The sequence below is a fragment of the Staurois parvus genome, unplaced genomic scaffold (genome assembly GCF_062004578.1).
Source record: "Staurois parvus isolate SC_StPar_1 unplaced genomic scaffold, SC_StPar_1.0 ptg001087l, whole genome shotgun sequence".
In the NCBI taxonomy this organism is placed as follows: Eukaryota; Metazoa; Chordata; class Amphibia; order Anura; family Ranidae; genus Staurois; species Staurois parvus.
This window is the reverse complement of record NW_028318883.1, coordinates 1,197,370-1,635,000: the sequence shown is the minus strand read 5'-3', so window position 1 is coordinate 1,635,000 and position 437,631 is coordinate 1,197,370. Positions and strand designations below refer to the sequence as shown.

Genomic DNA, 437,631 nt, shown 5'->3' with positions numbered 1-437,631 from the left:
AAGCAGGCCATAGGTGGATCAAAATTCACAGCTCAGCAAGGACCAGCCAAGTTTCAATCTATCTATAACTATTCCTGTTTGAGAGGAGTTAAGCCAACCTAATGAACTACTCCTGCATCGGACTGTTGGAAAATTTGTTTTCAATCAGCACATGCAGCAAATTGCCTGCAGCGCTGATCAGTTTCCAATTTTTTTTTTCTTTTTTTTCGGCTGGCAGGCAATAAAAATGTAACGGGTTTTAACCCTCTCCTACTCTAAAATTAAAAAATGTACATACTTTAATAATACACTTGTAGGTTTATCTAACCATTTTTTTGTGCTTTCATTCTTTATACCTTGCGGGACATGGCAGCAAGGTCATTGTCTTTTTTTTTCTACATGCTATGTATTAGCAGGTGTCCCTCATTCTAATACCATAAATTGTTGAGGTACAGTATGTCTAAAGATTGCCCATAAATTGTATACAAGTCGGTGGGTAGATCAATGCTGCCTTTTAGGTCCCTTTCACATGGGTGGACTACTCAGGTCGGCTTGTCCATTTTTCAGGTGGACCCAATGAGACCATTCTTTGCCCTCTATGGTGCAGCGGATGTCAATAGACGTGTCCGTTTACATCTGCCTGCATCTGATCTGCTAAAATCAGAAGGAAGGGGATCTGTTCCCCATTCGTCCAGTGGATCGGATTGGATAGTCAGATGTAAATAGACAGGTGGTCCATTTACATCTGACCACCCATAGAGAGCAGAATGGACACAGACCTGTCATTCGTCTGCTCAGCGGGGATCACCGGACAGGTCCCCTGCTGAGTCGGAAGATATGCTAGCTGAGTCTGCACGTGTGAAAGGGACCTAAGTTACACAAGACCACAGGTTTTTTTGTTGTGTATCATTACAGCCTTCTAGCTGCCAGCATCCTAACATACATTGACATCATCAGTTGATAAGGAGGATATCGGGCGCCTGCACAGCATCCTTGTTTGACCGTCTCCGTCAGCACTGGGGTCACACTAGCTGAGTGAGGGAGAGAAACTGAGGAAGAAGAAAAACATTGGAATACTAGTCAGTACCAAATTGCACAGGTTTGTTTTGCTTTGGAAGCATAAATCACCCCTGATGCTGGGTGTCCTACGTGTGCGTTACGTAAAACTATTTCTTAAAATGGAACTTTGGTCAGGAAATTAAGTCCTGCTAGATCACTTCAGGCTGACCCCTTTGCAGGTATAGCTATGTATAACATTGAAAATAAGTGCCTATACTGTTTAAAATCCAGTAATACACGGTCTCACGCTGCTCTGCACATGCTCAGTTGTGCTCTATTTTTAGGCACTGTGCAGAATTTGTAGAGGCAGATCTGCTGACAGCCTTAAGACTTACTGCTGCTCAGGGGCTCTGGGCTTCAGCAAAATGGCATCCTCCTTTTAACAAGAAACAGGAACAATGCTGGAGGCAATTTACAGCGCGCACTAATTTTGATTTAAATTGGCATGATTATTAGTTTGGAATGTATGTTTATTGCTAAAGAGCATTATTTTTTTATCAAGTTGTTATGGGTAAAGTTCCACTTTGTTATAATATTATAATAATATAATAATAATAATAAAAAAACTTTATTTTAAATGTTTACTTTAAAAGTAGCTTCTCAAAGCGCTTTACAAAGAAAAAAGAAGAAATGTACAAGATAAAATAAAGAAAAAAAGGCACAATTACATGAAAGCTCTTCTAAAGAAAAAAATGTTTTAGATTTTGATTTGAATGAGTTCAGAGAAAATGATTCTCTGATGTTCTTTGGAAGTGAATTCCGGAGTTTTGGGACATAGCAGGAGAAGCCTCTGTCTCCCATTGAGTGTAGGTGGGACACACAGAAGAGCCGAATTTTAGGAGCAGAGGTTAATGGGAGAGGAGTAAGTTGATAAAGGTTCAGAGAGATAATGGGGTTCTAAGACATGGGGAGCCTTATAGGTGAGTAAAAGGATCTTAAAGTCTAACTGAAACCTGACAGGTAGTCAGTGCATGGACTCCAGGACAGGGGTGGGTAATATGGTCATTTGTACCAGACCTAGTCAGGATTCTGGCTGCAGAATTTTGTACATATTGAAGTCGATTAATTATGGATTTAGGTACACCTGCAAGTAGAGAATTGCAGTAGTCAAGACAGGAGAACACAAATGTATGGATCAGCTTTTCAGCTACAGTGAATGATTGCACAGGATGCAGCCGAGCAATGTTGCTCAATTAGAAAAAATTTTAGAATGGGGAGCAGAATTTTAAAAGGTGCCTTGAATGAAAAAGGGTTGAGAAACAATTTCCGAATGTGGGGGCTTCCTACTAATTAATGTTTTTCTAGTGGTTGAAATAAATGGATTTATGTATTTTTTTTTCTTCTTAATTATGTACAGTAAATGCATACATGCAAAAAGTCATAAGAAGAAATGTATGCGTCTAACGCGAGTACTTTAGGCTCGTATTTTTCATGCGATCTTCCTTGCCAAGCAAGAACCTGCATTCCATGCAGGAAATCCATACATTCCCGTGTAAATTACGCCTTAATCTTACGCCCTTCTCACTTGCTGCCGCTAAATCCTGCTATTCCACTCCTTTCGAACGCGATTAAATCCTATTATTTTACAGTGATCCTCCTCATCAGATTATACAGCGGTTGACACATGTTCTAATCTGTGGATAATCACAGGGTGGGGGAGGACGGGTGATGATCTCTAATGTTCTAATCTCCCAGGAATTGGCAGATCTGGGTTATTATTAAATACGATTTCCTTGGTGTAATCTGGGCATTAGTGAGCCTGCATGTAGGTAACAGTTTTGGCCGCTAGGTGTCAGAAGACCTGGGAACTCGCTCGCGGTGTAATCTGAACATTAGCCGCCTGCTGGTAGTGAGCGATTGTGACCAGCGGGTGGCAGTAGAGTACTACTCAGAAGACTCGGGAACGCGCTCAATTTTTCCCACTGTGGTCTGGACATTAGCCGCCTGGTTTGTAGTGAGCGATTGTGACCAGCGGGTGGCAGTAGAGTACTACTCAGGAGAAGATCCGGGAACGCGCTCGCGGAGAAGCCCGCTATATTTTGAGGAGACCCGGGAACTCTCTCGATTTTTCCCACTGTAGTCTGGACATTAGCCGCTTGGTTTGTAGTGAGCGCTTGTGACCAGCGGGTGGCAGTAGAATACTACTCGGGAGAAGACCCGGGAACGCGCTAGATTTTTCCCACTGTAGTCTGGACATTAGCCGCCTGGTTTGTAGTGAGCGATTGTGACCAGCGGGTGACAGTAGAGACATGGGAACGCGCTCGATTTTTCACACTGTAGATTGGACATTAGCCACCTGGTTTGTAGTGAGTGATTGTGACCAGTGGGTGGCAGTAGAGTACTCAGGAGAAGATCCGGGAACGCGGTCGCGGAGAAGCCCGCCATATTTTGAGGAGACCCGGGAACGCGCTCGATTTTTCCCACTGTAGTCTGGACATTAGCCACCTGGTTTGTAGTGAGCGATTGTGACCAGCGGGTGGCAGTAGAGTAATACTCGGGAGAAGACCCGGGAACGCGCTCGCGGAGGAGCCCGCCATGTTTGGTCCTCGCTGGGACCCGTAGAGGCGGTTGACTTAAACCTGAGGAGGGAGCCTGGTGAGTGTCAGTGAGGGCTGAGGTAACGCCCAGGGGGTCTCTGAGTCTTGCTGGGAACACGGGTATGCTGAGACTTGTAGTTCTACAGGAGCTGCAGGGACTCGCATTGTCTCAGCTTTGCTGACTGAAGTTCTAGAACCTTCCACAGAGCAACAGGGCAGCTGCTGACTGACTGGGGGAGGGGAGAGTGACAACTACTGAGGTGATGCACAGGCCGCCTCTGTGGAAAGCTCCTCTGGCAATGCCAGTTTCCTGGCTGTCCTGTCTATGGGAAGGCTCCATTCTCTTCGCAGTTTCTAAGCGGAAACCCCTTTTAAGGACGCGGTCACATTTGAGTGACGCAGCAGCGTCGTGTTTTCCCGCTTTTCTTGCGTGATTACAGAGCATCCCATTGGTGGAATCTGCCTTATGCGCTGACAGCACACCAGACTAGCTCCTGGCTTGTTTTTTTTTGGTGCCGTTTTCTAATAGCGCGATGTCGCGCAACAACCCCATTTCTTTAGCGCCTTTCGGGTGTCAGTAACAAAGAATGGCGCTCCAAGCGGATTTTTAATTTGATCTGGAAATGCAGGCAGAATATGCAGCATCCTGGCTGCGTTCCCGAGTCGCTCAGGTCCCGGTCATGTTTCGGCGATAAGGAATCGCGTGCAGAACCAGCCTGCGACTCCAAATTGTTGCAAAATGTGCATTTGGGTGGCATTCTTCCTGACTGGCGTCCGGACGCGGTGTGACTTCCATGCAGTTGTTTTACGTGTAAAAAACCACGCCTGGTTCAGGGTTATGATTTGGTCCCACAGCTTCTTTGGCAAAACAAACGCGTATAGGGCAGCCCATTCAAGTGAATGCACGACGCATGAAAACGTGTGAATCACGCTTTTAAAATCTCCCGGGAACCTGCTTTTCCACTAAGCAATTTGTGAATAGGGAGGATTATAACCCCCTTCAGGTTTTTTTTTTGCCAGGGAGGGTTATAACCCCCTTCAGGTTTTTTTTTGCCAGGGAGGGTCATAACCCCCTTCAGGTTTTTTTTTGCCAGGGAGGGTTATAACCCCAGTCAGGTTTTTTTTTTGCCAGGGAGGGTTATAACCCCAGTCAGGTTTTTTTTTTTTGCCAGGGAGCGTTATAACCCCAGTCAGGTTTTTTTTTTTTTGTGCCAGGGAGCGTTATAACCCCAGTCAGGTTTTTTTTTTTGCCAGGGAGGGTTATAAACCCATCAGGTTTTTTTTCTTTGCCAGGGAGGGTTATAAACCCATCAGTTTTTTTTTCTTTGCCAGGGAGGGTTATAAACCCAGTCAGGTTTTTTATGCCAGGGAGGGTTATAACCTCAGGTTTTTTTTCTGCCAGGGAGGGTTATAAACCCCGTCAGGTTTTTTTTTCTTTTCCAGGGAGGGTTATAAACCCAGTCAGGTTTTTTATGCCAGGGAGAGTTATAACCTCAGGTTTTTTTTTTTCTGCCAGGGAGGGTTATAAACCCCGTCAGGTTTTTTTCTGCCAGGGAGGGTTATAACCTCAGGTTTTTTTTTTTTTGCCAGGGAGGGTTATAACCCTAGTCAGGTTTTTTTTTCAGGGAGGGTTATAATCTCAGTCAGGTTTTTTTTTTTTTTTTGCCACAATGGTTTTGTATGTGAACTGCATTTGTCCCCTGTGGGAATTGGGAAATAGCCGGTCATTTCATTGCAAATGGGCCCTTTTGTTTGTCTCCTTGAATAGTTCACAGTTAGGAGAACTGAATAAATACTCAGGAAAATACAAGGTATTCAGGGCCAATTCAGAGTGGCCTGTACTGATCCCCTGCACTTTGGCCACAGTGCAGTGTACCTGCAGGTTTTTGTGCAGGTGAGCTGCGGTTTCCCATATACTTCTTTTATTTATTTATTACAAGTACTTGTATAGCACCTTCAATTTACGCAGCACTTTACATATATATTGTACATTCACATCAGTCCCTAACCCTCAAGGAGCGTACAATCTAAGGTCCCTAACTCACATTCATACATACACATACTAGGGTCAATTTAGACAGGAGCCAATTCACCTACCAGCATGTCTTTGGAGTGTGGGAGGAAACCGGAGTACCCGGAGGAAACCCACGCAGGCACAGGAAGAACATGCAAACTCCAGGCAGGTGGTGCCGTGGTGGGATTTGAACCAACAACCCTAGTACTGCCAGGCGGAAGTGCTAACCACTTAGCCTTTGTGATGTTTTGATGTGCTTTGCACCAAATCTGCAGGATGTAACAGAAGTCTATGGGAAAGCGCAACCAACATGCACAAAAACCACAGGCACACTGCCCTGAACTCGTTCCAGTGTGAACCAGGAACCCCTTCCCCCAACTGTCCCCACCAGGGTTTTAACAATACAGCCTGACAGGGCTGTACACATGGCAATGCTTTGCTTCACAGCTGAAATATTTGTAACTCAGGCTGCAGGGGTTGCTAGGCTGGATGAAGGAGCACAGGGGTACCTTTGGAGAGCAGCATTGTCAGTCTGCCTGGGGCGCGGGGAGTGTTTAGATGTAGATAATCAAACTTTATAAATTGCAGGCCTTCTGCTCCCACAGGAACCCGCAGCAAAAACACATTGCTCTTTAGGTGTCATGAGGGGGTGCCATTAATTCTTGATCGCACAACAGAAAATGTGGCGCATTTTCAGGTGTAATGTAACAAATATAAGAAGCGCCACAGAAAATAACAAGATAAATAAAATAATAAGCAGCACCTCTTTAAGCATTTTCAGGTGTGTGAAACCTCATGGTGCCAAAGCACCATGAGGTTCCATGCGACCACATTTTAAAATAAAGGGTCAGAGACATTTTCCCTGCATTTCCCTCTGGTAAAGCAGCTCATTCAAATCAATGGGATGCTGTGCCTGTTCAAACGTGAGCCGCCCCACACATAACAGTGTGAACCCAGCCTTAAGGAGGATGATTCATAATGAATGGCTGTCCGTGCAACGCAATGAGCAACAAAATTCACATGACTCATTTCTTGGGATTGTAGAACACCACAACAAAGTGATATGCTGCCATGTATTTGCCAGTATGTTATAGTACTTTAAATTGCTATTCACAAGGAAATACAATACAGTGCACTGTGCTACTAGTAATACACTGATATATCAGCCACCAAAATTTTAGTCCAAAAATATGGTTATCAGCGTTTTGCCTATTTAAAAAATTAAAAGGTGCCGATAACAATAATTGACTTTTGTGCAAAATTGCCTCCCACTGACTTCAATGAAAAATTGCCTCCCACCGACTTCAATGAAAAATTGTGTCCCACCGACTTCAATGCAAAATTGCCTCCCACTGACTTCAATGCAAAATTGCATCCCATTGACTTCAATGCAAAATTGCATCCCATTGACTTCAATGCAAAAACACCTTTATATAAGTTTTTAATTTTATTTATGTGTGTGTATGTATGTATATATAATTTTTTTTTCTATCCAATTTTTGTGTTACTTTCAATAAGTTATTTTACGTTACTGGACTGTATTTTTAAAATTCATATTCATTTAAAAGTCAAATATAGTACATTTAATAATATTCATTCTCTCTCTCTCTCTCTCCCCCCTCCCCCCTCTCCCCTCTCCCCCCCCTCTCTCTCTCTCTCTCTCTCTCTCCCCCCTCCCCCCTCTCCCCCCCCCCTCTCTCTCTCTCTCTCTCTCTCTGAGAGAAATACCCACTTGTACTTTCATTTAGAAGTACATTGATCCAGTACACTGCAACTGTGGGGGGTGGCCAACACACTGTGAAAGAGTCTTCCTTTAAAAAAAAAAACGTGTGTGTGCGTATTCTCCCCCCTCTCTCTCTCCTCCCCCCTCTCTCTCTCCTCCCCCTCTCTCTCTCTCTCTCCTCCCCCCTCTCTCTCTCCTCCCCCCTCTCTCTCTCTCTCCCCCCCCCCTCTCTCTCTCCTCCCCCCTCTCTCTCTCTCTCTCCTCCCCCCTCTCTCTCTCTCCTCCCCCCTCTCTCTCTCTCCCCCCTCTCTCTCCCCCCCTCTCTCTCTTCCTTTTTTTCATGTCTCTCTGTCTTGGTCATAAACTCATTGCAGTGCCATTAACACCTGATCCTTATAAAACTGTATCCACATTTCTCTCTGACAGCTATTTCCTATGCCTTTATTTATGATCTTGACAGAAACTTTCACTCATTAGTGTACAGCCTCATGCACTCCGTCTTTCAGTTCACCAACCTTTACTCCTGTTGCTATGTTACCAGCCCAGCAGCCGTTACCGTCTAGCGTCTTTTAAGGCTGCCTGGTGCAAACTTCATTTAAAGTAAAACAGTCACCGGACTGAGCATAAATGATTGTTGCCAACATTCTTGGACATTTGGGAGTACAATTTCATGTAACAGAAAAAAAAAATATTAATGTACTTTGCGTAGTGCCTGTGGCAACGTGCTTCAGCGGTATTAGCAGCCCTGGCAGTGTTCTAGTTTGTCCCAGCTACTGCCAATGTTGTTGGATGGATTGGTCTTAAAAAGTGAACCTTTTGATTTATATTAAACATTATTTAAAATAAAAATTCTGCTTAGGTCTCATGTGCCCAGTGTGTTTTTGTGCAAGCCCTGCTGCCAGTAGTCTGTAAAACTCTTGACAGACTGAAAGACTGCTGGGGCTGGGTGGTGCACCAAGTGGTACTAATATTTTTGCCGTGTTCTGGTGCGTTTTTTTTTATGTGTACCAGTTCATTTTTCCCTCTCTTTTTCTTCAATTTTAAATAGGGACATGTGCATTCCAGTGCGTTTTTGGTGCATTCCGGTGTGGTTTTGAGGCTTTTTATTACATTCCAGTACAGTTCTGTGCAGGAAAAATGCAGCCTGTTCTACTTTTTTTTTTTTTTTTCTGCATCTGGAATGCACTAAAATTGCAAGCATGGATGTGAACTATGACATTGACCACCATGTAACCTAAGCACACTGAAATAGATGCAGTGTGAACTGGCCCTTAGGAATGAATGCCCGTACTGCAGACTTGTTGCGTTCTGGGCATTCATCCCTACGTGCATACTGCCCTAAATGTTAGTACAACCTTGTGCACCATCAAGCTGCAGCAGTGTTCATCCTCCTCAGAAAGTGTTACAGGCTGCCAGCAGTGGAACTGGACAGTCACATGAAAATACCGAAATTTCATGCACAGAGGCTAAACTCCCAGGGGCGTGTATAGGTACCCCAGGACACATGCTCACACCTTTTGGAAAACCCTCTTCTTATTTATTGAAATTAGTTTTACTACTTGCTACTGGGGCATGGCTTTGGGACTAACCCCATGCAGCTGTGACTCCTTTTCCAATGTAAGTGCCCTTATTAACCACTAAAGAGCTATCACTGGACAGGAAAATGACATTTATTGGGGCTCAATAACAAAGTGAAACTGATCTAGGAGGTGCACAAAGGAAGCCATTTACACTAAGGCTACTTTCACGCTGATCCGCTTAAAAAATGCATAGGCGTTTTCAACGCGCTTTTGCCACGCTTTTTGAGCGGTTTTAGAGGACACATGACTTAAAAACTGCACCAAAAACACTTCCCAGAGGCGCTTTTCAGGCATTTTCCATTGATTTCAATGGGAAGAGGCATTTTTTTTAATGCCCCAAAGATGCTGCAAGCAGAAGTTTTTACACTGCAGCGCAAGCGCAACACCTCAGTGTGAAAACATACATAGGTTTACATTCACATACATAGGGAAGCATTTTTCTTGAGCTTTTCAGGCGTTTTTGTATTTATGCAAAAACACTTCAAAAACTCCTCAGTGTGCAAGTAGCCTAACAAAGGTAATAGGTGACCCTTTGTTGTGTCCGCTCTCAGGGCTTTTACTTTTCTAAATTTAACGTTTATGGCAGTTAACAGGCTCCCAAAACCGCCAGTAAATTTCGATTATGACTGCTTATATAAGTGAGGTTATAGATTAATATATTATTATTGTACATTTGACATTTTCAGGAATTTGGAGCTGAAGAGATTGGGGGGAAAAAGTGCAACTCTTAAAGAGACACATTTAATTTCTCGGCCACCATCCCTTCTATTACTCTCGCTGTCCGGTGTTGCAGGCAGCATCTGGTAAGCCTTTTTTTTTCCACAGTCATGGGAACAGTAATACATGTCTAAAGTATAATAGGTAATCACTACTGCTATTTACAATGAACTACTGAAGGTAAAATAAAAAATCATGACTAAAAGGCTTGCTGCTAAGCACTGTTATGTGTTCTCACACCAAAAAAGACAAATGTGCAGCACTACCTTACTAATAAAGTTAACAATCATGGTGGAACCCTCTAATGTATGGTATTTTTGATAAACTTCAATATTGGCACAATGCCAGTTTCTATAATACACATAAAATTGAAACTGCAAGCTATTCCAGGGCTGTATGTAGGCCACGAGGGTCTTAGGGGTGGGGGGTTTGGAGAGGGTGAGAGGTGGGGGGGAGAGAAGGTCCAGTTCTTAAGTTCTCTATATCTGTGTCCCTGGTGTGGGAAAATTGATGAGATAAAAATATTACAAATGAGTTCGATCAAGTTTATGACTTAGAATGTGAAAGGATTAAACTCCCTGACAAAAAGACATGTTCCTTAGGGAAATATACCAACACCCCATAGATGTAGTGTTTCTACAAAAGACACATAATGTATGATACAACTGTTAAGTTATACTCTAAGTACTCTCCAAAATGGTATTCATTATGCTGATTCCTCAATTAAAAGGGCTAAAGGAGTAGTAATCGGGTTTTCAAAAAATATTAGCTTCGCCCTGGAGGAGAGAGTGGAGGACCCAGAGGGACGATTTCTCTTGATGAAGGGAAGATTACAAGGAATGGAGTATACTCTAGTTAATGTTTACTGCCCAAATAAAAACCCAGTAACATTCCTGGAGGGTATGTTAAGTAAAATTTCTGAATATAAAGGGGTAATCTGGTTGTGGCAGGAGATCTTAATTTGTGCATGGATCCGTATTTGGATGCGTCATCCGCTATGATGAGAGGCTGTGATAGGAATTTAAAATGACTGAAGAGGTTATTACACCAAGGCCAATTGACCGATACTTGGAGAGTAAAACATTCAAGAGAAAGATTACACCTTCTTCTCTGCAGTACAATGTTTTGAGTTTAATGAGACCAAGGAAGTGTCAGTAACCACAGTGTGGGAGGCTCATAAGGCATATATCAAGGGAATATTGATAGCGATAGGGGTAAAAAAATAAATAGGGTGATAGAGGAGTTATATAGGTTGGAACAGCTATATAAAAATAATGCAGGCATGGATATAGACCAGAAGATAATCCTTAAAAGAGAAGAATTAAAAAATTGTACGGAACAGGAAGTGAGGAGGATATTTAATAGGGTATCACAAGAAAGATATATCAGTGGGGGAATAGACCTGGAAAATATTTAATGAGGTTAAAGGAAAAGAAATCCTAAGAGTTTTATAGACAAAATCCAAATGGATGAAGGAGACTGTGTATATTCCACCACTGACATCACTAATAGGTTCCAAGAATACTACAGTAGGCTTTATAATGTGAGTCCTAGAACTCAAATAGAAATGGAAGAAGATAGGAAGAGAAAAAGGCAGAAATACTTAAAGGAGGTGGAGATGCCTAGAATAGCAGAAGATAAATTAGTGGCCCTTGAGAGAACTATAACCCCGGAGGAAGTTAGTTTGGCCCTGAAGAACACAGCCTCAGCAAACAGTCTGGGTCCGGACAGATTCACTGTAGGTTATTGTTAAAAATGTAGAGATCTTTTGGTCCCCAAATGTGAGAGGGTCTGCAAATGAGGGAAGAATCATTGCAATCACATATAACTATTATACTCAAGGAAAGGATAATTCACAGTGTGCTAGCTATAGACCCATATCTTTTTTAAACGCTTACACAAATTATATGCTAAGGTCTTCGCAACTAGAATGAAGGAGCTGATGCCGGAGTGGACACACCTGGATCATGCAGGATTTATTCCTGGAAGAGAGGGATGGGATAATGGCCCAAGTAAGTAAAGCGAGAAAAGCAACCGACAATATTCCTGTCGATAGACACCGAGAAGGCCTTTGACATGTTTGATTGGGAATTTATGTTTGATACGTTAGAAGCTTAGGGCTCAAAATGCTGAATTGGATAAAATAGCTGTATAATGGACCTGCGATTAAGGTTAACGGATCCCTTTCCCAGTTGTTTAAAATGTACAATGGTACGAGACAGGAACGCCCACTATCTCCACTGTTGTTTGTGTTATCACTAGAACCTATCTTAGCATGGGTTAGACCAACAATGGGCAAACTGCGGGCCGTATACGGCCAGGCGGACCTTTTAATCCGGCCCGCGGAGCGTGATACTGTCAGGATGGCTGTCAGGATGTGTGTAGGCGGGGCAGCGTGACGAACGTGAGGGGAGCTAGGCTCCTCTCACAGTCCGCCCTGAAGACCGGAACGGCGCGGGAACACGGCGAGAGGAACGCGCGGAGCAAAGGTAAGTAAATTGACACAGGGGGGACTTGGGGACTTAATATGGGGGATGAATTACTATAGGGGGGATGAATTACTATAGGGGGGATGAATTACTAAATGGGGGATGAATTACTATATGGGGGATGAATTACTATAGGGGGGATGAATTACTATATGGGGGATTAATTACTATGCTTACTATGGGGGAATATTACTATACTTACTATGGATGACACATACACATCATTCATCTACTCTTGGTCCGGCCCCCGGGTCCAATATATGAACCCATTGCGGCCCTCAAGTCAAAAAGTTTGCCCACCCCTGGGTTAGACGGAGTGTAGATGTAGTAGGAATAAAGATAGGGGATGTGGAGCACAAGGTAGCAGCATACGCGGATATGTTATTTTATATAACAAATCCTAGAATAACATTACCTATTCTAATGAGACTATTAAGGCTATTACAACTATATGGTGAGCTGTCAAATTTTGAAAATAAACCCCTAAAAAGTCAGAGATTTTAAATATCAACATCCCAAAGCAAGACAAGCTGAGTCTTCAAAAAGAGTTCCCTTTCACTTGGAAAGAAAAGCAAATAGGCTATTTGGGAATAAAATTAACTCCCTCAATAAAAAGGTTATAGCAGGCAAATTACATCCCTCTAATAAATGAAATAAAGGATGAGTTGGGGAGACTTTCAAAGGGAAGAGCCTCTTGGTTAGGTTGCATAAATTTGGTAAAGGTGGTGATAGTCCCAAAAATTCTTTATAAGTTTCACAAGCTCCCAATAGGCCTTCCAAGGTCATTTTTCGGGGTAATAAGGAAATTGATACTTAGGTTTATATGGGCTAATAAGAAACCGAGAATTGGATATGATGTATTGTGTAGGGTAAAAAGGAATGGGGGATTGGGGTTGCCTAACTTTAGGAAATATTACTTAGCAGTATTATTAACACGAATAGTAGATTGGACATTTAATTCACTAGAGAAAGGATGGGTAAATATGTAAGGAACACTAAGTAAAGCACAGTTAGGGAAGATTGTATGGATGCCACATAAATTTCGTACACTCGATAAGAATATAAATCCTTTAACAAAAAAAGTGTTAAACCTTTTTGGATAGAATTCATAAGCAGAAAAAAAACCTCTGAAACTGCAATCATTTAATTGATACGTATTGTATGTGTATTTTCATTTTGATAAGTCTTATTTTTTATGTCTTCTTTTCATTTTGTTGTGTATTACGTGTGAAGTCACATATCATCTGAAGATCTTTTAGTTGTTTTAGAGAGCTGTATGACTGACTCAATGCCCATCTGAAACCTGTGTTTTTTGTCTGGCAATAAGTGTCTGTATAAAACCAAAGGTGAACGGGGTAAACTGGAGCCTTAGCGAATGTAAATATTCATATTACTGTTTTTTGTTTTTTTTTTGCACAAATGCTCTGAAAGACAAACTCAGAATGAACAGGTTACATATACTGTGTTAATAGAGTACTGAACTGCTGCCCGCTGTGTGACTTGCTTTTCTTCTACAAATGTATCTTCCTTTAGCCCACATGATTACATTACCTTACGTCACTGTCTAAGGCAAGACTAACAGAATTTCGCTGGTTGAAACAGGAAATCCTTTTTTTTTTATTTTTGCACATTATTTTGCAAGTGTGCTTAAAAATGCAAATACAGAACAAGGTTACATGCAATCCAATTGTACAGCCTCTCAAGGCTTGTACCTTGCAGTGTGTCTATCCATTTTTCCCCTCATGATTATTTTAAATTGCATCATTGACAGCTGCAAGGCGACTAGGATGTGATCCCAGTGATTAACACCTGTGGAGGGATGTGCAGAAATGGGCCCTAAGTACAGTGCACATCTCTAGTAACCTCAGCTTTTGCAAAAGATTGTTTTTTGTCTACTGAACCTCTCATGTGAGGTCTAAAAAACAAAACAAAAAAAAAAACCCCAAATACATTTACACGTTTTTATGCCCTTAACGCACCATAAACCCAAAAATAAAATAGTGCTGGATTTAAAAAAAAAAAATGATACTCGGGTGGATGCATCTGTCCCTCGCCGACTTTACACCAGGAACTGAGCACAGAGCAGCGACTGTCTTGGTCTGAGTACGTTGCAGTGACTGTCGGTGGAGCGCCAGAGTGTGGAGGGGGCAGGAGTGGCTGGCTCAGTCTCCCAGCAGTGAGCTGCGGGTCAGACATCTGGGTGGATACCAACATTATTGTTGGGATCCCTGCAGAGCCTGGACTGACTGATATCAGCCTACAGCTGACTTTAGCCTCCTGTTCGCTGAGTCTGGGTCACAGGAGTGCAGAACTATGTGCACTCCTGTGACCTACAGGAGAAGTATGACCTAAAGAGCTTTGGCCATACTTGTTCTTTAGAGTAGAGTTAATGTCTGCAAATAACTCCACTCTTCACTGTCAAGCTGTTTGCTATGGGGGCACTTGTGTGGGATCCCTCCCAAGCCCTGCTCTGTGTATCCATAAGACACACAGACACGTCTGCCACTGTGAGTCAGTGAGGAGGGAGAGATCCTCTGCTCTTGTGCACATTGCTGCATCAAGATCGGGCTCCGGTAAGTATGAGGGGTGGCTGCGTGGGAACTGCATACTGAAGTTTTCTCACCTTACTGCAGCAAATGCATTAAGTTAAAAACCTGCCTTTAGAACCACTTTCATCATTCGGGTTTACATTCACTTTAACAGCAAGGAGTTTATAAAAGCCTGGATTGTTGTTGTTGTACCACATGTAGCCATATCTATATCAATTTTGCATAGCAGAGCCATACAAAGCAGTGTGCTTACAGTGAAACACACACACAGCCTCATAGTAAAACAGCACACAGTTAACCTTTTGATTGCCCCAAATGTTAACCCCTTCCTGCCCAGTGCCATTAGTACAGTGTCAGTGCTTTTTATTAGCACTGATCACTGTATTGGTGTCTCTGAGGATGTCAGTGACACCAAGTCGGTTCTCCCCAGTGTCAGAATGCCGCTGCAGTCCTGCTATAATTCGCTGATCGCCGCCATTACTAGTTAAAAAAAAAATTCCTGTGTAAATGTACTGCCATTTGTAAAAATTGTTGGTCATTTTTTGTTTATAGTGCAAAGAATAAAAAACACACACAGGCGACCAAATACCACATATAAAAGAAAGCTCTATTTGTGGGGAACAAAGGACATACATTTCATTTGGGTGCAGCATTGCACGACCGTGCAATTGTCAGTTAAAGTAACGTAGCACCGTATCGCAAAAAATAGCCTGGTCAGGAAGGGGGGTAAATCCTCTGGAGGGAAAGTGGTTAAGGTGATTATTATAGGCTCGGGTTTAAAAAAAACCCAAGCATGTCATACTTACCATCAACTGTCGGAACTTCATTCTCCGTACAGTTTCTGATTTTCAATTCTGTGCACGCGTTTTGTGTTTGAAGTGTGTTACCGGTTATCACCACTAGAGGGAGACGGGGCACTGTGAAAGAAAGGGTAGCGGTACAAGTTTAGGCAAAGTCTTGAGAACCATCAGAAACTAATCCACATGTACTGCCAGAATTAATCACCTCCACAGGTATTTTGCCTTAGTTCTCATGTCCTCAGAATTTTTTTTTTGTGTGCTTTGCAATAAAATAACACCTACTGTTTATCCCCCTGGAGGGATTTTCTTTTCATTGTGCTTAAGTAGTTATATTATCAAAACGGCTTTATTGTGCTCATGTGTAAATGGAGTGTGCTTCCTTGTCTCCTTTTCAATTAAAACTCTGTTTTGACAGACCCTTGGCAGAGGACAGGTAGCACATCTTCCCTGTGGTGTTTGAGGCAGAGTTTACATTTACTAAGCAGAAGGAAACTGAAGCAGGCTTACAACCTATGGGAAATATTAGGATGTAGACTGGCTCCTCCCCCGTATGGAGCTGCAGATAAAAGATCATTTTGTACTTTTTCTAATACAGCCTAGAATCCTATTGATCATTGTGAGGAGAGCCATGCAGATTAAAAAAAACAAAACTGCCATAGTTTTAGAGTGGTTGTAAACCCTCACATATACCCTCAGGTGATACACAAAGATGAAACAAATCCTCCTACATAAGTTGTACCTGTTTATCTGCTGTCAAAGTGCTGAATTTATAAAGCTGGTCTGAGAGTTCAGAAAAAGGGGTGGGAGCTGTAATTACACACTGCAAAGCTCAGTGAGGAGAGCTTTGTGAGTTAATAGAAGGGAAGAGACGCACCCCTTGCCACACAGCTCACAGGAACAGTGCTGAGGTTGTCAATCTGCTGAAGGTCCCTCCCTTGTCACCTCTTTTCTCTTGGTGTCACGAAAACTTGTTAGATGTGATTCATGCTGACGGCAGAGGAATGAATCTGCAGACAGAAATGACATTTAGGGGTTGAGTCACTAAAACTGGAGAGTGCAAAATCTGGTGCAGCTGTGCATGGTAGCAAATCAGCATTTAACTGCAGCCTGTTCAATTAAGCTTTGACCAAAAAAAAAAACCTGGAAGCTGATTGGTTTCTATGCAGAGCTGCACCGGATTTTGCACTTTCCAGTTTTAGTAAATAAACCCCCTTATAGCTCCTAACTGAGACAAGTACACACTATAGAGGGATATGCTTTGTACATTAAAAGTGGTTGTAAACTTCAGACATTAAATGTCAACAAACACCTGTAGGCATAATGGCCTACCTCTTCCCAAATTCAAATTGACAAATGATGACACTCATCAGAGTGATGGGCCAAAAGTAATGTGTTTGGGCGGGCTTATCAGAGAGTTGCAACAGTACCTAAAAGTGTTGAGCTTTGCCTGTCAAAACGACCCTAGATTTGACCACGACAGGGAGGCAAGTATGTGCATGTATCTCTAACTGCTTGAACTTCTTAGCTGCAGCATTCCCTTCTTACCACTCGACAGATTCTTTTTAACCCCATCACGTGGCCTGCCAGGGAACGCTAAGTGGGCATGGCTTATGTGTCATGTGACCGCTGTGCTTGCTCTCACAGCTGTAACATGATCAGAGCTCATCCTACTGGCTCCCAGGCCTGAAGCTGTGACCAAGAGCTGCTGGTAGCACAGTTCGGTCAGTGTTCTGGGAGCGCACATAATGTCCGAGTTCTTGGATACACATGTGTGGTAGATGGGCATTAAAGTCACCTTTTATGTAAGCTGACCATACACTTGTAATTTCTTTTTGTTCGGCTTGCTAACAGCGGAGATGGGTGAATCTCCCCTGCAGGTTGTTGTACTTTGACAGCCAGCACCCACAGCTGTCAGAATACCTAAACAATATCTGCCATTTAATTGGCTACAGTCACTGTTCAGCTAACAATTTTCCACCCAGCTCCCCGGATGTTACTACAGCTTCTATGAATGAAACATGATTGTTCCCCTCTATTCATAGATCCTGTATCATTCACAGAAGCTATAGTACTGCTTCTATGCATTGAGGAGCTGGGCAAAAAGGGCAGACATTGTTGGGCTCTTCTGATGAGAGCCCGTGTCAGCCTGTTAGTTGTATTAACCACCGCACCGGAAGATTACAGGGGTGTGGGCTGAGGCAGAGCAGAACAGAGAAAGAGATTTCTTTTTGTTTATACGAACAGAAGGAAAATCGGCACAAGGGACACATTCTACTGATTGACTGTAAGTTATGTCCCTTGTGCTGATATTTGTTTGTGATTTTGGCTGCACTTAGACTTTAATCACCAGTGTCACCAGGAATGAAAGTGAGGGTAAATCCAAAACAGGAATAAGGAAAATCTCCTAGTGAGGAGAATTGTTCATGTTGACAGCTGTCTATATGGAGTTCCCCTAACATTGTACATTTCCTCTTGCTTCCTATTGAATCTACAGGACAGCAAAGGAAAATATCTTCGTTAGGCTACGTTCACACTAGCCTTGTGTGCAGGCGGCAGAGAGGCATTTGGGAAGCGTTTTTACCGCTTCCCAAACGCCTCTGCCAATTCTGCACATTACAGCACATGGTGCTGGTCTAACGGGAGCGTTTGCGTCGCGGCAAAACGGACGCCTCTGGACGAGTCAGGAGGCTTTGAAGCCTCCTATTCTCGTCTATGGTGCCGCTCCGCAAACGCCCGGCCGGCGTTTGCGGTGCGGTTGCGACGCGGTTGCGGGGCGTTTGCGGAGCGGTAACACCACTCAAACTGCATTATAGGCGTTTGTGGGGCGTTATTAACGCTCGGCAAACGCCTAGCAACCGCCGCTAAACCGCGCATGCGGCGTTTGCCGAGCGTTAATAACGCTCTGCAAGCGCCGGACCAACGCTTGCCAAACGCTATAGGGGCGTTTGGCAAGCGTTGGCAAAACAGCCTAGTGTGAACGAGCCCTTAGACACGTGTTGCAAAAGCTACAGGCCATTCAGAGCCCAGTGCACATGCGTCAGTGATGTCACTAGCTGCTACGAAGTAAATATCTCCTGAACTGTGCATGTTTAGGAGATATTTAATGTATCTATACGTAAGCCTTATTATAATCTTCCCTGTAGGCGTAAACCAAACACGTTACTTTACTATCAATTTAATGACATTGGCTATATGTGGGTGGTCGTTCTCCTGCTGCAGAATAAATTTGGGGCCAAACACACTCCTTGATGTATGGCATGATGGATAAGATATTCCTGTATTTCTCGGTATTGAGGACACAATTCATTCTGTTCAAATATCCAACTCCATTTGCAGAAATGCAGCCCCAAACCTGTAAGGAACCTCCACCATGCCTCACTGTTGCCTGCAGATACTCATTATTGTACGGCTCTCCAGCCCTTCGGGGAAAAGACTGCCTCTTGCTACAGCCAAATATTTAAAATTAGGACTCATCAGTACAGAGCTCCTGCTTCTATTTTTCTGTACCCCAGTTCCTATGTTTTTGTGCATAGTTGAGTTGCATATCCTTGTTTCCATATACTCTGCATGTCTATGAGGCACACAGACAACTCAGCCCTGCCCCCCCCTGCTACCTCCTTACTGATTGATATTGGCTCCCACTGCTGTGTCTAAGCCAATGAGAAGAGAGAGGCCCAGGAGAGCTTTCGCACATCGCTGGATTAGGTTCAGTTGAGTATAAGAGGGGAGCTGAGAGGAGAGCTGCATACTGAAGGTTTTTTTACCTTCATAAAAAGAATGCATGATGGTAAAAAAACCTTTAGATTAACTTTTATCTGTTATGGGAGATATATGGGGCTTTCATTGCTGACAGCTCCTATAAAAAGTTAGTTGCTTGATGGTAATATCGACTCTCTCTCTGTAGTCCTTTGACGCACCTGGAACCAGTGTACAGAACAGGAAACTTTGAAGCCCTTATCTGCATGCTTGTTGCAGGTCAGTGCCTCAAAAGATGAAGCCAAGGGGTTTGAATGGCAGCCAATCAACTATATTTTTAAAAAATACATGATTCAGTCGATCAATATTCTTCTTTTTTTTTTGGTCATGCCTAGAAAATACATTGCGGAATTTAGGAGAGCACAATGGAAGAATTTGGTGCCGGGTGTGCCTGCATCTTGGGAATTAAAATGATTCCCTAAAGACAGCAAAACAGCACTACTTACAATGACAAACAGTTAAAATAGGTTTATATATATATATATATATATATATATATATATATATATATATATATATATAGATATATATATATATATATATATCTATCGAGAGAGAGAGAGAGAGAGAGAGAGAGAGAGAGAGAATATTATGGGAGGAAAGTGCTCATATTTACGTCTAGGCCTAAGATACGTGGATAGTATGTGTTAAACATTCAGGGTTCATGATTATTTTTAATCTATAATGTGCCAGGATATTCCACATTGCTGAAGAAGTATGTCACAGGACAAGCTGGTTGATATGTTTGATTAAAAGAAATTAAATGAGCTACTTGCAAGCCATTGCAAGAATCTGGCACGTTTATGACGGAAGGCCGAGGGCACAAAAATACTCATAATATGACTTCACCCTCTGGTGGATCCTTTACTGGAATGTATGGAGAATACAAAGGCTGGTGTTGGTTTTGATTTCATTAAAAGTTATTGTAAAAGTGACAGTATATTGCTTGCATTTCTGTTTATTATTGCAGACAGCTGTAAAGCACTTTTATAAAGGACCCTGGCTCATTATATTTTTGCTTGTGTTGAAATTATTGTGGTTGTTATAGGTGCAAGAGTCCGAAGAAATAATATTGCTGTAGAAAAATCTGTTCCAGAGTGTATGCATCCATTTACAGATATATTGTTTAATGTATAGCAAAAGTGGACCCCTGATTCTGTGCCCGGTGTGATAGTTGGTCTAAATCAGTTCTGCAATCAGCAGAGAGCATACCATTTTCTGATTGTGAGCTCTAGCTCTGACTGAGCAGGGGGCTTATTGGACCTCTTCAGAGCGACATTTGCTTCCACACAGAGTGCAAGACTCCTACTCTTTAGTATGCTGGCAGGGGACAGGCATTTCAAGCTATGGCTGCTTTCTAAAGAAAACATACTGTAATACTTTTCACATTGTGCTTTGATACACCTGGAATATATTTAGATGATTTAAAGGAGAAGTAGGACTAAAGCTTTTTGGCCCTATTTCTCCTGGGGTTCACAGGAGTGCACTTCGTTTTACATTCCTGTGACCCGTATTCAGCTGACAACGGACTAAAGTTGGCTGAAGTCACAAAGCCGGTCAAGGCTCTGGAGAGATCTCGTCTTTAATGTTGGGATCCACCCAGATGCCTGGACCAGCAGCTGGCTCTGTCTTTCAGGGGGCCTGAGCCAGCTGCTCCTGCCCCCTCCACAGCCTGGTGCTCCAGTGAGCGCTGGAGGGGCAGAGCGGAGAGCCGGTGACTGACAGACTGAGAATCCCTTTTTTTTTTTTTTTTAATCTGTGTTGATGACATGCAGTTTTGCTCATGGATGTAAGTTTGCCTTGTTTCCTGTAATTAATTAGCAAGGCCTTTTATTCGTTACATCTCTATCCGTGTTTAGCCACACATGTCTGGGGAATGTCAAAGCGGGGATGCCTTAAGCAACTAGCTTTATGCTGTTTGAATGAGTATGCTGCTTCAAGAGTAGGTTTAGAGCATCAGAACGGTTTGTCCTTTAGTTCTGATATGCCTCAGGCTTGCTCAAAGTGTGTTATATTATGGTGTCCTTTTATGTAAACATTAACATTTTTTAAAATGGGAGTGAGCTGCTGAAAGTTGGAAATCAGAGTGTTTTTCCCATTATTGGGACACTAACCCTGTATGATGACACATGTTCCCCGGTTCCACATTCTTTTTATTGCAACTGAAAAGTCTCTTTATTTTTACAAATTTTTTTAATTATTATTTACAGTAATGGCTAAAAATATTGGTACCCCTTCATTTCTGTCAGATAATGCACCGTTTCGCCCAGAAAATTGTTGCAGTTACAAATGTTTAGGCAGTCTCATGTTTATTTCTTTTGTTTTGTATCGGTATGACACAAAAAAGTGGAGAAACAAAAAGCCAAATCTGACACATTCCACCTAAAACTCCAAAAATGGACTGGACAAAGTTATTGGCACCTTCTCAATATTTTAATTTTAAATAATTGCATTCCAGGTTTGTGATGCTCCTGTCATTTGTAATTAAACTCACCTGACTCAATTAACAGGTGCTGACAATATAGAAATTACACAACCAGTTAAAATGGTGAAGAAAATTACTCAACCTTTCTGTTGTGTGTCTCTGTGTGCCAGATGGAGCATGGAGAAGTGAAAGAGCAGCAAAGAAGTGTCTAAGGATTTGAGAACAAATATTGTATAAAAGCATGGAAAATCTCATCTCCAGAAATCTTAATGTTCTTGTGTCCACTGTACGCAACATAGTCAAGAAGTGTTACAGCCCATTGCTCTGTAGCTAATCTCCCTGGACGTGGACAAAAGAGAAAAAAATATTCAAAGATTGCAACAAAGGATTGTTCGAATAGTGGCTAAAGAACCTTGATCAACTTCCAGGTAAATTCAAGCTGACTTTCAGGCTCAGGGTACAACTGTGTCAGCTTTCACTATATGTCGCAATCTGAATGAAAAGGGAACGCTATGGTAGGAGACCCAGGAGGACACCATTGCTGATATGGAAACATAAAAAAGCCAGATTGGAGTTTGTCAAAACTTACCTGAGGAAGTCAAAATCCTTTTGGGGAGAATGTGCTGAGGATAGACTAAACAAAATTACAGCTTTTTGGTGAAGGCCATCATTCTACTGTTCTCAAAAAAAGCAATGAGGCCTTTAAAGAAAAGAATCCAGTCCCTACAGTCAAACAGGGTGGAGGTTCACTGATGTTTTGGGGTTGCTGTGCTGCTTCAGCCACTGGATGTCTTGACCGTGTGCATGGCATTATGAAATCTGAAGACTACCAAAAAATCCTGGGGTGCAATGTAGGTTCCAGGTTAGAATGTTGGGTCTCCGTCAGAGGTCATGGGTCTTACAGCAGGACAATGACCTGAAGCACATGTCAAAAAGCACCCTGAAATTATTTCAGACAAAGTGCTGAAAAGGACCGAACTGGCCAGCAATGAGTCCAGATCTCAATCCCATTGAGCACCTGTGGCGAGATCTCAAAACAGCAGTTTGGAAAAGGAACCTTTCCAATCTGAGAGACCAAGAGCAGTTGGCGAAAACAGTGGTCCAAAATACCAGAAACCCAGTGATGGTTACAGGAATCGATTTGATTTCAGTTATTTTTTCCAAGGGGTGTGCTACCAAATATTAAATTGAGAGTGCCAATAACTATGTCCAGTGCTTTTCTGGAGTTTTGGGTGGAATGTGTCAGATTTGGTATTTTGTTTCTCTGCTTTTTTGTGTCATTCCAATACAAACAAAAGAAATAAACATGAGAATGCCTAAACATTTGTAATTGCAACAATTTTTTGTGTGAAAAGGTGGATTATCTGTATTTATTACAGGTACTTCTAGTGCCATCAATTTACGCAGTAATACACACACACACACACACACACGACATAAAAAGTTTATACACCTCTTAAAATATCAGGTTTCTGTGATGTAAAAAAAAGAGACAAAGATAAATCATTTCACAACTTTTTCCACCTTTTTAATGTGACCTATAAACTGTACAACGCAATTGAAAAACAAACTGAAATCTTTTATTTAAATCTGATTTTAGTAGCCATGGTGACCTGGCGCCTTGGATTTTATGAGCCCTATTTTTACATTCACATCAGTCCCTTACCATCAAGGAGCTTACAATCTAAGGTTCCTAACTCGCATTCATACATATTGTGGCCAATTTAGAAAGGAGTCAAGTAACCTACCAGCATGCCTTTTTGGAGTGTAGTAGGAAACCAGAGTACCTGGAGGAAACACACAGGCACAGGAAGAACATGCAAACTCCAGGCAGGTAGTGTCATGGTTGAGATTCGAACCTATGACCCTAGTGCTACTAAGCTTAGGTAATAACCACTTAGCCACTGTGCTGTTTTTTCCTTTTTTTATTTCTTCCTTACTTTCTTTACTCTACCCTTCTCTTTGTCTAGTTTGCCCATCATTATTTCACACTGTACTCCACCCATTCTGCTCTGTTTGGATCTGTACCATGTTCCTCTGTGTTTGACTCTTTACCCGTCTCCTCTCTGCTTGTCTCTCTCCCTACCCTGCCCCTTTCTGCTTGTCTCTCTTGCCCTCTACCTTGCTTGACTCTGTCTCTATTTACTCTTAGTACCAACTTCCAGCCTTGCTATATCCCTGGTGTCCTTGGATAAAGTGGAACTGCGCTGCATCTGAACTCCACAAACCACAAATGCTGTTTTAATACATTTTTAATATTCAAAGCAAACTCGCCCATACATCCATGTCTCCACGCTTTATTTTGCATGAGAAAGCATTTTGAAAAGCACCCCCTGGCATTTCTGGCAGTGGCCATTGAGTAAGGACAGTTGATTCATGTATCATTTACTTCCTGGAATCCTCCTGCCCTTAGCTCAGGAATAGGCTGAGCTTAGTACCCTCCCTCCCCTTCTGTAGAGTGCTGGAATGTATGACATAATTTTCCAAGGCATGGAAACCAGGAAGTAACTGAAAAAAAAGTTTAAACAAGTAAATATGATATACTTTCCTATCTATTTACTAATGCTATCAGCATAAGGATTAAAAATGGTCCATGTTGATTGAGAGAGTTCCACTTTAAGAACCTCTCTGTATGCAGTTGTAAAGTGGTATGTTTTTTCGACTATAGGTGTTTAATAAAAGCGTGTTTCGTAATGCACTAGACGTTTTCACCCTCCTGTGTGTTTTTACAGTTTTTCACTGAACAAAGATGGTGCTAGAGAAAAGCAGACGAAGGTGCTGTCAATGGGTGTGCTGCGATCTCTGTGGGTGGTAATAGCTGAGAGTTTTAACCATACCTTTTATTTAGCCTGTGTGTGTTGAATATGAAAACATAAAACTGATGCTACGTCTGTATTTTTGAGAGCACACCAAAGCTATGTTGCTCCTCCTGCCAATATTATTATATATCCAATAAACTGGTAATTAAAACTAATTTGAGAAGTGTGGTTTGTATACAAGCTTGTTGTCCCCAGCAACAAATAACATTCCAGCTATTATACTATTTTACAACATTGGTTATATTAGGGAAAATTGTATTCCATACTTAGTGTATTTTTCCTTTCCTGGATCCTCCCCATGTCTTCCTACCACGGGTCAGCTCCCCCCTCTGACCCCTCCAGGACAATCTCTTTCCTAGCCTATAAGAGCGGCTGTCTCCCCTCACTCAGCGTTCAACATATCGCTCCTCACGACGGAGACTGGATGGGAATCCCCGGCTGACATGGGGAGGATCCAGGAAAGGAAAGTCACGATAAGTATGGAATACAATTTTCCCTATTCCTGGACCTCCCCATGTCTGTCTACCATGGGATGTACCAAGCAATGCTAAAATGAACAAAGGGAGTGGAAAAAACAAGACACAAACAAACTGAATGCTGCATATAAACCCCTATTACTGACAGCCAGTGCAATGACTGTAGATCTAAAAAGATAGAAAAACCCACACCGATGGAAAAACCCACACTCATTCTGTGGTGGCAAATAAATGCATTTGCCATGCTCCAGCTTTCTGCCCTGCAAACCGCCTTTGCTAGCTCTTTAGCTTATGCTGCCCATGAAATTGAAATGCTTCTTGTTGAATTAGCTCCCACTTCTAAAGGTGGCGGCAAGCCTAGGACTTTGTAGACAATCTGAATTTTCTTGACAATCCACGAAGACATGACCTTGGGTAGTACCGTGAAGCCCTTCCCTGGACCTTGATGGAAGGTATAAAGACTCATTCACAGGTGCCCTCCGTGCATTTCAGATATACTGAGAATGAATGAACCAGATCTAACTTCTTTCACTCATCCTTTGACCCATCTTCCAGAAAAGGTGAAAGTACGGACTCCCAACTTATGGGATGAAGTTTAAACATTTTGGAAGACATTTGGGACCTGTCTCAGAATGACCCTGTCTTGGAGGATCCAGCAGTATGGCTCTCTAGCTAAAAAGGCATACATGTCAGATACTCTCCTTGTGGTAGCAATTGCCATCAAGAAATATGTCCTCAGCCACATGGAATAAGGAACACGAAGTTATTAGGTAAAATGGTGGTTCCAGCAAGGCATTGAAACCAAATGACAAATTCCCACTAGTGATCTAATCTTCACTGCTGCCTTCAGAAAATGAATGACCAAAGGGTGAAAGGCCCATCTTTTAGTTGCCATGGCCAAGAGGACTTAAACTTGAATTTACAACTAATTCTAATCCAGGCTGCTTTTTAAACTGTTTTGCAGGAATTTAAGAACATTCGATACCAAGGGAGCTGAAGCATTCCAATTTTTGTCTTTTGGCTTTCCATACCCAATGGAAGGTCAAAATAGTTGACTTTTTCCTAGCTTGCAACAAGGTGTCAACTACGCCCTTTGACAGCTCCAGATGTCTTCGAGACCACCTCTCAACTTCCAAGCCATTCATTTCTGATGCATGGGGTTCAGATGGAACATCCCATTCTGAACCAGGAGATCCAAACACACTGGGAGTGGAATTGGTTGTTCTAGCCTTATCCTCTATACAAATTTGTATAGGAGAAAACAACTCCCCTGAATAGGACTTTATAGGCATCACCAGAGTATATAAAAGTTACATCAATCTTTATTAGACATAGATGAGTGATAGCCATAAAACATAGAGAAGGCGGTATTACATTCAAAGATTACAATGATACCATACACAGTTATGTTGACATAAGAGTTCCTAGGTGACATCCAATGTGTTTCAGAGTAAGTTTACCCCTTCTTCAGGGTCAAAGAAATTCTGTACATAAGACATATGGCCTCTACGGAAGCATGCTGTGATAGATACCGAGTGAAAAGTATCAATGATTGAATTTCCGCAATATTAAAAACATTGGGTGTGTGACCAAGTCCATGACTCCTCCCCAAACCGCATCCAGACAAGCACCAACCGGGCCAGGTCCCCCCAGGAGAGCACTGAGGCCGCACCGATAGCCACAGAGGCAGACGCTGTTAAGGCAGATGTAGATTATATTAAAGCCGCTATCATCAAACAATTGGTGAGATAAAATTCCATGGACCATACGATCCTTCAGTGTTGTGAGTCACAGCTCATCCAAAGAATCCAGCAGGACCACAGGAGGTCAGGTCAAACTTCACCTACAAAGTTCAAAGTTCTTTTCTTGAACTTTCGATGTGAAGTTTGACCTGACCTCCTGCAGTCCTCCTGGATTCTTTGGATGAGCTGTGACTCAAAACACTGGAGGATCGCATGGTCCATGGAATTTTATCTCCCGTCAGTGCTGCCTATCAGTGCCGCCTATCAATGCCATATGAGTACTGCCTTTCAGTGCCCATCAGTGATGTCTGTCAATGCCCACCAGTGATGCCTGTCAATGCCCATCAGTGCCACCTACCAGTGCCCATCACTGCAGCCTCATTAGCGCACATCAGTGAAGGAGAAAAATTACTCATTTACAAAACTATAACAAAAAATTTATTTATTTATTTATTTTAAGTTTTTGGTTTATCAATAAATTAAAAACCCAGTGGTTATTAAACACCACCAAAAGAAAGCTCAATCTGTCTCAAAAAAATTATACAAATGTAATATGGGTACAGTGTTGCATGACCGCGCAATTGTCATTCAAAGTGCAACAGCGCTGAAAATTGGCTTGGGCAGGAAAGGGGTAAAAGTGGTTAAAGTGGAAGTGTTATGTGGCTAGCCAATCTCTGTAAAGAGGTGGCTACTTTGGGAACTATATTCCATAATATGCTCCGTTTCATAACTTCATCACCAACCACAGGTTAGGGCTTTGTGGTACGTGCGTTGAAAGTAAATTTTTTCTTTCTTGATCATTTCCATATTACTACGCAATATTCAGTGAGTGCCACTTTATAGGCAAGGGTGGTCAAATAAAGGTAAAGTTCAGCAGTCAGTCAATACAATATGGGCTTCATGAGCAATTTTAAAGGAACCTGTCCTAAAAGATATGTAGGTCACCATTCCTTAATTCCCCTTCTAACAAATATTGTTTCCTTGCTGTCGTGGTATCTAATATTTTTAAAGCACTTCTCCAGGTTAAAAAAAACAAAAACAAGGACCTGCTTTTTAGAGTCCTCAGAGTTCTCCCTTACATCATAGTCTGCAGAGTCGCCTCTTACAATGTAAGGGAACTCTGCAGTTTCAGATGTAAAGGGGAAACTGCGGATTCAGATGTGAAGGGGAACTCTGCAGATCCAGATAAGGGGGAACTCTTATGATTAAATCCATATGATTAGAAATGTTATTTATTCACAAAATATATGTATACAGTATGTATATACCGTGCTCCACTAAAGTGTTTTGCGTTTGGCTTGAAGAAGAGGTGGCAACTCTACCCAAGCGCCAAGAAGGGAGCCCGCTGCAGAACATATGAAATGGTTCTGCTGAGGGACGGTAATAAAGGGACTGCGATGTGATTAAAGGGCCCTGGGCTTAGAGGGAAAGGGGGGGGGGGTTAGGGGGGCCCTTCATGGTTTCTTGCATCAGGGCCCTGAAGGTTCTAGTTGCATCTCTTTCTCCAGCACTTTTATAGCCCCATCAAAATTCCCAACTTCTACCGACCCAAGTCCCATTTCCTGCCTTGCTGCTTTTGTTGTATTATTCCTGACTCCATAACCTCAGAGATTGGGAATAGTCAGTAGTTAGTCCAATATATGCTGGTCTTAAATTTAATCCCGTAGAAGCTCTTGAATTGGAACTATTGTCTACAGCACTTACCTCTCCACCTTTGATGCAATGACCACACTCAACCTCTTCACCACTGACAGCTTCTCTTGGTCTTCTGGGTTCAGCATCTTTGGCTATTGAGCTTGTGATGGTGTGACTACTCTGCATAATTCTTCCTGCCACCAAGCCATGCAAAGAATGTATACTGTGCTGCGCATACACAGCTAAGTAATTATTCTGTTAAGACCTGCTTGCAGGAAAGTATGAAGCTATTTTTCATAGAAGGGACATATAGAGGCTCTTCTGCAAAAATAACCTTCCTACTAGCATTTTTGCGTTACGATGCTATGCTACTTGACAATTGCTGCACCCAAATTAAATTTACGTCCTTTTTTTTTTTTTTTTTCTTCCTCCATGAATTGAGCTTTCTTTTGGTGGTATTTGATTGCCTGTGCATTTTTCTTGGTCTTTTTTTTTTTTTATAGTGCAAAAAAAAAAAGACAAAAAAACAATTGCAGTCTGCATTGAGGAATACCTCAGCTACACTATATTGCCAAAAGTATTGGGTCCGCCCTCCAAATCATTGGATTGGATTCAGTTGTGCCAATCACCTCCATGTCTACAGGTGTATAAAATCATCACCTAGGCATGCAGACTGCTTCTACAAACATTTGTGAAAGAATGGGTCGCTCTCAGGAGCTCAGTGGATTCAAGCGTGGTACCGTAATAGGTTGCCACCTATGCAATAAGTCCATCTGTGAAATTTCCTTGCTACTAAATATTCCCCGGTCAACTGTTAGTGGTATTATAACAAAGTGGAAGCAACTGGGGACAACAGCAACTCGAAACGTAACTAGACCACGTAAAATGACAGAGTGGGGTCAGCGTATGCTGAAGTGCACAGGGCTCAGAAGTCGCCAGCTGTCTGCAGAGTCAATAGCTAAAGACCTCCAAACTTGGTGTGGTCTTCAGATTAGCACAACAGTGCATAGAAAGCTTCATGAAATGGGTTTCCATGGTCGAGCAGCTGCATCCAAGCCTTACTTCACCAAGTGCAATGCAAAGCGTCGGGTGCGTGGTGTAAAGCATGCCACCACTGGACTCTAGAGCAGTGGAGATGTGTTCTCTACAGTGATGAATCATGCTTCTCTGCCTGGCAATCTGATGGACTTGTCTGGGTTTGGCGGTTGCCAGAACGGTACTTGCCTGACTGCATTGTGCCAAGTGTAAAGTTTGGTGGAGGGGATTATGGTGTGGGGTTGTTCTTCAGGGGTTGGGCTTGGCCCCTTAGCTCCAGTGAAGGGAACTCTTAAGGCATCAGCATACCAAGACATTTTGGACGATTTCATGCTCCCAACTTGGTGGGAACAGAATGTCTTCCTGTTCCAACATGATTGCGTACCAGGACAAAGCAAAGTCCATAAAGACATGGATGAGCGAATTTGGGGTGGAGGAACTTGACTGGCCTTCACAGAGTCTTGAGCTCAATCTGATAGAACACCACTGGAATAAATTAGAGTGGAGACTGTTAGCCAGGCCTTCTCGTCTGACATCAGTGCCTGACCTCACAAATGCGCTTCTGGAAGAATGGTCAAACATTCCCAGAGACACACTCCTAAACCTTGTGGACAGCCTTCCCAGAAGAATTGAAGCTGTTATAGCTGCAAAGTGTGGGCCAACTCAATATTGAACCCTACACACCAAGACTGAGATGCCATTAAAGTTCATGTGCGTGTAAAGGCAGGCGTCCAATACTTTTGAAAACGAAAGCAAAACCTCCTGCGCTCAGAGACCCAGATCAGAAATCAGGGGACACTCTCAGGATGAAGCTGAGAGTCTCCCCTGTACATGGAACCCGCACGTGTCGGCTATCCCAGTGCGCTGATGTTGGATTTTATATGCTTTTAATATTGCTACTTTTGTGAGTATACATCTTAATTTAATAAATTCACCCTTTACTCACTGAGGTAATGCGCAAGGTTGGTGCGCTTTTGTTTTTTTTCCTTGTTACGTCCAATACTTTTGGCAATATAGTGTATAGTTAAACATACATGGGTTGAACAAAATTATGAAAACGCCAGGTAAAAGAATAAAACCCTTTTTTAATATGGTGTTGAATCACTTTTGGCATCCAAGACAGCCTGAATTCTCCTGGAAATTGACAAATATATGCCTTGAATGGTGGATAATGGAATCTGATACCACTTGCAGAGATGCCATAGGCGTAAAAACGAGCCTGAACCTTGTTTTCCAAAATTGACCATAGTGGCTCTATGATATTGTGGTCCGGCAACTGTGGTGCCCAGGGAAGATGCGAGACTACATCTGCATGCTCATCAAACCCGATTTGACAATACCAGCTGTGTGAATCTAAGCATTATCATCTTGGTAAATGGCGCTGTCTTCGGGAAACAATATCTGCACCATGGGATGCACATGGTTTGTCAAAATTTGTACATAGTCCCTGACAGTGACTCTGCCTTTCAAGGTGATGACGGGGCCTACAGAGTACCAAGATATCGCTGCCCAAACCATGATTGTGCCACCACCATGCTTTACCGTTGGCACAAGACAGTCCTGGTTGCAAGCTTGGGACTGTTTGCCACATCAGGAGTTGGGAATCATGTGAAGTTTGATTCATCGGACTGTATTACAGTCTTCCATTGATAATCCATGATTTATGGGTGTTGTACCACTCTCTTCTTTTCTGAGCATTAATATCAGTAATTTGTGGTTTGGCAATTACAGCATGCCCGTGAATGGAGTCCTATAGGGAAGAAAATTTAGAACTGGGGTAAAATTTGTAAATAGAAAACAAGCAGTAGTAAGTGTAGCAATCGTACGTACAGATATGGACACGGACATCCATGTTGCTAAAGATCCTCCATCTTGTGTCATTCTCACTCCAAATCAGTCCTCCCCTCCCCTTTTTGTTGAATGGCATGTGGTCTGGTGTGGCTGAGTTCAGGAGTGCAAAGGGCACAGCTGGATACCCTTCATGGTTGTAAACCCAGTTAGCTGATGCCATGGTGTCTGTCCGACTCTCTTGCTCTGAGCTGCTCGTAAAGCTATAAACTCGCCAGTCACTGGACTTGAAAGCATTCCGGAATAGCAGTAAAATATACATCTCGTTTGGAAACCACTTTTCATATAATTTCATAATTTCTCGCAGGAAATACTTACAATGAAACAAAACATATATTCAGACAGGTCAGTTTAATGCGAGTCACCTGATACCTTACATCCCTAGATTACGTCTACCTGAGAGCAGAAAACAATATCTCTCTAACCGTCCCAAGCAGATATGTCATATTTGATGTCTGGACGTTCAGAATATCATTCTGTATATTATCCTACCAGTGGAAAGGATGCTACATGTACCTATGGAAGGTGATTGGCCATGGTATAACTTGGGAGGGATTTTTGGTCCTAGCCTGGGTCTCAGCCTAAACCCCCCTCCCCACATGAGGCGATTGGCCCTTGGCTACAGAGACACCCCCTGCTGGTGGACTAGAAAAGAGGCTGTCAGGCCTGAGAGTGGGAAGATGAAGAGATTCTCCCTTTTTAACATCAGAAACCAGTTTTGGGAGAAACTATACCTTTTTTGTTCAGGACACTTGATCTGCTTAAACCCAGGACTCTGGCAAGTACTCTACCTCTCTAAACTTCTTTCTCTTATCTCCCTGTTGTGTTATTGCTCTCTGTATTTATATATATATATATATATATATATATATATAGGCTACATCTTTTTCTGTAAATATTTTTTTATTGCACCATTTTGACCTTTTTAGTAATAAATCCTATTTTCTGAAAAGTGTTGAACTGTTTCTAAAGCTCTTTAATGCAAACTAAGAATCCCTGTCTCTGAAGAGCGCTACTGTGTGTTTTAAACTTCTGCATACATCTGCCTCATACATCTGCCTGTGGTGACAGTGTGTATACAGACGCTTATTCATACATCATAGTGTTACTGCTAAGATTAGCGAGTTTCCTCCTTCTCCGTACAAAAAGGCAGTGGGGGCAGTGTGAAGTGTTAATTGCGTAATTAACCTGACCCAGTAACAATTGCTCTCAGGCTACGGCACATAGATTGTGGTCCAGTGAGCTGGAAAATCTTTGTGCAGGGTGCAGCTGAGAATGGCATTGTTATGCACGTGACAGCGCGGTTTTAGATTGGCTAGTCTTTCAGTCACAAGTTGGTGAGAAGGGCTGGGGGTCTGACGCCGTGCCCGTCACAGTAAGTGCATTTTTGGTATCTTTATTGCCTACTGAAGAGACAATAAAAATAGCATGGTAACATTGTCTTTTTAAGGCTAGGTCCACACTGATGCGATCTAATTTTCAATGTGATTATGTAATGCAACTTGGATGTGGTTTGCATATTTGATGGGGCCAAAATCACGCTGGAATCACACCAAAGTAGTACAGGAACCTTTTCCAAAATTGCACCATGCTGAGTTGTATTGATGTGAATAGGCACCATTGGAAACAATGTGATTCTTCCATTGTCATGCGATTCTGTGCAACTCAGGTCACACCTGAAATCGCAGTAGTGGCAGAAATTATAGCTTTTGGGTGGATAAGACTATTGGATTGGGACTAGTTGTCAGTTCTCTTCAATGATGAATGTGACAACTTCCTACCCTTCTGCTGCCTGAAGAAAATGCAGCTGAGATTCGGTATTTGGAGAATGCCATAAATAGCCAGATTATGACAATTTTGAGGGAATATGGTTTGGATAAAGAAGAGAAAAAAATATTTCTGTGTTGGATTACAAAGCATATAAAATAAAACAGCAGATGGTGGTGGTGGTGCTTTAAATAATGCTCACAGCAGGAAGCTTACAAAGCTGACTTCAATGCTTTTTCCGGACAAAGCAAAAGCATAAATGTTCTGATCTAATTCAGCGATATTTCTGCATAATCTATCCCCACCTGCACCTTTGATCCAGTCTTGAGCCAGGGAGTCCTACAGTGAAGATAATGGCAAGATGTGTGGTTTTTCTGACACATTTGGATGGACGAGAGATAGTGATGGTTCTCAGGTCATGTTGTGCTGTTCTCACTGTCCTATGAAAGCTCAACATAAGATTAACACAGACATGGTTTTTTAAGGAGCAGCCACAACCATCAAAGAAAACAAGCTGCTGGTTTCAATCCATTTTTGTAGCTATGGTAACACAAACTATAAAGTTCTCTAAAGATAGCCCACATATATGACCTACCATAGGGCTTGTGTTGATGGGAAAATGCAGCATGCTTAAAAGATACATTTGAGATCAGTTTGAGAAGCTTCTGTGTTTCTTCACCCCTACCCATTTACCTTTTTTGAGGAAAAGGTAAATCTTATGTGGACAAAAGCCTGTGTTTAGTCCTTACCCTTAAAGTTATGTGTGTCCTCCATGTGCACAGTTCACCCCACTCTTTCAAAATCATAGCTATGGTACTCCCTCATCTGATGGGTGAACCTGGGGGAAAAAAAAGTCTCATTGCTTCTGCTCCCTTAATCTCCTTTCTTCCAGCCTGTTGATTGGACAATTAAGGAGCAGTAGCACATTGAAAGGATCATCCATTTGCTCTCCCTTCGTGTTGGCTTCATTACAGGATTAGACCGACAATACGGTGCAAACCCTGACTCACTGTGACTGCTAGACCTGGTGTGTGGGTAATTTCAGGATGCTAATTTAAAGACCGATTCAAGTGGTTCTTCAAGCTGTATTGGAATTACCTTTACTAAATTTGTTAATGCTTACCTGGAATAAAGGTTTGCCTGGAGTATTGCTTTAAAATTTCACCTAGTTTTATCAGACCTCTTTCAGAGTCCAGAAGTCTTTGAAAGTGTTTTGCTGATTCTGCAGCACCCATGTATGGATGGAGCTGCTTGGTCTTGCTTGCATGGAACTGTCCACAATACCAGGAATGTAATGAACTTCTTTTTTTTAAGACAGTCTATACACTCAACGAAAAAAAAAGCTGTTTACAGTGACAACTCTTAGATGCAATTTTCAGATTAGTGAGATCTCGTGGACATGTATTAAGATGACAATAAATGATCTTGTCAGCTCTGACAGTCTTGCAGTACAACCTAAGAATCCCTTGAGCACAAAATAAACAATCATAGCCTGGAAACATGTGAATAATATTACATTCTAGATATAAAAATGTCTCCTAACTGGAACGACATGTGAACATTTTACTTCACATCCGTTGTTTTTTGTCATATCTGTTCTAATTAAATTTGTGGTTTGATTCCATTGAGATTTGCATTTTTATTCAATGGAGATATTTGATCACATTTTCTGACAGACTTTTGGTTCTCTTGCCGAGCAGCAGGTGGCTGCTTAGCAATAAAATACATCGATAAATAATTTGTGTTATTGCTCCAGATGAAAATCGCACAAGAACATTTTGTTCTTTTTTTTCTCATAAAATGTCTTAGTTCCTAATGAAATAATTTTCTTTCTTTTGTAAATTAATTGTTCTTCTCCTCTTTATGTTCACTTCAAAATCCTGTTTAAGGGCACAGTACTTTTGGAGATGGCCATGTTTGATTGGAGGAACCATAATGTCCTCATCAAGTAATAATATGTAGAAAAATCAATTTTCAGCCATGTAGATCTTTGCGTTCGGTTGCCTTTTTAAAGGTTGGAGGTAAACAGGGTGTGTAAAGAGAAGCACATGGAAATGCATGCCTTCTGTAGAATACAAATTAAATAACAACCTAGAAGTTCTCTACTCTGAACACTTAATCAGCCACACGCTCCCACCTTCCCAGATTTCCATTGTCCATGGCTCCGTATGTAGTCACCATACAACACTATGATCCCAGAGCTATGGCTTTTGGCTGGATATCAAAACTTTGAAAACTATGCTCAGCATAAATGACCACACTCCAACAGATTTGTCAAAGATTTTCCTTTCCTTTCAGAATCAACATTTTCTATGGGATACTATACTACAAAATACTCCCACAAATGCAGGCCATTGATTGCAAACAAGATTTGTTAATTTGTACACACAAAAAAGTAGTTTTCCTAACAAATTCATTCAAGACCATGTTGCAAAAATGAATACACCTCAATGAAAGTCTTGGGAACAAAGCTAAATTTTAGACTACAAAATCCTAGTTAACAAGAATTCAATTACATTTGAGTCTAATTACTCATTAAACAGGTGTCCAGCAGACAGTTGATTATAAAAGGGCGTTACTTAACAAAGAAAACCCCTTCCCATTTCATGCTGTCAGCAATGGCACCACGTGGAAGAGAAATGTCACAAGGCCTGAGAAAGAAAATAATTTCTTTACACAAGAAAGGTGAAGGCTACAAGAAGCAATCTTTACTTATCAGTCAGAATACTGTAGCAAAAGTGATGCAAAAATTTAATAAAGTTGGAACTGCAACCCTCTCTCAGAGACGTCCAGGCCGTCCACAGAAGTTAACACCTCTATAGGAGCGTCTTCTGATGAGAGAGGTTGAAGAAATCGCCACGAAAGTTCACTGCAGTTAGCGAAAGAAGTAGAAAGCCAAACTGGGTTGATTGTTTCCTGTGGTACAATATGGCGTACACTGCAGAGGAATGGCATGCATGGGTGTCATCCACTAAGGAAGCCTCTCCTAAAGCCCATGCACAAAAAAGCCAGCCTAGAATTTGCCAGAGTCCATGCTACAAAAGAAGAAGACTACTGGGACTCTTTACTCTGGAGTGGTGAGACCAGTTTTTGGAACTGATGGCTTCAAAACTGTATGGTGTCGCAAAGGTGAGGAGTACAAAGAAAAATGCATTGTGCCTACAGTGAAACAAGGTGGTGGCAGTGCCCTTCTGTGGGGCTGCATGAGTGCTGCTGGTGTCGGGAAGCTGCATTTCATTGATAGTATCATGAATTCACAGATGTACTGCTCTGTATTGAAAGAAAAGATGCTACCATGGTCCTTTGGTCGTCGTGCACTTTTCCAACATGACAATGATCCAAAACACACATCACAAGGCCACTGTTGCATTTCTGAAGAAGAACGGGGTGAAAGTGATTCAGTGGCCAAGTAGGTCTCCTGATCAGAACCCAATCAAATGCCTATGGGGAATTCTGAAGAGACAAGTTGAGCATCACTCTCCATCCTGCATCCTAGCTCTAAAAGAGGTCGTTCTTGAAGAATGGTAAAAGATAGATGTTGCAATATGTTGCCAATTTGTTCATTTCATACCTAGAAAACTTGGTGCTGAGCTTACAAATCATGGGGGGTCATATACTAGATGTAGCTTTTGTTGTGGGGTATATTCATTTTTGCATCAACTAATTTGAGTAAAACTGAAGATTTTGTAATCTAAGTTATATTGTTAACCTTACTTTCATGTAATGAGATTAAAAACTTACTTTTCAAAAGGGGTGTACTCCTTTTATACTGAGCATTGTATGACTAATATATGCAAAGGCTCAAGATCTGTCACTCCTATAAGATCATATTGCTGTTAACAATGTAGCTCAGTACACCGCATCTGTATTATAATATACAACCCGCAGTGAAGGTGGGTTCTGCTCCTTCTGGATTAAAAGATTTTATTCTACAGCCTGCTTAATGAAACGTTTGTCTAGAATTTGTGCACGACAACATGCAAAATTGAATCCTATCATTGGTCTGTAAAAGCTCAATATAGAAGGCAGGTAACACCTATTTTCAAAAACTGGTTCATTTCCCAAATTATTTTATACTGTAGAACTTTGACTCCCAAGTTGGAGCTGGAGTTTAAGGCAGAGATGATATGCTTTAATGGTGTCTAAGTTCCACGGAAAATGATTTACTGGTGTTTGGCACATGGAGAAGGAAAGCACCCACAGACCCTTTTAAAAAAAAAAAAAAAAAAAAGTCAAGCACGTAGCTGTGTTTTGCAAATAAAAAAAAAAAAAAAACTATCTTTGGTTTATTAAGTTGTGTTTACTGCCAGTATTGCTAAAGCTACTTTGAACTGGCTCCAAATATAATCTTTGCATAACATATTCGCTGGCAGCATCGCAGAGGCTGACACATGGGAATGATCCTTTTCTTCAGCCTGCTGAGGACACCATGATTGGCGGGTCTCTTCCGTTTCCACGTTGAAATCAGGAACAGGTGCTGCATGATCAGTTGTTCCTTGAGGGTGTAGAGAAACGGGATTTGCTCTGCAGAATGAAGCTAAAGACACATATTTTCCTTGGTTCCATTTAAGAGCCCATGTGCAGCGAGGCGCCATGCAGACAATTTATATAACTCATTCCCTTTTACATAATGTTGGGCAGACTCGGCAGTTCGAGCTGCTTGTGATATCTGATTCATAACAATTCCACCTTTCGTAACTGCTCGGTTTGTTTTGTGAATGCCCTCATTGGGAATGCAGTCTACAATTAACCAGTGAAAACTGAAGAAAAAACACATGGGCTTACTGCAGATGGACTTTTATTGGTCTTTAGACACACACGTGGTGTATACCATGTGTAATATACAGCATAAATACATACAGGTATAAGGGGAGCTGTGAACCTCCTAGCCATCCTTTGGACAGTGAAAGACAAGCAATATACAGTACAGCCATCCCCATCAGTGTGCTTACAGTGAAGCACCAACACACCACCTCCCAGTAAAACACTCCCAGCACACAGTTAACCTTTTGACTGCCCCTCATGTTAACCCCTTCCTGCCCAGTGCCATTAGTACAGTGTCAGTGCTTTTTTTTTTTTTTTTTTTTAGCACTGATCATTGTATTGGTGTCACTGGGGATGTCCGTGCCAAAAAATTTTTTTTCACTGGACATGTTTTGATAGCAAAAAGTCAAACATATAGTTTTTTTTGTTTTTTTTTTTCCTCAAAATTGTCGGTCTTTTTTTTTTTTTTTTTTTTTTTATAGCACAAAAAATAAAAAATGCACAGGCGATCAAATACCACAGACAGAAATCTCAATTCCTGGAAAAAAAAGACATAAATTTAATTTGGGTGCAGTGTTGCATGACCGCGCAATTGTCAGTTCAAATAATGCAGCGCTGTATCGCAAAAAATGGCCTGGTCAGGAAGGGTGGTAAATCTTCAGGAGGGCAAGTGGTTAAAAACCAATAATATTTATTGGTACGAAAAATATAGCATATTTACGTTCAAGCAGCTATATCAGCATGGAAGGGACTGAGATGTGCACACAGGCAGGCAGAGCTGTATGAAGCAGATGGTGATCCCAATGCCGGCATAGGGGGACCCGCTCAATAGCAATCTGTGTCCCCCTCAAGCAGCTTTATCTGCCAGTGTTCCACCTCTTGGCCATGTTCTATCTCTGTCCACCGTGTTTTGAGGGTATTTCTCCTTTCTCAAAGCCCTTTATTACTGTCCTTCAGCGGGACCCTTCCACATGTTCTGGGCCTCCTTCCTGTTGTCTAGGTGCCCCCACAGTGGCAGAACTCAAGGGCCCGGTCGCAAGTGCAACCTGTAGTGACCTTGGTAGTTTCACCACTAATTCTAATTCATGTTAGAGGCTGTTTCACAGTAATAATGAACACTTTTCATAACTCCAAGTAAGTTAAAACATTCCTCTCTAGGTCATCAATGTACATTGCAAGGATTTTAACAAACTTTGTTGCAGATTCCTACCTTTTGTTATTCTGAAGAAATAGCTGTTTGTCTGTAGCCATATGCAGAGTGAATGTGAATGGGAGTGACTTTTTCATTGCGGATCAGCTACTGCACCTGCAGGGCTCTAATAAGGAAAACTACAGGATCTGCATCCTTTTTAGATGTGATTTCCCTTTGGGAGTATCTCACAGAAAATTATATTTTGCTGCAGGGGATACCAAAAATCTGACTTGCGTTTTTAGTGTAGACTCCTAGGAAAATCAGTGAGTCCATCACCTAAGCAGGAAATCACATTTCTGTGGGTGTTCAGTACACCATCTGTGTACAAAACGCCACCATATAGCATTTTACAGAAAATTACAATGATGCAGACTGAAAAGGAAAGGTAATTGTTTGTAACATTAAATTACAATATGACTTGTCTCAATTTTGTATATATACTATAATAATTTTGTTTTTTTATTGCTTTTTTTCCTCATGATAGTGGAGTTGCCCTTTAAAGCTAAACTATCATAGATTTCAGATTTTGTTTTATATGCTTACCTCTTGCTACTGCCGCCTGCCAGCCCTGTAAGATGATCATAACACCGGGAGATGGAGGTTTGGTCCCTGATCACTGTGATTGACTGACTAATGGGAGCCCATCCTGCTCACTCCATAAATTGGGACTGTCTGTGACAGTTTATTCCTAGTGCTGGGAGTGTGCTCTCAGCACAGAACAGCAAAGCCTCATGGTCACTGATGTGGCAGCCTGGTGTTAAGGGCTACCCACTATGCAGTATATGTGTACGCCGGCAGGTACAGAATAAATCATCACTGATGGAAGATACCATTATGGGCAGCACAGTGGCTAAATGCTTAGCACTTCCGCCTGGCGGCACTAGGGTCATTGGTTCGAATACCAACCATAGCATCACCTACATGGAGTCTGCATGTTCTCCCTGTGCCTGCATCGGTTTCCTCTGGGTACTCCATTTTCCTCCCACACTCCAAAGACATGCTGGTAGGTTAATTGACTCCTGTCTAAACTGGTCCTAGTATGTGTATGTATGAATGTGAGTTAGGGGTGTGTGTGTGTGTGTGTGTGTGTGTGTGTTTAAAAGCTCTGTTTAAATTGACAGCTCTATATAAATACCTGTAATAAAACAATATTTTCTTGGTGCTAGTTCACATAAATGCAGATTAGATGTGGTTTGAACCTCATTCAATCAGCATGACATGTGAAATAACATTGTTTCGTATGGTGCTTGTTCACATATGTCCGGTGTACTGGCAGTGCGGTTTGAAAAAGAGTCATGTCCAATTTCTGAGCAGTGCTGTCCAGTTAAGATGTGCAATACAGGCTATTGACTTCTATGGGAACCGGTCCTGAGCGCTAATCCTGTCCTGAACCTGATGTAAACCTGACATGAACCAGTAAACAATTACTGTATCAATTAACTGTGAAACCTGAGCTTCAATCCGCACGGCACATGTGTGAATCAGCTCTTAGTTGGATTTATGCTGTCCTAACTTTTTATGTAACAGTAAACTCCTGAAAAACCCAATGTGCTTCTTTTTTATAACTGTGTTGCACTATGTGCATTAAGATTTGTCTGGACCTTTTTTGTGCAGTCAGAGCATGTAAACGCATCCAATAGAAGTCTACGTAAATAATATAAACCCATCAAAACCCCAACAACAAATGTAAGTGCTTTTGTGATGCTTCTAACAAATGCCTTGTGGGAAGTAAAATTGTATGCTGGGAGCCAAATGGTCCTTTTAATTTTAAATTCATGTGACTATCCCACATGAAAACACACTGGAATGTGTTTACATAGTTTATAAAAATACATCAGTGTACACATCCTATGACTTATTTTACAGCAAACACTTTTCAATCTGTACATTCTCCTTAAGATGACTACCCTCTTCATAGTTGGTAAATCTAAAGAAGATTATACATATTCAGTATACAAATGCTGTGTGACCAGAGATTCAGAGAGGTATTTTAAAGTGGTTGTGAACCTTTGCATATCCCCAGTGAAATGAATAGCCTCGGGTGATACACAGAGATGAAACAAATCTTCCTACATAAGTTTTACTTGTCTACCTGCAGTCTTATCTTTTATACATCCCTTCAAAAGTGCTGACTTTAGATAAAATCATTTTGCATTTGTCAGTATCACAGAGATGGGGGCAGGGAGCTGCAGTTAGAGCTCTGTAAGAGCTGACTGGAGGAAAGAGACCCCCCTTACACACACAGCACACAGGACAAGTTGTCTGTTGAGCTCTACCCCAACCCCCCCACCACCTCCGTCTGCCACAAATTTATGTCATGTGTTAGGAGAACTTGTCAGAAGTGACTCATGCTGATAACAGTGGAAGGAAGCACCAGAGAGAAACGACACTTAGGCTGCATGCACACTAGCATTTTTTTTTTTAACTCCTAGAAGCTGTTGTCAGCATTTTTTTCTGCTCCTAGAAGCTAAATTGTGTTATCCTATGTGTTCATGCACACTACTTTAGGCTATTAGCATTTTTTGAGCTTCAGCATCTAGGAGCAGAAAAAAATAGCTTTGTAGAGTTTTTTGAAGTGTTTTTCCAGCAGAAAAAACATTAAATGCTACTAAAATGCTCTTACCAGCTTTTTTCTAGTTTTTTTTATACATGTACTTTAAAAATGTGAACGCTCCTAAATGCTACAAAAAAAACGCTATTACCATAGTTTTTTTTTTTTTCATCCAGAGTTTTTTGAGCTTAAAAAAAATGCTAGTGTGCATGGAACCTTAGAGCTTTGCAGAGAGAAAAGTAAACACTATAGATATATGTGCTTTGTTCAGATTCCATGACTGAGGTTTACAACTACTTTAAGAAAAAAAAATCTATCACAGAATCATGCTTGTTTTTAATGCGGTGCTATCTGAGGGCCTGAAGATCGCGAGCATCCAATATTGCATTTTGGCCTTATTCCCCAGAGATTTCTCCAGATTCTCTGAATCTTTTAATGATATGTACTGAAGATAGTGATATATTTAAAATCTTTGTAATTTTATTCTAAAATGGTTTCACAATTTTTAGATAAAGCTTTTCACAGATGGGTGAACCTCTGCCCATCTTTACTTATGAAACTCTCTGACTCTCTAAGATGCTCTTTTTTGTCCAGTCGTGTTACTGACCTGTTGCCAATTAACCTAATTGGTTGCAAAATATTTTTTCAGCTGTTCCTTGTTGGTATCACTTACTTTGACAGCTTTTTGTTGCCCTGTCGCAGCTTGTTTGAGATGTGTTACTGCCATCAATTTCAAAATTACCCTATTTTTTTCCTTAAAACGGTACATTTTCTCATTTTAAGCATTTGATATGTTTTCTATTTTCTGTGTCAATATTTCTATTGAAATGCAGATCAATACAAAACAACTGTTCACCCACGCAGGGGTTTCAAACCAATAGTTTCTAACAGTGTGACCAAAATTGGACCGTCGTAACTTTTATCATTTGGGCTTCTAGTGACCTAGCCAGTTTGGTCTCTTTCAAAATAGAAATATTAGTTCTATGGGCTGTCCATGGCACATAAAAATTCTTCTCCAGTACCAAAGCTCAAATGAGTCAATGTTCTTTCTGTCCCGTTTTCATAATGTCCAGCTTTCACAGCTGTAATTGGCAACTGAGAAGATGATGCATGGATGAGTCTGATCTTCATTTTGAGTGTAATTTCTTTACCTTTGAATACTTTGAGAGTCTTCATTGTGTAACTACCGAAAGCTATTCTGCAGAGTATTTCGTTACTACTAGTTGCTTCTTTGTTTATGAAAGCGCCCAGTAGATTAACATACTTTACAACTTCTATTCTATCGCCAACAAACTAAAAATCTTCATCATTTTCTGTGTTCATGATCTTCATCTTGTTTATATTCAGTTCTAATCCCATGTTTGAACTTTTGGTTTTGACTTTTCTTTGTAAATACAGCATATTTTATTTGCACCTGATGATGAGCGTTGTATCATCTGGATAGTGCAAGTTGTTTATGTTTCGGCCGCCAACTTTGATATCAACAGACTCTTCTTTCAAATATGCATTTCTGAAGATGGCTCAGTCAGGGTTGTCATATTCCATTCTCATTGCAGCTTCTTGATTTTTGTAGAGTCTCTTGATCAAATGAGTTAAGTGTTTACGTATTCACATTTGCAACAACCCTCCACAATTTATCATGATCCAAAAACACTTTGCTGTAGTCAATAAAGCAAAAGTTGTTTTCTTTTGATATTCTTTGCATTTCTAACTTTAGCAATAATGTCTCTTGTTCCTCCTTCCTCCCTAAACCCAGCTAGAGCTTCAGTTAGTTCTTGCTCCAATGTATGATTGTATTTTGTGTGGTAATATTTAAAGCAATACTTTGCTGGCATGTGCAGTTGATGCAATTGTTCTGTATACATATGTACATTGTGTGTGTTTTTATATATATATATATATATATATATATATATATATATATACAGTCAGGTCCATAAATATTGGGACATCGATACAATTCTAACATTTTTGGCTCTATACACCACCACAATGGATTTGAAATGAAACAAACAAGATGTGCTTTAACTGCAGACTGTCCAGCTTTAATTTGAGGGTATTTACATCCAAATCAGGTGAACGGTGTAGGAATTACAACAGTTTGCATATGTGCCTCCCACTTGTTAAGGGACCAAAAGTAATGGGACAGAATAATAATCATAAATCAAACTTTCACTTTTTAATACTTGGTTGCAAATCCTTTGCAGTCAATTACAGCCTGAAGTCTGGAACGCATAGACATCACCATACACTGGGTTTCATCCCTGGTGATGCTCTGCCAGGCCTCTACTGCAACTGTCTTCAGTTCCTGCTTGTTCTTGGGGCATTTTCCCTTCAGTTTTGTCTTCAGCAAGTGAAATGCATGCTCAATCGGATTCAGGTCAGGTGATTGACTTGGCCATTGCATAACATTCCACTTCTTTCCCTTAAAAAACTCTTTGGTTGCTTTTGCAGTCTGCTTTGGGTCATTGTCCATCTGCACTGTGAAACGGCGTCCAATGAGTTGTGAAGCATTTGGCTGAATATGAGCAGATAATATTGCCCGAAACACTTCAGAATTCATCCTGCTACTTTTGTCAGCAGTCACATCATCAATAAATACAAGAGAACCAGTTCCATTGGCAGCCATACATGCCCACGCCATGACACTACCACCACCATGCTTCACTGATGAGGTGGTATGCTTAGGATCATGAGCAGTTCCTTTCCTTCTCCATACTCTTCTCTTCCCATCACTCTGGTACAAGTTGATCTTGGTCTCATCTGTCCATAGGATGTTGTTCCAGAACTGTGAAGGCTTTTTTACATGTCGTTTGGCAAACTCTAATCTGGCCGTCCTGTTTTTGAGGCTCACCAATGGTTTACATCTTGTGGTGAACCCTCTGTATTCACTCTGGTGAAGTCTTCTCTTGATTGTTGACTTTGACACACATACACCTACCTCCTGGAGAGTGTTCTTGATCTGGCCAACTGTTGTTAAGGGTGTTTTCTTCACCAGGGAAAGAATTCTTCGGTCATCCACTACAGTTGTTTTCCGTGGTCTTCCGGGTCTTTTGGTGTTGCTGAGCTCACCGGTGCGTTCCTTCTTTTTAAGAATATTCCAAACAATTGTTTTGGCCACGCCTAATGTTTTTTGCTATCTCTCTGATGGGTTTGTTTTGTTTTTTCAGCCTAATGATGGCTTGCTTCACTGATAGTGACAGCTCTTTGGATCTCATCTTGAGAGTTGACAGCAACAGATTCCAAATGCATATAGCACACTTGAAATGAACTCTGGACCTTTTATCTGCTCATTGTAATAGGGATAATGAGGGAATAACACACACCTGGCCATGGAACAGCTGAGAAGCCAATTGTCCCATTACTTTTGATCCCTTAACAAGTGGGAGGCACATATGCAAACTGTTGTAATTCCTACACCGTTCACCTGATTTGGATGTAAATACCCTCAAATTAAAGCTGACAGTCTGGAGTTAAAGCACATCTTGTTCTTTTCATTTCAAATTCATTGTGGTGGTGTATAGAGCCACAAATGTTAGAATTGTGTTGATGTCCCAATATTTATGGACCTGACTGTATATACACACAATGTATGTACAGTCAGGTCCATAAATATTGGGACATCGATACAATTCTAACATTTTTGGCTCTATACACCACCACAATGGATTTGAAATGAAATGAACAAGATGTGCTTTAACTCCAGACTGTCAGCTTTAATTTGAGGGTATTTACATCCAAATCAGGTGAACAGTGTAGGAATTACAACAGTTTGCATATGTGCCTTCCACTTGTTAAGGGACCAAAAGTATCGGGACAATTGGCTTCTCAGCTGTTCCATGGCCAGGTGTGTGTTATTCCCTCATTATCCCTATTACAATGAGCAGATAAAAGGTCCAGAGTTCATTTCAAGTGTACTATTTGCCTTTGGAATCTGTTGCTGTCAACTCTCAAGATGATATCCAAAGAGCTGTCAATATCAGTGAAGCAAGCCATCATTAGGCTGAAAAAACAAATCAAACCCATCAGAGAGATAGCAAAAACATTAGGCGTGGCCAAAACAACTGTTGGGAACATTCTTAAAAAGAAGGAACGCACCGGAGAGCTCAGCAACACCAAAAGACCCGGAAGACCACGGAAAACAACTGTGGTGGATGACCGAAGAATTATTTCCCTGGTGAAGAAAACACCCTTCACAACAGTTGGCCAGATCAAGAACACTCTCCAGGAGGTAGGTGTATGTGTGTCAAAGTCAACAATCAAGAGAAGACTTCACCAGAGTGAATACAGAGGGTTCACCACAAGATGTAAACCATTGGTGAGCCTCAAAAACAGGAAGGCCAGATTAGAGTTTGCCAAACGACATCTAAAAAAGCCTTCACAGTTCTGGAACAACATCCTATGGACAGATGAGACCGAGATCAACTTGTACCAGAGTGATGGGAAGAGAAGAGTATGGAGAAGGAAAGGAACTGCTCATGATCCTAAGCATACCACCTCATCAGTGAAGCATGGTGGTGGTAGTGTCATGACATGGGCATGTATGGCTGCCAATGGAACTGGTTCTCTTGTATTTATTGATGATGTGACTGCTGACAAAAGCAGCAGGATGAATTCTGAAGTGTTTCGGGCAATGTTATCTGCTCATATTCAGCCAAATGCTTCAGAACTTATTGGACGCCAATTCACAGTGCAGATGGACAATGACCCAAAGCAGACTGCAAAAGCAACCAAAGAGTTTTTTAAGGGAAAGAAGTGGAATGTTATGCAATGGCCAAGTCAATCACCTGACCTGAATCCGATTGAGCATGCATTTCACTTGCTGAAGACAAAACTGAAGGGAAAATGCCCCAAGAACAAACAGGAACTGAAGACAGTTGCAGTAGAGGCCTGGCAGAGCATCACCAGGGATGAAACCCAGCGTCTGGTGATGTCTATGTGTTCCAGACTTCAGGTCGTAATTGACTGCAAAGGATATGCAACCAAGTATTAAAAAGTGAAAGTCTGATTTATGATTATTATTCTGTCCCATTACTTTTGGTCCCTTAACAAGTGGGAGGCACATATGCAAACTGTTGTAATTCCTACACTGTTCACCTGATTTGGATGTAAATACCCTCAAATTAAAGGTGACAGTCTGCAGTTAATGCGCATCTTGTTCGTTTCATTTCAAATCCATTGTGGTGGTGTATAGAGCCAAAAATATTAGAATTGTGTCGATGTCCCAATATTTATGGACCTGACTGTATATGCAACTGTTCTGTGTATTTACGTGTGTGTATGTATGTATGTATATGTGTATATATGTATATATATGTGTGTGTGTGTGTGTGTGTGTATATATATATATATATATATATATATATATGTATGTATGTATGTATGTACGTACAGTGGGGATCGAAAGTTTGGGCACCCCAGCTAAAAATTTGTATTAATGTGCATAAAGAAGCCAAGGAAAGATGGAAAAATCTCCAAAAGGCATCAAATTACAGATTAGACATTCTTATAATATGTCAACAAAAGTTAGATTTGATTTCCATCATTTACACTTTCAAAATAACAGAAAACAAAAAAATGGCGTCTGCAAAAGTTTGGGCACCCTGCAGAGTTAATATCTGGTACTGCCCCTTTGGCAAGTATCACAGCTTGTAAACGCTTTTTGTAGCCAGCCAAGAGTCTTTCAATTCTTGTTTGAGGTATCTTTGCCCATTCTTCCTTACAAAAGTCTTCCAGTTCTTTGAGATTTCTGGGCTGTCTGTCACGCACTGCTCTTTTAAGGTCTATCCATAGATTTTTCAATTATGTTGAGGTGAGGAGATTGTGAAGGCCATGTCAAAACCTTCAGTTTACGCCTCTTGATGTAATCCCCCGTGGATTTCGAGGTGTGTTTAGGATCATTATCCATTTGTAGAAGCCATCCTCTCTTTAACTTCAGCTTTTTCACAGATGGCATCAAGTTACCATCCAAAATTTGTTGAAATTTTATTGAATCCATTTTTCCTTCTACTCGTGAGATGTTCCCTGTGCCACTGACTGCAACACAACCCCAAAGCATGATTGATCCAACCCCATGCTTAACAGTTGGACAGAGGTTCTTTTCATTAAATTCTGTGTCCCTTCTTCTCCAAACGTACCTTTGCTCATTCCGGTCAAAAAGTTCAATTTTAACCTCATTGGTCCACAGAACTTGTTTCCAAAATGCATCAGGCTTGTCTATATGTTCATTTGCAAAGTTCAAACGATGATTTTTGTGTTGAGGACGTAGAAGAGGTTTTCTTTTGATGACTCTTCCATGAAGACCATATTTGTACAAGTATCTCTTTATAGTGGAATAGTGTACCACAACTCCAGTGTCTGCCAGATCTTTCTGGAGGGATCGTGCAGTCAAATGTGGGTTTTGAATTGTTTTTTTCACAACCCTGCGAGCTGTTCTGTCTGATATTTTCTTGGTCTTCCAGATCTTGCTTTAACTTCCACTGTTCCTGATGACTGCCATTTCTTAATTACATTCCGAACAGAGGATATTGACATCTGAAAACGCTTTGCTATCTTCTTATAGCCTTCTCCAGCTTTGTGAGCATCAACTATTTTCAGTTTCAGTTTTCTAGACAACTGCTTAGAAGAACCCATGGTGCTGATTGTTGGGGCAAGGTCAGATGAGTCTGGGCATTTAAAACCTTTGAGCTTGACATCACCTGGTCTTCCCAGACGATGATTGAGAACAATCTATGACACTGGCAGGTCTCAGCTTGGCAAAGGGGGCAGTGCATGGTATAAATTCTGCAGGGTGCCCAAACTTTTGCAGACGCCATGTTTTTGTTCTCTGTTATTTTGAAAGTGTAAATGATGGAAATAAAATCTAACTTTTGTTGACCTATTATAAGAATGTCTAATCTGTAATTTGATGCCTTTTGGAGATTTTTCCATCTTTCCTTGGCTTCTTTATGCACATTAATACGAATTTTTAGCTGGGGTGCCCAAATTTTCGATCCCCACTGTATATATATGTATATATATATATATATATATATATATATATATATGTGTATGTATATATATGTATGTGTATATATATGTATGTGTATGTATATGTGTATATGTATGTATGTGTATATATATGTATGTATGTGTGTGTATATATATGTATGTATGTATATATACTGTGTTTAGATATATTTGTGCCATTTTGTATCACCCAGTGTAAATTCCCAGATGCACATGCCAAAAAACTCTGACCAAATTAAAACATCATTAGTATTCATCCGTCAACAAATCTCTTTCTTCCTCCTCTTGATCTAGACTTTCTCCTAATTGCTTCAGTCCTCATGAGAGATCAATCAACATCAAAAGATAATAATATAGTGTAATCCTGTTTCACAAATGAACAAGTACAGTATATAAAATAAATGTGCTCTCACATGCTGAAATGTGTTAAATTAAATCACCATGTGCACTCCCTTCCTCGTGCATCAATCCACATGCCGAAATACATTACTAGAGTCTATACCCACATGTCACTGGGCTTGCTCTCATTGTTATTACACTTCTTCTTTCTTTCGGCTTAACATCCCCAAATAAGATGTTGTCATTAGAATGCAGAATAACCATGTGAAAAACATAAACGCCAATCACAGTGCAGCCATATACTGCAAAAACCTTTTATTCTATGCTATAATGCTCACATGTATAGAAATGAATGAGAGACTAGAAACCAAGACAGCAGATAGGACCTGACTTTCTCAAAGGAACTTTTTGTTTTTACAAAGATTTACACAGTGTCCCAGCTTTTTTGGAATTGGGGCTGTATTTACATATTCATAACAAACAATAAGGCTAGGTTCACATCTGTGTGGGTGGTGCCGCTGCGGATCCGCAGGAAAATCCATGCAGCCGCACCACCCACACAAGAAATGCAGACCTGTGGGTGGGTGCCAGTAGTTCTAATGGCACACCGCCTGCACTGGAAAACGCAACCGTACTGGGAACCGAGGTTCCCATGTGTGCTGTTTTCAGAGGAAGTGCAGGGACTTCTTCTTCCCTGCGTGTCACAGGCACGGGAGTACATTCAAATGAATGTGCTCTCATGCCCATGCAAAACGCAGTCCGCACGGCCACATATATGTGAAACAGGGCTAAAACAGGCTGTAGCTGCAGGCACTGTAAAGCAAACCATCCTCAAGCTTGAATGAAATTGTTATGTCCGATATAAGAGGCTGCTGCAGATATGTGCAGGCATCTCTTTTTTCTCTATTTAAGCCAAGTGTGTGTGTGTGTGTGAAGCTGGAAATCAAATATTCAAAATCGTATAGGATTTCGTTTTAATAACCTAACTCAAACCAATCTGACTAAACAATTTCACACATTCAGCCTAAGGATAGGTGGCAGGTTTTTTTTTTTTTTTGTTTTTTTTTGTTTTTCCATCGTAAAAAGGAAGAATAAATCTAAGTAAATGAAGACTGTTTTTACTGAAGTTTTAATCCACATTTAATCTCCATCTTTACTCCTTTTAAAAAAAGGTTTTATTCAGTCCTCCAGTGTTTGCTTCTTGCTTTGGCAGTGGTCACTGCTTATAAAAAGAAATGAAATTGGCATTTTTTTCCTTCTGAGTCCCACTGTAATGAGCAGGGCCCTCCTAATCCTTCTGTATTGTATTGTAAGGCAGGTCACAATTTTTTCTCTTTTCTTTCACCATGGGTGGAATGGTTGCACCATTTAGTAACCACAAGCCTGCATGATTACATTCGTAACATCTCCCAATATGCAACAGTATAATTTTTAGCATTTTTTTTTATCAAAGAAAAGCTTATTAAGCCTATTATTGTAGAGCAGTCCTTGTGCTTCATTCAGTCAGTCTGCTGCAGGCAAGAGGAAGCATTTCCTCAGACTTCTTTGGCTCAATAAACTTGGTGAGAGGCTTCCGTTGGGGTTGATCTATGTCAAACATTTTACACACACACACATTTTCCAGCGGAGCAGAGCAAACCTCCCCTAGTTGCCCAACCCAACTGGATTTTTCCTTTTATTTTTAAAATGGCAGCTAAATATATGAAAGCCAGTATCAGACTGCTTTGAGAAATACCTACTGGTATTCATACCAGTTTTACTTAATGAGGCATCACATCTGTTGCACTACTGCAGGGGAAGCAGAATTAATTTATTTAATCATAATACTTGTATGTTCAAAGAAATTCTAAAAAAAAGTCCTACCTGAAGCAAGGGAGTAGTCAAAGCTGCCTGGTGATGCAACAAACAGCTCACAAAAGCAGTTAATGCCTTCTGAATGTAAAGCATTACGAGAGAGCCAGCCAAGAGACGATTATCTTAAGTTAACATTTTCACAGCAGACTATATTATTTCAAATCAGATCCACTTTGCTTTCTTGGGCTTCTAATTGAATAATTGTTCAGCCGCACATTAGCTTGGGCGCCATGTGTAAAACTGCAATGTAATTAGAAATGCTGCACATTATCCAAGTATGTGACAAATTAAAGAAATGCTCAAAGTATGTTCTTGTCCAAGAATAAGACGCAGTTTCCCTCAGGTATCGCTCCTAGAAGCCGATTGAATATGACATTTTTAAATATGAGATGCATGAATAAATCAGAGATTTACTATTTGACTTCACAACAAGAAAATGTTTATTATACAAAACTACACAAGGGTTTTGTTTTGCCGAGTCAAAAAAAAATTAAATTCAGTCATTAAAGTAGAATTTTTTCTTCCATTTTGGATAGAACACGGGAGAGTTATAGCCAGTCAGATTTTGTTTTTTGCCATCTGTGTCCCATTGGGGAGATTTTCCTTTACTTCCTGTCCTATAGCTAAACAGGAAGTGAGAGGAAATCTGTGCAGATTAAGGAAATTCCTTGGGGACCCCCAGGTCACCAGAACTAGTGTCCCCATTGGAAGATTTCCCCTTTAATACTTTTCAGAGGACAATGCAAAATGTCCGATACCAATGTCCGGTATCCAAGTACCACCCAGCACGCACACTCCGCTCCTCACAAGACCTCCTTCTCTCTAGTTCCCTGGTCTCCTCCTCCCATGCCCGCCTCCAGGACTTCTCCAGGGTGTCACCCATCCTCTGGAACTCCCTGCCCCAACCCATCAGATTATCACCTACTCTCCTCTCCTTTAGGCACACCCTGAAAACCCATCTCTTCAGGGAAGCCTACCCCACCCCCTGCTAACCTGCTGACCTCCTCCACTCTTCCTATCACTCCATCCCCCACAGCTATCTCCTTCTGTACCACCATCCCCTCCCTCCTAGATTGTAAGCTCGAAAGAGCAGGGCCCTCGATCCCCTCATGTTTTGCATTGTATTGGTATTGTTCTGTCACATGTTCTGTCCCCCTTTGTAATGTACAGCGCTGAGCGAACTATTGGCGCTTTATAAATACTGTATAATAATAATAATAATAATGTGGGTTTTTCTTTTACTTTCACTTTCAGTGATAATGGTAAACAGGACCCATAAAGAGGGTGAACCTCTCTCATGGGAAGACAGGCATTTTAATCCCTCTCCACTCTATCCAAAAACAAAAATAAAAGTTTTGCCTTTTAGTTCTACTTTAAATCATTGTTCAATTTAAAAATATATAGTGTTTGTTTTTTGTCTCTTATTCAGCATAGTACTTATAAAAAGATTTCTTCTGTTCTTTTTGATCGGAAAATAATGAAATACTGCATAAGAAAATTCCATATTAAACACTTGCAGCCAGCTGGTGGAGATCTATTTAAGAGGAGGAAATAAACCTGAAGAGCAAGCACTTCTCTGTAAGCAGAGAGTGAAGGCCTTGTTCTCATTAGATGCAGTCAAACAAATTTCTAAACGCAGCATGAATGCTTATGAAAGAAAAATTTATGTGTTTCAAAGACCCTAGTTTACACCGATATGGTACTTTTATTGTGCATTTAAAAAATGACTCCATGCTGCATTTTTTTTTTTGCATGTTTGAATATATCACAATGCACATGAATGAAAATGCATGTAAATGTAACTCGGTAAAAAGAAAAAAATAAGAAATAATGGCTAAAAAAATTGACTGCAAATGTGACAAAACATACTGTAAACACATCACAAATGCATGTAAACGCACATGCTGGACTGAACACTGAGCGTGGTGACTTCATTGTATACAAGCCCTTACAGAGTGGAAGCTATTAAACTGTGGAAGCTGTGCTCAAAAAAACAAACCGAGGCCAAAAACTAGTCATCAGTGCTGCCTAGAGAGGATTTCTGCAGCTGATCATTTACCCCTTACCAATTTACCATACTGTGTTCTTCATGGTTTGGCTGGGTGAAGATGGCCATAATGGTAGAGGAAAAGTTTGATTTGAACTTTTTTAGACATTCCCTATAAAATAAATCCTCATTTCAGACCTACTTTAATTAATCAGTCTTGACTATGAAAAAAACACATTCACTGCTAGGCTTTATTTGAAATGCCATTATGATGTGCAAACATAGCATTGTAAATGAGTCCTGTAATAAATATTTGTAAAATTAAAGATTTTTTTTAAATTAAAAAAATATAACACCCTTCATGCTGAACATAGCAGGTGTGCAAATCTGGGAACTCAGCAGAGGGATCTTACCAGCAGAGAACCCAGGAGATAAAGCATTACATTTTTCAGCTCCATTTTGATTCTACTCCTTTCCCGCCTTGCTGTATTATTATACAGGAATTTATAGCATCGACAGTTTGGTGAGCGCTTTACAATATTTAAAGGGAAACCGCACAATTAAGCCGACCATAAATGGATCGAAATTTGCCAGTTGAGCAGGGACTGGCTGAATTTCAACTTATGTATGGGCACACTGGTTGTACACAGGTTGATTGATCGACTTGTGTACAACCAGCCTGTTGGATTTTTCTTGAACGATTAGTGACGCTGGCTATGGCTGGCAACACTGTTTGGGTTCTGTCGGTAAGGAAAGCTCCTCTCCAGCAGAACACCATAGCACTGCAGGGGGGATTCCCCCTTCAACTAGCTGTGTTTATGGGAGAATCAAACCGTTTTCTAACTAAATGGGCGGTTTTGTGTGTTTTGGGGGTTTTTTTAGTCTGTAGCGCTACTCCCTTAAGGATTGCTTAGTAATTTTTGGGTCCCTGTCAATTTGGACCTCTCTTTGAAAGCCCAACCTCTGCTGACACCATCATACTCTGGTGACCAGAATAAGTTACCACTTTAAAATGGACTCACACAGGATAGTGTAAACCAATATAAAGTTTATATGGCATTTAAACGTAGCATCATCAAAAAGAACAAAATAACTTTGGCACACGCAGCAAATAAGATCACTCTTGTCAATTTTTAGTAAAAATGACAGCATCCACAGTAAAATACTAGGGACTGTTAGCAGGCCTGCTTTCAGAAATAATCCAATGCCTCCAATCTGAGAGGACTGTTGAATCCCCAGTGAGTGAGAACAACAGGTAAACTCACTGTAAGTCTTCCAGAACCTGATGAGGATTAGATTTGAAGTGTAGAGAGCTCTCGTTTATTATTGACCAATGCCCTTTTAAGAATACTGTGGAGTCTTCTGTGCGCTTGTTGGGGCCCAGTTGGTATGAAGTTGAACTAAGGTGTAGATGAGAGTTCCTCAGGATGATCACACAAAGGATATTGAGGGAAAATGAAAAATTTAGTAGTGGTGCACTGAAGTGAAAATTCTGGTGCCGAAAACCGAAATGTCTGCGTATGTGGGGGTGTTGAGGCTCAATTTTTAACTTTTAATGTGCGTTTTTTTTTTTTTTTTTAAACTTATGATTTTATTGCTATCACATAGGGAACCTACAACAAATACCTGCTGGTCTGCTAGAAATCTGATGTGCTCCTAAATTCCTATTTGAGCTGGCAGCACAGTGCCCCTTTTGTACTAAAATCCTAAGTAATGCTATCAGGCCCACCTGCTGGACAAAAGAACATTGACTAGTCTCCTCTCACCTCTTTCTGTTCTCTCTGTCACTGTATAGGAAATGTGCTCTTGTAAGATGTAGTTCCCTACATCAGTCGGAACTGAGCAATCAGCAGCTGCCCTTGCAGGAATTTACAAGCCTGGTGGTGATATCACAGGAAGCAATGAACGTGTTTTCTTGTTGCAGGAAGTAGTAATAATGGAACCTGTGCTAGAGTATAGGAAGGTTTAGGGGAACATTTTGATAATGCTGAACACACACTTTAACTGGCATGTAAATCCCATTACTCATAGAGTACATAAAGCTATCGTTTGCTTCTTTGGAACATTGTTTGGGTAGCCTCTGCTATTGCTGCTTCTTATCATGTTGAAGGTATTTCCAGTAACATTGGCACAGTTGGCTGCAAGCTCTTGTTTCCATCTGCTCTTTCAGTGGAAGCCAACAAAGAGATTGACAGAGGCCAGCAGGGGAGGATTGCTGGGAGGTGTAGAGAAATCTTTGACCCACATTCAAGATCATGCTTCCACTAATGTAAAGAGAAGAAAAGAGCAAGCATTTAAGAATCATTGACAGAGCTGGACCCTCCCCCACCCCTTACTTCCCGCTGCCAGGTCTGTGGGCCATGGGCCTAGTAGCAGTTGCTATACCATTCCCATTTACACCACTGATCTGTTCCTAATCAGAACCTTACATGTGCTGTATGGCCATCACTGTATATACAAGCAGAAAACCACAGAGAAATGGATGATCTCAACACCGATTCCAACCATCTGTCTTCTTGTCACCAGTAAAGAAAGCAAAACATTATTTATAAAAAACAAAATATATATATATATATATATATATTCCCCCAAAATGATGGCACGTCATCCATTAGACCCCTCAACTATTCTTTTTTATGTTTATAAGTTCCACATGGGCCTTTATAGCTGTTCTGTGATTTTATGATCTACAAATGGGTATTTATTACTAGTCTGTAGTGTTATTCCTTTTAAATAAGAAAACTCTCTTTATTAAAAAATGTTTACTAGAGCTCAGGATTTTATTACTTTAAATTATTGAATGGGATTCTTTTCCATCACTTGATTTCTAAATGAAAGTCACGGTTCATTCTTTTTTATTTTTAAAGGCACATTATCCAAATAAAAGTAAATATAGTATATCCTTAAAGTGTATGTAAGTCCTGACATTGAACTTCTTTTATTTGCAGGCTTTTGATTAAATATACCATTGAAAGTGTTTTGTTATATCTGTTCCAGAAGTGCAAAAAGTACCTGTTGATCCTGCCAGAAATCTTGTGAGCTGATCTCTCTTTGTATACAATTTGTAGTGGGGAGATGTAATATATATATATATATATATATATATAATGTATATTATACCTTGACATTTAATTTAAAATGCATCTCAACCCAGAAGCATCATTTTCATATATTGCAGCTAACCTGTCCAGCAAAATACTTCTGGTCCCGGTGGGGTTTATTTACTAAAGCTTGTACACTTCTGCATAGAAACCAATCTTCTTCCAGGTTTTATTTCTAAAGCTTTAGGCTAGGTTCACATCTGTGCGGGTGGTGCAGCTGCAGATCCGCACTAAAATCCGTGCACCGCACCACCCGCACAGAGAAATGCGGACCCTCTGGCGGGTGCCATTAGTTCTAATGGCATGCTGCCGGCACTGGTAAACGCAACCGTACTGGGAACCGAGGTTCCCATGTGGGCTGCGTTTTTGGAAGAAGTGCAGGGACTTCTTCCCTGTGTGTCACGGGCACAGGAGTCCATTCAAATGAATGGGCTCTCGTGCCCGTGCAAAACGCTGCCCTCACGGCAGCATATATGTGAACCGGGGCTTATTGAACAAGCTGATGTTAGAAGCTGATTGGCTACCATACACAGCTGCACCAGATTCTGCGTGAACCAGCTTTAGTAAATAAACTCCTTTGTGTCTACACTGAATTCTCCATTATATCTATGGATGGACCCATGGCTGTCACGTAGGCTGAACTTCCAACCTGTTTACCTTTTTTATTCAACTCCATTACATGGTGGATTGATGGGACTAGGTTACAAAAGAGAAATAAAGTTGTTTAGATTGTCTTTTTAGCTCACAGGAAGTAACGCTGCATTTCTTACAAGATGTTCTAGACATGCCGAAAGTAGACTTGGCATGAAAAAGAAACAAATGCAGCCTGACAGATAAAGACTAGTATGCTGCAATATACTACATTATTTTTAGGTGTAGATATCCTTTCATACAAAGATTGCTCTGTTGCCTCTGCATTTTTCTTTTAGTTAAAATAGTTTTTTTCTGGCACACGTATGATATAGAGTTAAATGAGTGATGACACTAATCATCTACTTCTCTTCCTCTGTCAATTCCACCATCCCTAGAAGGCAACTTTACCTAAATGCTGCAATAATACAGTAGGAATAACACAGCCTTGCTGTTTATGAGATTAAGGTACAAATGCAGACCGTAGAATCTTAACGTGTATTTAAACGCTAACCATACATTTCTCTTATTTGCGCTCTTGGTCTCTTAAATATACCACTGACCACATTTTATTATATCTGCTTGACAAGTGAAGGAAAAAAAAATCTGTTCATTCAACCAGAAATCTTGCCAGCTGATAGCTTCCTGTACTTTATGCCTCTGAACCAGTTAACATTGTTGGCTGCTTTCTCTCCGGCCTACAAAACCTCTTCCCCAGTTATGGAGAAGAGGGGGAGTTGTTATGTAGTCCTAACATATTATGTTGTTCCAACACACTCCCTGTGCAGGGGTGAAACCGCTACTTAGTATGTAAAACAGGAAGTGAGTTAGTGGCAGGATTACCAGGTAAAATAAAGAAAAAGTGAAAAAAATAAAACCATCTAAGCACCAGGAAGCTGCAGTTCTATTAATGTATATTCTTGGGTTTGGATACACTTTAAATAAACAAAATATGTACCATTAGGTGGCTGAAAAAATGTCAGAATCTCTGACAGAAAAAGCCGCATACAATTGGTCATAGAGGCTCGTATTACAGAAGAGTTTGAGAGTTTTTTTCCCAAAACATTCCCCTCTGCTCATTTTTCACTATAATCAATGTATACTTAAACGCTGAATGTTTATGCGCATCAAGAGTTTTTTTTTCTGTTCAAACTTCGATTCTGATTTTTTATTTTTTTTTTCTGCCTGAAAACACTTCTCTGCAACTATGCCTGTTAAATCCCTAATGCACTTGGATAAATACACTAACATAAATCTGCTTGAAGAAGAAATGTCAAAGTCCTGTAAAAGCAGCATTTTTATGGCCAGTGGGCATGGACCCTTAGTGGGGTTTTGTTTTTTTTTCTTTCTTTTCTTTTCTTTTACATAACACTTAACAGCCATGCTAGCCTATTTCACAAGGTGGTAAACTGTAATAGGGTGTTTAACAGAGTGTGAGGAACATGGCTGTCTATATATGAATACACAAAACACTGGGCACAATCATTAAAATATTCTCATCTATAGCAACAAAGCACATAAATTCACTCTATGTGCTTCAAATGCTTTTGTAAACCTTGATATTACCTAAACATAGCATTGGCATCATCACTGTGCTGTACATAGCCTGTGCAGAAAACAGCTGTGGGAGGGGCCCTGCAGCTCCACCCATTACAGGCTGCCTATAGAACACTATAGTAGGGGTGGAGACAAGACCAGTCACCCTGCAGAAGAGAAGGAACAGCAGTGATCAGTCTTTACTACAGGAATCTCCTGTACAGAGGTATAGGGGTTTATTTACTAAAGCTGGAGAGTCCAAAATCAGACTCCCTTCTGCATAGAAACCAATCAGCTTCCACGTTTCATTGCCAAAGCTTCATTGAACAAGCTGAGGTTAGAAGCTGATTGGTTTCTATGCAGAAGGGAGTCTGATTTTGGACTCTCCAGCTTTAGTAAATAAACCCCAAAGTGTCATACTGGAATACTACACAGATCTGGAAGAAATACACAAAGTACACCAAGATTCAAGCAGTAATACACATGACTCTTGTATTTGTACAATACAGGTGTACCTCATTTTACAAATTTAATGCGCTCTGCGGGACTTTTTGTATTGTGAAAAATTTGTAAACCGAAACGCGGTTTTCCATAGGAATGTATTGAAAACCCATTAATCCATTCCGGAGGTCAGAAAAAAGTAAAAAAGTCTTTTATCTGTTCAAAGATCTTTATAAAGTGCACTTTAAAGGCATAAATACTGTACAGGGACATGATTAAAAATGAATTTGTAAATGCACTGAAAACCAATTAATCCATTCCGGAGGTTAGAAAAAAGTAAAAAAAAAAGTCTTATCTGTTCAAAACTCTTTATAAAGTACACTTTAAAGGCATATATCCTAGCTTCTCTGGTTTGAAAAAAAAACTAAGAGTACATGTGTGGATTTTTAGATTTAGCCCAGTTATGTTTCCTGAAATATATATATACATCAATTTTTATCTCTGATTTTATTTTTAGAGGTTCTTTGCCCCCAGTACAGCCTGGTGTTACCAAACAAAGGGACGCTTCTGCAAAATACCCCGCAAGAAAAGTTACTATAATACAGATGGTTTTTTTTCCTCATTATTTACATTCCTTTATAGTATTTCCTAAACAGTGGTAATTGTTCCAAATGTGTTCCACATATTTGCTAATTTTAGTTGTTGAATTATTTTCCTTTACTTTGTTTTATGACCTCCCAGTTGTGGTCAATCCTTCCCGCATATGGGGCCTTGCACTGCCTTGGGAATTAAAATGCATGCTAGCTTGTCTGGTTTTGAATGATTCATCTTGAGGAACTTAGGCTGCAGATGTCACCTCACTACTTCAAAAAATATAAACTTTAAATATTTGTGTTGCCAAATTGAGTTCCTTTAAATCTGTTACTTTGATAAACTTCTTCCTTCTAGACAGGATGGTATGTGGGGTTTATTTCTTCTGTACGTGTTGGGTAAACAAATACACCAATGATATTCTCTACAGACAAAGACAAGTTGTATGCGTACGTTTACTGTGAAAACTTTGCTAACAAGTTTTGAACGCAATTGTATTTTTGTATATTCATTTTTATTTTTTTTTTTAGGCATCATTTTTAGATGATGGCATACTTTTTGTTCTTTATTTTAAATTCTTTGGGGAGTCTTAATAAAGACTCGGTCTGCAAAATGCATATAATTTCTTTCTGTGCAAATGGGTACAAAATTGAATGCTACCCGGCTATTTGCTTTCATTGTTGGATGTTCTTTATTGATCTACATTGTGTGAATCAAGAAAATACTGCATTATAGTGTAGTGCAACAAATAATAATTAAAAAAAATGACCATCAATGTGTCCATTAATCTGTGTTTTAAATTAATGTTTATAAGGGTCAAATCTTCCTGAACATCACCTTGCATGCTTATAGCCTATGTGCTAATGGACTCCCACCTCCTTAAATGACCTCTCTGTACAAATGAGGTCAAACAAACACTCAAAGAGGTCTCCTGCTGGAGTTCAAACCCTCAATGACTTGTAGCATATGGACAGCTGTTGGCAGATATCACAAAACGTTTTCTAACAGTTGATAGCATATTCAAAACATAAAATGGGAAACAAACCGTGATCGCTGATACTCAATCATAGGTGAACAGATCGCACAAAAACTCACATTCAGTGAAAGCACAACAGGTGCCAAACCATGCTAAGATGTGATCCTTATCCCCGAATATCCCCAAGCATGCAAAAATGGACTCTCACCTCCTTACAAGACCTCCAAGTCACATGAGGTTGCGTGGGTTTCCTTGGAGTACTCCGGTTTCCTCCCACACTCCAAAGACATGCTGGTAGGTTAATTGTATCCTGTCTAAATTGGCCCTAGTATGTGTATGTATGGATGTGAGTTAGGGACCTTAGATTGTACACCCCTTGAGGGTTAGGAACTGATGTGAATGTACAATATATATATATGTAAAGCGCTGCATAAATTGATGTATATAAGTGCCTGTAATACATAAAATAAATAAGCGCTTTAGGCTGTTTCCTGCTGGGCTCTATACCTTCAAAGACCAGTGGTGCTTGGGCAGATGATGAAAGGTATCTCATCACTCTTTCCTCAAAGCAGTTCATGGTATATGCAAAGCATAAAATGGAGGACAAATGGTGCTTTCTGTATATACTCAATTTAATAAAACAAATGGCATAAAAACACTCCCATAAAACTAAAGAACAACAAGTGCTCAAATAGCTCATTAAAATAACATCACAGGTCTGGACATCTCACTGCCCATCCAGAAATGGCATCATGAATGTGGCCCTCCTTCCTATATGTGTTACACCCAAGGACAGGCTTCATCAGTAGGATAGGAGCCACAATGTCAATATCCTACTGATGAAGCCTGTCCTTGGCATACGGCTTGTTTGACCTCATTTGTACAGAGATGTCATTTTATGGAGGCAAGCCTCCATTTGCATATAGGCTGTGCAAATTTAGATTGGAAAAGAGATTGATCATTTATCGAAGTGTGTGTGGCCACCATTGGAAGGGTTGAACTTTTAGCACCAAACGGGGTAAAATAACATATATAGTTGCTACTCATGACAACCAATTACAGAGAACTTCTCATGTACTATGTCATTTTGAAATATACTTTCCAATCTTGATAATTGTAGGTTCATTGTTTTTTTTGTTTTTTTTTTCTGGTATTAATTGAACACCTAATATTATCACTAGCATAGCTGGATGCTGGAAGAAATCGGCTGTGTTCTACACATGCTTACATGCAGAGTAGTCTGAGTTCTAAGAAGTTTGTCCAGTAGGTGGCATCTGTAGCTAGTTTCTATCTATTTAGAATCCCCCACAATGGTTTTACTGAATTAAAGAAGAACTCCTGTCTAATAAAAGATTGTTCTATAGTTTCTAGCAGCATTGCCATTCAATTAATTAAATGCAGCTGTTTAAGAATGTTCTCTCTGGTTCTGTAGATGGGACAGCTGCTGATAAGTAAATGATCTGATCTCCTAGATTGTAAGCTCGAAAGAGCAGGGCCCTTGATCCCCTCATGTTTTGCATTGTATTGGTATTGTTCTGTCACATGTTCTGTCCCCCTTTGTAATGTACAGTGCTGAGCGAACCATTGGCGCTTTATAAATACTGTTTAATAATAATAATAATAATAATAATAATAATAATAATCTTCTAAATTTGTGCATGAAACAAGGAGCCAGCAGCAGTGCAGGATAGTTCCAAGACCTTACTGTCGCTGATAGCGGTCAGTCTCAGGTGACAATTGGGAAACAAGCTGCAGCTGCTAAAGTGATAAAGAAGTTAAAAATGAAAAGCTGGTAAGTGTAAATTTCAATTTTTAAAACCTCCTGTACATCTTACAGGTTATAATAGAAATAATTGAGTACTGTCGTGATGCTTATTTTTTTTGCACTAACATACAATTTTCAGGACAAGCTTTCGGGTTATGTCCCCTTCTTCAAGGTCCAAGCCGGACATACCCAGAAAGCTTGTCCTGAAAATTGTATGTTAGGGCAAATAAAAAAAAGTATCACGGACAGTACTCGATTGTTTCTGTTGCAAGTTCATTAATACGGCTACAATCACCTTAAGCAAAATAGGTTATAATAAAAACATGTACAGGAAATGTATTACATAAAAGCCTTAGATGTCCTAAAAGTGGACCTTGCATCAAAGACAAGGTATGCTTATTCAAGTCTGGCAGACAGTATGTAAGATGGCATATGTAAGATCACTGCATTAATGCTGAAGAAAAAAAATAAAACTTGTGAAGAAAAATCTTCTAAAATATACCAACAGTACACCCATCTTCCATCAGAGGCACCTATACGAGAATGGGAATCCTGCATATCCCAAATCTCAGAAGAAAACACTTCTGCACTGTGCTGGAGAATCTCATGAGATTTGAGATGTTCCCAGGATCTCACTGGAAGGATTGTAATGTTTTCCTGTCCTGTGCAGAAGCCTAGCAAGTTTCTTTCTTTCCTTTCCTTTTCTTTTCGTTTCTTTCTTTTCTTTCTGTTCTTTCTTATTTCACTCTATGTAAGGCCTTCTTATTTCACTCTATGTAAGCGTACACCCATGTGAGGGCCATGTTGGCCAGATGTTTGTGCATCCCAATGCAGGTAGTCCTGTTCATGTAAATTGGGGCAAAGCGTCTGAACAGACATAGCCGCTGCTCCCAACTTTGAAACTGCGGGAGCAGGTCCCCAAATGCACACTATCTCTGATTTGGGGACCAGCACCCACATGAATGTCAAATATTTATTTTTACTATTATTATAATAATTATTATAAAAATCAGTATTTATGGGAAATTGTAACACTTAACATGTTGCTTTTTGCTTTACAGAAGATGCACACAAACATAATGCATTTTTGTAACTGCTATTGGTAGTAATCTAAGCTGACAACATATTTGAGGTCTGTCTCTGTTGCCTTGCAGATTGATGGTGAAGTCAGAGTCTGTCACAGCATGGAGTTTGTCTACAGCTGGATTCTGAACAAAATCTATTTCTTTAAACACAGAGTGGTTGGCTTACCAGAAGATGAACCTAATCTCCCACCTCTTTGGTCTCTACAGTCACCTTTTAAGCAATGGACTATATACTCCAAAGCAATGCTTGCTTCTTCTCTTATTTGCTTTGTTGTTTTCTTCATTCTTCAACGTTGCAAAAGAACCCCTGTCACAACAAAAGCTATGGTCAGAAAGTTACCAGCAGCACCTTTAGAAGGTGTGGGTATACCACGGCGCCCTCTCCTGGACAGGTGGCTGCATTACTTTGTCCTGCTTCTTGTGATGACTTTGTTTGTTTCAATCCCTTGGGAATGGTTTCGGCTATACAAGATAGAAGTGGCTAAGAAGATGGGAATACTTTCAGAGGTAAGCTATACAGTGTGTGTGTATGTATATGTGTGTATATGTGTGTGTATGTATATGTGTGTATATGTGTGTATGTGTATATATATATATATATATATGCCATAGTGAAATGCTAATTTAAAAGTCTGCTCTGCTCAAAAAAATGCTTGTTTTTTGTTGGCAAGTTGAAAGGCATGTTGACTTTTTCTGTCTTTCAGGGAATGCAGTGGTCCCTATGGGAATTCTCCCTTCCCATTTTAATCAGTACTAAAAAATTTTCCGTAAAGTCTTTGTGCTGCACATTATAGTTTTTTGCATTTTATAGCCTACCCAAATGTATTATATATCTTTTTAGGGGGCACAAATAGGGCTTTAGTTTGGTACGAGATTTGTATAAATATATTTTTTTTTTTTCATGATTTTTTTTTTTTTTTTACAGAACACAACATTTACATAATTGTGTACCCCCAGATATTCATAACAAAATGTAACCATCAAAGTCTACCAATTAAAATATATAAGTGTTGGGTTTTTTTTTTTTTTTTTTTTGGTAAAATGGCAAGATGGTAAAGCTTAAAGTGAATTTATGCATTTTACTTTGTAAGAGCTTTGCTCCCCTTTCGACACTACATTGCGGTGCATGCAAGGGAAAAAAAATCTGTTTGCTTGGACTGTTGGAATAAAATTAAGATAAGTCCAGGTCTTTTTGGTAAGAATATAAAATAGCAATGCGGCAACTTTTTCACAGGTTTGCGATTGTTGAAAATTCAAATAACATTGCGTTCTTTTCAGCAAGCATTTGACCCTTGCACAATAAACGCAAATGTAATGCAGATCATTTCAGGGACCTGGGATCAATCTGAATAGTGTTTTTTTTTTTTTTTTTTAATTAAAAAACCATATATAAGTTTTTTGCACTTCTTGGTGAGTGAGAAACTTGTCAGTGGAAATCTAATCTAGACCCCCCCCCCCATGCAGCTGTACAGCAACAGATCGCTTCTAATAGTGATCCATTCCTGATTGCAATCTTCAAGCAGTGGATCACTGCAGCAGGCACCTATTGTTGCATGTATGCGCTGGACACAGCTGAAACAGCACTGGCCCAAGCCTCTGTACTTGGAGGAACTGCCATGATGTCCCATCATTTCCAATGTAATTCTTCTGCATTGCATTTACAATGATCTGCTACAAGGTATGCTATGACGTTCTGAAGCCCATGAGTTAATTGTTTGTTTCAGCTCACGTAGATCCATGAAGTAGCTGCTGAGTCTGGGTACCATTGCCTGACAAACGTTCTAACATTTCCCTACTCTGTTCAAAACGAACAAATTTGGCTGAAGTTGAACAATAAAGCAGAAAAACAATATAGAGATTGATTTTAATTCTTGCTTTATAGAAGGCAGCAGAAATCCAAACTACTTTCTACTTAATTTCAGAATCTAGGATGAATATCGTGTATTTGTTGAACTCCTTATGCAAATAAGTTCCCCTGCCAAACCCAACAAATGGAATACTTTGATATCAACACATTAGGAAGAGCTGTTTTCTAGGGTGATAAAGGAAGGGAGTTGTGCCAACCTGGCACCCTAGCAAATGCTGCTATCAGAATCCCAGGAATCTGCGGAACATTTTAACATCTTAATCCATGGCCATTGTTTTTTATGCATGGAGTACAGATGTAACCTTTTGCTTCTATTAAGAGAGCTATACCAATCTTTTTTATGGTTTTTTTTTACGAACCATCGTTAATGCAGGAGGTCCTAAAAATATGGTGTTTTCTTAATAAAGTGTATTTAGAGTCTGACATAGAAATTCTCTGTGTAATCAGTGATTTAATATCTATTTTTTCTGTCCTAGTTAATTGAAATAAGACTCTCTGCAAATAGCGAAACTCACCTGTGTAATAATCCTGCAATACACAGCTGTAGAGTGCAGTGACACAGATTTCTCACCCTGTTTGCATGTGGCCAGCCATGTAACCCATTTTATTTTTATTTCAGGTACTTATATAGCGCCGTCAATTTACGCAGCGCTTTACATATATATTGTACATTCACATCAGTCCCTAACCCTCAAGGGGCGTACAATCTAAAGTCCCTAACTCACATTCATACATACACATACTATGGACAATTTAGACAGGAGCCAATTAACCTACCAGCATGTCTTTGGAGTGTGGGAGGTACCCGGAGGAAACCCACACAGTCACAGGGAGAACATGAAAACTCCAGGCAGGTGGTGCCGTGGCTGGGATTCAAACCAACGACCCTAGTACTGCCAGGCGGAAGTGCTAACCATTTAGCCACTGTGCTGCCCATTTATTATCGCTTAAAATGCACGTTTGTCTGGATGTTCTATGTGTCCTGACATTCACCGATGACAAAGAAACCTGCCTTTACCCACGTTCAGGATAGTCCTTATTTCTTAATCATACATCATAACAGGACACAGGATGAGTATTGGGGTATAAAGCTGTAAAAGACAGTCCAGGAGAACCCTCCCACTTCCAGCATGCCTCAGGTAGCTCTGTAGGCTTTGTTGAGTCACCTCTATTAATCTGTTGTTTTTTTGTGGGCCTGTTAGCCTTTGTCTTTTGTCTGCTTTTGAACATTCCAATGTACTTAAAATTTTCATTCTGTGAGCCTAATGTACTCAAAGAGAGAGACTTTACGTCACGTCAAAAAAAATGTAGTTTGCTATTCAGTACAACCCTCCTCCTCTCCTGCTCAGATTTTGTCAACTGTGGCTAGTTTGCAATCCACAGGAATTTTGACAGCTGGCATCAGTGGGTGTATTCCCATTGCAAGTGCAGGAGATTAAAATAGTGATTCTCCAATAAATAAAGAACAACTGCAGATAATGTAAAAATTACCTATGGGAAGCAGGATAAAAACACAGGGGAAAGATAGGCAGCAAGCCCATCATAAAGAGGCATTTTTAAAAATAAGGAACTATTTTCATGTGACATTTTGATAGCTGCCACAGTGCTTATACCAGTAAAGTTTATCATTGGACTTTAGAACTATTTTAACAATCAGTTTGTTTTTCTGCCAAGTAATTTTTACTTGATTATTTAGTAGTCAAGATGTTGGTATTACCGGTACTTAAAGTTTTGAAATGTTCTAGTGAGTATTCATTGAGTTCCTTTTCTTAAAATTTTCTTTGAGTGTCTATGGTGTCATCTTAAATGAAACATAATCCTTTGTCTTTGGGCAGATAAATGCTAGGACTACTGATTTTCATGCTTCCAACATGTCAGAATATTTATACATGCCATTCATTTTGTTTCTGTAGATATTGGTTCAGATTTTAAATGGTTTCTCTCTTTTGAATGCTTTCCCCAGTGTATTTTTGTTTGTCATTCCACATGCCATTCTTATCCATCTTACCTTTTATACTTAGGTGGTTCTGGTCTTGCTGAACTTTCCATAGGGTTTTTTTCTAGCGGGTTTGGGCCATATGCATTACTTTTTTTCAAACCACTTTTATACTTTTTTTTTCAACCACTAGGTTTGTTTACAACCGCAAAACTGGAAATGATTAAATGCTCATCGCTTCTGGTTTCTTAGACTGGGGGGGGGGGGGCACATTCCCTGCTGCTGCTGCTGCTAATTAGCTGCTAAAACAATACTAGTAACTGGTCCACAAGTGGATAATACATTAGAGAGATTGCAGTTCATTTTTTCTTTCAGATTCTTGGTGGGGAATTAATTAGAATTGGTGCAGTCATATAGCTTGTGCCACTCTTCTCAACTAAGGAAATAGAGCAGATCCTAATTATCAAACAAAGAGTATGTTCCTTTGTAATTTAGGTACAATCTGCTTTGTTTTCTATATCTGCGCCAGGAACAACATAGAGAGGAGAGCAAAAGCTACTTCCTCCTGCTCCAGGAAGGTTGTTAAACCTGTGTTTTCTGGGTTGAACAGCCCAGAATATGGGCAGGGAGTGGAGCTTACCCTACCTGTATGCATGCACAGCCCATGTAGAGGTCTGCCAGGTTAATGACCGTTTACATCCCATACACCAGATAAAATCTGGCAGGAATTTTTGGCAGTTTTCTGTCTTGAAAACTGTTGTGGCTTCCACACTAATTAACAAAGGGATCACAACAGTTTCTATTTCACTTTGAAAAAGAAAGTGGTGCAGATAGACCTGAAATCTTTGCCATTATAATAGAGGGGAAGCTTTAATACCCCCTTATGTGTCTGATTGAAACATTGAACAATGTCTTGTGGATGAGGGGATGGGGGGGAAGTAGTATATGGAAGTTTAGAATGGATACTAAGCTCTTTAAATAGACTTTTTTTTTCCCCCAGAATTCATTGGGGGACAATGAATTCTGTATGCTCTAACCATAATATATAAAGTAGATATGTACAAAAACTATACATTCCTTTTTTTTTTTTTTAATTTCCTAATTGTTCAGAATATACTTTTTCATTTGATAATCTTCAGTCTTCCTGTTTTGCTTTTTCATGTGTTCTGTTTGTCAGCTATTTGTCCTTTATTAATCTACAAAATATATTTGCTAGATGTAAGCCTTTGTCTGCTGTTGATTATGAGTGCATGGTTTACTTCCGTGCCTCCTCTCTCTGAACAAATTAATGCTAAACATTTTATTGAATATCTCCCAGGCAGGTTGACCACATCTTGACCTTGAAATTTTTCCTTCTAACAATAGACTGAAATGGCAATCTCCCAGCAGCTGTCTTCTGTATACAATTTGTTTGTCTGTTGTAATTTGTTGACCAAGGAAGAACTCAAAATGTAATGTAATTTGTTCTCTATCTTCTGTGGGGTCTAGGATGCAGTAAAGAGGCAGCTGGTTCGTGCTAAACTAGAGATAAATCCACTATGTCCAGATCCATAACACAAGGATAATATACCAAAATAAGTTTAGTAATAACAAACTGAGTATTTTAGTGTTTTTATTTTTAAGGAGGACCTCTACTGTGAAATCTGTGCCCCAAGGGGTGGATCTAGGGGAGGGATGCACTACGTCAAAATCGGATGGGTACTATGTGAAAAGCATAGGAGAATAGTTAAAATGCTAGTTGTGAGAGAGTTGTGCCTCCATGGGACCTCGGAGAGCCCAGAGTCTAGGAAAGATGATGGGGTTGATTTACTAAACCTGATGCAGCTTTGCAAAGAAACCAATCAGCTTCCATGTTTTTTTTTTTTAACTAAAAGATTAATTGAACAAACTGAATTTATAGGCTGATTTGGCTACCAAGCACAGCTGCACCAAATTTTTGCACCCTCCTGTTTTAGTAAATCAACCCAAATGTGTCTGTTGGACTCTGAACTCGCAAGGATGCCAAACTCAGAAATATAGTAAATGACATACCATATAATGCAAAATATACATTCCATAATTTCTAAAAAGTGGATCATTGAAAGTATGGCGAGTCTTGTGTTGCTTGAAATAATAATAAAAAAAAATACAACAATGAGAACACAGCAGGGTTCTGTTTTAAAGAGTGATAGGACGTGGGACAGGTGCAACATAGAAATTATATCAATGATGGTTTGGTTTGTCTGTAACTCTGTTCCTGAAGAGCATTCAATTGGTTTACTGGACCAGAGCCAGTTGGATGCTGAGTACTTTACAACACATGCTATGCAAGCTGCGCTTTGTGCCAAACGTTTTGAGTTATCGAATATGTTCCCCTCATTTATTTAATTGCCCCTACATTACATAGCACTTCAATGTGCCATCTCTTAACCAGTTCTCTACCGCGCTATAGCCGAAGGAAGGCTACAGCGCGGCTGTCTGGTTCCGGGACAACGTCCATGGACGTCATTCCAGAACACGCCCCCAGCGGAGCTCACCTGGCGCTGCCGGTGATCACTGTGTCCTACAGTTGCCGGTTATCGGCTGCACTTTCCTGTCACAGCGTGAGGAAAGTACTGCCGAGAACTGGAAATTGTCAGTGAAGGGATCGGCACTGATCATCAGGGCACTGATCGGTGCCACCCATCGGTGCTTCCCAGCAATGCCACCCATCAGTGCTGCCCATCAGCGCTCAGCAGTGACACCCATCAGTACTGCCCATCAGTGCAGCATCATCAGTGCTCTTCACTGCTGCCTGTCAATGCCGCCTATCAGTACCTCCTATCAGTGCCCATCAATGATGCCTATCCCTGTCACCTCATCAGTGCCGCCTATCAGTCCAGCCTCATCAATGCACATCAGTGAAGGAGAAAAATTACCTGTTTGCAAAATTACCTCCTATCAGTGCCCATCAATGCTGCCTATCCCTGTCACCTCATCAGTGCCCATCAATGATGCCTATCCCTGTCACCTCATCAGTGCTGCCTATCAGTGCATCAATGCACATCAGTGAAGGAGAAAAATTACCTGTTTGCAAAATTTTATAATCGAAACAAAGAAAAACTTTTTTTTTAAATTTTCAAATGTTTTGCTCTTTTTTTTGTTTATATCACAAAAGATAAAACACCCAGTGGCGATTAAATACCACCATAAGAAAGCTCTATGTGTGTGAAAAAAAGTGATAAAAATTTCATATGGGTACAGTGTCACATGACCGCATAATTGTCATTCAAAGTACGACAGCGCTGAAAGCTGAAAATTGGCCTGGGGAGGAAGGGGGTATAAGTGCCCGGTAGGCAAGTGGTTTTAAAATAGTACTTGAAATATTATGATGTGACAAAGAATATGTTTGAAAATCCGCATGCTATCTTGGATCTTCTGAGAATAGTGTTACAGGAATTGATATACTTGTGCAGGTGCATCTCAATAAATTAGAATATCATCAAAAAGTACATTTATTTCAGTAATTCAATACAAATAGTGAAATTCATATATTATATAGATTCATTACACACACAGTGGATATATTTCAAGCATTTCTTTCTTTTAATTTTGATGATTATAGCTTACAGCTAGTGAAAGCCCAAAATTCAGGATCTCAAAAAATTTGAATATTACATAAGACCAATAAAGAAAAAGAAGACAAAAAAAGGATTTTTAATACAGAAATGTTGGCTCACTGAAAAGTACGTCCATGTACAGTATAGTATGCACTCAATACTTGGTCGGGGCTCCTTTTGCATGAATTACTGCATCAATGCAGCATGGTATGGAGACGATCAGCCTGTGGCATTGCCGGAGTGTTATGAAAGCTCAGGTTGTTTTGATAGTGGCCTTCAGCTCATCAGCATTGCTGGGTCTGGTGTCCCTCATCTTCCTCTTGACCATACCCCACAGATTCTCTATGTGGTTTAGGTCAGACGAGTTTGCTGGCCAATCAAGCACAGTGATACCATGATCATTAAACCAGGTATTGGTACTTTTGGCAGTGTGGGCAGGTGCCAAGTCCTGCTGGAAAGTGAAATCAGAATCTCCATAAAGCTGGTCAGCAGAGGGAAGCATGTAGTGCTCTAGAATTTACAGAATAATACAGCAACAATACAGTTCAATACAAGAGGGTTAGGAGGGCCCTGATCCTGGGAGCTTTCAAGCTAAGATCATTTTTGTTTTCTAAATAGAATGTACAATGTCTCTTTAAACCGTTTGTGGAGTGTTTCTATGTCAATTGACCTGAACAGCCAGTGGTCAAATAGAGTGTATACTGTATGTTATTACTGGATGTAATGTACCAATTTTAACAAGTTCACAAAACTCATTTAATGTGTTTCTTATGTTGGGCTTGGGGGAATTTTGATTAAAATGTTTAACCTCTTCCTCTCTAACATTTTTTGGAGGAGGATAAACGTTGCCTAATTCAAACTTTGCATCAAGAACAACGAATAGAAGTTGTAAAGTCTGTACGCAAAGAACACTTGCAACCCCCCCCCCCCTCCGGGGGCCAGCAGATGAAGAGAGATTCCACTTCATGAATGTTGACACTTTGGCTGCACATCTATCGCCAAAGACTTCTCTTATTCTCTCATTTTGGCCAATGGCCACTGAAACTGTCTGCGCAACAGCCTCAATCCTTTCATGCTCTTTTCAAAAAAATATTCTTTTCTTTCTCATGCTCTTGTGACTAATACAAGCTGTCACTTCATTAAAATACATTGCTGTTAAGTCACACTGCATTTCTTTTTAGAACCATTATAAACAATTTTTTTTTTTTTTCAAGATAAGAAGACAATGAGAAATAAAGGGAACAAACCCCACTCTCTCACCAACTGCAGTAGGTCATACCCAGAAACGAGAGGGGGGGGTGGAATTTGGAAAGACCATTGGACTAGTCCATTAAGAGATGGCGATGACAGTGCAATAGAGTCATAGGGGGCAAAAGAAGGAAAAAAGGAGAAAAGGTTTTCTGATTCTAAGGTTGAAATTAAAGTGCTCTGGACAAAATGTATGGCCCAACTGAACTTTCAGTTTAAATCTGCTAAATAAATCCCATGGAGCCTCAAAACAGAAGGTGATGAAAGTCTTGCGTGTACTTTAGAAAGCAGCCATAGCCTAAATAGAAAAACCTGTCCCCTGCTGTCATGCTGCAGAGTGGAACCCTTGTGGAAGCAGTGATCTCTCTGCAGAGGTCTGACATGCCCTCTGCTGAGCCAAACATAGCTCTGTGATCAGCAGATCATCTGCTTCTTATTGATTGGTGAGTTCCAGCTTGGACTCAGCAGGGGGTGTGCCATATCTTTCCTAAATCAAAGAATCATGTATATTCTTCTGTGAATCTGCGATTTGTGTATTTCCTCCTGATCTGTGCAGTAATCCAGTGTGATAGTTTACCTCTGTACAAGAGCTATCGATAATAAACAGTTCACTGCCTCTCTCTCTCCTTGAGCAGGGAGATTAGTCTTGTTTCTGCCCCCTATAGTTTTCTGCAGGTACTTGTAGTGGGGGGAGCCTGCTGGGTCCCTCCCACCGCTCTGCTTTCTGCATAGGATATACACAGCACGGTGATGATGTTACTGCTACATCTATATGGTATTAGCCATGTGTGTAAAGGCATTTGGGGCACATAATGTGGATTTATTTCCTTTGTGGCTGTTGAAGAATATATTTAAATTAGTTTTTGTGCGCAAAATTATTTAACTTCTCTCCACTATTATCCACCCGGGTAAAGTGTTGTGCTTTGCTCATCATTTTCCTAATCCAGCTGTAAAATGTATGTTTTTCAAACAACAACTGTGCACATCTTCTGAACTTCCACAAGTAACAACAATAAATAAGTCAGCGCACTTTAAACCATCTATGGAGAGCTGTCAGTGCTGTGACCGAAAGCAGATGCAGTTTTGTTGTAAATGGCGGTCACACAATTGGAGGGCCATTTACCAAGTAATGAGACATTGTTTGTGTTTGGAGCCTGTTTGTCAAATGCTGCAATCTGCCTTTGACAGATGACTGCTGTTTCTAAACACACACTCTGTCGTAGAGGCGGGTTTTGTCCTGTTGATTTTGCGCTACCACAATTCTTGCAGGCAGTGTCAGTCAAGGGAAAGAAGTGGAGAGCCTTGTAAGGAATCTCTGAGGAATGGATAGCAGCCTGTTTTCCCATCTTCTACTAGAAGTATGAAAAGTACAATCAGGCTCCTATGTTCAACAAGAACAGTTTTGTTGTAAGAATAACAATGTGGTCAAGATTGGGTATGGCAATGGGAACCTGACTTTTGTGACATTTTAAAACTAAACATAAGGACTTAGAAATGTTTCCAATCGCAAATAGTCTAGTTTGAGCTGTTCTTCTAGTACAGGGGTCTCCAAACTTTTCAGTACGAAGGGTACATTGTATGTTTAACAAATATTGGGGAATTGAAAATATCAGTTTTATTGATCAATGAATAGTAAATGAATTAATCCTTTTTTATTTGGATCTTTATTTTATTCAGCATGATATACTTCAGTATAAAAGAGAAGGAACTTAAAAGAGAAGTATAGTCAAATCTCTTTAGACTATACTTTTTCTATGGATCACAGGAGTGCAGTTTGTTCTGCACTCCTGTGATTCTTTCAGCCAACAGCGGGCTAAAGCCTGCTATCAGCTGATGTCACAGAGCCAGTCCAGGCTCTGAAAAGTTCCAGACCTTATAGTCTGGATCCACCCAGAAGCCTGGACCAACACCTGGCTCAGCCTCTTGGCAATCCGCTGAGAGCCTGAGCCAACCCCTCCCACCCCCTCCACAGCCCAGTGCTCCAGTCAGCACTGGAGGAGCACAGCAGAGAGCCAGAGACTGATAGTCTCTCTGCTCAGAGCGAAGGTGGACAATTGAGCAATCAATGTTGTTTGATTGCTCACTTCTCTGTGCATAGCCAGCAGGGGAAAGATGCAGCATCGGATTAGTGCATCATCTACTTGAGTGAGTATAAGTTTTTAAAAAAAACAAAAAAAAAAGATCTTTTAAGTAAAATAAATCAAGCCCCCCATCAGGGTCCCCACCCCCACATCAGAGTCCACCCTTTACATCTGGGTCCTCATCAGAATCCACCTTAGGAGTCTACGCTTACATCGGAGTCCACCTTGAGAGTTCCCCCTTTTACATCAGAGGCCTCATCAGAGTCCCCCTCCCCCCTTACATCAGGGTCCCCATGAGAGTTCACTTTAGAAGTCTTCCCCTACCTCAGAGCCCCCCCATATCAGGGTCCCAATCAGAGACATCAGGATCTCCATCATCAGAAACCAACTCATATGTATTGTCCGTGTACAACAGCTTGGGGGCCAGATAAAAAATCTTTTAGAAGGCTACATGTGGCCCACAGGCCGTAGTTGGAGACTCCTCCTCTATTACATGGCAGTAGTTTCTACAGCAACAAAGTAGGGGTATGGTTAATACCATGGGAATACTATTCCCCATTTGTTGTAGTCTTACTTATACTGAAGATCTAGACAAATAACTTACAATTACAGCTACTTTTCTATTTTGTATTATTATATTCAGTGAATGAACATTTCTCTGGCTACTTCAGGAACATCTTCATTCAAAACGTTTTCCCTTTTGGAGTGAGCTGTAGGATTCTTCAAGTCTTTTTTGCTGTGCATGGACCCTGGTGGAGAGATTTTCACCCAACCTAGTATACTTGTGACAGTTTAGGAGCTATAGTCACTATAACTATAAATTGTCCATAGTGTAAAAAGCACTAGAGAGAACATGATAGTATCTTATTGTGTTGCTTTCTCAGTGGATTCTAACAGTAGACACTGTATTTACCAGTGGTACACCGAAATGAAAATTCCGGTGCTGAAACTGAAACCGAATATTCAGGATGCACTTGACCAAAAACCGAAAATGGACAGTTTTTTAAAAAATGTTTTTTAATCTAATGCGGCTGTTGTTTTTGCATTGAAGTCACTAGGGGGGCTTTTTGCATTGAAGTCAATTGGATACGATGGGATGTGATTTTGCATTGACGTCTATGAGACTAAGAGACACATTGAAAGCCTGGGATTTGAAAGTACATTTCATTAGGTAACATAACCTGCAAATTGCAAAAACAACCGGAAAATAGGTGAGGAATAGAGGACCATGAGGAGATGCCACATGTGAACAGACTGTGGAGATTTAAAAAAATGGCTACCATTACTGTGTGACTCTGTTACCCACCTGCAACAATATGCGCCATGTTCAGTAGTTGATTGCCTTAGTTAAAGCAAACATTCTCCGTGTTGCAATTCCATTTGTTACCAGGCTGACCATTTTTTGTTCTGGAAGGTGACAGCTGTTAAACAATCGTAACCAAATGAATAGATTTTTGACATTTGAATCGGAACAAAATAATCCATAAAGGGAGTGGGTAAACAAGCACAAGACCGATTTCCCCCATTACAGCAATATGAAAATATTCTGGTTAATGTGCTAGTTTCCCACTGTTCTGGGAATTACATTTTCTTTGTTCCTAGACTTCAGCTTTTGTATGTTCATTCCTCAACATTCTTTGTAGACTCTGTACAAGCAAATATTATGCAGACTATGTTTCCTGCTTTAATATAATATAATTGCAGAATAATTGCCTCATAACTCTTTCTCAATGCAAGTCTAGTCGAGAACTGATGTGATTGACAAGAGCAAAATCCATGTTAGGCCCATGTCACACTGATGGCAGCTATTCAGCAACAGGATTGCTAAAAGAGCAGCAAGAACCATCCGCCTGCTACAAAATTGTTTCTTTCTCACTGGCCAAAATAGGGAGGTGTTGGTCCGTTGCTGCTCAAACAAGACATTAATTTGACCATTGAGGAAGCAATGCCATAGATGCAGGTGAATAGTCTCTTTAGCAATCTGGTTGCTGGTGATTTTCTGTAACAATAGAATTACTCATGATAATAACAGGGGGTCATGCCTGCTTATTGGAATGGCCTCATTTTAGTTGCAACCAAAAGCCCATGTACTAAGGTGGCAGGTAATGCAGGAGCACAAATAAAAGATATAATGTTGACTCCTTATCACAGGTTGTACTTGAACAAGGATAACAGGATCTCCAGGTATTATTCCCATTAAATTCAAGATTTAAAAAGACTGAACGTTGCCTGAAATTAAAGTGGAAGAAAACCCTAATCATAACTATTCTTAATGTTCCCTACTTCCTCCTACCTATCTTGCCTAACCTGTATAAAATAAATATCTGAGTACTTGCTTATTTTCAGTGTATAAGTATCTAGTGTGAGAAATATCAACAAACAACCATTAAAATGAAATAACTTGGGGGTCATTACCCCAAATTATAATGGAAAGAGGATTAAATAAAGGGATTTTAACCAATTGCCCTCCAGAGGATTTACCCCCCTTCCTGACCAAGCCATTTTTTGCGGTACGGCACGGAGATATTTCAACTCGTAATTGTGCGGTCATGCAATAGTGAAATTTATGTCCTTTTTTTCCACACATATAGAGCTTTATTTTAGTGGTATTTGATCACCTCTGTGTTTTTTTTTATTTTTTGCAATGTGAACAAAAAAAGACCAAAAATTAAAAAAAAACTATATTTTCTCATTTCTGTTATAAAATTATCCTATAAACTCAGATTTCGCCATAACTTTAGGCCAAAATGTATTTTGCTATAGGTCTTCAGTAAAAAAAATCCCAATAAGTGTGTATTGATGTGCGTGAACATTATAGCATCTGTAAACTATGGTATAGATACTGGAATTTACGCCATTTTTGCTATACAGCGCTGCGCTAGTTTAACTGACAATTGCGCGGTCATGCAATACTGTACATAAATTAAATGTATATCCTCTTTTTCACACAAATAGGGCTTTATTTTGGTGGTATTTGATCATCTCTGCGTTTTTTATGTTTTGCGCCAAAAACAGACAAAACAACGAAAATTTTGAAAAAAAACCCTATATTTTCTCATTTCTGTCAAAAAATATCCAATAAACTCAAATTTCGTCATAAATTTAGGCCAAAATGTTTTTTCTACATGTCTTTGGTAAGAAATCCCAATAACTGCATATACAGTCAGGTCCATAAATATTGGGACATCGACACAATTCTAACATTTTTGGCTCTATACACCACCACAATGGATTTGAAATGAAACAAACAAGATGTGCTTTAATTGCAGAGGGTATTTTAATTTGAGGGTATTTACATCCAAATCAGGTGAACGGTGTAGGAATTACAACAGTTTGCATATGTGCCTCCCACTTGTTAAGGGACCAAAAGTAATGGGACAATTGGCTTCTCAGCTGTTCCATGGCCAGCTGTGTGTTATTCCCTCATTATCCCAATTACAATGAGCAGATAAAAGGTCCGGAGTTCATTTCAAATGTGCTATTTGCATTTGGAATCTGTTGCTGTCAACTCTCAAGATGAGATCCAAAGAGCTGTCACTATCAGTGAAGCAAGTCATCATTAGGCTGAAAAAAAAAACAAACCCATCAGAGAGATAGCAAAAACATTAGGCGTGGCCAATACAACTGTTTGGAACATTCTTAAAAAGAAGGAACGCATCGGTGAGCTCAGCAACACCAAAAGACCCGGAAGGCCATGGAAAACAACTGTGGTGGATGACCAAAGAATTCTTTCCCTGGTGAAGAAAACACCCTTGACAACAGTTGGTCAGATCAAGAACACTCTCCAGGAGGTAGGTGTATGTGTGTCAAAGTCAATAATCAAGAGAAGACTTCACCAGAGTGAATACAGAGGGTTCACCACAAGATGTAAACCATTGGAGAGCCTCAAAAACAGGAAGGCCAGATTAGAGTTTGCCAAACGACATCTAAAAAAGCCTTCACAGTTCTGGAACAACATCCTATGGACAGATGAGACCAACATCAACTTGTACCAGAGTGATGGGAAGAGAAGAGTATGGAGAAGGAAAGGAACTGCTCATGATCCTAAGCATACCACCTCATCAGTGAAGCGTGGTGGTGGTAGTGTCATGGAGTGGGCATCTATGGCTGCCAATGGAACTGGTGCTCTTGTATTTATTGATGATGTGACTGCTGACAAAATCAGCCGGATGAATTCTGAAGTGTTTCGGGCAATATTATCTGCTCATATTCAGCCAAATGCTTCACAACTCATTGGACGCTTCACAGTGCAGATGGACAATGACCCAAAGCATACTGCAAAAGCAACCAAAGAGTTTTTTAAGGGAAAGAAGTGGAATGTTATGCAATGGCCAAGTCAATCACCTGACCTGAATCCGACTGAGCATGCATTTCACTTGCTGAAGACAAAACTGAAGGGAAAATGCCCCAAGAACAAGCAGGAACTGAAGACAGTTGCAGTAGAGGCCTGGCAGAGCATCACCAGGGATGAAACCCAGCGTCTGGTGATGTCTATGCATTCCAGACTTCAGGCTGTAATTGACTGCAAAGGATTTGCAACCAAGTATTAAAAAGTGAAAGTTTAATTTCTGATTATTATTCTGTCCCATTACTTTTGGTCCCTTAACAAGTGGGAGGCACATATGCAAACTGTTGTAATTCCTACACCGTTCACCTGATTTGGATGTAAATGCCCTCAAATTAAAGCTAACAGTCTGCAGTTTAAGCACATCTTGTTTGTTTCATTTCAAATCCATTGTGGTGGTGTATAGAGCCAAAAATGTTAGAATTGTGTCAATGTCCCAATATTTATGGACCTGACTGTATATTGGTTTATGTGAAAGTTATAGCATCTACAAACTATGGTATTGATTCTGGAATTTACACAGCTTTTACTTTCTGACTGCCTATCACATTTTTTGAGGTGCTAAAATGCCATGGTAGTACAAACACCCCAAAATGACCCTTTTTAAAATTGTGATTCTTGTGAGCTACTATGGTGTATTTTATACATACATGTGTTTGTAAAGTGGGTAAATGAAATTAAAAAACCAATATAAGTGAAAGATGTGCAAAATTATTATACTTGTGTATAATATGAATAAATATTAATTAAATGAATAAATGAGTGGGATGCCTACACCATACACATACTTATACAAGTTTGTCACTAAAATCAAATACAAACGTGTCGTGCTCAACTAATTGAATTAAATGTGAAATATGCACAAAAGGATATATACATATATATATAAAACAATCCGTGACTTGGTATGTCTTCCGCTAGTGAGAAAATATGAAAAAAGTCCACAATCTTTAACTTGTGTGCTCCTTCACCAGTGTTTGCTCACCTGACTTATATGACCAAACTGTTAAGTGAGGTCAAAAACAGCTTGAGTCCCTTTAAATGGACTTGGAGATGAGTGGATATATGTATGCCTGTCCCAGATGGATGGATGAGTGGAGTATTTCCCTTTTTTCCAGCAGGGGGAGTCTTTCCTCTAGGGCAGTGGTTCTCAACCTTCCTAATGCCGCGACCCTTTCATACAGTTCCTCATGTTGTGGCGACCCCCAACCATAAAATTATTTACCCAGTAATTATAATTCATGAAGTGTCGTTTTACCTCCAACACTGCTGCTTTCAACACAGTAGCTGCTCTCTACACAGTAGCTGCTCTCTACACAGCAGCTGCTTTATACACCGTAGCTGCTCTTTACACATCGGAAATATGTGTTTTCCTGATCGTCTTAGGTGACCCCTGTGAAAGGGTTGTTCAACCCCCGAAGGGGTCGCGACCCACAGGTTGAGAACCACTGCTCTAGGGGGTCTCTTCACTCCTTTCTGATTTATCTCTTTCAGCTCTCCAGACAGGACTTCTATGATCCCCAGGCTGAGACCTGTAAACAGGTACAGGAAGATCTGTGATAGGGCTGTGATCAATCAGTAGATCCAGACGAACATCACTGGCCTGAATCTGCTTATTGATTGGTGCAGCACTGAATCACGGCACCTCTGGGTCGGCCAAAGCGCGCGCCCATGTCCCATGATCACGGTGGAGGCCATATATATGTGATTTTGCGCAGGGAGTGCGCCTCGGAGCAGTAATCGTGCTAAAGGGCAGAGCTATAGCGGTTAAAGATGACTGCCAGGTAAATATCCAGAGTATAATAAAAGCCACAATTTTTATTGGTAAATAGAAATTAAAATGTTACATAATCTTAATTTCTTTTTTTTTTTTTTGCATTTTCAGTGAGTTGTGTCTCTATCGTGTTGCTTTTTTTTTTTCCTGTTGCTGTTTTCTGTTTATACAGAACTTGGTGTACTGAAAATGATATACTGTATTTTTCGCTCCATAAGACGCACTTTTTTCCCCCCAAAAAAGGGGGGAAAATGTCAGTGCGTCTTATGGAGCGAATATAAAGCGGCCGGTCCGGTATTTTTGCGGCCACCATGTCAGAATACCGGACCAGCCGCTCAGCTGTTGTCTCCTGCAGGGCCTTACCTGTTCCTCGCTCCAGTGCTGCACAGTCTTCCCGCGCTGGCTTCTGTGACAGCCGGGTGCCCACTGCGCATGTGCTGCGCTTTGTGAATGATCTGGTGTCTTCTGGGACACATGAAAGGTCCCAGAAGGCGCCGGGCCATTCACAAAGCGCAGAGCTTCTCGCACATGCGCAGTGGGCACCCGGCTGTCACAGAAGCCGGCCCGGGAAGAAGAGGGAAGGCAACTCCGCGGAAGTGAGAGCGGGTACCTGTCAAATTCAGGTACCCGCTCCCCCTCCCTCCCCAAAGGTCAGCAGTCTCTGGTCATTCCCTGCACTGTCTGCAGTCTCTGGTCATTCCCTGCACTGTCTGCAGTCTCTGGTCATTCCCTGCACTGTCTGCAGTCTCTGGTCATCTCCTGCACTGTCTGCAGTCTCTGGTCATTCCCTGCACTGTCTGCAGTCTCTGGTCATTCCCTGTACTGTGTCCGTAGTCTCTGGTCATCCCCTGCACTGTCCGCAGTCTCTGGTCATCTCCTGTACTGTCTGCAGTCTCTGGTCATTCCCTGCACTGTCTGCAGTCTCTGGTCATTCTCTGTACTGTCTGCAGTCTCTGGTCATTCTCTGTACTGTCTGCAGTCTCTGGTCATTCCCTGTACTGTGTCCGCAGTCTCTGGTCATTCCCTGTACTGTGTCCGCAGTCTCTGGTCATTCCCTGTACTGTCCGCAGTCTCTGGTCATCCCCTGCACTGTCCGCAGTCTCTGGTCATTCCCTGCACTGTCCGCAGTCTCTGGTCATTCCCTGCACTGTCCGCAGTCTCTGGTCATTCCCTGTACTGTCCGCAGTCTCTGGTCATTCCCTGTACTGTCCGCAGTCTCTGGTCATTCCCTGTACTGTGTCCGCAGTCTCTGGTCATTCCCTGTACTGTCCGCAGTCTCTGGTCATTCCCTGCACTGGCCGCAGTCTCTGGTCATCTCCTGTACTGTCTGCAGTCTCTGGTCACTCCCTGCACTGTCTGCAGTCTCTGGTCATTCCCTGTACTGTCTGCAGTCTCTGGTCATTCCCTGTACTGTGTCCGCAGTCTCTGGTCATTCCCTGTACTGTCCGCAGTCTCTGGTCATCCCCTGCACTGTCCGCAGTCTCTGGTCATTCCCTGCACTGTCCGCAGTCTCTGGTCATTCCATGCACTGTCCGCAGTCTCTGGTCATTCCCTGCACTGTCCGCAGTCTCTGGTCATCCCCTGCACTGTCCGCAGTCTCTGGTCATCCCCTGCACTGTCCGCAGTCTCTGGTCATCCCCTGCACTGTCCGCAGTCTCTGGTCATCCCCTGCACTGTCCGCAGTCTCTGGTCATCCCCTGCACTGTCCGCAGTCTCTGGTCATCCCCTGCACTGTCCGCAGTCTCTGGTCATCCCCTGCACTGTCCGCAGTCTCTGGTCATCCCCTGCACTGTCCGCAGTCTCTGGTCATCCCCTGCACTGTCCGCAGTCTCTGGTCATCTCCTGCACTGTGTCCGCAGTCTCTGGTCATCTCCTGCACTGTGTCCGCAGTCTCTGGTCATCCCCTGTACTGTGTCTGCAGTCTCTGGTCATCCCCTGTACTGTGTCTGCAGTCCATTGGTTCAGAATATTTTTTTTTCTTGTTTTTCACCTCTAAAACCTAGGTGCGTCTTATGGTGAGGTGCGTCTTATGGAGCGAAAAATACGGTACAGCATTTATTATTTTGCATGTTTGTATGTTCAATAGATTTTATGTTTCTAATTGTAGACTAAAATCTATATACTGTATACGCATACATGAATGTTTTCCTGAAATGTGCTTAACCCATGAAACGCGTAGACATGAGGATAATGCGTTTTTTTAATATGATCTTTTTATGTAAAAAAAAATTTTTAAGATTATGTAACATTTTTAATTACTTTGTACTACTTTGTTTATTTCTCATTTGCTTCTTACCTATTTTCAGTCCACTTCAGTCCAATCACATGGTCCTCCATCTCTGTGTAAGGGAACTCCAGACAACGGCTGTGAATTCCGGGAGACATGACGCCACTCATAGGCTCCCATGGCCCCAGCCATTGTTAGCGTTCCTTTCTCTCCCATGCAGCATCGGCTCACTGATTGACAGGGGAGCCGGAGCTGCAGGAGAGGATTAAAAAAATAGGCAAATACAAACATCTTTTTTATACAAGTTAGAGAGGAAAGGTAGGAGGAGGGGGCTAGAACATTTTAAAGAATAGTTATAGTTAGGCTTTTCTTCCACTTTAACATGGTAAATCTCAGGTGGTAGTCATTGGGTTCACAAATGCTGTAAATTTTTATTTGTAAAGTAAATATTTAGTGTGTGTGTATGTATGTATGTGTGTGTGTGTGTGTGTGTGTATATATATATATATATATATATATATATATATATATATATATATATATATATATATATATATATATATATATATATTTTAAAAAGCAAAAAAAAAAGCGAGCATTATAAAAAAATCATCAAAATAATTACTTTCCCTTTTAGTTTTGGTCAGTGTGTAGAAGGGTTAGAACTGCAGTACAAAGCTGACATCCTAATTCTTTTTATCCCCAGTATGAAGAATTAAATAAATTGGCTGCTGTACTGATATTTTCTTAGCAATCTGTGTTCTTATAATAACTTAGAATGTGTGTTTATAAAATATGCTATCGTTTTCAATTAAAGCCTCTGTATGCAACCCTTGGATTCATTTCATATTGATATTAAATATCATCTTCCCATCTCCAGATAAATAAGTGTTGATAAGCACATTAGTAAGATGGAGCAGCACGCTAGCATGTCCTTACTGGCTCTTCTTGGCCTATGGTAAGATTGTGTTCCCTCAAGCAGTTTACATCAAATGCAGTTCCTTTCTCCTTAGTCTGACAGAACTCTTCAGACTAAACATGTCTTCTCATGTGCTCAGGAACCCGATCAATCTTCATGTTTTGAGGCTGATGTCTAAAGGTGTGAAAAGTGCCAGAGAAAATTGCTTTTGGTTTTGGCAGGAGAGGTGAATTGTTTCACAATTTGTGTTCCTCTTGAGCTGTGGGAGTTCCTCACTTTTTAGATGATATATGTTTGTTTACACATGCGTAAATCCATGGCGGAGATTGATAGAAAAGCAATTAAATCAGTTCTGTTGTTATGACTTATTAGCTGTATGTGACCCAAGGTCCCTTAACTGGGATGTATTTTCTTCTTGTCAAGCAATACCAGACTGCTCACAAAAGTTTCACACCCTGCAAACATGGACCTTGCTGGCCATTGTATACCATCATAACTGGATCTAAGTGTATTCCTGTTCTATATAGGCAGATTTTTATTTTTCATGAACATTTAGAGGAAGAATGACTGTTTTCACTGTACTGTTGTGAAAACAAAGCTTTCATATGAATGCATTTGGGACATTTTGCTCTCTTCCTTTTTGGTCTTGATATAAGTGCTGCAAGGGGTGACTTCCAGTGCCATCCTGTATGATCATTATTATTATTATACAGGATTTATATAGCGCTAACAGTTTGCGCAGCACTTTACAATATAATTAGCACAGAAGTAGAAGTACAAAATTCTGTAAGCAGACTGGTGTTTTTTTTTTTTATTTTTATTTTCTTAAAGGTTAGAAAGGACACGGTCCGCTGTAAAATCACATATGATCTGTTAGTGATATAATGAATACCTACACAATCAGAGTTGTATTTAATTCAAATTCATCAAGATTTTTCACTGTTCCTTTGGAAGGGACTGCAGCCACTTGTCACAAAACTTTTTGTTGCATTCATCTCTCAGGAATATAGAAGGTCACACTTGAAACTAGTAAACAACCTAAGATGTATGTAGGTTAATTCCCCCTGGAGGTAGACCAGCAGTACTCCAAAGCTTACACTGTCCTCCTGGCACTTTAACCAGCATGAGAGTATCTAAATCTAAATGAACTCATGTTGGGAGAATGAACATCTCTAAAATGCTTGGAAACATTAGGAAAGTTCCTCGCATTAGGAATGCCAGCATCATTGTAATGTTCAGCTATTCTGACATGTAGAGGTCTGATGGTGCAACCAATATACTGTAAGGTGCACGCTCTGCATTCCACCACATACTCTACACAGGTGGAACTGCAATGAATAAAATTACATATAAGAAAAACCTCCCCAGCAGTGCAGAATGTCACATTTATGATTTTCGATGAAATAGTGACAGGTTCTCAAACCACAGTGATAGGAACCACTAACTGAAAGCCATGTTTTGTGCGGGTGTTTGGATGAAAAAAGACTGGGGGATAAAATATTCCCCAAGGTGTGAGAACATCTACTGGAAAACCTACAACCCCCTTGTAGAAGGGACCAAATCCCTATCTGCATGTAGTATGGGCAAATATTTCCTCACAATGTTAGTGATCTGCCTATGTTCCTTAGAAAAGGTGGTAACAAATGTAACTGGTTTAGTTTTCCTATTAGAGATGTTTTTATTTTTGTCTTTGGCGAGAAGTGTGTCTCTCCATTGGCCAGAGGCAATATATTTGCCTTTTTATGCCAATCTTTATTTTTGTCTTTGGCGAGCAGCGTGTCTCTCTGTCGGGCCAGAGGCAATATATTTGCCTTTATGTGCCAATCTTTATGTCCTCGTTCCTTCAACATGCTACTGACTATAGAACAAAAGATCTAGTAGTGGAACGATTTCTCTTGGCTCTAGTAAACTCACCCACAGGCACTGCCCGAATAATGTGTTCTGGGTGACAACTTGAAGCCAGGAGGAGGGAATTTCCAGCACAAGCTTTGCAAAAATACGAGTATATACTCTATTTACTTCCTTCAGTGGAATCCCCTGTCAGAGTCGCATCTAACAAGTTAATAGTGGATGTCCCAGTCTCATGAGAAAATTCTGAATTTAATGTATTGTTAGCAGATTTGACAAATTCTTCCAGGGATGTGTTGGTGTCAGTCCATATTAGGATCATATCATCTATATATCTAGCATACCAAGCAATGTTAGTGCCATATTGGTTAAAGTGTGAGAAGGGAAAAAGCTCCTCCCACCCACCCATATAAAAATTAGGCGATGTGGGAGAAAACCTTGCACCCATTCAAACACCCTGGCATTGCAAGTAATATGTGTGTGTAGCGAACAACCTGGCCTGTGTTTCCTGAAGATGAGGTTTAGGGCCACCCGAAAAGTTCAGATAAAAGCAACTGTAGAGATCTGGCAAGCAGGGTAGGCTCTCAACAAATATGCCGTTTCTGCTGAATCAAGCAGGGGAAAAATTTAGTTTGACAAGAGCATAGGTTTAACCACTAAGTGTCATTGCATAGTGTGAACTGGAAGCCTGCCTCCAGTGCAAAGGTCTCAGAAGGCTTTTTGCAATCAAGAATTGTTATAACGCATTGATACTTTGCCCAGTATTAATCTTGTTGTTAGTGAGGGAGCCAAGACAAATAAAAAAAGAATAAAAATTCTAAATTAGAGGTCACAATGGTGATTAATTGGTTTGGCCTTTAGCAATACACTGGGAGCCGGATTTCAGAAGTGGAACATGAAACCACATTAAGAAGAAACCATGTTTTTTTAGCAAATCTAAGTCAGTTTATGAGCACAAAGATATGCATTCCTTCATGTTGTGTGCATTTCCTGTCATTTGAATAGTAGTCAGAACGAAGTTCTGCAAAATTATTTGTGGGAATCGAAGCTGGAATGAATGAGTAGGCCTTTCCTTATTGCCTCATGCATCTTTATAAAGACCCTCTCCCCAGGCTTCATTTTACAAAAGAAAGCAGCAGAGCACAGTAGACACTTACACGGTTCTCCCTTTTTTGCACATTTTTTTCCTATGTTCTGAGCAGTGCAAGCTTAGTATAAATCTAACTTTTCCAGGTGTATCAGATTAGGGCTCAAGTATACAGCAGTAAAGGGCTGTACAATGTACAGAATGGGCGTAATTATTTGCCCAAATTGACAAGTTTGATTGTATTGATAAAGATGAGAGTTGAGAGTGGGAGTGAACCAGAGTGGGAGTGAACCAACAGTTGGACCAATGCAGACAGGGGTCTTACCCTACCATAAGTGTCAGCTTTTTCCAAAACTTGTGGAATATGAAACAAAAAAAGTTTAAATGTCAGGAAACCTGTAAGTATATGTATGTTCTATGTCTGCAAGGGCTTTTTAAATAAAAAGTTAGGTCTAGTGACAAGGTCCCTTTTTAAGACTTCATGAATTAACTGCAATTTGCAAACTGCAATTTAACTGCCCCTGGCTCACCTGGATTTCGTCCCTGACTGTAGCAGTCATCTGCTATCAAGCTATAAGCACCCATGCTTCTTTGAGCCTTGTAGCTCTTTCACCGCATTCAGGGGTGCTCAGACCAGAGCCACAAGGGAAGCCCTCTCTTCAACTCGGCCTTCAACCAAGGTATGTGACAGTGAATTTTATCCAATCAAAAACTGCATCTTCTCAATCTGTGTGATGTCAAAAGACTGCCTTTTTAAGTTCCAAGGTTTTGATAATATCATGATGCCACTGAACACCACCATACTGGTGAGAAATCGCCCTGTGAAGTCTGATCCCTTGTTGTGCTTAGTGGTTCCTCCCATTGATCTATATGTCAATAACATATAGTGCAGTAATACTCATGGCATAAACATGCGTGTCTGTTTTGGCCAAGTGTGAATATCTGTGCCTCAGAGCCCTCACAGGAACAATCACAACTAACTGGGAAAATCTATCCTTGAAGATTGATTTTTCCATTGAGTAGGAAAAGGGGTGTTTGCAGTGGTCATAGAATGCCTACAAACACTGTTTCTTGATCTCATGACAATGGCTGCCAAGCAAAAATCAAAAAAAAAATTACATGGACTAAATTGCTCTTATATCTGCCTGCAATTCTTCAGTCCACATTACACTAGGGCCTCAGAAAGCAAGCATTGCAATCTACTCACTCTACAAATTGACATTCGCATATTACAACTGTGTGAATACGAAGATGGTCCAAATTGATGTTACAGCTTCCCAATTTGGTATTGTAAACACCAGCACTTTTCATCACCTACTAATGTACTTCAAACTAATGACATGGTAATGTAGCCTGGTTCCTGATAAAATAATCCCTGTGTTACTATCAGGTTTATGATCTCAAATAAAGTTTGCATGTAGCCTTGGGTACTTTTAAAGCTGTCACTCATATCTCCTCCCAAGAGGTTTCTCTTTGTATGCTGCAAGAAGAGCCCAGTTGGACTGCACGTAGCTCTGAAGCTAAACAATTCAAGTTTGGAATTCATTCAGCTAAAGTTGTTGCAGTTCAGTCTTGAGAGCGCTAATTATTTTTAGATGGCTTGAAACATTTACAGACTTGGAAAAAAGGAAACGCAAGCAGTTTAAATTTTCTCATAGTTCTAATGAAGATGTAAATATACGCAAATTATAATACAAACAGAGCAATTACTCAGTTCTGCCACTTTACGAGTGTGGTTTTCTCCTGCTTCCGTTTTAACCGGTTTTGGATCTGAAGAAATGTTTCAAAACAGGCTTTGAGACAAATAATGATATAGTAAAGGACTCTGCTCTAATCACTTGATTTGCTGTATTAGGCAAAACATTTACAGTAAGTGACAGCAAGCAATAGAAATAGAAGATTTTACTTTTTAAAAACATTACAGAATAGCTTATGTAGGAATCCTATTTCTAAAATCATATTCTTTTAAAAAATTTAAAATTGATTTTTCCTTTTTAGGTTTTATTCATAAAGTAAATTAGTGTACCTTTTTACTTGGTATTAAAAAATAGCCTATTAGGGGCATGGCTTTCTCATGGCCAGGAAAGGCACGCTTTCTGAGATCTATTCTACAACCAAGACCTAATTGAGGGATAACACTTTATATCCCAACAAATATTCCTGTCATGGGAAAGAGAGGGCAGAAGGGACTGCAGACACTCAGCCAGCCTTCTTTCTCAGCCATTAGGAATGATATTGGCATCCCTTTTAAGTGGTCTAGCCAACTCTGTTTCCAAACGCTTATCCAACATGACACCTGACCCCACTGACTCAAAGACTTAAACTCCTCTACCTGATAAAATGGGCAGGCCCTAACCTGTCCTTTACTAGAAGAGATCCAATTGATTCCTGACAAGCCGCAGATGACCTTGCCTTTAATGACTTGTTCAAGCACTACTTTCCTATGCTTTCTACAATGGAAGATGTAGAGAATATATTTGCCTGTCTGGAAGATTCACATAGCAAGGATATGTCAGAAGTGTTAGAAGAGTTGGAAAACTTCCAGCACTACCAGGACATTGAAAACACATTCTACCCCTAGTTGCAGCGGTAACCCAGCTACAGGATACAGTCTGAGCCCAACAGACTGGCATCCAGGGTCTGTGACTGCAGCTAGATAACAGAGGATTGCTAATAAAGAATATCCATCTTCAAGGAATCCTGGAGGCCTCCAGTGATTAAAGGTTTAGCACTGCTTGTTACTATTCCTCCCCGTCATCTCCAAATGGCATCCTAGCCTTAATTCAACTTCACCTCTATTAGGAGTATACCCCGCCCTGTTTGTCCCACTGCTGCATTAGTGATTTGCGACCCCATGGACTTGCCATTCGACCTGCTGCATTCTGATCTGCACCATGGATCCCAGTGGATTTGGGTGCTTCATGAGATCCTTGGGGCAAACTGAGCACACTGTGAAACAGGCTGCTTTGCTCCAGTGGTTCCATTAGAGTTGAATTACTCGTTCGATCTCCTCTGTAAGTACCTGCAAGCATACACCACTTTCTTTCATTGTTTATTATCATAGAGAACTGTGCCTGACTGGACTTTTTATTGTCCCACCAACTTGCACTTAAAACTTCCTGCACTCATTGATCTTAAGACCTCGCAACCTTTTTTTATTTTTTTTCATACATTGCTGTATGTTATTGTGAGTTTGTGGCTTGTGTGCCCTGCTTGTGACTCATGTACCACTTGATTAACACCTCTGAACATTCTTGAGCAGTTTCCGGGGTTTTGGGCTATGTCTCTGGGGATGAGAGCTTTCCGGCACCTTGAGAGCTGGGAAAAATCTTTCACTTTACTGACTCCATGGATTGCACCTTGCGTGGAGTGGGAACAAGCCATTTCCCATGTAGCAGGGGCATTCACTGTTATAAGAAAAATAGGTGAGAAATAAAAAAATGTCAACAATATAATATACAATATAATAACCATATAATACACAGACTCAGACTGGTCCTCTAAAAGACACCTTTGGTTTGGCCGCATGGTTTTATTAAAAATAGACATACTACCCTACACTCTGTCTTCTCTTTTCCTTTACTTGTACTGTGTATGGGACAGCCTTGCCACCAACGCCTCGTTTAGGCCACACGTCACCTCAACTACTCAAACCACTGGAATGCAATCAAGGGCCTAAATGCACTAGTTAAGGACCAGTCCCTAGGTTTGTCTAATTTGGGTCCTAACAATTGTTGGTGTTTAAATGAATATCTGTATGTCCCATTTCTAACATCCTTGACTTTTTATTTGTATGTTGAAAACGTTTAACTCTTACTATAGAAAAAACTCTTTCTCCTTCTCCCACTCTTCTCACTTAAATTCAAAGACCATTGTAAAAGCTGCAAATTAACTTGCCTGAGAAATTTTGGCATCTGATTGTGTGATTTCTGCTATTGGGTTATGATCAGTTAAGATGAACTCTGACCTTCCATGTGACCAAAAGCTAGGTTAAAGTGTGTGACTGATTTGAGCATAGTCTGCAGAAGTGGAGCTATGTACAAGTCACTTCACTTCCTAAATAATACTCAGTGCAGAGCATTAGCTGGTCTTTGAGACTAGCTGTGATACACTTATTGATTTACTCAGATGAAGGCTGCACCCTCCTCTTACAAGCCATGGCTATAGCAGTGAATAACGGTCAAGTTACCACTTTACACAAACTATAAAAAAGTTATTTAGAAACCTCTTCATATTTATTGACATGGATAGCATTTAAAACTTCTTGTATTACTAAACACTCAGCTGCTGGTGTGCACTGGGAGGAACCGTGCCGATGGACCTATTGTGGGACATCACACTGTTTACTCTTTTTTTGCTGTTAGAACTTTATTGAAATGTCACAAGTGATAATTCATTCAGTTCTTTTCCACGCGGCTAATATTGCCTTGTCTTTACTTTGGAGCTCAATGTAAATGGGCCCCTAAACTCTGCTTGAAAATTCCTGAAGTCTTAACATATTCAGCAGCTGCCTGTTCAGTACAGGTGCACCCAATACTTCTCCAGCTTGACTTGTTAGCTTTTCTATATATTTAAATGTGTTGGGATGCTAAAGTATGCAGTAATTGGCAATGGTGTATGTATACACTATATTGCCAAAAGCATTGGGATGCCTGCCATTATACCCACATGAACTTTAATGGCATCCCAGTCTTAGTCCGTAGGGTTGAATATTGAGTTGGCCCACCCTTTGCAGCGATAACCGCTTCAACTCTTCTGGGAAGGCCGTCCACAAGGTTTAGGAGGGTGTCTATGGGAACGTTTGACTTTTCTTCCAGAAACGCATTTGTGAGGTCAGGCCCTGATGTCGGACAAGAAGGCCTGGCTCACAGTCTCTGCTCTAATTCATCCCAAAAGTGTTCTATCCGGCTGAGGTCAGGACCGCAGGCCAGTCAAGTTCCTCCACCCCAAACTCTCTCATCTATGTCTTTAGAGGCCTTGCTTTGTGCACTGGTGTGTAGTTGGAACAGGAAGGGGCCATCCCCAAACTGTTCCCACAAAGTTGGGAGCATGAAATTGTCCAAAATGTCTTGGCATGCTGATGCCTAAAGAGTTCCCTTCACTGGAACTAGGGGGCCAAGCCGAACCCCTGAAAAATAATCCCACACCATAATCCCCCCTCCACCAAACTTTACACTTGGCACAATGCAGTCAGGCAAGTACCATTCTCCTGGCAATCGCCAAACCAAGACACGTCCATCGTAATGCCAGACAGAGAATTGTGATTGGTCACTACAGAGAACATGACTCCACTGCTCTAGAGTCCAATGGCGGCGTGCTTTACGCCACTGCATCCGACGCTTTGCATTGCACTTGGTGTTGTAAGGCTTGGATGCAGCTGCTTGACCATGGAAACCCATTTCATGAAGCTTTCTATTCACTGTTGTGCTAATCTGAAGGCCACACCAAGTTTGGAGGTCTTTAGCTATTGACTCTGCAGACAGTTATCAACTTTTGCGCACTGTGCGCCTCAGCATGCGCTGACTCCGCTCTGTCGTTTTACGTGGCCTACCACTTAGTTTTATTTCAGACAAAAAGATTTTTTTAAGAAACTGCTTAGAATAAAATTTACATTTCTAGATGTTCCATATAAGATGGCAAATCATTTTTGGGTTCACCACATTTTTGCCCACTTTAAGTTCCTGGGAGCACCCAAGTACCAGTACAGTGCATAAAGTGTCCTAAAAAAAGTTTGGAATTGGTTGCAACAGTGGTCATCTGGTCTTTGCAAAGACATAACTCTCACAGTTTAATTTTCAATTTTGACTGTAATGTAACTCTAAATGGAATCTGTTAAGATGGGTATACTGAATATGCAACTGATAACTTGTGTTTAAAGGTGCGTCTCATTCTTATCCTTGAGCAACTTTGTTGCTCACCTAGAAAAATTGTCCCAGATTTGTACTGAAAAACGCTGTAATTTCACCTTGATGAGAGCGAGGGAAAAAAATCAGCCAAAATGTTTAGAATATGAACTACATTATGGTAAGCCTACTAGGAACTAATTAGTTATGCAGTTATGTATTTTGTTTTCAGTATGCAGCAATAAATTAATGGACTGTTATAATGGAGTCCAAACATTTTTGGGAACGTGCTATCAAATGCAATTGGGAAACTACGGCTTGTATGCCAGCTAGAATTATGAAGCAACCCTTGGAGTAAATCTTTACTTTTCCCATATTATGAACTGAAGAAAGACTGGTACTTTAATGAGATAATCCGTTAAATTAATCCTAAATCCTATATTTTGCTCATTTTAGATGAATCTAGGAGGCCCTGTAGGTAGGCTGTACTTGCTGTCCCTGATTCTCTGATTTGCAGACGTATACATTGTACTTCAAATACGGGGAACACATTACACCGTCCCGCTGAATTCATCCAAAGTATGTAGTCAGTTGCCAGGTGCAAGTACCTTTTTATAGGGCAATCGAAATGTTAAAACTGGAAGAGGAAGTGGTGATGGGCAGGGATCTCAAGTGTAGCCTGTCTACATTGCTTTCTATGCAGCTAACCTGCTGTTCTTGGGTCTGAGTGTCATGATGTTTATTTGTAGGTCCCAAGTGTCTATTTGTTGATGCTCTTGAGTCCAGGTGTTGATATTCTTGAGATTATAGGATTAAATATTTTTTTTACAATGCTAGTATAGCAAAGCTTTGTTATGTACTAATATTTTGTTTGTATCTGATAGTTTCTTTATCTTCATAGTCAAAAAGCCATTTACGTTCGCTAGGTAAGATATTGTTCACTATTGGTAATTTGATGCAGTATATTGCCTGACCTGGAGAATTGTTGTTACTGGTATTTTTTACTTAATTAGCAATTTTGTAATAGAATATTATTTAATTTATTACATTGTTGCTTTTGTTCTGATTCATATACTGTATTTAAGTGCATGCTGCTCAATGCAATTAATAATCAACAGCAGGATATAAGCACAGTATTGTAACTATCCTATCCTTTCATTTTTCTTCCCTTTTGAACTGTTGAGACCGCTTTCTCCATTTCTTGACCATCTGTTTTTTTTATGCAGAATTTGCCTTGACTCAAGAACAGTAGCAGACACAGTTCATATAGCACATTTGTAACAATTCTGCTGTCTTCCACAAATCTTTATTTGCTATGATTCATTTTCTTGGGTCTGTCATATGGTACAAATCCATTTCATTTCTGGATTTGCTTATTTCAAGCAGTGTTTTGATGGCATGTATTTTGTTTTAATGAGAATGCATGTGCTGTGTATTTTCTACACCATGCTAACTCTTCTATACAGAGGAAAGCCATTTGCTGGTATTGTATTATGGTTGTTAATTGTCTTTTGTGTAATTAAATTCAAAGTGCTTCTAATAGTACAAATGTTAAAAAAAAAAAAATAACAAACACATTCTACTTACCTAGAGATTGGAAGACCTGGAAAAACCCTGAAACATTGGGGGGAAAAAACAGGGTTTTTTTTTTTTCAAAGTCGTTTTTTTCCTGGAAAAGCTCCATTTTAGTTTGCTTGTGGCTCCATCTTGTACGTCCTACTGTTGGGTGATTGTTGGCATATAGTAGATGATAGTTGCTGTCCTCTCAGACCTTAATTGACAGGTAAGAGGGTAAATTTGTCTGACAAATTAGTTTTTTTAACCTTTAAATGATTCTTATTGATGTTCTCCATCATCACAGCATAATGTTTCCCTATAGTCAGCTCAGTACATCGGTTTTTCTTTTCCTCCTCTCAGTAAAATGATGAGACCAACACCGAGATTTTGGAAACATTTCCACTATGCAATTACTGCTGAGAGCAAAGCTCCAATTTGCAAATATTGTGAGAAGAAATATTTTTTTCCAAATGTTATAAAGATGGCAAAACACTTCCTTGCATGTCAAATGTGCCCTAAAGACATTAAAAAATACTTTATGGAATTAAATAAGGAGGACCATAATGATAGTGCAAGTAGCTTTTTTTCTGGAGTTCTCATTCCAGAAACACTCTTTCTGCTGCTTCTGGATCATCACAAAGTGTTTCTTCACCAGCAGCATCAGGAAAATCAGGAGAAAATTGAGAACGCTCTTACAAGAGCAATAAATGCTTCTGGATCAGCATTGGCAATAACTTGAAAGTGTATATTGGCGGAAAGCTTTTAAATTATTATGAAGGAATATTCTGATAAATTTGCCCCTAGACTGCATTCTTTATATGTTTACGGTTTTGAACATGATATCCTACCTCATGTATGTTTGAGGCACAAGTGGTCCTTCTTCCCCAGCCTGGCAAGGACCCGAATCATTGCTCCTCTTATTGACCTATAGCTTTGCTTAATGCAAATCTTAACTAAAAATTTGGCTACTAGATTGTCCACAGTTATCTCTGCCCTTGTTAACATTGACCAGACAGGCTTTATGCCAGGGAAATCCACAGACAATAATCCTCTTAGACTATTCACACATCTGCAAGTTTCCCAGCACCAAGGCGGTGGTGTCCCTGGACATCGCCAAACCATTTGACTCAGTGGTTTGGGAATATTTGAAGTTGGTGTTGGATCAGCTGGGCTTTGGACCCAAGTATTGCAAGTGAATCTCCTTACTTTACAGCTGACCTAGAATGGCCCTCACAATTGGTACCTCTATTTCCTCTTTTCTATTAGTAGGGGAATCAGACAGGGGTGCCTCATCTCTCCCTTCCTGTTTTCCTTATTGATAGAACCATTGACTGTGGTGTTGCTCTTCTCCCCTGAGGTGGGTGCTTTGAAAGTGGGCTCTTTTAAAGAATGTGTGGCACTGTATGCGGACGACTTTCTGGCCTTTCTGGTTTTCTGTTTTTTTTTTTTTAAAGATCCTGGGCCCTCTCTCCAACTGATGCTCCATATTCTACAGGATTTCTCAATCTTTTCTGGCCTTTTAGGTAAATTAAAGCAAATTGACCATTCTGCCGTTAGACCCGGGACTAGAGCCATACAGCTCCAAAGTCTATGTTAAGGCCATTGGTCTCAATGCACTTTCTGTCCCATTTGGATTGCAATCCTACCATACTGGTGTGACGTACTGTTTTCATGCTGTGAGATAACATTGTATTATTTTAATGTTTGGTGGAGAGGTGTTGTCCATTTTTTTACTTTGTGATTTTGGTACTTAATAAAGTTTTGTACTTTTTGAAAACTGAAGCCATGTGTGTCCTATTTTAAGCAGCATCTTTTTAAACCAAGGTCTGCCAAGGTCCATATTGTATTTCTATTTGAGGCTTTAAGCTGCAAGGACCGCACCATTTGAGTGAGTTGGGCTGAACCGACTGTCACCTCTACGATTCTTTTTCATTTCTGAGTCTCCCTAACAGATGACTACGAAATGCTTGGAGGAGTAGCATCCCATCAGTTGTAAAGCAAAATCTGGCATGTTGCTATGTAGTCGAGTTTCCAACAAGGGAAAGACTCAACAGTTCCTCATCTCCTGACAGATAATCACTCAGTAGAATTGGATCTATTTTGTTACCCAGTAAACAACCATTGCTAGAAAGAGTGAGTCAATGGTTATCCTTGTTACATTAGTTTTAAGCTTACCTAATAAACCAGCCCATTTGCCACTGTTCCGATTACATGTACACTGCTTTCTCTTGCCTCTAAGCTGTTTTAGTCTGTGATGCCACTTTGCTGACATCAGACTTTTAGTGGAAATGAGGAAGATTATTATTAATGTGCAGAGGTTAAGCTGGACTGTACTAACTAGACCTAGTTACACTGTTCATATCATCTACACCCTTTATATCATAACCAGGAGCCAGAGAATCCATGCACTGCCGCAGTTTTCTTGGTGCCATCCGCTTCACAGACTCTACTATGTTATCTAAGGAGAATTTTGCAGAATATTTCACCCTTGGCCAAGAACCTTACAGAACATTCTTCCATTGTTGCCTACGATTTTGAAAAGTGTTAATAATTAGCTTGCTAGTTTTTAAAACAGAACATATTTGGAATTTCTTCAGGGCTTAGTCAAGACATGCGAACAGGGAGCAATGTCATTTGAAGTGGTCTCTGCTTTCATTATTTTGTTTGATCTGCATGTAAAGAAACAGAACAAAGTGTCTTTTGGGCAACTCAAGCTTTAACCTTTAAGTAAATCCAGTATGTGAAGACCAGTTTAAAGAGTAAGTGGCTTATATGTTGAAAGAAAGAGAATATTGGAGGAAGTAATCAGTGACCAAAAGAAGTGAAATTTGTTGTGACAAACTAACTTTTTTTTTTTATTATTTTATTTTTGGCAATTCCTGAAAACCCCACTCTAAAGGGAAGTCTATACTTCCTCCTACTCAAAATTGTACTTTTATTTTTTAAAAATATCATCCTCACACAGCTCTTACCTTTTACAATCTTTTGCTTTTTAGATTGTAAACTCCCATGAGCAAGGCCCTCTGAACCCTCTTTATAAAGTACTGCGGTAACTGTTTGCACTACATAAGTCCTGTATAATAATATTATAGAAGCTTCTATGGAATCTTATTCAAAATATGAGGTTATGCTTATTGATTTAAAACCACCTTACTGTGCATGCATGCTAATTATAAAGTAAAAATGTAAACTTACATTGAGGATGTATAGAGGCAGCAGAGACAAGAATTCTCCATTAGTCCCAAATTCAAGGTCCATGCAAAATTATTCCAAAATTATTGCATTTCCTGGATTTGCAGCCATGAATCACTTCAGGCAAATTATGGCATTTCTCTCAGTCTTTGCCACATGTGTGGATTTTGCGCCAGACATATCACTGAATTCAACACAGTGGGTATAGTTGTTTTTTTACTGAGAATTTCAAACATAGCAGGTAGACTGCTTGACGTCCTAAGGTTTGTATTCCAAAAGTTTTGATGATGTAAAATCATCGGACTTCAGTGGTAAGGTAGGATATTGACTGTGTTAATTTGGTAGTTCATTTTTTTCAAAGCCTCACTATGTTGCCACCTGGGCTTGTTTTCAATAGGTTTGATACTTTTTGAAGTATCTTTTGTAGAAGATGTTTAAATTGTGTTTATTTGCCACAGAATTATCTTCTGATAATTATCTGTACATTTGTATAGACTGTTTTAGAGAAATTTGCACAGAGCAGCCCCAATCCTCCTCTTTTTGGGTTCCCCACCAGCACTTCTCGCTCCTCCCTCATGCTGAGTGTCCCTATGGGAAGCCACTTCCTATGGGGGCACTCATGTGGACTCACTCCTGAGCCAAGCTGTGTGCATCTATTTCGACACATAGCCCGACTCAGTCCCGCCCCCTGCTCTCAGCTCACAGGTTTTGGCTGACAGCAGCAGGAGCCAATAGATTGGGGCTCCTCTGTGTAAAACTACTGCATAGAGCTGATAAGTATAACTAACATGTTCGTTATTTTAATTTTTCTTTAAAAAGCAAAGTTTTATAACCACTTTAAAAGGTTTTTTTTTACCTTAATGCATAGAATGCATTACGGTACAAAGCCTTTTACCTTTACAACCACTTTAGGTTACGTGCTGAGTTTATAAGTTTGAGATTAGTTTCGGGGCTCCTTTTTGGTCTTCAGTAAATAATTTTACTACTTTGATCTTTCAGCTAAAATAAGACCCTTTTGCCAGGTACAACAAAACCAGTTTCAAAATCCAAAAGCACATGTCACATCCTGAGTGATAAAGTAAATACAGAAGGCAGTTTGGCCCAGTTTTATAGCTGACATTCTGGGTATATCTGATTATACACAATGATCATTAAAGCTATGGTGGTCTAGGGAGTACTGAAAGAGTACATTGTGGTCATTAAGCACTCCAAGCTGGAGGCCTCTACAGGACGAAGACCGTCTAATCTTCCTGCATTAAGAGAAAATATATTTCAAATTACGCAATCTTTACATCTGGTTTCCTGCCTGTTATTTTTATCTGGAAATTTAGTTTTGATCCCAGAGATTAGGGACATGGATACAAATATTGTAGATAGCCTGAGTGCACTTGATTCAGTTCAGATTTGTCATGGTGGGTTGGCACATGGGAGTGATTTCAGAGAGGAGGTGATGGATACATATGTGGAACTGTTAAGAGATTTTATGTATTTGCCTTTGATAATCATCTCATGCTTGCTGAGTGTGGCTGAAACTTTATAGTTCTGTATTTCTATATCAAAGGCCCAGGGAACTACTTTCATTCATTTGGATTGGGATGCATTCCTCTGAAAGCCATGAAATTGCTTAATGTATACCTGTACCCTGGATTAATCTATTTAACTTGCCTTATAATTTGATTGTAGGCAACGTTTGCATCATTGAAAATGCTGGCATCAGCGGAAAGGGCATTATGGCCAGGCATCAGACATTTTTAGCTTTTTTAACATTGGTAGCCATTATTTCCTTTAAAGGCAACCTGTACTTCATTCACTCAGGGAAAAGAACAAGTCTACCTGTTAGCACCTGCCTACATATTGGTAACCTATTCATTTTAATACTGTTCTGTGAATAGTCTGTTCAAAGCACACAGATCAGAATGAGGGATTCCATTCTCCCCCTTTGGCTCATATAGATCTTAAGAAAGTTTTTTAGTCAGCTAAAGTCTAAACACTTCTAGTCTTAATTATTAGCCTAGAACTTTACACACGTATCATGGAAGTTTAAATGAAATGTTTATTTTTTCAATAAACATATATACAAATATTGCAAACAAGATCAGTTTAGTAATGTTAATATTAGCAATAAAAGTAAAGAAAGTGACTGAGAACATTTTCCTTTACCAATTTTTGTAAATTCTCCACACATTTCCTCTTCTCATATCAACTTTGATTTTGTTTTCTCTTTCATAGAGGGTATAACTGAGTGTTTGTTGTGCTTCATTTTATAAATTCCTTTTGTCTTCACAGCACTATTCTTTATTTTTGGAATATGTCTCTTGAAGCCATTGGCCGCCTGTGGTGGGGTGACAGGAGCTGATAACAGAGACAGCTGAGACCGTACAATTTACAATACAGTTCAATACAAGAGGGTTAGAAGGGCTGTACTCTTGAGAGCTTACAATCTAAAAGGGAGGGGCAAGTGGAATAAAAGGTATTAAATGTGAGGGATGAGCTGATGGAAAAAATAAGATTCAGTTATTTACTGAAGGCTGGTTTTTCTTCCATGAAGAGAGTTGTTTTCACAGATCTCCTAAAAGTGGACAATGTAGGAGAAAGTTGGACAGTTTGGGGTAGTAAGTTCCAAAGGATGTACGAGGCTCTGCAGAAGTCCTAGAGACGAGCATGGGAGCAGGAGACAAGGAAGCTAGAGAGCAAGAAGTCTTGGGAAGAGTGGAGAGAACAATTTGGATGATATACTGTGACAAGGTTGGTGATGTAGCTCGGTGCAGAGTTGGAAATGGCTTTATATGTTGTTGGTAATTGGATTTTATTCATTGGGCAATGGGAGGCCAGTGAAGGGATTGGCAGAAAGGGGACACTGAGCGGCAGACAGTGAGCAGTTGATAAGGTGGATAAGTCTGGTATTCATGATAGACTGAAGGGGGAATAGCCTGCATGGAGGTAGGCCTATGAGGAGGAAGTTGCGATAGTCAAGGTGAGAAATAACAAGAGAATGAATGAGTTGTTTAGTGTTGTCATTGGTTAAAAAGGAGTATATTTAGGAGATGTTATGGAGGTGAAGTCTACAAGATTTGAACAGTGACTGATTGGATTTGGGGCTGAAAGGACAGGTCAGAGTCCAGGATTATTGCCTCTATTCTATTCTCTGTACTATCTACCCTGTAGAGAGGAACTATGCTTGTACTTACTTTTTTCCTGGTCATGTGACTAGTGGCTGGCTTCAGTGAAGAAGCGATATCGCGACAATGACTGCAATGCCTATGCGGTGACATTACTCATAGGCTTACTATGGGGCATCCATTGTCAGCTGTCCCTCCTCTACCCTAAAGCCAGCACTGAGATCCGATCATGTAACTGGAGCAGAGTGCCCAGGGAATAGATAAGTATAGGCATTTTTCCTCCGCAGGGTAGTTAGCGTAGAGCTTATAATGGGGGTGGGAGCAGGTTTAAGCTTAGATAGTTTGTGATTGGACTTCTACTTTAACTGTCTGACTTGTTGCTTGTGCCAGTAGCTCCGCTCATTTGCTCCATTTTTGGTAAGTCAGCACAGCTGACTTGTAGTGGCTGAACAGCAGGCATGGGTGAAGTACACCTCTTCCCTATCCTCCTCAGACAGAATAATTGCTGTGTAAGATTCTTTATCCCTGCCGCTTCAGTGTTTTATTATACGCCGTCTGCACGATGAGTATTTGAGTTGCCTCTGAGAGAGATTCCAGCTGTTCTGTTATATAACTAGCTTGTATTATAATAGGTCATTCTTCCTTCAAATAAAGGAGATCTTCAGTCTTCCGCTTCAGAAGACAGAGAAAAAATAAAGTGCAAAAAATCAGAAGCCTGTATTGCTGAATGCAACCCTACACATTTATCAGTGTTTTAAATTTGTATGGATCACATTCATGTTTCTGTAAAAAAAAAATTAAAAATTAGAATATACTGAAAGCTGAACTCCAGGTGGATATACAGTAAAAGGCAGAACAAATACAGCTCTAAAATCTTGAATATATAATTTTTTTATGCAATTGGTGTAAATTCCTAGAGTTGTTTAGGGACTAGCTTCTTACACTCTACTGTATGCAGAGCTCAGACTGTGAGGGAGGGGAGAAGCAGCACAAGGAGTATCAGTTTGCTGCCTCTCCTTTCACTGTCCATTCACAGCCTGGGAAGGAAACTATGAGTGAAAGTAAATCTGCAACAGAGAAAGAACAGAACAGATCCCTTCCACTGCAAGGCAAGTTTGTGCTGTGTGGTAAAATCGTAAGGCTTAGATCTAGATAAACAGCAATACAATCCTTTCCCAGGTCAACAGCCTTCATAAGTGTTTTATTTATGTATGTAGCTGCTTGCTTGGAGTTCAGCTCTAAATTGTGAATGGCAAAACTGACTGTGCTCAAGTACAGATCTTACTTCAAACTAGATTTAGTTTGACAGTTTAGCTTTGGCTCACTTCTCAGTTGGAGAGGAGGCCCCTGTTAGAACAAACTTTATTGTGTGCATTGGCTAGTTTATATCCCTTTACAAACAGATTGATACAAGCTTAATTTTCTTGTTGCAGTGTATGTATGCACCTTTTTAAATCCCCATTTTGCCATGTACCCCCCCCCCCCCCCCCTTTGAGGGAGTGGAGGTTTTTCACAGAATTTACTGCCTAATGTGTACTTTTTTTATAGTTTATTGAATACAGAAGCAGACATATTGCTGCAATTCATTTTGTTCTCAATAGAGTATTCAATGTGCTTGACTCATTAATCACACTTGTGGTGTTCTCCTATTAAATAAAATGAAAATTAAAAAATGTTATAAATCAAAGGAACTACCATGTCTGTAGGGTTGATTAACACATTTCCTTGCTTCTCTATTTAGGGATATGCTCGCAGCTGCTATCAAGCAGACCTGTCATTCTGGGAAACTATGAAGATTTGGTTCTCCTGGAACTTTTCCTGGGACATTGGCTCCTGTGAGAGTTATTACAAAGCACTAATGGTGGATCCTTTCTGGGAAGTGAATCCGCTTATGGTAAGTATACTGTATAGGGAACCATTGCTCTCACGTTTGACTGACCTTAAAATACAAAACAGAAGGATTTTAGAGGAAAATGGCTTGATATTCATTTGAAATGCTTTGGTTTGTGTTCTCATACTTGCACAGAGAGAGGCAAACCGTTAAGAGAGAAGAATAGGGCATTCTACATGAAAACAAAAACAAAAACCACACTAATAGAAAGTTAGCACAGCTCCATATGATCCTGTTTAAAATTCAAACAACTGCATCCCAGATCCTTCAAAAACAAAGCACTTCACTAAGGCATGTCAGAAGTAAAACACATGGAAAAAAAGTTGTATAAGCACCAAAATATGAGAAAAAAATTGACCATGAAGTATTGGTGCGATCTTCAGCTAGTGTTGATTAACGGAGATTCAAGCGAAACACAAACTCTCATTTATTCGATCTTCATGGGTTGTGACAGGATGAGTGTGCAATTTGTGACTTCTGAACATTGACTTGTCTTTTCCACTTTTAGATACTGCAATTTGCTGCAGTGTACTGAGCAAGAAAAAACTGAACAGCTGTACTTTGTAGGCACTCACAGGTGAGCAGGTCAGAATAGCTACAGCATTGGCTGTAGGGTTTTCTGCAGCTGCCAAATGCTGCCTTTGCTTGTGTAGCATTGTTGCTAGCGGAAAGCCATGGGCTTGACTTCCAGTGACTTCCACTCGACTTTTATTGCTGTGTGCCTTTTTTTGGGAAGTCATCCCCAGCCTCCTGACTGGACAACAGAGGAACAGTAGTGAACCAGGGAGATCATGCCCCTTCTCTTTTCAAAGATACAATATCTAAGAAATATCTGCTTCTCCTGCAAATACCCAGGAAGTGAGAGGGAGCAAAGGAAACACTCACTTTAACTTCCTGAGGTTTAGTTTTTAGGTATGGGGGAGTGTGTGCCTTCCTCCCATGATGCAGTGCCCCGTTCTAATGGCCTAGGCTTGAATAATGTCACATGGGGAAGGAAGTGATTTCATTGCTACCTACAGGTTCTGACACTGGGTATTGTGCAGTGGCTGTAACAGGAAAAAGGGAAGTTGTGGGGATGCAACAAAGTTGAGTATAACTGGGCTTTAAAGTGTGCCTGAATAGGCAAAATCGACAGGGTTCTCATTTCTTACCAGTTCAGTTTTGAAATACAAAACAGTTTGTGGGAATTATACCATATACATTAAAGTGTTACTAAACCCAGGACCCTGCATTCACTATATTTGGTCTCCCACTGTACACACTACATGGAAATGAAACTATTTTAGTAAATATAAACTGCTAAATATCTTTTCTCATTAGCAGTATATAGCAGTATTGTGACTTTTATCAGAATCCAGAAGAACACTGGTTACAGCTTGTAGGAGGAGTTTTCATTCTACTTTAGCAGGACCTCTGTCTGGAGAGTGCTGTTTGGTCCTGTGCTGAACACATGCACTCTCCCAAGAAGAAATAAAACGCTAGCAATACACACCAAACTGAGCATGTGCAGCTTGTCCCTAGCCTCTGTTCTATCAGGAGATATTTAGGAGACACTGGAAGAAGGGGAGTATCAAACATCCTTTTTACATAATGCTGAGGATTAACCCCCTTAGGTTCCACAGTGAGTATAACAAGCATGCTTTTGTGGGTTTAGTAACACTTTTTAACATTTATTTTTAACCATGCTTAAATATTTATTTGTATTTTCTTCCTCTTATTAGAAAGGTATAATATGTTAAATTACCCTATCACTCACCACCTTTCACCTACATGTTTGATGATACAGCTTGTAACCAAAACTACTTTTCTTTTTTTGAGATATTTCGCATAGTTTAGTAACTAAACACTCACTTTAACTTCCTGAGGTTTAGTTTTTAGATATGGGGGAGTGTGTGCCTTCCTCCCATGATGCAGTGCCCCGTTCTAGTGAGTTAAAACCATTTAACATAAGTGGCTTTACAAGGTACAGACATAGAGGAGAACTGATTGATGATCTGTGCCTGCTGTGTCAATTACCTAGAGCCTTTAATTTGCTTACAAGATTAAAAAGATTTAGAGGTTTAGCAATCCTTTCATGAGTGTTCTAATCTCTCAACCGCTAATTCCTGAGAGTACAGCAGATTAATCACCACTTCACAGTGCTAGTTCGATCTTTATATCTCATTGTATGGATAAAACAAATCATCCGTACTATGTTAATAGTATTCATTTATTTTTTCTTTACTTTTTTATGACTGGTAGTCTATAGGAAGGAAATAAAATGATGAAAAAGACAGGACTTGAACTGTTTGAAAAGCTATGTCCACCCAGTTCAGATTTCAGTGTTGAGCGGAGACTGGTAATGTAAAAGGCTTGTCCATTTTTTACAGGAGTAAATATTTATGAGACGTCTGGGGTGTGTCCTTGCTGTAGGAGAGTATTTTATTATTGGTGTAGGGGGTCTTCTAGATGAGTATCGGGATTTGGTTGCAAATGCTAGTGCTGTGAAGCATGCCTCTGTCACTATGGGTGTTCAGGCTCAGCGTGGGAGACGAGATCAGAGCAGTATTTTGAATTATTGTTGCAGGGTTTTTTAAAATAGTTTTAACTTTTTTACATGGTTGCAATATGTGTTACATTTTTAATTGGTGTTCGTGATTGGATTTATATGTTGCATATCTATATTTGGCTCTCTGGCTAGATGCAATCTCTACTGGGGAAATGGGGGTTGTAGATCAGATTGAGTGAGCCTACCCTCCTACAGAGGTTATTTGACCACATGCCTAAGCTTTTAAACCATCAACACAAACCTGGGACATTTTCTTCAGGACAGGGAAGTATTTAAGAATTTCTATTACAATCCGGGAGCATTGTTATGCTCCCGGATTGTAGCTGAACTCAAGACCGCAGTAAAAAAATGACTTTGTAGTTGCCAAATATCCCCCACAGCTAGGTTTAAATGCACATTTAGTCTACAGGCTAAGGAATACAAAGAAAAACTTAGTTTTTCTCATTCCTGCAGGCTTTCTGCCAGTTCTGCTGTACAAAGCTGCTTTGCTTAGCTGGTCATCTGGTCATGGCCTCTCCAATGTCCTGCATTGTACATGATGTTGTTGCAGAACTTCGATAGCCCACCATTATCCTTGAAGAGGAGGAGGACACTGGCTTCGTAGAAAACTAGGTATAATAAGTATTTCACCTTCTTCCTTAACCTTTAAGCTGAAAGAACAGTTGACCTTTGCAATGTGGGAGGAGAGACGTTTATGTTTAGGTGCATGTTCAAGTGGACCTGAACTTAAAATGTTAAGATTTGCTTTCTTATAGGAAACATCTAGAAGTATTAATTGTGCCTAAGCTTTACCCTGTACTGCCCACACAATACCCATTATCTTACATAGTTATTTGACTGAAAAAAGTCAAAAGTCCATCCAGTTCAACCATTAAAAAAAAATATTTAAATACTATACCCACAGTTGATCCAGAGGAAGGCAAAAAAACCCAGCAAAGCATGATCCAATTTGCTCTTGCAGGGAAAAAAATGCCTTCCTGATCCCCCGAGAGGCAATAGGATATTCCCTGGATCAACTTTACTTATAAATGTTAGTATTCAGTTATATCCGGTCTTGAATTCTTCCTGAATATTTAGTGGCACACTTCCAGACTTGAATTTGAGAGACTCCTGTGCCTCCACTCCAATAGCTGTAAATGTACAGTGTGAAATCATCTAAGGTATGCTGCTGCCTCTAACTACTAGTCTCAGAAGAAAGAGTGTGTTTTTGAGATGTCACTACAGTGCTGCTTGCTTTTCCTGAGGGTTTGCTGGAGAAAACGCTGTACCTCAATCCCTGAAGTGCAAGAATCTTTCTGCTTTATCAGTTTTATGGATCTGTGCTTCCTCTACCTCTCCTGCTTCTTCTTGATCATCATCCCTCCCTCCTAGATTGTAAGCTCCAAGGATCAGGGCCCTCCTAACCCTCTTGTATTGAACTGTATTGTTACTGTATTGTCTCCCGTTATATTGTAAAGCGCTGAGCAAACTGTTGGTGCTATATAAATCCTGTATAATAATAGTAATAATCATCCCATCAGTCACCAGTGTGATTGTGTGGAACAAGGCATATTTAGGCAATAATGAGCAGAACAAGTCATGGTATGTCATTAATGGTTATAGTTTTAGCTGGAGGAAACTTAGAGGAAATACAGATGACTAGTCCTTTGCCCCCTGCTTGCCTTTTTGGGGAAGAGCTTCCAGAGTTCAGTTCCTTTTTTAGGATTCAATTTTATTTGTTCAACAAAAGAGACACTCCATTACCTGAGCTGAAGCCGTACAACATCCTTATGGCTTCACCAGCAGCGGGAGGCAGGCACTGACTTTGATGGAGTCCTCCAGAGATAGAAGAATTATGCCAGAGTCCACTGTAAACTAGATGAATGTACCATATAAATGTTCCTGCTGGTTCCTGAATTATTCCACATTAGTTTGTCCTTTCCCCATCCATCTCCTGGAAGTCTGTGGCAAAACTGCATGCAGTAGCCATTTTGAATCCGCAGCGAAGACCCCTCTTATAGCTTCTTGCTCAGTGCTTTCCATCAAAAAATAGTGTTCCTTTGAAGTCAGATGACTAAAGAAAAGAACATTTAAACCACACTTATAAAGTATTGTTTAGTAACGTGACACAATGGAGGGCTGTAATTCATTAGTGCGAACATTTTCTCATTCACAAACACCATGACTGAAGTTTTTGTTTTTTAAATGAAATGAAAATTAGGCCAGCCTGTGCCTCTCCAGCTGTGGCAAAATTGTTTCTCAGCATGTCCTCTTTGACAGACTTTCAGGCTTTATTATCGGGATTCCTCATTTTGCATATTTTTGTATTTTTGCAGTAAAACGTAGAAGTAATTTTGCTCAGTTTTGTTATCCAAGCTCTTTCTAGATGAAGAGGAAAAGAAACAGTTTTGCCTGGAAATATCTTTTAGTAGCATCCTTCTAATGTAAGCCGAAACCTGATAAAGAAGGCAATATGTTCTGTGTTCAATTTTCCTGCTTGGCTTATGGTTTGCTGTAAAACTAAAGCTGATTTATTCATCACATTGATCTTATTATCTTAAAGTGGTTGTAAAGGCTATTTTTTTTATCTTATTTTTTTTTACTTTAATGCATTTTTAAAGCGGAGTTCCACTCACTTCGTACAAAAACTGTAGCTGCTGACTTTTAAAAAAACAGCCACTCAAATGTCCCACGATCCCGCGGTGCCCCCTGCCACAGCCTGTTTCACCGTCTGTCCTGTATTCCAGTCGCCGGCATCTTCAGTGTGGGCACCCGGCTATGACAGCTTGCGGCTTCACAGCCCACTGCGCATGCGCGAGTAGCGCTGTGCTTTGTGAATAGTCCTGTAGTCTTCAGGGACCTGTCACATGTCCCAGAAGACTACGGGGAGGGAGGGTAGGAGGACAGCTTCCGCTTCCGATCGCCTAGGTGAACGCAGCGAAAGTGAGTGCGGGTACCTGTTAATTTCGGGTTCCCGCTCCCCAAAGGTGCCAATCTTTAATGGGGAGTGGGGGACCTATTGGGTGGAACTCCGCTTTAAACACTTGGCTCCTCTCTGCAGCACACACACAGCTCGGCTCAGGAGTGAGCCCTCATTGTTTTGTTCAGCCCAAACTAACAGATTCCTCTATTCACCCAAACTATGTTAATAGAACAATCTCCCAACTGGGACATTGTGTTTTAACAGCGGCACACCCCGCTGTCAGAATACACTGAGCTTGTACTCTCAGCTGATTTTGTGTGTATTATACTTTGTTACAATAGAATCATAATTTAAGGATAATGCACTAGGCCAGTACACCCTCTGTTTTGTTTATTATTGCAGTACATCCAACGACTGTGCGATGTTGTAGTGCTTTGTATAGCGATTCACATACTATATCTTCTGGGGGGGTGAACAACACACATAAATTGGGCTCACAGCATCATTAAACACTGAAGAGGTCTATACCCAGAACATAGCAAAAGTATCCTCCATTACACTAAAAACAAAGATCTCTTCTCATGAGTTCAAGGTTCTACAAACAGAAAAACAGCTCTCTTGGCCTCATTAAGTAGGAGATTTATTGTTTTTGGTGTAATTGGTGTGTAAACATTGCCTTATAATCTCCCTCTGAGAATAATAACTCCGGAACTCAGAGTCACTTTCTGGCTCCTTAATGTGGCCCAGAAGTCAATGTTATGGTTGACCAGTTGCGCATAATCTAATATACTGCATATTTGAATATTTATATTGAACTGCTTCATGGATCTTTTAATCTTTTCAAACCTAGAGATTAGGCCAGTGTGTTTTTACTTGGTGAACTCTTTTCCCCTTTTTACACCAAGAAGCGGAAGCCTGCAACTTGGATACAATACTATCTCTTTCAGTTTAAACCATGTGGGAGGTCCTATGATCTGGGAATGAAGTAAGAAAATATTTCTCATATATTACAGACAAAAGAATGTCTGGTATTATCAGATACAGAGTCAACAGTTGGCTGGCTATATCCTATTAATGCAAGTTTTAAAGTGCACCTGTCATTTTCCACATCCTTGTCCTTTTTTTTGTTTTTGTTTCTTTTAACTTCTTTTATTTGCATGGTAAATATACTACTATACTAATATACTATTGAAAGTGTTATATTTGTTCAATAAGTGAAAAAATTGGCAGCAAACAAAATAAATTCATTTTTAAAGTTTATATTTTAAGAGATGGAATCCTCCAGAGGTGATCATAACATCTATCATCCATTCTGAAAGGTTGTATTTTTTTTTTCTACTTTTATTAAGAAAAGTTAGAAAAAAGAAAAACTCGCTCAAAAAGAGTGCCAGCAAACCATGATATACACCAAAGGCCATGAAGGCATGCGGCGCTTATGCGAATCTGTAGGGTAGTGCCTGGGGGCAGACCAGGTGGCACGGACCCCCATATTTAGGATAACATTGCAGCAAATTAATCAGAGCTAGATAAAATACAGAACATACGGCGCCCATGGCTCTAGCACCCAATCAGACTAGCCAACTCTGGCCTAGTGTCATCATGGAAACAAAACAGGGAGGGGAAGAGACAAAAAAAAAGGGGGTCGTAAAAAATGCAAAAAGAAGAGAGGAAGACTGCTGAGGAAAGGGGTAGGGGGAATGTTGCTTTTTAATGTATATCTAAGCCCAAGCTTTTTTTTTTTTTTTTTGGAAGGTTAGATTAGAACCCCATTTTTATTGCTGTGTCCTGTCTGTGGAAATTCATCCTATTTGTACTGTAGATCATAGTCTTTAGGACAGAAAGGGAGAGGATATCCAAAATTCTGACATTTTACCAGAACAGAAATAAATGGGAAATCTTTCAATGTGGACACTTGTTCCAGTTACAAGTGTCTAATGCTCTGCTTACACATTTAAAGCTGCATTAAACCCAAATCCAAAAATTTTATATGTTGCAGCTTACCAATCATTAGATGTAGTGGCTGCATTTGTTTTCTTTTTTTTAGGCTTTTTTACACTCTGTTTTTCCCTGTTCATCTGGCCAGTAAAACACCTCCTGTATTAGAGTGCCCTACCTTTTGGATAAATGAGTATAGGGGGCACATTTGAACAGATGTATTGTCAGTCTGGGGGTGAAGAGTGTTAGATGGACTTACAGATTTAAATACACTAACAAATTGAAGCCAACCTCCAGCTAATACTTTATAGGCAGTTACAGCAAACCATTTTTTTTTCCTTTTGTCATACATAAATAAATACATGCTGATAACTAAAAGCACCCCTGCTAGAGTTAAATGGTTTGTCTCCTCTCTGTAACTGACACATTCTGCTGGAGAGCTTGTTTTTTGAAAAACAGACTAACTGGCTGGATCACCAGATGAAAACAGAAGAAAGCAAGCCTACAATAGAAGACTAATTCAGCCATCACATCGAAGAAAGGGTAAGTTGCAACATAATAAATGTTTGCTTTTGGGTTTAATAACATTTTACATTTCTCTTGTTCAGCTCCTTGGGCTCTTGTAGTCAGACATCTGCAGTTGACAATTTTCCATTCGACTTTTGTTGTGCAGACAAGGCAGCCCACATCTTGCATATCAGGCTGAAATTTGAGCTGTGTATGACCAGTTTAAGAGGGGATTTTATTTACTATGGAGAGATTACCTATTACTTCTTGTTGTGTTTCGGGGACAAGAAGTGAAAGTAGTTCTCCCTAATTGGGTACAGATGTCAGAAAAATGCCATTTGACCACTCACTACTCACTAATTTTTTTTTGTACATTTGTGCCAAGAAAGTAAAATTGGGCATTTCAAACAAAAGCTCTTAGAAGCAGTTGTAAGAAAATTCTCAGAACATTTGAATGTTTAAAAGATATTTGCTTTTAACATTTGATTTTGGAACAAATGGACTTTACTGAACGAAAAGTACATACAATGTTAGAAATGTGTTTGTTCCAGAAGTTTTCCATCATTCCTTTTGAATTCTTTTGTCACTGGAGTTGAAAACAAAGTTAATTTGACCCACTAGTGATTAGAAAAACAAACTTTTGTTAAAACATACTTTTCCTAAGAATTTTCATTTGAAATTCTACCTATCGATGGCCAGCTTAACTAAATAAATTACAGTAGTAGAAAGTAGTCAGTTGACTGGACCCAAGGAAAAAAAAAAACTATGCCATTTATAAAAAAGAAATATTTGTCTTTTGCATAATGGTTCTTTAAGTTTCAGCGCATATTTCTGTTTTATATAGCAGCCAAAGGTCACCAATCTAAAGAAATCTGTGTTCCCAGCAAATTGCCTTTATTTGTCTTCTCAATTGTATGTGTCAGTTTGGCTAGTCTGCTTTCCATAAAAAATTGTATCATTTATCCAGACACATTCTGGGGTATTAAATAAGCTTCCTGTGCCATTATAATGGTGCAGGAAACTGTCAGAAGTGGCTTGTGCCACGTTACCTAAGCAGATAGACCTGAAAGAGATTGAAAATTGAAATCGAAACTAGCATAGGTCAGGCCCTAATTAACAGAGGGAATGCAGACGTTTTTTATATGGAAAACTGCCATAGATTCCCTCCAGGTGTGACATCGTTGTACAGGATGTTAGCAATCAGTAGACGGCTCACATCCCTCTTTCTGCCTGTGCATTGTCTACACCAGTGTTTCTCAACCTTTTTTCAGTCAAGGCACCCTTTAAAACTATGGACAATCTTGTGGCACCCCATTCTAAAATGTGAAAAGTTATTCTAATCGTGTTATATAATGCAGCAACAGCCACACGTGTAGGACACTCAACATTAGAGTTGATTTACTCTTCCAAAGCAAGTGCACTTTTGCACACTGGTACTGACTAGTATTCCAATGTTTCTCTTTTCCCTCAGTTTTTCTACTTCACTGAGCCAATGTGACCCCAGCACTGATGGAAAGGGGCAGGGGAGGATCAAACTAGGGTACTGTGCAGGTAGCCGACATCTTCCTTTTAAACTGATGACATTATTGGTTGTCAGGACGCCAGCAGCTAGATGGTCGTAATGGTGCCCGATGAAAACCTGTGACTTTGTGTAATTAAAAGGCTGGCTTGTATACAAGTTTTGGGCAATTTTTTTACATTTTGCCAAGGCACCCCTGAAGAAACCTCAAGGCACCCTGGCTGGTTTACACTACAGGAGCAGAGCCTGCAGGGTTAACAAGCCCCGTCATCCCTTCCGATCTGAGCAGAGAGATCATAGCATGCAGCTCCAGCTCTCAGTTCTCTGTGCTGCCTGTCACAGACAACTGCAGAACAGAGAACTGATCACTCTTAACTAATAGTGCAGCCTTGCACCATTCTTATGTAATTCCCCTAATGGCATTATAAGTGTTTTTGCTGACCTCAAGCCCACTTTCACACCTAAACAGAGTATAAGCAGAGTGTACTCCTAGTGATTTTGAAGCATTTTTGGGGGTGTTTTACAAGTTTTTTGCAAATGTTTTTGCATGTACGTCATGCATTTGTTTCCTAGGCTGTGCAAAGGCAGGAAAGCAGTTCTAGAGGAGTTTTGCACAAAAAAAAATGTGCAGATGCATATTCTTACGTAGGGTGGCTGAGAATTAAAGAGCGAACAGGAGCAATTAGAATGAGATTCTACATGGTGAACATAGTCAGGTGTAAGGAAACAAGTTGAAAAACAATCAAGTGTAAATGGAGGCTGAAAAAAATGTATATTGGAATGAAAGCAATTGTATTATTAAAGTGGTTGTAAAAACCGCAGTTACGAAATCTGAATAAAGCACTTACAGCTATAATGCTTGCTTGTCTATCCCCAAAGCTCTAAGGCTGGCCATAGACGGGCCGTACATCGGCCGAATTGTCGACTGATAAACGAAAAATCAGTCGTTGCTGATGCTGCCACCAATGTCTACGAAAAACGGCCGTTTTTCGTGGATTTTCCAGCATGACCGATAAAAAGAAACGAGAAGATCCATGAAAAACGGCCGACAGCATTGCTCCACTAACGGTGTGAATATCAGCCGATTTTTCGCGCGGACGAAAATTTGGCCGATAAACGACCCGTCTATGTCCTTTCTCTCTGCTGCTTCGTTCCGCATGAGTCACTTCTGAGAAGCATGATATAAAGTTGTGTTGGGGAGGAGGGGGGCTAGGGAGTGCTCAGCAGACAGCTTGTCTATACAGAACATTAGCTCCTGTGTGCTCTGTGAAGGAGGATGTGTCCCTTTCCTCCAATCAGCTCTCACAGAGCTCTAACTGCAGCTCCCTGCATCCTGCTCTGTGAGCTACTGACAAATGCAGAAGGATTTTACCTAAAATCGGCCCTTTTGAAGGGATGTAGAAAAGAGAAGATTGCAGGTAAACAAGTAAAAATCATTTTTGTGTATCACTTGAACTACTCACTGCACTGGGTATATAGAAGGTTTACAACCACTTTACATATTCTCAAGAAAAGTGCCCAGCTTTTTTTCTTTTAGAATGGAAAAGTTTTAAAACCTCTTATCGTGTTTTATGATCTGCATCCCCACTTCAGAGACTTGCCCTCTACTTTCTACTCTCATGAGAATGGGACAGGAAAAACTTTATTGGAGACACCAATAATAATAACATATAAAAAAAACAGAGAAATCCCATAGGCGTTTCCTATTGCTGTATGCCTATTAAAGAGTTTTTCCCTCACTTGTCCTGTGACGCTGTGGGTTTGATTTGCTAAAACTGGAGAGTGCAAAATCTGGTGTATCACTGCATAGAAACCAATCGGCTTCCATTTTTTTTTTCAAAGCTTAATTGAATAAGCTGAAGTTAGAAGCTGATTGGCTACCATGCACAGCTACACCAGATTTTGCACTCTCCAGTTTTAGTAAATCAACCGCCACTGTGTCAAGTTTATGTAGGGAATATATATGAAAATCTCCTCACTGGCATTATCAGCATCTGAAAATGTTTGTTTTTTGTTTTTTTAAGATATTTACAATTTACCAGCATTTAAAAAAAAAGCAAGACACTACATTCTAGGGTTGAGCATTTTTTTCTTTTAAATTGTTTCGTTGTGAGTGTACATTGAAAAAAAAATATTAATCGTATTATCAAAATAGACTACTACAAAAGTTTACAAAAACACAGCTATACATGTGCATGCACGTACTGAGATGTAAAAAAGGGTTGATATTGCAATGAAACCTGTCACTACATCTGATTTACCAATGTTTATCTTCATAAGTTCCTTAAGGCCAGCACGTATCTGTATTTCTTGACTAATGTGCATTCCAGCAGGCATGTTCTGTGAAAGTCTTATTTTGAAGCCAGATTTGGAAGCCGTGACATGTGCTTTAGAACCCACAATTTTGGCTGGAAGTTGAGATTTTATGTTTTGTGACACACCTGTGCTTCATTCTCGCTTGAGCTGAGCTTCTTTGGTCGACTTTCAGGCACTTTTTTAAGCATTTGTGCAGGTTTTTGCATATTTGTGAGCACATTTTAGGCTTGAGAATCTTTGTTTTCTTTTTAGCCACTGGAAAGATATTTACTAGGCAAGAAAATGTGCAAAAATTGCACATTACGCACATTTTCATCCTCCCCAAGTCTATTGACTCTGTCCCAAAAGAAGCTCATGTACTTTTTGAGCAGCAAGCTTTAAGCAACCCCATGCTTAGGTGTATTGGGCACCATTCAGTATAAAGAAAAGCCTAGTATTCAGCACTGAAGCACTTCTACTGATGCTACAAATGGTTCCTTATATTGGTCAGGTATGAATGCGGTCTAAGAGGGTCTAGATGGAACTAGCTACAGCTCTGACATTTGGAGATTGAGCCCTTCAGATTCTTATGCTCCTCGGGAGCTCTGACAAATAACTAAAGGTACATGGAAGAAGGTCCAGATGCCTATTTAATTTCCTTTGTCAGGTAATATTGTAGTTTCCCTCCGATCCCCTTCCCAGTCTTATACTCACCCATCCTTGTTCCAGCGGGGAATCAACAGTGGTACAGCCTTGCCCACACATGTGCTGTGTACTCTTCATTCCTATGCACAGTTTGTACTCCACCAGAGCAGGGAACCTAAACCTAAACCTAATTCAATAAAGGACTGAATAGAGAGTGCTCAATGCATCTGTGGCTGAGTTTAGAATATTTCAGCAAGTGACTGTATAGTGTTGTAATCGATATCATGTTGAATTGGAAGTATGAGCACAAATTCTTTATTTGAAGGTATTTCAGTACATAAACAAGAAGGTAGACGGCAATGTACATCAAGTCTTAGTCAAGGGCATAGTCTCAGAAGGAAACTTGATGTAGTACAGTGTACTTCGGAAAGAAGAGAATCATTCATATAACAATTCAAACAAAGCAACTGCAAACCTCAATAGTTGATGTGTACAGATATCCAGGTTGGTAATGGTTGCTCCACAGGGCACATGGTTATCATCTGAGGATTCTTGTTTTGTTATCTCATTATTGTTAATTGTGTCTGTGGTCTGTGCTGGGTAGAGAGCTGGTGCAATCCTTCTGATGTCTAATGTAACCTGGCTCCGAAGGAAGGGGAAGTGGGAGATGCTGGATGTGAACTAGCGAGAGCTCTACTGTGTGGGTAGAATGGGATTTAAATGGGCAGAGAACACTACTGTACGTGGGGGTTTATGTGAAGTGGACCGAAAGCACCACTGAGGGGGGTGATGGAAAGGGGCAAAGCGTTCTACTGTGCGGGGAGGGGGTGATTGAAAGGAGCAGAGTACATTACTGAGGGGGGTGATGTGAGAGTGGCAGGGGATACTACTGTGTGGGAGAAGTAATGTGAAGGGGGGGCAGAGGAAGACACTACTGTGGGGGGTGATGTGAGAGGGGAAGAGAATACTACTGTGGGGGAAAGTGATGTGGTTGGGGCAGAGGACACTACTGTGTGAGATGTTGTAAAGGGGGACGGTGATGTGAAGGAGGGCAGAGGACCCTGCTGTGGGGAGGGGAATTTACTGATGTGAAGGGGAGTTCAGGATACTGCTGTGAATGATGGGAGGTATGTGATGTGAAGGGGAGTTCAGAACACTAATGTAAAGGGGGGCTGAGGATACTGTTGTGAAGTGGGGGACTGTGGTGTATGGGGGGGTTTGGATATGCAGGGTGGACGGTGACACTGATGTAAGAGTGGGATTGTGATATAACAGGAGAGAGGGCTGTAATGTGAAGAAACTGAGTCATTGGACAAACATGCGATTCGGATCTCTGCTGGAAGAAAATTTTACTGATCGGACCTCCATAATTTTTAATTTAATACCCCTGGTCTAGGGCAAGATTATAAGACATGTAGCATATCTGTAAAATAGGAAACAAACTGCCAGCATACATCAGGAGTTTGGATAAAATGTGTGTGTGGGGGGTGTATACCAGCGTTTTACTATCCTGTATTTAGACTCCTGGTATTTTGTTGCTATTTGGAGATTTCAGAGTAAGAATAAGATTTTTGTATCTCTCCTCCTTAGGTAAGGCGTAATATCAGATCTCATTCCATCACTCAAGGAAGGGAAATGAAGAATCATGGTTCGTATAGAGTAATCATTTGTTCCGTAGGGAGAGGACATTGTTGGCAAATGGCCTTCACCTCCATTGTCCTAAGAGTGCTAGGTCGGGATCCAAATCCATGTTTGTGGGTTGCAGATAAGCTGAGCAGGGTGAAGACTATGGAAATGAATTGAGGCACCATGGAAGGACCGAGAGGGGTACCGAAGGTGTAGCCTGTTCCATAGGTGTCCATAAACAGTACATTTTTAGTAACTCAGTCATTACTACCAATAAAACTAGTATCAATTGCTATTCAGATGGAAAAAAATGTCTCCCAGTGGTGTAGACTACACAAGTAACATTTAATAATGACGAATTCCACATATTCACATAACCCTATAAATGTGTGTGGTTAATCGCTGTGTAGCTCACAACATAGAGGGCCTTTTGTTCCATCCATATAGCAGTTTTGAAAACGACTTTCTGCTCTTAAGAAAATTTTTCTATAGGTCTAAAGTTTTAGTGGATTGTGAGAAAATGAGATTCAAAACAGATTATAGGAACGTAGTTGTAAGGTTATCTCTGTATGCAAATGACATACAATATACTGTGTGGAATGCACATGTAAAGGAAAAGGATGGTCAATTTTCAGTAAAAATTCTTTATAAATAAGCCCTCCTATAAGAACTCTATTGGTATGTCCCTGTTTGTGGAATATCATTTTTCTCTTGTTCGATATTATGTTGTTGTTGTTTTTTTCTTGGTCTTTTAATTTATTTCTTTGAGTAGTAAATCCAAATTCTTATTACCAAGCATACTTTTCCCCCTGTGTTCCCATGAAATCTCTTTCTAAATATTGATGAAAGATTACGCAGTTATAGACAAGAGAATGTGCACTGTGCAGGAAATCCAGTGTGAGGGATTAATTCCCCAATAAGACTGCATTTGGCCTGGATTTAGCAGAGTAAATATAGACCCTTCTGTGTGGGTCATAATTACACTGATAATTACATTTAGTAACAAGTTTACACAGTATCTGATATCTGTCCCAGGTTGTGGGAAACTCGTTTTTTGTTGTAACCTTCTCAGTTTCCAGAGGCAAATCCCACCTGTAATGCTATCAAAGGACAGATGAAAGCAACTGACCAAAAGCAGATTATCGGGAGTTTATGTAATTTTAGGTATGTTTATTTTTAGTAGTCTCTTCCCATCAGCTCCCTCACACTTGTACAGCAGCTATAACAACGCAACCTGGTTCTTGTTATCTACCATTGCAGCCTTGGAATTCTGTGTAACCAGCAAATAATGGCATGGAGAAACCCTTAGTCACCTCAGTCATTGGTAGTTTTTTCTTTATTAATGTACCCAATGCAGTCTCCATTATTTAAATCTAAACACCAGACACTCAAAAACAAATTAAAGCTGATACAGTATCTTTTAACCGCTTCCTGATCGCCCTATAGCAGAAATACTGCTACAGGGCTGCACGGGTGCACAAAAGTGTGTGTGTGCGTGTGCGTGTGTATATGTATAATTATATAATATATATAATGTATGATTTTGCATTTCCAGGTATGGGGCGTGCACCCTACCCATGCTGTCATTCGTGGCTGTCAATCACCGGGTCCTGGCCGGTGATTTCTCGCCGGCGCCCAGTGATTGCTGAGCATCTCTGTTGGGCAGGAGAACGGTTTGTAAACAAAACAGTTCTCCTCCCTGTCAGCTCATGCACACTGCTTTGGATGGCTGTGCGCAGCACAGCAGTGTGCTTACAGTGAAGCACACGGACACAGCACATAGCAAAACAGCACACAGTTAACCCTTTGATCGCCCCTCATGTTAACCCCTTCCTGCCCAGTGCCATTAGTACAGTGTTAGTGCTTTTTTTAGCACTGATCACTGTATTGGTGTAACTGGGGATGTCAGTGACACCAAGTCAGTTCCCCCCAGTGTCAAAATGCCCGCCGCAGTCCCACTATACGTTGCTGATTGCCACCATAACTAGTATAATTTAAAAAAAAAAAATCCCAGTATATATACTACCATTTGTAAACGTTATAACTTTCGTCTAAACCAATTAATGTACATGTATTGGGATTTTTTTTAAGCAAATACATGGAGCAGAATACATTTTGGCCTAAATCGTGGGATGTATGATATAATTTTGGCCTCGGTTTGGAAACCATGAAGTAACTAAAGAAATGTATAACAAAAGTTGTGTAAAACAAGTAAATATGATAAAATTTCCTATCTATTTACTAATGCTAGCAGCATAAGGATTAAAAAGTGTCACTGTTGCTTGAGAGAGTGAAGTTCCTCTTTAACTCGACCTCTCCGCGGCCTTTGACACTGTCGACCACCCTCTCCTTTTTACTAAACTACACTCCTTTGGCATCAGGGACCCTGCTCTCTCCTGGCTCTCTTCCTACCTATCCCAACGCTCCTTCAGCGTTACCTATAACGCTGCCACCTCCCCCTCTTTCCCCCTCTCTGTTGGAATCCCCCAAGGCTCTGTCCTCGGACCCCTCCTCTTCTCCATCTACACCTCCTCCCTTGGCAAACGGATACACTCCCACGGCTTCAACTATCACCTCTATGCCGACGACACACAAATTTACCTCTCCACCCCTCACCTCACCCCCTCTCTCTCCGCCCGCATCGCCCAACTCCTGAACGACATATCAGACTGGATGTCGCTCCATTTCCTCAAGTTAAACCTGTCCAAAACCGAGCTCCTAGTTTTCCCCTCAGCCCGCGCCCCCCCATCCTCTCCATCACGACTAGCAACACCACCATCAATCCCACCCCACACGCCAAAGTCCTGGGTGTCACCCTGGACTCAAACCTTTCCTTCCAACCTCATGTCCAATCACTATCAAAGTCATGCAGACTCCACCTCCGCAACATCTCCAAGATACGTACGTTCCTCACCCCAGACACTACTAAACAAGTCGTACACTCCCTCATCATCTTACGCCTGGACTACTGCAACTCCCTTCTCACTGGCCTACCCAAACAAATGCTATCCCCACTCCAGTCTATCCTGAACTCAGCGGCTAGACTCATCCACCTCACCAACCGCTCCACATCTGCCACCCCCCTCTGCCAATCCCTTCACTGGCTCCCGATTGCCCAACGCATTAAATTCAAATTACTAACTCTGACATTCAAAGCCATTCACAACGCTGCCCCAAACTACCTCACTGACCTGATACCCAAATACCACCCTACCCGTCCCCTTCGCTCCTCACAAGACCTCCTACTCTCTAGCTCCCTGGTCTCCTCCTCCCATGCCAGACTGCAGGACTTCCCCCATCCTCTGGAACTCCCTACCCCAATCCATCAGACTGTCACCTACCCTCCTCACCTTCAGGCGCACCCTGAAAACCCATCTCTTCAGGGAAGCCTACCCCACCCTCACCTAACAACCGATCTCCTCCACTCCTCCTACCACTCCATCCCCCACAGCCACTTCCTCCTGTACCACTATCCCCTCCCTCCTAGATTGTAAACTCAAAAGAGCAGGGCCCTCGAACCCCTCGTGTATTGTATTGTATTGTACTGTATTGTCTCATATTCTGTCCCCCTCGCTAATGTACAGCGCTGAGCAAACCCTATATAAACACTGTATAATAATAATAATAATAACTGTGGTAGAGAAAAATCCGGTCACACTTCCTGTCTTAGGGTGGCTACGCTTACTCTACTGTCTGTATCTATGGAGAATCCATGGTTGTCACCCAAGACAGAATTACAAACACATCTTTCTCTGTCCATTGCATAGCGCAGGTTACAAAAGTTAGCTTTGTTTAATATATCCGTTTAATTCTTAGAAAGTGATGAGGGCACTGCATTTCTTTTGAGATCAACAGGTATTTTCTGTAGGTCCTGAAAATGTTTGTCTTAATAAAATGAAAACGAATGCAGTTGCCATATCAAAGGACTGGTAAGCTGCAATATATTACAGTTTTGTTCTTGGGTTTAACTATCATGGTCGAGGCCACACCGGTATGTAAACAAACTCCAAGCGGTTATACATTTTTCTGATGACTATGTAATGATAACCTCAATCACATCTACATCTGGGTGAAGGTAGCACCACTGAACCCCCAGCCCTCTAGCATGTAGCTTACCTTTCCCTCCTGGTTGCCCAGGACTTCATGTCAGGTGACAGGAGGGATATCATCCATTCGCTAATGTCCCCTGGGAAGTGTGAACCTGGAACACTTTGTGGTTCAGAACATTCAAAGCTTGGCCACCGTCAAAGAAACTGATCAGAGCACAATCTGTGCTTTATCCACTTCAGCAGAGTGCAGCAGTAACCTTAGGCCTTTCACACTTGCACATGGGGCTACGTGCCATTACATGTATCGAAAGCAATGGGAGGCTAACGGCTCCTGCAGTATATCGCGGCCACTTGCATGTAATGTCTCAAGCAGCAATTACCAGAAAATGATCCGCCCTGTACGCAGTTAAAAAGAAAAATGTTTAGAAAATTAAAAAAAAAACCTGTGATACTGAAGATTCAGCTTTAACAAACATATTATATAAACAACAACCATGTTATGCTTACAGTGCCTGCTGGCACTCCTGGCTCCTTCCCCCTGCTGAGTGCCCCTAGATCAAGCTGCTTTGGGGGCCACTCATGTGTGCTCCCTCCCGAGCCGTGTCTCTGTGTCCATAAGACACACAGAGGACGGCTCGGCCCTGCCACCAGTCCCCCTCACTGGCTGTGATTAACAGCAGCGGGAGCCAATAGCTCCCACTGCTCTGTCTCAGCCAATGAGGAGGGAGAGACCCAGCAGAGCCACTGCTCTCGAGCACATCACTGCATCGAGATTGGGCTCAGGTAAGTATTAGTCCTGGTTCACACATATTCGTTTTTTAGTGCATTTTACAGAAACACACTACAGTCCATTTAACATGGTTTCCTATGGGGCTCGTTCACATCTATGCATTTTTCAGCTGCTGTATTTTTGGAAAGGATCAGGGACTTTTTTAAACGCAACATGGTGCGTTTTTGGCTTCAATGGAAATGGACATGTAGTGTGTTTTTGATGCATTTTGTGGGGGGGGGGGGTTCAATAGGAAAGTATTGACTTTAATGCAACTTTTTTTTTTTTTTTTAAAGCTACTAGGAAAGTATGACAGTGCTGTTCATGTAGTGTGACGTTACACTCTCTGGCACTCATATAACATCCAAGCCAAATCAAACTCGAATCCATCCAAAGTCTTGTCCACAGTCGCATCCAAGCTGCACCCATCCAGAGTCACATCAAAGTCAATACTTTCCTATTGGAAAAACCCCCCACAAAAATGCATCAAAAATGCTCTTCGTGCTTAAGAATGATACTTTTCAATAATCAACACTCCACTGCTGAATAGCCACAGAAATCTGCCAGTTGTGTTCAGCTGTTTCTACCATGTGTGTACATGGGGTCGCCTCCTAATTTGTAACAGTGAACATATATCAAGTAGTCTGAGGTGTAGCACAGTCATTTGGGAGGTCATGTTCAATACGTTCCTTTACTTGTACTGCCACGTTTGCTTCCAGGTTGTCTGGTTCTAATTGACCCTGTGTTCATTCTGCCATTCACTTTTAAAAACTCCTTTTGCTCTCCACAAAGTTTTATTATTAGGAAAGAATGGAGTTATGCAGCCTTTTTTTAGGTCTATTATGAGTTTGATTTACAGTTTCTTTGAAGTAATTCCTGTTTCACTGTTAAAAGTTGCAGCAGCCCAATGATCAGGACAATATGGAGCTTATGGTGGGGGCATTAAGGGCAGCTCTTTATTACTGAACTAGATTTTCATTGTTATGACTGATGTACTGTAACATTTAAAGACCTTGTCCTGCCTGGGTGTCCTTTCTCCTTGTTATAGACCTTGATATGCAGTCCATTGTTTACAGGAGCAGCCGTGGCCGGCTTTCTTATATAATATAAGCTTTGACATAGGGAAAAGCAGGGCTACCAAGGGCGGCACAGAGTCACCAACATACTGGAGAGAATTTATCAAACTGCAACAGACAGAATCTGGAGCACCTGAGCATGGCAACCAATCAGCTTTTATCTTCTGCTTGTTCAGTTAAGCTTTGAAAATGAAAAACAGAACCTGACTGGTTACCATGCGCAGCTGCTCCAGATTCTTGCTGCTCCAGCTAAAGGCTCTGTTCACACTGCCACGACTTGGGATCCGACTTGTGAGACCTCCAAGTCGCAGGACATGTGAAATCCCATGTTAGTCAATGAGAGCTGCCTTAATTAGCACTACTGAAGTCGTTCTGACTTTAGAAAAGGTTCTTGCACTACTTCTATCTGACTTGTGCCCATAGACTTTAATGGAAGTCGCCTGCAAGTCCGATCCTCATCTATATTGATGTGATTTCGATCCGACATAACAGGAAGATTACCCAGGCATTCCCTGAAAGTTGATTCAGTCACCGGTCACACCGCTGCGATTTATGTGCAATTTCAGCGTGATTTCTGAAGACTTTATTGATACTTGTGAACATTTTCAACGATTTCTTGCAATTTGCAGTGTGATTTCCATTATATACTACGTATGTGAAATCACAACAAAGCTGCAGAAAAAGTAATGCAAGAACTACTTTAGAAATCGCATTGCAGCAAATCGCAAATGTTAAGACTGTGACATTCACATTCATTAGATGCGATTTTAAATTCTCAAATCGCATCGGTATGACGGGGCGCTCAAGTCGCATCAAAGTAGTACTCAAGTCGCCAGGAAGTGTCCTGGCAAAGTCACACTGTAAGTCGTGTGGGTTTGAGGTCGTGAACTGAGACTAAAGAACAAGTTAAACTTTCGTAACATGTTACACCAATATTCAGGGTATAACTCGTCACCTCGTCACTGTACGACCCTGAACCCCGCCATGATTCTCCATTATGACAGCTAGAGGGGGAACTTCTCCCCTGCTAGCTATCACAGTTTTTCAAAAATCGCAGCAGTGCGGGGCCTCACCTGTCCGTCCGTATCATTCATTCACAGAGTTCTGTGAATGGAAAACTACAGGTCCCAACATGCTTTGCAAATGTTTGGCTTGTAGTTCTTAGGGAACTACCACAGCGCTGTTGAGCTTTGTGATAATTCATTAATTCTTCCTCTCAGTGTAAAAGTGCCTGCTCCTATGAGGTACGAGCAGACAGATTACACTGGCAGTCTGCCGGAGACCTGCATGACATCATCGATCTGCTGATTGCTGGTGCAATGCTTTCCAGGCTCCTACAATGAAAAATTGTAAATGCACTTTTTTTACCTGCAGAAAATGTGCATTTATTATTTTTAGTGTTGCACCAATACCATTTTTTTTCATAGGCGAGTACGAGTACCGATACTTGCTCAAGTTTATGCCAGTTACCAATGCTTTGGCAGTGCAATTTCAGCCCATACAAAATGTATGGGCTCAAATCGCACTGCAAAAAATCGTATGTGATTTGAACAGGAATGTGTTGTGATTCCTGTCCGCATCACATGCAGTTTCCCTGCAGGTGTGCTGCAATTTCCTAAACAGATATATTATAGTATTAAAGGTTTTGTAAGACACTTTACAGTATAATCAAGTTAAAAACAAAATCTTTAATTCAGTTGTATGTTTCAGAAACTCATTAAGGCTTTATATTAAATTGATTGTAAAATTGTAAACTCCCTTTAAGAAAAAAATTTATAATTACCTGCCCTGTGCAATAGTTTTACACAGAGCAGCCCTGATCCTCCTCTTTTAGGGTGCCTGATGGCATTCCTGGCTCTTCCTTTTCTTGGTGTGCCACCATAGAAAGCTGCTTCCTATGGTGGCACATCTGCAGGCTCGATCCCAAGCAATGCTGCTTGTGTCCACAGATACAGACAGCATGGCTTGGCCCCTCCTCCAGCTTCCTCTTCACAGGATTTCATTGACAGCAGCAGGAACCAATGGCTCCCACTGTTCTCAATCTGCCCTGTGAGGAAAGAGAGACCTGCTGCTCTTGGGCACAGTACTGTATCAAGAACAGCTCCAGGTTATAAGGGGGGCTGGGGGGATCCTGTGCACAGATAATGCATTAAAGGAAAAAAAACCTTCTGCCTTTAGAACCAGTTTTTCAGTGGCAGGGTAAATTGGTGAATTGAACAAAGCAATTCAGTTTACAATTTAGAATTCAGAGAACATGCTATAAGAACCCAAACATTGCTTGTAACATTTGCACTGCGCTGATCCATTCATTTCAATGCTTCCAACCCCCGGAAAGGCCCCCCTTCTCCACCACAGGCCAAGCAGAGCCTGCACAACATGAGTTCAGAATGCCCCGCTAGCCATCATTCCATTTTTGTGATGGAGCACTTTGCCTTTTAGCTAGTGATACTGCTAAGGCCATTGTATGATTCATCCCAGAATTGCTGATTGCAACTCGGCTGCCCAAGCTTACTTCTTTTACAGACAGATGTGCTTAATTTCTCTGGAATCTGGTTTAGATTAGTTAATAATTTTATTATCAGTACTTCTAGAACAGCTTAAACTTGTTTATTATACTCTGCAGAGCACAAACGGATTGTGGCATTCATTAAACCTTAATAAAACAAACACTTTGAATGAAAGTCAAGAAACTGTGCAGCTGGGTGTAAATTTCACGGCATATCTGAAAAAACAAGAGAGGTGTTAAAAGGGGGTGGGAAGTCGCATCTTGAACTTCTCAAACACAGCAAACACTTTTGATGGCCATGAAAAGAGATAGATAGTCCAAATATCAAGTGGGATGATTAGAATCGCTTAAACATTATCCTTTAGATCTAGATGTTACAAAATTCAATTTCAATGGAATGCAGATAATTTAACTTGACTTTTTTTTTTCTTGCAACTTAACATTTAGTAGTTTTCGTCAGTGGAAATGCTATGTTATGCTACCTTTGCTCTGTTCTGTAAACTCTTGAGACCTTTTCATTTCTATACATGAATGTTAGTAAAACCTCCTTTATGTAAACCATCTGGTAGATGCATGGTGAACAGAGATTTCGAGGACCCTACTGTTGTTTTTAGAGGGAGAAGACTGGTCAGTATGATACTTGGAGTACTGCATCATTTCTTGTAATCTTTTTTTTTTTTTGGTTAACTACATCTGTAAATGTCTTGGTCTCATTAATTGATTGCAAGAAGGAACCAATATTATTATTTTTTTTTTTACAAAGCAAATAATACATTCAGGCTTCATTGACAAATTAAGGGTTGACTTCCTAAAACTGGAGCATGCAAAATATGGTGCAACTCTTCATAGAAACCAATCGGCTTCCAGGTTTTCTTATCAAAGCTTAACTGAACAAGCTGAAGTTAGAAGCAGATTGGCTGCAATGCACAGCTGTACCAGATTTTGCATCTAGTTTTTAATACATCTATCCCATATTAATCAACATTTTCTAATATTGATCAGACCGTTACTAGCTTCCATCCTTTCCACTATTGCTACTGTTAAATCCATGGGCTTAGCACCAGGCATATGCATGTTTTCATGTAGGACGTTTATGTGTATGCCACTATATGTGCTCCTCTGAGAATGGGCAGTTTGTTCAGATGCATGTAAATGGTCAGCATCTTAAAATAAATGACCGTCAAGCCATAGCTATGCACTGGGAAAAAAAATTGCACACCTACCATCTTTTTTTTTTTTGAGAGGGGGAGCACATTTTAAACAACAACAATTGGTTTTACAAGCCACTTAAGAGAGTGGGGGTTGCCCTAATTTATAAAAGTTTGGGGCCTTTGGGGAGATTCGCGCTCTTTGGCTATGGCTGTGTCTTTGTAACTGGACCATTCCTAAAGGGATATTAAACCTCTACACCAGCTGTGCTCCCAGTGATATGTGAACAGCTTGGGTACATACCCAGGTTAACCCCTAGCACACCTGAAACAGTCAAATTCTGGAGTTTATAGTTGTTTACGTTGCTAACTGCTTCTCACCAGCCGGCTGCTTAATGGGTGCCGCTGCACACCTGTATTGCTAATGTCTTTAACATACACCTCTGTGATCATGTTATATTTTGATAGTTTTTGCTGGATCCTTTCCGCTCCCGTTTCTATCTACCCCTTTTCCCACACCCCATCCAAATGTTCCTTCCCTTTCTTCTCCTTATTGGTAGGCTTACTGAGTGTAAAAGTTCTTATTTGTGTTTAACACCCTTTTATTCTCCCTGAAGATACCCAGATGGGGTGGTTCCATGACTATTCTGGCATTTCACAGAGCCATGCTATGTGACTGGCTACGGGAAGTTTGCCATCTCTTTTTGTACTCTGAAAAACACTTCAATAGATAGAATAGAAAAAAAATGGGTCCTGTCTGTTGCATAAAAATCTCAGAAATCTAAGATTTTTCTGCTTCAGTGAAAGCACCAATTACCAGGATTAATACATTCTTTCACCATCTCCTCATTTCCACGCGAGCTTCCATCTCTCAAACTTTCAAAATTCCAATTAGAATCCATTCATCAGAACATTTGGAAGATAGTGGTCTGCCTAATCAAGAATGTTTGATTTGCCTGCTCTACATGTATGTGGAGATACCTGGAAGGGCTGCCTAACACATGTCAGAGGCTTGAAAAAAGAATATGATGCTTGATAAAAAAATAAAAAATAAGTTACATTACAAAAAGACCAGAGTGCTTATAAATTACTGTGCAAAATCTGCATGACAGATGTCACTGAATTCGGGGATGGTCTTAAACCGGAATCAAACACACCATTTTAACAGTTTTCCAAACCACTTCCATTCACAACATTCCTCTGGTGATAATCATCATAGTTTGAGGATGCTTATGTCAGCTCTCAGCCAAATTATCAAGCTGTCAAATGGCTGGTGTCATGGCAGATCATATATGTAGTATCATGGCAGCTGAAGATCACTCTGAGGCTAAAGGGTTGATTTACTAAAACTGGAGATTGCAAAATCTGGTGCAGCTGTGCATGGTACCCAGTCCACTTCTAACTTCAGCGCAGTTCAAATAAGCTTTGCCAACAAAAACTGGAAGCTGATTGGTTTCAGTACAGAGCTGCACCAGATTTTGCACTCTTCAGTTTTAGTAAATCTCCCCCTAAGATGTTAGCTTCATTGGCTTGTAAGCATATGGGTGTTTAGTTCCACTTTGAATACCAAAGCTTTTTCCCCTAAAATATTGTTTGGAGGGTGATTTATACCTAAAGGATACTTTTGTAGCCCACAGCAGCCTTGCAATTCCAGATGTTTTTTTTTTTTGTAATGAAGAATTACATTTTCTTTTGTTGCTGTTACATCATCATTGTGGCAACAGAGAGGAGGGATTCCTAGTTGGTTTTGTAAAATGACAGAGAGCAGGGTAGCCTGGAGTTTCCAAAAATTGGCATTGGTAATGCAAAGGGAGCAGGGAAGTCTAGGTTTTGTAAAACTTGGCATCACAAGTATACCTGTTAAACATGATGCACACAAAGCAAGGATGCCAGGGGTTTGTACACTTTAACACCACCAGTGTCCGTTACACAACATATCTGTTAATGTACAGTAAAGTTTCAGCTGACAAGTAGGCCAAACAAGTTGAAGCAAGAGGAGAAAGATCGTCACCAGCAACTACAAAGCGATTTTGCAGAATTAAGTTATTTTGTAAATTTCTACAGCTTCTAGGAAGAGACTATAATCTAGCATATAAAAGTTTACAGAGCAAACCAAAGGAATTAGTCCAGTTCTGCTTTTTATCCTGCCGCTTCTGATGTCTTAGGTTAACATCTGAATAAAATAGTAGTTAATTACAAACCAAATATACTTCAGCGCAATTTATGTCAACCTAACATGTTCTTTTCCTTAGCTTGCCGCTGACACTATATGCGTTCCCACATATTATTATTATTATACAGTATTTATATAGCGCTAAAAGGTTTGCTCAGCGCTGTACATTATAGTGGGGGACAGAACATGAGACAATACAGTAACAAAACACGAGGGGTTCAAGGGCCCTGCTCTTTCGAGCTTACAATCTAGGAGGGAGGGGATAGTGGTACAGGAGGAAGTGGCTGTGGGGGATGGAGTGGTAGGAGGAGTGGAGGAGATTGGCAGTTAGGTGAGGGTGGGGTAGGCTTCCCTGAAGAGATGGGTTTTCAGGGTGCATATACATCAAGATCCAATATTAACAAAGTGCATTTAATTACAGTTTCACAAGGTTTAGGGGGTGATGTTAGCAAATTATAGATCAACTATACAATTTTTTTATGCACTCCAAAAATTAGAGTTGAAGAGTGTCCCTCCTATCTTTTAAAGCAGAAAGGAACAGTTTGCTTCTATCAAGTAGCCTATAACTCCTGGAGTGCATTGCCAGCTAATAAAGAATGCTGGGTAATGCTTTAATGTTTAAAGGATCCGTCCAACCCTACCTGATGTCTCCTCTTTGAGCAGATGCCAACTCCTAATTTATAACCCCTGGCAAAAAGTATGGAATCACCACTCTTGAAAAATGTTCATTCAATTGTTTAATTGTGTAGAAAAAAAATACACAGACATGCCTCAAAACTATTTTCATTTAACATTCCAACCTTCTGGCTTTAAGAAACCCTTAAAAAAAAATAAAAAAGAAAGAAAACTGTAGTCATTTGCAACTGTTTTTGCTGATCAAGAAGAGAAAAAAAATATGGAATCACTCAATTTTGAGGAACATATTATGGAATAACCATGTACTTTGCAGTTCTAAAACAAACATCTGCATCAAATTACATCTGCTAATTAGTCTGCAGTTAGAAATGAGTGCTTGCACACCTTGGTGAGCTGTTGCACCCAGCTGATTGACATGAATTATGGCTCCAACTCGAGAGATGTCAGTTGAAACAAAGGAGAGGATTATAAAACTTCTTCAAGAAGCTAAATCATCACAGAATGCTGTAAAAGATGTTGGTTGTTCCCAGTCAGCTGTGTCTAAAATATGCACCAAGTATAAATCAAATGGGAAGGTTGTAAAAGGGAAGCGTACTGGTAGACCAAGGAAGACATCAAACCGTCAAGATAGAAAACATAAAGCAATATGCCTTGTAAACAGAAAATGCACAACAGAACAAATGAGGAACAAATGGGCAGAAACTGGAGTCAATGTCTGTGACTGAACTGTAAGACATCTCCTAAAGGAAATGGGATTTACATACAGAAAAGCCAACCGAAAACTTGCATTAACTGCTTCTGCGCCACCCTATAGCAGAAATACTGCTACAGGGCAGCACGGGTGCACAAAACCACACACACACATATAATTTTGCAGCTCCAGGCGCTGCCATTCGCGGCCTCGACTGACATTCACTGGGTCCTGGCCAGTGATTCCTCGCCAGCACCCGGTGATTGCCGAGTATCTCCGACAGGGGAGAGACCTGTGTATAAACACCAATCTTTCCCCTGTCAACTCCTGCACACTGCTTTGTATGGCTCTGCACAGCCATAGAAAGCAGTGTGCTTACAGTGGAAAGCACTCACACAGCACACTGTGAAACAGCGCACAGTTAACTCTTTGATCGCCCCACATGTTAACCCCTTCCTGCCCAGTGCCATTAGTACAGTGTCAGTGCTTTTTATTAGCACTGATCACTGTATTGGTGTCACTGGGCATGTCATTGACACCAAGTCAGTCCCCCCCCCCCCCCCCCCGTGTCAGAATTCCCACCACAGTCCCGCTGTAAGTCGCTAATCGCCGCCATTACTAGTAAAAAATAAAATCCTGTATATATAACGCCATGTGCAAATGCTATAACTTTCACATAAACCAATTAATTTACACATATAGGGATTTTTTTTATCAAAGACATGCAGCAGAATAGATTTTGGCCTCAATTTATGCCAAAATTTGATTTTTAAATTTTTTTACAAAAAGTCAAATATATTTTTGTTTCTTAAACTTGTCGGTCACTTTTTGTTTATAGCGCAAAAAATTAAAACCGCACAGGCAATAAAATCCCACCAAAAGAAAGCTATATTTGTGGGGGGAAAAAAGGGACATAAATTTCATTTGGGTGCAGCGTTGTATGCAGTTGTCAGTTAAAATAACGCAGCGCCGTTACGCAAACAATAGCCTGGTCAGAAAGGGGGGTAAATCCTCCAAGTGGTTAACACCTAAACAGAAATAAACAAGGTTACAGTGGGCTAAAGAAAAGCAGTCATGGACTGTGGATGACTGCATGAAAGTGATATTCAGTGATGAATCACAAATCTGCATTGGGCAGGGTGATGATGCTGGAACTTTTGTTTGGTGCCATTCCAATTAAATGTATAAAGATGACAGCCTGAAGAAAACATGCAAATTTCCACAATCATTGATGATATGGGGTTGCATGTCAGGTAAAGGTACGGGGGAGTTGACAGTTGTTAAATCTTCAGTAAATGCACAAGTTTAGATTGAGATTTTGGGCACTTTTCTTCCATCAATTGAAAGGATGTTTGGTGATAATGACATCATTTTTCAGGATGATAATGCATCTTGCCATAGGGCAAAAACCATGAAAACTTTCCTTCAAGAAAGACAAATAATGTCAATGGCATGGCCTGCAAATAGTGCAGACCTTAGTCCAATTGAAAATCTATAGTGGAAATGAAAGAAAATAGTCCATGACAAGGCTCCGACCTGCCAAGCTGATCTGGCAACTCCAGTAAGAGAAGGTTGGAGCTGGATTGATGAAGAATACTGTTTGTCGATAATTAAATCCATGCCTCCGAGAATTCAACCTGTTATAAAAGCCAGAGGTGGTGCAACAAAGTACTAGTGGTGTACTGTAGTGTTTTTTTTTTATGATTCCATATTTTCCTCAGAATTGCGTGAATCCATATTTTTTCCTCTGCTTGGTCTGCAAAAACTGTTGACTACAGTTTTTGTTTTTTAAATTTTTTTTTTTTTTAAGTGTTTCTTAAAGCCGGAAGGTTGGAATGTTAAATGAAAATAGTTTTGAGGCATGTCTGTGATTAGTTTTTTTTTTTTTCGACACAATTAAGCAATTGAGTGAACGTTCAACATGAGTGGTAATTCCATACTTTTTGCCAGGGGTTGTATATCATCTGTCCATTAGGGATTCTGATATTGAGATTACTGCCACTGAATATACAGCCCCACTCACCTGTACTGCCCAATACAAGATTGCTTTTGTCTTGCTGTTGGATATTAAATGTATTTTACTGTATTGTGAATGCTGAACCTGCATTATAAGAATCATTGCTTGGTCTCATATTTGAGGAGATGGGAGATGGAATTGAGGGCTTTAGAGGGAGAATCTTTCCACAGGAGAGCCACAGGGACACAAGAAACAGATATATGTAATTAGAACACCACCACCAACACACTGTCTTTTCTCAAAATGATCCCAAAGCATTTAGGATGGTTGATATTTGACACAAGCAGATTTATTTTTCTAAATGGATTTTCCTACTGAAATGTTCAATAATGCTGAATGAATGCCATAAGTGTGGACTTGTTCACATCAGATTCACTGTCATGCAATTTGCTAGCCATTGTTTTCAATAAAGTTGCTTCACACTAATGCTCACAAAAATCCTAAGAGCTGTTTTAAAGTAGTCTGAAAAACTTGAGACATGCAAAACACATAAGCACATTTTCAGATTTTTTTTTTACTTCTGAACTTTTTTCACTGTTTGCTGCCTTACATTGCCAGAATGTCACAAACTAGGTTCTTTTAGTACTGTTTGCAAATATTGTATGGTTAGAATTGTAGGTTAATAAGCACCTGTATTAAAAAGTTAACTATTATTATATGAATGGACTTGTGAGCCACTGGAGTAAAGAATCAGTGTATTAGGTCGCTGGAATCCTTGCTCACCCTCATAAGATGTGTACTATATATAAAAACAATTAATAATTACTGCGCTCTAATACTACCGTGCCAATACTATATGCTTAAAAATTCAACTGATTTTCTTCTGCTGAACTTAATATATATTTATATATATTTAAAAAAAATGTTTTTATTTTTTATTCCAAAACTTTTTTTATATATATATAATTATTTTTTGTTTTGCACTACTTGCACATTGGACTTTATGAATTTATTTATTTATTTCTAATGAGATACTTATATTGTAAAATTACCACAATTGTATTTATTCATACATTTTTTATTTATATTTATTTTTTGGTAAAACACTGTGGCAATATAATTTGATTAATTTTGGTAATGCAGTTTATAAGTTGATATTTTCACAGTATATATTAATAATCAGTTGTATTTTTAAGCATATAGTATTGGCACGGTAGTATTAGAGCGTGGTAATTATTAATTGTTTTTATAAAAAGTTAACTATATTGTTTTTGGGTCGGTTTTTATTATTTTTGGTTCCCAGACAGTTCGCTAATGAGTCAGCACAGCATTACCTGCCTGCTTGGATCTTGCTCTGTCTGTTGTGTGTGTAAATGTCAGGTTGCGCTATTGAACTCTATTAAAAAAAAAACAAAACTTGGCTTTTTAAAACAGCTGATATGAAAACAATTAAATGCTTATGAATTTTTCTTAAGCATTTTGAGTTTAAGAGCCTGTTCACACATGGTTCAATAGAGCATGTGCTGCAACTCACTTTTTCGTGTATTGAGGTGAGCTATATTAGGACAGTTTATTCATTCTGAAATTGCTTCAACACAGGAAAAATAGAACGCTCCTGCAGTATATTTTATTCATAGAGTTGGACACAAAGCCATCAATGTCTTATAACCATGCAGGCACATCAAGAATAAAATTGATACAGTAAAAGAAAAAAGAAAAATAGTTGCACACACAGAGAACAGCTAGGTTACAGGCTAGCAAAGCCTAAGGGTTGACTTGGCCCAGTTTAAATCAAAAGTATAAATGACAGTGGTTTACATGTGATCAATAATGTAGGATGTAAAAAGACCAGTAAACCTCAAATAAAGTATGCATCACATAAAGTGGAATAGAACACAGAAGCCCTCTAGAAACTACACCATAGAAGTACTGTAAAGTTTTATATATTTATAATAGGAAGAAGTGTGCTGGTGGGGAAACTAGACATCCATGCAAAGGAATGAACAATAGGACACTTAAGAGGAAAAGATAATCCTACAGGCAAGCCCTTCCGCTCCATTCACTTTTGCGACTTGTTTTGCAACTTTGGACATCAAAGTTGCATGACAAGTCGCAGCCCATTCTTTTCAATGACACTTGTTCAAATTGGTTTCGACTTAGTCACAGAAACTTTGAAAAGATGCCTGCACTATGATGTGACTTTGATCCAGAGAGTGTAAAGTTGAATCAAAGTCTCACTGGAAATTGTGTGAATTTGATGTCACACAAGTGTGAATGGAGTCATTGATTTGATGTGACAATAAATACAATATAAACAAAACTCTATACTTTCATTCAAAATGTAAACCGCTTTAAAAAAACACACAATACTACACTGGTTTAACCACTTGCCCTCCAACCCCCTCTTCCTGACTAGGCCATTTTTTGCAATACAGCTCTACATTACTTTAACTGACAACTGCACCATCATGCAATGCTGTACATAAATAAAATTTATGTCTTTTATTTTTTCCCCCCCACAAATAGAGCTTTCTTTCGGTGGTATTTGATCACCTGTGCGTTTTTTTGTTTTTTTTTTTACTTTTTTGTGCTATAAACAAAAAAAGACCGACAATTTTGAAAAATAAAACAATTTTTTTGACTTTTTGCTATAAAAAAATGTCTAGTACAAAAAAATTTAAAAAATCAAATTTCATCATACATTTAGGCCAAAATGTATTCTGCTACATGTCTTTGCTAAAAAAAAATAAATCCCAATACGTGTAAATTAATTGGTTTATGTGAAAGTTATAGCGTTTACAAATGGCGGGATATATATATATATATATATATATATATATATATATATATATATATACACACTAGTAATGGTGGTGATCAGCGACTTATAGCGGGACTGAGAGGGACTGGGAGGGAACTGACTTATAGCACTGGGAGGGAACTGACTAACTGTCACTGACATCCTAATGACACTAATACAGTGATCAGTGCCAATAAAACACTGTACTAATGACACTTGGCAGGTAGGGGTTAACATCTAGGGCGATCAAAGGGTTAAAAGTGTGCTGTTTTACATGTGCTGTTTGTGTGTTTTACTAAGGAGATATGATGCTGTGTATTTCTCTGCTGTTCAGAGAAATACACAGCAGCATGTCCTTGCTGGCAGAAGACAGACCTGTGTTGTTTACACACTGGTTTCTCCCCTGTCAGTTCTACTTGGTGATCTCCGGGTGCCAGCAAGGGGAAACTCCTGCCAGGACCTGGTGACTGACATCCGTATCCACCAAGGGCGGCGCAGGTCAGGCAGCGTGTGCTCACCCACTACCCAAAAATGCAAATCCTGTATATATACGTGAAACTATAGGGCGGTGGGAAAGTGATAAAACTGATAGTTTTTCAACTTAATTTGTATCCTAAATTACTAGGTAAAGAAATATATCATATATTAAAAACACGGCCATTAAATACTGAATTTTATTCCACAAATATTCATGAAACTCCTGACCACCATGATCAGATAGATGTGACCTTCACCACAATGTTTGTCCACAAGTGTAAACAGATAAGTTCTTCATACTTGGTCAGAAACAGGTATGGCTTAGTCCAAAAACTATTTATCCACTCATCCAATTTCTGTGTTGCTAGCTATGGCTCGTGTCTAAGGAAAAAAAATCTTAAAACTGATTTTTTTTTTGTTGTTGACCACATTAGAGGCTTAACTAAGGTTTGAATATTGTTTTCCGTGTACAGCGTTCCTTAGGTTCTGTTGAAATCTGGCTTTATAGTTTCAGCAGTGCCAAGAGTAGAGCTATGACCATAGAATGGTTACCTACTACTGAGCCAATAGCAGAACTTTAATACTCCTCCCGTGAAAACACTTGGAAGTGCCAAGTTGTGTTGCATGTGAAGAGAAATACTGAGATATTCGTTATCTACGATAAAAAACATCTTCATTTAGAAAAAGCTAGACACAATGCCAAAAAGAGGACCATGTCCTCTCTTATTGTAGATTTACAAGTACTTCACAAATACTTGAAGGGAAGGCAAAACTTTTTGGATTTGGTAATGACTTTAGAACATTCAGACCCCATAAATCGAAGTGGGATTAAGAGTTTAAGACACCTAATAATTCAAGCAGGACAAAGGAAAAATGTAGAATTTATTATTGTTTCTGTCCTCAAAACTTTGGATTCAATTAGCTTTCCTTTGTCTGTCTTTGTAATAAGCTGGTGGAGAACATCTGGTCCATATTTGGTTGATCCGGACTGTTCATCCTTCTTTCTCAGTTAGTTTCTTTGGAGACTGAATTGTAAATGTTTCTTCGGGAAATTCTTTTGACCCGGCACCATTGTCCTTGTAATCCGGGTGTAAAGCCTCATTCCAAGCATCACTGGGTAATTATGGTCCCCAGTGGCTCATTTCATAAACTTTTACTTTATAGTACATGTGATGCTTTGCCATTGTAGGCCACAACCCTTCATAAATAACACCACCTGTAGTAAAGCGCAGAGGAAAGAATTTTTGGGACAATGGCGGTGATAGTTAAAGGTTAACTATTGCACTATTACTGTCTTCTAATTATCTGTGCTCAGATTTACAACTTGCTTTTTGTCAAAAGATTAAAGTGTTAAGTACCCCCCATAAAAATGTTTATCCTTCTTCCAGCAGCATTTTTGGTGTGCACAGTTGTAGTGTTCTAGAATTTGTTCTCTAAAGCTTTACTGAAGTGTACCATTTTGCTCCTCTGTGTAATTTTTTAAAAGAAATTTCTCACTATTATGACTTTAGCAATGTCTATATATTTAAAATGTATATGCACACAAATATCCTTCAGTTATAAATGTGTATATACATAGTCAGTACTGTGTTTTTCAACTTGTAAAATTTGACATGGTTTGGCACAGGAGTATTGGGGTTTTTTTGTCACAATTTTCAGTACCAAAGAAACTGCGTGTGAAATAATTTTCTTCACCACTTTATACTGGGCACTGTCATGTTTTAAAGAAACGCTGTCACGTCTAAAATGTGATTTACAGTATCATAGGGTCCCTTTAAACGTTATGTGAAACAAAACAAAAATCAGTACATTTCAGCACTATCTCTCTAAAGCCCATTCAAGTACAGAAAATTACCTATTGATCTGCCGGAAATATACTCTGCTCCCAATCTCCTGCTGTGGGCTGATGGCGCGTGCCATTTTTGTGGACTGAATGGAGTCAGCCCTGCCCAGTATCTTTTGCTAACTGGTTCAACCATTCACAGAGGACACTGGGCAGTTCAGAATTTCTGACCAGATCAACAGCTCTTCTTTTTTTTTTTTTCTTTGCATTTATTGAACAGATATAGTGCTTTCAGTTGTATAATTTAGGTCTTGCTCACATGCGCATACTACAGGCTACTCCTATGTGAAGGCCATGTTTGCCCACACAGGGATGCGCAGGTGTTCGTGTATCCCTGTGCAGGCAGTCCCAGTTGAGATGTGGCAGCTGCATAGACACAGCTGCTGCTCCCAATTTGACAGCTGTGTAGGTGCGAATGCATGGTCTTGAATGCAGACAACGTGCGTTTTGGGGCTATGCACTCGCATGGCTGTCAAATTGGAAGCAGCAGCTGTGTCCGTGCAGCTGATGTATCCCAACTGACAAGATTGGGACTGCCTGCATGGAGATACTTGGAATACCTGACCTCTCGTAGGTGTACACTGTAGTACACCCCATGTGAATGAGGCCTAACAGACCAAGAGGGAGCAAAAAGAAGTTAATTGTTAAGATTTACATATAATTTAAGTTCTGTGTTTTTTCTTTGTGCTTTAGAACTGCTACCCAGTTTACAGCCGAAACAGTTCCGTCGGCCACAAGGTCTCTTCTGCAATAAAAAGCCTGCCTTTTCAGTTTGTATATGTGTGTGTTTATATCTGTGTGTGTGTGTGTATATGTGTGTGTGTGTATATGTATGTGTGTGTATATATATATATATATATATATATATATATATATATATATATTTATTATTTATTTATTTTTTTTACATTTGGTTCCACTTTAGTAACCAACTTTCCTTAAATCATGCCACTTGTTTTTTTTTTAGTAGCTTCTTTATTTAGCAATAACGTGTACAGAAATTATAACACTGGAAAATGCTTGTCAGTTACCTTAAGAGTTATGTTTCCATAATATTACAGTATAGAATGCTTAGTGGATGCTCTGTATTTCTTTTCTTTCCTTTCAAGAGATCTTTGAGTCAGCCTTCTAGATGTAGTTAAAAAGGAAAAGAAAAACACATGTCCAATCCAATTAGGATATCTGTTTGATCTGTGAAGAAAACTGTCATCTATTTTTATTTATATATATATATATATATATATAGTTCAAAGCCATTTCTGGGTGCATAAACACATTTCTGCAACTGGTGTTTTCCCCTCATTTTTACTTTTTTCAATATGTATTTGGGAAAGAGAGCTAGAACTATTCACTATCCTAAGTAGAAAAACAGGGTAAGTTGGGGAAACGGGTTAGGGAGGAAAGAGTAGATTGGGGTTTAGTAATGGAAGAAAATAGGAGGCTAGGAAAGGGTGTGCAGGTTGGATAAGTATTGAAGAGGAGGGAAAAGAAAAAAGGTGGGAAGGGTAGGAGACCATCTCTTCCTCACTTTTCAGACTAGTGTAAGCACATAGTATCTGCTTATTCTGTGTGAAATGGACTTCTCTGCAATTTTCTCCTGGTGTTTGGTCTCCAGAAAGAAACCATGGATTCCAAATCTTGCAGTATTTTTCGACTTTTTTTATAGTCTTAGTGAGTTTGTGGTTTTGAAGATGGAGTTCTTTGTTTTTACATAGCCGGAATACATGCTTTACCGGCCATTAAAAAATGTCTTAATAGTGGATATTTTTATTTTTTAATGGATACACTATTCTGTAATAAAAATGTAGCTGAGTTCCTGTTTAAAGATATCCTAGTGAGGGTTATTATAGTTTGTTCTACTATATTCCGAAAAGGCTCAAGCTTTGCCATTCCCAGAAAATATGTCAGAGTGCCTTCCTTCTCCAGCCAGCTCCAGCATTGATTTGAGATATCTGAGAATATTACATGGAGCTTTGTGGGGGTTCTGTACTCATAAGAAGCTTGTAACCTCCCTCTTGATATTTACTAGATATCAAGGTTTTATGTGTGAAAAAAACGTTCTCTTTGGTTTTAAGTGAAGTTGATATTCAGGTCTGTTTCCCATTTCTGCCAGAACAGGAGTTTTGGGTTAGTCCTCACAGCAACTAATGTAGCTTAAATATATGTTAGTGTAATGCTTGCTGGGGACTGATCCAGACATAGTTGCTCAAAAGCGGTCAGGTATTTCACTGTCTTAAGCTGTTCTGAGCGCATTGAGATAGTCCCCTAGTTGAAAGCTGCAAAGGAAACCAAGCTCAGTTGAAAATTTAGATTCAATTTCTAATCATAAGGGACATCATTACTGGAAAGCCAGTTGAAAGAACGCCTGCTTGACCAGGATGTAGATTTGAGGGCCTGCGAGGCCATTTTGGGATTGTGGTGAGCCTAGAATTGGGAACAACGGGGCTAAGGGTTGGAGAAAGGTCGCTGTTTTTAAAATATTGTTTTAACACTCTGTATTACCTACCATGGCTACTGATGGCTGAGCTTTTTAGCGCACCTGGCAGATATGGTAGGCCAACTTTAAGTTGATTGTTACAATCTGACCCCGAGTCAGTACGGATCTCTTTAGTTTCACTGGTTTTTCAGCCTAAATGTGTTTTTAAAAATGTTGTTCTCAGGTTGCATAGAAAACCTAATGGATGCTTTACCAGTAAGATCTGAAGTAGGTATAACAGCCTTATTAAGCTTTTATTCATTTTAGTAATGCTATTGTGTCGTAACCATGTAAACACTTCCTTATTCCATCGTTTTCAGTCCATTTTAATTTCTGGCTAGGGGGCTAAATTAAGTTTAAAGATTCATGAAAGGTAATAGACATGTTTTTCCCCAGATATCGAATATAAGATTGAGATCATCAAAAAGGGGAAATGGTTTCTAATTTGCTTCTTTTAGACTATCTGTAAGTTTGATACCCATCTCTTCAGACTTTGAGTCATTTATTTAAAAAATTTGAGAGAGCCATAGTGCGTTGCCACCAGGTTCATAAGTGATATTATTGGGGATGTGATGAAGAATAGATTATCCACGTATGCAGCAAGTTTATGTGTACCTAACTTGGTGTGCAGTCTGGAAATGTCGGTCTGATTCTGAATAGTTTGTAAAAAGGGTTCCAATGGAAGTAGAAATATGAAGGACGAAAATGGACAGCCCTGTCATGTACTATTCCTTATATTGAACATATTAGATATAGTCTCATTGACTTTGCTGCGAACAGCATGGAATAGAGCGCATTCAATCATCTTTGCATATAATCATCCAGCCTGATGTGAGACAATGTTGTTCAGATAAAATCACACTCTACCCTGTCAAATGCTTTTACGGCATTAGTGAACAGAAGTATTAGATGTATATGTTTCATTTGGGCATGGCTTCTCTAACTGGAGTACATCCCAACTGATCAGGAATTTTTAAGTCAAAAATGAAAGGTCCCTTGTTGAGAGAATTTTTGTAAACCTTTTTAAATCCAACAGGGTTGTTTGTCCTTGCTCTCTTTTTGGCAGTGACCGTTAGTTGGGCCTTAAGGGCTGAGTTCGCCTTTTCAAAAATATAATAAATACACATTTTTGCAGTTTAAAAAAATTTACATTTATAATTTTTTAGGAGCCTGCAGAGCATTGCACCCATGTTCAGTGGATCTAAACTGCATGTCAATGCACAAAAATGCAATGCAACAGTGCGCATAAAAGCCCAAAAAAAGAAGACAGAAGTGACCTGAAATGTAAGCTTAGCAAAAATGCATCGCAAACGGACGTGTCAAATGCAAGTCACTGTGTATGCAAAAAAAAAAGTAATAAACTTGCTGTCTCTGGTGTGAATGGGCCCTAAGCAGTATTTAAACCCAAAAGCAAATATGTATTCTATTGCGGTTTACCAATTCTTAGATGTGATGGCTGCATTCATTTAAATTTTTTAAGCTTTCTTTCTTTTATTTTCATCTGGTGATCTAGCCAGGAAATCTGTTGTTTTTCAACAGAACAAGCTCTCCTACAAACCATTTAACCATAATATTTATAACCATAAAACCTTTACCCCCAAAGAAAAAAAACTGTTGCTGTAACAGCTTGTGTAACTGAAGTTTGAGCTGGAGATTGGCTTCAATTTGTTAATGTATATAAATCTGCTAGTCCATCTAACACTCCCCCTCCCCCCAAACTGACAATGCTGCTGTCCAAAGGTGCCCCCTGTGCTTCTTCATCCAGAGTGGAGACACTCTAATAATGGAGGTGCATTACTGGCCAGATCATTAGGTGAAAACGGGGGGGGGAGAGAAAACATGCAGCCACCACATCTAATGATTGGTAAGCTGCAATATATTACATTTTTGTTTTTGGGTTTAATACCACTCTCAATTTATCTCTCACCTACTTTTTATGCTAGGGACTTTTTATTTACATTCTCCATCATCTGAATTTCGTATAGTAGGGAATCTACGTGTGTGGGAGCTGTATAGTTTCTTTCTATGGGTATCCAGTTTTATGAGGGAACCTCTGGTAAAACACCTTTTAGGTTTCCCATAGGCAGAAGAGTGGGGTGGTTTCATTCGCGTTCCTGGAGAAAAGTAAGTTAGGGTCCTGTAGCATCTGGTTCTTATATGTAGATTCTTAAATAAGTAATTTGTTTAATCGCCATTGCCACTTTGGTGTTTGAATAGTTTTCTATTGTGAGAATGCAGTGCAGGGTTTGATAGGGTGAAGGATCCTTTCATTTGTGGATGTCAGAATTAGAAGATCACATGTTGGATAAAGAATAATCAATCATGGTGTATGTCTGATGATGGGATGAGTAGAAAGTGTAGTCCCTGTCTTGTGTGGTAATGGATCTCTATGTGTCAATTAATTGATGGTCACAAAGTCATTTTTTGGCCTTTCTTAGTATTGAGTAAGGAAATAAGCTCCCTTAGAGGCACCCAGTAGACCAGGGGTCTCCAAAGTTTCAAAACAAAGGGCCAGTTTACTACACAGTTATAAAAGGGCCAGACTGTTGGCAGTGGGAGTAGAAAATGTCCTAGTGTCAGTGGGAGTGAACAATGCCCCATCATTGGTGTCAGCAAGAGGAATAATGCCCCATCATTGGTATTGGCAAGAGGAATAGTACTCCATCATTGGTGTTAGTGGGAGGAATAGTGCTTCATCATTGGTATTAGTGTTAGTAATAGTGCTCCATCTTTGGTGTCAGTGGAAAGAATAGTGCCCCATTGTTGGTGTTACTGAGAGGAATAGTGCCCCATTGATGTCAGTGGGAGGAATAATGCCCCATCATTGGTGTCAGTTAAAGGAATGGCATCCCATTGTTGGTGTCAGTGGGAGGAACTGTGCCCCAAGGGCCAAATAAAAGCAAGCAAAGGGCCGCAGTTTGGAGACAACTGCACTAGATAATCCAGTACTATATTATAGTCTTCTCCTATAATGAATGCCATCTTTGAATCTCTCAATCTTTTTGGTAAACATGTTCAAAGTAGTAATTTGATTCTTGGTAGGTATAGACTGACTAGAGTAACCTTTTTGACAAAAAAGAAAGCCCTTATTATGAACAGTTGTCCAGAGGTAATCTGGGATGACTTCTTGTACCTTTCATGCAAGTTGTCTAGAGATTAGAATTGAGACTCCCTTGGATTTGACATCAGGGGAGTCCCTGTGATAGACAGGAAAATTTATAGTTGGTCAACTTTGGAATCTTATCTGCCCTAAAATGAGTCTCTTGTAGAAATATAATTTGAGCTTGCTGTTTCCTCAATTCTCAAGTTTTTCTGGTTATTTTCTGGATGTTTAAGTCTTTTCACATTGTAAGAGGTAATGGTAATTAGTGATATTGTATAGAGTCAAGTTTAAGTCTGCAGAGAAGATGGGGGAAGGGAAGGCAAACTGAGAGGAAAAAAAAAAGGGTATGAGAGGGGGTGAAGAGTGCAGTAAGGATTGAGGGATGCCATATCATTGTACATTATTGTAGGTGCCTGGGGGGCCCTGGGTGATGTCCGTTCCACTTTAAAGAGATCCATTCAGGTCTAAATGCCTCCTTTTTCCACTCCGACCCACTTTTATTTACCTTTGACATGCTTAACAGCTACTTTAAGGCTTCATTAGAGCCACTACAAAATACCCAGTCCTTTCAGGTAAGAAGGAGCATGTGTTTTCTTTTCTTGAGTTGCTTTTGACCTAAGTGGGCTGTCTCCAGTCCCAAGCAGACTTGTGTGAGAGAGGGTAATATCATCATGTATAAATTCTAATGCAATCCGATACAGAGTTTACACATGGTTAGTACAGAAGGCAAACTAACTAAAGAATGGTGCAGGGAGTGTGTTAAGGTTTCTATTATTATACAGGATTTATATAGCGCCAATAGTTTGCTCAGCGCTGTACAATATAAAGGGAGACAATACAGCAACAATACATATCAATACAAGAGGGATAGGAGGGCCCTGCTCCTTGGAGCTTACAATCTAAGAGGGAGGGGCTGGTGGTACAAAAGGTAATAACTGTGAGGGATGAACTGATAGGAGAAATAGAAGATTCGGTTATTAGCTGAAGGCAGGATAGGCTTCCCTGAAGAGATAGGTTTTCAGAGATTGCCTAAAAGTGGGCAGAGTAGGTGATCGTCAGATAGATTGAGGTAGAAAGTTCCAGAGGGTGGGGGGAAGCTCTGGAGAAGTCCTGGAGATGAGCACGGAAGGAGGAGACAAGGGAGCTAGAGAGCTGGAGGTCGTGGGAGGAGCGGAGAGGATGATTTGGGTGATATTTGGAGACCAGATTGGTGATGTAATTTTGGGCACAGTTATAAATGGCTTTATATGTTATTGTTAATGTTTTGAATTTTATTCATTGGGCAATGGGAAGTCAGTGGAGGGATTGGCAGAGAGGGATGGCAGATATGGAACGGTTAGTAAAGTGGATGAGTCTGGCAGCAGCATCCAAGATCGACTGAAGCCTGCATTGAGGTCGGCCAATGAGGAGGGAGGGAGTTACAATAGTCAAGGAGAGAGATAACCAGGGAGGGAATAGGTTGCTTAGTGGTTTCAGAGGTTAAAAACTGGCATATCTTGGAGATTATTATTATTATACAGTATTTTATAAAGCGCCAATAGTTCGCTCAGCGCTGTGCATTACAAAGGGGGACAGAACATGTGACAGAACAATACCAATGTTGCGGAGTTGAAGTCTATAAGATTTGGACAGTGATTGGATTTGGGGCTGAAAGGACAGATGGGAGTTCAGGATTACACCTAGTACCCTGGCATGAGGGGAGAGACTGATGGTTGTATTATTGATCTTGATGGAGTAGTCAGGGGAGAGGACACGGGCTGGGGGGAATAGTATGAGCTCTGTTTTAGAAAGATTTAGTTTGAGGAAGTGGAGCGACATCCATGCTGGATGGTTGAGTATCAGTGGGTCAAGGGGGCTTTAAAGGAACTCTATCACATTTCTTGTTAAGGCCAAAGTCACAGACTAAGTGTACAGTTTAGTTCTTATTGTTACATTCTCTTGAAATGTTTTGTTGTAACATTTACAATGGATTGCTTCACATTTGAAACCATTGCACCTCACATTAAGTACAGATGAGGTGATTGTAGCCATATTAGTGCACTTGCGACAGAAACAATTGAGTACTGTCCATGATACTTTTTTTTATTTGTACTAACATACAATTTTCAGAACAAGCTTTCGGGGTATGTCAGAGTACTGCTTGGACCTTGAAGAAGGGGACATACCCCAAAAGCTTGTCCTGAAATTGTATGTAAGTGCAAATAAAAAAGGTATCACGGACAGTACATACAGATGAGTAAACACTCCCTGTAGTAGTGGTCTATTAGGTAATGGTATGAGCATCCCTGCTGATGAAGTGCTGAGATGAGCCCAGTTAGCCTCATAGAGAAGCTGTCCTCAGTCACACCAGACCTTCCTCCTGCGGACTTCTTCTTCTGCTGACTCCTGCTCACTACTTTCTTTTGCAGTGACATGGAGGTCAGCAGAAGAAACAAGTGGGGAGATGACAGGGATCATTGGGATTAACTCTTTCTGAAGGGTCCATTTCCGCACTGACACTGTAGAATCATTTGTAAGTAATCATTTTGTTTTCCTTAAAGGTATGACATTGAGATAACATATTTGAATATGTGACAGGGTTCCTTTTTAATTTTGTCACATTGACTTATATAGACTTTTTAAAGGGTTTATAACTACACTTACCCTTTTAAAGAGATGAATTTAGGTGTGTAAACTTTTGTGGAGTCTGACATTAATCTGGCCAGTAATTTACAGAAAATAATTTATCTTTTTACTTTTGTATGGGAGTCATTAACCCAGGGCCTTTCTATGCTGTGGTCCTTGTCATTGGTGTTGCAGAGTAAGAGGCTGTTTGTATTACAATTTCAGTGGGATGAGCCCTCTGGGGTTTTACTTGGCAATTTGAATGAGCGATTGATTGCAGTTTTAAAATGTTGACTGCCTGACCTCTTGCTCACCCGCGACTTAATAAATCACCTCCTCCGGGTGTTAACACTCATTTTACTAAATAACTGGACACTTCAAAGGCAGAGGTGGACCCCCAGTGTCAGGCTATCCTGGGTGAACAAGGTAGAGCCACACACAGCCTATAATCTGTGTTATGGACTGAAGAGTCCATCTTCCAAGCAACTCCTTTTTCTTTTTAATAATTTGTAAGTTCAATGTGCACCATTTTCTTCTATTATAGTCTACTTTGCCGTAATCAAATTTTCTTTTTCAAAGAGATTATGGAACATTTGTGGGACTTTTATCAAGTATTGCACAATTATGATCATCTGCAATCCCCAACGAATTATTTGCAGTATTTCAGCTTGTAATACTTTTACCTTTTAATATTCACTAAAATGATAAGTGTGTGTTAACTAGCAAAGCTTGTGAATTATTATTATTATACAGGATTTCTGTAGCACCAACAGTTTGCTCAGCGCTTTACAATATAACGGGAGACAATACAGCAACAATACAGTTCAATACAAGAGGGATAGGAGGGCCCTGCTCCTGGGAGCTTACAATCTAGGAGAATTTGATACATTTTTGTATGTTTGCATGTCGTTGTGTAAGGGTTGTCATATACAGTATGTCCGGACAGATGCAAGGGATACAACCGATTCAGACATTGCTTGTAATAGGAGGAGTTAGCGAAGCAATTAGGATCTCTTCCAAATGTTGGAAAAGCATATTACATCATGCAGAGATTTTACGACTTATTGGAAAATCTTTTATTGATTGCCAGTTCATTTTTTTTTCTCATTAGGAAGGAAAAATAACTTTGCGAATGTAAATGAGTCAGGGAGAAAAGTTGTGGAGGCGTGTGATTTGGCGGGGACAGGCGGATTTCTCACCACCCAATTGTTCTCAGTAACCGATCCCGTCTGTGGCCATCTATTGTGTCATACTGAGCTGCTGTTCAAGTCTTGGGCAGGTCTGGCTCATGTGCTTTGTAATCTATTATAAACTTTAAAGCCTGGTGGCAGACTCTCTTGTGATGTCTTCGGTAAGATTTGATTCACACGGCATACAGTGCATTTAGTGTGTGTTGATGCAGCTAAACACTTGAGTTGACGTGCATTAATTTGTGTTTTGCTTTAACCACATTGCATTTATGTGTTGCAAAGGCTCAAGGTTCAGCAGGCTAAACCCAGAACCCCCCCAATCTAGCAATGTGCACCAGAGCCTTGGCTCTCCCGGGTCTCTCCCTCTTCGGCTGAGACAGCAGCAGTAGCCATTGGCTCCTGCTACTGTTAATCATACCCAAAGAGCCAATGAGGAAAGAGTGGGGGCGGGGCCAAGATGTGCTGTGTGTGTGAATGGACACTCAGGGCAGCAGCTCGGGATTGAGCTTGCTCGGGTTCCCCCATAGCAAGCTGCTTGCTATAAGGGCACTAGTCAGGAGGGAGGGGCCAGGAGTGCTGGCGGAGGACCTTAAGTTACATCCAACACTTACACCTAACAAGATGGATTTATTTGCACATTTCACTGATGGCGTTTGGAAGAAAGAGATCCCTGAAGTAAGTACTGCAGCCAGTGGTTGCTAAAAGCAAGATTATTGTTTTTACCTCTGTGCTAGTTTTCTTATGTGATGTACAGAATAAAGTCATTACCTAGTTTTTTTTTGTTTTTGTTTTGTTTTTTTTTTTAGAATATGTTAGGTGGAGTCTTTGCTTCTTGTATTCATTCTTACTGGCTCACTAGTCTTGCCAACAACAAGGTACATGTTACATGTGACTTTACAATGTTTTCTATAGCAGTAACATAATTTGTGCTCTGACATTGTGACGATGCACAGTATACCGTAGGAAAACCACCACCAACATTTCCCTGAGTCTTCTGTTATAGTACAGACATGCAGATGTACAAATTCAGGACCCAGAAATTCCAATTCAATAGTCAGGAGATAGTTTTAAGGAAATAAAAGAGAGCCAATCTATTTAGATTTTTGTGTATATACAGGTGAAACTCGGAAGCTTAGAATATCGTGCAAAAGTTCATTTATTTCAGTAATGCAACTTAAAAGGTGAAACTAATATATGAGATAGACTCAAATATATGTAACAAATCACAGCTTGAACTATCTTGCTTTGCATGTAATGAGTCTATCTCAAATATTAGTTTCACCTTTTAAGTTGCATTACTGAAATAAATGAAGTTTTGCACGATATTCTAATTTTTTTAGTTTCACCTGTATAACAAATTATTAATGTTGTTTAAAGTGACCCTAAACTCCTGGTGTATTAAAATACTCTTCGAGTATGTATTCCTAACCTAAAAAAGGACCTTCTCTTGCTCTGTCTCCTCCAAAACCCAAAATGAATTTGTTCTTCTTTCTGTGTACTGACTAGCTGTTGCTGGGTGGCTACCTTCTCCATGGTCCCACTGTATGTAGGAAGCACTGACCGCTAAGTGTCTGTTGACCTGTTGTTGGCCCATGTTTACCATTTAAATTTGTATCGTTCTTTGCACAACCGCCATCTTGTGCCGCTCCATAATAGCAGGTGCTAATTCTCATTTTCTAATACTAGTAGTAGATTTGAGCAATATGAAGATTTTGTTTAATTTGCACAAGATGATTGTATTTAATTTTGTAATAAGTGTCCATTGCATATCAAGGTAATACAATCAATTTTCAATAAAATAAAGTACATATATTCATTGCATGCAAAGTTGTGTTTATATGAATATTTCTGGGGGTGGGGAGTTGGGGATGGGGGGTGTCCATAGATTTCCTCAGACTCTTAAAAGGCTCCAGACTCAAAAATGGTTAGAAATCACTGCTCTAGAGGTTCTCCTCCCCAGCGAGTAACTTGCATGTATATTCTCCACTCCTGTATGCATTACTTTGCAGTTTTCTTCATTGAACCTCATCTCCCATATACATACCCACCCCCCCATTTTGAACCTCATCTGCCATATACAGTTGTGTTCAAAATAATAGCAGTGTGTTGAAAAAAGTGAATAAAGCTCAAAATCCTTCTAATAGCTTTTATTTCCATCCACACAAATGCATTGGGAACACGACACATTCTATTCCAAATCAAAACATGAAGAAAAATATAACAAATTTGTGTTGTTCCTTCAACAAATTGAAGAAAAGTGAATATTAGACTGTTGCACGTTTACTGGTGTGTTTGGGGTCGTTGTCTTGTTGGAACACCCATTTCAAGGGCATTTCCTCTTCAGCATAAGGCAGCATGACCTCTTCAAGTATTCTGATGTATTCAAACTAATCCTCCCTCGTATGAGATAAATAGGCCCAACACCGTAGTATGAGAAATATCCCCATATCATGATGCTTGCACCACCATGCTTCACTATCTTCACGGTGTACTGTGGCTTGAATTCAGTGTTTGGGGGTCGTCTGACAAACTGTCTCTGTCCACTAGACCCAAAAAGAACAATCTTACTTTCATCAGTCCACAAAATGTTGCGCCATTTCTCTTTAGGCCAGTCATTGTGCTCTTTGGCAAATTGTAACCTCTTCAGCACATGTCTTTTTTTCAGCAGTGGGGCTTTGCGGGGGCTTCTTGCAGATAGCTTGGCTTCACATAGGCGTCTTCTATTTGTAACCGTACTCACAAGTAACTTTAGACCTTCTTTGATCTTCCTGGAGCTGATTGTTGGCTGAGTCCTTGCCATTTTGGCTATTCTTTTATCCATTCGAATGGTAGCTTTTCGCTTTCTTCCACGTCTTTCAGGTTTTGGTTGCCATTTTAAAGCATTTGCGATCATTTTAGCTAAGCAGCCTATCATTTTCTGCACGTCTTTATATGTTTTCCCCTCTCCAATCAACTTTTTAATCAAGGTAGGCTGTTCTTCTGAACAAGGTCTGGAATGACCCATTTTCCTCAGAATTTCAGAGAGAAATGCACTGTAACCAGCATGTACGACATTTGCTGCCTTCCTTCCTTAAATAAGGGCAATAATTGCCACTTGTTTTTCAAAGAATGAATGAACTCACTAATAGAACTCCACACTGCTATTATTTTGAACATGCCCCTTTCAATTAGTGATTCAATTACACAGAATCAGCAGCATGCATGTCATGACTGTTGGGTCTGTTGGATTTCTATTACTCTACTACACCTGCTAGTAAATTATTTACCATGTATAAATATAATTTCTACCAAAAACAGTGATTGATCAGGTTAGTGATGTCTGACTGCTATTATTTTGAACACAACTGTACACCCCCCCCCTCCCTTTTGACTAGGTCTTCTTGTAAAGATGCTATATCCTGTTTGAGGTTCACCTACTCATAGAACATGAAGATTGGTCTGGCAAGAACAGTTCTTCATAAAACCATGTTGGCTGCTCCTTATGATACTATTTATCATCAACAAATTCTTGCATATGGTTCATTATCATTTCTACCAATAGTTTACATACTATTGATGTTGGCCTGTCTGGTCTGTAGTTTCCAGGTATATATCTTGGCCCCCCCCCCCCCTTTTTTTTTTAATATTGGCACCACATTCGCTTTTCAACATTCTGCTGAAACTATTCCAGAGAGTAAGCTGACTGTAAAAATTAGGAACAATGTTCTGGCTATAACATGGTTCTTTGGAAACTCTTGGGTGCAAGCCATCCAGGCCTGATTTGTTTGCATGATGTTTTTCTAGTATTTTTTTAACACTGGTCTCTGTCAATCACAAGGGTACATTCAGTATACTGTTATCACTAATATATGCTGTCATTTCTTTAAAAGAGAAGTATGGCCAAAGTTTTTTTTTTTTTTTGCCATACTTCTTTTATGGGTCACAAGAGTGAACTTACTTTTGCTCTCCTGTAACCCAGAGTCAGCTAACAGTGGGCAGATTTGCTCTAGGATCTGGAAAGATCCTGACAATGTCAGGATCCACCCGGATGCCTGGTCATCAGCTAGTTAAGCCTCTCAGCGTGCCACTAAGAGCTGGAGCCAGCTGATTCTGCCCCTCCCCTGTCCAACACTCCAGTGAGCACTGTAGGATTAGAATGGGTTGTGGTGACTGACAGTCAGTGCTCTCCACTCTGAACAGACTGAAAACTGTGTGATCAGTGGTCATTTAATCTCTCAGTTCTGGGGATTAGAGCCGACGTGGGACAGCTACCGCAACACACCAATGCTGCAGGATGGAGGGGAGTATGTGTATTTGCTTTTGTTCAAACCCAGTATATCTCCTTTAATGCAAAATACTTTATCTGTTCCTATACTGGTCAGTAAGAGCCCTACTGTTTTTCAGCATGACTTTGCATCATTGTGAATACCACTTCAAGCAGCCAAGAAATACACTACTGATTTTTTTGGAGCAATTTTTTTTTGCTTTTTTTTTCCATTCCTGGATCAGACCTACTCAATTATGACATGTTGAAGGGAAGGATTGGTCACCCACAGCCTTGGGGACCCCTCAAATAGTCTTATTTTCACAGAAATTATAGTATTTTGTTTCTGAAATCACAGACTAAGGAATAATAGAACCCCTAAAAAAACAGAAAAAATAAAATGTGCAATGGAGGGGTAGATATTGCTTTTTGTGTTGTTTGAAAATATTATGGTATTAGCTGGCATGGACCTCCAACAGGCAGAGCCCAGTGCCTGGAGGAAAACTGTAGCAGAAGATTATCATACATTGGACATGGGTCATGTAGACAGGCCATATGTGTAGACTCCAGCAGATGTTAGCATGTTAGTTTTTAGAGCCAGAGTGAAAGGACCTTTCTCAGGACACACACATTTCACCAAGAATCAATCATTCCTGTTCTATTATTTAGCCATCACTGTAACATTTGTTTCCAGAATAATCATCTGATTATAGAACAGAAAAATATTATCTCCTCTTTCCTAAACGACCCACAATTATTCAAACTGCATGTTCTCTCAGCCGTTGCAAACTCAAGAAAAGGAAATTACAGAACTGCATTCTCTGGAGAAAGAAAATCACCACAATAAAATGAAGGAACAGCTCCACATTGAAGAGGTCTTCAGCTTATATGTATTAAGCAGGCTACACATTATAAAATGTTCTTGTTCAATTTCCTTTAGATTTACTTTCAACTATGTAGTGCAAGGCCCTGCCTGATTGCATACAATTTAAAAGTGTTTAGGTGTGACCTCATATTATATGGTTTTGGTAAATCTAAAGGAAAATTGTATAATGTGTAGCCAGCTTTATCTTTTCCCTTGTTTCTTAGATACACAGATCTACAGAGAGCTATTGTGTGAGAGCTGACATGCTTCTGCTCCCAGGTGCTGCTTTGTAATTGCTCAGTTGATGACCAATCCAATTAGACATTTCTCCTTCGGAATTTTGGTCTCTTTCTCCAACTTCCTCTGTACCATTTTGCTGCTCTGTCTATAGAAAAATTGTAAATATTCCGATTTGGAAGCTGGTAATTGATGTGGACTTTGGAATCCCCAGCATACAGTTGTGCTGAAAAGTTTGCATACCCTTGGAGAATTGGTAATATAGAGTACAATTTCAAAGAAAACACGAATGAGTATTTCTTATGGGATTCGTATTCAACTGTAGGTCATATCAGCATGGCACGATCATAAAACAAAACCGGAAACAAGTAAACAAATCAGATGACCCGTGTTCAAAAGTCTTCATACCCTTAGTTCATAATACTGTGTATTACCCCCTTTTGCACCAATGACAGTGTGCTGTCTTTTGTAATAGTTGTTTGAGGCCCTAAATTCTCGCCTTCAGGTCATGCAAAGTCTTTGGTCATCTTGCATGAAACGCACACATTCCCCTGAGTGGCTCGATGATATTGAGGTCAGGAGACTGTGAGGGTCACTCCAGAACCTTCATCTATTTCTGTTGTAACCACTGGAGTGTCAACTTGGCCTTGTGCCATTGTTGTGCTGGAAAGTCCAAGAGTATCCCATGTGCAGCTTTCATGCAGAAGAATGCAAATTGTCTGCCAGTATTTTTTTACAACATGCTGCATTTGTTTTGCCATCAATTTTTAAAGTTTCCTGTGCCTTTTAGAGCTCACACCCTCGAAAACATCATTGAGCCACCACCATGCTTCACAGTGGGGATGGTATTCTTATCTTGACCCCTATTCAAACATAGCACTTATGGTTGTGACCATAAAGCTCTATTTTGGTGGTGTTATGCCAGATTACAGCGTTCCAGATGCCTGTGAGGTGTGTTAAGGTGTTGTCAGGCATATTGTAACCTGTCTCGCTTTTTTGTGGCATTGGCACAGTAAAGGCTTCATTCTGGCAACTCGACCATGCTGTTCATTTGTGTTCAAGCATTGTCATATTGTGCTCTTTGAAACAGCCACACTGTCTTTTTCCAGACCAGCCTGTATTTCTCCTGCAGTTACCTGTGGATTTTTCTTTGTATCTCAAACAATTCTTCTGGCAGTTGTGGCTGCAATCTTTCTTGGTCTACCTGGCTTTGGCATGGTATCAAGAGATCCCGAAAATTTTCCAGTTCTTAATATGTGATTGAACAGTACTGACTGGTATATTCAAAGCTTTGGATATATTTTTCTATCCTTTTCCATCTTATAAAGTTCCATTACCTTGTTATGCAGGTCTTTTGACCGTTCTTTTCTGCTCCTCGTGGCTCAGTATCTAGCCTGATTAGTGCATCCATGTGAGAGCTAGCAAACTCATATTTATACACAGACACAAATTGCAATTTAAAAAGCCACAGATGTGGGAAATTATTATTTAAGTGCCAGGTTAACCTGTGTGTGTGTCTATAACAAGGCCAAACATTCCAGGGTATGTAAACTTTTGATCCGGGCCATTTGGGTGATTTCTGTTATCATTATGATTTAAAAAGGAGTCAAACATCTATGCGATAATAAATGGCTTCACAAGATCACTATCCTTAAATAAAGAACAGTTTTTTGGCATGATCAGTCATTTCAATATCAATGCCAAAATTTCACCAGGGTATGCAAACATTTGAGAAAAATTATATATTATGAAACTCAGCCTATCCAACACTGAAATACCAGCTTTGACTGGATTTAAACTTTCAAAGCTAAACTTAAGGCAAACAGGTAAAATCACCACTGATGCATAGGGAGCTGGTTTACCTGCCAATGGGTTTGTATTTGCATTCATCCAGTCCCGAGGTCTATATAGCTCTGCCACACAGCACAGTCAGCCCCAGTTCAGCTGTAATAAGCAATTCAGTCAGTTTGATCTAGAAAGCTCCTTTTAGTGACAGCAAAAACATAATTCTGTTTTAGCATTCGTATTTGATTTGTTCATTAATGTATGGTATATTGATATAAATTTGTGTCTCTGTCTTAAAGCCCACCTCCAGTGACATCGCTGCAACATTCAACTGTGAGCCCAGGCTGGCGTAATGGCTCATTCCTTGAAGGTGGATTCATGACAGCCTGGGTGCACAGAAAATGACTTGATTAGTGCTGGCCTCCATATAGTTCCATTTATGATTACCTACTGCATCACTGTTTTTCTATCTTTTCCTATAGGCTATAAGTTCGGTGTTCTGGAGACTCGTCTTTCATCCAGTGGAACTTTTTAGTCACGCAATAGGCCGGAGCCTCCGAAACATCATGAAAGAGATTCCCAGCCAATGGCAGCCCCCAGTTTTCATTCTGCTTTCGCTCATTTGTATCAGTATCTTGGTTGTAGCCTACACCAAGAGGAAGAACCCAACAGCCGAACCAGACCGGACTAGGCCAGTTATCACTGGGCCCAACAGTGTTAAGGTTGCAGAGACCTCTAGAGTCTCTACCACGGTTACCTCACTACGAAAAAATAGAAGAACTAAATCTACAGAATAAGAACAAGAACATTTCCTAAAGATTCTATTTTGGAGACCAAATATGTTTGTATTTCAGTATCATGCATTTTATTCAGACAGATAAAGTAATGTTTTACCCATTCAGGAGACCGTGACTTCAATTATGAGTTGGAATTTCTTAAATCAAGACCAAAAAGTAAAGTTTCAGTAGTGTCTACTATATTTGCCAATAGACACAGTTTTTACAGGACTGTAAGGTGCCAGACTTGGACTAAAATAGGCAGAGTTGTTTTTGTCCTAGGAAATTTCCTTTGATTTGTAAAGATGATAGTCCAGCAGATGCAATACTTAGCACTGTGGCTTTGGCAATTGGGTTGCAATTTTGATTCATCCTAATCAAGTTTGTTCTTCTAGTATTAGTGCAAGCCATTGTATGGAGTATTATATACTCCTGGTATATAGTGAGATTATAATATACTCTTGCAGCACTAGGGCCATTGGTTTGAATCCCAACCATGACACTGCCTGCATGGAGTGTGCATGTTCTCCCTGTGCTTGCTTGGGTTTCCTCGGGGTACACCTGTATATTTCCACACTCCAAAAACATGCTGGTAGGTTAATTGGCTCCTGTCTAGGTTGACCTTAATGGGTGTATGTATGCATATGAGGTGGGGGCCGTAAATTGTAAGCTTCTTTTGAATATACAATATATGTGAAGTGCCATGTAAAGTGTTAGCACTGTATAAATGCTTGTAATAAATAAACTTCACGAACACCTTTTATATATCATACTGCATAAGAGGAAAAAAAGGAACACACTCTTCATTATAAAAACCATAGTAATAGTTTTTTTTTTGATCCATTCAGTGCACAGACAGATCCAGATGAATCAATAAGATATTTACTATGGCTTTTATAATAGAGATAGGCTTCTTTTTTCCCCTCTTTTGCTGGTATGCTTAAGAAGTAGATTGCAGACTGCTGGTTGGCCATTTCTCTGAAGTTCTGGAGCACAGCACTTTTAGCGGAGAAGTGAATTTTTCTGTTTCATAAAACCTTTTTAAAGTGTATGTGAACCCTCACCTTGTAAAACAACCCATTCAGTTTAAAACAGAAATGAAAGGCAAAACATTGCTGTATAGCAGGGGTCTCCAAGCTTTTCAAACAAAGGGCCAGTTTGCTGTCCTTCAGACTTTAAGGGAACTGGACTGTGGCCAGTGGGGGTAGAAAATGTCACTAACCCAGCATCACTAAGAATACACATTACCTTAGGGTTGGTGGTCAGTAGGAGGAGGAGTACTACCCCATCATTGGTATTAGTGGCAAGAATAGTGCCGCACCATTGCGAGATGTGAGAGACATAGGGCCCCATTGTTGGCGCCAGTGGGAGGAATATTGCCCCAATGTTGGTGCCCCAATGTTGGTGCCAGTGGGAAGAATATTGCCCCATTGTTGGTTTCAGCGTTGACGTGCCCAGACTATGGCCATTAAAGTATTTATGTACTCTCAACAAACCGTAAAAAAAAGCTATGTTTGACCTCTCTAGCTGCTTGTACCATGAAGTAATTCATTGTGGGAGATCCTTAAAGCCCACAAATACTCTAAAGTCAGTTTCTAAGGCCTCTTTCAGATGGGTGTTTCAGTCAGGTCTGTGTGTCACTTTTCCAGGTGGACCTGATTGGAAGATCCATTCATCTTTTATGGACAGGCAGGTCTAAACATCTGTTTACACTCACTCACCGTCCGGCTCTTATCAGGCTTGCTAAAAAAAAAAAAAAAAAAAAAAGAAAATCAGGAGATGACTCCATCCCTTTCGGTTTAGGTGGAGTGGATCAAGGGTAGCCACTCACTCTGCTCTGATCAGCAGGGGATCTTTGAGCTGATCCCCTGCTGATTGGCACGGAATCAGCCCTGTGTGAAAGGGGCCTGACCGCTTATAAAATACCTGCTGTGTGTTTACATTAGAAGGCTGGTAGGCTGCCAAGATCTGTTCTCCATAGAAAATAGCTAAAATATCAGTGCCTCTGTGAACTTTAAAGATTGATTTCTTCACGATGTTTATAGCTACATAGGACATAGGATGTTTATAGCTACATGGTTTTAAAGTACGTTTATTGCCTGTTTGTAATATTTAAATACTTCAGTGTATTGTCAGGACACAAGTTCACTTCACGTAGTAATATTTTGTGCTAGGTTAGAAGGAGATAGTTGTGGTTCACAAACGTATTTGTTGCTAAGAACCCTGCACCCAGTTGTCCTGCACCAGATTTCCAGCACTGAAACGTAACTTACAGCAGATTGATCATTTGGAGACACTGTCTGTTATACAAATAATTGTGTCTACATGTTGACAGGAATTAGCAGGTGCAGTCCAAGCTGAATCAAAATGGAATATTTCTCATGTGTAGATGTTGTAAAACAATTTGATGTCTCTGTTACAATCCTATGATAATGGGGAAATAGAGGTCTAATGGAAAATTCCTGTTCTTCTTTGGCTTCAAGGAATCCCTTTTATGTGCAGAGACAGGACAGTGAACAAGAAGTCTTTTTAAAGTGTCTTTTGATCATTTATTATCTGTGACCTTTTCCTTAATACAGGCACTGGATTTTTTTTGTCTTATATTCATATAACTAGTTTTTACTAAATGCTATGAACTTAGAAACAGTAATGGTATGCAAGGTGGAGAGGGGTTATCAGACTGGAGTTTTTAGGTATAGGAGGTAATGTGATGGGCTGCTGCTGCTGCAGAGTTGTAGGGGTTTTAAATTTTTTTAAATTTTTTTTAAAGCTAACCTCCTGAGAAGTAAGAGTTGGAACCTAGACACTCAACCAGGTTTTTAATGCTCTCAATGGGAGAGACTTGCCCTCACTTTCTGACTTGGGCAGTGAGTGGAATTGTTTCCAATGAGACAATAGTATAGTATGCATGCAACAAAAGCCTATATTTATTATCTAGATGTTATAAATAGTTTACAAGTAGGTTCTCTGTGCTGACTAGCTAGATCTACAGTTTGGGTTAAAAGGAAATTTCCTCAGTAAGAATGACACAAATTTAATACCCGATCCATTTATTTAAGTAATGATTGAGAAAGGGTAGGTGTCACTGTAAATATTACTGTGACCCCCAGGGAGTGCCGTTGTAATTTTAGGGTTATATCAATCATCATCTTTTGGCCTGTGAAGGTCAGTAAGGATGTTAAAAAAACAAACAAACAAAAAAAACCCACTTTGTTTAATAAACATCAATTCGCCAAAGTTTGACACCTTCCTCCTGAAGTGTTGAGTTCTGTATATACCTAGGGCGCAGTTTTGTCAGCTTGGATGTGATGTTCCGTGCCCTCTCCAACAATGCTAGGAACAGTCATATCACCGGTTTACCTTTGCTGTATGCTAACCAGTGATGCCACGCTCATACTGGAATATTTAAGGCCAGATTTATACTTCCTGTTCTCCCTTAGTCATCTGTCTTATTCTGCCCCCATTTGGGTACACACAAATCGAAATTTGGCCTGCACAGCAGCGACCAGACGTATTTTGATCTGTGTGCAGCTCTCCGTGTTCGACAGAAGCTTACTGTTCACAGCATTCCCCTCCACAAACCTCACCTGCTCACCATACATCCCCCCAGCATCCAGTATTAAGAGAGTCACCACTTTGCTAACATGATCATCTCAATTCGCTCCATCAGTGTAAACTGTTGCACAAGTGTCTCGTTTTCTGCCTCTGTTCCCTGTGATCTGCACACTACAGTCCATTCTTACAATCAACGTGCAAACATTTAAGGCAGTGGAGCTGTGCCCCAGATGTGTGCGCAACTTAGTACTGTTCACACCAGAGCATTTCCCTTCCTGCATCAGGAGTCTCAAAGTTTGCTTTTAGTTCTGGAGTATTTCTAAGGCAGGCCATAGACGGGCCGTTTATTGGCCGAATTTTCAGCTGATAAACGAAAAATCGGTTGGCCCCTTTGCCAATGCTGCCACCAATGTCCACGAAAAATGGCAGTTTTTTGCGGATTTTCCAGCACGACCGATAAAAATAAATGAGAAGATCTGCGAAAAACAGCCGACGGGCTGGCCTCACTAACGGCATGATTATCGGCTGATTTTTTTCGTGCGTACAAAAATTCGGCCGATAAACGACCCGTCTATGGCCTGCATAACCCTGATGAAGGACATTTGCTGTTTTTTAGTGAAAAAGGGAGCTGGCTCTTTTAACTTTGATATAAATGAGAGAGGCGTAGTTATATCGAAATAGTACTGCGTTAAAGATTTTGTACTTAATGGGTGTTAAATATTAGATGTTGCAAACTCAGTATCCATCTTTCTAGCTAATCTTGGAAAAAGAGGTTTGTTCCGATTCTTTACATTTTTTATAATGGGTAAAGAATTTGGTTCTTGGCAAAAGGTTTTTATGCATTATTTATGTTCAACAACACTTGCTACTCTATACTTCACGATCAGAGTCCTAATACGGTATGTTCGTATCATCTTTATCATAGTTCCCACAACGTTTTCTACAAACATCTCTTATCCATTTATTTACTCAGCCCTCCTTACAGCCTGAATTGTTTGTGTTAGGAAAGTCACAGAACAGCTTTGTGGATACAGTTGCATCAGGTTGGCAGAACTGTGCTGGGCTGTAGCTAATGACAACAAAAATATACAATCGTTCTTGTAAATATACAGGACTGGTTAAAAAAAAAAGAGTGATCCATGTAGTAAAAGTTTCCTGAGGTAAACTGAACTGATTTAGTGCAAAAACGCTGTTGCTACTTTATATTAAAGTGAAAAAAGCTTTTGTAATTCTAAATTGAAATTTACTAAACATGAAATATTATTTGTGCAATCTGGCAATACAGATATTTTTGGCTATAGAATATTAAATGTAGCAATGCAATGAGGTTGCTTTAAGAGTATACTTTGTGCCTGATCTTATTTTTTATCTTCATCTAATGTATAAATTGATTTGTGAGGATAGAAAGAATGTGATCAGAGCATATCACAGAACAACAGTGGGAAAAATAACTATCTGATCCACTGCGGATTTTGTAAGTTTGCCCACTTACAAAGAAAAGGATCTATGATTTTTATCATAGATGTATTTTAAATGATAGAGACAGAATATTAAAAAAAAATCCAGAATAACACAATGCAAATGTTATAAATTGAGTGACAGTTCAGTGAGTAAAATAAGTATTTGATCCCCTAAGAACCGACAATTCTGGCTCCCACAGATTGGCTATGTGCTCACATGGTACACAGATTAGTCCTGTCAATTTAAGAAGGTGCTCCTAACAACGACTCTTTGTGTATAAAAGACACCTCTCACAGAATCTCTTTCTTCCATTCAAACCTCACCATCACCATGGGCAAGAACAAAGAGCTGTGAAAGGATGTCAAGGATAAGATTATAGACCTGCACAAGACTGGAATGGGCTTCAAGACCATCCCAAGAAGCTTAGTGAGGAGACAACTATTGGAGCATTTATTCACAAATGGAAGAAATACAAAAAAAACACCACTCGCCCTGAGTCTGAAGCTGCATGCGAGATTTTGTCTCACGGGGTAAGGAAGATCATGAAAAAAGTGAGGGATTATCCCAGAACTACATGGGAGGAGCTTGTGAATGATCTCAAGGCAGTTGGGACCATAGTCACCAAACAAACCATACAATGCCAATGAACATCTAAATTATTCAGAGAAGGATTGATAGAAAAGGCTGTGGTCACAAGAGAACAAAATTGAGCTGTTTGGCATTAACTCAACTCGCTGTGATTGGAGGAAGAACACCATCCCTAGAGTCGGGCACGGAGGTTGGAACATTATGCTTTGGGGCTGTATCTCTGCTAAAGGTACAGGCCAACTTTGCTGCATTGAGGAGTCAATGGACATGGCCATGCATAATAAAATCTTGCATGAGAACCTTTTCCCTCAGCCAGAACACTGAAGATGGGTCATGGATGGGTCTTCCAGCATGACAATGACCCAAAACATACCCAAAAGGCAACAAAGGAGTGTCTCAAGAAGAAGCACATTAGTTCATGGAGTGGCCTAGCCAGTCTCCAGACCTTAATCCTATAAAAAATTTGAGTTGCCAAGCGACAGCCAAGAAACCTTAAGGATTTAGAGAAGATCTGTAAAGAAGAGTGGACCCAAATCCCTCCTGAGATGTCTGCAAACCTGGTAACCAACTACAAGAAACGTCTGACTTCTGTGATTGCCAACAAGGATTTCTCCACCAAGTACGAAGTCATGTTTTGCCTGAGGATCAAATACTTATTTTACTCACTGAACTGCAACTCAATTCATAACATTTGTATTGTGTTTTCTCTGGATTTTTTGTTGCTCTTCTGTCTTTATCATTTACAATACACCTATGATAAAAATGATAGACCCTTCATTTCTTTGTAAGTGGGCAAACTTACAAAATCTGCAGGGGATCCAATAATTATTTTCCCCACAGTATAATGCAGACAGAACATGGTTATTAAAGTGGCTATGAAGGCTGACTCTCTTTGCATTCTATACATCAAGGTAAAAAAACCTTCTGAGTGCTGCTCCTCCTACAGCCCCTCCCTTATACTCACTTGAGCCCCATCTCGATCCAGTGATATGCAGGGAGCCTTGACTTTCCCGAATCTCTCTTCTCATTGGCTGAGACACAGCATCAGTAGCCGTTGGCTCCCACTGATGTAAATCACATCCAGTGAGCCACTGTGGAGAGTGCGGGGGCAGGGCGGGGCCACAGCTCTTTGTGTATTATGGACGCATAGAGTGGGGCTCCGGAGTGAGCATGGACCAGTGCCCCCATAGTAAGCGGCTTGCTATTGGGGGCACTGGTCAAGGGGGGGGAGGGGCAAGGAGCACTGGTGGGGACCTGAGAAGAAGAGGATCAGGGCTGCTCTGTGCAATACCAATACACAAAACAGGTGAGTATCATATTTTTGGGGGGAGGGCCAAGAACAGAGATAATGCAGGTCTCCTATTCTGCCAGACAGAACTGTGCTGTGTGGCACAGCTGTGTAAATCTCAGGACTGGATCAAAAGAAATACAAATGCTTTGGCAAGTAAACAGCTTCTATTTATGTATTTCATCGGTGTGTCGATCAGTTTTCCTGGAGTTCAACTTTGTTACCATATTTGACATTTGATCCACAACTGTGCCAATGTTTGTATAAGCCTCTGAAGCTGGTGGCTTTATGATTAAAAAGCTAAATAAAAAACATCATAAATTTCATTTACCACTAAAGAAAAACAGAAATAAAAGAAAGTGCAGATCTCTGCAAGAATATAATTACTTATTTATGACCCGTTGTTGAAGGGAGCACCATTTTTTCAAGGAAAGTTCAGTATTTTGTAGACTTAAATGCTTGTTTAGTTATTTCCAGAAAGAAGCATATTACACATTAGCTGTTTTTCATTTACACGTGTGCCCAGGGGCACAGTAAATACTGAAGATTGATCTGGGTTTTTACTGCACCCCTTAAGCAGCAAAGGCAGCTGGATGGGAATGTATACATGTGCACCCACGACAAATGTATACCTCCTGTCGAAAGCTAATGGGGCTGCGCCACAACCTCCCTTCAACTGTGTGTAATGTGTTGTGGTGCAGTGATGCAGCATTTTGAAGGTTGGAACAGGCAGTGAGGAGGTGACAGATCACTGGATCGCTTATCAAATGGGCGGCAAGAGCTGACATGTCTAAATTTGACCATAGTATTTGGAATATTGAGCAGTTTTGTAACGATAATCTATTACCTCCGCCTTTTCTGTGTGGTTTACATGATTCCATCATGGGCTGAAGCCAGTGTCAGCATTGCTTTACCCATATTCATCTTGTCTATGTCTGCATCCCCCTCATGTAAAACACATCCTTCTGGGAAACATGAGGATCCCAAATCTTGTGAGAATGCACGCATGAAGTGACATCGCTGGCAGCTAGACGATTTGGGGCCTGGGGTAGTTTGTTTTACTATGTACTACTAGTTTTTTTATTAACTTTTTAGCTAGTGAGTTTACATAGGGTGGGGTAATAAATAAAGGTTTTAGTGGTGGCCAGTTTTAATTCAACTTTTTTAAAGTCTTCAGCAAAGATTTTTTTTTTTAATTTGCTTTGTATGGTTTAGAACCTCTTTTAACGTGGTTCTACAGTCTAAACATTTTTTACCGCAATACATTTCCTGTTAGTAATAGTGATATCGCCCTCTCACCCTTTTATAAGTACCTGAAGCCTCACTCAATCCTGTGCTGTTCCATCTGTAGTGGCTCTCTCTGCTCTTACAGGTTTTGCTGCGGCAGCAGGAGCCATTGGCTTCCACAGCTGTCAGTCAAATCCTGTGATGGAGGGTGGGCCGAGCCTCACTGTGTCTGTTGACACAGGCGGTGTGGCACGGCATCACACACACAGGTGTGCCACAATAGGGGGGGGGGGGAGGTTGGGGGTAATAAAGGTTTCAGTGATTAACAGGTTTTTGCGCAATGGTTTTTGATTTACTAAAACTGCAGAACGCAAAATCTGGTGCAGCTGTGGTGGTAGCCAATCAGCTTCTAACTTGAGCTTGTTCAATTAGGCTTTGACAGTAACACCTGGAAACTCATTGGTTTCTATGCACAGCTGAGCCAGATTGTGCACTCTCCAGTTTTAGTAAATCAACCCTAATGTCTTCAAGTCTTCATCCAAGTTTTCTTTTTGGTCCTCGTCTTTGCTGTGAATGGTTTAGAACCTTTTTTAAAGTGGTTCTAAAGCTTAAACATTCATTACCTTAATGCATTCCCTGTTTAGATAGCAGTATTGCCCTCAGGACTGGCTGCTACAGCATCCCTTCAGACGTGCCGGCCACAGGAGTAGTGATACCGCTGTCACTACTTCTGTCAGCAGCAGTGCCCCTCTCAATGTGGTGCCTGGGGCACGTGCTCCCCCCTCCCCTTCCCCAAGTTTCAGCCCACTGCTGGCCTATTGTGTTCTGACAGCTGCCACTGGGGACAACAAATATTTGGTTTTATAAACAATGCTTGGTATTTTTTCTTAGACAAAAATAGATTTTGGTCTCTTGCTACAAATAATACATATTAATATTTTTCTTTGGCTTGGGTCGTAGAAGGATTTTATTTATTAATGCTGTTCAAAGACCATCACATATCAGTTTTGTAGAAGGCTATTTAGACAGTCCCTCAGGTACTTGCTTTCAGAGATGTTTGACATCTGTATGTGCACAGTTCTCAGAAGACTATAACTGGATCCAAGGATCAGGGCCCTCATATCCCTCTTGTATTGAACTGTATTGTTGCTGTATTGTCTCCCGTTATATTGTAACTGAGGAAACTGTTGGCGCGATATAAATCCTGTATAATAATAATAATTGTATAATGACTGGCTTTCTAAACGCTCTATAGAAATATTAGAAGTTTGTAGTAATACCGAATACTGTGAACAATACATCACATTGCCCTTTTCACAATATTCTGGTTATGTGTGGCGATTCTAAAGATCCTGGAGACAATGCACACTTCTATCTCATAAAACATGAACTCTGTAGAGTGAGATCTGTCTATCTTCAACACAGTTTGGGTTGTTCCCAGTTGAAGGATGAAGCGTCATGAGCAGTAAGCAGTCTTATTATTAAGGCACTCCATGCGTTCAAACTGCCCGTGGAGCATCAGTTCAGATGGCATCTTCAATTTATCCAAGGAGACATGACTATCCTTACATCCCTGAAAAGATCGATGTATCACTGTCAACCACAGTCACAAAAAGTGTAATAAATTTGTGCTTTTCTCAGAAGAATGTCTCTGTTTTTTTTTCCATGTCATACAGTCTGTGTTCTCTTTGTATATCTTCATATGCTTCAAACAAATTTGTTGTCTTCCTCCAAGAAAGTGAACATTCCTAAATGAAGTAGCTATTAATTTATTTGCACTGGTGCAGGAGAGAGTGTAATAATTGTCCCACTGGGAGAAGGAAGCCATTGGGTTAATCTGGCCTGAGGGACTTCAATGCTTTAAACGGAGTCTTGTGAAAACTTTGACCCAACTTTGTAGATTGTTCCCCAGTGATACAAATGTATCATTCCTGTCTGATGCATTTCAAGGTGTTAACTATTAATATTAATGTTTTGTATGCACAGCTGTTCTTTCTGGTTATTTTACAGCTGTGGTTGTTGGCCTTTGCTGATGAAGAGGTGATGAGCACCCAGTAGTAAGTTCTTTTTAGGGGGTAATGCTTGGTTTGTCCATTAGGAATTATTTTGATAAGTCCATTTTTAGTAGCTAATGAAAGTTTAACAAGAACGGTATGGTCACACAAGAGATATTAAGTGAGCCGAGTTGGAAATTTTTACTGGGAAGATGGCTGCTGGTTTGGTTGAAGAAACCTTAGCAAAGAATGTGCAGCTGTTGTCCTTTAAATAACCAGTCAGCTTCCAGATTTTCTTCTCTAGATCAGCAGCCTTTGCTGATAAAGAGGTGAGGAGCACCGAGTAGTAAGTTCTTTGAGTGTCTTTTTAGTGGGTAATGCACAGTATGTCCGATAAGAAGAATTTTGATAAGGCCACAAAGTAGTATAACTAATGAAAGTTTAAAAGGAAAAGAGTGGACACACAGAAGAGATATTAAAGTAGTACTATAGGCAAAACATTTTCTTTCACTTTGGATAGAGTAAGGGAAGGTTATAACCCCTGTCAGTTTATTTTTGCTCTACATAGGAAGTTAGAGAAAATCCCTGCAAATTACAGGAATCCCCTGGGGACCCCCAGGTCACCAGAACTAGTGTCCCCATTGGAAGATTTTACTTTTCTGGAGACATCAAATTTTGGATTTTCTTTTACCTTCACTTTCAATGAGCATGGTAAATAGGACAAATCTAGAGGGTGAATCTCTCCTAGCCAATTACCAATCTTATTTGCCTAATGTATAAATGTTATTGTTATAATGGTGTATCTAATATAGTGTTTAGAGAAATGTAACAAGTGGATGCCATTATTCTTCCCTTCTCTGGAACTATGTATATGTATGCTACATGAGTAATGCAAGTTGTATGTATTTTTTTACTTTTATGTTAATAAAAGACATTTGGATTAATAAAAAGAGAGAGAGTGAAGGTGATTCTCCCTAATGGGGCACAGGCAGCAATAAAAACCTGACGGGTTCTATTCCCCCTCCACTCTATCCAAAACTAAAAAAAGTTGCTTTAGGTGAGCATAGTTGGACATGTTTAGCCACTTGTTGAGAAAATGGCTACTGGGAGCAGTTGTCCTTTTATATAATCGAATTCCAGTTTTCATGCACTTGTAGATAGTTGAAGATTAAAAGATGAAAGGCTAATTTGCACTGTTCTCGAAATATATTCTGCTCTCACTATAGGCGTGCCTATGTGGACTTGGAGTCAATAGATTCCATCAGTGCATAACCCTCATCTGGCTGGGTGCTCTTATTGGGGATGTGCTGATATCACCTTTGATCTACATTTCTCTGCATTTACAACTTCAATCAAGAACCAGTTAGGAAGGCTCTGCTTTTTAGCTGTGATCCATCTGCAGAACTACTCAGTGTGGCTGCACATCTCACCAAAGGGAAAAAAAGATATTTTCTTGTAATAGAAGCCCTCCAAGTAAAACTTCTAGTTGATACAACTTTTATTATTTTGTTATTTCATTAGCTTTGACTGCCTTTATTGTCTTGAGGATGCTCTTTTTTTTATGTAACTTTTGTAAAATACACCTAGTTTATTTACTACAGGAGTAGAGGCTGTTCTCTTTGCAAATTAAATGTTACTTAATATTCAATGATTTGCATGGCAATTAAAAAACCCCCAAAAAAACAGGATTTGTTCCAGTACTTGATTGGGTGTTCAAAATTACCACAGCCTAATTTTTTTTTTTTTAACGAATAGTCACTGCTACATGAACAGCCTCTACCTCATTAGTAAATCAATGCCTTTGTTAATCACATGTATACATTCCACAAGATACACATTTCTTTTAATGTTTTTTTTTTTTTTTTTTGTCATTTACCTTAGATACAGCTTAGCTCTGATTTTATTGTATTCTAAGACAACTTTGTGTTGTATCCCACACCTCTAAAAAGCAGGAAAATAGCAATCTCCCTGATTTGCGTAACAGCCTAGGCTAGTTTGGCAAGCTGTTTAATGTTTTAGTTACTTACCACATTCTCTCCTCTATAATTATCAATTTATTCACACTTTCCTAAATAGTAAACCTCACCAAAATGCATGAGTCTGCATGGGCCATAAATATCGATGCCCTGAAACATAAAGGGTTGTGTTTGTAGAACATACTTGCCATCTAATCTGTTCTCAGCACATATTTGCTGGTTTGACTTGCAATAGCTCTCCTTGTGCAGAGGTGCCGAATGTGGTGTTATACAGTGTAACACGTATAGTTCAACATTCGTGGTGTTATACAGTGTAACACATATAGTTCAACATTCGTGGTGTTATACAGTGTAACACGTATAGTTCAACATTTGTGGTGTATTTTTGGTTACAAACTTGTTTCCATTGCTAACGGCAGAGAAAGGGCATAAGGTAGTATGGAATAGAACTTGGTTTGCTCACTGATGCAACTGAAAACATTGAAGGTAAGTGCAACTCAAGCTCAGAAGGATTTCATCAGTAAAGTAAGCTGCAGAATTTCTTACCATACAACTTAATTTTTGTTTTTGTTCTGATGTCATCATGTAGCTATCATCATGGACCATCATGGAGTTCATCCGGGTGAGGTGACAATCATCTCAAATGTGTGGATCGTAGTAACTGTGGAATCAGTTATCTGTGGACCTCTTGCCTTAAATTGGTGGGGTCAGGTTCAGATGTGTACCCGCGATCACGTACCCAGAAAAGCATCATCACAGTATGTATGTAGAAGAGGCTTTATTGCTGTCAGGTTGGTTATATTGTGTAAAGCATTTATGTAGGACAAGGTGTGCAATCTGACTTTTCATATTTGGCATCAGTGCCCAGGAATGTGGGGGGTTGATGGGTTTTTTTTGTATAAAGCAGACCTCCAGGCAGATTCAAAAGACATTAATGTAGTTCTGTATTCCCTAAATCATCCCTAAATGTATTGAATGCAATCACTGTAAGTACCTAAAATTTATTTGATACCACTTCTTGGCTGAGACTGGTAGAGGTAGAAGCAGCACAAGGAGCCACTCAGTTGTGCTATAGTGCAAGGTAGCATGATAATAGCAAGGGAGAGTGAAAGAGAGATGAAGCTTTAAAGTAGAACTATAGGCAGAACATTTTTGGTGTAAGGGAGGGTTATAACCCCTATACGCTTATTTTTACCATCATCATTGGGGAGATCTACCTTCAATTCCTGTCCCATAGCCAAAACAAGAAGTGAGAGGAAATCCCTGCAAATTAAGGGAATTCCTTGGGGACCCCCCAGGTCACCAGAACTAGCGTCTCCATTGGAAAATTTCCGTTCTATTACTTTCCTGGGGACAACCCAAAATTTTCTTTTACTTTCAATGATAATGGTAAACAGGAGAAAGCAAAAGGGTGAATCTCCTTAACGGGGGCACAGACGGCTATACAAACTGATTGGTGTTCTAATGCTTCTCCACTCCAAAAACTAACAAAAGGTTTTGCCTTTAGGTGAACTTTAAGCAGCTTCTTCTTTTTTCAATGTCAAATCACAAATTAGGTATGAACGGTACGAGTAAGATTTACTGAACTCAAAAGAGAAAATCAAGTTAGAAAGGGCTGTGCTGTGAGGGAGGCAGAGCTAGGTAAATCTCAGAACTGGATGGATAAATAATCCTTTGGTGGGTAAAACTGTTTCCTTATATGTGGTTCATCTGTGTGTATAGCTTTACAGGAAACCTGCTATAAGAGGACATAGAGGCTGCCATTCCTATTGCCAATACTAGTGGCCTGGCTGTCATGTAGTGCATGTGTCAATGCCTTCAGCATTTTCGAGGTACTGACCCGGAACAAGTATGCAGAGCAGCAGTTTTTCACTTTCTAAACTTCATGCTAATTCAAGGTTGGTTCCGAAAAAAAAAAAAAAGTAAAACCTGAAACAATCTGACTGATTTGTATTTATAGAATGAGACCAACAGTTGCTGAACTTCTGAAAGGCTATGGCTTGTTGTCTAAAGTGGAAAAAAATTCATTTTGTAGTTATGCAATGGGGAAAAAAATGTGAATGCAAGAATTTGATTGGCTGGTAATAATTACACCCACCAGCCTGGTCTAAACCTGGCCATACACTAGTAGATTTTGCATTGGACATTCATACAAAAATTTTTATGAACATTTTTAGTGCATTTCAATGACTTGACTAATGTCATTTGAAAGTACTTGAAAATTTGTTTGTTTTTAATATTTTGTTCTGTTTCAAGCACCACCTTATACATTGACATGCCTTTGTTAGACCTTGTTTCGTGTGGCCAGTATAATCACCTGTTGATTTGGCGCTCTCCACAAACCGTTCAGCTCTCCAAACAGACATGGCGGTTTAATCAGCGTAGTTTTACTTATGAAAATGCTATTGATAATTATCGATATTAACCGGTCATATCAAATTGTAAATGGACAAAGATCTTGAAGGCTGGATACTAACTGAGGAACATGAAGAAGAAAGAAAAGCGGGGTCTAGCTAAGGACTAACTAATACAAACATGTAGGTAGAATGGATTATACCAATTTACAAGCATTACAGTAAGAAGTTGTAATTGACATTAGATGTCACCACAGAGATAGATTACATAACCCAATATTATTCCATAAAACATTAGATTTCAGAACTAATGGCTTTTAGCTTAAGATAACCACATGCAATATCTGACATTTGAGAAATATTTCCATCCTGCTCCTTTGAATTTTCTCATCACTGCGGTAAAAATCAAATGTTGATTTGACCCCACTGACAATTACAAAAATTGAAGTTACATTCCTAAAATCAAAAATTCAAATTAAATTCTTCTGGTGTATGGCCAACTTTAGATTATCCTTATACCCAAAGTTTCAAAACAGAGGACACCTACTTGTTTAATCATGTCCACCAAGGGGTAAAATAGTGAAACCACCTCAGAAATCTCAAGGCCCCACAATTTAAAGGATAAGTTCACCTTTGGGAACATGTTGCATCCATTTTTAAAGTGGAATGTAATATATTCCCAACGCTGCAGCCACTGCCCGATCTCCCCCCTTCCTGAGTGACAGCAGTACAGGGAGAAGTTACCCATACTAGCTCTCACTTTTTAAAAACCGCATGGCCATATGGAGCTCCGCCTACGTGGCCGTGTCATTCATTCACAGAGTTCTGTGAATGAATGAACTACATGTCCCGTCAGTCTTGGCAACTGTTTGCTTGTAGTTCTCAATGAACTATCACAGCGCTGTGGAGTGCCGTGGTAGGTAATTGATTCTGCCTGTCAATATATCTGCTTGCCCGTACATCCTGTACGGGCAAGCAGATATACTGACAGGTCTGCAGGAGACCTGCATGGCACCAGTGATCTGGTTTCATGTTTTGGTTTTTACTTATCTAATATGTAAAGAATCTTACATGGCCCTTATTGTAGCAAATATAAACTGTCTGCTCTCCTATTAGGGCAGAGATACAAAATATTAAGCCTCTTTATTTGCTGCCTATAATTACAGAGTTGTTATATTTGAAATGTATCTATTAATTTATTATGTGCACATTTTCCTTCTAGATGCATAGGGGACATGAAGACTTTCAGTGTCGTCTGCAGCCAGGTCAGTAATATCATGGACATCTTTGTTTTGGAAGATTGTTGCTGTTCCATTGCTTGTTGTGTGTTTATTGAGCTTACCATAAATTCGTCTCTGGACCTTCATGGGGCTTTATAAACAAACACCGCAGGCGATCATTTTATGATTATATTTAGCCCAGATTCCAGAGGCTTCATCTCCGGTCACATCAACCGGATGGATTTTGTTGAATTAAGAGCAGCCATTTTTCTAATAAAATTACAAATGTATTATTCTATCCTTGTGTGAAGCATTATCACAAAATCCCAAACAGAATAAAAATAATACCGAGTACCTTGATACACTTCCAGTGGCCTTAGCGAAGGAGGAAAAGCAGAATTTTCCCATCACTAAGCTATGTACTTGGCAGAGGAGGCTGCTAGAAACTTCTTGGCTAACAGGAGCCCTGTGCTGACATTATTGATCACTCCTGAAGCTGCAAATGGCTCTTACGATGATCCAATGGCTTCAAAGCTTTCTAAGTTACTGATCTGGAACAAGTATGCAGAACAGGACTCCTATCACTTGGACTCACTCAGCACATGCTTGACTTAGGATTGAAGCCAGACAGCCAGGCATCTAGCATTTTCTGGAAGTCATTAGCAATGGCAGCCTCTGTTTCAGTACAGGTTTCTAGGATATTAAAAAGACTCCCGCAATAAGGAGTCTGTATGCTGCCAATATTTAAGCATAAGTATGTATTGTATTTAGTAATGCAGATAATGTCCATCTACGTAGCCTGCACAACTTCAGCAAACCCAATGTAGAGGTTTAGGTATCATAAATCCGAAATTTTAAATACTGCCCCATCATGCTGAATATAACAAAGAACAAATCCCAATAAAATATATATTATTTTGCTTAATTTTCTATGCAAACCCGACAGCAAAGCCCCAACCCCTCTGTATATTCCTCAGGGCCGACAACATATCACAGTTTCCTGTGATCTACTGATATCCATTGTCCTAGGTGTTGTCGAAGGAGGAGCTTGTTTTCCCCTAGCAGCCATACATCACACAGACATTTGCCCTTCCTGCCCAGTCTCGGCGTACCTTTAATAGGGTCTGTATGCCCTGGGGGGACAGAAGGAATGGCGATTATGTGAACACTGTGATTGGCTGTTACATACCAAGGATCCGGTCCTGCTACTGATTGCTAGTGGGAACTGAGGGCTGTCTTTGCAGTGAGTGCACCCTCAGCACAGAAACATCGGCCACCCAGTGACGCATATATGCAGCCTGGGGGGCATTATAGTCCACTATCTTTTACCCGGGCAGCAATAGGCGAAATACTGTCAGCTCACAGGATATTATAGGATGATTGTTGTTTATATAGAATTCCAGCATCCTGTCAGTAGAATGTGGCTTTTTAATGAAAAAGCCTGAAAGGAAATTCTCTTACCATTTTATAGAAGTATCTAAGGCTGGGTTTACATTGATGCGGTGTGTAATTCGCAGTGTTTTCTGTGCAAATTTCGCACTGCAGCAGAATCGCACCCCATTCATGCGAACCGCAGCGGGTGTCTATGTTAAGTTAACAACACCCCAAAATCGGTCCGCAAAACGTGGTGCGATGTGCAGAATCGGATCGCATAGGTGTGAATACCCATGCGATCCATTTCTAGTGCAGACCAGAAAAGGGTGCTGCACCTTTTTAGTGCGAGTGCGGTGCGATTTGAGCCATACAAAATGTATGTCTCCAATCGTACCGCACACAAATCGCATGTGATTTGCACAGGAATGTGGTGCGGTTCCTGTGCGAATCAAATGCGATATACCGCACCGCATATATGTGAACCCAGGCTGAAGCTTTTTCAGCAGCATGGTGTTTCTAGACTTTGCATACAGTATAATGCTACACAACAGCCAGAATGTTGTTTATAAACAGACCCCCCCCCCCAATTTGATAACATCACCTACATTTCCCTTGTGTTAGAATGAAGCACAAGACAGAGCCAGCTCAATTGCTTTATAACAAAAATTGTCAAATTTTAATAGATATTTATATATAAAGATTTTCTTACTAAAAAAAAAAAAAAAAAAAGTCCAGACACAATGCAGTATTAGAAGAGGATTTTTTTTCCGCAATAAATAGTCCACATAGTAACTGTCCAGAGCAAATGCTGTGGATAGGAGGCAGATACACAGTGATAGCATGAAAACATATAGAAGGCTTGGTGCTAGAATAACTTATACCTCATTAGAATATAACTTTTTTTTTTTTTTTGGCAAATAACTTTTTACTTCATGGCAGTTTAAGGCACTTTATACAAGTCACAGTGAAAAGCAAGTCACTTTAAAGAACAACTCCAGTCAAAGCAGACGACAGCTTGATTAATCACATTGCCTGAAAAAGAAAGACTCTCTGTCTTGCCCATAGAAATCGGTCAGGTTAACAAAAATAAAAGATGAATACTGATTGTTTGAGCCACATGGCTCTTCTAGTCAGATTGTTGTTTTATATTCCTGATTTATAGTGGACATGGGAAACCTAATTGATTGGTAGAGGCACCCTAGTTTTTCTTTCTGCTACTTAGACATGAGGCACCATTTCACTTACACTACCTTGAAAAAAGTATTCATACCCCTTGAAATTTTCCACATTTTGTCGTGTTACAGCCAAAAACGTAAATGTATTTCATTGGGAATTTATTCAATAGACAAACACAAAGTGGCACCTAATTGTGAAGTGGAAGGAAAATGAAAAATGGTTTTCAACATTTTTTACAATTAAATATCTGAAAAGTGTGACATGCATTTGTATTCAGCTCCCCCGGAGTCAATACTTTGTAGGACCACCTTTCACTGCAATTCCATCTGCAAGTCTTTTTGGGGATGTCTCTACCAGCTTTGCACATCTAGAGAGTGATATTTTTGATATTTATAATAGAGAGTGATATTAAGTCTTGCCACAGATCCTCCATTGGATTTAGGTCTGGACTGTGACTGGGCCATTCTAACATATGGATATACTTTGATCTAAACTGTTCCATTGCTTCTCTGATAAATGCTCTCCTTGCCCGGCCTGTCAGTTTAGGTGGACGGCCATGTCTTGGTAGGTTTGCAGTTGTGCCATACTCTTTCCATTTTCCGATGATGAATTGTACAGTGCTCCGTGAGATGTTCAAAGCTTGGGATATTTTTTTTATAACCTAACCCTGCTTTTAACTTCTCCACAACTTTATCCCTAATTTGTCTGGTGTGTTCCTTGGCCTTCATGATGCTGTTTGTTCACTAATGTTCTCTAAAAAACCTCTGAGGGCCTCACAGAACAGCTGGATTTATACTGAGATTAAATTACACACAGGTGGACTCTGTTTACTAATTAGGTGATTTTTGAAGGCAATTGGTTACACTAGATTTTAGTTAGGGCAGGGGTGTCAAACTGGCGACCCTCCAGATGTTGCAAAACTACAAGTCGCATCATGCCTCTGGCTTTGGGAGTCATGCTTGTAACTGTGAATCTTGCAATGCCTCATGGGACTTGTAGTTTGGCAACAGATGGAGGGCCGCCAGTTTGACATCCATGAGTTAGGGGTATCAGAGTAAAGGGGGCTGAATACAAATGCACACCACACTTTTCAGATATTTGTAAAAAATGTTGAAAATCCTTTATCATTTTCCTTCCACTTCACAATATGTGCCACTTTGTGTTGGTCCGTCACATAAAATCTCCCCAAAAAAACATTTTCGTTTTTGGCTGTATCATGACAAAATGTGGAAAATTTCAAGGGGTATGAATACTTTTTCAAGGCACTGTACATGTGAAATAAGGAACTTTTAAGCTTTGCAGCTGGTATACAAAATCCAAGATGGAGGAAAGGCAGCTGAGATTGCGTTGCTATGAACAACACAGGCACTTTACTTTGCTCCACTTTTTATATGGTTTTTTAATAATAAATAGGCGGCAATGGTTGTGTCTGCTGTCAGTTCATACATGTTATTTATGGAAGAAAGGCAAATGCATGAGGGCCAGTCTTATTCCAATTAACTGCAGTTACTAAACCAATGATGTTCTGGTTACTAAGGGGCAGATGTATGAAAGATGTGCTAACAGGAAAATGTCTGGTTCTCAATAGCAACCAGAATACAAATGTCATTTTCAACCTGTAGACTGAAGAAATTATAATTTGAAGCTGGTTGCTGAGGGCAACAAGAACCTGTTCCTCTGGCATACTTTTCATACATCTGCCTTTATGTGTTAGTGACATTTGCACAATACGCATTCCCTTATTGCTCCATGCAGCTTGTACATGGGCCTTTTGGGAATCAGCAACCCATTTATATTGGTTGTAGTTCAGATGGGTGCTGAGAGCCCTCTCACTGGTACTTAGACCGCTTCTTTAGGCTATCAATCGTAGTGTCCTCTGTCCTTGGTGATTGTCCTCTGACAGTCTGACACCTTTGTACAAGCCCCAGCAGACAGGTAGGTACTGTATGTGTAGAATTAAATCGGTGTGGGCCTACAAGTAGCATCTCCTCATTTGTCCTAGCTAAGCCAGTCTAAATCAGATACTGTGCTGCAAGTGATCTAACAGACTTCTGGAGTGTGTTTGGTTCCTAACTGGATTCTGTTCTGTTACAGAAGTTTGTGAATGTACAGGTGTTAATGTGGATTGTTTATAAAGGACATTCTGCTTTTTCAGACCAGAGCTCTTTTTACAAGTGTAGAATAAACTTCAATGCACTTTGGTGTCCTTTTATGAAACTGAGATCAGTGGCGATCCTGAGGATCATTGCTGATCTCAGATCATTAGTGGTTTAGGAAACATGATCAGCGGAGAACATGTTCCCCGCTGATCATCTCAGCACATAGACTTCCAGTGTATGAAGGAGCGATGTCAGCCCTTCACTGGCAATCTGTGTTCTCCCTACAGATTCTCCAGCCCAGAGGTGGCCACTCGGGGGAGCAGAAAACGAAGCAGCGGTAATTTACTGCTGCTTACTAAACTGTTTGACTGATCTCTTACTGTAATCTCGCAAGATTATAGTAACTGCAGCTGTTTTCTAGCGTTCAAAACGTTTGTAGATCGCTTCTCTCCTCGTTAGGAGAAGCGATCTACACCGCTTCATAAAAAGACATTCAGAGGAGAACTCTCTCCTCTGAGAATGTCAGAGAACCGAGCAGTGGTCATTTACCACTCCATGATAAAAAGACACCATAACCTGAATAAAAGCTTTCTGGGTTTGGGCATAGTTCTGCTGTTGTTTCTTCCTCAACAGTCTGGGCAGAGCAGATTTTAGGTCACAGACAATAAAGTAATGGCAATGGGTTTTTTTCATTCAAAGAACAGTTATCCCAAGATTGAACATTTAATGCCACAAATGTATTTGTTCTCACTGAAACAGGAAACACATGTGTTGTCATACAGAATCTGGATAATATACAGAGAACTGTGTTTTAAATGACTTCTGATCATTCCTCATTTAACTGTTTATACAGGAGGGACAGGAGCACTGCTGCTACTGAATGCTTTGAAAGGCAAGTTAATCCTACATTTTTGGGTTCAGAGTTTACATAAAAAGTGTTATTTGCATGTAATGTAAAGTGGCCTCATATGATGGCAAAACATATTTGTACATGTAAGTGGATTGTGGCTTAGGTGCAAGGTTCAATATACATGTTCACATATGCAAATATTTGAAAATATATCTGTGAATTGATCTCAAAAAGCCACCCCTCACTGATTGGTATCTTTATCGCTCTCCCCTCCTGCCTTGTTCTAACCCATGTGTAAGAGACATGTGAGCCTGCAATGCACATGTGTAGAAAGCATAGTGCAGAAACTGTAAGGGGAAAATGGTTTGCAGGACTGGGGGCAGGCAATAGAACATGAATAGGGCCAAGCCTAAACTAATTGCTCATATGCTTTATGGTGGCATTATCACTTTGCCCATTCAGGCTAAGTGACACTGGTTTCTTTTCTGGTTTCATTATGGTCATGGTGGCTTTATTATGGTGGATCAAACTGGCAGTTTTACTCTGCATCCTTCTGTTCTACCTACATAAAAAGCCAGAAATTGTCTGTGCAAATAAATCCATTATTTGCTAGACTTACCCTCTCCCCTACCTGCCATCAGGCCGTGCCCAGGACCAGACCACAATGAACATTGCTATACATTCCAAAATTTACTACTCTACTCTAGGCTCTCTCTAATAATTATCACGGTTATCCTTTCGTTGTATTACAAACAGAATTTTTCTCTTATGTTCAGTCAGAGAAAGGTATTTTATGGTAACAACATTTCCAGTTTTTCATATTCTGCAAAGATCTTCCAGGTAAATTTTGGAAACCTTCTGACTTCCCATAGGCATATACAGATGACTGGGTCATCTATACAGGATTTAGGCCTTGAGCACTTCATGGCATTTTGCATGTTGTTCATTCTGTTCTGTAGCTTTTAAAATTGTACAAAATTTTGCTTTTGGCCACACACACTAAAATAATGTGGCTGGAAAACAGTAAATCTTCTGTCCCAGAACAAAGTATCAATGTGAGCTGCCATTTTATCACTCAGAAATGCATGGCAGTTCAAAGGTATTACTGAACCAGAGTCAAAACGGCAATCATAACTGGAGACTCCTCATTTACTTGTAGAAGATTCTTGTTAAACATACATTTCCAGGAAACCTCTAGTATGGGTGGTATATGGTGGATTGCATCTCTCCCTTATCTGAGCTTTTCCATGTAGCAGAGAGCGGTATGCGTAGATATTACTTGGCAGACTAGATAGTTATTGTATTTTATGCTGGTCCTGCCAAGAGACATCAGGCTGTCCTATCTATGTTTACTGACTATCGAGATAGATGGAGATTCTATGTTACCTACACTGCAGGACAATTGAGACAGAGGGCTTCTTTAAAAGCCAGTATGCCTAAAGTAAAAAGCTGGTTTCTTTTTTTTATAATTATGGATAGATCTGTAAATGTCCCTATGTTCTGAATTGTATGTACTAGATATGAGAATAGTGGCATTGTGAGGGGCCATAGTGACTTTGTGTCCAGTAATGCCACAAGAAATGTTTTGTGTTCTATGTTTCAGTCTAACTTAGTCATTAACAGAGTACTGAATAGAACATACTTGAAGGAATCGGTGAGGTTTGAAGGAGTGAGATACCATGACTTGTCATTGTCATCCTGGCTTCATTACATATCTAATCCAAGTCCCAGAACAAGAATGTAGGAGGTAAAGTGAAAACTCCACACCACATACTTGTTCCAGTTCTGGCTCATTGGCAAAGCAAAAGGTGTGAATTGAAAAACAAGTGGGCCCATATTTCTTTTCTGACAGGTCCCCTTTTAGTTTTGTAGTAAATGTTAATACAATCTAAATTATCTGAATAACACTGACGTGATAACATTTCCTAAAACATTTGTGAATGGCATTAAAGTAATTCTGTTGTGAGTGGCATAGGGGCTGACATTACTGGCCTACTGAAAATGTATGGCTCCTTCTACTTGACCCACTGATTCCAGTACTTTGTAGTCACTTTCTCAGAACATACAGATCATTTCTCACTTCACTATCTAGGTTAACGACTCTCAGTACTACGGCCAGAGGTTCTGTATAGAAGGAAGGCAACAAGCTTTTCCAGATAGTCATCGATAGCAACCTTTGTTTCTTTTGACAAATGGGTTGTATGTATAAGAACTGATGAAGCAAAACATGTACTCTGAACATTTGCACAGGGGCAGATAAGGTACTAATTAAAAACAAGTCAGTCCTATCAAGGAGCCAGCAGAAAATATTAAAGGAATGTTCCCATAGAGTTACACATTTCCTTTTTTAAACGTCTCAAAAGGTAAAAAGATGCCTTTTATCTGCAGCATTCTGGATTTTCCTATAGTAATAATTCCCCTCCTGAAGGAAGTCTTATCCTTTTGATTGTCTATTCTGGATCAGTACATGTGGGCAGTATTAGTCTGGCACAACATAGGTAATGGCCATTCTTTCATCTCTGCTAGCTAAAGGTCTGTGATCCTTCCAATACCTAGAATAAATCACAGGGACGGACTGCATTTGCCTTTAGAACTAGTCATGGTGAAGGGCAGATCAGGCTACAAACCTTAAAATAAATCTAAATGTGCTCCCATGTGTAATGATGCTCCTGTTTTTTTGTTTTGTGTTTTTTTTTTTTTTTTATTAAAATTGTACATTACAGTCTGCTGGTTTTACCATTTTTCTTTTTTTCAAACGCAGCACGGTATTTGAGGCACTTTCATCTCTTATGGAACTGGGAAAACATGAGTGTCTGCACTACAAAGGCTCCAACAATGTTTTCACCAGCTTCTGGGAGTTGTCCAGCCCCACATGGGTGGGCAGTGCAACTAAAACCCTCTGCAATTTATTAGAACCAAAGACTCCACTGGGGCAGGTACAAATTGGCTGTAATGCCATGCTCGTGTGTCTACATGGCAGATGGCATGACTTGGGTTCACACTGAACGATAAGTCTTTCTGATTCTACTTTCAATAGCAGACAGGTTTTGGTTTCACTGGCATGACTGACAAGCTCTCCTGCTATTTAAAAAGGAATCCTGCCAGTAGCAGTCACTTCTATCTGATTCCTGATTTTTTTTTCAGATTTACTCGGCAAAGCTGTGCTAATATCTCTAACATTGTGCTAACAGTACACTAGAGCAAACACACTGCACCTCGCTGATATCAGACCTCTGAACAATGGCTGCTTCTGGGTTACTTTGCTTTTCCCCTTTACCATGCTGAATAAGCCAGTTTCATGTCTCATATAGAGGATGGGTGACAGTTTAGCATTTTCCAGCAGTGAGGAATGTAATTCTTGAAGTTGCAATTGTTTATTTTTGTAGTCCTTTGAGGTTTCCTCCAATGATCAGGGCGCTGAGAAATTTTCTTTACCCTTCAGTGACTTTTAAACACCTGCAAGGTTGTATATAGTCCAGATTTCTATTTTTCTGAAGCTGTAATGATTAGTTGCAGTTTTCTTGTGTTCCACATGAGAACAAGGTCATTATAAAGAAATCCGTCAAGATGAGTTGTTTGTACTGTAGTGGTTGTAGGACAACTTTCCTCCAGTCGTGAGTGCAGACACGTATAGTATTGGGCTATATAGCTGGCTGACTTAGCAAAGCTTTCCTATGCATAATGAATCTCTTTAAAAGCTATGCAGTAGATCTAACACAGATTCTCAGCATTACAAATACAATACAAGAGGCTTGTTTGGTTATAGAAGCTTTAAATGTCTCACTAAAGGGTAAACCACTAGATTCCTTTCAGTAGATGAGAGTGAGGTTAAAATGTGCATGTATATGTTTTTACCTCCTTTTCCCCCTACTGGTTGAATTTCTCAGTCCAGCTTTCTCCTGAGCTGCAGCCACTGTGTTTTCATGACCTGGAGCCTCAGATGCACGGCCAAATGTTCTTAGCATGTGACTGCAAAGGACCCTGTCAGGACAGCTGAGGCTTCCAGTCTCCCTGAATAATTAGGAGTTGTGAAGATGTCACTTCACATGATGCTGCAGAGGTGGGTCAGTCTAGAACATGCACTGCATTCTGGGGACAGCCTCATATACAACAGATAACTTGCCCATCCTTGAATTTTTGGGTTTAGTTTACTTTTACATTACTTACAGAGTTCATCTGCACTGTGTGTACAGCTACTATTTTGAATGGAACTACCGCCAAGCCATTGACACCTTTCCCTTCACACACTGCATCCGAAATGGCCACAGGGTAAGTAGCTTATCATTTGTATGTTTTATTAGATGAATCCTTTGAAAGACATACTTTTCTTCAGCTCTCTAGTCCTTGCTAAGCATTTCTCACTCTATATTAAACATTTATCTAGAAGCGAGATGTATTTTTCTCTTCCTCAAATGACAAGGTCCCACCCAAACCTCATAAAAAGCTGATCAAGATGGCATGTATGAAATCAATTTTTATAACAAAGGATGCAAGAGATAATCATGCTCACCATTGTCTTGTTCAGTAGCTCTCACTGTGAGCCTGATTTAATATTTCAATGTATATGGAGGCTTTTAGGGCAAAGTCCTGGGATCTATAAAGTACAATCACATCACCCCACATCCACTGAAAAGCAAAGTGAGTTAGCCTTTTCTCTTGTTTTGCAGGTCTGCAGCACATTGCATTGTGAAAACCGTATTTTTCAGCACTTCTGATGGTGGACTGTTGGACTCTCTACGGACAATTCCCTCCAGTGTTGTAGGACGTGCCCACTGTCGTTCTTCACTTCTTAACACAAAGACTGGATATGAGGTAAGGACAATTCTTTAGAATGTAAAATGCTTAGTGTCACTCGTGCCTGAATGGGTGACTCTTTTAACGGGCGGCCATGTCCGCTATCTGGTTGTCGACCTACAATCGAGAAGTCATTAATCAAGAAGTGTCTCTGAAACTCACTTGTCCTAAATGACATCTTCAAACCTAGAGAAAGGAGATAAATCATTACAATTATTCATAATTTAGTCTTAATGGATTATGAATACCTGTAAAATACTTGTTGTAGATTAAAATATTCAAAGCTAGACCTGAGGGTTAGAGTATTCAAACATAGGAGAGTGATGGCAGAAGACCTAGTGATCAAATACAGTCTGCCCAATTATTTTTTTTGTTTTTTTTGTTAACCTTTGTCTTAATATATACTGTATACTTATGTCTCAGGCATGTCTGAATCTACTACCTCTGCTGGACATCTATTCCAAGCAGCAACTACTCTTTCAGTAAAACCATACTTTTTAACTTTCCAGATGCTTATTTGAGGTCGTGTCCTCATCTTGGCTGTTCTTCTTGAATATACTACCCTCCAGAACTGTATTCACACCCTTTATGTATTGAAGGTTTTAGTCATATCTCCTCCTTTCATCCAGACTGTACAGATTTATTTTCTCCTGCTATACTTTATCCCCAGGCCATGTTTCATACAGCAGGTCTATTAGCATTTCTTACTGCTCCACAGTAACCCCTCAGCTGTAAACATGTTTGAATGCCTTTATATCCTCTTGTGTATGTCTTAAGTGAGTAAAGTTTGCACACTTTAAAGTGAATTGATGTGTATAATCTATGACCAGTTGACTTTGTGTAAATCACCTTTAATATCTAACACACTCTGCTGTACACCAATGATCCTGATTGACACCATCCCACCTGCAGCTATAATACTCATTCCAATAGTGTTGGGTGGCCCGCAGTACATACAGCAGAGAACATAGAGGTCACACAGAGGGTCCGATGTGTATTGAGATGACTGGAAAAATAATCTATGTAATTTTAGTTCCCATTCAACTGATATTTTATAGGTACACACTTTAACACACCACAACGTACATATTGTGTATTTACTAATAAAAAAAAAAAATGGTCATGTCTATTTTTGTCTTGGCACATGTTAACAGGTTGCATTTGCATTTTTTTTCCTTTATTAATTTTAATTGCGCTCAGCTTGCTTTATCATCCCAAAGCAAGTGCAATGTATATTTATAAAACACAATATGCATTTGATTTAGTTGCACAAAGATTGTGCAAAATAAATTGCAACTACTGCTATATTATTTCTACAAGACCTCTGCTTTCAACAAAATATATGTATAATTATTTAATTGTTTGGGTGTGTGTGTGTTGGTATTGTACATCTCATCAATAAAATCAGAACTAAAGAAAAAAATGTTCAGGATACAAAATGTCCAGAGGATATGGACTCCTAAGGCCTGTACACATACCGGCCAAGAAAAACGTGATCACAAAGGAGGTTTTATTACGTAACTAATCTGTTCTGTTCAATGTGTAACATTGGGGAAAAAACCTGTGTACGTGCTTTCCTCTTTTGAATAGTTTTATTACAGATAACCATTTTTTGTTCCCATATGTATTTGCGTAATTCATTTAATGTATTTTCCATTTAACTAAACCTTTATCACATGCACTAATGGAATTCATGGCATGTAATTGATTTTTAGATTATCACTATCATACAGGTTATCACTGCAGCTACTTATTTTTGTCATAACAGGTTTCCCTGAAAACTACCTTGAAGTTGCCTGAAGCAACTGAATGATTGATTTCACATGGGCCTGCATAAAGAGATTAGGAAAACATGACAAGTTAGTGGCTTCTGCTGACTGGTGTGGAAAATGGACCAAAGAACTGGTTGCACAGGAAAAAAAATCTCCAGGTAAAAACTAGATTTCTTACAGCTACTGTTAATTGGTGCATCTGTGCAATGGTATCTTATGTTTAGTACTCTTGTACTTCAGGTCTCCTGGCCTATTAATATGGGAAAGATGATCTGCCTAGAGATCCTAAAATGACCTGTATAGATGCATTGACCTTGTAACTGGACACTATTCATTATATGCCAGGTGTGTGTATCCAGCGGGTCATACCTGATGTGCTGCAGGCCTCACCCCAGCAGCTGGCCTTCATGCTGCAGCACGCATCCTTGTCTGTTTTATTCTGATATTTCTTCGTCTCCTCCTGACTGAAGGTCTACAAGGGGCAGAAGAGTAGAAAGATTCATTGTGACACTGTGCTCTATTCTTTCCAGTCTGTGGGCCAGCAATTTCATTTAAAGCAAGTTCATTGCAACTGTTGTAGCCTTGAGCATGTCTTCAAAGCTAAGTTTACCTTCTTGGGGGACAAAATGCACTTTTTCTTGCAGATTAAAAATGTGCATTTATTTATTTTTTACATTGAAACCTGTAAGGCATTGCACCTGTGATCAGCAGATGGGTGTGATGTCAGGCTCCCAGGATAGCAGATTGCCCGTAACTCATAGGGATCAGTAGTTACTTAAAAGCAGGAAGATCAATGAACTACAACATTGCACACTAGTGCCCTTGTAGTTCATTGACAATGGCTGACAGTACTTCCATTCATTCACAGGAAACTGTCACAATTTACATTTTCAGCCACGCCATTCATTTGCAGTGGGTACAGGCTGATCCAGGTAGGTGGGGATTTGGGGGGAGAAGGTGCAGATGCTGGAGCATTTTCCATGATCCACCCTAAAGACAGTTGTTTATTTGTTTTTAATACAGTGGAAAAAGATTTGAGCCTTTGTCCAATTTTGTACTTGCTGTGTACAAGCAATACTGGGGCAGAAAGTAAGAGGAAATCTCCCAGTGGGGTCACTCTCAGAAGTGTTTTGTTTTTTTTTTTTTTAAACCTTGTCCCACTCTATCCAAAAGTAAGTCTCCCTTCACATTGTGGTTTGGTGCAACTATGCTACCTGTTCCTTAGACTGGGGTAGAACCAAAGGACCAAACATCACACCTGCACTATTTTCCCAAGGTGCCACATCACAGGGCAATGCATTGTCTTGTGCTGTAGTGTGCCATTCACAATGAATGGGCAAATACTGCTTCATGTGCAATGTAAATGTGGTTACTACAAGGTGGGAAGTTTGGCCTTCTTATTAGTGGAGGTAGCAGGCGGCCAAAGTGAGATGGGAGAGACACACTGACCTTGTAAGATGCAGCTTGCAGGGATTCTGACAACTAGTTATAAGTAGTTATACATGATTTAGGTATAATGTACCATAGACACCCTGGCACCCAAATATTCAGGAATTTATTAGACCCCATACTTGTGCTCAGCATTTCATAAACGCTGTTAAATTGAAATAATGAGAGTGAATTCTGGAAATCAGCTTCTATGCACCTTCATCAGGGAACCACATGTGAGTGCTGATAAAAGGAGAACATTTTATTAAAACAAACAGCACTGAGTAAGAACACACTGTCATCTGATCCTCCTGGCCACGGTACATGTCTAGGTGAATACGTCTATACATTGTATCTCTGATCAGTCTCACATGGCCACCTACACGTGGAAGGCTGCACCACACAATGTGACCAAGAGCGTGTTGTAATCACTCTTTATTCCTGCAAAGGGCACACAGTATAGAATTCATCCGGCAGCTCCAGGCTAGATGTGGAACTCCAGGCAAAAATGCACACACTTTAGTTCAGTTAGGCATTTACTTAAAGAAGAAGTTCACCTTTTGGAACATGTTACACATTCCACCCATAGAGTGCCTGTACATACCACCCGCCTGCAGTAAAATTACTGAGGACAGGGCAGCAAGAGGGTAAAAGAACCTGCCCTGTAAGGAAAGAGATGTTACCTGGTCACACTAGCCCATGACACTGAAACTGCTGCATGTGTTTGATGGGTAAGGGACATCAGATGCTGTGTGGGGGGCACAGGAATGGATGCTGTGTTACCTCTGTGATGTGTCCATAATATGTGCTAAATTTTCAGAATGCATACCAACTAATCCTTTAAAGTGCCTTGTGCCATGTTCAGTAGCCCATCACCATTGTCAAGGATTAGCAAAGCAGTTTTTAAACAATGTCCTGTAGCAAGAGCTTTAACCACTTGAGCTCTGTAAGGTTTTCCCTCCTTCATGACCAGAGCATTTTTTTGCTATTCAGCAATGCAGTGTGCCTAACAATGTGTAATATGTGCTGCTCTTACTTTATTGTATGGCTGTTTATTCTCCCTACTGGTCAACTGGCTTCAGGCAAAACCATTGGCTGAAATCAGCTACCAAACTCCTGCTGTGTCACAGCAGGTGGCAGGCACATGCCGGGAAGAAAGGTCGTGACATACCAGTACGTCACCCGACAAGGAGCTGCTGCCCCGCTGGCAGTACAAATACTGTGAGCAGGGGGCAAGTGGTTAAAATTATCAGACAAAAAATATCTGGCTTAAAGGCCCAGTTCACCTTTGCACTACATTACATCCTGAATATGGGTGTAACATGGTACATAATATCCCCCGCCCCCTCCTGGGATACCGTATAGGGGTACTTCTCCCCCCACAGCCATTTTTACATTTTGCACAGGTGTACAGGGTCCACCCACACAGCCATGTCATTCATACAGATCTGTGAATGAAAGAACTACAAGTCATTTGCCATCACAGCAAACAGAGTTGTAGTTCCCAATAGACCTCAGTGCACTCATAGTCCATTGACACTTCCTACAGCTCTGTAATTGATAGGAGAGTTTGCAGGAGCTTGACATTGCACCCATTGATTAAAAGTACAAAACTATTTTAAAAATTAAAAATACACTAAAAGAGTCTCTTGGCTTGAGAAAGTACTGGATCAAGCTCAAACCAGTGACATGACACCAAGCTGACTTTCTATGCTTTTTTTATTAGAATAAAAGAGCTATTTTTTATGGTAATTTTGAAGCTGTGTTGTGGGACACTTTTTTTTTTTTTTTGATCTTCTATAAATGTTCGAGAGAAAGAATTTACTAAGAATGTTCCTTCTTACCTATTTGTGGTCTCTGTGCAGAAGCTGACACATTTTTGATCGCTGGGTTTAGAACATGTACACCGCGGATATGACTGGGACCGCACTGGGCTCTTCTCTACTGCTCGCTTCTTCCGCACACCACCTCTGTAACTGGAGAGTCCGTATGGCACTGTTCGCCTGAAAAGCACATAAAAATAACTGTGAGGTAGGTGATGATAGTGACTCTATAGCACAAACATCAAGCAAATAGTTTTTTTTCTTTTTTCGTTTTGAATAGACAGTGCCTATGACACAAGTTGTCCTGTAAGGCATCCCCCTCCTTTTCTGCAAGTGTTGTCCAGTCTAATACTTGCACCTGTCACATCAGTTTTTATTGTGCCACCCTGCCTGGAGCTGCACGGCCTTTGTTTCCAAAAGCATCCCAGATGTGTCCTCATTATCATGCACAAGCACACTGTGGACTCAATACAATGGGAAGAGTCGTACTGTGTGAGACTGCTGGAAGCTGTCATTAGTACAGCTGCCTTAAGAATGAATAGGGCCAGAGCATGCATGCAAAAGATGTAGAGTACTCAGTGGGCACTTATTTGGAAGAAAGGCTGTGTGGTTCTGGTCAGGGCCACACAGCCTAAGATCCCTATTGGGACCAGGTAGGCTGCAAGCAAGGGGATACAAGTGGTATGCCTTAAAGGAGAACTGAAAGGACTAATGTAAAAGTAGTTAAAATAATTTGCACCGTTCATAAACTCTGTTGCCACCTCTGCCATGTCCCACTTTTGGATGACCTAATGGCTAAAGAGAGCTTGTATTGTAAGTTCTTACATAAGATTTTAGAAATAATTCAGTATTGGGCCCTTTTTACACCTAAGCACCTAATGAAATTCCACAATCACAACAAATCATGGCAGGTGCCAGATCTGCTGTTATTTCCTAATGGCACCCTAAATGTGGTGTGATTTTGCAACAAAATGCACAAAAATTATGACAAAACACGCGAAACGTGCCTGGTTCCGTGACAAAATGTGCTACAGGAGCTTATTTGGTGTGTTTTTGGAGCAGAGGGAGGCCCATTTAAGTGAATGGCGCTGCTACAAAAACATGCAAAAAAAAACCCCGACACAGTAGCATTATTCAGGTGTGAACAGGACATTAGTCATTTTAATTTTTTTGTATCTGCATCATTAAAAAAAAATATTGCTCTATAAATTTAGGAATAGAATAAATATTTCCAGTGGCAAGTTTTGTCCCTGTCAGGACACGTCGCTACTGGAAGATTTCCCCCTCTTTTATTGACAACTGTAAAATTTGGATTTGCTCATCATTTTCTGTACCTGTGTCTGTTTTTGGTTTGAGATACACTTGAAGGATTTTTTTTTTTTTGCGCAAAACTAGCACAATTATTTTTCAGTTAATATATACAGTTGTGACCAAAATTATTCAACCCCCACTGAAATTGAGTGTTTTGGCCAGTTTGACATTGCTTTTGATCATTCAGTCATCTTGCTTACATTTACATTAAAGAGGCACTTGTAGGTCAGACAAATATAACATAACAGTTATAATGAAATAACCACAAATGTCTTTTCTGTGCTCACAGCATTATCAGTTTTATTCAACCCCCAAGTGACATTCAATCTTAGTACTTAGTACAGCATCCTTTTACAGTTATAACAGCTTTTAAACGTGAAGCATAGCTTGACACAAGTGTCTTGCAGCGATCTACGGGTATCTTCGCCCATTCTTCATGGGCAAAGGCCTCCAGTTCAGTCACATTCTTAGGCTTGCGCACTGCAACTGCTTTCTTTAAGTCCCACCAGAGGTTCTCAATCGGATTTAAGTCTGGTGACTGCGATGGCCACTCCAAAATGTTCCAGCCTTTCCTCTGCAACCATGCTCTAGTGGACTTGGAGGTATGCTTGGGATCATTGTCCTGTTGAAAGGTCCAACGTCTCCCAAGCCTCAGGTGTGTGACGGACTGCATCACGTTTCCATCCAATATCTCCTGGTACTGAAGAGAATTCATGGTACCTTGCACACGCTGAAGCTTCCCTGTACCTGCAGAAGCAAAACAGCCCCAAAGCATGATTGACCCTCCACCATGCTTCACAGTAGGCAAGGTGTTCTTTTCATCATAGGCCTTGTTCTTCCTCCTCCAAACATAGCGTTGATCCATGGGCCCAAACAGTTCTAATTTTGTTTCATCAGTCCACAGAACACTATCCCACAACTTTTGTGGTTTGTCCACATGGCTTTTGGCATACTGCAGTCGACTCTTCTTATTCTTTGGAGACAGCAAGGGGGTACGCCTGGGAGTTCTGGCACGGAGGCCTTCATTACGCAGTGTGCGTCTTATTGTCTGGGCTGAAACTTCTGTACCCACATCTGACAAATCTTTTCTCAGTTCCTCAGCAGTCACACGGGGACTTCTCTCCACTCTACGCTTCAGGTAGCGCACAGCAGTCGAAGTCAGCATCTTCTTTCTGCCACGACCAGGTAGCGTTTCAACAGTGCCCTTTGCCTTGAATTTGCGAATGATGCTTCCTAAGGTGTCTCTTGGTATGTTTAACATCTTTGCAATCTTCTTATAGCCATTGCCCTTCCTGTGAAGAGAAATCACCTCTTCTCTTGTCTTCCTGGACCATTCTCTTGCCTTCACCATGTTTGTAACCACACCAGTAAATGTCTAGAAGGAGCTGAGTATCACAGTCATTTTAAAGCTGCCTAATTGGTGCTTATTATGCTTGATTGCTGCTCGGTGACATCCACAGGTGTTTTCAATACCTGATGGAAAGCACCTGTATGAACCTCTGTTCTTCAGAGTGGTAGTCTTTAAGGGGTTGAATAATTGTGGCAATGAAGAAACCACATAAGAACCATTTACTACTGTATTACATAAACAATTGATGTCATTTTAGTTGCATTTGGGTAGTTACAACGTCCTTGTAGGATTTGATTCTGAATACAATTCCAAATGTACACTATAGTCCCTAAACCCCTTTACAGCATTGGGGGTTGAATAATTTTGGTCACAACTGTAACTGGATTGAATGGATTTTCTGTCTATCTGGAGTTCAGCTTTAGGTCTAATTGTGTCCAGCATGCCCCTTGCTCCCCACCTGTGTTTAATTATTGGGCACTGGTTTTATAGTGAATTCTCCCTAAGCTGATGAGACAGAGTGCTAATTGTTTACTCGTTCCCTATCAGTGCCCTGCTGAACATGCTAAATTAAAGCAGATGTGGATGATTATAGCAGAGATATATGGTAGCAGAGGAGAGATAGACCAAACAAATTTATAAGCTTCGCTCTTTAACTAGAATACTCAGTCTCTATAAATATTCTTCACAAAACAGCTGGTCTTCATCGCTCTGTATAAAAGAGAAATGATCCTTCGCTGCAACCATATCTATGTACAGCTCTCTGCTATGACCAGCAGTTCCACAACCAATGAAATTAAGCACCTTAAATAAATGGCATGAAAGGCAGATGCAGGGGGATTGACTCATTTAAATACAATCAAACTGTTCTATGCGCTTTGTTTTCCTTAGGATTCGCGTGTCTGTTTGGATGAATGGAGAAGGAGCAAGTACAAATGTTGGTGTATCTTGAGGGACAACAGTGACCCTAGACAAGGTATATACAAAACACCAAAATTAATTTCCTTTTTTATCGACTTTTTTTTTACTATTTACAATAAAAGGGAAAGTGTGACAGGTCTGGGGTATGTTGTAGTCTAATTAGAAAGAAATTGATGTATGGAGGAGCTGTTGGATCTAAAAGATATAAAAAGCTACAGCTGCCCCCCCCCCCCCTTTTTTTTTTTTCTTAACAGTTACCAGTTGCTTACACATATAAATTGGTGTTTCCACCACTTCTGTACAGAACACCACTTCCTGCATTTTTCTGTCAAGATTCTTGTACATTTTTATTAGTATAGCTGATTTTACAAAATCCATTTGTTCTAAATGATTTGTTAAGTCATTGTGCCCAAACAAATGTCTTTGTTTCCTTTCCTACAATTATGGAAAGATCTGAAGTGACCTCCATTCTCTGTTCCAGGCCAAAAAGGGTTGAAGCTTTTACAGCAGTCAATGCCACGAACAAGCATTAATTAGAACCATATAATATACAAGTGCTTTGCCTTTGGTGCAAACAAGTTCATGTGCTGTTGTTTTAATTTAAAACTTTCTGGCCAGATGTTCGCACACATCTAGCGCTACGATTTTACATGTACAAAAGAGAACTTTATACAAGAGAGACCTGTGACAATGGAAATAATTTGTAGGTTGCTAATGTTTGTTCTGCTTGTCCTGGAATCCTTCCCAGGGAACAGGTATACTACACCAAGTCACGTGTGTTGTAGAACAGAGAGAAAAGCATGCGTTTTACATTACACTTCATTCAAACGGGGAAATTCTGCACTCAAAGCAATTTTATATATAAACCTACATTAACCGCTTCACTTTTTGCACCTGTACACCCCTCTATGGACCACAGCAACTTTTTAAATATCAGTTATTGGATTTGCTGGTTGATAATAACTTTGCAAACATTACATACTGTATATGCCACAGTAATAAGTAAAGTATTTGCCGGCGTATAAGACGACTTTTTTGCCCTGAAAAACATGCCTCCAAGTGGGGGGGGGTCGTCTTATACGCCGGGTGCACTTCAGTTGGGATAGATATAGCTGCCATAGTGGCCTCCCGATGCCCGCCTGCCCGCCCACCTCATTCTACATACCATCCAGTGCGGCCGCAGCGGGTCATCAGCGTGGCTGCGGCGAGCATCAGCAGCGATACAGGGGTGCCAGCCTTTTCTGCTCGGCGGGAAGCAGCGGCGCTCCGGCCCGCCCCTTGTCTATGCAGAGCTCGCACATGCGCACTAGTGCCAATTACAGGGAGATGCAGGGACTGGCCGGAGGCGCTGCGGTCGCGTACAATGGTGACAATGACAGGTACTGTAGTGGCACTAATACTAATGGCACTCATGTGAAACCGGTAACAATAAATGCACACAGGGGTATACTGCGAATATAAATTAAGATGTTGAAATCAAATCTGATGTTCTTTTACGTTTTATTTGGTGTGTGGAAGGTGTGCGGAAGAGGGGGTAGTCTTATACGGCGAGTATATAACAAACTCTATATTTTGAGTGGAAATGTTGGGGGTCGTCTTATACGCCCAGTCGTCTTATATGCCGGCAAATACGGTATATATTTATTTGAAACACACAAAGCTTTCTGTTATAAATATTATAGAGATTTTCATTATCTATGTAATCAACAGGCAAAAAGATGTAACAAAACAAACAATTCTACTTCTTTCTAGTTTGACACTAAAATTATGTTTCTGATATAAATTGTCCGCCACACTTCTCTTTTAAAAATAATAAAAACTGTTTTCCTCACGTGTAAGTTTTTTGACTGATACTATGTGCAGATTAAAAGGAACTTGTTATGCACATAAAAGAACTAGTGTATGTAAACTGTAGAAATAATCATGTTACAATATACACTCACCAACCACTTTATTAAGCAAACCTTGCTAGTACCAAGAACATATTCCCCCAAACCATCACAAACCATTGATTCAGGGCAGGATGGATCCATGCTTTCATGTTTACACCAAATTCTGACCCTACCATTTAAATGTCGCAGCAACCAGTCTGCCCATTCTCCTCTGACATCAACAAAGCATTTTTGTCCACACAACTGCAGCTCACTGGATATTTTCTCTTTTTCAGACCATTCTCTGTAAAAGTCTAGAGCTGGTTGTGCATGAAAATCCCAGTAGATCAGCAGTTCTTGAAAACTCAGACCTGCCCATCTGGCACCCACAACCATACCACATTCAAAGTCACTTAAGTTCCATATTTAAGATGACATTTTTTTGTTTGTGTGTACTTGCATCCAAGGGTCTGTAAGTGGGTAATGTAAACCTGACTAAAATGTATCTAAAAAGCACTGCATTCATTTAAATAAAATGCTTGCGTTCTTCCTTTGTTACATCTTAGTACTGCTTATCTTATGCAGCCCTTCAGCTTTGGCCGAATGCCATTTGTCAGGGCAGATTTCCACACATGCCATGGAGACGGAGAAGGCATGAGCCTTTAATCAGTATCCCAGGTGACAATGCAGGAGCACAATTGATTGACAGGTCACACAACATTGTCACCCTCTATCAGAAGGTACCTACAGGGGAGGATTAACAGGTATGAGTTTAATGAAAGCTGCAGATTTGAAATGTTAAAAATAACATGTAATGTAATTACAAAATCAATGATTAGATAGGTTTGAATATCCACTTTAGATTTGGAAGTGGTCTGTGTAACATGGCTCATTTAGAGTCTAATCTCTTCTAAGGCCTGGCGCACACACAGTTTTTTTTTTTTTTCATTCAGCCCAGTGGGTTGAACGAAAGAAAAACTTACTGAGGAGCTTGCAAGGAGGTCTCTGTACTAACTATCCAATGTTAGTACAGTGATCTCCCAGTGTTCTAACAGGGGAACTGCGCTCCCCCCAGAACACACTGGTCAGCACTCGCAGCCATTGGCTGATGCAGAGCGGCTGCTGGTTTTCCAACATGCTCATTTGACAGAAGTGGATCCCACAACTGGCTTCTGTTGGACTAGGACCCTGTACGCATGAGCTGAATGTCTGTCAATCTTCAGCCCGTACGGATGGGGCTTAAGAAGTGGTGTGTTTCTCCTCCAAGTCATTTAGCCATGTGTAATCTTAAAGTGATAGTAAACTCTTATGTTTAACTTCCACCCACAGCTATGTTTATAATAAAGTTTACCTGTAGGAAAAATTAATATCTCCTAAATGTACACCATTTAGGAGATATTTGATCTTTTTGAGACCTGGTGCATGCGCTCTGAAGGAACGGCATAAACGTGCCATTCCTTCAGTGTACTGTGCTGTGGCCCAGCACATGCCCGTGGGAGTCATCACAGCCCGGCCTGTCAGACAGCCGGATCTCGTGAAGATTGAAGCCTCGGCATTGGTAACAGCACACCGCTGGAGGGCTTCGTTTTAAGGTAAGTCCTTTAGAATGTGCTAGTATGCAATGCAAGAGCTGAATTAACACAATATTGTCAAACAGCCAGCCTACAGGATCTGCGCAGTTTAGATTAACAGGTTATGTGATCTCTAAAGCAGTCAGGAAAATGACAAATAGCACCTTATAAACCCATTTAACTAAAATCACTTACTATACAATAACCTTCTCTTTAATAAGCCTGGTTTATCACCCTGTCGCACGTATGCCCATTGAAGACCAAAGACAGCAATGGAAGGATGGAGCACTTTGGCAATGACAATTGCCAAACATTTGTCATGCTTTCTGATGGTGTCAAAGTACATTCAGACAATGGCTGCAAGGAGGCTACTGGAGATCAGCAGCATTGAGAATGGCACAAAGGATAAAAGTGAGGTGATGAAGGTATGGCAATTGTTTATAGTACTACTTTAGCAAACTAAATGTCATTCCATTATGGTTCATCTCTGCTTAAAAGTTTCCTTATAATAATTCTCCCCTGAACTCTTTTGTTTCTCCTCAGATCCCTTCAACCACTTTTTTTTCCTTCCACAAAAAAACAAAAGAAAACACAAGACATACACGTTGCCTATTCATTATAATATCCAAAGATGTACAGCATACATATACTTTACTAGGATGGGTATTGTTAGGACTACTCCTGGGAGGCAATAAAAGAATACTTCTAAGGTCAAATATACTCATTATTGCTCACAAATGGAATGGCAGATGTCTCCCAGCCCCATTATCTGTCCATGTATATTGGCATCTTTCATAAAGAAATTAAAAATGACCAAAGAAAATCCCAAAAGCAGTTCAGGCTCTGCAAAAAATCAGCTGGGAAAAGTATCCTAAACAGCAAAAATGTAGGCTGATATTTAGACGGTCACACTATATTCTACAATAATTTAAAGGAATATCTACCTTTTTATTTTTGGCACAAACATATTTGCTAACTGGATCCTGGGAGGAAGCCAGCCCTGTTCACAATATAAAATGCAGGTCTTCACTGAGAGAATCTAGGGAGTGACTCAACTTAAAAATAGAAAGGGCCCCCTTGTGTGGGGATGGTGTGGCACAGAGGCATGTTGGATTACCAGTAGAATTTTCTGTGTATGCACTACGACAATGGTGGTCAACTTTCTTGATTTGGAGGGGCCTCAAGTGTGGACTCTGACATAACCAAAGAGCTGCACAAAAATTAAGTAACCATTCAGTCTCAGGCACAGTGGACACACAATAAGATAAAGTCAAAGACTATGGGCATCATTCAAGATATGGTCAGAGACTGTGGGCATGAAACATCAGTCTATGGACATACTGTAATAGACTGTGAACATGATGATAGTTATTGGAGACTGCAAACATACTTCAAGAGGCAGTCAAAGACTAGGGAGACATTACACAAGACTGCTAGAGATCACTGCCATAACAAAGCAATAGGAAAATATATATTAGGCTCTGCAGGGGCCCCATAGAAAGTAAAAAAGGGCCACAGGTTGGGCAGGAGGACACTATAGGGAAATCCTTTTCTAAGGAACATTATTCACACTTGCAGCTTTGAGCCTCACCAGTATTCTAGTGGAGTAATCTTGTAAAAGTGCTAATGAGCTGGGAAAGAAACTATTGAACCCTGCATACAACACTAGGGACGTATTTAAGAAAACTTGGAAAATATGTCAGATAAGACCTATGAGACTAAAGCCTAGCACACGATCAGAAAATTGTACGAAAAATACCGCTTTTGAAGAGGTTGTGCGATAATCTGATCATTCGTACTACGCTTTCATCCAAAATTATTTGAAGGGACAAGCAAGAAAATGTTTCTCATGTAATACCAGATTGTACGATTTTTGTTTAATCAGTACTGTCTTCGTACAAAAGTACAATACAATCATTATACAGGACTTAGGTAGTGCCAACAGTTTGCGCAGCGCTTTACAATATAAAGGGAGAGACAGTACAGCTCAACAATCAAAACAAGGGGATCAAGAGGGCCCTACTCAAAAGATCTTACAATCTAATAGGGTGGTACAAATGGTGATAACTGTTGGGATGAGCTGATGGAAATGAAAAAATGTCTATTCGGAGACAAAATAGGCTTCCCTGAAGAGATAAGTTTTCAGGGATCACCTAAAAGGTAGCCAGAGTAAGGGGATAGCCAGACAGATTGAGGTAGAGAGTTCCATAGGATGGGTGAGGTTCTGGCAAAGTCCTGGAGACTAGCATGGCAAGAGGAGACAATGGAGCTTGAGAGCAGGAGATCATGGGAGGAGCGGCGAGCACAGTTTGGGTGATACTTCAAGATAAGATTGGTGATGTAGGTTGGGGCAGAGTTGTGAATGGCTTTGCATGATGCTGTTAGTATTTTGAATTTAATTTGCTGGGCAGTCAGAAGCCAGTGGATGGATTGGCAGAGAGGGGTGGTAGACACTGAGCGGTTGGTAAGGCAGATGTTCCTGGTAGCAGCATTCATGATAGACTGGAGAGGAAATAGCCTACAGAGAGGGAGGCCTATGAGAAGGGAGTTTCAATAGTCAAGGCAAGAGATAACAAGGGAGTGAACGGGTAGCTTGGTGGTTTCATTGGTTAAAAATAGGAAATTATAGAGATGTTACGGAGGTTTACAAGCTTTTGACAGTGATTGGATTTGGGGCTGAGAGGACAGATCAGAGCCTAGGATTACACCTAGTACCTTGGCTTGAGGGGAGGGACTGATAGTTGTACTATTGATCTTGTTGGAAAAGTCATGTAGGGGTGCATGAGGGGGAGGGAATATTATCAGCTCAGCTTTAGAGAGATTTACTTTAAAGAAGTGGTTCGACATTCATGCTGATATGTCAGTTAGTAATGCGAGAAGAGACTGAAGAAGTGAGGAGCAGAGAGATAGATCTGAGTGTGCCATCAGCATAGAGGTGGTATTTGAAGCCATGGGAGGTTATCAGATGCCCAAGAGAGGAGGTGTAGATATGGAAGAAGGGGGCCAAGAACAGAGCCTTGGGGGACCTCTACAGAAAGAGAATGTGGAAAGGAGGAGACAGAGTTATAGGTAACAGTGAAGGAGCGCTGTGATAGGAGGAGAACCAGGATAGATGATGAAGCTTGGAGACCAGGGCAGTGGAGTTTATTGAGAAGGAGCGGGTGGTCAACAGTATCAAAGGTTGCAGAGAGGCCTAGTAGCAAGAGTATGGTTTTAGCAATTAGTAAATAGTGAGTTTTAGTTCGGCAGTTTCTGTGGAGTGCTCTGAGCGAAAGCCAGACAATACAATAAATCACTTCTGAATTTTTATTCTGTCGTACGAGAATTTTTCGCAACTTGGAGTAACCTCTTCATTTTTGATATGAGACTAGCATGCAAAAAGAAAAAATGGACGATCATTCATCTGATATTCCCTTAACAGAATTGTGTAATAATGGCAGAACTGAACAAAACCACAAAATGTTATAACAGAAGTCTTACATTACAAGTACTAATCAAGTGATGATTATTTTCCTTCATTCTCTACTTTACAAATGGGAGAAGACTGATACAATACACAGTGTAATCTAATACTGTTGTCTGGAGCCAGCAAACTCCATCACTGAACAGGCATTGTAATAAACACTCTAACATCGTATAGGTCAGATGGCTCAGATAAAGAATATACATCAAATCATGAACCTGTCCTTAGCCTGGACGCTTTAAGCAGGTCATATATTTCCATGTATCCATTATTCTGGACTAGACCTCCATGGGTACTTGCCCTGGAGTGATAACGTTTATAATAAAGTGCTACTCCGATGTTTTACAGTTCTGGGTAAAGCTTCATCCTACAGACAAGGTTAAGAACGGACAAATTCCATCCTGGCGCTATAATGCCAATCATCAGAGTGAAATTATGCTCCTGCTTTGATCAAGGGATGAAAGACACCTTAAACCTATCTGAAGAAAGTAGTACCAGGAGAAGCAGAGAAACATTCCTATGAAATTCCATGTTAAAAAGGTGTTCTCTGCCTGCTTACTGCTAGGAATAAAAGAACTGGCCAGATCTAATTGGATCTTTATTAAGAGCAACCTTATCCACTGTAATAGAGATGCTGGGTGCAATTACTAAAAAAAAGTCATATACATGCACACAATCAACATGTAGTCATGCAGGTACTTTTAATCAACATTTAAACCATTACAAGTTCTACGCATTGTGAAAGACCAACTACCAAATGAACATCTGTCCTGGCATATCATAGCATTCACCTGGCACTCCAAGACAACAGAATCCAACTGCAATATTCTTGCACTGTCAAAACCTCCACTTTTATTATCACACGACACACAGGAGGATATATCTTGTATTCATCACAATCTGCATAATAACACACACCAATAATAATGTGAGCATTCCAGCATGAAATAGACACATCATTTGACAGCATAGAATTAATACATTACCGAAGCTATGTGGAAGCTGAGAGGAACAAATCCCATCGGAACCAAACTGTCCAGGGGGTCACGGAGAAGCCGTAGGCGCGACCAGTTGATGAGCCCAAATAGCCTTGGCAAAAATCCCAGCGTCAGAGCGTCCTCTGGCCACTAAGGGGGGGCTTCTACTAGTCTCGCCCAGACCTCCGCCTTATAAACACATTTTCTGGAAGCTGTCCAATAGTGGGTGACGCCACACCCACCGCAGGAGGAGCTAGCAGAAGGGTTCCGCAAGGATAATAGAGTCATGTTCAGCCATCATATTCGTTATCTGAAAAGTCACACTTTTGCTTCTTATCTACCCCAAAACCTCTTTTCATCTCCCCCAGACTTATGCAGGCCATAGACGGGCCGTTTCCCATTGCCGATGCTGCCACCAATGTCCACGAAAAACGGCAGTTTTTTGTGAATTTTCCAGCATGACCGATAAAAATAAATGTGAAGATCCACGAAAAACGGCCGATGGGCTGACCCCACTAACGGCATGAATATAGGCCGATTCTTTTGTGCGGACAAAAATTCGGCCGATAAACGACTTGTCTATGGCCTGCCTTAAGGATTTCTAACTTCGATATCCTTAAACAGGTTTTTATCTCCTAAAGTGAGGTTACTAGATGTCATAAACACGGTTCATTCCATAAACAAGTTTTTATCTTGCTCTCAGCAGAATATCTTGTGACTCTGTTCCTTTGGCTAAAGAAATGACATCAAGTCACCTCTCATGCCCCTGGCATCTGGGCAGCAATGCTTTATTGTAAACATTACCCAAGAAACAAAGGGTCCGAGGCCAACACATTTCATAGCATTACAACTCCCCAAAGCAAGAGAGGCCTACCCTCTAATTTTGTATGTTAACTGCTTACTAAAACATTTGCAAGAATGTATTGTCTTTTAAAGACAGTAATAAAAGAAAGGGGGAGGTGCAGAAATGTTTCTGAATGTTCTTCATCCAGTAACATATTTAAAGGGTTAATTCACATGTAGAATATATCTGCAGTGCAGTCAAGGAGCCCAGTAGTGTACAAATCATGGTACAATGTAGAGAAATTGTGCCTCCTTTAGGATAATAGCAACTCCCTGCAAAGCCTGACCAGAAAAGTAATATTCGTGAGTGATGAGTGCCATCCTTCATATAATCCAGAATAGATGGTCTGTTGAGCACACCTCTATCATCACAGGAGTAAGAGTAGGGATTGTTCACCCATAATTCTGCACAGGTGCAGTGTTCCCCTGGATCCTCCAATTCATGTTACTCCGTTTCAATGGGAGGATCCTGGAAAAGGCTGCACATGTTCAGAATGGTATGGTGATGATGGCAGCATTCTCCATAGACCATACATCTTGGCATAAACTGTAAAAGGGTTTGTTGCAATATATTAAACCCCACAATACTCGTCCAGCTGATCCATTTAGGTATTCATAAAAAATATCTATATGTTGGCATCCTCTAATGGCCAGGGGGCATCACAGGAAGTCAATAAGGGCGCAGTCAAACTAAAACGTAATTATAGGAGGGTAGAGCAGAGGGATGACCCCCCCCCATTCGGCTACATTCACACAGGTGAATGCAGATAGTTTGCTGCATTCAGAGGAGGCTGAATGCTACCTCTAGATGCAGCAACTCTGCACTATGACCATATCAAATTAACTGCATCCAGTCTGAGTGCACCCAAAACTTAGCAAAAAAGCTGACCTTGGGTACACAGCAGATGAGCCACTACATGCAAACAGCAGCAGCACTGCCAATTGTATTGTACAGAGTACACATCTGACTACCACTGCTGATAGTTGCTGATAGCCACACACAGTGGGAGGAATTAACACAGAGTTGTGCAAGCACAAGCTTGCTGGACTCTTCTAAACTTATAACATGGAGCAGATGATGCCCCTATTTAACAAAAGGGGTGTAAGGCCCTTAATAAGGAGCATTCAGTTCTCTGTTCTGATGCTGCAGTAGGGAATGGAGAGCTGGAGCAGCAAGTTTTGATCTCACAGTTGTCCCTGCTCAGCTCAGGGCAAGGAAGGACAAGGGTTTTAACCCTGCGGTCTCTGCCCATCTAGCGTAATCACTGCATAGGCACAGAAAGGGATGTGACCTGTCTGCTGCCAGCTCGCATTCAGTAGTTTTCTGCATGGACAACTACTGTTTTCCTTCTGTTAATTAGGAGCAGACCTGCACTAGTTTACATTTCACTCTAACACTTTCCTGGGTCATTATGACAAAAGGTTTAGCGAATTCCCCAGAGTGTGTGCAGGAAATTATTAGAACCCCCCAACAAAATTCTAACGATTCTTGCCCGGTTCTGTCCCTGTGGCTGTAAGCCTTGGCACTGCTCCTTCACTGTCCAGTTAAAGGCTGGGAAAGGGAGGGTTGTTGGGCCCTGGACCAGGGTATATTGCTTTTGACTACACTGATGCCCAGGATCCAACTACAGAATTGCTAATCCTTTTGTGAGGTAAAAGTAAGTGTGTGTGTGTGTGTGTGTGTGTGTGTGTGTGTGTGTGTGTACACACATGAAATTCAGGTTAAAAACTGTCTAAAGAGCTATGCTTGCCATCCACAACAGCTAGTTTAAATTTTCCCTTACATGCATTAGAAGAAGACGGGGTCTGACTGAATGCACTACGAAACCAGATCTTCCCTCAGACACCTTGCATCACAAGGAGCAAATGTTCAGTAAAGCAGTCTTTCAATATGCCTAAAGACACACATGTGCAGGGAACAAATACACAGGTTTACCAGATGCAGTTTTAAAAATGCTCAACACAGGTTTAAAGCTAGCAAAACAGTCTCATAAAAACCCCATATTTAAAATGTCTATTAGTACCATCTCTCTCCAATAAAAAAAAAGTATATACAGTCATGGCCGAAATTGTTGGCACCCTTGATATTTTTCCTGAAAATCAAGTATTTCACACAAAAAAGGTATTGCATTAACACATGTTTTGCTATACACATGTTTATTCCCTTTGTATGTATTGGAACAAATATAAAACAGAGGCAGAAAAGCAAATATGACATAATGTCACACAAAACCCCAAAAATGGGCTGGACAAAAGTATTGGCACCCTTAACTTAATATTTGGTTGCACACCCTTTGGAAAACATAACTGAAATCAGTCGCTTCCTATAACCATCAATAAGCTTCTGACACCTCTCACCCGGAATTTTGGACCACTCTTCCTTTGCAAACAGCTCCAGGTCTCTCTTATTGGAAGGACACCTTTTCCCAACAGCAATTTTAAGATCTCTCCACAGGTGTTCAATGGGATTTAGATCTGGGCTCATTGCTGGCCACTTCAGAACTCTCCAGCGCTTCTTTGCCATCCATTTCTGAGTGCTTTTTGACGTATGTTTGGGGTCATTGTCCTGCTGGAAGACCCAGGATCTTGGACGCAAACCCAGCTTTCTGACACTGGGCCCTACAGTGCGACCCAAAATCCTTTGGTAATCCTCAGATTTCATGATGCCTTGCACACAGTCAAGGCACCCAGTGCCAGAGGCAGCAAAACAACCCCAAAACATCATTGAACCTCCACCATATTTTACCGTAGGTACTGTGTTTTGTTCTTTGTAGGCCTCATTCCGTTTTCGGTAAACAGTAGAATGATGTGCTTTACCGAAAAGCTCTATCTTGGTCTCATCTGTCCACAAGACGTTTTCCCAGAAGGCTTTTGGCTTACTCAAGTACATTTTGGCAAACTGTAGTCTTGCTTTTTTATGTCTCTGTGTCAGCAGTGGGGTCCTCCTGGGTCTCCTGCCATAGCGTTTCATTTCATTTAAATGTCGACGGATAGTTCGCGCTGACACTGATGCTCCCTGAGCCTGCAGGACAGCTTGAATGTCTTTGGAACATGTTTGGGGCTGCTTATCCACCATCCGGACTATTCTGCGTTGCAATCTTTCATCAATTTTCCTCATCCGTCCACGACCAGGGAGATTAGCTACAGTGCCATGGGTTGCAAACTTCTTGATAATGTTGCGCACTGTGGACAAAGGCAAATCTAGTTCTCTGGAGATGGACTTGTAACCTTGAGATTGTTGATATTTTGCCACAATTTTGGTTCTCAGGTCCTCAGACAGTTCTCGTCTCCTCTTTCTGTTGTCCATGCTTAGTGTGGCACAGACAGACACACAATGCAAAGGTTAAGTGAACGTCTCTCCTTTTTATCTGCTTTCAGGTGTGATTTCTATATTGCCCACACCTGTTACTTGCCCCAGGTGAGTTTACAGGAGCATCACATGCTTGTAACATTCCTATTTATCCGCAGTTGTGAAAGGGTGCCAATACTTTTGTCCAGCCCATTTTTGGAGGTTTGTGTGACATTATGTCGAATTTGCTTTCTTTCCTCCCTTTTTTTGTTTTGTCCCAATACACACAAAGGGAATAAACATGTGTATAGCAAAACATGTGTTAATGCAATACGTTTCGTGAGAAATACATGATTTCCTGGAGAAATATCAAGGGTGCCAACAATTTCGGCCATGACTGTATATATATTTAATAATATATTTTGCAGACACGCATACTTCCTGTGTCAGAGATGCAACAGAATGTGAGAAAGGATTCCCTGGGGAGATCTATGTCTGCACTGAAAAAAAAGAAGTTACTCCTCCTCACATGACCTATGTAACCATTTAAAATCTCGTCAAGTTCTCCATTTTACTTCCCTACAGGCCCACATAGCTATGTTACCAAAACCAGGTAAAGGCTGTCTGGACTCCCTTAACTTCTGCCCCATATGACTTCTCAATGCAGATATCAAAGTATTGGCATTGCCCCTTAATGCAAACAGGCAAGCCCTGATAATACTCGCAAGGTGAAAATCTAAATTGATGGCAGCAAAATGTCTCAAAAAAGCCAGGAAAAGTTATTTGAATGTAAAACTGCAAATACTTTGAATCTTTTGATTTTATTATGTAATGTAGATGATGATATATTTAGAGAATCTGGAGAAATCTGTGTGCAAGGGACAAGACTGAAATGCAATATTGGATACCTGTAAGCTTTGGGCCCTCAGATGGCATTGTATTAAACCAAGCAAGATTCTGTGATGGATATCACTGCATGGGCTCAGGAATGCTCCCAAGAATCTCTCATATCATGCACATAAACCTGGACATAATGCAGAAATGCCGCCATCTTGTCTGGGCCAAGGCTCATTTAAAATGGTCTTTTGCAAAGTGGAAAACTGTTCTGTGGTCAAACCAACTGAAATTTGACATTCTTTTTGGCAACCATGGGTGCCGCATCCTTAGCACTAAAGAGGAGAGGGACCTACTGGCTTGTTTTCAGCGCTCAGTTCAAAAGCCTGCGTCTCTGATGGTATGGAGTTATATTAGTGTATATGGATGGGACATCTTGCACATCTGGAAAGGCACCTTCAATGCTGAAAGATATATCCAGGTTTTAGAGCAGCATAGGCTCCCATCCAGACAACGTCTTTTTCAGGGCAGACCTGGCATAATTCAGCAGGACAATGCTAAACTGCATACTACATCTATGACAACAGCATGGCTTCATAGTAGAAGAGATTGGGGGCTTAACTGGCCTGCCTGCAGTTCAGACCTTTCACCAACTAAAAATATTTGCCACATCTTTACACGACCAAGAAGACCCAGGACAATAGAGCAGTTAGAATCCTCTATCAGGTAAGAATGGGACAACATTCCTCTACCAAAACCTCAGTGGTCTCCTCAGTTCCCAGGGGATGCTACACCGTGGTAAGCATGGCCCAGTTTTTACGAGACAGGTTGCTGCCATCAACTTTAAAATTACCTCATTTTTTTCTCATTTTAAACATTTGATATGTTTTCTATTGTGAATAAAATATGGGTTTATGAGATTTGAAAATCATTGCATTCTGCTTTTATGTAGATTTTACGCAGTATTCCAATTTTCTTTAAATTGGGATTGTATTATCTTTTATACAGCTATTGTTTTGTTAATTCGCTACATGCTCAGTTTGTGGACATCTAACTGTACATTCTGCTTGGAGTCGTTTTCTATACAGCAAAACCAATAAACACATTGAAAAGGAAAGGAAAAATTACATCTGTGCTGGTGACAACTCACTATAAATTAATATATAATTATATAATTTAGATTTGCCCTCGGTCTCTGTTAAGTTTACATTGCTATCTATATCACTTCATTGTCACCAAACCAGAGGGTCTAAACATATTCTATTCAAAACTAATATCTAGAATGATTAAAAAATAATTGGCCAGAACTCAATCTGGTTGGAAATAAGCCTGTCATACAGCGGACACTCCAGACAAGAACATGCAGACTTCATAGGAGAAAAAGGAAAAACACACACAATATCATGTCGCATAATTGTCGTAAAAGTGGATGATAGTAAAACGTCAGTGCAGAAGACATTACAAGATCAAGTTATATTAGCCTTGAGGCCTTAAGTCGGGGCAACATTTTTCACATGCTTTCCCTGTCACTTTCACTATTGTTTTCTGGCTTTCACTGAATGTGTAAAATCATGTCATTTATCTGTAGTGAAAATCAGATGGCCACCTAAAAATTAGTTTTTGCATTGATCTACTCATGTTAGAAATATCAGTGGTATTTGCAAACATTTGTTTTGATAGTTCCGTCTAGACATATTTATTTAACCACTTGCCTACCGGGCACATTCACCCCCTTCCTGCCCAGGCCAATTATCAGCTTTCAGCACTGTTGCACTTTGAACGACAACTGCGCGGGCATGCAACACTGTACCCAAACCAAATTTTTTTAATTTTTTGGAGACAGATAGAGCTTTCTTTTGGCTGGGTTTTTATTTTTTGCTAAACAAACTAAAATAAAAAATTTAGAAAAAAGTTTTTTTTATAGTTATAAATTTTGTAAAGAAGTAATATTTCTCCTTCACTGATGCGTGCTGATGAGGCTGCACTGATAGACAACAGTAATAATGGAACTGATGGACACTGACAAGCATCATTGATTGGCACTGATAGGCAGCTCTGATGGGGCTATCAGTGGTAAATGGTTCTCATCCCTGTAAACTGATACATTTGGAAGAGAGCTAGTTCTTTTGAAAAACAACAGCCTTACTGGCCAGATCAGCAGATGAAAATAGAAGAATGAAAGCCTAACCAAGAAAACTAATGCAGCCACCATATCAAAGAATTGGAGAATGAAATATAAATAAATGTTTGCTTTTGGGTCTAATACTGTTTTAACCTGCCAGAAACAGCAACTGGAAAGAATATCAATATTACAATCAGTTTCAGTAAATTATTCCATCAATTTTATTATTTTTATTCAAATGGGAAATATTTTACTCTACTGCTATACAGTGCCTTGAAAGGAGTATTCATACTCCTTGAAAATTTCCACCTTTTGTCATATTACAACCAAAAATGTAAATGTATTTTATTGGGATTAGATGTGATAGACCAACACAAAGTGGCACATAATTGTGAAAGGGAAGGAAAATGATAAATGCTTTTTAAATTGTTTTACAAATAGATCTATGAAAGGTGTGGTGGCATTTGTATTCAGCCCCCCGGAGTCAATACTTTTAGGACCACCTTTCACTGAAATTCCAGCTGCAAGTCTTTTTGGGGATGTCTCCACCAGCTTTGCAGATCTAGAGAGACATTTTTGCCCATTCTTACTTGCAAAATAAAAGTCTTGCCACAGATTCTCAATTGTGTTGTTCTATCACAGGGGTCTTCAAACTTTTGAAACAAAGGACCAGTTACTGCCCTCCAAATTTTATGGGGGCCAGATTGTGGCCAGTGGGAGTAAACCATACCCTGGGCTTGGTGGTCATTGAGAGGAACAGTGCCCCATTGTTGGTGCCAGTGGGGTAATTAGCTCACCATTTCTAGTATCAGTGGGAGGAACAGCGCCCCATCCTTGGGGTTGGTGGGAGGAATGGTGAGACACTTCTGAGATCAATAAGTAATCATTGGCAGATAAAGAAGACTTGTATGGATGAAAGTGGTGGCGCAAAGAAAAGTGGAAACTTACTCGTAATAATTTGATACGATTATTGTTCTTTATAATGATCGATATTATAAATGATGCTCTCACAATTAGTGTGTGCTGTAAATTGCCACCAGAATTGCTCCTGTTTCTTCTTGCTGCCATTTTTTTGAAGATCAGAGCAGTCACTTCATTATTGAGAGCTCGACCCCTCTTCTTTGTCTCAAAAACAATAGGTCACTTTTTGTAATTAAAATGTGTGACTTTCCAACCTTAATTGTATGTCTTGGCTGCAGTAGTGCTCAGGTTCACAACTGACTATGGAGGGAGAAAGGAGGGAATACCAGGTAGATAATACACTATCCTTGTAAGATTAACTCTTTTTGTCTCTCCCTGGCAGCAGAATTTGTCCTGTTGCTTCTCCTGGCTCTTCTTTTCTCCCTCTATAATCTGTGTTGCCTCAGCACAGAGTGCTATTACTGTTGCTTCCTTCCCCTTAACAGCAGCAGTAAATCTTGAGGCTGTCAGCTGATCGGCCTCTAGTGACTCACTGATTCCTGGCGCAAAGCTGAGAGTACAGGACAACTGAGGCTGTGCAGAGCATGATGAGATAATGAGCGCAATACTGGTATGTTGTATATAGACCTATACCTGAAAAAGAGACTTCATTTTCTTAAAGTTCTGCTTTAAGAGGGGGCCATGTTCACAACACAGAGCTTTCCCATCTGATTTGCATTGTATGTGTTATGTATTGTAATGCAGCCTCTTGCAGCTTGGAACACAAAACAAAGCTCTCTCTTGTAACAAGTATGGGTGAGTAAGGAATCCGATTAAAAAAAAAAAAAAAAAGGTTGCAAGGCTGATGCAATTCCTGCAATAAAACACTGAAGAAGCAGAGAAGCCTTGCATGTGGGATTACAGCTGATAACGGCATAGACTCTATAGAGGGACACATGCGATTCTTGAAGGCCATCCATAACCAAGAATCCTTCACGGACATACTCTGGGCAGTTCACCACCACAATAACTCTGGGTCATGTTTCCACTTGTGGGAACAGAACTCTGACAGCTCATTAATACACACTTGTCATTCACTGTGTTGGAGACAATTATGTTTCATTTCCACCTCACCTTACATTCCCTGAGCAGCCAAGAAACACGAGATGACAGATGATCTGAACTGTGACACTGGCTCCGCAAGCTATGAAAATATATACAGTAGGAGAATGTAAAGTTATTTGAAATAACAAAGGGTGCTAGGAAACATAATGATCCTTGTCAGCGTGAGTAAAACTAAGTGTATCTGCTGCGGTGCTCACTGTCACACTCTCCGTTCTCAACTGAAGAAGACAGGCCAAATGGCTCCATACCCCAACTCTGGGAGAACGATTTAGGCTGAGAGGAAATGTTGTCATTGACCTCTGCTCTATAGCAGAAATACTTCTACAGGGCGGCAGGGCTGTGCAAAATCACATATATATATATATACATACATACATTATTTGCATTTCCAGGTAGGGGTGCGCACAAGCCACTCTTGGCAGCTAAAGATGTCAATCACTGGGTCCCGGCCGGCACTTGGTGGTCGTCAGGGAAAGCAAATGGGAGAGACCTGTGTGTACACAACACAGGTCGCTCTGCTGTCAGCATGGATGTGCGGTTTTCTTTCTGCACAGCAGAGAGATACAAAACAGCATGTTTCCCTACTAAAACACAACACACAGTAAAACGCACACAGTTAACCCGTTGATCACCCCAGATGTTAACCCCTTCCTGCCCAGTGCCATTAGTACAGTGTCAGTGCTTTTTATTAGCGCTGATCACTGTATTAGTGTCACTGGAGATGTCAGTGGCAGTTAGTCAGTTCCCCCCCAGTGTCAGAATGCCCTCTGCAGTCCTGCTATAAGTCGTTGATCACCACCATTACTAGTAAAAAAAAAAACAAATTCCAGTATATACACTGCCATTTGTAGACACTATAACATTCACTAAACCAATTAATTTATACATATTCGGATTATTAGTTGTTTTTTTTTTTTTTTGCAAAAACATGTAGCAGAATACATTTTGTCCTAAATTTATGAAGAAATTCGATTTTTTTAACATTTTATTATTGGATATGTTTTATAGCAAAAAGTAGAAAATGGTGTTTTTTTAAAATTGTCTGTCTTTATTTTGTTCATAGCGCAAAAAATAAAAACCGCAGAGGTGATCAAATACCACTGAAAGAAAACTCTATTTGTGGGAAAAAAAGGACATACATTTCAGTTATGTACAGCATTGCATGATTGCGTCATTGTCAGTTGAAGTAAAGCAGTGCTGTACTGCAAAAAATGGCCTGGTCAGGAAGGGGGGGTAAATCCTCTGGAGGGCAAATGGTTAAAGAAGACAGAACAGAAATAGGAATGCTTCAAACTGACTGTATGTAAACACTGCAAACTATATTCCCATGTGTAATAAGTTTAAAGACTAAAAATAAAACCCATTTGGTTCACATCCAACGTTACACATAATAAAAGAGCATTTAAAAAAATATAAAAATGTAGGAACACTAATCATTTACAAGTTACAAAGAATACAACAGAATATGTAAAGGGGAAATCAAGGCCACAAAACTACAAAATGAGCAACAGGTTGCAAAGAATAGAACAAACCCCCAAAAATTCTTCAAAGACTAAAAAGATCAGGTCTGAGCATGTAGACCCTTTACAAGAAAATGTTGAGTTGGTGACTGGGGACAAAAAAGGCAAATGTATTAAATACTTTCTTCGGCTCTATGTATACAAAGGAAAATGGGGGAGCTCAAATCCTTAATGGGGATGGTATTGACAAAGCCCCAAATGATATACAATGGCTTAAAATTGATATGATCCAAAAATATTTAGACAAAATAAAGGTGAATAAACCACCTGGACCGGATGGCATACACCCACGGGTCGTGAAAGAGCCAAGTTCTGTTATATCTAAGCCATTGTTTCTAATTGTTACAGACTCTTTAATGACTGGTATAGTACCACTGGATTGGTGCAAGGCCAATGCAGTACCAAAATTTAAAAAGAGATCAAAGTCTTTACCAAGTAACTACGGATCTGTTAGTTTACCTTCTATAGTTGGGAAGATAAGAGTTTAAGAAAGATGATATAGTAGAGTTTTTGCTAAAAAAAAAAAAATATTTTAAGCAACATATTTATGGATTCATGAAAGTCCAAAGTTGTTAAACCAATATGACTTCCTTTTAGGAGGAGGGAAGTAAAAATTTACAAAAAGGAGTGGCCGGCCGTGGATGTAATATACTTGGATTTTGCAAAAGCTTTTGACACAGCTGGACACATGACAGATGTGGAAATTCAAGTTTACAGGCTTAGAAAATTCAGTTTGTAAATGGAAAGAAAACAGACTAAAAAGACCATATTCAGAGAGCAGTAATAATGATTCATATTCTGAATAGTCGAAGGGTATTAGTGGTGCACCCCAAGGTTCAGCATTGGGACCCTTACTATTTAACATATTTATAAATGATATCATTAGGGAATAAATGTACTGTTTCACTCTTTGAAGATGACACCAAGCTATGCAGTGGAATAACATCCTTAAAGGAGGTCCCCAATGTACAAGCGGACCTCTATACACTATTTAAAATGAAGCAACTATGAGGCAAACGAGGTTTAAGTTTGTTAAGTGTAAAGTTATGCACTTGGGGGCTAAAAACATGCGTACATCATACATTCCAACAGAAGAACATCTGGAGGGGTCAATGATTGAAGGATCTGGGAGTTCTGGTAGATCATAAACTTAATAGCATGCGATGCTGAGCTGCAGGTTCTGAGGCTAACAATATCCTTTCTTGTAATAAAAGAGGTATAGACTCCAGAGAGAGACAGAGATGCCAAATTTTGTCTCCGTATATATCATTAGTAAGAACTCATCTAGAATAAGCAGTTCAGTTATGGACACCAGTTCACAGTGCAAAAAAGGAGGCATGGAAGAGCTCAGCTATGAGGAGAGGTTAGCTGAACAAAATTTATTCTCTCTAGAGAGGAAATTAAGGGGTATATGATCACTGTGTATAAATACATAGGGGGTCCATATAGTGAACTTGGTGTTGAGCTATTCACTTTCAGGTCATTACAGAGGACAAGGGGGCACGCTATGTCTGGAGGAAAAGAGATTTAACCTCCACATACAGAAAGTCTTCTTCAAAGCAAGAGCTGTGAAAATGAAGTGTAAGAACTAGATCTGACCAGCTCAGAAGATTGCGTTGAAAGAAGAGCTGGATATATTCCTAAATGAACTAAATATAACTGCATACTAATACTTATGGGCAATAACACCAGGAGTAGTTGATCCAGGAATTGCCTCCAGAAGGATCAGGAAGGAATTTTTTTCCCACGCTGGAGCAAATTGGACCTTACTATATTGGGATGTTTTTGTCTACCACTGGATCAGTTTTGAGTAGACTTGTGTATATGGAGGTTTTTCTCTCTATAGGTTGAACTCCATGGACTTGTATCTTTTGTCAACTATGTAAGAGGAAAGCCAGTAAAATACTCTAAAGTCCCGTGGACACAGCCAGTGACAGATTGTGAGGCCGCGTGAGCGGTGCCTTCTGACAGGATGTCATGTGACATCCACTCAGAAGGTGAAGTGTCCCACCTGGCCGTCAGTCTGCTGTGTTAACCACATCTAGAAGAACACCGCATAGTTCAGACAGGCTTGGAAGGATCAGCTTTTGAGGACAGACTCCATTTTAAAAGATAGGTTCACCTTTTGTAATACGTTACATGTTAGACCTTTATGCCACCGCGGCAAGTGGCTTGTGGTTACCAATGAATTCCATTCCATGAATAAATGCACATTTTTACCTGCAAAATCATATATTTGTTTTTAACCTTTAATATGCTCTTATTCATGGTTTTTACCAGTGAAGTGCATCAGCTTCTTTACCTTCACATTCCTGCAATAAATATTCATGAAATTAAAAAAAAAGTTTAACAGCTCAAATGTTGTGCCTGAGGAAATTTCACACCCCTGAGTGTGAGCGCAGAGAGAATGTTCCCTGCAGCAATACAAGAAGCAGAATCAGTATACTTAGGATGCTTTGTTCTCATTCTCTAAGACGGCGATGTTCATCTATTCTCCTTGGGAACCACTGATGTTGCCCACATACACACCCATTTCAGATATGATAGGAATTTTCAATTGTAGCACCCTCCTAGGTAGGTGCTAGGATTAGTTGCGTTTTTGAAAGGTAAATTTAGTTGTCACTCTCCAGGCAGAGTGATTATAATTGTTGCTAGGTACAAGTATAGCTTTCTCACTGTACTGAATGATCTGTGATCTGCTAGCGAGGTCTGCTTTGTGTGCTCAAGTGCTGCTAGTCAGCCTAAGCTTCCTCTGTATCCAGGAGACTGCAGAAGTTTTTGAATGATAGGTGGGCAGCTATGCAGATGGCAGCATGAATATTTATACAGCCTCAGCCTATCCCAGAGTGAGGGGCTCCAAGGCATGCTGAGTAACTATATATATTCACTGAGCACAGCGAGTTCTGGGTCTTTCCTGGAGAGGATTGCCCAAGCCTGGGGGAGAGCACGTTGCTCTCCCAAGCAGCAGCTGCAGTGGGCCTCAGGTGGGCCTGAATTGGGTTCTGTTCCACTCACTGAGAGGCTGTCTCCTGAACATCTGGTCTGCTATCACAGAGCACGGTGTCCAGTTGCTCTTGGGCCTTGTGAGTACAGACATCCCTAAGGATCTTAGACTGTGTGCTGCTAACCCCTGGTGCAAGGAAGTCAGCATCGGGTTTAGCAAAGGGAATAGCCCTGGTGTTCCAAACAGCTTTGTCCATTCACCCACTACTACCTAAAGGGACACTGCTCTGGAGCTGTAAAGAAGTCACTGTTGCTACTGCTTAAAGCTGAAGTCCACTGATTGAAGCACAGACATAGTTCCTAATCTGGAGTATCCCACTCAGCTCCATTCAACAAAAATAAAAACAACACCCCTAAACTGATTATTGGAGAAACAAGTGAATGTGCCTTGCTGCGGGGCAAGGTATTTGGGGAGGACTTGGACAGTATTCCTGTGGGTCCTAGGGGGGTAGTGCTACAAATTATATTTATACTTTTAATGAATTGGTTTGCAACAAAATTTCAATGTATTTTATCTTGTTGTATAAGATCAATTACAAAAATGGTTTGGGGTTTAAGTGTATGTTATAATCAAAAGACAACAAGACCAGAAAGTGATATAAATACACCCACACATGCTTTGACTTTTCATACATTTGATTGGATTATCAAACATTTGTCTCGTCAGTGTCTCTGTGCCACTGCAGTTCAGGTTTTCCACACTACCCATTAGGTCTGGTTCACACTGGTGGGATTTCAGATGCAACTTGAGTCACAGAATCATATGACAATTAAAAGCACACTGATTTCAGTGGTGTCTGTTCATGTAAATGCAATGCAGTTGTGATGTGACTTTGGGAAAGGGTAACTGCAATACAATTTTGTGCCCCTTAGACTTCAATGGAGATGCACAGAAAATGTACGTACATGCAATTTTTTTGGTGCATGTTTGCCTGTGATTTGTGTTAGTTGTTAAGGCACCCGCCATTCTGACATCCAGTAACTCATCTCTGCTGTCAGCTGTGAGATTCCCTGGCTGACAGCAGAATGGAAACAATGGAGCGGTCAGTAAAAAAAGTTTTAATGGTATGGCCATCCCCTCACTATGCATACCAGGCCCCTCAGGTCTGGTAAGGATTTTGAGGAGGACCCCATGCCAACAAAAAAATAATAATAATATGGAGGTCCCCCCAAAATCCATACCAGACCCTTATCTGAGCATGCAGGCCGGGAAAGTACTTTGCCTACTGGCAGAGCACCTTGTCCCCAAGGGCCTCTTCCCCACAACCCTGGCCCCCTGGGGGTGCTGAGGTATACTTATTGGAATCTGGAAGCCCTCTTTAACAAGTGGCCCACAGATCCCAGCCCCCCTCTCTTCCCCATGTAAAATGAGTGTACCCCTACTCATTCACGAAAATAAAAGCAAATGTAAATAAAAAACACAGTTTTTGACAAATCCATTATTTAAAAAAAAAAGTCCCCTGATGTACATATAACATCAGTCATGCCTCCCAGCGAACACGTGTATATCCATGTTAGGCGCAATGAATGACCAGCTCTGACCCACAGGAAAAAAAAAAAAAAAAAAAGGCCAGACGCCGAATGACAGTTTCATTTGCCCTCCACCACTTAAATAAAGGGGCAGGGTCAGTGACATCACAAGGGGCAGGACCACCCAGTGCCATCATTGACCATATATGGATATGTTCATATTTTGTCAATATAGTCACAAGGGGTGGGGCTACGTTTATACAAAATGTATTTAGTAAACCCTCTACAAATGGAACTTGGGCAGATCTATTCATTCCCATTTACAAGTATCAAGAGTTCTGTATGTTCATTTTTATTAACCAAGATATCACCAGTTAAGTGGTTTAGGTCAGTGTACAGTCAGTTTTTCCCCCCATTCCTTAGACCTGCAAAAAGGTTTTCTTACATAGGTCACTGTAGCGATCACTGCACTATGACCTGGGATAGGAGTAGGGTATATCAGATATGGACATACCTTCCCTTCCCCCCTCCCTGGAAGATGAAGTGGAACACTTTCCTTTTGAGCAGCTACCAATCCCTCATTCATGTACAACAGCTGGTGGCCCCTCTTAAGGAGCTGACCTGGTGACAGAGTATGACCATATAGATGGCAGAGCACATGTCAACCAGAAGTTAGCACAGTGTGTTCTGGAATTTGTACTTTCTCCTTGCTATCTAACACCGAGGATCCTTACATGGGAGGACTGAAATGAGGAATGCCTCTCTGTTTGCTTTCCTGTGGTTTATAGGTGGCCTGCTGTCCTGCAGTTTACCTTCTGGAGATAGATGCTGAACCATATTGATTTTACATGGATGCAAACATTTCTAGATGCTAAGGGGAGCTGTAAAAATGTGAATAATTTTTCAAATGGAAGTTTATTCATCTGTTACCATATGTCACTGGCACAGTTAACCAGTACTAATGGGTCACCACTGGATAGGTCTGTGTGTGGGAAGCTGCAGACTACACAAGAATGTACACAAACCTAACATAAAACTGCTCTGAATACTACCACTACCAGAAGGGGCCGGAGATGGATATCCATGGGTTCCACCAGGAATGCCTAGCTGGTGCAGCCCTCCTCAGATGGGGGAATCCTATAGCAACTACAAAAAAGAAAGAACGATGGCACCCATACCTAGTGCATTACTAGTTATTTATTTGTAAAAAAATCCAATAAGTGCCAAATGGGTTCTCACAGAAGTAGAGGAAGAAATAGCATTAAAAACACATGATGCCACAATGAATGGAAACCGCATGTATCTAAGTAACCCTGCCAGGCTAGCAAGCTGACGTGTTTCAGGTGCACCCCCTTCGGCAGAGCTAAGCTATCCAGCATAAGTTATGCTTAGATATATATATATATATATACTCTCATCACACCGGCCCCTCCAGTTGTAACATAAGCTTCTCTTTACAAGACTTAAACAAATTTTGGCTGCACATCCACTTTGAAATGGATTTAATTAACAAAAAGGTAACTAAAAACGGGGGGGGAAAAAAAAAAAAAAAGACATTTACATATTGCAGAATTCAATACTTGGTAGAAAACCCTTTGGCTGCAATTACAATCATTACAACTTTGCACATCTGGATACTGCCCTTTTTCCTTGAAAAATTGCTCTGGTTCTCCCCCTCCTGCAGACAACTTTATCAGGCTCTCCCATCCAATCAGGGGGTACGGCGAGGATGCCTATGGCAGCATCAGTTTCTGCGGACACAAGGAACTGATGTTGTTCCTTCCACTGTGTAACATCAGAAACCAGAAGCATTGAGGATCTTTTCCAGTTTTTGTTTGTCTAAAAGCAGGTACCAGCTCGTGAAGCAGCAGATCAAACCAATTTCAGTTTCATTTGCTGCCTTAGGTGTCCGTTTATGACACAGAGAATAGCTGCGATTCAACGGATCTCAGCTATTCTCTGGTCATTCACAGTTTATGACACTCAGGAGATCATGTCAGCCCTTCTCTGGAGATCTGTGTTCTCCCTCCAGATTCTCCAGCCCAGAGCTGGAGAATCAGAGGGACCGAAAACTAAGCAGAGATAATTTACCTCTGTTTAGTAAACTGATCTTTTACTGTAATCTCACGAGATTATAGTAAAATCAGCCGTTTTCCAGAGTTTGTAGACAGTTCTCCAGCGTTTGGAGATCGTTCTCCCTTCATTTGGAGAACTGCTTCATAAACTGCATTCACAGGAGAACTGTGTTCTCCGAGAATGCCGGAGAACTGAGCAGCGATCTATTACTGCTGGTTCATAAACGGACACCTTAGAGGCCAGAGGAGAGATCTGAGATCTCATAGACACCAGATCTCCATAAAGGGGTACTGACACAGCCCGTGCTATGATGTTAATCCCTTGTGATAGCAAAAAAAGTGATAAAAGGTACAGTGTAGGAATTAAAAAAAAATATTAAAATAATTTTAAAAAATGTAAGCGCCCTCATGCTCAGGTACAAAGGCAATTGCACACGTTGGTCCACATGCATATGTAAACTGAAAAATCGCACTACACATGAGGTCAGGGTTAGAGCAATAATTCTTGCAGCAGGCCTCCTGTGTTACTCTAATCTGATAACCCATAAAGACTTTTAAATTGTTGCCTATGGATAATTTATTGTACCATACTTTGTAGCCGTTCCACAGATGTACATAATTTTAAAGCTTGACATGTTGGGTAACTATTTACTCAATGTAACATCATCTTTTATATTTTGCCAAAAGATTGGGTATTATATTGGGTTTGTGTGCACTAAAATGCATTAATGTGTATTTTGTGCTCTAGGGCCCCTGCTTAAAAAAAAAAAAAGTATATATATATATATATATATATATATATATATATATATACACACACACACACATATATATATATATATATATATATATTCTAGGGTGTGAGCTTTATATATGAAAAAAAAACATGCAATGGGGCCCTCCTCCTGCACTGCAAAGGTTAAATGCCCACCTTATACCTCATTCCAGGAGGCTTCCATGACTCACCCCCTCTCTCCCTCCAGGTTATGGGTGGGCCCTTTCCACATGCAATGCAGAACTATCAGGGGTGCCGCTGTATGACTGGAAGAGCGCCTGACAGAAGAAGCTTCAGTTGCACAGCCTGGAGGAAGGCTACCATAACAAGTCCAGAGGTGGAGGAATAAGGTATAATCCTTTTATTCCTTAACAAGCATTTAACCCTTGCAGTGCAGGGGGATCCCACTGCAAGGGTATTTTTGACTGTTGCCCTGAGTGGGGTGGATACTTCTCATTGCTACAGAAAAGGTTTATTCCTTGACAGAATTACAAACAAATGCTTCATGTGCAGCAGAAGTTTCCATTTCTTTACAAAAAAAACACAGTCGCCATTAGCCATAAAACAGATACTGCAAAACCTCAAAATTGTAAAGTTGGCCAGCTGGTATGGCTACCATGTTCTAATGTTACCTGTCAGGATATGAAAGCGGCCATCTTCATAATGAGGAAACATACTACTACTATCACGTCTTAGTGACAGGAAGCTAGGGAAAATCCCAAATTGGACATCAATAAAAGACTGGTTTGTTTTCTCTGAGGTTCCATAGCAACATTATTATTATACAGTATTTATAAAGTGCCAATAGTTCGCTCAGCGCTGTACATTACAAAGGGGGACAGAACATGTGACAGAACAATACCAATACAATGCAAAACATGAGGGGATTGAGGGCAACATGAAATCTTTTAGATGTTATCAGTACAAATCTAAACTATTGAATTAAACATTGGACAGCTGTGGAGAAGATATTTATGTCCAAGAAAAGGTGAGGAGCTGTTCTGATGTATGAAAGCTCCCCAGGCCTAGGCAGACATGAAATCTAGTAAGTCAACCACAAAAATGAATTTCACCGGATAATTTGTACCGCTGTGGTTATGACACCTGGTCTAAAAGTTTACAGCCACCATGACTAATATACCAACTTTTCCACAAAACCATTAACTGACCCTAGGGGTCATTTATTTTTAAGAGACCGAAAAACATTGTGGGAAACATGATGATAACACAAGGTGCATACAGATAAATTAACCAACTTCCTTCTCACAATTACTGTAGAGTTGTGCCCGACTCTGCCACCTACTAAGATTGAGGAGTCCATTTACATACAAATCAGGAAGGGAGAGAAGCTTGACTTTTACAGGAAAATTCTAGATGTGCAGCTCTCTATAGATCTCTAGATCTATTAATCATTCTGATCAGTTTTTCCCTGAAGGTAACAAATTTATGGGGGGGGGGGGGTTTCATCACAGGGCGAGTTTGAATTGCCCAGGTGTATAACCTCTAGGAGTCAGCAAGATCCACGTGGGGTCTGGCCCTTCTAATAAATTTGGTGACACAGAAAGCACAGGAAGGAAAGATCCTGTTAAAGCAAACCAGTCAGAAAAAAAAAAAAGTGAGCTGCCAATGTTGACTTGTTGTTAAGATTATGTACATTATGTTTCCTGTCAGATCAACAAGGAGTAAAGCAAGATGGCCCTGGAATATGCACAGTGAAAGAAAAGTCAGTGATGACAATCCCTGTGGTGCGAGTGGTTTTTGCTTGTCATTTAGAACTGTTAAATCTAGGACATGCTGAGCAGGAAACTGGCCACATGTCGTTCCTATTAGTTTTACTTTTTTCTCCATTCTACAATAATGTTTTTCACAGAAAGTTTTTTGGTTTTTTTTCCTGAATGTATACTGAAGCTATATGGACAATTTAGACATAAAATATTCATGAATCAGACATATAAACTAGAAACCAAATAGAAAAAACTATGATCTATATACTATTTATAGACATATGGATATATTTGTATATAAATGAACAATTATATAAAGATTAATCTATAAACACACACACACTGTATAGTAAAGTACACTATATTGCCAAAAGTATTGGGCCAGCCCTCCAAATCATGTGATTCAGGTGTTCCAATCATCTCCATGGTCACAGGTGTATACAATCAAGCCCCTAGGCATGCAGACGGCTTCTACAAACATTTGTGAAAGAATGGGTCACTCTCAGGAGCTCAGTGACTCCAAGCATGGTACTGAGATAGGTTGTCACCTGTGCAACAATTCCATAAGTGAAATTTCCTGGCTACTAAATATTCCACGCTCAACTGTTAGTGGGATTATAACAAAGTGGAAGCAACTGGGAACAACAGCAACTCAGCCACCAAGTGGTAGGCCACGGAAAATGACAGAAGAGTCAGCGCATGCTGAATTGCACAATACGCAAAAGTCGCCAACTGTCTGCATAGTCGAAAGCTAATGAACTCCAAACTTGGTGAGGCCTTCAGATGAGCACAACAGTGCGTAGAGAGCTTCATGGAATGGGTTTCCATGGCCGAGTAGCTGCATCCAAGCCTTACATCACTAAGTGCAATGCAAAGCGCCAGATGCAGTGGTGTAAAGCACGCCACCACTGGACTCTAGAGCAGTTGGACGTGCTCTCTGGAGTGCCAAATCATGCTTCTCTGTCTGGCAATCTGATGGACATATCGGAGTTTGGCAGTTGACCAGGAAAATGGTACTTGCCTGACCACAATTTGCCAAGTGTAAAGTTTGGTGGAGGGGGGGATTATGGTGTGGAGTTGTTTTTCAGGGGTTGGGCTTGGCCCTCTAGTTCCAGTGAAGGTAACTCTTAAGGCGTCAGCATACCAAGAGATTTTGGACAATTTCATGCTCCCAACTTTGTGGGAACAGTTTGGGGATGGCCCCTTCCTGTTCCAACATGACTGCACACCAGTGCACAAAGCAAGGTCCATAAAGACATGGATGAGCGAGTTTGGGGTGGAGGAACTTGACTGGCCTGCACAGAGTCCTGACCTCAACCTGATAGAACACCTTTGGGATGAATTAGAGTGGAGACTGCAAGCCAGGCCTTCTCCTCCGACATCAGTGCCTGACCTCACAAATGTGCTTCTGGAAGAATGGTCAAACATTCCTATAGACACCCTCCTAAACCTTGTGGACGGCCTTCTCAGAAGAGTTGAAGCGGTTATAGTTGCAAAGGGCGGGGCCAACTCCATATTGAACCCTACGGACTAAAACTGGGATGCCATTAAATTTCATGTGCGTGTAAAGGCAGGCCGACCATTACTTTTGGCAATATAGTGTATTCCACATTCACTGCATTTATGGTATTCTATTAATGTTCATGCAAAGGCAGGTATCCCGATACTTTTGGCAACATAGTGCATCTGCCACTAATATTCAGCATTCAAGAGACCAATTCTTCTTAACGAGGATATAAAATTAGCTATTTGGGTATAACGATAGTATTCAATGGGTGGTAGGTAAATCATATTTTTCTTTAAGGTAATGCATGGTCTGGATCCCTCTATGATCATAAGAGTCAGCTATGTGTAATAGCCCCTTGTTAGTCCACCGTGTGAGTTGAAGGGGGATGAGACCCAGGGTGAATACGGGATTTGCCAATGATGAAGAGATCATTATTTCTGACCAACAATCCAACTCCATGTGCAGAAATGCAGGCTCAAACCTGCAAGGGACCTCCACCATGCTTTAATGTTGCCTGCAGACACTCCTCCTTCTGTAACAACCAAATATTTGATCAGTAAGTCCAGAACACCTGCAGCCTTTATTTTTGCAGACTGGTTTTTGTACATAGGCATGTCTCTTGACCTTGTTTCCACATCAGGAGGCAAAAAGCTTCCATGAAAACCATTTCTGACCAGTCTGTGCCAGTAACCTTGGCTCCAGCAACTAGTTAGTAGAGTATGGCTTCTCCCCACCCAGATTCAGTCCTCCTACACAACGGATTCGGTTTAATTCAATGATCTATTTACTATATTGATATTTTAACCTGCATGTTATCTTGTTGATCATTAACCCTTGTTTGGTATAATTGTTCCATCATGCACTCCACCATACGCCTGTATAATCATTCACTATGTGCAAGTGAACCTAAAAAAATAGAGTGGACATACCAAATATTTATTTTGATTTAGTTTTCTTTTTCTGTGTTTGTACTTTGTATGTTATATTTTATAAATAATTGGCATGGGTGGTGGAAGGTAGATATGTTTCCCCATTATTTGGGTTGTGGTCCTTTTACAGGGGAGGATTTGAGTACAGCTTGGAGTACTCAGGGGTTCTTACCCATGCAGGTAAGGAATTACAATTAGAAAGGGGGGAAACGGACTTAGTTTTCCGAGACTATCAAGTCCTTGTATGGGATCCAGAATCTAGAAGGCATTCTCCTTTTCCATACATTTGCAAACATTTCTATAATTCTGTTTTCACTTTGTCATTATGGGGCATTGAGTGTAGAATAATGAGAAAAAAATTAATTTGAACAACTGATGTATCAGGCTGCAACATATCAAATCTGAAGAACAAAATGAAGGGGGTGGAATACTTTATAAATGCACTGTAGACGTATATGCATATTACTTGGAAAGGCAGCTCAGACATCTATAATTAAAAAGACGTTTATTATACGCAGATAATTCTCTTACATACAGAGAACACTACCTGATGTAGCAATGTTTATCATTAAAATTCTTCCCCAAGATTTATTAACACATAAAAGATATTCAGTGAGGTTAATATGACAGCTAAAACCTCATAAACCCAACACAAACATTAGGATATATGATGTAACCTTATATAAAGAGAGGGGTCATATACATATATGCATTCCCTGTCTCTACAAAGTAAAAGTGCTTGGGTTCACATTTCAGACAGGTTTAAAATTTCTCTGCCCCGGCGGTCTGGAGGAAACCCCCATAAAGTCTCTGCACTGTCTGTACATCCCGCGCATGTTGCAGCAGTAGAACCACATGTAGTGCAGAGTATACCTCTACTGCATTTTTAGGACTTCCATCATTTTGCCTAAGGCTCAATATCCAGAATATCAAGGAATTGACAAAAGTAAAGACCGTGGGTACATTGCATAAAAAACAAACACGAAGAAAGAGTCCGCACTCCCTCCAGACATCCAGATTTAAAGTGTTACTAATCCCAGGACCCTGCATCCATTATATCTGGTCTCCCTGGACCCTGCGTCCATTATATCTGGTCTCCCTGGACCCTGCGTCCATGATATCTGGTCTCCCTGGACCCTGCGTCCATTATATCTGATCTCCCTGGACCCTGCATCCATTATATCTGGTCTCCCACAGTATACAGAATATGGAAATGCTATTTTTCTTTAGTAAATATAAAATGCTAAATACCTTTTCTCATCAGCCGTTAAGCAGTCTTGTGACTTCTATCCAGCCCACCACTAGCTAAAGCTTGTAGGAGGAGTTTTCTTTCTTCTTCTGCTCTAGGAGGATGCAGAGCCCCTGACCTCTGTCTGGATACTGCTGATTGGCCCTGTGCTGACCTCATGCACACTCCCAAGAAAAAAAAACCTCTCTAGCAATACACAGCAAAGTGAGCATGTGCATGCCAACGTGCCAGTCTAGAGATAAGAGGCCTTCACTTAAAAAAGAGGAGGAACAGAAAACAGGATCAAAAGGCTTTTTTACACAGTGCAGAGGATTAACCCCTTAGGTTCCACAAGCATGCTTTACTGCATATACAGACCGATTTTACTGTTGTGGGTTTGCAACTCCAGTTTCCAGGGAAAAGAAAAAAACACGCCCAGCAAAAAAAAGTAGAAAAAAATTTTCCTACAATACTCACCTTTAATCTGACATTGTCTAGCAGGTGAAATGACAACCAGTCTCATTTAACCCACTTCCTCAGAGTCCAGACTGCCAAGGCCCACTTCCTGGGGGTGCCTAATACCAACCTGGCCCCAAGTATTACTGGTACTTAACACCCCACCCACATCATTATACAACATTGCAGGAGTACGAACTGCACACTGCTACCTCTGGAAGGAAGAGGAATGACCACATCACCAGACCAGCCAGAAGTACCTTGGGAAATAAAAAATAAATTATTTCCAAAATTCCTAATTTTAAGTGGGGGGGAGTCAACAAAAGCTGGAGGTCTACCTTAAACATGCAGTGATTTCAAAACCAGTCACACTGTCAGTGGTCACGTGTTAGGGGAAATGTGTGAGATGTAGACTAGACAGCCTCTCTCTTATATGCCGATCCAATTCTTGTGATGTCCACAAATCTTTCACAGCCTTGCAGCTCCCACTAGAGCAGGGGAATCTTTAATTCTGAAAGAGATTGCACCGGCCTAGTGCATCACCTGCTTACGCCACTTAAATGTAAAATGTTTACTAGAATACAAAAAAAAAAGTATTAGAATCACAAGCTAGCACCTTTTGCATCCTGTAGCAGTTGATAAAGCGGTCTTTTAATTGAACAGACCCTGTATTTGGGACAAGGTGATATATCCCAAATTTGAGGTCTCTCCCCACCTCCAGAGACTAAATATTAATCGCTTTCCTGCCACCCTATAGAAGATATACTGCTACACGGCGGCAGGAGTGCGCAAAATTGATTTAGCATTTACGGGGAGGAGCGCACACACGCGCCCTATCCACACTGCTGTTTGCGGCCTTGGCTGTCAATCACTGGGTCTCGGCCGGTGATTACTCACCGACACCCGGTGATAGCGGAGCATTACCAATGGAGGGAGACAATTGTAAGTAAATACATTTCTCTTCCCTGTCAGCTCCTGCACACTGCTTTATATGGCTCTGCATAGCACAGCCATACAAAGCAGTGTGCTTACAGTTGAAAGCACTCACACAGCACACAGTAAAAAAGTTAACCCTTTTATCGCCCCACGTTAACCCCTTCCTGCCTAGTGCCATTAGTAGTGTCAGTGCTTTTTATTAGCACTGATCACTGTATTGGTGTCACTGGGGATGTCAGTGACACCAAGTAATTTCCCCCCAGTGTCAGAATGCCTGCCGCAGTCCTGCTATAAGTCGCTGATCACCACCATTACTAGTAAAAAAAAAAATTATTCCAGTATATATACACCACCATTTATAAACGCTATAATTAATTAATTTACACGTATTGGGATTATTTTTTAGCAAAGACATGGAGCAAAATACATTTTGGCCTAAATTTATGACGAAATTCGATTTTTAAAATTTTTTACTGGACATGTTTAATAGAAAAAGGCAAACATATTGTTATTTTCTCAAAATTGTCGATCTTTTTATAAAAATAAAAAAAGGCGATAAATAGAAAGAAAGCTCAATTTGTGGGGGAAAAAAGGACGTAAATTTCATTTGGGTGCAGCGTTGCATGAACGCGCAATTGTCAGTTAAAGTAATGCAGCTCCGTATTGCAAAAAATGGCCTGGTCAGGAAGGGGGGTAAATCCTCAGGAGGGCGAGTGGTTAAAAAAAGACCTCTTTAGCACCAGCAGGATGCAAGCTTGCTAATATGTTTCGAGGGACGGAGCCCACCTTCTCAGAGCTCAGCCTCAGAATTAGGGATATGATGACATGCCTTTCATTTTAACCTAACTGGCGGTATTCCCGAGTGTAGCTCGGGGTAAAGTCTCAGCACCAAAAGCGTTAACCCCGAGCTACACTCGGGAATACCCTGCAGCGCGATCTCTTCTTCACTTACCTTGTCCTGCGCTCCTGCGATGTCCCTCCTGCAGTGTCCCCGGCAATGTCCTCCGGCCGATGCCGTCACCTGGGTTCTGTCCCCTGCGACGTCAGGACGTACGGGGACGGAGCGGCGGGAAATTTGAAAGTTGTAAAAGTGACATTCACTAAAATCACACAGTATAACATTACTGTATCAAACCATTTCACATACATTTTGTCCCGAGTGCTTTGTCCTGCGCCCTGCCTACATTTTTACTGTTCTCTCTGCCTGGAAACTGAGAGTTGTCCATTGCGTCCAAAAAGCGTCCCTTTAGGTCAAAAGCGGTTTTAGAGCAGCTAGAGAACAGCGATAGTAAATCAGAACCACTTGCAGAATTGAGTGATAATGATTCGTGGGGGAAATTCCTCATCAGACACTGAAAACGATTTTACGTCTTTGCTTAACGATATGCGAACTTTGCGCTATATTTCAAATTTCAGTGTTTTTGGTTTGATTATATTATTGAATTAAATTTATTATTATTATGTTATTTTTTATGATCATTTATTAAATTATAATTTATGATTTCGGGTTTCAAATTTTAACCTACCCGGGATGTTTACTAGACTCTTGTTCAGACAGATTTCAGTTATTCTTAAAAATTACAGGCCTACAATAAAAAAAAACTACATATTTCCAAGCAAAAAAAATGTACCGCTTTGAGCACAGAAATATGGACATAATCAGACCGCTAGGGAGGTTAAAGTCATAGTAAACCACAGCCTTTCAAAACAAACCCTTAGAACAATATCCTTCAGCGGCGTGCTGTCACAGCTGACAGGGTTTCCATCTTCCCCTGCTCTTCCTTCTGGATTCGCTGACTCCAGTCCTTTTAATAGCTGAGCCGCGATTATGTCACTCTCACACATGCGCACGGGAGTCATGGCTTAGAGCTCAGAAGGGATGACACAGGTATTAAGTTTAGGAGATATTCGCTGTACCTACTGTATGGCCTATTATAGACTTACCTGTAGGTACAAGTTCAAATCCAGAATTTACTAGAGATTTAATCCTTTTTGTAAGTATTTTAATAAACGTTTCACTTTTAAACAGTGTCATGCACTAGGCTTATACATGCTTTCATTTAAGCACCGACTTCCTCCCATTGTAAACATACTTTGCATTTTTTAGGTAGAATATGAGACACAGCTCAGAAGCTTTTTGACCCGAAAAGCAAACAAGGCTTGACGGACCTTAACCCAGCGGTCACAGGGTACATCATCAATGCGGTTTTAAAGTACAAAGTTTGCCTATACATTCCTTTTTATTGCTGCAATAAAGCTGTTCTGTAGTTATGAAATTAGCACCGCAGGGATCCTGGAACAGCATTATCCCCAGGCATGGTTAGTGTTTCAGCCTTGTTGCTCAATTACCCATCTCAGCAAGACACCACTTATACATCTGAGAGTAAATATGCTTTAAAGTAGACTTAAATCCAATTACAATTTTATTTCCAACTTGCTGTATTTTCCCTGCTGCTCCCATAGATCGGAGCCATGGGAAAAATAGAATCTGAGTAAGGTAGGCATTTAGAACCTCTGACCCATACGGATCCCACCCCAGGGATAGACCTGAAGTAAGAAGAGGAGAGCTAGTGAATGGAAAGTCCTGCCACCAGGTAAATATAGTGGGACATTTATTTAACGGACCAGCAAACGTGAAGGAGGAGTAAACAGCACAGTGAGTTTAGGTTCTGCTTTAATATACATCTGATGGGCAACACAAGTGCTTTGTGCCAGATAAACAGAAATGCAACCAACTTTAGTTAAAATATACATAAGCCAAGGTGCAGAAGTCAACGCCTATAACAAAACACTTGGTATAAGCAAAGCCTAAAAACTCAACTGCCTTGTGTGTGCGATAGCGCTGGACCAATAGAAGTGAAAGCTGGTTCTGATGGATCTATTGTAAAGTGATTTTTATATCAAAGAAGCATATCCTTGGTTGAAATATAATATAGGTAGAACCTGTTCATGTTTTAGGCTGCTACCTCACTGACAGCAACAAAGGGAGTGCTCGCCAGCCGGTAGGAAGGAAGCGCACACCAGACATCTCCCGCTAGCTGCTTTCAAAGCTGTTAGAAGTTAGTCTTTATCAAGCCTCAACACAGGTTCCCTAGTGTATTCGGTGGCCCCCCCTCCATTACATCAGAGATGCCCTATGCAGGACAGAGTCTTCTCATCACACCCATCGCAAGTCCCTACCACTGAGTCCCCCAATCACATCAGAGCCCTACCTTTTTGTTCCAGCAGTGCGGCAGAGGGCAGGAGGTGGTTGAGGTCTGGAGGAAGCAGACTTTCATCTTCTCCTGAATACTGGGAGCAGCCCTGCATGCCAACTGCTCCGATTCAGTCATGTGCTGCCAAGAAGTGGGTGAGCTGACCACCATCAGTATAGCAACAACTTATGCCATGCTTCTTGGCCCTGAAGCATCATTGGTTGTTATGATTGCTGGCAGCCTGCCCACATGCACCATGGCAACTCTTCATGCTGATCCAAAGTAAACTGGGTCCCGTGCTCATGACACCTTGATCTAAAGAACAGTCTGGTGAGGTGTTCTTGACTAAGCTATACTACTGCAGCAAAGGTGAAAGAATGCATTGCTTTCAGATAAGGGTACATGCATGGCTCACAAAACTGCCTGTGCAAAAACATTTGTCAGGTGTACATTCCCTATAGATTGTGGATTTCCTGTAGTTCAGCTTTAATATGTTGGCTATATAATAGTAGTCGGGCCATTAGTGCTACAAATAATATAATACTTTGCCATAAAACTTAAAATAAAAGGTTGAAAAACTCATTATGGTGTGTAATGATCAAAAAGACTGCCAAACAGTATTTAACAAGAAATAGTTCACCCCCCGATGCATAGATTTCATTTTACACAATATATCTATCTATCTCTATATATATATATATATATATATATATATATATATATATATATATATATATATATCTCTCTCTCTCTCTATCTATCTATATATATATATATATATATATATACATACATATATATACATACATACATACACATACACATATGCACACACACACTACATATACAGTATGTATAAATATGCAGTATATGTGGTGAAAAATGATTCTAGTGAGCAGAATTGCTTTTATGAACCTGCGCCTTACTTGTAGCCCAACTATAGACATTTTTTTTATATATTTTGAAGGGAAGAGGTAAGGTAAGCTGGGCATACATCACTAGTTTTTCATTTTAGGAATGTTTGTTTGATTTTGTACTCATAACTCTTGTCAAATTGACATTCATTTTTTACCTCAGTGATGAGAACATTCAAAAAGAGGCAGAATGGGAGATCTTTCTCGAACAAATTTTTAACAGTATGTACACGATCAGCTGAAACATTCTGATCACCCACCTAATATTAAGTATGCCCCTGTTTTGCTTCCAAAACATCCCTGGCCCATGGAAGCATGGACTCCAAAGTAACATCCCCATGAATGACAGGAACCAAGTTTTCCCAGCAGAACATTGCCCAAAGCATCACACTGCCTCTTCCGGCTTTTTTTCTTCCCATACTGCACCCTGGTGCCCCAGGTAAGTGTTGCACACACATCCGATCATCCACATGATGTAAAAGAAAACGCGATTCACCAGACCACCTTCTTCCATTGCACTGTGATCCAGTTTTGATGCTGAAGTGCCCATTGTAGGCACTTTGGGCTGTAGACACAGGTCAGCATGGGCACCCTGACCAGTCTGTGGGTACAAAGCCCCATACACATAAAACTGAGGTCTACTGGGTGTTTTGACACCTTTGTATCAAGGTACAAAATCTTTAGAGTGCAGCTCCCTCCTCAGTCCCAACCCCTTTATACTAAACTGCAATTCAATGATGTGCACAAGAGCAGAAGCTCTCCCAGGTCTCTGCCTCCTCATTGGCTGAGACACACCAGCATGAGCCATTGGCTCACGCTGCTGTCAATCACAGCCAGTGAGGAGGGAGCAGGGCCAAGTCATGCTCTATGTGTCTCAGACACACAGAGGCAGCTTGAAAGTGAGCATGCACGAGTGCCCCCACAACAAGCAACTTGCTCTTGAGGCACTCAACAGGGGGGAGGGGCCTGGAGCACCAGCGGGGGACCCGAAAAGAGGAGGATCAGGGCTGCTCTGTGCAAAACCATCACACAGAGCAGGTAAGTATAACATACAACCTTTACAATCACTTTAACTTTTTCATCAATTTGAACTGCAGTAGCTCTTCTTTGGATTGAACTACAAAGGCCAGCCTTCACATCCCACATGCATCAATGAGCCTTGGTTGCCCATGACCATAATGTGGTTGTAATAAACCTTCCAGCAGATTTGCTCTGTTTGCCTCTCCTGGCTGAATTCACCCAAATACCACAGTACCAGAAACAGGAAAACCTAAAAGTTTTTTATCATAACAGGAAAAATCTTCCCATGGAGACCATTGTTCCTAGGACAGCCATCTAAGGAGATTTTCCAGAGATTTCCCTTCACTTCCAGTTGTGTTTCCAGACAAGGACATAAAAGGAAAACTCCTCAATGGGACAACAGAAAAAAAACTGACTGAATTTAAATACTCACTACTTTTTTCAAAAAAAAATTTTAGATGCCATTGAAATGAATGGCATCTGAACACGTGATTGCGTGTTTGCTCACTTTCACAGAACATTTTCAAATCACAGTGATTCCGCCCACGATTAGAAATGCCCTAGTGTGAATGGAGCCTTCCTGTAAGGCTGGCATGGCAGTATACATTTCACTTGTATCTTTAAGAAGGTATGTCTACATCAGCCCTGGGTGTAGAGAGGAAAAATGCATATATTATACACAAGAATATTTACAACAGGCAATTAATAGAATTAGTTGGTTCCCTGCAGCAAAATGTAGATTTTATGTAGTAGAGACAGCCATCTGTTCCATATTATCGGTGATGTTAAAAGGTTTGGACGTCGAAGACAATATTTTCTGATCAACTGTCAGTTCTGCTCAGCCAATAGTTCTCTTATCAACAGAAAACAGATGTTTTCTGATTTGTACAATCAACCTGTTTGGTGTTTTGGTAGAATTTTCACATTCCAGTTGTAACAAAAAGGTTTCAGGTTAAGATAAGACATCTCTTCACGCTGCCATCCAAAACATCTTAGACACAATGTAGGTCATCCCTGAAATCATTTTCTTGGTAAATTACCACGTACAGCTGTCAACAAGAAAGCCACACCTAAACAAAATATGCCCACTGCTCATCTTCAGAGATTTGTATGTAAATGTAAATATGAATTCTTGGAATCTGATTTACTCACGTACACTACATAAATAAGAAACAATGCCACGACCCTTGGCTTGGATCCTTCATTCATAAAGAAGGAGCACCATTTTTTTTTTCCTACACAGATACTAGAGCAGCAACAGTCTGTAATTACATTTCTAGCCCAAGGTTGTTAAACATGCAGTCATGTTTTGGATTCGGATTATCTCCAAACAAAAACAAGCACATCACTGGAGAGGTCTGCAATGCTTGGTGCAAGATGAACCACTGAATATCTGCCCCTCTTTGACCAGACATGGTGGAATAGCCCACATTAGGTCTAATAACATGCTAATATGTTTCTCTGTTGGCTACTTTCCACTGGACTATGTAGTCTAATGACAATTCTATAGGAGAGATAACATGCTGCCTCCATTAGTACATTCCGCCTTCAATTTATAATATTAATAATAAATCACTAGCAAAACATTAGCATCTGGTGCGATTTCTTCAAGATGTACTGATTGGTGGGAGGGGGATGGCATTCACGTAATTGTCAACCCAGAAGAGGCGTGTCCAGGGGCAGACTGACCATTTGGAAACTCGGGCACTGCCCAAGGGCCCAGGGTCAGTAGGGGGCCCCATGAGATGCCCCTGGTACCTTTTTCATAGGCTTTTTTGAGTTTGGACAAGTACACAGGGGTCCCATGATCCCCTATTGCCCGGGGGCCCCATGAGTTGTCAGTCCGCCCCTGGGCGTGTCCTGTGTGTTGGGGGCAGCCGAGGAGTGATAAAAGCGGTGCAGCCTGTACACAAGGTGCCACAACAATGGACATGACAAAGTTACAATTGGATGCCTTTTATGCAATCTCTGAATTATGTTTTCCTGAACATCACACGTGTCTATTTCATACTGTCGCACCCCTACAGCTTTTTTTTCTTTTATAGTGTAACAAACCAAACACAATGAGGGTCAGGAAATGAGATAAAGGGAGAAGAAATGAGGAACATGGCGAGGCTCCAGCCTGTAGACCTACATCTAGAAGAAGTAGACTGTAATGGAAGGGAGGGTGAATGCTCAGACTATGGGGGATCTACCATATGTGGAAACTGATATACATTACACAGGGAATGCAATATCTTTTAGGGTAATCTCTCCCCTGTTAATGTATAATGTTCCATGTTCCAGGCAATGCCACCCTTATCTGATTCGGAAAAAAAAGGAAACTATTCTGCAAAAATGCCAGTTCCAGCTTTCCTATAAAACTTTAACTTGTTCACTTGGCCAAGTTGGCCTACATGAACGAATTCCATTACAGAACGACGTGGGCCAGCTTGACCCAAACCCCTATTTAAAGTGACATGAAGCCTGGAATTCTACCTTAAAGCAGAATTCAACTGTACCTGAACACCACAATCTATTCGAGTCATCAGTACTATTCACAGCAAACTCATTCATCCATCAAGGTTTCCATGCTTTATTTTGTTGATAAAACACTTTGAAAAACAGCCCCTGGTATTTCAAGATGTTGCCATCTCAAATACGGGCAAATGAGTCATGCAGCATTTACTTCCTGCAATCCATCTGCCCTTAGCTTAGGCATACAGACAGAAGGGTGTGCTTAGATTAGAAAGCCCATCCTTCAGGTGAAAGAAAAAAAAATGCCCATGAAGACTAATTGGTTGAGGGATGTCACTTTGGCCTAGGGCAGAAACCAGGAGACAACTGACAAAATGTTAAAAAAAAAAAAAAAAAGTTTAAAACAAGCAAATATAATATACTTAACTATTTAATAAAGTTAGTAGCTTAAGGATTAAAAATTGTTAATATTGATTCAGAGAGTTTAGTTCCACTTTAACATGTTACACCGTCTGTGAGAGTTTAGTAGTTGGGTTTATATCTACTTTAAGGCCAACTACTGTACTACTGAAATACACAGTGGTTTACCTTTCAGTTCTGGCATCTCCAGTTCAAACCTCTAGTTGTTTATAGGAGTTGAAAAGGTGAATTTGTATAATATTTTTAAAAAGAAAGAAGAAAATATCACCTCAAAGGCTGATCAGGACATGAAAGGTCTTTGCACGAGGGGCCCAAAGTCAAGTTCTGCAACAGTGCTCATAGAAATTGGTTTCATTCTGCCTCGGCCTGGGGTGTGCACGGCATTATGTTTTGTTAGCAGCGTCTAGTGTGGCACTGTTAATACAGCAAACACAGAGGTTCCTGTTATGTGAATTAGGTCTGAAGAATTATTCATGGGTTCCACATGATATAGAATATCTGTCATATATCATGCTATCCATTTTTTCTTTTCTAACAAAACCTGGGCACCTCAGATTTTATTAATCACAGCTTTCTGGCTAAGTGCTTTCATTGGTTTCTGTATGTCCATAACTTAGAAAAAAACACAGGAAGACTGAGGTCTATGAAGAGGATATAATAAAGTGGACCTTCAGGCAGACAAAGAAAAATAAAGTTTCAAATATACCTAGCATAAATACCCCGGTCTGACTTCATAGGCTCCTGAAATCTCTTGATCATTGGCACTCAGATTGGGAGAGGGTGGGGCAGCACAGTGAGTCATTCAGCACCCTATGCTTCCAACAGTGGTGGCAGTCTAACTCTGTAAACACACTTACAGGAAAGTGAGAGAAAAGAGATGAGTTTGTGGTTTCCTTATTATCCAAAAAGAGGACAGGGGCTTGTTCCTTGACCACCTGTACTGTTTAATTGTCTTGCAGGGTAGGGACTGGCTTTGCTGATTTACAGGGACTGGCAGGACAGAATCAAAAACAGGTAGGACAGTTCACACATGCCTGTCTAAACTGTGTCAGCTGTTTGCCCGCAATTCAGATGTACAGTTGCAAGAAAAGTATGTGAACCCCTTGGGATTACGTGAAGTTTTGCATGAATTGGGCATAAAATGTGCTCTGAACGTCATCTAAGTCACAACAATAGAAGAACACAGTCTGCTGAACATAATACTACACAAACATTAGATGTTGCCATGGTTTAATTGTACATAACATGTAAACATTCACAGTGCAGGGAGGAAAAAGTATGTGAACCTTTGGACTTAATAACTGGTTGACCCTCCTTTGGCAGCAATAACCTCAACCAAACGTTTCCTGTAGTTGCAGATTAGACCTGCACAACGATCTGGAGTCATTTTGGACCACTCCTCTTCACAAAACTGTTTCAGTGTAGCAATATTCTTGGGATGTCTGGTGTGAATCGCTCTCTTAAGGTCATGCCACAGCATTTCAATCGGGTTGAGGTCAGGACTCTGACTGGGCCACTCCAGAAGGCGTATTCTGTGCTGTTGCAGCCATTGTTTTGTTGAATTACTTGTATGCTTTGGGTCATTGTCATGTTGCATCACCCATCCTCTGCGGAGCTTCAGTTGGTGGACAGATGGTCGTACGTTTTCCTGCAAAATGTCTTGATAAACTCTGGAATTAATTTTCCCATCAATGACAACAATCCGTCCAGGCCCTGAGGCAGCAAAGCAGCCCCAAACCATGATGCTCCCTCCGCCATGTTTCACAGTGGGGATGAGGTTTTGATGTTGGTGTGCTGTGCCTTTTTTTCTCCACACATAGTGTTGTGTGTTCTTCCCAAACAACTCAATCTTGGTTTCATCTGTCCACAGTATAATTTGCCAGTAGTGCTGTGGAACATCCAGGTGCTCTTTTGCAAACTTCAAATGTGCTGCAATATTCTTTTTGGACAGCAATGGCTTCCTCCGTGGTGTCCCCCCATGTACTCCATTCTTGTTTAATGTTTTCCTTATTGTAGATGTGTCAACAAAAATGTTAGCATGTGCCAGAGATTTCTGTAGGTCTTTAGCTGACACTCTGGGATTCTTCTTTACCTCATGCAGCATTCTGCGCTGTGCTCTTGCAGTCATTTTTACAGGACGACCACGCCTAGGGAGAGTAGCAACAGTGCTAAACTTTCTCCATTTGTAGACAGTCTGTCTTACCGTGGAAACATGAAGATCAAGGCTTTTGGAGATACTTTTGTAACCCTTTCCAGCTTCATGCAAGTCAACAATTCTTGATCGTAGGTCTTCTGAGAGCTCTTTTCTGCGAGGCATGGTTCACATCAGACAGTGCTTCTTGAAACCAGTAAACCCAAAACAGGTGTGTGTTTTTTAAGGGCAGGACAGCTGTCAGCAACACATCCAATATCGTCACACTGATTGGAGTCAAGGTTGGCTCACTCCTGGCTCCAATTAGCTCTGGGAGAAGTCATTAAGCTAGGGCCTCACATACTTTTTCCTCCCTGCACTGTGAATGTTTACATGTTATGTGCAATTAAACCATGGCAACATCTAATGTTTGTGTAGTATTATGTTCAGCAGACTGTGTTCTTCTATTGTTGTGACTTAGATGAAGTTCAGAGCACATTTTATGCCCAATTCATGCAAAACTCCACGTAATCCCAAGGGGTTCACATACTTTTTCTTGCAACTGTATATATCACTGTCACACGTTACAGACTTATATTTCATTTATCGAAATTGTCTTTTTTGCCTCATATCTGTTATTTTACACTTACTAGGTCCTTCTACATTTTCAGGTGTTACCTGTCCTAACTGAGTTAGGAGATTTTCCCCTCTCCTGCCTACCCCCTATGTAAGAAAGAACTGTATACTTACCTTTTTTCAGTCCACTTTGGTCACAAGATTCCACAGCTTTGTCTCCTCTTTGTCAGTGAGCAGTGGCTGCAGAGGAGAGGAAGGAGCTCCAACAATGGCTGGGCTATGGGAGCCTACCTATGAGTGATATCACCACTCCCAGCCATTGTGAAGTGCTCCCTGATCACATGCCCAGATCTTTTTTACAATGGGTATGTAGGATAGGTAGCAGGAGGAGCATTTTTAAAGTGATTGTAAAGTAAAACTTTTTTTTTAAAAAATACCAAAAACTTGCCATACTTACCAGTCTGTGTAGTGGTTTTGCACAGAGCGGGCCAAAACCTCCTCTTCTCAGATCCCCCATCCTGGCTACTCCTTTTCTTTGTGGTACCCCATAGGAAACTACTTCCTATGGGGTACCACCTGTGAGCTCACTTCTGAGCCACGCCAACTGTGTCCATAGACCCCACTCCTTTGTCACAAGATTTAACGGACAGCAGCGGAAGCCAATGGATCCCACTGTTGCAGCAAAGCCTGGGAGAGCCACTAGAGGTGGGCACAGTGCTAGATTGAACGAGGGCTCAGGTAGGTATAAGGGAGGGTGAAGGGGTGATATTATGAACTAAACATTTTTTTACCTTAATGCAGGGAATGCATTAAGGTAAAAATGTTTAGGCTTTATAACCACTTTAAGAATAGTTAGTGTTAGGCAGGAATTCCACTTCAGTGTGATGTTAAAAGTCATTTTCAATCTATTTAATTCTTCATGATCCTGCCATGAAGGTCCTTGTTCAGGTACTTCCTGTTGTAGGGCAACAATCTCTCCCTGTCTACTTATTGTTCCTCCGAGTTGCTGACCTGTCACAAGCATGATACAGACCCAAATGGGGCATTAAAACACACATTATTCAGGCATGGTTCGCTGTAATCAGGAAATGCCATGCTGCCATTGCTACAGTATTTGTGGACAGGAAGGGTCTAAAGAAGAGCAGCAGCAGTAAGATTCAACAAATAAAAAAAAAAAAAAATGTTTATTTTTAAAAAGTACCTTAGATTGTACACCCCATGAGGGTTAGGGACTGATGTGAATGTACAATATATATGTAAAGCGCTGCGTAAATTGATGGCGCTATACAAGTACCTGTAATAAATTAAAAGGCAATCGTTTATGATAAACAATGCTTTTGCAAATATAAAAAAAAACACTTACAAAACACTTAACAGGGATAAAAAAAAGGATATTGCAAATATGATTAAAGCATATAACTAACACTAGTAAAATAAGGTCCCCCACTACATTGGCATTTTAATGTTATAAAAGTTTGAAGAAGCACTTATCTACATTGCTACTTGGATCTATCCCTCCCAGCTTTTAGCACAAAGGCACAACCCTGTCCCGTCCCCAGCTATGCAGACCACAATGAATTAATACACAATATTATGGGTTAAACCCGCAATGCTTTTTTCGCTATTTCTTTACACTGCCATTTGAAAACAACAAATGCTAAAATTTATAGGCTGCGTAGTACATGTTTATTGCCTGCTATACAACAGATTAAAAAGCAGCTGTGGAGGGAAGAGGTACAGGACGTATTTGGTTTCATAAGGACAGTCCCTTCAAATTAGGGCAAGTTGTAAGCTATGCTGGATCCCATGACAGATGACCACAAGACCATAATGGCATAATGAGATACCAGAAGGATTAGATTCAGATTGGCTGACCCTACCCTTCAAGACAAACTATTCTTTCAACAGGGATCACAAGACCACTTGCCAGATGACCTATCATTGGATGCCAGAGCAATAATTTTCTTCAACAAACTGTACTTTATAGCTTCGGTTGGGTGGGCATGGTAGGTTCTTATTTAACGTTCACATTCTTAGGATGTTCACATCTTCATTCACATTCAGCTCCCTATCCCCTTTGAAGCTTACAGTCACCACTCCTACCAAAATCAAACACGTGAACAGTATGGCCAAAATCAGATAGAAGCCAATGAATCTACCATTAGACAGCCAAATAATACAACCCCGAAAATACCAGCCTGTTCATGAGACTCATTCCAGCACTAGTCATTCTTGCCAGAGGCAGAATCTGGTATCCTGGTCTTTTATACAGCAAGAGCCAAGGACTTAGACCACTGATTTGAGAAGACTAACTGCCTGATATGTTCATTACTGCACCCAAAATACAATTATCGCTTTTATGTAATTGCTTATTAACATCCTCAGCCACTGTGAACTTAAGTGAAATAAGTGGAATTACTCACCTACTATTGGAGAAACTGCATGCCATCTTGAAAGATGCCAATCAGGTTTGAACGGTGATTGCTGTAGACCTCCTCTTCAACCTGCAGCCTCCATAGGCTGTAAATAAAACCCGCTATTCCCATCAACTTGGAGGTTGACTGGAAGTAATTGCAGGGGCTACACGACGCTGAGGAGGTCTCCATCCATTTTTAAAATTCTTTATTTATTGAAAAGGCTTGTGTACATACAAATAGGAATGCCTACAAACAGGCACTTACTTAAACGTGGTCAAGGTTCACAGTAAAACATTTTTCACAGCAATACAGAAATGTACCAAAAACATTAAATCGAGAAACAATGAGTAGTTTTTAGTGTAAAAAGATTTGGGAGGGCCAGGAGGGAGCATATTTATCCACTTCAAGATGGACACTTTCACCTCCTTCCTGCCCAGGCCATTTTTTAGATTTCATTGCCGTCACACTTTGATGACTATTACTCTGTCATGCAACACTGTACCCAAGCAAAATTTTATATCATTTTGTTCACACAAGTGGAGCTTTCTTTTGGTGGTATTTAATCACAACTCTGTTTTTTCTTTTTTGCAATATTAAAGGAATGAAATCTGAAAATAAAAAAAAATAATTTTTCTTTTTTTGTTTTATACATTTTTGCAAATAAATAATCTTATTTGATCTGTGTTAAAGTTATAGAGTGTGCAAACAATGATATATGTATATTTGAAAAATGATCAATCCTGATGTACTGACGGCTGATCTCATTTCTTGAGATACCAAAATGCCAGGAAAAAAACCCATCAAAATGACCCCTTTTTGGAAAGCAGGCAGTCCAGGGTATTTTATAAGAGGCATGGTAAGTTTAAAATTAAAATGTTTTTGTCACAATATTTTGGAAAATTAAGAAATTAAATTAAAAAAAATATATTTTTTGTTGTTCACAAAGTTGTCATTTTTAGCAAGTTATGTCTCACATGCAGTAAGTTTTTGGAAAATGCAGGAAAGAAAATTAAAAACAAAAACAAAGTTGTCAATAAGATATTTCTAACATTAGCTCTCCTTAAACCAAATCTAATGGAACTGCTGGGTCACTTTGGGTTAACAGGACTTAAGGTGAACTCCAACATGTCAATGGGCCTTAATGTTCATTTAGATCAGGGGTCTCCAAAACTATAGCCCTCCAGGTGTTGATGAACTGCAAGTCCCATGAGGTCTTGCAAGACTGACAGCCACAGGCAAAACTCCCAGAGGCAGAATGGGAGTTGTAGTACTTCAACAGCTGGAGGGCCATAGTTTGGAGACCCCTGATTTAGATAATCAGATCTTCAAGAGTCTTAGGGCCCAATATCCCTTTTCTTGGCAACCGTGTTCTACAGGGTGTCCCTAAAGTCTGGGCACATAGGCAAAATGCATATTTTCAATACATTTTTCAACAACATTTTATTTCATTGGAATATTAATAATAATGTCTTCAATTTGATTTCCTCCATTTGTGATGTAAAGTTCCATGCACTTTGCAAGATTCACATGAACCCGATGCACCAACTCCACATTTTCATCAATTTGAGCACATTTGTTCATGATGTGTTCCTTCAGGCGATTCAAATCTGTGATTTTCATTGAGTACACCTTCTCCTTTATCATACCCCAAAAAAAAGTCAAGGGATTTAAGGTCTGGTGAGCTTATAGAGTGATATATTATACACATCTAGTAATATTTCCTATGTGTCCAAACTTTAGGGACACCCTGTATACCTTACTCAAACTAACCTCTCAAGTCACCACCTAGTGGCATCTACACTAGATTGCCAAAAGTATTGGGCCAGCCCTCCAAATCATTGGATTCAGGTGTTACAATCACCTCCATGGCCACAGGTGTATAAAATCAAGCACCTAGGCATGAAGACTGCTTCTACAAACATTTGTGAAATAATGGGTCGCTCTCAGGAGCTCAGTGAATTCAAACGTGGCACGGTGATAGGTTGCCACCTGTGCAATAAGTCCATCCGTGAAATTTTCTTGCTACTAAATATTCCACGGTCAACTGTTAGGGGTATTGTAACAAAGTGGAAGCAACTGGGAACAACAGTAACTCAGCCACCAAGTGGTAGGCTATGTAAAATAAGTAGAGTCAGAGCATGCTAAATGCACAGAACCTCCTTCTGTCACCCACTGGCTGATGAAAGTAGAGGAACTAAATGGCATGGAAGATCTAGTTCTTTCCGCCCGTAACCAACATGAGCTCTACTCTACCACATGGACCAAATGGAACATGTTCCTATATCGGAATGAAGTCACAGCGCTATTAGACCCAAATTCATAATACCTCTCTTGAATCCCTCCTGGTTATCCGACCATTATACCCTTATTACCAGCCCTATCATTTAAATTTTTTTTTCCTTCCTTGTCCTCCTGTCCTCCCAGCTGTGATCTACCCTTCTGTTTTACCTCATCCTACTCTTCATCCTTAATCCAACCCCCCCATCCCTGTGTGTCATCACTTCTTACCCATTATCTGTTGACCTATATTAAATTTTTTCCAAATGGTTTGGTGCGCCGAGCATTCTCCAGGCTTTACATCTTGTAGTAGCTCACCAACTACCTTTGGCATTATGGCGGAGTTATTAGTGCTTCCTACACCATGGGACATATTTGGTCTTTAATATATATTTACTTGGAAAAGCACCATTTGTTGAACTCACACTGTGAACCAAACATTGACCTATAAATTCACACACACACACACACACACACACACACACCTTATGTAGTATGCCCATCACATGATAAATGCTACCTGATGCTGTCTTGCCTCTTTACAGTGTATATTTACTGCCTGTGGAGTGCTAGCTGCCTTTCTCTTCTCAAAATAAAGAATTTGAAAAAAAGAAATATTTCTAATAGACATCATAGGCATACTTAGAATTACACCCCAAAACGCATTCTGCTATTGCTCCCAAGTATGGTGATACCATGTGTGAAACTTACACAGCCTAGCAACATAAAGGGGCCCAAAATCCAAGGAGCGCCTTCAGGTCTTCCAGAGACCTAAACTACACATCTAATTTCCTGACTACCTATCACATTTTTGGAGACTTTGGATCACCGGGACAGTGAAAACACCCACAAAATGGTACATTCTAGAATGCAAACATGTAGGCCACATAACCAGCATAGGGAAGAACAACCAAAATTAATGCAACCTATATGCTTGCATTGTAGAACGCAACACTGGGATACACACACCCCTGATAAAACTTTGTACCAAGAATTGAAACTTGCCAGGGTTTATAAATATGATTATGTCATCATATCTCACTTTGCTTTAATGTATATGATTATGGACCAATTTTTCATGTTTTTGTATGCACGGTTTTTGCATTTTTAATGAATTATAATGAAAAAAAGTTTGGTTTTCATTCTCTTTGTTTATTTGGTGCCTTTAAAGTCCCTCATTTTTCGCCAGTTTTCCTTTGACTTTTTATGACACTATGACAGGTGTGGCACCAATTGGTGTGGCAGCTATCAGAACACTGGGACTGGTGCAATGGCAATCTGGAACACTAGGACTGGAGCAGCAGCAATCAGGAACAGTGGGACTGGAGTGATGGTGATCCGATTTTTTTTTTCAATGTTGTGATTGGTTATATAGACCTGATGAATGTAAATCATTTTTTTCTCTGCATATTCTGTATTCTGATATGAACATGGGGGCAGCCATATTTGATCCTTAAATTAACGCACCAAAAGTCTACTAAATAAGTTATGATAGCCATACAAAAGTGGAGTTTCATTTGAATGTTCATCAGAGCTTTAGATGGTACCATCATGGACTCAACAAATTCCATGCAAATCGGTTGTTCAAATTCTAATGGTCAGAACTATTGTCAATTCTGAAGTTATTAAAGAATGATTCAACCCAGCTTTAGACTGTGAAGTCCGATACAATTGGTAGACAGAAACAACGTAATCTATGTTTCTAGCTTTCTGTGTATTAAAAGCAAGAGGTTCTTTTTGAAAATTCATTTGACCAGGTAACGTTCAAAATGTGTGGTTCTCAATCATGTATAGTGTGAAATTTAAATGAGAGTTCCACTTTAAAGCTGGCTATAAATTGATTTTTATCTGAATTCAGTCAAAATATGCCACCAGCCCAACATCCCCCCCATTGAAAAATCGAAGGAGTCAAGCGGAAAATTGTCATGCAAACAGCACTTGCATTCATTCAGATGCAGGCAATGCTCTAGTATATTACCAGGAGGCAAGGCCGGCTATCAAAATACAATAGTCATAGCAGGAGATTCTTCTATCAATGTATTGCATGGATGGAGGAATCGGTTAAGATTTTCCCTTTCGGTCTGCAGGCTGAACACACAAGATCTATACGTGTGTGGCCAGATAAAAATAAAAAAAAGAAACAAAACAATCCGGAAGCAAACATTTAGCAATACTACATAGATGATAGGTAAACAGCACTAAGGCTCCCTGTACACTGCAGCTGATAAACTCACGTTTAGGAGCTTTTCTGTATTTTTTTCAGCAGCCCCTGAACTCGCCCTGTTTTCCTATGTGTCCATGTACACTATGTCGTTTACAGTCGTTTATAGGCAGTTGAATTTAGTCGTTTTTTTTAATGCACCAAACTTGCATTTAGGAGTAGATTTTATTAGCATTTCAAACGCTTGTAAACGCGGCTAACCGCGTTTAGAAGCATTTGCGTTTAGAAGTGTTTTTTAACTGTTCCATTTCCAGATGCTGTCTAGGCCTTTTTTCATCATCAGAAATGCATGCAAAGCGTTTTCCATATATTCAAATGGACCCGGTACACCAGCGCAGTCAGTTCCAGGTTTTGCGTGAAGGAAAACATAGAAGAATGTGCTGCATAATGCTCATGATGGAATCCATAGTGAATACAACCAGAAAAGACAGGTCATCTACCTTAGATTGTACGCCCCTTGAAGGTTAGGGACTGATGTGAATGTACAATATATATATAATGTAAAGCGCTGCGTAAATTGATGGCGCTATATATGTACCTGTAATAAATAAATCTCAACACATACTGCTCTCTCTGCTTCTGCTCTCTCTATTTCTCTCAAAATGTCTGAAATAGTTAAATTTTGTTCTGTTTTTCAGTGCATTCTGAGCATATTAGAAGGTCTCCTGAGGTTATCATTAAAAAACCGCTTCTAAAACGCAAATGCTCATAAAACGCGGTATGCAAATGCAACTAAAACAGACGTTTTTTAACCTACGTTTTCCATCGTTCAGAAATGTTATCCAAACGTCCCCGTGTACATGGAGCCTAAGATTGCTGGAAACACCCATCTAGGTAACTATATTTAAGCATGGAACACAATAATTAACTACAGATGAAGACTCAATTCCTTTAATTTAATTATAGATCACAATCTCAGCTGAGTCTAGAATGTTATAACGCAATGTGCTAAATTCAAACTCCCCTAAGGATACACAACATGTTTTCTAATTAAAGTGATTCTAGTATCCTTTACATTCCATCCCGTCAATGCGCAGAACACACATAGGAAGTGTTGGATAAAGCAGCTTCTGCTGCGGTTGTAAAACACAGGGCTGTGGATCACAATGCACATGAAAATGATGGCCACGGTCCTGTAACTAGATCTCCAGCACGAGAAGTATACAGGAGCTAATAAAAGCAGTATTGTACAGATGTGTGTCCAGACTGCTATTCAGCCAGCAGGGGGTGATCCTGGAATTATTGTACTCCACTAACCAATGTCTGCATATTAAAAAACAAAACAAAAAAATACTTACCACCTACTGAAACGTTAATGTAATTTCAGAGAAGACCGTCTCAGTAAAAGAAAAGTAGCCTATGGGGCCTCATGCTTTTTTCTGCAATATGTGAGAATGATGTCAACTGTAAGATTGACCAAAAGAGAAAGTCTACCACTTCCTATATGCACGCCTATTTAACATTTTATGCTCTAAATATATCAAAATGTAAAATAGTTCATTCATTTGTTGCATGATAGTGGTGCGCTGTGTGTCCATAAACATCCACCTCTCCTCTCCCTCCTGAAGTGCTGCTCCTCGCTGTCCGCACACCTCGCTCCTACAGCATTTATGTCACTACGGTAATGGTGTACATTTTTGAACAAATTTTTAACTTAGAACATTGGCACACATGCTTATTTATTTTGGCATACGTTATTAGAAACGGTCACATAGAACTTTTAAATGATTTGGTGCAGCTGGCACAACTACACATGGTACTTGGCATAGTTGATTTGGCGCAGGGAAGATGATCCAATATTTACACAAATAAAGAAGATGCATTTTCTCTTTGTTAAGCTGGTCATGCACGAGTGACATTCGACCAGACATTAATTGAAAAACCAAAGGAGCCAGGCGTAGAGGGGAACTTGTCAGCTGTACAGCACCTGCATCCACTCTAATATACCCTCTGTCCAGGTATTTCAACAGCAGATAGGGCCAACTGTAAAAATACAACAGCCATGGGGGGGAGATTCATCCATCCGCTCTGTCTTCGGTGGATGGGGAAATCTATTAGAGTTCGTCCCAACTGCATATGGCCAGCTTTGATCCCTCCCTGTGTTTCTATATTTTCCCCACACGGTCAGGTTGGAATCAGGAACACAAATAGCTCCATCTTTAAGAACCAACTTAGTGGAATGGCCTTACCTGTATGCCTTACTTAGGCAATTTGGCTTTGGGCCTAGATTCATTTCCTGGATTAAACTACTTTTTACTGACCCAGTAGTGAGGCTCCAAATAAAAGATATATTCTCTGATACAATTCAAATTTCTAGAGGGACCAGTCAAGGATGCCCATTGTTCCCAATGTTATTCACACTTGCGATTGAGCCATTGGCACAGAAACATACAACCACTGATAGACTACAGGTATGGCAACTAGGGAGTCTAGAAGTACGCCCATCCCTGTACATGGTTGATATGCTCCTATTTCTCAATGACACAACCTCCTCTCTGACAAATGCCTTTTCCGTTATTAAAGAATTCAGTGACTAATCAGGTTTTTGAATTAACTGGGCCAAATCAACTGTATTTTCTGTAGACTCTCAACCCTGCCTGAAGTGTGCCCTATGGTGGTCTCTCAGAGATTTAAATGTTTAGGAATAGTGATCCAGTGTCACTTCCCTACATACATTTCTAATAATCTAATCACCAGTCATACAGACTTTAAAAAAAAAAAAAAAAAAATCAAAAGATTCCCACAACTGTTAAAAAAAAAAAAAAAAAAAAAAAAAAGATTCCAGAGGCGGAAAGACCTTCCTCTGGGTAGGATAAATTTATTGAAAATTATATTTCTACCCAAGATTTTATATATCCTGGCCAATGATCCAGTCTTTACCAAAAATACATTTCAGATGATTGATTCAATACTCGCCTCTTTCTTGTGAAGGTCTTTCCCTCTGAGAATTCCATTGAGGATCTTACAACATTGGTAGAGGTTTCCTTTTCTGAACAATGAGGTGACAGCAACAGAGGCAGCAATGGCTTCCTCATACGAGGTATTGTTGAATTCCCTATATAGACTAGCCATACCCAGAACAGAGGGGTTGTGACTACTGCTGTTGTGCTGGAAAAGTTTTAGTATGGCCTCTAAGGTAGTGGAGGATTCTTTTATTGTCTCAGTCACCTAATGCCCCCGTATGGTTCAACCGGCTTTTAAAAAAGTTTATGTAGAGGGGGATCACCAATGGGAACAAAATGGTATTAAATACACTCATCAATTGTATTGAGATAATAATTTTGTTTTCTTCTGGGAGTTACAGTTAGAAAGAGGGGTACCTGCCTCTTGGCCCTTTCAGTATCTTCAACTGAGACATATGATGAGGGCACAATTTGGAATGGGAGAGTGTCCCTGCAAACCTCACAGTTAGAACAGGTTCTTTCATCTTCGGATCACTCAAAATTATTATACAAAAAAATAACATCCCGATATTATGGGTTCTTGGAGCTTAATGGGGAGAACCAAAGTGGACGTGCCAGAGATAGATGGATGGGGTCTCTGCCAGATTTAACAGAATAATTAAGGACAGAAGTCCTAAATACCTATCTAGGCATGTTTATATAATCCACTGAAGCCAGGGATTGTCCCCCCAAAAATTGACACAATATGGTTTAGATGAGTGGATTCTTGGGTTACCTTACAGGAAGGCTGAGCTCTAGGAGATAAGAGGGGGCAACCGTCAGGGTTATTAACAAAAACAAGAGCAGGAATGGGTCACATACCTTCGTTAGGATTTAGGATATATAGTAAAGTTTGTTACTGACCGGGAAAATGTGATCTGGTTTTCTGACGGACACATGGAAGTAATATGATGCACTCCAAATGTTATTAGTTTTCCATTTTTCTTTTTTTTTGTTGTTGTAAAGTTTTGATTTGATGTCAAAACACCATATGCATATATTGATGCCATACAAGCAGGGATAATACGGATATTGTTTATATATTCTGTACAAAGCAAAACCAGCTGACTACAAAGAAATGTAATTTTTTATGGAATTATACACATATGCTATGCTATTTTGTAGAGCTGACTGTGCAACACGGTTTTGTGGATTGTACTGTATGGATTGTTTCATCCAGCTGCTGTACTGAACATTTGTTATGTGTAAGGCAAATAAAACGCTTATACAAAAATATGGAAATTGGTTCAAGGCTGTCATTCTTCTTCCCTTCCTGGTTGGGACACTCCGTGCCTGTTGACTGGTCAATGCAGGAGCAACAGCATACCACACAGTAGCACTCTTTTCTACCCTCCTCTCAGACCCTGTACATTAAAGCAGAGCCTGACTGGCTCAAAATACAGCTCCTCCCTCTTCCATTCTGTATGCTGCTCTGTTCGGGTTTACATGAGGTTAATCTTAAAGAATAAATAAAGACAAAATGTTTTCTTTCATTTTAGAGTGGAGATGATGGATTAGAACACCGGTCAGATTTTTTTTTGCCACCCGAGCTCCTGTTAGGGAGATTCACCCTGTTTGTCATGATTACCATTAGCACTGAAAGGGATAGCTGGAACTTAAAACAAATTCAGCAGTCCAAAACCTCTTCTATTTAGTTACCTGATCTATTTTATATATTTGAGAGAAAGTCACTCTCCTCCATCTGACATATTTTCTGACCTTTGTCAAATGAGGTTTCATATCTAATACAAAGATGTACATAAACTGCCTCAGTATTTGGACAGAACAACATGAAAAATGTAACCAAATGTCTCTGAAGACATACAGCCACACAATGAAGTTGGACTAGAAGTGATTCAGTCTTAAACTGCGTAAGGGGTTCTTCACGGTTTAGAGTGGTAAGGATGTGGAACTCCCTTCCACAGTTGGTGATGTCAGTGACGGTGTAGATAATTAAAAAAAACAAACAAAAAAAAAAAAACTTTTAGATGGGTTTCTTAGTGAATGCAACGTACAGGGATATAAAAAAATGGTAGTGGCATAGACACACAAAAACACACTGTGGTTGAACTGGATGGACTGGGGTCTTTATTTAACCATGCCAAATATATATATGCATACATACCCTGGCAGAAATTGTGAAATTTTGGCATTGATGGAAATATGACTGATCATGCCAAAAAATGCTCTTTTATTGAAGGATGATGATCATATGAAGCCATTTATTATCAAATAGTTGTTTGGCTCCTTTTTAAATCAGAATGATAACAGAAATCACCCAAATGGCCATGATCGAAAGTTTCCCTCCCCTGGAATGTTTGGCCTTGGTACAGACACACAAGGTGACACACACGGGTAAAAATGCCAATTAGAGGTTAATCTCCCACGTCTGTGGCAAACCCTTTGGCGCTATATAAATACTGTATAATAATAATAATGATCAGTCATATTTGCAATATCAATGCCAAAATTTCACAATTTCTGCAAGGGTATGTAAACTTTTGAGCACAACTGTATACACACACGCAGAATGTTTCTGGTCCCAAACTGTTTAAACAAAATGTAAACTCCAGGATTAGCAGATATCGTAAAATGCAAGAGGCATGTGTATTCTTATTGAATCTTGGCGTGCAAACTTCAGTCTATCACCATGGAAGTGATAACTTCTTGAAGAATTACCATCAGTTCTCAGTTTAGGAAACTGGCAGTAAAAAAGACCAACTCTCATCTGATGTACAGAGGCACGCCAGTATGCCAGCTGGGAAGCTCTGATGTATGTGACAGCTTTCAGAATGGTGCCTCATTTAGCTGTCGACTGGGCGATTCCGCGGCCAAAAGCTAAATGTAGGCAAATTGTGAGGATACAACTGATGCCATTATCCATATATAGGCAACGGGCATATTTGGCAAATGACTTGTCCATCAGTGGCCAGAGCCTGATGGGAAACTGAGAGCCTAGTTCCCCATTAGGTCCACTTCATTTTTGAGTGACAGTACACAACAGGGGGCATATTTGTCAGTCAAAAGAGGAGCAGACCTGATGGAAAATTAGTGTCTCAGCTCCCCATCAGGCTCCACTTACCCATAGTATAAAACCTCCTGACAAAGCATCAGTCAGTTTGATGGGCACAGTGGCTGGGGAGGGAGTGCACTGGGGTAGGAGAAGTGCATGGTGCACACTCCTTCCCCAGTGCAGATTAGAACAAATTCATGTACTTGTCTGTGACAGGTACATTATTGAGGGCAAGAAAAAACACTTTTAATGCTGCGCCCTAATGAATTCTAAAGGATGTCTACAACACCTTTTTTGAACCCCCCCCCCCCCCCAATGATGCCCACAATGTGGATTTATCTCTTATGGCTATTGAAGAAGTTATTTGAAATTAAAATTGTTGTGCCTGGAGGTTTAAACGTCCTGTGCCTTCCACTGCCTGCCACTAAACAATGAAAATAATCAGCAGACTGAAAAGTTCTTCTCTCTGTCACATGTTCCTTTTTAACACATGAGCAGAGCTGTAGTCGGTGCCTTGTTCTGCTTCTCCCTCTCCGAGTCTGATAGCAAGTTAAATGCAGGTGCTTACACTGTTTGCATTTGAGAAAAAGAAAATGACCTCAACTATTAATTTATACAAAACTGCATTCATTTGTGTCTTGTTATCTGCCTGGATTTTAGCTTTAAGGCCTCATTTACAAAGATGGCCACCAACAGCAGCTGGTGGAGTCTTGCCAGTAGAGAACAACTGCATGCCCACTGTGTATGGAGACAGCAGCAGTGTGGCCACTTGTACAAAGGAATGGCCGCCGCTACTGGTTTGTAAACGCTCATAGACAGATTCTTGTCACACACAAACTGGCTGAAGCCAATCATCCAGTGTGAATGCAGCCATAGCTCAGAATATTGCTGCATCTGGAGGTAGCGATTAGCTGCCTCTAAATGCAGCAGTCTATCCATCCCACTCTTGTGTGAATGAGGCCTAAATCATATCAGTAACACACAGGTGGTTTCTTTCCAAGATTGATAGTTCTGCTGCTGCAAATGTGCTGCATTGTTACCCCTGCCTGCATACTCCTGAGTTGGACTACAAGCAGGGTTCCAATAATTAGTACCGTGGCATTCTGCCATAGTTAAAGTAATACTGTGACGTTCACTGGCTGCTTATAGTATTGAATGTGTTCAACTTTGTTAAATAATAGATCCAAAGCATCCTTGGTAACATTGCCCAGCACATAGTTTAATTTATATAGGGCCACAAACTTTTCATTTTTCCTTTTTTAATCAAAAAGGGACTCTGGGTCCCTCAGTAAAGCTAACCTGTCAGGACGTGTGCAAACTGAGAATCAGTGATAAGGTAACAGCAGAGGCACAAGCCCCTGTCTCTCAAGGTGGGAGAAAGAGGGCAGTGGCTTGCTGTGGGGCTGTGTGCTTTTATGGATGCACACAGCACAGTAACTCACAGCTGGCTGGGAACACGCATGCATGGGTGGCTCCATAAGACCCTGAAAGGGAAGGTGCCATCCAAGAACCAGAAAGCAGGGCCATCATTTAGGCGAGCAAGCAGAAACACTTTAAACATGGACCCCACCAATTTTACATTTTGAATCTTTATTGTAGTGGATTTGATACAATAAGCAGTTTCAAGTAGCAGAGTAATTTCGTATATTATAAATGAAATAAAGAAGCTGTACTGAGAAAGTAAATGTATATATATTTTATACACACACACACACACACACACACAGACACCACCATTCCAGGCAAGTCCCAACTTCTTGCATATTGTTGGCCAAGTATGTTTCACTAGACCTGAGGTGTTAAGACGTGTCTGATGTATGAAGCAGACTTGACACAATATCTGTACTCAATTAAGAAAGCTGCCAATCTTAGTCCGGACCCATTAAGTCAATTTATCAGCTTGTCATAGGAGATCTTAGAAAGCAACTAAATCACGCCAACAAGTGTCAGGGAAACCAGACAGCCAATGTGCATCCCTGAGGGATAGCAAGGTAAGGTCGCTGAGCACAGACATTAACTAACTGTTTATGGATGAATGTGTTTATTCTGCTTTGAAAACATCATTCGGTTCCAACTCTTTATTTGTTGATGGGAATCACTTGGTGTGTGCTGTGTTGCTTTCCATTTACTAGAAGAAGGGCAGGCTTTATTACTCTTCCATTACATCACTGGAAGAGTAAAGGCCAGACGGGGCAAGGCCAGTTTTTATATGATAGTATCAAATTTACACTAATGCATAACTATTTTATGGTTATGGGCAAATATTACAGACAGGTGAAGGGAACAGCTATGGGGGCCAGGTTCACCCCGAGCTATGCAAATCTTTTTATAGGAACGCCAATACATCTGGATCAATAATCCTTTTGGGCAAACCTAGTCCTCTATGCACATTATATAGACGATATTATAATCATCTGGAATGATAACAAAGAAGAGCTACGGGGCTTTTTAGCCCACCGTGCAGGTAATCCATATGGGATTTCATTTACCCACATGTTGGATGAGACATGTCTGATATTTCTAGACCTAGAATTGAGAGTTGATAGTGATGGGAAAATTTATTCCAAACCCATTTCAAACCTAGTGAGGCTAATTCATACTTACACATCCATGTGTCACCATCATCCTAGGTGGATTAAAAAAAGTTCCCTTTGGCCAGTTCTAGAGGCTTAAGCACACTTTAACACCCAGAGAAGACTGGTTTTGAAAAGAAAGTTCAAAGAAAAGGGATATGAGGAAGATGGCAATCATAAATATTGGGCACTTTATAAAAAGGAAATCCCAAAACATATCCCCAGTTTAGAAGGTCTGAGCAATACACAATCGGGACAGGTGAGATTTTGTACGAGGTATAACAAGGATCCAGTGATACAAAACAATTTTCTAGAAAATTTGGAAGATCCTGAAACAAGACCCTGTATTAAAAGATAGCCTGCCCTCCCATCTCATTCTTGTCTTGGACATAGGGACCTTAGTATAGTATAATAGCATCCAGTAGATTGATTAAATGTAAGATGAGTGGAATGAGCAGCCAATTGACCAGTATCTTTAACCAGAAAGGCAGTTATAAAAGTGTGGCACAACAAATTGTAGCACTTGAGCTCACATGAAGAAGTAACAGGGACAGATGGTAACATACATCATATCAGTTTATTAACTGTGCAACTCCTTATGTAATATAAGGCCTGATTTGTCCCTGTGGTCTCCTATTTGTTGGCCACACTTTGTGTGCCTTGAGGGTAAGAAAAAGGGAACTAAAAGCAGTATCAATAAATAGCAAAGAAAAGTACTCTGTCCTTCAACACTTTCTGGATGCACATAATTGGAGTATAGAAGGGCTGAAGGTTTTTGGAATAGAGGCGATTGCCAATTATCTGGCCAGTGGCAGGAGACACCAGAAGCTTTGCAGGTGAGAGGTTTATTGGATATTCACCTTGCGGTCTCTTGCCCCTAAAAGGGTTGAATGAAGAAATTGAAATACATTCAGTAGTTCAGCATTAGCCCGCAGTTTGAAAAGGTATTTTAACCATCACTCATGGGGTCCATGCCCTGCCTCACATATGTTGTAACTGCATAGCCTTCTCTTGTCATGGCTCAGTCCCCTCCCTTAAGGGTTGCTTGCCCCCTTTATGTGCCCTTCTTGTTTCCCTATAGGGTAAGTTTCATCATTTTATCAAATTATAATCATGGTTTTTACAGCTCTCAGCACAGGAACTTTGAACTAGACCTGTATTAGTGAAGGTGACAGAGTCAGTGACAGTTCTTTTTAGTTGTAGATATGCCAGGTTGCACCTCAGACTGACCAGGAGCTCGGTTATGCCCTGGTCCAGATCTGGGAGAAAAAAATCCAGGACACCATCCATCATCTCATTAGGAGCATGCCCCGACGTTGTCAGGCATGCATACAAGCATGTGGGGGCCATACAAACTACTGAGTACCATTTTGAGTTGCTGCACTGAAATTTCAGGAAAATGAACTAGCCTGCTACATTATTTTTCCCTTTTATTTTTGGGGTATCTTTGAATTCGGTCCTCTGTAGGTTAATAATTTTAATTTCCAAACAATGGGGCATCCTCACGTTCCTGACACATTACCCAGTCCATATCAGTATAGATATCCAGCATGATATTTATCCCCATTGAGATCTGATGTGTTTTCAAAGTGTTCTTTTAATTTTTTTGAGCAGTGTGTACTTAATAAAAATTGTGTTATGGTAATGCACTAGGTCGGGGCACCCTCTTTGCTATTGCCTTCTAGCATATGAAAGGATACCCATAGTCCTGAGGGGGCAGCAAGAAGTTTTGCACAACACCTGTATGCCAGCCAAGCAGAGAGTTCATCGAGTCCTATGGCACCACACTCAAACGCAGAAGTATATTTTTTGATACACATCCTCAGCCTGACCACTTGGGTTCTTTGCACACTTTTGTTTGCATTTTTCAAAAAGGTTTCCCTATCTGAAGAAGACTGCATTGGCTGAGCATACCAGCACATGACAAGTACAAATACTGGAACTTCCCTGAACTGATGATATACTGGTTCTCACAATATCTTAGTGCTATGCTGCCTTGATTGTATACAAGGATTGGGGGGGTGGGGGGGTTACTCTAAGTTTATATTTTGAATGATAAAGTGATACAAGCAGAGTAACAAACAAGCATTCTGTTATACACCTAATCCATGTTATAGATAATGGAGATAAGACTATAACATCATACCGTATGCATATGCCAGAGATCTAGTTATCATAGGAACTATCATTAAGATACATTTGCACATGGGTAGATCAAAGTTGAGGTGATGAGGAATAGCAGCACATCCATCTTAAACAAGGGCTTGAACTGCTGCTTATGTATCCATCTATTACATAATGCTAATTGACAGCACAGCTCCTGTCACATCATTTTCCTGGTACATGCCTATTCAGTTGCCATTTCCTGGGGAGCAGTGCCCATGAGCTAAAAACTTTGCATTTCAGCACCTGTAAGAATATATAACATTCAGAAATCTATTCAGGAAGATAACGTATCTTTACTTAACAAGATGATGCAATTTGCTCCAAGGTGTCGCCGCAGTTGAAAGCCATGACCACGTTTAATCCAGTCTTGCAGGTTGTGGTACAGAGATATGATTTGGAGGTTTCTGGTTATGTCTCCATTGACTTGCAAATTCATCTCTCAGTTTCTATAGCTTGGGGTAGGAACACTGGAGGGGGAGGAGAGATGCAGTAGTGGAGTTGAGGGTGGTGGAAGGGCAGGAGAGACACAGTATACGGGAGATGCTGGAAGGACGCAATGCAGGGTGAGCTAGAAAAGGAGGGGAGATACAGTAGAAGGAACGTTGGAGGTGCACATTTCGAAGGGTGGGGGATTGGGGAAGGTGTAGAGACGCAATATTGGAGGTGCTGCAGGAAAATGAAGGAGAGGTGGAAGACAGAAGCACACTGAATACAAAGTTCATAAAAAAAAAAATCATCTGTAATATTCAGATTTGGAGGGGGGGGGTGGACAATTTTTCATTATTGTTATTATTATTATTACTACACAGGATTTATATAGCGCCAACAGTTTTCTCAGCGCTTTACAATATAAACGGGAGACAAGACAGGTTTTCATGAACAGATCTCCACACAGCAGCTTACTATTGACTGCTAAAAAACGCAAATGTTAGCTCTTTAAGCAAGAGATTGCAGAAACCGTAAACATTTATTGCCCAAGCCGGAAAATATATATAAAAAAAAAGATAATACAGGGTCACATCAGTGTTTGCTAGCCATGCAGCACAGTGCAAAAACACAAGTACAGAGATTCGCCATTTTTTGGAGTATTAACGCCACTTCAAACTAATCATTATGGGAACAGGCACAGGACATCCTATACAGTTCCGATAATTCTTATGGAAATTAAATGGCATCTACTTTCATTCACTATTTTCTGTCTCCTCAGCCCAAGAAATTCCAGCATCAGACACAGAGCCAGGCACTTATAGCAGAATTAATAACTTTCCATGTTCTGGCTTAGAAAATAAGCTTCAGGAAATGCTACATTAAATGTGATGATTGTGAATGATATATGGCCAAAGTTATAAGAACTAGCTGTAGCTAGACTCAAACCGAGCTAAATGAGTTTAAGAAACATTTATGGGGATGCGTGGAAGTGAGCCATCTACTTACTACTTAAAAAGTACTTCCAGCATAAATACTAAACTCATTGAATGAAATTCTATCTGGGAACCATCATAACTGCAATTGTCAACTACATTTCCCTCAAATATGAGTTTAATATAATATGTGGAGCAGGGAGAGAAAACAAGAAAAGGAAAGTGTGAGAGAGAAGGGGTAAGGAAGGAAAGAGAATGACAGAGAATGAGTGAAGGAGAGAGGGGGAGAGAGGAGAGAGAAGGAAGAAAGGAAAAGAGAGAGAAGGGAGAGAGATAGAGCGAGTGGGGGGAGATGTGAGAGAGAAGGAAAAGAGAGAGGAGAGAGAGAGAGAAGGAAAAGAGAGAGGAGAGAGAGAGAGAAGGAAAAGAGAGAGGAGAGAGAGAGAGAAGGAAAAGAGAGAGGAGAGAGAGAGAAGGAAAAGAGAGAGGAGAGAGAGAGAAGGAAAAGAGAGAGGAGAGAGAGAGAAGGAAAAGAGAGGGGAGAGAGAAGGAAAAGAGAGGGGAGAGAGAAGGAAAAGAGAGGGGGAGAGAAGGAAAAGAGAGGGAAGAGAGAAGGAACGAGAGAGAAGAGAGAAGGAACGAGAGAGAAGAGAGAAGGAACGAGAGAGAAGAGAGAAGGAACGAGAGAGAGAGAGAGAAGGAACGAGAGAGAGAGAGAAGGAACGAGAGAGAGAGAGAAGGAACGAGAGAGAGAGAGAAGGAAAGAGAAGGAAAGAGAGAGAGAGAGAAGGAAAAAGAAGGAAAGGGAAAGAGAAGGAAAGAGAGAGAGAGAAGGAAAGAGAGGGGGGGAGGGAGAGGAGAGAGAGAGAGAGAGAGAGAGAGAGAGAGAAACGAGAGAGAGAGAAAAACGAGAGAGAGAGGAAAACGAGAGAGAGAGGAAAACGAGAGAGAGAAGGAAAAGGGAGAGAGAGAGAAGGAAAAGGGAGAGAGAGAGAAGGAAAAGGGAGAGAGAGAGAAGGAAAAGGGAGAGAGAGAGAAGGAAAAGAAAGAGAGAAGGAAAAGAAAGAGAGAAGGAAATGAGAGAGGGGGGGAAAAGAGAAAGAAGGAAAGAGAGAGAAGGAAAAAGAGAGAGCGAGAAGGAAAGAGCGAAAAAGAAAGAGGGTGTGACACAAAAAGGAAAGAGAAGGAAAAAAGAGAAAAGAGAGAGTGCGAAAAAGAAACAGATAGAAATAAAAAAAAGAGACAAAGCAAGATAAGGAAAGAGAGAAGGAGTGAGAGATGAGAGGGGGAGAGAAGGAATGAGAGACAACCAAGAGAGAAGGAAACAGAGAAACAAATGATAGAGACCATGAGAGAGGGAGGAAAGAAGGAGAGAAACTATGCTGGGTCAAGGTAGAACAGACAATTAGAATAGCTGCACTCAAATAATCTTCATCTTTATTGAAAAATGATGTAAAAGCAACTTCCAACAAATGTACAGACACTGGGGGGGCTAAAAAAAATGAATGCGTTTTGTGCTATCTCAGCGCTTAAGCACATATGACAAGGTGGATTTCAACAGATGTGGCATGACTTTGCAAAAATGATTAGCAAGGCAGCCGTTAAAAATAAAATGTTGTGTCCATGTCCTCTTTCAGAGAACCCTGCTGTTTTATGATGTACACACAGATAAAGAATGTGTTGCTGGCAGGCAGCAGTAGAAAATTGCTCTATAATTAGTAAGCAAACTAAAACTTTCCCAAAGGAGCTGCATTCTAGAGCCTAGAGCTTGTGAATTTAAATAAAAATTAATTTTTACAAATGAAAAAAAAAAAAAATACATATATATATATATATACACACACAGCAGATAAAATAAGTATTGAACTCGTCACCATTTTTATCAATAAATATATTTCTAAAAGGTGCTATTGACATGAAATTTTCACGTCGGTAATAACCCATGCAATCCATACAAAGAAACCAAAACAAATAAGTTCAGAAATTAACTTACACTATATTGCGAAAAGTATTGGTCCAGCCCTCCAATCATTGGATTCAGGTGTTCCAATCATCTCCATGGCCACAGGTGTATACAATCATCACCTAGGCATGCAGACTGCTTCTACAAATATTTGTGAAAGAATGGGTCGCCCTCAGGAGCTCAGTGACTCCAAGCGTGGTCCCGTGATAGGTTGTCACCTGTGCAATAAGTCCATCCGTCACATGTCCTGGCTACTAAATATTCCACGGTCAACTGTTAGTGGGATTATAACAAAGTGGAAGCAACTGGGAACAACAGCAACTCAGCCACCAAGTGGTAGGCCACGTAAAATGACAGAGCGGGGTCAGTGCATGCTGAAGTGCACAGAAGTCATCAAATGTCTGCAGAGTCAATAGCTAAATACCTCCAAACTTGGTGTGGCCTTCAGATTAGCACAACAACAGTGCGTAGAGAGCTTTGTGGAATGGGTTCCCATGGCCGAGCAGCAAGCCTTACATCACCAAGTGCAATGCAAAGCGTCTGATGCAGTGGTGTGAAGCACGCCGCCACTGGACTCTAGAGCAGTGGAGACGTGTTCTCTGGAGTGATAAATCACGCTTCTCTGTCTGGGCTTCTCTGGGTTTCAACTGTTAATATCATTGCTAAACATGTTTTCTAAGGAAAGGCTTACTTTAAGAAAAGGGTTTAAATTCAGAAAACTTGCTTACAGAATGTGTTAGTTCATTATAGAAATCATACAACTGGGGGGGGGGGGGGATGTGGATTGGCTGGGCTACTTTTACTTTCACTGCTCCATTTGCCCAAGGAAGACAGTGACATGCCTAATACTTCCAGATGGGGGTGTATGGGCCTCTCCACTTACTTCTACAGGACAACACTGGGGCTTGGTGACTGACAACTCAGGAACCCCAAGTTGTCACATGGGGGTGGGTAAAGTGTGCTCAGTAGTGTGTAAACTTTAAGTCCCAAATGGGCACCTACACATGGCTTTCTCTCCTAACTCATTTGGCCAAATGTAGTAGTGGGAGAGCAAAGAAAACGGGAAATTGAACGCATAAATTGACACTTGGTCTGGTGGTTGGTCACAGACTTTCTCTGAATCCTTTTTTTTTGCCAATCTCATATATTGTCAGAAAAGCTGACTCAATCTCCTTGCAAATATATCTGAATTCCAATTGACTGTTTTCCCTGCTGCATGTTGACAATTACATACTAATGAGGCTGTGATACTCCCAGTTTTATGATATTGTGCTGTAATTGCTGCAATAAAACTAAGAGCTCTGGAAATAAAATACTCCCTTTGGCACATAAACACTGCCTAATAAAATCATTTATCTGCCCTCTAACGTATTTCTCTGTTTCGAAAAAAAAAAAAAAAAGTGAGCAACCTAAAATCTGGAGCTTAGAAAAACTGGTGATAAAAAGATCAACCACTAGAAAAATGCCAGCAGGGAACTTGCAGGTTGCTGTGAGCAACACAAAACATTTTCCTCATTTTTTTTTCTCTCAAACAAGCCAAGGTTTTACCAAAAAAAAGAAAAACAGATCACCATCACAGATTCTTCAGTTACATAGATCCACTTTACGATGCATTCAAGTCACCAGCCTTATATCCATGTCACAGTTGCCAAAAACTGGAAACAATTGAGATGACAAAATGGAGGGGTGCTGGTGTGGTGCAAAATATTGTTCTAATTCATCCTACCTCAAAGTTATAGCTGTTTGCTAGATTTTGCTCTAGAAAAAGTAATGTTATACAGGGCAAAAAGTATTGGTGGGTTCAACCTAAGAGGCAAGAGGGACACCAATGTAAGTGAAGCAATATATACAGTACAGAATGGTTTGAATTGTATCATTTCATACATACTGTACGTGTTCAAAGTGAGAGCATCAGGTTCACCTGGTTGACCCGACAGAACTGATAGAAAATTTTTCTATTTACAGGGTATAAAAGTATAACAGGTGTGACATTTACACTCTTGGGTAACAGGGCAGCTCCCGGAGGATCACATTTAGCATGTGGTCACATTGCTCATCTGATGTACAGATAAGATTATTAGGAGAATACTGCAACAGGAATAAAGTTCAACTATGAGATAAAAGCCCGAAGGGTGACAGGCTGTCCGGCTGTTACCCATAACAATGAAAGGAAAAAAAAACTGCATTTTTGTTCTGCTCTAAAGACAAACATATGCACTCATTATATATGTTTCTTCTTATAAGAGGCATACCAACCACCTTCTTCTGTACCATCTTCAGTGCCATTTGTGCCTTCACTTACCCAACATCTTCAAATGGCATTTTTAGGCTTACGTCTCCAGCAGCCCTTCTAGAGTCCCCTTATGCCTGCCCACCACCTTCAATCAACCTCTTTAGGGCATGTGCAGATGGGAATTTGATCACACCACACAGGTTTCTCATTTTTATATACGTCTATGAGGATGAAAAACCCACTTGACAGGTCAAATGCTGGTCAGGAGGTGGTCAACTGTAGGTCAGACGCATCTGCAAATTAATACTGAATTGTCTCAGAAGCGTTGCAAACTGATGCCATTGACACAAACCCAAAAGACTTCGAGCCTGTGTCAGTCATTCTACCATCTTCTGCCAGCCCACCACCTTCAATGAAGACACCCTTCTAGCCAGCTCACTACATTTATGGGGATGTCCACTCACCACCTTTAGGAAAGAGCTTTACACAGTAGGCATCATGTGCTACTTACTATAATAGGGGTGTGTATTGACTGACTTTGGACTTTTCCCGACGGTATCAGTTTTACACCAGTTTGCCAATTCAGAATTCAGTAACAAGTGCATCTGACCTCCTTCTAACCAGCATTTGGCCTGCTTCAAATAGATTTTGCATTCTCTTAGGCTTGTATGGTAATCCAAAACCAGTTTTACGTGAACAAATGTCCCTCAACAAAGGCCCTAAGGCTTTCTTGTGGACTAACATTAACAAATGCAATCTTTCATAGCAAACAGGAATCCAAAGCAATGTAATATGCCATTGAAGAGTATCAAAAGAATCATATTTCCTACAATGTTGCGTGACCTGAAGGCTGAATGATATGTAATGCAGACTCAGAAGGTTGTTCGTAGCTCTGCAACTTCTATATTACACACAAGCCCCCTTGCATACTTAGGTAAGTGAAAAGAGTTTGATTTAGTAGGGCTTGAAACCCAAAAATCATCAAACAACCCCCTCCTATTCATGTCCTGCATGCTGCAAAAAACAAACACAGTATAGACATACAGATTCTGCATCCATCATGTTGAGTCAGGAGGGAAACAGAGTTCTTTAGCCCAGCAAAAGCTAGCGGCACATTACAATCTGCCTGCACAATATTGTTACTATTCAGGATTTATATAGCGCCAACAGTTTGTGCAGTGCTTTACACATGACCGCTGATCACAGAGTTCTCACAGTCACTCTGAGCAGAGAGCAGCGACTGTCGATCACGACTGTCTGCTCAGCCACCCCCAGCGCTCACTGGAGCTTTGGGCTGTGGAGGGGGAGGAAGTGGCTGGCTCAGGCTCGCTGAGAGGCTGAGCCAGGTGCCGCTCCGGACTCTGGGGTGGATCCTAACTTTGAAGTTGGGAACTTTCCCCGCTGTCAGCTGAAAACGGGTCACAGGAATGCAGAAAGAACTGCGCTCCTGTGATCCACAGGAGAAATACGCCAAATGAGCTTTGGCTATACTTCTCCTTTAAAGAATGTAATTATGATGTTGAGACAGCCATATAACTAGCATCTTCAACAGGAGGTCAGCAATTGCATCATCTGTATTGCTTTTAGTATAAGTGTCTTTTAAAGTAAATCTGTGGCAATCTGACTGCACATGCTTAGGGCTGCACTGATGCTATAAGCAGTCAGCTTCTCCAACAGCAATATCCAGCATCCCTGCAGCCTCATGAAGAGCGTTTTGCAAATTGTGACTGTAAGAAAATTACTATTTATATATCCAGAAAAGTGCTCCTGGTTCCATAGAGAACAATGCCAAAGCCGGTAAATAGGCACTGAGCACAGGGCTGCAGTTAGACATCACGGGGCCCCAAACAGCCTACCTGACAGCCCCACCCCCCCCAAAAATATTAAAACAATAATAAAAATACACTAAAATCATTATTAGCAGACACAAAACATAAATAACAAAATTCAATGTAAGCTGGTTGAAATTAGATAGGTGCTGCCCCTAAAGGGAGGGTTAGGGGGTCCCTGAGGAGAGCTAACAGCAAGAGAAAGAACCCCGTAAGGGAAAGGACTGGAGAGCTGTACCTGGGAGGAGTACAAGAATGTCTCTCCCTACTACCTGGATGTAAAGTCATCAGAACTTGGGGGTTTGTCCCGAAGACAGCTTTGCACCAAGTCTACAGCTTGGATAGCTAGCACATGGTCAGAACATTAAGAGTCAGTCATTCTAGTGCAAGTTATACATATGGTTGCCATCAGGGGCGGACTGACAACTCATGGGGCCCCCGGGCAATAGGGGATCATGGGGCCCCTGTGTCCTTGTCCAAGCTCAAAAAAGCCTATGAAAAAGGTACCAGAGGCATCTCATGGGGCCCCCTACTGACCCCGGGCCCTCGGGCAGTGCCCGAGTTTCCAAATGGTCAGTCCGCCCCTGGTTGACATGAGCAATGAAGGTACAGTCATCAAGCAGACTGTCATAAACATGTACCGGTTATAGGTGGAATTGCCTCTTGCTGCGAGGGAGATGTTGTTGTCACTCCCTTAACGCAGCATTCCATCTCCCACAGCAACTGCATTGCAGATGTACCCCATCCTGTACAGAGGTATGGAAGTTCAAGCATTAAATTCAAGGGCACATTGCAGCCCATGCTATATGCACAGAGGGATTCCATGCTGCTACCGGGATCGGTGGTAGGATACGCTGGACAGGTGGCTGTGGTCAGGCTTTCGCACGGGCCACCTAATTGCAAGCTACAGTGGGAAGATGGACATTTACACTGGGACCCAAGAGTAACTGAAGAACAATTGTTTTACAAGTGTACATGGTGTAAGTTCATCTCTAAGAGTAGAGGCCCGCCTTAAGGTCAAGTATTCCCTGACAGCAACCTCAACCTTGTGCCAGGGTGAAAACTGCACAAAAGCAAAAAGGTACCCTATGTGTGTGTGAAGTAGAAAGAGAGACCCTGTACAAGGTACCTGTCATAGCCCATAAGAACATACCCTGGGGTAGGACTCTCATGTTGCCCAGACATGGCAAACAACCACCGCCCTACCCTTATAACCTTCTAAATCTAAAAGATAAAACTGATCAAAGATCTGTATGTAACTGAGGCCATGGGGCTCATTCACATAGGTGCAGTGACCTGTACAGTGTGAATCTTGTGCGGCTATTGCTGTGTGCAGACAGCCTTATAGCAAAGCTTTAGGGACACAGCAGCTGTACAAACACAGTCGCAGGTCCTAATTTGACAGGCGTGTGGATGCAGGGGTATGGCCCCCCCAAACACTGACAGTGTGTATTTGAGGCCACTTATCCACACCTACACATTTATCAAATTGTGTGTCTGTGCTCATAAGCCGCTGCATCCTCATAGATTAACAGAAGGCTCCAGGCGCACAAACACTGTATGGTCCAGAGGACCCATACGAATGAGCCCTTACAGTTTGTTAATGATTTTTCACAATTTTTAAAAATTATTTTTTACAACTTTATTTTTTTAAACGTTTTTTACAATTATTTTACAATGCTGTTGGGGGGGGGGGGGGCTTGGGTAAAATATCAGGGGTCTAAACAGACCCCTGACATCTCACCTTTGAAATAGAGAAATTAATTGAGGACACAGCTTCTTCAATTCCTTCCTCTGCAGCCTCAGCTGCACTGAATATTGATGAACAGGAGAAAAAGATTCCTGTTCATTCATAAATGGAAGCACAGTAAACACAGTGTACTATGCTTCGGTTATGAATGGACACAGGAGCGATCGATACTGCTCAGTATCACTCACTCTTTCACTAAAAGGAGGGGCTGGTAAATTACATATTTACTGGCCCCTTCTCCGATCTCTATCTTGAACACCCCCGTTTGCCTGCAGTAGCCATCGGCAGGGGAAAGCCCAGCACTATGGGGGGGGGGGGGGGGGGGGTATGACACAGCACTGGAAATCAGATGTGGACAGGACAGGGAGGGCGATCAGTGTGATGGGGTGGCAATTACAGGAATGATGCCATGTGCATCTCTCACTGCAGCAGCTCAAAGCTGGTGGGAGGGAGATTGGGAGAAACTGGCTTTCAGCTGCTGCAGAGAGCCCACATAGGGCATCGTTCTTGTAATTGCCCCCCCACCTCACCAATTCCCTTCCCTGTCCTGCCCAAATACGATTCCCCTTCTTTCTAGGCCACCTTGTGTGTCCAGGCCCCCCTACAGGAAGACCGTTAGTACCTCCTATATCGGCAGTCCTGACTGTGCAATGCATTGTGGGTTGAGTGCATGAGATCAGCAAACTTTCCACTGCCAGGAAATGGATGCACTCGAGGGGGTGTTCCAGATGGGAGGGGACTTCGCTTCCAGAAAGATACAAGTGGTCATCTACCTAATGCAGCTTTCAGATTCACATGTACATTTTGAAAACATACTGTATGGTTTTCTCAGTTCAGAAATGTGTTCATGATTAAGCAACGAATATTATTCATGCAAAATCACAAAGGCAAATAATCAGCCACAAGCCTGGTGGTCACTGTCTTATGTACAGTATGTGGTTAGTCATAAAGCAGCTTTTCATCTTGTGGATCTTCTGCATGTGATGAGCCTAACCGTAATTGAATTATGTGCGACACATGTACATTTCAGTTATGAAATACAATGCCGACAATCCCCATTGCCTGGAACCATGTAAAACACTCCTAGCAGAAGAATCCTGCTCCATGGGCTCCACTAGATTCTAAATCATGCATTATAAAAGTTCTTCATCTAAAATGGATACCATTGCAGTTAGAAGGTAGTGGAAGAAGCATCTCTGAAGCTCTGTTATATCTTTGATGACAATCTAAACTTCAAATTGAGATGTTGTGACATCCTCTACAATCAGGTCAAACACGGTGTGTAGAATAGTATGCACTTAACACGCGTCTGGTACTTCCTTTTGAAGAACGGTATGACTCATTCTTTCCCATGTGGAAATAAGAATAGCATGTCAGTAGAAGACACAGGAAAATTCACTCTTTATCTAAATGATGCAAAAAGGTTGATGAGATATAGTGGGCTCATGATACATCACATAACCTGAGTGTTTTAATTATGTGTTGGCCATTTGTCATTCATTATTGCCCACCATTACAACAGCACCAATATGAGCAACTCAAGGAAAAAAGGTGGAGCTGAGAAACTGTGTTACCAATGGAAAAGGTAACAGACATGCTACTATTATTGTACAACTGGATGACACCAGAATATTAAATAATTCCTGGACAGTGCACTGTACAGTGCTATATTATGACCAGTATGCTGTGGACTGCTTCAAAAAAAATGCGTGTTTGATGCTGCCAGAGAAATAAAAGTCAGCCAGAGTGTATAACCCAACACCACAGAATGATAACCCAACACCACAGAATGATAACCCAACACCACAGAATGATGCAAGTCCTTCAATGGATGTGGGATCAACCCAATCTCCAAGTCAAGGAGTGAATTCCATGTGTTTCTTCAAATGATCAGCTTAATATGGCATACTCCATAATGAAGAAGGGAACATCCTTCAAAAGCATCTAAATGTAGTATTTAAGGTATTTCACATAAAAAAGTAAAACAAGCACTCATATTATAAGGTGCCTATATTACTGGCACCAGTATATACAGCCTATAATGGATTTTAGTCACTGCACCGCCTCCATTGGCTGGCATGCATTCCAAGCCTCCGTTCTGTGGCGATCCCAGCGCTGGGAAGAGTTGGGGAGATTGGGTTGATCCTAAATCCATTGAAGGACTTACCTCACTGCGTGGTGTTGGGTTACACACTCTGGCGGGCTTTTACTTTTATTTCTCTTTTTCTTTTTCTTTTTTTTCTATTCTGCACAAATTTGTATTTATGTATTTTTTATGTAAAATTTATGATCTGCATACTGTGTGATGTCTCACCATATAAGTCATATCAGACAAGAGCACTGAGAAGAAGGGGATCACTTTCTAAGAAGAAGAATTATTACAAAATGAGAATGTAACCTCATTAGGCAATTACGCTACTATGTTCAGGTGATGTACTATTGTATTAGCAAATAGGAAGTCAGATAAATAAGGGAAATAGGGGGAGAGTTGTAGATTATGCAAGACTTTGCTGTATGTACATTATATTGTAAGTGCTCGGCCATAATTAAAACGGTAGTAAACAGCAGCTAAAAAAAAAAAATTACAAAATTCCCTGCAAGGTAATGTCATAATGTGCTAGTGTGCATCACATGCTAGCACATTATGAAGGACTTGCCTTAAAACAAAGCCCTCCAAAAAAAGGAAGAAGGGGGTACAATGAAACTACAAGATGCAATAACCAATAGAAACCAGACCTCACATATTAATTTTAATGTCTTCCTATGCGTCGCTGTTCTTTACCTCGCTAAATGAGCCTTATTTTTCAAAAATATTGCCCTGTCTCCATCAATATGTTTCTTTCATCGTGAACTAGAACCTCAGACTCTCCAGAGAGCTTACAGACTATAAATAATTTTTAGCAGGCTGGTTTCCCAGCATATGTTACACTGCATATAACACATCAACATCACAGTCAATAAGATTAGGCTTCATCTGTGGTTTTAAAAGAAAAATTATGTATAGTGCAGATACAGAAAGATCAGTGGCTCTACATACGGCATTTAGATGATGTTCATCTGGGGACAAGCTGACATCTTTAATTACATAAATGAATTATGTATTATCAGTGGCTCAAGAGAACCAGTCACAACAGGACTGAATGTTCAGACTGCACACCCGGTCAATAAAATACAATAGAAGACTTTGTTTATAAAATACATTTCAGTATTTTTAAATCTGCAGCTTTATTTAGATCACCTGGTGAGCCTGCCATGGGTTTCCTTTCCAGGCCCTTCTTTATAGGGAAACAACCCTCTGTCCTTTTCTTCCAACTGCTTTTCTCTGTTGTCACCCTGTCACACATTTTCCCAATGAAGACTAAACTTTAACTGTACACAATATCAAACTAAATGTCATTCCGTTGGATTAACACTTATTTTAAAGCAAACATTTGCTTTGCAATTAAAGGCAAAGTGACAGTTTTGCTTTAACCACCCATCCCCAGCATCATACTGGTACACTTATCTTCCCTTCTTTCCCCAGGTATTCCATTCAGTGCCATTCATAACCAGAAGATGTGGGTGTGGCAGAACATGTGACAGTACTGGGCCAGACAGCGCTGTCACAGGAAAGTCCATAGCCCCGTGTGGACCAAAACCTCTGTGAACTGTATATTGCATGCAGCTTTCTTTTTTGCTCCTGGAAATTGAGAGGAGCACTGAGGAGGCAGGTGGTACAGCAGATGTCCTTTAAGGTGCCTCCTTCCCCTGGGAGAAGGTTTGCAGTTTAGGCGGGACCAGGGAGGGAGATGGGTCAGACTGAAGAGGAAGGAGAAAAAACAAAATCTAGAAACTGTGCTCCCAGAATTCCTCACCATAGACCCAAGAGAGAAGGAATGTCCAGGACCAGGGGGAAGACCTCTGGATTTGGTTTACCCCTTGGTTCTTCCCCTGCTAAGCCTGAGCAGAGAAGAATAGCAGAGCTACAGGGAGCGAGTGCCGTTTTTCAGTGGATACGAGCAACCTCAGACAGGGCCTCAGACCAAATGTTCCTAATGTGTTGGAACTGTGTTGGGGTCTGCAACCTGAAAAGAGCCATGTTATTAATTGCAGTTTTCCAGTAAAAGAACTTTAACTAAACAATCAGCGGAGGTGTGCCTCATTGGGTCATAATGCTTTTATGAAGAGAGTGGGAGAGTTCTACTGTGGGCCTGAGAAAGGTGAGGCCAGTGTCTGGAACCCCTTGGAGTAAGGGAGTGAAACCATGTAGCTAGGAGGGAGGAAATGGGGTTGGTCTCTGTCCACCACCCACCAATCAGGAAGAGTCATTGGGCAAAGAGTCACATTGCCTAAAGTGCCAGTGAACGTTGGGGGTTGGCTTAGCCACATGAGGCAGCCCGCCACCTGCCAACACTTGCAAGATGAAATGGAGGTCTGTGGATGTCGGCATTAATATGAACCATTTGTCATTAATATGAACCATTTGTTTTGCCACATTACCCCCCCCCCCCCCCAATGTCCTGGAGAGCCTGCCCCTCTGAACATTAATGTTGGGACTGTATCTCTACATTTAAAGTGTCCCCCAACTTTAAAAATGAATATTTGCCATCTAAAAAAAAAAAATGCTAAAATTAATACAAGCAGTAACCTAGAAAATCTAACTTTTGTCTTGAATTCCTCCTACATTATAGGAGTGTACTTTCTGTTCTTTGAGCTTCAGAGCTGTATATCTGCAGTGAGAAATTACTTTACTTCTGACTGCTAGTCTCTTAAGATTTGGAGTGAGATGTAGTCAGTTCACTACTGTGCCGTTTGCTGGAAAGAACATTGTACCTAATCTAGTTTAATTATTCCTGGTGATCTGTGCTTTCTGAAACGCTCTTGATGCTTTTTGAATATTGTCCCACCAGTCATCAGAAGGGAAGATCTGACATAAGGAAACAACCTGCCTCTACCAAGTAATAAGGTCTAGTTCTCTTCAATAACGGTTCTTTTTTTCAGCACAGTTTTCACAGTTCATATCCTCTTAAAAGTTCAACACTGAGCAAAACTTATCAGAAAGAGGGGTCTGGTGGGACCTTTACATTTCATAAATATATTACTCACACTTAATATTTTTTACTGTCATTGGTGGGATGCATAAAGGATGTTTTGCCCCTTATGAGTGCCTGCAAAGAGGCAAGATGGGCCATTAGCAATTCAATTACATAAACTGTGTGTATAGGAGGACTGCAGAAGTTTGAGAAGAGGTTAAGCTGCATTGGTACAGATTTGTAAGTTTTACATAGAAAGTACTTTCTTTTTTTTTTTTAAGGTTTAGCTGTTGAACTTCACGGAAGCACCAACGAAGGTAAATAATGGCACCAACCTTTAGCTCCAGCAATTGTCATAAGTCAAACTATCCTAAATAATAGTTAAATATTTTAGACATAGCTAGTAGTACATTACGTACATTCCGTACTACTGTAGTCTGTATATATCACTTTACAGGTGGCCTGAACACTGACACTGAACATCACGTTTCCAAGGGCTGACTTATCACCCCCAAAAATCAGCCAGTTTATCAGCACATGCCCTTGGGTACCCAAATCTAAAGCATGTTTTAGCGAGTCCATGAAACTTTGGCAAGCAATCTGAATATTAAGCATGCAGTTCTAGAACAGTCTCCCCTTCCAGAGGGTAACAGCATTTATCCCTTTGCGTGCCAAGCGTGTCTTCTCCTGCAGCTATGAAACATCAGAGGGCAAAGCACCCTGGATTCTCTTTCCAAGGCACAGCACGGCTTCCCATTCTCATGAGTGGACATCCAAACTCTGGGACCAAAATAAAGAAAACATTTCTTTGAAGATGTATAGAGCTACACAAGAGTTTCAAAGTCTCTCAGCAGGAGCTCAGACTACTAAACTCCGTCTGCTCATCCTCAGAATAAAGACAAGTTATCCTAAAACAAAAATAGTAGGAAATCTAAAATAGATACCGTGCCGATATTCACAAAATACCCTTGCACCAAAAAAATGAATATTGCTAGCCAGTATCAATCAGTACCTCTGTGGCAATAAAAACATCATTCATAAAAACAATTCTGTAACCACTCTAGTAGGGATAGATTTATCAAAACTGGCGAAGTCAGAATCTGGTGCAGCTGTGCATGGTGGCCAATCAGCTTCTAACTTCAGCTTGTTCAGTTAAGCTTCACCAATAAAACCTGGAAACGGATTGGTTTCTATGCAGAGTTGCACCAGATTTTTCCCTCTCCATGTTTAGTAAACAAACCCCATAGACTTAGATAGGAGATATAGGGTATACAGCACAAGTGGATCAAAACAGACTTCAGTTGCGGTTATAGAAAAGTTCATATGAAGCTCAGCAAATAAGTCTTTATATATTGAGACTTCAGATGCAACCGCTCAAAAAAAAAAAATCGCCATAAAAGCACTGTACTTAATGGATCAAACATAGGTATTCCTCCTAACTGGGCAGCTAGGTGTTTGAACCCGACAGGGTCTTTTTCAAGTCACAGAACCTGAACACTGAGAAAGAATTGGTGCCGCCAGATTCCAAATCAGTTTACCTCTTTAAGGGCTCAATATACACAAAATCAACACAGCAAAAAAGAATAAAAGAACTATAAAAGGAAAGAAAAAAATATATAAACCCTCATCAAAAAAAAGGTACAAACAAACTTACAACAATCATAAAGTAATCTAAGTAATGCTAGAATATATTAATAAACCACAAAGGAATGCCCAATATACCATCTGGTTTATGAACAATAACCACTGTCTACAGCTATCCAAATTACATATCTAAATTATTAATAACAAAGCATAATTCACAACAAAAGCAACTTACTAGAGAAGAAGTCGTATGAACACCTACTTAATGAACAAGCTAACATCCCATTGATAGTTAAGCCCCGGGGGACGCCTTTATGTAGCTTGTAAATCTCAATAGGTCTCCCTATATAAAAGTTAATTTGCTCCCATCCCCGCCTCTGACATCAGGAATAATTCTATTACCTGAAAATTGAAACCTGCCGGACTTCTGAGATGTTCCCTTATGAAATGTTTTGACATGTTAGAAAGGTTAATAAATAAAAGATTCAAAATGCCTGACAAAATTTCTAGCCACTTGCTTTTAAGTCTTGTAGTCGATCCCATTTATTCTTTTTGTTCCATTTCAAACATGTTGCAAGATAAGCGTAATTAGTGTTGCAATTAGCTTTAGCGTTAAACTTTTAAATGCTTCTTACATACAATAGATTAATTTTCCTGACTAACCTTAATAAACAACTCATCTACCTATGACGTCCACAAGTTCCCTATACTTAAACCATGCCTGATTATTTGGCAGGCTTTTTCTAGAACAAACTAAATGTATTAGCCAGAGTGGGTCCTGCACCCATTGGACAATGCCTTGTAATACAGTACAGGTAAATTCATTTATACTGTATTAAATCTCAACTAACACTGCAAGGGTAATTGCTTGTTTTTTCCTAGATGGGAGAAAAAAAAAAAAAAAAAAAAAAAAAAAAAGGTAGAAAATTTAAAAACTTACTCTTTGCTTCAACAGGCTCCCTCCATCTACATGACCAATCTCTTGCAGCCTTCTTTCTACTATGCACCCTGCCATCGCATGCTTACCCCCTCGCATACAATGCAGAACTAATATTCCTGCACTGTAAATGATGACAAGAAGGCACTGCCCACAGACAGGAGTGGAGGAGAGTAATGGAGAGCACCAAAACAAGGGGTAAGATATGCATCTTCTTCCAATATGCCCTAAAGTTACTGAGCATTTAACCTTGCAGTGTAGGGGGGGCACTGCAAGGGATTTTTTCCCCCCCATCTCAAAGCTTGGCTTTATGTACATTCCTATATTCCTAATTGTAAGTTGTTTAGAAGGTGAGGGCGGAAACATCCTTTCATCTAATTTTTTTTTATTCAACACCTCTTCTACGATAGTGATATTCTGGATTTAACCCCTACCGTATGGTGTTCCCCATTTGAACATCCATTAAGGATAACCTCTTTCCCTAAATCTATTCTTAGTACATAAACTCTCAGAATTAAGAGTATCCTCAACAGAATACCTTACGTCAGATACAGGGGCGGACTGACAACTCATGGGGCCCCCGGGCAATAGGGGATCATGGGGCCCCTGTGTCCTTTCCCAAACTCAAAAAAGCCTATCAAAAAAGGTACCAGGGGCATCTCATGGGGCCCCCTACTGACCCCGGGCCCTCGGGCAGTGCCCAAGTTTCCAAATGGTCAGTCCGCCCCTGGTCAGATACTAGTCAGCTCACCATCAGAGACAGCCTAGAAGCAGTGCCTTGGAAGACAGCTCTCTACTCTCAAGATAATGGAGTGTTACCGGTTCTCTATTTTCTCTCATGAATGTGAGTTAATTTTTTTGTTCATGCCAAATCACATAAAAAAAGTCCATGTGTTCAGCTCACACCACTTCCACTGTGACCATGGCTGATGTACACTCCTACAGACATACGTACGTGCAGAACTACGGACCCTTAAGCAAGCGCATGGAAAAAGAGTAATACCTTGGTGGAAAATACCACATTCTTTGGTCATAAAATGGTTTAAACATCAGTAATTTGTGTTTTTGTAGCACCCCCCCCCCCTTTGGACCGATGTTAACTATTGTAGTTGTCTGAAAACATATTTTTTGAACATAAAGAGCTGAGGACTATTTTTGTCTTCATGGAAGAATAAGCAGGGATGCTTATTTTCAGAAGGTTAGAAGCTATATGAAAGTAGAAACATCCTTAACCCAGAAGCCACCACATAGCCAATAACAGCACTGCACTTTGGTCATCTTCCAAATACCGTGATGTCTTATCCAGCTCCTCTATCATGTATATTCCAAGAGTCCAGTGATATAGATGGCAACACTAACTGGCAAAGTATTTGTGCCAAGTTGGCGCAGTGTCCTTCATGTCACTCCCATGATTGGTGACCCAGGTCCGGACTTAGTAATAAAGAAGTTATCCAAAGATCACAAACACTAGCACTGATCTTTATCCACCACAGCTGTTGCAGTATGCCTTGCAAGGCCTTTCATGCTGTTCACATCATTAGTTATTAGTCATGTTCGTCTGTGAAGTTAGATAACATTATATAACAATTTTGAAGCAAAGCTGAAATCACTTTTACTTTTCTTACTGCAATGGAAAACAAACACTTTTGGCTCCTGTTACGAATATTTCTTAAATTTTCTCTTGAGCATCTCCAAATCCTTCCACTTATTTATACACAGAGCTATACAGAGCTGTTTTCCAAGCTGCCGAAGCGGTGTTTAGCCATGTAGGGCAAAGCAAGATGTTCACTTTAATCCCCACGTCCCCTCAGTGGATAATCTCCTTTTCTTTTGCCCTCACTCGCTCAGGTCTGTTCAGCTACCAGAAGAAGGAATAGCCACTGTAACGAACCGCCTGGCGGTACCACTAGCACTCCACTGGCCAGACGTCCCCAGCGCACGGAATCTAAGCCCCAGGGTACGTGTTCACCAGAGCCCCTGATGGTGGGGATGGACTTGAAGTACCCCGAGACCAGGTCGTGGCTACTGAGCACGCCTGTCAGTGGTAGCAGTATTCGCCAGGGGCTCCCACAGGGAAGAGCCTGATGTGAGGAGGTCGGGTGATCCCGTCGGGATGGATGGCTGAGCAAGTGCAAGGTCAAACGGGCCGGGTCGGTAACAGTGGGGACGGAGCAGTACAAAGCAGCGGGCAGAGAGTAGTCGGGTCACACGCCAGGTCAGTAACGGAAGGTCAGATCCAAACGGGGGCATTCAGGAGAGAGGTCAGGCAAAGCAAGGGTCTGGGCAGGAGAAGGCAACAAGGTCAGGTACAATCCGGGTCAGTAACTTACTTAGTACAGGTTCGCAGATACAGGATACAAGGAAAGACCAGAAGGCACTGAATGACAGCTCAGGGCCATTTAAATATCCCGCCCTGCGCTGCCATTAGTGCCACGCACGCGCCCGCGGTCCCTACTGCGCATGCGCGAACTCCCTCGCTGCGGACGGCCAGGTCTCAGTGCCCACATTCTGACACAGGGCGGTGCGCTGCGCCTGCGCCGAGCCCATCGCGGCGGGTATCCCTGACAGCCACTCTCTGTAAGCTACAATTTGTTCTAGTGACACCTCACACAGGACGATGGGCTCTAACCCTGTGAAAGCGATGGTGCCTAGTGAATGGCCCAGTGCTGGAGAGTATATCACCTGTTTCTCCATACCTGGAGGTCCAAGGCATTTTGTTTGCTGATGGCAACTGATTGGAACTTATGGGGAGCAAAGGAAAGGCGAGTATATTCTACTGGGGAAGGTGGGGGATAAAAGTTAACTTATTACTTTGGTCTTTCCCAAAGCATGGGTTTTCTTTAAAGCTTAAACTCTAGAATAAACAATTTTCTTCCCAAAAACATCTTTAAAGCGGAGTTCCACCCAAAAGGGGAAGCTCCACTTGTTTCCACCCTCCACTGCCATATTTGGCATTTTTTGGCCTCCCTCCTTCCCTCCACAGTCTTCTGGAACCTGTGAAGTGTCCCAGAAGATTGCCAAGGGGAAGAAGGGGGGCCTATTCGCACATTCTTCCTCTACAAGATGTTCCCAGTCTGGTAGACTGAGAACATACAGTGAGTGCAGGGTGTCATAAGACTGTCACCACAGCACTGCTAGGTTAACAATGCAGAATTAAACAAATACATATGTTTTCACAACATTACCCATAGAGTCGTAGCCATACACATACTTAGGGGACACCCAGTCTGAGAAAAAGAAGAAAGCCCTACAGCATCACATGGCCAGCTTGACGACTTCTTACAAAGGTTGAGTACAGGAAAAAAAAAAAAGCCCGCCAGTAGGCTTTATTTTCTGAGGGAGGAAAAAAAAAAAAAAAAGAGAAGTGTAAAATGAGATATAAATTATGAAAAATATCTGATGACATGGCTACTGTAATTTTACTATAATCTTTGTAGTCTATGATCATGTCCAAAAATTAGCTCATCTGTGTTACAAAAGAAATACGGCAAGCCAGAAATCAACAGAACATTTAGACTAAGCACTGTACAATGTGTAAATTATTTTAAGCCTGACAATACCGAGCAAAGACAAAAAAAAACACTTCACTACAGTGAAGCACGCAGTTGTGATAAATAAATACATACGAGAAGATGGCAGAGATGAGAATATGAATGCAGAAGGGAAACAGAGTAGACATGGCCAAGGCTGTTACTGATACAGATCAAACAAAGGCCCCTGCGTCCAGCTGTGCACCAAGGACCACTGGTTTACAAAGAATAGTTAAACAAATATTTGGGAGACGTATGTTTTCACAGGGGTCAGAATGACAATTCCCCACTTCATGCTCCAGGGGGCCAGTACAGCCTCCCTGTCAATTAGGTTTTACGGAACCTGGACAGGAGCAGGGGCAGCATTTACTGGAATTGATCACCTTTCCATCTTGCAGCAGCTGAAAGCCTGCGTATCCTCCCCTCACTCCTGCTGGCATTCAGTTGCTGCAGGAGGAAAGGGGACCAGTTCCAGTAAACACCACTCCTCCTGTTCCCCGTCCTTTTGCTGGCCAGGCCCCCCATGTGCTCCCCTAGGCCCCCTCACAGCACTACTGGCTTCCTCTCCTCTTCCACAGTTTGCTGCAGGGGATGTTTCAGGATGGGAAGCAGGGAGAAGTGCCAGCACATTCCTTTTCTAAATGAACACAGTGCGAGATCGGTATTAATCTGTGATTATGTTTTAGTTTTATTTATTTGTTACAGGTACTTATGTAGCGCCGTCAATTTATGCACACACCCATCTATCTATCTATCTATCTATCTATCTATCTAGTACATTCACATCAGTTCCTGCCCTCAAGGAGGGTACAATCTAAGATCCCTAACCCACTACACATACTAGGGCCAATTAGACAGGAGCCAATTACCTACCAGCATGTCTTAGGAGTGTGGGAGGATCCGGAGGAAACCCCTGCAAGTACAAGGAGAACATGCAAACTCCACGCAGGTAGTGCCATGGCTGGGATTCGAACCAACGACTCTAGTGCTGCTAGGCGGGAGTGCTAACCACTTAGCCACCGTGGTTATGATTGAACATGAAGCACTGTACAGAGCTATTCCTGTTCATTCATTTTGTGCAGCTGAGGCTGCAGATATAAAAAATTCAACTACCATACTGGCATCAACCTCTGAGGAGGAGCCAGCAGAGCGTGATATCTAGCCGCCTGGAGCCACGAGGAGGCCCGGCGGCCATTTTACTTGTGGTCAGTTACACTTCAGTTTTTTCATGTTTGACTGTCACAGTGTTTCTGCCTTGCTTTTATGATACTTATTTTTGAATAAATACATTTTACTTACTACACTATGAGAGATTTTTTGGCTCCCATTTGGAGCTAACATTTTTTAGGAATTACCTATCTTCACCACCGGAGGGAGTTCCTTACTTACAACTTCTAAAGGGATTCCTGGATTGGAAATTGTCCATTATATAGAGATCATTTGTCCCTGGATGGCTACCCACCGTCTCCAGATGATGAAGGTTTCCTAAAGGTTATACTACATATGCGCTTTTCCATAGCGCGTCCGGTGAGTGCGCATTTTTACCGTTGGATCCTGGTTTTTCATCTTTTTCATCTTTTATGCAAGATCCTGCGTTCATTTTATTCTATTACTTGGACATTTATTTGGATATTATATTTTTTTGCTTATACATCATATTGTGTTTTAGTTAATCTGAGACATTTATTCATTAGCGCCGCACTCCTATATTTATTTGTGGCATCAACCTCTGCCTTACTGACACCATTCACTGCTCTAACTGACACCGTCCACGGCCCTACTGACACCATCTTCTTCCCTAATGACACTGTCCACATACCGTCCAGTGCTCAGTTTACCAACCCAGTCCACTTTTAAAAGATACTTTTATATTTTTACAGTGATATTTGTTTTACTATATCTTTAGAACATTTTCCCTACTACTGGTTGCCTACCCGTGTTTACCGTGTTGTTGGGGAAAAGTGCATGCCACGTCACCCGGAGTATTTAATGCAATGAACTCAGAGGACCCACCAGGCCCCTTCTGGGGCCCCTGTGTTACCAGATTCACATACACAGTGAGCGATGGATGCAAGCCTTTTTCCCCCCAGTGGCATACTCCGTGCTAAGCTTCCCCCCCCCAGATCATTACAGCCCATTCCTCCCCGCCCTGCTCAACCATGCATGTGCACACAAGGTGGGGGCAGGCCGGCCACACTCTGAGATGCCGTGGTAAGAGGTGGGCTTGTATATGAATCTAGAAGTCAGAAGGCCTGCCCACCCCAGGCGGGGCCCAGGCTGGGCCCTCTGACTTTCCTCTTTTACATACAAGCCCTCCAGGAGCAACTTGGCCAAGGTAGAAGTGGAGGCCACCCCCAAGGTCAATTTTTGCATCGAGGCCTACAAGCTTCAAGCTATGCCTCTGTAGAGCAGTAATGTAGCATATTAGACCTCAGTTTCTGCTAAAGTTTCCCCATTTTGAGAGTCACTAAACAAACTGGTAAAATAAACCAAAAGTCTTAATCTGCTCAGTGAACCCAACTTGTGTCCTATATAAATTCTTCCATTTCTGCATGGAATTGCCACTCCAAATGTTTTGGCTGGTATTGGAGTCTCTTGCCAGACTTTCCATGTGAAGTATACCCTGTCACAAGCATTATTTCTTAGGCACTCTTCTGCAATGCCTCCAATGTTTCTAACTGTCATGTAAACACTTTATTGCAAGAGTACCATGTTAACAGTAAAGGATTTTACACAGTGGCCTTTTGAATTCAATATTTGTTACATTTTACCATTCACATAGCTTAACCTCCCTGGAGGTCTAACTAATCAATATTTTTGAATGTCAAAGCGGTACATTTTTTTGCATGGAAATTTGTTTTATATTGTAGGCCTGTAATTCTTAGGAATAACTCACTTAAATCTGTCCAAACAAGAGTCTAGTAAACATCCCATGTATGATAAAGTTTGAAACATGAAATCATAAATTATAATATAATAAAGAATTATAAAAAATAATAATAATAATAAATTTAATTCAAATAATGTAATCAAACCAAAGACACTGAAATTTGAAATAGAGTGCCAAGTTCGTACATTACTGAGCTCAGTGGCAGAATCGTTTTCAGTGTTTGATGACGAATTTCCCCATGAATCACTATCGCTCAATTCTGCAAGTGATTTTAATTCACTATTCCCGTTTTGGAAGCCATGGATGTTTTCTCAGTTTCCAGGCAGAAAGAACGGTAAAAGTGCAGGTTGGGCACTGGACAAAACTTAGATGAAATGGTTTGATACAGTAATGTAATCCTAACAGGTTACAGTATATTGTGTGTATGTCAGATTTTAACTTTTTTGAATCTCCCGCCGGTTCCACCCCCCATACGTCCCGAAGCTCTCAGGGAACAGAACCCAGAAGATGGATGCCGACATCGGCCGACGGACATGACCAGGGGACTCAGTGGGAGGACCTCGCGGGATCGCAGGACAAGGTAAGGCTCGAGGGATCGCTGCAGTGTAATCCCGAGTGCTGGCCGAGGTTACCGCTTTTGGTACTGATATTAACCCTGAGCCACACTCGGGAATACCACCAGGAAGGTTAGCATTGAAAACAATAAAATTGACTTTATAGCATTCATAAGCAAATGGGATGGGAATATAATTCACTATTAATAACGTTGGAAGGAACAGGTTTTTTTCCTCCGGGGAAAGAGGGTATTGCAGGTAGATGGATAAGAGTTTTAAAAAGCACGTTTGAAAGATATCACTGAAAATGGGGAAATATGTTCTTTTTTAAAATTAAAAAATAGGGAGGATTTATTTTTTAGGTTAGATGAGTGGCGGTATCACCAACTGAGGCATTTTGTAACAACTCTCCCGCAGCCACTAAGGGCGGTGGAGCACCCATTAGAATGTTTTGTTTAGTCGAGAAACAATACGTAAACATATAACTTCTTATATTTATAAGATCTTTACTAATATATTGGGATCGGTTTCTCCACCGTACCTGGGGAAGTGGGAAAAAGAGCTTGGAGCAAAATTGGAGGAGCAAGATAAAAGAAAATATTCAGACTGACACACGGTGCTGTAAATATGAATATAGTAGAAATGAACTATAAATGCTTAGTAAGATGGTACTGCACACCTGGTGTAGCACACAAGCAACAACCACAGCGTTCACTTTTATGTTGGAGGGGGTGTGGGACTGAAGGAACCATGGCACATATATGGTGGGAATGCCCTAAAATCCAAGAGTTTTGACAAGGAATAATACAAGTTCAGTAATACCAAACAACCCTTGGGCCTGTGTATTTCATAATGTCGATTTTACAGTGAAGCAATACAAGAACATGGTAATATTTCATTTAATGAATGCAGCCAAAAGGTCTCATCCCAATATTTTGGAAGAGCAAAGAAAATCCCAAAATAAAAGTTTGGATTAACAGAGTGGAATTCATATATAGGATGGAGGAACTTTATCATATTGGAAAGGATAAAATTAAAAAAAATTTGAAAAACTTGGGAGAGATGGATAAGTTATAGAACAACTAAGAGTTATGCAGAATTGAGAGGAATATGAGGGGAAAGATTGAAGTTTCCCCTTTGCTTTACTGAATACTCTTGAGAGGAGTAGGAAGTGGTGGATGGATGATAGAGGTTAATAGAAGGCCAGGGTGACCTGGGGGCGGATGGGTGGAGGGAGAGAGGGGTTTTAGTCAAAATTTTTATATTGAAAATTTATTACTCTAATATCTGAAATAATTTAGGTTTCTAAAATTAATAAAAGATATAATAATAAAAAAAAAAACAAACATTCAAAAAGCATTAAAAACTGAATAATTCTATTTTGCCTACCCCCTTCTATGTAATGTTATTTTTACCATAAGTAACCCTGTCTGTTCTGTGCTGGCAGATCTTCATTATCAGTTGTAAAGTAGATGTATACACTGTCTGCCCCAACAAAGGGTTAAGAAGAAGGAAAAAAGGCTATCTACTAAGTAAGCTTTAAATTTTGAACCCCCCAGCCTTTACTAGTGCTGCATCAGTGTACATAAGTTTTTTGTTTTCATCTGTTTATTAACGATCATGTGACCACACAGCTCCTCGTCCTGGGTGGCTTGATGAGAGCCAACAACAGTTAGAAATTCCCAGAGAAGTGATATCTCCCCACTGGGTGATGCCCTGGATGTTGTCAGTCTCCTCTGACCGGCTGCAGCAGCTGTCCAGGACGAGGAGCTGTGCAGTCACTTAGTAGATAGCCTTTCTTTCTCCTTTAACCAATTCAGCTCTGGAAAGTTTTACCCCCTTCACGACCAGGCCATTTTTTGCTATACTAGTGCTAATTTCACTGCTAATTGCGAAGTCATGCAGCGATGTACCCAAACTAAATTTATATCTTTTTTTTCTACACAAATATAGCTTTCTTTTGGTGGTGTTTGATAAAAACATATTCTGCTACATGTTTGTGATGAAAAAACCCAAGTGTATATTGGTTGGTTTGCATGAAAGTTATAGCGCCTACAAACTATGGTATATATACTAGAATTTTACATTTTTTTATACTACAAATGGAGATCAGAGACTTATAATGGGACTGCGATAGTGCAGCGGGAAATCTGACGGGAACAGACTAACTGCCACTGACATCTCCAGTAACACGAATACAGTGATCAGTGATACTACTAGACACTGTCACTGTATTAATGACACTGGCTGGGAAGGGGTTAACATCTAGGGCGATCAAGGGGTTAAATGTGTGTCTAATAATGTGTGAAGTGTGCTGTTTTTACTGCCTTATCTCTCAGCTTAGCCTGTTAGTAAAACAGGGATGATAAACAGGTAGATCCCTCCCTCTGTACAGAGCTCTGTGTTGTTTACCAACACATAGCTCTGGGTTGTGATTGCATCAACAGGTCCGGCCGTGAACCATTGGCTAGGACTTGCTGACAGGCTCCCGCTGTTTACTATCACAGAGGGGATACGCATGCAGACATGCCCTACACCTGGAAGTAGGCAGCGATGTATGAGTATGTCACTTTGCCTACAGCAGCGGCCCATCTGCAGCACACTGTGGCGGGCGGTTGCCAAGTGGTTAAAACATACCAAGTCTTGGATGGTGCAATACATATCATTGCACTTCAATCTGTCACATTACAAGTTATTCTGAACAATACAAGTTGCCTGTTTTATGTATAATCTTGCTTCAAAAGAAAAAAAAACTAGAAAAAGGTAAGAAGTACTTTTCTTAAACTTTTAGATATGCTGAGGAAATGACAAACCATAAAAAACATAGTGGAGGCAGGGCCGATGCTTCCACTAGGCAAACTAGGCAGCTGACTTGGATGCACTTCCACCTAGGGGTGCTTGGGCGCAGCACAGGCCAGCACTTTGTGTGGGATGCCGCCATGTCATGAATGATCCTCCAGATGAGGGAGGGGGGACAGAGGGGAGGAAGAAAAGACAGAAGAAGATTCCGGGTGTCTGGGACCAGTGTAGCAACTGAGGTTCCGCTTCTTCCAGTGTTCCTCTCAGACTCCGTCCCTTACTGCAATCCGGCTGGCAGCTGCAGATCACTGTGGAGTTCCAGCCTCTCTCTTCCCATTCATCAGTGAATGTGGAGCTGCGCCTGCAGAGGAAGATAATGTCTGACTCTGCGGTCTTGTGTATGTGCGAGTGACCTGGCCGGCCGGCCGGCCATCCATCCATCACATGTGCAATGTGCCCATGAGTGAGGACATCATCACGATCCCACAGCCTGCTCTTTCAGTGCCTGCTAATCTGGGTCAGTGTTGGTGGTGGTGTGTTGTGTCGGATCTGTCACAGTGTGGGATTGCTCAGTTCAGGTGTTGTGTGTGTGTGGGCTGGGCTGCCTGCTGTCACAGAGTTTTCTCTCCCCACCCCCCCACCCCCATTACCTGGGGAATTCCATCCTGGGATCTGTCAGAGTGTGGATCAATCATCTTCCACTCAGTGCAACTGTGAACCTGACACTTCCAGCCACAGATACAGTCCATTCATGACACTGATTTTGTCTAATATTGGTTCTGGTGGCACTTATTTTTTAACATTAAAAGAAATTTAGCAGTTTCATGTTTTGTTGATTTAATATTTTCTACTGTTTTTAAATTTTTTTGGGGGGGGTCCAAGTAGCTGGTCTTGCCTAGAGCGCAAAATAGTCTAGCACCGGCCCTGAGTGGAGGTTTCTTATACTTAGCTGGAACGCAGAAAAACATTTTACATTATCATAACAGCTGCATTGTGGCCTGCATACGATAGATTTTACTAATTTTCCAGCTATATATAGTCAACTTCCAATATTTTCCTGTTCTCACTTGAAAGGATTACTACAGTTTGTACTCAACATGGATTGTCTTCTCAGAACTGTCAAGAAAATGAATAATAAGTCTAAAGCCAATTTTATTTTTTTGAGTAGCGGAGGTACAGTATATAACCCCAGCTGTTTTTCCTTTTTGTGGTGATGAGGTGTCATTTGCAGGTGATGTGAGTTAAGCAATCACATCCCACTTCCCATTACAATCTAATGCCTCTAACACAGTCAGACACACACACTAACTGGCACCACTTCGATCATATGAGATCTATAACAATGTATTGAATTGTGGAAGGAAATTAAAAACACAGGTAGGAAGCCCATACAAAACCTGTGGAGAAAGTCAAAATTCTATGCAGACGATTCCCCTTATGGAAAACGAAAAACAGAACCCAGGGGCGGACTGACAACTCATGGGGCCCCCGGGAAATAGGAAATCATGGGGCCCGTGTCCTCGCCCACACTCAAACCACACCCAAAAAAAGCCTATGAAAAAGATACCAGGGGCATCTCATGGGGCCCTTGGGCAGTGCCCGAGTGCCTAAATATTCAGTCCGCCCCTGCAGCAACCCAATACACAAGACACCAACATGTGTAAAATATGGCTGGTACAGGGGCAGACTGAGCATTTGGAAACTCGGGCACTACCCAAGGGCCCGGGGTCAGTAGGGGGCCCCATGAGATGCCCCTGGTACCTTTTTCATAGGCTTTTTTGAGTTTGGGCAAGGACACAGGGGCCCCATGATCCCCTATTGCCCGGGGGCCCCATGAGTTGTCAGTCCACCCTTGGGCTGGTACACCCACAAGTGCTCATTTTTACCACAAAGTTATCCCTCATACTATATATGTAGCAAATAACACTTTTGGTGGTTTATTTTATAGAAGTTTCTATATCAAGTCAAGAAGAGGAATTGGGGGAAAAAAAAAAAAAAAAAAAAAAGGCGTGACAGTTGAAAGCTATGAATTCAAGCTACTGAAGCTCCCCTAACAAGCACCAATGTATTCCATTGTATTTTGCCATTTAGAAGTTGACGCCTGCATTGAAAATGGAAAAGATGTCACAAATGTTACCAACCCTGTTATAGGCATATCAGCAGATGTTGGGTTACGGGATTCTGATCTCACAGTGAATGGCCACATCTGATACAAAAAGTACAGTAAACACATGCCAGCCAATCTGATATCATCGCATTACTGCATTTTGCACATCACCGCTGTCTGATGTACTGATAATCAAAAGTCACCTCCAACAAAATTATACAAAATAAATGCTGACAGTGTCTCCAGAGGCAGGAAAAGCCAGGAAATGCATTTACAAATTACAAAGTTGTACTTGCACGGCTTATTTAATGCTTGCATAAAATATTTATAAGAGATCTTGCTGGTTTTCCTGTAAATTTGGAAGTATGCAGTGAATGACAGCTGTTATTGCCTCATTTGTATTAAAAACAAATGTGACATGAAGAACAAACTGGAATCTTTTCTTGCGGAGTTATTGTTTTTATTTAGTTTTGTTCACGGAAATCAGCTAATTTTATTTTACTATACATTGGAATACCACTATTCAACAAATGCTTTTTCTACTGTATATGAGGTGTGACAATTTAATTTCTGGAATGGACTGTTAAACAAAAAAAAGGTTAAGAACACCTCTGCATTGTTCAATAGATTGGATGAAATTTGAAGACAACACATCCACAAGCCACTAACATACCAAATGACATCAAAGGACACATTTTTAATAAAAAAAGTACTGTGGCCTTGAACCCGATTAATGAACTGTATCATTACAAAATGTTAGTTTAAATGTTAACTCCACTTTTGTGGGAAAAAAATACTGCAAATAAAAAAAATATTATAGCATTTACAGTGCAACACAAACCATACGATAGAACGCTATTAAAAATTACCTTTACTTTTCAATCTGCATCTTTATAATGCAATGCAATGCAATAAGGCAACCAAGAGGCATTCTGTACACAGATGGTGTATGTAACTCCCTCCCCCCCCCCAAAATGTAATTTCCGCATTGTGTGATTAGCTCACGGATATTACCAAAAGTCTGCACCAAAATACAAGTAAGATTTTGGGCATCCTCTGCAACAAAAATGTAACTTTTGTTGAGATACTCCCAAAGTGTTAATCACATCTAAAAGGGATGCAGACCCTGCAACTTTCCCTATCTGGAGCGGATGAGAGTGGAACCAGCCACTGCAAGTGTAACTTCCACCAAAAGGAGATGTCCACATCATACAGGAAGTGATGTGGACACCCAAAGAAGGACCCCAGGAAGTAAAGAGAAGATAGATCATCACGTGACCACAGCTTGAGGTAAGTAAAATGGTCGTTTGGATAGTTTTTTCCATACCAGCAGATAGTGAAAAGGGGAAAGGGTGGTGGGAGGGACGTTCCCCTTTATCTCTTTCTCCCCTCCTCCTCTACCACTTTTGGAGGGTTTTTTAAAACTAGTTTTAAACAGGTACCCACTTCTGCTCGGATCATCAAGGCAATGCGAGCAGATGTTTACTTCTCCCCCTGCCCGCAACCTTCTGGGTCGCATCACAGGTCTGTGGGTCCATTCACAAAGTGCAATACGACTCACACATTTGCAGTGGGGAGCCGAGCCGGATGTGAATCCATGGGGAGACTGGTGAAGAACTGGCCTGGGAGAGGACAGCACTGGATCCCTGGACCGGTAAGTGTCATTTTAAGAAAAGTCAGCAGCTACAATATTTTTGACTTTATTTATATTTTTAAACAGACTGAAGATCCTCTTAAATTTCTCCAATGAATTTAAAAAAGAGAAAGGTCCAAATTCAAAATGTAATCACCTTCAACATGTAAAGAGAACCTGTCATGGGACTATTTAAAATAAAGCCCCGTTACACAAACCTTACCAGAAACTGGATTGGAATGCAAGGTTACCATTACAGTATAACACAACGTTTATGAGAAATTTCCCTAGCATATTCTCTCCTTCTAGAATTAGCATGAAAAAGAAAGTAGCAAAAACAAAAGAATATTAAATTATATCTTCCACTCAACAAATTCTGTACAGCTAAGAAGGAGATTCACAGTCAGAAAACAGGCTTAAAATTTCCCCTTACAGTGATTATTACATTTCCGAATTCATAACATTTTGCAATCATGGCAGTTATATAAAAACACACAAAAAAAACTACAAATGAAGGCCACTTCCTGAAATCTGTAGCACTTGAAATCAATCAGCAGCAGATTTAATTTCAGATTATCTGCCAATAAATGTACAGCTTTTTCCCACCTTCCTTCTTTGCAAACCTGTCCTGTTGTCAAAGTTCAGGAACTAAAATTTCACAACTCATAAGTACAACATGCAATAATAAACAGGTGCAAGTATTAGGACAAACCTAGGCTGACAGAAATGTGTGGGCTGCCACTGCTAAACTCTTCGAAAAATGTTGTTCATTTGGCAGTCATCCTGAACTTTAACACTTTCTGAATTACTGTCCAGGAACAGGCAGTCACATCGGGAGAGTGACATCATTGACTGTTTGCTTGTTCAAGAATCTACTACAGAAGTTGAAACTGAAACAACCAAACCAAGCAACTAAAAAGGACACCATCACCAAGGATGTGCATCATCACTATTTGTTGGGAAGGGGGACATTGTTCTGCAGTGCTACCTACATGCTAAAGTTTTCTGAAACCTAATTTCCGAGAAGGTATCATTGGGAAGGAAACAAACACTGTGTCATTGTTGGATAGGAGTACTTCTCGTATTCCGTACTGCATGAAGTACTCAGAACTACTGAGGGATATCCTTTAGGAGAACCTTGGCCATTGCTAAGCAATATAACAGAATCACTGGAGTGCCAGAAATAGTCGGAAGACAATTTTCTAGAAATGCCCAGTCTCACCATGTGACTCGAGATGGGTAAATTTACTAGAGAGAACCGTAGTTTTAGAGTACACTCTCTGAAAAGCTTACAAAATTGTCTGAAATTTCTTTGTGAATTATGATTCCTACAAAACATTTTTCCTTCTTAAAGGATCGGTCTGCTTCAATCTGGCGGGCTGACTTGCCTGCCAGTTCTTTTATCAACTCCAGCAGGGAACTTTTGTGCCTGTGTTCCCAACTCCACCCACACGTCTCAATAATTACAGTGGTCTCTCAAGCCTTCATAATATTCATAGCAGAGGGTGGAGCAACTTTTGCTGGAAAGAACAAGATGTATATGAAGACAAATCGTGAATTAGCCTGCAAACAGTCATCCTTAACTGGATTATCAGACAAAAATGGGCACATGTACAGTATATCATGTATCTCATGATAAACAAAAAGCTTCGGAAAGGAAAGGATTGACTGACTATCATTAGAAGTTGTAAAAAAAAACACTTCAAAATTATCTTCAGAATCCAAGACTTAAATTTTAAAGTAGATTGTATAATATTGTATCCAGAAATTATGCCAATTTTAACTACTGACAGATATTTTACCCAGGAGAGTCTGTCATTCAACATTACACACGTGCGTGACATGGATCCTTACACAAAGTAATGCTGTTCTTGCAAGAGTTGACCAAAGTGAAGTACCAGGCAAGTCCATATTACATAGGAGATTAATATCATTGTAAATTAAGGATTTGCGGTTTTGTCACTAAGCCACTACATTTCACAAAGCCAAGGAACCGAAGGGATATAGTACATTACTGAAAGGGATTCAAATGACACTAGGAACATCAAGTAGAAATTCATCGTGCGGAATTTAAACTATAGTTTGATAAGGAACACATCAAACAGATGCCAAAACAACTCAGTTTTCTAGAAAACACAATATGCAGATCACATTGTATACAGCAACACAAGCCCCTGGTCTCAGAATACAGAGAAGGACAATATACGCCAGAACTCCAGGGCTGGTCTCAGAAAAAGCAGATAGATGTGAAGAGGAGGCAAGATGTGTACCTTTACTTACTCAGGCGTATTGATCCATATGATGTCCAGGTGACAGTAGTACACACATTCTTTGTCCTTGTATGTATAACATGTACAGCGCTTCTCCCTCCTGTGTGAGCCCCCGGAGTCTGGTTCCAAGTGGAAACTGGGGCTCATTTGATCATATCCAGGTATTGGAGTTCCCTGGGGTCCAGGGGATGTGGATCCTGGGCGCTGGGTAACCCCTGACTGTAGAAAGATTGCCGCCGATTCCTTCTCTCCCCTGCCTGCCTTTCTTCCACCTTCCTTGATCTGGGGGCTCACCTTTCCCCCGGGCAGCTGAGGCAAGAGAGCAAGCACAAACCCTAGAAAAAAAAGGAAAAAAAATAAAAAATATCTTAGTAATGCAGGCAGCCATGTCACCATGTCTGGACAAATCCTATAGTGGTATCTAATGTGCCTAAAAATCTTACAGCTGACCTCTTTTTCCAGGCAGTTCTATAGGCGTTAAGAGGGAGCACATTTTCCCTGGCTCCTTAAAAATAAAAACATCCTTTTAACTTACCTACAGGCTGATTTGGCAATTAAAACTATATAAAGAAGGCAAAGCAATGTTTTCCACTCATGACTACAAACAATGCATTTACTAAAGCAGAGTTGACCCACGGCAAAACATTCATGGTAAACATATGAAGGTTGCAGTTAAAAGGGTAAGCCCAACAAAAATATGTTTAGGACGTGGGCAACTGTTGGTTGGCCAAATCACCCACCGACCTGCTAGAGCGCTCTAGGATAATGCCAGCAGCAAGATACTTTCACTAGAGTTTCTGGCTTTTCCCCACACTGCTGTGAAGTATCACACTCCAGCTGTAGCAAAGAAAGACTCACTGGGGGTTATTTATTAAAACTGGAGAGTGCAAAATCTGGTGCAGTTCTGCATACAAACCGATCAGCCTCCAGAGTTTATTGCCAAAGCTTTAATGAACAAGCAGAGTTAGAAATGGATTGGCTACCATGCACAACTGCACCAGATTCAGTTTTAGTAAATCTACTACACTCGGTCTTTGGCATTTAGCAAAATCTAAAAAAAAAACCCAACAAAAACAAAATGAACAATTTTCTCAAATGGTTGCCAGATGGGTGGACCATAAACTCAAGTGCACATGTTTTGTCACCAGTTCCCAAGATCCCAAACTAAATATGAAACCAGTGGAAATTCAGTTATTATTATTATTATTATTATTATACAGGATTTAGTTCAACAGCATCCTTGAAATACCCCATTTGGCGAGACTGACCCTCTAAATAAAGCTTATAAAATCAAACATTTGATAGCCATGTGATGCACATAATCAAATACACCTTGCATGTTGAAATTTATGATCATCTATAGAACCAGTCAATTTACTGCAGATAATCTCTGATGTTACAACCTAAATTTCACTGAAGATGGTTTGTAGCAACTCAATGCATGCTGTGCAAAAATTCTCTAGATGTGGATTCTGGTTGGCAAGGGCAAGTAGGGACACTGGAATTGTAATGTGCATAGGACTTCCTTCACGGACTTTAAAATAGGAGGATGAATATTAAACCTGGCTAATCTATGTATGGGATGGGTTCTGAACTCTGTGAAGCCAGTCTTACGATTCCAGGCAATCCAGCCAGATCGTATACCCAGGTCTGGGATCTCCACTGTAGTTACTGTGAGTCCTGGACACACCCAGACCTGCTGATTGGACCGTGAGGGAGAATCAGCATGCAGACAAAAGTTGTCCCTATGCCCTCTCCTCCTGTTAGCATCTTAACTTCAAATGCTGGCCCTTCTTTTACCATTCTGAAGGATGATGAGCATAAGATAACAGAGGTTGTTTTGGGCATTTTACACTGATTGCATTTAAAATATATATATTTTTTAATGATTACAAAAGTGAATCAATTAGTGGTGTTTCAGCTTTAAAGTAAACCTCACAGTATAGCCAAGAATCACATCAGAGATGCTTGCATGTACCCCCCTTTTTTTTTCTGTGTAAAGTACACGAGTCCCAGAGGCTGGGACTTCCAGCTTTCAAAGTAAGTGTTCTGGCAGATGTCCGATTTCAAAGCTGCAAGCCTCCATGTCTATACTGAGAGCCACTCGGCCTCTCTGGAAGATGAAGAGACCTGAGCAGAGGTGTCATTGTCTGGGGTTTGATATAGAGACAGGTATGCTTTAAATTTCAAATCACAAGAAAACACAATGTAAAATAAATAGTAGCATGCAACACTATTGCACGAGAAGACCATATGTCCTTAAATGGAAACTCTAAAACTCAGTAAAATGTCTGTTTTTTTTCATATGCTGAAAAACTACCCTCCCTATGTACTATACTGGCACAAATGGATTACTACCAGGAGCAGAGATTAGTTACAGTTGTGCTGGCATGATTTGGACAGGATTTTATTCACTGGTAGAAAACTTGCCTGTAACTCTTCCAAAGCCCCTGGGTACATTAGTCATTTTCCATATCAGATATATACATTAAATCCTCTTGAAGGTACAAAAAAAAAAACAAAAGGTTTTATTTACACTCAATAGATGTAGTACTTACCTACTATGCAATGCCCAAGCCTTTTTCAACCAGGGTGCCTTCTGGGTTCTTCAGGGGTGCCTTGGCAAAATTCTTAATAATTACCCCAAATAGCTCAAAAAGTACATACAAGCCAGTGGGTGGATCAAGCCTGCTTTTTTGTTACAGAAATTCCCAGGTTTCCACTGTGCATTACAACCTTGGGCACTTTGCGGGCCAGTCACCGGCGTCCTAACAACTGATGACATCAGTGGTTGGAGGACATCAGCTACCTGTACAGCGCCCTTGTTTGCCCTTTTCCTTCCCTTTCCTCTCCATTAGCATTGGGGGTCACTATAGCTTAGTGAGAGAAACTGAGGGAGAAAGCTGGAATAATCAGTACCAGTGTGAAAAGATGTATTGGCTTTTTAAGAATAAATCACCTCTAAAGTTAGGTGTTCATCATGCGTGGGTTGTGCTTCATTATCTAAAATTTTTATTTTTTACATTTTAGAGTGGGGTGTGCCCAGTGGCGGACTGACAAGTCATGGGGCCCACAGCAATAGGGTATCATGGGGCCCGTGTGACTTTGCCCACACTCAAAGCACTCCCAAAAAAGCCTGTAAAAAAGGTACCGGGGCATTTCATGGGGCCACCTACTGATCCCGGGTCCTCGGGCAGTGCCCAAGTGCTCGAATGGTCAGTCTGCCCCTGGGTGTGCCCCAAGATTGTGCAGACCTTTTAAGGGTGCCTTGACTGAAAAAAAGGTTGAAAAACCCTGTATTACCCAACAAAGTACATAATACTTAGTAGCAATCAGAGAAGACTTATTAAAGGGAACCTGTAGTGTGAGAAACATGTGTACTCCCATCACCAACCTCTCCCAAAGAAGCTAGTTTGATAGCCGAGCCATCATGCTGACCCAATGACTTCAATACTTTGAGCCTCTGACCAAGAACATTTGTTCAGACCTACCTTGAGCCCATCAATACAGACAGAACTAAAACTGAGTTTTCGTTTAATAGAGTGGGGAAGAGGCTAAAATCCCTGATTAATTTTTATTCCTGTCTGTGACCCCAATCAAGCATCTCTCTTGCTACATTTTCACTTCTCACTGGGACAGAAAGTGAGAGAAAAAAAAAATCTTTCTAATAGAGCTTTGTGTATCAGTAAAAAACTCAACAGGGGTTCTAGTCCTTTCCCACTCTATCCAAAACAAAACAAAAAAATATTAGGAATGACATTTTAGGTCATTGATTTGTATGTGTAGTTTCTAAACAGAGGAAGAACTGCCCTGTAATTAGAGTAAAACAAAAACTTTACAATGGTAGGTTCTCTTGTTAAGAAAACTTGAATTTCTTCAGACATTCCCCCAAGACATAATCAATCAAGCAAATCAAATGTGACACCGATCCTTAACTGTACAGACGGGATAAGCGATATCCCCGAAACTAGATCCTGAATCTGAGGAGAGAGCATTGTGTAACAAGCATTGATGTTCCCCATTAAAGCTCCATTAATAAAGTTTCTCTTACTTACTCTTTCAAAGGAATTCTGCACTGAGAAAATTCTAGGGTCTGCTATTGCTTCTTCTAAAAATATACCAATTTTATGGTTATCATTAGCTTCTTCTAGCAAAAGTCATGTAGGTTAGAAAGGCAGCATTAAGTTGGTGCTTCTGATTTATGTGTTTGTTCTGGGTCTCCTCATGCACACTGAACGTTTTTACAGCTGCTGTTTTTAGTTTTTGGCGTTTTTTTTTTTCTACAGCCATTAAACTCCCCAGCATGTTGTCCTATGTGTCCGTGCCCCTAGCACTAGTGTGTTTCTAGAGGAGTTTTTTGCTGTAAAAAATGCTCTAACGCTGGTAAACGCGTAAAAACATAGCACACCACGATAAAACATGGCAAACCGGTGTTTGTTTTTTTTAAGCAAAAATTTTATTTTTTTGTGTAAAAAAAATGCTAAAAAACGCAAACGCATAAAAAAAAGCAGCTACACGCTAATGCAAAAACGCTAAAAAAAAAAATGCGGAAAAACTCGCATTTGTAACGTGAATCCATACAGCTAATGCTACCGGCGTTTTTTTAAACGCCCAGCGTACATGAGGTCTAACGGCAAGGCAACTAGTACTTTCAGAAGCAGAGGCTAGTAATGATCGCCTTCATAATCTCTGCAGGTTTCCCACTCCAGTGCCCCCAATAGCAAGCCGCTTGCTAGGAAACGCAGAGTGTCCATAAAACACACAGAGCCGTGGCTTGGCCCCACCCCCCGCTCTCTTCTCATTTGCTCACCGGCTGTGATTGACAGTTGTTGCTGTGTAGCAGCCAATGAGGAGACAGCAACCTGGGACAGCCGAGGCTCCCGTGAACATTGCTGGATTAAGATGGGGCTCAGGTAAGTATTGGGGGGCTGCACACAGAAGGGTTTTGTTTACTTTTATTCATAGAATGCATGAAGGTAAAAAAACCTCCAGCCTTTACAACCACATTAATAAGAATCAGTAGTCTGAAGTCTATTTTCCTTTCACCTGTATACTGTCAATTTACGATGTATAACTACCATAGAATGAAGTAACTCACAGCAATGTTTGCTTGCTGCTTTTTTGTGTGACTGTTCACACTTGAGAGTAGTATATTTAGGTGATTTTACAGGCATTTTTTGTTTCTTGCAGTTCAGGTCACATACACTTTCATTTATGGAAGCATCTGTAAACCACACGTTACATGAGCTTGCACTCATTTTTTTTCCGGTGCTCCAGTTGAAATCTATGGGATCAAGAACGTCCAGATCCACCTGAAAGAAGCTTCTGTACTTTTCAAGCAACAGGTGGTACCTGAGCACTCAGGTGTGAACAGGCACCATTCAAAACAATAGGATTTTGTACTGTTGAGAGTTTTTCACCATCAAGCTTTGTGCTCAGGTGTGAATGGGTCCTAAAAGCAACAAGAGCTACAACTTTGCTAATCACTTAGCTAGCGCAGTATATAATGCAGGCCAGTAATTTTCAAGCAGCTGAAACTGCAGATGTGATAAAGTTGCACAGCTTTTATCTCGTGAAACATCTTGTCATTTTTGGAACAAATAGCTCTCTAGGTAACTTTACTCTGTGCGGTGTGGCTTCCAGGTTTCAGCCTAATACTGCAGCATCCAGTTGACAAAAACTAAACATAAATCATGATTACAAGTCTACACAAAGCGCCAGTATCGAGGTTGCTGTGATTATCCAACACCTGACAATATTTGCAGGTGTACAGGTGTCACAACAGGGCTGTGCAGAACTGCTAGAACAAACCCTCCAAATGTACTCAAATGATCAGTTGCACGCTCCTGCAGAATTGGAGCTTGTTTACATTGAGTAACTCAGTAAAGTTACTTCATCTCTACTTAAAGTGATACTAAGGCTTCCTTCACACTTGTTGCATTGCGACGGGAATGCAGCAAATTGCACAAAAACATGCTGCTCTTTTACAGACGCAGTGGGGCCATCCCCATGCATCTTGCTAACGTGCATGCATCAAAATGCTATTGCAGTACCAGGGCGTTTTGGTGTGGAAAGATTTTTTTAAATGACGAAGGCACCTTTTTTGCACATCGAAGTTAACAGACTGCCCTAAACATCATGTGCATAAGTGATCAAAAAAAAAAGTGTGTGCATTCGGTGGCACCTACATTGTGAGAACAGAGCCTAAACGATATCTTAATTTTTCAAAAACAATCCATGCACGTCCACTACAAAATAGCCCTGTAACAGGGGCGGACTGACAATTCATGGGGCCCCTGGGCAATAGGGGATCATGGGGCCCGTGTCCTTGCCCAAACTCAAAAAAGCCTATGAAAAAGGTACCAGGGGCATCTCATGGGGCCCCCCTACTGACCCCGGGCAGTGCCCGAGTTTCCAAATGGTCAGTCCGCCCCTGCCCTGTAGTTAAGTAATCATGAAATAATTGATTTCCAGGTTTTTCTGCCGCCTTGTAACAGCCTCTGTGAGCCGATTGGAGCAGATATGGACAGAGCCCCGTCAGAAGTAAACAGACTCCTCTGTCCATTTTCACCACACTACCCTGTCATCCACTTACAAGGAAGAGGGTGAATCCACTTTTTTTTAGCAGACCAGATCGAACCCGGGAGGTCACAAGTCCATTTACAACCTCCTGTCCATATGGATGAATGGACCTTCAGATCAGGTCCGCCTGAAAACCTGACAAGTGGACCTCATCGGTACAGCCAAGTGAAAGGGGCCTAACACACAATGGTTACATGATCTGAGAAGGTTTTCATTCATCCAGTCCATGGTGTACATAGTTAGCAGCCTGTCACAATCAGCTGGACTTGTCTGTAATACTTAATGTGGTATTAAAACCAAAAATGTAATATATGTAAAATGACCAGTCATTAGATGTGGTGGCTACATCTTTTTAGGCTTTTTCCTCACCGTTTTTACCTGGTGTTCTGGCCAGTAACACACCTCCTGCTCTGGATGAATGAGCACAGGGGGGGCACCTTTGGACAACAGCATTGTCAGCCTGAGGGGGGGTGCTAGTGTTAGATGAGCTAGCAGATTTAAATACACTACTAAACTGAAGCCAAACTCCTGCTCACACTTTATAGGCAGTTATTGCAAACAGCTTTTTGTTTCCTTTTGGGATACAACTTTACATAAATGAATAAAAAGCACCCCTGTCAATTGTAAAATTGTTTGATTCAACCCTCTAACTGCTACATCTGCAGGACAGCTTGTTCTGTTGATAAACAGATTTACTGGCTGGATCACCAGGTGAAAATAATGGAAAGAACGCCTAAAAGCTAATGCAGCCGCCACATCTAAGAACTGGTAAGCTGCACTACAATAAAGGTTTGCTTTGGGTTTAATCCTGGTTTAAGCCATTACTGAACAAATACGCTATTTACATAAACCGGATCTATGTGCTTAAAGAAAGAAAAAATACACGGAACACTTTGGCCCTGAATTGTGTATGTGTGTAGAACCGCATACTTTTTTATTTCAATTGGATAAAGATTCTACAAGAAAAACATTGAAGATTTTTAAAAACATAAAGGACACGACACAATTACTATAAAGAAGTCGAAAAACTTTTCTGAAAGCCATTCATTGTCCTGAAGCAATTGTAAAGGTAGCAAACGCCTCAACTAAACAGCGTGCAATAACTGACATCAATCCCTCACAAGCTGTGCTCCTCTGCCAAGACGGACCTCACTCCTGTCAGAAGCCCAGCTTGCCCCATCACATTTCACAGTTCAGAATGAACCCATTTGGGCATATATGTAAAACTGGAAAAATGAATGTCGGATATAGAAAGCGTAGGACTGTGGGAAGAAGTTTGGAAGCTCCTCTGGGGCAGGAAGCTTGACATTTATTTTTGCTGTCACAAGATAAACATTTTCAACAATTATTATTATTAATAATAATAATAATAATAATAATAATAATAATAATATAGATATTAAATAGCCAGCAAGGTTTCAAATGACAATGGAGATACAAACTAGGCTGCCCCTATCTAAAAATATTTCCATTTTACAAAGACAAGGTCACAGACAACCTGCTGCACATAGGACCCCCCCCCCCCCCAAAAAAAAAAAAGAAAAAAAGAAAGGACAGCCAGACTTCTTCCAAAATTCAAGAAGAGAACCATTTAAAACAAACAGGTCCCAGCACAAAGCACATATGAGGCATGCTGGGACTTGCAGTCATACAGAAGATGGAGAACTAGCCTAGCCCGTTTCCAGAAGGTCTCAGCAAAGTTCAGACATGCTGGCACTTGTGGTTCCCAACCTTCTACCTGGATTGTATAGTGCCAAGCTGTCCTAGCTCCCACACCTTTCCAGATGGCACTTACCTGTGTTGGAAGTGACCAGCAGCCCCAATAGGAGGAGTATTCTCTGCTCCATGAACCCAGGTGTGTGCAGGATACAAGGTATAATCCCAGCTGGATCAAATAATCCGTGTCAAACACCCTAGTCCCGGGCTCAGTACCATTCCTGGCACAATGAGAGCTCCTTGCTGAATGCAGGACTTGTCAGAGGCACATCGCAGACATCCTGCTGCTCTGGATGGGGAGTCATCAGAACAAGCTGATATACAGCTGGTGGAGAACAGGCGCCTCCCACAGGACGCCAGCATCACTACCACTCTGCTGTCCTGCCTAGGTATCAAGCAATGAATCAACCATACGTTGAATATTTTAGGGCAGCTATAGACTATGCCACAAAAAAAAAAAAAAAAGGGAAGCACTTGTACCTTTTCAGTGCTTGGATTTTGGCTCTAATGCAGGCCATAGATGGGGAGAAAAACGGCAGATTTTCGGCCGATTAACGAACTATCGGTCGGTCTAAAAAACTTACCTGACCAATTATTACGAAAATCGGCCGATTAATGAGTAACCTATAACGGGAAATGATGTCATTTTGTGGCCTTTGTGATCCTTTTTCGGAAAACGATAGTTCGTTTTTGACCATCAATGAGGATAAAGTCGGGCGTTTTTCGAAAATTTTCCAACATCACCGATAATCTGAAAGTCCAAAATACACGAAAAACGGCCGACAAAATCGTCCACTAACGATAAGATAATCGGCCGGTTTTATTTTCGGACGAAAAATCTGCCGTTTTTCTCCCCATCTATGGCCTGCATTACTCCCACCAGGGCCCACTGACACCTATATGTACATTACATTTGCATCTCTCTGTGCTGGGGCATGCTGCGTCAAGGTGCGCCATTCATATTGAATGGACTGGAAATACACCTCAGCAACAAAATAAAAATAAAAACACATCTGCGTTGTCTTTGCATGTTGATGGTGTGCAGCTTTTGTATTCTAAACCTGAGCAATCCTTGCCCAGAGTTCTAAGCCTCATCATCAAATTTGGGGAAATCTCCAGGTACTCTACAAACGGACAAATCAGCAGCGCTTTTCTATACCCAAAAATACAAACCTTCCAGGAGGCACACCTTTCCATTTCAGAGCACCAGACCCTGGTCCTGGAAAATTAATATGGTCCCTAAAGTGGGAATGTGCCCAGACTGCAAGGGTTAATGACTCGTTTTACCTAGAGGATTGGAGAAACAGCTTTAAAGGACCTTACACACGATAAAGAAAATAATATGAAAATTTCCGTACGAGGAATGATCTGTTGGTAATCTGTTCAACAGCATAGTGCTTTTGATGGCTGATTCTGACTGTTTGGACGACAAAAACCGAGGTGCAAGATAAAAAATTTTTATTGTGCATGAACACGGCAGCCAATTTTTACTCAGTGTGTACAGTAATTGTATGGAAATAATCGAATAGAAAAAATGCGCATGATCAGGAGCAAAGAACAACCCTACATTACTTCCTCTTCTGCTATGCTAGTACATAGCTATAATTGCCTTTGTCAGTAGAGAATTCTTGTAAAAGTTATTACTCATAATATGCACCTTCATGGAAAATCAGACGATCGTTCTAGGTTTTACATACCTGAAACATATGTCCCCTTGGCAGATGGTGCTCCCCCATGCTCCAGTGGTGGACTGTCACTCGCTGTTATCACATCCAATGCAGGACTACGGATCCAGCTTTGGTCTTGGTGAGGTCGTTTTGACAGCTCAAATTTCCACACGATGCTGTGTGTTGCATAGGGAAGCCCATTCACTTGCCCTATGCACGTTTGTTGCCCGAAAAGAAGGTCTTGCTCTTTTCATGCAACGAGCTTCATGAGGTTTTTAAAAGGCGTGGTTTCCTGCGCGACAATTGTGGCAGAATCACATCGTGTTTGGGCTGCCATTGAAGGATAGTTGCACCCAAACGCACCTTTGAATGCCATGAATGTGCTTCGAATGCCATGCGATTCTGCCTGCGATACCAAATCACGAAATGTGAATGGAGCTCATAACATTTGCATACAGACTATAATTCCACAGTTGCCATACGATGTGCACTACATTTGTTGATTAAAAATACAGTTTCAGTCTTTGCAGATGACACCAAGCTGTGCAGTGGAATAACGTCCTTACAGGATGTCTCCAACTTACAAGCCGACCTCAATGCTCTGTTTAATTGGGTAACTATGTGGCAAATGAGGTTTAATGTTGATAAATGTAAGGTTCTGCATTTGGGGGCTAAGAATATGCATGCATCGTACACACTAGGGGGGTACAACTGGGGGAATCAATGGTGGAGAAGGATCTGGGAGTTCTGGTAGATCGCAAGCTTAACCAGTTCAAGTCCGGGCACTTTTACCCCCTTCCTGTCCAGGCCAATTTTCAGCTTTCAGTGCTATCACACTTTGAATGACAATTGCGCGGTCATGCAACACTGTACCCATATGAATGAGATGGATGAGATCAGATACAAGGAAAGATTAGAGGAACTGAATTTATTCTCTCTTGAGAAGAGGAGATTAAGGGGGGATATGATCTCCATGTGTAATACATAAGGGGGGGATATGATCTCCATGTGTAATACATAAGGGGGGGGATATGATCTCCATGTATAATACATAAGGGGGGGGATAAGATCTCCATGTATAATACATAAGGGGGGGGATAAGATCTCCATGTATAATACATAAGGGGGGGGGGATAAGATCTCCATGTATAATACATAAGGGGGGGGGGATAAGATCTCCATGTATAATACATAAGGGGGGATATCATCGCCATGTATAATACATAAGGGGGGATATCATCGCCATGTATAATACATAAGGGGGGGATATGATCACCATGTATAATACATAAGGGGGGATATGATCACCATGTATAATACATAAGGGGGGATATGATCACCATGTATAATACATAAGGGGGGATATGATCACCATGTATAATACATAAGGGGGGATATGATCACCATGTATAATACATAAGGGGGGATATGATCTCCATGTATAATACATAAGGGGGGGGTATGATCTCCATGTATAATACATAAGGGGGATATGATCTCCATGTATAATACATAAGGGGGGATATGATCACCATGTATAATACATAAGGGGGGATATGATCACCATGTATAATACATAAGGGGGGGATATGATCTCCATGTATAATACATAAGGGGGGGATATGATCTCCATGTATAATACATAAGGGGGGGATATGATCTCCATGTATAATACATAAGGGGGATATGATCTCCATGTATAATACATAAGGGGGGGATATGATCGCCATGTATAATACATAAGGGGGATATGATCACCATGTATAATACATAAGGGGGGATATGATCTCCATGTATAATACATAAGGGGGGATATGATCTCCATGTATAATACATAAGGGGGGGTTAGATCTCCATGTATAATACATAAGGGGGGGTTAGATCTCCATGTAGAATACATAAGGGGGGGTTAGATCTCCATGTAGAATACATAAGGGGGGGATATGATCTCCATGTAGAATACATAAGGGGGGGATATGATCTCCATGTAGAATACATAAGGGGGGGATATGATCTCCATGTAGAATACATAAGGGAGGATATGATCTCCATGTAGAATACATAAGGGAGGATATGATCTCCATGTATATTACATAAGGGGGGATATGATCTCCATGTATAATGGGAGGATATGATCTCCATGTATAAATACATCAGTGGTTCATATAGTGAACTCGGTGTAGAGTTATTCACCCTGAGGTCATCACAGAGGACAAGGGGGCGCTCTTTACATCTGGAGGAAAATAAATTTAATCTCCAAACACGGAAAGTTTTCATCACAGTGAGAGTAGTGAAAATGTGGAATAAACTCCCTCAAGAGTTGGCTCTAGCCAGCTCAGTGGATTGCTTTAAAAAAGTCCTGGATTCTTTCTTGGATACACAGAATATAATAGGATACTAACATTTATAGGTAAAGTTGATCCAGGGAATACCTGATTGCCTCTTGGGGAATCAGGAAGGAATTTTTTCCCCTGCAGGAGCAAATTGGATCATGCTTTGCTGTTTTTTTTTACCTCGCTCTGGATCAAATATGGGTATAGGATTACAACTTTCTTTCTTTTTATGGTTGAACTGGATGGACTTTTGTCTTTTTTCAGCCAGACTAACTATGTAACTATATCCTAAATCTTTAAATTGGTGGCAGCTGCTCTTTAGCACTCTCTTAAACTACTGTCTGTACATTTATAATACTTCAACAAAAACTTAAAAAAAAAAAAGAAAAAAAATGGAGGAAAAGGAAAAATGAGATTTTCTAAGAGAGCAAATACCACATTTTCCTAGTTATAAATACTTCTGGAGTCACAGCTCTCAGGAGGACCAGGAGGGCTTTGAATCACAGAAGCAAGGTAGACACGGGTCATTGATCAGCCCAGGGGTGAACTGACAACTCATGGGGCCCCCGGGTAATAGGGGATCATGGAGCCCCTGTGTTCTTGTCCAAACTCAAAAAAGCCTATGAAAAAGGTACCAGGGGCATCTCATGGGGCCCCCTACTGACCCCGGGCCCTCAGGCAGTCCCGAGTTTCCAAATGGTCAGTCCGCCCCTGGATCAGCCAGTTTACTACATAGCCAGACTATAGACAAATAGTAAGGATTTCCAGCAGAACATGCAAAATCCATTAAAAGAAGAAACATTCTGTCAAATGTAAAGAAAATAAACAACCCGGGCTGTAGATTGCTTTTCAGAGGTGCTTGACAGGCAGTTAGGAGGTAATATGTTGTCTCCTCACTTCCCACTTTAACCCTATAAAGCCCAAAGGACAGTGCCGCAACTGGTTGCAGGGCAGGTGTACTGTGGCCCGATTTACTTGAATGGACTGTATTTGGTAGTGCTACAGTCTATTGAACACAACAGGGGGTATCATTTTTTGCCATTGTTGTGAAGGAGAGCATCAGTGCTGCAGTATGTTCACAACTTTGTTTGGTTGCCTTTGCAGCTTAGAGACTAAGGTTATGTTATGGCCATATTTAGGTTTTATTCACTGAAGTGTACTTCTATGTTTATCTGTGTGAAGGGCTGTCATTGTCTGCAAAGGATGCACAGGTGTTCCATGCATCCACATGCAGGCTGTCCCATTCATGTCTACTGGAATGCAGCAGCTGCACAGCCACAGATGCTGGTCCTAGTTTGACAGATGTGTGAGTGTAGATGCGCGTCCCTGAAAGCACACTGTCAGCATTCGGGGTCACGCACCCACACAGCTGTCAAACTGGGACCGGCGTCTGTGCCCATGCAGCCACTGGGACCCAAAATACATGAATAGGACTGCCTGCATGTGGATGCATACGAACACCTGTGCATCCCATGTGGGCAAAGATGGCCCTTCACACAGATGTGCACATAAGTACATAGACCACAAGGAAAAGCCAGCAGATCAGTGAAATTGGATATCCTTCAATGAATAATGGTGAATTATAGCCAAGTAGAAATACAACGCATTTCAAATGTTAGGCCTTAATCATGGCTGAGCCATGATTAAGGCCTATGGGTCAAAACGCGTAGGATTTTTACTCGGCTACAATTTACCATTTTGCAGTAAAGGATATCCATTTTTGTTGATCTACCAGAGTGCCAGCTTTTCCTTGTGGACTATGCAATGCTGGAAACCATTTAACCTGTTCCCCCGACACCTGGAGCTTTGGATTGAAGTGGAGGTTGTTGCGTTGCTTCATCTGTTCCAGTATGCATAAGTACACCCATATGAATGAGGCCTTAGTATGTAACATGCTACCAAGCTGCATTGTCACCCTGTCACTCATTGTTTCTTGGAGACTATTAGAGCTGCACAAAGACACAAAAAAGCAGCCTATCAGTACTGCATTTTTTCTCAAATGCAGTTCTATTGTGTTCTATGGGACCACATAAACAGTGCAAAAATATCAGTAAACCCTTATAGTGTTTAGACAAATCTGTGTCAGAGGTCAGTAATTGACTCCTGTACCCATATTAACAAGTGCATGTTAAAATTAAAATAAAGGATGCATCTAAACCCTGTACCAAGGTTGCAAACCCACGCAACTTTTTTTTTTTACTGACAATACATGGAAGATCTACTGACAGAGCACATTTTTTACTCACATCCTGAAATAGGACAGGATTATAAGAAAACTGATATTTAAGCAGTAAAAACAATATATACAGTAAACGTTGACAATACTAGTTTTACAATGCAAAACTGAAAACAGAGTTACAAAATGTTTGTGAGCATGAGTAGGATTAGAAAAGACTTGGGGCACCCTAGTAATTCTGTGGTGTGCATAGCAGTGATCAGTATGTATGGCTAAATGTTGCTTAACAGTGGGAGGGGCTTAAAAGGGGATCATTAAGCAGAATCTGTGCCTCGTCACTATATACACAGCACACACAACAGGCCTATAACAGTATCCACAAAACATTTCTAAATTGCTGTACCACAATTGACAGCCTCACAGACACAAATACACCTCAGGACAAAGGATCACTTTTTAAAAATCTTACATTTCCATTACAAGTTTTTTTTTTTTTTTTTTACACACAAAAAGGATATTAAAGAAAAAAAAAAAAATCACTGATTGTTACAAATTTACAGATGGTTGGCAAACCTGTCCTGTACAGACAGTTACTGTATGTATCTATATTCATATAAAAGCAGGACCTTTTTACCAGCCTTCACCACACAGATCCTGTGTAGATGATAGGTAATTTCATTACTGCCCTGTGCATGTACACTACGTGGCATTGACAACACACGTGACACAGGTATGGTCCACCATCGGGAAAACACCTGCTTCTCCACCTCAGCCAATAGGAAAGAAGCCTTTTAACCACTGATAAAAATACAAAGCTTCCTATGATTAGCTGAGCAGCACTCAGCTAGATTGGATTTTGTTGCAGCATCAGACAGGAAGTCACCTGTACTGATGCTGCATACTGTATGTAACCGATTCTACTACCCACTTCCAGACTGACTAACATACATGTATGTCGGCAGATTGGAAGTTATAAATGGGCTGAAGCCTGTAGCTGCAGGCATCAACCCCCGTATTTTTTTTAATCAGCCAGTGATGATCTTTTGTGCAAAAGCAATCCTACCAGCTAAGTAGCCAGTGGCTTGCTTTTACAGGCAGAGGAAGGGGGTCCCCCTCCCCTCCTGTTGCCCTCTGGTGCTGTCAGGAATGGAGTTGCCAATAGTGGTGGGACTCATCTGCCTTGTGGGCTGCAGTACCAGGGCTGGCCAGCGGGTGCTCTCAACAACCAGAGGTTCACTTTGGCAATTAGCCATCACCTGGGGCTGATTGCAGGCGTATTTAAGGGATGGCCAGACCTGCAGTCTGGGCCTTGGTGTGTGTTTTTCCATGGGCCCCTGTATCTTGTAACCTGCGTTCCTGTTCCTGTTTCTGCCTGACTTGTTGCCGACCCTGCCTGATCCTGATCTCTGCTGACTTCTCCTGTTTTGATCCCTGGCTTGTGACCCTGACCATTCTCTCCGCCTGCTCCTCCTGTACCTACCTGCCCGAGAGTTATCGACCCGGCCTGCCTGACTATGTTGTGCTCTATATGTGTATGTACCTGTGTATCTGTATCAGTTTAGGTTTGGGTTTGTTTCACCTTGTTGTATGTATTTGTGTTAGCTTGGGGTTTGGTGCACTGCGTTTATGTTTGTATTGTTAGTCTTTAATAAATTGTTTTATTTATACCATATCTGAAGCTTGCGTTTCCCTGTGTCAGTCCACACACTTCTGGTCACACCCGCATCCCTGACAGGTGCCTGTATTACTTTTCTGGGGACAACCCAAAATGTGGGGTTTCTTTTACTTTCACGGTTGATGATAGTGGTAAACAGGACAAACTGAGGGGGTGAATCTCCTTAGTAGGGGCACAAACTGCAATAAAAAGCTGACAGGTGTTCTAATCCCTCTCCACTCTATACAAAAGAAAAAAAAGTTTTGCCTTTAGTTACATTTTGTCTATAGTCTGGACACTTTAAAAATGCACATACATTTTTCCTACATTTGGAGAATTGAACCGAACAGAAAGGAATGCGGAAAAGTCATGCCAAAAACATCTGTGAAACATCATTTAAAGCAGAACTAAACCCATGGATTGAACAGTTTTAAATAAATTAAATTCCCAGTATGCTGGGAATGCTGTCACATTTGCCCGTCCTCTCAACCAAACTGTCAAGCCATCAAATGGCTGAAGTCATAACTGATCACGTGCAGCAACATGGAAGTTGCAGATCAAACAGAGGCTAAGATGGCAGCTTCCTTGGCTGAAAAAGGATAGAAGGGTTTAGTTCTACTTTAATCAGTGGGTGCATCTAAAATACAATACTTTCTCATAGATTATCTACAGCTTGCCAATTTACACATATTTACAAACTGACTATGATATATTTTTATTCTTGATGTCTATGTCACGCTTGCAAAAAGAAAAAAAAAAAATGATCATGCATTTGATAAATATTGATATCAAAAGGTGTAACATAAAATTAGAACTCGCCCAGGTCACACCAGATGTGACTACAAATCCAGCTTTACCTACATTTTTTAATTTGTTTATTTTATTTTACGTTTTCACAAAGGGAAAAATAGTAAGGCTAGGTTCACACCTATGTAGGTTGCATTTGATCCATTTCTGCATTGCGTTGCATTTTTGATGCTTTTTTTTTTGTTTTCATTTTTCTTATTCCTAGGCAGATTCAAAAACGCACTACATGCTTTCCTGCAGCATTTCCATTGAAGTCTATAGAACCAAAACAGCATGCCTCCCTAGTAAAACACAGCACACAGTAAACACACACACAGCACACAGTTAACCCTTTGATAGCCCCAGATGTTAACCCCTTACTGCCTAGTATCATTAGTACAGTGTGTCAGTGCTTTTTATTAGCACTGATCACTGTACTAGTGTCACTGGGGATGTCAATGACAGTTAGTTCCCCCCAGTGTCAGAATGCCCACTGCAGTCCTGTCATAAGCCACTGATCGCCGCCATTACTGGTATAGAAAAAAAAATTCCAGAATATATACACTGCCATTTGTAGACACTATAACTGTCACATAAACCAATTACTTTACATGTATTGGGAGACATGTAGCAGAATACATTTTGGCCTACATTTATGACGAAATTTTATTTTTTACTGGATAGGTTTTATAGCAAAAAGTAAAAAAATATTGTTTTTTTTTTTCAAAACTGTCATTTTTTTTGTTTATAGCACAAAAAATAAAGACAGAGTCGATCAAATACGACTGAAAGAAAGCTCCATTTGTGGGAATAAAAGGGCATAAATTTAATTTGGATGCAGCGTTGCATGACTTTATTAATGTGACTGTTACATGCTTGTTGTTACCTATATCATAACATTATTTTATTTATATCCCCACTTTAGTGGCCATCTGTATTTCAGGCTTGCTATTTATAGGCCAACTGCTAAAATAACATATTAAATTAGCCTGGGTAGACTGGTAGGCCATAGGCCAGCCATACATGGGTCGATTTTTTAACTATTTTCCGTTTTAAAATCGGACCTAAGAATAATCGGTCGATTTTCGCTCTGTTAGTGGTGCAATGGCACTGGCAGATTTACGTGGTTCCTCCCCATTTCCTTTAATCGAGCATGCTGGAAAATTCATGAAAAACTTCTGATTTTCAAAATCATTGGCGGCATCATCAGATTACAGAACAAACTATGTTTTCGATTGAAAAATCATTCGGAATTCGACCCATGTATGGCGTTTACTGTAGGTGTGCATTGAAGGATATTGCCTGTATAACTAAATTGCACCCCAACACACATCTACAGTATGCTGCAATGGACCTGCAATATAGCACACCATAACACACAGATGCATATTCTGAAAGAAAAAAAAATTATACAGGCCCTTTTTTTTTTTTTTTAAATTTAACGATAGCCTATTCAAAATTAATGTGCCCCCTAATGTAATGTGGCTAAATGCACAAAACGCAGTTGTGAAACTGCTTAGGTCTGGATAGAGAACAGTACAGCACTGCTAACCAGGAAACACAGACTACTAAGCAAACCTGTCGGCCCCTATAAAAATTTACCAGCCATAAGTAGAAACATGATTTGTAAAACCTGAACATACATGAACTAATCTTAAAGTAATTGCATTTATGTGATACATCCTTTTTGCTAATACAGAAGTACTAACTGCAGTATCACCATTTCTGACTTACAGAAATTCGGGTTATTTAAAGCATCAAACAATGACTTAAGTGTGCCATACCTGTACTTGATGAAGAAGTGATGTGACAGATGAAACAATATATCTGGAGAGAACAGTGAGATCTCATTTCTAGAATGCAATTTACATTTGGAGAGCATCTATGCTGCACAATAACAGGTGCAATAATCAGTGAGGTTCTGAAACCTGCAACTAATGAATGCAGCTGTGCTCCTACCTGGACCTGTGCAAAACAGACTGATAGGAGACCATGGTGGCTAAAGTGGAATTAAATATATATAAATATATATATGTGTGTGTGCTGCACTGCCTTGATAAAAATTTTAAAGATTATAGTTCTAGAAATAAATTACATATTTTATATGTGCCATATATTACAGTTCAGAATAAGACCTACCCCCCCAAAACTGACCCCTCACTTCATGCAAACCAGTCATGAGTTGAATATAGATGCTGCCATTGCTGATCTCTATTTCTGAAAATGCTAGTTGGCTGGCTGTCATGCTGAGCCTCTTGCTTCAATTGCTTGGGTCACAGGCTTGAGAAAAACATAAGGAGGGCAAGATAGCTGACCCAGAATGTACTGAATCCACAGAGATAAGCATTTTTTAAATAACAGTGCCTGTACTTCCCTCTTGACAGATTTATTTTAATGACTATCTTGTCCATTTAGAGTGAGTAAACAGAAAACCCTGCACACAAACCTACCTGCAGAAAGTGCAGCCAGTCACGTGACCAAATGCCTAGGGATGGTCTGTGATCAGCAGAAGGGAAAGGTCAAAGTTGAAGCAAAACCTCTAACTGGGCAGGTCTGTATGTGCTTCAGTCCCCATCAGCTGAGATTATCTAATCATTGTATACCTAGCTGCTGTGGAAGTCTGGAACTGATTTTATTTTGCTGGCTAAAATGAGGTGAAGAACATTCAGTACAGGTCTGCTTTGAAGAAAAAAAAAAAGTGTTGACTGATTTGCTCTTATGATATCATAGCAAATGTAAAGTATGCTGTGAAACTTGAATTTATGTTTTATCCCCAGAGGCCTTTAAAATGTTTAATACTATATTGGATTTTGTGATACATTGGGACTGTTAAAGAAATATTTGCAGGTGAAGCTAACTTGCCAAAAACACTCTTTGAGGATGTAAATAACACACACTTTCTTACAACATATTCAAAAGGATATTGCCACAAAGCAAAACCACTGTGTGATTAGGCTGTGATGGCGGCAGTTATTTTCTCACCTATATTCTTTAGAGCAATGATGGATTGAGGTTCACTGCTATCATATGGTGTATGGGTGAGGCTTCCTCCATTATAGCCTTCTCTTCCTTTTTGAAGACACTGAGTTTATGAAAACTAATGCAATATTTCTTCATGTCTTAAGATTTTTGACAAAAGAAGGAAGAGTAGTTTGCAAAGCTGGACATAACCTAAAAGGTTGGCATTTCCTTGTGACTATGGTCATTGTTTACATTCTGGAAGCTAGGACTTTTCCAAGAACAAATCTCCATCACTGAGACAATGGGAAGCCATGTATTTCAATATAAAATAGGGGGATATTTGGGAAAAAGGGGCTTTGGTGGGATATTAGTTTCCGGCATTGAGAACTCTGTGCTGATAGCTCTCATTACAGAGTTTCCATTTTCCAAACCCTAGAAGTTCAGCTGCCATGAGAGGAATATGTGAGATTTCACTGGTTAACTTCTAAAAATACTTGTTTCTTTAACACTTCTGCATTGCAGAACCAAACATCGAGCATCTTTTATACTCAGGGTGTTATGCTGGAAGGTCATTGTCCTGCATATCTTTCCATCTGTTTACAAGATAATCATCTGGACTTTGATAACTGATAAGTAAAATAATAAGGAACGTGTAAAGTGTGACAGTAAACAGAATGTACTGAATGACAAATGAGATAAAGTGATTGTGATCGTTCCGCAGTCGATTACTTTGACAGATTAGGCCAGTTTATGGACCTACAATATTCTTTTCAGGGACGGCTGCTCCCTCTTTTCTCTCAGGTAAATATCATGAAAGAAAGCGGTTTGTTCCCAAGTAACCTTCCTGGACAGTGTTGTCTTGAGTATGCCTAAGTTGGCTAGCCCAAGGATAACCAGACCGCCATAATCTTGCCAGCATTGCCATAACATATGGGGTTAGTGTAATCTGGCTTATTTTTTTTGTTTTGGACATACATTAGTGGGCCATTTTTGAAGGGCCATTCCATTTTGTGTATTGAGGCAACACATCTGGCCAATTGTGGTTTGCAGAGGTACTATGTGTTGTAAAGTGCACTCTAACACACAGTAGAGACCAAGGTACACAAAACTATGCATCAACTTGTAAAAAAGGGTAGTGATTCTTTTCCCATTGTGGAGCATTGGCAGCCTAATGCACATTACCAAACCACAAAGGCATACGTATAAACCCAGCCTGAATAAACTGGAATGCATGTGCATTGTGTTTATTGGCCTTTATGCCTTGCATCACTTTAATTCTAAGGAAATTAAATGTCAAAGCATCTCAAATGCAAGCTCTGTGTCACAGGCTGTGCCAAGAGAATCTCAGGCAGACAGGCTGGACAGAATTCAAAGTATTTTGACAGTTAAAACATATCACATGCATACATTTCAAATTAGTTCATCTTTAACCACTTGCTCTCCAGAGGATTTATACCCCCTTCCTGACAGGTCTTTTTTTTTTTTTTTTTTTGCAATATGGCGCTGTTACTTTAACGGACAATTGTGCGGTCATGCAACGCTGTACCCAAATGAAATATTTTTTTGTGCTAAAAACAAAAAAAGACCACCAATTTTGAAAAAAAAAACAATATTTTTTATTTTTTGCTCTAAAACATATCCAGTAAAAAAAGGAAAACATCAAATATCGTCATAAATTTAGGCCAAAATGTATTCTGCTACATGTCTTTGCTTAAAAACAATCCCAAAACGTGTAAATTAATTTAATTTGTTTACATGAAAGTTATAGTGTCTACAAATGGCTGTGTATATATACTGGAATTTTTTTTTAATTCTAGTAATGGCGGCAATCAGCGTTTTTTTATCTTCATGCATGGAATGGCATGGCTTTTAGAACCACTTTAACATCAGTTTTCAGCAGTTTGTATGGCTCTAGGTCACCAGCTGGTTAATAAAGCTTATTTTCTTCAAGTTCATGTCCTGAGTTTTACCTGGAATTCCCAAACTTGCCATTACACTTGTACTGGTTTTCCTTATCCCAGTCTGAGTTTTGCTGAACAGAGGACTGCAAAAGGCAGATACCAACTAAAATGTACAGCAAGTACATACATTAGTGTCTTTTAAAGTTAAAGAGGAGAGAAGCGCCTCTAAGTGCAATAAGTCTTTTAATTCAAGTCTAAATGTAGAAACACTCACATGTGTGAAGTAATCATAAGCTTAAAAACTGTGGTTAACAATAGTTAACGGTGGGGTGGTAACCCGGGTGAAGAGCCGTCATCTTACTGCGATGTGGGGAGGTCAGCTCTCGGCTGGAACAGCGTGGTGGCTGGAGCAGCTGCTTGAAAAAGGAGTGCATTTCCGCCTTCCACAGCCAGTGCATGCGCCGAAACGTGTTGCAGTGCACCCTGGGATCTGACGTCATCACGGCCACGCCGCCGCTACGTTCCATCCGGCTCTGAGGGAGGACGTGCACGCCGGCCGGCCTCACCGCTGTTCCCCTCCAGCCACCACGCTGTTCCAGCCGAGAGCTGACCTCCCCACATCGCAGTAAGATGACGGCTCTTCACCCGGGTTACCACCCCACCGTTAACGATTGTTAACCACGGTTTTTAAGTTTATGATTACTTCACACATGTGAGTGTTTCTACATTTAGACTTGAATTAAAAGACTTATTGCACTTAGAGGCGCTTCTCTCCTTTTTCTCATCTACAGAAGTTGCTACAGCTTATTTGGAAGCCTTGCCCTCAGTGCCACACGGAATCCTACGCTCTTCATACAGTAGCCACTAATACCACAATCACCCCATACTACCATTTCCCAGGACTTTGCAGTGTTTGCGCTGTTACAACCCTTCCTCATTTTTTCTGAATCTTTTAAAGTTAAAACATGCCTATGTGATTTGTTACTTTTGTAAATGTCTGTACTTTGAGGTTGTTAGTAAATCTATACTGAACTTTTAATGCAAAGTTAACTTTATAGTCTTGATGGACAATTAAAACAGATGTAGAAGAGATGAAATATTTTATTGATGAAAATCCTATGCCCCAGACTCCCTCCAGTGCTGGGCAAATGCCCAAAATTCTAAGCATTTGGACACATAATCTCTTAGGGGCTATTTAGCTAATGGCTTTGGCTAGGTTTATAGTTTGCAGGGAGGTTAAGAGTCAGTTAGTGCCTATTATTTTATCAGGTGTGAAATAAATTGCATATTTTGGGGTGTAATAAATGCACTTGTTGGATGCTGTACACGTTATTTATGCCAAAATTGTGTGTGCTGAAATTCCTGACCCTGAATCCCCCACGTGAAATCACTTTTCACTTTTTGAAGTAATGTCACATGTATCTGAGCCCTTTTAAATCTCTACCTAGAGTTGTAGAACCTGCATGTATCCTGCCACCTAGTGGTAGTCAGACAAACAACATTCAATAGCATACAATTCTAAATAATTTAGACTTTTTTTTTTGCCTAAAATCCCTATCTGTCCGTCTATCTCAGCCTTTCTCAACCTTTTCAACGCAGAGGAACCCTTGGCATAAACTTTCCGGTCTCAGGGAACCCCTGCTAAAATGGCTTTATCTGCAATTCATGATACATTAGTGTGATAGTCAGAGGTAAGAATGCTCCTTACACTTGTGGCCATTGGGAAGAATTACCCCCTTACAGATAGCTAAAAAGATCAATGGTGTCAGCGGGAACTTATCTGAGAGGTAAAAATTGCTCAAGGAACCCCTGGCAACCTCTTGAGGAACCCTGATGAGAAACCCTGGTCTATCTGAATGTCTGTCTACATATAAATCAAAGATATAACAATTCTCACTGGTTTTTCTTATTCTGCCTAGTAAGGTGGCCAGAGACCAAGCCACATCTTGCAATGCATATCTCCAAGATGATTCATGGTATCAGCATTAGTGGAGTTAGGGCAAAGACTGCTCTGACATAACCAGATGATGATCCGAGGAAGATGATACTGTTTGTAATACTTTTTTTTTTTTATTTGAACATCCCAAGCTTTCAAGGTGTGCTCCCTTCTTCAAGGCCCAAAGAGTACTGTTTGGACCTTGAAGAAGGGGCACACCCTGAAAGCTTGTGCTGTTATCCTGATGTTAGTGCAAATAAAAACAGTATCACAGGCAGTACTCAATTGTTGAAAATGCACGAATACTGCTACAATCACCTCAAGGTAGAGGTCTTTCAAATTCTAAGGGTGGGTGGTTCTGTTACCTTGAACTGGTATAATAGTATACATTGTACAATAGTATACTGTACATCTAAAATGGGGAGATCTAGGGACAGGTCCACATGATATAAGACATGCCATAAAACATCATGGAGCACATCCAGAAAACCACAGACTGCTTTGAATCATTTTATTGAAACATGTACTGTGTGTTATCTTTATAGTAAGTTAATTTGCCTCAGGCTGATACAAGGTATTTAAAGTGTTACTAAACCCAGGACACTGCATTCACTATATCTGGTCTCCCACAGTACACACAACATGGAAATGCAATTATTTTAGTAAATATAAACTGCTAAATAACTTTTCTCATCAGCAGTTAGAGCAGTCTTGTGACTTCAGCAGAGCACTCGTTAAAGCTTTTAGGAGGAGTTTTCTGTCTGCTCTAGGAGGATGTAAATCCCCTGACCTCTGTCTGGACAGTGCTGATTAGCCCTGTTCTGATCACATGCATTCTCCCAAGAGAAAAAAAACCTCTCTAGCAATATACACTAAACTGAGCATGTGCATGTGGCTACGGGTTCTGTCTGTCTTATCAGGTGGACATTTGACAAAGAGGAAGGACAGAGAAAACAGGATCAAATGGCAAATGCAAAGAGTTAACCCCTTAGGTTCCACAGTGAGTATAACAAGCATGCTTTACTGCATATACAGACTGATTTTACTGTTGTGGGTTTAGTAACACTTTAAATAATCCCAAATCTTGCTTAACTCTTTATGACTGAAATCAAGAATACCAGTGGTCTGCTTTGCCGCTGCTCAATGTAAAACACTGTCTAATACTAATACTTTCAATGCCATGTATTCATTTAAAGGTAAACTATAAGGCCCTTCCACACAGGGCAGACTTTGCTTGGATCAGCAGGGAATCTGTCTGCTGATTCCCTGCTGATCAAAGGGAGCGCAGGTGGATGAAAGGTCCATGTCCACTCAGGACTGAGCCCTCTCTGCTCTATGGGCGGCCAGGAGTAAACGGACTTCACTGTTTCCATCCGACTGCCCTCTGATTCGATCTGCTTGGATGGAGGGGGACAGATCTCTTCTGGTTTTTGTTTTTTTTTTTTGTTTTTTTTTGCGAACCATATCAGATTGGAGGTAGGCAGGTGTAAATGGACACAAGTTCAATTACACCTGCCAGTCCATAGGGGTGAATGGGAGGGTCTGATCAGGTTCACCTGAAAAACTGACAGACCCTTTGTGTAAAAGGGGACTAAGGGTTTTATGTTCTTCTTTTGTTTGCTTGTGTTTTTTCAGGTACTCCTGGTTTCATCTCACATTCCAATGACATGCTGGTAGGCTAACTGTTTCCTGTTAACATTGGCCCTACTGTGTGTATGCAAATTTGCTATTCACATTTGTCACATTCTGAAGCTGGTCCCAAGCTGGCGCAGTTGGGAACCTCGTAAAAACGTTACATCTGAAAGCCTTTTTCCATAGAATTTTCTGTGCATCAGCCATAGCGCTACAAGAGCTGTACCACAGAATCGCAAAGAATCATATACGACTTTACAGATCTATCCACACACAATTATTTTAGAGCAGGTTTATTTTATTTTACACCTCATTTTATTTTACACCTCAGGAGATGAAGGTTGGTGCTACCACTAGCACCAACCGTCATCTCCGGAGGTGTAAAATAAAATAAACCTGCTTTAAAATTATTTTGTGTGGATATAATCTGCAAAGGCCATAAATATGCACAATGCTTGGTTAATTGTTCTACAGAGCAATCGTGACACAGTCCCATCTTTACACCATTGACTTTGTTTGTTGTCACTGTGTATTTATTGATTTTCCCAGAGCTGCTCTTTACATTGACTTTACATGGATTTACTAATGCGTAAATCTGTATCCCTACATTCCTTGCATTGTGCCCTTTATCTACATGCTGTAAAATTCCAGTAAAAATTAAGTGTTACAATTTAGGGCAATTAAAGAAGATAGTTAATTGGCCCAAGAGATGCAGTTAGTTATTGAAAGATGTCCAGTTCCAAGAGGATGATCTAACATAAATTATCTTTCATCTGAACAAGAAACCGTCTCCCAACTAACCAGATGAATATATTGGTGACCTTCTGCCTCCATTTCTCAGTTCAGCCTTCACCAGTTCCCATCTTTTGGTTCACATCTGCTTTGAATGAGGCTTGGACTCTGGCCAGCTCAGTATTGCTGAGCGGCAGTAGTTATTTTGTGTATATTAGTTTGTTTTTGCAGCAGTATTAAACGGAAAGATAAATCCCTCTCTCTGCTAAGCACTAATCTCCTCCAATAAACTTCTTCTGTCCTCGTGTATTTACCCGATTTCTCACAAATTCTGTGAAGGACAGACCACACAAGATCGGACAATAACTCCAGGCTTCTTGTGTGGATCTCAAACAATGCATCCAGAAAACACTTAAAACCTATCTCACAGTTACCTGAAAGGAAAACTCCAGGATGAGGTGTGAAGTAAAATGCATTAGCAACAGCTAAAGATAGATTTACTGATATGATTATTTTTACATTTTGCACTCTTTTAACCCAAGCTAAACGATATGCAAGTTCTGAAATGCAAAATGTGCTTGGACATGGTTGTCATGTGTACAGTAAATTACCTTTCCTTCTAACAAAGTAAATGGCAGGATGATGCTGAGATTGTGACCCATGGCTCATAATGAGCTCCGCTTCGAAAACCAAATACGCAGCTGCACACCATTGCTCAGAAAGGACTTACAGCAAAGTGAACCAGTCAACAAGTCACAAATGCATTATGTCATCTTTTGCTAATGCCAATGACCATATATCTAAAGATCTCATGCAAACTAAAATTATTTTCCCAGGAAGAGTGTTTTGATTGCAGAAGTGTGGAAAGCTTGAATTTTCTCCAGTAGAAGATCACTGTCATAGGCTTGGACTCTGATTCAGAAATTTTTTCTAAAAGGGTATGATGAAATGTACTTGTTCCCCAGAAGAACGCCAAATGGTAAAATAAAATATAACCTATATTGCCTAGTTTTTAAAGTAGATAAGTTTATTCACATATCAGAAGTTCTTATCTCCTAAACTGAACATTCAAAAGTTGACACCATTGTTTAGCCTGCATTATAATGACTCTTTCCTGCAGAAGTGTAAACTAGAAGCTGCAAAGCATGCTTAGGTGCCGGTATGTACCTCTGTCTAGCAGTGGACTTTCAATCTGCAATTGATCTAGCTGTGGAATATGTTCCGGCTAGGTGGAGCCACCTGGGATAATATTGTATGTCATATTAATTTTGAAAGAATGGAATGCAAAATAAACAAAATGCTTCTGAAATCACCCATATGTATTCATCCACCTGACAATTTTATAGGGGGTGGTGATGCCCCCTTTCATTGCCCTTAGGCCATTGAAGCCTAAAATTTCATCCTTGCAATTACTTTTTGGGGAACAGTTTTATAATGTAGTACTTAAATATGGCCTTTTTACAAGAACAGTATTATGAATCTTTATGTAATTTACGACCTGATCCTTTCATAAACACTTAGTAAGTCCTCCCACTGGGCTGGTTCTTGGTCTCCTGTTTTGTCAGCATGTCTCTTAGAAGCTGTGAAAGGCCAAGTTGATGTTTTACTGTGTGAAAACAGATACATGACCAGAGCTGTTAAATTGATGTGTTTCTTGAGCAGTCTTGGTTCTTCCAACTGATAATGCAAACATTCGGGCCTGAATATGCTGTGTGTGCTTTGGCATTCGGTCCATGCACAAAGAGGGTCAAGAGAAGGTGACATTCCACTCGGGGTGCTCAAGTCTCTTCCCACTGAATTATTCTAATGATTACATCCAAGCACAGATTAAGAAGATATTAAAAACAGACCAGACATAACTGGGATTTGTTTACCAGTAAAGCTGTCTGTGAATTATTCCACTCTAATAAACTGTGTACCCTAGTCTGGAAAGCTTCTTTTCACTTTCTAGTTCTTCTTCTTTCTTTCATCACTAAGTTGATTGATTTGTAGGGGATGGAGCCTATGGTGTCCAATTTAAGGTGTGCCCCTCCGTATCCCTATGCTACATCATTCCTCCTTCAAACCCAACTCATTCCTCATCACAATGATTCCACCTTCCTGTTACAAAATGTAAACCACTGCTCAGCATCACACATTACTCCACCCTTGCCTTTATATAGTTAATTTACGTTATTTGCTTAAGGCAATGTAACCAGGTATCCTAAAATGTCCTTAAAATAGGTATCGATAAAGGCCACTTTTGGCAAAAAAAAACTAAATCCTTTATTTACATTTGTTGAAAAAAAAAATCAATCAAAAAGGAAGTGTGCTTTTAAAAGTCTTTGAAACTATCAGAAACTAATTTTAACCATTAGGATCCTCAACTTTTATTTATCCAACTTGTCTGGTCATGAGGCAAAATGGTCTACTTCTTTAGCAATTACACATAAGTCTGCTGTATAATTTTTTTTCTTCTCAGGGAAAAAAAGTTTAATTAAACCAGAAAAAAACACATACAAAAGACCAGAGCACTGTAAGTTACATTACACATTCCAAATAACAGCGTACACTTGGCACATCATTTACACATCCAAAGGTAATAATTGGCAGCTGCATAGTAGAATACGTAGAACACACATATATATAGTCATAAATATTATCACACATGTATAAGTAACAGAGAGGAGATCATGGCACCTTCGAAGTCTTGCAGGATGTGGTCCATGATCAAGCCAACTGGGGCTAAGCCTGAAATATCTAGCCAAGGAGCCCACAGCTTGTCAAATTTACCACTACAACCTGTATGCTGGTAAACCGTTTATATGAGGTCACATCTTGCATAAAATTAAAAATAGGTATGGAAGATCGCTCCCAGATATCCGTACCTTGTTTAGCCCCCACAGCATGTTGAAGTAGGAAGTAATAGAATAGCATTAAGGAGGGGAGTTGGAATTATGACTGGAGTTCTGCAAAAGGGTGCAACTTACTATTGTGAAAAATATGGGCTAGATGGGTAACACCATAGTGTTTCCATTTTGGAACGTACTGCAATAGAGCCAATTCCTGGTATTCTGTATTATCCCAGATGGGGCTAAAGCTGGTAAATCCTGTAACCTGCTGCATCGTTCTAAGTTTGTACCATACTTTTTGCACAATGGCATAGGCTGGGAAAAGTTTATTAGATTTACTAAAGAGTGAAGCTTCAAGTCCTTCAGCCACCTCCATACCCACAAAGAATCGCAAGAGCTTGGTGACGGTATCTCAAAGATTCAAGGCAAGAACAGCTGCTGGGTGTATGACCCGAGCAATATATTGTAATTGAGAGGCTATGTCATGGAGCCATGGGTTAAGCAAGGCCAAGCCACCAGCATCCTTTAGCTGCTGCAGTTGCTCTAATTTAACTCTAGAAGGTTTTGATTGCTATAAAAAGAAGTGGAAAATCAAATTGGTAATGCAGAATAATTTCAATGGGATAACGGGACTTATGAAGAACATAGAACAATTGTGACATAAGGATCATTTTAATATGATTGATCCAACCTACCAGTAACATTTTGAGCCTACCCCATATCTTAATCCAGTAAATCTGTTAAGAAGAGGTGTCAAATTAAGATGAAGGTAATCAAGAGGGCTTGGGGAAACCTGAATGCCTAAATACTTAAAGGAGGAGGAGACAGGAATGTCCTGGACAGATAGCATTTTTGAGTCTGGAGGTTTGCCTAGAGGCAATAAGGAAGATTTAGACCAGTTTATAACCAAACCAGAGTAAATTTTTTTTTAAGTCCGCGAACGTGCGAAAAACGAAAAAAACCCGTAAGTGTTCACAAAAAAACGTGCAAGTGCAAAACACCACACAAAAAAGTGCACTTAGGGGTGTGATTTTCCCTTCCCCTGAAGGGGAAGGACCTCTACCCTGATCCCCCGGGGCATGAAGCTCCTGACAGGGACAAGGTTCCCATTTGGTCCACCTAGCCAAAAGGCCTGGTGGACCACCGTTCCTTGTGGCCAGCCGAAGCCAACCACTCAGTACTTGGCCAGGGGGTTCTCCCGAAGAGAAAAACCCCCTAGGGACAGGGGAGGAAGGAACCAAAAGGCCACACATCCTCCCCCTAGACTTCAGGGTAGGCCCGGGGACCCACACCCTCCATCCTGTGAGGAAATAAAACACACACCTAAGAGTGAAAGTGACAAACAGTGGGAGAAATAAATAAATAAAAAGTGGTCGTGCCAAATGTGCACAGACCAGGCCCTGAGGCCTGTAGCAAAAATTGCCCTGAACTTAGCCAAAAGGCCTGGTCCCGAGGGCGCTGTGCAGAAAAAGTGTTTGACCCTCCCCTGCCCCTCTCCATCAGTATTGGTCACATTAGCTGAGTGATGGTGAAAAACTTAGCAAGGAGCATTGGAATACTACGCAGTACCAGTGTGCAAAAGTGGATTTGAATTGGAAGAATAAATCTCTAAAGTTGGGTGTACTACATGTGTGGATGTTTATGCATTATGTAACACTATTAGAATAGTTTTTTGGGGTGCCTCAAGACTGTCAATTTTAAATGGTGCCTTGAAATTGTCCATAATTTTGAAGGGTGCCTTGATTGAGAAACACTGTTCTAGGTCACTGATTCAACTCTCAGCAGCCATGGTATGTTCCCATATCTTTTGAAAGTCCTGCCAGATCAGGAAGACCTCCTCCTTCAGACCACCAAACTGGTACTTGAGATTAACGGAGGCTGTGAATTTGTTAATCCCCTGCAGAATCTCTGATAATGTAGATTGTTCTCTGTCCTCATCTTCCTCCTCACCTGTATCTGTATGTAGCGAATTAAGCTGATCTAAAATGGCACCTGCAGCTTGCCCACCACTATCCCCTTCTTGTTCAGTGTCCAAGAGCTCCGGGGGGAAGGTTGACGGCAGCTGGAGCGGCTTTTTCAGAGGGACCTGCTTTTGGGCATAATAGCGCATATCCCTAGGAGGATCCCCCAAAGAACTGTTGGGCGTCTTAGCAGGTTTACCTACAGCCGCCTTCTGCTTCTCCACATCACGCAAGGTGTGTTGTGGAAGGGCCACCGCGGCACCATCCATGTTGAAGTTCAGGCTGTGGTCCTTCATCTTTGTTCTTGCAAGCCACCATGTTGGTAACTGTGAAAGTAGATGTATCGGGTTGTCAATGAGGGGGGAGGAGGAGGTGGGAACCGGTCTCAGGGGTCCGCAGTGCTGGAACAGGATTAAATCGAGATAATCTCCGGAAGCTCTGTGAGGTGTGTCTGTTCACATGCTGTTCCTGGCCATGCCCCCCGTCTGCTGTATAACTTAAATACCTGCCCTTTGTCATACCCCTATAACAATGCTGGCAGACTGGAGTTACCATATTGTTGGATATCAACAATCTAACTTGCTGTGCTCACGAGCAGTTTGCTTGGCTTTTGGAAACAGGCTAGATACTGAACCATGGGGAGCAGAAAAGAACTGTTAAAAGTTAAACTTTATAAAGATGTAAAAGGATAAAAAAAAGATATCCAAAGCCTTCAATATGCCAGTCAGTACTGTTCAATCACTTTTTTTAAAAAGTGGAGAGTTTGGGGATCTCTTGATACCAAGTCAAGTTCAGGTAGAGCAAGAAAAATTGCTGCCACAACTGCCAGAAGAATTGTTCAGGATACTAAGGTTACCACAGGTAACCTCAGGAGAAATACAGTAAAAGCTTCTTTCTGGCAGCTCGACCGTGTAGCTCATTTTTGTTCAAGTATCTTTGTATTGTGCTCCTTTAAAAATAACCACACTGTCTTTTTCCAGAGCAGCCTATATTTCTCCTGAGATTACCTGTGGGTTTTTCTTTGTATCCTGAACAATTTCTCTGACAATTGTGGCTGCAAACTTTATTGATCTAACTGACCTTGGCTTGGTATCAAGAGATTAAACAGTACTGCCTAGCATATTCAAGGTTTTGGATATCTTTTTATATCCTTTTCCATCTGTATAAAATTCCATTACCTTGTTATACTGGTCTGCTGACAGTTCTTTTCTGCTTCTTATGTCTTCCATGTGAGAGCTACCAAACTCATTGACTATTTATACACACACTAATTGCAATTTAAAAGGCCACATATGTGGAAAATTAACCTTTTAATTGCCATTTTAATATGTGTGTGTGTCATCTTGTGTGTCTGTACCAAGGTCAAACATTCTAGGGTATGTAAAGTTTTGATCAGAGCCATTTGGGTGATTTCTGTTATTATGATTTAAAGGAGCCAACTATGTAATAATAAATGATCATGTGATCAGTATCCTTAAATAAGAGTTTTTTTTTGGCATGATCAGTCATATATTCAATAAAAAATGCCAAAATATCATGATTTCTGCCATAGTATACAAACGTTTGAGCACAACTGTACCTTTTACTCTGTGCTTTTCCTATACTTTTTTTTATCCCAAGAATAAACAGCAGGAGGAGAACAGCTTGGCTTGGGAGTGTAATGACCTAAAATAATACAACAAAGCCAAACACTCCACTAGGGAGTTCCAAGACATCTAGGAAAACAGTGAGTTTTTTAACCCACAGCATCTGTCCATAAACTGAATATATGTGTTTGGTTGGACTTCGGTTTTTCACACAAACACCAAAAAGAAAACTGAAACATTTCTGATATATATACTAGGCTCTTTGATCCTGTGATCCTTGTTTCTTACTGAGTGGGAAGCAGAACATTGTGACAGCTGAAATGATGGTTTGATGATTTGTTTATATTTCAGGCATTTGGACTATCTACTGCAAGTAATTTTCCTGTGTGTTTGGGGGAAAAAGTCATATTTAGACCCTGTGCCATAAACCTGTTTTACAATCTTTTTGCAAACCTCTCTAAGGGAGATGACAGACCATTTAATCAAAGAAATAATTCACAAAAAAATATTGTAGTCTGACATACTGTAATTCAAAGACCTTTTTTTAACTCCAAGACATAAATTCATATCATTGTTTCACATAAAGTGTCAGTCCAACCAAAACTGGTATTTAATTTTGAATAGTTCCTAATAAACTCAATTACTGACAGCTATACAGTGGATATAAAAAAAATCTATACATCCCTGTTAAAATGTCAGCTTTCTGTGATGTAAAAAATGAGAAATCCTATAAACTGTACAACTCTAATGAAAAACAAACTGAAATCTTTTGGGGGGGGGGTAAACATAAAAAACTAAAATAATGTGGTTGCATAAGTGTGCACACCCTCTTATAACTGGAGATGTAGCTGTGTTTAGAATTAAGCAATCACATTCAAAATCACGTTCAATAGGAGTCAGTACACACCTGCCATCATTTAAAGTGACTCTGATTAACCCCAAATAAAGTTCAGCTGTTCTAGTAGGTCTTTCCTGACATTTTCTTAGTTGCATCCTACAGCAAAACCCACGGTCTGCAGAGAGCTTCCAAAGCATCAGAGGGATCTCATTGATAAAAGGTATCAGTCAGGAGAAGCGTACAAAATAATTTCCAAGGCATTAGATATACCATGGAACACAGTGAAGACAGCCATCATCAAATGGAGAAAATATGGTGCAACAGTGACATTACCAAGAACCGGACGTACCAAAATTGATGAAAAGGCAAGAAGAAAACTGGTCTGGGAGGCTGCCAAGAGGCCTATAGCAACATTAAAGGAGCTGCAGCAATATCTGGCAAGTACTGGCTGTGTGTGACATGGGACAACAATCTCCCGTATTCTTCATGTCTGGACTATGGGGTAGAGTAGCAAGATGGAAGACTTTTCTTATGAAGAAGAAACATCAAAGCCCGGCTAAATTTTGCAAAAGCATGTGGGAAACTGTGCTATGGTCTGATGAAACCAAGGTTGAACTTTTTGGCCATAATTCCAAAAGATATTTTTGGCACAAAAACACTGCACTTCACCAAAAGAACACCATACCCACAGTGAAGCATGGTGGTGGCAGCATCATGCTTTGGGGCTGTTTTTCTTCAGCTGGAACTGGGGCCTTAGTCAAGGTAGAGAGAATTATGAGCAGTTCCAAATACCAGTCAATTTTAGCACAAAACCTTCGGGGTTCTGCTAGAAAGCTGAACAGGAAGAGGAACTTCACCTTTCAGCATGACAATGACCCAAAACATGCATCCAAATCAATAAAGGAATGGCTTCACCAGAAGAAGATTAAAGTTTTGGAATGGCCCAGCCAGAGCCCAGGCCTGAATCCAATTGAAAATCTGTGGGGTGATCTGAAGAAGGCTGTGCACAGCAGATGCCCTCGCAATCTGACAGATTTGGTGTGTTTTGCAAGGAAGAGTGGGCAAATACCTCCGTGCCTCAGGAAGTGCTCCAAAACTCTTCGTTTTGTGCTACACATCTGACAGAGCAGCACAAATCATGACAAATCCTTCACACTCTGCATGATGCGAATGCAGCAAGCAGGAGTATGCAAAATAAACAGCATACAGAGTTTGGAAAAATGTAATGTCCAGTGTAAAGAGTGAAGTGATCAGCATTATATAATGGGACAGATTTACTAAAGGCAAATAGACTTTGCAGGTGTAGTTGCACTCACTTTCTCCAAATCCCGAATTAATGTGGTGAAGCTCTGCTGATTTCCATCATCCAATCGTGCAAGTAAAAAAGCAGTTTTTTCCCCCCTTTTTGCACCTGATTGGGTATCCTTTACATGAACCGATTGTCAGTATGGGACATGGGGCTCCCGGTGAAACACATGCACCAAGACACCTGCACATATATGTGGCCCCACAGAAAAAATCCCAGTCCAGTAGGGCCACATATATGTGTATGCTCGGCGACAAGTGGTTAAAATATGACACCACATACAGATTGCAGTAGTCAGCATTAAATAACATACAGTATACATTACATACTCCTGGCCATACTCTATATGTTGTGTAGTACATACAGTACCTTTTTAACATCTGGATTCTGGCCAGGAAAAAGGTAAGACACTGAAGTAAAGGTACAGGCATTCTTCACATTCACATGCGTGTTGTCCAGGCAGGGGTTAAGGCTTTGTTTACATGTATGCAGGTGTAACAGTGCACAAAGGTTTTACATGTAATAACAGGTCCTGAACTAAAATCATGCTAAAGAAGTTGAGTGCTTTGGCATCATTGCCCTCTCATTCTGTACCAGGGGCGGACTGACAACTCATGGGCCCCCCGGACAATATGGGATTATGGGGCCCCTGTGTCCTTGACCAAACTCAAAAAAGCCTATGAAAAAGGTACCAGGGGCATCTCATGGGGCCCCCTACTGACCCTGGGCCCTCAGGCAGTGCCCGAGTTTCCAAATCGTCAGTCTGCCCCTGTTTTGTACACTACATGGTACATTTCCAATTCCACATCTGTTTAAGCCACTCTGAATATTCAGCACAAAGGAAATGCAGCCCACTTTTTGAGGCAACAAGCTGTGTGTGCCACATTCATTTTGTCTGAAGCAATGGGGCCCAAATTCTGATCTTGCACACAGACACACTGCTTTGAAAAAAATGCCCTTGATTAAACCAGTAATGGTGGACAGCCCCATCTCAGTAGGCACAGTGCTGGTCGAACTGGATCTGCCAAAGGAAGAACTATACAGGATAAAGTAGATTAAAAAAAAAAAAAACTTTTTGAAAGAGAATATTGAGAAACCTCTCATATTTTTAATCTCCATGGAAATAGCTAGCCGTCTCTCGTATACAGTATTACAATTTGATTAGGGGGGATTCTTGTCCCCATCCACTTAGATGTCTTCACCTGTCAGAGTTAATTACATAGTGAAGTGCCCATGTGGACTTTACTCTGTGGGTGAAACCACACAAAAGGTTAAAGAACATATAGCCAAACATAAACATTCTATAAAGAATTCATAGACTCAACTGCCAGTTGCTAGACACTGTACTGAAGGTGGTCAAAAGCTATCTCCGTTTAAATACAGGATTAAAAAATGTATTCCTAAACAAAAAAGAGAGGGTATTTGAGAACTTAAAGTGTTACTAAACCCCAGACCCTGCATTCACTATATCTGGTCTCCCACAGTACACACAATTATTCTAATAAATATAAACTGCTAAATACCTTTTCTCATCAACAGTTAGAGCAGTCTTGTGACTTGACCTGAGCACTGGTTAGAGCTTGTAGGAGGAGTTTTCTCTAAGATGGAAATCCCCTGACCTTTGTCTGGACAGTGCTGATTGGCCCTGTGCTGATTACATGCACTCTCCCAAGAAAATAAAAAAAACCTCTCTAGCAATACACACTAAACTGAGCAGAAGGGCACGGTTCAGTCTGTCTTATCAGCGTGGGCATTTGAACAAGAGGAGGGGCAGAGAAGAAAAGATCAAACAGCCTTTTTTACACAATGCAGAGAAGTAACCCCTTAGGTTCCACAGTGAGTATATCAAGCATGCTTTACTGCATATACGGACTGATTTTACAGTTGTGGGTTTAGTAACATTTTAAACAGCATGAGGTGGAATGGCTAAATAGACTTGATTACTATCCATCCTAAAGGTCATCATGTAGACTGTGATCAGTGTGTTCTCTTTGACTGCTGTTTTATTTTGCAGTATTTAATTATATTTATTTTGTGTTTCTTTTTCAGGTATATGTATTTGCTAAATTGAAAACATTATATACCCACAATTAATCCAGCAGAAGGCAAAATAAACCCTATAAAGCATGGTCCACTTTGCTCCAGCAGGGGAAAAATACATTCTTTCCTGATTGCCCAGAATGCATTTGGATATTCCCTAGGTCAACCCTCCCTGGTGTTATTACCTATAAGTGTTAATATCCAGTTATGTTTGGTTCATTTATAAATGCATCCAGCTCTTCTTTAATACAACCTACTGAGCTGGCCAGAACCCGTCCTTGAGAAAATCTATTCAACATTTTCACAGCCTCTTAATGAAACAAATCCCTTTTTGTATGTGGAGGTTAAATTTAATTTTTGCCGGACATAAAGGGTACCCCCTTGTCCTTTGTGATGATCTTTTAAAGTGAATAACTATGCACCACTTATGTATTTATACACGGATATCATACAGTTGTGTTCAAAATAATAGCAGTGTGTTGAAAAAAGTGAATAAAGCTCAAAATCCTTCTAATAGCTTTTATTTCCATCCACACAAATGCATTGGGAACACTAAACATTCTATTCCAAATCAAAACATGAAGAAAAATATATCAAATGTGTGTTGTTCCTCTAAAAAAATATAATATAGTGAATATTAGACGGTTCAAAAAAATAGCAATGTTTGTATTCTTCTTTATAAACGCAAACATTCACTATATAAACTGAAAAATGTTTGAAGATTTTACTTTCCTTTGAATGACCTAATGAATATTTGGTTGTAGTCGCACTGTTTCTGAGAACTGCTGTACATTTGTGTTGCATGGAGTCAACCAACTTCTTGCACCTGTGAACAGGTATTCCAGCCCAGGATGATTGGACTACATTCCACAGTTCTTCTCTATTTCTTGGTTTTGCCTCAAACTGCATTTTTGATGTCACCCCACAAGTTTTCTATTGGATTAAGATCCGGGGATTGAGCTGGCCACTCCATAAAGTCAATCTTGGCTATTCTTCTATCCATTCGAATGGTAGTTTTTCGCTTTCTTCCACGTTTTTGGTTGCCATTTTAAAGCATTTGCGATCATTTTAGCTGAGCAGCCTATCATTTTCTGCACTTCTTTATATGTTTTCCCCTCTCCAATCAAGTTTTTAATCAAGGTACGCTGTTCTTCTGAACAATGACTGGAACAACCCATCTTCCTCAGAATTTCAGAGAGAAATGCACTGTAACCAGCATGTACAACATTTGCTGCCTTTCTTCCTTAAATAAGGGCAATAATTGCCACTTGTTTTTCAAAGAATGAATGACCTCACTAATAGAACTCCACACTGCTATTATTTTGAACATGCCCCTTTCAATTAGTGATTCAATTACACAGAATCAGCAGCATGCATGTCATGACTGTTGGGTCTGTTGGATTTCTATTACTCTACTACACCTGCTAGTAAATTATTTACCATGTAGAAATATTTCTACCAAAAACAGTGATTGATCAGGTTAGTGATGTCTGACTGCTATTATTTTGAACACAACTGTATCTCTCTCCGGGGGGTAATCTCCTCTTCTCAAGAGAGAATAAATTCAGTTCAGCTAATCTTTCCTCATAGCTGACCTCCTCCATACCTCCTATCAATTTGGTTGCACTCCTCCATTTTTCCAGTTCCCCAATTTCCTTTTTCTGAACTGATGCCCAACACAGGACTGCATTCTAGAGGATGCCTTACTATTGCTTTGTACAGGGGTAAAATTATTTGTCTCTCTCTGAAATCTATACATCATGTAATACAAGAAAATGTTTTGCTTGCTTTAGAAACTGCAGCTTGGCATTGTATGCCTATTATCTGCCAAACCACCCAGATCCTCCTCAACCATTGATGCCCTAAGTTGTATTCCTTCTAGAATGTATGATGCATGCATGTCTATAGCCCCCAAGTGCATACATTTATCAAATTTTAAACCTCAATTTTTACTTGCTTATAAGTTTGAAGACATCCTGCAAGAATATTATTCTCTGCATAACTTGGTGTCATCTGCAACACTGAAATAATACTTATCACTAACTCAATATCATTTATAAATAAGTTAAAAAGTGAGTGTCCCAACACTGAACCTTGGGGTACACCACTAACAACCCTAGACCATTCAGTGTCCCAACACTGAACCTTGGGGTACACCACTAACAACCCTAGACCATTCAGTGTCCCAACACTGAACCTTGGGGTACACCACTAACAACCCTAGACCATTCAGTGTCCCAACACTGAACCTGGGGTACACCACTAACAACCCTAGACCATTCAGAGTATTATATCACAACTCTATGAATAAAGTCTTTTTGACCGTTTTCTATTGAAACTGAATTTGTAAGTCTAAAGAGTTACACATTCGCCATATGTTGGGAATTTTGTCAAATGGTTTTGCAAAGTCCAAGTATATTATAGCCACGGACACTCCTTTCATCCAATTTTATACTTCTTTTCTCATGAAAATAAAGCAGATTTGTCTGACAACTTAGGTTGCTGTCTATTTCTTAAATATTGTTTTCTAGTAAAAACTCTTCTATATGGTACTTTATGGAACTCTCACATTCTGTATCTTCTCGACCATAGAAGTTAATCTAACCAATCTGTAGTTACTTGGTAAAGATTTTGAAGCTTTTTTAAATATAGGTATCTCATTGACCTTGCACCAATCTAGTGGTACTGAGCCAGTCATTAAAAAGACTCTAAAAACTAGATACAATGGCTTTGAAATAACAGAGCTGAACTCTTTGAGCACACATGGGTGTGAGCCTATGGTCCAGGTTCTTTATTCATCTTTATTTTGTCTAGATGTTTCTGGACCATATCCATTTTAGGCCCTTTGGGGTTCTTTTGAGGCTATTTCAAAACTATCTCCATTTATGCAATGGAGCTTCCAGTAATGGATTTGGCTTTAAGCCTTCTATAAAAGGAAAAAAAAAGGGCTTTAGACACACTTTATTAAAAAAAATTCAAGGTGGGATTGGGTAAATCCTGAATTAATGTGCAAAACACTTTTCAGAAAATGGTGCCATTTGTGTAACTAATAGTTGATGATGTTTTTGAACCAGTTTAAAAAAACAAACTAAATTCAATAAAATACTAAATTCAATAAAATCTCCTATGTCTTAGAGTTTAACTCACTGTTCTGCTGAAAGCTACAGCTCCATAGATAACCCTGCACAAGTGGATGATTGCTTAAGTGACAGCCTAATGAGTGCTCACAATTGCTGCTGTGAAAAAGAAGACAAAGACAATGTAAAAAATTAAATCATCAAAGCTATCAAGAAAACATTTAGTTTTTGTGACCTTTTCCGATATGCAAAAAAAGTATATATTTTTTATATATATACAGACTGTATATGTAATATTTTCCCCACACATCCACTACTGCTATTTAATAATGTCTCAGTGGATTTCTGACAGTCCAGCATTGCATGGGTGCATGGACACTTTTCATTCCTTCTGCCTGAATGTAAATTAGTGGCAATGAGACAAAATAGAGATATGCATGGCATTTGTAATTGTGTGCATTGGATTACAAAGAGTCAGTATAAATATAGATTACAGGTACTGATGCTAAGGTGTTTAAACATAGCCAAAAAAGTTTTGGGCTTTTTAAAATCTTTCTGAAAATCAATTTACTAAATGAAGATAGTTGATTTTGTTTCTATTTTTGGGGCCTTTTAACCAAATATTTGTATAAATCATTGTTTAAAGGCAAAAATGTGAATTATAATGTACAGTGCTATGGCTAAAATATTTCTGAAAGTTTGTTATGTCAAATTCCAGCATAAATACACAGAAAGCAAATCCAAAACAAAACTTACTTTTAATAACATTTTACAATTTTATTTTTCAATATTCATATTTTTCTTCAAGCAAGCACTGTAAAATGGTGTTTTTTATTTAAACATACAATAATTTACTTATTTATAATATTGAAATTTCTTAGTTCTGGAATAGCAATTTCCATTCTATAAATTTGGTGCCAGATAATTGTATGCCAAATTCGTGTTTACCATCTGGAATGAAGAACTAATTAGTTTCTCAGAACCCCTGTCAACCAAACATTAAGATTATGAAGTTATTAAGGAATAAAAATATTGTTACCAAAATACTGATATGTGGTCATGCATGGTATCTGTGAACACAAACTATATTTCCTATAGTTAATTGGTCTTCTGAATAGGAAAAGAGCAGCTTGCCTTTGTGGCTGGATTCAAACTATCGCGTTAATAAACCTTCTGCTTGTAGTTAATGTTTGTTTACTTTACTGTATTAAAGCGTTCTTTGCTGCAGTTTATGCTAAAAAGTATGTCTGGACAAAATAAAAAAGGCATATGAAATACATCTCTACAGTACATGCACATTTTTGATTGTAAGTACACAAAATTACCTGTTGATCTTGAAATAAGTCCAGTGAGCTCCTAACTCTGCCTCACCTTGCAGTGAAATGTTCTTAAAAATGATGCAAGTACAGTAAAATACCTGTTCTGCAAGAAATCCAGTAAGCTCACTCATTTTCTGTTATGAGCTGATACCTCTGATGCACTGAAATCACAAGCAGTGTTGTCAGCCATGCTTGATTTCTCCCCTGGAAAAAAAAACATCCCCTTTCCCTCATGGTAAGATGAGAACATAGAGAGGTGTTTTGAAGTTGGTGGTCTGCTTTCAGCAGGGCTGGTAGCACCACATGGGACCTATGCGCAGCATAGGCAAAGTTTTTGGCTCACAACAGGAAAATTTGCAGCATCAAATATTTCACATGTATCTCCAGGTAAAATTAGGTTGCAAAATAACCTTCCCTTTATTAAAAAAGCCAGCATGAACAGGTTCTATTCTGACACGTTTTGTGCTAGGCACAGCACTTTCTAAAGAAAATTTTGCAGTTGACGTTCTTGAAGGACCACTATTTTTCTGTACTTGTTGCAATTTTGAAAAAACAAAACCTGGGTTAATGTGCCTGTGTTAACAGAGGTGTACTGTATTTTATGTGTGTTTTTTGTTTTTAGTTTTGCCATTGTATACATTTTACCAAACAGTTTTATACAGTTAACAGTTGTCTAATAAAAGGAACTAAATAATTTGTGTGATAAAAAGCATTATTTTTTTAACACTACAGTCTCAATCTAACTTTGGACTGCACTACACCGTTTTAGGGTGTGGTAATTATTAGTAATTGCAGATCTTTGATGCATCATCACATTACTTAGTGAACCCCAGAGGCCTGCTAAATTGACTGTAACAGGCCTCTCTACAGAAAAATCTGCATATCAAAATGGTCGATAGATCCAGAGAATGAGGCAACTTTTCTATTAAAGCTAGGCTTAGTGCCTTCCCAGTTTCCAAGATTCCCTATAGACCAATGAGGCTGCCCATTACAATAAACAATCTATAGGAATGCATATGAGAGGATATGCTCAAGCTCAACATTTAAAAGCAGAGATTTGCATATATCTTCAGCTGTCTATATCTATATATATTTATACATTATTTTGGCGAAGACGACTTCTACTTATACATTATTGTTATCATATATCCAGTCCGAATTGCCCAGGGTTGTGTTTAATTCAGTAGTTTTATTTTTCTTTATTCTTGTACAACTAACGTCAACCTAGAAAATAGCTCCAAACTGGAATATCCTGAAAACTTTTGCATGTCAGTTTTATGTAAAATACAAGCAGTAAAGTAAATATTCTGTACATTATATAGATACAAAACTATATTGATTGTCAAAGAGCATCAAGTGGGGAAGGCAAAAAAACTGCACATTACCTCACACCTGTTTAGAGCTTTAAAAAACAATAATATTTAAAAATTCAAAGCGTATGCTGCAAGGTGTGTGTCAATGTAAATGACGCCTGAAATCAATATAGTACCACAAAAAATATAAATATATGTAATGGCAGAGAACAGTACTGTAAAGCATTCAGATAAAAAGCTGGAATTTGTTACAATGATACATCGAAAACAGCCAATCACAAAAAAAAACTTAGAGTACTGTACCTACCATCTATAATTGCTCCTAGGTTAATCAGGAGAATACAATTAATCAAAAACGTGTGAAATCAGTAACCTATGATGAAATGTAAATTGACTCTCAACTACAGGGTTTAATTAAAGGGTGTCTATTTTGTGCAAATTCCTGAACCTGATTATACCATGCTGCTACATGGAGTACTTATCTCAGATTCTGCACCCACGTTTGACAGTGGCTGGAATGTCCATTAATAATATTTCACCAGTATCCCATCAATCCAAGGGAGAGCAAGTAAAGCCACATCATTGACCAGAAAAGGACCTTTCATTGCATTGCTGATCATCTGAATACCAATATGGAGGAACCCAAGGTCCAGAAGCACATACAACTTTAAGAAACTTAGATCCATTGATGTCAATATTTCTGGTGAAAAAGGAGATGATGTAGATGGAATGAATGGTAAGAGGATGAAGGTGGAAAAATAGGAATTTACACTTGAAGGTGCCATGTGACTTCCTGCAGGTGCCAAATTACTTCTTGCCTATTACAGATTCTGGCATGTTAGCATGCAGAAAGAAGTCATTTTCTAACATGGAAGAATATCATAAAGAGGCCCTCTATATACTATGGCCACCATGGCTTAAGTAATGTAAACAAGTAGTAGTGAGCCTAGTGCTGGTTGCAGTGATATGATGAACAAGGGTAGTAAAGAGTTAATACCCACAACGGGTTTATTTGGGGGGGCAATTCCTGTATAAAAATCCACCCTTACAGCAAAGGAGGGGTTTAGGTGCTATTAATATTATTATTATACAGGATTTATATAGCACCAGCAGTTTGCATAGCACTCTAGATTATAAACGGAGATAGTTCAGTTGCAATACAAGAGGGCCCTGCTCATAAGCGCTTATAATCTAACAGGGTGCTATCACATCATTGCCTTGGTAAAAATTTGCAGACAGCTTCTCAGAACTCTTCTAAAGGCTCAGCTTTTATTAGCGGTTTTCTGTCTCCATACATCGCTGTTCTTTGCATTGTGCTACTGAAGGAAATCCATTGTGTAGGTAACTCGTACTCTTCAAATTAATATCTACAAGGAAAGCAGCTTTGTCCTTAGCAGTACACTGACTCAATGGTTTAGGTTAATGAAAAAAATTAACCCAGTCAAAGATGAAAAATGACCTTATTATATCTTACTATTCCTTGGTCAACATAATGACTAGTGAAAGGAAAGAAATCCAAAACAAGGCTTTCCAATCTATAGAAGAGGAATTGTCTTTTGGCAAAAATAAAATCATAGGGCATGATGTTATTATTCCAGATCACTCTCTTTCGATTTCTATGTACAGTCGGTCTTCATCATCACTGCTGGTGTCACTATATTCCACGTGGGTTTGCTTTCTCATCACTTCAAGGTTACCTTTTTTCTGAAATTTAAGACTTCTCTGCTCAGGTTCTGAAGCATGGCAGTGGTTCTGTGAAGAAACATTCCCACCCATTGATAATTCCCAAGATTCCACAGCCTTCCCAGAATCAGCATTGTGATCTGAATGTCTATATCCACCAATTACAGATTTTCTGGTGTTTTGTAGAGATGGACTGCATACAAACTTTAAGGAATCTGTGGAAACTGTAGCCTGGAGGTCAACATTTGCCAAAAGGGGCAAACTGCTGTTATGTAATGCAAGATTGTTATTTGGTCCTATGGTTTCCTCACCCATACTGTGCCCTATAGTTTTGGACCTATGTAGTATTCTCCTCCCGTGCTTTTGAGGGGGACCATCAACTAGATCTTGTTGTAGGTGGACCCGTTTAATTTCAGATGTTAACTGGTCAGATGTTTCGTCTTTGCTCGTTGGAAGATGACATGACTTCTGCCAGCTTAAGGATGTTGTTTGGAGGAATTTCAGACTAGAAAACTCTTCAGGGAGTTGTGACTTGGATTTTTCACCAGCAGTGAGCTGGTGGTTAGGAGCAAAGAGTGCTACTGAGGCTATTTTTTCAGATGTCTCCTCATTGATATGACTGTTCATCCTATGTCCACAATCGCCCTATTGAAAACAAAACAAACTCATTGAAAACATCCTGAATAATCACCACAATGATCACTTTTCTTAAGGCAACCAAGGACATTAGGCATTAGATCTCCTGAGAAATAGAAATCGGTCAACAATCCAATCATTGATGGTTTTTCATATACCTGACAAATGTATAAATGTATTATACATATATATTATAAGTTTTAAAGACTTCAGCTTTAAAGCTTGAAAGTACTCATAGACAATTAAAAAAATTAAAATGTCACAAAATGACTCCATTGTCTTGATTATACTGGGTCTGTTGAAAGCTTGGATAACAAAGACTCTGCCAAGAGATCAAGAAGGTAACCATTTAAAAGTTACAGCCTGGAATGTAAAAGCCAAAATAAGAATACATCTAAAAATGCAAAATAAATAAAAATAAATATATGACAATAGATACTACAAATATGTACCTGAGGGCTATACGGTTAAAACAAAGTATATCCAATAACTGAATCCTGCCAATTTGAAATAATTGCCATTTAAAAACTTTTACACAAGGACTAAATAGGTTAAAATTTCTCACAGTTATGAAGGTTACATGGTTATCTTGCACACAAATGTCTCATAGGCCCGAATTTACTAAGGATTGAGTCTACCAGCAGATTCTGACCATTCAGGCAGACTCAATTAAATCAATTAAGACCTGTCAGTCTTCTGATAGGCGTCTAGCAATCTCATTAAAAAGCGTCTACTTTTCTGTTAGTAAATGTGGAATATAATGTCTATTAGGTTTTTACATATTGAGTTGGTAAGTAATGTTGAAGACAAGCATGTAGGACCATCTGGGGACCCTGATGGCTGCTTCTATACATTTCTAATCTGTCAAATTAATTCCTAAACCAGTCAATTTTCTTATTCATATACTTTTAATAAACAGATGTTTTATGGCCAGCATTCCACAAGTTCAAATGTTGTAATCCTGCACACCACATGAACATGAGTGGTGTGAAAAAATTGCATGTATTGGACAACTATCATCTAATGTTTGTGGTCACTGTAACCCAGTATACAGTTCCAGCAGTTAAAGGAACAGATATTGCTCATCTTGACCAGCAAACTGATAGAACCCACCATTACTAAACAGTGAAGATGGCCGTTATTTTTCCAAACACAACTTTAGATTAAAGCTGCACAAATAAAATTCCTGAAAGCATCATAGAAAGCAAACCAGACGTATAGTAGTAATTAAACAACAGATGCTAATGCATTGTGAAAGCTGTTCTCAGTTTGCTGACAATACAATATATTTCAGTGAGGTTCAAAATTGCTTCACAGAGGATTCCAAGTGTACCAGTTAACTGTTGTTGGAAATCTGCAGTTTTGGGAAGGTGCGCAGTAAGTGAGTAAAACAGGGGTCTTGCCCTGCATCCCCAACCATAACCCTCCTGCTGCTGAGCATTATGGAGTTATTCATAAAAGAGTAACATGTGGAATGATTTAACATTCTCAAAGTGAACAAAATGTTAAAAATGTTTGACTACAACTTAAAGTTGAAAATTGTTTACGGTTTTGTGAATTATTCTGGTAGTAACAGATGTCTTTTTTTCCACATATTTCAACTTAATTATTTTCAGTGACAGAATAAAGAAATATACTGTACTTGTGAAAATGACTATGGTGGTATTCAGGAATGTATTAACCAGGTAAGCAGTAGAGAACCCAGGAGTGAACACTGGCCTCAATGACACAGCTTCCATACATAATCCTATTTAATGTACAGATATCAGAAGACCCTCCTCATAGCAGAGATTGCCAGACTGGAGTATAGAGCAATGGGGTTTGCAAATTGCACCCCAGATAAACTCAGGTTAAAATGCAAATGCAGCAACTTGTACCTTGGGATTTCCATTACTGTTTAGCAAAGTCGTGCACTTTAAAGAGACCCTGTCAGCTCCCTAAACATATCCAAATAGCATGTCCCTGCAATACAAGATGTATTATACTCACCTCTCTGGTGGACTACGTCTCATTCCTATCCTCCATTCCTGCACTGAAGCCTCTGTCAGACTGTTCATCTTTTCTAGGAGTTTTAGGTGCCTATGTCCCCCGCTGTGCACTGTAGCTCCATCCTCCAACTCCTACGTGACCAAAGCACATCTCATTTGAAATATGCATCTGACAAATCCGACAGTGTCAAATGTTAAATGGTCTAATGGAGATTGCAGCTATGGAAAATAGGGTTGGAGACACAGGTCCTCTGTGGAAGTGAATATAATACATCTTCTGTAACAGGGACCTGTCATTTGGATTTATTTAGGAAACTGACAAGGTCTTTTTAAGGACATTATAAAAACAAAGTGAAGCTTCCTACCCCTTGAAGAAAAGAGGTCCAATCTGTGCATAAGAAAAAGCCTTCTTTACAGTGATGTGTAAATGTGGAACAGACTTACACAAAAGCTAGTTATGGCAGCTCATTAAATTGCTTTAAACCCAATTCCAGGAATTAAAAAAAAAAAAAAAAAACTACACTTACAGTGAGGCTCCACTGCTAAATGTCTATTAGTTCTAGGGAATGAGGAATAAGATGTACTACTTACCTAATTTTTGGCTCTGGAAGGCTCCGGCACTCTCCTCACCATCCTCATATACAATGTAGGGCTTTTCGCCATGCATTATACTTGATGACATCATTGTGTGGCTGCCAGCCAAAGCTTCTTAAAGAGGAAGCTTCAGGGGACCAGTCACACAGACAGTGAAAGCCTGCTGCAGCAAGAAGTAAAGTAAAACCTGGGTATATAAATATAAAAATTCAGCCAGTTCAGCAGGAACCAATCAAATTTCAATCCATATGTGCCACTTTCTGTCCAACAAAAGCCAATCATTAGACCAGCTTCTGTTGAATGGTCCTGTTGGAAAACCAGTATTCAATCAGCTACTGCAGCACTGATCAGTAAATTCTGACAGGGGAGGAGTCTCCACTGTCAGAATACAATGCAGTGGGGCAGATCCCTGCATTCACATCGCTTGAGCGGATGCAGGGATCTGCGAGTTTTTTCTTCATCCCGCTGGTTGAACGAAAAAAAAACCCCTCCAGTATACACTCTGTTTAGGTATTGAACCTTATCTCTCTTCCCTAGAGTTAACAAGCATTTGACCTTTCCAATGCATGCAAGTTCTACTGCAAGAGAAGTTTTTTGTAATTCCAGGAGTTGGGCTTTAAAAGTGTCTGGATGTATTTTTAAAGACAAAAAATATATAAGTTCATAAAGGAAGGAATGTTTCTCTAATACAGCAAATAGAACTAGGATTAATGATTTTTTTTGTGCCTTACGCTGAATTAAGTGCAGATTTTTGGTTTTCAGAATGCAGAATTTGTATTTGTCTTTTGATTTAACCCAATGGTTTTTTTCTGCTTGACTGACCATGTGTACATTTTTATACCAGTGAAATTGTATTACCAGTGTTTGCTATTTTATTTAAAACACATGGTTCAATATGTATAGTTGTCATAATATTTCCTAAATATGTGTAAGTATTTTCCAAACAAACCCTTATGCTGTGCAATGAAAGCCAAACGTAGGCATTCTTTTTTCTTTTCATTGAATGGAGAAACATTAGAAACTCTCTTGCCAGATATCAATCTTTGTGCAGATTTCTGCTCACTTCCTGTCATGGCGACAAAAGGTCAACAAATCAGGGGCAAGGGTGTCACCAGGACACAGATGACTATAGCAGTACACATTTTTTAATCATTCTAAACACTAATCAAACTGATTTATCACTATCTCTTTCTTTATTAGAGAAATGTCCTTCCAGTCTTTCTGACACTGAGTAAGAGAGGGAAAATGTGTCTAATAGGAACAAAGAGATAAAAAAACCTGACAGAGGCTCAAACCACTGTGTAAAAAAAAAAACATTTTGACTGGAACAGCATATTTATTCATTTGTAATTCATTTAGTTTTACTTGAAAAGTATTATTCTGTATGATTTTAAGTTTTATCATAATGGTCCACCAAAAACATGAACATTTTTTTTCGTGGGCTAAATCAACTAATCCTATCCTGTCAGTCTGCTTTTGAGTGATTAGTTTTATTTCAAAGTACTGAAACTTAACATAATTTTTTATGTTACATTCTTTGACAGAAAAAAAATTTAGAAAAAGTAAATACGCTGCTAGTATTAAGTATTTTGGTTCTGACCCATACTGTTTTCTAGAGTTATTTTATTGCACTTAAAAATACATGGCTAATTCCATACCGATCAAAAAGAAGACCCAACAAAATCCCTCATGTGAAAACTACCAGATTTCCTCAAAGAAGGAAGGGGGTTGATTCACTAAAATGGGTGCATTCAGAATCTGGTGCAGCTGTACATGGTAGTCCATCAGCTTCTAACATCAGCTTGTTCAATGAAGCTTTGGCAATAATACCTGGAAGCTAATTGTTTTCTACGCAGAGCTGCACCAGATTTTTCACTCTTCAGATTTAGTAAAAAACCCCCTTGGCGACTAGATAAGATGACAGTGTAGATGACAAAGTACACTATATAGCCAAAAGTTTGCTGCCACTTTACTATCACATCCCATTTTGAAACTGTGGACATCATTAGAGATTTGCCCCCCTCCCCCCACACACACTTTTTGCTGTTAACACCCTCCATTTTACACAACATTTGGCGGTGTGTATTTTTGAGGTCAAGTACCTATATTGTACCTAAGACCTTATGTCCAACTGGGATTTTATTGTATCTCAAAGGTGTTCAATAAGGTTGTGGTCAGGCCGCTGTGCAAGCCACTGGAGATCCTCTACACCAAACGTATCAAACCATGTCTTTATGGAGGTGGCTTTGTGCACAGCAGCACAGTCATGCTAAAACAGAAAAGGGTCTTCACAGAAACTGTAACAGTGTGCTTTTACCACTATCTTACGTAAGCCTAAGCAGAATCATCTGAGCTTCAGGGAATTCATGTATAGGGAAGCACTGGTGGGCACAAAAGTCTAAAGGTCCTGGATTGTGTCTACAGGACCTCAAGTGTCTATGGCCATTTTCAGAGTGGATAGATAAATTGCAGCTGAGATTTGGTTGGCCACAATCTTCCATTTTACTAGAATGTACTGTTGACCACCAAAGCTTTTTTAAAGAAGGTCCTTGCAGGAACATTTTGACTTACCTCTTTCTTGTCTCCAGTTTGAAGTGCAGGAGGATGCAATATATGTATGTCATCTTTATAATCACTAGTGGCAGATGGCTTCTGCAAAATATCTTCTGTAAAAAAAAGACAATTATCAGTTATGGAGCCCAGATCTGAGGTTTTTAACCAACCTACCTGACAGTGGTAAATCAATAAACTCCAGAAATGTAAATGTTTCTGGCACCAAAACAAACTTAATTGCAACAGAAAGCCACATACAATGTAAATGTGGAGGTAAATACAAATTAGTTGAGTATTTGTCAAAATGTAAGATGTGTTGGGCTCACGCATGGCTTTGCATCATACTTCAAAAGATACAGAGAAACAAAATATATAATTATACTAGGCAGAAACCTAAGTAACATAGAGGAGTATACCAAAAGCTTCACATAATGTTATCCTGTTCACCCTTGAAGAAATGTCAAGGAAGTGGAAAGAGAGGAAATTAAATGAAAGGGGAGGGATAAAGGAAAAGGGGATGAGAGGAAAAGAAAAGGGACATATAACAAAAGGGTAATGTACTGTAAGTGAATGTAAATGGAAAGCAAGGGGATCATTGGATAAATAAAATGGAGGAGAAGAGAAGCAAAAAGGAAAGAAAGATATATTAAAGACTGTGAAGAAGTGTCTCCACAGTCTGCACTGCTGCAAAAAAAACCTGTTGGATTGAAACTTTTATTCACCTACAGTAATTGTCCACAGTGAGTTTGAATCTTATTAGTTTCTATATTGCTCCTTAGACACTCAGACAACATAAGAAAAGTGTTGATGGAGTTCAAGACCCAAGGATAGATCAGGTCAAGTTTGGTCTTCAGTTCTAAGAGGCAGCTCTAAAAATATGCAGAGTATTCCAAGAGGTCCATAGAGTCATCTAAATGGGATGTAAATGATGATAATGCTACAAGTTTGAAGCCATTTCAATAAAGGTTTGCCAATCTTATACCAAGATCAATAAATGTTTTACTGGACTTGTTTCACATTTGTGACGCTCTCATCCTTTACACTTAGGACGCTGAGCTAAAGACATTTTAAATAGGGCCCCTACAAGCTTGCTAATAAAAATAGGTATAAATTAGGAAAGCAAAGACAGTGTAGTTGCCCACTGCAATTATTGAGGTGACAGCTTTTGATTTCAAAACTGAAAAAGTGACAGTTGGATTATGATTGAACACTGTAGAAAAACACAAACTTTCCTCACATCAGCTTTTATATGGTCACCACATGACGGATTCATGTATAAATAAACTTGATCTTTAAAACTAAACTCCCAATTCATTAATTGGTCAAATCACTTCTCTCTTTTGGTCTACAATAAAATTTGTTTCACCCTCTTTCTGCATTTGAATAGGTTTTTGCTTTGTTTCCCAGTCCTTTACGCTACTTTTGTAGTTTAAATCTGTTTGTTTTCCATCTGGACCTCACTACCTTTTATTGTGAGGATTGCAGTTTATCACGCACATATATGAAAACTTTTGAAAGGTTATAAATCTCTGGCAGTTGCTAGCCTGCCTATAAATGTATGTTGTTTTATTATAGGATATTCCTGTATAGAAAAAGTGTAAAATTGACGGTTAAGACTCTTCTTGGATTTACGATAAAAGGTTTGGAGAACAAAAAACAAGTCGTACGTGCCTAAAAGAGAAGTATGGCCAAAGATTGTGGGTCTCTTGTGGGTCACCAGAGTACACTTTTCAACCAAATGTACAAAAAGGTGGCAATCTCCCCAACCTATAACTAGCCTTTGAAGTAAGGTGCACGTGGAAGAGCAATGCAATTTGTTCTTTGCTTTTTTTTTGCAGGCTAGCTGCTAAGTGTGCTGGGAAATGTTGGTGTGAGTACTTACTTTTGTACTCCTGTGACAGAGTCACGTGATAGTGGGCTATTAACCGTTTTCAGCTTCCAGAAGTAGGCTCTGGAAGGATCCCTAAAATATTGTTGGGGTCTACCCAGTTACCTGATTTGACAGTTGGCTCTGTCTCTCAGTATGTGGCTTAGAACCAAAGTCAGCTGTGCTCACCCCAGCCCAGCGCTCCAGTGAAAGGTGCAGTAGCAGAGTGGAGAGCAGTGACTGACAGACACTGCTCTCTGCTCTGAGCAGATGAAGAGCTGAGTGACAGCACCAATGCACAGATGCTGCAGCATGAAGGGAAGTATGGATGTTTATTTTATTCATAAACCCATACCTCTTTAAAGTGTAACTCCACTTTTATGTCAAATTTGAAACTGAAAGGGAGGGTAGTGAGAAAGTAGACACTGTAAACAGCAGTCACTACTTTTTTTCTACTTTGTGTGTAAAGGCTTGGGCCCTAGAGGCTGCAATATATAATTGATGACCAAAAGATTGTAGAAATCTTTCCATTACTCCTACTGTATGACTGAAAGTATGTTGCCCCCCCCCCCTTTCAAATGACTAAGTTCAGGTGTTTCCAGTAAAGGGTACTGTTAATGTTGCAGCATACGAAGACATTTTAGCCATCTCCCACTCCCAGCCTTGTACTGACTGGCTGCTTATGCACCTGACACTAGCATGGTAGTCATCAGCAACAGGAATAAAGCCTCCTTTGAATAGCTTCACTGCATATTAGACATTTGTACTGCATCTTCTCTAACGTGTCTTGTCCTCTAATAAGCCCTGTTCTTGTGATACACCATACTTGCATGGGCTCCAAAAGGGGTGGTTAAGTGCAAGGTAGTGGATCAAATCCTTAGCAGCATGTCTTTGGCTGGGGAGACCTGGAACCGAACCTCCAGCTGTCTTACTAACTCCGGCTCCCTCCCCAAGGGGTGGTACAGTCCCTTTTTTATGTATTTGCCCCAGCAGAGGATTGAACTTCCCCACAAAGCCTGGGAAAACCTGCCCAGCAGAGCTAAAGCAGTAGTTAACAATGGCATTTAAACAAATAAATAAAAAAGACAACTTGCAAGGCAATGGCATAATGTGCTAGTATGCATCTTCCCCTAGTCTTCCTGGGTTCGCTGGCTCCAGTCCTTTGAATGTCTGAGCCACAATGACATGCACATGCACGGGAGTCACAGTTTACGTACAGAGCTCTGAAGGGATGGCATGGTTTGCCGTCCCTTCAGAGTGCATGCACCAGTGACATTGCCAGTTACATCCAATGTGAATGTGTCCTAAGCACCGCACCTTATTATAGGCTTACCTGTAGATGCAAGTTAAAAAAAAAAGGAATTTACTACCGCTTTAACCCGTACCTCCCAGGGGTACCAACTCCTCAGGGCAAATACAACTAAGCAGTGCTACATAATTACTTTAAATTCTAACCACATACTGTACATTAACTAGTAAAATATTTTTAACCAACAAACATTTAACATGTACCTGCCTACATGAGTAAGTTTGGGTGTTTCCAGTAAAAGGTACTGTTAATGTTACAGCATACAAGACATTTTAAACAGTTGACCAATCCCAGCCTTGTGGTAACAGTTTGGGGAAAGGCCCTTTTTTGTTCCAGCATAATTGTGCCCCTGTGTACAAAGCCAGATCTATAACAACATACTGTAGTTTGATGTGTCTGAATTTGAGTGTCCTACACAGGGCCCTGACCACAAACCTATTAAACACCCCTGGAATGAATTTGAATGCTGACTGTGAGCGAGGTCTTCTCATCCAACAACAATGCCTGGCCTCACCTGATCTTTTGCCTGAATGGACACAAATTTCCACAGGCACAATTCAAAATTCTTTGGAAAGCCTTCCCAGAATATTAGGTGCTGTCATATGCATGGAGGTGGATGGAGTAACTCCTTGTTAATGCCCATAGTTTTGTAATGGCATGTTCAAAAAGATCATACATATGATTGTCTGATGTCCACAAATGTTTGGCTATATAGTAAGTTTTAAACCCAGTAGTGCAATAACATTGTACTGAAAATATTCTATTTGTTTGACTGAGCCCAATGTATATATTTAGGACCTCCCTGGCCAACACACATGCCTCTTCTTGGAGCATCTGCTCTTGTATGTAGATGACAGCCTGTAACTTTTAAATGTTCTTTGTTTAAATCTGTGGGGTAGGTAGAAAGCCCTTTACTGTCTTAACCACAATAAAACTTGCATAATATGAAAGTGAGTTTTCATTAACTAGGTTTACCAAGTTAATCCACTTCTCCAGGGCAGGAATGTTATTAATACTTTTGTGAATAGTATCCAGTGTGTGTGTGAGCAGCCAACAGTTATATAACACCATACAATCTGTATACAAGAGTAAAATAAAACACAGGCTAGATGTTCTCCTATCCGTCTGTAATGTGTACTGTCTTTACTACTAATACGTAGTTGCTTCTTGGCTTCTTTCTCATTTTTTTTAAGGCTACCTTTTTGCTCCTTCTGTCGGACCAGTTGTCATACACACGGGCCGAACGTAGGCTGTTTTCTGGTGAACTGGCCAATACCACTTGATATTTACTTAGCTGTAGAGTTTCATGATTGTGATGTAGGGTGCTCACCTTCTGCCTCACACCTGGTCACATAGCGCTCTTCACTTGAGAGTCTCCATCAGATTTGGACCACAATATTTATGGAAGCTTTTGCCAGACAATGATTGTTGCAGAGTTCATTCCTTCTCCATGTGGGTATGCTGTTGCTGCTGTCCTCTTATTGTGGCCTTACAACCTTCAGCCTTGTTACTGTCACGGTCAGGTGTCTGGCTCAGAGACCAGTAGCTATAGCAGTGGAAAAGCTCCCACCAACTAGCAGGCCAGTATACAAGCAGTTCACCTTGCCAGATGATGCAGGCTCATTTGAGGTGCTGGGTCAAAGCACTAACCAGTATTCACCAGAGCTCCTGATGGTGGAGATGAGTTTTGCTGTGTGTTAGTACCAGGTCGTGGTTCTCAGGATCGCCCCATCAGGAGGTGAGCAAGTCGGGGTCCAGTAGCAGAGAAAGCAGGTAGGGATCAAACAGAAGCATAGTTGGTAAACAAGCCGAAGGTCGGTAATAAGTGGTTGCAGGTTGGGATCAGGCAGAAGCTTGTTCGATGAACAAGCGAAAGGTCTGTAACAAGTAGTAGCAAAAGTATGGATGGAAGCAGGAGAGGCAAGAGCAAGATATTGGCTGGAGAAGGCACCATAATCTGGGAAACAGGAAGTGCAATGACATAGCTTAAATCAGGAAGTTCATGGGAGGAGCAAAGCGTTCACGGTTCAGCAGAAAACAAGGCACAAGGCAGGATTATCCAATGGATCAGACAAAGTGGTGTCTAGTGTTCCTCGTACCTTAGAGAGAAGAGTTACTGCCAGACACAGCAGAGGTCCTGGGTTCAAGTCCAGGCCCTGACAGTTACTGACCTAATGGTATCCTGACTGCCCTGACCCTGTTTTACAATTAGAACTGCCACTTGGATAACACAGTTTTGGTCCAGCCCCACACATGGAATGACCCCCTGCCTCCTCTTGACCTATTCCTTGCCTGTTGCCTGATACCACTGCTGAGAGGCTCTGACCTTTCAGACTTACTAAAGCCCAGGAGGGTGAGGGTAAACATTTAGATGCAAGCATTCAAACTGTTATAAATTTCCAGAACTATAGTCACAACGCTACATTCAGTAACAACAGTTTTGTCTCTTATTTTTATTAAAGTAGTATATATACGATCTCACACAGATTTGAACATTAATAAATTCTTCTAAGCAATAAAAAGTTTAAATTTGTGCCCAATCTCTCACAGTTTAAACAAAACAAAGCCTCTGGGTCATGCTCTCATAACACTGCTGACCCAAAATTCACGCCCTGACCACATAACATGGGGCCAGTTACAAGGGACAGTGCAATATCAGGCTGCTATCAATCAAGCCAGCTTACAGGTGGGAGGAAAGGGGAAAGGAGAAAAAAATATAAGAAACAAATTAACAGTACTATTAAAGTGTATGTCCAAACTTGGCTTTTTTTAATGTTGCATAGAGTGTAGAAGGATTAGACTCATTTTGGATTTTTACTGCCATCTAGGGATCCATTAAAGAGATTTACTGTCACTTCCTCTCTTGATGACAATGTTTTCACCAGAAAGGAAGTGAGAAAAAAATTGCAACAGTTACACAGACAGAATCAAACATCTTGCAGGACTTCTTGCCTTCCCCTACTCTACTAAAGAAAAGCGTTTTATTTTCTGTGTTTCTGTTGGGGAGTCTCCTCATTTCGAAAAAATGTTCCCTCAAATTAGACTTTTAGTAGGCTTTTATTGAAGAAGGATCTGAATGTCTCTTCTGCAGCAAATGCTGCTTCCGTGTCTGCAAGCACTTTTCTTCAGATTGTACATTTATTAATTTAAAAAAAAATGTTTTGCAATGCGAAGTGTATGTCGGTGCAATTTCTGCTCTAGTGTGGCTACACTTATTTCTGTTTTATTTCTCAACAGATTAGTCATGGTTGTCACCCAGGCTGGACCAATAATATATCTACCTTTGTTTATCTTTATTACATGTGGCTGCTGGGATTAGTACTTTACATGAAATTTTTTTTTTCTTTAGTGTAACTCACCAATTAAAGAGGTTTGGTGAGGACGAATTGTCAAATTGTTACTGTACTGACCACCAATGAATAGAGGGGGTTATTTATTACTGCTACTGAAAGGGGGGTTATTTATTATTGCCACTTACCATCAATGAAAGGGGGGTGGGTCAGGGGGGTTAATTATTACTGCCACTGACTACCAATGAAAGGGGGTGATTAACTGTTACTGACACCAATGTTAGGTAGTTGCTATTAACCACTGACACCAACGATGGGCTTATTTTACTCCCACCTTCCCCGTTCAGTGTATCCCCAGGCCGTCTTTCTGTCTAAAATATAACAAAGCAAAATGGAAACAGTGCCACTCTACAAGTCGTATTCTGTGAAGTGATGCCCATTTATTACCACACCCACTTGTTGGCCACACCCAACATTTGTATTTAATGTTTCAACATTTGTATTTAATGTTTTATCTCATTCTCTTTAAAGTAGTTGTTAACTTCTGGCATGGAATATGGACAAAGAATATCCCTCTATAGTGTGTACTTGTCTCAGTCCACAGGGGTTGATATACTAAAGGCAAAAAGACTGTGCACTTTGCAAGTGCAGTTGCACGCTTAGTAAATCAGAAGGAGCCCTGCTGACCTCCACCATCCAATCCAATGCAAGCAAAAATGCAGATTTTTTTTATTTTCCTTGCATGTGATTGGGTATTCTTTGCCAAGTGAAGCTTCACCTCATTTACCAAGCTTTGAAGCATATGCGCTTGCTGAGTGCAACTGCACTTTCAAAGTGCACAGTCTATTTGCCTTAAGTAAATCAATCCTCTTGTGTGATTTCTGTCTGCCACCTCATTCCGCTGCTGTCTGCATGAGTCACTTCTGACAAGTTTCCAAGAGTTAAAAATATGACAGGAGAGGGAACTCCACGACACATTCTGTGACTGACAGCCTCAGCTTTGTTCCTATGTACTGTGTGAAGGGGGGGGTTGGTCCCTTCCCTCCGATCAGCTCTCGCTGAGCTCCGTAGAGTTCGACTTCAACTCCCCACCCCCTGCTTTCTGAAAGCTCAGATAAGCTGTATAAATTCTGCACTTTAAACAGCTGTAAAAAAGAGAAGACTGAAGATAAACAGGTACAACTTACGTAGGAGGATTTGTTTCATCTCTTTGTATCATCTGAGGCCAGTCACTTCACTATGTACATGTTAGGGTTTACAACCCCTTTAAGCTGTCCTTCCTAATTCTGTTCAATCATTGACAACTAAAAGTTATGTCATCTCAAGATCACCAATCAAGGTGGTTGAAGATGCTGAACCTGGAAGAAGGCCTGGTGAAGATGCTACCAGAGGTCACCAGAGAGATTGCGGATATTGCATCACTAAGTAGGAGCTGCTGAAACATTAAATACAAATAAATAACTAATTTACCTAGTTTTCCTGTAGTAAGAAAGAAGCCGGTCTGCTATGTACTACCTGGAACTTAACAAATATTTTGTGTATGAGCCAGTCCCCTCCTCTACATCATGCTGAATAATAGCACAGCATATAAAAGTGAAATCTCTACATAACTATGAGGGCTGAGTTTTTCGTCAGAGCTCACCAGCTTGTTTCCTTTATAGGTGTGCTTTCATGAGTGTATTTCAATTGCTGTCATTTTATATCATCATAAATATATTTATGTGCTTGTCATCCATTACCCACAATCTAGAATTCAAGAAATGCACTTGACATCACCATTCATTAAACTTTCTCATACAATTTGTTTCTATGTTTTTCTTCGCTATAAATTTTTATACCCTTGAAAGTCACAGCTGAAAGCCTCCAAGTGACACTGTAACCTTTTTGTCCATTTGTTGTTCTAAATAAGCAAATAGATGCACAGGGCATATGGAAACATTCCCAATGAAGCAGACATTTTTTTTGCCTATGTGCAAATCTTGTTTGCTCTAGGTCTCAGAAGGATAATCAAAAAATATTTCAAACTTCTAGCATGACTGTGGTAAAATATGGCCATATATTAAAATCCTACAAGCTGTGCTCACTGGTGAGCAAATGTGCCAAGTACTGTTGTGTGCGAAGTAGTTCCATGAGCACAGTGAGGGGTGCAAATGGACAAATAACAGAAAGAAACTCAGCACTATGAAATCATGACTTCCATGGCAGCACAGTATATTTTCAGGACTGAAAAAATCCCATAAGCCAGGTAGCTAAGAGCTAGCTAAAGATGCTCTTCAACAAAGACTAAAAGTCAATTTGAATCCTCTATATAGCCATACACACCTTTTCCTGACAGATATTTACTGGATTAAGAGTCAGTTCACACCAGAACTCAGTGCGGGAAACCCACATTCTGTGCTTGTTATCCGCACGGCATTCAAAGCGCACTGCAGATATCAATGTTAACTTTATTTTTATTAGGTTATAAGAAGAGTAGGTACAAAACAGAGCCTTTGGGGCATACCCCGGCTCAAGGTACAAGAAGCTAAACTAACTAGTAAATCTGCCCATAGGGCGGTAAAAACGTACTCAGAGACCACAAAGTACAGCGATACTGTAGGAGCAAAACTTAGGAATATAATTGTCTATCAACATAGCAGATAGGGAGCACACAATATATGGTCGAAAATATTATATAAGGCGGTTTGCAGCTCCGGGCAAGGTAATGGGAAGACTTGAGTCTGTAACATAACAAAATAAAAGGGAGATTAAGTGCTCTTCATAAGTTGCCATTAAGTGGCAGTAGCAATGGATTAAAATCATCAATCCCAAATTTCGGAAAATTTCTTGAGACAACCCTGAGAGCAGTATGTGTCTTTATACAAGGTTATCACTAAGTTGGCAAGAGTTTTCTAATACTCCAGAATGGGAACTGTATCTGTCTTACATCGTAGCACTATCGTAAAATAATACTAGACCCAAAAAGGTCCTGAGTGCCCTAGTTAATGCCAGGACCTCTACAAAATTGAGAATACATACATCTATCGTGCATGAAACCTGGATGGTAGTTAGCCCACGAATGAAATCTAGAACCTCAACTCAGAAGGTATGAATGCATGGACAGGCCCATATCATATGTAGGAATTCAGCTGATTCATGTAAACAACACCAAGAATGTGAAGGAACCTGAGGATATATTTTATGTAATCTAAGGGCCATCAAATATATATTATGGCAGAGACAAGTTGAAAAAAAGGGATACCCCACAGCTCCTCCCAATCCTCCCCATTGTGATCTGGCATCTCCACCAGCCAGGCTCCACAAAGCTTTTCCAACCCATGATGGCCAGACAGTTGTAAGCCTTTATATATATTGGAGAGAGGTTTTATTAAGGAGTCATCCCTTAAAAATGTCAAACGGTTGAATGGTTAGTACAGCATTACCAAATTGCACATGATAGGTATGGCAGAGCTGTAGAAAATGAGAAGAAGGAATTGGGAAGTTAGAATTGTGCTTTTAAGATGTCAAAGGTCTTTATTTGGCCACCTTCACAGATATGACTCAGATGATGAATTCCCCTAGATGCCCAGAGGGATGGAACAGGAATAGAGTAGAAATCCGACAGATTGGGGTTAAGACATTAGGGCGTATGTGGGGAGCAGCGCTTGGAATGGCCTGATATCTTAGGTACCACCTGATTCTAAGTTCACATGACCATTTTCATGGAAGAGGTAGGGGAAAGGGAGCCTTAACACCCCTATACAGAAGATTCTGCAGCACTTGGGAGGAGTCCAAATGAGCTCCTTCCAGGACTACAGAGGAATTAGTGTCATCTAAAACCAACCAATTGTGGGCATGAAGTTGGAGCGGGGCCAAGTTTCAGAGTGCTGTTCCATCATCCATCCTGGATTTGTTTGGGGTTTATCCATAAAGCGCTGTTGGTCTTTCATTTGTTTGAAAGCCAAATAGTTCTGGTAAGCATCCAAACTCACTTTCACCCGAAATTAATTTCTGGGGTGTTTCTCTTGAAGTTAGCCCTACTGGAGTAGTGGGTGTCTTATCCTTTGATTTTTTGAAGCACTTTCTGCACTTTTATGGACTTTAGTTATTCAACACCTGAGCACATATAATTTGTAAAAGACTGATGTTCATTTTTCACTGTTATTTAAATTTATATATCTTTATTGTATTGATCAATGGTTTATGATTGTGCTGCACTTTGTGAGTTATAATGCATAAGCATGGCAGAAAGAAAATAATAGATCCAGTTGCTGTGCATTGTGTAAAGCAGTGCACGTAATATTTTTGGCGCAGTGTAGCGTGATTTCAGACCATTCAAATAAACGGACTAAATAAATGGATAAAACCCACTGCATCTGGATTGCATGTGAATTGTGCAGGAATGCAGCGTGGTTCATGTTGTGAACTGGCCCTTAGTCATAAATATCCAGATACTGTATATTCAAATAAGGTGGGGGTTAGTAATAGTAACAAGGTATCAATGTTAAATTTTGTGATTTGTTAACACCCTTAGCACCGATGAACATAACCCTAAACTATGACATTGCTAAAGCTGTTTTTTAAACAGTTTTACATGTAATTGCCTGAAAAATTCTTCTTTATGTTTAGTGTATGCATAGCCAATACCTTTTTTTTAGACACAGTATTAGATAAAATTGGGAGGAAATAGAACCCTTGTCAAACATGTCAGGTTGTCTGTGTGTCCACTGGATAGATTTAGTCTCTTTTTGTACTGGTGACCATTGGATGATAGTAAATCTAACATTTTACAGTTGTTACTGTAGGTAAGAATAAATCTTCAAATTTGCACACTTGTTCTGAGTTTCCTGTCCCTCTTTTTCCAAAAATGTAAATGCCCGGTGTGACCTTGGGACAGGTAGAGAAGGAAAATCTCTCCTACAGGACACAGACAGCAAATAAAACTGACCAATATTTTAACCCTTCCCTGCTAAAACTAGAAAAAAATAGCTATACGTGCATGTCCATTTAATGCATGAGAACATTTTTACATATCCTGCACAAGCAGTAAAAATACTTTAAAACAAGCCATTGTTCACCTCTGTATCTATAGTCACTGTGGGGATATTAATGTGTACATGGCCGAAAAGAAAACCGCCAAGTTTGTAGCCATGTAGCCTTTTTGTACAGATCTGAACAGAGGCGCATTGTTGTCTATCAGACAATGCATACAGTGCAGCCATTTACATGTATGCACAAGTGCACGCAAGCAATTATGTGTAAATAGAAACATTGGCAGCTAGAAGAAGATGAGTAAATATTTTACACGTGTACAGCTTTTGCACGATTAAAAATTTCTACACATGTACACACAAGATCAGAACATTAGTTCCGTTATTTACTTAGGAACTTTCTGCCAGCAAGATATTGTATATAAACATAATGGAATTATTATATCCACGAGCAAGAGGCCTTAGACACCAGCTGAGATCAACTCATTGTTGTGATCTTTGAGAATGAATAACTTCAGTTCAAAAGCAGCTAAGTGTGACATTTCATTTTTTTAAAACAACAAACAGGTTTATGCTTTACGTGCACTGTGCAATGGAATTCGAATTACACAGAGCAGCCCCAAACTTCTTCTTCTCGAGTCCCCCACCTGCACTTCTGGCCACTCCTCTTCTCAGTGTATCACCATAGGAGGCAGCTAAAGACCTCCAAACTTCGTGTGTCCTTCAGATTAGCACAATAACAGTGCATAGAGATCTTCATGGAATGGGTTTCCATGACCGAGCAGCTGCATCCAAGCCTTACATCACCAAGTGCACTGTAAAGCATCGGATGCAGTGGCGTAAAGCATGCCGCCACTGGAATCTAGAGTGGTAGAGACGTGTTCTCTGGAGTGACAAATCATGCTTCTCTGTCACTTATATCCCAAAAGTACACAGTCACCAGTAATCAGTACATGGTCACTAATCACAAGTCTCCAGGACAGCTGCCACCTTCCAACTGCTCTAGAAACGTCTTCTAGAGGCAGTGGGAAGCAATCAAACTGCCAACCAGTGAAACTCTGAACAGACTAGGGCAATCAGTCACTGCTTCCTTGACTACAGAAGGAGCCAAAAACTAAATTTACCTAGCAGCCTAGCTAGGAGGGTGCTACAAAAGGTTTGTGTGAATAATTAGTATAACATTAAAATAGAATTGTCAGGATGAAAAGGGCAAAATTTAACACAATGGCAACTTTTGCACAGGTTTACGATTTCTAAAACTGAGAGTAACATTGCGTTTAATGCATGAAGGCAAAAGTCCTCCAGATCATTTTACATAATTGTTTTAACATGGGATATACACTCACTGGCCACTTTTAAGTACATCTTGCTAGTACTGGGTTGGACCCCCCTTTTGCCTTCAGAACTGCCTTAATTCTTTGGGGCATAGATTCAACAAAGTGTTGGAAACATTCCTCAGGGATTTTAGTCCATGACATGAGTTACTGTTGCCTTTCTATCATCTTGAACCAGTCTGCCCATTCTCCTATGACCTCTGACATCAACAAGGCATTTTTGTCCACACAACTGCTGCTCACTGGATATTCTCTCTGTAAACCATAGAGATGTTTGTCCATGAAAATGACAGTAGACCAGCAGTTTTTTATATAATCAGATCAGCACGTCTGGCACCAACAACCATTTCACGTTCAAAGTAATTTAAATCCCCTTTCTTCCCCATTCTGATGCTCAGTTTGAACTTCAGCAAGTCGTCTTCACCACATCCAGATGCCTAAATACAGTTGCTGCCATATGATTGGCTGATTAGCAATTTGTGTTACCAAGCAATTGAACAGGTGTACCTAATAAAGAGGCTGGTGAATGCATACAGTGTATATTATATATGTACTGTATGTATATATATTTACATAAATATCTTCTTATAGTGATCTACTACTAGCTGCAGTCAGCCAGCAATAGATCACTATAGAAGTGACCTATTGCTGCAGAGAGATGCTCTCTGTCCTGGCCTCCATATTCAGAAGAGGTGTCCCAACATTGCGTCTAGTGTAAACAAAATGCAGAAGTCAGGGTAAACTGCTCATTTTGCCTGGCAGATAATAAAAAAGTGATTACCTTATTCCTTGCTCCTTCATGCTTCCTCTTCTTGGTGTGACTGATTCCCCCAAGCCTTTTTCTTTTACTGTACAACCAGTTGCAGTGATTTGACCTCAGACCAGCAGTACTGCATTATATGTGAGGATCAGTCTATCCAAAATGGCTTCCAGCTTCCCAGCTTTACAGTGAGGCATGCGCTCCAGAGACAAGCGGCACCGCCATTTTGAAAAATTCATTAGACCATCGGAAAAATGCATAAGGAAATGTATCTCATAGACATGTGTCACACTAGATCAGTGACTAAGAATTACATTTTTACTACCTACAGAGAAAAACTGAACACTGGAGAGATTATACGATCAATATAGTTTCTATAGTAGTATAGTTTCTATATATAGTTTCTATATATCTCATCCTTTCATGCTATCCAGTTATTTTAGTGCTTGGAATGCTTTGCTCATGTAACTTGTATTCCTACCCTTTTTGCCTCCCCCATCATAGGAGGTGGGAGGAGATTTGACACTTGGTCTAATAGCTCAGTATGATATAAAACCATCCATACTCTTTTTGGTTCTGAAGAAAATGGCTCTACCCTTGAAACGCGTAAGCCTTGGGGTGCTATGAGGTCTTCCCCTGCCGCTGACCGACCACCGTGGACCTGGAGGTGATCTCGTCTGCATCCTTTTCTATGCTAATGCATGTCATGTGTTTATGAGTAGAACATTTGTATACTTTTAAATAAATTGCTATTTTGGTAACATACTAGGTCGTAGGCCCTCTTTTTGTTGTTGTTTTAAGTGTCACAGTCCTGTGAGGGCATTAAGACCTTTGGAGTCATACCTACAAGCCAGCTGAGCAGAAAGTCCAATATATCTGTAGAACCACACCAAAGCGCAGAAGGTTATTAAAATTATAAGGAAAATATATCACCTTATTGATCATCCCTAAGCAGAAAAAGCAGTTAACCCTTGAAGTTGGCAGAAAGACCCATGACAAAGATAAATGTTTTTTGTCAATAAAGATGTAAAAAAAATCATGTAAAAATTGCTTAGATAGGTAAATTAGACTTTGTCAAGTAAAAAGACACTGGTGCTGCTATATCTGGTATTTAAGCTTCAACTAATTTGGGTCATGTAAAGGTTAAGAAAGCCAAATGTTGCGGTTGACAGTACACACTGTGCTGCTATATCTGACAAGATAATGTACTCAAAATAACTATTTATACATTCAATGACAGATGTTCTTAATCCTTAAGAACAAGGCTGGAACACAAAGTTTTATTTAAGAGGTTGGTGGGGGCATCACTACAATGTAGACCATATGTTTCCCCAAGAATCTTCCACTTAAAGGACTTCTTCATGCTGCTTACTTCTATTCATTTTTCATTCTACCTATAGGAATGTGACATTGTAGCCTCTTTAATACATGTGTGAAATTGAGTGGCTTGTCTACAAATGTAGGTATGCGTTTCCAGTCATTATGTTGTCATTACATTGTTACATATTTACATACTATAGGTTAAAAAAAGACACATGTCCACCAACTTTAACCAACATTTGGCAAAAATAAATAGATGAGAAACCCTTCGGCCTTAGTAATCCTAAACCCACAGTTGAAAGAAAGTGAAGCAAAAAACCCACATAAAGTGCTGTCCAATTTTGTTTAACAAAGGAAAAAACGACTTCCTGATATCCAAAGGCATACAGATACTCCCTGGATCAATAATCAACAGCAGGTTTTCCAAACATTTTTACTCCATTAGAACCCTTAAAATAATTGTTAATGTGTTACTAAACCCACAACAGTAAAATCAGTCTGTATATGCAGTAAAGCATGCTTGTTATACTCACTGTAGAACCTAAGGGGTTAATTCTCCGCATTGTGTAAAAAGGCGGTTTGAGACAGTCTTCTCTGATCCTCCCCTTCTTCTACTGTCTCCAATCCATCTGTTGCTAGAACAGAGCCTTGGGGGCAAGCTGCACATGCTCAGTTTGGTGTGTATTGCTAAAGGGTTTTTTTTGCTTGGGACATTGCATGTGATCAGCACAGGGCCAATCAAGACAGAGGGTCAGGGGTTATTCAGCCTCAAAAGGCAGTCAGGGGCGAATAAAAACTCCTCCTACAAGCTTTAACCAGTGCTCGGATGGACACTGACAGAAGTCACAAGACTGCTATTTAATGCTGATGAGAAAAGGTATTTAGCAGTTTATATTTACTAAAATAATTGCATTTCCATGTTCTGTGTATTGTGGGATATACTGAATGCAGGGCCATGGGTTTAGCAGCACTTTAAGTTTCAAACAACTCCTGCTAAAAAGTATTATATCTACAATGCATGGTACACCGGAGCAATCAGTAACAGAGATAGAATAATAAAGAATGAGGATTGTAATGTACCTAGCATACGTGTCACCTTGAGAAGATAATTTCTAACACTTTCCTGGTTCTTTATGACAAAATAATTTTCAGTTAATCATGAAATAAAACAGTGTCTCTTAATAATAGGGTCAGTGGAAAACTTACATTGGTAGTCAGTCAACAGTGCTCCCTTACTTTGGTACTTAGTGGAAAAAGGACCCCTTATATGGTTGGCCAGCAAGTGATGCGACCCCTTACATTGGTGGCCAGGGGAAGAAGAACCCCATTACACTGCTGCTTAGTGGATAAAGCCCCGCTTACAATGGTGGTCAGTGGGTCAAGGACACCGCTTACATTTGTATTCAGTGGGAGAAGCACCCCTTACACTAATGGTCAATAGAAAGAATGTATTTTACACTGGTGGTCAGTGTATTGCCCTTACATTTATGGCCAGTGGGAAAGATGCCCCCTTTACAGACAGCTAAATATATTGTTGATGTTGGTAATTACTTACCTTGGAGGAGGGAGGAGACACTCTAATGCCGATGGCTCTGCCAAGTTACAATGGTGATATATCTTTGCAGGTATTACTGCTCCCTGCTCAAGCAACCCTAGCAAACCTCTGGAGGAACCCTAGAGTTCTGCAGACCTCTGGGTGAAAAACACTGATTTACAGTGTCATTTCCTATAAATATTAATAGAATAGACCTTTATAGTCTGTGCATTAGGAAAAACATTTTTTTAAGAATCTACTGTGAACTAGTTCTTGTGGAACTCTATTCCACATTTTACTGTACAGAAGTTAGGTTGCACACTTCACAGAGTGCCAATGTTGCTCTTGCAGTAAGACCATGGGAGCGAGTGTTGTCACCCTATGCTAGGAAGTTAAGTCTGGCAAGATCAACAAGTAAGAGTAAAGACATTAAGTAGCAAACGTTTGGGGAGGGGAGACAAAATGTTTTTAGTATACAAGCAAACAAACAAATATCTGTTTACACCAACTAGATCCTTTATTTTTGTTCAGTTAATAATTTAATTGTTGATTACTGAATGGCATATATTATCTTTCTATACTCTTTATTGCCTCTTTCTCCTGCAAAAATATCTTAAGAAACAACATATGTTTGGGATTCTAGGCTCATAATGGGTAGGAAAATAATCTATAAAATATAGAACTTTTATGTTTAACAATCACCAGGCGGAGAGCTAACACGATGATAAAAACCTTCAAATATTTCACTTAAGAAACTTGACAAACTGCCAGGGGTAGGCTTGCAGCTAATTTCTACTATTTAAAGATAATTTGCAAAGCATGACAAGACATCCTTCAATATAAAACAGTAAAGCATATAGGGATTGTATAAAGCACTTTTTTGTTCCTATTTAGTACAAAGTCAAGACTTTGGTGCTGAATCCCGCTCACAGCACCAATAACATTTTTCCATGTAGCCGCAAATTAAATTTTGCAGTGACTTTACTAATGAGATGTGTTGCGTTTGAGATATATATATATATATATATATATATATATATATATATATATGTGTGCGTTTCCTGATTTTATTCTCAGATTTACTGTGCATATAGGAATGTTTGTTTTGGAGACAAACAAATTTCTTGGAGTTTGTTTGAGGGGTTTCAAACAAATACCACTGGATACAATGGTAACATAGAAACCATTGTTGTATTTCAGTTGACAGATGACTATTGTTTTGTAGCCATGGTGAAACACAGCTTGACTTTTTGACATAAATGACTTATGGCATGTATGATACAACAGTGCCATTTTGAGGTCAAATTGGAGAATGTACCACCTATATATATGACAGTGTAAATAAGGCAGAAAAAAGGGACCACGCCTATGTGGGATTGGCTATCTATGCTTTCTAAATAAAAGGCAACAACAGAAACTGATTAGAAGGACTCTAAGATGACTTAACACCAAGAAAGATCTCTGACAGAAGAAAAAAAGGTTTTTTTTGCACGATCTCCTGCAATTGCCGTAGAGTAAGCCTGGGTCCTTGCATTGTCTATGAAAATCGTGAACACAGTCTAACCTGAGTTAAGTGACGTTTTCAGCTAATTACTAATGTATCCAGAGCATAGTTTTGCTAGGTAGTAGGCAGCATTTTGATTGTTATAGGTATATCTGCCAGTCTTGTATTGTATTCCTGTAATTGTGGCTATGTACAGCATTTTCATTTAGTAAAAGCATTTTAATATACTACAGAGGTCTATGTTTCCTTGCTTATAACGCAAAGTAACTTTTACTAGACACCAAACAAAACATAAGACTGCCCATGTCCATGAAAAGAAACAAGCATTGTTTTTTGTTTCAACCAATGCATGATTGCAGAATTTATTTTGGCTTAGCATTTTAAGCAATCAGAAGTTCTTCACAAGCTGCAAATTCAGGAAAAAGACACATGTTTACCTGATAGCCTGTTAACTCCGTTGTAGTTGCCCTCCCCACACTTCCCTTGCAATCTGTTTACCATCCTCTGTTGGTAGAGAAGCAATAACAGAAGTAAAATCACAAAACACGGAGGGGTGGGGCCTGTGTCCTTCAAAGTATAAATAAAGGCAAAACTTATTTTCAGTTTTGTGCTGAGTGGAAAGGGGTTAGAACAGCTATTAGGATTTTATTGTCGTCTGTTAGGGAGATTCACCCTCTCTGTTTGTCCTGTTTACTATTATCATTGAAAGTGAAAGCAAAAGAAAATCCCAAATGTTGGGTTGTCCCCAGAAAAGTAAAAGAGGGGAAATCTTCCAATGGGACCACTAGTTCTGGTACCCTGGGGGCCAAAAGAGATTCCCTTAATTTTCAAGGATTTCCTCTTGGGATTTCCCATTTTGGCTATGTGATAGGAAGTGAAGGTAAGTCTTTGGTAACAGATGGCAAAACAACTAACATGGGTCATAACCATCCCTTAGTCTGTCCAAAATGAAAAAAAAACCAAAAACATTTGCCTACCGTTCTACTTCAATGAGCTCAAAGAAACAGAGTTTACTGTAATTATAAAATTCCTGATTCTTTCTTTCTCATTCAATAAGGGATGCAGGATGCAGAGACAATTAGGATGTCCAAAAACTGTGGACTGCTTCCAACTCAGAGTCTGCCTGAAGGACCTTACACCCAAAGCATGGCATGGCATGAGGTAAAACGGCTAGTAAAAGTAAAAGTAAAAGCTCAGTGGAATAAAACATCCATACTCCCAAGGTCACCAGCCAAAAACTTAGGAATACTGGGAGTGGGAGGGGTTATGTGTTATGTTATGTGTTGCCAGAGTCCAAATCCACCTGCAGGTGGTAGTATAACCCAGTTATCTCCAAATGCCCTTTCCACTAATGAACAAGAAACAAATATTAGTAGCAGAGGAGTTGGGCTATCAAGAGATCCTGTTACTTTTCCCTGTACAGAAAGCTCACCTTTCAGGATAAAAGGACGTGACATAATAATCATTTTTATGTTATTTAAAATTATTTTTATATATTTCTTTTTTTTTTTTAATTTAAATTTTATTTATTTTCCATATATATTGCACATTTCAGCATTATTCTCATACAAATTTACATATCTTTAATAACATTTCTAACTATCTCTATTCCCATTTACCACCCCTCCTCAATCTAATTTCCCCCCCACCCGAGGAAGAAAAAAAAAAAAAAAACCCCATATAAACCCACCCACTCTGCATAATTCAATTATCCCTCTTCATACGCGAATATAGGGAATTTAAAACCTTCTATCCTTCTCACATAGTTACTCCATATATTTCACCATGTATTCTTCCCATGTTCTCCACCTCTTATAGAACAACCCCATCCTGTCTTCCTGCATATAACACAATCTCTCCATCTTACAAATTTGATTAGTTCTTTCCACCCAATCCTCTATCTTAGGCACCTCTGGTCTATGCCAAAACTTAGGTATCAGACCCTTTGCCGCATTTAGATAGCACCATATACCAGAATCCTTGTACTTATTTACTGATAACTCTGTACTATGTAGTAGACATACTGCTGGGTCCAGTCCTATCTTTATCCCGGAGATATTCTCAATTACTTGGACAATTATCTCCCAGAAACCTTGAATCTTTGGGCACTCCCACCATATATGATATAATGTGCCTATTTTTCCACATCCCCTCCAGCACTCTAGTGAATTTTCCCCACATATCTTATACTCAATATTCGGTGCAATGTGCCATCTCGTTAAACATTTATAATTTACCTCCACCTCTCTCATACTTATATTCTCGTGTATTAATCTATATATTTTCCTTTGTTTATCCTCATCTATCTCTATTCCCAGATCTATTTCCCATTTACCTATATACCTTGGTTTTGTGTAAGTGTCTAACTCAGTGAGGGTTTTATAAATTTTTGCAGTGCCTCGCCTCCCGTCACCTCGTGTTTCTAACAACCTCTCAAACAGGTTCCAATCCTCTCTCGATCTCAACGGTTTTGGGAGGTTTCTGACAAAGTGTTTTAATTGGTGATATTTCCATTCATCTATTTTAATAAAAAGTTCCCTTTTATCCCCTTTCAAATCCCCAAGTGTTCTCAATTCCTGTCCTTCCATTATATCTCTCAGTTGGATATCTTCTTTTCTAATCCATTTCCCTGTACTTTCCTCCTTACCTGGAGGAAAATAATCCGTATTCCTCAGTGAAATTAATTGCGAGTTAAAATCCCATTTCATAAATTTATGCAATTTATCCCAAACTTTAAAAACATTTAATGTAAAAACACTCGTGGTATCTTTTAGCCCTCTATATTGTGCTGGTGCCCATATAATTCTCTTCAAGGTAACTCCACTTAATTCATTCTCAATCTGAACCCACCTTTTCCCCTGAAAATTATGTGTCCAATCATAAATTCTCGCTAGGACTACTGCTTTATAGTACCTCTTAATATTTGGCACTCCCAAGCCTCCTCTCTCTTTATTTCTATTTAACAAGTCATATGATATTCTAGGTTTTTTATTTTTCCATATATATTTTGTTAACATCTTTTTTATTACTTTAAAAAAGACCTCCGGGATTTTGATTGGAATCATCTGAAATTTATAGAGGATTTTTGGTACGATTATCATTTTTATCAGGTTTATACGGCCTATCCAGGATGGGTTACCTCCCTCGAATCTCCTTAGTTCCTTCTTAATCTCATTTAAGAGTGGGATATAATTTAATTTATACAGGTTTGTACATGAAGCAGAAAGTTTCACCCCCAAATACTTTATCTCTCTGTTTTTCCATATAAAGGGGAATTCTTTTTGTATTTTTTCTTTTTCACTGTTTGACAGGTTTACATTTAAGATCTCAGTTTTAGTTGGATTGATTTTCAAGTTTGATAGCTCCCCATAATCCTTTAAGCTCTTCATTAGATTTGGGAGTGTTATCCTAGGATTTCCCACATAGAACAATAGGTCATCCGCATAGGCAGCTACTTTATGTTCGACTTCCCCAATCTGCACTCCTTTTATATCTAAATTCTTCCTAATAGTTGCCAATAATGGTTCTAATGCCAATATATACAGCAATGGAGATAATGGACATCCCTGTCTAGTTCCATTTGACATTCTAATCGGTTCCGACCTCTCACCATTAACCATTACTATCGCTGAGGGCTCTCTATACAGCTTCCCTATCCACTCTCTCATTCTTACTCCTATTCCTAGAGTTTCTAGGGTATCCATCATAAAACTCCAATCCATTCTGTTGAATGCCTTTTCAGCATCGATCGAAAGTACTATTACCGGGGTTTTCCCCTTCCTAGCTTTCTGGATAAGCAACAGCGTTCTTAGGCCATTATCTCTGCCCTCCCTCCCTGGGACAAAACCCACCTGGTCCCCCTGGATCCATTCTGGCATAAGATCTTTTAATCTATTTGCTAGGACCTTTGCATATAGTTTGGTGTCTATGTTCAAGAGTGATATCGGTCTATAGCTTGAGCACTGAGAGGGATCCTTCTCCTCCTTTTGTATCAACACCACCTGGGCCTGTAAAGATTCCCCTCTCATCTCCATCTCTCCTCCCAGGGCATTCATATATTTCTTCAGTTTGGGTATTAACAGGTCACTGTATTTTTTATAGTATCTCACTGTGTAACCATCTGGGCCCGGGCTTTTCCCCGTCGAAGTATTCTTTAATGCTCTTATTATTTCTTCCTGTGGGATTTCCAAATCAAGGGAATTCAGTTGATCATTACTTAACTTCGGTAATCCTGCCTTTTTTAAATATTCCCTTCTTTTCTCTCTTCTCTCATTTCCGTTTATATTTACTGGGTCTTGGGAGGCAATATTATATAGCTTGCTGTAATATTCTTTAAACACCTCGATGATCTCTTTAGTAGAGTAAACCATTTCCCCCTTGGAGTTTTTTATTTTCTCTATATAATTCCTATTTTTTTTTTCCTCAAGGCTCTCATGAAATATTTTCCTGGTTTATCTCCCCATTTATATCTCTCACTTGCAACTTTATTAAAGACTCTTCTCTTCTCCTCCTCCATCAGTAGCTCTAGTTCTTCTTTCTTTTTTATCACCTTCTGTCTTATCTTTTCTGATCTTTTATTTTTATGTAACTGCTCTAACTCAGCTATTTCTTTTAACAACCCAGTAAGTTTTTCTCTTCTTTCCCTTTTCTTTTTTGCCCCGGACGCAATCAGGATACCTCTTATATAAGCCTTATGGGCCTCCCACACTGTAGCCACCGACACCTCCCCTGTCTCATTCTCTTGAAAGTATCTTTCAATCTCTTCTCTAAGTTTTCGATCCACCTCCTGATCCAGGAGGAGAGCCTCGTTCAACTTCCAACCTATCACACCTGTCAATTGTCTTCTCCACCTCATTTTCAGTGAAACAGGGGCATGATCCGAAAAAGACATCGCCTCTATCTCTACTTTATCCACCAAATCTATAAGCTGGTGATCTACTAATATATAATCCAATCTGGAGTACATCTCGTGTGCTTTGGAGAAGAAGGTATAATCTCTCTCTTTTCCATGAATCACTCTCCAAATATCCACCAGTTGACACTCATGGATCACCCTCTTCAGGATTCTCAAAGCTTTACCTCCCTCTCTTTGCACAGAAGATGTCGTATCCATTTGTGGGTCCATACAAAAATTCAAATCCCCTGCCACTATCAAACGTCCCTTCTTAAAGGCCATCAGTTTTCTCAGGACACCCTTCAGAAAAACTTCTGGTCTTTTATTTGGGCAGTAGATATTTACAATTGTACATTCTTGCTCTTGTAATCTACCCTTTAAGAACAGAAATCTCCCCTCAGGATCTACCTCTCTCTCGTCTATCTCCAGCCTTACATTTTTTGCAATCTCTATTGCTACTCCCTTAGCTCTCTTGATTGGGGAATCCGCATAAAACCATGTTGGATAATTTCTAGAGTACAACTTTATATTTGACTTAATCTCTAGGTGTGTCTCCTGCAGAAATACCACCGAAGCCTCCCTATGCTGTAGCTCCTTAAATAATTTAAATCTCTTCCCAGGACAGTTCAATCCCTTTACATTATAAGTTATAAATCGGAGATCTTCCATCTATCATATCTTATCCTCTCTCTCTTTTCCTATCTCTTTCTCTTCCATTATGCAGAGTGTTGCCCCTAAAAACCCCGTCCTCCCTAACCCTCCCCCCCTGAGATCTCCCCCCCCCCCCAACCTCCCACCTCCCCATCCCCCCCAGGCCTCCTATGCCTTCGGATCATTTTCCACCTCTGATCCCTCTATAGGGGTTCGACTCTGACCATGACCGCTCACCTTCCCCCCCTCCTCCCCGGTGTCCCCTTATCTATTGTTTCTCTATTTCCTCTTTTAACCAGCTGCCACATTCTTGACCCACAGCTGTCCACCTCTCCATCCCCCACTTCCCAACCAGGTATCTCTTGTCTCTGCAGTCCAAATTTATCACAAAAGTCTTCCATATCTTCCGGAGATCTTAATATAGCTGTAGTTCCATCCCTCCACCCAATTAAACTTATGTCCCGGCCCCATCTGTATTTCACATTATGTTTTTTCATCACTTCTAGTAGGGGTTTCAGTGATCTTTTCCTTCTCAGAGTCTCTGCTGTTAAATCTGCAAAAATTTGAATATTTTTTCCTTCGTATGTAATATTTGTTCTTCCTTTAATCTTTTTCCATATCTCTTCTCTATCTCCGTAGTTATGGAGTTTCACAATTATATCCCTTGGTTTTTCTACCCCTTTTTCTTGATGATATTTCCCAATCCTGTATATTTCATCCATTTTTAGCATCTCCTCATCCGATTTATCCATTATGGAGATCAAAATTTTGGCAGTTAGCTCTTTTAAATCTTCCCCCTGTGTCAGTTCCGGGACTCCTCTTACTCTGAGATTATTTCTCCTTTCTCTATTTTGTTGATCTTCCATCATATAAAGTAATCTCTTTTGTTCTTTTCTATCTTCCGTTATCCACTTCTCTAATTTTGGGATGGCCTGGGCATGGGCCTGAACCTTCTCCTCTATTTCCTCCACCCTAGTTAACAATTGTCCCAAGTCTTCGCGGATCATCCCCATCTCCTGCTTTATTGATTTTTCCAAGCCTTTAAACATTTCCGCCATTTCTTTTTTATTAGGTATTTGCAAATCTCTTTCAAGATCTCTCGGTTCCGTACCTTCCATTTGACTATTATATACTGGGCCCAGGGAAAGTCTCGGGCTATTATCCAAGCTTATTTCCAAATCACTTTTTTCACTTATTCCCTGAGTTCTTTCTGGGGTAACATTTCCTTGTAACACATACTTCTTAATCGTACCAGTTTGGGTGTTCTTAGGCCCGCTCCCTTTGGTATTTTTACCTTTCATATTGTTTTTGAAACTTTTTACTCTTATTTCAAGGAACTCCTGTTCTCTTACTCCTCCCAATCTTCAAACCCGCCCTAGGAATCTCCTTTTTCTTTTATTTTTCAGATTGAATATTTAATACAATGTCTTATTATAGGCACATAGGAATCTAGTACGTGAACTCAATGCGTATAAAAGTCTAATATACAAGTCCAATGTATAAAGAGTGTTACAGAGGACCTGCAGGAAAACCCGCGGTCATCACTCACCCTCCACGTTGGAACTTCACTCCAGAAGCGTTCCTCCTCTGTAATTGTGTCCTCTAGTCTCCTCTTGAAGGGATTCCTAGGGGTCTCATATAACTCCTATGGTTTATCTTCTCATCACATGTCTCCTTAGATTATAGGTGGTATACAGCGCAGTATACAACACGGGTTAATAATATAACAGAGATAGGAGAAATATGGAAGTTGGAGGGTTTAGCCGTATTGAGAAGGTGATAATATGAAATTGTTAGACTGTAGACTGTAGAGCTGGTATGGTATGTAGATAGTTTAGAGGTGGGGGTAGATAGAGGAGACAGGACAATGGATAGAGGAGACAGGGCGACGGTAAGCAGCTGAGACTATTATAGTATATTGTGGGGCAATATGTAATTTACCTTCCACCTCTTCACCCTCTTGTTCAGATGCCGGGCAGTCTCTCTCTTTATCACACTCGGAGCTCCCAGAGCTCCTCCGCGGCTTCCCACGTGTCGGGGCCGCTCCAATGCCTCGACCGTCTCACTGGCGTCTCCCTGGCAACCCTACTCCTCCTCCGAAGCCGCCACGAGACAGAGGAAAACACGAGGCGTCCTTCTCCCGGCTCTCTCCTGGATCCAGGCTCCGACCGTCTCCCCGGCAACTCCACTCCTCTTCTGCAGGCGCCGGCGGTCGCCAGTGGAGAACCCCAAGGCGTCCCCCCTCCGGCTCTCTCTCCGGCACTCTCCTGGGTCCCAGCAGCGCAACCGTCCCCGGAACTCCGCGACCTCTCTCCAGCGGGTGAGTTACCGCTCACCCTCCATGCAGCTGGTCTCTCTGGTCTCTCTATCGGGGCCTCATGGGGAGGATAGACGAGGGGAGGCTAACGGAGAGTGTTTGCTACCCACTCTTCCGAGCCGCCATAGTCAGGCTCCACCCCCCCCTTGGACCTATTTTTATATATTTCAATCCGGTGCTATGATTATCTAAAACTGCCAAAAAATTTTTAATTGTATCTTCTTTGCAACTATAGCACCAGAACACTGCACAAATGACTTATTAGATATCCTATCCCCCTGTTCATGTGGCGCATTGCTTTTTCTAAAATTCGTTACAGAGCTTGAGGTCAAATTATAGGCATCCCATTACAACAGGTATTTAATTTTTAATGGGATACTGTCTGTCTGTGAATGCATACATGGACATTAAGGCTGTATATTTTCATTATTGTGAAATTGCAACTGATTATGTCCTAGAGATCATACTTTTAAGCAGTCACGTATCTAGAACAGAAGCAGCTAAGGCTCTGTAATGCCATCTAATGAGCCATGAGCTATTACTGTGAAGAGTCACTGTTCCATGGTCCCCTCCAGACCTATGCATTGTGGCAGCACATGTGTGCCTTTATACGCAGTGCAAGGTGATGCACGTTCCACAGTGTGACACTTTATCACAATACTACTAGTAGCTAGCAATGCACTTACACAGCAGTGCACCACAAATATACACACCATGAGCCTCGGTGCCATGCTTAAAAAAAAAAAAAAGAAAAAAAAGCTGTAATTTTTTGGTCAGTTAATGGACTGCCTTAAATGACTTAACAAATGGACTACCAAAATGAATGTACTTCCTTAACATCCCATATGGAAGAAAAATATGTTTGAAATATATTTTAAAAATATTCTTCCCAAATATATTGCCATATATTTGAAATACTACAATTTTGGCCATGTTCAATATATATATATATATATATATATATATATATATATATATATATATATATATATATATATATATATATATATATATATATATATATATATATACTGCATGTTGAAATATGTTTTTATTACAAAATATATGAAAAATATTTTTAAAAATACATTTCAAATATACTTTATGTCTTTAAAAATACAAATCTACATTTTTGGAATGCATTTACAAATATATGTAAAAATATATGTTAAAATTACTTTTTTATATGTTAAAAAAAATCTGAAGAATATATTTAAAAAAATATATAGTTATATATATATATATATATATATATATATATTTGCTTGCATCGCTCTTTGTTAATTCCTCCCAACATGAACAAAAGCACAATAAAGTCCCCTATAAAGAATAACTATTTTTAATTAGCATGTTTTTCCTTGTAAAATCATTGTAGATTTGTCCACATGTTTCTTTTTAAGTGTCTTTGCATTCAAACTCTCACAGCTCCCCCCTGAACTCTTAAGAACACCAAATAACCTCAGCAATAACACAGACTGTAAATAATCATATGGCATTCTACAGGTGTCTATAATTGTCAATTTTGGTGGAAACCGTGTATCGCATTACACAGATATGTTATTGCGGTGGAAGGTGATACCCTACAGTGAGGCTACAGGTAACGTCTTTGCATTAATCAAAAGCAGAAGAAGCTTCTATTGCCTTCAGGATGGAGGCCAATTTAAAAAAAGGATCTTTGCAACACTAATATTTTATCTACAACAACTTTTACTGAGAAAACTGCTATGAATCCATCATGTAAAAAATAGTATGGTGGTTAGTTGTCTACCCAAGCAAGTAATAGCATTATAAGCATGTTAACGCCAATAAAGTTTCTTCATTCTGGTGACTTCCAGATGAAATAAGGAGGCTTAGAACCTAAAGCACAAAGAAAGTGGCCATTAGTTTTAAAGCTGGTGGATGGGGTGGTATAACTATCTATTGAAGTGTCTGGCAGTTGAGTAGGGACTGTATCAACAGGATTTTAGTATTGCTTCTCTTCTCCTACAAGTCCATAGCAATGCATTAGCAGCTTGAAGCAGCTGTCAACACAGGCCCTTAGACATCTCTTCGTCATTATTCTATTTGTCTAAACTGTCTGAATTTTGACTGGTGATATGGGCACTGCCATTGCTTTCCGTAGATGCAAGTTTACACTTACCCATAATCAACATGGTTTTGGTAAGATCTGAATGCCAAGAAATGGGAGAGAGAGAACTGGGGTTTGGAAAGAAGCGGGGTAAAAGCCATGACAAAAGCTGAATGATCTCCACATTCTTCCCTACTGACTTTTAACAGAATCAGTCTTTGCATGCAATCAATACAAGAAATATCCCCAATAGTGCTTGACATAACAAAAAAATCATGTCAACTTTCTTACAAGAAAGCAATGTATATTTAGAAATGTGACAGTTTAAATCCCGATCAGGATTGTTTACTTCACCTTTAAATCATCTTATGTCCTTTTATAGGAACTTGGCAATAGGAAAAACAATAGAAAAGTATGCACAATTGCATAAAACTATTTGGAATACATAAACAAATCCTTTTATAGCATATTAGAACTGCCATGTGTACGACATACTGTACAGTAACGAGGAACAACTTTCACATGTGACTGTACAAACTCCCTCTGGTGGAAAAGGCTTGAACTTGCAAAGGGAGAGCCTAGAGATAGGGGACACTTATTCTCCTCACTCAAGGTATAATCCCATGAGGCAAGAAATGGGTTACAGCTGGCAGAGAGTAACTGTTAGGAAAAGTGTCTGAAACTAGTCTGAAGTCTAAAGAAAGACTAAAAACAAAGCAGACATACAGATATATGAATGTCCCTACTGCCTACCAAAAGTTAGGTTAGAAAATATGGGAGAATAAAGAGTATATTGCCTAGTTCCCCCCTTTTACAAGCCTAGCTGCAGTTATGGCCGCTACTGTATAACATGAAAGTGGTTTTAAACCTCTGAAGTAAAAAATGAACAGAGCATATCCCTCTATAATTCCACTACACGATCTTAATGTGCTTCTTCTTGAGCCACTCCTTTATTGCCTTGGCAGTATGTTTTCAGTCATTCTTTTGAAGGAAGACCCATCCACGACCCATCTTCAGTGTTCAAGGCTGAGGGAAGAAGGTTCTCATCCAAGATTTTACAATGCATGGCCCCGTCCTTTGGCCCCTCAATGCGGCAAAGTTGACCTGTACCTTCAGCAGAGAAACAGCCTCAAAGCATAATGTTTCCACCTCCATGCTTGACTGTAGGGATGGTGTTCTTAGGGTCATAGTCAGCATTTTTCTCCCTCTAAACACGGTAAGTCAAGTTAATGCCAAAGAGCTCAATTTTGATCTCATCTGACCACAGCACTTTCTCCCAATCCTGCTCTGAATCATTTAGATGTTCATTGGCACACTTCAGACAGGTCTGTACATGTGCTATCTTGAGGAGGGGGACCTTGCGGGAGCGGCAGGATTTCAATCCATGGAGATGTATTGTGTTACCAATGGTTTGGTTGGTGACTGTGGTCCCAACTGCCTTGAGATCATTCACAAGCTCCTCCCTTGTAGTTCTGGGCCGATCCCTCACTTTTCTCATGATCATCCTTACCCTGTAAGGCGAAATCTTGCATGGAGCTCCAGACCAAGGGCATTTGATGGTTATTTTGTGTTTCTTCCATTTGCGAATAATCGCTCCAACAGTTGTCTCCTTCTCACCAAGCTTCTTGCTGATGGTCTTGTAGACCATTCCAGCCTTGTGCAGGTCTACAATCTTGTCCCTGACTTCCTTTGACAGCTCTTTGGTCTTGCCTATGGTGGTAAATTTTGAATAGAACAAAGGGATTCTGTGGACAGGTGTCTTTTACACACATAACAAGTTGTCGTTAGGAGCATCTTCTTAAATTGACAGGACTAATCTGTGTGCCACATGAGTACATAGCCAGTCTTTGGGAGCCAGAATTATTGTTGGTTGGTAGGGGATCAAATACTTATTTTTACTCACTGAACTGTAACTAAATAATTACATTTGTATCATGTGTTTTTTTCTGGATTTGTGGTCGATATTCTGTCTCTATCATTTAAAATGCACCTATAATAAAAATTATAGACCCTTAATTTCTTTGTAATTGGGCAAACTTACAAAATATGTAGGGGATCAAATAATTATTTTCCTCACTGTATATCCCATTACTGACACGTTACTTCACTGACACCATCACATCTGCATTTGTTCCCTCCAGTGATGCCACCAACTTAGTGATATTCTTTCCTGACAACAATGGCAGGGCATTGTTAGCCCCATATTTTGCACCACTCTTAAAATCTGCAATCCACTGCTTTGTGACACAACCATTTGCACTATTCCGGTGAATGTAACAAGCAGTGAATATGCTTTGGGTATTAGCCCCACCCCTTACTTCGCCCCCTGACCCACCCCCATTTTTAGGCCTGCTGGTTTCCTAAGTATGACACCTACCACATTCACTGAGGTGAAGAGGGATTGCTGTTATTCTCTGTGTCCAGTCCCTGTTGTTAATGCTGCAAAAGCTTTGGTGTTACTTTGTTGCCAACAATAGAACAGTAGTTTGGCCATAGAGGAAGCAACATTTATTACGGCTTTTGCAGCTGAATTGCCAGCATGACGGATAAGGGACAATCCAGTTGCCATTTTTGTATACACGTGCTGCTACAATGTGTATAGATCACCTGTGGCAACCAGTACAATTTTTCAAAGGTCAAAGTGTAGAGAAAAAGCTTGAAAAAATTTAGACTGTCACTCTCCTCCTCCTTTCTTTTTCTCATTTTTTTTTTGTTTTGACACGGGTTTTATATTGTGATGTACAGTATGTATATGTGGTTTCTAATGCAACATCTATCACATTTTTGTATGTTAAATACTGCTTTATTTTTTTCTGTGTCGATTGATAAATCTGTGTCGACAATTCTTTTTTTCAGTTCTATTCTACACACCTGCATTGTAGTTTGATTATCTTTATACCGTTACAAGTTAAATGATTTTTAAACAAAAAAAACCCCAAAACTAAGAATGTCCAGCATATGTCACAAGTTTAAAATATAAAAGAAAAGTAAATCTGCATTTTGAATAGGCCCAGAGATCCTTAGGGAGCCTTGGTAGTGATTTTGTATGAAACCGTCTAGCACTGATCAAAGCAGTGGCGATGTCTTACCTATCATCCTGCAAGAAACGGCTCTTATAAATTCTGAAATTTTTAATTTCCATGACTTGAATGCCAGATTTTCACAGTATAAAAGCTGTTTAGCATACTGTGGGAATTTTGCTTTCATGTCATAAGAAGTTGTTTTACAGCAAGGAAACTTGTCTGCAGCCCAGAGGAACTTTATGGCATTTTCAGGCATTTGCTAAAAACTAATAGAAACCATCATTCCCATTAATGCCCGCTGTTAATCTCTCACACAGTCTGTGATGTCCTGCTATGAATTTTTTGGTTTCCAAAACAGAATCAGGAAACACCACAATCATTTTTTTTTAACACTCCTAGGGTCATAAAACTGCAATAGGTTTATGGCTTGTGCTGATATTCCTCCTGTGAGGATGCTACCATCTTGGGTTAAAATGAGAATCAGCACCATTAATCTCAAGCAGATTGCCCAGCAGGAGGAGACACATGAAAAATGGAATGTCATGAGCCCTTCCATGGACCTTTGCAGGTTTATGATATATGTGTGAGTGTGCCATGATGATGTAATTACAGTGGCACTGGAAGCCTGTAAATATCTCAGATTTAGTCAATGAACCCCACTGAATTCATTTTTGGACAACTCTGCATTACAGTTCACTTTATTTCAGTCAATACAGTTAAATGAGAGAAAACTGTAGAACACTAGCTTTATAGTGGACCTGTCATAAAAATTCATACTTCATTTGAGACAGTGGGACATATCTCAGCATTACCAATTCACATGTTTTGAGAAAACAGCTGTAGCTGGGCGCTTGGATGGCAGAGGGGGCAACTGCAGGATGCTGTGCTGCAGCCATCTTGCATGCCTGAGCAGGATTCTTATGCCGGTTTCAGTGCCATTCAGCCTCCACTCACTTGGGGGAGCCATTGGGACTTAAAAAATTGAAAGGACTTCAGGCAAGCCTCATTGAGCTGTGGGAAATGTAGTTTCTGAAAAGGACTTTGCCATGGAAGTGGATGTGGGATGGACTACAATCCTCAGAGAGAAAGGCATGTATGGGGAGGAGAGGAGTGAGTTTTCCAGGACTTTTGGAAATTAAGAGCTCTCTTACTGTGTGGGGACTGGAGCGGTGCACATCTTCGTGCCTGTGTGTGCACTCACCAGTGGCAGACTGAGGACCGGAGTGCTAAGGACCAGATTGCTGAGGACTGAGGTGCCCTGAGAGCAGAGCCAGAAGGATTGCAGACAGATTAGTGTCCAGACCAAGGTTCGCAGTGTTAGCAGAACTGGTGAGCGCCCACTGCTGTGTTTGATTTTACCATTGCTAGCACATCAGTAAAAAGGGAGACTGCCTATCTATCTAGTAGTTTCAAAATCACTGGATGCAGAGTTTAAAGGGACAGTACAGATGTGCACCACCTTAAAGACTGGACCCCAATGATCAGCCAGCTAAAGGTTACGAGGCAGGAGCCAGACACACACCAACTGCTTCACAGGGACCCTGAACTGAGTTACTAGTAGCTAGTACCTTCCCCAAGATACATATAAATATATAGTGTGATATATACAGAGTCACTCTGAGATGTTTGTTTATCATTGATTGAAGAGGTGCTCCTTTTTATTCAGCTTTTTATTGAAACTGGGTTATCCTGCTTAATGGAATAAAAAATGGGCACCTTTCTCCAGCCAGTAAATGCCATTGATATTAAAGTTTGCCAGTTAAAAATATAGCTGTGATGCTTGGCTCGGAACTGTGCGTGCACAGTTGCGGTCCGGAGGCAGCCGAAATCATCCCAGTTTCTGTTACAGTGTGTTCAGTTGGCAGCGGTGAGGGGGGGGGGGTTGGCGAAGGTGGTGCCTGAGTGTGCTTTGTGATGTCATGGTGCAAGGTAGTTATGTGGAGAGGAGCGGCCAGAGCCTCGCATGCAGGTCTGCGGGACAGGAACAAGGCAAGCCAAGAGCGGGACTAACAGTGCTGTTAGGAATGGAATGGACTGAAGGGACCACTTGGAGTGAAGAGAGACTGTCACTGTGCTCGGGAGGGGATGTGTCATGTTGGTGAGGTGTCATCATAATCTGTGTTGCTGCACACTGCTGTCAGTGTCACTGTGAGAGTCATTTTCATATGTGTGTACCTGCCCATTATAATTTCTTGCCCTCCTGAGTCCTGTCCCTGAGCTACCGAGTTACTATATTGAAAATAAAATAAGAAATATGTTTTTTGCCTTATTATCTGCCTTAAATCACACTGCTAATTGCATATTGTACTTGTTTGTAGCCTTAATACTGAAATTTGCACTTAAAACTAATTTTTTTATTTTTTGGAATGACCAGTAAAAACTTGGCTATGTAAGTAAAATTTCGGTGTCAGTGAATTTCAATCTGGTAGGTTGGCAACACTGCTAACAGGGAATATGCTGACAGAAAGAGAAAGTAGAATGACAAGGATACGTTCATCAGTCTGCTTCTTATCATTCACTGTCCAATGACAGGATGTGGGAGTGACAAGACTTGTAAGAGTTACTTTACTGCAGCAGAAAAAATCATGTCTCCTGCCCTACCACACAGGTCTGAGCTGTGTGGCACATCTGTCTCAATATCGGGACTGGATAGACAGAAATACAAATCGGTTTACAGGCATACATGCTCTTTTTTATGTATCTGTAATGTTTTATCTAGCTGCTTGTCTGGAATTCAGCTTTATACTCCTCAGCAGTAGTGAATAAAGTGTTACTAAACCCAGGACCCTACATTCACTATATCCGGTCTCCCACAGTACACAGAACATGGAAATGCAATTATTTTAGTAAATATAAACTGCTAAATACCTTTTCTCATCAGCAGTTATAGCAGTCTTGTGACTTCTATCAGTGTTCAGCAGAGCACTGGTTAAAGCTTGTAGGAGGAGTTTTCTTTCTGCTCTAGGAGGATGTAAAACCCCTGACCTCTGTCTGGACAGTGCTGATTGGCCCTGTGCTGATCACATGCACTCTCCCAAGAGAAAAAAAACAACCTCTCTAGCAATACACATTAAAATGAGCATGTGCAGAATGGCTACGGTTCAGTCAGTCTTATCAGGAGATAAAACGTGGACATTTGAACAAGAGGAGGAGCTGAAAAGTCAGGATCAAACATCCTTATTACACAATGCAGAGGATTAACCCCTTAGGTTCCACAGTGAGTATAACAAGCATGCTTTACTGCATATACAGACTGATTTTACTGTTGTGGGCTTAGTAACACTTTAAGGTATGTGGTTTTCCATACAGTGCTTCAGAATTTGTCAGTGCTGTATAAATTATTCATATACATAAGCCAGTACCTGACTCAAGACTTGAAGTAGGACAGGTCTTCTTTTTCCGCTGGTTTTGGCGCAAGCCTCTGTGCGTTGTGCGGTGTGAAACTTTGCTATGGGGATGTTCTCGATAGCTGTCTTTATTCCTGCATTACATAATCATCAAACAGACATTACACACTGATCAGAGATCGCTACTGCCTAGGGTCATATTTTACACATCATCACTGTGATCGGGAATTACATTAGAAAAAGACAGTGATGAGCCATTGAAATAAATCACAATCCGCTGAGGAAGACAATCAGATAAGGAACCAATTTGTGTGAGCTTTATGCTTCACCTTTAGATAATTTCCTGTCTCAGACATTACATGAGGCACAGGAAGCACAAACATCCGTGTGTGATATTACCGCACTGATCTCACTGCCAGCAACAGACAGGCATGATGAGTACCCACAGGCCAAGCTGCCTTGGCTTGACTAAGGACTTTGGCAAGGAAGTCCCCCCTTTGCTTTTCACCAAAACATTTTTATAATTGCTTCCATAACATATCCAAATGTGCATTTGGCAGTGTTTTGGGCACAAGTGATTTTCCATTCAATTTATTGCAGATAGGGGAAGATGATGAACAAAAGGTTACAATTAGCCAAAGTTATCCCTCTGTAAAGGAGATATGATCACCTCATATAAATACATTAATGTTCCGTACTATTAACTTGTTGAAATGTTGACTTTAAAATATATTTCCATTTTTGTAGCAAAATTGGGATAACATCTACTTTACATTTGTTACACGTTCCCATTCACAGAACATAAATTGCTCCTGACTTGCTTTTAAATCCTACCTTGTTTTACCTTTCTAAGTAATGTTAAGTAGGGGGTTATAGAGTTATGTTTACCATAATTAAACCTATCTCTACTGTGCTGGCAGATCTTCATTATTAGTTGTAAACTTGTGGACGCCCTGGTGGGGGACACCGGAACTACACATGCTAATTGACTAGGCTCTAGACAAGAATTTGCTACCATGCAAAAATCATGCATAAAGGCATAACTGCAGACCTAGAAGCAAGCTACAATGAGCACAGTTAACCCTCTAGCAACCTGTGGATAAATGCCTGTACTGTTAACACTAAGCACTCCAGACACTACCACAGTTAGAGAACTCCACTTCCCAGATGTACAGCATTTAGAAACCCGAGCTGCAGAGCCTGCACCACCATCCACCAACCCAGCAATTCCTGTCACATCACTCCCAATGACATGTCCTCAGTTATGAATGGATACAGGAAATAAACCTCACTCTGTAACTACATGCTTGCTTCTCTCTCTCTCTCTCACTTCCAGGGGCCCCTTTACACCATCCATGACTTCCCAGGCTTGGTTCCTAGGCACTCTGTACCACAGGTGTGATTCCCAAATGTGGGGAACCGGCTGCTAGTGAAGGGGACAAGCACAACACCCCTTCAATACCAGAGTAACCATCACCCTGCACCAAGTCACTCATCATTATAGCCTACACTAGTCAGCAAACTACATGCTGGACTAAAATGTACTGTATACAGTCCTCATGTTACCAGCACTGTTCTTTGGATACGCCATGCAATATACCACTTAGGAAGAGACTTCGGACTTCAGGAAAGGTAATAACATAAAAACAGTTTTTGTAAAGCAGCTTCTCACATGGAAACAGAATATTTTGCTTACACCTTTTGAAGCAGGACTTGGCTAATTGCCCCATGCTGGGACTGCTTCTATCTCAAGTATCATCCACTTTGGTTAGCATAGAGATGTTCAAATGTGATCTTTGTGATATGATTACAGCGGCAGTAATGTTTACTATTAATCCCCAATGTACTAGCTTAGGATGGTCAAAATTTAAAATGATATATTCAGTTCCACGTTGTGTGTTAGTTATTTCTAGCCTACTCCTATTAATGTGAATGATCCTGAAGTTTGTAAACATACTTTGTGAAAATCCCCACACATTTACTTCCTTGAAACCTGTGACACATTTTTACTAAGCATTGTGAGTTTACACTGCGGAGTCACGGAATTCACAGAGCCTGCCTTCCAATGTACAGAGATGCGGAGAGGAGGTGTTTCAGGAGATGGAGTTAGTACAGGAATCACAGCATGCAGGTAGCAAAGTACCATAGGATATGCAATCCTTAGAGAGATAAGAACTGCAGAGCATGCATGGAATCCAGGCAGTTGATGACAGATATGGCCAACAGGTAGGCAGCAGTCACAACATGTAAAGAGATTTTACAAATAAACGTATTGTATTGTCATAAATAACTATCATTTGTATTGTTATTACAATGCTGATGTTATAAAATGAATTAATTTGTATGCTGTGACTACAAATTTCCTTTAAAGTGCATGTTACCCTAAATATTTATTTTTTTCAAAGTGTGTGTGTTCACATATGTGTATTTTATAAATCATAGACTCTATCATTTTCATGTACTTCTTCCATCTGAAATACTTGGATGAACCTGTCAGTCGGCTTTCTTTCTTGTTCTAAAATGATCACACAAAGCACAGAAGATGATCTGTTTTCATCCTTTGGCTGGCATTTCAGAGATAACGGACACTGTGCAGACGCACAGCATGCCTGTATCGGATAGGCCTGTATCGGATAGTTTGTTCACCCACCACACCCCCGACCAATCACAGCCTGTCTCTTGAACAAAGTCCCTGTTCAAGCATATTTGCATCTTGCCTCAGGCTGAACAGGATAGAGAATACAGGTATGCTTTGTGTCTGCAGAGTGTCCTGTAACCCCGCTCCTCCGTATCAGGAGATGCATGGTCACATGACAGAACTTTTTAACCTTGTGAAGATGTTAAGAATGATCATTTCTGACACTAAGCAAAAGCAGATATGATGCCTGCATAGTTATACTTTAACTGTAGTAGTAAGGGTCTATAACATTGTATGTTCACAACTACTTAAACACCGCTTGGTGATTTGTACCTACAGGTAACCTAATAAAGCTTACTTGTAGGTACAAGGAAAATGTGCAATGTTTAGGAGATATTCACTATTTCTTCAGCCAGTGCTGTCGCCTGCACATGCGCACTGAATGGACGGCATACTATGTATGTTGTCCATTCAGAGCGTTTTGCCACGAATGTGGCTCCTGTGCGCATGCGAGGGAGTTACGTCATTGCAGTTCGGCCATTCAAAGAGCCGGAGCCTGCAAACCCAGAAGAAAGACCGGGTAAAGATGGAAACCCTGTCAGCAGTGACAGTGCGCCCCTGGAGGTCTTCATATTAAGGTATGTATTTCATAATGTGCTAGTATGTGATGCATACTAGCACATTATGCCATTAACTTGCAGAGGGGAAGATTTATTTTTTCTTCAGTCTTTACTACTGCTTTAAGTACTGGTTATAAGTGAAGAAGCTGAAAATGCATTTAAGCAGCTGGGGGTGTACCTCTTCATGTGCCTTGATTTTTTACGCGCTCCAATCCTGCTTGATCTCTTGGCTGATTGTTGGAACTTGTTTGCTTCCAGTTGTTTTATTCCATCTGAATAGTCCTGTAAGGATGTATAACAAGATATATTAAGGTACGGAGTTGAGTTTTAATATCACTACTTCATGTAATAATGCTCACCTCTCTTCCTGTACCATTGCCCCCGGGTCACACCGATCCCGACTTTGAAATCGTGTGAAGTCGTACGATTTCAAAGTCGGATGACATACCGATTTGAGATGTGATTTTCAAGACATCTGTAACAGATGTCTATGCAAATTGCACCAAAAGTAGTGCATGCACTACTTTAGAAATCGATATGGTTCGGACCAAGTCAGGACCGCACCGATATTACTGCTGTAATTGCGGACAATAGGGTGCAACTTGCCATGCGATTTGGAAGTCGTATGGCATGCAAATCACATGCCAAGTCACACCTAGTGTGACTGGGGACTTAAAGCTGAACTATAGGCAAACCTATAAAAATAAAAAATACATATAAAGTCGCTTTCCAAAGAATTTGCATTCCTATACATTCAGTGCTAAGACTTACACAGCTCTGCAACTGTGCAGCCAAGGAAAGCGCCTTTCTTTGTTATAGCTTAGGAGTAGAGTGGTCCCATCTTCCTGCCTCCAGCCTGAAGAAGCAGCTGCCAGACTGATAAGGTCAACCGTCTGCTCACTCTGCTTTATCAACCTGTGAGCTTGTTTCATGACAACACATTTACACATAGCACACCTAAACAGGCTCCTAGTCCTGCCCCTTCCTCTCCCTCTCTGGGTGTTGCTGTACAACAGCCAAATTCAATTATAAAACATGTAGTTAGGGTTCCACCTATACCATTTTTTAAATTGGCGAGTACGAGTACCGATACTTGTGCTCAAGTACTCGCCGATACCGATACCTTTGCTGTGCAACTTGAGCCCATCCAAAATGAATTGGTGCCGATACTAAGCATTTATATTGGCTAAACTTGCACCACAAATGTATCGATTTCAGGTATCAGAGCATTTGCGAGTACTTGTGCAAATGCTTAGTATTGGCACCAATACCGGTATCAGTGCAGCTCTACACGTAATGATTTATCAATAATACACAGCAGCAGTCGTTTGCATCTTTTATATCTACCAGCTTTAAGATTTGTCCCTGTACTATCAGAATCGTTCTCTCCATATACAGTATGTATGTTACCAAGGTAGCTGTAGGGAGCTGAGGCTGTAGAAGAGTTTAATATCACTTGATTTTCTGAAGTGCTGATTAACAGATAAGCATGTCACACCACCTTCTCCATCACGTCACATCCTAATACTGCTATGGTAATATATGTTGCACAGGAAAAAGACACACGGCCTATGGCCTCTATACGGAATTTTTATTGTCACAGTGAGGTACTGAGATGCTGAACAACATTTGAGTGCATCAAACCTAACTCTGCAACCCCCTGTTGTTGTTCTGCCATGATAGTAAATTAAAGACCTGTCATAAATCTGGGCAATTAAAACTGAGCAAAAAATGCATAAGCAGAAGTCACCTTCGATGAGATCCATATGTCAAAGCCATCGATTGCTCTAGAGAGGCATTAGAAGTTATGTGCACAGCTCAACTTTTCCTGTAATATTCTAGATTGGCACTATCTCAGAAGCCTCCCTTGTGGTTCTTTAATGTGAAGGAAGTCTAACTGATCAATGGGGTAGCCTGGGGGGGAACAGAGCGAAGAGTTACATCAAATATTAACTATTTAGCTTTCGGGAGCTATTGATTGTTTTGACATGTAGTTTTTACTGAAGGTAATGACTGCTTATGTAGTGTAACCTTAGTATTGCTGTATTGTAGAAAAATGGCAGGTAGGTTGACTCAATTTTCTGGAGTGACTTTTATAAACGGTGCTGTAAAAAACACACACAGATGACATGCAAAATACACAGAGCCAATCAAAATGGCTCTGTGACTTGTAATCTCTGTGATAGATAATCACATTGATTACAAATGTAAACACTGGCCATGTTTCTATTTGAGAGCTCACCACTTCCTCTCATGATGGAGGAAAGGTAAGAAGTAGAGGAAGGATTGAAGGAAAGGATCACAGGAAGGGAGGTGGGTATCAGCTGTTTTTTAATTGCACTACATATCCTCATTCTTCAAAAATCATCCATACACAGCTACTACCTAAAGAGATTGTAAACCTCAGACATGAAATACATACAAAGCATATCCCTATATAGTGTGTACTTGTCTCAATCCAGAGTATTAAGTGTCATTTCTGTCTGCAGCTTTGTTCCTCTGCTATCAGCATGGATCATGTCTGAGAAGTTTTTCTGACACCCAGAGAAAAATGGTGACAGGCAAGGGACCTCCAGCAGATTGATAGCCTCAGCTCTGTTCCTGGGTGCTGTGTGGAGAGAGGTGACTCTTCCCTCCAATCAGCTCTCAGAGCTCTCCTCACTAAGCTCGGCAGTTTGTCATTTCAGCTCTATGTCCACTTTTTTCTGACAACTCAAACAAACTTTATAAATTCAGCACTTTGAACAGATGTAGAGAAGAGAAGACTGCAGATAGATAGATTCAACTTTTGTAGCAGGATTTGTTTAATCTCTGTGTTTCACCTGAGGCCAGTCACTTCACTGGGTATATGTAAGGTTTTACAACCACTTTAATGGCCATGTAATCTTTTTTCCATAAAATAATTTCCTACTGTATTTTTCTGTCTCCTTGTATTTGCTTCCACAAGTTACCAAACCTCTCCTTTCCTCCCCACTTCCTTTTGTTTGAAACAAACAATACATGTTAGTTGTGGTCACTGCTCTATACACACTACAAATCCCACAGGCGTCTCATGAGCTAGCAAGTGAGGCTACATTCCTACTTACAGTGGGACCATGGAGAACAAACATAGCAACCTCCTAACAGAAAAATAAATTACAGCAGCAAAAAAAAAAGAATTTGGAGATTTGAAGGAGGTTGAGAGCAATAGAAAGTACTTTGTGGAGTTAAGAATACAATGTTAAATAGTTTTTTCTTTTAAACCCGACTTTAGTGTCACTTTAGCTAATATGATTGCAAAATAATTTTAAAACCCTTTTTCAACTATTTATAGTACTGAAAACTGAAAATGTACCTGGTATTGAAGGGGTACATACAGAGTAGTATTCAAGTTAAGTACCATTTCTGGGCTTGCAACACAGCTACATACAGTAAAAGGGTTAATCATTTTCCCTCACTTTATTTTGATCTTTTCCAGTAGAAGAAGAACTGTTAGCTGCTATTTAGCTGCTATTTAACCATTAGCTGGTCTAGTTAGCTGATCTGAAGAAATTACACATTTACCTTGACAAGATCATATTTTTATCTTGACAAGGTACCAGAAACAGTTGAGTGGGTATTGTTTAAACTCAACTGAAAAGCATGTATAATTGGATTTAAAAACGATTCAAGGGGAACCCCAAAGGATTATATTATCTTGCAACTCATGGTTATTGACACCTGACATTAGGAGACACAAGAGAAATATGTTGAAACATTGATAAAGAAATGGAACTGAAAACTTGTATGCTCAAATTAGAATCTTTTCAAGATCCTAATTTTTAAACTGTTGCTATTAGTTTAGGTAGGATTCATTAACACTAATATCATATTATATTATATGATATTTTAGTCACCTTGACTGATATTTCATGAGTTTCCTGTTAGGTTTCCAATATTCCTGATATACTAAAGTAAAAAATCTTTAAAATTTCCCAGCCACACATAGTGAAAGTAATAATTCTGTAGGTTGAACCAATATTTAAGACGCTATTGTTCAAGCCATACGTGAAACAACTTCATCTAGGCAGAAGAGATACCTTTTGCTTGTATGTATATACTGCCTCAGAATGTAAGATAATAACTGCCTGTAATATCCCACAAAGCTTTATTTATCAAAGTGAGGGGCACAATGGTCTAAAAAGTCTATGGATCCCTTAAAAACAGACTCTTCCTTCCATATACGTATACTGGAAAAATTAAAGAAAAAAATCTAGTTGGTTGCCATGGTCAGTGCAGGCTGGTTATGACCGGGATAAATTAGTCAAACTGTAATCAGCAATAATATTTAGACTTTAACATGAAAAGACAATTTTTATTTCAGACAGTTTGATAAATGAAGCCCGTTATTCTTGTGCTTGCAGAGGCTTCAGGTGAACAATGCAGCACTAAAACAGCAAACAGAAGCTCCCAATGAGTGAATGATGAAGTCTTATGATTTGATGGGGAGGCAGTGCTTCAAAATGCATCAGAGGTAAGAGGCAGAAGCAAGGGTATAGCTGTTAAATTGATATAAAAATAAGACAGCTAGATCTATGATCTTTCCTCCAAGGATAGCCCAAAAAGTGAGATATTGTTAGCACAATTACTGCTTCTGTTGTTTACTCTGTGTTTGCAAGTATAAGTTGGGTAATTTTAATAATACATAAGAATTTGGGTACTTAATGCTTCTATATTTTAGTGTTCTGAGGACATCTCTTAAGAAGTAGCAAGGCAGTAATTTGACTTATATAATAAAGCCTTGACTGTGTTTTAAGTAGCTGATATAAATCAAGAAGCTGTATAATTATTTCACTACTCAAATTCACTTTTATCAGTTGTGTTTTCAAATGAGGATAAAAAATGTATTGAGGGCTTAATAAAATAAATACCTTTTGTTTTAGTGACTTCCAAAGAATGGAGGTTGTCAGAAGTTGCTCAGCAGATGATGCCTGGCACTTGTCAACACTTCTAGAATGAGGATTTGGAGCCTGAACTGGATTCCTGTCCTTTATGGAATTATAATTCAGAGAAGCATAAACTGAAAATGACTTCTCCTTTTGTTCTATTGGAAAGGGAAGACATTTGTCCAACCAACACCAAGTCGACTTAGGTTCAGTGTTTAAGGTTGAGAAGGTGACCTTGGTGACTCTCACGTTACAGATCCCTGAGTTCCAACATAGATGTGCTGGGTTATATGGAGAGCTTTTCTGCTCTTGAGGTAATATAGACTTAACGGGGGTACTGTAGGCAAGTCCAGCTTGAAGATTATTGGTACTCTCCAGCCTTGTATCCTGAGAGGACTTCGCTATTGTTTTGACCATTTTGTACTCATGCCTAACATTATCAAATTGCTCAGAAGGTGTTTGTGATGTTGTTTCAGGTATCGAACCTTTATATATTATAGCATTGCTTTCTGTGTTCTCTTGCGTGACACTGTCTTTGCAATTGAGATTGGAAGCAATACATTCTTTATAAGCAGAATTTTCCAATTCAGTTAAAATTCCAAGTTCTTGAATTTTGTTTTCTGCGGTCAGATGTGTGTCATCTAAATTAATTTTTTGCTCTGTCCTTCCTTTAGAATTTAGAATGACATTTTCAGTTACCTGGATGGATATTGTAGCAGCATCAGTGGATACACAATCTGTGTTTAAATTTATTTTGCTAAAGGGGACAATTACAGAATCATGTTTTTGTATCAGCTTCCCTTGATTACCTGTGTTGACTTGGTATGATGATTTTAAGTCTGAGCATTTGGAAAGACTAAATAAATCTGTTTCTCCACAAATCTGATCTTGATCTGTTTGCAAGCCACTAGATGCTTCAACAGAAGGACCAATATAATGAAATTTTATAAGATACCTTGGGGAAAATGAAAGTTCATTTTGTGTTGATGTTAATTGAGCAGATGATGGTGAAGAATGTATTGAGAATGATTCTGTTCCATTATCAAAATCTTTACTGAGAGTTGGAAGGGATCTGTCATTAAAAATGCAATAAGGTTTTGGATCACACCTGTTAACTCTGTCTAAGGACTTTCTTGCAGAGATATCAGTGTCTCTTCTGGAATTCAAACTCTGGTCAGCATCATTACTTAACGGTAACTCCTTAAAAGTCTTACTTTCAGGAAAACATTTGACCTGACCACTTTCATTACTCATGGAATGTTCCAAAGTATTTTCAAGAGATTCACCTTTCTTCTTTGCAACCTTAATTTTTTTTCTTTCTGAAGGTGACTGCTCATGATTTCCTAAACTTCCGATAAAATTTTCAGAGATGTTTTTATGTATATTCGAAATAACGGATAGCTTTTCAGATACCATACTGCTTATATTGTCAGAATTGACAACAGGTTGATTTGCCTGACCTAGCAGATGAAATTGTGGACAGTCAGCTTGTACATCAAAGGCATGATCAGGATTGTGGCTTTTCAGTTTATACCCTTTGCCATCAATGGGGGCGTCATTTCCACTCCCTGACCTTAAAATAGTTTTGCTTTCCTGGCTCACATCCAAAACCTTCTGGATATTCTCCAAGGGTAAGGTTGCTTCTCTTGCCTTACTGATAACAGATATTGTCTTGAACAAACATTTCTTAGAAGAGGTAGATGTAAGGGTTGAATTTGAACTTGGTGGTATAACCAAAGGTGGTGATGAAAGGCTTTCTACTGGCTTGGCCATCGCAGTTTGCATAATAGTTTCACTTCTGACTTCGCATTTTGAGTCTTGAACTTCTTGTATTGCCTTTTTGGTATCCTCAGTCTTCTTTATTTTTTGGTAAAACTTTTTGAATGTTTCATCCCCATACATCTGCCACTTTTCATGGGAAAACATATTTACTTTTTTCTGGCCTGCTTTTCTATTGGCTGCTTTAGATTTTGGGGTGAGTTGATCCCCTTCAAGCTTTTTCACTTCCTTTTTTTCTTCAGAATTATGACTTTCAGAGACATTGCTTGTTTGCACCTCATCTACAGCAGCCTGCCTCACAAGACCTCGAGGGTGACTGCTTGAAAAGTCCACAGTACAAGCTGTAGCTGTATTAGAAAGTAGTAAATTGGCAAAGGTGACATTTAAAGGCTGTTTTCCTTGGATGTGTGCTTTAGCATTACGTACAGGAAATCTGTCTTGAGCTCTGCCATTTTCCACAAATGGTAAAGAGTTACTACGTGCCAGAATTACATTGTCAATAGATGAAGATATTTGAGTAGGCACAGAATGGAAAAACATAGGCTTATTCTTTTCTGATGGGGTCATCTTAGAGCTGACTGAACAAAGTGAAACTTTCTTTCTGTTTACATCTAGGGATTTGATGTCAAAATGGAAAGAGTCCTTGAAGGTATATGGCATCGGGAGATCAATGCTGCCTTGCTTTGACAAAGCAGTTTTTCTAGGCCGAACATTGTCTAGGTGCGTATTATCAACCACAGCCTTATTTTGGGAGATCAACATAGATATATGTTCTTCTAGGTTTTTCTTGGATGATGTTGTTTTATCTTCACAGTCCAGAGTAGTATTGAGTATGGGTTCGGACTCAAAGCTACACTCACTAAGGCTGTGCAGGGGACTGCTAGAGAACATTTGCAAATCTGCACTGTCTGAGTGGGACAAATAACCAGAGTCTGTGCTTTCACATTTTTTTAGCTTCCTCTGAGATGAAGAGTCTAACAGCTTATCAATACAAGTTTCATTCTGCTTTTGTAATTGAGAATGTCTATTTGTTGTTGTAGATCTTTGATCCTTCAGGGATCTTCTTTGATTCAGTACAGATGTTGAGTCTTTTGTTGGTGATGCACAAACGGGTTCACCAACTACCTGTTCGTGGTTTTTGACAGGTGATAAAATGTCTTTGTTCACTAAAAATGGTAAACTGGTATTTTCACGGGCAAGGGTTCTACTGTCAAAACTATTAATATCATCGCACTGGTCTTTGTCTATGCAAATATCACTAATTGCCTTACTGATATCCAAGCAGTGTCTTTCTCCAGCTTGTCCTGTATTTTGGTCTTCCTGACATCCAGCACAGTCAGAATCAAAGCTCTGCTTGACATTATTGACATGAGTCTGTGTCCTTCGATGTTTGTAAAGATTGCTCTGGGTTTTAAATGATATGCCACAAATGGTGCAAGGGAAAGGTCTTTCTCCCGTATGTGAACGAATATGTTTCTCTAAAACACTTGGCTTTAGGCAGTCTCGGCCACAATGGGCACATATGTGTTTCCCAATGTTTTTTGCTTTAGCTGGGCTACTGCCAAGGATGGTAGAAGAGACGTTTTGAGACAATACTGTTAAGGGATTCACAATGTTTAGGGTGAGAGTCTGTGTGGGAGATTTTTGAAGAATGGTTGGAGGCTGTGGTGCTAACACAAGAGACAAACTTCCATTGTCAATGGCAAAGCTTGTGCCTGTGGATGTCAGCTGCAATGGTAAATTCTGGCTTTCTTGTTGGGTAATGTGGTATACAGGTACACCAACACCTTTAATAAGTACAGCCTGTCCTGATGTTCTGTCATTTACTGTTGATGCTTTCACTGTGTGGAAGCCAGAAATTGTAGTAGTGCATGTGGGCCATACCACACTGGATGACAAACTTGAAACATTAGATGCATCCATGTCAAAAAATTCAGAGTCTGTACCTGTAAAGACAACAACAGAGAACATAAGCATGTTATCTTGCACTGGTGTGAGTTATCTGGTGCTGAAAGTTCCTTAATTAGTCAGTTTCATCTTTCCTTAACAGCCTAATTTATTCAAAGTAAGAAGTGTTTAGTGTTCCCCTCAGTGAATACTGAGGACCGAGCAATCAGCAGTTCTCAGAAGCGGAAGAGAACAGATGCAGCTGGGATAAATGCTGCATCCGCTTAGGTGAGTAGAATTTATTTGTTGCTAATCCAAAACGTCTCTTTTAAACTGTAACTTAAGGCACAGAACATGTTTCATGACATGATAATAAGTTGAAAGTTTCATGACATAATAATAAGTTAAACCAGCAAGGAGATGCTATCAAAAAATTAGTGATACCTTTTTTTTTAATTGTAGGTGTTCTTTATACCATGTTGTTTTGATGTGTTCTCAAACTTAAAACAAACTGCTGCCATCAGGGAAGGTATGCTCTTGGGGTACTGCCTTAGGATGCAATAAACCCGCTCAAACTACATATCCCTCTGCACCCTGTTGAACAGACTTCAGTATCTTGCTTATAATGATATCTCAGCATAGTTGGGCAAATGTGAACACTGTGGCCAGCTTGCTTCATATCAGTGTACCACTATTGCCAGATTAAAAGTTCTAAGAAATATACTTGGACCTGAGGTAACAATTAAAAGGTCATTTTTGTCTTCATGTTCTAACAAATTTACCCACAAGCCAAATGTAGGCTGCTATCTACTTTTGAGACAGAGCTTCCATCTTCATTAATGTGGAATTTTGCTAGCGCTTAATAAACGTATGATTTTTCAGGCTAACCGGTTATTTGGTGAAATAGAATCTATACATAAATGCTGTTCTTTCAACATGATAATACAGAAGAAATTAAACAAGAACACTCCAAAGACAGGCTAGTAGGCAATTGGCTCCTCTCTAAATCATCCCTAGTATGTGTATGTATGTGAGTTAGGGATATTAGATTGAAAGCTCCTTGAGGGTAGGGACCGATGTTAATGTATAATACATATATTTAAAGGGCTGCTTAAATTGTCGGCACTATATAAATACCTCTAATAAATCAATAAAGTTCCTCAGCACTTATCCCTGCTAGTCAGCAAAATAGTCCATAATGCTTCCAGCATTATGACAAAAACAGAGATCTTAGTTGTTCAATGCATGCAAACATATGTGGAAGACATACATAAGATGTGTCCCTAGATGTGTGGTCCTACTCAAATCTGTAACAATTCCAACACTAGAACATATATGGCAATAATTAAGGTATAAGCAGAGCTTACTTAGCGTTTTCCCCATGTTGAAAATACTGTGATACATGAAAATGCAGACCCTCCAAGAGAGTTGAACAGCTCTCATGTGTATACTAAATACAACAAAATTGAAAGATGGAAAGCAGGGAAAGGAAAAATTGATGAGCTGACTGTTTTTGTATCTTATTGTCAAGGAAATTATGCTTTTGTTTGGTGGATGCTAACAGGTTACAATATCTACCAACGTGTGTGAAACTCAGACAGCAAGAGTTCTGTACTTAGGTTTCCAGATCCAAGACACTTCCTGCGACCCCCTACAATATCTCTGTTGGATCTCATTTTTAATATAACGGATTATAAAGAAGAAGGAGTCAGGGTTTATGCTGGGAGGATTCAAAGCCAGGAACAACAGTGTAAAGATCTCTCCTATTGAGTCCTCAAGATGTAAAGAATCTGATTAATGACACAGTTAATTAATATTTGGAAATACACTGAAATATAACTTTTGAGTTGAATGACCCCTTTAAAGTTGCATATGACTGTCTGATCTGATAGAAGCTAGGTGATATTAAAAATCACAGCAGGTTAAATACCCAGGTGTTCTCTGTGCTATTTTCTCAAAATATTATCTTACTCATGGCCATTCAATTACAACTCCTTTAATTATAAGATGCAATAACTGCTCACTGTGAGTTTAATATTTGGTTTCTCACTTACTCATCTTAAGAGAATAGTTGATGTTTTGACTCTATATCTTGCTGTACTATTGGCTTGTAATTTGTTCTCCTTGGCATGAATGCACCAAGTTATCCATACTTATTTTCTGGAACACAGTTTGTTTTATCTCTCCAGTTCAGAAACTGTTCCCAATATCACATTCTGCAGTTCAGTAAGTTACTTACTTACAGATAAGGTTTTGATGGTATTACTTATATCATATGTGAAATATGCCACAGAATCAACAGGGAAACTTCCTTTGGCTTAGTATTACAAAGTCAAACAAAGAGTTGTGTTCAAGATCTCTTAAAATCATAGTATTTTAGATTGTCTTCAGTATCAAGGGTTCCCAGCGTTAAAGTGAACCTTACCTGACCTAAAACATTCTAATAACTTTAGATCTCTGCACATCAACTCAACCCCAACACCCTAAAAGAGATAGCCAGCTCCCAATAACTGAGGAGCCCCAAGATGGGGACAAAGGAGCTGGGCTATAACACCTTAACAATAAATCACAGGAGGACAATGCTGGATCTGCTGGACAGGTGTATAAGTGAACTGAAGACAAATCATAATAACAGGTAAGGCGGGGTTAAAAAGAAAACATGTATTATTTATTTATTTATTTATTACAGATACTTATATAGCGCCGTCAATTTACGCAGCGCTTTATATATATATTGTGCATTCACATCAGTCCCTAACCCTCAAGGGGTGTACAATCTAAGGTCCCTAACTTACATTCATACATACACATACTAGGGCTCATTTAGACAGGATCTAATTAACCTACCAACATGTCTTTGGAGTGTGGGAGGAAACCCACGCAGGCACAGGGAGAACATGCAAACTCCAGGCAGGTGGTGCCGTGGTTGGGATTCGAACCAACGACTCTAGTATTGCCAGGCGGAAGTGCTAACCATTTAGCCACTGTGCTGCCCTACGTAGGCTCAAGTTAAGACGTAATGAACACAAATGTTTACCTTCAAATCAATTGTGGTGGAGCCCACTTAGATCCTAGGTGCAAGCTGAAGGGGCCTAAACTTTTGCCCAAGTTTAGATTAAGCCCCCCTTCCTCACCAAAGTTCTGACAATTGACAACTGAATTACAGGGAGCAGACCTAAGTGCCAGGGGTGGGCAAGGTTTTTTAACAGAGAGAGTTTACTAATATGCAAATACAGTACAAATGCAGTACAATAATGTGACTAACAGTGAACAACAACCAATGAACAAACAATCCATACAGAGTGCTTGATGGGTATTACAAAAGAAAGGCACATTGGCAAGAGATATTCAAGGCAGAAGAGTACAAGGATTACATATGCACAAAATCACAGTATGATCCGGAGACAATAGAAAGGATATCAACCTTCCCCCAAGTCACCAATCCAGGAGCCACAGCAAAAATAGAAGTAAGCAGGAGGTGTGGGAAGAAAGAAGGAGAATAAGGGAAGGGGGGGGGGTGAGTGATGAAGGGCAAGATTTAATCTTAGGCCAGTTATAGATCAGGGCAGCTGCCATTTGTTTGTACTGTAGGTTTAATCTGAGCTTGTGGAGAAACCAATGTAAAGTCTGGGCATAGGATCCAAGGTGGTTCTGCAGGAAAACAGGGATCAGACTTAAAGGCACTATAAGGTGCCAGCACTTTAGTACTGTTGTTCCCTCAAAACAATTTTGTTTAAAATCAGATACTTTTTATTGATTTAGAACTTTAGATCTCAACATAGTACAACTGGTTAAAGAACCAGTCACGGCATTGTTGCATAGACGTTAAGTAGCAGTTTGTAGAATGCATAGGAGTTTATTTACTAAAACTGGAGAGTGCAAAATCTGGTGCAACTCTGAATAGAAACCAATCAGCTTCCAGATTTTAATGCTAAAGAATGAATGAACAAGTTGAAGTTAGAAGCTGATTGGCTACAATGCACAGCTGCACCAGATTCTGAGTGTGCCAGTTTTAGTAAATCAACCCCATAGTATTGAATATGTAATCACTATCATGTACATATGATTTTCATCAACAAAGGCATCCTGTAAGTAAACAATAAACACAATAAAAAAAAAACCGAACAAGTAAACCCAAAGTGTCCTTCTGTGTATGGTGTGTCACCACTATACAGTCACCAGTACGCCAGCCCTCAGGAACCCCCAATAAATAAATAATTATCTAATTGAGAACATGACAGTAAATTCCCCTCTAAGTTAATAATCCGTGTAAGATAAGAGAAATCAGGGCTAACCCCAGGGTTGGCCAACCACATATTCCAAATTTTTCGAATTTGACTTGGCAGTTGTGGTGTTGATTAACCAACTTTTCCTGTGTCAAGGTATGGTTAATTTGTGTTTTTATTCCTCAGGGTTGGTCAATGAGCCATTTTTGAGCTGTTAGTATATGGACGTGGACTAATGTCCTACTAATAGGGATACATATGTTTTTTGCTGGCAGTGTAGTCTCCTCCACCATATTTAACAAGCTAATCTCAGGATCCTCTGCTAAAGTGGTGTTCAAAATGCAATTTATCATAGATAGGACACCTCTCCAATATCTATGGAGCTTGGGGCATCTACACAGCATATGGATGAGATTAGCTGGACCTCCATTGCATTTAGGGCAGAGGGGGTCATCTCTATTCTGTCAGGTGAATAGATGTTTAAAAGTATGCTTTGTCCTATGTAGGATGAACAAATTGTGTTAATTTGTAGGTAGGGGACAAGCAGACTTGGGGAAGTACAGAAAGTGCCGTCTCCCACTGGTCTTCTGAAACAGGGCCTAAGTCTCTAGACCACTGTTCTTTGGTGGGTCTAGTCAGAAATGTTTGGAATTTGGCACGAAGGACAGAATAAAGTTGGGATATGAGTCTTTTTTTTAGAGTTGCCACTGCTCAGCAAAGAAACAACAGAAGACTTTTGGAGTTGCAATGTATGTGTTTGCGTATGGGACTGTATGGCATGTCTCAGTTGGAGGTATTGGAAGAACCTTCTCAAAACATTTTAGGTAATGTCAAGTTCACTGTAATATTAGCCCTGGATTTTGTATTTTGTTTTTGAAGTCTTGATATGAAGTCTTTCTAGAAGAAAAAAATCTACTTTTATACACTTCGCACAGATGTACAAAAGTAATTTGGGAGCAGTGATTTGTTGAAGCTACATAATGTCATTGGAAACCAAAAAAAAAAAAAATACTGTACCAAGATACAGTGTGCAGTAGCTTTATATCTGGATAGGAACGCACCCAAAATAATTCAACTAGCAACTTCCAATGTACACTGCTTTAAAATGTAAATGTCAAAGTGGGCCATCATGAATTTATGTATGAAGCTTTGTGTGATGGTCGCGGCCCTTCCTTCTCACCAACTCGTGACCGCAGGACTAGCCAATCTAAAACCGCGCTTCAACGTGCGTAACAATGCCATGCTCAGCTGCACCCTGCACAAAGATTTTCCAGCTAATGGACCACAATCTATGTACCTGCAGCCTGAGAGCTATTGTTACTGGGTCAGGTTAATTACGCAATTAACCCTTCACACTGCCACCACCGCTTTTTTGTAGAGAAAAGGAGGAAACTCGCTAATATTAGCAATAACACTATGATTAGAGATGAGCGAATCGAACATGACGAAGTGGAATTCGTTCCGAAGATTTGGAAAAATTCGATTCGCGACGAATCCGAAGATTAGCAAACTTCGGATGCACGAATCGAATTTTCCCAAAAATGGCGGCGACATGTGTGGCGACAGGAGAAAATGGACAGAGAAGATGGGGCGGGGATCTCTGGGAAGGCGCGCAGACAAGGCGCGCTGACCCATAATGCATTCATGAGTCATGAATCATGAAATGTGATCGCATTAGCCAATCAGCAGCCAGCCAGCACTGTGTAATGGTGGAGCTATAAATCGCGGCCATCTTAGAATTCTCCATTAGCCTCCGGTCATTCAAGAGAGACAGACCTGTCTGTATTAAGGGACAGAGTTAGGGACACAGAATTGTTACTCAGGGACACAGAATCGTTACTCAGGGACACAGAATCGTTACTCAGGGACACAGAATCGTTACTCAGGGACACAGCTATCAAAGAATCGAAAATTTAAAGTGACATACACCCTTTTTTTTTGGGTGGCTGTCGTGCACAGTTGGTGCTGCAGTTTGCCGATTGTGCAAAATAAACTGACTTTCTGCTTCACAACCACTATTGTACGTTCAAAGAGTTAAATCCATTTACACGCCGGCTGGCGGTAATATTTTTTGGGTGATTAGTGCATTCCAGTGACACAAACGTACAGTTTCCAGCCAACGGCAAGCTGCAATTGACCGATTGTGTACAATAAACTGACTTTCTGCTTCACAACCACTATTGTACGTTCAAAGAGTTAGATCCATTTACACGCCGGGTGGCAGTAATATTTTTTGGGTGATTAGTGCATTCCAGTGACATAAACGTACAGTTTCCAGCCAACGGCAAGCTGCAATTGACCGATTGTGCTAAATAAACTGACTTTCTGCTTCACAACCACTATTGTACGTTCAAAGAGTTAAATCCGGTTTTATTTTTGGGGTGCTTATTGAATTAAAGAGTATGTCAGACAACACGCAGAGGAGTGGCAGAGGAGGCAATGTTTCAGGAGCGAGCAGACGTGGCAGCAGAGGAAGGGGTCGAGGCAGCACTAGTCGCAGCCAGAGGCCAGTGCTCCCGGTGTCATCCAGCGGTCGTGTCTCCACCGACAACCCTGCCGTCATCGATTGGTTGACTCGGTCGTCTTCCTCTTCCCAGGTCACCTCTGACACCTACAGCCAACGGTCGGTGGGTACGTCAGACACAACCGTTAGTTGGCATGGCCCGGGAGCAAGCCCACTGAAATCACGTGTCCTCGACCTGCCCCTGTCCTTTGCTGTTCCCTCACCAAGCGAAGTATCGCATGCTGTGGGCTCAGCCCCACTGTACAGTGAGGAAGAGCTAACAGAGGGCGGTCAGGAACGGGGGGAGACATCCGCCTCTTCAGCAGCCAGGCAAAGAAGTACTGGCGAGGAGAGTGGCTCGGTAGCCGGTCTAGAGACAGGTCTGTCTCCTGACCCACACGCAGCCGAGGGGGCTAGTAGTGACGCGGAGACCCTAATTGATGATGATGAGGCTGATCGCACTTGGCAGCCTCGTCGTCATCAGGCTATTGCTTCCGCATCATCAGGAGAAGAGGGTGCCAGCTTGGCAGCGAGCAAAACAGTCGGTGGGTTGCCCAGGAGGCAGCAGGGTCGCAGCAGTGTCAGTGGAGGCAAACGGCCACGGAGTAGAGCACCAGCTCCACTGCAGCCTACCACCACGGCCAGTAGTGGTGCCGGTGTGCACGGAGGAAGTAGCAGTCAGCCAGTGAGGAGTAGCGGGGGCAAAGTTTCCTACTCGGCGGTGTGGCAATTTTTCGTCACGCCGCCCGAGGAAGTAAACGTAGCCGTATGTCGACTATGTGGCCAGAAAGTCAAGCGTGGCCAGGGGGCCAATGTTGGGACTACAGCGTTGCGTCAGCATATGCAGCGTCGCCATTCGGTGGCCTGGGAAAACCGTGATAAAGATACGGGGTTCTGACTGCCCCAGCCCCCGCTCCATCACCCGCTCCGTTACTTGCTCCGTCACCCGACGTCAATCGCCCTCTATCAGCCAGTCAAGGCTCCAACATCTCTGCTGAGGGGAGTTGTCGCTCGTTGGCATCTTCCGCTCGTTTAGATGCTCCTTCTCCTGCTACTCCTCTTCACGGATTCCGTCAGCAGTCTTTCTTGGAATCCGTTTCCAAGAGACAACAGTTTGCGAGCACGCACCCGACGGTGCAGAAGCTGAACGTCCTCCTGTCCAAGTTGCTGGTGCTGCAGTCCCTCCCTTTCCAAGTGGTGGACTCAGCACCTTTCCGAGAAATGATGGCTTGTGCCGAGCCACGGTGGAGAGTGCCAAGCCGGCATTTCTTCGCCAAAAAGGCAGTGCCAGCCCTGCATTCACATGTAGAAGAGATGGTGGGCCAGTCTTTGAGCATGTCGGTCTCTGCCAAAGTGCACGGCAGCGCCGACGTGTGGAGCTGTAACTACGGTCAGGGACAGTACATGTCATTTACGGCCCACTGGGTGAACGTGGTGCCGGCACAGCCGCACCAGCAACTTGGACAGGTCACGCCGCTTTTGCCTCCACGTTTGCACGTCCTTGGTCCAGCAAAGATGTCCGCCTCTACCACCTCTTCTTCCGCCGTGTCCTTAGCCGCCACCCCCGTGCCAAGTCCCATTACCCGACCGGCATATCACATGTGCAGGGCGCAACGGTGTCACGCTGTGCTGCACCTGGTATGCCTTGGCGAACGTAGTCACACAGGGGAGGAACTTCTGAGTGTAATGAACAGAGAAATCGACAGATGGCTGTCTCCGCGCAAACTGAAAATCGGAACCATGTTGACCGACAACGGAAAGAACATGGTGTCTGCTCTGCGTCAAGGAAGGTTGTGCCATGCGCCATGCATGGCTCACGTGTTCAATCTGGTTGTCAAGCGGTTCCTAAAATCCACCATCCCACTGCAAGACATCCTTAAAATGTCACGTAAACTTTGCATGCATTTCAGCCATTCCTACACCGCAAAGCACACCCTCCTTGAGCTGCAGCGGCAGAACGGAATTCCACAGCATCGCCTGATCTGCGACGTTGCAACAAGGTGGAATTCAACCCTACATATGTTAGACCGCCTTTACGAACAGCGAAAGGCCATCACCGATTTCCTGATGTTACAAGCGGATAAAGGTACTCCCCTGTGTAACTTAGATGTCAGTCATTGGCAGCTCATGCGTGACACCTGCCGCTTCCTCAGGCCCTTTGAGGAGGCCACGCTATTCGTGAGTCGGCAGGACTATGGGATGAACGACGTCATTCCTCTGTTGCACGTCCTGGAACAAATGCTGTTAACAATGGCTGGTCAGGGTGCGGTAGACGTGGCGCACAGATCTCAACGCCACATGACCCCTGTGGGGGCAGGACAGGAAGAAGAGGAGGAGGTAGAGGAGGACATTGGTGCTCAGGAATTATTGAGTGAAATGGGTGGTTTTTCCACTCAGCGGACAGGAGTGGAGGAGCAGGAGCATCTGGTAGAGGAGGAGGAGGAGACAGAGGACCCAGACGCACCGTGGCAGTATGCTGTGGAGATGGAGGCAGGGAGTCCCTCGCATTCCTTGGCACAAATGGCCCATAGCATGCTCGGTTGCTTGCGTAGCGACAGCCGAATAATAACCATCAGACAGAGGGATGACTTTTGGCTGTCCACCTTGTTGGACCCTCGCTACCGTTCAAAAATGGTGGCCTTTTTCACACCTGCTGAGAGGGAGGCCAAAATAAAGTACTATAAAAACCACCTATGTAGTCATGCAGTATATAGCCCTATCGGCCACTTTCTGGCATCCAGTTGCTGTAGCCCCCATCACCACACTGTGCCACGGGCCCCTGTACCGCCTTCTCATACTGCTGCCAGATCCATCCTCTGCCATGTGCGTCTTTGTCGTCTGCTCACGCTGCTGGGTTCCAGTTTTAAACCTAGGCCTCTGTATGGCTTCCGAATACTGCTGCCTCCACCGCCACCCTGCGCCATGTGCCTCTGTTGTCTGCTCACGCTGCTGACGGCTTCCGCTTTTTAAACTAGTCCTGTGTATGTCTTCCGAATACTGCTGCCTCCACCGCCACCCTGCGCCATGTGCCACTTTCAGGTCTCCTTACACTGTTGGTGGGTTCCATTTTGTGATAGGGTGCTGTATGGCCTTCCATTGCTGCTGCCTCCACCGCCACCCTGCGCCATGTGCCTCTGTCGTCTGCTCACGCTGCTGACGGCTTCCGCTTTTTAACCGAGGCCTGTGTTTGGCTTCCGAATACTGCTGCATCCACCGCCACCCTGCGCCATGTGTCTCTGTCGTCTGCTCACGCTGCTGACGGCTTCCGCTTTTTAACCTAGGCCTGTGTATGACCTTCAATTGAAGCTGCTTCTGCTCCGCCACTCTGCCATTGGACTCTTGATAGTCGTCTCCCCACGCTGCTGCTGGGGGGACTTTTTAACATAGGCCTCTGTATGGCCTTCAATTTTAGCTGCTTACGCTCCGCCACTCTGCCATGGGCCCCTGTACCGCCTCCTCATGCTGCTGCCAGGCCCGTAATCTGCCATGGGCCCCCGTACCGACTCCTCATGCTGCTGCCAGGCCCGTAATCTGTCATGGGCCCCTGTACCGCCTCCTCATGCTGCTGCCAGGTCCAGAGTGTGTCATGGGTCCCTGTACGGCCTCCCATTGCTGCTGTCTCCATCGCCACACTCTGCCATGTTCCACTTTCAGGTCTCCTCACACTGCTGGTGGGTTCCATTTTGTCATAGGGTGCTGTATGGCCTCCCATTGCTGCTGCCTCCACCGCCACACTGTGGCTCCACACTCTGGTTTTGGCCCCGTGACTGCCCAAATGAGTGAAGTGTGCGGTGATTCTAAGATCGACGGCACTCATCTGCATGTCATACTGACTGACAGTATTATTTCTCTTCCCCAGCAGACTCCAAGGGCATTTAAATTAAAGGTACAGTGTTCTTCACTAATATAAAGGCTCTCTGAAGCCTAGAAACACCCTTTTTATAAGTTAAGTTCGCAGCGAATATATTCGGCACGAAGCGAATTTAATCGGCGAATTCGGCGAATCAGCCGAACCGAATTTTTGAATAATTCGCTCATCTCTAACTATGATGTTTGAAAAAGCGTCTGTATACACAATGTCACCACAGACAGATGTATGCAGAAGTTTAAAACACACAGTAGCGCTCTTCAGAGACAGGGATTCTTAGTTTGCATTAAAGAGCTTTAGAAACCGTTCAACACTTTTCAGAAAATAGGATTTATTACTAAAAAGGTCAAAATGATGCAATAAAAATATTTACAGAAAAAGATGTAGCCAATATATATATAAATACAGAGAGCAATAGCACAACAGAGAGATAACAGAAAGAAGTTTAGAGAGGTAGAATACTTGCCGTCAGCCTTGGTTTAAGCAGATCAAGTTTCCTGAACAAAAGGGTACAGTCTCCCAAGTTGATTCCTGATGTTAAAAGGGAGATCTCTTCATCTTACTGCTCCAAGCATAACAGCCTCTTTTCTAGGAACTCAGCAGCGTGTCTCCTTAAAGCAGAGAACCAATCACCTCATTTGGGGAGGAGTGTTTTAGGCGGGGAACTCAGGCTATGACCAAATCCCTCGCAGTTTATATCATGGTCAATAACCTTCCCTAGGTGCATGTAGCAGCCTAGCCACTAGTAGATTAATATGCAGAATGATATCCTGAATGTTTAGACATCAAATATGCCATATCTTACTATTTCAGCTAGAACTATATGGCTCTCTGCTATCCTGTAGACTTCAACTAGGGGTGTAGGACATCAGGCGACTCGCATTAAACTGAGCTATCTGACTATATGCTTTGCTTCATTGTAATTATTTCCTAGCTTAAGAGTTGAAATTATATGGAAAAGTGGGTTTTAAATGTGATGTCTGTTTTATGGAAGGCACTTGAAGTCCAGTGAACGACTGGTTTATGGCTTTAGGATCACCTCCAAGCAAGAGTCTCACAGACATACTGGGCCCAGGCTAATTGGGGTTTATAACCATGAAGCTATCCCTGCTGTGCCTGATGCCTGTGATCTCAGCATACATACAGACCACATTTCTGAGGGGGGGGGGTTGGAGGAAGAGAGAATGATACAAGATGGGGGATCTTTAGCAAGATGGATGGCCGCGTCCATCTCTGTACGTACAATTGCTACACTTTGATTCTTGGAATCACCATACCTTAAACGTAGTTTTTATTTCTCCATTAAAAAAGCCATAAAGCAAAAGTCAAATCTTGATTGTGTTCATATCACTACACATCAAAGACGTGATCTGAGGAAGTGTATTGAATCGAGGAAGATCCTAAATCTTCCCAACTGTTCCCAAAAATACAAAACATATTTAAGCTGGAATTGGGTTTTAAGATGAACATTTTTCTTTAACCTTAGACACAGATTCAAGCAAAAATAAGGTCTTGTGAAGACAGTCTTTGTTTATAAATGCTGCATTTCGAATTCAAACACAGCTCAACTCAAATATATATTTTTTAAAGGCCAATCCAGCAAGGATCTGAAGAGGACTTCTTGCAACCATAGAAATGCAAAACTAGACAAACCCAGCCTCAGTATGGTTATTCACACCACAAAATTAAAACATGAAATACACTTTCTAAAAAGTTACATGACAAAACCCACATTTTAATTAAAAAATGATATACATATATTGTATATATATCAGACACTGCCTTCAAAGTGCCCCCACTGTTCTTTGGCAGCCTACAGCACTACTTGCACAGATCTGGGGGTTCCTAGGGCCCAGCAGAGGCATTTTAACAGGGTGTGCAACCATCAGAGGTTGCCAGCTATTGTTATATAAGGTAAGTATTGTGTTTTTATTAAACATGTTTACAAAAATGCCTTAAGAAAAAGTTTAAAAATTTTCCTCTGAACAAACCCTGATCCTTCATTTGTCAAGGTATCAGATGCACCATGTTTTTGCCATGAGAACTGTAGAGTGTGCGGATGCTGAAACACTAACAGAACTCACAGATATCTCCCAGTCCGCCTATAGCCAGACTGACGTTACTCTTTAACTCACAGTAGATTTTTCATTGTTCTTTTACCTATCATGCGTTTCTTTTCTGTACACTACCGTATTGCTGCTAATAAAAGTAAAAGTTGTGTTACATTAGTGACAAAGACTTTAAAGAAAATGTGAGAGAAATACACAAGTCTGTTGTTTTCTGCCTTTCTCACTAAGCCTCTGGCTTTAGAACTTCCAAAATCACTGATAAGGAAGTTAAGCTTGCTGCATTTTGTACAAAGCTCTTCACTTTATTAGATATTACTGACAGAACTCAGAAGCTAATTTTACATTATCTGTTATACTATAATTCTACCATATCTTACATACTTACTGTGAGTATCCTGAGACTTATATACTTGCTTGCTGTATATCTTCTGTGCCTTCACCGCTAACTGTTCTGAAAACACCACTGGGCAGCATTGTGTACTCACCCATCTTTGACATGATCGGGATCTCCCTGCAGACAATATTCGTGGCAGGATGTGACATACATGTGATTTCCTGAGGTGGTATGCACCCAACTCTGACACCTGTAGCATCTGACGCCGGAGCTTATTCTAAGCTTGCTTTACCTCTGTACTGTGACCCAAACGGCTGGGACTAAAGCAATAAAGAGTCCCTGGAGTTATTAATATTGAACCAACAGGCATCTCTTTATGAGAATATGACAGTGTGCTGACAGAACCAACTTCAAAAAGAGGAAGCTGGGAAAAATGAATTTCGTTTTTTACAACCCTGTAACATGGAAACAAAAACCGCTAACTAGATTAACCCCAACATTACTAAACAGAGTTTAGCATTATGTAAAGTATTTTATAGTGATTATGAAAACACACCTGTATAGTAAAAGAGATGCACTTTAAAGAGGAGTAGGAAATGCTGTCATTGGTTCTTTCAGGGTTGAAAGTGTTAGCACATTTTGGAAGCTGTATGTTTAAAGCCTACTTTAGTTTTCTCTGGCTTAATGCTGTTTGCCATGGTAAAGATAGGAGGTTAGACGAAGAGGGAGTGAGGTGTGAGAGAATGTACTGGCATTTAGCATCTCAAAATATCACTAGAATGTGAGAGATAAATCTCTTTAACAGGTACACAAGAGCACTAAAATCACTGTGTTATGTAGACTTGGTAGGGTGAGAACCCCTGACACCTTGTCATTGCTGCCTGTGTACCCATTGCAGATTTCCCCTCACTTTTTGAACCAGTGTCTCAACCATTTTCATCCCCTCCCTTTCCCAGAAAAAAAGAAAAAATCTCAAACCTAAACCTATACTTTTATACAGGAAGTGCCCTCTAAGGGCCTTCAGCCTTTGTGCTGAAACTAGGCTACTTTTTTAAAATGTAAAATTTTGTTTAAGACAAATGAAGACATTTTTTCCTCCACTAATGCTCTGACATTGCAAAGTGACTTTTCTGCCATCTCTCTTCTTTAAAATAAAATATTGCAATGTTAAAATAAATACTAAAACATAACATTACATTTATTATTAAAAAATGTTATATTTTGGAAGGTAAAGGTGAATGACTCCAGCTCTCAACTCCTCCTTCTCTTTCTCCCCCTTGTTCCCCTATTTCGAGTCTCTTTCCAGGTACACCTTGTTACTTAATTTTCAACACCATCTCGATTCTCAAAGCCATGACACGTAGGCTTAGCACTGAGTAATACTCTTCCCTAGCAGATTCCACCAATTAAAATTATAGATAGATAAATAAAAACAAAAATATTAATACAATAAAACAGATACATTTGAAAAAAAAATCAACATTTAATTTTTTTTTTTTTATAACTTCAAGAGGCCTCCTGCCTGTGATCTGAGGACTGTCCAATTTTTGGGGGATGAACCCTCCAAAGGTGTTCTGTCACCTTCTTGAATCCATGAGACCAAAATAGCTGGTTGCATCCCACCACGATAGAAAAAAAAATGCATCACTACGTGAAGGGGTTTCTAAGGTGCTTGTATAAAGCCTTTCCCGATGGCAGCAAGCATGCCACTGCTACCCATCACAGCTCCACTACTCTGGGTAGACAAGCAGGCAGCAACAGTACCAGCACCACCAGCAGGGGACAGACGCATTGCAACTATTTTCAGGCAGCAGCAGGCAAGCCTGACCCCAGGTAGAGCTGACAGGCAACACCTGTCCAAGAAATGGATGACAACAACCTCAGAAGTGAAGAGCCGCCTATGAACTAATGAGTGTCTAAGATGGACCAGTGGCTGGAGCCTGCAGAACATGTACTAGTGACATTGGCCTACCTTGCTGCAAGTGTCTTATCAGAATGGGTGTTCATCTGGAGGGGTGGTGACCAACAGGCAAAACCACCTGTCCAGAGGCATTATTTACCACCTGAAGTTTAACAATATGAAAATGGTTTGGATCTTAGAGATTTTCCACACCCCCTGATAGCTTCCACCAATTAGCTGCTACAAGCAGCCAAATCTTTTCGTCTTTGATGGAGCATATAATTACAAAATTAAGAGCACACACTGTTCCTGCTAGGTGCTGGCTGTGGTGGTCATGCTGCTGCAACTGCTGCTGTTACTACTGCCTTTGTATTCCTCTACTACAGCATACCTGTAATAATTTTGATTTCTAATTTAATGGTGCTGGCCCCCAATCCCAGTGCCAACCTAGCCAATTCCTTGCATTGCCTTCTTGCAACCTAACACCATCTCCTGCTCCCCAACCCCCCAAAAAAATTAATCAATGAATATATAAAGAAATACATTAAAAATAAAACAAAACATCAAACTATTTTTAAACTGTGAAATGTAAAACTTACAATTTGTTTTTTCTCTCTTTTTTTTGGAAGACAAAAGAGTAACTCTACTTTTCTTGAGAAAAAGCATTCCCCTCTGGGTGATCAATGTACATAGCAGGGATGTTAACAAACTTTGTTGCAGAGTCCTACCTTTTGTTATTCTGAAGGTGTTTGTCTGTGTTCATGTGCATAGTGAATCTGTATGTATCCCATTGGAGAGATTTACCTTCACTTCCTGTCCCATAGCCTTTTGTTATTCTGAAGGTGTTTGTCTGTGTCCATGTGCATAGTGAATCCATATGGGAGTGATTTCATTATTGTCAATCAGCTGCTGCACCTGCAGGGCTCTAATTAGTCAATTTTGCAGGGTCTGCATCCCTTTAGATGTGTTTTCCATTTGAGACTATCTCACTAAAAAGGATATTTTTGTTGCAGGGGATGCCCAAAATCTGACTTGTATTAGTGCTGACTTCTGTGGAAATCAGTAAGCCAATCAAACAAGGAGGAAATTACATTTCTGGGGACGTACTGTACACTGTGTACAGAACAGCTCCAGGTTGCCATATTTTACAGGAAATTACAGTGCTGCAGATTTAAAAGGAAAGGTAAGTTTTAATAACATTCAATTACAATATGACTTGTGTTTCAATTGTATACACTATTTTTTTTTTATTTGCTATTTTGTTCCCATAAAATTGGAGTTACCTTTTAAGTGCATTTTCCTGATCTTTCAGGCTTGTCAGTGCTGGCATCCAAATGCCATTCAAAAAATGACACCAATATATATCCAAGGGCTGATGTTTTTTTTTTTTTCTTACCAAGACAGCCATTTGTGATTTGAAATGCCATGCCATGCCATGAAAATAGGGTGGCAAGTGCTACTTTCTAACCTGAAAACTGGAGGATTGATGCTCTAATTTTTGGTTACTGTAACATATGCCTAATATTAGGCCCATTTCTACTTTCAGCTTGTTATTCCCTTCACTTCCTGTCCCATAGCCAAAGCAGGAAGTGAGAAAATCTCTGCAAATTAAGAGAATTCTTTGGGGACCCCCAGTTCACCAGATCTAGTGTGCCCACTGGAAAATCCTCCCCTATTACTTTTCTGGTGAGGAATCAAAATTTGGGATTTTCTTTTACTTTTACTTTCACTTTCGATGATAACAGTAAACAGGACAAATAGAGAAGGTGAATCTCCCTAACTGGGGCACAGGCAGAAATAAAAACTTGTAGGTCATGAAAATTATGGCATAAAGGTAAAGCGAGCACTCAAAATTCAGCTGCTGGAACACTCTAAGGAATCACTGGACCTCTAAACAAGAATACTAATATATAGTGCAGCGCTGGTGTATCAATTAAAAATGAACATAATTAAAATAATTAAAATGAGTACAGATGAAAATAGTTCATAAAGTCCTTCCACAATAAAGTGACCATAGGTATGTGAAGGTCTCCTCCTTATTAGGTGACTGGTATCAAACAGAAAAAATGCGCACTCACCGACCGCACATTTTAAATGCGCATGTGTACACTCTTATGCGGATGACCAGCCAGGCATGCAGATCCTAAGGACACATGGACCATCCCTCTCAAATACTGACATCGGCCTTGGGTGCAGTAATATACCTCCAGGTACAGAGAGCCCTTTCGCTCCAAAAGATAAGCAGGCAGGGGTCCCCCTCCTGGTTCAAGGTACCCCAGAAATGGTAGATGCAGATCTGAAACCCTCCAAAAAGAGGGTCAAAAAAGAGGGAATGCCAATAGTGTAGTAGGTTCAAGAACTTTATTGGATCAACAGTAGTTAAGCCAGGGTTGCATGTGCACACAAATACCATTAGCCGTCAAGCAGACTGGTAAATATGAAAGGTAAAAACATGTACTAACCCGGCGAGGATCAAAGACCACCGGACCTCCTCGTGGTCCCAGTGGTCAGGAAGTCACACTTGCTACTGGCTCCTCCTGAGGCCTTTCGTGCTACAGCACTTCATCAGAGGGTTGGATGCCATTAGCAGTGTGACAGAAAACTTCCCTATTTAAATGCGGTTCGCGCATGCGCGAAAATCCCGCTCTATCGCTCAGAATCTAAAAAATGGGACCGCGCATGCGTGAATGGCCGCCATTTTGCCGTGGATCGTGGCTGTGCAGAATCAAACTGCGCATGCGCCGCCCGATCGCCACCATATTGCCATGGATCAACAGACAGTGAGCTGTAGAAAACGGCAGCAACTGTCAGGGGGATGCATACAAAGCAACTGTCGGGAGAATATATATGTGGAGCACCCAAATAAGTGCAGGTTCCCCATGATTAGTGACAGAGAAGGGGTGAATGGCACCATCAGAGATCCATAAGCCCTTTGATCTAAACATAGATCCTCCGGTCTGAATATATGCCATCCGTTCTAAACCTCCACCCCCAAATAGGTGGCCAAAATATAAGCCACTAATTATGTTGCAAGGGCCAGATACCCCTTATTACACTAATTGCATCCATGGCATAGGAGCTAAACCGGTACCTATATGCATACATAGAAGCTATATGTTAATTGGGCCACCATATGTCCAAAAGCCTTAAAGATCCCTTAAACACGCACAGGTATATCAAGGGATACATAATATAAAATATAAATGCAAATATAACATTATTCCATTGGCATCGTAAATTACCCCTTTGGCAAGGATCCCGATGTCATAATGAGATAATATAAACATCATAAAGATATTTAAAAATATAATTAAACATATTTAAAATTTCCCCGCAAAAGCAGAAAAAAGGGTAAGTATCCCTATTCCGCCATCCTAATGGCTGAAATGGTTTAGGGAATGTGTTTAACAATCATCTTGTCACAAACATCCCCATGACCCAAACAGATTAATACAGATAAAAATAATGCAAAAAAATTGTAAAAAATACTGTAAAAAATACGTGCAGCACTACACCATATCTCAGGACAAGTGGTATGCGCAGTGGGGGGGGGATATATCATTGTCTCAGCTATTAGCAATGAAACAATTTATATCCACCTCAACATTGTGTCCATGGGGGTAAAGGGTACGCAATTCATAGACCCAACGGGTCTCTGCCTGGGAAACAGTCCTGGTCTTATGAAGTCCCCTCCAATGCGGGGATATCACCTCTATGCCCATAAATTTTAATGAGGTAGGGTCACTATTATGGACAAGCCTATAATGATTGGATAACGAGTGGTCCCTATAGCCTTTTCTAATGTTCGCCACATGTTCCCGCAGGCGGTCCCGTAGGCGTCTGGTTGTCCGTCCTACATATTGTTTCTTGCAGGGACAGCTAAGAAGGTAGACCACAAATTTACTGTGACATGTTATACATTGTTTGATGTCATAAGACTTCCCAGTTGATGTTGAGGTAAAGGTGTCAATTCTCCTTTTACGGGTATTGTTACACTTGCATATGATGCATTTATTGCACGGGTAGAACCCCTTCAATTCCCCGAAAAAGGACAATTCAGCAGGAGGGTCTACTACATTTGGTGCAATACGATTTCTGATGGCCGGAGCTCTCCAAAACATGATCTCAGGTTTGTTGGGTAATATTTGCGAAAGGACAGGGTCCATCTTCAAAATATCCCAGTTCTTTTTTATCAGTCTTCCTACCTGTCTGTACTGCACCGAGAACGTAGTTACAAACGGACACACTCTCTCATGCGTTCTTCTTGGTTTGTATGAGAGCATCTCTTTCCTATCCAGACCTGCAACTTTAGCCAGAGAGTCATCAAGCTCAGCTTCTCTATATCCCTTTTCCAGGAATCTGTGTTTTAAGATATTCGCTTGAGACCAATACGTCTCACGATCCGTACAGTTTCACCTAATCCGGGTGAATTGGCCTTACGGTATGTTACTGAGCCAGTTCGGATGGTGACAGCTATTCACAGGGATATAGCTGTTACGGTCGGATACCTTAAAGAAGGACTTGGTAACTATCCTTCCATTGTCAATCAGTAATGTCAGGTCCAAAAAGTCGATCTGATGTCGGCTGTATGTATAGGTCAAATGGATGTTCAAAGAGTTATTATTCAATGTTGAAAAAAAGTTGTTGAGTGCGCTCTCCTCTCCATTCCAGAGGAGGAGGATGTCATCTATATACCTCTTATACAAAACCAGTTCCGGCCAATCCCTGGCATAGATGACATCCTCTTCCCACCTGGACATGAAAAGATTCGCGAGGCTGGGGGCAAACTTAGCCCCCATTGCAACACCCTTTATCTGCAAGTAATAGGACTGATTATACCAAAAGTAGTTGTGGTACATGGCAAAGTGCAATAGGTCCAGAATGAAGCGCCTTTGAATATCTGGTACATGACTATAATGCGTTAGATAAAAATCTGTAGCTTCCATACCATCTGCATGGTCAATACTGGTATACAGGGAACTAACGTCCGCCGTAACCAGAAACATACCAGGTGATATACTCACTGCTTCAACCTCATTCAGGACCTGTTTGGTATCACTAAGGAACGAAGGTGTTTTAGCAACCAGTGGTTGCAGATGGAAATCGATGTACTCCCCGATCTTAGATAATAGCGAACCTATCCCACTAATTATGGGTCGGCCCGGAGGGTGTACCGGGTCCTTATGTACCTTCGGAAGGATGTACAGTATGGGAAGCTTTGGTGCTACCGGGCAAAGAAAAGTCTTCTCCTTCTTGTTAATAATCCCATCATCAAAACCTTTCTTGATAATTAGAGATGAGCGAATCGAACATGACGAAGTGGAATTCGTTCCGAAGATTTGGAAAAATTCGATTCGCGACGAATCCGAAGATTAGCAAACTTCGGATGCACGAATCGAATTTTCCCAAAAATGGCGGCGAAATGTGTGGCGACAGGAGAAAATGGACAGAGAAGATGGGGCGGGGATCTCTGGGAAGGCGCGCAGACAAGGCGCGCTGACCCATAATGCATTCATGAGTCATGAATCATGACATGTGATTGCATTAGCCAATCAGCAGCCAGCCAGCACTCCGGTCATTCAAGAGAGACAGACCTGTCTGTATTAAGGGACAGAGTTAGGGCCACAGAGACTTTAGGGCCACAGAATCGTTACTCAGGGACACAGAATCGTTACTCAGGGACACAGAATCGTTACTCAGGGACACAGAATCGTTACTCAGGGACACAGAATTGTTACTCAGGGACACAGAATCGTTACTCAGGGACACAGAATCGTTACTCAGGGACACAGAATCGTTACTCAGGGACACAGAATCGTTACTCAGGGCCACAGCTATCAAAGAATTTAAAGTGACATACACCCTTTTTTTTTTTGGTGGCTGTCGTGCACAGTTGGTGCTGCAGTTTGCCGATTGTGCAAAATAAACTGACTTTCTGCTTCACAACCACTATTGTACGTTCAAAGAGTTAAATCCATTTACACGCCGGCTGGCGTTAATATTTTTTGGGTGATTAGTGCATTCCAGTGACATAAACGTACAGTTTCCAGCCAACGGCAAGCTGCAATTGACCGATTGTGTACAATAAACTGACTTTCTGCTTCACAACCACCATTGTACGTTCAAAGAGTTAGATCCATTTACACGCCGGGTGGCGGTAATATTTTTTGGGTGATTAGTGCATTCCAGTGACATAAACGTACAGTTTCCAGCCAACGGCAAGCTGCAATTGACGGATTGTGCTAAATAAACTGACTTTCTGCTTCACAACCACTATTGTACGTTCAAAGAGTTAAATCCATTTACACGCCGGCTGGCGGTAATATTTTTTGGGTGATTAGTGCATTCCAGTGACACAAACGTACAGTTTCCAGCCAACGGCAAGCTGCAATTGACCGATTGTGTACAATAAACTGACTTTCTGCTTCACAACCACCATTGTACGTTCAAAGAGTTAGATCGATTTACACGCCGGGTGGCGGTAATATTTTTTGGGTGATTAGTGCATTCCAGTGACATAAACGTACAGTTTCCAGCCAACGGCAAGCTGCAATTGACCGATTGTGCTAAATAAACTGACTTTCTGCTTCACAACCACTATTCTACGTTCAAAGAGTTAAATCCATTTACACGCCGGCTGGCGGTAATATTTTTTGGGTGATTAGTGCATTCCAGTGACAGAAACGTACAGTTTCCAGCCAACGGCAAGCTGCAATTGACCGATTGTGTACAATAAACTGACTTTCTGCTTCACAACCACCATTGTACGTTCAAAGAGTTAGATCGATTTACACGCCGGGTGGCGGTAATATTTTTTGGGTGATTAGTGCATTCCAGTGACATAAACGTACAGTTTCCAGCCAACGGCAAGCTGCAATTGACCGATTGTGCTAAATAAACTGACTTTCTGCTTCACAACCACTATTGTACGTTCAAAGAGTTAAATCCATTTACACGCCGGCTGGCGGTAATATTTTTTGGGTGATTAGTGCATTCCAGTGACAGAAACGTACAGTTTCCAGCCAACGGCAAGCTGCAACTGACCGATTGTGTACAATAAACTGACTTTCTGCTTCACAACCACCATTGTACGTTCAAAGAGTTAGATCCATTTACACGCCGGGTGTCGGTAATATTTTTTGGGTGATTAGTGCATTCCAGTGACAGAAATGTACAGTTTCCAGCCAACGGCAAGCTGCAATTGACCGATTGTGTACAATAAACTGACTTTCTGCTTCACAACCACCATTGTACGTTCAAAGAGTTAGATCCATTTACACGCCGGGTGGCGGTAATATTTTTTGGGTGATTAGTGCATTCCAGTGACATAAACGTACAGTTTCCAGCCAACGGCAAGCTGCAATTGACCGATTGTGTACAATAAACTGACTTTCTGCTTCACAACCACTATTGTACGTTCAAAGAGTTAGATCGATTTACACGCCGGGTGGCGGTAATATTTTTTGGGTGATTAGTGCATTCCAGTGACATAAACGTACAGTTTCCAGCCAGCGGCAAGCTGCAATTGACCGATTGTGCTAAATAAACTGACTTTCTGCTTCACAACCACTATTGTACGTTCAAAGAGTTAGATCCATTTACGCGCCGGGTGGCGGTAATATTTTTTGGGTGATTAGTGCATTCCAGTGACATAAACGTACAGTTTCCAGCCAACGGCAAGCTGCAATTGACCGATTGTGCTAAATAAACTGACTTTCTGCTTCACAACCACTATTGTACGTTCAAAGAGTTAGATCCATTTACACGCCGGCTGGCGGTAATATTTTTTGGGTGATTAGTGCATTCCAGTGACAGAAACGTACAGTTTCCAGCCAACGGCAAGCTGCAATTGACCGATTGTGTACAATAAACTGACTTTCTGCTTCACAACCACCATTGTACGTTCAAAGAGTTAGATCCATTTACACGCCGGGTGGCGGTAATATTTTTTGGGTGATTAGTGCATTCCAGTGACATAAACGTACAGTTTCCAGCCAACGGCAAGCTGCAATTGACGGATTGTGCTAAATAAACTGACTTTCTGCTTCACAACCACTATTGTACGTTCAAAGAGTTAAATCCATTTACACGCCGGCTGGCGGTAATATTTTTTGGGTGATTAGTGCATTCCAGTGACACAAACGTACAGTTTCCAGCCAACGGCAAGCTGCAATTGACCGATTGTGTACAATAAACTGACTTTCTGCTTCACAACCACCATTGTACGTTCAAAGAGTTAGATCGATTTACACGCCGGGTGGCGGTAATATTTTTTGGGTGATTAGTGCATTCCAGTGACATAAACGTACAGTTTCCAACCAACGGCAAGCTGCAATTGACCGATTGTGCTAAATAAACTGACTTTCTGCTTCACAACCACTATTCTACGTTCAAAGAGTTAAATCCATTTACACGCCGGCTGGCGGTAATATTTTTTGGGTGATTAGTGCATTCCAGTGACAGAAACGTACAGTTTCCAGCCAACGGCAAGCTGCAATTGACCGATTGTGTACAATAAACTGACTTTCTGCTTCACAACCACCATTGTACGTTCAAAGAGTTAGATCGATTTACACGCCGGGTGGCGGTAATATTTTTTGGGTGATTAGTGCATTCCAGTGACATAAACGTACAGTTTCCAGCCAACGGCAAGCTGCAATTGACCGATTGTGCTAAATAAACTGACTTTCTGCTTCACAACCACTATTGTACGTTCAAAGAGTTAAATCCATTTACACGCCGGCTGGCGGTAATATTTTTTGGGTGATTAGTGCATTCCAGTGACAGAAACGTACAGTTTCCAGCCAACGGCAAGCTGCAACTGACCGATTGTGTACAATAAACTGACTTTCTGCTTCACAACCACCATTGTACGTTCAAAGAGTTAGATCCATTTACACGCCGGGTGTCGGTAATATTTTTTGGGTGATTAGTGCATTCCAGTGACAGAAATGTACAGTTTCCAGCCAACGGCAAGCTGCAATTGACCGATTGTGTACAATAAACTGACTTTCTGCTTCACAACCACCATTGTACGTTCAAAGAGTTAGATCCATTTACACGCCGGGTGGCGGTAATATTTTTTGGGTGATTAGTGCATTCCAGTGACATAAACATACAGTTTCCAGCCAACGGCAAGCTGCAATTGACCGATTGTGCTAAATAAACTGACTTTCTGCTTCACAACCACTATTGTACGTTCAAAGAGTTAGATCCATTTACACGCCGGGTGGCGGTAATATTTTTTGGGTGATTAGTGCATTCCAGTGACATAAACGTACAGTTTCCAGCCAACGGCAAGCTGCAATTGACCGATTGTGCTAAATAAACTGACTTTCTGCTTCACAACCACTATTGTACGTTCAAAGAGTTAAATCCGGTTTTATTTTTGGGGTGCTTATTGAATTAAAGAGTATGTCAGACAACACGCAGAGGAGTGGCAGAGGAGGCAATGTTTCAGGAGCGAGCAGACGTGGCAGCAGAGGAAGGGGTCGAGGCAGCACTAGTCGCAGCCAGAGGCCAGTGCTCCCGGTGTCATCCAGCGGTCGTGTCTCCACCGACAACCCTGCCGTCATCGATTGGTTGACTCGGTCGTCTTCCTCTTCCCAGGTCACCTCTGACACCTACAGCCAACGGTCGGTGGGTACGTCAGACACAACCGTTAGTTGGCATGGCCCGGGAGCAAGCCCACTGAAATCACGTGTCCTCGACCTGCCCCTGTCCTTTGGTGTTCCCTCACCAAGCGAAGTATCGCATGCTGTGGGCTCAGCCCCACTGTACAGTGAGGAAGAGCTAACAGAGGGCGGTCAGGAACGGGGGGAGACATCCGCCTCTTCAGCAGCCAGGCGAAGAAGTACTGGCGAGGAGAGTGGCTCGGTAACCGGTCTAGGGACAGGTCTGTCTCCTGACCCACACGCAGCCGAGGGGGCTAGTAGTGACGCGGAGACCCTAATTGATGATGATGAGGCTGATCGCACTTGGCAGCCTCGTCGTCATCAGGCTATTGCTTCCGCATCATCAGGAGAAGAGGGTGCCAGCTTGCCAGCGAGCAAAACAGTCGGTGGGTTGCCCAGGAGGCAGCAGGGTCGCAGCAGTGTCAGTGGAGCCAAACGGCCACGGAGTAGAGCACCAGCTCCACTGCAGCCTACCACCATGGCCAGTAGTGGTGCCGGTGTGCACGGAGGAAGTAGCAGTCAGCCAGTGAGGAGTAGCGGGGGCAAAGTTTCCTACTCGGCGGTGTGGCAATTTTTCGTCACGCCGCCCGAGGAAGTAAACGTAGCCGTATGTCGACTATGTGGCCAGAAAGTCAAGTGTGGCCAGGGGGCCAATGTTGGGACTACAGCGTTGCGTCAGCATATGCAGCGTCGCCATTCGGTGGCCTGGGAAAACCGTGATAAAGATACGGCGGTTCTGCCTGCCCCAGCCCCCGCTCCATCACCCGCTCCGTTACTTGCTCCGTCACCCGACGTCAATCGCCCTCTATCAGCCAGTCAAGGCTCCAACACCTCTGCTGAGGGGAGTTGTCGCTCGTTGGCATCTTCCGCTCGTTCAGATGCTCCTTCTCCTGCTACTCCTCTTCACGGATTCCGTCAGCAGTCTTTCTTGGAATCCGTTTCCAAGAGACAACAGTTTGCGAGCACGCACCCGACGGTGCAGAAGCTGAACGTCCTCCTGTCCAAGTTGCTGGTGCTGCAGTCCCTCCCTTTCCAAGTGGTGGACTCAGCACCTTTCCGAGAAATGATGGCTTGTGCCGAGCCGCGGTGGAGAGTGCCAAGCCGGCATTTCTTCGCCAAAAAGGCAGTGCCAGCCCTGCATTCACATGTAGAAGAGATGGTGGGCCAGTCTTTGAGCATGTCGGTCTCTGCCAAAGTGCACGGCAGCGCCGACGTGTGGAGCTGTAACTACGGTCAGGGACAGTACATGTCATTTACGGCCCACTGGGTGAACGTGGTGCCGGCACAGCCGCACCAGCAACTTGGACAGGTCACGCCGCTTTTGCCTCCACGTTTGCACGTCCTTGGTCCAGCAAAGATGTCCGCCTCTACCACCTCTTCTTCCGCCATGTCCTTAGCCGCCACCCCCGTGCCAAGTCCCATTACCCGACCGGCATATCACATGTGCAGGGCGCAACGGTGTCACGCTGTGCTGCACCTGGTATGCCTTGGCAAACGTAGTCACACAGGGGAGGAACTTCTGAGTGTAATGAACAGAGAAATCGACAGATGGCTGTCTCCGCGCAAACTAAAAATCGGAACCATGTTGACCAACAACGGAAAGAACATGGTGTCTGCTCTGCGTCAAGGAAGGTTGTGCCATGCGCCATGCATGGCTCACGTGTTCAATCTGGTTGTCAAGCGGTTCCTAAAATCCACCATCCCACTGCAAGACATCCTTAAAATGTCACGTAAACTTTGCATGCATTTCAGCCATTCCTACACCGCAAAGCACACCCTCCTTGAGCTGCAGCGGCAGAACGGAATTCCACAGCATCGCCTGATCTGCGACGTTGCAACAAGGTGGAATTCAACCCTACATATGTTAGACCGCCTTTACGAACAGCGAAAGGCCATCACCGATTTCCTGATGTTACAAGCGGATAAAGGTACTCCCCTGTGTAACTTAGATGTCAGCCATTGGCAGCTCATGCGTGACACCTGCCGCTTCCTCAGGCCCTTTGAGGAGGCCACGCTATTCGTGAGTCGGCAGGACTATGGGATGAACGACGTCATTCCTCTGTTGCACGTCCTGGAACAAATGCTGTTAACAATGGCTGGTCAGGGTGCGGTAGACGTGGCGCACAGATCTCAACACCACATGACCCCTGTGGGGGCAGGACAAGAAGAAGAGGAGGAGGTAGAGGAGGACATTGGTGCTCAGGAATTATTGAGTGAAATGGGTGGTTTTTCCACTCAGCGGACAGGAGTGGAGGAGCAGGAGCATCTGGTAGAGGAGGAGGAGGAGACAGAGGACCCAGACGCACCGTGGCAGTATGCTGTGGAGATGGAGGCAGGGAGTCCCTCGCATTCCTTGGCACAAATGGCCCATAGTATGCTCGGTTGCTTGCGTAGCGACAGCCGAATAATAACCATCAGACAGAGGGATGACTTTTGGCTGTCCACCTTGTTGGACCCTCGCTACCGTTCAAAAATGGTGGCCTTTTTCACACCTGCTGAGAGGGAGGCCAAAATAAAGTACTATAAAAACCACCTATGTAGTCATGCAGTATATAGCCCTATCGGCCACTTTCTGGCATCCAGTTGCTGTAGCCCCCATCACCACACTGTGCCACGGGCCCCTGTACCGCCTTCTCATACTGCTGCCAGATCCATCCTCTGCCATGTGCGTCTTTGTCGTCTGCTCACGCTGCTGGGTTCCAGTTTTAAACCTAGGCCTGTGTATGGCTTCCGAATACTGCTGCCTCCACCGCCACCCTGCGCCATGTGCCTCTGTCGTCTGCTCACGCTGCTGACGGCTTCCGCTTTTTAAACTAGTCCTGTGTATGTCTTCCGAATACTGCTGCCTCCACCGCCACCCTGCGCCATGTGCCACTTTCAGGTCTCCTTACACTGTTGGTGGGTTCCATTTTTAGATAGGGTGCTGTATGGACTTCCATTGCTGCTGCCTCCACCGCCACCCTGCGCCATGTGCCTCTGTCGTCTGCTCACGCTGCTGAAGGCTTCCGCTTTTTAACCGAGGCCTGTGTTTGGCTTCCGAATACTGCTGCATCCACCGCCACCCTGTGCCATGTGTCTCTGTCATCTGCTCATGCTGCTGACGGCTTCCGCTTTTTAACCTAGGCCTGTGTATGGCTTCCGAATACTGCTGCCTCCACCGCCACCCTGCGCCATGTGCCTCTGTCGTCTGCTCACGCTGCTGACGGCTTCCGCTTTTTAAACTAGTCCTGTGTATGTCTTCCGAATACTGCTGCCTCCACCGCCACCCTGCGCCATGTGCCACTTTCAGGTCTCCTTACACTGTTGGTGGGTTCCATTTTTAGATAGGGTGCTGTATGGACTTCCATTGCTGCTGCCTCCACCGCCACCCTGCGCCATGTGCCTCTGTCGTCTGCTCACGCTGCTGAAGGCTTCCGCTTTTTAACCGAGGCCTGTGTTTGGCTTCCGAATACTGCTGCATCCACCGCCACCCTGTGCCATGTGTCTCTGTCATCTGCTCATGCTGCTGACGGCTTCCGCTTTTTAACCTAGGCCTGTGTATGGCTTCCGAATACTGCTGCCTCCACCGCCACCCTGCGCCATGTGCCTCTGTCGTCTGCTCACGCTGCTGACGGCTTCCGCTTTTTAAACTAGTCCTGTGTATGTCTTCCGAATACTGCTGCCTCCACCGCCACCCTGCGCCATGTGCCACTTTCAGGTCTCCTTACACTGTTGGTGGGTTCCATTTTGTGATAGGGTGCTGTATGGCCTTCCATTGCTGCTGCCTCCACCGCCACCCTGCGCCATGTGCCTCTGTCGTCTGCTCACGCTGCTGACGGCTTCCGCTTTTTAACCGAGGCCTGTGTTTGGCTTCCGAAAACTGCTGCATCCACCGCCACCCTGCGCCATGTGTCTCTGTCGTCTGCTCACGCTGCTGACGGCTTCCGCTTTTTAACCTAGGCCTGTGTATGGCTTCCGAATACTGCTGCCTCCACCGCCACCCTGCGCCATGTGCCTCTGTCGTCTGCTCACGCTGCTGACGGCTTCCGCTTTTTAACCGAGGCCTGTGTTTGGCTTCCGAATACTGCTGCATCCACCGCCACCCTGCGCCATGTGTCTCTGTCGTCTGCTCACGCTGCTGACGGCTTCCGCTTTTTAACCTAGGCCTGTGTATGGCTTCCGAATACTGCTGCCTCCACCGCCACCCTGCGCCATGTGCCTCTGTCGTCTGCTCACGCTGCTGACGGCTTCCGCTTTTTAAACTAGTCCTGTGTATGTCTTCCGAATACTGCTGCCTCCACCGCCACCCTGCGCCATGTGCCACTTTCAGGTCTCCTTACACTGTTGGTGGGTTCCATTTTGTGATAGGGTGCTGTATGGCCTTCCATTGCTGCTGCCTCCACCGCCACCCTGCGCCATGTGCCTCTGTCGTCTGCTCACGCTGCTGACGGCTTCCGCTTTTTAACCGAGGCCTGTGTTTGGCTTCCGAAAACTGCTGCATCCACCGCCACCCTGCGCCATGTGTCTCTGTCGTCTGCTCACGCTGCTGACGGCTTCCGCTTTTTAACCTAGGCCTGTGTATGGCTTCCGAATACTGCTGCCTCCACCGCCACCCTGCGCCATGTGCCTCTGTCGTCTGCTCACGCTGCTGACGGCTTCCGCTTTTTAACCGAGGCCTGTGTTTGGCTTCCGAATACTGCTGCATCCACCGCCACCCTGCGCCATGTGTCTCTGTCGTCTGCTCACGCTGCTGACGGCTTCCGCTTTTTAACCTAGGCCTGTGTATGGCTTCCGAATACTGCTGCCTCCACCGCCATCCTGCGCCATGTGCCTCTGTCGTCTGCTCACGCTGCTGACGGCTTAGGCTTTTTAAACTAGTCCTGTGTATGTCTTCCGAATACTGCTGCCTCCACCGCCACCCTGCGCCATGTGCCACTTTCAGGTCTCCTTACACTGTTGGTGGGTTCCATTTTGTGAAAGGGTGCTGTATGGCCTTCCATTGCTGCTGCCTCCACCGCCACCCTGCGCCATGTGCCTCTGTCGTCTGCTCACGCTGCTGACGGCTTCCGCTTTTTAACCGAGGCCTGTGTTTGGCTTCCGAATACTGCTGCCTCCACCGCCACCCTGCGCCATGTGCCTCTGTCGTCTGCTCACGCCGCTGACGGCTTCCACTTTTTAAACTAGTCCTGTGTATGTCTTCCGAATACTGCTGCCTCCACCGCCACCCTGCACCATGTGCCACTTTCAGGTCTCCTTACACTGTTGGTGGGTTCCATTTTGTGATAGGGTGCTGTATGGCCTTCCATTGCTGCTGCCTCCACCGCCACCCTGCGCCATGTGCCTCTGTCGTCTGCTCACGCTGCTGACGGCTTCCGCTTTTTAACCGAGGCCTGTGTTTGGCTTCCGAATACTGCTGCCTCCACCGCCACCCTGCGCCATGTGCCTCTGTCGTCTGCTCACGCTGCTGACGGCTTCCGCTTTTTAAACTAGTCCTGTGTATGTCTTCCGAATACTGCTGCCTCCACCGCCACCCTGCGCCATGTGCCACTTTCAGGTCTCCTTACACTGTTGGTGGGTTCCATTTTGTGATAGGGTGCTGTATGGCCTTCCATTGCTGCTGCCTCCACCGCCACCCTGCGCCATGTGCCTCTGTCGTCTGCTCACGCTGCTGACGGCTTCCGCTTTTTAACCGAAGCCTGTGTTTGGCTTCCGAATACTGCTGCATCCACCGCCACCCTGCGCCATGTGTCTCTGTCGTCTGCTCACGCTGCTGACGGCTTCTGCTTTTTAACCTAGGCCTGTGTATGGCTTCCGAATACTGCTGCCTCCACCGCCACCCTGCGCCATGTGCCTCTGTCGTCTGCTCACGCTGCTGACGGCTTCCGCTTTTTAACCGAGGCCTGTGTTTGGCTTCTGAATACTGCTGCATCCACCGCCACCCTGCGCCATGTGTCTCTGTCGTCTGCTCACGCTGCTGACGGCTTCCGCTTTTTAACCTAGGCCTGTGTATGGCTTCCGAATACTGCTGCCTCCACCGCCACCCTGCGCCATGTGCCTCTGTTGTCTGCTCACGCTGCTGACGGCTTCCGCTTTTTAAACTAGTCCTGTGTATGTCTTCCGAATACTGCTGCCTCCACCGCCACCCTGCGCCATGTGCCACTTTCAGGTCTCCTTACACTGTTGGTGGGTTCCATTTTGTGATAGGGTGCTGGAACCAGGAGGGGGACCCCTGCCTGCCTATCTTTTGGAGCGAAAGGGCTCTCTGTACCTGGAGGTATATTACTGCACCCAAGGCCGATGTCAGTATTTGAGAGGGATGGTCCATGTGTCCTTAGGATCTGCATGCCTGGCTGGTCATCCGCATAAGAGTGTACACATGCGCATTTAAAATGTGCGGTCGGTGAGTGCGCATTTTTTCTGTTTGATACCAGTCACCTAATAAGGAGGAGACCTTCACATACCTATGGTCACTTTATTGTGGAAGGACTTTATGAACTATTTTCATCTGTACTCATTTTAATTATTTTAATTATGTTCATTTTTAATTGATACACCAGCGCTGCACTATATATTAGTAAAAACTTGTAGGTGTTCTACTATATCTCCACTTTGTCCAAAACTAAAAAAAAAGGTTTGCCTTTAGTTATACTTTCAAATATGTATTTTCTGGACAGCAGAGTAATGCATTGCTAATATGGATATTACTAAACCTACTTCAGTTGAGGGTCACACTACAAAAAAAAAATCCTTCACTGACCTTTCTTTAAAAATATTTTTGGGGTGCTGCTAAAGTCTGTATGAACAAAGGTACTTAAGAAAAAGTTGACATATAGAGCAAAGTACTGACTGTCAACAAACGGTGTCACTGTTGGGGATCTCAGAAATTACCCTTAATGATTCCATAACAGTATGTACAGCATTAAGGGACCACACAAAGCTGTCAATTAAAGGGTTTGTGTCTTTCCCATGCTGCCCTTGAAGCCACATAAAATGGTCCCTCCACACCCCTGTACACATTTTTCACATTTGTTTTCAAACAGCAAAATATTACTTAGACATGTGGTGGGCTCCCAATGCCATTGTATTGCATTTGGCTGTAGTAGCCCTCCAGAGGCCCACAAAAAACACCTGAATTTTTTTCTCATTGGCTTCAACGGGGTTCAGTTTCAATGTTTTACAAATTGCAATCATTTTGACATGTTAGGCCAAACTGCATGTCCATCAAAGACATAGTTACATAGTTAGTCTGGCTGAAAATAGACAAAAGTCCATCCAGTTCCACCATTAAAAAAAAAAAAAGTTATAATCCTACACCCACAGTTGATCCAGAGGAAGGCAAAAAACATATTCAAGCAACACTAACCAGGACCAACTATGAGGATGAATCTCATCAAATGTCTATTCAAAACAAAAACAAAAAAATTACTTTCATACACATGATTATAAGACATTTTCCCTTTCCAATGTTAATTGTACAGTAACAGAAAAGAAGATACAGCATATTAATTTTTATGTATTTTTTCTGCTGCAGGTTACTAAATTAAAGACAAAATGTGGCTTGTTGTTAAAAGAATCACAGACAATTTCACAAACCACCCCCACACTAAAATACTTATCACACTTCCCTTTTAGAGTGAACGCATACAATAAATGTAAACAGATTTCTTTTATTCCATCAGAAAAAGAAAAAGGTCACAGGAAGGAAAGGAAATAAAATGCTACCTTTCATACAGAATAAAAGACAAATAAAAAAACTTGCACTTTGCAATGTAATGTATCGATCTGTTTGCCCACAGTGTTCTTAAGATTTCCTCCCTTTGCGTTTTCTTTTCTGCCTCAATAATACAAAATGGTACAGTTTTCACCGTGCCTTTTATACATTTTTTTTCCAAAATCGTCAATGAAAAGATGTAAAAGACAGTGTCTGTTTCCATCCGTTTAACTTTCCAAGTCTTGTGCACTGACCACTGAAGAGGCAAATACAAAAAATAAAGGGCTGAGAGTGGAATGACCATTGCACAGAACTGCTAATATTGTTAAAAAAAAAAGAGTACAAAAAACTGATAAAACTTTAAGCAAAGAAAGTGCAGTGAGGAAACAGCATTTTACTTTTTTTATGATGGAATAAAACCGCTCCGTAACATAATGCGTCTCCTGTGAATATACCCCCTCCCCTCTTTATTTTGCTCCTACCTTAAAAACAACCCCTCCTCTACATATTGGACCTTTGCTTGTCAGATCCCCTTCTTGCAATCTGTCTTTTCCTTTTATATATTGCTGCTTTTGCTCATCCTTCCCTCAGTACTGGACATCTTCTGCCAGTTGGGCATTACATCATGATAGCTTCCCTTCCCCTCTCTACTGTGGTGCCCCTTGCTGTTGGCTGACCTCTAGTGGTGGAGGAGGTCCTTTCCAACTGGTTGGCATTCCCCTTGCAGTAGGTTGTCGCTTCTTTTCTAGCGCTGGTGTTTTTCATGCAGATCACAGAAATGAGTCAGAAACCCCAAACGTGAGCCTGTCATAGGCTGTGGGGGGCGGGCAGCTCTTGTTATGACTCACAATAATGAAATAGCTGAAAATTGGAATGAATTCTGTATTCTGCAGAAAACAACTATGGAGTGAGTCATGGACAGATATATCACAAGCAGAAAGTTAGCTAGCTAAACAGCAATGTAATATGTGTTTTGTGTTTCATTTGTGGCCCAGCGGGTTAAGGGGAAACTCAAAGTGGTCCTATTAGGATGCAAAATATGGAAAGAGCGTTGCTGACCTGGAACAAGCCAGTGATGTCTAAAAAGTTTGAACTTTCAACTTGCAAGCTTGTTCCAAATAAGCGAATCACTACAAATAAAGCAAGGATAAGGATGACAGCCCTGGAGCCTGCACCATTAAAAACAAGTCACCAATGTAAGCTTGTAAAGTTTCTGCCTCGCAGATTCACTTGAAAGCAAACCTGGGGGAGTTCTTAAAGGAGAAGTATGTCCAAAGCTATTTTGACTATACCTCTCCAGTTGGTCACGGGCGTGCACTCCTGCGACCCGTTTTCAGCTGACAGAGGGCTAAAGCCAACTGTTGGCTGATTTGACTCAGCCAGTCCAGGCTCTGGATCGATTTTTACTTTAAAGTTGGGATCCACCCAGATGCCTGGATCGGCAGCTAGATCAACCTCTCAGCATGCGACTGAGATCCTAAACCAGCCACTCCTGCCCCCTCCACATCCCCCAACTCCAGGGAGTGTGGGAGGGGCAGAGCAGAGAGCTGGAGACTGACAGTCACCAGCTCCTTGCAGACTGAATACCGAGAGCTGAGCGATCATCCATCTTTGATCGCTCAGCTCTTAGTGTGTAGCTGGTGGGGGACAGTCACAGCTGGGATCGGTGCTGCAGCCATCTAGGTGAGTATACGTTTTTGTTTTATTCTATTCCCAAACTTCTTTTTTAAATTACTAGCAGGTCCAGACATCTGCCAGTGTACAGCAAGCTGTTATAATGCAGTGTATTTGGAAATAAGTCCCTCCATTGCAAACCAATGGCCATTAGGCAAGCCCGTTATCCCAATTGCACAATACGATGTCTAAGGAACACATAGATAGGTCAGAACATTGGCTTGTGGAGACATCTAAATGCTTGAAGGAAATCCTAAATGAGCTTGCTAAACCAACTGTATTATCCTAACCAATTTCTTTATAGTGAAATATTGTTTACATCTTTTGTAAATTTTGTTGCATCTCAATGCTATTGATCTCCTGCACCCTAATTTGTAGACAATTCCTATCCATGTGCACTACAGCAATGTCTGCATGACATTTATAAGGGTGGGTTTGCTGATGACAACAGTGGACCATGCCAGCTGATTGGATGTTGTAAGAGCGAATTGCAACCTTCATTGAAACCCTGAATGATAGGGTGACATGCAGGAGCACGGGTGGGAGAGAGGTACAGAGCATTGTTACACAGAAAGTGCCTGAACAAGGAATTTCATAGTAAGCTCATCAGGTTTGTGATCCTTTTGGAAACTGCAGATTTAAGCAGTTATAATTGCATCTGTTTATGATTTTTCCCTATACCATGAGTTCCTTGGTTTCATCAATTTTAACCATGTGAAATAACTTTCTGAGTCTGTGCCCTCAAAAATATCTCTGTGAACCCAACTACCTGAATTCTGCTTTATTACTAAGGTTGTTTAGACTGAAATTGTCACACAGTGTTAAGTAACGTATACGTAGGTCAAATCAATCAGCATAAGGCACTTTTGTGTAATGTCGAAAATATAATTACAGCATGGGGCATAATCAATATGCAAATGCCAAACTTAAACCCAAGTCACAGCTCAGGTAAACATTCCCCCACATCCCACATGAAAGAAATTTGTAGTTGGAAGATGGTTTGAGAAAAGGGACTACCAATAATACAAACTCAAACAGAAACATGTATAAGAGGTGCAAGAGAAAAACATGTCTGCCTGTTGTAGATGGATCATCAACAAGGCAACCTGGGCAGGAACATAGGGCCCTGCAAATGTCAAGGGGGCCCAGGGGGGGGGAGTTGATTCCTCTCCTAGGGTCCCATACTGCCTTAACGCTTCCAAACAGCTTGATATATGTTGGTAACCACAATGGGAGCTCTGTGAAAGATACTAAATTCAGTCTTAGGAAGGCGAAGAACAGCTATTTACCTGTGCGTGCTTTTAATTTTTTTACATGCAGTGCGCATTGAAGTAGAAGCACCATGCTACAAAGTTTTGAGACCACTGCTGGGAAAAGAACTTACCTCCAACAAAAATAATGCACTTTTATATAACAGCGAACAGTACCACAAGAAGCACACCTGCTGTAAACTGATCTTCAGCAGAAGCACTTGTTAGGTAGATGTAGCGTCGTGCAGTAGCAGTGAACACACAGAGTCCTGAATAACAGCAAACGATGTATTGTAAAACTTGCAAAAAAATACAACTACCCAGTTGGCAGGGAGCACACCCAACCGGGTAATTCGCAGCAGTCAGAGTTCACAGTAAGCGGTGACTAGGCCAGAGCTGGAGACAGTGCCTGTCAAGGGGAGTGGAGAACAGCCTGGCTGGTTCAAACCAAAGGGAGCTTGCTCCAATGTAGACGTAGGCCCTAAGCTTTCCCTCCTCCTCAGGAACCTCTCCCTGCCGTTAGTGCTGTCCCTGACAGTACACTAGCCAACTTGCACATGCAAGCCAAAACATAGGAGTAAGGACTTAAAAAGACTTTACGTAGGCTAAACAGATGCAGGCTGTCAAGCGTCTGTGGTAGTGAGCCCTTGTAAATCGCCAGCTCGGGGTTCCCCAGGGCGCGGAGTCTGCTTCTCCACCAGAGCCGGATATTGGGGATGGACGTGCAGCATGCTGGAACCGGGTCAGGGCCCCCACGTACACCCAGCTGAGGATTCGGACACCACTCGCGTGTGCAGAGTACATCCAGCAGGAAACTAAAGGAAATCCAGGAGACAAGCCGAGGTCAGGATGGGTAGCAGACAAGCACCGATGGTGAATGAAGCTGGGGTCAGTACACGGTTAGTCAGGCACAAGATACACAAGTAACAATGTACGGGAGCTCAGAGGACTGTGAAGTTGCTCAGACATTGTGGGCTAGACTGAGCATGTCTTATATAGGCAAGCAAATTAGAAGGCAGGCCAGGAAGTGATGCAAGGGAAGGAAATAAAACCCACAGAATAGCAGGTGATGCCCATAGGTGAGCACAGCAAAACCACACATGTGAAGGGATCAGGGCAGGAAAAGCACTGCAGCAAACAGAATACATAAGCAAGAAACTACAGGCAAACTTGTGACACAGGCGGTAGAAGGTTTTATGCACTGTAGCCCCACATGGAATAACTTAACGTACCCCGAATTGGCTAGGCTTCCATATGCGAAGAAATGGTCTGTATATGGCATTACACACGAGACACATATTCAGCTCAAACACGCAATTGAGGTTCAACACTTATCAGCGGGTTTTTCCTTTCCCCTACCCCTATCTTTTGGGATGATGCAGCAGGGTCCTACACAAAAAGGGTTTATATCTCAATGTTATGCCATGCTCTTGTCTCCCTATATGACAGCATACCACTGCAAAGTGTTGAAGAAATGGGTTCCAGATGTGGGTGACTTGCCTGGTGAGCAATGGGAGATGGCATTGGAAGTGGTGCACAATAGCTCCTTAAATACACATCAACACCCGTCCCAGTTATATATACTGTTGAGGGTACATGACACCCCTTTGAAACTATTTAAAATGGACCTCCTTAAGGTATCACTATGTCCCATATGTAGCAGGGATCATGGCACTCTGATACATATGAAATGGCGCTGTTCAAAATTACAGTTATTAGGAGGCCGCTCTTAATACCATTAATCAAGCATTCCAAACTACCCTTACTCTGGACCCTAAGTGTTGTATCCTAGGTTAAAGTTGATGAGGTCGTGGCAGACCAGTTTGACAGGGAGGCAGTCTCTAGAGCACTATTTTGGGCACGTAAAGTTTTACTAGTCCATTGGAAAAGCACTTCCCCTCCTACTCTTAAAGAATGGATGGAACACAAGGGTACTACCCTCAGACATTAGCGGGTTATTTACCAGCGTATGGGTTGTCCGAGTAAATTTAATAGGGTCTGGGGTGGCTAGATATTCCTGGCCTTGCTCCGGTAGACCTAATCATGGATAGATTATTATGCTGACATCTTTGTAACTATATCTACTGTATCCAATCATCTGCAGGCGTAGTTTGTCTCAAAAGCACAGCAGGATGGTAGGGTAATTCTCAGTGACTCTGCGGTAGGACACGGATTTTGAATAAAATGATCAAGATGGACACCAGGGTCATCTGGATGCAGTGTAGCCAACAGGAGCCTCAGGGCACCAAGGGAGCCATAGAGAGACCCAGTTTCCCCTGACTTCCTCCTCCAGCTGCTTTCGGGACAAGTGCCATATGGTGGAGAATGTGGACTGCACCTGCCTACACACTTATGAAGCTCACAATGAAAAAGAAAAACACAAAAGACATTACTATTACTCATAGATTGATCAGTAAATTGTCTGGTGAATTTTTCCTTCTCCAGAGCTCTCAGAGATACAACGGACTCAATACAAGGAAATCTGTTTCCTCCTGTCATCCTCCTGTTCCCTTCACTTCTATCCATGTGTTGCAGGACCCGGTTAGCATGGCGTAGGTTGAGGTTTAATGACCATAATGTGTTTTTTTCTCTAGCTTATCATGTCTTTGTCACTGCAGCTTTGCGTGGGCGTACACAATGACACAAGTGTGCTTTAACCTCTTATATTGCCATGCTGAGAAAAAATTACTTACCTGCTCTGAGATGCCAAAGTTTAGCACCTGTGTGTCTATTGAACATCATCATCAAAATGGGGATTATATAATGTATAAAGTGTAACCGCACCAAAGGAACACTTGTATTGTATGAACCCCTTCTAGTCTTATACTCACCCATTCCCTATCCAGTGAGATATTACTCATTATGCAGCATTATGTGCTCTGAACTTCCATTCATTCCTTTGCACTTTCACGTACAAGCTTGTGGGTGCTGCTTGAGACCAAACTATGGCAGCTTAAAATATTTGGAGCAGGTAACAATTCTCATGTCTGTAAAAAACCCTTAAGCCTAATGGCTGGCCACTATCAGGTAGGGTCCCTAGGTTAGAAAACCCACCCTGATTACTATTGTTCTTTCATAATATGCTGGAGCTGCCCTCTTTTGGCTCTGCCCTCTTCTCTCTATGGAAATTAATTATAATCCATCTAAGCTAAATTCCAAACTGAACTCCAAGCAAATACAAAGCTTGGGAACATAATATGGGAACTGTCCTACCCCCTGCAAGAGAATACTATAATGTCAATCCAGTCTTGATAGTTACACTGTCAGCACAGCCAGCCTGATGACCTGACTTTTCTATGCTAATGTTAAGCAGCACAGTTTGGTCACCTCTTTGCCTCTACTCTAGCAAATATGAAGTACTACATAGGAAGCTGAACTCCAGACAAAAGCTAAATACACAGATGAAATACAAGGGAGCTGCATTACCTGACATTTTTTTCTGTTCATCCAGACCTGAGATTTAAAGAGCTCTAGCACAGAGCACAGGCCTGTCTGGAAGAACGGGAGACCAGAAGAAGGTGTTGTAAAAAAGAAAATGTTAAAGAGACTGAATGGGCAAAGTAAGAGGTTCTCTTTGAAAGAAAAACCCCTATCCACCTATTCTAACCTTTTCTACACACCTGCACCTCATCTAAGCTCCACGTTGGCTGGTGTTAGAGCCTACACGGGGTTAATGTTTTCTTCCCCTTCCTCTTATGACAGAGTTCAGGCCTGGCAATTAGCTGTTTAGACTCAAGCACTTCTGGGTAAGTTGACTTGCTCCCCTATATCTGGAGGCACCAGATATTTAACAGGGGCCCCAATAGGGAGCACGGTGAAGGTGTGTTTAGCGGGGGTTCTTCTTGCAAAAGAGCCTGCCACTTTGTCTTGAATTGTAAACAGCTGGAGACACATTCCCTCATCAAAGGAGTAACTTATTTATTATGAGTGGCTGTGTCTACATTTTCCAGCAGATGGAACAGCTGAAAAGGAGGTAACTAAAACTGAGTCGTCTCTATAGCTGACTCATAGTCCTCTGGGTATCCTCTGTCATATATTAATTTAAAACAAATATACTTAAACAAACATCAATTAAAAATAAATCAAAAACCCCACACTAGTATAGCGTTTATTTTAAGAATTTTTGCATTGTATTCTGGTCACCTGGAAGAAACACACAACTCAAACTCCCCTACAGTCTTTCAGCTGCCATGTAGAGAAAATAAGCATATCACTAAACAATTTACAAGACTCATAAGATTATGTGCAGAGCTTTTTTCCCCCTCTACTTTCAAGTAGTTTTCTCTGCATGGTTCTCTGGAACCAGGTAATTTTGAAAAGCAGAGATCTCTGGTGAATAAATCTTGAGTTTCATCACGACAAAACAAGCTACTATGGAAAAATTATACTTTACTTATGATGTTTATTTTCCTCTTCATTTATCACAGAAGGAGAAGTCAACACAATTTTTTTTGTAAAATCCTAACTACTTACCGTACAATGCGTCTCTCTCTCCGATGCTATACTCCACCCACTTTCCAGCCTGTACCTGACACTTTGGACAATAATGAAACAATGCAGGGATGAATTATCTGTTTTGTAAGTGAACATAACATCAGAATGCAGCTGATAGTTCATGAGGTGAGCTAAGAAGTTTGAGATGACAAATTTATCACCTTGGTAGGAACAGCCCGCACTGGACAAGGGCTCTAGTAGAGGACAGATTATTGACCACTTTCAGATTAAATTCTAGAGGAACCCAAAGAAAAAAAAAGTCTCTGGCTCATGAACTCACCTTGCTGTTGACTTGCTCTAGTTTCTTAATGGCATTCCTCTTGCGAATCTGGCACTGCATACTAAATCCCTTTAATTGTATGCTTACTCTTTAAAAAGGGCCTGAGTCTCTGATAATGCCCAGAAAGTGTTCCCAAGGTCAAGAATTGCCCTTCTCGCTACCCAAAGGAGGTGACATATCACATATAACATAGGCCGCATGACCTCTCAATGACCATTAAGGGTACTTTCTCCTGACAGAGAAAGATACTGTTTGTGGGGAGTAGGGAGTGATGGTGGACTTAAAAATAGATAGGATTTTTTAAATGTGTTTGTTCATTAAGGAGTAGGTAGCGAATGATGCATGCAAAAGATCTCCTGGCTGTTCAAATCTAAGAAGGGGCCATTAAAAGAATGCTGCCACACAGATGTGTTAGAGTTTGACATGCAGCCACAGATTGGAGAGTGTCTATATATGCCCCTATGAGCCAAGTAAACAAAAAAAGCTAATATTTTTGACTCTATTCACATTTGTTTTTTAAAATGAAGCAATCAATTACTAATATTGATTGCTTGTAGGCAGGTGAAGTCTGCTTCCTCCACTGCAGGTGGCACCCGAATGGAGCAGGATCACATCTTGGAGAGGAAGTCAGGGGAAACTCGGTTTCTCTGTGGTTTCTTGGTCCCTGAGGCAGCATTCTGCTTTGCTGTGCTGAATCCAGGTGATCCTTGATGGCCATCCTGGATCAGCAGAGTTTTTCTAAGTACCTGCTCCCAAGGTTTTGGCGCTCATTCTCATGTGAGTAGTGTACAGACAGGTCTTCCATCTTTCAGGGGCAGTATTAGCAGCAGAGAAAGGTTTCAGATGAGGAGGGAAAGCCTAGGGATCGCAATTTCCTTAGGCATCTTGCAGTTTGGGTACAAGATGGCCAGGCTGCATTCTGCCCCTCCAGACACATGCTGTCAGTTCGACGGATACCTGCTCTGCTACACGCTGTTGGCACTCGTGAGTGCTCCCGGTTGGGTCCCCCCGGTTTGTTTTGAACTGTTTTGCACAAGGAGAGAAGCAGAGCCAATCTGAATGTAGCAACAGTGGATTTATTGAGACAGGCATCAAACAAAATGTGCACTTGCAGGATAAGGAGTAAAATAAGCGCTCATCAGAGAAAAAAACGCGGTCTGCTGGCAGTACCGCTGTTAATAGCTGCTGCTCGCTGAGAATCCCACTGGTGGTGCTGGTGGCTTCCAGCACTTCCTGGATGGTTCAGAGGCTCTGCAGGTGCCGGGTGTGACATCAGCAAGTCGGGTATGTAGCAGTGGGCGTGGCACGTGTTTGGAGCATGCGTGCTCCTTCATCAGGCCTTTTTATACTTGTCTCAATAAATCCACTGTTGCTACACTCAGATCGGCGCTGCTTTTTTCCTTGTGCTTGCTTGCAAAGTAATTTCTAACTCTATACAGTAGCAACCTCTGGATCACAGCCTTGGAATACCCACTTAGAGATTTCTAGAATCCCATAGTACTGTGGACTATCTGTTTTCCCTGTTGAGCGCCAGATTTCTGTCCACTGTTTGAATTGTTTTGCCTTTACTACAATACAAGTGCTACTGATTGTACGGGGACTGGGTGAGTTATTATCGCCACACAACACTGCACCCACTCACAAACACCTAACAAGACAAAGCAATTGTGATGAATTGAGTGAAAAGGAGTGAACAAGATCCTACCCTGACTATGACTGAGTTCACTACAGAGCAGAGTCTAAGAGACAAGTGATATTTATCCAGGACCCCCTCATGGGGAAATGGATGCATCCTAACCAGGGGCGGACTGACAACTCATGGGGCCCCCAAGCAATAAGGGATCATGGGGCCCCTGTGTCCTTACCCAAACTCAAAAAAGCCTATGAAAAAGGTACCAGGGGCATCTCATGGGGCCCCCTACTGACCTAGGCCCTCGGGCAGTGCCCGAGTTTCCAAATGGTCATTCCGCCCCTGATCCTAACCCACAGGTTGCTTTCCTAGATACTGGCAGACATAGCAGGAAGATGCAATATGACCACTGATGGAAACAGCCAAGCAACTAGTGAGTTAACAGAGAAACTGGCAGAAGCACCAAAAAGAGATTCTCAGATGTGCTCGGCTGCAAAAGCTCAGAGGGGAATAGTTTGGAAAACAAAGTATACCCAGTGTAGCTGTGCCCAGCTTCAATGGCCCAGAGCAGTAGTGTTTAGCAAATGGAGCATACTAGCAGTAGCTATTCTCAGCTGAAGAGCTTGGAGGAGCAGACTTGGAGCATGCCAGGCGTTCTCTCCTGCAAGGGCTTGAAGGAACACAGTTTGGCAAGCAGAACATACAAAGAAAGGTGCCAGCAGCCATAAGAGACAGTTGGAGCATGCCAGGAAGCGTCCTGAAGTGACAGGAGAAAGGTGACGGTAACAGTGCCAGCAGCCAGCAGCAATTGGTGCCACAAAGCAGGAAAGAGGTTAAAGGCCTGCAATGGCAGGTGGATCATATCAGCAACAGTGCTATCATCCAGGCAGGTGCAGTGCACCAGGAACAATGTCGGAAGCCTGGAGCAACAGATTGAGCATGCTGAATGTGCTGGGAAAAGTTGGTATAGACTGTGTGGACCAGGCTGTGGGAGAGGCAGAGAGAGTCTCAGAAACAAAAGAAGAATACTAGTACAGGCTTGAGAAACATGTGGGGGCTTGGCAGCACATGAAAAAGTGTTGCAGTAGCAAAGTCAAAATAATTTCAGAGAGGTAAGTGATCATGGATTTCTGACTAATAAAGGTAAAAGTAGACATGTGTTATCTCCTCTTAGGCAGGACTTTTTTATGTTCAAAAGTTTTAAATGGCCAACATACAGTATTATACAGTTATAGTAGATTAAATGAAATTTAGGAGCCTAATACATTCCTGTGCATTTATCATCAGGCCTGTAACTTCCGACCCTGCTTAACATTCTAGATCCTCTCTGACATAACAATCAGTTTCATCACACTAAATAGCCCCATCAGTCACATTCTTTTTATCTGATAGTTTGCAATGACATCGGTTTCATTAAAAGGTCAACAGCAGCTGACAGAAAGTCTCAAAAGGATTTGTAGTCTGTCCTAGCGACTAAAATGCATACCCTACACCAAGGATCTGACACAGAGTGATGAGCTAGAGGTTCCTCTCTAACAACTCCTACACAGCCAAGTATTTGCCAGCTCTCCACGTGGCAGCTCTGGGAATGCCAACACTAGACAGCCACTGCAAACTTTTAAGAGCCCACAATGCAGAAAGTTCTATGAAGCTAAAGAATTAAATGTGTGCATGTCCTTCTGTTTGTTTCCTAGAACAACCATCATTCCATGGTTTCAGAATAAAAAAATGATGCTGACTGGCTGCTATGAGCATATACAGTCAGGTCCATAAATATTGGGACATCAACACAATTCTAACATTTTTGGCTCTATACACCACCACAATGAATTTGAAATGAAACAAACAAGACGTGCTTTAACTGAAGACTGTCAGCTTTAATTTGAGGGTATTTACATCCAAATCAGGTGAACGGTGTAGGAATTACAACAGTTTGCATTTGTGCTTCCCACTTGTTAAGGGACCAAAAGTAATGGGACAATTGGCTTCTCAGCTGTCCCATGGCCAGGTGTGTGTTATTCCCTCATTATCCCAATTACAATGAGCAGATAAAAGGTCCAGAGTTCATTTCAAGTGTGCTGTTTGCATTTGGAATCTGTTGCTGTCAACTCTCGAGATGAGATACAAAGAGCTATCACTATCAGTGAAGCAAGCCATCATTAGGCTGAAAAAACAAAACAAACCCATCAGAGAGATAGCAAAAACATTAGGGGTGGTCAAAACAACTGTTTGGAACATTCTTAAAAAGAAGAATCGCACCGGTGAGCTGAGCAACACCAAAAGACCCGGAAGACCACGGAAAACAACTGTGGTGGATGACTGAAGAATTCTTTCCCTGGTGAAGAAAACATCCTTCACAACAGTTGGCCAGATCAAGAACACTCTCCAGGAGGTAGGTGTATGTGTGTCAAAGTCAACAATCAAGAGAAGACTTCACCAGAGTGAATACAGAGGGTTCACCACAAGATGTAAACCATTGGTGAGCCTCAAAAACAGGAAGGCCAGATTAGAGTTTGCCAAACGACATCTAAAAAAGCCTTCACAGTTCTGGAACAACATCCTATGGACAGATGAGACCGAGATCAACTTGTACCAGAGTGATGGGAAGAGAAGGGTATGGAGAAGGAAAGGAACTGCTCATGATCCTAAGCATACCACCTCATCAGTGAAGCATGGTGGTGGTAGTGTCATGGCGTGGGCATGTATGGCTGCCAATGGAACTGGTTCTCTTGTATTTATTGATGATGTGACTGCTGACAAAAGCAGCAGGATGAACTCTGAAGTGTTTCGGGAATATTATCTGCTCCTATTCAGCCAAATGCTTCAGAACTCATTGGATGCAGCTTCACAGTGCAGATGGACAATGATCAAAAGCATACTGCAACCAAAGAGTTTTTTAAGGGAAAGAAGTGGAATGTTATGCAATGGCCAAGTCAATCACCTGACCTGAATCCAATTGAGCATGCATTTCACTTGCTGAAGACAAAACTGAAGGGAAAATGCCCCAAGAACAAACAGGAACTGAAGACAGTTGCAGTAGAGGCCTGGCAGAGCATCACCAGGGATGAAACCCAGCGTTTGGTGATGTCTATGCGTTCCAGACTTCAGGCTGTAATTGACTGAAAAGGATTTGCAACCAAGTATTAAAAAGTGAAAGTTTGATTTATGATTATTTTTCTGTCCCATTACTTTTGGTCCCTTAACAAGTGGGAGGTACATATGCAAACTGTTGTAATTCCTACACCGTTCACCTGATTTAGAGGTAAATACCCTCAAATTAAAGCTGACAGTCTGCAGTTAAAGCACATCTTGTTTGTTTCATTTCAAATCCATTGTGGTGGTGTATAGAGCCAAAAATGTTAGAATTGTGTTGATGTCCCAATATTTATGGACCTGACTGTATATATATATATATATATATATATATATATTGTACATTCACATCCGTCCCTGCCCTGAAGGAGCTTACAGGCAAAGGTTCCTAAAGCAGGGTATACATGCACATTTTTTTTCTTTTTGTTCAACCTGCGGGTTGAACAAAAAAAAACACATAAGCAATGTGGATACAGGGATCACCCTTGCAATACTATTGTTTTCATGACAGCGAGGGCTCCTCGTCAGAATACACAGATCAGTGCATGCAGCCTATCGATCGCTGGTTTTACAGCATGACTGTTTGACAGAAGCATGTTAGACTGGCTTCTGTTGAACAGGGACAGACTAAACATCAACCAGTTCCTGCTGAACCAGCCAACTTTCAGTACATGTAAACTATACTCAGCTTTACTCACATTCATACATATAGTAAAACTAATGAATTTACCAGCATGCCTTTGGAGTGTGGGGGAAAAAAAGCAGAATACCAAGAGGCAGGGGCGGATTGACAACTCATGGGGCCCTCGGGCAATAGGGGATCATGGGGCCCCTGTGTCCTTGCCCACACTCAAAGCACACCCAAAAAAGTCTATAAAAAAGGTACCAGGGGCATTTCATGGGGCCCCCTACTGATCCCGGGCCCTCGGGCAGTGCCCAAGTGCTCAAATGGTCAGTCTGCCCCTGCCAAGAGGAAACCCATGCAAGCGCAGGGAGAGCATCCAGGCAGGTAGTGCTGTGGTTGGGATTCAAACCAACAATCCTACTACTGTCGGTGATAGCCACTTAGCTGCTGAGCTGCCCATAACCAACCTATTTCTTATGTATGACAAATGTTGCTGAAAATATCCAAATACCTTTTCTTTCATTTTTAAACAGGCACCAGAAGAACCTCAATTGGAGTCTGAGGGATTGCTAAGGGCAATAAAAAACTGTTCCTAAGGAATTTGTCTTGTCCGGACCTTTCATAAACTGGAACGCTTAGATTGACTAAGCGTTTGTGTTTATGCTTTTCTAAGCAATGCTATGCAGGAGGTTAAAAGAAGCCAACAAAGAGATAGATTCAGTTACCTATACAGTTACCTCTAGTTTTTGTATTTAAAGATACATTGAAAGATATTAAGGAACAAATGACTGGGTTAAACAGTGAGCTTTTACAATCCGCCTGATGTTCCTGATGTAATAGAATTTAGTTGTGTTTAAAGCAGGGGGTAAGGGCTAAGTTTAGAATAGCAAGAGACAGGCAGAATGTGTATTAAGAAAAAAAAATTGTTGTAATTTCTGTCCATACTTACTCGAACATCTGGCACGATCTTCTCATCTATGGGATAATGCGGCACACACAAAGCGATTTCCTTTATTGTTAGAAAATCAATGATTACAACACTCAGATGCGCACGTTTGTTTTTTTTTTGCTCTGGTTACAATCTCCGCATGCACAGATCAATTTAAAAAATGTCAAATCTGCTGTGCCAATCTATTGAGCTATGTATGGCAGTTTTCAGATAGGGTAAAGGTATAGTTCTAGATTGTAAGCTCCAAGGATCAGGGCCCTCCTATCCCTGTATTGAACTGTATTGTTGCTGTATTGTCTCCCTTTATATTGTAAAGTGCTGAGCAAACTGTTGGCACTATATAAATCCTGTATAATAATATAGTTAGGATAGTGTTAGCAGGGATGGTTGGTAAAACTGAGATAGAATTCAGAAGCCAGACAACCCAACCAAAGAGTCAACAGGCAGCTTAAAGAGCCATTGAATATATGCTTCATAAGTAAAAAGAAAAAAAAAAAGTTTGGCATATAAAACAAGACAGTGCACCAACCTAGTGCATTATCACTGTAAACTAAGTGCCAAAGAGGTGATCAGACATCTTAGCAGCCAAGCTGGAAGAACAGTAGCAATGGAGCTATCAGTACTGTGGCCAGCAGTTTAGGGAAAGGTGGAATCCTCTACTCCTCCCTCTCTTATTCAAGGGGTAGATAGAAAATGTCCCATGTGTTGAACAAGAAAAGTTTGGCATCAACTTTCCATACCAGATGCATTATCTACCCAAATTCCATCCCTATGTAAGAGTTATGGTAAAACATATCTAAACCAAAGGACAAAAATATAATATATTCCAGCTTCCCAGTCCTAAGATTTGGTAACAACATTAGTTCTCTTTTTTCTGACTTTTTTTCCCCTTCATTTCTACCTGCTGATCCTGTCAGTTCCAAACTTCCTCTCCTACAATGAAAACACTCCCCTACCGTACTGTATGCATGGAGGAGCAGTATTGTTACTCTAGGCTGCTCTCCTGATATGAGCTAGAAAACACCTCCCCATCCCCTCATCTTCATAACATAGGAGGAAGGTGTTCTGTAGTCAACAGAAGGGAACTGGAAAGACTGATAACATTGTTTCAATTAGGTGCACAGGAAGTTACAAAGACTCCAAATTTCAGGCAGGATCTGTACGTGCAGAAAATGCATTGTATCTTGCAAAAAGAAAACTAAAGCAGCCATCACATCTAAGAAATGTTAAAATGAAATATGTGGACTTTTGTTCTTGGGTTTAGATATATACGTTAAGGCACAGGGTTACCCTGGCCATGAGTGACGTGAAGACATGTAAAGCTCCCAAATTCAAACATCACTTATTGGGCTTTTACTGTAGTGCCAGAGGACAGTTGTGACAACCTCAAACATCTGGATGAAAATATTACTGCACATGGAGATGATCCAACCTATTGGTAGATGTAAATAAAAAAACAAAAAGAGGGCGCACTGGCCTAGTGCATTATCGTTTAAAATATTTATTGAAAGAATAGAAAAGTAGGTATCATACTCACAATGGACATAGAAAACCATTGTGAGCATGATACCTACTTTTTTATTCTTTCAATAAATATTTTAAATGATAATGCACTAGGCCGGTGCACCCTCTTTTTGTTTTTTCATTTGCATTTAGTGACTGGACTACCCCGGTCCGTTGAGGGCAGAAAGCAGTGCATATTCTATATTGTAAAGCGCTGAGCAAACTGTTGGCACTATATAAATCCTGTATAATAATATTCCAGAGCATTTACATTGTCATTCTAGCCTCTGCTGAGTCCATCCCCAGCGCAGGAGTAAAGAATTTGCTATTGGTAGATGTCTCTGTGAGCAGATCCTGATCTGTCATTCTTCTATGGTGAAGAATAAAGGACCTGAAGCACCACACGTGTGCTGCAAATAGTCTGCTAGTGGATCCTGGCTGGATGGGTAGATACAGTATCCTCCAGCAGTCACTCTCAAGGTGACAACTGGCCCATCATTAGAGCCAGTGCAGAAGATCTGGGGGACATTCTGCTATTTTTAAGTCACTAACCAATGGCGTATTTTGCATGCAACTACTTCACTAACAATCAATGACAACCTGTCAAGTTGCCACAAGCCCTTGAGGTATCCCAGAAAATGCAAATAAAATGTCAAGTATCAAAAGTTCTACAATATGACAAAAAAACTTACACAGTCTCATTACCCCTTTCTTGTAGTTCCTATTTGTTACACAGGTTTACGGTTCCTTTAAGACCAAACCATCGTACCTAATGTTCGTGTATGGGTTCCAAATGTGTCATCACCAAGCTTACAGTTCTAACACAGCATGCTAATCATCATGCCACTAGCCCGAGGCATACAAATCCACTTAACCATCTATGTGACCTGCTGTACTACCCCAGAATCGTGTGCCCATAGTGACAGGTTAGGGAATATTGGCACAAAACTCACCAGCAATCGAAGACTCAGCTTGTGATGCTATGTCATGCTCTTCGTTGAATCCTCTCTAAAAAGACACAGCTCTTGCATTATTATTATATTTTTTTTCTGCTTTCATGCAGTTATGCTTTCATCAGTTGTCACGGAAACGCCTTTTTTTTTTCTTTTCCACTTGAATGTCTACATTTCTGTAACCATAGCTACAAGACAACCAAAGAATGTAAAAGTGACAATTACAGGGATCCTGTAAGTTTAAAGATGTCTAGTGCACGTGCCGACATTTGAACCATGTAGCCTGGGTTATCCATCATTCCTGCTTGCATGACATATAAATTCAAGCTTCATTTCATGATCACCGCTGCAGGTGTGAAAGTGTGTGTGTTGTCTATAGCAACCAAACAAGTGGTTCCTCCCTTTATTAGACAAACCGCATTTCTGATTGGCAGGAAAGGCAACATAGATACTCACAAAAACGTTTGTCACTCAAAACGTTCTGGTTTTAGGAAAAATCAGTAAGTTCACATCTTATTTTGTAATTTAACTAAGGATTGAAGCTTACCGATGATCAAAATGTAAATCATATATTCATTTCTACATTGTATATCAATAACTTCTAGCCTACTCCTATTAACCACTTAAGCTCCGGAAAATGTTACCTCCTTCATGACCAAGGCATTTTCTATTATTCAGCACTGCGCTACTTTAACTGGCAGTTGTGCAGTCAGGCAACACTGTACTCAACCTAAATTTATAGAATTTTTTAAACACAATTAGAGCTTTCTTTTGATGGCATTTGATCACCACTGGGGATTTTGTTTTATTATATAGATGAAAAAAGACCAATCATTTTGAAAAAAAAACAAAACAATATTTTATACTTTCTGCTATAAAACCTGTCCATTGAAAAAATCTAATTTATTCAGAAATGTAGGCCGTATTCTGCTGCATGTCTTTGTTACAAAAAAAATTCAAATAAGTGTATATTGATTGGTTCGTGGGAAAGTTATAGCATCTACAAACCATGGTAAATATCAGACTTTTTCAACCAGGGTACCGAGGCACCCTGGGGTGTCTTCAGGTATCTTCAGGTGTGCCTTGGCAAAATGCCTGAAAATTGCCCAAAAACTGTATAAAAGACTGCTTTTCAGTTACACAAATCTACAGGTTTTCGTTGTGTACCATTACAACTTTCTAGCCTTTCAAAGAAGACATCGGGCCCCTGCACAGCACCCTTGTTTGCCCCTCCCCTGCCCCTCTCCATCAGCTCTAGGGTCACATTAGCTGAGTGAGGGAGAGAAACTGAGGGAGAAGAGAAACAAGGGACAACTAGTCAGTACCGGTGTGCAAAGGTGTATTTGCTTTGGAAGAATAAATCACTTCTGACGTTGGGTGTCCAACAGGTGCAAATGTTGCTGTATTCTGTAAAACTATTTGTTTCTTTTTTTTTACATTTTATAATGGATGCCTCAAGATTGTGCGAAGTTTTAAAGGGTGCTTTGACTGAAAAAAGGTTGAGAAACACTGCTATATATCGGAATTTGTATTTATTTACTTTTATACTAGTAATGGTGGTGATCAGCAACTTATAGTGGGGCTGTGATAGTGTGGCGGACAATCTGACACTAACTGACACCAGGTGGGAACTGACTAATTGACACTAATACAATGATCAGTGATAATACTGTACACTGTCACTGTACAATGACATTGGCTGGGAAGGGGTTAGCATCGGGGGCAATCAAAGAGTTAACTGTGCATAACAAGTGTAATGTGTGCTGCTTTTACTGAGATGTCTGTTTTATCTTCCTGTTTTGGAGGGAGAATAAAACAGCCGCATCGCTTTTAATAAACACAGGGCCCTGTACTCTAATTTGCCAAGCAGATCAGCAGGTCCCAGCCATAAATCATTGGCTGGAACCTGCAGACCAACTTGTGTTGTACTGAATGACAGCACAGATGAGGTGGCGGGCACGCGCGCTCCCTACCCACAAATGCTGGGTCATGTTTGTATACGTGATCCAGAGAGGCCACCCTGCTGCAGTTTTTCTACATGGGGCAACCCACTAGTGGTTAATTTGAATGCTCTTGAAGTTTGTAACTTACTTTGTGAAGATCCCCACACATTTACTTTCTTGAATTCAAGGTACCATGAGATATACAGTCAGAGGAAATTAAAAGTAAACAGCAGAGCAGAGGCTGCAAAGCGTGCAGGGAATCCAGAAAGTTGAGGAAAGGGGCCAGCAGACAGGCAGCACTCTCAACAAGAATGGAGATTTATCAAGTAAGTCAAACACAACTATTGTTTGTATTGCTATTACAATGCTAAGTTCTAAAATGACCATAAATTATCCTTTAAATTCTCATTTAATTTGCAACCAAATAACGTTTCCAACAGCTGTCAAATAGCAGTTTAATATCTTCCTTGGTCCAGAGTAGCCAGCTACAATTTGTGGTGTTTCCCTGAATCATCTTCCTCTATAAATGATTGTTACATGAGATATAGCTCCCCAGTGTCCCTTTTAAAGTGAATACATGACTGAATAAGTTTCTACTGAAGGAAGACTTTCTACGGAAATAGCTTTTTTCCACTTTGGGAGACTATAGGGAAGATTTACTAAAACTAGAACACACAGAAACTGGTGCAATTTTGCATTGCAGCCATTCAGCTTCTAACTTCAGCTTGTTCAATTAAGTTTTAACAATATAACCTGGAAGCTGATTGGGTATTATGCACAGATGCACCAGATTCTGTGTGCTCCAGTTTTCGTAGCTGCTATGTTTATTCAAACATTTTGTTTAAATTCCAAAGAGATGTTTGCACAAAATGCTACTGTCTAGAGCAGCCTATTACAGAGGGACCCTTTACATAATTTTCAGGTCTTTGGGAACCCCAGTTAAAATTACATTAGTATGATTACTAATCAGGTATATTGCAACTTATATAGTGTATTTGACACCCAGAGTGGATATTTTTCTTTAACACGCTATCGCCCTAAACAAGAAAAATATTTTTAGTAATGAACCTGAAATGAACAATTAAGATAAGAAACTCAGACAGTGAAAACTGTACTGCATCATTCATATTTATGTCATTAAGGTAATATTCCCTTAATTTGTGGTATACATTGGATATAAAAAGTCTACACGCCCCTGTTAAAATGTCAGGTTTCTGTGATGTAAAAAAATGAGACAAAGATAAATCATTTCAGAACTTTTTCCACCTTTAATGTAACCTATAAACTGTACAACTCAATTGAAAAAAACCTGAAATATTTTAGGCGAAGGAAAGTAAAAATAAAAAAATAAAATAATATGGTTGCATAAGTGTGCACACCCTTAAACTAATACTTTGTTGAAGCACTTTTTGATTTTATTACAGCACTCAGTCTTTTTGGGTATGGAAGACATTGATGAAGGAAGTGTGCAGATCCAATTAAACAGGAGACCAGTCCACCATTGTTTGATCCTCTAAAAACCTCTAGTAAACTTTGAAGGAACCCCAGGATTTCATGGAACCCAGGGGTGTATTTACCACAAGGCAAACAAGGCATTTGCCTAGGCCGGAATTTTTCAGGGGGACAGTGGCATTTTTCAGGGGGGCAGCACCGCCCCCCCCCCCCCGAAGAAAGAGATGGAAGCAGGGACGCACGCAGCATGGGGACCAGTTGGGATCTGAGAGGGGCTGCTTCATGGTGTATGCAGAGCCTGACTCTTGTTCCTGGTGATGTCCGGAGCTCTGAAGGTGAGTGTCTCCTCTCTCGCAGGGTCGGGGGGAGAGTTGCCAGTATATGGGGGGCGGTAGTAGTGTAAAACTCTCTTGGGTGGGGGTGGGGGTCCGGGGGGGTTGTTGGTCAATGTCAAGCTCTCTTTGTGAGGGAGGAGGGTGCTGCTCAGTGTCAGGGTCTCTCCGTGGGGGAAGGAGCCAATTTTTGTGTTGCCTAGGGCAGCACGACACCTAAATACACCACTGATGTAACCCAGTTTGGGAGGGGTTGGTTTAGAGGGATGTCAAGGCTGCAGAATTCATTTAAACTGAGACTAAGCACCTGTTGATGTAGAAATGTCCACTGGACACCTATTACTAAGATCAATATCCCCAGAACAGGAGTTGGTAGCACCCTAAAACTGAAATTTCCCTTAAAGGATAAAAATTGTCTGAATTAAAAATCAATAAAATATGTTTAATTAAAAAGAGGATTTACTGAAACCATTAAATGCAATATATAGATTGCTAGATCATGCTGACTGAAAGCACATCTAACAAAGTAAGGAACAGAGATAGCCCCTATTGCATCAAGGGAGCTAGATTTTTCATCTTATGCCTGCATTTCTTATGTTACAGTTTTTCTGTGAATATTTTAGGTAGAAAATTGCTTATGGCACTTCTATATATCTCCCTGAAAGTATCTTCTCCTTATGAGGTATACACAGGTAAAGTTTACGTTATCTTAGAATTCCTTTTGGTAATGTAAGGATGTGACAGAAAGAAGTATAAACCTTTGGCAGGAAATATAACTATAAAATATATATATGTATTTATTTTGTGTATTCAGCTGTTTGCCTGGAGTTCCACTTTAAGAAGTGATGCCACCCACTGTATTTGGAGATTATAGATTTCACGCATGTTTAAATAGAATAAGATAATTTATGCCACGCAATACAGCATGCAAATATTCAGAAGTGAAACATAGCTATTTTTTTTTTTGTGTAAAATTCATCTTGACATAAAAACCAGTACACCAAGAAAATTATGGGTTTTTTTCTATAGCATCCAGTCACTTTTAAGTGATATTGGTCAGCACATTACCTGGATTTTATCAGACACAGAGGGGGTTATTTACTAAAACTGGAGTATGCTAAATCCGATGCAGCTCTGCATACAAACCATAGAGCTTCCAGGTTTTATTGCCAAAGCATAACAGAACAAGCTATAGTTAGAAGCTGATTGGCTACAATGCACAGCTACACCACGTCCCTTGATGCGTTTCGTCACTTATGAAGACCCCTTATGAAGAAGTCAGGAAGTGACGAAACGCGTCAAGAGATGTGATGTCAGCCGTTGCACGGTGACCGGAAGTGGCAGAACAGCCATCTTAACTGAGGGAATATAGTGATTGTCGTTCCTGGAAGCTGCTCGTGCAGGACTATAGGGGGACCCAAACTCAGAAACTCCTAAGAGGGTAATGCTACATGGGGTTCATTGAACCCTAAGAGCAGCAGCCCAGCTGTGTGTACATGCACTTGGATGTTTTGACAAATGCAGCATAAAGCATTTCAAAATGGAGATGAAAAACAGCTATGTTCTGGCAGATGCAAGAGTGAAATAAGGGCTTTGGCTGTTTCCTGGACACAGTTAATTGATAGATTCACCTTATGGCCAGCCCTCTAATGATCCAGCTATACTATATGTTTGTTAAGCCTGCCCTGTCTACCCGTTCATCCACTGCGGACTAATCCTATACTTTGCAGGTTGGGGTACCTGCTCCTATATCATGTCATGTTGATATAACGGACTATCTAAATGTAATTTAAGCTTCACATGAAAGCAGAGCACTAAAGGATATTGATCTACACCTGGACTCTAGTGTACCAGCCTCACGGTATATTTGGCGGCCCATTTGGGCCTGGCCGTCAGCCCTGGGAAAGGGTTAATATTATCACTCTCAGAGTGGTAGCGGACAGGATGATCAGACTGGTCCGCTATGTGACAATTTGTCAACTCTAACTGCCCGTTCCTTAGACTGATGCCCTGTTACTCTACACATACATTTGGATCAAGTGTATGAATGGCAGTGTGATTGTGTGGGTGAGCTGAGCCCGGGCTTGTTATTCAAGGTGATCTAGCCTTGTTTTAATGGTGATTGGAGGATTTTAGTTCTCTCTGACCAATCCTTTAACATATTTTTGATCTCAATAAATCTCTAATTGTTTGGTTACACTGCGGTTGGTCCACTTTTAAAGCCTCTCACAGGGTGGCCTCTCTTGGTCCCCCATATGTTTTTTCTCTAGTTATGTTTATGGCTTTGGAGGTACCCCACTGTAAAATTAAAGGTGAGTTGGTGATCCTTGACTGGTGACTGTACATTGAGATCTCCCTTAATGGGGATACATACCCTAGCATAGCATTCATTTTATTTCTTAATAAGATAACAGATGCAAGGGCAGTTTGAGCTGCCTCCTAAACTGACAGTTACACAAGCTTTTAAAAGAAGTAAGTATTGCAGGTGAAACGTTCGTGAGGCTGCAACACAGAATAACAAGCTCTGCCATGTGAGCTCTAATCTAAGGATAGCCATAGCACTGCAGGCCGAATGAGCTAAATCAACCTATTTCCTCATCAGGGGCGCACTGACAACTCATGGGGCCCCCGGACAATAGGGGATCATGTGCCCTTTCCCAAACTCAAAAAAACCTATGAAAAAGGTACCAGGGGCATCTCATGGGGCCCCCTACTGACCCCGGGCCCTCGGGCAGTGCCCGAGTTTCCAAATGGTCAGTCCGCCCCTGTTCCTCATACATGCTAAAGAGTGCGGATGGAGGAATCTGCCCTGCCAAATATTGTATTCTGGCAGCTGCAGCACCAACGACTACCTGACCTCAACAGTGACTCCATCTGATTGGCTGGAGTCACTACCTAACCAACAGTTTTCCACCCAGGCTCTTTCCATTTTTAAATTGACTTTTGTTGACCTGGGGGTCAAAATTTGAGACGTGTGTGGCCAGCTTAACATCACTTGTACATCTGCAGATCAGCCCAGGCAAGATATAAACTTGGGAGTGGTTGGCCCAATTTGAAACAGATTTGAGCATCCATAGTGATGGCTACATTTGACAGCTATTTGTGGCAGTGCCGACTGCCTGTGTTAAGCAAAAGACAAAAAAAAAAGAATAGTGGACATGGTCCTTGAATAAGCAAATAATCTCTCTTGCCAGAATGAAATGCCAAAATGAACAAATAATCTGTACGTGTTACCCGCACTGTATAGAAAATGAGAAATTAAAGTTTCTTCTCATTTACAGTGTACTAACATACACTGGGCTAGTTTATGAGATATAACAAATTTAATAAGTTCAGAAAGTTCTCGCAGTATTATATATTTAGAACTGCTGCCTGATGAGCTCATCCTCCATGCAGAACTTCCCAGCTGGCTTTGCTTCTGAACAATTTTAGCAACCTGTAGGTAAAGTGTTTCATAATATCTCTTGAAGAAAAGCAGGTAGGAGGCTTTAGTAAAGTTTGTTAAACCTCTCGCAATGTACTTTAAAGACCCAGAATGGCTTTTTTTCAGTCTGGCTTTATTTTAAACTGTATCTAAGGACATTTTAGTTAATATTTAATAAACTAAGGAACAGTTAAAATATTTTCAAACTATTTTCCTTGCTGTCTTCGGGATGTTGGGGAGATTTTACCTTCCCTTCCTTTCTCAGAGACACAACAGGAAATGATTAGTAACCTCTCCAAATTGCGAGGAAATCCCATTTTATGACATACTCACACAGTTGCCTTGTACTGCTCCCAAGCATGATTGTGCCTCCTTCCCACAGTCCTGGTCTTAGCATGCTCATGTCATTATCTCAGTCAGATCACACGGATTTCTGCTTCCATGCTGCTTGAGTGCCCAGTGATGCATAAGAGTTTAGGGCTCTTTAAATTGAAGAGATTACGGTATGCTTTATTTTCACCTGGTGATCCAGCCAGTAAATCTGGTATTTTTCAACCCAGAAAAAGTGGTAGTTAAAGGGTTGGGACAAACCATCTACCACTGACGGGGGGGAGGGGGCTTACAATGGTCAGCATTTAACGGGAAACTAAACCCCCCCTGTCCTTTACAGCAAGCCAACAAATTGTATCACTGATGTAATTAACTTTTCAGGTAACGAAATGAATCAAAAACAGAAAATATATAAAAACAATGTACAGTATATTGAGTCATGTTCTGGCAACCTTAAAGTGTTACTAAACCCCGGACCCTGCACTCACTATATCCGGTCTCCCCGGACCCTGCATTCATTATATCCGGTCTCCCGGACCCTGCATTCATTATATCCAGTGTCCCCGGACCCTGCATTCACTATATCTGGTCTCCCAGGACCCTGCATTCATTATATCCGGTCTCCCCGGACCCTGCATTCATTATATCCGGTCTCCCAGGACCCTGCATTCACTATATCTGGTCTCCACGGACCCTGCATTCAGTATATCCGGTCTCCCAGGACCCTGCATTCACTATATCTGGTCTCCCAGGACCCTGCATTCACTATATCTGGTCTCCCCGGACCTTGCATTCACTATATCTGGTCTCCCCGGACCCTGCATTCACTATATCTGGTCTCCCCGGACCCTGCATTCACTATATCTGGTCTCCCAGGACCCTGCATTCATTATATCCGGTCTCCCAGACCCTGCATTCATTATATCCAGTGTCCCCGGACCCTGCATTCACTATATCTGGTCTCCCAGGACCCTGCATTCATTATATCCGGTCTCCCAGGACCCTGCATTCATTATATCCGGTCTCCCAGGACCCTGCATTCACTATATCTGGTCTCCCGGACCCTGCATTCATTATATCCGGTCTCCCAGGACCCTGCATTCACTATATCTGGTCTCCCGGACCCCGCATTCATTATATCTGGTCTCCCAGGACCCTGCATTCACTATATCTGGTCTCCCCGGACCTTGCATTCACTATATCTGGTCTCCCCGGACCCTGCATTCACTATATCTGGTCTCCCCAAACCCTGCACTCACTATATCCGGTCTCCCTGGACCCTGCATTCATTATATCTGGTCTCCCCGGACCCTGCGTTCACTATATCCGGTCTCCCCGGACCCTGCTCTCACTATATCTGGTCTCCCCGGACCCTGCATTCACTATATCTGGTCTCCCCGGATCCTACATTCACTGATTGGCCTTGTGCTGATCACATGCACTCTCCCAAGAAAAAAAAAAACCTAACAATACACACCAAACTGAGCATGTGCAGAGTGTCCCCACACGATATGTCTTATCAGGAGATAAGAGGGGGGCACTGGAAGAAGGGGAGGATCAGAGAAGACAGGATCAAACAGCCTTTTTACACAATGCAGAGGATTAACCCCTTAGGTTCCACAGTGAGTATATCAAGCATGCTTTACTGCATATACAGGCTGATTTTATTGTTGTGGGTTTATTAACACTTTAATTTTCATTCTCTTAGATGCCTCTAGCAGACTTATATAGATTGAAAAGGTCATTAGTATCTTCAGGGTTGATAGGACAGCCAAAGATTTCTGTGTGAGCCCTGAGGGCCCTTAAGTTACAGTCTGCTCCGGGGCCCCTGTGAATTTTAGTTTGCTGCTCATAGTGCCAGCTCAGGTCAGCTTTAGCAGAACAGATTACATTAATTAGCAATATGCCTCGTGGAAATGTGAGATACTCGGCTTTGATCGAGAAATGCCATGCGAATAAAAACAGGAAAAAGCTTTGCCGTTGCCACAAAAATAAACTTGACCTTTCCACAAGGAAATAAATTGCCTCACCGCTGGCTGATGGCATGTTTCTTTATGCCTTAAGATTCATCCGATTTCTTCTTGTCTGACGGTCCCTAACACTGTGTGTGCCAGCTGTGTGCAGCATCCGCGCCGTTAATTGTGGTGCCTAATTCTAAGGAGGCTCCCGTGACAGGCGTCTCCATGACAACGCATCATGTTTGTCCTGTTGATAGCAGGGAAGGCTACCTCCATGGCAACCATGTTAGCTTTAGCTGGGTCATTAAATTAGCAGAACAAATACAAAAAAAAAAGTGTTTTCTCCTGTGCAAAACTGGGGAAAGATATGATGCTATCAGGGGGAAAACATGTATGACCAAGAGCCAATCCACTACAGCGTCCAATATACTGCGCTCTCTACTTACAGTCATCTCAAAGCATCTGCCTGCAAGCTTAGTATAGTGACTTTTCCTTCAGGTGCGGTATAGTTCTGAGAATTCCCATGTATGTGTATTATACTTAGCAGCATGGCTACCCAAATTTATATAGTAACTAGCACTCCCTTTGCATGCTTAGGATCATTACCCGCATTCTCTGCTGCAAGCTTCGTATAATTATCTACGCGTTTCTGGATAGTTAGTGGCACTCTCCGGGAGCTCAGTATGATTGTCTCAGTATGGCTGTCTGCACACTTCTACTACCTTAGTGTAGAAAGCATCACTCACCTGCAATCAGTTTACTTGACATTAGTATCCTGCAAGATTTGTATAGTTATCAGCAATCCTCTGCTGGCTCATTATTGTTATCAGCACTTTCCTGCAAGCTTAGTATATTGATTGCAAACCTACCTCCAGCCTAGTTATCAGCACTCTCCTGCAAGAGTAAAATTATTCTCCTGCAATCTTAGTATTGTTATCAGCACTCTCCTGCAAGCTTAGTATATTTACCACAAACCTCCCTCCAGTCTAGTTATCAGCACTCTCCTGCAAGCTTGGTATATATCACAAACTTCCCTCCAGTCTAGTTATCAGCACTCTCCTGCAAGATTAAAATAGTGAGTATTATTCTCCTGCAATCTTAGTATTGTTATTAGCACTCTCCCACAAGCTCTCTTCTGTAGGCTTAGAATTGTTAATATTACTTTTCTGCAAGCTAAGTATGGTAATCAGCAATAACCTGCAAGCTTAGTATGGCAATCAGCAATAAACTGCAAGCTTAGTATGGTAATCAGCATTAAACTGCAAGCTTAGTATAGTGATCAGCCCTCTCCTACTAGCTTTGTATAGTTATCAGCTCTCTCCCGCAAGCTTAGTATAGTTATCAGCTCTCTCCTACTAGCTTAGTATAATGATCAGCCCTCTCCTACTAGCTTAGTATAGTTATCAGCTCTCTCCTGCCAGCTTAGTATAGTGATGAGCAACAACCTACAAGCTTAGTTTAGTGATCAGCCCTCTCCTACTAGCTAGGTTCAGTTATCAGTTCTATCCTGCAAGCTTAGTATAATTATCAGCACTCTTCTGCAAGCTTTTATAGTTATCAGCTCTCTCCTGCAAGCTTAGTATAGTGATCAGCAATAACCTGCAAGCTTAGTATAGTGATGAGCAATAACCTACAAGCTTAGTATAGTGATGAGCAATAACCTGCAAGCTTAGTATAGTGATGAGCAATAACCTACAAGCTTAGTATAGTGATGAGCAATAACCTGCAAGTTTAATATAGTGATCAGCCCTCTCCTACTGGCTAGGTTCAGTTATCAGTTCTATCCTGAAAGCTTCGTATAATGATCAGCTCTCTCCTGCAAGCTTACTATAGTTATCAGCTTTCTCCTGCAAGCTTAGTATAGTGATCAGCAATAACCTGCATTCTTAGTATAGTGATCAGCAATAACCTGCAATCTTAGTATAGTGATCAGCCCTCTCCTACTAGCTAGGTTCAGTTATCAGCTCTATCCTGCAAGCTTAGTATAATTATCAGCACTCTACTGCAAGCTTTTATAGTTATCAGCTCTCTCCTGCAAGCTTAGTATAGTGATCATCAATAACCTGCAAGCTTAGTATAGTGATTAGTAATAACCTGCATTATTAGTATAGTGATCAGCAATAACCTGCAAGCTTAGTATAGTGATTAGTAATAACCTGCATTATTAGTATAGTGATCAGCAATAACCTGCAATCTTAGTATAGTGATCAGCCCTCTCCTACTAGCTAGGTTCAGTTATCAGCTCTATTCTGCAAGCTTAGTATAATTATCAGCATTCTTCTGCATGCTTTTATAGTTATCAGCTCTCTCCTGCAAGCTTAGCATAGTTATCAGCACTTTGCTACTAGTTTAGTATAGTTATCAGCTCTCTCCTGCAAGCCTTGTATAGTTATCAGCACTCTTGCCCTGGTTCACACCAGTGCAGTCAGTTCCAGTCAGTTTCTGCTACAGAAAAAAAAGAAGTAGAACATGCTGCATTTTTTCTGCACAGAGCTGTACTGGAACATAGAAAACTGCATCAAGAGTGCAACAGAACGGCGTGTGATGTGAACTGTAAGCAAAAACATATTGGGAATGCATCCGGAGTGTGTTTTTGTAGTGTGAACTGGCCCTTATACTTACCTAAGCCCGATCTTGATCCAGCACTATGCACGGTTCTCTCCGTCCTCACTGGCTCAGAGACAGCAGAGGGAGCCATTAGCTCTTGCTGCTGTCAATCACAGCTAGTGAGGAGGGAGTGGGGGTCGGGGCTGAGCCATGCTCTGTGTTCCAATGAGCAGTGTTCGGGAGCGAGCACACATGGGTGCCCCCATAGCAAGCATCTTGCTATGGTGGGCACTCGGTGAGGGGGAAGGGCCAAGATCATCAGTGGAAGACCCCAGAAGAGGAGGAATGGGACTGCTCTGTGCAAAAATCATTACACAGAACAGGCAAGTATAACATGTTTGTGTTTTTAAAAAATAAAAGTTAAATATTTACAATCACATTAAAGGAAGTTGAGGAATGTTGAGTTAATGACAGTAACATCAGGTGAAAGTAAAAAAGCC

At 40.9% G+C, this 437,631-nt stretch overlaps 3 protein-coding genes across 3 annotated transcripts; 1 reads left to right on the top strand and 2 right to left on the bottom strand.

The window, feature by feature from the left end:
• Nucleotides 1-3,494: 3,494 nt before the first annotated feature.
• On the top strand, nucleotides 3,495-152,786 carry LOC149440434 (chloride channel CLIC-like protein 1). The gene is made up of 5 exons (XM_089658652.1): nucleotides 3,495-3,633; nucleotides 9,579-9,695; nucleotides 62,840-63,277; nucleotides 101,133-101,285; nucleotides 152,370-152,786. Exons 3-5 carry the CDS (start codon nucleotides 62,870-62,872, stop codon nucleotides 152,682-152,684), a joined length of 876 nt encoding a protein of 291 aa, XP_089514778.1. The 5' UTR covers nucleotides 3,495-3,633; nucleotides 9,579-9,695; nucleotides 62,840-62,869; the 3' UTR covers nucleotides 152,685-152,786.
• Nucleotides 152,787-170,349: 17,563 nt separating this feature from the next.
• On the bottom strand, nucleotides 170,350-289,190 carry EDN3 (endothelin 3). Its single transcript, XM_089658651.1, has 5 exons — nucleotides 288,991-289,190; nucleotides 280,624-280,948; nucleotides 183,664-183,822; nucleotides 180,761-180,863; nucleotides 170,350-178,805 (listed from the first exon to the last, which is right to left on the bottom strand). The coding sequence occupies exons 1-4, from the start codon at nucleotides 289,040-289,042 to the stop codon at nucleotides 180,797-180,799; spliced, it is 603 nt and encodes a 200-aa protein (XP_089514777.1). The 5' UTR covers nucleotides 289,043-289,190; the 3' UTR covers nucleotides 170,350-178,805; nucleotides 180,761-180,796.
• A 31,890-nt stretch (nucleotides 289,191-321,080) lies between these two features.
• On the bottom strand, nucleotides 321,081-425,231 carry ZNF831 (zinc finger protein 831). Its single transcript, XM_089658650.1, has 6 exons — nucleotides 425,146-425,231; nucleotides 372,750-376,489; nucleotides 368,039-368,142; nucleotides 364,618-364,736; nucleotides 330,433-330,527; nucleotides 321,081-325,288 (listed from the first exon to the last, which is right to left on the bottom strand). Exons 2-6 carry the CDS (start codon nucleotides 376,464-376,466, stop codon nucleotides 324,560-324,562), a joined length of 4,764 nt encoding a protein of 1,587 aa, XP_089514776.1. The 5' UTR covers nucleotides 376,467-376,489; nucleotides 425,146-425,231; the 3' UTR covers nucleotides 321,081-324,559.
• Between the last annotated feature and the right edge of the window lie 12,400 nt (nucleotides 425,232-437,631).

Bases quoted from the DNA above. Each gene is read 5' to 3' on its own strand.
- LOC149440434 (XM_089658652.1), top strand. From the start codon at position 62,870: ATGGAGTTTGTCTACAGCTGGATTCTGAACAAAATCTATTTCTTTAAA. The intron at 63,278-101,132 runs GTAAGCTATACA...TTCTCTATTTAG, and splicing joins AGATGGGAATACTTTCAGAG to GGATATGCTCGCAGCTGCTA. The intron at 101,286-152,369 runs GTAAGTATACTG...CTTTTCCTATAG, and splicing joins GGGAAGTGAATCCGCTTATG to GCTATAAGTTCGGTGTTCTG.
- EDN3 (XM_089658651.1), bottom strand. From the start codon at position 289,042: ATGGAGCAGAGAATACTCCTCCTATTGGGGCTGCTGGTCACTTCCAAC. The intron at 280,949-288,990 runs GTAAGTGCCATC...TTTTTTTTCTAG, and splicing joins GCTGGTCACTTCCAACACAG to GGTTTGTGCTTGCTCTCTTG. The intron at 180,864-183,663 runs GTAAGAAGGAAC...TGCCCCTTGTAG, and splicing joins TGCACAGAGACCACAAATAG to ACCTTCAGTCAGGAGGAGAC.
- ZNF831 (XM_089658650.1), bottom strand. From the start codon at position 376,466: ATGGATGCATCTAATGTTTCAAGTTTGTCATCCAGTGTGGTATGGCCC. The intron at 368,143-372,749 runs GTATTTATTTTA...ACATCCTTACAG, and splicing joins GGAAGTCACTAAAACAAAAG to GACTATTCAGATGGAATAAA. The intron at 364,737-368,038 runs GTACACCCCCAG...TATGTAATGCAG, and splicing joins AAATCAAGGCACATGAAGAG to GAATAAAGACAGCTATCGAG.